Consider the following 573,775-nt stretch of genomic DNA (forward strand, 5'->3'; position numbering starts at 1 on the left):
TTATTTTAGATTAAGAACTGAGTATTCATAAGTTTTTATGTTAATCTACTTGGTAATTCTTCTGAGAGATCTTTTGGATATTTTGAAAATAAAAAGTGTTCTATGAGACCATATTATTAGTACTTTACTGCATTTTAGTACTTCTTGGGTTAATAAGAAACTTTTTGGGGATTGGGCTACACCCAGTAGCATTCAGGGGTTACTCCTGGCTCTGCACTCAGAAATCACTCCTGGCAGGCTCAGGGGATCATATGGGATACTGGGGATTGAATCTAGGTCTGTGCTGGCAAGGCAAGTGCTCTATCATTATGCTATTGCTCTAGCCCAGAAACTCTTTTTTTTAACTGAGATATTTTAACAGTATATTGAGACTGACCAGATTTTTTTTTTCATTTTAGGTACTCCAGTAATTAAGGAAGAAGAGGAAGAAGAAAACTAACACCATATTTTACATTTTGTGTTAACTTATTTAAATGTCATACGAACAATAGATAAGTTTTATATGGTTGTTTATTTTAAAGATGTTGTGTGGGGCAAACAGTTCTTCAAGTATCTGTCGTTGCTCCTTTTCCCCCTGGTTTTCCCATATTCTTAACCTAGTGATTCTCCTCCAGAATGATGGCACTAATTTTGTATATTCTAGTCCTCTTTTTAGAAACTTCAAAATTGTCTTTAGTTCCAGCTGTGTACTGTGTGACCCATGTACCATAACCTTTCTAGAAGTATTAATAATGAACAAGTGTGGTTCTTTGTTCAGTTTGCATAGTTCTTTAGGCTGGGCATTTAAGAAAACTTACAGTTGAATCTACGAACCATCTTCATTGGAGGTTCATATTTTTATGACTCAGAAGCACAAATAGGTCATGATTTTGGCTCAGAAGGCAACATGATGACAGGAAGAGTTTATAGAAGCAGTTCAGAACAAAATTCCAAATCCAATTGGAAATGACAGGCGAAAAAGAGAAAGCTGATATTTTGGAGGCCATGTAACTATAATCTATGTTATACTTGTTTTTTAAAAAAAAATATGTGCATTGTCAGCTGGAATTTAGGTTGTATTCACATACAGCAGCCACTCAAGTTATCATGTCAATCAGTCATTCTGTGAGTCAGGTCAGTGGTTAAAATGACTTATCACAATCATTCCTATAACACTGTGGTCATGTTACACCTGTAGGACTGATCTTATAAACATTCTGGTTTATACTTCCTTATGTGTTCTATAAGGAAATATATATACATATGTATATACATAAATATATATAAACACAATGTCTAACTTAAATGTTGATTTTTCAATTATGTCAAAATTCACCTCAGTAATTTTGGTCTATTGTCACTAATATTGGAAGAAGTGTTATTTTTAAAAATAAGAATATAGAATTTAGCATCCATGGGGCCTGATAATAAGGGTTAAGGTACTTAACTTGCATGCAGTCGACTCCAGTTCAATTCCTGGCAATGCCAGGTGGTCTAGGAGTAGTAGCCCCTGAACATCAGTAGGTGTGACCTGCCCCCAAGTATAGAGTTCAGCAACTAGATTTGGTACCTTTCAACAAATAAAATTTAGTATTTCAGAAACTATTTTTAGGAAAGTACAAAGAAAGCTCTTAAAAGGAATTTTGTAAGTGATTATTGAGGGGAAGAGATGTATGACTTATGAAATGTCAGGAAAAAGACAATATTTGTGAAGATTGCCTCCTCTGTGAAACTCTGTAGGTGACTTAACCTAAAAATGACAAAGAAATGGATGGAGACAAGACTTAAGTATTCAAGCATGAGGCCCTGAGTTCAAGCCCCAGAGTTGGGAAAAATTTTGCAAATAAATAGTTGGATTTGAAGTTTAGAATTTATCATAGAAGAAAGGTGTTATTTCTGGAAACTGCAGGATAAGATAGTCAGTAACCAGATGAAATTTCTAGTGCCATGGATGAAATCACTGATTATGGAAGAGAAGTCAGAGGCCCTCAATAAATGTGCCTAATCCCTCAACCAGACTGTTAATTCCCTCATCCTTGTTTTCTTGTATAAATCGGTCAGAGGGAGACACATTTTTTAAAAAGTGATCCATAGGTCATCCTGAGTTTCAAAAGTGTTCAGCTGCCATTTAAGTAGGAATGATACGGTTTCTACAAGTCACTTTGATCAAAAGCGACCACTGCTTTGACAATCAATTCTAAACACAAAGAAGGAAAAATTAATCCAATACCTTTTCTGCTTCCTTCTAGTTCTTGTTATCTGGTTGGAAGAAATCTACTCAATGTCAGTTTATACACTTTAAACCTTTGGTCATTTCTTTTGTGAACTCGAGGCAATGAGCTTCATTCCTTTGATGATGTTTAGAGCCTACAAGCAAAGAGGGAAGGTGATTTTCTCTACTTGTAACTGGCACTTCATCCAGTAGACAGGCTTGATGCCATATTGCTGTGCAAGGATAGATTTTTTTCCCCTAAAAGTTACCACAGAGGGGCCGGAGAGATAGCATGGAGGTAAGGCGTTTGCCTTTCATGCAGGAGGTCATTGGTTCGAATCCCGGCGCCCCATATGGTCCCCCGTACCTGCCAGGAGCAATTTCTGAGCCTGGAGCCAGGAATAACCCCTGAGCACTGCCGGGTGTGACCCAAAAACCAAAAAAAAAAAAAAAGTTACCACAGAAATGAATATAATAGAGATGAATAACTTCATATTGAATTTATATATAAATGGCTTAGAGTGTTGGTGTTTGGTTTTATTTGAAGTATATAATATAGAAATGAATTTTCTGTTTCTTCTTGTTTCTTAATCACTGGTAGTGCTCAGAGAACAGTAAGGTGCTTTTCTCTAACCATGTAATATAAATTTCATATTGTGTGCTGTTCAATAAAGGGAATCACTTCTATGTATCTTACTTTCACAGAATTAAAGTCAGAATTAATGTATTTGGAAGTTGGAGTTGGAGGATTGAGTATGAAGGAGCCAGAGAGATAGATAGTACAGAAGATAGGGGCTTGCTTTATACATGTCCAACCAGAGTTCAATCCCTGGACCCCATTTTGGTTCCCTGAGTCCCACCAGGAGTGATTCCTGATGCAGAGGCAGGAGTAATCTCTGCATGACTACATTTGATTCTAACAGTAAATTTGTTTATACTCTATTTTTGTTTTGCCCAGTAGTGCTCAGGGGTTACTTCTGGGTCAACACTCAGGGATTAGACCTGACTAGCTCAGAGGCCATATGAGGTGCTGGTGATCGAACCTGTGCCTGCCACATACAAAGCAAGTACCCTACCTGCTGTATTATCATCACTTCTGCCCTTCGTGTATGAGCTGGCCAGGCCTTGAAAGGGTTTTTGTACTCTCTGTATTCTGTCTAAGAGAGTTGTTTCTTTAAACCAGTTTCTCAACTTTGGGTTGCTTATACATTGGTGTTAAGAGCTGTCCTGTGTGTTAGAAGATGTTTAACACTCCTCTAGCTTCTTGTAGCTAAATGCCTTAGAACCCTCTGTCCAATTGTTGCAATCAAGTGTCTTAAGATACTGCGTTGTACCACTTGAGGCAGAGTTGGGTCAGATTCATCCCTGATAAGGACCTGTACTATTTATCAGTATTCCAATGTCCAGGACAGGTTTTCTTTTCTGTAGCTTTTATGTCACCTGATTTGCCCTAATCCTGGGTAAAAGGAAGTGACCCCTGGTATTTTCCCCCTTTTTTGGGTAAAATTCTTTTGGGGGGTCATACCCAACAGTGCTCACGGGTTACTCCTGGCTCTGTGCTCAGAAATCACTCCTGGCAGGCTCAGGGGACCATATGGGATGCCAGGAATCAAACCCCAGTCCATCCCAGGATGGTCTTGTGGAAGGCAAATGCCTTACCACTGTGCTATCACTCCAGCCCCTATAAACTTCATTTTAATACTTTTCACTTAACATTAGAAACTCAGGACTGGAAGGTTCACCTTTTATTATTATTATTATTATTATTATTATTATTATTATTATTATTGATCAACTTTTATTTCTTAGAATTTCTTTTTACCTTAGGACAGTGATTATTAACTTACCTCTCTATCAACAGAGTCCAACTTATGATAGATTTTTGTGTCTAAACTAAGGTTAGCATTTTGAGACTAGGAAATGGATTATCATTCTTTAAATATCTAGTAAGTCAGGCCATGTCAGACATTAAATACAGAAACATAACTATAAATTTTGGAAATCCGTTAAGCAATTTTGCAGGATAGACATTGATTTGGGATATGATCTGAAGAATATGTGGTTATAGGTCAATAGCTTGGTACAGTTAGTAAATCCAGTCTACAAAGGTGAATAAAAACTTGGAGGTGGTATAAATATTTATTTAAAGTTGATTTGTGTGGAAAGAGAGATTCTGACTTGAATAGATTCAGCTTCTAATGACATACCTACATTGGTCTGAGGTAGAATAAAGAGAAGAAAATGGAATTGAATCTTAACTATTTTCTTAGAATTGATGATATATAAATAGTTGAAGGTTGTTTATGTGTGTGTTACCTAGAATCTTCTTAGGACTAAATTGGTAAAGGTTAGGTTCTTAAAATGTCTGATTTCACATTTGCTTTAAAAAACTGGGAAACTGTCCAAATACTGATTATAATTAGTGGTTTCAAGCTTTTAACATTCAGTTCACAGAGTATATACATTGTATTTATCTCTAAACTTAAAAACATTCTTTACCAGGCCAGAGCTATAGCACAGCGGTAGGGCATTTGCCTTTCACATGGCTGATCCAGAACGGACCTCAGTTCGATCCCTGAGTCCCATATGGTCTCCCAAGCCAGAAGCGATTTCTGACTGCATAGCCAGGAGTAACCCCTGAGCATCACTGGATGTGGCCTAAAAACAAAAAACAAAAAAATATTCTTTACCAGAAATGAATTCCTTTGATACACATCTTCTTTATTGGGGCTATTAATGTGTCTTTAAATAACTAAATATGAAACAAGATTCAAGATAGAGTAGGTGATTCTGATTCCACCAACTTGACCATGTTTTAGTTTTATAGTATGAATTTTTTTGGTAAAGTCAGAATTTTGGTACAGTAAAAAAAATGTTGAGGGATAGGCTTTAAAAGATCAAGGAACTTGATTCCCATATCTCTAAGTCTATTCTTGATTTATATAAACAAATGACTGTCAAGAAAGAAAACTGAAAAGAAAATGAAACTGAGTCTTACATTTCCTGACCTATGATAACTTTTCACTCAATACTTGGAGAAATCATAACTGGATTCTAATAATTTCCCATATTGGGCAGATTAGAGGGGAATCAGCCAACCAAATTATGAATTAGCAAATTTAACAAGGGAATAAGGAAGAGAGAACTATTTTTCAGTAGCTTTGCACTTTAAAATTATGAACTGGATGTTGGTGAAAATAACCTAAAGGCCAAATAGGTAAATACCTCACCTGCTTGTGGAAATTAGAATTAAATATTGTCCTTGCTCAGTCTAAGCCTATAGAAGCAGTAGTTTACCTGTTGACAGAGTCAGAATTTCCCAGTTTCCTGACCTGATCATTTTCCATGTCATTCCTCTGAGCAATGAATCCTCCTGTTCAGAGGTTTCCTTTCCCAGCCTACATTTTAAAAACAAAATTGAGGCCTGAGAGATAGCTCAAAGGGCTGAGCATGTTCTTTGCGTGCTATGGCCCAGGTTCAGCACTGTCACTGCAAGGTCCTCTAGCACAGCTGGAAGTGATGCCTAAGCACAGAAATGGGTGTAACCAAAAAAACAAAGAAATGAACAAAAACAGACTTACGTGTTGGAAAAATCAAGTTGTAGTTAATGTTTCTTGGGTGGGAAATTCATTGCTTTTTCACATAGCAGGGTACCTGCCTCTAATGTGCTACTGCATGGAGGGATAAATCCTATTAAAAGACAAACGAGTTGATAGCTGTCAAAAATACACATATAGCCAGCTACTCCTCTCATAATGATCAGGAGCATCATTCCAGATTCTGTCTTTTAGAACCAACTCCATTCTTCAGAAAACATTTTAACATCCATTAATACTTTGGTAATAATCTTTTATATGCAAGAATTTTGTAGCATGACTTTATGACTAAACTTGTGTTAAATTATTTAGAAATGTTGAGTTTTTGAATGTTATTTTGTGAGACTTGTTTTAAAATAGTAATAAACTGTGTTATTTTATACAAAAAATTAGTTTGTATGTTTTTGTTTGTTAACAGGCCATATTTTAGCTTACTATGTGAATTTCCAAGGCTTCTCAATATAAAGAAATTCAAAAGTTAGGGAACTTGTTCCACACTGTTGAATTACATACACACAACTTGTGTATGTAAATGAAAAAGAGAGAGATACTGCTGTATGGCTGAATGTTTTCAGTGTAGTAACCAGTGATAACCTCTCCCAAGTACATAACTCTCAGAGACTCATTTGGTACCATTTCAAATAATTAAGGACCTAGAAAGTACTTCCAGAGACAGCCAGTTGCTGTTTCTTGACCACTTCTTCTCTTTACTTCTAGAAGTGTACAGGATAAAGGGTGGCTGACAGGCACCCAATGTACAGTTTAGAGTAACCTGACCTTGGGTTTTTCATCTGTTCAGTGTTCAGTGATGGTTGTGAGAACCACATTCTGTGATGTTCCCATCAGGGGGGCACAGCCTGTGCTAATAGGATAGGGATGTGCTCTACCACTTGAGCCACCTTCCTAAGCACCCCATCCCTTCTGAGGCACAAGAAAGAGGAAGGAGCCAATGAAAGTAGTAACATTTCCATTAATATAAATCAGAAATAAAGAACCAAAAAATTCACAGGATTAATAATGGAACAGCTTATATTTTCACCAAGCACTTCCTGTGTTAGCTAGGCATTGCTTTAAACATCTCAACATGTAATTACCTCAATGGACAGTATCACTGGTTCATGTGTTTCGCCACAATGACAGTTTGCACTGAAGCCTTTACATGGTGCTATAGCTAATGCCACTAACGTGCACCTGAGCAAGTGAGACTTGCATTATTCATTCTATGAATTTGACTTGACTAAAGAAGCCTGAGTCCCCTTTCTCAGAAAACATTACCCCACACACCATATCTCCAAGCCCAGGTGAATGAGTCTGAATCAGGGTTACACAAGAAATAATCCAGACCAAGCTGATGATGAAACATGTGTAGTCAGGCAGTCTTCTCCCTGGAGCTCGCTGCCTTGCCAGACTACTGTTTTTGTTTTGTTTTGTTTTGTTTTATTGAGTACAGAGATCACTCCTCGGTGGGGTAGTAAACCCACCTAGGTTTACAAGTAAGACAATCTTTGTTTTGGGTGAAACCAAGTTGTAAACAAGCAGATACAAAGAAACCTGGGGTTAATTTTGTTTTAGGTAAAATAAGGTGCAATCCAACACGTTCTTATGTGACTGAGACAGCTGTAAGGCAGCAGAGACAGACAGCTGTGATGTTAAGCCTGTACAAAAAGCCCCATTTGTGCAGGACTCAAGTGTCCCTTCAGGCCTAATTGCAGAAACAAGGCCTCAGCCTTCTCTTCCTCGACTTTAGCTTCTTGCTCTCAAATCTGCACCAGCAACTGGAAGAAGTTAGGGGCTGGTTTTTCTGCAGCCCCTGTCAACCACAGCTGCCTTCGGATGGCTCCACTTCTGATGGCCCCACCAATGACCTGCTCCAGGCGGGCTTGGTTCACGTCGTCTTTATCTATGGCCCCCTTCTCCACCACCTTTTGCAGCAGGGGCTCCAGACGAAGGACATAAGCGGATAACATTTCTACAGGATTCTGGTAAGTGTTAAGACATCTGATCTGCCCATCCCCAGAGTTCTCCACGCTCCCAAACACTTGCTCAAGAGCTTTTAGGCATTCGGCCGTGGTTATCGAAGGCTTGTTGGTCTTCAAGATTGGGATGACATCCGTGGCTGGACCACGAAGACTCTCCATCAGCCTCCGCCTCTTCTCCACGTCGGACACGTCCTCTCTAGGACTTGATGCATGTACTCCAACCAAGGATGGAGGATCTCCTCCCCAGGCCTGGGGTTGTCCCTCTTGGAGAACAGCGTCAGCTTCTTGTACCAGATGAACTAAACTAGGGGTTGAATGACATTATCCAAAATGTAGTTTAGCATCCTGGCTGGCCTATCTGAGCCTGGGGTTGCACAGGTTTTCTGGAACCCTAGCACTCGAGTGAAATTTTGCACCATCCAGCCCTCTCTTGCCAGAAAGAGATGCAACCTTTCTAAAAACTCATTGTTGTGTATGTAAATATTTTAGGGGATTACTATGTTACTCACCCTAACCTGATTGGTGATTGTACCCTACCCTAGGGTGTGACCTGGCATTCTGCCCCCACCCTAGGGTAGTACCTGATTCTGCTTCCACCATTGGTTGGTATCAGATCCCATCATTGGGTGGTACCTGATTCTGGGGGATAAAAACAAGGGTCTGTGGAAGGGGAGGGGCTTTTTTTTTTTTTTTTTTTGCTGAGGCTTTGGACTTTAGTCTTGTCTACCGAATAAAGCTAACATTTCCACAAGCCTGTCTGTCTGTGAGCTGTTTACCTGCCGTTTCACCTCAGAACCCTTGGGTGGACAGGGTGGCAGACGCGTGCTCCAAACTGAAGGGGAAAGACCTCATCCTCCATCCCTCCATCAGTCAACCTCTTCAGGGGCTGACTTGCAACACTCATCATCTGAAGTGGGGGCTTAAAGACGGCCTTCCAGACCCCTCCTTCCCCTGGCATCTCGGGGGGGGGGTGGCATAATCGACAGCACCCGTGGGCCCTAACAAGGCGGCCTTGGCATTCTGTTCTCTCCAGAACATTCTCCCAAGCACTCTAAAGGACACTTGGGGCATGGCCATTTGGAGGTTCTCTCGGATGTCAGCATCGTCACAGTTTGCAGGAATCCCCCAGACCAGGGGAGCTCTCTGGGGGTTCACATCCATGCCCCTGCACCAGTCTTCCAGAAGTGCCATGGCCTTTTATTTCTTCAGCTTCCTTGAACCCCAGTTCCACAGGATGCTTCGTCTGGAGGCTCCAGGCGTCCTGGGGCCTAGAATTAGGCCAGGCACGCCCTCCTCTTCATGCACCCCAAAATGCCTGACAGAGGCAAACTTGAGGTGAGCACAAGTCAACGACACCCCAATTCTGCTCTGGTCCGAGGCCGAAGTTCTTTCTCCACTTGCAGGGGGGCGAGTCGGGGTCGCTGCTGCACCAGAGCAGAGCTGACTAGAGGGCCTGAGGCAGGAGCCCCAGAGGCTAAGGAAGCCGTGGGCGTGAGGTTCGCTGTTTCGGGGGGCCATTGCGGGCGAGAAGAAGCTGCTGGGTTGACGAGGACCCTGCGGCCTCCTGAGGAAAAGGCGGTCTGTGAGGAGCTTCCGGTCGCGGCGATGCTCCTGAGGAAAGGCGGCAGGCAGCAGGGAGAGCGCATGCGCAGGAGGAAAACTGAGGCGTCCGCGACGCAGCGCGCCAGCTGGTGAGACTCCCCGGGGAACGGCGGGAATCTCGCGTCCGCCGCAAGGGCGTGGCCAGCTTCGCGATTGGTCGGCGCCTCTGTTAGCCCCGCCCCCGAGTTGGCGTCAGACCGTCGCCACGGCAACCGTGTCCCGGATGACGCGAGATTCGTCGCTCTGGCAGCCTGTGGGGAGTCTGAGCAGTGGTTGCCATGGTGCAAAGCCAGACTCTGTGGGCGCGTCACCTTTTTTTTTTTTTTCAGAGTTGTAAAAGAAATATCGTATTTAAAATATAATTCGGGGGTCCCGAGCTATAGCACAGCGAATAGGGCGTTTGTTTTGCATGCAACCTGGCTTCCAGCCTCTGCATCTCTCAAGCAAAGAGAATTCCTGAGTGCAGAGCCAGGAGTAAAATCCCCTGAACGTCGTCGGTGTGGCCCCCCACAATAGCAACAAAAAATAATTCGAGTGAATTTGAGATATCATATTTGATATCCAAATATCCAGGCATATTTGATCTAATCGTGCCCCAAAGCTCCCCCACCCCAGGCCACAGGATCTGCACCCCCACATTCATTCTTGCCAAAGGAAAATGTTGGAAGCATGCTGTCAACGGGATGGAGTTGAAAAGGCCAACAGTTTTGTAAAAATAAAAAGATCCTCCATCTAATCAATAAGCTATGCAGTCAGGCAAACACTATTGGATTACTGCCCCTGCCCTAGCAAAATTGACAAGGAGCTAAAACAAAATCCATACGGTTCAAAATATCCTGTAGAGTCATAAGCCTGCTTGCCTTGCTCATAGCAGACCAGTTTAATTCGTGGCACCCTGAGATTCCAGGAGTAACCCTGAGACACCAGGAGTAACCAACCCAGCAAATGGGTATGGCTCCAAAAGATATAAAAATGTATAAGAATTATAGATACACACAAAAATTAAAATGTCTTGTATTGCCAAACAAGGCTTAACTTTAAACCATTGCAGATAGTGAACCATGTCCCTCCAAGCACAAAGCACTCAACTCTTGACTTTTTAAAACCTTATTTAATAAAAGGTTTAAAGATACAGAAGAACATCCAAAAGTAAATAAGTTACACAGGTACATTACAATCACATCAGCAAGAGTTTCTTTAGTGTATTATTTTTTTTTATAAAAAGCACACAAAAAATAAAATCTGGTCTATCACAACTGTACAGCAAAGGAGGTAATATTTATATATGTATATATGTACACCATCTTACTATGTAACAGTCTTTTAAAAAAGGGGGTGCCACAGGCAGCAAACACACAAAAGGCAGTGTCTGATTTTTCAAAATTAAAGAAATATACTTATTTAAATGCTATTAAAATAACTGTACAATAATTACACTGTCCAGACAGTTGCTGTGCTCTGTCCCCCTCCAAGGCCTTCAACTCAAAGACGAATGAGGAAAAGGGGAAACAGCTGGGAACGGGAAGAGGCAAATCTTAACACAGAATAGAAGGACATACAATTGTTTTATAAAAATAGTCATTCTTCCTACAAGCCTAAAGAGTTAGGCTTGCCATTCTGGTAATAAATACCATCTGAGAAACCTGAGCCCCAGGGAAAACTTTTGAAACAGATGAGGCCTTCATCTTAATAACATCTGACACGTGAGAAGAAAGAGGTTAGGTCACTGAGGCAGTTAGATATGGGGGAATCCCTTTAGACATAAGCAGCACAAGACCCTCTGTGTCAGGGGCAGTGATGGGGTGGCAGAAGGGATGGGGGTGTACCTTAGCTGTGGAAAGGGGGGACTGCTGAAGGCATGGAGAACAGTGCAGTGTTGAAGCACATCTCCTTGGGTGGGTCAGAGACCTCTGGAAAGGTCTGGAACACAGGCACTGGGTTAATTTCATGCCCTTATCTGAGTGTAGATGGAGACTGGGAGATATGAGGAGTGGGAGGACATACAAAAGCTGGCGGTGTTTGGCATCTAATTTCTTAAAGCGACAGTTCTGAACAGAAGGAACAGACAGACAAGCAGAGGAACTCTGTTCCCAGGAAGAAAGCACCATAAATGGTCTATCTATGCCCACCTCTCTGGTTGCACTAACTCATGCCAAGTCCTCCCCTCCCTCAGCCATTATCATCACATCAGCTGGTGAAACATTAGAACTCACACACTGGGTCTAGGCTAACAATCTGCCCTCGAGCACAAACCCTTCTAAAATAAGGTGTCTGTCTGGTGGGACCAAGAGAAGGATCCTCTGATTCACCCAGTCTGGTCTCTGCAAGCCTGGAAGAGAAGAGTCAGTTGCAAGTTTCTGTTACCACAAGTCCATAAAGGGCCTGAAACGGAATACCATTTAAATAGAAAAGAAAAAAAGAAAAAAAACTTGGGAAACCTAAGTGGCACTTTGGGGCTAAGCTGTAAAGGCACTCATATTACAGATGCTTTAGAAGAGAGCCTAAATGTGCTACCCTCCTCCTGCTTGAGGGTCCAGGGTGTTAGCAACCTCCAGACAGTGAGTTTGGAGTAGCACTAGGAGAAATGAACGGGAAGTTGGAGATCTGCATGGCCACCCAGGAGGCAGGGGAAAGAATTTTGTTCCTCCCATAGCAGGGGGCAAGGGTGGGTCTTGTGGGAGGAGAGTGATGTGTAAATGAATGCTGACAAATTCCTGATAGCAAAGTTTGAGTACAGATTCCTTCCTAATCCCAGCTCCTGACAAGTCCCTAGTTTAGGCCAATTCATGTGGAATTTTGAGAAAGGAACATTTCTTTCTATCATGCTGACCTGTCCTTGCATTCACTTAATCTTTATTATTATTTTTATTTATTTATTTATTTATTTATTTTTTGCGCAACCAGAGTACTGTATCAGGACAGTCATCAGTCTTCCCATGGGCTGGCAAAAGCAGAGGCCTCTAGAACCTTCCAGAACCTTTGACATTAACTCCACATTAAATATGGATCCTTCAAAGCAGAAACAAACCCAGATTTCTGGCTTCTAGCCATTTCCTTTTGGGCCATGTGAAATCACAGATGGGAGAGAAAGAAGCTGAGAAAGTGTCTCTAACAGCCCCCATCCAGGTTCCTGCAAATCCACCTCTACACCTCTTTCTCAGGGCTACTATTGTTCCTAGTGGCAGAGCTTCCAGAGCAACAAGCCAAGGGACCATAGGGCCTTGGGAACAGGGAATGGGTGGGAAAAGGAAGCAAATGACAAGGTGCCTGGTCTGGGGGGATAAATGCACTTGGGCCTCTGGAAAGCAGGAGGCCCCTGGTCCCTGAGAGGATGTTAAAAAAAAATTAAATATTAAGAATAAATAAATAGCTCCCAAATAACACAAGGAATGGAGGCTCCTGTCCCACCTGGTGAGGAGACCTCCTCCTCCCAGGGAAGGATTCAGAAAATCTCCAGCATGCAGAAAAGGGTCGGGTGGGGCTCAGCTGCAGCAATCAGCAGTGGACCAGGTGAGGTTAGGTGGCAGCTACTGAGAGCAGGAGGCAGACAGGAAGTGGCACCAGGAAGCGCACAGCAGGGCCTGGGCTAAACTCCCTTTGAGGTCTCCAGGACCCCAAAGTATTTGGCAAACAGGTGGAAAGCAGCAAGGGCCTAGCTCTCCTCCTCAAGCCTAGGCATGAAGCTTCCATTATCTGAAAGGCCCCTCCAGCAGGTTGAGCACTTCAGAGGAGTTCACTTTCCCTCTCCCCAGACAGCACAGAAAAAAAAATCTCAACCCCAGGAGAGTTACCAGCAAGCAGCAGAAACATCTTGTCCTCTGTCTCCGCAGGCCTCTGACAGCCCCATTTCCAAGGAGGAGGGTTTCCGGAGCAGCTTAGACCTGGACATGTTTATGCAGTGAACACGTGCCAGGCTGAACCCTCTCAGAGCAGGAGGCCCCACAAACCTGAGAGAGTTTCTTTCATTCTGGGGTTGGGGCAGGCAGGGCCTGCGGTCTTTGCAGTTCACCAGGGAGGAGAGGCTAATGCTAAGAACGGGGTGCGCTTGTGCTTGGGTCGCCATATCGACCCAGAAAAGGCAGACCAGAGAAGGAGAGAGGTTTGCAGAAGTCCTAGCACGTGAGGCAGCAGCAGGGGGGGCTGGATGCCCTCCTGAGGGGCAGCCCCAGCAAGCAGGGATGCTCACAGTTCCGAGAAAGCATGAAGACAAACTTCTGACAGGTCAAATGCAAAGAGAACTGGATCCTGCTGCCCTTTATCACTGCTCCTGGGCCTTGATAAATAAAAAAAGCTGTTTATTTTATTGTCTTTTTTTTTTTTTTTAAGAGAAAAGTCCATGTGTTCTCTTCTGATGCTTTCTGCAGGTCCCATGGTGCTGACAAACCTTGGGTGCAGGGCACCCAGGGAGAGGCTTCTGTCCTGGTCTTAGCCCCTCTCGCCTGCACTCTCCTCCCGCAGGGTGGGCTGCAACGGGGAGGCACTGGCTGTGGTGGCTGCTGCAGCAGCAGCGGCAGCAGCAGCCTCTTTCTCTTGCTGCAAGAGGGCTGCTGCCTTCTTTTCCTGCTCGGCATGGCTCTTCATGTGCGCGCTGCGGCTCTTCACCTTGTAGAATACCCTGTAGGCAGCAAAGCATGGTCAAGTAAATAGTTAGCTTCCTGGCTGGGGCCTTATGCATGTTTTGTTTGTTTGTTTGTTTTGGTTTTTCAGTCACACCTGGCTGCGCTCAGGGGTTACTCCTGACTCTGCGCTCAGGGGACCATATGGGATACCGGGAATCGAACCCAGGTCGATCCCAGGTAGGCAACACGCAAGGCAAGTGCCCTACTGCTATGCTATAGCTCCGGCCCCACCCTATGCATGTTAGTTCCTGTAGGACAACTATGGAGGAACCCTCCAAAGCTTGTGTGTGTGTGTGTGTGTGTGTGTGTGTGTGTGTTTGCATAGACATGCACATAGTAGAGACGCCTAAAACTTTCCTAACTAGTTCCTGGCACACGACCCATCCCACCCTTCAACTAGAGGAAAGAATTCAACACCATGTTCCTTCTTTCCCAAGTTACCCAATGACTTCAGGCCCTAGAAACCCTCTGGGCCAATGAGAAAGCAAAAGCCTTCTTCTCTGCGAAACAAGGCTTCTCCCCTTCAAGCAAGGCTTCCTCCTTAGTCTCCATGGCAACCCAGGCCTGCTGACTTACCTGCCACATTTTTTACAAGGGAATGACATGTTCTCCTGATTCTGGGTGTTATTAAATGTCTCTGCTTTTTTCTTCTTTTCTGAAAAAGGTAGTGACCTTCGTGTCTTCCCTGGTCCCCCCTTTGGCTTCTCAGAGGGCTGGAAATCCGCAGCCCCAGGGGCATTAGGCTCGTGGCTTCGGAGGATAAGGATGTCACTGGCCTAGGAAAGGATCAAAGAGGAGAGTTGAGAAAGGGCAGAGGAAGAAACTTGAATTCTGGAGTCTTGGGTACAGAGGGTCCCTATCACTCCAGCCTTGCCTCCCTGGCTTGGTCCTTCCAACCACATTTGTGGGGTGCAGCCATCTTGTGGGACAGCCTAGTTGCTGCCAAATCTCTCAGTGAATGAAGGGGGGGGGGTTCCTAGTGTCTGATTAATGACAACATATAGGGGAACATATATATCTGGCCATTTAATCCAGTCAGATCTCATTCCATGAAGGTACAAGTCTTTGTGTGATGTGTTTGGAACTGGATATATAAGAGTTGGCCAATGGTGACTCCTGATCCCAGGAAATTCTGTGTAGCAGAAGGGACAGATGTGCAGGCAGCAAGCTGGTGAGAGCAGAAAACAGAATACCCGGAACAGATCTGGACAGGTGGTGTTTCTGGGGCTGGCAAAATGGACTTCAGATTAGGGAATACGCTTCCACCCCCAGGGCCAAAAGAAGAGCTAGGCAAGGGTGGTGGGTTGACCCACTCAAGAAGAGAGACTAACAGGACCCATGGAAGGAACATGCAGAGCACAACCAAGAATGAAACCAACTGATGTGTGTGGTGCTCATGAGGGTGATCTGCACGTCTGCAAATGTGACACAAACTAGAGTAGCCTGATGGAGTTCCTAACAGATCCCTGTAGTGTAGGGGGACTCTCCCCGACAAGGACCAGTTCTGGCCAGTATGTCTTGTTTCCTGGCCTGTGATGTGATCTGCGGAGCACTGTACTATGAGTCTGAGGACCCAAGGTATGTGCCCAGCAAATCTCTCTGTGTGACTGAAACAGTTTATTCTGATTGCAAAGTGCGGGATCTAAAACCTAAACAAGGTTATTAAGAGGCATCAATGAGAAATGAACATGAGGATACTTTGCAGACAACATGCATTCTGGGTCTTTCAGAACCTCTGGTCAGGTAATAAAGAAGCCCTCAGCAGGGAGCCTTGACTGAGCCCAGATTATGGACATCCCCCTAATACTCTGCACATCGAGGTTTTCAATAGCACCTTTGCCCAAGTCTCAGAATCAGACACAACCTAGTGTTAAAAGTAACAGCAGAGGCTAGCTAGCACCTGTCTTGTCTCGTGCCCCCATTTTCTCATCTGTAAAATAGGAATGATAATAGAACCCATCACACGAGCTAACACGGAGTTAGCCAGTTTGCAAGATAAGTGCATTAGGGATTTCTTGCTATTAAAATATCATGGGTCCTGCTCTGCCCTCCCTCCCGCACCACAGGGCCCTTCTCTGGGCGCTGGGCTCCCAAGTCACACTTACCGACTCATTGGCCTGTAGTGTCTGTGTGGCCTTGACAGCCGCTGCTCGCCGGCTCCGCTCTCTCCCCTCTTCCTGTTCCCCCTTTTCCTGGTGCTCTGGCACCTCCTCCACCCCCTCCTTCCTGGTCTCCTTTACTTCCCTCTTGAGCTCCAGCCTCTCTTCGCTTGGGAATTCTCTTCTGGGAGGAGGCACCCTTGGGAACTTCTGAGAAGTCTAGAGGGACAAGAACAAGGATTGTGAGCCTAGAGCTCCGTCCCATTCCACGGTACCTGCTCCACCTGCCCAGCGTGGCTTCCTGCGTCTTCCCCCCAGCCCAGTTGGCATGAGAGATGAGAGTGTCTTAAATCCAGGGGACTCTCTGCCAAGACAGAGCACTAGACTACCAAGGCAGGGGCAGCAGCCTCGAGCTCCAATTCTAGAGACTCTTTGTAACGTTTAACTCTTGATTTTGTTGTTTTGTTTTGGGGACCACACTTGACTGCTCAGGGCTTACTCAGCTCAGAGGACCATATGTGGTGCTGAATGGATACAGAACCTGGGTTAGCCTTGTGTAAGAGAGGACCTACCTGCTGTCCTAATGCTCTCATCCCTGTTAGAATTTTTCTCTCTCCACCCTTTCTATCTGCATGATAGGACCAGAGCCCTCCCTGCCTCACAGCAGCATCTCACCCCATGTGGACATGAAATTCCCAGAGGATGTTAATTAGAGACATAGAGAATTAAATAACTTCTTTCAGATCTCTTTCTATCCTATTTATGTTGGGGTCAGATCTCAAGTTGGTATTCATGTATCTTTCATACTTCTCCTATCTCAGACTGAGGTCAGCCTCAGTCTGAGAGTCTTGCCACATAGGAGTATCTAACTAGAATTGAATAATATTCCGCATTTGGTTTAAATACCTTAACCAGTACCTTCTAGGACAAATAATACCGATTTTCTTTTTTTTTTTTTTTTTTTTTTTTTTGGTTTTTTGGATCACACCCAGCTGTGCTCAGGGGTTACTCCTGGCTCTCTGCTCAGAAATAGCTCCTGGCAGGCACGGGGGACCATATGGGACACCGGGATTCAAACCAACCACCTTTGGTCCTGGATCGGCTGCTTGCAAGGCAAACACCGCTGTGCTATCTCTCCGGGCCCATAATACCAATTTTCTACTTAAGATTGTGATAGACATGTCTTGCTGTATGAGTACGAAAATGAGCTGATTGAAAGAAAAAAAAAAAGATTAAGTATGAGTGGCAAATGGACATGACCAAAAAAGTAATGGTGGCAGGTGGTAGAAGCAGATGCAGCAGATTTCACAAAGGTGATATAAGTTTGAGATATAAGGGATCCCAAACCTTATATTCAGATATCAAGGTTGATATAAGTTTGGCGAACAGTGTTACAAGAGAGACAGACAGTAAGTTGGTCTGGTGCCAGGATTATGAAAAATCCCCAGTGTATTATTGACACAACACTGGTATTACAGAGAGAAATCACACACCCAAGGGCCAGAGCCCAGACATCATCAGCTCCTTGGGGCTCTCAGAAACTCCACCTTCCTTCACCCTCCAGGGTCTCTTACGCTCCTAGTTCAGCCCTGGTCCTTGACCCAGTTCAGGCTCCCAGCAGCTATACGGGGAAGGGGCTCACCTTAATATCTACTTCAACCTCTTCTTGAGCTGTCTTCTCTTCACTTGTATCCACATCCCCGAAGGTTAGAGTCCCATTTCGGCCAATCTTCACCTGCTTCTTATAGGTGTAATAAAACTCCACACACTGGGCCACAGTCTTGGTCTGGATCTGGTGGGAAGTCAAAGCTGAGGTCAGAAATTCTGGGAAATCCCGACTTTTCTCATCCTCTAATCTCAAGCTCCCCCAAAAATCCAACATTATCAGGACACACCCAGCTTTTCTCTTAACACCAGCTCTGCAAAACCCCCTGTCCAATCCAATGACCCCATTTATCTTCAGCTTTATGCAAAAAGTCAGTATAGAACTGCTTGAATGGGAGTATGGCCTGCACTTGAGTGTTACTACATCAGCATTACTCTTGCAAAGCAAGCACCCTAACTGCTATACTATCTCTCCAGTCCCTCTCCTGCCCACTTTGCACTAATTAAAGCAAGAGAAGAGAAGAGCAAGAGAAGGGAAAAACTTTTTTCCACAGTATATAGCATAACATATAGGTATATGTGTAAATTTATATATAATGGAAACTGATATAGCCAATGTGGCAAATGTTAATTGGGAAGTCTAAGTAAGAAGCGAATAGATATACTTTCCCTTAAGTTTTTCTGCAGATTTGAAATTGGTCAAAAAAGTTAAGGTGAAGTGGAGGAAATTTAAATGCACCACCCCAAATTGAAATCCAGCCTAGACCTAGAAACATCGAAATCATCCATGGGGTGATTTCATTCATCTGTAGAAGAAACAGTTGTCAAGTGAGGAATGTGTAACTGTCCTAGGTTGGAGGAATCCCAGGAACTTACAAGAAAGTTCTGGAAAATCCAAAGGCAAAGCAGTAGGCTGAAAGACTTACGGCTCTCTCTGCCACCACCAAGGCTTGTGGAGCCCAAAGCAAGACTGTCTGTCAGCAGTGAGCGACGTGAAACCAGAAATCTCCCCCAGGCCACCCTGCCCAACTCTAAAATCTCCTACTTGGTCTCTGATTCTTTGGGAAACTTTCCCTCAGAGAAAGTGTTTCTCCTATGCTTCCCTGCTTCTTTCAGGCTCCAGGGGGCACAGCCCATGACTGGGGTGTAAACTGGGAGGGCACCAGGTCATCAGTGCCCAATTTTGCTTCCTGTCTTAGGAATGGTCAAGTCATATATTGACACATATTCTGGGTACATTTTCACTGTCAATTATTTCTAATCATTCGTCATTCTCTATGTGAAGGCCTTAGAGGCGCTGCAGTGAATGTCACAGCCATGTCCTTCCTAACAGTGACCCTAAAACCCAGAAGCAGTTGCCCTCACAACAAAACCCCTGCAGCACAAGTTAATACTTCTCTGATCTCCAGGGCCACCCCTCCATAATCTACCAGCCACGAAGGAAGAAGTGCAATTGTAGACACTTTGTGACTTATGGCTGCAATGACACAAGTCCTGGGACTTGCAAAGCACTCTCCCAGGCAACAAGCTCCATGCAGGTCAATTAGATTCACCTTCGTCACAGTGAAGCAATTTCCCTTCCCCACCTCAGGTCAGTAACACGGGCACCAGCTCTCAGTAACTCTCATGTTAAGGTGGCCTCTCTTCCTGCATATTAATTATGACATAAATCTGTAACCTCCTGAGGAAGGATCACCGCGGACAGCAGGCCTTCTCCACCTAGTTTCCCTTAACAAGTCATTATTGGTTTGCTTTTGGTCATACCCATTGGTGCTCAAGAAAATTTTATTTTCCTGTGTAAAAGACAGTTTCTGTGGTTACTAGTAATACTGACCAACTGCTTTTTTGAGGGGTGAAAGGGGAAGATTGAGAGTTGGGAGGAAAGAAACTCTAAAGTGATTTTTAGGAGACCTGGGGGCCCTCCTAACTAGACCAGCTTGGCTGATGGTGCAGTGCAAAGGCCTCAGGATGCAGTGTTACTGGGGTGCTGAAGAGCCAGGAGTTACCTGGGCTTAGAGGCATCCAGAAACATAGTTGGCAATGCTTGTGGGACTGTGTGCTAACTGTGGATCAAACCTGGCCTGGCTGCATGCAAAGCAGGCACATTAGAGTCTATATTCTCTCTCCATCCCACCCAAATGTTTCTTCCCAGAGCTTGGCAAACAACTGCTGGGATCTCCCGACAGAGGGAGCCCCAAATCACACAGGTAATCCCTGAAGCAGAGCCCCAGCTCACCAGCTTCTGCACTAGGAAGAAATCCTTCTTGTAGATAGCGATGCCCTTGTTGAAGAGCCTCTTCTCTGACATCTTCCACTGGTCGGAGCCTGCGGGCCAAAGGTACCAGGGGCATATGAGATGGGCAAGATGGAGAGCAGAGAGAGCCTAGCCAACTATGCCCCTGGGCCTCCAGAGCAGTGAAATGGGCACTACCCATAGAAACCGCCTCGTCCTTAAATAGAGAGCAATCGAGGTAACATGTATGGAGCCAGATAACACATATGGAACCTATGGCACATGCCTGACCACTTATCACTCCACATGGATTAGGGTCAGTCTTAAAGCACTGTGCCCAGAAAGGGGGCAGACACTCAGGGTCTGATACCTGATGCCAAATCTGAAAGTCCTATGTGAGGCCCAGGCTCTTTAGTCTGCTTTACGTCCTACCTGGTTCATAGTGAGTGAGGAGCTGAGTTCCTAGGTCTCCCCAAATTTTGTTTTCTAATGTATTTTTGTTTTGGGGCCACACCCAGTGTTGCTCAGGGGTTACTCCTGGCTGTCTGCTCAGAAATAGCTCCTGGCAGGCATGGGGGACCATATGGGACACCGGGATTCGAACCAACCACCTTTGGTCCTGGATCAGCTGCTTGCAAAGCAAACACCACTGTGCTATCTCTCCGGGCCCTTCTAATGTATTTTTAATTGTTTGGTATTTGGGGGGGGGAACCACACCTGGTGGTGCTCAGGGATTAGTCCTGGCTTTGCGCTCAGATATCATTCCTGGCAGGCTCATATGGGATGCCGGAAATTGAACCCAGGACCGTCCCAAGTTGGCCGCATGCAAGGCAAATGCTCTACTGAGATTCTATCACTCCAGCCCCTGATGTTTTTTTGTTTTTGATGGGGGCATATCCATTGATGTTAAGAGGTTACTCCTGATTCTGTAGTCAGGGATCACTCCTGGCAAGCGCAGGGACCATATGTAATATCAAAGATTAAATGTGGGTCAGCCATGTGCAAGGCAAAAGCTATACCCCCAGTACTACTCTTCTGGCCCAGGGCTCCCAAAACTTTGGAGTTGGTTTCTTCCTTCTAGCTCTTGGTTTCTCCAGGCTGCACCTCTAAAGTTCCTCCCTCAGCCTGGCCCGGGACTGTGCACAGCTGAGTATCACTGAGGCTGGAGTCCTGAGGTACCCGGAGTGTCCCCCCCCACCCCCCCGCTTGCCCAGGCCTACCTGTGTAGTGATAAGTTGCCAGTGGGTGGTGGTGGGGCCGCAGGGGCTTCTTCAGCAGCAGCTTGTTAAGTGTTTCCTGAAAGGAGAGTAAAGAGAAGGTGACACCAGGGCAAAGGGGCATCACAGACTCCACACTTTGCTTTTTCTTCTTTCTCTGGTGGAAAATTCCCAGGTGATGCTCTGCAGGCCCAGGAGACTGTCCAGCTGAATACTGGTCACCTGGGCTGCCAGTTCAAGGTGGGGACCTGAGAACAAGCTGCTGCTTGGGCCTTGTGGTGCTGGGGATTGTCAGGGTCACCCTAGCAGTGCCTGGGGACCCTTAGGGCAGAGTCAGGGAATCCTCAGGGGACCGTGTGATCTCAGGGATTAGACCAGAGTTGGCCACAGACGAAGAGGGAGATTAACCCTTGTCTCTCTCTCCAGCTCCTGTGCTCTCATTCTTGTCCCCCTGAATAGTTGAGGGGCAAGTGGTTTGGCAGGAGTGGGCTGCCTAGTGGCCAGCCTACATGCCTCCTAAAGCAGTCACCTCAGTGACAGGCTATCTGAGAAGGGGTCCCAACTGGGCCAGAACCAGGCACTGGGGTAGCAATGTCTAGAGCAGAGGGTTCCCAAACTTTTTTTTTTTTTTTTTGGTTTTTGGGCCACACCAGGTTACTCCTGGCTGTCTGCTCAGAAATAGCTCCTGGCAGGCACGGGGGACCCTATGGGACACCGGGATTCGAACCAACCACCTTTGGTCCTGGATCGGCTGCTTGCAAGGCAAATGCCGCTGTGCTATCTCTTCGGGCCCTCCCAAACTTATTTGACGATATGTCAATTTGACCTATCGTCAAATAAGCATCACCCACTGTGAGAAACTCTGGACAGAAAGCTTCTTAAACTGAGGGTCACAGCTCCACATGGATAACTGAAGTTGTGTATGGGTGTCTGTGTGTGTGTGTGTGTGTGTGTGTGTGTGTGTGTGTGTGTGTATGCAAGCACACATGTACAAACAAACAAAACTAAAGAAAAATCTTTAAAATGTGTCTTAACATAAATGTCTTTAAGATTCATTATCAGGGATGGAGTGCTAATATAGCAGCTTGGGTGCTTGCCTTGAATGCAGCTGGCCAGGGTTCGATCGACAGCATGATCACTGAGTGCAGAGCCAGGGACCCAAGCATCACCAAGAATGGCCCCAAACCCCAAAATATTAAGTATAAGTACATGTATGGCTTGTATATCTACCCTGTATATATAATATATGCCTGTATTTTTATATCCAAGTACATATACACACACCTCTCTCTTTTATATGCCTATATAACCAGTCCATATCAGGTGAAAAGGGGTCACAAGAAGACAAAATTTAAAAAGCCTGCACTAGAGATTGGAATTAGGAGTCCCTTGGGTCAAGCCACTGTACCCTTTGCCTAGGCCAGACTGCCTGTTGGAATCCAGCCTAGGCTGCTCAGACCTCCCAGAAGCCACCCCCCCCACTTCACCAGGGGGCGCTGTCTCACCAGGATGTTTCCCCGGGACTCATGTAGATAGTGGAGAGCCAGCTCCTGATTGGTACCAGCGCCAGGGAAAATGCTGGAGCAGGCAGCAGTCAGCAAATTTTCAACTGGATTGGAGAAGAGAAAAGAAATGAGTTTCAGGGCTGAGCTGACTGGGGTGAGATAGACACCAGCTCACCTTCTGGCACTGTCCCAGGCCCTCCTCTCACCTTGCCTCTGTTTCTCCCGGCTGCTCTCCAGCTCTTCCCATGGCTGCCACACCAAGTCTGCCTTGTGGGGGTCATTGGCTGCCAGGGCCCGGTCCCTCATGGGGGGGATTTCTGCTTGGAAGCGGGAGCCCACGTTGATCCGCCTGCAAGGAGTGGAAAGGGCCAGGAGTGAGAGGGCTGCAGGGCTGGGACAGGGGCTGTGGTGGTGCTGAGCTCAACCTGGTATTGGTTACATGTAGTGGGAGAATCTGGGGACCTGAGGACAGCCGGGTGCTAACCCGAAATGCAAGGGCCAGCGCCTGGGAAGGAGAAATTCATGATCCAGAGGTTTTCTTGGAAAAGAAGCTGCCAGTTCTCTGAGGCAAAATTGGTCCTTTCACTTTCGGCGACTGACACCCAGAAGCAGGGTGGGGACAGAAGACTTAGGGCAACCCAGCTCCCAAGCCATGCCAAATCCCACTGGCCACCCTCACCCCTGGGACTGAGGTAGGGGTGCACTTACGGCTCGATGCTCACTGGGGTGGCCTCCCCCATCACAGAGAGGACAGGTGGGGTGACTTCAGCACTATCTGTGGAACAAAGAACAGGTTAGCAGAGGTACCCCTCTATCTTACAGCAAGACACCCCATCTTGCCACCCCCCCCCCCACCAAAACCTAATTGGTTTGTGTGTAAAAGAGTGACAGAAATTGGGGCCGGAGAGATAACACAGTGGTAAGGCGTTTGCCCTGCAAGCAGCCGATCCAGGACGAACAGTGGTTCGAATCCCGGCATCCCATATGGTCCCCGTGCCTGCCAGGAGCTATTTCTGAGTGCAGAGCCAGAAGTAACTTCTGAGCACTGCCAAGTGTGACCCAAAACAAAACAAAACAAAAAAGAATGACAGAGAGGGACCGGCCACATTGGACAGCAGACCCAGAGCCTGGCATCTGTAAGGCCTCACAGGGAAGGTCTATCTTTTCATACCTGGGAGATGGCAGGGTCTCTGTACATGAGAGGAGTGCGTGGAAGCATATAGAGCCTTGCACACAAGAAATATTAGCATCTAGTCACCACCATCCTGACCCCCACACTAGGGAATCAAGGAAGCCACTGAATGGTGAGCACTCTAATAAGAGGCCAAAATGAGCAAAGGGGGCAAAGAGAATCATTGTTTCATAATTGTCTTGGCATTTCCTTGCTGGATTCTCAGCCTTGGTTTCCTTCCCGAGTGAATCTTTTGTTTTGATGCTTTGCTGGTGCCTCGCTCAGCTCCTGTCTCCACCCCCACCCTAGTTAGCTTTCTCCCACTGCAGTGTCAGGCATAGAATTCAGGGCCCCATACGTGGAGACATATACTCCACCAATGAACTGGCCCTGAGCTCTTGTTTAGTTTGGAGCCACACCTGAGATTACTTCTGGCTCTGAACTCCAGGAGTATACCAGGTAGTGTTGGGGACCATATGCAGCTCAAGAATTTGGTTGGGCTGCATGCAAAGCAAAGGCCTAATACCCCTGTTACTACCTTTGTGGCCCTCTTGGTCCACAAACAAAATCTCTTCTGTCTCCCCTCTGCATGGTAGTGGGTAAAACCTGAGCTCTGCCCAGACATTTGGGCGGCTTCATCCCTCTCTGCCTCCCACCTAACTTTGTGGTTCACCTGCACAAGCCCACCTCCACCCAAACCCCTTGGGCGTGGCCCTCATTCTCCCTGCCCAGACCTACCTGCAGAGCTGCCTACCTACCTTTGCAAGGCCCAGCGAGCACCCTTCCCCTTTCCACCCTGGCTCTGGCCCCACCCTCTCCTGAATGCTTTCCTCACCTCAGGCTAGAAGCAGGCAGCAACTGCTGCTCTGCCTGGCTCTGGACATCTGGGCTGCAGGGGAGAAGCCTACTCTGCCCAGAACCTCTACCTCCAGGCTTTCAGGTCCTAGACAGGAATGCTGCAACACAGCCTCTCCCAGTGGCTCTCCAAGGCTTCCAGGCTGCAGGAGTGAGTGACCCTGATTTCTTTAGATCAGACCAGTGTCCTGTGCAAGCCATAAACCCTTACAGGAGCCCATTCAAGACTTCACACCTCAGTGCTTGATAAACAAGCATGGGTGACTGACCTCTTTTCTGCTCAGTCTGGACTCCACAGTGGATTGTACCTGCATAATGCAGGCAGGGTGCGAAGCCTGGAACCTTCCAGGAGAGGTGGGAGGGCCTACGGCTGGCTAGTTCCAGGTAGACCATTTCTTGCCCGTGGACACCAGGGGGCACTAGAAAGCTGTGCCCCAGATGAGGGGATCAGAGGTTAAAGGCCATATACTATGAGGGGTGATGCCTATTTCTACTGAGTCTCTTCACCCACCTGAGAAAAGATTACCCCAGTTTTAAGAGAAAATGGATCCTCTTGAGGGGGTGGACATTTTTCAGCAATTCACCACCCAGGCTAGCCAAAATGTCTGTCCTTGGGCAAAATAACTGCTTAAGAGATCCAGGAGACTTGGTCTGCCACATATTAAGAGCAAACATGAGGCTTTAAATGCTTTCCATGTGTTTCTGAACTTTACCACAATCCTGTGAGCGAGCTAATAGCTTGAACTGTAGGAAACAGCTATTTATGGAGCTAAAATTAGTTGTGTGTCGGCTAGCGTACTTATATACTCCATTAAATACCAAACAAACAATGGCCCAGGAAATTAAAATGACCTGCATGCAATGTGGAGCTGCTAGTAAATGGTAGAACTGGGATTGGAACCCCCAATGCTTTGGGGTGGCCACCTCCTGCTACCCCAGAGATCAGTGGCCTCTCCCCCCACTGCTAGCATAGCCCCCCCATAGGATTGTGCCACACCCAACCCTTGCACCCCAAGTGGCAGAGGGGTTCACTCACTGGAGCGGAGCAGAGTGCGATGGGCACTCTTTGGTGTGATGGGTGGAGGGGCCGGGATGGTGCTGGTGGACAGGATGGCATTGAAATAGAGGCCGGAGCCTTCCCGCACTGGGCTGAGGATGGGGGGCGGCGTGTAAGGGGGCAGTTCAAAGCTCCGCTCTGAGGGGTGGTCGGCGAGACGGACAGGAGAACGCAGGTGGCTCTGGTAGGGGGTGATGTTGGAGTAGACCGGAGGGGCGATGAAGGTGCCCGCCTTGGTGGGGATAATCAAGGGCTCGGGCCGAGGTCTCTGCTTTGGCTTCCGCACTGAAGGTTCCCCTTCCAGCTTGGCACTCATGTCCTCAGCCTGGGGAAGGAGACAAGAAGAGGCCTCGCTCAGCCTCCAGGTGCTGGAAACTGAGGGGGTCTCACTTTTACCCACCTACCCACCCACCTCCCCAGCAACTTGCAAAGGGGTTCAGAACCCAAAGTCTTCCTCTTCTTCAGGACTGGTGTTGGCACAATGCTTCTGTTGAGGGCCAGAGAAGAATCCAGGCTTGGTGGGTCCCTAGTAGTTTCTAATACATATTTTTCTTTCCATCAATATCTTTGCCCCTTCCCCCCACCTTAAAGAAAATAATCCTTGGAGGAGCTAAAAAAAAAAAAAAAAAAAAACCTCAGGGCTGGAGCGGTGGTGCAGTGGTAGGGCATTTGCCTTGCCAGGAGCGATTTCTAAGCCCATAACCAGGCCCAAAAAACAAACAAAAAACTCTTGTTAGGCCTGGATTTCGCCCACAGGACAGCAGTAAAGCAAGGGCCTAGCTTCTAAACTGTAAAAGTTAAAAAAAGTAAAGGACCGAGCTTCTAAACTGCTAATGATATGGAGTGATATGACTGACTATGGCTTGCTTGCTTGCGCAGGCACACACACACACACACACACACACACACACACACACACACACACACACACATTTTGGCTTCTGAAAGCAAAATGACCAACATTTAATTCAAAATCATCTGTGTAATAAATCTGAGGCATTTCTCGGTGGAAAGGGGGTGAAAATTAGAAAATGCTGAGGGACCCCGTGGGTAGGGTCAGAGAATGGAGAAGTGGAAATTGTAGGCTCTGGGTGAGAGGGCTTGGACTAGGATCCATCTCTTTCACAGCCCCTCTGAAATTATTACGCCTTTCCACTCACTATTTTTTTTTTTTTTTGGTTATTGTTTTGGCTTTTGGGCCACAGACGCGCAGGAGTTACTCCTGGCTCTGCACTCAGGAATTACTCTTGAGGTGCTTGGTGTTATCCCATATGGGATAACAGATATTAGAAAACAAATCAACAAGCTCCCATTAATAAAAGTATCAGTATAAACTTTAAGCAATGTGTGCTAAAACGATGCAATAAAATAAAGGCATGGCTGAGAATTCCATTAAATAACTAGAAACTCTAAAATAGAACCATATTTGGGGCTTGCCTTGCTCACACTGACACCACATATGCACCCCACCCCAACAAGCACCACTAGGAATGATTCCTGGGTGCAGAGTCAGGAATAACCCCTGAGTGATGCTGGGTGTGGTGCAACAATAAAAATAAAATAGAACCAAATTAGGTAATTGGAAAATAAGCAATTAAAAATAGGAACTTGATCCATGGGCTTCATTTTTTTTAATTTATTATTTGGCTTTTGGGTCACACCTGGAGGTTCTCCAGGGATACTCCTCGCTCTTCACTCTGAAATTGCTCCTGGGGACCCAAGAGATAGAACAATGCTTGCCTTGCAAGAAGCCGATCCAGGATGGATGGTGGCTCAAATCCTGGCATCCCATATGGTCCCCCGTGCCTGCCTGGAGCGATTTCTGCGTGCAGAGTCAGGAGTAACCCCTGAGTGCCGCCAAGTGTGACCCTCACCACCACCACCAAAAAAAGAAATCACTTGTGACAGGCTCTGGGGACCACATGAGATGCCAGAGATCGAACCCGGGTCAGCCACATGCAAGGCAAGCACCCTACTGCTATGCTAATGCTTCAGCTCCCATGGGCTTAATTTATTAACCATAGTTAGGTACAAGTAATAGCAAAAGTGGGGTTGGAAAAATAGTTCAGCAGACAAGGCACTTGCCTTGCATGCTGTCAAACAGTTTGATCCCTGCCTGGCAACTCATACGGTCCCCAGAGCTCTGCCAGGAGTGATACCTGAGCACTGTGTTGGCAATAAGCCCTAAGCACCACTGCATGAGTTCCCCAAATCAAGAACAAACAAAAAGGGCCCGGAGAGATAGCACAGCGGCATTTGCCTTGCAAGCAGCCGATCCAGGACCAAAGGTGTTTGGTTTGAATCCCGGTGTCCCATATGGTCCCCCGTGCCTGCCAGGAGCTATTTCTGAGCAGACAGCCAGGAGTAACCCCTGAGCACCGCTGGGTGTGGCCCAATAAACAAAACAAAAAAAAAAAAAGAACAAACAAAAAGTAATAGCAAAACTGCTGGAGAGAAAAAAAATGGTCCTTTCCCTTGCAATTCAAAAACTAAGATAACAAGTTACCTTACAATTCAAAGGAGCAGTAATAAGGTTTATAGTTGCAACAATGCAGGTACAAAGGAAGCCTGAAGAGAAGGGAATATCTTTAGAAAATAACTACCAATATGCACTGATGCTCTACCCAGCAAAGGTCTCATTCCAAAATGAAGAAGAAATAAAAACACTTCTCAGACCTAAAACAAAACAAAACAAAACTCATCGCTAGTGCTCACCCTCAAAGAAATATTAAGGGGTGATCTTCAAGAGACAGATAACTGAAATGAAACACAAACTTGAAGAACCGAAATGAAAAGCAACAAAAGTGGCAAGTAGTTAGTCCCTGGCACAGCAAACAACAACAAAAACAACCACACACATAAAAAAGGTAAGTACTTATGTAAATCTAGAATGAATAGCAACCAAACAATGCTATAATGTTCTTTAAATGTTAAAATATAAAGAATGAAAATGCATGTGCATAACTCTAGTTAGATAGAAATTGGAGTTTTAAGAAGCCAGAGAAATAGCACAGCAGTTAGTTCATTTGCCTTGTACTCAGCCAATCAGAGTTCGATCACTGACAACCCATATCATCCTAAAACCACCAGGAGTAATTCCTGAGTGCAAAACTATATGTAAGTAAGCCTGAGTTTGGTCCAAAAATAAAACAAAACCAAAAAGAGGAAGTTTAAAAAAATATTAGAGTTTAGGTGTTCTAGAATTCTGCTTTGTCCTGAAAGAAGTCAAGTACTAATTTATATTAAATTTCAATAAACCAAAAATACATCTTTTGATCTAGTAGCCTTCTCAGCTAGACAATTCACTAAATACATGCTACCTTCTCTCCAATGTATCTTGAATGGTACCATTTTTCAGAGGACTGAGAAAATAGTCACACAAATCTCCTCTTGCAGATGCTAGACCTCTCATAGAAATCCAGATTTTAAAAATAAATAAAAAGGCTGGAGAAATAGTACAGCAGGTAAGATCTTTTACCTTGCACATTGCCAACCCGGGTTTGATCCCTGGCATCGTGTATGGTTCCCCAAGCCCACCAGGAGTGATTCCTGAGAGCGGATTCAGGAATAACCCCAGGAATAACCTGGATTATTGCCTGGTATGACTCAAAAACAAAACAAAAATTTAAAAATAAATAATAGAGCTGAGAGATGGAGAGATGACTGTAAGGTTAAGAGTTCCAGGCTGAATCCTGGACTTTGGGAAATTATCTTTGAGCATTACTCAATAGGGTCCCAACCTCCTTCCAACCTCACAAGGAAAAAATAAATAAAAGATATGTTTTTTAAAAAGCTAAGTGGAGGGGCCGGAAAGATAGCATGGAGGCAGGGCGTTTGTCTTGCAAGCAGAAGGATGGTAGTTCAAATCCCAGCATCCCATATGGTCACCCGTGCCTGCCAGGAACGATTTCTGAGCGTAAAGCCAGGAGTAACCCCTGAGCGCTGCTGGGTGGGCCAAAAAAAAGCTAAGTGGAATCAATAAAGAAGAATAATATATAAGTCACTAATAAATTAATAAAGAGAAGGAAAGGGAATAACCAATCCAATCCATCCAAAGGACTGAAAAATAGAGAGGCTCAGGATAAGGAGTCATAGAAAATCCACTTTGGGGGGCTGAAGCAGTGACGCAAGCTTTAGTAAGGCATCTGCCTCGCATGCACTAGCCCAAGACGGGACAGCGTTTGATCCCCCGGCGTCCCATATGGTCCCCCAAGCCAGAAATGATTTCTGAGCGCATAGCCAGGAGTAACTCCTGAGCATCACCAGGTGTGGCCCAAAAACAAAAACAAAAATAAAAAAGAAAGAAAAGCCACTTTGGGTAAGCAGAAAGCAAAAAGCACGTATGGCAAAGTCAAACCCAAGCATAATAACTATAATGACTGTAAGCTATCAGTGTTCCAAAGAAAAGACGAAGGTTGTTAGATAGGATACTAACAACTTCCTTTTAGATGCCACTTGGAAAGAAAGAAAGAAAGAAAGAAAGAAAGAAAGAAGGAAGGAAGGAAGGAAGGAAGGAAGGAAGGAAGGAAGGAAGGAAGGAAGGAAGGAAGGAAGGAAGGAAGGAAGGAAGGAAGGAAGGAAGGAAGGAAGGAAGGAAGGAAGGAAGGAAGGAAGGAAGGAAGGAAGGAAGGAAGGGAGAAAGAGAGAGAAAGAAAGAAAGAAAGAAAGAAAGAAAGAAAGAAAGAAAGAAAGAAAGAAAGAAAGAAAGAAAGAAAGAAAGAAAGAAAGAAAGAAAGAAAGAAAGAAAGAAAGAAAGAGGGAGGGAGGGAGAGAGAGAAAGAGAGAAAGAAAGAAAGAAAGAAAGAAAGGAAGGAAGGAAGGAAGGAAGGAAGGAAGGAAGGAAGGAAGGAAGGAAGGAAGGAAGGAAGGAAGGAAGGAAGGAAGGAAGGAAGGAAGGAAGGAAGGAAGGAAGGAAGGAAAGAAAGAAAGAAAGAAAGAAAGAAAGAAAGAAAGAAAGAAAGAAAGAAAGAAAGAAAGAAAGAAAGAAAGAAAGAAAGAAAGAAAGAAAGAAAGAAAGAAAGAAAGAAAGAAAGAAAGAAAGAAAAAGAAAAAGAAAAGACACAGAGGAAAGATACACATTCTAACACCTCCATCTCCATTTCCACACTAGCCACAAGAAATCTAAATGGTTTTTTGTTTGGTTGGTTTTTTTTTTTTTTTTTTTTGGTTTTGGGGCCACATCTGGTGATGCTCAGGCATTACTCCTGGCTCTACGCCAGAAATCATTCCTGGCACGAAGGACCAGACGGGACACCAGGGAATTGAACCTCGGTCTGTCCTAGGTCAGCCGTGTGCAAGGCAAATACCCTACTGTTGCGTAATTGCTCCAGCCCCAAAATATCTAAATGTTGACAGAGTAACACTAGAAGAAAAATAAGGCCAAAGGAGATCCTCAGGTTATGACACAAGTTGGCACATGAGCCCACTCCTCACCATTACATGCCAACCATCAATACTAGTGTGACAATTATCTTATTTTATTATCTTTTATTATATTATTTTTAAATATTTTATTATATTATTATCTTATTTTTTAAAGAGGCAAAGTCATTTCTAAATAAAAATTTAAACATCTCAGAATGAGGGGCCGGCGAGGTGGCGCTAGAGGTAAGGTGTCTGCCTTGCAAGCACTAGCCAAGGAAGGACTGTGGTTCGATCCCCGGGCATCCCTTATGGTCCCCCCAAGCCAGGGGCAATTTCTGAGCACTTGGCTAGGAGTAACCCCTGAGCATCAAACGGGTGTGGCCCGAAAAAACAAAACAAAACAAAATCTCAGAATGATAAAAATGACTAACTCAGATCTAAAATAATATACAGGGGCTAGAGAAATAGTACAGCAGGTAAAGGGGCTTGCCTTGTATGTAGCAGACCAGGGTTCGATAAACAGTAATTAAAAATAGGAACTTGATCCATGGGCTTAATTTATTTATTTTTTGGTTTTTGGGCCACATCTGTAGGTGGTTACTCCTGGCTCTGTGCTCAGAAATTGTTCCTGGCAGGCTCGGGTGACCATATGGGATGACCTGGGGATTGAACCAGGGTTGGCCGTGTGCAAGCAAATGCTCTACTGATATGCTATTGGTCCCTGAATCATTTTGTAAAAAGAGAATATACAAAAGGTATAGTAGGGGTTAGGAGAATGCTCAAAGGGCTGGAGTGAATGTCTCATTTATGCAAGGCCCCTAGTTTACTATCAGCCACTGCCTATTCCTCAACTACCCCCATCACTAAGTATACCCTTGGTGATCAGAACATAGCCCAGCCAAAACCTAAAAGTTAAACAGAACCACAGCTGACCCAGCTGGCCCAGGTTTGCTGAACACTGCTTGGGAGGGAGGCCTTTTTGCTTCTTGGAAATAAACACAATTTAAAAAAAAATGCACAGAAATGTGGAAAGCAAATACTGGCAGCACTGAAAGAAACAGATTAAAGCTCAATCTGAGTGGGGCATTCCAACAGGAACAAGTTTGTGCTAGCAAATCAAACACGCCTGCCTCCCAGTCAGTACCTGAACCATACTAGGGCCCATCCAAGTCTGATAACCTGAGGGACCAGGGTTAGGGCACTTGCCTTGCATGTGATTGACCCCAATTCAATTCTGGGCACCACCAGAGGAGTCCAACACCTCCCCACTGTACCCTGTTCCACCAAAACCAAAAAAAAAAAAAACCCTTGATAACTTGAAACCAAAGGGAAAGGAACACACACACACACACACACACACACACACACACACACACACACACACACACACACACACACAGCTGCTTACCTGAGCAGTGACATCAGCCCCGGGAATGCGCGTAGACCGCCGGCGGGTGACAATAACTGAGGGTTTATGTTCTGTGAGGTTTTGTTCGGGCCCCTTTCTGTTCTCCTCAACACTGCCAGTGTGGGCCAGCTCAGCTGGGTCTGCAGTCCGCACCGGCACAGATACCGGGATGATGAGTGGCACCATCCCGCTGTCCTCTCGGGATCGTTTGACAGGTAAGGCAGGCTCCGAATACTCCACTCCGCACGTGGTGGTGGAGGCCAGAACACCTTTCCACTTCTCCTCTGAGCCATTGGCATCCTGGAGAGACACAGGGACAGTTGAGAAGGTTCGGTCCCCATTGGCTACTCCAGGACCCATCTTCCCAATTGCTCCAGGGACTTAAGAAAACCATCAATAGTCCCAAAGGTCTCTGATGACCTGAGCTTTCCTTCCCTGACCACCTTTGATTTCCCACTTAGGCCTAAAGCCTCTTCTGCCAGATCTTCCAGGCTGGTCTGGAGTTGGGGATCTCAATACCACCTCAATTCACAGTGCCTTACACATGATTTCTCTGGCCTATAAAATGAGTGGCATGTAAAAAACTATTCAAAATATGTACCTGAACCAGAGAGATAGCATAGGGTGAAAAAAGGTGCTTTTCTTGCACATAGCCAACCCCAGTCTGATCCCCAGCACCACAGCCAAGCACAATTCCTAAGCATAGCACAAGGAGTAAACCCTGAGTACCACCAACCACTAGATGGGACCCCAAAATCTTTTTTAAAAATGATAAAAATAGGGCCCGGAGAGATAGCACAGCGGCATTTGCCTTGCAAGCAGCCGATCCAGGATCAAAGGTGGTTGGTTCAAATCCCGGTGTCCCATATGGTCCCCCGTGCCTGCCAGGAGCTATTTCTGAGCAGACAGCCAGGAGTAACCCCTGAACACTGCCGGGTGTGACCCAAAAACCAAAAAAAAAAAAAAAAGATAAAAATAAGACAATGGAATAGCTAGAGGAACAGGTGTTAGAGTGATAATAAAGTAGTTAGGGCTTTTGCCTTGCAAGCAACCAACCCTGTTCAATCCTTAGCACCCCATATAGTCCCTGGAGCCCCAGGAGTGATCTGAGTTCAGGAATAAACTCAGCATCACTGGGTTTGGCTACAACCCCCCCCCCAAAAAAAAATGAACAACATAATGCTGAAATAGTGTTGGGATGTGGCTCAGTGCATGAGCAAGACCCTGGGTTCAATACCTGGCATTATGGTCTCCCAAGCACCGCCAGGGGGATTCCCTGAGCACTGCTCAGTGTGGCCCATCAAAACACGCACCTGCAAAAGCAAGCATGGGACCTATGGCAAGATAAAGGAAATACTGTAATTTCCAGCCAGTGGAGAGAAATCAAGCTGTCTGCAGGCACAGGACAAATTCTGCAGTGTGCTTCATACAGCTTGGGGTCGGATGGGTTTCAGATCTCCTCCCACCCCAAGGGAAAAGCACTAGCTTTGGAATCAGATACAAGGGCTCCTGCACGGATCCCACATGGGGTGCAACTACTCTGGCTATGAAATGAAGATCAACCCATCTTGTGTCATCTGAATAGAATGTAATGATGCGTGCAAAAATCCAACTTCCGCATAGATGCCTGGTCCTGGTGCTCTCTTCTTTTCCATCATCCTCACTGTTTTTCTTTTAGATCAACTTTATTGCAGGCTAACAGCCAAGCAACAAAACACGCCTGCTTTAATTACAGCTCCATGCATTTGGATGAGGAAACTTGCCCATTTAGCCACTTCACATCTTTCCAGATACCAGATCTGAACATGGTAAGTAACCTCTCTGCCTACTCCCCAGCTTCAGGTCCTGCAGGAGCTGCCAGCCACAATCCTGATCCCCAACCCTGGCTGTGCACAAAAGACACATTCCCTCGGGTGAGGACCCACCTATGAAGAGACTGCGTGTGGGTGAGTTCAGAACTCCCTTGTGTGTGTGTGTGGGGGGGGGGGGGGCTTTTGTTTCTTCCTTAGGTTGTCAAAGCTACGCCTTTGGACTTGGAGTCTCCTGGCCCCCTCCCAGCCCTACCCACAGGTGCCCACATGCTTTCATGCCCTCTTCTTCTTACCTTGGAGTTCTGTAGTGAGGCCAGCTCCACTGCCTTCTGGGCCAGCGTCAGCAAGTTGGCCTCCTGGGATGCCCGGCGTCTTCTTCGGGTGCTATGGATCACCCCTCCCCGTAGCACCTGCCCAGAGGATGTGGCAGCAGCCCCCACACTCTCCTCCAGGCTCAGGGAGGGAGCCTCTTGCTCACGACCATTGGGGGGCATTCTCTCCCCATCTGCCAGCAGCTGTGCCTCCCTCACCTCCATGGGATGTCCCAGAGCTTCAGGATGGGGTGGGCCCAGTGGGCCAGGGGGAGGCTGCTGCGGGGGCCAGTGATGGAGGAACAGGTTGCTGGTAGGCTCATGCCCAGGCTGGGTGCTAGCCCCTTCCAGGGTGGTGGGAGGCAAGACCCCCTCCTTGGAGAGGCGACGGGAGCGGCGGGGAAAGGGCATGTGGCCCTGGGGCAGCGCGGGCTGAGGGGCCGCCTCTTGGAGCAGGGCCTTGCGCAGCTCCGGGTTCAAGTCAGGATTGGGGGCGAAGGGGTAGGCGGCCATACCATGGTGAGCAAGGTGGGGCTGCCCCAGGCCCGGCTGCAGCCCATAGTCCGGGGGCTGCTGCGAGGGAGGCTGCTGCAAAGAGTAATAGTTGTCAAATAGTTGCATCTGGGGAAGAGTTGCCTGCGGTGGTGGTGGTGGCGGCTGCTTCTGGGATGCAAATGCGGCCACTGGGTTGGGGGGCGTGGGGCCCTGCCTGAAGACCTGCCGGTTGGCCTGGTGGCCAAATGCCAGCTGGAAGGGCTGCAAGGGCAGGGTCTGGTTGGCCAGGGCCTGGTTGGAGGCCTTCTTGGCCATATGGTAGGAGTTGAGCGTCGCTGGGGGCTGCCCAACATCCAGCTGCAGCTTGGGGGTCATCAGGGGTCGCACCGAGTTGCCATATCGGTCCAGCTGCGGCACCCCAGTGCCCTTGTCCAGCTTGAGTGCCTCCTGGTGGCTGTAGTAGGCGGACATCCCCAGCCCGGGGTGCGGGCTCCCCTTGGGAGCACCATAGAGTGGCAGGCTATGACGACCCCAAGTTGCATGCGGTGGAGGCTGCCCCGGCTGCGGCTGCCAGGCACTGTCACTGATGCCCGCACCCCCTGCACGCTCCGGGGTCCTCCCCGGGGCCATCACTGAATTGGGCCATTTGACAGGTGCCACCTGCTGGGACAGCATGGCAGCCGTACTTCGCTCAGGCCCAGGCCCGTACACAGAGTTCAGCAAGCTCAGGCTGTTCGGAGGCAGTTCCACGGGCTGTGAGGCAGGCCCAGAGGCTCCTGGGGGCCCCTCGTGCCCAAAATAGGGCTCCTCCTTGACCCGGGAGGGTTGGGGCTGGATGGTGGGTGGTTGGGGGGCTGGCAGGGTTGGGGGCTGCTGCTCCTTGGAAGCTGCTTCTTGGTCCCCAAAGAGACAACGTTTTCGTCTATTCTGAGCCTTGGGCTGATGGGCCTGGAGGTTCATGGTGCGGCCAGTGGGGCTGAAGCACTGAGACCGAGGTCACCAGTGGGCCATTCCCTGGATGTGCTTGTCGACAGGTCCCGCCGGAAGGCAACGTGGAGGGCACAAGGTCGGAGATGCTTGGCGGATGATGGATGGGTCAGGTCAGGCCCAGGTTCTTCTTCTTGGACTCGCCTATTCTTCCCACGTCTTGGTGCTCCTGCTGCGGGCCCTGCAGCCTGCGGAGAGAAGGAGGGAGAGTCAGCCACAAGTCTCCCTGGTTCCCTGTGTCTGCACAATTGAGGGAAAAGGAACCCAATGGGGGCCCAAGTCAGTGGAGAGGCAGGAACTGGGGATCTTGGAAGAGCTTTAGGAAGGCAGAGGGCAACATCATTTCTGCATTCCTCCACCCACAGGGTCCCAACTAGTGCATTTAGTCACATCATTTATGCCCTGAACCACAATTCCCTCCCCCAAGGCCCAAGACTAGTGTGTTTAGTCACAGATCATCTGCCATGGGGGCCAAGATCAAGCCTGCCTCTTCACCCCCACTCCTCCATGTCTTTCTCATATGTAGGAGAGCCTGCAGCCCACAGGGCCCTGAGGTCCTCTGCCTGCCTATGAAGCCTCCCAACAGAAGCCGAGGAGTTTTATCCAGACAGTTTTATCCACCCCCAATACACAGAGAGAATCGGGGTCACTCCTTGACCCACCCATGCGGTCCCACCAGGATTCTCAGTAGGCCCAGGCCCTGTAGGGGTTCCCTGCATGGGGTTGGGTAAGGCAAGGCCCCAAGAGGCACGTCAGCCCAGCCCTTCCCTTGGGAGGAGCTGCTGGGTGCAGCCACTCTCCCCAAAACTTGCACAGAACCTGTTTGACAGCCCTGGCAGACTGGAGGCAGGCTGGAGCCTGGTAGCTGGTCAGTAGGCCCACCCTTCTCTGCCAGGGAGCTCCCAAATCCTGAGCAGAACAGGATCAGATCAGACAGCTGGATGGTGATAATATGGGGTTCATATCTCAGGATGAGCACCCTAATCATTTCTCCATGATAGCGTGTGACTAAAGGGCCGGTGGTGTTTCTGCATCTGTGTTCTAGCAATGATTTTAAACTAACAGGTGGCTCTGCTTAGTCTGAGAAATGTGTTCTTCTTTTCTCCTTTGTTTTTCCTTTGTAATGCCAAGGATGAGTGGAATGCAGCATGGAATCATATCCCCAGGCCAACACCAGTATTTTATAATCTACCTCTTTCTTTTTTCTTTGCCTTTTTATGTATTTATTTATTTTAGTTTTGGGGCCACATCTAGTGGGGCTCGAGATCTATACGCACATCTATGTTGGAGTTTGGGGATGGTATTCAGGGAACTATAGTCACCAGGGATTGAACCTGAAGAGCAAGTGCTCAGTCCACTGAGCTGTCTCTGGTCTCGGTATTTTATACTTTTTATGTGTGTGTATAACTTGCAATCATTGTGTTTGTTTTGCTGTCGTGCTTGGGGGCCATTCCCAGCTCTGTATTTAGGGGTTACTCACAGTGGTACTTGGGGGACCAAGGGCACAGGGCTAGACCCAGGCTTTGGGCAGCAAGCAGAGCCTGCATGTAGCCCTCAGAACCCTCTTCTGAGCCCTGTGCATGCACTTTTAAAGACTTTTTTCTTTTATTCTTTATGCCTTTGGTTTTGGGGTCACACCCAACTGTGCTCAGGGATCACACCTGGCAGGCTCAGGGGACCACATAAGGTGTTGGAGACCGAACCCCGGTCAACCACATGCAAGGACAGCTTTATATCCGTATAATATCTCTCTAGCCCCTTAAAAATTTTTTCTTTATTCAGTATAAAAATTTTCTTACGAGTTGGAAAATTTCTTTGGGAAAATTTCTTTGGGAAATAGGACTTTGGAAGACTTTGGGCTCAGGACATGCATGCTGAGGTCAGTGCAGGAATTCCCAAGAAAGCAGTGGACTCCAGAGGCAGGGGCTGGGCTGGGCTGAGCTGGGGGGGTGGGCGGGTGACTGGCTCCTCTCACTGATGTGGGCTGGGAGCTCTGGTATCAGAGCTATCGCCCCACCACAGGCTTCCGCAGATCTCCAGCCCTTCCCCTTCCCCAGTGAGTCACAGTGGCCCCTGCCTGCCTTTCACTTTCCCCCATACCAGAAGGGGAGGAACTTCCTCCTTCATTTCCTTCCTCCCATATGCGTCTCTCTGGCTTGCACCCCCTTTGTCTTCACTAGGGGAAGGTGGGGCAGGGAGAGACCAGAAGGACAACTATTCCACCCCTACCCCCCATGCAGGAAGGGGCGGAGGAAGCCTAACAGTGAGGACTGCGGATCAAAGAATCCACCTTTGAACAAAGTCCCTTTCACTCCCTTGAAAGCCATATTCTGTGATAGCCAACAACCTGATTTGGAGGAGATCCCTCCACCTCAAAGCCAGCTTCTATCCTGAAAAATGACCCTGAGAAAGGTTGGGAGATGCAGAAGGGGGCAGACAGAGCCAGCACAAGCCTGGGTAGGAGCCTACAGAAGAACAAGAAGAACACTCAAGGAACTGGAGAGATAGTACAGCTGTAGGGCATTTGCCTTGCACACAGCCAAATCCAGGACTGAGAGTGATTCGAATCCCAGCATCCCATATGGTCCCCCATGTCCGCCAGGAGCGATTTCTGAGCTCAGAGCCAGGCATAACCCGAGTGCCGCTGGGTATGACCCAAAAGCCAAAAAGAATAACTCCCAAGCAGTGTTATCTTCAGCAGGCCCTCAGCCCCCCAGAACTTACATGCACTCCCTACTCCAACAGTCCTGTATGAGGGAATTGAGGGTACTCAGCTCCCTGGGCCTGGAGGAAGGGAAGCCACAGGCTGTAGGTTCCCAAGGGGTGCAACTGAACCCTCCGTGCTGGGGGCGGGTCCAGATGAGGGTGAGTCTGCAAGGAGCCCCCAGCCCTGCTTTGCTCATCAACAGTGTCCACAGCAGGTCAGTGAGATAGTGCAGTAGGCAGGGGGCTTACCCTGAAACACCAACACTTGAGATTGAGCCACTCCTCCCCTCTCTGCCTCTGGTGGAAGCCAGATGTCCCCAAGGCCAAAGTTGAGTTGGGAGCATGCATGTGGCCATGTGATGGGCAGGAGGGTAGCAGTCAAGGTCATACTAAGGTATATCCAATGTGGAGATGGCGGGGGGAGTAGGGGAGGAAACTTTACCCCCACTCGTGGAGGCAAATACAATCCCTGGGCCCACAAACTGAGCTGGGAGGAGAGGGGTCAGATATCAGGGCTCACCCACCATACTGGACCCCAAAACAAAACCCAGCAAGTCCACATCTGCAGTCAGAGCACAGAAGAGGCCGGTGGGTTGGTGTATAAATTCCCCACCTGCACCCACAACTGCACCCCTACCCCCTCGCCACACTGCAGGTGAGATCCATTCATCCACAGTGTCACCTGAACAGACAGGTCCAAGCAGGCAGCCCCACTGCCCAGAACATCACTGCAGCCTCCTCTCCCTGCAGGACTACGCCACCTCCTCCAGGAAGTCTTCACCAGTCAGGAATGAGACAATCCAGTGGAATCCCATAAACCCCTGCTACAGGGCACAAGGCACGCTCAATGCTGGGACCTCTCTTTGTTTCCCTAGTGGACAGCAAATTCCACAAACAAAGCTGGCAGCACTGTGTCTTGGCACTCGGCTGGTATCTGCCTCTGAGGTTTTCTATGACAGCTGTGCCCAAGGTGAGGTAGAGCATGCCTGGACGGATCAGTCCTCACAGCGGCATTTCCACTCTGCTCCCATCCGGCCCCCATTTCCAGTCTCACCCAGAAACTCATCATGGATGCCCCTGATGCAGAATAAGGCGAAGAGGCCCTGTTTCCTAGCTGCATCTAATCCCAAACCAAACTAGACACGAATCCTCCCATCATTGGCTCCCAAGTTCCCCTGTGCCATACCCAAACTCAGCCCCACTAGAATTCCATTCCCTAGTGTCCCTAGGGGTCTCTCCAGGCTTCCCCATTCCTAAGGACTGCAGCTCAAGGATCTATTTGCTGTGTCCCCCTAGGGCTGGAAGAGACTAAAATCACAAGGAGTCTGACTAAGATGCCAGGATGATAGGGATATGTGTTAAGAGAGGTGCCTGACTAGCTCTGGGGTCCCAGCTCACAACCTGGAAAAAACTCTCTTGGGGACCTATGACCAAAGGAGTTTAGTTCACAGCCAGTCTGGGCAAATGCCCTGAATCTGCCATCTTGAGTCAGAGAGCATTGACCAAGCTCCAGAAAGCCATTCAAGATGTGTCTATGCCATCCTCTGCAATCTTCCTCTCTGACTAGGGATTCTCTCCCATTTCTCCAAACTCCTGATAGCAAAGTCCTGGGCAAAGTCCTGATAGCAAGGGCTCAGCAAGCCAGTTAGGAGAGAGATGGCAGTGAGGAAAGCCAGACTTCCTGGGGGACACTTCACTGGGAGTGACATCCCAGTGGCATCCCCAGTCCCAAGTCCCTGCATTACGACATGAAACTTTGCTCTGCTAGGTGGAGCCCAGCTGTAGGACAGGGGTCTAAACAATAAGCCAGTCAGGCTTAGAGAGTTTGGCCAGCAGTGCCAGCAGCTGTTGTCTGAACTTTAACTGTTAAAAAGCCAACATCGGGGGCCAGGAAGGTGGCACAGTGATAGAGTACTTCTTTTGTATAGTACCAATTCCTGGTACTATTTAAAAAAAAAAAAAAAAAAAGCCAGTGCTGGGGCTGTGGAGATAGCACAGACAGCTGAGGCTCAAAGGTAAAACAGGAGGCCCAAGTTCAAGCTTAATCCCTAGCACCATAATGTCAAGCACAGCAACGCTGGGGGCACCCCTCTCCCCCAAGAAAAATGCCAGGATTGAGATGTCTGAGTGGGCAGTCCTGTGTTTCTGTACCTGTGAGACTCAGTGTTTCACTCAGGTGTAGGCCTGCCCACCCAGTCCCATCCAGTATCTCCAAGAAGTCAGATCAACAACCAGGTCCAGGTCAGGGCCGGAGAAAAAGCACAGCAGTAGGGCCTTTGCCTTGCACATAGCCGAACCAGGACAGATGGTAGTTTGAATCCCAGCATCCCATGTGGTTTCCCAAGCCTGCCAGGAGCAATTTCTGAACACAGAGCTTGGAGTAAACCCTGAGCACCGCTGGGTGTGACTCAAAAACAAAAACAAAAAAAACAAAATAAAAGGTCAGGGTTTGGGGTGTACAAGTGAATGGAGAGTGTTCTCCCAAGCAAGGTCACCCTGGCAGATCTTGGGGGTCAAGACAATGCCAGGGCTGAAACTCAGGACCTCCATAGACCTGGCATGTGCCCTAGCACCTTAGTTCTTCCAGAACCAGACCAGGCCTGTTTCACAGGCTGGAGCAGAGGCAGAAAGAAAATGGAGTGTGAGGGGCATTAAGGAAAATTCTCTTTTGAGGGGGTGAGCAGTTTCTGCCTCCTGAGCAAAAGTTAGGAAAGATCCAGGTGGCCCAGGAAACTCCCCACAGGACTCTGGAAAAGGAAACTGGAGTTGGGTGTGAGGAGTCTGGAGTCAGTTCTGGCTGGTTTATGCAGAGGAGCAAATGTCCCTGCAGCCAGGTGCTTAAGGAAGTGAACCCTAGACAGGGACCCTGGATCCCTTCACAATTCTCTCATGCCACCAGAGGCTGTGCCAGCTCATCCTTCCTGGGCCAAGGGTTAGGTGGTCACTCATAGCTCCTCCCCTTTAAATTTTTGGGTTTGGGGACCAGAGCACAGCAGGTAGCACATTGCCAAACCAGGTTCAATCCCTGGCAACTCATATGCCAGCCAGGACTAACCCCTGAGCACCGCCAAGTATGGCCCAAAAGCCAAAAATATCTTTTGTTTCGTTTTTTGGGTCACACCCAGCGATACACCCAACAATGTGCACACCTTGTTCTGCTCTCAGGAACCACTCCTGGCAGTGCTTAGGAGATCAAACCTAGGTTGGCCATGTGCAAGGCAAGCAAGCCCCTAACCTGCTGTACTAGGCCTCCTCCCCTTAGGACAGCTGTCTCAGGCCCCTCACCTCCCCCAGATCCACTGAAGCCTCTCACTGCAGCACTTGCTGACCACTGGCTAAAGCCAGAATCTGGGAGACTTCAGCCCCTGCCTGCACTGATCTCCCTGTCTAGTGGGAGAAACATAAATGCACAAAGTGACTGGTGCAGGGCCTCAGTGTGCCCAGGGAGAATTGCCAGATGCTGAGCCTCTGCTGTGACTGTGCCCTCTGAGCTTCTCCCTTCCTTCAGAGCTTCCCTCTTCCAGGCAGCCCTCCTTTCTTCTTGCCTTTTTCTAAACTTTCAAGCTGTTAAGCTGAGGGATCATCTTGATCCTCCCAAAAACTGCTCCATTCTCTTCTGTTTCTGCACAGAAACGGGGAGAGTCAGAGCCAAGAAACCTGAGAACCATGAAAAGGGAGGGGAATGGTTGTTGAGGAATTCAGGAGCCAGGTCGGGGCCAGGAGGACCCAGAACCTAAGAAACACTGTTGTGGACCAGAGAAGTAGCAATTGCCTTGCAGGTGGCAAGTCTGGGTTCAGTCCCTGGCACCCTCTATGGTCCCCTAAGCCCAGCAGGAATAAGCCCTGAGCACCACCTGGTGTGGCCCCAAAACCAAAATATAAAGGGAGCTTGAGCAATATTACAGCAGGTAGGGTACATGCTTTTTTGCAGGTGGCAATCCCCAGTATCCCATATAGTCTTGTGAACTATGCCAGGACTAATTCCTGAGTTCAAAGGTAGGAGTAACTTCTAAGCACTGCCAGGTGTGGCCCAAAAAAAATAAAACAAATTCTGTAACCAGTAACTGTCATGTGATCTATCAGTCACATGCTCTGGGTCTCAAACAAGCGAGGCATATGTCCTATCCCTTGATTGCACCCCTGATACCCCTACAAAACTTCTAAGCTTCCCAGATTCCAGAGCAGTGCAGAGGCCTAGTTCCTGTAGTTTCCAAAACCCGTATTCAGCCGTCACTAAAGAAACTTACTGCTGGGGCCAGAGAGAGAGATAGTACAGTGAGTAAGGAGCTTGACTTGCACATGGCCAACCCAGATTTAATTCTTGGCATCCCATATGGTGCCCCAAGTCTGCCCAAGTAATCCTTGGGCACTGTCGGATGTGGTCCAAAACAAAGCAATAAGAAACACTCCCAGGGTGACAAGTTCATTCTACCACAGAGCCATATGGGGTCCCATGAAGTCCTGGTGGACCCTGTTAGCTCGGGCTAACAATAGCTTCCTATATCTATGATTCTGCTGAGTGCTTTCACTGACTAAGCACGATCTATCTGCCAGCACTTTAAGAAGAACATCACATCTAACATCTCATCCAATCCTCAACTTTGTCTCACTCTACACGCCAGGAACAGCACACTCAAAAATACCTATGAACAAAGACGGAGGGAGTAACAGGAGACGAAGACAAGACAGAAATCACGTAGCAGGAACCAGAAAGATAGTAGAGTATAGAGATGAGAGACAGTATAGTACGGTATAGTAGAGCGATAGTTCAAGTGGGCACTTGTCTTACACATGGCCAACCTGAATTCAATTCCCTGGCACCCCGTATGGTCCCCAGAGTACTGCCAGGACTGCTCTTTCTTTGAGCTAAGTCAGGAGGAACCCCTGAGCATCACTGGCTGTGGCCCAAAAAAACAAACCAAGAAAAAAATCATGTAGCAAATGGCAGGCATAAGCCCTCTCTTATTAATTATTTTAATTATATGTTTAATGATTTATTTACTTATTTTGGAGCACATCTGGAAGTGCTCAGGACTTATTCCTGGTTCTGCACTTAGAAATTATACCTAGCAGTACTCAGGGAACCATATGAGATGCTGGGGATCAAATTCGAATTAGCAGCACACAAAGTAAGTCCCACACACATTGTACTACTGCTCCAGTCCCATTAATAATTATTTTAATATAAATGAATTCAAGGATGTAACTCAGTGCAAGATACTTATTTGCCTGGTTAAGCCCCCATTCCGAGTCCAGGCATCAAACACACACACCCCACAAACAAGGAACCCCCTATAATTCAAGTAGATAAGGTTTTTCATTAACTACTTGATATTCAAAGATACAAGCTGAAAGTAAGAGAAAACCATTTTAAATTTTATTTAATTTTGTGGGAGGTTTTAAGTCACGCCCAATGGTGTTCAGGGGCTACTTCTGGCTCTGCACTCAGGAATCAATCACTCCTGGCAGGCTCTGGATCAGCCACGAGCAAGGCGAGTGCTCCCCCTGATGTACTAACTCTCCAGTCATAAAAAAGAAAAACATATGCCGTATAAATGGCAACCAAAGGACAGCATGAATGATTATATTATTATATTCATAGAGTACTAAAATATTGTTATATTAATATTAGTGAACATAGATTTTAGAACAAACACTTCTTTTTCCTTTTTCTTATAATGTGCTGATTTTTTGAATACACTTAAAAGGACAGTCCTTTCAATGCAGACGTAAAGATCAGACATTGCTTTAGCACAGAGTTAAAACCAAGGGAACCATCAAGGACACTTGGGTGTTCACTGTGCAATAGGACAAACAATCTTATTAGAGACTAAGAAGAATAATTAATTATGGTGAAGTATCCATTCATCAAGAGACTATAAGAATTTTAAACATACATGTAGCTGCAGCTGGAGAGATGATCAAAGGCTGGAGTAAATGCTCTGCCTTATGAGAGTTTTGGCACTTTGAGGGTAAAGGACAAACGAGCTGCCCCTAAGCAGAGCTTCACCGAGAGGGACCCCCAAGCATGGGGTCATAGGTAACACCTGAATAATGCCAGGTATGGACCCCAAAACAAAACAAAGAAATACCTAACAACAAAGGCCCCAAAAAATGAAGCAAAAATGATTAGACCTGAAGGAAAAAACAAACAATTAAACACAAGAATGTACAGAGCATTGACAGAGACTCAAATGTTCTAAAGCAGGGGGCTCAAACTCAGTTTTCCTGGGGGCCGCAGGAGGCAAAGTTGGGGTGAGGCAGGGCCGCATCAGGGATTTTGCTTAACGAATATTCACAATAAAAAATTGCATTAGGGCCCGGAGAGATAGCACAGCGGTGTTTGCCTTGCAAGCAGCTGATCCAGGACCAAAGGTGGTTGGTTCAAATCCCAGTGTCCCATATGGTCCCCCGTGCCTGCCAGGAGCTATTTCTGAGCAGATAGCCAGGAGTAACCCCTGAGCACCAACGGCTGTGGCCCAAAAACAAAAAACAAACAAAAAAAAATTGCATTAAACATTTGCATACCCTGAAGGGAACTGCTCGGGGTATGCGAATGTTTCATGTGATTTTTTTCTTACTAATGTGATTTTATTGTGATTATTCGGTAAGCGAATAATCGCAAATACTGCGATATTTGAAGGTCGGCCTCGGGCCACAAAATGTTGTATGGAGGGCAGCAAACGGCCCGTGAGCCTTGAGTTTGAGACCCCTGTTCTAAAGAGACATATGTAGGACATGACATGCAACAGCAGCAGAGTACATGTTCTTCTCGACAGCACATGGAACATTCTCTGAGAGAAAGGGCAAATTAAATCACCAAACAAGTCTCATTACCCTTCTGGGGGTTGGAGGCAGGAACTAGTAGGGTGCTTGCCTTGCACACAGCTAACCTGGATTTGGTCCTCCGCATCCATGTGGTACCCCAAGAACCCACTAGGAGCAAAGTCAGGAGTAATCTTTGAGCATTGTCAGGTGTAACCCCAAAATATATATATTTTGTTTGTTTTGATTTTGGTTTCTGGACCACACCCGGAGGCGCTCAGGGGTTCCTCCTGGCTCTGCACTCAGGAAATCATTCCTGGCAGGCTCAAAGGACCATATGGGATGCCAGGGATTGAAACCAGGTCCATCCCAGGTGGGCCACGTGCAAGACAAATGCCTTACCTCGGTGCTATCACTCTGGACTACAAAAAAAATATTTTTTTTCTTTTGGTAAGACAAGATAGATTTATTGAATGAAACTTGTTTATAAAGACCTGAGGGGAGAGAAAGACAATGCTTTCAAGAGAAAACATGGACTTCTCCAGAATGGAAAAAAGCAAACAACATAGTGACAAACAAATGAGATACGTGTTTAAGGGAGAACTGGTATGAAGAAGAAGCAAAGTATCATTAAAATTAAAGGGCTTTGGGGGCTGGAGCTATAGCACATTTGGTAAGGCATTTGCCTTGGATACGGCCACCCCGGGTTTATCCCTAGCAACCCAAATGGTTCCCTGAGCGTACCAAAAGTAACCCTTGTGAGTTGTCAGTGTAGCCCAAAAACAAAAATTAAAGGAGCTAAAATGTTTTATATAATAATGAGAATAAATCTGAATTAATAATGGTGAGGAAATATGGGAATTTACAGAAAGTTTAGGAGTAACTCATCAAGTTCTCACCATCCAGATTTCCCCTGAATCCCTTTCCTGAAGCCAGGATCTCAGGCTGCGTAAATGTCCATGGAGCCCTTTCCCATCACCATCCCCATTGGACATACATACACTGAAACCAACCCCAACTGTTGTTCCAGAATCTAAGCTACTCAGGGAGACCATGGATGTCACTCCATGCCTTTGCATGTGCTAGCCCCTGAGATCAACCCCCAGGACCACATGAAACAAAATATATAAACCTTGCTGGGGGCGGGGGGCAGAGAGATAGTATGGCATTTGCCTTGCACTCAGCCAACCCAAGAAAGATGATGGTTCGATTCCCAGCATCCCATATGATCCCCTCTGTCTGCCAAAAGCAATTTCTGATCACAGAGCCAGGAGTAACCCCTGAGCGCCGCCGGGTGTGACCCAAAAACCAAAAATAATAAATAAAATAATTAAAAAAAAACCTTGATGGGGAAGGGCAATGCCTTTGTCATGATAAGAGCCTGTCATGTGGCCCCACTTTGACTCTTAATCCCCAGAACCACATGATCCTTGGAGCAGAGTATTCTGGTGCAGTCCTGGTGTAGCCCAGGCACTATAGGGCATGGGCAGCCTCACATTTCAAGCACTTGCATTGACAGGCCCCCTCCCTAGACAATCCCACTCTGGACCAAGAAGAACCAGGAGGCTATTACTGAGACACTCCTCTACCCGCAAATTAAAATAATGCTGATGCCTCAGGCAGGCCACTGGGGAGGGCTTGAAGTCAAGGTAAAAGTCCCATCATCTCACAAAGGAGTCTGTCACAGCCACATCCATCAACTTAACCGGATTTGGTCCCTGACTACTGTTGGTTTTAATTATATACACATTCGGGGGCCCAAGAGGGGTAGGGCGTTTGCCTTGCACGCGACAAAACCGGGGATGGACCTGGGTTGGATCCCTGGCATTCCATATAATCCCCCAAGCCTGCCAGGAGTGATTTCTGAGCACAGAGCTAGGAGTAACACTGAACACTGGCGGGTATGGCCCAAAAACCAAAAAAAAAAAAAAAAAAAGGACACATCCAAAGATAATGAATGAGGGACTAAGTCAAGCCCTTTAAGATACTCCCCAGCATATGAACATTTAACATTTAACATTTAAACATTAAGGACACATCCAAAGATAATGAGGGACTAAGTCAAGCCCTTTAAGATACTCCCCAGCATATGAACATTTAAGTTTATATTTTATTTTTATTTTATTTTATTTTGGTTTTTGGGCCACACTCAATAGCACTCAGGTTTACTACTGGCTCTATACTTAGAAATCACTCCTGGCAGGGTCGGAGGACCATATAAGATGCCAGGGATGAAACCCAGGTTGACCAAAGGCAAGCAAACCCCTTATGGATATGCTATTGCTCAGCCTGTTTTGTTTTTTGTTGTTATATCCACCAGTGATCAGGGAACCACGTGGGGTGCTGGGGATTAAAGCCGATTAGTCATGTGCAAAGTTAGCACACTGCCTGCTGCACTGTTGTGCTCTGGCCTCTTGCACATTTTTGTTCTTGTTTGGTTTTTGGGTTTGAGGCCTGGTGATGTCTAAGGGTTACTCCTGGCTCGTTGCTCAGGGATCACTCCTGCAGACTCAAACATTTCTTGAGGGCTTACTGCCATATTAAACAAATGTAAACATCCAGCATTCTGCATGCATTTAATCCTCACAAGGTAGATACTTCCCCATTACTCAGTGAAGAAATGAAGACCTGAGAAGTCAAACCACTGGGTCCCAAAAGGATAGAGGCTGGCCAGAAACCCAGATTTCTGTAGACTCCCTAGGGCTCCAAGCACAAACAGCCTCCTGCTAGGGCAGCTCCCAGGTGTGCTCCCAGCCTCTCCAAGAGGCGCTGGATGCTCTGGAGTAGTGACATGTCAGCTCAGGGGTGAGAAGCTTTCTACAGCTAGAGGTGCTTCCCGGTCCCCATGCTCCACCCTACCAGCAGGCTCCAAACACACCCCAACGATTGGCCACAGCTCCTTAAATCTAGGGTTCAGAGAGACAGTACAGCAAGCAGGGGGTGCTGCCTGGAAGTCACTCAACCCCAATTCAATCCATGAACTCCATACCTTAGTGATCCCTGAGCACTACTGGGTGTGGACCCAAAACAAAACAAATAAAGTCCTGGGGCCAGAGTTAGTATAGGGGTAGGGCACTTGCCTTATATCAAACTGATCCTGGCTAGCTATCCGGCCCTGCAAAAGGTCCCCCATGCACCGCCAGGAGTGACCTCTGGCCCAGACCCAGAAGTAAGTCCTAAGCACTGACTGTAGCCAGCCACAAAGAAAATAAATAAACAAAGCTTTGACTGACCTCTGCTAGTCTCATGGCCTAGTCCCTATGGGACCATGACACATCCCTTCCTTAGTCACCCTGAAGCTGGGGGCCAAATCGGCCTAGTCCAGGCATACAACCCACCATTCGAATCTCCAAAGGTTTCTTCTCTGCACTAATTCAAAATTGTTCATTGCACAGACAAAGTGGGGAAGGGAAGATGCCAGTCCCTGGTGCCACCTCACTGGTCCACAACTCTACATCATGAACAATGGCACAAAGCCTTTCAAGGGGTAACGGAGCAAAGTGGTCAAAGATACATGGTTGATGGCTTGGGCTGGACAGGAGCCAGGGTCTCAGTGCCTCACACTTGTCACACTCAGTCCCTGCAATGCCAGGTCCTCTAAGTCTCGGTGTGCCATCCAGGATGCCAAGCCTCCAGCCTGGCAGCCTGTGGAAGAAGTGGGAATCCTGCTGGTTTGGAGCCAAAGAATAGGCTGTCTCCTCAATACTTGAAGTGACCTGGATCCATAAAACCTTGCCTCCAGCAGGGGTGCGAGGGGGGTGTCTCGGTAGATGCAAAGCTTCCTAGGAGGGCTGCAGAGAAGACAGAGTGTGGCCAGCCAGCCTGTGTCATGCCCTTTCTCAGGCCCCGGTCAGGATCCAGGCCCCGTGCCAAGCGCTTGCACATTCCTTGCGTTTCTCTGGTCTCCAAGCAGCAGCTGCCCAGCCTTTTCTCCTGTGCTGATTTATTTCTATTGTTCTGAAACACATCCAGAGGTCTCTGGCATCAAGCACTGGCAGAGCATCCTACCCAAGCCCCAAAAACACACCAACCAGGCTCTCTGGGACCTGAGCCAAGCCTGCTCGAATAAGGAGCCCTGGGCTTAGACCCAAAAGCCAGGGAGACTCAAGACCCCACCTGCCTCTCACTCCTGATTTCAGAGCTATTTCTTGTACAAGGAAGACTGGGACTTCCTTGTGGGAAGGAGGACCCCCAAAATTCATTAGGATGTCTAAAGCAAACCTTTCTACTCCTGGCATGCACTCCTTGCCTCAAACAGCTGAGCCAAGAACCAGACACCCTTTGAGCAGGTAGGCAGGGTGGCAAGGCCTTACAGTGTAGGCCAGGCTTCTGGTGGGCACTGAAGGGTCTTTCTTAACCTTCCCGACCCAAAACATCTTCCCTATCAGCTTAGTCCACTGAGGGCCAGAATTCCTACCAACGACACTTAATTGCAAAAAAAGATAAAAGTATGGAGGTCAGGGATACTTCAGGAGGTAGGATATTTACCTTGCATGCAGCTGACCTGGTTCAACCCCAGCATCCTAGTCCCCCAAGTATTTCCAAGAGTGATTCCTGAGTGCAGATTTCTGCACACGGGAACTATATGGGATGCTGGGATTCGAACCACTGTCTGTCCTGGGTTGGTTGCAGTGCAAGGCAAAAGGCCTTACCGCTGTGCTATCTCTCTAGCCCCCTGAGTGCATATCTCTAAGCTTCACAGCTTAAGTTCCTCTCCCCGTCCTCCTTCAAAAGGAAAAACAAACCTGCAGAGAGGTGAGAGCAGGCTGGAAAAAAAGAGCAGAGTAGGGCCAAGCAGAAGGGCTCTCCCAGTTTCTCCAACCTCCAATCTCCACCAGTTTCCAGCTCCTCATGAGCAAATATTTTAATGTGCAGTGTCTTCATATCACAGTTGCCATGGGATTAATGCAACTAATTTATATCTGCCTGGCCCATAAATGTGAGTTCTGACCCCCCCTTGCTGTCGGGGAGGGGCAGAGGAGGCAACATTATCAGCCTTCAACACCTTGGTCAGCCTCTTCCAGTTCCGCAGCTGGCGGGCAGCAGGCTAGGAGAGGAGTCCCTGCCACGTGGTCAGCCTCTGGAGGCACGCAGGCGGAGCCAACAGAGCAAGGGCCTCCCCTGGACTCGGTTGTGCCAGCGGGGCCTGCAGGGACATGGCAGGACAGGAGTTCCAGCCCCACAAGGCTCCATCTCCACCCTCCTGGGCTCAGCTCAAGGGAGCAATAAAAGGAAAGGTGTCATCATCCAGGGGGGTAACTGGGCAAGTACTGGAAGTAGGTGCCAGGACAGCAGAGATACCCACCCCAGGCCTGCCCCCAAGTCACCACAGCAAAGGTCCCACAAGTAGAAGTTTGCCTGCCCGGTTATTTCTGGCACTTCTTCTGCCCCATACCAGCAAAGAATGTCAGCTGCTGGCCACATGGAAGGGCTGTTGACACTCGAGTGTGCAAGACCTGCTTGCAGAGACAGAAAAAGCATGCCAAAGCCCTCCCTAACTCCTCCATCACCCCTCGTTCTTCCTCCCCCCTAATGGTGTGCAGCCTGACAGAGCGTGGGCACTCTGCTTTCCCTCAGATCTAGGCTCTCCCCTGCAAAACTTGCACACACAAACAAATCACTATGGAGCCAGCAGAGGACTGAGCCACACCCAGGAGCCCAGACAGGATTCCTCTGAGCTCTTCAAGTGCCTCAACCCCTTTCCAACTTCCAAAGACGAAAGAGCTAACTGGCCTGGAGCAGGGACAGGACTCAAGAGCTCCTTTATCCACTATCCCCAAAAGGAGAAAGTTAGAAAACCGACTCGGGCAACTCTCCTGCAGCTTCCCCATTTGAAAAAGAAGGAGTTGCACTAGGTCTGGTCAGATATTCCTCGCTATGTGGCCGGAGAGGTAGCACAGAGGTAAGGCCTTGCATGCAGTCAACCTGGGAGGGACCTGGTTCGATTCCTGGCATCCCATAGGGTCCCCCAGCCTGCCAGGGGTGATTTCTAAATGTAGACAAGAGTGACCCCTGAGCTCCATTGGGTGTGGCTCAGAAACCAAACAATCAATCAATGAATCAATCAATAAATAAAGTTAAAAAAAAAATGTCCCCACACCAGGACTGCACCGGAAAGCAGGGAGTTCCGGCAGGGAGGTCAGGTAGAAGGGGGTCTCTGAGAGAGGGGAAAGAGGAAGAGAAGAAAGAAGAGGAAGAAATGCGGCTTCCATTCAATGCTCAGACTTGCCCATTATCAATTATCCTCCCTCCCACCCACCCTTACCCCCAGCTGCACCAAGGGATTGGTGAATCCTGGCAGGAACTGACTACATGGGGCCTCCTTCGGCCCAACTGCTGGAAATTGAGATCTCTCACTATTTCCCTTTTTCTCTGGGCCCCCAGAGAAGTTGGACAGCCACAGAGGGGAACCCCCCTCTGGCTGCAAGCCTGAGACACTTCCCTCTTTCCAAGCTCCAGCCAGGCCAAACCGTGCCCTGGCAGCTCCCCTGCCTCTGCCTTCCACTCCGGGGGAAGCAGCCGTGCTTGGAAAAAATCACGCTCTCCTATGCAATTCCATGTGCCTGGAGAGCAAGGCCGAGGGAACCAAGAGCACTTTCCGGCTGGCCACGACACCAGGCTGGCTTCCAGGAAGAGCAAGAAGATGCCAGAGAAGCTTTGGGTCCAGGCCCTCTCCTCCCCACCAGCCCCCGCAAACCACAGCTCGCAGCCACGTGTTTCAGGGAGACCCCCAACATCCTCCACAGTGCAAACCCAGCCCTTTTATAGGAAGGCACAACTGGCAGTGCTCAGCTCAAGGCTAGTCTTGGCTCCAGGAATTACTCCTGGTAGGCTCAGGGAACTATATAAGGTGCTGGGAATCAAACCCAGGCCAGCTGCATGCATTGGTTTTTGGATCACACCCAGCGGTGCCCCTGGCTCTGTGCTCAGAAATCACTCCTGGCAGGCACGGGGGACCATAAGGAATGCCGGGATTTGAACCACCGCCTGTCCTGGATCGGCTGCTTGCAAGGCAAATGCCCTACCACTGTGGCGGGACTCTCCGGCTCCCCAGCTCTTTTCTGACATGTGACAACTTCTTATATTATATCTTGGAGGATTGCTCCCCCTCCCTCAACCCTCCGGTGTCAATTAGTTAAAAAGCTCCAAGTTCTCTCCCCGGGAACACTCCTGCCCCCACCCCAGCTCCACCCAAACTTCCACTGAGGTCACACCAGGAGGCTTCAGGTGAGGCCAAGACAAGGGGGACATTTTCCTGTGCTGAGACAGTCATCTTCCTCCCACCCACGTGAGCCATTCAGCCTCAGGCCTGGGCGGGTCGGAGCCTAAACCAGCAAGTAATCTGGAAGCAGAATCCAGGGTTATCCTTCACCCTGGAAGACTGGAAGACTCACTAACACTGGGGCCAGCCGGTATCCACAAAAAGGAATCATACAGAGCTCTGGGGCCTTGGGAGTTAGAAATTTCATTCACCAGGAAGGTGCAGACCACACACAGGACATCTGTCATACCTCTTTCCTCCAGGAGCAACAGGTTAAATAGATAGGAACAGGGGCTACAGCGATAGAACAGAGGTAGGGCATTTGCTTTGCATGTGGCTGACCCAGGACAGACTGCGGTTTGATCCCCGGGGTCCCATATGGTCCCCTAAGCCAGAAGTGATTTATGAGCACAGAGCCAGAAGTAACCCCTGAGCGTCACCAGGTATGGCCCAAAAATCAAACAAACAAACAAAAAAATTAGATAGGAACAGGGTCCTGAATGCTTGCTTTTATTTCACCTTCACAGCAAACCCTATAAAGGACTAGTAGATCATCTCCATTTTATATATAAGGAAACGGAGACCCACAAAGGTTATGCCCAGGCTTCTGTACTTCCCTCACAGTCCCCATCTGCAGGCCTCCTTTCGGTGGCCCTCCCGGGCCCCCTCTCTGATCACCACCTGTGTTACCATCCACACACTGCAAAGGAATGAAGTTTGGAGTGCGGAGGTGGAAGGGAGGTTGTTGATAGGTTTGGCTGGCTGGCTCTGGAATCCAAAGGGATGTCCCACTAAGTGTGACTGCTCCCAAGCACGACAGGAGAATCCCTATGACGGTGGTGCCAGTACGAGAGGGTGGCAGGAGGGTGAACCGGATCGCAAAGTGCAGTCTCCAACTCCAAGTGATGCTGTCAAGTTTCTGATTCATAAAATGAGCTCACAGTTTCCCTGTCTGCTGAATGTTGCTTTGAATGCAAATGTGGATTCCTTAAGTAAGGGGTAAGGTGAGAGGGTGTGGGGATGGCTCAACACACTGCATCTCATTCCAACCCAGTCCAGCCACCCCATGGTCAGAGCTCCTTGGTTTAGAAGCAACCGCTCCCAGGAACTCAACCCGCCAGCTGCATTTCCTGCAGTCTGGGGTAAATCAGGAAAGCCCAGAGCTTCAAAGCAGCTGCTTTAGTGATGCACAAACACACGCAAACATGCACACTTTCATGCATATACACACGCACACACCACCACCATACGCGTGTGTGCACAAAACCAGGTAGGAGGTACCAAGAGGCCCTTTCACTCTGACGTCCTAATGGGGTCAAAATAACTGAAATCAATTCTCCAGAAGGTCAGCTTTAAGGCAGTGCCAGAAAACTGGGTTCAGCAGCCCAGAATCACCCCTGATCTGGTTATCTGGAAACCTTCATCATATGGGACTTCCCACGTTTCAGATCCACATTTTTTTTAAAGTGGAAGGAGAGCTTTTATGCACCTGTTCAACTGACAGTCACCAACCTACTGATGCTGGGGTTGAACAGGGAGAAGAAGGCAGGAGAGCCGAGCCGAAGCTACACAAATCCAGAGCATTTCACAGCACCCTTGCGGCAACCCACTCCTAGAAGAGAGGCTGGAGGCTCCTGCTGAGTTCACGACTTCACCGCCACACGATGGCATACACACATGATGACAGAGGATGGAAATGAGCATGCAGAAGGCCGACGTGTCTCCAAAGAAGTGGAGTTGGAAACGGAGCCAGAAAGACAGTTGAGAACCTCCCATGTGAGCCTTCCCCCGTCTACAGCGAATTGAGCCCTCTCTGAGACACCCAGCCTGCCAGGGTCCATGCCCTTTCCGGGCCCACTGATGTACCCATGGTCCCATCCTCGTGACACTTCGGGGGCCCAGAGGCCTCAGATCTGCAGGACCAATTCATCTGGGTTCTGCAGCCACTGAAGGTGTGTTGTTTAATCTGTGATATGCATGATGACCCTTGCCCCCCAATTTCTTAAAAGCAGCAGCTCACTGGGCTATATTTAAACCCCACTTTTTTTTGTTTGTTTGTTTCTGGGTCACACCCTGCAGCGCTCAGGGGTTACTCCTGGCTCTACACTCAGAAATCACTCCTGGCAGGCTCGGGGGAATCACATGGGATGCTGGGATTCGAACCACCGTCCTTCTGCATGCAAGGCAAACGCCTTATTTCCATGCTATCTGTCCGGTCCCTAAACCCCACATTTCTAAGTTAAACTCATTTCCCCTGGATTCCTCAGTTGCACACTCTTCAGGGGAAAGTAAAGGGCTTTTTGAGCCAAGTGTAGCGGGGATTCAGCCCCGTGCCTGGCAAAGCCACTCTGTCTGTGTTCCACAGCCAGCTGCATGGTCTGGAGGTGTCCTCTAGGAAGAGCAACTCTGTCCAGTCACCAGCCAGAGGACTGTCCTCCAATGAGTGCAAGCTGGACTCGAGCCATGCTGTGACATGGTCTATCCCGGTAATGAATGTTTACACCCCTCTTAGTCACTGTCCGGAATGGCAGGAAAAAAAAAAGAGAACCCATAAATTCTCAACCTGGCAAGGGTTCCCCTTTTCCCTTCCCCTGAAGCCATCTGAAGCACCCATGAAAAAGGCACGTTTCTCTCCTCCTAAAGGGACACGTGTTACGCCAGCCCAGGGAGGGCTAAGAAAGAAAGGCCTGTGGTAGCTCCCCAATCTTCTCTGCTGGTCTCAAAATCTAGCAGCTGCAGGGACAGAGTGAGCAGAGCTGCAGGAGGCCACTAGGCCAGGCTCCCCCTGCTGGAGCCACCCAGACCACCCCTTCACCCAGCCACCACTGCTAACAGGGATTTCCCACACATGGGCCAGGGGTGGCCTGCAGGCTGTCTCCCCCAATCCAGCCCCTCCAGCCCAAGCCTAAAGGGGGAGGAGGCCCCAAACCCCGGTTGGCAAGTGTAAGCAGGAAGCAGCCCACAAAGTTACGACCAACAAAGTTTGAAATCGGGAGGAACTTCCCCTTTCATCTCTCAGGCAAGCACCTCTGCCTGACTGGGGCTCTTGGGGGGGTTGTGGGGGCTCCAATTTGAGGGGTGGGTTACTTCCTCCAGGCTTGCCTTTCTAGATACTGAGACTAGGAAGCTCCACAGAAAGGGGGTCGGGTTCTTCCCCAAAGCCTGGGTCCCAGTCCTCAGAGGAACAACCAGAAGCCCACACTCTATTTTTGCTTCTTTTCTTGCTTTTGTGACTGGGGCTCTTGGGGGGGGTTGTGGGGGCTCCAATTTGAGGGGTGGGTTACTCCCTCCATGCTTGTCTTTCTAGATACCGAGACTAGGAAGCTCCACAGAAAGGGGGTCAGGTCCTTCCCCAAAACCTGGGTCCCAGTCCTCAGAGGAACATCCAGAAGCCCACACTCTATTATTTGCTTCTTTTCTTGCTTTTGTTTTGGGGGTCACGCCTCAGGATGCTGAGGAATACTCCTGGAGGTGCTCGGGGAACCCTATGGGGTGCCAGAGATGGAACCCAGGTCTGTTGCGTGCAAGACAAGCGCCCTACCTACCCACTGTACTCGGGTCCCAATGCCTGCGTGTGTGTGTGTGTGTGTGTGTGTGTGTGTGTGTGTGTGTGTGTGAGAGAGAGAGAGAGAGAGAGAGAGAGAGAGAGAGAGAGAGAGAGTGAGAGAGAGACAGTGAGAGAGAGAGACAGAGAGAGACAGAGAGAGACAGAGAGAGAAAGAAATCACGCCTGGGGATGCTCAGGAATACTCCTGGAGCTGCTGGGCGAAACCCTATGGGGTGCTAGGAATGGAACACAGGTCTACTGCGTGCAAAGCAAACACCTTACCCACCGTGTGTGTGTGTGTGTGTGTGTGTGTGTGTGTGTGTGTGTGTGTGTGTGTGTGTGTGTGTGTGTGTGTGTGTTTGTGTGTGTGTGTTGGCAGGGGGTCAACTCCAACTCTGCCAGAGCCAGAGCATGCATGCACCAGACAATCACCTGAGCTCCCAGGCCCCCCCAAATGCAGCACCCGGTGAGATTAGGTGAGGCGGAGGAGGGGGGCCCACCACCGCAGCCACTGGGGAGTGCGTGGGCGGGCAAGAGGGATGATAGGTCTGAGTTGAGGTGCACCAGCAGTGCTGGGTGTGTGTGTGTGTGTGTGTGTGTGTGTGTGCGTGTGTGTGTGTGTGTGTGTGGTGGGTGTGTGTGTGTGCGTGGGGGTGGGTGGGTGGGGTGAGGCCAATGGGCGCCCGAATCCTCCAGCTTAATTAAGCCTCTAACAGCACTTGCCCCAGTTCCTGGCCCCCGAGGCACCTCTGAGCCCCCTCCAACACCAGGTTTCCATGACCGCGTGTGGGGTGCACTCTGCCTAGGGGAGGAGTACGCCAGTGGGTCCCCAAGCGCACCCCGCGTGGGCCTGCTGGCCTGGGCCAGTCCTGCAAGCCAGCCAGCCAGCCAGCCAGTCCCTGCGGACACCACACGCTGGGCTCCGGGGGAGGAAGAAGAAGAGGAGAAGGAGGCACAGCCAGATTCCAGAATCACAGGCCAGGGGTGTTGGGTGGATTGGGGGGGCTGGAAGGGTTTTCCAGGGGGTGGTGGGGGAACCAGGCTTCAGCTGCGTAGCTGCACCAAAGCAGAAGATCTGCGGTGCACACACATCGGAGGGTTGCAAGCGTCCGAGAACAAACGCACACACACACCCGGGGGGGGGGGGGCCCAGGCGGCAGAAGTTACCGCTCGGGTCCCCCCTGGCACCCCCCAAAATCCTACTTCCACCCTCCCGGGCCGCCGCGCCTGCAAGCTGCAACCGGCGCGCGCCCAGCGGCCACTACCAACCGCTTGCACAAGGCGGCCGGCCCGGAGATCCGAAAGCACCCTCCCTCCTCCAGGCACCCCCACCGCGTGCAGGCCTCGGGTAAGCGAACCCCCACACTTACCCGGCTTCTCCGGGAGCCCCGACATCGGCTCGGCGGTCCCCCCCACTTTCTGCAGCAAAGCCGCCGCCTTCCAGTCTCCAGCAAAGCCTGCAAGCACGCACTCACTCCAGATCTTTCTTCTTATTTTTTTTTTTTAAAACAAACAGGCTCCGTCTCCTCCTCCTCCTCCTCTTCTCAGGGCACTTCTCTCCAAGCCCCAGGAAGTTTTGTTGTTTTTTTTTTGTTGTTGTTGTTGCTGGCAGGGGCCCGGGGCGGGACACGAACCAGAACCAGAAGGCTCGTCTGTCACCCCTCTTGGAGCCTGGGAGCACCCCCACGCTGCCTAGTGGGGTGTCCGCCTAGCTGATCGCTCCCTTGCTCTCTTCCCTTCGTGTCACCCCCCCAGCCCTGCGATGCAGTGTCAGGATTGCACTGCTCTGACTCATCGGTTGAGCTCACAGCTTGGAAAAAAGAGAGAAAGAGAGAGAGAGGGCGAAGAAGGAGGAGGACTCTGGCGTGCTACAAAGGATTGCACAATTCGGGGCTGGGAGCACCATGGAGCGCCAGGCAGGCAGGCCAGCCAGCAAGCAAGGCCGGCGAGCAAGCAAGGCTCGGCTCGAACCAGCTCAACCACTTCCATCAGCACAACTGTCTGTCTCTGCTCGGTCCCTTGGCCAGCAGGCCCAGCGCCGCCCATTTCCTGCCACCAAATAAGGCCACGAAGGCGTCGTCTTCCAACCTCAGGGTTGGGGATTTCCAGCAGCAGACCTCACCTCCAGCCAGCAGCACCCACCCCCTTCACCCCTCCACCCCTGGGCTGCGATGCCACCTCCCCACTCCAGTTCTGCTCTGTGCCCACCCCCCACCCCCCCATGGGCTGTCCTGGATGGAACCCACACAGGCCACGCGGCTCTTTCCTTTCACACCAAGGTCAGGAGGAGACGGTGATGAAATGTTTGGAAACCCAGCAGGCCTGCCAGGAAAGTGTGTGTGTGTGTATATGTGTGATGCTGGAGGACATCATCGCTTTCTTTCACAAAGATTCTTGAGGCCAGGGGGATGGCATCAAGGGTTAGAAGCGTGCAAAAAAGCATGCATGAAGTTCCTAGTTCGAGCCCAGTGGTGCATGCACGGGTTCCCACCCCAAAACCGCTGTGTGTGTGTGGGAGGGGGGGGAGACAGGTCTGGTGGGCCTTCTGCACACATAAGACCCCAGAATAAAGGCTTCCGAGGGTAGGCTGGAGTGGCTCAAAACAGTGCTTGGGAGATCCCTTTGGTAGAAAAAGAAGGAAAGAAAAAATATAGCTCTGGTTTGGCATACAGTTAATATTGCAGAATACTGGGATCAGAGAGATAACATGAAGGTAGGACGTTTGCCTTGCATGCAGAAGGATGGTGGTTCGAATGCCGACATCCCATAAGGTCCCCTGAGTCTGCCAGGAACAACTTCTGAGCACAGAGCTAGGAGTAACCCCTGAACCTGAACACCACTGGTGTGACCCAAAAGCCAAAAAAGAAACAAAACAAAACAAAAAAGCCAGTTGCCGAATACTCTGACAGGCACATTATTTACAGTATTTTTTGGAATGCAAATTGGGGTGTCCAGGGGCCACTCCTGGCAATACTGTGACAATCAGCTTAGCCAGACGATTTAGAGTTACTCAGACCTTGTGGTGCTGGGAACAACCTGGTGCTTCCCAGCCTATAGGGAGACACCCAGAGGTGGTGGAGTGGCATGAGCTCCTGGGAAAGTAGTTGGGGTCTCCTAAGCCCCCAGCAACATTATTAACAGTCTCCCCAAGTTTTAGCCTCCGCCTGCAGAAAGATGATGGAGAAGCAGACTGCAGCATCTCCAACAGACCAGTCCCCAGGGACTGTGGAGAAACTTCTTTGACTCTAAATCCTGGCTTTAATTCTAGCAACTGAGGCAGGAAGTTTGCCCTGGGCATGCCCCATTTCTCTTCCTAGCCTGCTCGCTGTCTCCTGGCCACTGGAGGGTAGAAGGGAGAGTGATTTCTGCTGCTCAGGAAGCTCTCATTGACCCCACATACAGAGGGGTTCCAGAGCCAGGAGAAAGCCTAGGCAGGGAGCCCATTTGTCTGGATCTCTTACATTGTTTTTTGTTTTGGTTTGGTTTTTGAGCCATACCAGAAGGTGCTCAGGGGTTGCTCCTGGCTCTGCACTCAGAAATTGCTCCTGGCAGGCATGGGGGACCATATAGGATGCCAGGATTCGAACCACCATCTGTCCTGGATCTGCCGCTCGCAAGGCAAACACCCTACCACTGTGCTATCTCTCCGCCCCCTCTTACATTGGTTTTGATTCTTTTTTTCAAGGACATGAATAGTTCAGAAGATGTTTTCCCCAGAAGGCAAACACCCAAGACTACCCTGGTCCTGGCAACTTTCCCCCCTGTGGCCTATTCTGAAATGTTGGGAAGAAGGGAAGAGCCAGGTAAGAACTGGCCAGAGGGTTGCCTCAGAGCCCCTCACAGCCTGCAGGACCGTGCCCCTAAGGTTTGGATGACAGAGAGCAATGAACATGCAGGCTAGAAACCTCACAAAACCCATGTGCTCTCCCGAAGTCCGGCCTTTTTGGCCCCTGTTGGAATGTGGTGGCCTCCCCTGCTGAGACGGAAAGTCTTGTCTGCAATGTGGTATGACAGATCTGTTACAGTAATGCCCATTTGGTCTTATCTGCCAAATAAAAGGTAATTATGCCAGGGCACCTCTTGCCAGCCCTTCCAGCATGAAATCCTTGCATCTGCGGAAGTTAAAGGGGAGCAGGAGTCAGAGAAGCCTCTTCTGTCAGAGGAAAGTTCACGCACCCAGATCTCACTGGGTCCACTAAAGAGCTGCCAGTTGGCCAGGCCTGTCCTCACACTCAGCCTCCCTAATAGTGTTGTGGGGAGAGTTTGAGCCTCTGTTTTATAGAGAACTCTGCAGCTCAGAGAGGGTAGATGACAGGCATGGACCACAGAGCAAGGCAATCATGGGGCACCATTTTGTTCCTTTTCCAGTCTCCCCAGAGGAAAGCCATGGACAACAGAGGGATTGGGGTGCTCAGGCCCTGAAGGAAAAGCAGCACTTAGGATTCTGGGTAGGGGCTCAATGTAAAGCTTTTACTTTCTTGGAGCTGGAGTGATTGCACACCAGGAGGGCATTTGCCTTGCACACAGCCAACCGAGGACGGACCCAGGTTTGATATCCAGCATCCCATATGGTCCCCCAAGCCTGCCAGGAGAAATTTCTGAGCACAGAGCCAGGAGTAACCCCTGAGCACTGCCGGGTATGGCTACAAAAAAACAAAACAAAACAAAACAAAAAACCTAAAACAAAAAGCTTTTACTCTTTATTTATCTAATTTCTGCCCACTTGTCACTCGATCCAAAAGACAAAAGAAACAGCAAAGCCACTTGGTCTCCAGTTCCCAAGCAGCTGGTTTTCCTCTGCATCCCCTAAGGCTGAGTCCCGGCAGGCAGCAGCCAGTCAACCTAAAGTCGGCCCCAGAGCCAGTGCTCACCAACCCAGGGTGGTTCCCAACCAGAAAACCCAACTGCGATGCTGGTTCCTAGAAGAGCCTGCCACTAGGGAACCAATACTGGGCCTCCAGGGAGCAGATGGGAGCCAGTTCAAAGGGCATGCCTCAGCCTTGTCCAGCCAGACCTCCTCCCTGCCTAGGCTGGGCCACCAGGTCTCCCAGGGTGCATACAAGAGGCAGAGATGCAGGTGTGAGACAAGACGTAGAGACACAGGTGGTGAGATGCATGAGAAATGGGGAGATGAGTGAACGAGCAGAAGGAGCAGATCTTTTGGGAGCAGCTCAACCCAACAATCTTCTCGGTTCAGTGGACACCAGAGGGGTCTGTGCTCTGCACATGTCAGCAGGAGATTTGGGGGAGGGGGGTGAGAAGGAAAGAGAGTATGTGTGTGAGAAGGTATGTGTTACAAGAAAAATGTGTGTGTGTGTGTGTGTGTGTGTGTGTGTGTGTGTGTGTGTGTGTGTGTGTGTGTGAGAAGAGGAGAGAGAAAAAGAGAAAGGGAGAGAGTGTGTGAAAGAGAGAGTATGCACATGTGGGCACACACCCAGGGGAAGAAGGCACTCTGACAGGGGGCCCCTGTTTGTCCCCAGGCAGGGTAAAGAAAGCTCCAGTTCTTCCGGGAAAGCCCGGGAGTTCAGTTTTACTGCAGATATGACAGTGCAGAATCACTGACATATGAAGTGAAAGTTGTGGTTTGAGAAGCTCCAGGCCTTTCCACAAAGCTCTGGGGCAGCTGAGTGCCCTTGGGTAAAGGAAACAAAGCGTTCCAGGGCTCTATTCCAGAGCACCAAACTCTTCCCCACCACTGACCGACCCGCTTCACAGACCACAGGGCAGGCGACTGAGTTCTGCCAAAAGAATGCAGCTCAGAAGAAACATTCCAGGAAGCAAAGTACAGGCAGGAAAAGAGTCTCAGCTCTAGGTCTCCAGGGCCAATAGAGACACAAGGGACAGAGTATATAGTGCTGCTGGGACTCTACCAGCTCTCTGGTCTCTGCCAGGATGACCTGTCCCTGCCCTGAACAAGCATCACCACTGTCCCATTCCGGGACAACCTCCGACTATTACTGAGCTTCCAAGGGTGGGTTTTGTGGTTTATGAATTATACCCTCAATAAGACTATTATTAAGAGAAAACATAAAAGCTCCCAAGGAAGTCAAATCTCACGCCACCCCAACCTTGCCTCCCTCCCCTTGCAGCTGCTATCACTCTATGTATGCCATCATTTAGGGGGTGAGGAATGGGGTCTCTTTCCAAGTTCCATGCTTGTACTCTTGTCCCTTTCCATTTTCCCTTTTTTGGCATGACCTCTCCTTCAAGGTCAGCTCACAGGACATATGTGGGTGAATGAGCAACCTTTACGGGAGTATCAAGAATTCTGCTGCAGAAATCACATGCTCACAATGCTGGCTTCCAGCTTGTTTGGCAAAGTAAGAAACCTAAGTACCGCCAGGACCTGGCTGACTAGCTCGAGTTACACCAGAAGAAAGAGAAGGTTGGGGAAAAAAAGAGCAGATCTGAATCAGATCCAAGCCTATCAAATCAGGGATGCCAATCCTCACCTCTGAGCCTCATTTTCTCAGATGTGTTGTAGGTCTAACCCAACAGTGAAGGACTGAATACCCACATTCTCTGGGCTTGGGAGAAAGACAACAATCCACTTGTACATACAAAGGGAAACAATCTTGAGGCCAGAGCAATAGCACAGCTGTAGGGCATTTGCCTTGCATGCTGCTGACTGAGAAGGACCCAGGTTCGATTCTTTTTTTTTGGGTTTTGGGCCACACCCGGCATTGCTCAGGGGTTACTCCTGGCTGTCTGCTCAGAAATAGCTCCTGGCAAGCACGGGGGACCATATGGGACACTGGGATTTGAACCAACCACCTTTGGTCCTGGATGGGCTGCTTGCAAGGCAAACACCGCTGTGCTATCTCTCCGGGCCCCCAGGTTCGATTCTTACCATCCCATATGGTCCACCAAGCCTGCCAGGAGTGATTTCTGAGTGCAGAGCCAGGAGTAATCCAGAGTGCCACTGATTGTGGCCCAAAAACCAAAACCAAACCAAACAACAACAACAATAACAACAACAACACACACACACACACACAAAACGGATATGATCTTTATTATTTTCACTCTTCTATCCTGCTTCCTCTCACATCCAAATTTTCTTTAATTTTGGGGCCATATCAGCGGTGCTCAATCCTCTTTGCTCAGGAATTACTCCTGATTGAGCTTGAGAGATCATATGGAATGGTGGGAATCAAATCCAGGTTGTCCATGTGCAAGGCAAATGCCTCACCTACCTATTGTATTGTCTCTCCAGCCCCCAAATTAGCTTCTTCTTTCAAGACACTAATCCAGGAAAGACTTTTTTTTTCCCCTGAGGATTAGGGATATAATACCTGAGTGAAGGTACCCAACCTCAGATTAATCCTGGCATCAGCACTGCTGGGTGTGGCCCTGGAGGCCCCCTTGAGAAGCACCAGGCCTGGCTGTGGGATCCCCAGCACTGCCAGGATGTTTGATGGGCCTCAGAACCACAGACGCCAAGCAGCACGTCCTTATACTGAACCTAGCATTGAACCAGGACCAGCTGCCATGCATCACAGGAGTGAGTGAGTGACCACTAAGCACTACTTGGAAGGCCACACCACCCCCAAAAGATTATTTCCGCCTGAAAAAAATAACTAGGCTTTTTTCTAGGTTCACTCCATGTGGCCTTGGGGGTAGTCCATTGCTGGCTCTGCCTAGACTTTTGCCAAGACCAACTCACTGTCCCACCAATGGCCTTCTAAGACGTCTCTCAACTTTCTGTCTCCTTTCAAATGCTCCACACTGCTGCCCACCTAACCAGAATGGAACACTCCTCTAAGATGGGGGTTTTCCCCTCACTTCTTAGTGCCTTGTCCTTTCTGAGAGAGCAGGAAACCCACCTCCACTCCACCCCCAGCACTGTTAAGACGCTGCTGAGCTGAGGAGTCTCTGAATGCCTTCACGTTCATCAAGGGGAACCCCTGGGGACCCTCTTCCTCTGTTCACATTCACTTCACCTGTTCTGGTTAAACTAGATGGCCCCAGCCCTCAGCAGGCCTGGGCCCAGTTCAGAGTTGTCTTTGTCAGGCCTGTGAGGGAGCTTCTGCAGATGGCCCCAGTTGCTGCTGTCACTCTAGGAACAGCGTTGGGCTGGGTACAGGGAGAAGGACAGAACAGGTGTGACTACCAGGGAGGATGAGCCAGTAAGGCCGATAAACAGAAATGTGTTCTCTCTCTCTCTCTCTCTCTCTCTCTCTCTCTCTCTCTCTCTCTCTCTCTCTCTCTCTCTCTCTCTCTCTGTCTGTCTCTTTCTGTCTCTCTCATTTTTGGCCATGTTCAGTGGTACTCAGGGCTTGCTCCTGGCTCTGTGCTCACGGATCATATGCATGTTCAGAGACCAGGGATTGAACCTGGGTCAACTGCATGCAAGCCAAGCACCCTCCCTGCTGTACCATCACTCCAGTTCATAAAATGCCCTTTTTTATTTAACCAAAGCAGCTAGCCTCCCCAACACATCATTTCATCACAGTCCCCTGCTCTCCTCAGAGTCAACCCAGAGAGACTCCTGTGGCTCATATCTGAAATGCTTCTCCCAGTTCGTGAGCCAGGGAGCCTGGGAGACCAAAGTTCTCCAAAACCCAGTATGTGCTACTGGACATGCAACTTGAACCTGAAGTTCCCCGAGATTCCTGTTTTCTCACATCTCCTCCTTCCCTCCTTTCTGCCACAGTAAAACCATCTGTATTCCCCACTGGTCTTACGCTTCATGGTAGCCCTTCCAGGAAGGCCCCGTCCTTGACAGTTCTGAGCAGAGGATGGCTCTGACATGTATCCTCGTCATGCCCAATGGTTCCCTTTTCTTAGGCTAGGAGCTTTTTCCTGAGCACAAGAACTGGCCTCAGGCTGGGAGAAGGAGCAAGTCAGCACCTAGTATGGTTCTACGGCCCCCATGCTCCAGCCAGTTTTAGCCAAGCTCAAGAACCTCCACACTGGGGCAAGGGAGATAGCATAGCAGTAGGGCGTTTGTTTGCCTTGCACATAGCCGATCCAGGACAGATTATGGTTCAAATCCCAGTATCCCATATGGTCCTCCGAGCCTGCCAGGAGTGATTTCTGAGCACAAAGCCAGGAGTAATCGCTGAGCGCCAATGGGTGTGATCCAAAAACCAAAAAAATAAAAATAAAAACCTCCACACTTCCCCTCAGTTTCTTCTCTAGCTCTAGTGGCTTCCCTCACTATTTCCTCCTCAGAACTACTTCCTAAATCCAACCCAGGTATCCCAAATTGCCTCAGTCTCTACTCAGAGAAGCCAATCTCCTAAAGCTCCTAATGCCTCCAAAGTTCCAGTTATCTCTCCAACTCCTCCACATTCTCTAAAGTCCCTTCCTACAAGCAGAGCACCTAGGAGCTGCAGAAAACAGCCTCAATTTTCTAGTTTTATCATCAAACAACCTCATGCAGTGCCCTAGGCATGGTAAAAACACATGCTAGTTGATCAGTTTCACAGATGTGAAAATCTGAAGTAAGCCTTAAAATAAAACCATTATTAGGAATCTATGTCATCTATTTTTGTTTTGTTTTGTTTTGTTTTGTTTTGGGGCCACAGCCAGTAGCTGTGGCTGAGACAGGGGTTACTCCTGGCTCTTCACTCAGAAATCACTCCTGGCAGGCTCAGGGGACCATATGGGATGCTGGGAATTGAACCTGGGTCTGCCCCAGGTCGGCCACGTGCAAAACAAGCTCCCTACCACTGTGCTGTCTCTCCTGCCCTGTGTCTTCCATCCTAGAGGTACAGTTTCTACTTTAAAATCTCTGAAATCAAAGCGTGCCTTCTCATTGTTAGCATGTCAATGTTTAATTAGCATCTTCTCTTTCTGAGTGGTACATAAAATCTTGGTTCCTCTTACAATCACTGGTCCCTTTCATTCTTCAGGGATGACATGGTTGTTTCTGTTGTTGTGTTGTTATTGCTGCTGCTGTTATTGTGATACTGCTGGATTGTGATACTGGCTCTATATCCTGGATTCTGGGCCTGAGGGGCAAAGTCCAAAGAACTGACAGGATCTGAGCTCAGTTGGGCAACCAAGCTCTCACTCTGTTACCTGCTATTTCCTGGGGATCAGAAGAAGGTCCTTTGTGTCTAGACATTTCTAGAACCTCCCAAGGAAGCAGGTCAACGTGATGTGGAATATGCTCATATCTGTGTGTCACGGGTACAAAGTTCTAAGCCTGGCTCTTATTCTAATCTAGATGATTAGACTAGATACAGATAAAATGTATCTAATGTATCTACACTTTTTAGTTTGTTTGGGAGTCAGAGCTCTTGGTGCTCAGGAGTTTTAAGGCTATGGAGATAGTACAGTGGGTAGGTCATTTGCCTTACATCCCTAACGTCCCATATAGTCCCCTGAGCACTGCCAGGTATGGGCCTCAATCATCTCCCCAGAACTGTTTTATTGCCCACAAATCTTTACCCCTAGATTCAGGACCTCACTCCAGGAAAGCATGTGTCCTACTCCTGAGACCCATATTGCCAATATTAAAAAGAAATATTCGGGGCCGGAGAGATAGCATGGAAGCAGGGCATGTGCCTTGTATGCAGAAAGATGATGATTCAAATCCTGGCATCCCATAAGGTCCCCCAGAGCCTTCCAGGAGCGATTTCTGAGCGTAGAGCCAGGAGTAACCTGAGCGCTGCCAGGTGTGACAAAAAAAAATTTTTTTCAAGTAATATGAGGATAGAGATTAAGGCATTTGCTTTACACATTGCAGACCTTTGTTCAATCCCTGGCACTGCCTGCATAGGGTCCCCTGAGCACCTCCAAGAGTGATCCTTGAACTCAGAGCCAGAAGTGAGTCCTGAGCAGAGTTGGGTAAGGAGCCCAAGCCAAAATAATTATTTCATTAATTAATTGGTATTAATAAATACAAACTAAAAATCAGGGTTGCTCAGGCCTAGGAAGGGGTGCGGGAAATGGGTCACCTCAGCACCCCTCTACCTCCTTCCTCCTGTACTCCAGGGCTTTGACTGGCCACATGGCTGGGCAAGCCAGTGAGGTGGGTCCCTTGGAGGAGTTTATTGGTTTTCCTAGGCTTGCCCCATTTCCCTCCTGACTCCAAAGGGAGGGTCTGGGGTGGGGGCTTTGATCTTCCGGCCTTCTGGCTCGGGAAGGATCTCTTTTCTTCCTGGGAGCCGAGCCGGGAGGTCCTGCCAGCATGGCGTTTGGCAGCCCTCCGCCATGCCAAAGGCCTCTGTAACCAGGCCTAGGAAGGGATGCGGGGACATGGGTCACACCAGCACCCCTCTACCTCCTTCCTCTGGTACTCCAGGGTTTTTTGCCTGGCCACATGGCTGGGCAAGCCAGCGAGGTTGGAATAGCAGCACAATAGGTTCTGGCATTAGTACTTACCAGGGTATTTTTCTTATTAAACATGTCCATTGTGAAACCCGCGCGGAACATTATGAGAAATATATGGATATCATTTTTTTTCATCTGCTTGCCATTATCTGAATGCTGTCCAGGCGCTCGTTTTATTCCTTTACTCCCTCACTCCCATCTCTTTTTACCCCACATTTTTCTGTACTAATGTTTTTTGTTTTGGCCAAGGTAGATTACATATCTTTCACAGTAATTTTTTGGGTGGAGTCTGAAGCTTCAGCAAGCAACACGTCAAGGCAAGGTTTCATGTTGTAGGCTTTTTGGCCAAGATAAGGTGAAGATGCAGCTTCGGCTGCCCCCCATTGCCTTCTCTCTCCTTCCTCCCGGTCCCCAGGATTATTCCTGGACAGCTCAGGGTCCCAGCAAGTGGGTTCCGATGAGGTGCAATTTAAAAGAGACCCCAGGCTTCCTTGTTCCTGCAAGGGGCTGGGAAGGGACTGCTGAACTTTCAACTTCCAGCAATTACGAAGGAAACGCCTCTCGGGGAGTCAGAAGCTTCAGCAGGCAACAAGGAGAGAACATGGCTCCATGCTCTCTTCACTTGTCCAAATCACAGACCAAAGTGGTGTCTCGGAAACACCTCCCTCCCTCTTGACTATTTTTAAAACATAAAAGGGTCACATATATCTCCTTTGTATATCCCAGATGTATTCCCTTAACATCTATTACTCTTTTTGAATATCCTCATATAGTGACAATTTTGCCTACTGGGTTTGTTATTTGATTGTTTGATTTTCCCCCTTTGAGATCTGTTTTATAAGCAATACTGGTAGGAGTATCTCTGTATAGATTTCATGTATGTACCAAGTTACAGGGAATGTTGGACTTTATTCGTCGGCCCCCAAATGCACCAACAATATCTTGTGGCATTGCTTCTCTTTTGCATAGGCACATTAAAATGGGAAAATAATACCTATGCAAACAAGTTCTTATCTAATAGAGATGGGAACACAAATTTGGTGATGTAATTAGGCCTTTTACCCTGAACATTGGCATAATGATTTGGCTCAGGCCTCAGAAGAATGGGCATCGCCCACACACACCTGAACAATGGATACCATCTATGGAAACAACCACAACTGTCTACAACATTACCAGGATCCAAGCCTCTACCAGGGAAGATCTACCACTGCTTTGGCATTGACTTACTCCAAAGAGTGCTCCCAACACCCAGACGACTTAGCAACAGTTTGCATGTAGGGCAGATCGCTCCGTATTGAATGGTATGCTGAAACTAGAGGGTGCTCATCAGCCTGACATCGATGAAAGAAATGCACAGAATCCAGAGTCTTTAAATATAAGAATCTGATACCAACAATAGCTAAAGTGTAAAAAAGTTTCACAGGGACCACGGAGAATGACTCGAGTTGGACGGACTGGTATGCCTGGAACCCAGAGTCGGTCTTATGCCAATAAACTTCTGGGGTGAGGCCTTTTTGTAATCAGGTCAAGGATTTTTTTCCATTTTCCCCATTTTTCTGGACCTGTGCAAACAACAGGAATTGCCACTATCACACCCTTACTATATTTTTTTTTACTCTTATCCTTTAAGGAAAAAAATACAACTTATGGAACTTAAAAACAAATAACTGTAGTAGAATGCCTGTCTCAAATACAGGCAGGGGATAGGAAGGGGGGAGGAGGTAATGTTACACTGATGAAGGGGGGGGGGTGTTCTGGTTATGACTGTAACCCAACTATGATCATGTTACTTAAATAAAAAATATATTTTTAAAAAAATCAGGTTTTTTTTTTTTAAGTTTGGGGGTTGCCTGGGAACAATTTGGATCAGTAATGAGAGTCCACCCTTTCCTAACTAATGCCCGTTGTTTTTTCATCTTTCTGACATCCAGCCTCTGTCACTGAGCTCTGCCATTTCCTGCAGACCTTCAAGTGCGTAACTGACCTTAGACCAGAGGAATTCTAGAGTCTCTCCAGCCCTAACTGGCTCCTTTCAGAACCTCCCTCTAAAGAGAACTTTGTGACCCTGCCCTGGAACTATTCACACAGGCCCAGGAGCCTTCATCCCAGGGCCCCCCAGTGTCTGCAGCCCCACCCAGAGCATCCCTACAAGTCAGTCGGAGGGCAAAGCCTTCTTGGATAAGGAGAGTGGAGGGGAGGCAAGGGGGTGTGGGGAACCCCACCCTGGGAGGGAGCCCAGAGTTTCCCTCTTTCCATAGGACTGTTTCCTGACAGGAAAGGGGTTTCAGGAGATAAAGGTGGTGGAGTCTCTGAAGTCACAGCGCATGAGAAGTAACCCCTGAGCACCGCCGGGTGTGGCCAAAAACCAAAAAAAAAAAAACAACTCTCATCCCATGGGGCAGGCGAGGTGGCGCTAGAGGAAAGGCGTCTACCTTGCAAGCACTAGCCTAGGATGGACCTCGGTTCGATCCCCCGGCATCCCATATGGTCCCCCAAACCAGAAGAGATTTTTGAGTACATAGCCAGGAGTATCCCCTGAGTATCAACAGGTGTGCCCCCCAAAAAATATGTACTCAAAAAAGATTTTTGATGAGAGGGCTTGAGGGGAGGACGGGCAGACCCAAGATCCCAGTCTTGAGGAAGAAGACAGGAATGTAAAACTGGGAACAGAGGAATGACAGTTGGCAAGAGGAAGACCCAGTTTCCCTCAGGAGACACCTCTCACCGAAGAAGCAAAGTTACCCAAACATGCCCACGCCGTCTCCTCTCCACCCTCCCGCCTGCGAACTCTCACTGCTGCCTTTGTGCTCTCAGTTTTACTCAGACCTTATTTCAGTAACTTTGGAGGTGACACGAGTACTCTTTGTGGTCTAGCCCAAGAACTGACTCCATTTATAGTGTTGTTTCTATGGAAATGCGTTTCAAGATTTGAGAAATCGAGCTGCTGACAACCCTGGGGCACACACGTGTTCTCTTAAATTAGGGAACTGAGATGAACAGTTTTTGCCGTGGCCTGGGTGCAGGAAGACAGTTTATTGATTGTATGTCAGTTAATGCTCACAAAACAGCCCTGATCCCACTGGAGTAGGCGAAAAGGTCTCTCTATGTAGGGAGTCGGGAATGGAAGTTCAGCTTCGAGGAATGAGCGAGGCCTTCTAGGAAAAAGCACATGGATAGTCCCTCCCTCACCTGCAACACATTCAAGATTGCATGCCCCAAATAACAAACAAACAAGAAAAAAAGAAAGGGCCAAAGAGTAGGAAGTAGAGCGTTTGCCTTGCATGCAGAAGGTTGGTGGTTCAAATCCTGACATCCCATATGGTCTCCAGAGCCTGCCAGGAGCAATTTCTGAGCATAAAGCCAGGAGTATCCCCTTAGCGCTGTCGGGTATAACCCAAAAACCAAAATAAATAAATAAATAAATAAATAAATAAATAAATAAATAAATAAATAAATAAATAAAACAAGATTGCATGCCCTGGAGGGCCTAGGCCTGATCTCCATACTAGAAACCCTAACTCTTGGGACAGCTCTGAAATTTGACTTAGTGGGTTCATGCTTGAAAGAAAAACTCAGGCACTTCCTGGGCCTGCATCTCTCTCTCTCTCTCTCCACACAGGTTTTACTACAGTAGCCCTGTCTGAGCAAACTCCAACCTTCCCTCTTGAGATCTGCCCAGGGCTCTCTAATACCTATGACTCACTGGGAAAGGATGGTGGGGGATGAGAGGAATCCCCAAACAGATACCCCAAGTATCAAAAGGGTTCCCCACAAAGCCCACAGACACAGTGGGGGCAAGGGCAAATGAGAGAACAGTTAGTGAGAAGGCCACTCACAGGCAAGCCCAGGTTCTGACATGGTGGAGATAAGAGAAAGTGGCCAGAAGAGGGGTCATCTTGCAAGCTCCAGCCTAGATCATGACAAAGGAAGGGAAGGGAGGGGAGGGGAGGGGAAGGGAGAGGAGGGGAGGGGAGGGAAGGGAGTCAAGGGCCCTGATCCTGAAGCCTGAGACAGGCTGGATTGGAGGTGGGGTCAATGGTGAAGGTTGCAGGGGCTGGAGAGATAGCATGGAGGTAAGGCATTTGCCCTGCATGCAGAAGGTCGGTGGTTCGAATCCTAGCATCCCATATGATCCCCCGAGCCAGCCAGGAGCGATTTCTGAGTGTAGAGCCAGGAATAACCCCTGAGCACTGCCTGGTGTGACCCAAAAAAGCAAATAAAATAAAATAAAATAAAATGGTGAGGGTCACACTGAGAGGAGCTCCAAGTTTCAATATTGTAATAAGCCTGTGCCTGAGTTTTTGTGTCACCAGGGTTCCATGTGGGCCAGCAGGGTTGTAAACGGTCAGTCTGCAAAGCTGACACCCTCCCGGCCCCCCTGTCTGCTCAGCAGAAAAGAGAATCAGTGGCTTCCCACTATGGTAGGGCCTGTAGGACCAGCAGCTGAAGATGAGTGGGTGACTAAGAGGTGGCCTCAGGGCCACACGTGCTCACTGAGCTGGTGCCCTGGAAACCCAGATGCAACCAGACCTGGGGCTCAGAGGCCATTCGGGGGTTGCGGGAACCAGGCAGAGTAGATGCAGGGGCCCTACGGTTACACAGGGAGGCGGCCTGTAATGGCAGGCCTCCTGCTGGCTGTATCAGACTCAGTCAGCAAGTCTGAATTTTCCAGCCTGCACTGTGTAGGTGACTGATAAGACCCTGCAGGGTTGTCCTCCTGGCAGTCCCACACAGGAGGTTTAGGGTGTTCCCCCACTTCTTTCCCCCCAAATCCCAAGTTTGGACTTCCTAAACTCTTTAAGAAAAAAAATGTATCCTAGGCCGGAGAGATAGTATGGAGGTAGGGCATTTGCCTTGCATGCAGAAGGATGGTGGATTGAATCCAGGCATCCCAAGTCTGCCAGGAGCGAGTTCTGAGCGTAGAGCCAGGAGTAACCCCTGAGCACTGCTGGGTGTGACCCAAAAACCAAAAAACAAAACAAAACAAAACAAAACAAAAAAAAAAAACATTTCCCCATAAATTAATTTCTAGGGGCATAATATTCCAAGTCTAGGTATCATGAATTATAGTCACATGAAATATCTAGCCTGTTTATAATTTCTGCTATTTTAAATAATATTGCTGTAAATAAAAGTTCGTGTTGTCATTTTCTTTTTCCAAATGAATTCCTGGAAACTGGTTGTGGGAAATAAACACTGGTGAAGGAATGGGTGTTGGAACATTATATGACTGAAACTCAACTGTCAGTTTCTCATAGTGATGCAATTAAAATTTTTTTTATTTCCTAGAAATACAGTTCTAAGAATAATGTTAACTGATAAAAAAAAATTAACATTAGGGAAGGAAGGGGTGTTTGGGCCCTCCTAGAAGTACCCAAAAGCTATTTGGTAGTTTTCAGCTACCAAAGCTACAAAAAATGCAAGTACTTTACCTAACTGTACCACTCTCTCTGGCAAGGAAATTAGCATTTTTAATACTTTAGATCAGGGGTCTCAAACTCGCAGCCTGTGGGCCGTTTGCGGCCCTCCGTACAACATTTTGTGGCCCTGCCCTAGAGGAATCTTTTTCTGTTTTGTTTTGTTTTAGTTGTTCGGGTCACACCCTCCAATGTTCAAGGCTTACTACTGACTTTGCACTCAAGGATCACCCCGACGTTGCCTCCTGCGGCCCCCAGGTAAATTAAATTTGAGACCCCTGCTTTAGATTATTATTTTAAAATATGTATCTCTTGGAGCCTGGGAGATGCTATAGAGGTTAAAGGCACTTGCCTTGCACACAGCTAACTCCAGTTCAATCCTGGGCACCACATATGGCCCCAGCACACAGAGCCAAAGTAAGACCCTGAGTACCTGGTGTGACCCACTTCCAAGCCAACTAAATGTATTTTTTTTTTCCTTTCTTTTTTTTTCTAACTAAATGTATTTGGAAAAATCAGGCACCAGTTGATTTAGACCTCTGGGGGTTCAGCTTGGACATAAACTCTTGTAAAAAACAGAAGTCCATTCCCCAGCATGCTGGGAGATGCCCCACCAGGCCCTGCTCCCCACTGTAGTCTAGGAAGCCTTTTCAGACCAGGTTGACCTTCAACAGCAAGTAGGGTCTTGCATGAGGCAGTGAAAAGGCACCTAAGTAACTCTGCTCACAGGCTTCTGGGCTATTCCAGCAAGAGAGAAACACAGGCAGTCTAAACTTCTCATTTTCTTTAATTGCTTTTAGTTTGCTTGTTTTGGGGTGCCAGGGATCAAAATGGTATGGGCTACTTGCAAGGCAAACACCTTAACCCTGTAGTATCTCTCTGTGTCCCCTCCATCCTCTCCATGCCTTTAAGCCAGCTCCTTACCATACATGTCTTCTCAGAGACATCCTCAGGGTGAGGGAGGGAATGAGGTGCTGAACTTTGTGCCCCACTCACCAGGGTCTCATTGGCAGCCTGCTCTGAGTTTGCCTGGCAGCCTGCAGGTGCTAACTGGTTAGTGTCATCTAACCATCAGCTCTGTGACCACCCACTTCACACCACCCCAAGCTGACTCAGGGCCTGCCCATTGCTCCTCACATCCTTCCAGCCCTCTCAAGGGGGCATGAACAAGGTGCCAGGTCAGCACTAGGCTAGAGAGGTGCAGGCAACCTGCAGCGTGGGCAGGCCCCACCCATGGTGGCAGAAATGCTGAGGTGGCATATAGCTCAGGAGGGCAGCTCAGTAGGGAACAGGTGGCTCTGGCTGGTCATGCAGGCTTCTGCTGGGAGGAAGCAGAGAGGGAGGAGCTCCAGGCAGTAGGAACACTCTTGGGAGGCCCAGAGGAGGGGGAGCACACAGAGGAGCCAAGAGGGGGGGATAGATATATGGGCCTTCCAGGGAAGGAGGCAAAGAAGACTCGAGAAGGGGCGGGCTTTTCCTTCTCCTACAGGACTCAAGCAACTCTCAAAGCCAGAAGAGCAGAAACATGATCAAAGCTGTGGGGGTTTTGTTCTTGTTGCTCTTTTGGAGTCACAGTGAGTGAGGTATTTGCCTTACACACCACTGATCTGGGTTTGATCCCTGGTACCCTGGCACTTCTGAGCCTCCAGGACTGATTCCTGCGTGCAGAGCCAGGAGTACTAACCCTTGAGCATCACCAGATTTGGCCCCAAAACAAACAACAACAGCACAACAAAAAAATAGCACGTGATCTCCAGTGAGTAATACAACCAAAGGGATAGAAGCATCACAACCAAATACACAAACCTCCCACAAGCACTGCTAACAAAACATGATGGGAAGCAAAACCTGTGTAAGGACCCAGGCAAATACAGCTACTGAAATGTGAGACCCTTCAAGCCCCATCCCGCATTAGCAAAATAAATACTCCAATTAACTGTAACCAACAGTGCAACTATAGTCAACACAACAAAGGTGCTCAGGGGACTTGAACTCGGGGCTTTGCCCATGCCAGACATGTGCTCCATCCTTTGAGCTAGTTCCCCAGCGCCCATCATTTTTTGAATTTGGTTTGGTTTTTGGGACCCACCAAGCATTTCTCAGAGGTTACTCCATGCTGGGGGGTTGCTCCCAGTGGTGCATAGGGAAACATGGGATGGAACCTAGGCCTCCTGCAGGCAATGCCTGTGCTGTCTACTGAGCTTTGACCGCATCCCTCTTTTACTCTTTTTTAACTGACATTATTTCCTTAAAAGGACATACTTTGGGGGCCAGCGAGGTGGCGCTAGAGGTAAGGTGTCTGTTTTGCAAGCGCTAGCCAAGGAAGGACCGCAGTTCTATCCCCCCGTTGTCCCATATGGTCCCCCCAAGCCAGGGGCAATTTCTGAGCGCTTAGCCAGGAGTAACCCCTGAGCATCAAATGGGTGTGGCCAAAAAAAATAAAGGACATACTTTATCTAAAGTTATTAGAAGTGAATGGCTGGGCCCGGAGAGATAGCACAGCGGCGTTTGCCTTGCAAGCAGCTGATCCAGGACCAAAGGTGGTTGGTTCGAATCCCGGTGTCCCATATGGTCCCCCGTGCCTGCCAGGAGCTATTTCTGAGCAGACAGCCAGGAGTAACCCCTGAGCACCGCTGGGTGTGGCCCAAAAACCAAAAAAAAAAAAAAAAAAAAAAAAAAAGAAGTGAATGGCTAAGTTTCCATCAAGGTGGAGCCATAGTGATAACACAGCAGTAGCTTGCCTTGCATGTGGCCAACCCAGGATGGACTCATATGGTCCCCCGAGCCTGCCAGGAGCGATTTCTGAGTACGGGGCCAGGAGTAACCCCTGAGTGCCACCAGCTATCGCCCAAAAACCAAAAACTAAACAAACAAATAAATAAATAAATAAATTTCCATCAAGGTGCCATTTCAACAAGCTAAAACTCTTTAGAGGACAAATATGCAGATACTCAGCTAAGCCTCTCTTTGTTATTGTTGTTGTTGTTGTTGTTTGTTTTTAAGTATATTCAGTGATGTTCAGGAGTAACTCCTGCTCTGCACTCAAGAATCATTCATGGGCATGCTTAGGAAAGAGAAAGCCAGGAGTCAAACCCAGGTAGGCCATATAAGGCAAGCACCCTATGACTTCAGCCCCAGCTAATCCTCTCTTGTGTGGCAGAGGAAACTGGCAGGAGGAAACTGGAGAGGTCACAACAGTTTCTGGAGATAAAGCCCTAGTTCCTTAAGCTCTTTTACAGGCAAGATAATAGGTAGAAATTGGGATCAAGCTGACATCTTCCAAAGCAGAGAGGTCCCCAGGCCCTCCCTCTGCCTTGGAGATGGGTTCTGGCACCTCGTTAATCTACCATCGGAGCCTAAAACTCTGACTTCCCATCGGAACAGTGAGGCAGCAGCTGCCAAATGCCTCATCTTTCTGCGAGTCCAGCCTAGCCCCAGAGAAGCAGCAGATTTGAAGCTGTCACCACCAGTTTGCCCAAGAGGAGCAAGGCTTGGCCTCAGTCCCCAACACTTAACTGTGACAAGTTCCCAAGTGGAATCAAATATGCCAGGAAGACCCAGAGACAGGGATCACATCTCTTTTCTACTGGAATCTTTTTTTTTTTTTTTTTGGGCCACACCCAGTGACACTCAGGGCTTACTCCTGGCTATGCGCTTAGAAATCGCTCCTGGCTTGGGGGACCATATGGGACGCCGAAAGATCGAACCATGGTCTGTCCTAGGTTAGCGCATGCAAGGCAAACACCCTACTGCTTGCGCCACCACTCCAGCCCTACTCGAACTATTCTGATTCCAGAGGAGACATATGATGGGTAAGGAAATGTTTCTCTTTCCAAAACACGTAAACGTCCCAAAGGTTAGCTGGCAGCTAAACATTCAGAAACCTGGAGATCAAGATGTGCCTATTTTCAGGGCCTAAGGGGATGCTATTTCTCTGCTTTTCCTCTGAGTCTAGCACGGCCCTGTCCTCCCCTCTGCAGGCTAGAAAGATGCTGACTTTGACAGAAGAAGTGAAATGAGTGGCCCATGCATGGCCCCCAGGGCACATGGACCTCTTCCTGTTGTAGGAGGTCCCCTCACTGGGAGTGGGGGGCACAACTCCCAACCCCCTTAGAGAGAATGTAACATCCAGACTGTGTGCTACTGAACCACCCTCCCCCATCAAGAAAGCAGACAGACGGAAATGGGGAGACAATATCCAGGCTTGTGGGCAGTAAGGGTGCCAAGCCACCAGCATTGGCATCTTGACTGGGGTTCCAATTCCCCTACTTGCATCAAGTGTTCATTGATTTCTTTTTTTTTTTCCCTTTTTTTTTTTCTTTTTTTGGTTTTTGGGCCTCACCCAGTGACGCTCAGGGGTTTCTCCTGGCTCTGCACTCAGAAATCACCCCTGGCTTGGGGGACCATATGGGACACTGGGGATCGAACCGAGGTCCGTCCTGGGTCACCGCGTGAAAGGCAAACACCCTACTGTTCCGCTATCGCTCCAGCCCCATGCTCATTGATTTCTGAGTATCATTCTCAAGCCTTCTAGGAGAGGACCACCAGCTACAATCCCAACACACCCTCTTTCTTATTTATTTTCTCTGTTTGCAATTTCCAGCAAGTTCTCCCTATATGCTGACTCCTCAGGCCCTTGGGAACAGCACCTTTACTCACCTTTACCTCTGATTTTTTTTCCTCTATGAAGAGTAGGGTTTTGCCTTGCAAGTGACTAATCTGGGTTTGATCCCTGGCACCACATATGATTCTCCAAACAGAACCAGGAATAATCCCAGAGCACAGAGCCAGGAGTAAGCCCTCAGCTGGGTGTGGCCCAAAAACAAAAACAAACCAATAAAAGCTTGGGGGGTGAGGAGAGTAGTTCAGCAGATAAGGTGCTTGTTTTGAACCTAGCTGACCTGGGCTTGATCCCAACACTACATGTGATCCCCTAAGTCCAGCCAAAAGTGAACCCTGAGTGCAGGACAGGAAGTAAGCCCTTGGGGCCAGAAGGGTAGCACAGTGGTAGGGCATTTGCCTTGCATGCGCTGACACAGAAGAGACCCAATTTGATTCCCAGCATCCCATATGGTCCTCCAGACTTCCAGGGGTGATTTCTAAGTGCAGAATCAGGAGTGGCCCCGGAGCGCCACTGGGTGTGGCCCAAAAGTCAATCAACCAAAAGTTTTTTTAAAGAAGTAAGCCCGGAACACAAGTGGATGTGGTCTAAAAGAAAACAAAACAAAGAAACAAAAAAAGAGGGGCCAGAGTGATGGCACAGCAGTAGAGCATTTGCCTTGCATGCAGACGACCCAGGACAGACCCAGGTTCGAGTCCTGGCATCCCATATGGTCCCCCGAGCCTACCAGGAACCATTTCTGAGCACAGAGCCAGGAATAAGCCCTGAGTGCCACCACCGGGTGTGCCCCCCCCCAAAAAAAAAAAAAAACAAACAAACAAAAAGAAACTAAATATAAATACTTATAAAGGGCCTGAGAGATAGGACCACCAACAAAGCATTTGCCTTGCATGTGGCTGAATCAGGTTCAACCCCCTTTTCCTCATATTATCCCCTGAGTCAAAAGTAACCCTGAGCACCACCAGGTGTAGCCCCAAAACAAAAAACAAAAAAACAAAAAAAAAGAAAAAGAAAAAGAAAACTTATGAAGAAACTTCCATGGGTATTGAGTTATACCAGATGTGCAAAATCATGATCTCTCCTTGTATAAAATACACCGCTCCCTTTGCCTTTGGCTTCCACAAAGAACATCACGCTATCCTGGCTTCCTTCCTTCTCCACCCACCATTGCTTCTCTGGCACTAACTCCCCTTAGCCCAAGTGCAACCTTTACTCTGTGTAATAGCATCAGCTCTCATACTTCCAGTGTCCTTCCATGTTCTGGAGATTCCCAAATGTCTATTCCCAATGCTTATTGGCAACTTGAACTGAAGGCATGCTACTATCAGGTTTATCTGGAGCCTGTCCGAAAGCAGGAACTACACACTGTACCATGACTTTTACTTCTAAACTAAACTTCTGTGGCTTGGATAGGTTGTGTAAAGGACTCAGAGGCTAATGCCCCCCATTCCATCTCTTAGGATTCTTTTCCCCACTTATGGTCCTCAGCTGCCCTCTAGATACCACTCCCAATGTACCTTCATCTCATTGTCATTCCCTGAAAACTTGGCTCCCTCCTAATTCCAGGCAGAAATCTAAGCAACCATCTGAATCTCATTCTATGTACATATGTTGGTACTCCAGGCCTGCCTGTCAACTCAGACACCCCCCACAGTTTCTCCCTTCCCTGGGCTCAGCTCCAGCATCTTATTCTTACCTAGTGATCCACTGCTCTCTGCTGCCTGTTCTCCCATATCGCAAGTCAGCCCTTTTTATATCAGAACCGCATGATCTTTCTGGTCTTTTCTTCATTTATTTATTTATATTTTGGGTTTAGTTTTTTGGGCCACACCCCACAGTGCTCAGGGGTTATTCCTGGCTCTGCACTCCAGGAATTACTCCTGGCAGTGCTCAGAGGACTGATGCCAGAGATGGAATCTGGGTTGGCCATATGTAAGGCAGACACTACCCTCTGTACTATCACTCTGGCCCCATACATCATCAAGAAAGAAAACTCGGGGCCGGGCGGTGGCGCTAGAGGTAAGGTGCCTGCCTTGCCTGCGCTAGCCTTGGACGGACCACGGTTCGATCCCCCGGCATCCCATATGGTCCCCCAAGCCAGGAGCAACTTCTGAGCGCATAGCCAGGAGTAACCCCTGAGTGTTACCGGGTGTGGCCCAAAAACCAAAAAAAAAAAAAAAGAAAACTCTATCAAAAAAATCTCAATGAGGGCCAGATAATATAGGGGGTAGGGTGCTTGGCTTGCACGCAGACAAGCACATTTGATTCCTGGTATCCTATATTGTCCCCAGAGCCCAACTAGGGGTGATCCCTAAGCAGACTAATGCCTGAGATCTGCTAAAAATCAAAACAAAACAAAAACAAAAACAAATTCCAATGCTCTTCTTCAAAAAAAAAAAAAAAAAGAACAGGAAAAAAAGTTTCATGACATTTGTATGGAACCTCAAAAAACTGTAACGATGAGGTAATCCCCAAACAAAAGAAGACTGAACATACCAAGTTCTATAACTTTAACTAATCTGGGTTATTAAGGTCAGAATTGTAAAAATAAACAAACAAAAGCCAAAAGTCAACTGGATCCCAAGGTATCTCTAAGGACTAAGTGTGCATGCTTTGCATGTGGAGGCCTGGATTTAATTCTTTACACTACATGGTCCCCCAAAAACCATCAGGAGGGTCTCTAGAGCACTCACCAGGTCTGGCCCAGAAACCAAATCAAACCAAAGCAAATAGCAACATAAATAAAAAACAGTACATGGAAGTCTTTAGTGTAAAATACCTACTAAATTTTTAGAAGGAAGAAAAAAAATAACATAAAATAAAGTAACTATAAAAATAATCTTCAGGGCCGGTAAGGTGGCACTAGAGGTAAGGTGTCTGCCTTGCAAGCACTAGCCAAGGAAGGTCCGCGACCACGGTTCAATCCCCAGGCGTCCCATATGGTCCCCTCAAGCCAGGGGCAATTTCTGAGCACATAACCAGGAGTAACCCCTGCGCGCTGCCAGGAATGACTTATAAAACAAAATAAAAAGAAAGAAACCCTAAAATGGGATAAAACTGATCATTTAAATCTTCACAATTTCTTATCCTGATTCTATTCAAACAGTGGAAGAAATGTATTTCTACACATTAAAAAGGGAAAAAAGAAAAGAAAACCTGACACAGGGAGATAGTGCAGAGTTCAGACACATGTACAAGCCCAACTGGACACGATTCCAGCACCACACAGGACTTCCCCCCTCCCCCAAGCATTATGGTTGCAGCCTAAGGGGGCCCTAGCATTATCAGGGGGCCTGGATAACCCTGGTACTGCAGGGCTGCAGCAGCATCACCTCTGTGGGCCCTTGCATTGAATCCACAGCTTGGTTGAGAATCGCAGTGGGGAGTTTGTATCTACTCCCTCAGCACCAAGCCCCTGTGCAAAAAAGAAAAAAAAAAAAACTGGGTGCACACGTGGTTTCTCTATTTTCTACCTGGACAGACACACTCAAGTTCACGGATCACCAGTCTCAGCAGGGGGCCTGAGCAATAGCACAGTGTCAGGACGTTTGCCTTGCAAGCGGCCAACCCAGGATGGACCCGGTTCCATTCCCAGCATCCCATATGGTCCTGCCAAGAGCAATTTCTAAAGCCCAAAAACCAATCTCAGCAGTTCCCACTGCCTGCAAAGTCAGATCCAAATCTCCTTTCTGACCCCAGCAGCTGCCCATGGCTTGGCAGAGGTGTGCCTGTCAGCCCCCTCCAGCCAGGACTCCAGCACAGCTGCTGCCCACATCCCTCCAGCGGAATAGAGGAATAGAGACCGTGGCGTGTCCGCCTCCCTGCCAGCCTCGCCCAGCTACTCCCTGCGTCTCCAATGCCCTGACTCCCTTAGCCACCTGGCAAACGCCTACTCATTTCTCAGGCCTTGGCTCAAACACCAACTCCTCCAGGCAGTCTCTCATTCTTACAATCCACCTCACTCACTGAACTCAGGTGCTAGGGCCGGCCTGGCCCTTTCCAAACAGGCCCCTCTTCTCTAGCAGGGTGACCTGGCCTCTCCTGGGAACCCAAAAGACCCTCATCATGCCAATGCTCTGGCTTTGGCATGGACATGTCTCCTTCTCAGATCACCAGCATCTTGTATGTTGATGGCTGGACTGTCTTTAACTCTGACTCCCAGGTACTGGACAGGTACAGGAAGAGCTCAATAAATGCAGAAATGAACATGAATAAGTGAAAGAATGAAGGAGTGGGGCTGAGGACATAATTCATGGTATCAGTACAGACTTTGCATGCAAGCTGCCCAGTCTCTAGCACTGCATGGTCCCCTGAGCACCGCTGCCTTCACCCACCACCAAACACAGCCAGGTATGTCCCCAACCTGAACTAAGAATAGAGGATAAAAGGGATGCCCCCTTGTAAGCCATAGTGAGCAGGGCTACTGCTTCCAAAGCCTGTTTTTGATCATTTTAACAGGGCAGTGCAGCTTCTAAGTGCCCAAAGTCTGCCTGGAGAGCTGGTGAAGGAGCAGGGAGGAGACAGTACAGTGGGGTGTGACTGCTAGCATCTCAGGGGTCTCCCAGCATATGCTATTGGTGGGCCCCAAAGGACAGGCGAACAGACTATGACTGTCACTGCCTTGCAGGTCTTTCCATGACATTAGGGAAAGACTGGGTCGTTCTTTTCAAAAGCACGGTCCCTGTTTTGAAAATGATGCACCGCTCCCTTCTGTTGGCTGGATGTGCAAAGCCACAGACCTCGGTACAACCAGTGTTTGTTTATCTCTATTCATGTGTTTTTCCATCTGCAAAAGCTGCATCTATAAGTGTAGCTAAAAAAGGACAAACTGTGGTTGCCGAGGACAGAAGAAACGGGGACTATCAGAGGATAAGAAAAGCACTTTTTTCCATTTATGCTATCAGATTTATCAATATTTCCTTATGAGTGACATTTGGTGCCTTAAGAAGTTCTTTCTTTCCTGCATGCTTTAACGGGCATGCATTTTTGTAACCCAATGTCATTTGTCTATGTGGATTTGTGTACTAAATCTCTTGTTTTATATTAAACTTCCCAGTAATTGGGTGGGAGAGACAGCTTAGCAGATGCGTGTACATGCTTTGCATGTGGGAGGCCTAAGACACATTGGCACCCTGTGCACAGCTGGGAGAAACCCTTCAGCATAGAGCAGATGCAGACTATGAGCACCATCAAGTATGGCTCCAAAAACAAACCAAAAAAATGATAAAGTTTGAAATAAATTTTTCAGAATTATTTTACACTTTTGTGAATTTTGAACTATATGAATTAGTCCCCCTCTTGGAGAGAAAATTGGGACAAATCTTATTTTTTAAGTAAAACCAAACCATTTTGATTCATTGACTTATAGCCGCTGGAAGAGAGCACAGGGACCAGGAACTCATGCTTTGCATGTTCAGAGCAGCCCAGTTCAATTCCTGGCAAAGCATGACACACACCCCTCCTTTGTCCCTGAGGAATGCTGCTGGAGGTCTCAGCATTACAGCACTAAGGGTTCATAGCACTAGACTATCTGGCTCAAAAAGCTGAGCATTACCAGGAGTGGCCCTGGACCCCCTGAGCACTGCTTGGGAGCCCACCAACCTACCTTATAGTGTGCACTTCATGGTATGTAAATTCTATCAATGAAATAAAGAGTCTAACTTACACAACACATATTCATGGAGGCCACTCCCCTCTCCATGCTCAGAGGAGTTTGGGGATCCATGCAGGGCCAGGAAGCAGGTCTGGGGTTCCTTCATACAAAGTATGCTCTAAGCTCTTTGAGGATCCCATGAAGTCTCAGTTTTATTGTTTAGCCTACTTGGGAGTGGGGGAAAGGGAACTTTGGGTCACACCCAGCAATGCTCAGGGCTTACTCTTGGCCCTGTGCTCAGGAATCACTCCTGGTAGTGCTGAGGGTATCATATGGGGTGCAGGGGATTGAACCATATGCATGACAAGACCCTTACCCACTAAACTATATCTCCAGCCCCAGTTTAGCTTAGTTTTTTGTTTGTTTGTTTGGGAGCCACACCTAGTGATGCTCAGAGGTAACTCCTGACTCTACATCCAGGAAATACTCCTGGCAAGATCAGGGAGCCATATGGGATGCTGAGATTAAAACCAGGCAACCACATGGCAAGACAAGCATCCTACTTACTGTATTATTGCTCCAGCCCCATCGCTTAGTTTTATAGGTTCGATACTTGTTTAAGCAACATATACCCACAGGGTATAAATATACCATGGGGAGAAATGACACTATGGCCTCTGCCCCTCTCGAGGTATCTACACTCTCTGCTAGTGGGGCCTGAGAGTGATCCCACCTCCCTCTTGTTCTACTCCTATTGCAAGATGGAGAAGAAATGTTCTCCCTGCAGACAGGACTGTGCAGTGAATAAACCAGACCCACACCAGGACCAGGAAGCAGACAAGGTAGAAGCTGGACAGATACTGTCTGGTGCTCAGAGGGAGCGAATCAATGAGGTGTAAAGTCAAGGCCTGGAAACAGAGAGAATAGCAACTGATCAATGTTGGTACTGAACAGACCATCACGACCATTGTGATGCTTGGCCCAGATGCCAATCCACGCGATCTGACGGCCACTGCCATCTGAATCCTTGTCACTACCATCAAACATTTACCAGGTCTTGCTAACCAGGCCTTTGGATGCAAAGATCTACAAAACAGACACGTCCAGTTTCCTTGAAAAGCTGATCGTGTTTATCCAGCCAGGAGGACACAGAAGAAGCTGAAGGAACTGTAAGGTCTGTGCAACTGAAAATCCTTAAACCACGTTTCCACATACTTCTTCAGCATGGGGATCTTCAGCAGGCACCAGAGGAGGTGACTGTGTTGGGGTGGGGTGGGGGCGCCACAGGGCAGGACAGGGGAAATTCTTGAGGAGAGTCACATAAACAGAGCTGGAAGAGAAACCAGACTGAGCCAAGTGGAAGGCCAGGGAGGCCAGGGAGGCATTCCAGCTCGTGGGGAAGCATGGACAGAAGGAGGAACGTTTGCCACCTACAACAGCCAGTGGAGGGACACTCGGGACTCTGGGTTAGGGCAGAGAGGAGGCCAGACCAGATCCCCAAGTGGCAGGCCCCGAGTGCCAGCCTAGATCTTCACTCCACAAGTCAGTGGGGGCCACTAAAAGGTGCAGGGCGGGAGAGGCACCCTTGCCAACAGGCATTTTAAGTGCGATTACAGAGGGGCCCTTCATCCCCGACTCATTCAAAGCACTGTGTGTATTTCAAGTGGCACTTGAGACAGAAAGTCTTAAAGCATTTGCCCTGTGTCATACAGCTGAGGGTGGGGGAGAAAAAGGTTTAAGGGTCTCACAAAGAGAGGCTTCAGTGAGAAGAGAGATGAAGGGAGACAAGTCATAAAGAAGGAAACACATGCGCAGCACTTTCTTCAGCTCCTGGAATGCCCTCTTTTGGCTGGGGGGGACTCTGCCTCCTTTTTTGGCTGTTAGCTGTGATGTCAAAACAGCGGACTGTGGTGCAGGGAGTGAGGCAGCTGGGAGAAGACAGATGAATAGAAATAGAAATCTGGGGCCTGGAGAGCACAAAAGGTCTACATTCTAGAACACCCTCTGGCTGACTTCATCTCCTCTCTCTCAGGACCTCTCCCCCTCCTACCCCATTCCTGTTCCCCTGGCTTTTGGGGAGAGTTGCTGAGCCCCTCTAATTACCTCCAGTACTTTTTCCTCTGAAAACAATCAAAAGATTCTTTGACTGTGTTACGTTTTGATTTAAGGCGTTCTCAATGTTGTTCCATGTTGTGCCTGGCGAGGCAGCTGGCAGGGCTGCAAACCCAGAAGCAGCTCCAAGTTGTAAATCAGGAGCTCAGAGAGAGAGGTGTGAGCTGAAGGTGGGGAGCAAGGACTGGGTTTTCAACTGACCTGGGACTGTGCACCTAGGTGGGGCAGCTCTGTGGATATAGTGGCAGCACCAAGCAAGGGATGGGAAGGAGCTGAGTTCAGGACCAAGGGCACTCAGGCTAAACTGAAAGCCCGTGCCAAGTCTGCTCCCACTTTTTCTGGCCTTTGCAGGCATGACCCTTCATGCTGCCTTCCTGCTCTTATTCTGATAGGTCACAACTCTCAAGGCACTATGACCTCTGTAGTGTCTACATACACACCGAGAGCTGCAAATGTAGTTTCCTTGTCTTTGGGACGGGAAGAGAAGCGCTTCTAGCCTGCCCCTCCAGACCAGCACAGGACCCCAGCAGAGTAAGTTCAGTAAAATCCCATGTACCTTGAACAGAGCCTTTTGTGCAACCCCTGGAAATACCTCTCCAGGTGAAGTTTTGATCTGAAGCCCATTCTGCTGAGGAAACTGTGTCCCTTCAACCCACACTTTCTAGAAATGACCTGACTTCACATGCATGTCCTTGAGGCTTTGGAAACAGAGCTCTCTGCCAGGGGCTATGCCCTCATGTTTGGATTTGACAAATGGTCACTGTGCCCGTGACACACGACTGGCCTGAGGCTGAAAGAGGGCATTTCCCTCCAGCTAAAATTCAGTCACTAGCTGGGAGGAATACCTGCCGGTCAGAGCCTGGGAGCTTTCTGGCCACCACTACGTGCAGTGCCACCAAATTACCCAGTGCCATAAGCAGGGCTGACTGCCTTGGGAGTGGAAGGACACTTGCAGATTTGGAATGTGAAAAGACTCAACACGTCCTCAACAAGCTTTTTTTTTTTTTTTTTTTGGTTTTTGGGCCACACCCGTTTGACGCTCAGGGGTTACTCCTGGCTATGTGCTCAGAAATCGCCCCTGGCTTGGGGGGGACCATATGGGACGCCGGGGGATCGAACCGCGGTCCTTCCTTGGCTAGCGCTTGCAAGGCAGACACCTTACCTCCAGCGCCACCTACCCGGCCCCTCAACAAGCTTTTTTTATTTTTGCTTTTGTTTGGGGGTCAGACCCAGCCGTGCTCAGGGCTCTATAGTCAGGGATCACTCTAGGTGGTTTGGGGAACCCTATGGGGTGCTGGTGATCTGACAGGAGGTAGCCACGTGCAAGGCAAGTGCCTGCCCTCTAGTCTAAACTATCTCTCTTTCCTCTTCCTGGACAAGATTTCTGCTCATGTCTTATCTTATTTTTTAAAAAAAATGGCTTTTGGTGTTTGAGCCACACCCAGTGATGCTCAGGGGGTTATTCCTGGCTTGGCATTCAGAAATCGCTCCTGGCTTGGGAGATAATATGGGATGCTGGGATTTGAACCACCGTCCATGCAAGGCAAAAGCCCTACCGCTGTGCTATCACTCCAGCCCCTCTTATTTTGTTTTTGTTTTTGAGCCACACCCGTTGACGCTCAGGAGTTATTCCTGGCTATGCACTCAGAAATTGTTCCTGGCTTCGGGGGACCATATGGGACACCAGAGGATTGGACAGTGGTCCGTCCTAGGATAGCCCTTGCAAAGCAGACATCTTACCTCTAGTGCCACCACTCTAGCCCCCCAGCCCTTCTTATTTTAATTTGTTATAGGGACTACATCCAGTGGTGCTGTGAGTTGAGGATTAGCCTACTGTAGGCTGGCAGTGATTAGGGTGAGCCAGGGCTACTGCCAGCATTGATGGGAAGTCTAGGCAATACCAGGGATCAAATTCAAGGTTTTGCATATACTAGGCATGTCTCTACCATTGCACCTCTCACTCCACCCTGAGCCCTTGACTGTGCCTTATTTTGTTTATTTGGTTTTTGTTTTGCTTTGGGCCACACCTGGCAATGCTCTTGGGGCCCTGGCTCTGCACTCAGGAATCACTTCTAGTGGCTCAAGGGTCTATCTGGGACGCCAAGGATAAAAATCCAGGTGGGCCATATGCAAGTCAAGCTCCTACTTGCTGTGTTATCTCTCCAAACCAAACTGTGCTTTTTTTGTTTTGTTTTGTTTTTGAGCCACATCTGGCGGCCCTTAGGAATTACTCCTGGCTCTGTGCTCAGAAATCACTCCTGGCTGGCTCAGGGGGACCAAATAGAATGCCTAGGATCAAACCCAGGTCAGCTGTGTGCAAGGCAGATGCTTTACCTGCTCTGCTATTGCTATAGCCCTTAGTTTTTATCTTTATTTAAATTTTTTTTTTAATTTTGGGGCAACTCAGCAAATGCTTGGGTGATCCTCTCAGCTTGGAGCTTGTGGAATCACTTTCTGCAGTATTGGGGGAAATATGTCTTGCCATGTTTGAATCCTGGGTATCCTGAATGCAAAGCAAATACTCCAGTCCCTTGACCTCCCTCCCCAGCTTGGTCACGTTCTAAATCTTCTGCTACAGTCAGCCACCTCAGAGGCCTTCATGAAGAACCTGTTTGCCTTCTTTCCACACTTACAGGCTTGGCTCCCTTCCAGCTCCTTTCAGGGCAGTAGGTGTGGAGACCCCCTGCCCTGACCTGGGCAGGAAGTAGGGTTACAGGACCAGTGGAGAAAAATGGACATGAATCACGACTACTGTTCCCTTCCTTCCACGCCAGACTCCACCACAGACATTCAGCCTCACCTCAAAGCCCAGTCACTTTTCCCATTTACCCCCCAGAACACAAGAAAGCCAACTAGGACCCATGTACCAAGTCTCTGCACAGTTGACATTTCAGATGCTCAAAGACTACCACCTACCTGTCACACAACACAACAAGGGACCACTAGCAATCTTTGCAACCAGGCTCAATCCAGGCCCGCAGTGCAGGTTTTGCAAATTGTAAATGCTTCAGGGAAGTCGATAGCCATCTCCCATCTCCTTTTCCTGCTGACGTCACCCCACATTTTCTTCAGAGGCCAGGGTACAGTTCCCGGGATCTGTTTCAGGCTGGTTCAGAGTGGAGGAACTCAAGCTCTCCCATGTTCTCTCCACTTTCAGACACTTTGAGAGCAAGTTATCCAAGGTGAAGGGAGCGGGCCAGGAAATAAATCACCTTGCAAAGGTTAAAAGCCAAAAAAGAACTTGGGAGACAAGCAGCTAGAGAGAGAAGGCCTGGATCAGTCCAGGGCATTTGCAATGTAAATTCGCCTCTTTTTTTTTTTTTTTTTTGTGTTCTGCCACCGAGGTCTTGCACAATAGCCAGTGTATAAACATCCCCGCCAACAATGCCTGACTGTGCAATCATGCCGTAATTACACGCCGGCAGGAAGCTGCTGCTAGGAACTGCACCATTCAACCAACACAAGTCTCTGTGCAACATTCCTGCACACAGCAGAGTGTCCCCACCGCCGCTGCCCAGGCCGCTGTAGCTACCCAGGTCTATGTCTCCAATTCCCGGTGCCACCCTTCTCCGGGCCTGCCAGCTCCCCCAGTTACTTTGCTGAGAACTTCCTAAACTTCTCAGCTGTTAAAAAAGCACTGCGCCATGAGGCTGCCCAAAAGGGCGGCAGGAACCCACCAGCCAAGTTCCCAAGCACAGACAAGTCCTGCAATGTCTTCAGCTTCAGAAAAACAGGCAAGAAGGACAAGATGCACCCCAAAAGTCAACGGGGAAGCGAATTTGGGAGTTTGATTTCCAAAAACACGCACCTATGTAACATGGGTGAGCTGACAGTGTTTTACGGATACATTAGCAAAGTATTAAGGCCTCTGATTACCTCCAGGTTGGGGAGCTGGCATTGGGGGGCTGGGGGGAGAAAAAGGGTGGAAGGGAGAGAGTCAGGGTGGAGTTGCTAAAAGGGGGGTTTGCTTGGAAGTAGGGCCTAGAGGAGGAAAGTGTTGCAATTCCGATTTTGCTTTTTTTTTTTTTTTTTTGGGGGGGGGGGGAATGCGCTGGGTTGTTTTCTCTTTCCCCCACTTAAAAAAACTTTGTAGTTGTTCTGGGGAGCCCAGCAAAGAAAAGCAGGGGGGAAAGTTCCTTCCACTTCCTTCCTGCCACCTCACTTGGGGCTGCAAAGAAGAACAACAACAAGTTTCCCATTGGAAAGTAAGGAAGATTTTGGGGTTGGGGGGAGAAAAGCTGGGAGTGAGGAGGTAAGAGAGGTTTGGGGGGGATCACGGACAAACCATGCAATCCCAGGGAAGTCACTTCCCTGCACCCCCTCTTCTCCTACACCGCTTCTGCAACAACCGGGCTGCACCCTCGAGGTCCCAGGACCTCCTTCAGGCCCCCCAACATCCCAACAAACACCCCAACAAGCAAACACCCGACACCCCAAGGCCCAGACCGAGCTCCTACCCTCCCTTGCAGCTTCCTGCGCGGCCGAACCAGCCCGGCCGGGCCAGCGTGGCCGAGCCTTGGAATGGGGGACCCCAGGACCACCGGTTGGGTGCCAAGGCTCCTCCGTGGAGCCGGCCCGGGACTCACCTGCAACGGCGGCTCCCCGGGGGGCTCGGCAGGACTCGGGGCGCGGGGCGCGGACAGACCCAAACTTTGTAGCTCTCGGGACGGCGCCGTCGTCACTTCCTCGCCGAGCTGTGACCCAGCGGCTCGCACGGCGGCGCTCCGGGCCCTGCAGCCACCAGCCCGCCCGCGCCCCCGGCTTTGCACGCCCCGGCCCGCCGCGCCTGCACCCCACCCCACCCGCCAAGGGAAGGCAAGGTCGCTCCCGAGCCCCACCGAGTGCGGTGGAGCCTGTTGGCTAGGCTGCGTCGGGAAGATGGGTTTGGGTTTTGGGGGTCAGGGGACACCCCCCCCCTTCCAGACTAATTGGGGCTGTGGTGGGGGAATGCACCAATTCCCTCCCAAATCAGTGGGATTCAAAGAGGAAAAGAAAAGGGGTGTTTGTGTTGGTTATTTTAACTTATTTTATTTTACTTTTATTTCATTGCCTTGCACTTTATTTCATTTATTGCATTGCATTTTACTTTATTTTATTTTATTACATTACATTGCATTTTACTTTATTTTTTTTTAAAGGTTTATTGAGTGATTGATTTGGGGGCCATACCTAGCGAATGCTCAGGAGTCATTCCTGGCGCTGTGCTCAGAAATTGCTTCTGGCAAGCTGGGGAGACCGGACCATGTGGGATGCCAGGAATTGAACTGGGACCATCCCGGGTCGGCTGCATGCAAGGCAAATGCCTTACCGCTGTGCTATCTCTCCTGCCCCTATTTTATTTTATTTATTTAGGTTTGGGGGGCCACACCCAGTGGCTCTCAGGGGTTACTCCTGGCTCTGTGTTCAGAAATCGCTCCTGGCAGGTATGGGGGACCATATGGAATGCCAGGGTGCGAACCACTGTTGGTCCTGGGTTGGCTGCTTGCAAGGCAAAAACACCCTACCACTGTGCTATTTCTCCAGCCCTATTTTATTTATTTCATTTCATTTCACTTTACAGTTTGCTGTTCAGGCCAGAAGGTCTTCCCAAAAATCAGACTGCAATGTTTTGCCAAATAAAACATAAACTGGGCCCCAGAATGAATTCCAGTCTCCTGTCTGCAAACAGGTTGTTAACTGGTTGTTAGTGCAAATGGGATGTTGCTTATTTATTGATGGCTCTTTGCAAGCTGCTTCAGCAGCGCCCAGGTTGGGACAGCAAAATGGTTTCTGTCCTGATCCTCCCCTGCAATTTCCACCTCTTCCTCTTATATTCATTCTGCTGAGACCATCTCTTAGGGGGCCTCATATGCTCCGTGTTTCAGCTACATGTGGCACCTTTCTGGGTCTGATGGAGTCCTAAGATGAGGAGCTTCAGGCAAATAGTCATTCTGAAATTTGTCGTGGCCCAAAATAAATCGGCTCTCGGTGATGAAAAGTACAACCACCAAATGCCACATTTTTAGTTTCTGAAAATTGCCAACAACAGAGAATTCTGAGAATTTCTCTTCTCCCCATAACGCTGCAGAGATGCTAGTCTTAGCCTTTGGGATGTGTGTGTGTGTGTGTGTGTGTGTGTGTGTGTGTGTGTGTGTGTGTGTGTGTGTAAGTGCAGTGCAAGAAACATTAGCTTCACTGTAGCTGATGGAAAACAGAGACCTTTATAAAAAGTAGTTCATAGAGATGGCAAAGTAACAGTACAGTGAGCAGGCATTTGCCTTGCACAGGGAGATCAGGGTTCCATTCCTGGGTGATTCCTCAGTGTAGAACCAAGCTTCACTGTAGCTGATGGAAAACAGAGACCTTTATAAAAAGTAGTTCATAGAGATGGCAAAGTAACAGTACAGTGAGCAGGCATTTGCCTTGCACAGGGAGATCAGGGTTCCATTCCTGGGTGATTCCTCAGTGTAGAACCAAGAGTAACCCCTGAACACCTCCTGGTAAGCAAAACCAAAACAAAACATAAGGGGGGTCTAAAGGGTTAGGGCTAACAATTCTCCTCCCCACCTCACCCCAATGCACTACCTCTATTTTCACATTGGCCAGATCACAGCGCCTCCAGTTCCAATGCTTTTTGTCTGCTTATGTAAAAGCCCAAGAAACCATAGATTTGAATGAAAGCTTTGTCTAGAAAGGTGCATGTAAAATGGACTGACAGTGACATCTGGGAAATAATCCCCAGGTGGCTGTTAATACCTGAGTAGGAAGCTATGCGCAGACTCACCAAAAGCCCCAGTCTGAAGATCCAGGCTCTCCTAGCAACATGAAATCCCCCACGCTGCAGCCTGTTATGCTCAGTTAGTTCTAATTTCTACTGAGACATTATTGATAGTACATAATAAATACAAAATGTTCCACTTCATAAAAGTAATACTGCTTTGAGAAAATGCATGATTAGTACCAAAAGTGACATATGGACATTAGTGGATGGTATTGACACATTGGTGATGATGTAGGTTCATGACTTTGTACCCCAAAAATGCAAACATTGGGGGCTACAGTAGGTAGAGTACTTAACTTGCATGTATCCAAAAACAACCCCCCCAAGAAACAAGAACACAACAACTCCCACAAACATTAAAACTACTGTAACATTTATGTATATGGATTATTTTCCCCCCAAATATGGAACCAGAGACATAGCTCAGTGGTAGGGTACTTGCTTGGCACATATAAAGTTCATTCCCGGGCCCGGAGAGATAGCACAGCGGTGTTTGCCTTGCAAGCAGCCAATCCAGGACCTAAGGTGGTTGGTTCGAATCCCGGTGTCCCATATGGTCCCCCGTGCCTGCCAGGAGCTATTTCTGAGCAGACAGCTAGGAGTAACCCCTGAGCACCGCAGGGTGTGGCCCAAAAAAATAAAATAAAATAAAAAGTTCATTCCCTGGAATAAAAAGGGGAGGGGGTTAGAACGATAATATAGTAGATGGGCATCCTATATGGTTCCTCAAGTACTACCAGAAGTAATTCTTTTTTTTTTTTTTTTTTGTGGGTCACACCCGGCAGTGCTCAGGGGTTACTCCTGGCTCCATGCTCAGAAATTGCTCCTGGCAGGCACAGGGGACCATATGGGACGCTGGGATTTGAACCGATGACCTCCTGCATGAAAGGCAAACGCTTTACCTCCATGCTATCTCTCCAGCCCCCAGAAGTAATTCTTAAATGAAAAGCCAGGGGCATCACCAGGTGTGTCCTAAAAACAAAACAACCCCCTCCCAAAAAGGAAAGTGCATTAGTAGCCTCAATAATTACAGTTCTCTGAAGTTTTCTTACATCACACTACTGTGGAGAAAGGCCCGTTCCAATTTTGGGATAAAAGTAATTTCTTATTACATCCACTTAAAGCAAACAGTGACTTAATCAAGTAGAGCAGAGAGGCTATGTCATCCAGGCTTCTAAAAACAATCATGCAAGACTCTGCATAATATTTCTCTGTTCAACACCATGATTCTGAATTCTCATTCACAATTTCATGCATATTTAATATCTCTGCCTGATAGGAATAATTAGCAGACAGTATAAATGGATGAGGACCTGACACTTAGAAATGCACGCACGCGCGCACACGCGCGCGCACATACACACACACACACACACATTGCTTTTTCTTGGTACAGGGAGACTTTTCCTGGAATACACCCAAGTGGGGAAGCTGTGGTAGGTAGCTTCGCAAGCAGCCTTCTGCAGCTGATCACCTGTCTCCGGGTATCTACGCCTTTCTGTAATACCTCGTTCTTGAGTGTGGGTTGGCCTAATTAACTCTGCTCTAACAAAGAGGTAGGGCAGAAATCATATGATGTCACTGCTGAAACAGGTTATAAAATACACACGACTATGGCTTCCGTTCTGGGTGCTTTCTTTCTCCTATACTCTCTCTTGGATCACTCACTGTTAGGGAAGCCAGTTGCCATATTCCAAGAAGCTCCGGAAGAGAGGGATTATAAAACCTGTCCCCTCATAAGTTTGTTAGTCAAAGATTACTTCCTTCTTCCCACACCTGGTGGAACCTTCGATGGGCCCTTCATTTCCAGCTATGTACTCAACCTCTCAAGAAACCTTGAGGCAGAGATATGTCACTAAGCAGCCTGGATTCCTGACCCTAGGAAACTGTCAGATAACCTGTGTTTGTTGTCTTTAGCTGCTTTGTTTGGGAGTAACATATTTCACAGTCATGGAGAGCTAAGGCACAGGCGAAAGGAGAGGTCAAGGTGGACCCAAGGATAAAGCCATGCTACCTGCCCCAAATCTCTCCAGGACTGCAACACGGGAAAAGGAGGCTAGAAGCAGACCTAAGTATAGCCCATCAACTCCAAGAACAGAAGGTTGAGCCCTTACCCTCCTGCAGGACAAGGGTCATCTTTGAATTTAAACTAGGTCAAAGGGTGTGGGCTGCTGTATGGTGCCAGGTAGCCCTTGTATTGGGTGTCACCATTGAGAACACATGCAGATGTTTTTGTGTCACAAGATTTGATATCTGTCCAGGTGTCTTCTTCCTACTTGGAGCATCTGCTCTGACCCAGAGCCCTGGGCATAGTCTATGGTTGTAAGATCAGGTCTGGGTCCTGGTCAGAGAACTTGACAGAAGGGTTTTCCAGCTGGAAAGAAGCCAGTGATTTCATTGGATGCTTAAAAACTGGGAGAGAAGCTAATGGACCTGCCACTGAAAATCAGGTTGGGGACTGTCTGATAAGCATCACTGCCACTCTGCTTCCAGAGTTGCAAAGAACATTCTGTCCATATGATGGTATCTTTCCTTCAGCATCATTTCCTCCCTGACTGGGCAAATTATTTGCTTTGAAAATATAACCTGAGGTTTTAGGAGGCAGGGAAGATGGTGTATTCCTGCCTCCCTAAATGTTGATCCATGGCTTCCTCCCCTCAACCAATCCCATGAAAGCTGGTAATAGCATTGCCCTATTCTGTTTTCCCTCCAGAGATGGAGGTTCTGATTTTTCACATGTGCCATGGCCACAGCTGCTCTGTTGTCATGCTCTCATCTGGTTGCTATGACTTGTGAGATTGTGAATGTGCCAGAACTTGAAATCTATTCATTTAACAGGAACTCGGTTCAATACATATATTCCTTGTTAGGTCATTTGCTTTGCTCCCTGAAACTACATCCAATGTGTGCAGCAATGGAAATGTTGCCTAGAGCCTGGCTTTGCAAAAATGCCAAATGCCCTGTATTTGGAGGCCGCATAGTTAGTTTTATATGGTTAAGTTATGGTGGCAGACATAAAGGCATTCGAGCTTGGGCATGCAAACACATCAGCTCAGGAAAGAGATCAATGCAGGGAAGTAGTAAAAATCTCAAGTCTTCAGTCTTAAAAATGTAGTTCTAGGGGCCGGAAAGATAGCAAGGAGGTAAGGCGTTTGCCTTTCATGCAGAAGGTCATCGGTTTGAATCCCGGCGTCCCATACGGTTCCCCGTGCCTGCCAGGAGCAATTTCTGAGCATGAAGCCAGGAGTAACCCCTGAGCACTGCCAGGTGTGACCCAAAAACCACAAAAAAAAATGTAGTTCTAATGGATGATGTTCAGTACTTCATGTAAAACATTCACTTTACTACTGAATTGTATTCCTGGCAGCGCTCAGGAGTGACTCCTGGCTCTGTATTCAGAAATCAATCCTGGCAGTCACAGGTAATCATATGGGATGCCAGGATTCGAACCACTGTCCGTCCTGGTTTGGCTGCATGCAAGGCAAGTGTCCTACCACCACGGTGCTATCTCTCCAGCCCCATATTCATGTATTCTTTATCCACTTATATTCTTTCTGCAGGAGCTATAGGCACTAACTTCTGCAGGAATCCTGCTGGCCCAGGGTAGAACCCTGCGCATGGCCCTTTCTTCACAGGTAAGGTCTAAACTCTGCTACAGCTAGACTGGGCACTGGATCATGATAAGATAAACCCTGTCCTTTTCTGTGTAGTTTTTATCCACCCACCCTCAATGGTTATTGATTGCATGTCTCCTGTTAGTGTATCAGGAATGCAAAGCTCAAAAGGACAAAGTCTCTCCCTAGAGAAAGATGTGTAAATCACAATGCTGTGGAAGGATTAGTATCAAGTTTTGCATTGGACAATGAGAAACACTGAAGGAAGTCAGTCAATCTGGGAAGAGGTTTATAGATTACAAGTACTTTTCTTTTAAAATAAAAAAGAAATAGGGCTGAATTGACAGCACAGTGTTAGGTTGTTTGCCTTGCACGCTGATGACCCTGGCCTGACCTGGATTGGATCCCGGCATCAGAGACTCCATTTTGCTCTCTAGCTCTAACAGCCTCCAACACGGCTGGAGTCCATAAACAAAACAAACAAAAAATAAATTAATTAATTAATTTAAAATTAAAAATAAATATAAATGTCTGGAGTTAAGGCACATTTTGATCCCAGCTTAATACCTGTCATGATATGCTCATCGCTATCTCCTAGCTTCATCTGATGTAACCCTAGAGGCCCCCAAGCACTGCAGGAAAATACTCTAGAACAGGACACAAATAGTATCATATCCTTTTTTGGGGGGAGGTGTTGGTTTTGGGGTCACATCCAGTGGTACTCAGGGATTACTCCTGGCTCTGTGCTCAAAAATCGCTCCTGGCAAGTTCAGAAGACCATATGGAATGCTGGGGATTGAACCACTGCCTGTCCTGTATTGCTTCATGCAAGGCAAACGCCCTACGGAGGTGCTATCTCTCTGGTCCCGGTAGTATGATAATCTTGAGCCTTCACTTGTAACCACATTGAAACTGGATGACTAACAATTGCCTCAAGTGAGTCAGAAGGATTAGGTACTTTCTTGCCCTACAAGCAGCTGACCCAGGATTGATTGTCACCCCTCATATGTTCCCTGAATACTGCCAGAAGTAAGCCCTGAGCATTCTTAAGTGTGACCCAAAAACAAACAACCCAAACTAAGCATTACTAGGAGTTATCACTAGACGCCCCTCAGCACTACTTGGAAAGTCTCCTCCAAATATTTTCTGTTTTGTTTTTGGCCTACACCCAATGTTTCTCAGGGCTTACACCTGGCTCTGCACTTAGAAATCATTCCTGGAGAGGTTTCAGGGACTATATGGGGTGCTGGGGATTGAATCTAGGTTAGATGCATACAAGGCAAGTGTCCTACCTACTGTTCTATTACTTCAGCCTCCCAAAGAATTTTTTTTCCAAAAAAATTTTTAGGGCCCGAAGAGATAGCACAGCGGCGTTTGCCTTGCAAGCAGCCGATCCAGGACCAAAGGTGGTTGGTTCGAATCCCGGTGTCCCATATGGTCCCCCGTGCCTGCCAGGAGCTATTTCTGAGCAGACAGCCAGGAGTAACCCCTGAGCACCGCCAGGTGTGACCCCCCCCCCAAAAAAAAATATATATATAGTCATTCAAAGGACCTGAATACCAAAAAAAAAAATTTTTAAGGAACATATTAAAATAATATTAAAACCATCAAGTTATAACAATATTATATTATGTTACTTTTTTCACTTATGAATAAGTATATGTATATTTGTGTGGGCTCACGGGATAAATAATTTTTTACCTGCAGACAAAAGATGTATAAAAGCTTTGGAGTTTATGAGTTAAGTGACTCCACAGAGGAACTGGGATGGGACAGGTCTCCATTAAATAGACAAAGAACCTTGACATGGCTGAAGTTCTTTTTACATTTGTTTTGTTTTGTTTTAATTTAGTTTTTGGAACACACCCAGATGTACTCAGGAGCTTCTCCTAGATTGGTGTTCTGGAGTTGTATGGGCACCAGATGGTTCCAGGAATTGAACACATACCTCCTACATGCAAAACTACAGTCCAGCCTCTGGAGCTACCTAGAAAGATACTCTGACTCCTTCCAAATCTTCCTTCCTTTGTAATACAAAGGCCAAGCCTAAAAGGCCAACTTCTGGATCCTCTCTGAAAAGCCAGAGGCCCTTTCCAGCCAGCACCAGCAGTGAAAGAAGCGCCAGCCCTCTCTGTCAGTTGCCTGTAGGAGAAGACTGAGAAACATGTTATGCTTTTCCCCCTCGCCTGGTCACAAGCCAGCAGGAAAGGGCCTTTCCCTAAGGAATTTAAGCACGGCCCTCAGTTTCAGTTCCCATGGGCATTCTGAATGGATGCTGCCTCCCAGGAGGTTTTATAACAGACCAAGGGCAGCTGCAACACTGGGTCAGTCTAGAGGTGGACAGAGAGGTTCTGAGGCGTACCTCTCCCGAGTCCCCACTGTTCCCACACAATTTACCTATCCCACTGACAGCCAATGGCTCAGAAAGGATCACAGGTCTGCACCGGTGAGAACAAAAGTGAGAACAGTGCTGCAGATGGGGCTCAGATTTGCTGGGGAATGGAATATAGGTTCACCTTTCACCTCTGGCAGCAGCAAGTATTTGCAGGACAAGCCCAAACCTCATTTCTTTTTTTCCTTTCTTTTTTTCATGTTTTCCTTCCTTCTTTACTTCTGTTCTTTCCTTCCTTTCTTTTCTTCCTTCCTTCCTTCCTTTCTTCCTTCCTTCCTTCCTTCCTTCCTCCCTCCTTCCTTCCTTTTTTTCTTTTCTTTATTTTCTTTTTTTCTTTTCTTTATTTTCTTTCTTTCTTTCTTTCTTTCTTTCTTTCTTTCTTTCTTTCTTTCTTTCTTTCTTTCTTTCTTTCTTTCTTTCTTTCTTTCTTTCTTTCTTTCTTTCTTTCTTTCTTTCTTTCTTTCTTTCTTTCTTTCTTTCTTTCTTTCTTTCTTTCTTTTTGGTTTTTGGGCCACACCCAGCAATGCTCAGGGGTTACTCCTGGCTGTCTGCTCAGAAATAGCTCCTGGCAGGCACAAGGGACCATATGGGACACTGGGATTCGAACCAACCACCTTTGGTCCTGGATCGGCTGCTTGCAAGGCAAACGCCGCTGTGCTATCTCTCCGGGCCCTTCTTTATTTTCTTTATTTTTCTTTTCTTTTCTAGCACCCAGCTGTGATCAGGGCTGACTCCTGACTGTGGGCTCAGGAATCATTCCCAGCAGGCCTAAAGGACCCATATGAAATGCTGGGACTCAAACCAGAATTGTCTATATGCAAAATGAGTGCCTTAACCCCTGTACTATTTTTCTAGTCCCATGCCTCATTTTCTTATCTGTAAAACGAGGGTAATGACAACAATTAAACATACTTAATAAGCTTCTTCTGGTAATTAAATTGGTTCTTAAAACATATATATACATGCTCATAAATTCTCACTTAACAAGTGAATCACTCAATAAGCAAAGGATTTATATGATTAGCACATGCCTCTAAGACCATCCCCACCATGGGGGCTTTTATTAAGTTTCCCACCTTCATCCATTAGCCTTAGATCAGCTGAAGACTATTCTTTTATGATAGACTTGATATAGTACAGCAGGTTTTTGCCTTGCACAGGGTTGACCGGGTTCAATCCCCAGCATCCTGTATGATTTCCTGAGCACCAGCAGGAGTTCTCCCTGAGTGCAAAGCCAGAACAGCTCAGGTGTTACCCAAACACACCAGCCATCAAATAAAAAGTAGACTACAAGGTAGGAATATGCTTCAATGAACTGGAGACTCAGGTTTAATAACCAGAATTTCTTGGTTCTCCAAATATCAGAAACAATTCCTGACACAGAGCCAGGACTAGCCCTTCATCATCCTGAGAATATCACTCCTGAAAAAGCAGAAAGGTATAAGTTATATGGTTTGACTCTTCTGGGTCTGGAGCAATAGTATAGCAGGTCAAGTGTTTGCTTTGTACATGGCCGACCCAGGTTCAATTCCTGGTATCCCAGGAAGAGGATAGGAGGAGATGGTTCAAAGGACTGAAGACCAGGCTTTGCATATTGGATTCCCTGATTTGATCTCCAGTAACACATGGTCTCCTTAGCAAAAAATAAAAGTGAAAGAAGGATACCAAAAAAAATGTCTTGGAGAGTCTTCTGAAAGAAGGAAAAAAAGATCATGAGACAAGAAAGTTTGGTGACTTCTGCAAGCTGAAAGAGAAAAGAAACCAGACTTCTGAGGTATTGCAATACCTTGAGTTTGACCATCTGTAAGTCTGTAAGATTTACGCTACCAATCTTACAGTAATTGGTTTCAGTAGCCATGGAAAATTCATGCAGTGGCATTTTCTCAATGTGGCGCTTTCTGGAGAGTGTTTGCTTCCTGTACTAAATACGTATGCTACGTGGCATGTTTGTAGATTATAACTTGAGCAGAAAGGTTCACTGAGTAGGGCAAGCAAAGTCCAGGACACCAGCTCAGTGGGAGTTTCCAAAGTAAATGGCTCCTAGAAATCCTATAGCAATCCTTGGGGGTCAGAGAGACAACTAAAAGGGGTGGAGCACAAGCTTTGCATGCAGGAGGCCAGGTTCAATCCCGGTTGACCAGATTCTCCAAAGCATCATCAGGAACAACTCCTGAGCACTGAGCCTCAGGTAAACCTCTTTTGGGTGGGGTGGGGGGAACCGATGGTACTCAGGACTTACTTCTTGGCTCTGTGTTCAGGGATCACTCCTGGTGGATTCAGGAGATATTATGGGGTGTCCATATTTGAACACAGGTTGGTCACATGTAAGGCCCTACCCTCTGTACTAATCCTTAGGAAGTCTCTTGCACTGCCGAATATGGCTCCAAATTAGAGAGATAACATAGCAGTAGGGCATTTGCCCTGCATGTGGCTAATCTGGGACAGACCTGGTTTTGATTCCTGGCATCCCATATGGTTCCTAGAGCCTGCCAGGAGTGATTTCTGAGTGCAGAGCCAGGAATAACCAAAAAAAAAAGCATAATAAAAAAATAAACACCTTCAGGGCTGGAGTGATAGTACAACAGTAGGGCATTTGGCTTGCATGCATCCAACCTGGAACGGACCCAGGTTCAATCTCTGGCATCCCATATGGTCCTTCAAGCCTGCCAGGAGCTATTTATGAGCACAGAACTAGGCATAACTCCTGAGTGCTGCCTGGTGTGACCCAAAAACCACCTTCAAAGCATAATCTGCATCTTTTAATAGGCATAATATACATATCTGCATATTCCCTGCCATGGCTACTCACTTTAATTTACTTGTTCCAACTTCATAACTGTTGGTATAGCAAGCCACAGAGAAAAGGCCAAGGGGAAGGACTAACAAAGCAGACCTGAGGCTACTATAAAAATAACTTCTGTGGAAATTCAGTGCTTTTTGTTTTGTTTTGTTTTGTTTTTGTTCTGGGGCCACACCCAGCAGTGCTCACGTCTCACTCCTGGCTCTGTGTTCAGAAATCCTTCAAGTGGATTCAGAGGAATTAGTTGGGATGCTGGAGATTAAACGTGGGTTGGTCATGTGTAAGACAAATGCTCTCGTTCTCTCTCAGTCCCTAAATGAGATGCATTTAATGGCCACAGTTCCTCAGAAAAGCTGTATAATCATGCAGAATTTAGAAATGAATCTCTCTTTCACAATGAATAGAAGAGCGCAGACCCGAGAGTGGAAACCTAGGTCTGTGCAGCAAACCGAGGATCCAGGCTGACCACGATGCTGGGGTTCAGGCACCCCACGCAGGTAGCTTTATCCTGTTAGAAATAGGTGATGATTTATTGATCTGTACAGTTCAAAGGTTGAGTGTACTTCCCACTGGGAAGGAACATTTTCATAATCCTCTGCCAGTAATAAATACTAGAACTAGGACATTACTCTGAGCATTCATGTCGAAAGTGTTATTCGAGGTCACAGGACAGGAAGTCATTATACATCCATGAGAGTATATCAGTCTCATGACTTTTTTTCAGGAGGAGGGTGTTTGGGACCATACTCAGCAGTATTTAGGGATCACTCTTGAGCAGTTCTTAGGGAACCATATGTGATGCCAGGGATGGAAACCCAGGTCAGCTGCATGCAAGGCAAGAGCCCTACCCACTATATTATCTCTTTGCCCCCCCCCCCCACCTCCTCATTTATCCTCTTCTACTTCCTAATTCCAACTTGAATATTCCAAAAGGCAATGAGATAGATGGTCCACTTTGGAGGATCATCTTTACAATAAGTTCAGATTGCTTTATATTTAGAACAGCCTATCAGAGCCACTGGAACATCATGGCCCCAGATAAAGCTTTCAGAATCAGTGTCAGAGGCTCTCCCTCTTGAGTGGCCTTTGTTCTGTCATGTTAGGCTTCGCCAGGCTTTTTGACACAAATTTTGCCCTTTGCTCCCCTTTGGAGGGTGTGGCCCATGACTCACCAGCCAGGATGTCACTGTCTAAGCCAAGTCCACCCTCTGACATGATTGTGAAGAGCCCAAGGGCTCTGGAATAACACAGGTTCCTCTGAGTGAAGCTCATCCTAGGTTCCTGTATGGTTCTCCTGGTATCTGCCAGCTCTATCCTAAGCTGTACTAGCCTGCCTCTCACCTTGAAATGTATTCACTCCTAAGCAGAAGGACAAAGTTAGCAGCATCAGGATACCAGAGCTCTCCAGTCTTTACTGGAATAGTAGAGGGCCACACACAGTGACACTAAGGACTTTGTGTCCCATAGAATTCTGGTTTAGATGAGATCAAATAAGCCAGAAGCCTTGCTGATGGAATCAGAGACTGAAAAACCTGACCATATGTGTTATAGGAACTAAGAGGCAGAATGCAAGAGAAAGGTGAGCCTGAAGTACAGCCACCATAGGCTCCTGCATACTCTTTCATGGCAGTTGGAAGGCTTCATTCTTCTCCCTTCTAGATAATTACTTCCAGGGAGTTTTTTTTTTAATTTAATTTCAATTGTTTTTGTTTGGGGGCCATACCTGGTGACACTTTGGGGTTACTCCTGGCTCTGTGCTCAAAAATCACTCCTGGCTTAGGGGACCATAGGAGACACCTGGGGATCTAACCATGGTCCGTCCTAGGTCAGCCGTGTGCAAGGCAAATGCTCTACTGCTGCACCACCGCTCTGGCCCCTAATTTAATATTTTTTAATTTTATTGATTGATTGTTGGGCCACACCCAACAGTGCTCAGGGGTTACTCCTGGCTCTGCAGTCAGAAATTGCCCCTGGCAGGCTGGGGGACCATGTGGAATGCCAGGAATCGAACCTGGTCCCTTTCATGTTTGCAGCATGCAAGGCAAACACACTACTGCTGTGCTATTTCTCCGGCCCTTTCCAGGGAGTTCTAAAAGCTATGCAAAGGATGATCTGGTTTGTCTATATGCTGTGAAGGTAGTCAATTGAGAACATCCTGCATCAAAAAGGGATGGGGATTCAGTCCACAAGCAAGTCTCCTTCTGCTCTTGTTACAATAGAAGCAGACTGGAAACTCACTTTGCAGAGAGATATTTCACACATCTGGGACACAGTTCTCCATGGATCTGTGATGTTTCCTCACATCTGCTCCAAGTCTGGCTCCCTAAGCTCAGAGATAGCTATGATGACATGCCTTATTCTGTACAATGGCTCTCATGGTATTGCCTTTGGGAATGGGAGCTCAGGTACGAGCACAAGAAATCCCACTGTTGCTTCTATTATTGCCGTGAGTGAAGACAAACTTTGTTTCTGACCCATTCATCTTTTTTCCTTAGGCAAAGACTAGATTTTTATTATTTATTTATTTAGGTTTTTTTTTTCTTCTAAGCACTTGGTGGTGCTTAGAAGTTACTCCTGACTCTGTGTTCAGAAATTGTTCCTGTCAGGCTCAGGAGACCACATGGGATGCCAGGGATTGAACCCGGGTCCATCCAGAGCCGAGTGCATCAAAGGCAAATGCCTTGCCACTGTGCTGTTGCTCCGGCCCTAAGACTTAATTTTTAAAATGTGTTTGGTTACTTGATTTGTGGTTTTGGAGGGCGATGTAGGGGCCACAGCTGGTGATACTCAGGTTTACTCCTGACTCTGCTCAGGGATCACTCCTGGCAGTGCCCAGGGGACCATATATGGTACCAGGGATTGAACTTGGGACAAGATAAACTTCCTATTGCTGTATTATTAATGCAGCCCCTGATTTTGGTCTTAAGCACCTGGAGATGTTCAGGGCTTACTCCTTGCTCGGTGCTTAGGGATCAGTCCCAGTTGTGCTTAGGGAACCATATGAGGTGCCAGCAATTCAACTGGTGTCAGTTGAGTGTAAGGCAAGCAACTTAATCTCTGGCCTCAGCAAAGATCTTATTTTTGTTTTTTTGTTTTTGTTTTGTTTTGGTTTGGTTTTTGGGTCACACCCAGCAGCACTCAGGGGTTACTCCTGGCTCTACACTCAGAAATCGCTCCTGGCAGGCTAGGGGGACATATGGGATGCCGGGATTCAAACCACTGTCCTTCTGCGTGCAAGGCAAATGCCTTACCTCCATGCTATCTCTCCGGCCTCAAGATCTTTTTTTTTTTTTTTAATTTACTTTTGGGCCACACCCAGTGGTGCTCAGGGGTTACTCCTGGCTGTCTGCTCAGAAATAGCTCCTGGCAGGCACGGGGGACCATATGGGACACCGGGATTCGAACCAACCACCTTTGGTCCTGGATCAGCTGCTTGCAAGGCAAACGCCACTGTGCTATCTCTCGGGCCCAAGATCTTATTTTTAACAACAACAACAACAACAACAACAACATAAAAACACATTTCTTTGGTGTTTTTTATTTATTATTTATTATTTATTTTATTTATTATTTATTATTATTATAAAAAATAAATTTTTATTTATTTGGTGAATTGGTATTGGTTTCATTTTGTTTGGGAACTCATTATAACTGGGAATAGCTCTGGTGCTCAGAAGTTATTTCTAGCTCCGTTCTTGGGAATCATTCCTGGTGGTGCTCTGACGATCAAGCATTGGCAGGGATCTAACCCAGACCTCCTGCATGAAATACAGACACTTAAAGGCTGAAAAGATAGTATAGCAGGTAAGGAAGTCACTTGTCATGCACACGATTCACTCGGGTTTCGTTTCTGGCACTGCATGTGGTCCTCCAAATCTGCCAGAAGTAAAATCTGCCAGAGCAAAGCCAGGCGTCATTCCTGAGCGCCTCTGGGTGTGACCCAAAAGAAAAAAAAGAAAGAAGATAAAGGAGGGGGAGGAATTAGGTGTGTTCTGTTAACATCGTAGGAGCTGTGGTTAGCTCATTTGTTAGCCAGTGAGAGGGTAAAAATCCCAAACTTAGAGCAGGGGTTGGGACACTTGCCTTGCATGTGATTGATCCTAGTCTGATCACCAGCACTGTCTATGATCCATCAACAACTGCCAGGAGTCACAACCGGCAGCGCTCAGGGGTTACTCCTGGCTGTCTGCTCAGAAACAGCTCCTGGCAGGCACAGGGGACCATATGGGACACTGGGATTCGAACCAACCACCTTTGGTCCTGGATCGGCTGCTTGCAAGGCAAACGCCGCTGTGCTATCTCTCCGGGCCCCCAGGAGTCACTCGAGCACCACCATGTGTGACTCAAAACCCTAAACTCAAACCACGCCCCCTCCGACTGCTGACAAAAACAAAGCAAAAACTAAAACCCAGACCCCTTCACTGTTTTGGCAAACCTCTTAGTTCTTCCCCCAGATAATACACTCCCCCTGCCTACTAATGAATGCGCTTCATACCTATAATCCTTAAGCTTACCTTGGTGGTTTGGGCCAAGGGTAATTACTCATACAAAGGTGGGGACAGACCAAAGGATCAAGTGTAAGACTAAAGCGGAGGCAGAACCTGGTGATCTAAGGTTTGGGCTAAGCCTAAGACTAGAGGCTTAGACTGCAATTCTGGAGAGTTGAAAGCTACATTAGTGGTTATGAATTCCAGTCAGTTATGGGTAAGCATTTCCAAACATGCAGAGGTAAACAAACCCGCAGGTTTTCTGACATGGAAAACAAAATGAGATTTGATGTTTTCTGAGGTTCTTAATGACTCGAAAACGTGTGCTTTGTGATTTCAAAACAGGGCTCCCTAGCACATACAACAGCCGCTTGACCTAATTAAAAGAAACAAAAACAAAGGGGATAGAATGATAGCACAGCAGGTATGGCATTTGCCTTGCTTCCTGTCAACTCAGGCTCCATCTTCTGCATTCCATGTAGTTCTCAGAACACTGTCAGGAGTTATTCCTGAATGCAGGACCAGGAGTTACCTCTGAGCATTGCTGGGTGTGGCCCCCAATCAAACAAACAAACAAACAAAAAACAAAGAAGGGGAGGGGGTTGGGAAAGCCTACAGGGGTCTCAAACTCAATTTACCTGGGGGTCGCAGGAGGCAAAGTCGGAGTGATTCTTGAGTGCAAAGTCAGTAGTAAGCCTTGAACATTGGGAGTGTGTGACCCAAACAACGAAAACAAAACAAAACAAAAAAAGATTCCTCTAGGGCAGGGCCACAAAATGTTGTACGGAGGGCCACAAACGGCCCTCGGGCTGCGAGTTTGAGACCCCTGGGAGCAACTCAAGTTCAAAATCCTGAGTTCTAGGACTCTCCTGCTACTGCACAGCTATGGGACATTGGACTAGTCACTTACCTTATCCCACGGAAGCAAATATGAGATGTAGACACAGACGATTTTATGTGACTCATGCATGTGGCATTAAATTACACAGTGGAAAAGTTAACTTTCTTCTCAATCCTCATTTCATTTTTTGTGCTAGAGGGAGGGTTTCAGTTTAGTTTTGCACGTGCCTTTAACACCTGTGAATTTCCCCACTTCTGGTCAAAAAAGCACATTCTCAGCACAAACCCTTCCCAGGCAGCACCAGCTAGATAGTATTTAATAGGATCATGTAATGTGGTTTAAAAATGTTTTTGTTTTGCCTTCCATTATGACAAATAATGTAAGCTTTCTATTTATGGGAATGATAGTCTCCTTTAAAAGTAAATTAATTGTGGGGCCAGAGTGATAGCACAGTGGTAAGGCATTTACCTTGCACACTGCTGATCCGGGATGAACCAGGGTTCAATCCCCAGCATCCCATATGGTCCCCAGAGTCAGGAGCGATTTCTGAGTGCAGAGACAGAAGTAACCCCAGAGCGCTGACAGGTGTGAGCCAAAAACAAACAAACAAACAAAAAGTAAATTAATTGTGAAAGTTTTCCAAAATTAATGGCAGCAAATTCTTAGATAATACTGAAAAATGGAATTGTGTACTTTCATATGGTAGCTCGATGATATGATATGGTGCCTTGCTTCTATTGACTTTGTAAAGCTGTTTTTAAAATATAGTCATTCAGGGCCCGGAGAGATAGCACAGCGGTGTTTGCCTTGCAAGCAGCCAATCCAGGACCAAAGGTGATTGTTTCGAATCCTGGTGTCCCATATGGTCCCCCGTGCCTGCCAGGAGCTATTTCTGAGCAGACAGTCAGGAGTAACCCCTGAGCACCGCCAGGTGTGACTCCCCCCCAAAAAATATATATATATAGTCATTCAAAGGACCTGAGAGATTGTATTATAGAGGGTAAGGCATTGGCTTTGCACATGGCTAACCTGGGTTCAATCTTTGGAATCTCAGATGGTCTCCACACCCTGCCAGGAGTGATCCCTGAGCACAGAGCCAGGAGTAAGGCTGCGGGATGTGCCCAAAACTCAACAAGAAAGTATTGAATGACTATTCAAGCAAAAAAGGGGACTGACTTAAGTGAAAGACTAAACAAAACATGGTATAGGTGATCAGTTAATAAAAAAAATTATTGTACAGGGGCTAGAGCAAGGGCATTTACCTTGCACTTGGCCAACTTGGGTTTGATTCCCGGCATTCCATATGCCTCCCTAAGCCTGCCAGGGGCAATTTCTGAGTGCATAGTCAGGAGTAACTCCTGGGGGCTACTGAGTGTGGCCAAAAACCAAAAAACCCCAAACCATACAGAAGCTATCGCCCGACATTTGAGAAAAGGCTGGTGAGATTTGGGGGAGTTAAATTTTTTGGTTGCAGAGATAGTTCTGAGGTTAATGTGTTTACTTGGCATGCAATGATCATGGTTCCATTTCCAGCACAACTGAAGATACAGGAGTAGACCATGAGGATCTAAGGGTGTGGCCCACTCCCCCCCAAAAAAACCACCAATTTGTTAGCAGCATGATCTTTGTCACATACTCCATCTCTCTCTCTCTTTTTTTTTTTTCGGGCCACACCCGTTTGATGCTCAGGGGTTACTCCTGGCTAAATACTCAGAAATCGCCCCTGGCTTGGGGGGACCATATGGGACACGGGGGATCGAAGCGCGGTCCTTCTTTGGCTAGCGCTTGCAAGGTAGACACCTTACTTCTAGCGCCACCTCTCTGGCCCCACATACTCCATCTCAATGAGCCCATTTCCTAACCCACAAAATGGGGACATGATCTTTTCCTTGATTTGTGAAGAGGCAGTACTAAGACAAAGATAAGAGGGAGAAGTGGGACTGGCCAAAGAGCCCATCCGCTTATGAGCCCTGCCCAATCACATGTCAACACCCACATCATCAGAAGCATTTGCTGTGGTAGGTACTATTCTTCCTATTCAATGACTGGGTGAAGGGGAGGAGCCATAGTACAGCAGTAGGGAGCTTGCCTTGCACATGATCCCCACTATCCCATGTGGTCCCCCTGCTAGCAGTGATTCCTGAGTAAGCCCTGAGCGCTACTGGGTGTGGCCCTCCCCAAAATAGATGGAGGTGTTATTCTTTTTTTTTTTTTTTTTTTTTTGGTTTTTGGGCCACACCCGGCGATGCTCAGAGGTTACTCCTGGCTGTCTGCTCAGAAATAGCTCCTGGCAGGCACGGGGGACCATATGGGACACCGGGATTCGAACCAAGAACCTTTGGTCCTGGATCGGCTGTTTGCAAGGCAAACGCCGCTGTGCTATCTCTCCGGGCCCGGAGGTGTTATTCTTATCTCCATGTGACAGAGGTGTACACGGAAGCTCAGCAATTTATTTATTTTTTGTTTGTTTTGGGGCCACACTTGGTGGTGCTCAGTGGTACTCCTGGCTCTGTCTCCAAAATTTGCTCCTGGCAGGCTTGGGGGACCATATGGGATGCCAAGGATTGAACCTGGTCTGCCGAATGCAAGGCAAACACCCTACTGCTGTGCTATCACTTCAGAGGCTAAGCAATTTTAACTGAAGTCTCAGGACTAGTGAATGGCTCTAAAGGAGGTTCAGACACCGATCTCTCTAATGATTAAGACCTCTCTCTCCTCTTACCAGCCCTCAAGTCACCAACCCTAGTCACATAGGCTTAACTTGACCATAGAGGGTCAACTGACTATAGGTGGACAAGAGTATTTTACTAGTTCTGGACAATCTTGCAGACTCTGGTGCTGGTATTCTATTGTGTCCCCTGTCCCCACTTGTCAAGTGAATGACTTTTCATTCTCTAGAGGGATTGATCGTGTAATTGAGTGACAATGGTGAACAAAGGTACTCAGGGACTATTCTCAGTTTGGTGCTTGGGGGGTCACAACTGGTGGTGCTCAGTGAGCTATGCAGCAACAGGAATTGAATCTGGGCCTTCTAACCCAGACTTTTTGTTGTTGTTGTTGTTTTGTTTTGTCACCCCTGGTGACGCTCAGGGGTTTCTCCTGGCTATGCACTCAGAAATTGCTCCTGGTTTGGGGGACCATAAATGGACGTCAGGGGATCGAACCACGGTATGTCCTAGGCTAATGCCAGCAAGGCAGATGTCTTAACACTCTGCACCACCACTCCAGCCCTCTAGCCCAGATTTTGAGTTATTCCTCTGGTCCCTTACAACTAAAATTGCTCCTCACAAATTGGTGTCCTAAATTTCTTACAAGGAACCTAATTCAGTAACCTACTCAGTAACAGAAAGAAAAAGAACTCTTCATTAGAAAGTTGGAATCTTGGGGCTGAATCTATAGCACAGCAGTAGGGCATTTTCCTTGCATGTGGTGACCTGGGGTGAACCCGGGTTTGATCTCCAATCCTCGGCATCCCATTATAGTTCCCCAAGCCTGCCAGGAGCAATTTCTGAGCACAGAGCCACAAGTAATCCCTGAATGCCGCTGGGTGTGGCAATAAATAAATAAATAAATAAATAAATAAATAAATAAATAAATAAATAAATAAATAAATACAATTTAAAAAAGTTGGAAATCTTTGTCAAATCCTCTTTTCCTGCCTGTATAAATGGAAACCCAAAGGGTGAAGTGTTTCATGCATGGAGAACATATAGCATGTTTAATGCAGACTTGAGACCTCGCATCTCAGTCCTGCTGACAGTGAACAGTGACCTTGTCGTTGAGGAGTGAGACCAGTGACAGGACTTACCCCAGTCCTTCTGCTAGAATTTTCTTCTGCTATTCACTAGCCTTTGTGAGTTTGACATGTGCCAGGCATTAACCCATCTGTACCCTTTACCCTCTGAGGCTTACGTAGGTATCTCAGTCCCACTTCAGATCATCTAAATCTTCTGTCATGGTTTCCAGCCTTGTTTACACAATTCCTTCTCCACATTCTTGTTAGCACTGAGCTTCCTGAAGGGTAACCAGATTGTAAAACTTTCCTGCTTATTTTTCAGTAGCTTTCCTGTGTTCTAGGATAAAGCCTGGCTACTTCGTTTGACTTTCAAAGACCTTTGCAAACTGCTGGCTACTCGCCCTGTGGCCACCTCTTTCTCCAGCTCTTTTTGGGGGGATGGGGGTAAAGGGAGTGTCATACCCGGCGGTGCTCAGGATTATTCCTAGCTCTGCACTCAGAAATCACTCCTGGCAGGCATGGGGGACCATATGGGATGCCAAGAATCGAACCATCATTAGTCCTGGATCATCTGCATGCAAGGCAAATGCCCTATCGCTGTGCTCTCTCCAGCCCCTTTCTCCAGTTTTCTCTTCACTCACTGTGAGCCAGTTTTACTAACACACCAATCATAGTCTTTCATGCTTCTACAAACACAGATGGTGCTTACTAAAAAGTAATATCAATATATTTCTTGCCTCTTTTGCACTTACTACTATCCCTACAGTCCAGAATAACTTTGACCTCCATGTTCTCCCAACTAATTCTTTTTTTTTTTTTTTTTTTTTTTAAGTTTTTGGATCACACACAGCAGCACTCAGGGGTTACTCCTGGCTCAGAAATCACTCCTGGCAGGCTTGGGGTCCATATGGGATACCAGGATTTGAACCAATGATCTTCTGCATGAAAGGCAAATGCCATAACTCCATGTTATTTCTCCAGCCCCTCCCAACTAATTCTTTATTATTATTATTTTGGGGGGGGTATTTTTGGGCCACACCCATTTGATGCTCAGGGGTTACTCCTGACTAAGCGCTCAGAAATTGCCCCTGGCTTGGGGGAACCATATGGGACACAGGCGTATCGAACCGAGGTCCTTCCTTGGCTAGCGCTTGCAAGGCAGACACCTTACCTCTAGCGCCACCTCACCGGCCCCTACCAACTAATTCTTATTGGTCCTTTTAGCTCTGCTTACATGTTACTTCCTCATGGAAACTTTTATGGTCTTTCATTGTAGGTGGACTTTTTGTTTGTTTGTTTTGTTTTTTGGGTCACACCCGGCAGCACTCAGGGGTTACTCCTGGCTCTATGCTCAGAAGTCACTCCTGGCAGGCTCAGGTGACCATATGGGATGCTGGGATTCAAACCACCGACCTTTTGCATGCAAGGCAAACACCTTATCTCCATGCTATTTCACCGGCCCCTGTAGGTGGACTTCCATGTATTCTGATACATAAACTTGTGCTTTATCATAATGAGGCAGGGCTGGACCAATAGTACAGCAGGTAGAGCAGTTGCACTGTGCAGGGCCAATCCACGTTCTATATCTACCATCCAACATGGCCACCCAAGCATCTGCAGGAGTGATCCCTGAGTGCAGAGTCAGGAGTAAGCCCTAAGAACTACCAAAACCAAACAAATAAATAAACCACAAAACCCCAAGTTATGAGGCAGAAGAACTTGAAGCATTGAGTCTAAAATTGAATGATATGATCAAAACTTGAAATATGCCACTTGCGGGGCCGGGCGGTGGCGCTGGAGGTAAGGTGCCTGCCTTACCTGCGCTAGCCTAGGAGACGGACCGCGGTTCGATCCCCCGGCGTCCCATATGGTCCCCCAAGAAGCCAGGAGCGACTTCTGAGCGCATAGCCAGGAGTAACCCCTGAGCGTTACCGGGTGTGGCCCAAAAACCAAAAAAAAAAAAAAAAAAAAAAAAAAAAAAAAAAAAAAAAAAAAAAAAAAAAAAAAAGAAATATGCCACTTGCTCCAACTGTGTGACCAACAGAAAAAAATCACTTAACCTCACTGGACCTCCATTCACTCACCTGTAAGAGATAGAAAATAATAAAACCTACTAGGGTTGCTATGATGATTACATGGAACAATGCCTGCTCGATGGCTTCATACAGATTCTAGCATATAGTGAGCTCTTAGTAAATATACAACATGATTATTTCAACTCATGCTCTCAGCTATTTGTGTACCCGTTTTCTTCCTAATTTTTTTTTGTCTTCCACATCTTGAGGGAATGGATTGTGTCTCATTCCCAAGTGGCTTTCCAGATGTCTAGCAGAGTCTGACATGTATGGCTCACAATCCATATTAACAATAAGAAGAGAAAGACCCAAAGAGAAATGATAGAAAGAAAAATAAGAAAGCAGAAAGACTGATTGTCTTGGTTTTTCACTTATCTCTGTTTACTTAATCTAACCCTGAAGATCTCTGAATTCTAAACCAGTTTCCCCTGCTCTGGCCTAGGTAGGACACACCTCAAATTGTGTATGTGACATCATGATTTCGGCCTGAAACAATAATATTAACGCATGACAGAACTGCCCCCAGCTCATGCAGAAGGCAGCTCTCTACCACAGTGAGTTCCCAAAGCATTTTCACCTCCCTTTGCTCTAGTCAGGATTAGGTGTGGGCTGGAGTCTAACTGGGCAGGTGATTCATCTTTTCCTGAAGTGTGACTGAGCCAATTTTTTTGTGGGTGCTGAGAAGTCCAGAGAATAAACCCTGCTTCCTGCGTAGTGACGAATGCCCCTCGGGCAGCCTAGAATGGAAATAGGTAGGTCACTGCAGAGTTGCACTCTGCAGACTTCAGGATCTGACCTCACCACCTGCCTGGGGACCAGGACACTCAACAGGACCAGGGAATCTGGTTCGAGCATCTGGGGTAAGTCCAAGATTAGAGCAGATTAACTGCGCTAAGAGGAGGAAGAGTCAAAACTGCCAAAGGTCAGAGACCAGATGAAGTCAGCAGTTCTGTGAGATCTACTGTGTATGATCTTCTTCCCCACCACCGCCTTCCTCCTTTTCCTTCTCCTCCCTTTCCTTCTCTCCTTCCCACCCCTTCCTTCCTTCTCACCCCTTCCTTCCTTCCTTCCTTCCTTCTTTTTCTTTCTTTCTTTCTTTCTTTCTTTCTTTCTTTCTTTCTTTCTTTCTTTCTTTCTTTCTTTCTTTCTTTCTTTCTTTCTTTCTTTCTTTCTTTCTTTCTTTCTTTTTCTTCTTTCTTTATTCCTTCTTTCCTTCCCTCCCTCCCTCCCTGCCTCCCTCCTTCCCTCCCTCTCTCTTTCTTTCTTTCTTTCTTTCTTTCTTTCTTTCTTTCTTTCTTTCTTTCTTTCTTTCTTTTTCTTTCTTTCTTTCTCTTTCTTTCTTTCTTTCTTTCTTTCTTTCTCTCTTTCTTTCTTTCTTTCTTTCTTTCTTTCTTTCTTATTTCTTTCTTTCTTTCTTTCTTTCTTTCTTTCTTTCTTTCTTTCTTTCTTTCTTTCTTTCTTTCTTTCTTTCTTTCTTTCTTTCTTTCTCCACTTCTTTCTTTTTCTTCTTTCCTTCCTTCTTTTCTTTCTTTCTTTGTTTTTTTTTTTTTTTGATTTTTGGGCCACACCCGTTTGACGCTCAGGGGTTACTCCTGGCTATGCGCTCAGAAATCGCTCCTGGCTTGGGGGGACCATATGGGACACCAGGGGATCGAACCGCGGTCCGTCCTACGCTAGCGCTTGCAAGGCAGACACCTTAACTCTAGCGCCACCTTCCCGGCCCCTGTTTTTTTTTTTTTTTTTTTCGGGCCACACCCATTTGATGCTCAGGGGTTACTCCTGGCTAAGCACTCAGAAATCGCCCCTGGATTGGGGGGACCATATGGGACGCCGGGGGATCGAACCGCTGTCCTTCCTTGGCCAGCGCTTGCAAGGCAGACACCTTACCTCTAGCGCCACCTCACCGGCCCCTTTTCTTTCTTTCTTTTTTTTTTTGTTTTTGTTTTTGGGCCACACCCGGCATTGCTCAGGGGTTACTCCTGGCTGTCTGCTCAGAAATAGCTCCTGGCAGGCACGGGGGACCATATGGGACACCGGGATTCGAACCAACCACCTTAGGTTCTGGATCGGCTGCTTGCAAGGCAAGCACCGCTGTGCTATCTCTCCGGGCCCTTTTCTTTCTTTTTTTCTTCCTTTCTTGTTGAATCTTCTGTCAAGACATTTTTTCCAGAAGGCAGTGGCTGTGGGGCTGGACAGCCAAGCCTATGGTGGGCCAGCTGCTGATTGTTTGACAACAAGGAAAGACTGAGGAATGAACTGAAGTGTGAGGCCTCCAATCTTCCATTAAACTTTCTGTGTGGTCTCCTTGCATAAGACACTTCACTTCTTGGCCTCCAGTTCTCCATGCAGGATATGAAAGCTTGAAAATATTTTCAACATTTGAATGAAGACATTCTTTTTTATGTTACTAAATCCATATGTTTTGCTTCTTAGCTTTTTTTTATTTTAGGACTTTACCTGGAGGTGCTCAGGGATCACTCCTGGATCTTCACTCAGGGATCATTCCTGACAATGCTTGGTGGACCATATGGAGTGCCAGGGATTTGAACTGTCAGCCAGGCAAGCATATCACCTGCTTACGATAACTCTGGCCCTGAATCAATTATTGAATTAGGTTTTCTGTAAGAAATTCAGGGGCCGGGCGGTGGCACTGGAGGTAAGGTGCCTGCCTTGCCTGCGCTAGCCTAGGACGGACCGCGGTTCAATCCCCCGGCGTCCCATATGGTCCCCCAAGAAGCCAGGAGCAACTTCTGAGCGCATAGCCAGGAGTAACCCCTGAGCATCACAGGGTGTGGCCCAAAAACCAAAAAAAAAAAAAAAAAAAAAAAAAAAAAAAAAAAAAAAAAAAGAAATTCAGGACAAAAATTTGTGAGAATCATGGCTCCAAGTGTGAGTAAAGTACAAGCTTTATATGCAGATTCAATTTTTGGTGCTGCAAGAATTGCAAGAATTAGGGGCTGGAGCAATAGCACAGTGGTGAGGCATTTGCCTTGCATGCAGCCAACACAGGATGGGCCCAGTTTCAAAGCCTGGCATCTCATATGGTCCCCCTGAGCCTGCCAGGAGTGACTTTTTTGTTTGTTTGTTTGTTTTTTGTTTTTTGGGGCCACACCCGGCGGTGCTCAGGGATTACTTCTGGCTGTCTGCTAGAAATAGCTCCTGGCAGGCACGGGGGACCATATGGGACACCGGGATTCGAACCAACCACCTTTGGTTCTGAATCGGCTGCTTGCAAGGCAAACACCACTGTGCTATATCTCCGGGCCCCCAGGAGTGACTTTTGAGTGCAGAGCACTCAGTGCTCATGCTCAGAAGTAACCTCTGAGCACCATCAGGTGTGACCCAAAACCACACCCCCTCCAAAAAAAAAGAATTGCAAGAATTAATGTTCTGAGCATCACCTCAAGTTCCAAGCTAGGAATGAATGGTTCCTGAGGACTTCTGGCCATGGCCCCAAAATCAAAAAAAAAGAATGAAACATAAAATTGCTGGGTGCTAGAGAGGTAATAGGAATTAAGGTGCTTGCCCTGCCACATAGCAAACACAGCCTAATCCCTGAACCACATATGATTTCCTCCACCACCACCAGTAGTGATCCCTGAACATAGAAACAGGAGTAAGACCTGAGTACTGGGGCCCAGAGAGATAGCACAGTGGCGTTTGCCTTGCAAGCAGCCAATACAGGACCAGAGGTGGTTGGTTCGAATCCCGGTGTCCCATATGGTCCCCCGTGCCTGCCAGGAGCTATTTCTGAGCAGACAGCCAGGAATAGCCCCTGAGCACCGCCGGGTGTGACCCAAAAACAAAAAACAAAAAAACAAAACAAAACAAAAAAGACCTGAGTACTGCTGGGTATGGCCCCCAAACCAAAAGATTGCAACTGGGGAGAGCAAAACACAAAACAGGAATAGCCCTGGGCTGTGTTTTGATCTGGGTCAGAACTGGCAGTGGATGCCTTCCTGGTCAACCTCTCTCTGCTCTGGGATGTCTTGTTTCTCCTACCCTGTGAGGATGGTCTCTTTATGCAGGTGTCAGGGATTTTGCAATTTCTTTCTTTCTTTCTTTTCTTTCTTTCTTTCTTTCTTTCTTTCTTTCTTTCTTTCTTTCTTTCTTTCTTTCTTTCTTTCTTTCTTTCTTTCTTTCTCTCTTAATTTCTTTCTTCTTTCGTTTTTCTCTCTCTTTCTCTCTATTCTTTCTTTCTTTCTTTCTTTCTTTCTTTCTTTCTTTCTTTCTTCCTTCCTTCCTTTCTTTCTTCCTTCTTTCTCTCTCTTTTTCTTTCTTCTTTCTTTCTCTTTCTCTTTCTTTCTTCCTTCTTTCTCTTTCTTTCTTTCTTTCTTTCTTTCTTTCTTTTGTTTGTTTGTTTGTTTGTTTTTTGGGGCCACACCTGGCGGTGCTCAGGGCTTACTCCTGGCTCTCTGCTCAGAAATAGCTCCTGGCAGGCACGGGGGTGGGGGAGTGGGGGGATGGCATATGGGACTCCAGGATTCAAACCAACCACCTTAGATCCTGGGTCAGCTGCTTGCAGGGCAAACGCCGCTGTGTTATCTCTCTGGCCCCTCTTTCTTTTTTTTTTTTTAACTTTATTGATTGATTGATTGGTTTTGGGGCCACACCCAGCAGCACTCAGGGGTTACTCCTGGCTCTGCACTCAGAAATCGCCCCTGGCAGGCTGGGGGACCATATGGAATGCCAGGAGGAACACGGTTCGGCCGCATGCAAGGCAAATATGCCTTACCACTGTGCTATCTCTCTGGCCCCAGAATTCTTTTTTGCAATTTCTTCCAAGAGAGTGTTGCTGAGATATGCTGAGGTTTTTACACCCTGTTGTCAGTTTGGGTGCAGATACTGATGGGTTCTACACAGAGGACTGCATAGAGGGACACACAACCCTTAGGAAGTTGTGTCATAGCCAGGGAGTTAGGACAGGGATGATGCCCCTTCTGCCAAATGACCCCCTGGATTTGAACAAGCCTTTGCTGTTGCTGCTGATTCCATCAGAAAACATGCAAGGGGCGTGCTCTGTGGTCGCTGAGTCAGAGTCCAGGGTGGTGAGTCCGATTGGTTGATTGTGGGTCACATGTCTAAGCCCTTCCCATAAAGGAGGCTGGGAAGCCAGTGTCTGCTGCTTTCAGCTTTAATAGTGAGAGGTGAGCTGTGGGCTTTTAGCACTCACTAAAACGCATAGACGCAGTCTTTCACACTCCTGGGAAATGTTCTCAAAAGGAGCACGCAGAACTGGCACATGTGTTCTCTGCTTTCAAATGCAGTTTGCTGCAACGTGGATGGAACTGGAGGGTGTCATGGGAAGTGAAATCAGAGGGGACAAAACAGAAACCAGATGATCTCACCCATCTATGAAAGATAGAGAGGCAAAGTATGTACAGTGAAGTAAGTCAGAGGGAACAAAACAAGTCCCTCTAACTTATTTCACTTCACATGAGACCCTTACAGGACTTCCTGGATAGCTCCTGTGCTTCAGTTTAGGCCACACTTTATTCTGCTTGCTACCTGGCAACCTTTGTTCTCTTTCTCACCCTGAGTCTACCCTCCCACCTTCCCAGAAATGCTAAACTACCCAACAACTTTTCCATAAATTCCTCTTCTGCCTAGATTACCCCAAATCAATTCCTATTGCATTTCTGGCAAGGTGGGAAGGGACACACACGGCAGTGCTCAGGGGACTATCCATCGCTGGAAACTGAACCTGGGGTTCTTTCTTCCAAAGTCTACAATTCAGCTCTGTCAACCATCTCCCCAGCCCCACCACTTGTATTTTTAAGACCTGACCTAGTCACATCAGTCTTGATACCGTAATTTCCTTTTGAATTTTGTTTGAGACACTCAGCTGTTGAGAAAATTCTGATTCCACAGCTCAACAGTGTCCTGATTTGATAGGACTGCTCAAGCAGAACCCAAAAGACAGAAGCTCATACCCAACAGAACTAGATTCCTGAAGGTCTGGAGACTGGACCTCCTCAATTAGGGCCTGCACAGCCATGTGATGATTACTTCTGAGCCCAGATGTCTATTGTGTCCTCTCTAGGAAGATCTATGGGGGTCCTTTCCTAGAGCCACTGACTCAAAGCATCAGGACTCCACCCAAGTGATCTAATTTCCTCCCAAAGATCCAAGCTCCAACTTTCCTTCTCTTTAGGGATTAGGATTTCAGTATGGAATTTAGAAGCATGCAAACAGTCAGAGCACAGCCAATGGGTATAGAAAAGACAGTCTAGGGCCCGGAGAGATAGCACAGCAGCGTTTGCCTTGCAAGCAGCCGATCCAGGACCAAAGGTGGTTGGTTCGAATCCTGGTGTCCCATATGGTCCACCGTGCCTGCCAGGAGCTATTTCTGAGCAGACAGCCAGGAGTAACCCCTGAGAACTGCCGAGTATGACCCAAAAACCAAAAAAAAAAAAAAAAAAAAAAAAAGACAGTCCAGAGAGATGGTATAGCAAGAGGGGGTTTGCTGACCTTTGTTCGATCCCCAGCATTTCATATGATCCCAGAGCACCTCCAGAAAGCTATTTCTGGAGCAGAGCCAAGAGTAAGCCCTGAGCATTGCCTTGTGTGTTCCCCCCACCACAAGAAAAGAAAGGAGGAAAAGGAAAAAATAGAGGGTTAGAAAGATAGTGCTGGAGTTTAGGTGCTGCCTTGCACACAGCCAACATATGGTCCCTTGAGTACAGTCAGGAGTGACCTTTTAAGCAGAGAGCCAGGAATAAACCCTGAGCACTACCAGTCATGCCTCAAAAGCCAAAACCCAAACAAACAAACAAAAATAATAGCAGCAGACACTGTTTCATAACCCTCGCTATTACATAAGCAGAAAAAAATCAAATTTACAAAAACAAAACCCAAACACCAAAGCTCTAGATTGAAGGAGCAAGTTATGGGGTACAGGAATCAACTGAGACAGCACTGGGATAATTTGAGGAATACAATTCAGTATAAATAGATTATGATCCAAAGTGTAAAAGAAATATTCACAAATCCACACATTTTTTTTGTGTGGAGTATAGGGCTATATGTGGGGTTATAGCTATACTCAGGGCTTATTCCTGAATCTATACTCAGGAATAATCTTGGCAGTGCTCACAGGACAATATAGGGTTCCAAGATGTGAACCTTGATTGGCTACATTCAAGACAAACACCCTTTTTCCTGTTGCTATTGCTCCAGTCCCCAAATTCTTTATTTGATTTTGGTTTGGGGGCCATGCCTGGTGTTGTTCAGGGGTTTCTCCTGGCTCTGTACTCAGAAATTATTCCTGAGGTGCTTGGGGAAACATGAGATGCCCAGAATCAAACCCAGGTTGACATATGCAAGGCAAATGCCCTACAATTGTACTATTGCTCTAATCCCATCTCATAGTTTTTATAAAGAAAATTTTAGGGGGCAAGAGCAATAGTACAACAGATACGATGCTTGCCTTGCATGCAGCCAACCTTGGTTCAATCCCCTGCACCCTATGTGCACCCCAAGTACCGCCAGTTAGTTTACCTGTTTAGTTTACAACTTAAACCCTGAATAACCTATCAAGTACTTACTGTCTTAGTATTTAGTACAGCAATTTTCTTATAGATGAGATACTTTTTGGAGGTGTTTGTTTTGGGGTTTAGGTCATACCTGGTTGTTAGATTACACTGGTGATGCTCAGGGATTCTTCCTGGCTCTTCACTCAGGAATTACATCTACATGCAAGGCAAATATTCCCACTCACTGTGCTATTGCTCAGCTCCTAGAAGGTTTTTGGTTTGTTTTTCTGTTTGTTTGTTTTTGGGCCCCACCTGGCAGTGCTCAGGGGTTTGTCCTGGCTCTGCACTCAGGAATCTCTCCTGGCAGGCTCAGGGGACCATATGGGATGCCAAGGATTGAACCTGAGGTGATTGCGCTCAAGGCAAATGTTCTACCACTGGGCTATCACTATGGCTCCCTGTTCTGTTTTTGAGCCATAACCTAGCAGTGCTCAGGGACTACTCACAGAACCACACAGTGGTCAAACAGCCCCAAATAGCCACACACCCCCAAACCTACAACTCAAATCAAATCCTGTATGCAAAACATGCACTCCAGCCTATTGAACTACTTCTCTGAGTCAGGAAGACATTTTAATAGCAGTGTTGGTGAAAAATCTGATCTTTACACCAGCTCCCTTCAAGATGAGCAGCTGATGACCCGAGATAATTCAAAGGGCTGAGCTCACACTTTGCAGGCGGGAGGTCTGTGTTTGATCCTTGGCACCGCGTATGGTCCTCAGAGCACCACTGCGAGTGATCCCCTTAAGCACTGCCTGGGAGCAGCCACAGCACCGCTGGCTCCAAAACAAACAAAAACAAAACCAAAGGAAACTAAAGCTGAAAATCTGAACAGAGATTGAGCGGCCCTGACGGGAGAAATCACAGAGGTAGTGTGTTTTACCTCTGTTTCTAAAACTCTGGATTTTTAAGCTTAGGAGGGAGAAAAAGCTGTCTCACAGCCAAGCACTTGTGGACAAGGCAATCACTCCCTGTCTCCCTTCACACAGGACGCTCTGCAGGCAACTGTCTGCAGCTAACCCGACAGTTGTCTTTGTTGTGCATTTGCCTGTTGAGCTCAGAGTCGTCAGCAGCAGCAGGAAGAGCAGAAGGTTGGTCTGAGCCAGGCAGCAGATGGCTGTGACATGTCCCCTTGATGCTCAGCTGCCCTGTCCAGCCTGCCAAACTGTGTGTGTATCAAACGTCTGAGCTACCAGTGAAGGACATGGGTAATGATTTCAGATCACTGGCTGAAACACATGGCTAATCCTTGGGTAGCCAGCAACAAGTGCTTTAAAAATTCACTTAAACCCAAGCAACATTTCCCCTTCCTCCCATGTGTTTTCTCCACTTGAGGATCAGGTCAGACTATCTTGAAGGCAGCTGGCCATTTGTTCAGAACCCCAAAGCTCATCCTATTAGCTATGCATTTGGAAGGAATGTGATGTTACTGTATAGTGTTTATTTGAGGTGAGGGTCAGAGGTTGTTTCGCAAGTAGGTTTGAAGCCTTAGAAATTATGCATGCTGGGCTGGAGTGATAGCACAGCAGTGGTAGGGTGTTTGTCTTGCACACGGCTGACCCAGGACGAACTTGAGTTCAATGGTACCTGGACCCTGCCAGGAGCAATTTCTTAGCACAGAGCCAAGAGTAACCAACCCCTGAGTGCCACCAGGTGTGGCCCAACCCTCCCCCCCCCAAAGAAATTATGCATACTGTCTTTTCTCTTCTGGTGCAGAATTGGGAGGAATTGAGCTCAACCTATTTCATTAGTTCTCTCTATTCTTTTATTGTGGGGGTGCGGGTGGCCATACCCTGCAACTCTCAGGAGTGACTCCTGGCTCTGCACTCAGAAATCACTCCTAGCAAGCTCTGGGAATTATTTGGGATGCTGTGAATCAAACCTGGATTGGCTGTGTGCAAGGCAAAAGCCCTATCCACTATGCTATTGCTGTGGGGCTCTATTCTCTCCATTCTATGTCACTGTTCTGACATAGAATCTTTCTTTCTTTCTTTCTTTCTTTCTTTCTTCTTTCTTTCTTTCTTTCTTTCTTTCTTTCTTTCTTTCTTTCTTTCTTTCTTTCTTTCTTTCTTTCTTTCTTTCTTTCTTTCTTTCTTTCTTTCTTTCTTTCTTTCTTTTTGGTTTTTGGGTCACACAAGCAGTGCTCAGGGGTTACCCATGGCTCTATGCTCAGAAATCGCTCCTGGCAGGTTCGAGGAACCATATGGGATGCCAGGATTCAAAGCACCATTCTTCTGCATGTAAGGCCCTACTTCCATGCTATCTCTCCAGCCCCAACCCCTTTATTTCTGGCCTGGATTAGAGGCCAACAGTTGCTTTTCTGTTCTAAATCATGAGACCCTCAACTTTCTGATGCCATCTCCTTAGCTCTATAGTATTTCTAAGAATGAACATGTTGGTTTCCAGTCTCCTATCTTCAGTTACCACTGCCTTTTCTACCCTAGGCTGCTGACCTGACTCTGTTCTTCACTATCTGATTACTTACATGTCCCCTCTGCTATTGTTAAAACCTCTCCTGTCAAGGTTGCAACTTTGAGATGGAGAAATATAATAGTTATCTATTTACCCAAGAAAGCTGACCTCTCATGCATCTGACTAGGGGACCCCTTCATCAACCTCCTGAGCAGGCTCCCCATCCTTCACCTGACTTATACGCATGGGCCATGAGTTCCACACCAGACTTGCCCTTTGAGTTGAGTGTGACCTTGGTAGCATTGATAATTGGATCCCCAATCCCACAGCAGAGTATGTAACACACCCCCACAAGCACTGAGATGAAGTTGGGCGCAAGCCCCAGTCATTGCAATGACAGAGAAGGGCAGTAGGTTGCTCTGTTACTGGACTCTTGGGGCTCTGCTGGTCTATGATGTTTAGCACTGCAAGCAATTTCTGACTGCACAGTAGAGGGGCACATGAGCACCACACCTGCACAAAAGAGTGCACCTCTGGCCCTTTCACTAAAAATAAGTGCAAATGCCATGGCTAGAAAGTGCAACATCTGGTGAGCATTGCAACCATGTAACTTATGTTCCAACCAAGAATAGAGGCAGCACAATGAAAGGGACACCAATCTCAAGGAGCACAGTAGCCAAATGTGTGGGCATTACAGCCTGATGTGTGACCCCTGGCAAGTTGCATAGTAAAGAATGTGCAAGCCGGGAACCAGAGAGATAGCATGAAGGTAGGGCATTTGCCTTGCATGCAGAAGGACGGTGGTTCGAATCCCGGAATCCCATATGGTTCCCGAGCCTTCCAGGAGCGATTTCTGAATGTAGAGCCAGGAGTAGCCCCTGAGTGCTGCTGGGTGTGACCCCGCCCCCCAAAAAACAGAATATGCAAGCTGGGGCTGGAGAGATAGCACAGTGGTAGGATGTCTGCCTTGCATGCAGCTGACCTGGGACAGACCTGGGTTCAATTCCTGGCATCCCATATGGTCCCCTGAGTCTGCCAGGAGGGATTTCTGAGCTCAGAGCCAGGAGTAACCCCTGAGTGCTGCCTGGTGTGACCCAAAAACTAAAAAAATAAATAAAAAGAATGTGCAAGCATCAAAGCCAGGGGGCTGTGCAAAAAAAGGACCTGATCATCACAACAACACCAACAGTGATGGAAAGGGGAGGAAGAGGGAGGAAAGTAACACAGCGGGGAGATAGACTGGAATACCTGCTCTGCATTGCAGGAAGCCCAGCACATTATTGTCCCTGAGTACCCCCAAAGTAGAGCCGGGAGTATCCTTCAAATAAAAAACAAATAGAAAAATAAAAGCAAGTATACGTTGAAGACTGAAAACTGGTAAATAAAAGGAAAGAGTTCAAAATGTGTCTTGCCTTTCTTGTGAAAACAATCAGATCATTCAAATTGTTAATGAAGGAAAGTCAGTTCCTCTTTAGAGGCAGAATCCGGCAAAGACATGAAGCAAAAAGAATAGAATTAGAATATCACAATTTTACAAGTTCTAGGGAAATAATCAATTTAGGCCATGACCACGAACAGCTGCTGATCCCCCGGAAGGGAGCGAGGGAGCTATTGTATGAACACAATGCCTCTTATGGAGTGGTTGGAGCTCCTGCACAAAACACAGCGTTCTGGTAACAGTTTGTTTTCAAATAAAGAGCAATTATTTTATAGCTATTCTGATCTTTTAAATCAAGGGTAGGGGCAGGAGAGATAACACAGGGATAAAGGCACTGCACATCTTTGATCATGGTTCACCCCATATGGTCCCACAAGTACCATCAGGAGTGACCCCTGAGCACAGAGTCAGGAGTAAGCCCTGAGCACCGTCAGGTGTGACCTAACTCCTACACTCCCCAAAATCAAGGATAGGTGCAACTACTATGAACTACCACCACCACCTCCATACACACACGCTTCCACCAAAGCCAAAGATTTATTTGGCTTATGAGAGGGCTGCTCTGCTTCCAGGTTGTCCTAGCTTTCTCTTCAAATCCAGCAGCATCAAACCACATTGAAGGAGAGTGTTCTAGAAGCAATCTGGAGAGACTGTGAGGCCCAGTCTTATTTTATTAAGTCAGGTTGCGAGTAGAGGGGGGTGTGTGCAAGGAAGAAAAAAGTCAAAATGTTACATGACCTAGAGAGAAGGATGGGATAAAGGCAATGAAGGGGCACCAGGCATAGGAGAGCGGTTCTTTGGAGTGGGAACATAGAAACTCTGAGAAAAGGGGTGATGCAGATATTTAGTGTATGATCTCTGCTCCTCCTAGGCTGCTTAGGACTAATGCCTCAGTCACAGTAGTATTGATGTGGGACCGGGTTTTGAAGTTCGGGGGGCCCCCCAAGGTCAGGTTCTGTTCAGACTAGGTTGTACAAGATTCTGAGTACCAGAGTCTAAGTTGTGGTGCAGAGTGGTAAGGTGTCTGCCTTGCCAGTGCTAGCCTAGGACGGACCACGTTTCAATCCCCTGGATTCCCATATGGTCGCCCAAGCCAGGAGCGATTTCTGAGTGCATAGCCAGGAGTAACCCCTGAGCGTCATTGGGTGTGGCCAAAAAAAAGATTCTGTGACCAGAGAGATAGCATGGAGGTAAAGTGTTTGCCTTGCATGCAGAAGGACAGTGGTTTGAATCCTAGCATCCCATATGGTCCCCTGAGCCTGCCAGGAGTGATTTTTGAGCATAGAGCCAGGAGGAACACCTGAGTTCTGCTGGGTGTGCCCCAAAAACCAAAAAAAAATAAAAGTGCTTTTTAGATAGCTGTCTCAGGAGGCAAAATATTTTCATGTACCCTAGGGAACACTTCATTCAATTATTTACTTTTTTGGTTTGGGGGATCAAATTCACAACCATGTGCCCAGGTGATGTGTGCTCTGTCACGGAGCTGCAAGTCCCAGTAAGACTATTTTAGATCAGCAGCAAGGGTGAGCTGAACCAGGCAGAGGTCTGAGATTCCTGCCCCAGGCAAATCTGATGGAAAAGTCCAGGCATGTGCAGAGAACAACAGCCTCGGGATGTGTTCTGGCAGCTGCTGGAGGCTCACGTCACAAGTCCACAGAGACCTGGGAAGTTAGGAAAAATATTGATGGTCAAGTCAACTCTCACATGGGAAAGTTCTGGCTGCTTGGGGTCACCTCAGTTGCATCAGCAGAAGCACAAGGAGGAAAGAAGACACAGTCCTGCTCCTTCCTCCAGAGCAAAGGAAAGATAAAAGAAAATGCTACAGCAAAGGCCCCTGAGCAGTGTCCTTGGATCTGGGTTGTCTGGCTGTGATGTTGTAAGATCCTTAATAAATATTTGAGGAGGGGCCTGAGAGATAGCATAGCAGTAGGGCGTTTGCCTTGCAAGTAGCTGATCCAGGATGAACGGTGGTTAGATTCCCGGCATCACATATGGTCCCCCCAGGACCAGGAGTAATTTCTGAGCACAGAGCCAGGAGTAATCCTGACTGCCCCTGGGTGTGACCCAAAAACAAAATAAATGAATAAATATTTGCAGAACTCTTTCCTTCCGCAATGCAGTCTTGGAAATTAGGGAAGTAGCCCATTGAAGCAGATATGAAAACATTTTGGGTCTTGGGGTTGGAGCCCAGAAGTACAGTGGGGAGGGCTGGAGCAATAGCACAGAGGTAGGGCATTTGCTTTGCATGCGGGCAACCCTGGACTGACCCCAGTTCTATTCCCGTCATCCCATAAGGTTCCCCGAGTCTGCCAGGAGTGACTTCTGAGCACAGAGCCTGGAGTAACCCCTGAGCACTAGCAGGGTGTGGCCCAAAAACCAAAAACCAAAGAAAGTACAGTGGGGAATGTGTTTGTCTTACACATATCTACCCTGGGTTTGATCCCCAGCACTCCATATGTTCCCCCAAACCACCAGGAGTCATTTCTGACTGCAGAGTCAGGAGTAAGGCCTGAGCATTGCTGAGTGTGGCGTTCCACACCCTAAAAAAAGGCCCAAATATTTTGGGTCTTGCTGAGATTTTTCGGGGGAAATAGTAAGTCTTTTTGCCCTAACTTCATTATGTATCTCATTCCTCAGACATGGCTCTGAGTCTTTGAAAAGAGAAGGTTTGTGGGGGGTGGGAGGTGCTATTGGTCAGGCAGAGCCCTGCTGACATACCAGGTGCAAGAAGGGCTTGAGAATAAATGAATGAATGAGTGAATGAATAAATGAGAAAGAGGGACAGTGAAAGTGGAAATGGTGTGATATGTGTTAAGGAGGAGAAAAAAGCAGCTCAAAGCTCCCACAGCTTCATTTTCTGCAAGGACCTCAAAAGATTTTTCTAGGTGCTCCCCACAAAGGCTGAGAACACCACACTGCAGTGGGAGGAGTCAGGGCTGCAGACTCCATTAGGATCCATGCAAATGCCAGTGTGTCCCAGAGGCCCAAGGCACATGAAACACATATAAGGAAATGCTGAAATTCAGCCCCTTGAATAAAGATAAGCAACTGGGTTTTTGTGCAATTGCTAAAACTGGTAGGTTTGGAAAGGCTTTATTAGTACCTTCCTCAGACTTCCTTGACAAACTCCCTCAGCTTAATATCGTTTTAAAAACAGCAGTTCATTGTCTGCTAATAATAATCATCATCATTTATTGGTCACAGTTCTGGAGGCTACGAGTACAAAATCAAGGCATCAAGGAAATTATGTGGAGTCTGGGATAGCTCAACAGGCTGAAGCATGCAGGAGAACAGGGTTCCATCCTTGGCACTACATGATGTCTTGAACACCGAGTTTGCTATAGCCCCAGCAATGCTAAATGTGACCCGAACGCAGTCAAAACAAGACAAAATCCTGCTCCTTCTGAACTTTGAGAGTCCGTCCTTGCTTTTCCTAGCTTCTGAAGACTTTGATATTAGGCAATCTTTGACATTTCTTGGTTCAAAACTGCAGAATTTAGTCATGTGTTCTGTCTATTTAGAAAGACTCTTAGACTCACAACAAAAAAACAAACAAACAAAAAAACAACAACGGAGAGATAGCACAGTGGCGTTTGCCTTGCAAGCAGCCAATCCAGGACCAAAGGTGGTTGGTTTGCATCCTGGTGTCCCATATGGTCCCCCGTGCCTGCCAGGAGCTATTTCTGAGCAGATAGCCAGGAGTAACCCCTGAGCACCGCCGGGTGTAACCCAAAAACAAAAACAAAAACAAAAAGAAAGACTCTTAGACTCATAGGATTGAGTCCAGGTCAGATTCTGAGGTCTTCTGAGAAGAATCCAATTCACTTCATAATTGAATTTGGGGCACTTGGAGAATTGTGTTACAATGAAAACAGGGCACTATGAAGGGTCAGAGAGATAGTACAGCAGCAGGTCATGAGCTTGCCTTGATGCAACTAAATCAGACTCTTTCTAATACCTTGGATGGTCCACTGATTCCTGCCAGGAGGCCTGCCTGAGCACAGAGCCAAGCCCTGAGCACTGCTGGGTGTGTACCCAAAACAAGACAAAACAAACAAACAAAAATCTGCAACATTAGCACCAAGGGAAAGTCAGGGAAGGCCTTTGTGCATGAGAATAGATCTACAATCAATCACAAAGCAACTCAGTGCCTGGTTCAGGGTTCCAGCTAGAACCAGAGGCCCAGTCTTTTCTCCAAGTTAAGGTCCTTTCTCATGGAAGATAACCATCTCGATGCAGGAGAGATGACTGGTTTCTGGTCATCTCATCAAAGAATGGGCTTTTGTTTGGATTACATGAGCTGGCTTCCCTGTAAAGGCACAGATTTCTGTCAGTGCTTCCTCCTCCTAGGAGTCCTTCTTGACCTTTCTCTGTATTCTGACTTCTACTTTCTTGGTAGCACCTCTTGTACTACAGAGAAACTTACTGTTGTCTTTCTTACCAGAGTTTTAGACACCCTGGCTCTTACTTTCCCTTTTTTATTGAGGGCAGGGGCACATCCAGAGGTGCTCAGGTCTTTCTCCTGGCTCTGCACTCAGGGATCATTCCTAGCAGGGCTCAGGGGACATATGGGATGCAGGAGATCAAGCCTGGGTTGGTCACATGCAAGGCAAATGTCCTACCTGCTGTACTATTGTTCTGGCCTCTCTCTCTTTTTCCTTTCAATCACTTGTTTCTAGTAGCAAGGAGGTAGACAAGCTTGTTGAATAGAAGAAATGTCATAAATCCAGTTGGGGGTAGAGGATACTACTTTTACCATGTAGGTTTCTTGAAAACACATGTCATCTCTGCTTGGAGCCCTAAAAAACCCCTTCCCTCTTATGCCTGCTTCCAGCCAGCCCATACAACTGGCAGTGTTCTGTAACTCAGGGACTATCCCAGCTCCTCCTGCCTTCCGGTCAATCCCTCTTGTGCAATTCTGCATTCCTCTGTTTCCATGGCTTGCCACCTACTGGGATTTTCCCGGTGGGGAGAGATGTCTTGACAGGCGTGGGCTGCACATCTGTCCATGAGTTTCTCCTTCTGTTTGTTCCTCATTTTTCCTTCTGCTGATTGAGTGTGGGTCAAATTATTCACCTCAGTACCCAGGGCTCTGGGCTCCTGATCAGGTAGAAGAAGAGATAGGGTCAGGGAGATGGCTAAAAGGGGCTGAATGCCTGCTTCACCACAGGGGACCCAGATTCCATCCCCAGCACTGTATAGTTCTTCCAAGCACTCCACACCACCACCACACTCCTGAAGAAACAAAACAAAATAGAAGGAGGCCACTGCCAGTGAGAGAGAACAAGCCCTGCCTGTGTGAGGTCCTGGGGTTTGACCCTTCACCTCTTTCACACACACATTTGTAAAAGATCAGGTGAGGGGCTGAGAGAGATAGTAGGCTACTTGACTTGCATGAGGCTGACCCAGGTTCAATCTCTAGCACCTGATATGGTCCCCTGAACACTGCCAGGAGTGATCCCTGAGTGCAGAGCTAAGGGTACCCCTTGAGTATTGCCAAGTGTGGCCCAAAAAGTGAAAGAGGAAAAAAACAATCAGGCCATCCTTTATTTAGGTCACATCTTGTTTATTTACTTAGTGTAAACTCTTCTGGCTTTATGGCGATACAAGCCACATACCATCAAACCCCTCTTTTAAACTCTACAATTCAGCGGTTTAGAATTGTGCAGCTGTCATCACTATCTAATTCCAAACTATTTCACCACTCCCCAAAAGAAACCCCACCCCTCTTCACGGCCCTTCCCCATTCCTCCACTCCCATCCCAGGCCCAGCAGCCACTAACCTACTTTCAGTCTCTAGGGATCTGCTTACTACACACATGTCATCTCCAGTACATGAAATTACACACTACGTGGCATTTGGGGTCTGGCTTCCCTCACCAGCACAGGGCTGTTAAGGTTCATCTGTGCTGCAGGGTGATCTGAGCTCTTTCTTCCTTGTCATGAATGACTCAGAGTCCCTCCCAGGAACACAGCATGTTTCTTCACTCACCCCTTGTCAGGTGAGGAACACTGGAATGATTTCCCTTCAGGTGTATGCTGGACAAGGCAGCTCTGCTCAGTCATGCACAAGATTTAATGTGAACATACATTGTTTAAATTTTCTTGGAAATGTACCTAACAGTGCATTTGCTGGATCAGAGGTATTTAATTTCTTTTTTGAGGAACTGTCAGATATTTAAAATGAGCTCAGGGCCAGAGAGATAGCACAGTGATAGGGCATTGCATGCGGCCTTGCATAGCCTTGCATGCGGCCAACCCGGGAGGGATCCGGTTTGATTCCTAGCATCCTATTAGATCCCCCAGCCTGCCAGGAGAGAGTTCTGAATGCAGAGCCAGGAGAAACCCCTGAGCACCACTGGGTGTGGCCCCCAAAACCAATAAATAAATAAACAAATAAATAAGGCTTAATAAATAAATAATAAAAAAACTCAGATCTTTTTATAGACCCACCAGCAATAACCAGGGCCCAATTTTTTTTCTCATTCTTGATAATAAGTAGAATTATATATACATTTTTGTTTGTTTGTTCATTATTATCTTTATTTAGCACATGTTTATTTTGTAAACATGGTTACAAACATGCTTGTAGTTGGGTTTCAGTCATAAAATATTCTTATTCTTGTCTCTTTATACGAGCCACACACAGTGGTGTTGTACAGAAGCAGGGGTAGGTAATGGGGATTGGAACTCAGGCCCTTGAGCCATACTAGGAATATGCTGTCCCACTATGCTCCAGCTCTGATAATGTGAGATTGGTCTTGGTTTTGGAGTTGAAACTGCTAGTGCTCTGGGACTACTACTGACAGTACTCAGGGGACCAAGCAGTTCCAGGAATCAAATCTGGGTCTCCAGCACACAAAACCAATGTTCAGCCCATTGAGCTATTTCACAGCCATCCCTTTATTATTTGTTTGCTTGTGTGTTTATTAGGGTCACACCCTTCCATGGTGCTCAGGGGTTACTCCTGGCTCTGCACTCAGAAATTGCTTCTGGGGCCCGGAGAGATAGCGCAGCGGTGTTTGCATTTGCCTTGCAAGCAGCTGATCCAGGACCAAAGGTGGTTGGTTCGAATCCCGGTGTCCCATATGGTCCCCCGTGCCTGCCAGGAGCTATTTCTTTGTTTGTTTGTTTGTTTGTTTGTTTTTGGGTCACACCGGCAGTGCTCAGGGGTTACTCCTGGCTATCTGCTCAGAAATAGCTCCTGGCAGGCACGGGGGACCATATGGGTCACCGGGATTCAAACCAACCACCTTTGGTCCTGGATTGGCTGCTTGCAAGGCAAGCACTGCTGTGCTATCTCTCCGGGCCCTCCAGGAGCTATTTCTGAGCAGACAGCCAGGAGTAACCCTGAGCACCGCTGGGTGTGACCCAAAAACCAAAAAAAAAAAACAAAAAACCCCAAAAAAAGAAATTGCTTCTGGCAGGCTTGGGGAATCATAAGGGATGCTGGGAATCAAACCTGAGTTCATCCCAGGCCGGCTGTGTTCAATGCAAATGTACTATCGCTCTGACCCCCTATTTATTTATTTTTCAATTTTAACCATCATAGTGTGGTGATTTTGATTATTTCCCTGCTGGCTAATGACATTGAGTATTTTTTTTTGACATTGAGTATATTTTTATGTGCTTATTGTTCATTTAAAATTAAACGATCCAATAGTTTTAACCACTTTAAAATTAGTATGATTTTTTTTTTATTAAATTGTGCTGTTCTTTCAAAGTGGGGGTGGGGAGTGTTTGTTTGGGTCGAATCCCACAGTGCTCAGGGCTTCCTCCTGCCTCTGTGCACAGGAACCACTTTTGACAGTGCTCAGGGGGCCAGATGTGGCACTGGTGTGGTGCTTGAGGTTAAACCAGGGTTGCCTGTGTGCAAGCTAAATATTTACCTCTCTATCCCCTGTACCGTGTGTGGGTTTGTTTTTTGTTTGTTTGTTTGTTTGTTTGTTTTTAGGGGGTCATGCCTGTTGATGCTCAGGAGTTACTCCTAGTTCTGCACTCAGGAATCACACTTATCTGTGTTTAGATTGTCAAGATGGGATGCTGGAGATCGAACGCAGGTGCGTCACGTGCAATACAAATGCCCTGCTGGCTCTGCTCTCGCTCCAGCCCTATATGTGTAGTTTTTGTTTTGTTTTGTTTGAGCCACACTCAGGAGTACTCGGATACTAGGGATCTTACCTGCATCAAATAGGCAAGCTTCCTATCTGCTGTACTATTGCTCCAGTCTTGAATTGTTTTTTGTTTGTTTGTTTGTTTTGTTTTGTTTTTGTTTTGGGGTCACACCCAGCAGCACTCAGAGGTTCCTCTTGGCTCTATACTCAGAAATCACTCCTGGCAGGCTCAGGGGACCATATGGGATGCTGGGATTCGAACCACCGTCCTTCTGCATGCAAGTCAAAGACCTTACCTCCATGCTATCTCTCTGGCCTCTTGAATTATATTTTTATGTAGTTTATCTCCAAGTCCTTTGCTACATTTGTTTTGCAAATAATTTTTTTTAACTTTTGTGGCTTGTCATTATTTTCTTTCTTGAGTGTTCTTTGAATAAAAGTTTTAACTGTGATGATGCTCAATTATCTATTTTTCTATTGTTCCTTTTATTTTTTGTCATATCAAAGAAACTATGACCTAAGCTAAGGTCATAAAATTTCTTGTTTTTCTTCCAAGAGCTTTATAGTTTTTAACTCAACATTTAGATTCATGAACTCTTTTTGTTATAGGTTTATTTATGAAGGACACATGTTTTTTCCTGTGGACTTTTGTTTTATTTTGCTTTGTTTTGTGGCCACACTCAGTGATGCTAAGGTGTTATTCCTTGCTCTGTACTCACGACTCACTCCTGGTGGTGCTCAGGAGACCAGTTGGGTGCTAGTGCCAGCCACATGCAATGCAAGTGCCCTATTTGCTATAATATTGCTCTGGCCTCCCTGTGGGTTTTTTAGTATAATAGTCTCTGCATTGTGTTACTTTGTTCTAGTATGAAATAATTCCTTAATAAAGTTGTTCAAGGGGCTGAAGCTGTGGCGCAAGTGGTAGGTCGTCTACTTTGCAAGAACTAATCTAGGACAGACTACAGTTAGATCCCTCAGTATCCCATATGGTCCCCTAAGCCAGGAGCAATTTCTGAGCTTATAGCCAGGAGTAACCCCTGAGCATCATCGGGTGTGACCCAAAAAAAACAAAAATAAATAAATAAATAAAGTTGTTCAAGTTCAAGCCCAGAGATAAAGTTTAATAGGTTAAAACTTGCTTTGTGGGGGCCAGAGAGATAGCACAGCGGCATTTACCTTGCAAGCAGCCAATCCAGAACCTAAGGTAGTTGGTTCGAATCCCGGCATCCCATATGGTTCCCTGTCTGCCAGGAGATATGGTCCCCTGTCTGAGCAGATAGCCAGGAGTGACCCCTGAGCACTGCAGGGTGTGGCCCAAAAATCAATTAAAAAAAAAAGAAATTTGAGGCCGGAGAGATAGCATGGAGGTAAGGTGTTTGCCTTTCATGCAGAAGTATGGTGGTTCGAATCCCGGCATTCCATATGGTCCCCCGTGCCTGCCAGGAGCGATTTTTGAGCATGGAGCCAGGAGTAACCCCTGAGCACTGCCAGGTGTGACCAAAAAAAAAAAACTTGCTTTGTGGGCCAGAGAAATAGCATGGAGGTAAGGCATTTGCCTTGCATGCAGGAGGTTGGTGATTCGAATCCCGGCATATCATATACTCCTCTGAGCCTGCCAGGAGCGATTTCTGGCTGTAGAGCCAGGAGGAACCCCTGAGCGCTGCTGGTGTGTGATCCATAAACCAAACAAAACAAAACAAAACAAAACTTGCTTTGTATATAGAAGGCCTGGGTTCAATTCCCAACACTATATAATCCCCACATAACCAGAATGACCCCTGAGTACCACGCCAGGAATACTCCTTGAGCATCACAGAATATGGCCTAGATTAAAAATATATAAAATAAAATACGGACCAAAGGGGTTAAGGCATTTGCCTTGAATACTGCTTACCTTAATTTGTTTGCCAGCACTGCATCTACTTCTTTGAGCACTGCCAGGAATGATCTCTGAGCACAGAGGCAGGAAGAAACCCTGAACACAGTAAAGTGTGACCCTAACAACATTCGTTGTTAATATTTAGTTTTTCAGTGAAGCAGCCATCCATACTATCAAAAACTTTTGCTTCCAGCATGTAATCAAAAACCAAACACATATGCAATAAAATCCCCTCACCAGCCTTTTAGCAAGCTTTGTCCTGCCATCTATCTTGGAAAGGTGTTCTTATATTTTGAGGTGATTGGAAGCTTAGCAATTTAAATATTTTTAAATTTAATTTAATTTTTTTTGGGGGGGCACACCCAGCAGCACTCAGAGGCTACTCCTGGCTCTATGCTCAGAAATCACCCCCTGCAGGCTCGGGGAACCATATGGGATGCCGGGATTTGAACCACCGTCCTTCGGCATGCAAGGCGAATGCCCTACCACTGTGCTATCTCTCTGGCCCCTAACAGTTTAAAGGTGGGTTACTTTTTGGCAAGCTATTGCCGCCCACAAGCCCAAAGGATCTTTGAAGACATCTGAGTTGTATTTCTTCTTTAGAATCACAAGAAGTCATCAGTAATTAAACTGTTAGGGGCCGGAGCTCTTGTCTTGCCATGACATTTGGTTCAGAGAGTCTTCATTATGCCTCTGAGCAAGTTTCAGCCTTGTTCTCTCCAAATTCTGCTATCCTTGGTCTTTGAAAGTTTAGCACAAGACTTGTCTTAGTTTCCTTGGACACGGTTGTTGGTTCTCTCCAAATGGCCTGTTTGTTCTCCTTTTCTGTCTGTGAATCCTTCAACTTCCTGTTCCAATCCCTTCTTAAATGAGAAAGCAATTCCATTTTTAAAAATATAACTCTTTTATCTGGTTAAGTTGCCTAGGGTTTAGACTTAGCATACTTGGAAGAAGATGCCAGAAAGGGGGAGTTTAGAATATAGTGGGAGCCCATTTTCACACTGGTGCTTGCACACACACACACACACACACACACACCCTGCTGTGTGTGGAGTATCATCAGGGAGGAAAGATAAAGATAGAGACAGGGGGCCGGAGTGACAGCACAACAGTAGGGCATTTGCCTTGCACGCGGCTAACCCAGGATGGACCTGGGTTCGATCCCCGGAGTCTCATATGGTCCACCAAGTCAGGAGCAATTTCTGAGAGCAAAGCCAGGAGTAACTCTTGAGCATTACCGGGTGTGACCAAAAAAAAAAAAAAATAGAGACAGACAGACAGACAGACAGACACACACACACACACACACACACATACACAGCGACGGGGGGTGGGGGGAGGTGGGGGGGTGGAGAGAGAGAGAGAGAGCAGCAGTTGAGGCCCTTGCTTTGCACAGGACTAACCTGGGATCTATTTCTGACACCATCTATGGTACCCTGAGCACTGCCAGGAGTGATTCCTTAGTCCAAACCCAGGGTTAAGCTCTGAGCACCACTTAGGTGTGGCCACAAAATCAAAATAAAATAAAATGAAAATAAAGAGAACTCAGAGCATAGCTGGTCAGGCAATTATATATATGTGTGTGTGTATATATATATACATATATATACATATATATATATGTATATATATATAGTCATGAGTTCAGTGTTTAAAGCTGAGCCTGATCCTGACAGCTCTGAGGTCTGAGGCTCGAAGCCCTACACCTGGTGACCCTCCCACACTCAGGTGACGACTCCTCCGTCTATGACCCTCTGCAGCATAATAATTTTTGCATGGAAGCAGGTGATTTCTGACTATAGCAGTCAAGCATGCGCCCACACCACAGCTATAGGCTGGTGAGCACCTGAGCTAATGTGTCTGGTCTCTGACTGAGTGACCTCCAGGAGGACTGCAACAAGGGAGTGACCCAAAGTGCCATGTGCAAACTACACAGCAAGAAAGCCGACCTCAGTGAACTCCCCCAGGCAAATTTGGGAGCAACCTGATGGGCTACATATCCCTACTCCTGTGAGAAACACAGCTGAAGGCCGGAGCGACAGCACAGCAGGTAGAGGGTTTGTCTTGCATGCAGTGACCCTGGATGGATCCGGGTTTGATCCCCAGCATCCCATAGGTCATCCAAGCCTGCCAGGAGTGATTTCTGAGCACAGAGACAGGAGTAACCCCTGAGTGCCACCGGGTGTGGCCAAAAACAAACAAACAAACAAACAGAAAAATGAATGTTGGGGCCAGAGCAGGTAGAGTGTTTGCCTTGCACCAGACCAACTTAGGTTTGATCTCAAGTGCATGCTCTGTTTGTTGGAGGCGAAGGTTTGATCCTGGGCACTGTCTTTGATTCTGACCACTACAGGGAATTAATTACCCACAAATAACAAGCTGAGGGTAGCCCCCTGAGCAACATAAGGTGTAGTCCCCAAACCAAAAAAATTTTAAAAAATTTATAAAGTATTTTCTGCAGGTAATAGAATGGCATTTATCAGTTTATACTTAGTAATTTTTACAATGAAAATATTTTACTTCCAAAATGAAAAGAACAATTGATAAAATTTTATTTTAAAAAATATATGTTGGAAAAAATATACATATGCTGGGGAAGGAGCCATAGCAAGGCAGTAGGGTGTTTGCCTTGCACGCAACTGGGACCCAGGTTCGATCACCGGCATCCCACATGGTCCCCCGAGCCTGCCAGGAGTAATTTCTGAGCACAGAGACAGGAGTAACCCCTGAGTGCCACCAGTGTGGCCCAAAAACAAACAAACAAACAGAAAAATGAATGTTGGGGCCAGAGCAGGTAGCGTGTTTGCCTTGCACCAGACCAACCTGGGTTTGATCTCTAGCATCCCATATGGTCCTCTGAACTCACCAAAAGTAATTCCTGAATGCAGAGCCAGAAGTAACTCCTGAGCACTGCCAGGTGTGGCCTAAAAACAACAACAATAACAACAAAAAAATGTCTTGGGTAGGAGAAATAGTACAGAATTTAAGACCCTTCCATTGCATGTAGAGACAGCTGCGACATTAATTCCATCATCCGAGCACAGCCAGGGGTCACTCCAGAGCACAAAGCCAGAAATACTTACTCCCTAAGCACCAGGGTGTGGCCCAGCACCCCAACTTCCCTCAAATTGGTCTTTTCTGTACTCAAAGTTAATCGTCATTTCAAAAATATGCAGTCAAAAAATATGTATGTGAAAAGTGCTAGTCCTCAGGAAAACATAAAAAGAATCACCCTTTAACTATGGAGAAACAAGCCAAAAGTTGACTTTTCAAGCAAGCGGAGCCCAACCCTAAATTCCAGGTCACAGAGCACTTGGCCAGGACAGCTGCCTCATGGTGCTTCTGCCCCCTGCTGGATAATTCTGTAATATGCAGCTTCTGACCCTAGGAGTTACCAGTGATAAACCAGAGATGAATATTTCTCACTTTGTGCTTCACTAACACGTGTTTCAACACTGGAGTAAAGCTCTTGCCTTGCACAGTGTATACCCTTGTTGCATGACCCCCACACTGCATATGGTTTGAGCAGCGCCAGAAAGGATCCTTGAACACAGCTGTCTATGGTCCAAAAATGAAAAAGTAAACAACATTGATTTGTTTGTTAAAATCCCCACTTTGTAGTATAAATCAGCATAAAGTGTGCTTTTAAGGTAAGCAGGAGCAGCTTCCTTGCCCCCAAAAATGACCTCTTTCATTTCTGTCTTGTTGGTACACACAAGTGGGTTTGGGGGTTCCTGATCTTTTGGGCCCCTATGGGAGGGTGGCATGCAGGTCACAAGGAATCATTTCCTGCTCCATTCACCTAGAGATCAATTCCCATTTTTAAGCTCTAGCTTAAATACTGTAATTGAAACATCTTGCATGTTCTCAAAGTTTCTTTATTTTATAGTTAGGCCGTTCACACTTTGTGTAAGAGACCACCCGTTTTCAGGTTATAATCACATTCTTTGTATATTTTCTTTTTCTTTCTTTTTAAACTTTGGTCATCAGCTGTAGAGGTGGGTTTATTTTACTCCTTGAGTGTTCAGGTCATATGCCACATAGTCATGGTGAGAATGTCCTTAGACAAAGCTCTGTCTGTTTCTTTTTTTCTTTCTTTTAAACTCATTTCTCCCCTCCCCACACACTCCTTTCCCTGATCCCTGGAAAAAGGACCCTGCTGTGTTTGAAAGTTATATTAGAATTTATTGAGTCCTGAGCAAATATATAGGTTATATAAAGAGAAAATGTATATAGTTGTTGTGCCTTGGGGATGGAGAGAAAGTATAAGGATTAAGGCTCTTACATTGCATCCTTCCAACTTCTGTTTAAATACCCAACACCACACATATCCCTTGAGCACTGCCAAGGGTCACTCCTGCTTGGAGAGCCAGGAATAATCCTTGACACTTTTGGCTATAGCCCAAATATCCCACCATCACCCCATCAAAAAAATTTTTTTAATTTAGAGAGTAGAAATAAAAGAGATCTGTGCCTTATTCTATTTATTAGTACTTTTTTCTTGTTTGGGGGCCACACCCAGCGGTTCTCAGGAATTACTCTTGATGATGCACTCAGAAATCGATCCTGACAAGCTCATGGAACCTTATGGGATACCGGGGATCAAACCCAGGTTTGTCCCAGGTCATCTGCATGCAAGGCAAATGCCCTACCGCTGTACTATTGCTCTGGCCCAATTTTCTTAGTACTTTCATTCTATTTAAAAGCTATGAATGGGGGGCCAGTGTTATAGTGCAGTGGTAGGGCATTTGCCTTGCACACAGCTGACCCAGAACGAACTGCGGTTTGATCCCCTGGCATCCCATATGGTCCCCCAAGTGAGCAGCAATTTCTGAGCGCATAGCCAGGAGTAACCCTGAGCATTACTGGGTGTGGCCCCAAAATCCAAAATAAATAAATAAATAAAAACTATGAATGTGCCCCTGTAGTAAACTCCTGGGACACTAGTTCCTATCAACCCAAATAACTCTCAAAGAATGACCTCATGGACAATTAGGATTTCTATGAGCCATCTTTTGAGTTTGCTTACATTTTCTACTACATTTGTTTATTTATTTAAGTTTGGGGCCACATCAGCTGGTGCTTAAGGCCTGTTCCTGGAGCATTGCTTGGGAAACTACATGATGTTCCAGGTCTCCTGTATGCAAAGATGTCCACTAACCCTTCGGGCCCTTTCTTTCATTTTTATAGTTCATTTTTCCATTTTAAATCTATTAAAAGTATTTCTTTTGGGGCCAGAGTGATAGGACAGTGGGAAGGACATTTGCCTTACACATGGCCAACTCGCGTTTGATCCCTGGTATTCCCCTGAGTCTGCCAGAAATGATTTCTTTTTTTTTTAATAAAAATTAAAAATTTAATTATATAATTACTTGCCAGTAATTTGTTTGTTGTTGTTTTTTGTTTGTTTTTGTTTTGGGGCCACACCCGGCGATGCTCAGGGGTTACTCCTGGCTGTCTGCTCAGAAATAGCTCCTGGCAGGCACGGGGGACCATATGGGACACCGGGATTTGAACCAACCACCTTTGGTCCTGGATCGGCTGCTTGCAAGGCAAACGCCGCTGCGCTATCTCTCCCGGGCCCTGTTGTTGTTTTTTAACACAAACACATACTCAACAAGAACAAGCATATACTACATGCAAATTGATTGCTGTTTCTTTGACATCCAGATTTGGTTAAGTAGCCCTAACCTCTGTCAGAACGTCTGATCGAATGTGCCTGAGAAACGATTCAAAACACAATCATGAGATGAGTTGGAATCTGGAGGGTTCCACAAGCCAAAGACTAAATGCAGGAGTTCCAGGAGTGCATAGTGTTGTGGCCAACAACAGGCAGCTGAGGAGCAAGGTTCTGTCAACGTCTTCTAAAGGGCATGTCCAAGGATCCAGAAATGATTTCTGAGCATAGAGCAAGGAGTAACCTCTGTGCACCACTTATTGTGACCTAAAAAACAAAAAACAAAAAATTATTCTTCCTTTCCTAGATGTTGTTGTAATGATGGGGCATTGCGTGTCCTCCACAACACTTACTTATGATGCTTGACCAAGGTCAGTCAGCAGGTTATGTTGCTCTTACACTTGCCCCAGTTCTCACCAGATATTTTATTCCTTTTAGTGACAATACATGCACACATGCTCCCTGGGGGTCATACTTTTAACTGGTGTTTGTCAGGGATCCTGCGCCTGACCATAGTGTTTGTGTATCTTTTTGTTTGTTGGTTGGTTTTGTTTTTGGGCCATACCAAGTGACGCTCAGGGGTTACTCTTGGCTATGTGCTTAGAAATCGCCACTGGGTTGGGGAACCATATGGGACTCCAGGAGATCGAACCGCGGACCGCCCTAGGTTAGCATGTGCAAAGCAAACGCCCTACTGTCTGTGCCACCGCTTGTGTATCTTTTTAAGCTACGGGACTGTAACTACCTCACTGCAGATTGCATTCTTCAGTTCTAGGACACACATCAGGCTATGTATGGTGCAAATGAAAATAGCATCAGTGGGTCTCATGGAATCCAGAGCTACCAGGGTGAATGACACAGGGTGAATGTGGTAGCACCAGAGAGCTAATGCTCCAGGCCCAGAGAGATAGCACAGCAGCGTTTGCCTTGCAAGCAGCCGATCCAGGACCAAAGGTGGTTGGTTCGAATCCCCGTGTCCCATATAGTCCCCCATGCCTGCCAGGAGCTATTTCTGAGCAGACAGCCAGGAGTAACCCCTGAGCACCGGGAGTGGCCCAAAAACAAAAAGAAAAAAAAAAAAAGAGAGAGAGAGCTAATGCTCCAACTCATACTTGGATGGCACAGGTGTTTAGAACACTGGGCTATCTCTTGGCCATTCATTTTACTTCTTTGCACATGCCCATCCTCATTTCAATGGTCTATTTGAGCTCATGTAGCTCTTGACTCCTTTGAGTTCTTTTTTTTTTTTTATTTTTTTTTTTTTTTTTGGTTTTTGGGCCACACCCGTTTGACGCTCAGGGGTTACTCCTGGCTATGTGCTCAGAAATCGCCCCTGGCTTGGGGGGACCATATGGGATGCTGGGGGATCGAACCGCGGTCCTTCCTTGGCTAGCGCTTGCAAGGCAGACACCTTACCTCCAGCGCCACCTACCCGGCCCCCTTTGAGTTCTTTTTTTTTTTTTTTTTTTTTTTGGTTTTGGTTTTTGGGCCACACCTGGTGACACTTAGGGGCTACTCCTGGCTCTATGCTCAGAAATCGCTCCTGACTTGGGGGACTATATGGGACACTGGGGATTGAACCTCGGTCTGTCCTAGGTTAGTGCATGCAAGGCAAACGCCATACAGCTTGCACCATCGCTCTGGCCCCTTCTTTGAGTTCTTGAAACTTTCTGTTGGCAAACAAAAAAGTTGCTAAGTTCCTCTTTGGCCATGTTTTCTCAATGTTCTGTGTGAATGAGGTTTGGCTTTGGTTTTGGTTGCAACCTCAGCTCCCAGATTTGTGCTAGATAATAATATCACTTCGTATAGTTTCCTTCTAAATCAGAGGCAAGACTTGAGTGACAATAGTTTGTTTGGAAAGAGGCTCCAGAGCGCCAAAGAAGAGGAAAGAAGGAGAAGTCCTTGAAAGCCATCCCTGTGTACAACTGAGTCAAGCCTCTGGAGACCATTTGAGGAGCCATAGAGAAGCAACTAGAATCGCCCTCTGAAGTCTGTGAAGTTGGAACATTAATCCATTGACATTTCATTGGTTGAGGTTTGGCCCTGGGACACATACCATTCACTCTCTCTCTTTTTATGCCTATAAGTAGAGCGAGCGAGCTTCCAAGTTAAGAAAAGTAAAGCTAGCACAGCGGCGTTTGCCTTGCAAGCAGCCGACCCAGGACCAAAGGTGGTTGATTCGAATCCCGGTGTCCCATATGGTCCCCCGTGCCTGCCAGGAGCTATTTCTGAGCAGACATCCGGGAGTAACCCCTGAGCACCGCCAGGTGTGGCCCAAAAACCAAAAGAAAAAAAAAAAAAGAAAGAAAAGCAGGGCCCAGAGAGATAGCACAGCGGCGTTTGCCTTGCAAGCAGCCGATCCAGGACCAAAGGTGGTTGGTTCGAATCCCGGTGCCCCATATGGTCCCCCGTGCCTGCCAGGAGCTATTTCTGAGCAGACAGCCAGGAGAAATCCCTGAGCACCGCCGGGTGTGGCCCAAAAAAAAAAATAGAAAAGAAAAGAAAAAAGAAAAGCAATAAAGCTGAGGGACTGCAGATGCTTGAGAAAACAGTGAGGCTATCACAGCTGTGCTAGTGAAGCTAGCTGTGCTGCACCTCTGTCTGATGTCTTCTGCACTGCTATCCTGTGCTGAAAACATCCATCCTCCCTGTCAGAACCCAGACAGCCCTGTCAGTCCTGCTCATTGGGCTCCAAAGCCTGTCTCTGCCTCTCTGAGGCCAGCCTCTAAGAACCTCTACAAATGCTCTCCATGCCTTCTTTCATTTCTCTCTCCCACTTCCCCTTTTCTTTCTTCTTCCCCTTTTATGTTATGAGGACACTCCTCCTCCCTTGCCTGGGGCTCTTAGTATTGGCCTGCTATGCTCAGATAATCTGTTTCTGGTACTTGCTCTCACAGGAAATGCCATACTTGCCATCAAATAGGAAAAAACAGCAGAAGGATATGCAATGTTTCTGCATACTCACTAGGTGACTAAACATTATTTTTTGGGAGGTCACACCCAGCTGCACTCAGGGGTTACTCCTGGCTCTATGCTCAGAAATCGCTCCTGGCAGGCTCGGGGAGCCATATGGGATGCCAGGATTCGAACCACGATCCTTTTGCACGCAAGGCAAAAGCCCTACCTTCATGCTCTTTCTGCCCCTGACTAAGCATTATTTTATCTTGAGAATAACCTCATGAAATAACTACTCTCATCATGTCAAGAACATGAATATAGAAAAAAGCTTGGGCTGACTAAGCATTATTTTATCTTGAGAATAACCTCATGAAATAACTACTCTCATCATGTCAAGAACACGGATATAGAAAAAAGCTTGGTGATGATTTCTAACCAATAGAGCTAAACCTTGGGCATGATATGATATTTGTTCTTTTTTTTTTTTTGCAGTTTATTTATTTTTATTTATTAATTTATTGGTTTTGGGGCCTCACCTGGCGATTGTCAGGGGTTACTCCTATGCTCAGAAACTGCTCTTGATAAGCTTGGGGGATCATATGGGATGCCAGGAATCGAACCAAGTCCATCCCGGGTCAGCCACATGCAAGGCAATTAAATGCCTTACCGCTGTGCTATCTCTCCAGCCCCAGCCACCACCACCACCACCACCACCGTATCTGTTCTGTTTTGTTTTGTTTTTTGTTTTGTTTTTTGGGGGGGCCACACCCGGCGGTGCTCAGGGGTTCCTCCTGGCTATCTGCTCAGAAATAGCTCCTGGCAGGCACGGGGGACCATATGGGACACCTGGATTCGAACCAACCACCTGGATCGGCTGCTTGTAAGGCAAACACTGCTGTGCTATCTCTCCGGGCCCAATAATTTGAGCTGATTTTGTTTTTGTTTTTGTTTTTGGGCCACACCTGGCGGTGCTCAGGGGTCACTCCTGGCTGTCTGCTCAGAAATAGCTCCTGGCAGGCACAGGGGACCATATGGGACACCGGGATTCGAACCAACCGCCTTGGGCCCTGCATCGGCTGCTTGCAAGGCAAAGCCGCTGTGCTATCTCTCCGCCCCCCCCCCATCTGTTCTTAAGGAATTTTTATTTACTTATTTATTTCTTTTTTTTTTTTTTTTTGTGGTTTTTGGGTCACACCAGGCAGTGCTCAGGGGTTATTCCTGGCTCCAGGCTCAGAAATTGCTCCTGGCAGGCACGGGGGACCATATGGGGTGCCGGGATTCGAACCAATGACCTCCTGCATGAAAGGCAAATGCCTTACCTCCATGCTATCTCTCCAGCCCCTCTTATTTATTTCTTGCAACTGGGGCTGGTGTCAGAACTATGTTTATCTTTTATGCCAAGTGCTCTACCCCTGAGTCACATCCCTAGTCCAAGAACCAATTTTGGCCATTCCTGTTAACTTAACCATTAACGGCTGGGAGAGAGCCTTCACTTCCTGTGCCTGGTTTTTGGTTTTCAGCTAGAACTGTCTTGCTACTTCCTTTTTATCCTCACAATATTATGGAAAGTTTGAACTAATGCCTTAGAAAATATTAAATACAACACCTCAAGTATATTTTTTTCTGGTTGGTTTTGGTTTGTTGTTTTAATTTTCTTGGCTCGGGGGTGTTAACAGCCTTGTGGTACTTTGTTATTCCAAGATTAATCCTCAGAGATTTCTCCTCCAGCCTTTGAGACTTGAAATTCTATAGTTAGAAAGTAATAAAAATAACTTCTTTTAAGAGAAAAAAAAAGCTTATTTGCTATCACGTCAGAGTTACAGGGGAGAGGACATCTAGTGACCTTTCTTAGTCACTGTCTCCTCAACTTCCCTGAGAGTTGGCTGTGAGAGAACAGGCAAGGAAGAAGCATGAAAGCACAAAACTAGGTGAATGGAACATACACATAGGTATCATCCTGCACATGAATGCTGGGTGTATGTACTACATTTGTGTTCCTGGCAACAGCTCTCATGATAGATTCAAACTAGAAACAAGACTCTCCATCAAGAATGGAATGAATATATAGTGGAAATAAAAAATGATCAGACTTAAACATCAAACCCAAAGTCAATGACAACAGAATCAATACCCAATCTACAACAAGCTGTAAAGTGGGGATCAGTTACACTAGTATTCTGGGGGGGGGGGAGGAGGGAGATATGGGATGCATGCCGGGAACAGGGGTGGAGGGAGGACAACACTGGTGGTGGGAATGCCCCTCATTCATTGTCACTATATACCTTAAATATTACTGTGAAAGATTTGTAATTAACTTTGGTCACAATAAAAAAAAAAAAAGAATGGAATGGGAAAGTATGTTGGAGTCTAGTTAGTCATACAATAGAATGTGATGCTGTGGAAAATGTGAAAGGCCTGGCCCTATAGCCGGAGCCCACCTTGAATCTTGCAAACATAGTGCTCAGGGAAAGAATGTTGATAGTGGGGCTAAAGAGATTAATATGGCTTGTCTTTTCCTCCTCCGTGTCTGCAGTTTGCAGGTGAGAGAAATTTGTTAACCCTCTGTCTTGGTACCTAGGGGACTTTGTTCAGGCTTTATAGGATGCAACCTGGCCTCAAAGGCTTCGAGGAAGGGATGATGATGATGATGATGTATGTGTCTGTGGAGATAGAGCCTACTTTTGCTTTCTATCAGCAAAGAAGATGGAGATTTGGCATTGTACCAACTATATAAACTTTAATTTTTACATCAGTGCCAAAAAGGGTCAAGGAAAGGATGTCAAGATCAGCCAATTTCTGAAGCCCCTTGTTCCGGTCTAGGTTTTACTGTCTGGACAAGAGTAGTTGCATCCTGAGAAACATGAACAGAATAGGAAAAAGGCAGACAGGGAGGCGCCATCTTGCTGAGGATCTGGGCCTGCAGCAGTTTCTGAAGCCAGCACCATAGTGACGCAAGGGCTTAGAGTTCATAGGTTAACCATGTCAGCCAGAAAAATAAACCAAGAAGTAAAACTGAAACTCTGACCTAAGGAGGATGGACATCCAGCAAGAGTGCAAGATTCTGGATGTACTCGGCTAATTTTCTCTGAGTGGAGGTCGGACATTTTCATCAGGAATGAATGGTAGATCCTACATTTCTAATCCATTTAAGTAATGTTCACAGGTGACAGAGACAAGAACTTTTTGGGGGGGGCCCATACCTGGCTATGTTCAAGGGTTATTTTTGGTTCTGTGCTCAAGAATTAGTCCTGGTGTGGGGCTGGAGCGATAGCACAGTAGGTAGGATGTTAGTCTTGCATGAAGCTTAGCTGGGAAACCCCAGCGTCCTGTATGGTCTCCTGAGCCTGCCAGGAGTGATTTCTGAGAGCAGGAGTAACCCCTGAGCGCTGAGTTTGACCCACAAAATACAAAAAACAGCAAACAAACAAAAAAAGGATTACTCCTGTTGGTACTCAGGGGGAACATATAGGAGGCTGAGAAGTGAACTTGAATCGGTGGCATGCAAGACTCCCTATCAGACTGACTATCTCAACAACTCAGACAGAAAAAATTTAAGTTTAATTAATACCTCCTCCCTAGCTTCCCTCATCTCTTACCTCAGTCTCTGGGTCAACTCTTGGTTTTCAAAGCTTGGATACCCCACTGTTTGCAGACAAGTGCAGAACTAGATTTTGGGGGGGAAGGGGATGAACCCACTGGGGAGTTGCAAGCTTTGAAGAACTGGAGATTTAAGTAAATGCCTTAAAACATAGGCCTGGAGGACTTGCTGCCTCTTGAAGGACAGAATTCCTTTCCCAACCTGATACTCTGGGGGCTGTTTGGTTATTCCATGATGACTGGGTCAGGGTTATGTTTCTTTTTTGGCCCTGGGTGGGGTCGTGGCCTCACCCTATGGTGCTTTCTTTGGAGCATGCTCAGGGGTTGTTCCCATTGATGTTCAGGGGTTCATGTTGGCCCTGATCAACATGTTGGATCAAACACAGGTCTCCTACAGGCAAAGCCTGTGCTCCAGCCCTTTGAGTCATCTCCCCGCCCTGGATTCATGTTTCTTTGATCTAAATGGAATGTTAAGGAAGGAAATTGGGGCTCTGCCGTAATTGGGTCAAACTCAGGCGCTTCCTTGTATCTGCACTAGCAGCATCCTGTACGCAAGTAACATGCATTCTTCTGATGGGGTTGCACAGGGCAGTCAAATACTAGAAACTTGGGGCCCCTGATGCCTTGCACTCTTCACATTCATCAGCAGCAGCCTGCTCCCACTTCTGAGGCCGGTCCTGGGGCAGTAGCTCTCGCCCCTGTGAACACAGATCTGTCTGTGGATGGTTCTGAAACCTGAACACAGAGCTGTAATTTCTTCGTTCGTTGGGTTTGGCTTGGATCGCTTGCATGTGGCTTCCTTGGGAAGCATCCTGGGAGCACCAGTGTGAGCTGGAGGACTTTTGGTTCCCATCCCAGAGAGGTGAGGCAGTAAGCCATGTTAGTGTCATAGGACCTCAAGCCCTCTTTCAAACTCTGAGCAAGAAAGGTAGCTCTGCCTGGCCTCCACTTCCCACCACCTGGTGGTCAAGCATTCTGTGGGTAATAGAAAGGAAGGACTTCCAGGAGGCTGGAGAGATAGCATGAAATTAGGGCATTTGCCTTGCATGCAGAAGGATAATAGTTGAAATCCCAGCATCCCATATGGTCCCCCGAGCCTGCAAGGAGCAATTTCTGAGCGCAAAGCCAGAAGTAACCCCTGAGCACTGCCGGGTGTGACCCAAAAACCAAAACCAAAAAAAAAAAAAAAAAAGGAGGGATTTCTGGCAAATGTTCAGCTCCAACTGAATTCTGAGGACAGGGAATAAACTCTCCTGTTTTCCTACTGAGTAAGACAAAGCAATGGACCCTCTTCCTAGGTCTGACTTGCAGAACTGCTTTTCTTTTCTTTTCCAACGCAATCAGTGTCCGTCTCTGACTCCCATTCCCAAAGACAGGTTCAGAATTGTGAGCTTAGGTCATTCCTGGGAGTTCCCACTTGGGACCTGAGAAAGTTTATATGTTCTTACCCTTTTTTTGTTGTTGTTGTTATTATTATTGTTGGAACTGCTGTCAAAGTTTATCCCTACAATGCAATGGCAGACTCTAACCTCTTTCCTTGGGAGCCCCTGCAGAACAGGTAACACCTTTGTTTCCATGCCCTCACTGAGGACACAGGTCTTATTTGCCATGCTATGAGCTTTGTGTCTTTTCTTTTTGATCCCCTGAGCACTTCCAGGAGCAACCCTCAAGTATAGAGTCAGGATTAGCCTCTTGAACACTTCCAGGTGTGGCCTAAGCAATAAAACAACAACAACAACAAATAAATAAATAAAAAACATCTCAGAGGATTTATTAGGAATCTCAGTGGCAACGTGAATACCCAACTTACACAGCTGCTGGATGCTTGGGAATATCCACAGCAGCTGGATTTAAAACAAGTGTAGGCCAGAACTCTGAGTCTAAAATAAAGTTGAAGGAGCTGGAGCGGTGGCACAGGTGGTAGGGTGTTTGCCTTGTATGTACTAACCTAGGATGGACCTTGGTTCAATCCCATATGGTCCCCAAGCCAGGAGCAATTTCTGAGGGCATAGCCAGGAGTAACCTCTTAGCGTCACCAGGAGTGGCCCCAAAACCAAATTAATTAATTAATTAAGCTGCAGGGGTCGGAACAATAGAGCAATGGTTAGGGCATTTGCCTTGCATGCGGCTAACCTGCATTCTATCCCTAGCATCCCATCTGATCCCCCGAGCACTGCCAAGAGTAATTCCTGAGTGCAGGGTCAGGAGTAACTCCTGAGCACTGAAGGTGTGTCCCCTAAAACCAAAATAAATCAAAACTAAATCAAAAAAATAAAGCTGTGGAAATAAAGTCAACCCAAGAAAGCTCAAGGAAAACAAGCAAGAAGCTTGTTTTCAATGTATTTTAAAGGTGTTCAAAGGTGCTGACATGCTTTAGCTTTATGGTAAGAGGTTGCATTGCAGGTTCTCCTGTGATTTTAGGGACTGTGGGCTCAGTAACCAAAGACCAGGGTACGGTATCTGGCCTCACACTCAGTATAGAGAGTGGAGAAGAGTGCTGGAAGACTACAGCATCCATGGAAACCTTCTGTCACCTAGAGAATTCTGTAGTGAGTTGCTTCTGGCCAACCGTTCCAAGATACAATTTGTAATCACCTACTCAGAGCAATTAATGCTCAATGCACGAAAAATGCTGGCACCTTTATTCTGATGTTCATCTAGCCACATTCCTTATGGTACATCTGTCATCTGCTGCTATCATGCTGCAAATCCGCAGCTTCATGATCCTTTTCCAACCCGTTTCTTTAAATAGAGGCTTAATTGAATGTTCTCACTGTGAGTAATTTCATACGGTTGCCAAGGAATTAGTTGCACCCTGTGTTTTTAGACTTGTTGCACTGACACCCCTTTTCATTTATTTTCATTCCTGTGTTTCTTTGACAGCCTCTTTCCCTAGGTACACCTTCCCGCCTTCTCCACCCCAGCATATCTGCCCAGCGGGGGTTCACCCGCTGACAGTAATGCTGTAATGCTGGTTTCGTGACTTCACTGGCATGCTGATGAACTGATGAAACCAATGGAAAGTGATAGATTAATACCAATTAATGTTTGTAGCTAATTAATATCAGAAAAAGAAATGAGATGTCTGGGATCGGCGAGGTGGCGCTAGAGGTAAGGTGTCTGCCTTGCAAGCGCTAGCCAAGGGAAGATCGCTACCTCGGTTCGATTCCCCGGCGTCCCATATGGTCCCCCCAAGCCAGGGGCAATTTCTGAGCGCTTAGCCAGGAGTAAACCCCTGAGTATCAAATGGGTGTGGCCCGGAAAAAAAATGAGATGTCTGCAGTTGTGAGTGATTAGAATACCAAATTTGCTACTGATGGGTGATCTGTGTGTTGTTCATGTGTACACTTAGGAATTTGTTACTCTTAGGCTTAATTACTTCTCCATCTTGGGAATAATTGCAAACACTAGAAAAGGAAGACACCTAAGTGATACCTTAAGTGTAATCTTCAACTACCCTTACTTCCAATATAAACTCTACACTTCGACATAGTTTGTCTTCTCCAAAATGCCAAACACTAAAGCAGGAAGTGAATTGCTTTTTTAGAAGCTTGTTCTGATGGGAATGCTGAGGTGGAAAGTGGCCTCTCTGCACCCACAGTCTTATAATTTTCAGGGACCCATCTGATAGAGGAGAGACTGGGTTGGGTATTCGGATGTCAGACAAGGAATAGCAGAGGAACTGTGAGAAGTGCCTCATAGGTATAGTAACTAGGCAGGGTGGCAGTGGTGGTGGGGAGAACTATTTAGAAGGAACTCAGGTCATATAATGCTGGGATTATTGTCTCTTGGGAATTCAAAGTTGAAGGTGGGGGGCCAGAGAGATAGTCTGGAGGTAGGGCATTTATTTTGCCTTGCATGCAGAAGGATAGTGGTTTGAATCCCAGAGTCCCAAATGGTCCCCCGAGCCTGCCAGGAGTGATTTTTGAGTGTAGAGCTAGGAGTAACCCCTGAGCACTACCAGGTGTGACCCAAAAATAAGATAAAGTAAAAAGTAGAAAAAGTTGAAATTGGAACTAGAAAGTAAAATCAGAAATGTATATCAGATAGTTTCTACAGCACAAGCCTTTTCTCTGAAAATCTCTCCTAAGCAGAGATTCAACACAACTCCTGTGTCAAGATTCTTGTGAAATGACAAGATCACAAGAAAGGGTGTTATTACTGCAAGCAGGTATGCTTCGTTTTCTCATTCCCTGAAGAGAAACCTCACTGGAGAGTGAAATTCAACATTCAATTTAACAATAACACTGCATACTATTCACGCTGAAATGTAAAACCAAGTCAGTTAAGAAGACATCTGGATAAAATGAAATGGGCCAGCGAGGTGGCGCTAGAGGTAAGGTGTCTGCCTTGCAAGCGCTAGCCAAGGAAGGACAGCGGTTTGATCCCCCGGTGTCCCATATGGTCCCCCAAAGCCAGGGGCAATTTCTGAGCACTTAGCCAGGAGTAATCTCTGAGCATCAAATGGGTGTGGCCAAAAAATTAAAAAAATTAAAAACACAAAACAGAACAACAACAAAAAATATTAAATGGGCCATGATAGGTCTATGGTTTTTCAATACTATTAGAAGAATTACAAGTTCTTTCCTAAGTGTTAATAAAGGTTCTCAATACCTCTGATGGTACATATGAAGGCAATATCTTTGTAGAAGATAAAATTAAGACAATCTCTGTGACTGGTCCATACATGAAGAAACAGAAGGGAAGGGACAGAGCTGTTGAAAGCCATGAGTTTGATCCTTGACATCATATATCTCTCTCCTGCCCCAGTTCTGTTGAGTATGGCCTATTAAAAAATAAATAGAAGGGGCCAGAGAGATAACACACACACAGTGGTAGGGTGTTTGCCTTGCACACAGACAGAATGGTGGTTCAAATCCAGGTATCACATATGGTCCCCCAACCCTGCCAGGGGTGATTTCTGAGCACAGAGCCAGGAATAACCCCTGAGTGCTGCTGAGTGTGACCTAAAAACAAAACAAGAGGGTGTAGAGCGGTGGCGCTAGAGGTAAGGCATCTTCCTTGCAAGCGCTAGCCTAGGACAGACCACGGTTCTATCCCCCCCACCGCGTCCCATATGGTCCCCCCAAGCCAGGGGCGATTTCTGAGTGCATAGCCAGGAGTAACCCTTGAGCGTCAAATGGGTGTGGCCATAAAAACAAAACAAAACAAACAAAAAAAGAGGGCCAGAGTGATAGCACAGCAATAAGGCAGTTGCCTTTCATGCTGCCAACACAGGACAGACCCTGATTCAAATCCTGCCATCTCCATATAGTCCCAGAGCCTGCTAGGAGTGATTTCTGAGTGCAGAGCCAAGAGTAACCCCTGAGCACCAATGGGTGTGATCCCAAAATAAATAAATAAATAAATAGAGCTGGAAATATATATATATCAGTGTTTTAGAGTGCATGTTTTGCACGTGGGAGGTCTGAATTAGATCCCTAACATCACATGTTTCCCCAAGCACCACTAAGAGCAATTTGCCAAGCACTAAAATAAGAATAATCATTATGTGTGTGGTCCCCAAACCAAAAAAAGAAAAATATTGAAGGGGTTCTATATTAATTTTCATAATATATAGGCCCAAAGTGCATTTTTTTCTAAAAAAAAAATAAAACCAATGTCAAAAATATTAGCATAGGGACCAGAGCAGTGGCGCAAGTGGTAGGGCATTTGCCCTGCACATGGCTGACCTAGGACTGACCATGGTTCGATCCCCTGGTATCCCATATGGTCCCCCAAGCCTGGAGCAATTTCTGAGCCCATAGCCAGGAGTGTCAGCAGGTGTGGTCCAAAGAGAAAAAAAAATAGCATTGTTTTAACCCCCTAATGCAATGCCCTTTCTCTATACCACTATTTTCAGCAGAATTACCAATGATTTATTTCCCTATGGTTAAATAATCTTGGAGAGGAAAAGCCATCTTGCACTAGTCTTCTGAGTTCTCAGTTGAAACACTTATAAAGACTGATACAATTAAACAAACACTCCTTTCCACCTCTGGTCACTGCACCCAGAGCCTCTTTGAGGGTTCAGCAGCCGAGGGTGGGGGAAGAACAAAAGAAAAAGAGCTAGGTGCCCAAGAGATAGCATGGAGGTGGGGCATTTGCCTTGCATGCAGAAGGTCAGTGGTTTGAATCCCAGAACCCCATATCGACCCTCGAGGCTGCCAGGAGCGATTTCTGAACGTAGAGTCAGGAGTAACCCCTGAACACTGCCAGGTGTGACCCAAAAACAAAACAAAAAAATAAATAAAGAAAGAAAAAGTAAAAGAGCTAAAAAAAAAAAAAAGAAAGAAAGCAAACACAAGTTAATTATCTAAACCTCAAGAATATATGGGAGGGCTGGAGTGGTAGCACAGCGGTAGGGCATTAGCCTCGTACACGGCAGACCCAAGATAGAAGCATTTTTGATCCCTGGGATGCCATTTGGTGCCCCAAGCCAGGAGCTATTTCTGAGAGCAGAGCCAGGAGTAACCCCTGAGCACCGCCAGGTGTAGCCCCCCCCCCCAAAAAAAAAAAGAATAAATGGGAGATACCTCCCCAAACACATAACTCCTAAAAGTGGCCTAGAATTCAGAATTAATGACCATCTTCACTAGTAGCGGTGGAGGTTATAGGCTTCATTGTATCCTCCAGTGATACTGGAGGGCTCTTCTGCAGTGCTCACAGAGTCCTGAGGTCACTCCAGGTAATACTTGGCCAACCCAGCTGGCATTTCAGTGCTAGCACATAAATGTAGGTGCAGTGTTGGGGTCCACCAGGGCTATGCCCTCTGGTACTCGAGAGGCAATGTGGTGCCAGGGGTCAAACCTAGGTTCAAGGTAAATGATCTTTAAAAAAGATAGATAATGGGCTCTTAGAAGGACAGATGGAGGTATGATTGTTTGGAACAAAGTTTTCTTGCATCTGGTAAAGACTTTTGGGTTTCTTTCTTGGGACCAGTCCATCATGCCTGGTTGAAGAAATTCCTAGGGAGAAAATAGATTGACAACTGTATTCTGCTTAGAGAATTTGTGTACACCAGATAAAAAAAAACTTCTTCCTACAGTTGCTGTTTCCAACTGCCTATGGCTATGACCCAAAATTATCATTGCACCCAAGTAGCATATTATAGAGTGACATATACGGAACTCCTACAGTCATGTTGTAAAATGTTATATTATGCCAACCTTCAGAACCAAATATTTACTTCTCATATCCTTTGACCTCATGGCAACCTTGGATAAAGTTCACTTTCCCAGCACATCTTATTTTGAGAGGGTTGGGGTGCCATACTTGGTTGTGCTCAGGGTTTATTAGTGGATGGAGCTATGCTTAGAGATCACAACCTGGCAGGATTATGGCAAATGACTTATCCACTGTACTATTACTCTGAGTCCCCTCCTACATATTTTTAAAACGTACGTTCTGGGGGCCAGAGATATAGTATAGCAGGTAGGGCTCTTGCCTTACATGCATCCAACCCAGGTTTAATCTTGGCATTTACATATGATTTTCCAAGCTTCCATCAGGAGTCCAGATCCCTGAGTCCAGTACCAGAAGTAAGCCCTGAGCACCAGTGGGTATGGCCCAGAAACTAAAATTGAAAAATTAAAATAATATGGAGGTCAGGGAAATAGTACATTTGCCTGACCACGTTCAAGTCCCAGTGTCTCAAATGGTTCTCCAAGTACTGCCAGGAATGATTCCTACCTGTAAAACCAGGAGTAAATCACTGAACATTGCCAAGTGTGACCCATAAACAAACAAACAAACAAACACAAGAAAACCCTCGTTTTTATGATGCTAAAATATAGCTAATTCTAGACTTGGTTAAGCATGAAGACTCCAGGGTCAGGGACATGGCTTGCCTGCATAAAATTTGGATTCAACCCCCATCACAGTAAAAAGGCAAACAAAACAAAAAAATATAAAGACTTCCTAACTGGCTTTAAATGTAGCCTTTCTCCATTTGACTATGCAAAATGAAATCATGCAAAGCTGTCCAGATATACGAGATTTATAATCTATGACTTCTCTTGACCTTAAACATCTTTAAAATCATTTGATATTTATCATAACTATAAAAAGTAGTAAAATCGGGGGGTGGGGTGGAAAAAAAAAGTAGTAAAATCAGGGACCAGAGTGGTGGCGCAGGGGGTAAGGCGTCTGCTAGGAAGGGACAGCATTTGATCTCCTGGCGTCCCATATGGTTCCCCAAACCAGAGGAGTAACCCCTGAGCGTCACCGGATATAGCCCAACCCCCCCAAAGTAGTAAAAATAATACTTAAAACACTAGAAGTAATGAAATTATACCAATTTATTGATTTAAAAAAATTAAGAATAGTTCGACCTGGACTGGCTCTCTCTCTCTCTCTCTTTTTTTTTTTTTTTTTTTTTTTTTTGGTTTTTGGACCACACCCGGCGGTGCTCAGGGGTTACTCCTGGCTGTCTGCTCAGAAATAGTTTCTGGCAGGCACGGGGGACCATATGGGACACCGGGATTCGAACCACCTTTGGTCCTGGATCGGCTGCTTGCAAGGCAAACAGCGCTGGTGCTATCTCTCCGGGCCCTGGACTGGCTCTCTTATCATCACTTACTTTACCACAAAAAAGCAGCCTCTTTGCTAGCCCCTGTAAACGACAGACTCATTGCTAAAGTTGCATCAGCTTCCCTCATTCTATTTCTGTTCTTTCAATGTCATGAAGCTTCTCTGAGAGTTCCTTGAATGTAATGTGTCTCACTGGAATCACTTCCTGAGACATGGTCATTCTTTACAAAATGGTCATTTTACTTATTTATATCTAAGTTGGCTTTGGCAAGCTCCTTGACTGCATGCTCAGAACTTCTTCATAAATAGTGGCTATGTCACCATCCCATGATCATCTACACTTTCTATAACTCTATTACATTCCATTTGAAGGCTGCAAGGTTTTGTATTTTGGGGCTTGGGGTAGTTGTTTTTTATTTTGTTTGTTGTTGTTTTTTGTTTGTTTGGTTGGTTTTGGGGTCACATCCGCAGCACTCAGGGGTTAATCCTGGTTCTACGCTCAGAAATCGCTCCTGGCAGGCTCGGGGGACCATATGGGATGCTGGGATTCGAACCACTGTCCTTCTGCATGCAAGGCAAACACCCTACCTCCATACCATCTCTCCGGTCCCTGTTTGTTGTTTTTATACAGTAAAGTCTCACATTACCATTCAAAGCAAAGACTGCCCATATTCTTGGAATCTAGATTTCCTCAACTGAGCTCACAGTTTCATCAGATAGCATTAATAAATTAATGACAACTTCTAAAGTAATAAAAATCAACCTTTACTGGCAGTCAGATGTTCTTTTTCAGTTTCCTTAGAATTACCATAATAGCAACGTACTTCAATGCTTTGACCTGAATGCCCGCCAAAGTAATTGGAATTTATTTTTATTTGTAGTCATCAGTACAAAGTAGAAAGTAAATGTACCATTTCAGCCAACAGTGGCTTCCTATTCCTATTCCTAGTACAATTAAAGCTAAAAGATGGTGGAGCAACTTGACCTAGTGTTTTATATCCATCTTCAGACAACTACAGATCTTCAGATCTCATTCTACCTTTGCTTCTCTCTATCTTCAAATCTAGTAACCAAATCCAGTTTCACTTCCAGCTTTCTTCTTTTTGAGGACTTACCAGTTTTGTTAACCAGTTTCCTCTTTTAATTATGATTTTTGATAAAATGTCACATGGGTTTATCATTGAACAATAAGGAGGCAGTATAATGAGTTTCACTGTGTGTCTGTGACTAATAGATGCTCAGTGACCAATTACCAACCAACTTTGAAAGACATGAATCTAATTGATTTTTGAACATAATGAGCATCTTTTATTGACATCATGGTCTATGGACAAGCAAGCAGCAAAGAGACTCAGTTAATATTGTGGTAACTAAATGTTCAAATGCATTGTTAGATATTATTTATAGCATGAAAATTGACATCTCTCCATATTTAAACCATGCATTCTCCTCTCTGTTGCTATTGCTCCAATCCTATTCAAGTTATTTTATTGTGAATAATTCAGATAGCTTCATCCCCCCTTTTCTTCCTTTATACAATATAAGAGTTAAGTTATATCAGGGAGGAGTTGGAGATATTACATTGGTTAGTGCACATGTTTAGAATGCACCTTGCCCTTTTTCAGTTTCTGATACCACATAGTCCCCTGGAGGCCCCGTGGTCATACCCGGTCATACTGGCCTGGGTATCCTTGATACTGTAGGGTCTAAATATTTGGGCCTTTACATTGAACTAGTAGCAGCTTGGTCAAGAATTATCACCATCTCTGGCCCCAAAAGAGTAAGATTAGGGTTCTTCAATACTTTATTGTAGATGTGTCCTTTTTTTTTTTAATTATTTAGTTAAAGTACCATGACTAAAAAAGAAAAAAAGAACCATCACTTGCAAAGTTACTGGTAGTTGAGTTTTAGGTTTTTAATATTTCAACACCAATCCCACCTCCAGTGTCAACTAGCATCACCAGTGTTACCATACTCCATCATTCCCCATCTTTGATCCCCATCCCCTCCCTGCCACCTCAACAGGCACATTACAAAGTTTAGTTGTTGCGGGACTGGAGAGATAGCATGGAGGTAAGGTGTTTGCCTTGCATGCAGAAGGACAGTGGTTTGAATCCCGGCATCCCATGTGGTCCCCTAAGCCTGCCAGGAGCCATTTCTGAGCATAGAGCCAGGAGTAACCCCTGAGCTCAGCTGGGTGTGACCCAAAAATCAAACCAATACAAAACAAAATGAAGTTTGGTTGTTGCAACTTAGATATCCTATTTTCAATGATGTTGAGCCTGTGCCTTGGATTTATAGCTCTACCACTCTTTCACTTCACTAATATAATCGAACCTGCAACTCCTGTTTCCTTATTACTTCCCTATACATTCCCTTCCTTCCTACCTTAATTTCTTTCTTTGTCCTAGGACTCCTCCATAAATTCTGGAGTCCAGGGTGATCTAGACATCCTCTCTACCCTACAGTTCCTCATCTAGTTACTCTGTATACTACAGATAAGTGAGAGCACTCTGTTTTTCTTCTTTTGTCTTATTGTACTCAACATACTATCTTCCAAATCCAATCAGGTTGCAGCTAATTGCATGATCTCATCATTCCTTGAAGTTGCATAGTATTTCATCTTTACAATTTACCTGTCATTGGACACCTAGATTGATTTCATGTCTGAGCTATTGTACTAAGTGCAGTAGTGAATAATGGTGGGCACATGTCCTTTTGAAGGAATGCTTTTATGTCCTGGGAGTAGATACTCCAAAGTGAAATTTTTGGGTCATATTGCAGCTCAATTTGAAGTTTACTAGGATTCTCCATACAGAGGTTGAACCAGACAACACTCCCACCAGCAGTGGATGAGAGTTTATTTTTCATCACAACTCTACCAACACAGATTATTCCTAATATTTCTTTAATAAGTGTTTTTTTATTTGTGTGAGATGACATCTCATTGTCATATAATTTGGATTTCCTTAATGATAAGTGTTGCCGAGCACTTTTTCATGAAGATGCACATTTCTTGAATTTTGGAGAATGGAAACTCAGTTATGAGCTTCCTCAAACATATTTGTTACAAGTTCACAGACCCTAGAGGCAAGAATTAAAATGAATTCATGGGGTTGGAGCAATAGTACAACTGTAGAGCATTCACTTTGCATGCAGCCAACCCAGAATGGGTTCCCAGAATTCTATATGGTTCCCCCCCACCCAGTTTGCCAGGAATGATTTTTGAGCGCCACTGGGTGTGGCCCAAAAACAAACAAGCACAACAACAACAAAATTTAATATCAGAGATTTACTGTTTATTACAACTTTAGAAGTTTTTTTTTTTATTTTAGGCCACACCCATTGGTGCTCAGGGGTTACTCTTGGCTCTGCACTCAGAAATCACTCCTGGCAGGTTCATGGGACCATTTGGGATGCTGGAGATTGAACCTAGGTCTGTCTGCGGTTGGCAGCAAACACCCTAATGCTGTGCTATCACTCCAGCCCCCTTTAGGAGATTTTTTAAAAAGTAATCTTTGGGTGCAGTTATAGAAATAACTACACTGAGAACTACCATAACCATGTGAATGAATGAGGGAACTGGAAAGCCTGTCTAGAGTACAGGTGGGGATGGGGTGGGATGGAGGGAGATTTGGGACATTGGTGATGGGAATGTTGCACTGGTGAAGGGGGGGGGTGTTCTTTACATGACTGAAACCTAATCACAATCATATTTGTAATCAAGATGATTAAATAAAGATATTATAAATAAAAAAGAGAAATTAAAAAAAACTTTGGGGCTGTAGAGATAGCATGGAGATAGGGTATTTGCCTTGCATGCAAAAGGACGGTGGTTCGAATTCTGGCATCCCATATGGTTCCCTCAGCCTGCCAGGAGCGATTTTTAAGCATAGAGCCAGGAGTAACCCCTGAGCGCTGCCGGGTGTGACCCAAAAACCATAATAATAATAATAATAATAACTTTATTTAAACACCATGATTAGAAACATATTTGTAGTTGGGTTTCGGTTATAAAATAGAATATTTTTCTTTTATTTCATCTTTATTTAAACACCTTGATTACAAACATGATTGTGGTTGGGGTTCAGTCATGTAAAGAACACCCCCTCCCTTCACCAGTGCAACATTCCCATCACCAATGTCCCAAATCTCCCTCCTCCCCACCCCACCCTACCTGTACTCTAGACAGGCTTTCCACTTCCCTAATTTATTCACATTGTTATGATAGTAATAGAAGATTTTTTTAAAGATCAATTTCTGTATTACCTTTATTCTATTCTATTATTTTTTTAAAGATGGAATATTTTCTTTGTCATCAGTTGGTTTAAGATCACAACTAAAGGTTATTAAAGTCTTGCATTTGCAAAATCAAACATGAATTGAGCTTTGGAGGAAACTTGTAATTTTAGGGTCCAGAGGTAAAGAATTTGCCGTGCACAAAGCTGACCTGAATTCAATCTCCAGCTCCACATGTGGTCCCTGAGTCCTGCCAGGAGTGATCCCTAAGCACAGAACCAATATGAATAAGCCCTGAGCATTGCAAAATGTAGCCACCAACCAAAAGTTAGATAATCCTTTCAGTTCCAGTTATGTCAGTTCTCTGAACCTCAGTTTCTACAGTTACATAATGAAGGAACTCAATTGAAGGTCCAGCTCTCATGGCAATTTTTAGTTTGAAGTTAAGGAAGAATCCAGTAGAACCTTTAACATTCCTTAGAATGATGCCTGAAACATTTTTTGAAGGACTAATTGCTATAAGAAAATTCACTGGTTCAAAAGCTTAACGAATAGTGCTCAGTTGGGCAACATTAGATAGTGGGAAGACAGGTTTAAATAATAATTTAATAATTATTAAATATTCTACAATAATTTATAAATATTCTACAATAATTTATAAATAATAATAAAATTTATAAACAATATCTTGATTTATAATAAAATTTTAATAAATTTAATAATAAATAAAATATAAATAACTTGTATATAATAATAAACTAATCCCAAATATGCTTCTAATCATGGTGTTTAAATAAAGATATAATTTTTGTTTGTTTGTTTGTTTTTGGGTCACACCCGGCAGTGCTCAGGGGTTACTCCTGGCTCTATGCTCAGAAATCCTCCTGGCAGGCTCGGGGGACCATATGGAGTGCCGGGATTCGAACCACCGACCTTCTGCACGCAAGGCAAACGCCTTACCTTCATGCTATCTCTCCGGCCCCTAAAGATATTATTTTTAAAAAAATCTTCTAACGGGGGCTGGAGTGATAGCACAGATCAGGGCGTTTGCTTTGCATGCTGCCGACCCCAGACAGACCCGGGTTCGATCTCCAGCATCCCTAATGGTCCCCTGAGCCTGCCAGGAGTAAAATAATAATTTTATAAATAATAAAAGAAATAATTTATAAAGAATAAACAGTAAATTTATAATAAGTAATTTAATAAATGTATAAATTCATAATAAATTAATGATAAATTAATAAATTTATAACAATAATTCCTATGGGACGAGGCACTTTTGGAGCCCACACATAGAGCAAGAACTATAGTAAGTTTTACTAGACATCTTTGACAACTTGTTCATTTCCCCTGGAAGTCCCGCCTCATCCCCGCCATTCATCGACGTAAGGCTCCATGATTGGTCCATTCACCCCAGAACCCCGCCCCCTGGGCGGGACCTGCTAGGGGGCGGAGCCGATGCCTACTCTCGCGCCTGCTTCCTGCTGTCATCTGTCAAAGTTGCATCTCGCGACCCCCGCAGACCCTCAAATCGCGCGAGATTTCGCGGCAGTCTCCTTTGGGTGAGTGGCAGAGGAGGAACGGCCGACTCCGACAAAGCAAAGCCCAGGGAGACTTGGGACCAGGAGCTGCTGGGGACGCGGGCTTTAGGACACTTGGTAGAGGGAGTACTTGAGGAGAAGCAGCCACAGGTTCTTTAAGTTGATTTTTCCCTCCTGGGGGGTTCGGGGTGGGTGGTAGGTAGTCAGCAATTGCAATTAGAAATTGAAATTAAAAAGAAAAAAAAAAGATATTGAAATTAACCCAACTAGAATCATGCTTGTAATCATGGTGCTTAAATAAAGATTTTGCATATTAAAAAATTTAAAACAATAAAACAAATACAGGGAGAAAGGAGATGGGTGGCATTGGTCATGGGAAGGTTGCACTGGTTAAATTATTTTAAAAAATGTATAAAGTAAAAAAAAGAAATTGAAATTAACTTATCTATTAATCTATTGTTTTTGGAGCACCGACCATGTGCCAGGCATAGAGACTGGACCTAACCCATTCATGATAAAGAGAATATTTGATTCCTGACCTCTGAGTGCTTAGGATCAGTGGAGGTAGTTGGGAAATTTAGGGCTGTAGCTGTAGGTTTTTAGGGAACTTTCAATGCATGGTTGGTCATGGGAAGCAGAGAGGACAAAGTTAGATGAATAGGATATTGGGCAGTTATTCTGCATTTGCTTAAGATCAGAAGCACCAAGCAGGGAATTGCATGATGTAGCCAGGGATAGAGTAAGGGTGGAGGAGATCTTGGAGACTTAGACATTTGTGGCAAAGTCCGTGGGTAAATGAGCCTGGAATCCAATTCTCAGGTGGCAGGGTAGCTGGGAGGGGGACATGCCCAGGGAAGAAATTAATTGCAAGGGGAACTGTGTCGTGAATCTGCCTGGATCTCATCCTGCCCTTGAACTTTCCCTTACTTTGGGCTGCAAGGATACCTCGTGATCCAGATAATAGGATACCAGCGTAACTATTAGTTGACCATTGGTCTACTTTTTCTTTTCTTTTTGGGCCACATCCAGCTGTGCTCAGGGCTTACTTCTACTTCTGCCCTAAGGGATCACTCCTGGCAAGGCTTATGGGACTCATATATACTGTGAGGTATCAAACCCAGGTTAGTTGTATGCACTTTATTTGCTATAGTAACACCCGCTCTAGTTTTCTTTTGTTTTCAGTTTTGAGGCCACACTGTGGTGCTCAAAGTCACTTCCAGCGCAATGATCGGATCTTGCTGTGTCAGATATGGAACTTAGGTCCCCCTCATGGGTATGATTTAGCCCTTAGAACTTTCCTTATCCCTGATCCTTCGAAATATTACTTAGCATCAGCTAAGAACTCACCTGATGCTTTTCTAAACAAAGAGTGTTGAGTAAATATCAGTCAGGAAATAAAGACTTGCATCCATCTTCACCCCAATTTGGTGATGGAAAAGCCACATCCCATAGTGCTTAGGGACTATCCCTGACTGCTCAGGAATGACCCCTTATAGGGAACAGACCCAGATCACTTATCCAAGGCAGGCACCTTATACCTTGTACTATCTCTGGCACCTGCTTGATTTTGCTTTTATGACCATTCAAGTTCTTTATATTTCAGATGAGTTGTTTGTTGTGCTATCTGGAGATATTGTGCGATTAACTTTATATTAGTTTATTTCTGTATTTATTTGTTTGGCTTTTGGTTTAGGGTCATACTCAGCACTACTCAGATGTTACTCCTAGCTCTATACTAAGGAATTACTTCTGCTGGACTCAGGGGATCAAATGGGATGCTGGGGATTGAACCCAGGTTGACCACATGCAAGGCAAGCTCTCTACCTTTGTGCTATTGCTCTGGTCCTTTTTTGTTTTTTGACTTTTGCTTTTGAGCCTCATTTGGTGGTACTCAGGATTTCTTCTGGCTCTGTACCCAGAGATCATTCCTGGTGGTCCTGGGGGAACCATAAACTGCAGGAGATTGAACCTAGGTCGGTTCAAGACAAGTGACTGAATCTCTGTCTCTTCAATCCCATATCCTATATTGTAGCATTTGACACTTAAATTTTCTTTTCTGGGCCCGGAGAGATAGCACAGCAGCATTTGCCTTGCAAGCAGCCGATTCAGGACCAAAGGTGGTTGGTTCGAATCCCGGTGTCCCATATGGTCCCCCGTGCCTGCCAGGAGCTATTTCTGAACAGCCAGGAGTAACCCCTGAGCAACGCCGGGTGTGGCCCAAAAACAAAAACAAAAAAAAATTTTTTTTTCTTTTTGTTTTGTTTTTGGGTCACACCCAGCATTGCTCAGAGATTACTCCTAGCTCAGCACTCAGAAATCACTGTTGGCAGGCTTTGGGGAGCACTCAGAAATCACTCTTGGCAGGCTTGGGGGAACCATAAAGAATGCAGGGGATCGAATCCATCCCAGATCAGCAGTGTGCAAAGCAAATGTCCTACTGCTGTGCTTTTGCTTGGGCCCCTTGAGAATGTTCTGATGTAGTAATAAGGAAAAGAACTTTTTTTTTTTTTTGTGGTTTTTGGGTCACACCCGGCAGTGCTCAGGGGTTATTCCTGGCTCCAGGCTCAGAAATTGCTCCTGGCAGGCACGGGGAACCATATGGGACGCCGGGATTCGAACCGATGACCTCCTGCATGAAAGGCAAATGCCTCACCTCCATGCTATCTCTCTGGCCCCAGGAAAAGAACTTTTATGTGGATACTTTTTCTTTTATTATCAGTATTTGGACAGACCTACAGTATACAGATCAAATTTAAAGTCATTAAAAGAGGCAAATAGGAAACTTCATTTGGAAGTAATAAGTTGAATGAAAATCTTAACTATTATGATGTTGCTGTTGATCACTAAAGTGCAGTTATGAATCCAATTGCTTTAGAAATTTCTTTAGAATTTTTAGAATTGCTTTAGAAATTTTTAATTTTAAAAAGCAACATTTGCCTTTTAATTTGTTTTTTTTTTTGTTGTTGTTGTTGTTTTGTTTTGGGGCTTGGAGTAAGTCATGCTCTGGGCTTACTCCTCATTCTGCACTCAGGGATCACTTCTGAGGACTTGGGGAACCAGATGGGATGCCGGAGATTGAATACAGGCAGGCAAGTGTCTTACTCACTGTTTATTTCTCTGACCCTACTTTTTAATTCTCATATCATTCTTACAAGGTGATTCAATAGAAAATGCCCTTTTGAAAGACATAGGGGCTGGATGTGGCTTAGCAGCAGAGTTCATGCTTTGTGTGAGGCCATATGAGGGTCATAGATATGTAACAAAACAAAACAAGGGCAAGGGACAGAGTGTAGTTCAGTAGTAGAGCAGCTGCTTTTCACGTATGAAGTGTGAGTTTGATCATTAGTACTTTCTTCACATGCTGCATGCAATCTTGGCCATTTGTTATCTCTTGTACCACAATGAAGTATGTGATCTCTGGTACATGGCAGTTGTGAGTGGTACAACCACTGAAAGGTACCACAACCAAGTACCTTATGACCACTGGTGAGCACTGTATCCAAACGTGTGAGCACAGCTACCAAATGTTTGGTTCTGCATCATGACAATAACAAAGAGAAAGGAAGGGGTCCTATATCTACATCGATATGTATATAGCTACGGGTATATTTAACCCTACAAGACTTCTTGATACAATAGATTGCATCCAGCATCACGTTTTGTTTGTTTGTTTTCTGATGTTTGGGTCATACACAGCAATGCTTAAGGTTTACTTCTGGCTCTGTCCTCAGAGATCATTCCTGGTGGGCTTGAGGTTAGGGATGGTGTATAGGGGTGCTGGGGATTGAATTTGGGACCACTTCATGCAAGGAAAGCAACCTTTAACAGTACTTGTAGTTTATCACCTTTAGCACACACCCTGTTTTAACATCCAGAGCACAAACCCTGCTTCCCCTAATCCCCTTACCTTGTCTTCCCTAAAATCAGAAGCATATACCCTGTTTTAAACCCCATCTCACATTAATAAATAATTAGTAAATAATTATAATAAATAATAATCTCTGATTAGCTGACACAGAGTCCACACCCTACTCTCCCCTAACATAAATATCCATTTCCCACCTACAATAAACAGAGTAACTTTCCTGAAGTGGCTGGTGGATGCTTCTTTGTGGGTGCTATACTCACCGGAGATCTGACCTCAACTATCTTCACTTATAGTACTATCCCTCCAAGCACCACATTTATAGAATCTTTTTAGTTGAGGGGCAGGGGAGGAGTTTGGCAACACCTGGTAGGACTCAGGGTATTCTTGGCTCTGTACTTAGAAGTCACCTCTCACTGTGCTTGAGTACCATCTGTGGTTATGCGTTCAGAAATCGCTCCAGGCTTGGGAGACCATATGGGACACTGAGGGATCGAACTGCAGTCTGTCCTAGGCTAGCGAGCACAAGGCAGACGCCTTATGCCCTGCGCCACCGCTCTGGCCCCTGTTTTCAGTGTTGTTGATTCTGTGGTTTGGATTTAGCTTTATATTACCAAAGTACTTGGCTTCCATTGACCCCTGCTCCCTCTTGCTTCCCATCTGTCTGTCTCATTGGACCTACTCAATTTTTTTCCTTCTCTGTCTTCCTCCCTGTACTCTGGGGCAAAGAATGGTATCCCTCTCTTCAAACATTGCATTCCGTCATCTGGTTATTTTTTTGTTTGTTTGTTTTTTGTTTGTTTTGTTTTTGGGCCACACCCGTTTGACGCTCAGGGGTTACTCCTGGCTATGTGCTCAGAAATCGCCCCTGGCTTGGTCATCTGGTTATTTTTATGTCATATGTAAGTAAAATCTGCCCTTTTGTTTTTTCTCCCCCTGGTCACCTGGATTCTGTGCTGAGGGATCAATCCCTGCAGGTACTTAGGTTCAAACTTGGGTCAACCATGAGCAAAAAAAGCACCTTACCAGCTGCTCTGTCTCTCCAGCCTCATGCACTCAGTCCTTTGAATTTTCTCTATGGTCCCTAAAAAGAACATTGCTTTTGTTTGAGCTTAATTTTGGGAGGAGAACACCTAGCAGTACTTTGGAGCTACTGCTAACTTTGTGTTTTGGGATCATTCCTGGTGGTACTTGGGGACCATGTGATGTCAGGCCTCCTGTATGCAAAGCATGTAATCCAGCCCATTATATTCTCTCTTTCTGGCCTCGAAATTTTTTTGTGTCTTTTTGGCGGGTGGGTACACCTGATGATGCTCAGGGTTTACTCCTGGCTCTGTGCTCAGAAATTACTTCTGGCAGGCTTGGAACCATATGGGATGACAGGGATCAAACCTGTGTTGGCCATGTGCAAGGTAAATGCCCAACCTGATGTGCTATTTCTTCAGCCCCAGGCCTGGAAAATTTTATTTAGCTACTTAAGAGGTTGAATCTAGGGGCTGGAGAGATAGCACAGTGTTAGGGCATTTGCCTTGCATGCGGCCAACCTGGGAAGGACCCAAGTTCTATTCCTGGCATTCCATATGGTCCCCTGAACCTGCCAGGAGTGATTTCTGAGCACAGATCTAGGAGTAATCCCAGAGCACTGCCAGGTGTGGCCCAACAGTAAAAACAAAACAAAACAAAAAATGAGGTTGAGGGGCTGGAGAGATAGCATGGAGGTAGGGCATTTGCCTTGCATGCAGAAGGATGGTGGTTTGAATCCTGGCAGGTAATCCAGCAGGTAAAATAAAAAACACTATCTGCTTACATGAAATGCAATCACATTTTCAAAACATTTTTTCTTCATCAAAATGGAAATTTCATAGTTTTGTTATAAATGTAACATATTAAAAGCATGATTAAATCTTCACTTTAAAAATAATCTGCATGGGGCCAGAGTGATAGCATAGCGGTAGGGCATTTGCTTTGCACGCTGCCAACCTGGGTTCGATCCCCAGCAACCCATATGGTCCCCCAAGCCTGCCAGGAGTGATTTCAGAGCATAGAATCAGGAGTAAAACTTGAGCACTGCCAGGTGTGACCCAAAGACCAAAAACCAAAAAAAAAAAAGAAAAAAAGAAAAAGAAGTTGAATCTAGAATGTCAGTCAACTTGAATCTCATCTCTTCCACATTGGAAAAGTGCTTGAGCCCTTGAAGGTCTAGAATGATAATATGAATCTCATATGCACACACACAGATAAAATGTGTTTTTATGTAACATATGTTGTTCATAACTGCATGGCACAAGTAATACTAAGGGCTTACTTTATATTTCCTGAGGATAAAATTAACAAGGCAACTTCCCTTGTCACTGAAATTTCATTTTATTTATTTATTGTTTTATATGGGCCATATTCAGAGGTGCTCAGGTCTTACTCCGGCTATATAGGCTCCAGACAGACTTAAGGAATCATATTGGATGTCAGGGAATGAACTCACGTCTGCCATGGTAAAACAGGCACCTTGCCTATCTCTTCTGCCCCTTTTTTATTAAGTCAGTTTATAATTACAGAATAAATAGAACCTTTTTACTTATTTAGCCATTTACAGACTTTTTTATGTGATGATTTCACTGGAGCGTCACTTATGGCAGTTGGGTTGGTCACTCAGTGCTGGAAATTGAAACTGGGCTTTCTGCATGCAAAGACTAGATTCATATGCACTTAGCTAAATGAACTATTCAGTCCCTAAAGTGAAGATTATTTTTGGTGGGTTTTTTTTTGTTTGTTTGTTTTGTTTTGTTTTGGGGCCACACCAGGCAGGACTCAGGGGTTACTTACTCCTGGCTCTGCACTAAGAAATCAATCCTGACAGGCTCAGGGGACCATATGGGTTGCTGGGGATTGAACCCAGGTCTGTCCCGGGTTGGCAGAGTGCAAAGCAAACACCCTACCACTATGCTATCACTGTGGCCCCAAGAAGATTTTTTCCCCTCTTCCTCCCCACCCATGAAGATTATTTTTAAAGTGAAGATTTAATCATGCTTTTAATATGTTACATTTATAACAAAACTATGAAATTTCCATTTTGATGAAGAAAAACTGTTTTGAAAATGTGATTGCATTTCATGTAAGCTGATAGTGTTTTTTATTTTAACTGCTGGATTAATTGGCTAGCCCTGGAGGAGTTTAACATGTTGTTGTAGTCAAACCACGACAGAGCATTTAATGATGATGGCATATGTAAGTGAATACTCTTGAATTAAATGAGACCAGAAATCTTTGCTGCCTTCAAATTTTCCAATAAACATTTTTTATTAACCAGAAATTAGATTTAGAGGTCAGAGAGATAGTACAGCTATTAAGGCACTTCCCTTTCACATAGCTGACCTATTCTTTCCCCTCGATACAGCATAAACTCCCCCAATCCTGTCCAGAAGTGATCTCTGAGCACAGAACCAGGAATACACCCAAGCATTGTTGGGTGTGAATCCCTCTCTCTGTAATTAGATTTACTCTTTCTTCATATATTTGTTTCAAGGTCATTTTCTAATAGGCTACTATCATTTTTGGACCTTAAGTATGATTTTTTTTCCTTTCCTTGTTCAGTTGCAAATGTTCTGCTTTAAACTTTTTTATGTGCTTTTATATCTTACTGTCTTAAATCTTTTCTATTTATAGGACTTGTTTCATACAAATCTCTCTGAGACAAGTGAGAAAACAAGGTGATGATTGTACAAAGAGTGGTATTAAATTCCCGTCCTGGTATGTATTTGTTCATGATAAATGAATATCTCCGGTTTTCGATAATTTTTAGTACAAATGAAGGAACAAAAAGTAATATGAAGTTAGTGTGGTAAATTAAAGTAGGAAGATACTAATTGAGATAGTAGAATATGTTCTTGGGGGGTATACTCAGAATTCAGGTTTACTCCTGAGTTTGTGCTTAGAGATCACTCCTGGCAGTGCTTGGGCACCATATGTGCTGGATCCAAATGGGGATGGATGCATGCAAGGCATGTGTCTTAACCCTTGTACTATTTGTCCAGCCTCTAGAGTATCTTTTGAAAGAAAGATAAGTAATTGTTAGGAAAGTGATTTTTTTTTTTTTTGGTTTTTCGGGCCACACCCATTTGATGCTCAGGGGTTATTCCTGACTAAGCGCTCAGAAATTGCTCCTGGCTTGGGGGACCATATGGGACGCCAGGGGATCGAACCACGGTCTTTCCTTGTCTAGCACTTGCAAGGCAGACACCTTACCTCTAGTGCCACCTCGCCGGCACTGAAAGTGATTTTTTTAATTTTATATTTTTGTTTACTATTTTAGGAAAAAATGGCAATCCAGTTGCTGAAAATTTTAGAATGGAAGAAGCAAATTTACCTGATAATATCAAGGAAGGTCAAGTGAAAGCTAAAACTCTTTATCTTTCTGTGGATCCTTATATGGTAAGAATTAGGATTTTGTGACAGTGAAAAATAATTTTATTTTTATTAGTTTTTATGTTGCAAATTAGTTTTGCTGTGCATACCTAATGATAAGTGTTTGAGCTTTATGTCTTATGCCTGTGAATGATATATTTTTTTGTTTTCACTCACTAGAGTTGAGGAATGGAGTTGATAAATACTTTTGTAATTGTAGTATGCATGTTTAATTAATCTCTTCCAAATGTCTAGATCAGTATTTCTCAACCTTTTTCTAACTGGGCTGGGCCTCCTTCTGAACTCTTTTTTGTTTTGTTTTGGTTTTTTTTGGGCCACACCCATTTGATGCTCAGGGTTTACTCTGGCTAAGCGCTCAGAAATCGCCCCTGGCTTGGGGGGACCATATGGGACACCGGGGGATCCAACCGCGGTCCTTCCTTGGCTAGCGCTTGCAAGGCAGACACCTTACCTCTAGTGCCACCTTACCGGCCCCCCTTCTGAACTCTTTTCTTTCCTGTCACCCTCCTTGTATTGCCTGGTCCCCTAGTCTTGTGCTGAGCATCTATTTATTTGATTTGGGCCCCTTGGCATATCCTGGAGGCAATAGAGAGCCATATGGCCTTCAACTGAGTGCTCAGCACTCCACTTCTTGATGGCCTTGGCCTACTGGAACCCTGCCTTAGTGGGGATGCCCCTTGTCCAACCTGCTGCCTGCTCTGCCATCTCACTTACAGCCTCAGTGTTGTCAGGAACCTCTCAACAGGTGTCATTCCAAGAGCTTCATTCACCGTGCAGGAGAACAAAGTGGGTAGCTTGTGTTTCCTGCCACATCCCTCAGCCACATGTTCCTCATTCACTTACTCTGTAGCTAACCAAGAGGCACATGGTCAGCTATGAGTGTTCACCATCTCTGCCATCTTGAAATATGCTGCTTCTCACCAACCTGGCCTCCCACACATGGACCAGGTGGGACATAGGGAGCATGGAGATATCCGATACCTGCCAGCGAGGAAAATCTATTCTAAACTCTTCCAAGGAGAAGGGAGCCACTGCCCAAACAGTAGAAATAAGAGATCACTCTGGCTTTCCTATATTCTCTCTTTGCCTTTTTGAAACTAGGTATAGTATAAGGCTTTACTCAGTTCAGCTCGCTTCTCTCCTCCCTCAGACTCCTTGAAGGATGGCACAAGGCCTTCAAATTGCTTCACCTATATTGAGTGAGGCCCCAGGAAAGTAGCTAGCTCAACCCACTGGTGCTAAGAAAAAGCCCTGAGGTTCATAACCATCATGGTTCTTGGTCTTTCATGCCACTTCTCACATGGACCACCAAGCAGTGGAAGCGTCTTGAGAATCACAGTCAATTCTCTCCAAGTCATATGCCAGGCTAGTGTGTCTCCATCTACTGCTGAATATCCAGACCTGTGGCCACAGTTGCCAGACCAAGTTCTATCCCAGCTTCACTACTTTAATTCTAATTCATCTGCCTACATGAATATTGCAGAGTGGATGGTCTATCACTTTTAAGGGCTTTGGATCTAACTTGGTTATCACCAAATGGAGATGTAGTTCTGTCCCTGAAGGACATCCAGGCCAGAAAGAGCACTTGGGCTTATTTCCTTTCCTTTCTGCAGCCTTAGACCTACAGACTTCTCCTTTGCAAAGAGATATGATGGAGCTCCAAAGCTGTTTCCAACCATTGCCTTACATGAAGCTGACCTTGGCTCAATCTTCGGCATCCCATATGGTCCGCCAAGCCTGCCAGGAGTGATTTCTGAGTGCAGAGCCAGGAGTAAGCCCTGAATGCTGCTGAGTGTGGCAAAAAAAAAAAAAACAACAAAAAGAAACAAACAAATCAAAACAAAACAAAAACAAAGAAGAAAAAACCTTTTTGTTAAAAACAAAACGTTCACAACTTTCTATAACTATCATCATCATTTCTCTCTCTCTTTCTCTCTCTCTCTTTTTCTTTCTCTCTTTCGTCATACTTGATGATCTGGGAACAACCTTGGCTCTGTACTCACAGATTATTCCAGACAGTGCTCAAGAGGATTTGGGGGAATTGAACCCAGGTCACATGCAAAGCAAATGCCCTACCTGCTGTACTATCTCTGCAGTTCCTCTTTTTTTTTTTTTTTTTTTTTTTTTGGTTTTTGGGCCACACCCGGTGACGCTCAGGGGTTACTCCTGGCTATGCGCTCAGAAGTCGCTCCTGGCTTGGGGGACCATATGGGACGCCGGGGGATCGAACCGCGGTCCGTCTCCTAGGCTAGCGCAGGTAAGGCAGGCACCTTACCTCCAGCGCCACCGCCCGGCCCCAGTTCCTCTTTTCTTTTACTAGTACTTAAAGTCATAACATTACATGGCTTTTTTTTTTTAATTACTGGGTAAGTGAGAAAACTTAGTATTATCTGAAAGATTCATCCTAACTAGTGTTTTCTTTATTCAGCGTTGTAGAATGAATGAAGACACTGGTTCTGATTATATAACACCTTGGCAACTGTCTCAAGTGACTGAGGGAGGAGGTATTGGGATTATAGAAGAAAGCAAACATGGAAATTTTAAGAAAGGAGATTTTGTGACAAGTTTTATGTGGCCCTGGCAAACCAAGGTCATTCTGGATGGAAATGGTCTTGAAAAGGTGAGTTATATAAACTATCTAATTTTTCCTCCTGTCATTCTTTTTTTTTTTTTTGGTTTTTGGGTCACACCCGGCAGTGCTCAGGAGTTACTCCTGGCTGTCTGCTCAGAAATAGCTTCTGGCAGGCACGGGGGACCATATGGGACACCAGGATTCGAACCAACCACCTTTGGTCCTGCTTGCAAGGCAAACGCCGCTGTGCTATCTCTCCAGGCCCCTTCCTTAACTTTTTTTGTGGGGGGATAAAAAGGTCACAAGTGGTAATGCTTGGAACCTACTCTCAGCTCTTGCAGTGTTCAATGGGCCATGCAGTGTTGGGATTGAACTCCAACCTTCTGCACGAAAGCATGCACTCACCCTTTAAACTATTTCTCTGACTCCTGTAATTTTTTACTTTGTAGAGTGGGCAGTTAGCTATATTTGTTATCAGGAAAATAGAAAAGCACACAATTTATTTTATATAACTCTCAAAACGAAGACTCTAGTGATATAATATAGTTATTGGATTACTTCTGAATGATGTTTTGCATATTTCTCAAACTGTTACATGTCTACAGTAAAACACGAGCTATAAGTATCAAAAAGATGTCATACTGAGGTAGGGACCAGAGAGAAAGGACAGTAAGACTGGCATTTACCTTGCATAAGGGTGACCTGGCTCTATCTCCAGCATTTCATATGGTTCCCCGAGCACCACTAGGAGTAATTCCTGAGTGCAGAGTTAGGAGAGTACTCCCTGAGTACCATTGGATGTGACCCCAAAACAAAGACCAAAACAAACAAAAATACCATGATGGAGTACCACAGAAAAGTATTTTCCTATAGTTGTAAAGGCTGGAAGTCTGAGATAGAGGTTCTGAAAATGTGCTTTCAACGGAAGCATTTCTTTCAAGCTTGCAGGAGACTGTCTTCTAGCTGTACTTCCACATGTGCCCTTGGCCTTTCCTTAACATGATCAAGGAAAGAGAGGCTGCAGATGTCTCCTCTTATGGACCCTGGAACAGTTAGGATAGGGCTCCCCACCGATAACTTTCTTTTTGGTTTGGTTCTTTAGTTTTGGGGCCACACCTGGCAATGCTCAGGAGTTACTCCAGGCTCTGTGCTCAGAAATCATTCCTGACTGGCTCAGGGGACCATATAGGATACTGGGATCGAACCTGGGTCCATCCCGGGTTAGCTACATACAGGGCAAACACCCTGCCGCTGTGCTATCATTCTGGCCCCCAATAACTTCATTAAACCTCTGAAGATTCTTCTCCATATTGGTGGGGTGGGGTCTAATTCCAGATTCTATCTATGTTAAAACAGAAACTGCTAGTTCTGAATTTTTTTAATTGTATGCTTTATTTTAGGTAGATCCAAAGATTCTTCTCCATATTGGTGGGTGGGGTCTAATTCCAGATTCTATCTATGTTAAAACAGAAACTGCTAGTTCTGAATTTTTTTAATTGTATGCTTTATTTTAGGTAGATCCAAAGCTTGTAGATGGGCACTTGTCCTACTTTCTGGGAGCTATAGGAATGCCTGGCTTGACTTCCTTGATTGGAATACAGGAAAAGGGTCACATCACTTCTGGATCGAACCAGACCATGGTTGTCAGTGGGGCAGCTGGTGCTTGTGGATCCTTGGCTGGGCAGGTAAACTTTCTGAGAATTATAATTTCCTAAGATAGTAGCTATAACTGAATATCTGGACAAATGTATATAACTTGGCAAGTGAAGTTTAATAAATATGTACCACTATTGTATACATTTATACTAAAAGAAAGTAGCAGTATAACCTATTTAGACTAATACAATATTGAAAATATGGGCTGCTTTGTATCTTGTTATGTATAGAAGTGGTCAATGCTGGAGTATTGCTTAAATTAATATAAAAAAGAGGGGCCAGTGAGGTGGCGCTAGAGGTAAGGTGTCTGCCTTGCAAGTGCTAGCCAAGGAAGGACCGAAGTTCGATCCCCCAGCGTCCCATATGGTCCCCCCAAGCCAGGGGTAATTTCTGAGCGCTTAGCCAGGAGTAACCCTTGAGCATCAAACGGGTGTGGCCCCAAAAACCAAAAACAAACAAACAAAAAGCAGAGTAACTGCTTGGAATTCTATGAATTAAAAAAATAATTTTTATTTAAAAACAGCTTCAGGGGCTGAGACAATAGTACAGTGGGTAGGGCATTTGCTTTACATATGGCTGACCTAGGTTTAATTCCATCATCCCACATGACCCCCCCAAGACTCATCAGAAGTGATCCCTGAGCACAGAGCCACCAGGAGTAAACCCTGAGGTCTGCCAGGTGTGACCCCCAAAATAAAAACAATTTTAGATAAGAAAGTACATACTAGATTCTAGGAATATAGTATTTTGCTAGGATTTTATAAAGTATTTTTAGAATATGATTTTGGTAGTGTGAACTACTGAAATAAAACATTTTATCGTAGTTGTGATTTTAGTTCCTTTATAAAACCTGAATAATAATGAACTTCAAGATAGTGGTATTTGCAATGTGATTATGCTTCTTTATAAAGCCAGCTTTAAATTGTGACACTTAAAATAAACAACCTGGGGCCAGAGCTATAGTACATCAGGTAGGACATTTGCCTTGCATATGACATATCCAAATTTAATTCCTAACACCCCATAGTGTCTCCCAAAGACCTGAGAGCTGAGCCAGAAGTTAATCCTAAACACTGTTGGGTGTGGTCCCCCCAAATTAAAATAATCAAGCTATGAGTGTTTTTCAATATTTGTTTTAAAATTAAAATAAAATGTTTTTGGTTTTTGGGCCACACCTGGTGATGCTCAGGGGTACTCCTGGGTATGTGCTCAGAAATCGCTTCTGGCTTGGCGGATCATATGAGATGCCCGGGATTGAACCCAGGTCAGTTCTGCATCAGCTGTGTGTAAGGCAAATGCCTTATTGCTCCAGCCCCTAATTTTTTTAAATTCCAGGCAATACTTGGCTGTACCCAGGGCTTACTTTTGGTTCCACCAGGGATACCTCCTGGTAGACTCAGAGAATCATATGGGATGTTAGGGATCAAATCCATATTGGCTATATGCAAGGCAATTGCCCTACCTACTGTATTTTATCTTAGGCCCCACTTTTATTTACTTTTATTTATTTGGGGGGGACCACATCCAGTGGCATTGGAGTTGTTCCTGGCTCTGTGCTCAGAAGGAGGCTCCTGACAGTCTTGGGAGGCCATATGGGATTCCAGGGATCAAACCGAGATTGGCTGTGTGCAAGACAAATGCCCAACCCATTGTGCTATAGCATCAGCCCCCATTTTAATTTTTTCCCACATTTATTTATTTAGATTTTGGGACCATACCTGGTGATGATCAGGGGTCACTCCTGGCTATATACTCATAAATTGCTCCTGGCTTTGGGGACCATATGAGATGCTGGGGGATTGAACCGCGGTTCGTCCTAGGTTAGCGCATGCTACTGCTTGCGCCACGCTCTGGTCCCTATTTTCAGTTCTTTTAGTGGGTATTATTTTTTCTGTTTTGGGGGGTCACACCCCGTAATGCTCAAGGGTGACTCCTGGCTCTGCACTCCAAAATCACTCATGGAAGGCTGCGGGACCATATAGGATGCCAGGGATCAATCTTGTTTGTTTTGTTTTGTTTTGTTTTGTTTTTTTGGGTCACACCCGGCAGCACTCAGGGGTTACTCCTGGCTCTACGCTCAGAAATCACCCCTGGCAGGCTCGGGGGACCATATAGGATGCTGGGATTCGAACTACTGACCTTCTGCATCCAAGGCAAGCGCCTTACCTCCATGCTATCTCTCCGACCCCACCAGGGATCAATCTTAGGTCAGCAACACGAAAGGCAAATATCCTACCCACTGTGCTATTATTGCTCCAGCTCCACCCTAAGCCTTTTAATTTAACCTTAATTGTGATAAACATTTCCCAAAATTTGTAATGACTTTATATTTAAAAAATGTACAAAATGTTTTTGTCCCCCCCTACAAAATTTTTTATTTTTATTTTTATGTTTAAATGTCACAATAGAAAATCATTTAATTTCCAAAACTTCTCCCTTAGATTGGCCATTTGTTGGGCTGTTCCCGAGTGGTGGGGATTTGTGGAACACAAGAGAAGTGCCTCTTTCTGACCTCAGACTTGGGCTTTGATGCTGCAATCAACTATAAGAAAGGGAATGTGGCAGAACAGCTCCGTGAACTCTGCCCCGATGGAGTGGATGTATACTTTGACAATGTTGGTGGTGACATCAGCGATACGGTGATAAGTCAGGTTGTCTGTGAATTTATTTTGTATTTGAATACTACACTTTAGTTGATACATCCCCTTTTTTTTTTTTTTTTTTTTTTTTTTTTTGGTTTTTGGGCCACACCAGGTGACGTTCAGGAGCTCACTCCTGGCTATGCGCTCAGAAATTGCTCCTGGCTTGGAGGACCATATGGGATGCCCAGAGATCAAACTGTGGTCCATCCTAGGTTAGCGTGGCAAATGCCCTACCACTTGCACCACTGCTATGGCTCCTGGATGATACATCCTTTTAGATGATCCTGTGAAAAGAAAAAACACACCGACATTGTAATAATATTTATTGTGAAAAATTGAGGTGGTATCAGTATTGTAATTCAGGGATATAGAACAACTTGCTGTTATATAGTTAGGTTGCAGAATTGCACTGAGTATTCATTACAATTTTCTTTTTACAAGACCTCTTTATCTTTAATCCGTAATTTACTTTGGTTTTTTTGGCCATACCCAGTGGCATTCAGGGGTTACTCCTACATCTGCACTCAGAAATCACTCCTGGCAGGCTTGGGGGACCATATGGGATGCGATTTCAGACATACAATGAATTGGGGTCAACCCCATCACCAGTGTCCAGCATCCTGCACCAATGTTCCCTAAGTGCATCCCATACCACCCCCCTGCTCCCTAGCCTGCCAGTATAACAGGTCCACTTTAAATTTAGGTTGTTAAAGTTTGGGTATCTTGAGTCCACTGTTGTTGCTTTTGGCTTGGATATTTAGGTCTGTCCTTTTTGCGGGGAGGGAGCGCACCCAGCAGCGCTCAGGTTTTACTTTTGACTCTGTGCTGAGAAATCGCTCCTGCAGGCTCAGGGGACCATATGGCATGTCGGGAATTGAACCCAGATCTGTTCCGGGTCAGCTGCATGTAAGACAAAAACCCTACTGCTGTGTTATCACTCTGACCTCCAGTTTTGTCCTTGTTTTAACACTACCGATGCACCTGAGACTGCTTGGTCCTGGCCCCATCCTTTCCTATTTGTTTCTCCTCTTCCACTCAGTTTCTTTCCTTCTTATTGCTATACTCTGGGGCCAAGGGTGTTCAAGACAACTCCCATTTAGACCACTGCATTTCTTCATGCTGTTATTCTAAATATCACATATATAGTGATATCATTTTGTATTTATCCTTCTTCTGGCTTCATTTAACATAATATTTTTCAGTTCCATACATATAGATGCAAATTGCATGATTGCACCATTCCTTACAGCTATGTAGTATTCCATTGTATATATGTATCATATCTTCATGATCTACTCATCTGTAGCTGGACATCTAGGTTGATTCCAAGTCTTGGCTATTGTACTGAGTGCTGCAATGAATAGCTGTGAGCCTACATCCTTTTGGATGTATGTTTTTCTGTCCTGGGGATAAATACCCAAAAGTAGACTTGCTGGGTAGTATGGAAGCTCAATTCTGAGTTTACTGAGCACTTTTCACACTGTTTTCCATAGTGGTTGGACAAGGCAGCAATCCTACCAACAGTAGATGAGTTTCTTTCACACTACATTCCCGCCAACAAAGATAGTTCCCAGTATTTTTGATCTGTGCCATCCTCACTGGCGTAAGATATCTGATAGTTGTTTTGCTTTGAATTTCCCTAATGATAAGTGATGATGAACATTTTTGTTATGTGTCTGTTAGTCATCTGTTGGTCTTCCTCCGAGAAGTATCTATTTCCTCCCCATTTTTTGATGGGGCATTTTGGTTTTATGGAGTTAACCTTTGTGAGTATTTTGTATATCCAAGATATAAAATATTTTTTGGGGGGGCACACCCAGTGACACTCAGGGTTTACTCTTGGCTACGTGCTCAGAAAATTGCTACTGGATTGGGGGACCATACAGGACACCAGGGGATCAAACTGCGGTTCATCCTAGGCTAGTGCTGGCAATGCAGAAGCCTTATCGCTTGCATCACCACTCCAACCCCCCTAGATATAAAATCTTTATCTGATGTGTTGAGTGCAAAAATGTTCTCCCATTCAGATAACTATCTTCTAATTTTATTCTATGTTTCTTTTGCCATACAAAAACTTTTTAGTTTAATATAGTTCCATTTATTCAGGTTGATGCTGAAGCTCTTGCCATTGGCATTCTATCATTGAAGACTTTTTTGAGGTCTAAATCTTGGAGTGTTCTGCCTATGCTTTTTTCCTCAAAGAACTTTATAGGTTTGGGTCTAATCCCAAGGTTTTTAATGCACTTTGAATTGAATTTTATGTAAAGTGTGAGATATGGATCGATCTTCAATTTCTTACACGTGGTTACCCAATTGTGATTAAGCTTAACATACTAGCAGATTTAATAATATGGGTGAATCTTTAAAACAAAATCAATGCATTGGCACTAAATGATTAAATGGTAAAAGAGACTTTCACTGAGGCAGTCATATAATCAATAAACATAGCAAAGGTGTAATCTTATGATACAATTCATTTTTTTCTTATCAGATGACTCAGAACAGCCACATAATCCTGTGTGGTCAAATTTCTCAGTACAATAAAGATGTCCCTTATCCTCCTCCGTTACCCGCTGATATAGAGGCAATCAGGAAAGAAAGAAACATTACAAGGTATGTTGTACTTTTTGGTCTTATAGCCATATTTAAAAGGGGTTAAAAATCATAGATACGGGGCGAAGAGATAGCATGGAGGTAAGGCGTTTACCTTTCATGCAGAAGGTCATCGGTTTGAATCCCGGCGTCCCATATGGTCCCCCGTGCCTGCCAGGAGCAACTTCTGAGCCTGGAGCCAGGAATAACCCCTGAGCACTGCCGGGTGTGACCCAAAAAAACCACAAAAAAAATCATAGATACATGGAACTGAAGATATATAATATACAGAGGATAAGGCGCTTGCCTTGCACACAGCTGACCAAGTTTGATTCCCAGTATCTTATATATCATATATCTATCATATATATATAATTCCTGAGTACCACTAGAAGTGCAGAGGCAGGAGTAAGCCCCAAGCACAGCAAGATATGGCCCAAAAAAGCAAAAAAACTTCATAGAGGGGCAATGGATATGGCTCCAAGAGATGGAGCATATGTCTGGTATGTCAGATTCATCCCAAGCACTATGTGGCCCAGAGCCTTGCCATTAAGTGCTATGTATAACCCTGGTGGTACCCAGCACCACTATAAAATACCACAGCTCTAGTCTGGACACTGAACCCGCTGCATTCTAACACCTCCAGGCTACGTATCCCACTTCCTTCTCAATACCACTGAAGGTGACCCCCATTTAAAAAAAAATTATAAATGGGGCCAGAACAATAGCACAGTGGGTAGGACATTTGCCTTCATGCGCTGACTCAAGTTTGATCACAGCATCCCATATGGTCCCCCGAGCCTGCCAGGTGTGATTTCTTTTTTTTTTTTTTTTGTGGTTTTTGGGTCACACCCGGCAGTGTCAGGGGTTATTTCTGGCTCCAGGCTCAGAAATTGCTCCTGGCAGGCACAGGGGACCATATGGGGCGCCGGGGTTCGAACCGATGACCTTCTGCATGAAAGGCAAGCGCCTTACCTCCATGCTATCTCTCCGGCCCCATCCAGGTGTGATTTCTAAGCACAGAGCTAGGATTAACCCCTGTGCACTGCTGAGTGTGGCCCCCCTAACCAAATATATGTATTTTCAAGTTCTATTTAATGCAAGGAACAACTATAGTTGTGGTAGAGCTCATGCCTTGTGTTTTTGTAGTCCTAAATTCATCACCTAAGACTCCTGAATGGCCCCGATAAACACAGAAATATCAGTCTCTTATTAATATTTTTCAAAAATAGATCTTCAACTCACTGGCTTATGGGGAAAAGGCACTAATTGCTCATGTATCTGAGAAGACTGGGATTAGCACAGACTTAGATTTGGCTGGAGGAGTTTGCATAGTGTTATTACAGTTCAGTTTTCTTCCAGTTTTAGGCTATGATCTCTTCTAAGTTGGCTCTGCCACCTTGCAGCTCTCCTCTTGCATTATTTAGAGGATAACTTATCTCTAGTCGAATGTTTTATCAAGTTAGTGAAACAAATGGAGAATAGTGTTTCCCTTTTGGTTTTTATCACATCTCAAGGTTACTGGCACAGATTAGCATGGTTTAAATCACATGACTTTGGGGAAAGAATTTTAACCACAGAGTAAAACCTAATGGGACTGTACTAGGTAGGCAGAATTAGAAATCTACACCTAAATCTAGAACTTTACCAAAGCTTTATCTTTATTCTTTGTAATTGGGCCCTTGCTTATTTTGGAGTGGGCCATATTCAGCAGTGCTTAGGGGCTTCTCCTTCCTGAGTCTGGTCCTCAATCCTAGTAGTGCTTAGGAGACCATACATGGGAGCAGGGATTGAACTGGAGTTGTCCACGTGCAAAACAAGAGCTTTAACCCCTGTATTAACTCTTCTGCCCTGAGCCTAATATTTGGAGAATTGACAGCTTATTAGAGCTTTGGAAGAATTTGATTTTAATATCTCTTATTCCCTCCACAGTCTCTGATCAGTATCCATTTCTTCTTTACTACAGAGAAAGGTTTCTGGTGTTAAATTATAAAGATAAATTTGAGTCTGGTATTCTACAGCTGAGTCAGTGGTTTAAAGAAGGAAAACTAAAGGTAAAACTTGCTTCTTTTTTTTTTTTTTTAGGCATTTTTGTTTGTTTGTTTTGGAACACACCTAGCAGTGTGCAGGAATTATTCATGGCTTTGTGTTGTGTTTTTTTTTGTTTGTTTGTTTGTTTTGGTTTTTGGGTCACACCTGGCAGTGCTCAGGGGTTATTCCTGGCTCTATACTCAGAAATCCCCTCTGGCAGGCACAGGGGACCATATGGGATGCCGGGATTCGAACCATCGACCTTCTGCAGGAAAGGAAAACGCCTTACCTCCATGTTATCTCTCCGGCCCCGGCTTTGTGTTGTTGACTCGGGGAACCCTATGGGGTAGCAGGGAGCAAACCTAGGTCAGCCACATGCAAGGCAAGCACCCTCCTTGTACTTGTGCACTGGTCCCCAATCTATTATTTATTGATATATTTTAGGCTACTTGATACACTTTTGATTATTTGAACTGACTATTGTAAATATTACTTCATTATAAAAATTCTACTAAATGATAGTGAATATTACAAATCAACTCTCCCAGTTGACTGTAACTTTCTGATTGAGAAACCCTTATTATTCACTTTGTGTGAAATTTTATTGTTTTATTTTCCTTATATGATACTATAAGATAGTTTTACCCAAAACGGTAAGAGTCATTGATTTGTCAAGTATTGATGGAATCCACATGTGTGAGAAGTTGTGCTTTCTCAAAAGTCGCAGGTGTCTCTTCATGCCCATACCAATTTCTTTACTATTACAATTCTGTTTTGACCTTCATATACAATGTGAAATATCTTTTGGTTATTAGTTGAAAGTTAGGAGTTGTAATCTGGGGTTTTGAAACCTTTACTGAAGATAGTCTTTTATGGGGGCATCACACCCGGTGGCGCTCAGGGGTTACTCCTGGCTCTGAGCTTAGAAATCACCCAGGGCAGTCTCAGGGGACCATGTGGGATGCTGGGAATCGAAACACTGTCTGTCCTGGGTTGGTTGTGTGCAAAGCGGCCTGACTAAAGATATTCTAAGATGAGGCTGGAGTAATAGCACAGCGGGTCGGGCATCTGCCTTACATCCAATCAACTGGGTTTGACCTGGCATCCCATATGGCCCTGCCAAGCCTGCCAGGAGTGATTTCTGAACTCAGAGTAACCCCTGAGTGCTGCTGGGCATGACCATAACAAAACAAAACAAAACAAAAAAGATATAACAGTTGGAATGTGGCTGAGAGATCTGGATTCAATAGTCAGCAACACCAAATATTCTTGAAAGACCTGAGAGATAATACATGGTTCAGGAGTATATGATTTTTGTTTTCTCGGGATCTCAGTTTGATTGCCAGCACTGTCCCCCCAGAAATGCCAAGTATAGTCCTGAAGACCCCTAAGCACTATGGGGTGTGACTCTGGTGGTCCAAGATTACAGGACTGAGCATATCTGAGAGTTGAAGTAGGGCCTCCTAATCACTGGGAAATCCAAAATTCAAATGAAGATATTCTTGAGACCTGCAAATAATAAGTAGTTATATGTATGTGTGTATTTATTAACTTGGGGAGGTAGCTATTTTGGGCTACACTCAGCAATACTCAGAGATTGCTTCTGAGTGTATTCAGGGGTCACTTCTGGTGATCAGGAGACCATATCCTGTAGAATGTCTGCCACATGGCCAAATGCCTACACCCTAACTATTTCTTAGACCCCTATTTTTTGTGGTGTTCATTGTTGGAAGGGGGGGCACCCAAGCAGTGTCAGGAAGGCCAACAGCCCAATTCATGATTCTTGGCCAAATGGGCAATTAGTTTAATGCAAGGGGCTGAAGATGCTGTTTGGACGCTGTGGTGTGGGGATATCCAAAGCCACCCCAATGGTGTTGAGGCCTCCAGAAACGCATTAGTAGTGCTTGGGGGCCTCCAGGATTGTCTGAAAATTCTCCTCACCACAGGTGACCATGTGATACTGGGTCTCTAATATGGGTTGGGTGCATGAACCATAACTGCTGTTTATGTAATTTTTTGGGAAGAGGTGTTAGCAACTGAAATTAGACCATAGGAAATAGGAATTTATTTTTAAGTATAAATAGGAAATACTTCTGAACCATCTATATGAAGTGAAAAACACTTGATTTGGACAGATAATGTTAAGTAGGACTGTTGTCTTTTGCAAAAAAAAACAGGAAATAGTAAATAGAAAAATTGAGGTCTACAGATTAGGACCTGGGATCTGGTTAAGCAGAACTCTTGCTTCACCCTCCTGAAACCCTGAGTTCAATCTCTGAATGAGGTTAAAAATAAAATCAGGGGCCAGAACGGTGGCACAAGCAGTAGAGTATTTGCCTTGCACACACTAATCTAGGACAGACTGCAGTTTGATCCCCTGGCATCCCATATGGTCCCCAAAGCCAGGAATGATTTCTGAGTGCATAGCCAGGAGTAACCCCTGAGTATCATTGGGTGTGGCTCCCCATCCAAAAAAATTAAAACCCTAAACTAAATATATCTACTTTTTTTTTTTTTTCAGATAAAAGAGACTACTACAAATGGGTTAGAAAACATGGGAGGTAAGATGAGTGTATATTTATTGTGCACATAATCAAATTTTAAAATTCTACTTATCTGGTGGGGTTTTTTCCCTTTTGTTTTTAAGCCTTTATTTCTTTCCTGTTAAACTCTCCTAGAGACTACCTTTTGTTTTTGTTTTTGTTTTTGGGCCACACCCGGTGCTGCTCAGGGGTTACTCCTGGCTATGCGCTCAGAAATCTCTCCTGGCTTGGGGAACCATATGGGATGCTGGGGGATTGAACCGCAGTCCATCCTAGGTCAGCTTGTGCAAGGCAAATGCCCTACCGCTTGTGCCACCACTATGGCTCCTAGAGACTACCTTTTATATATTCATTTTTGGTTCTTTTTGGGGGGGCACACTCAGCTGTGCTTGATCTCGGTGCCTACTCCTAACTGCATTCAGCAGTGTACATGATCAAACTTGGTTGGCTCTATGCAAGACAAACCCCACCTGCTGTACTGTATTTAAAGTCCTTCCTTAAATACCTTTTTTACTTTTATATTTTGAGTGCTTGTTTTCGGGCCACAGTACTCAAGGATTACTTCTGATGGGCTCAGGGTTCTGGATTAATCTGGGTTAGCTGTATGCTTACCCACTAGACTATTCCTTCCTTAAAGATCTTTTTTTTTTTTTTTTTTTGGTTCACACCCGGCAATGCTCAGGGGTTACTCCTGGCTCTGTGCTCGGAAATCGCTCCTTGCAGGCACGGGAGAACATATGGAATGGCAGTATTCGAACCACTGTCCTTCTGCATGCAAGGCAAATGACCTACCTCCATGCTATCTCTCTGGCCCCTCCTTAAATATCTTAATCAAATTACATGAACATTTAGTTTAGTGGCTTTTAAGAAGAATTGTCTTCATGTTTCAAATAATAAAATGTTTCTTTGATTTTATAATAGCATATTTAAAAAGGAAGAATTGAGAATCTCATTTAGCCTATAGGTAAATTTTGTTTGGTTTTTTTTTTTTTGCTCACATCCAGCAGCAGTGTGGGCTTACCTCTCACCTCTTTATTCTTTACTTGACTCTGAACATAGGGATTGCTTCTGGTGGTGCGGGAGATTGAATCCAAATTGGTAGAGTCTAAGACAGGCACCCTGCCCACTATTCTTTCGCAGGCCCCAGGCATTAAAATTGTTGTTGACATTTTACCTCCATATTTACCTCTAGACTACAGACTCTGTAAGTAATGTACAACTGATGCAGAAACAGTTCAACATCTCTAATTTGAATTTAAAAAAGTTTTGACATGAAAAAAGATTTTATTCAAAGTTACTGAGGAGGGGAGGGAAAGGATAAAAGAGATAACAAGTTCAAGGGAGATTTTGGGCTTTGCCAAAGGCAGAGAGAGAGCCCTGGTACACATCCAAGAGTTAAAGTATGAAAATAACATATCAAGTGGGGGATATGCAGGCCATATGTGTGTAGACAATGGTGCCTACCATTGGCTGCATGGGCTGGCCATACACATGTACTGTAAAACCCTTTTTGGGGGGCCATACCCAGCGATGCAGAGGGGTTACTCTTGGTGCTCAGAAATAGCCCCTGGTTTGGGGGACCAATTTGAGACTCTGGGGGATCGAACCACCTTCCATCCTGGATCAGCTGCATGCAGGGCAGATGCCCTACCTACCGCTCATGCCACTGCCCTGTAAAAGTATTTTTTTAACAATTTTATTAGGTTAGTTTGTCCTTTTTTGTTTTGTTTTGTTTTGTTTGTTTTTGGGTCACACCCCGCAGAGCTTAGGGGTTACTCTTGGCTCGTGTTCAGAAATTGCTCCTGGCAGGCACGGGGGACCATATGGGATGCTGGGATTCGAATCAATGTCAGTCCTTGGCTGTTTGCAACACAAAACGCTCTATCACTGTGCTATCTCTCTGGCCTTGCCCTATGTTTTCCTTGAGAGTTTTTTACTTGAGACAAATTCCCTAGTATATTCATTATTAAATTATCATTAAAATTATTTAAATTCATTATAAACTAATGACATGTGTGTGCCCTATGGATAAACATGTTTGAAAGCAATATTTGTATTTTCAGATAACCGAATTGTTTGTTTTTTCAGCTGCTTTCCAGTCGATGATGACAGGAGGTAACACAGGAAAGCAGATCGTCTGCATTTCAGAAGACACCTCTCTATAATTCCTGCCAATGTTTCACCAAGAAAATACACTTATTTCTTCCCATTCTGTGGAATCATTTTCAAGATACATTAAAAAATCCTTAGAATACTTAGCATACTTTTTCTTTGGTTTGTTTTTGGCCACACCTGGAGGTGCTAAGGGCTTACTCTTGGCTTTGCACTCAGAACTTATTTCTGGTGGGCTCAGAGGACCATACAAGATTCTGAGGAACAAATCCAGGTTGGTTTCAAGCAAGGCAAATGCCCTATTCACTGTACTATCCACTGTACCAGTCCCCAGTTGTTGTTTTTTAATGTGACTATAGGTGAATTTGGGGGATTTTGTTTTGGAGCAACATCAGGTAGTTCTTACAAGCCCATGCACAGCACATTAAGCTCTTGCTCTGGCCCAGGTGATTTTCTCTTCATTATGTAATTCTTTTCCCATAAATGTCTCAATATTTATCAATTTTACTTAGAACATGTGTTACTTAGAATAATAAGTCAATCAGATTAGTTTTTACTAAAATTATATATATTTTTATTAGATATTCCTAAATCACTATAGATCTGATAAAACTGTAAATGCATTATACAAAAGATACTTAAACAATTTTCTTTAAAATATAATATTTGTGGGACCAGAGCAGTGGTGCAGCGGTAGGGAATTTGCCTTGCATTCGGCTGACCTAGGACAGACCGTAGTTTGATCCCCTGGCATCCCCCAAGCCAGGAACAATTTCTTAATGTATAGCCAGGAGTAACTCCTGAGCGTCACCAGGTGTGGCCCCAAAACAACAACATCATATTTGTGCTGGGAGTGGAGTGATGGTACGAAACTTGTTTGCAGCTTCAGCAGCCAAAACCACACTCTAATCCCCATTACCACATATGGTCCTCTGAGCACTGCCAGGGGGTATTTATGAGCACAGAGCCAAGAATAGCACCTGAGCACCCTGGGTGTGTCCCCAAACCAACAACCAAACAAAATGTACATATAATGTTTGGGACTAGAGAGATAGTACAGGGGGTAAGATACTGGCCAGGCATGTGGCAGACCCTGATTTGATCCCTGACATCACTCTGAACATCTCTGAGTACAGCTTTAATGTCCCCCAAGCACTGTAGGCCTGGGTAATTTCTGGTACTGCAAAGTCTGAGAAGCACCTCATCTTCAGACTCTTGCATGAAACACTGGCCCAGAAACACCAGAAGGGGCTCCCTGGATCTCTTGATTACTCCATGGTAGGTCCTTCCCTCTTCCCCACAAATATTTAATATTTCGGGATCAGGGAGATAGCTTAAAGGAGTGAGTTGCAGAGTTGGAACAATAGTACAGTGGGTAGGGTGCTTGCCTTGCATGTGATCTCCAGCACCACAGATACTCCTATACCCCACCATCACTACATCGCCATCAACTCCAGGAGTATGTCCTAAGCTAGTGTTCCTGGCATGGCCCAAAAAACAAACAAAAATGATGAGTTGTGTGCATGAGATTCATGTCTGATCCAGGCACTATTGTGGGAATGACCCTTAGCACTGCAAAGCAGAGCCCCCAAACAATAACAACTATTAATACTGCTAAAATGATGTTTGAAAAGCTACTTAGTTTTTGTTGAACTGGAAATGCTTTATCTAATTCTTTCTCTGAAACTTGATCAAAGTATAAAATTAGGTTAGTCTTTCCTTACTTCCGGTGGAAAAGCATGTATATTATAAAACGCTAAAGTATACAGCAATATACTTTATGACAGTATGTTTATGACAGAAAATAATTGAGTTTGATTAAAAAATTACTAGGATTTACTATGGAAAACGATCTACTAGTGTTCTGTAGTTCACTGTATAACCTAAAAGCTCAAATATATGTTGTTAGAAGTAAGCTTACATTATCAAACGGTATCAAATAGCTGTAAGATTTTGAAGGCAAATAGAAATACTACTTGGAGTTGTAGGTGCTTAAAAAGTTTATGTGAAGCAAGTTTTTTTTACTAGTTCTTATTGAACAAAACTTACTTAGCAGTGAGAAGAATGAGAGGAAATGCGCGTTCAAGAGAGAATGCCACTTCTCCAGAGTGGAAGGAAAAAAAAAAAGCAGCAAGATTTAGAGACAAGCATGCAAGAACAGGGCTAGAAGAGTAAACTGGTGCTTAAGAAATTTTAGAGGGGCGGCCGGAGAGATAACACAGCGGCATTTGCCTTGCAAGCAGCTGATCCAGGACCTAAGGTGGTTGGTTCAAATCCCGGCGTCCCATATGTTCCCCCGTGCCTGCCAGGAGCAATTTCTGAGCAGATAGCCAGGAGTAACCCCTGAGCACTGCCGGGTGTGGACCAAAAACCAAAAAAAAAAAAAAAAAAAAAGGAAAGAAAGAAAAGAGACTTTAGAGGGGCCAGCGAGCCACTTCGAGTGGTTCAGCTGGTTTATGCGGACTACGTGCAGGATGCTGTGGGATCAGTGGCATTTCATGGCCCCAGCACTGTTGGGCGTAGTCCTGGCGGCTGCCCAGTGAGCACCATCCCTTGGCACAGAACCTGCGAACCTTTAGCAGCCTCTACCGAGCACTAGTGGTGTGGCCTTGTCAAACCTGAGCACTGTGGTGTGGCCCCTAGGTAGGAAGGATTTAAACAGCACAGACAGCTTCAAAAAAGGTCGGGATTGGGAAAATTCACAAATGGTTATAAACATGAATGTTTCAAAAAACAAGTTTGTTTAATTGTAACCAATATATTAAAACAGTAAACTTTGAAAATATTTTTCTGAATGTTGTGCTGCTTTATGGTCACCTATTTAGACACTGCTGTATTTTTGTCTGCAACATTTGTACAAAGATTCAAACTTTCAGAATCTCTGTCGCCCCATAGGCTTTAGAAGCCTTTTCTTTCATATACAATTTCTTTTTTTAGGGGGGGGGGGTTACATCGGTGGTGCTCAGGATTATTCCTAGTGGTGCTCAGGGGGATCCTATGGAGTGTTGGGGATCAAACTCAGGTCTACGGGGTGCAATCCAGAAAAGGCTTCATGTTTTTTGGTCTGTGAGTTATAAAACTCACAGAACTGCCTAATCCCAACCTCTTATTTGTGCTGGGATCTTTACCTACCTCAAAATATCTCTTTGGAACCTAGGAGGATATGTATACATAAGTAATAATTAATTCTCTTCTCCTGAAATGTATTAACTGCTCTTTTGTTTGATCACCATGCCATATTAAATCGCCATTACTGTGACAAACTAACCCTACTGCACCCATACATTAGGTAGTCTTTTTTTTAACTATGCACACATCTGCAATTCCCCTTTCACAATCTTAGCCGAGTACCTTCTGCATTCAAAAAAACGGATGATTTCACCAAGTCAAGAAGTCATTCCAAAGAGAGCCCAAAATGACATGACTCTCCAGCCAGGACATCAGAGAATACTTTACACCCTAATATCCTGAACTTCACCCCTCCCCCCCCAAAACCCCAAAACAAAACAAAAAAACAAGAGACAAGAGTCCCCATATGCACCCAATTTCTGCAACTTTCCCTCGCAGGCTGGGGAAGTATCTAAAGTTCTCTTTCCAGAGCAATTAATTGGAGCAATGATCTGGGCAGCCAGAAAAACCACCCCACTGGTGGAGGGCGAGTGAGCATGCGCGTGGAGGGGGGGAGCCGGTGGGCGAGTGAGTATAGGCGTCGAAGGCGACAGCGGGCGAGTGAGCATGCGCCTGGAGAGCGGCGGGAGAGTGAGCATGCGCGGAGAGGGGGCGGCGTCCAGACTTCCGGTCCCGCGCTGCGCGACTTCCGGCAAGAGCCGGAAGTCACAGTGTGGACGGAATTGATGGCGGACGGTCGCACTCGGGGCTGCCCTGGACGCGCGAGGTAGGCGGGCTGGGGCCGGCGCAGGCCACACCCACCGGCTTGGGGCGACCCTGAGCCGGGGAGGGAGTGGGGACGCTGCCCTTGGCGGGCTCGAGCCCCGATCGCCTCCGGGGAGGACCGTGAGCCCGCCACCCCGGCAGCCCTGCGCCCTCCCGGGAGGAAGAGAGGTCGGCCGTGGAGGGCCTGGGGTGGGGGCGAGTTTGGGGCCCGGGGCCCGGCTGCAGCCTCGCTCCTTCCTCTGGACTTCTGCCTGCAGAAGAAAGACCCCAAGAGTTGGGTGAAGTTGATGCTACTTTAAAAAGAATTAATTAGTGTCGCTAATTAATTTAGTTAAATTAATAACTCGATTAGTTAATTTAGTTGAATGGATTAAGCAGAAAGAATGGCTTTTTAAAAGGCACCGTTAGGAAGCCAAACTGTGTATTTATGTGGGGCTTACTTTAAGCATTGTGCTTCTTTACTTTGCATGCACCAGGTTGGGCAGCATTTACTTGCCAAGAGGAAAGGGGTATTTTGACATGAAGGTGGGGACAGTGGTTGTCAGTGAGGATTTCCCTTCTTTGCTTATTTATTTATTTATTTTTGGTTTTGGTTTTTTGGGTTACACCCGACAGAGCTCAGGGGTTCCACTTGGTTATGCACTAAGAAGTCACTCCTGGCAGCCTCACTCGGGGAACCATATGGGATGTCAGGATTCGAACCACCGGCCTTCTGCATAGAAAGCAAACGCCCTACCTCCTCAGAATGGCTTTTTAAAAGGCGCCGTTAGGAAGCGAAATCGTATTGATGTAGGACTTAAGCTTTGTGCTTCTTTACTGTTCTTTTGATGCTCCAGGTTGGGCAGCATTTACTTGCAAAGAGAAAAGGGTATTTTGAGGGGAGGGAGGGGGTTTGGGCCACACCCGGCGGCGCTCAGGGGTAATGTTACTTACTCCTGGCTCTCTGCTCAGAAATCGCTCCTGGCAGGCACGGGGGGGGGGGGGGGGGGGGATCATATGGGATGCCCTGATTCGAACCACTCACTCACTGCCCATCCTGGAATGGCTGCTTGCAAGGCTAACACCCTACCACTGTGCTATTTCTCCAGCCCTCCCCCCCCCCAAAAAAGGGATATTTTTATATGAAGGCGGGGACATAGGTTGTCACATTGTGAGGATACAGTGTGAGGATTTCCCTTCTTTGCCTTTTTTTTTTTAATCGGCATCCGAAGGGACTAGACAGCTGCTGGAGGAGGGGGTGGCACTATGGGATGCTGGGGATCTAATACTGCAGCCCTTGAGACAGACATCTATATCCTCGGCCCTTTTGGTGTTGTCTTAAAGGGACAGAGTAAACTAAATGATGATTTAGGTTCTTTTTGTTTGTTTGTTTTTGGTTTTTGGGTCACACCCAGCAGCAATCAGGGGTTACTCCTGGCTCCATGCTCAGAAATCGCTCCTGGCAGGCTCGGGGGACCATATGGGATGCTGGGATTCGAACCATCGTCCTTCTGCATGCAAGGCAAATGCCCTACCTCCATGCTATCTCTCCGGCCCCCTTTTCTTTTTTTCTTTGTTTTAAGTTTTGCATCTATGCAGCTGTGTCAGCCTTTTCTCTCTGTAAATGAAGGCACATGCCTTGTTCAGCAAATATTTCTTGACTGCTGAGTTTGTGCAAAGGAATGTACTGTGTTCGTGGGGGAAAGCACCAGTATACTTGAACAATCCCAGCAAGTGAGGAAAATATTTGTGTAGACAACTAACACTGGTTGCTATACAGAGGTTAAGACAGTGTATTATGGAACTGATTTGTTGGGATGAGAGGGAAAGGAATTGGCTTTTCGTGGAGAGCGTGACATATGAATCGTAGTTAAAAATTAGGGAATTCCGGGGCCGGAGAGATAGCATGGAGGTAAGGCATTTGCCTTGCATGCAGAAGGATGGTGGTTCGAATCCCGGCATCCCATATGTTCCCCCGAGCCTGCCAGGAGCGATTTCTGAGCATAGAGCCAGGAGTAACCCCTGAGCACTGCCGGGTGTGATCCAAAAACCAAAAACAAAAAACAAAAAAATGCCATTTGGGGCGGCCGAGGTGGCGCTAGAGGTAAGGTGTCTGCCTTGCCAAGCGCTAGCCAAGGAAGGACTGCGGTTCTATCCCCCAGCGTCCCATATGGTCCCCCAAGCCAGGGACAATTTCTGAGCGCTTAGCCAGCAGTAACCCTTGAGCATCAAATGGGTGAGGCCCGAAAAACAACAAAAAAAAAAAATTAGGGAATTCCACGAGATTAGAATTGGATTATGGGCCGGAGTGATTGCACAGCGGTAGGGCATTTGCCTTGCACGCTGCTGACCCAGGACAGATCGAGGTTCTGACCCCAGCCTCCCATATGGTCCCTCGCGCCTGCCAGGAGTGATTTCTGAGCACAGAACCAGGAATAACTCCTGAGCGCCTCCGGTGTGCCCAAATAAAACAACCAAAAAAACTGGATTATGGGTTGAAGAAGTACCCTGGATAGAGACATCTTGCACTGAGATTGAGTGTGTTCATTTATTTAGTAATGGCCCAGGGTGGGTGTAAGGGTTCAAAAAAAAAAGACTATGTTGCTACTGGAGGACATAAAATAGAATATTTGAAATTCCTTGTTTTGGGATTTAACTATATCCTAAAAGCATTAATTGGACTTTGATTAAGGAGAGTGGAAAGATAACTGGAGTGGCTGTGAAAAGAGTGGAGTGGATAATGGGAATTTTAAGGGAAAACATGACCACTTGGAAGCCTATTTTAAGTGTGAAAGCCTTTAGAGACCTAAATAAGGCATTCCAGATGGAATAAATTTAAGGGAATTAGAGCCACTGGTGTTTAAATATGGAGGATGAAAGAGATAAAGATCTTGAATTTGCAAGTGAGTGGTTGGACAATTAGGTAATAATGGAAGTGGATAATATAGGAAGAACAGGTTTGGTGGGGGCCTGATAATTTGGTTTCTGAGCATTGTTAGGTTTGAGATGTTAAATATCTGTGAAGATAAATGCAACAGTCATTAAGAAATGAAACGTTGGTGCTCTGAGGAAAAGTCAAGAATAGAGACAAAAATTCTGATGTTAAAATGGGGAGATGACCCAAGCAAGGGACTTGGAGTGCTAACTTTGCATAAGGGGTCCCAGATTTGATACCCAACACCACAGTGATTTCTGTAAGCAGAACTAGGAGTACCCCTGAGCACTGCTGGGTATGGCCCCCAAATTAAAAAAAATTACCTTATCATATTATAGACCATGTTTTAAATAGTTGCCCATAGTACATTTATTTCTGCCACTTGATCTTCCAGCACCAATGTAAAATTCTTTCTTCTACCATTGTCCTAAAATTCCTACCTAATCTCAAACCTGTCCCCTTGGCAGGAACAAAAGAATATATTTTATATCACTTGTTTACAGTTTAGAGATAATAAAATTACTTTTAAAAATAGAGCAAAAAGAAAATTTATGAAAATTATTCTATCTTGCACTGAGGTCATTGAGTAATCATTGTCAGAGGGTTTACAAAGCTCTTTGTTGCTAGTTGAATTTCTGTTATTTCTTGTTTTTGAACATTAGGTGGCTCTAAATCCACGTTGACATCAAAATTGATGTGTTCCTACTGGGGTGACAGTATTGAAAAATTTGGAGTTGTTTTGTAGTCCAGGAATTCAAAGCTCTGTGGCCAATACTGCAGCTTCTGCGGGGGCATGGTTTTGGGTGCCAAGTCTTCTGGAAGTAGGAGAAAGCAGGCAGGCAGGGATGATAGAGAATGTTTGCATTCCCTTTGACGAAGTCCTGGTAATGTTAGCCCAAATACTGGCATACCTGGCGTTTTGGTTGGTTTAGCATCTCTGCAGAAGTCAGTGGTTAAGTGGTGAAGCTGAGCTATCAGGTTTAGAGAGCTAGTTCAGCGGTAATGCATGCTAATGCATGCGGCCAACCCGGGATGGACCAGGCTCAAGTTCCTGGCATCCCATATGGTCCCTCGAGCTTGCCTGAAGTGATGTATGAGCGCAGAGCCAGGAGTGGCCCCTGAACATCGCAAGGTGTGGCCCAAAAACCAATCAACGAATAAATAAATTGCTTAAAAAAAAAAAAAGCTGAGTTGTCGATAAAGCAGCAGTTGTGTGTGATGGGCGCAGTCGGTAAAGCTTCAATAGACCAGGAACTTGGCCCTCCTCTCCTCCCGAGGTTGCTTACTTTCAGCTGCAAAGCCAGTGTACCCATGATTTTCACAGTATGGTTTAGTTTACATCTCTTTTGAGAGAATTGAGTGAGTCTATGGAGCTGGCTGAATGCAGACATGGTGATGGGAGGTGTCATTAAATCTTTATAATACAATATTTAGGAGTATAATATTATGGTACTTTGGATGTGCTGAACCCTAAACTCTTCTATGCTTAGGATTTAGCTCCATGCTTGGGGTTCATTACAGTTTGTGTTGGGAACTTTGAGTTGCCAGGGATTATATCTGGGACTTGAGCTTGCAAAGCAGGCACACAGCCCTATCTAGCTCCTAAGTGTCTGTTTTCATTGGACATTGTCTGTTCTTTGTTTCCTTATGTATTGCATGCAAATGAGAGTAACTGTTATTTTCCCTCTTCTGCCTTAGTTTGCTTATCAAGATCCCCTCTTGTTCTATGCATGTTGTGACAAAAGATAAGATTTCATTTTTTTTTTTGGTTTTTGGGTTACACCTGGCAGCGCTCAGGGTTACTCCTGGCTCTACGCTCAGAAATCCTCCTGGCAGGCTCAGGACCATATGGGATGCCGGGATTCTTTTATGAACTTTTTTTATTTTGGTTTTTGGGCCACACCCAGTGCTGCTCAGGTGTTACTCCTGGCTATGCACTCAGAAATTGCTCCTGGCTTGGGGGACATGGGAATTCGGGGGATGGAACCACAGTCCATCATGGGTCAGCCGCGTGCAGGGCAAATGCTCTACACTGTGCTATTTCTTCCGTCCCCCACTGTACCCTTATTTGGCTCCCTGCTATTATTTTTTTAGATAAATAATTGTTTATTATTTATTTGCTTTTAATTCTATCTTGCTCTTTTTCTTTCTGTTTTAGGTTAAATTGATTATGCACTCAGCATAGCATCTTAAGGAAAAGTATAGTATTTCCTAAAGGAATATGAGCACAATACAGTAGAAAGGTGTCATTGACGCCAAGTTGCAATTTTGACCTGTTCCCTGAACAGCTACAGGATTTGGAAGCTGAATCAATGTTATCAGATGAGTTAGAATCCAAACCAGAGGTGAGTTCAGTCATCTTCCTTTTCTTTCGGCTGGGCATTATATTTCAATCCAGGTCCACCGTGTGCAAGGCAAACACCCTACTGCTGTACTATCTATCCAGCCCAGTTTTCTAAGTAAATTTTTTTTGTTTTGTTTGTTCGTTTTTTTTTGGGCCACACCCAGCAGCGCTCAGTGGTTACTCCTGGCTATCTGCTCAGAAATAGCTCCTGGTAGACACGAGGGACCATATGGGACACCAGGATTTGAACCAATTACCTTAGGTCCTGGATCACTGCTTGCAAATCAAACACCACTGTGCTATCTCTCCGGCCCTTCTAAATAATTTTTATATATTCCTCCTTGAATCCTTTTAGTAACTCAGTCTGATTAAATATATATATTATGCAAAAAAGAATCAAGTGGGTCAGAGCAATACTACAGCGAGTAGAGTGCTTGCCTTGCAAGGAATCAATCTGGGTTCAACCCCGAGCATCTCATGTGGTCCCCAAGGCCAACAGAAATGATTATGTTATAGTTTATCTAAGTAACATGACTAATTAGAAGCAATATAATTCATTAAATCTAAGTGACCTAATTTCATGTGGCTGGAGAGAGTTCAATAGGCTGAGCATCTGCTTTACATGCAGGTGGCCTGGTTTTGATTCCTAGCGTCCCATATGGTCCCAAGCCTGCCAGAAGCAATTTCTGAACACAGCCAGGAAGGAGTAACCACTGAGTGTCACCAGGTGTGGCCCAAAAACAAATAAACAAACAAAAAAAGAAATCATATAGAAAATTACACTTAGCATTTTTTAAAATAAAGGTCACACTCAAAGGTCAAGTGTGGAGGGTAGGATATTCTCAGTCATGCTCACCTAACAATGGCCCTCTTGATTTGTCATACGAACTGTGCCTGGGCCTTGTACATGTGCCCTCCACTATCAACTGTCTTTTCAGCTTCAACAGTGACTTATTATTTTTTGTTCCTTGGGCCACACCCAGTGACGCTCAGGGGTTACTCTTGGTTATGCACTCAGAAATCGCTCCTGGCTTGGGGATACTGGGGGATTGAACCACTATCTGTCCTGGGTCAGCACATGCAAGGCAAACGCCCTACTGCTTGTGCCACTGCTCTGACCCAACAGTGGCATTTTTTTTTTTTTTGGTGGCTTTTGGGTCACACCCGGCAGTGCTCAGGGGTTACTCCTGGGTCCATGCTCAGAAATTACTCCTGGCAGGCATGGGGGACCATATGGGATGCTGGGATTCAAACCGATAACCTTCTGCATGAAAGGCAAACGCCTTACCTCCATGCTATCTCTCTGGCCCCAACAGTGGCATTTTTTAATGCATCACTTAAAATTACAATTTCTTTCATTTTTTTTTTTGTTTGTTTGTTTTTGGGCCACAAAGTGACGCTCAGGGATTATTCCTGGCTATGTGCTCAGAAATTGCTCCTGGCCTGGGGGACCATATGGGATGCCGAGGAGTGAACCCAGGCCTGTCCTGGGTCAGCTGTGTGCAAGGCAAAAAACCTATCGCTGCGCTATTGCTCCAGCCCCCAATTTTTTTTCTAATTTGTTGAGAGTAAGAGGTTAATGTAATTATGCAATTCAGATTTTTGCTCACTAAAGGACTTAATAAAAATTAGTGTTTTATGTCTTAATCTAGTTTTTTCTGTGAATATGGATGTAATGGATGGGCAATCAAGAATTAATCACCTTCAAATTTGGAGATAATTTGGGTTAATTTCTAATAATCTTTTTGTTTGTTTGTTTGTTTGTTTTTGGGTTTTTGGGGTCACACCTGGCAGTGCTCAGGGGTCACTCCTGGCTCCACGCTCAGAAATCGCTCCTGGCAGGCACAGGGGACCATATAGGATGCCGGGATTTGAACCAAACGCCTTACCTCCATGCTATCTCTCTGGCCCTATCTAACAATCTTTAATGTCGTTCTCCCCCCCCCCCCCCTTTTCCTTTCAGCTCCTGGTACAGTTTGTTCAGAATACGTCCATCCCATTGGGACAGGAGCTAGTAGAATCAGAAGCAAAGGACATTACTTGCTTGTCTCTCCTACCAGTGACTGAAGCCTCAGAATGCAGTCGGCTGATGTTACCAGGTAAAAATTCAAGTCACCGCAGATGAATTTTAAGATCATAATCTTTTCTTTGGAGCCAGTGAAATGGGTAACTGACTTTACAGCTGGTAGTTACTATAAAAATTAGGAATCATGAGGTAAAAGTGCCATGAAAGTCATAATTTCTTTGGGCTCTGTGTGAATTCAGATGATTACCCATTCAGTGTAAGTGAGAAGAAGGCCAAAGGCAGAATTCCGTGGAACTCCCTATTCAAGTCAGAGGGCATGACAGGAAAGCCTGTGCAGGAGGGAAGAAGGAAAGGCTAGAATAGTAGGAGGAATACTGGCAGGTAGTGCAGGTATGGAGAGCAGTCATTGTGTCAGATGCTTCTAGAAAAGTTGGGGAGCTAAGGATAATGTCATTGATATGGGATCAACATAGCTTGTTGATGACCTTACGGAGCCTGTTTCATGGGGACAGGGCAGAAAGCCAGACTGGCAATGGGTTGACATTTCTGTAAGCTAAGTTTAGTTAGGAAAGTAATTGCTTTCTAAAGACTTAATTGATGTGGAAAGGAAAAGAGATGGCCTTTCCTTCTAAGGAAAGTGAAGACTATATATAAAATCTAAAATATTTGAGGGTAGTTTATTCTATGAGGATAAATCCCATTCGAGATGCTGCAGAGAGTAGATAATGGGTGGAGAGGCTCTGGGAGTGAGAGAAATAGAATGCTGAGCACAGGTCCTCAAAGTAGCTTGGATGGGAAGGAAATGCTATCACTGGATTATTAGTGAGATTGCCTTTACTTTCTGGATACAGTGAAATTCTGTATTTTCTGATCCTTGTTCTAAAATCTGTTTTTTTTTTTTTTTGTTTGTTTGTTGTTTTTTTTTTTTTGGTTTTTCGGGCCCCACCCGTTTGATGCTCAGGGGCTACTCCTGCCTGGCTAAGCGCTCATAAATTGCCCCTGGCTTGGGGGGACCATATAGGACGCCGGGGGATCGAACTGTGGTCCTTCCTTGGCTACCGCTTGCAAGGCAGACACCTTACCTCTAGTGCCACCTTGCCGGCCCCTAAAATCTGTTTTTCTTTTTTGAGCCACATCAAACTTTGCTCAGGGTTTCCTCCTAACTCAGGAATTCCTTCTGGAAGTATTTGGGGAACCATATGGGGTGTAAAGGATTGAACCTGGGTTAGATGCATGCAGTGCAAATATTTTACCCACTGTGCCATCACTCCAGCTTATCCTTGTTCTAAAATATAATATTATAGGTCTGGGAGGATGACTCAGGGGGTGGAATGCATATCTTGTATATGGGAGCACTGGGTTCAAATTCTTGATACCTATTAGTCCTCAGGTACTGCCAAGTCTTGCCCAAAAAAGACAGAAGATTTTGTTATATTAGTGTTAAATCAAGGGAAGGTTGATAATTAATCTGGTAACAATTTATTCTGGATCTGCACTCAGGAATCACTCCTGACAAGCTTGACAGGCCACATAAGATGCCGAGTATAGGGGCCGGAGAGATAACACAGAGGTAGGGCATTTGCCTTACACATGGCCAACCCCGGATGGACCTAGCTAGGTTCGATTCCTGGCATCCTATATGGTCCCCCAAGCCTGCCAGGAGTAACCCCTGAGTGCTGCCCGGTGTGACCCAAAATAAACAAAAAAAGATGCCAAGTATAGAACTCGGGTCAGCCACATGAAAAGCATGCGCATTACTCATGGTACAATCGCACCAGCTATTGATTTTTTTTTTAATGATGCCAGGGATGAAGCATAGTCTCCTGCGTGCAAGGCAACTGCTCTACAACTAAGCCATGTCCCCAGCCTTTTTGAATTTTAAATGACTTTAAAATCTTTTTAAGTGATGAATAATTCAGGAAGGAAAAATATATTAAACCAATCAGTATTATTTCCAGTGAAATATTTTTCAGTCCAGCTTCTCCCCCCAAAAGCCCACAATTTTTATATGATAAAATATATATAACATTTACCATTTTAATTAACTAGTTTGACTAAATGTAACCAGTTCTGTGATATTAGGTATATTTATATCAAAGGTGCTTCTCTCCCTCCCCACCCCTTTTTTTGGATCATACCTGGTGGTACTCAGAGCTTACTGCTGGCTCTGTGCTCATGAATTACTCCTGGTGGTACATAGGGAGCATATGGGATGACAGAGATCAAACCCGAGCCAGCCCTATTGACTATACTATCACTCTAACCCTGTATAGGTTCTGTAGATTTTGAAATATCTGGTCTGTCCCTAAGATTCTATTTTATTCCTTAATTTTATTTCTTTGTAAAAGAAAAAGTAATGCTATATGTGTTCAGTAAAAGATTAATATTTGGGGCCGGAGAGATAGCATGGAGGTAAGGCGTTTGCCTTTCATGCAGAAGGTCATCGGTTCGAATCCCGGCATCCCATATGGTCCCCCGTGCCTGCCAGGAGAAATTTCTGAGCTTGGAGCCAGGAATAATCCCTGAGCACTGCCAGGTGTGACCCAAAAACCACAAAAAAAAAAAAAAAAAGATTAATATTTGCAAATACTGCATATAATAGTGCAGTATAAAAATTATTACAGTCAAAGCTAGAAATTGACGACCTCCTTAAGATAAAGTTCTAGAGAGCAAGTCTTCCAAATGATTTCTTTACTTCAGTGTAAAATCTAAGCTATGATAAAATATTTGCAAATTTCAAGAGGAACCAGAGCGATAGCGCAGTGGTAGGGCATTTGCCTTGCACACGGCAGATCCAGGACTGACCTTGGTTCAATCCCAGGCGTCCCATATGGTCCCTAAGCCAGGAGTGATTGATTTCTGAGCACATAGCCAGGAGTGACCCCTGAGCATCACCAGGAGTGGCCCAAACCCCACCCCCCCAATAAAAATAAAGAAAAAGAAAATTTCAAGGTTTTTTTTGTTTGCTTTTGTTTTGGGGCCACACCAAGTGGTGCTTATGGATTATTTCTGGCTCTACACACTCAAGAATCACCCCTAAGTGGCTCAGGCGACCATTTAGGGTGCTTAGGATTGAACTCAGATCAGCCATGTGTAAGACAAACATTCTGCCCACCGTGCTATCGCTCCAGCTCCTTGGTTATATTCTAGGGTTGGTTTTTCTCCACCCAATGATTCATCAGAATTATCTCACATATATTATAAAAATTGAAGGGAAGGGGACCAGAGTAGTGGCGCTAGTGGTAAGGCATCTGCCTGTAGCGGTAAGGTATCTACCTTACCCATACTAGCCTAGGATAGACCATGTTTTAATCCCCCAGCGTCCCATATGACCCCCCAAGCCAGGAGCGATTTCTGAGTGCATAGCCAGGAGTAACCACTGAGCTTCACCAGGTGTCACCCAAAAACCAGAAGAAAAAAAAAAGAAAATTGAAGGGAAGAATTTTTGTCTATTGAAATATAACTTAGATTTTAGTACCTACCTTTTTTGGGAGGATGAGGGAGGTTCTTTATCTGGTGACATTCAGGAAGTTGCTCCTGGCTTTGCACTAAGAAATTATTCCTAGCAGGCTCGGAGGACTATGTGGAAGCCAGGGAGAAGCCAGGTTGGCCTCATACAAGGCAAATGTTCTACTCGTGCCAGATCTTAGAACCTCCCTTTTTGGTTTTTTGGTTTGCTCAGGGCTTGTTTTCAGCAGTGCTGGGAAGTATGGGGTTCCAGGGATTGAACTGGGCCTCCCACATACGAAGAACACTCTGTAGCCCTTTCAGCTATCTTCCTAACCTCTTGATCCTGCCCATAAGTTAGTTTTGATTGTTCAGCTATGCTTTTTTCTTTTTCTTTTTTCTTTTTAAGCTATGCTTTTTTAAAGGAAAAGTACTGATAATGGGTCTCAAAAGAAAAAACATCTATAATGTTAAATGTGGATACTTGGTTATTAATCACTACCATCTTATCGGTAGAGTCTGTTCCTATTTTGACTGAATGTCTATAGATCTTAAAGCCATTACTCTTGTATTTTGAGGGGAGGCACTTGCCTTGCCTGGGGCTAACCCCAGTTTGATTCGTGGCACCACATGTGTTTTCTAAGCATTGTCAGGAGTAAGTGCAGGTGTGGCCCAGCCCCCTTCCCCTCATCCTAAATAAATCTTATCTGTTCCTATAATGATATTAGATAGTAAGGGATATAACAAGGATATTAGGTACTATGTATTAAAATGGTGAATTCCTTGGAGTTGGGTACTACCTAAAGCTGTGGTATTTTCCCTTTACTAGATGATACTCCGAATCATACTAATTCCTCCAAGGAGGTCCCTTCCTCGGCTGTGCTGAGAAGCCTTCAGGTGAATGTGGGCCCAGACGGAGAAGAGACAAGGGCTCAGACTATACAGAAGTCCCCGGAGTTTTTGTCCACCCCAGAGTCTCCTAGCTTGTTGCAAGATCTACAGCCAAGTGATAGCACTTCCTTTATTCTTCTTAATCTAACCAGAACAGGTATATTTTAAAATTCTTTTATGAATTCTGTGTATGCTTAAGAGAAATATTAAGGGGAGAGAGGGTGTGAGCATATGAATTCATACTTAAAATGGAAAGAGGCTTTATTTTGTTTTTTTTTTTTGAGAATTGCTATTAGTCTCGTAATCAATTGAACACATAAAGAGAAGGCAGACTCTAGAATGTCTTAGAATTTGGGGAGGCAGGCAGAGCAAGAGTAGAACAGGCAAGGCTCTTCCTTTGTATGCGGCCAACCTGGGTTAGATCCCCAATATTCTATTATAGTTCCTGAGTCTGCCTGGAGTGATATCTGAGCACCACTAAGTGAAGCCAAAAATACCCCCACCTCTAAAAAATAAAAAAGAAGAAAAGAAAGAAAATGGGAAAAATAAAGACTTTTCTTTGGAAAATTAAGTAGTACCAATCACAAGGTAGTGCAGGGTGCCCAACGTCTGAAGAAATTATCAAGTTCCTTTGTACCTGTTAGTTTGATATTTTGTTTGTTTTGTTTTGTTTTTGGTCTTTTGGGTCACACCCGGCAGCCAGAGATTACTCCTGGCTCTACGCCCAGAAATCGTTCCTGGCAGGCTCGGGGAACCATATGGGATGCTGGGATTCGAACCACCATCCTTCTGCATGCAAGGCAAAGGCCCTACCTTCATTCTATCTCTGGCCCCTTACTCTGATATTTTCTAGAGTTTGAAATAGTAATTCTGGGGGCCAGAGAGGTGGCATGGAGGTAAGGCGTTTACATTTCATGCAGAAGGTCATCGGTTCGAATCCTGGCATCCCATATGGTCCCCCGTGCCTGCCAGGAGCAGTTTCTGAGCACAGAGCCAGGAAAAACCCCTGAGCACTGCCGGGTGTGACCCAAAAACCACAAAAAAAAAAAAGAAATAGTAATTCTGAGTTTTAAAGAGGTCTAGTGTAAAATAATTATTTTTAGTTCTTTTTGCATTTAAGAAGTGTATGAGGGGGACCGGTTCAATAGCACAGCAGTAAAGCATTAACCTTGCATGTGGCTGACCCAGGACGGACTTGGGTTCGATCCCTGTCGTCCCATATGGTCCCCCGATCCAGGAGTGATTTCTGAGCGCATAGCCAGGAGTAACCCCTGAGCATAACTGGGTGTATGAGGGAGCTGGAATGATGATATTGCAGGTAGAATTTTACTTTCACATGGCTGACCTGGGTTTAATCTCGGGCATCTCATATGGTCCTCTGAATCCTGAGTACAGAGTCCTGAGTAAGCCAGATGTGGCCTGAAAACCAGAAAAATAAATTAACAACAACAACAACAACAACAAACAGAATTATATGAAACAGAGGGCATGGGTTCTTTCATTCAGAACAATTTGGAGAAGGAAGGCCATTTAATAGGGAAACAAACATAAGAGAGAGTATAAGGTCCAGGGGAGGAAGGAAAGGCTAAAGATTAGATTTATATGAAAAGACATTAGAAACCATGTTTTGAAGACCTGTGTTATGGTGTTTCCCCAGTTTGTAAGACACTAGTCTGAGGTAGTGAGTAGCTTGGTTCTTACGCAATTACTAAGATATGTGGACCAGGTTCCTGTAATGGGACAGGTGGGAGGGAAAAACCCAGTCACAGTATTTTCTCTATCAACAAATGAGACGTGGCAATCTGGGGAATATAGAGCATACCAGCTGGTGATGTCTGTCAGACATTGGTATTTGATAATGGTATTTTGGACAGGCCTCAGAGATGTAGCAGAGATATGAAGGAGTCTCGAATTTTGTGGAAGGGAAAGTAGACTATGGTGAATACATAAATAAAAATAATGTGAGCAACAAGCAACGACAATTAGAGCTGATAACAATTTCTGAGTGACCAAACAAGAGAAGAATTTGAACATTATTATCTTTGAACATTATTTGGTACAGTTTATTTCTAAATCATGTCTAATGTTTAGTTTAAAAAATAAGGACAGATGGGGCCAGAGCGGTGGTGCAAATGTTAGGGTGTTTGCCTTGCCCGCGCTACCTAGGACGGACTGTGGTTTGATCCCCCGGCATCCCATATGGTCCCCCAAGTCAGGAGCAGTTTCTGAGCGTATAGCCAGGAGTAACCCCTGAGTGTCACCGGGTGTGGCCCAAAAACAAACAACAACAAAAAAAAGTTAGGACAGAAATTAAAATGCTCTTATATGAAAACAGGAAAATAGAAAAAAGATGCACTGGAAGGAGCAACTATAGAAGGGTAGAAAAAGAAAAAAGTTTGGGGCCGGCGAGGTGGCGCTAGAGGTAAGGTGTCTGCCTTGCAAGCGCTAGCCAAGGAAGGACCGTGGTTCGATCCTTCCGTCCCATATGGTCCCCCCAAGCCAGGGGCCATTTCTGAGCGCTTAGCCAGGAGTAACCCCTGAGCATCAAACGGGTGTGGCCCGAAAAAACAAAAAAAAAAGAAAAAAGTTTGTGAATGGGCTATAACTCGGCTGTAGAGAGCACTAGCAAGCACACATTCATCAAAGAGTTGGGGGATCTGAGGAAATGTACTAGATCATTGTGGGAGACCGAGCACCCCACATAATCAATGGAATTCTGGATGAATTTTCCACCGCCTGCCTGATTCAAGCCATAAAGTTTGCAGAGCCCCGAACCAACAGAAAACTCTGCAAATAAATTTAGCTCAGCACGGGGCCGGGCGGTGGCGCTAAAGGTAAGGTGCCTGCCTTACCTGCGCTACCCTAGGACGGACCACGGTTTGGTCCCCCAAGCCAGGAGCGACTTCTGAGCGCATAGCCAGGAGTAACCCCTGAGCGTCACCGGGTGTGGCCCAAAAACCAAAAAAAAAAAAAAAAAAAAAAAAAATTAGCTCAGCACAAAGAATCTGGCTTAACCAGATTCCTTAACCTTTCCATGGAACCTGTTTTTGTAACTGCTCTCAAGCATGTAGTTATAGATAGGTTTTTGTAAGGTTTAAACTGTGATCTAAATGGAAAATAGGCTAAACAAAAAATTGTATTTGCGTAAATATCAATTAGCTATTTGTTTAAGGATTTGCTTCCCCTCCCCCCATCCTGCCAGGTTCCTCTTTATCCTTCCTGCCATCAAAATGTGTTTATGCTCCCATTGGTTAAAATTGTTGTACTTGTACAAATCTGATTGGTCTATGTTTCAATCCTATGTTACTACTCCTCCCACTGAAGCAGGGCATAAAAACCCTGTTCTCCCTTCAATAAACCTCTTGACTGGAACACACCTTGAGCATTTTACTAACTTCTGCAGCTTAATTTTTTAGGTGTTCACAAAAGAGCTTAACACTCGCGAATTATTTGTAGCTGCTTTCTGCCTTCTGTCCCGGTTGAGAGAAAGCTGCTGGCCGGAATTCTCTCCCAGTAAAGGGCAGGAGCAGAGACAGTTATAGATCATGTCAAATACTACAGGGTAGGCTAGTGAGATGGAGAGTAGGAAGAGTAAATCCTGTTACTTCAGCGAGAGAATTGTCATTGAGGTTGCTGAGAATGAGCTGTGAATGGAAAGTGGAGAAAGTGGAAACAAAAGTTGTTATTGTTTTAAGAAAGTTGACTGGGATGGAACTGGAACAATGTGGTTTCCCATACGGATATTTCTTCTCTCTTCCCCCACACCTGCCAGGTGTGATCCCTGAACATAGAACCAGACAGGATTAAGCCTTGAACATAGCTGGGGGCGAAACAAAACAACCCCCCCCTCCAAATGTGCTTTCCTTTTGTGCTAGAGCAATAGTGTATCAGGTAAGGTGCTTACCATGGAAACAACTTGCTTTCTTTTGAACCCTGATCTCATATGATCCCCTGAGTCTGCCAGGAGTGATTCCTGTGTGCAAAACCAAGCAAAGAGTAAGTCCTGAGCACCAGTATGGCCCAAAACAAAAACAAACAAAAAAAGGAGTAAGCTGTAAGTACTGCTAGTGTTTCCCTATCTTAAAAAAAAAAGAAAAAGATTTTTTTAGAAAAAAAAAACATGATATAATGATAGCTAAAGAAGTGTTCAGAATTCAGAAGAATTAATTATTCTTTTTACTTTTTTGTGCCAGGTATGGCACAAAACCTGACTCTTTCCTTAGGAATCTCCTCTAGCATATTTGGGGGAACCATGTGGGGTTCTGGGGATAAAAAGGGATTGACTGTGTGCAAGGTAAGATGTGCTGTTGCTCTAGCTTCAGAATTTTCATCCTTTGGTGGGGAGGCACCCAGAGTTGCTGAGGGGTTACTTCTGGTTTTTCATTCAACAATTACTCCTGGCGATGCACAGAGAACTATGCTGAGATTAAACCTGGGTTAGCCATGTGCAAGGCAAGCCCCCCTACCTGCTGTAGTATCTCTCTAGCCCCCTCTTTAAATTTGGGCTAAGTCAGATTTTAAGGCTGTAAACTTTTAGAGGAATGAGTTGAAGTTGGAGAGTGGAGATAAGTGAAGGATACAGGAAAGGATAACTGAAAGATGAGATTGGGATTCTGGAAGTGAGGCTTAGCCTAGGCCAGGAAGAATAATTTTTGGGGAGGATAGGGGCCCACACCTGGCAGTGCTTAGGGCTCCATAAGAACTTTATATGGGATGCTGGGGATTAAACACCACCACCCCACCATCACCACCCCATCCTATAAGGTAAATACCCTACTGACTGTGCTGTCACTTGGGACCCCAGGAAGAAGAATTTGCCTCTGAAAAAGTAGGTGATGAAAGACAAACTTGTAAACTGAGAACAAAAGATAACTTAATCTTAGAAATTGTGAGGTTAAGTTCTGGAATAGCTTGTTCAGCATACAGTGCCTCTGAAACAGGGTCAAAAAAAGGGACATTGATGGCTAACTTTCACATATCCTCTTATATTTGTTACAGGTCTGGGCTCTTCAGCTGAGCACTTGGTATTTGTACAGAATGAGGCAGAGGATTCAGGGAATGATTTCCTCTCCGGTGAGAGCACTGACAGTAACATTCCGTGGTTTCTCCGAGTTCAGGAGTTGGCCCATGACAGTTTGATTGCTGCCACTCGTGCACAGCTGGCAAAGAATGCAAAAACCAGCAGCAATGGTGAGGCCCCTACAGTGTTTTCGCTTTCTGTGAAGAGATTTGGGGGATACAGTTGCTTTCTTTTCTGTTGTGTGTAATCTCTCTCTTTTTAAATTATATTTTCCTTATTTTTTGTAATCTTTATTGTTATGAACAGACAATTGAAAGCATATAAATTAGACAAGGAGATAACTTTAGCGTCAGCATACCTGCCTATTCACGGTACTGAGTTGGATCCCAGACACTGCTCTGTAAGGCCCTCTTTGTCCCTAAGCAGCAGCATCTCACTGGGCCAGGCCCCAGACTGTCAGGCCTGGACCTCCAGGACAAGCATTACTGAGCTGAGGGTAGCTCTGTAATTCATACAATACAATACAAATCTATGTTATGTTATCTTTCTGAGAAATATTTTGTGTATACCAGTTCATGTACAGGATGAATATACTAACACTCTTAATTCTCATCTTTAAATAATCTGTGAGGGCTGGTGCTAGGAATGGTTCAATCATTTGTGTTGTGCTTGCCTCACATTTGTGAGAACCTGGGTTCGATCCTTATCTTCTCACATAAACACTGAAAAATAATCTACTGGGCTTCCTTTAAAGGAAAAGTTTTTCATAGATGCTAGTATTGATTTTTTTATGTTGCTCTATAGTGTTCCTTATACTTTTGAGTTTTTGTTTTAAATGAAATCTTTTTGGATGGGAGAGACATACTCAGCAATGCCAGAGACTTTTCCCAACTTGTTACTCAGGCTCCTCCTGTGTATTTTATTATAGTAGGACCCTGTAATAATAAACACAGGACCTGAGCTAGATATTGTACCTCAGTGTCCTACATACAAGTCACATGTCTCGCCAGTTGGACTATCACGCCAGATCTCTTTTGAGTTAGTATGTCATTATAAAAAATAATTTTATCAGCTAGTGTAATAATAAAAAATCAGGGCCAGAGAGATAGTACTGGGGGTAAGATGCTTGTCTTATATCCCACCCACCCTGATTCAAATCCCTGACACCACATGATTCCCTGAGTACTGCCATGGGTTATTTTTGTCACAGTGAGAGGAACCCCTCCAAAAAATACTTTCTCTCTTTCTTTCTCTCTTTCTTTCTCTCTCTCTCCACCTTTCCCCTGTCTCCTCCCATCCCTCCCAAAACACTCTTTTTCTCTCTTTCTTTCTCTCTCTCTCCTTTCCCCTCCCTCCCCCCCCCACTCCATGAGGGAACATGGATGACTGATTGATGATCAAGAGTAAAATATAGGGGGCCGGGAAGGTGGCGCTAAAGGTAAGGTGTCTGCCTTGTAAGCGCTAGCGTAGGACGGACCGCGGTTCGATCCCCCGGTGTCCCATATGGTCCTCCCAAGCCAGGGGCGATTTCTGAGCGCATAGCCAGGAGTAATCCCTGAGTGTCAAATGGGTGTGGCCCAAAAACCAAAAAAAAAAAAAAAAAGAGTAAAATATAGAAGTTTTATTTTTGAACCAAGGTGTTTCAGTGGGGTCCTTCACTGGATTACAAGTATGTTACTTTTGCAGGAGAAAATGGTCACCTGGGTTCTGGTGATGGGCAGCCCAAAGATTCAGGACCCCTTCCTCAAGTGGAAAAGAAACTCAAGTGCACAGTTGAAGGTTGCAACCGAACATTTGTGTGGCCAGCTCACTTCAAGTACCACCTTAAGACTCATCGGTGAGCAAATCTAGGATCTGCTTTTGTAGCTCAAGAGTGTTGATGGCTCCAGAACATTCTGCCCCAGGGTTTCAGCTCAGTTGTGGTTAATGTTAAGTCTTTTCTTGAGGGCTGGAACAATAAAAGAGTGGGTAGGGTGTTTGCCTTGCACATAGTAAATCTGGGTTTGATCCCTGGCACCACCTATGGTCCTATGAGCCATGCTAGGAGTGGTCCTTGATTGCAGACCAGGAGTAAGCCCTGAGCACCACTGGGTATAGCCCCAAAACAAAAACAAACAAAAAACCCAAAACTATTTATACACTAAATGTTTTTAATGTATCTTGAAAATGTGCAGAATGAAAAGAAATAAGCGTATTTTCTTAATAAAAAATAAAGGTCTTTTTTCTTTAAAACAGGGATTTCCATATATTTTTGGTTTGTTTTTGGGCTATACGCAGCAGTGCTCAGGGCTTACTCCTGTTTTTCTACAAGATCACTTCTTGTAGGAATTGGGGGAACCATATAAGAAGCCAAGAATCAAAGTCAGGTCAGCTAATTTTTTTTAAATATGGAATGCTTCACAAATTTGAGTGTCATCCTTGTGCAGGGGCCATGCTAATCTTCTCTGTATTGTTCCAATTTTAGTATATGTGCTGCTGAAGCAAGCACAGGTCAGTTACATTTAAGGCAAGCACTTTACCTGCTGTAATATCTTCAGCGCCTGTATGTCTTGTTTACCTCATTCTTTTGTTTGTTTGTTTGTTTGTTTTTGGGCCACACCCAATTGACGCTCAGGGGTTACTCCTGGCTATGCACTCAGAAATCACCCCTGGCTTGGGGGGACCATATGGGACGCCAGGGGATCGAACCGTGGTCCATCCTATGCTAGCGCTTGTAAGGCAGACACCTTACCTCTAGCGCCACCTTCCCGGCCCCATTTACCTCATTCTTAATAACATATTTGCCATCGTAAAATATATTTGTTGCATTTGGCTTGCACAGGCTAACCTACCATGGTTCTATTCCCCCGGTACCCCATATGGTCCCTCAAGCCAGGAGCTACTTCTGAGCACATAGCCAGGAGTAAAACCTGAGCGTCACCAGGTGTGGCCCAGAAAGCCAAAAAGGAAAAAAAAGATGTATATGTCATTTTCCCTCTAATGTCTTAAAGCAAGAGTTTTGACAAAATACATTATTGTAATAATGCCCAGAGAGCTGGAAGGACTGACTCTCAATGTGAAGCTACCACATAGAGTGGTGAGTTTAGAGAGATGACTACACTACCTATCTTGACGATATTAATGAGCGAGAGAAGTAGAATGCCTGTTTTGAATATAGGCAGGGGATGGGGAAGAAGAGAGATGGGCGGTGGGGGGTGGGGATATTGGTGGTGGGAAGATCGAATGGGTAAAGGGGGTGTTCTCTGTATGACGAATACCCAACTACAATCATGTATGTAATCATGGTGTTTACGTAAAGAAAAAAAAAGTTAAATTAACCAAAAAAAAATATTTTAATTTACTGTAAACTAGTTGCTAGTGCCACCCCGACTGGAAAAAAGAAAAAAAAAGCAAGAGTTTTGAAATCACATATTAAACAATTTACAGTGAGGGTCCTTGAACGTTTTAAACAGAGAGCCAGTTCACTGTCCCTCAGACTCTTGGAGGGCCAGACTATAGTTTAAAAACAAACTATGGGGTCTGGAGCGATAGCACAGCAGTAGGGAGTTTTTGCCTTGGATGCGGCCAATGCTAGACGGACCTGGTTCAGTCCTCAGCATCCCATATGGTCCCCCAAGCCAGGAGCAATTTCTGAGCGCATAGCCAGAAGTAAACAAAAAACAAACTATGAACAGTAGCGGCCCATGAGTCTTAGTTTGAGGACCCTTGCCCGAAACTGAGAGAAGTCGAGAGATAGGAGGGGAACCGATGAGTGTGGTGCACATTGACACATGCTCGGATCAGTTTTCTGGGCTCGGGATCAGTTGGCTGCTAAGAAGTACACCAGCTGCAGCAGCAAAATACCCAGCGGGCCAGATAAATGTCCTCAGCAGGCCTCATGTAGCCTGTAGGCCATAGTTTGAGGACCCCCCTGGTTTATAGTTGGGAGATGACTCCAAGCTCTTGAACACATCCTTGCATTTCCAAACCCCCCAAGTTTTCTTTCTCGAACTACATGGCTCCACAAGCACCTAGTACCACAATGAGATGCTGAATTTGAGCATAGACCTGTCTTATCCAGTTAGCTGGGTAAGAGAAGTGTGATGACCCAGTACTGCCAGAAGTGGTTTTTCAAGCACTGCTTGGGTGCTTCTCCTCATCTCCTCAAAATTTCAACACTTGAAAAGTAAGCAAAATACCTCTGCTTAGGCCTCAAAATCAACCTGTCCGTTTTTCTGAGATCTAGGGCCTATCACCTGGCATTTTGGCAAATGCCAGGTGATTGTGGTATAGCCGTGTATATAATTTGTTCTTTGTTTTGAAAAATTGTTTAACTGAATTTTTCCTCTCTGGCAAAGAGTGTTTTCAGGTCTTGTCGCTTATATGATTCTTACATTTGTTTTTGGTAGAAATGACCGCTCCTTCATCTGTCCTGCAGAAGGCTGTGGGAAAAGTTTCTATGTGCTGCAGAGGCTGAAGGTGCACATGAGGACCCACAATGGGGAGAAGCCCTTCATGTGCCCTGAGTCTAGCTGTGGCAAGCAGTTTACTACGGCTGGAAACCTAAAGAACCACCTGCGCACCCACACAGGTGTGTGCACCCCAGCATTTCTCTGTAGTCGATGCTTGGCTCCATGCTTGCTTGCCTACTGTGGCTGTAGGGTAGAGTAGAAATGAGGGTTCAAAGTTGTTGTAGAACTCTGAAAATAAACTTTCCCTGCTCTGATAACATGTTAGATCTGGACAAAAGGGCTCTTTCATATACTTTTGCACATTATACAGTTGTAATTTGGGGGGCAGACACTTACCACACAGAGTCTGTTCTAGCACAAAATGTACTAAAGCAGAGAAGGAAAATGCAAAAACTAAGAAAGAGGGGGGCCGGGCGGTGGCGCAAGAGGTAAGGTGCCTGCCTTGCCTGCGCTAGCCTTGGACGGACCACAGTTCGATCCCCCGGCGTCCCATATGGTCCCCCAAGCCAGGAGCAACTTCTGAGCTCATAGCCAGGAGTAACCCCTGAGCGTTACCAGGTGTGGCCCAAAAACCAAAAAAAAAAAAAAAAAAAAAAAGAAAGAGGACCATAGAGATGCAGTGAGTATATTTACCTTGTATGTGGGTTCAATCCTGGACTCCATATTTGATCCCTTGAGCCCTGCCTGAAGTGATCTCTGACAGCAGAACCAGGAATAAGCCCCACAGCCCTGAGCACAGCAGGTGTGGGCCAATAAAACCCTTTTTAAAATTTTATTTGGCTTATTCTTGTCTTTGCTCAGGGGACCATGAGATGCCAGGGATTGAACCCAGATGACTGCATGCAAGGCACATGCCTAATCTGCTATACCTGCCATGGCAAACCTTTGGCACGCGTGCCAGCTATGACATGCAAAGGCCTTGCAGCTGGCATGTGGGGAGGTCCGCAATTAATAAATTTGTAAAAGTTATAAAGAGTTTTTAGATATTAAAATCTTGTTATGAAGGTTTAATTGACGTGCTGGCACTTTGAGGAAATTCTTTGGTTTTGTGCGGCAGTTTGGGCACTCGGGCTCAAAAAGGTTAGCCATCACTGTGCTATACTGTCTCTTCTACTCCTGATCCTTGATTTTGAGGAGTTTTCTTTCTCCTCAGGACTGAATAAATTACCCCTGACTAAATCTTAGGATAGTATAGCTCTGTTCTCAGCTTTTTCTTGGGAATATATTTGCTTCAAGAAGGCAAAATAGATACGATAGAATAAGGACTTTAAGACTCTATGCTAAGGGATCACTCCTGGCACTGCTCTGGAGACCATATGTAGTGTAGGAGATCAAACTAGGGTGATTTTCACATGAGACAAGTACTTAACCCTGTACTATCTTTTAGTCCCTAAAAGTATATTTAAATGGAAATCTTGAACTGATTCTAAGATAAAATTCCTAATGGGAATTGGAGAGATAGCTTAAACGGCTACTGCATGGGGCTGGAGCGGTGGCAAAAGTAGTAGGGCGTTTGCCTTACGCTCTAGTCTAGGACGAACCGTGATTCGATCCCCTGGTATCCCATATGGTCCCCCAAGCCAGGAGCAATTTCTGAGCGCATAGCTAGGAGTAAACCCTGAGCATCACCAGGTGTGGCCCAAAACCAAAAGAAAGAGGGGGAGGGCTACTGCATTGTTTGCCGTGAGACCTGGGTTCAATCTCTGGCAGTCTATATAGTCTTCTGAGCACTGCTAGGAGTGAACCGTGAGCCCAGAACCAGGATTAAGCCCTGAACACTACTGGGTTTGGACCCAAAACAAAAAATGGTGGGAAGTGCTTGATAAACATTCTTTGCATTTGGTAAATCCTTTTAGAACCCTGACTCTATTTAGTCCCCTAAAAACCACTGAGAGTGGTTCCCAGCAACAGTCTGAGCACTGAAAGGTATGGACAAAGAAAACAAATCACAAAACTTCTCATAGCATATACACATTAAACCCGACCTTAGAGAGGGTTGGGATGCTCAAAGAAGTAGGTCAGTACAGTGTCTTCAGCTGAGACAGATTGCAACCAGTTCTAAGAAGGTGGCAGGGCTATCTAGGAGAGCACGGAGATTTGAAAGGAAACACTTGTTAGATCCCTATTGAAGTTACACTGAATGAATTTAAGAATGGGAGTCAGTCATGGGAGACAGTAAAATTAGAATGGAAAGAGAATAATGATTCATCAGACTAAGTATCTTATTTTCTGTCTCTAGGAGAGAAGCCTTTCCTTTGTGAAGCCCAAGGATGTGGCCGTTCCTTTGCTGAGTATTCCAGCCTCCGAAAACATTTGGTAGTTCACTCAGGTACTAGATTATGTGCCATTCATTGATTTCAGGGAAGCAGGCAGCTCAAAGAGTGAATGCCTGGGGCCTTGGTGGCATGGCAGAAGGAAGTCTAAAAAGAAATAAACTATAAAACTAAAATAAGTTAAAAAAAAAAAAAAGAAATAAACTATCCTGGTGAGATAGTACAGTGGTTAACACCTTGCATGCTGCTGACCCTATTTTTATCCCCGGTACCACATAGTGTCCCCTGAGCATAGTTGTATTTATAACTAACTGAAACGCTGAACTTTTTTTCAGTCCAGACCTTTTTCTGACTTTATAAGTTTCATCAGCGATAGTGGCTTATGGGAGATAATCAGAACAGAGACTTTCCAAGGCAGTCTTGTTGAACCGAGAGAAGCCAACTAGGAAGGTAGACAGGAACTTCAGGTTATTGCAATGAGGACAGCAAAGCAAGTCAGTGGGTGCCAGGAAATTAGAAAGGTAACATCAATCAAAATGTGAATGTAAGAGCCAAAAATCTTAAGATTGGATTTGGTTTTTTCTTTGTTTGCTTTTGTTTTTAGGCCATACCTGGCATTGCTCAGGGCCTACTCCTGGTGCTGTGCTCAGGGTTCATTCCTGGAAGACTTGGGGAATATATATATGACAAGGCTCAAACCAGAGTTGGTTGCATGCAAGGCAAGCCCCCTCCCCACTGTAGTATTTCTCCAGACCCAAGATCTGGTTTTTTTTTTTGGGGGGGGGGGAGGGGGGGCCACGCCTGGCGTTGCTCAGGGGTTACTCCTGGCTGTCTGCTCAGAAATAGCTCCTGGCAGGCACGGGGGACCATATGGGACACCGGGATTCGAACCAACCACCTTTGGTCCTGGATCGGCTGCTTGCAAGGCAAACGCCGCTATGCTATCTCTCTTGGCCCCCAAGATCTGTTTTTGTGTGTGTGTGTGTGGGGGGGGGTTTGTATTTGGTCAAATTCTAAGAGGTAAACTGATAGCCTTAGTGTTAGATATGGACTTAGAGTTGTGTATTGCTACTGTAAAGAGTTTTTATTTTGCCTCATGTAAAATAAAAATTATAAAAATAAATTCCTGAGCATCTTAGAGTGTGCTGCACCCCCCAGAAAGAGAATAGAAAAATAAGAATTTGGGCCAGAGCGACAATACAGTAGGTAAGGTGCAGCCTTTCACACAGCCAGCCCAGTTTTAATTCCTGGCATCCTATATGGTCCCCCAAGCCCAACAGAAGTGATTTTTTTTTTTTTTTTTTTGGTTTTTTGGGCCACACCCGTTTGATACTCAGGGGTTATTCCTGGCTAATGGCTCATAAATTGCCCCTGGCTTGGGGGGACCATATGGGACACCGGGGGATCGAACTGCGGTCCTTTCCTTGGCTAATGCTTGCAAGGCAGACACCTTACCTCTAGCGCCACCTCGCCAGCCCCACAGAAGTGATTTCTGTGTGCAGAGTCAGGAGTAATCCCTGAGAACCACCGGGCATGCCCCCCCCCCAAATTAAAAGTTACAAAATAAGGCATTTTCTGGAGCCGGAGTTATAACACATCAGGTAGGACATTTGCCTTACATGTGTCTAATCCAAGTTTAGTCCCAGTATCCCATACAGTCCCCGAAGCCAACCAGAAAGAATTCCTAATTGCACAGGAGTAATCCCTGAGCATTCAAGTATGATATTAAAAAAAAAGGGGGGGGTTTGATTAAAATAAAAGGCTTTTTTTGGGCCCGGAGAGATAGCACAGCGGCGTTTGCCTTGCAAGCAGCTGATTCAGGACCAAAGGTGATTGGTTGGAATCCTGGTGTCCCATATGGTCCCCCGTGCCTGCCAGGAGCTATTTCTGAGCAGACAGCCAGGAGTAACCCCTGAGCAACGCCGGGTGTGGCCAAAAAAAAAAAGGCTTTTTTTGTTTGTTTGTTTTGGGGCCATACCCATCGGCACTCAGGAGTTATTGCTGGCTCTGCATACAGAAATCACTCCTGGCAAGCTTAGGGCACCATATTGGATGCTGGGCGTTGAACCCAGGTCCGTATTGTGTGAAGGCAAACGCCCTACCATTGTGCTATTGCTTCTGCCCCCAAAAGGCATTTTCTTATGTAACAACTACTATACTCAAACCTGTTTGAATTTGTTTTTTTTTTTTTTTTTTTTTTTTGGTTTTTGGTTTTTGGGTCACACCTGGCAGCACTCAGGGGTTACTCCTGGCTTCATGCTCAGAAATTGCTCCTCACAGGCTCAGGGGACCATATGGGACACTGGGATTCGAACCGATGACCTTCTGCATGAAAGGCTAACGCCTTACCTCCATGCTATCTCTCCAGCCCCCTGAATTTGTAATAATGTGTTGGTTTTATCTCATATGTCATTCATGTTTAGTTTTTTCCAGTTATATTCAAAAAGTCGTAAGTGAATTTATTTGTTCAATATTACACTTGGTTGAGTCTTTAGATCTATTTTTTTCATGTCATAGATTTGTTGCACTAGAGTCAAATCCTATAGAATCTTTGACATTCTGGATTTGTTGGTTACTTTTATGTCATTTGATTTTCCCCTGTGTGTGGGTCTCAGCTTGCAGTTTCTCACAAAACATCAGACAGTCACAAAGAATTGAGCGGCCATCACTACAGTCCTGGTTTTGGACACATCTGTCACTATCAAAAAAGTGTTGGTGCCCCTTTGCTGTTCTATTCCCATTCCCAGATTTAAACAGCCATTTTTCAGCTACCTGTGTCTATGAATTTGCATTTTCTGACCATTTCACTTACTTTTGCTACTGCTACTTCCCTGTAGGCAAGAATTTTTTTCTTTTTCTTTTGAATTTTGTAGGGGAGTGGAGTGGTTGGGCAATATCCAGTGGTGCTCAGAGGCTACTTCTGACTCTGCTCAGGAATAACTCCTTGCTGGGCTGCAGGATTATGTGTGGTGCTGGGTTCTTACTAGTGTTATCTCCATGCAAAGGAAGTATCCTGTTAGCATGATTTTGACCCCTGATCTACGTATTTGTTTTTTGGGGGTAGTAGGATCTGAGAACATGGAGGATGGTTCAGTTCGTTGTCTAGAAGAACCACAATCATGAATATTGGAGACTGTGAGAGTGGTGTCAGAGAATAGGATAAAGAGATATTATGGTTTTGGTTTTTTTGGCTGCACCCAGCAGTGTACTCTCCAGGATTTCTCTTTCCTGGTTATTCCTGGTTGGGCTCAGGTGCCATATATGGTGCTAGGGATCAAACCTGGCTTGGCTGCATGGCAATAAAGAGCTATTATGAACCCAGGGTTGTAATCCTTGAGAATGGTATACATCCTGGAGGACCATGGAATACTTTATCTGAAAAAGGACGTAAGATTGTGACTGTCATGATTTTATACCCAGAGCTTACTTTGGGAAGACAGCTGTACTGTTGATCTGAAAAAGTCTGGGGGCTGGGACCACGAAAAGTCTTCCTTATGTCCTCTTTCTGTCTCACTCCCATGTATGAAAGATCAAGAAGGAATGGAGGAGAAGTCTGTGTCTCACTTAACTTTCTCTAGGCTTTTTGTTTTGTTTTTATCATCTAGGTCTGTCTCAAGTTCATTGTTTTGCTGTCAGAAATATACCTTGCTCTTTGGTTGCCATGTGTTCACCTGCCCCTGTTTTTAGGAGAGAAGCCTCACCAGTGTCAAGTCTGTGGGAAGACCTTCTCTCAGAGTGGGAGCAGGAATGTGCACATGAGAAAGCATCACCTGCAGATGGGAGCAGCGGGGAGTCAAGAGCCCGAGCAAACTGGTGAGGAGATATGAGTGGAGTATTTTCTGAGTTCAGAAAGTCAAGTAATGGGGCCGGAGAGATAGCATGGAGGTAGGGTGTTTGCCTTGCATGCAGAAGGACTAGTGGTTCGAATCCCAGCATCCCATATGGTTCCCTGAGCCCGCCAGGAGGAACCCCTGAGCGCTGCCAGGTTTGACCCAAAACAAAAACAAAAGAAGTCAAATAATTAGCTTTTCTGCTTATCCAGAAACTTTCTGACTTTGTTTGGATTAGAGACCTGATCTTATATGATGGACTATATAGGGTGAAACTATCTGAAAGCTTCTAAAACATATGTGATTAGTCATATTTACCTCACCCTAAACAAAGCATCCTGACAAGTAAGATTATTTGTAAGATTACAGAACCTGGGGCCGGGCGGTGGCGCTAAAGGTAAGGTACCTGCCTTGCCTACGCTAGCCTTGGATGGACCGCGGTTCGATCCCCCGGTGTCCCATATGGTCCCCCAAGCCAGGAGCAACTTCTGAGCACATAGCCAGGAGTAACCCCTGAGCGTTACCGGGTGTGGCCCAAAAACCAAAAAAAAAAAAAAAAAAGATTACAGAACCTGTAGTTTGTTTTTTTTTAACATGTATGATACAGGGTTCCAAACCAACTAACTAAAATTAAGTCAAAATCCAGCAATGAGTTTTATGGTAGCTTGTGCTGATCACAAACAAGTGTCACTGTGATAAAGATTTTACATTGTTTACTTAATAGTCATTAACTCTCTTTTATACTAACTTGACTTGAATAACTTTTTATGATTATTTCCATTCATTCCCTTATTTTATTCAAGTATTCAAGGGTCTATCTATCCCATTTTATATGTTAATCATCCCGATGCTGATCACAAGCAAGGATATTTATCCCTGAGCTCAAACCTTCCCTTCTAAGTTAATTGTTATTTCCCAAAAGTAGGTTAAATAGGAAGTGGTATGCAAGGTGTAGAATAACTTCTAGTTCTGGAAGCCAAGGCAGACTTCCTGGGAAGTGCAGGGGGTTCAGGCACAGCCTTGACTGCTCTGCTGTATGTCTCTCACATCCTGTTCTCTGTGCAGCTGAGCCACTAATGGGCAGTAGTTTGCTTGAAGAGGCCTCAGTAACCAGTAAAAACCTGGTGTCTATGAATTCGCAGCCCAGCCTTGGCGGAGAGTCCTTGAACCTACCAAATACCAATTCTATCCTAGGAGTTGATGATGGTAAGAATTTCAGCTGTCCTTTATTTAGGGGAAATGATCTACAGCTAGAGTCTAAGGAATGGGGTTGTCTCCAAAATGGAAGTTGTAATTCATTTCTCCTGAGTAGCAGTAACATTATTGAGTATTATTTATAATTTTTGACTCAGGTGAATAGTTAATCTGTTTTTTTAAGTATTTTTTTCTTTTTTATTGAAAAGAGAATGTAACAAAAGAATAAAAAAAATATTTAAGAAGATAATCCTAGCATCCTAGCCCAACTATTTCTATCTTTCCTGTTGCAGTTATGGAAGAACTTAACTTTTAAAACATTTAAACAGAACATAACCAGGTTTTACAAAGGAAATATAAAGCAATTTCTCCATACCTTCAAAAGCCATATCTTCTGGAGAAAAGAAAGGGCTCTCTAGAAAACACTTGCTCCTCTCTGATATAGAAATTTCACCCAAGTTACACAGGCCAGGCCCTCTTCTCTGAAAAACGTAACAGGTGAGGTCAGCATGCATTTATTCAGTGCCTACTGTGTGTCTGGCACCGTGGGAAAGATTAAAAAAAAAAAAGACAAGGACCTTGGAATCTAGTGAGAAGTCAAAACTTATATGGGGAAAAAGTTTGAGTGAATGTAAGATAATATATAGACAAATGTTAACTTATATGGTATAGTCTGGAAGAACAATATAAGCAAGAAAGCCCTGAATGAAACTTTTTTTTGGGGGGGGGGGTTTGGTTTTTGGGTTACACCCGGCAGCACTCAGGGGTCACTTTTGGCTCCACGCTCAGATATTGCTCCTGGCAGGCTCGGGGGATCCTACGGGATGCTGGGATTCGAACCAGTGACCTTCTGCATGAAAGGCAAACGCCTTACCTCCATGCTATCTCTCCGGCCCCTGAATGAAACTTTTAAATTATATGAAGACTTAAGTGGCTTTTGTATAAACTATTTTTAGAAGATTTTCATGGTGACTCTATAAAATCAGTATTTTAGTTATTCATATCTGACTCCATTCTTTTTGGGACATATATATGGAGCCTACAAGGCCAGTGTGTGCCTCTTCATCTCTTTCCTGAATGCTAGTAGATAACTGAACATAAGGGCAGAGATTGCATGAGGCCAGTTTGCCAGCTTTATAAAAGGAGAGTCTGGGGAGGAGGGGATATGGATAGGAATGATGAAGCCAGGTTTAACTGAGGTTCTTGAATTGCGACTTTTTTAATCATAGGTGATTTAAGGCTTGACTCTTGGTTCCCTGCTTTGCCTCCTAAAGCCTGTGCACTGCTTCATAAGTTGTAACCTAATTTAGCCATATTGCTTTAAACTAGTATACTAAGAAAGGGCAACATTTACATCGAGATTTCCTGTCTTGAGTAGGGACTGTAGCTTCATGGTAGAACGCATGCTTCACATGTATGAGGTCCTAAGTTTGGTCTCCAGCAACCAAAATATTTTTTATTTTATTTTCCAAATTAAAAAAAATACTTTTCAAAAATATTGATAATGATTACTAAACAGGAATTCATTTGGAAGAATGACAGGAATGTGGAATTAATTTTTTTTAGGGAAAAATCGTTAGAACTCTATGAAAGCCTTGATAATACAGGTAGGTATGTCCGTGAGTTTATTTCAAATGTTTTGCTGCTGTTTCACAGAGGTGCTTGCTGAAGGATCCCCACGTCCCCTGTCTTCAGTGCCTGATGTGACACACCACTTGGTGACCATGCAGTCAGGGAGACAGTCCTATGAGGTTTCTGTCTTAACGGCTGTGAATCCACAGGAGGTACTACTTTGTTTCGTTTTGTGTTTGGGCCATACCTGTTGGTGCTCGGGGCTTATTCATTGTTCTGGGTGAAGGATTATTTCTTGTGGACTCAGGGGAATCCTGTAAAATGCCAGGGATTGAACCTGGATGTGCTGTGTTTATAAGAAAAGTACCTGCTGTACTCTTATTGCTCTGACCCAGGAAATACTTTTATACACACACACACACACACACACACACACACACACACACACACACACAACACATTTCATCCTGGGCTGTTTCATCTGCTTAAGTTCTTGCTGAAGCTTATGTGTCCTGTGTCCTTTCACTAGTGTGTATTCTTTCATAGCATTCTCATCTTATCCCCTATCTTTTTTTTGATAGTCTTTATATTTTTAAGCAGCTGGTAGGCTTTTTTTTGGAGGGCCACACCTGGCAGTCCTCAGGGGTTGCCCCTGGCTCTGCTGTCAGAAATCCAGAAATCATTCCTGGCAGGTTCGGGGACTATACAGGATGCTGGGGATCGAACCTGGGTCCATCCCAGGATGGCCACATGCAAGGAAAATGCCCTACTGCTGTGCTATCACTCCTAGCTTCTCATCTGGGAATTTTGTTAGATTGGTTATGTTGGGGTTACGTATGGCAGTGCTGTGGGAACCATCTGATAGAACTTTGGGCTTCCCACATGCAAAAGCTTGCACTCAAAAGAATTTTGGCTGATTGACTACTTCTGCTGTTTAATATATTTCTTTTTTTTTTTTAACCAAGCTTTACCACTCAATAAAGCTTTTTTTATTGAGTGATAAAGCTCTCCAAAAATTAGGCATATGCACCAGTCCTGAGCGTAATAATATTTTTTGTTTGTTTGTTTTTGGGCCACACCCGTTTGATGCTCAGGGGTTACTCCTGGCTATGCGCTCAGAAGTCGCTCCTGACTTGGGGGGGACCATATGGGACGCCAGGAAATTGAACCGAGGTTCGTCCTACCCTAGCGCTTGCAGGGCAGACACCTTACCTATAGCGCCACCTTCCCGGCCCCTATATTTCTTAATATAAGTGCACTTCCTAAAAACTGGTAATATATTTAGAGACTTGACTAGTTATCTCTGCTGGAAGATGTTGAGGGATAAAGCTGGAGGTAGCTCTTTGTCTTCTCTGCCCCTCCTCACAGAATGACACAATATTTGTGAGCAGCATATAATTTGTTGAGTAAATCTGTTGTGTTACTGCTTCTGTGGCAGTGTGCACTTCAGGAGCTGTGGTATAGGCCTTAACAGGGTGAAAGCCTGGTGTAGAGGCTGCTAAGACCCACCAGGTAGGGAGGTGCTCTGTTTCCTGATCTGGAATAGGCCCAGTAATGTCAGCTGGAAGCAAACTTCACCTGAGATAGTGGAACAGTAAGCAGAAAGAAGGTCCTCCTCAGGTTTTATCCTGTCCTGTAATGCCTTCATTTTTTTTTTCTAAAATGTACATCATCACATCATTCTAGGTTCTTTTTTTTTTTTTTTTTTGGTTTTTGGGCCACACCCTGTGACGCTCAGGGGTTACTCCTGGCTATGCGCTCAGAAGTTGCTCCTGGCTTCTTGGGGGACCATATGGGACGCCGGGGGATCGAACCGCGGTCCGTCCTAGGCTAGCGCAGGCAAGGCAGGCACCTTACCTCCAGCGCCACCGCCCGGCCCCTCATTCTAGGTTCTTAGCTTATCAGTGTACCTCAAGGGACAAGGCTCTGATTGATCCCTTCCCCAGTCAGTGAAGAATGTTGAATTCTTTAGGAATTCAAAAAAAAAAAAATGGGGGGGGGGCACACCCGGTGGCACTTACTCCTGGCTCTGTGCTCAGAAATTGTTCCTGGCTCGGGGGACTATGTGGGATACCGGAAATCGAATTCATGTTCATCCTGGGTCGCAACACATGTTCATTTCAAATTCTGGTTTTCAAGCTCACTATGTAATCATACCTGTGAGAATCTACATACCTACTTCTAATTGGACTCCTGAAAATATGCTCTAAAATGGAAAAAAAATACGTGTTATTGAGCAGCCAGAGACAGTACAGGGATTTAGGCACTTACTTGCCATGAGTGTAGGTGACCTGATTCAATCCCAGGTACTACATATAGTCCGCGAGTACCACCAGGCACGGTGTACCCAGAAGTGAGTACAGAGCCAGGAATCCCTATGTGTGACCCAAAACCAAATAAAGAAAAAAATAGTTGAGAATTCCCAAGAAGCATAAGTCAAGTGTCAGAAATTATCATGGGAAATACAGCAGAACTATAAATTCTCATTAGGATCAGATTAGATAGTTTCCCCCTTGGTATTGCTATCTATCAGATTAGTTTCCCCTTTGGTATTGCTAAGAGTCTGATGAATCAGAGAACTTACTGTGCAGACCCACAGGGCTTTTTGAATTTCTTTTATTAAAGGCAACACAGTGGGGTTCCAGGTCACACTAACTTCATATTCATGGGGTAGAGGGAGAGGCATTTGCTGTTGGGTCATACTCCCCACAGGGGAAGGGACCATATTTTGTGCCAGGGAGCAAAATGGGTTCTGCTATATTCAAAGCAAGCCCAGTACTACGTCTCTTGTCCCACTTTAATTTTTAAATATTTTCTTTAAATTAAATACATTTGGGAAATAAATAAATAAATACATTGGGTACTGGAACAATAGCACAGCAGGTTGCATGTTTGCCTTGCACTTGGCCAACCTGGGTTCAATCCCCAGCATCCCATTTGGTCCCCCAAGCCTACCAGGAGTAATTTCTGAGCGCATAGCCAAGAGTATCTCCTGAGAGCCATTAGGTGTGCCCCCCCCCAAAAAAAAAACAAATAAATTGTTTAATACTTTTCTAAAAATTCTATATAATTGGACCAGAGTAATAGATCTATGGGCTGGAGAACCATCTTTGTAAGCGGAAGGACCAGGTTCCATCCCTAGTAACACCTTGCCTCTTGAGCATCTCCAGGTAAAGCCCTGCTGATCCCTAGCAGTGCAGTCTAAGCAGATTCACATCTTCAGGTGTTCAAATTGAAACACCAACCTATTTGGCAAAGAATCACTGGGAGTCGCTCCTGTCCCCTTGAGCATCATTTGGAAGCTATAATTCTATATAAATTACTTTTATCCAAAATAAGATCACTGGGGCCAGATTAGTAGTACAGCGGGTAGGGTTTTTCCTTAGACACATAAGACCAAGGTTCAATCACCAGCATTTCATATGGTTCCCTGAGTCCCACCTGGAGTAATTGTTGAATTCAGAGCCAGGAGTAACTCCTGAGCACTACTGGGTATGGCCCCAAAGGAAGAAAGAAAAAAAAAATCACCAAATGTATCTCCAGCTTATTTTTCTGTTTTGGAGTGCTAAGGCTCTAACAATACATATTAAATACCTTATAGAATAAATTATCGCCACACGTTTGAGGCCATATCTGGTATAACTCTTAGATATAACTCACCGGAGATAGTCTTCCATGCCTTTTACTTCTCCTATTTGAGCAATAAAAGTTTTACTGGGCTAACATTGACATGATTTCTGGTTTTACCATTTATGATTTCCTGGAACTTAGATTCCCAAACTAGTAAGTGTCTATAACAATGATAGTTTGTTTGGTAGACTTAGGATATTATTTCATACTAAATTTCATACTAAAAAATGCCAGTATCATGACAAAGTGGGACAAAGTGCTATCCCAAAACCAGTGTATGAATTAAATTGAAATCTCTGAGTTTGTTTCATATTTTGACTCACCCCTGCAGTGTATTCCCTACTCCCACTTGTAAATTTTATACTTAGTATGAATTATTTTTCCCTGTTATTGGAAGCTTACTTCAGGTTTTGTTTTAATCTTTTACAGTTACTAAACCAAGGAGATTTAATTGAAAGACGGACCTGAATATGGGTGTAACTCCTGGAAAAGCAGCTCGATTTGATCCCAGGGTGCAGATAGTGGGAACTGGAGAGTTCTGGCTCATGATCCACCAGAACCAAAAGGAACCTATGAGGGACAAGACCCACTTTTGCTTCTGTTCATCTTTCCTGGCATAGAAGATAAATGTAGGAAAAAGCATCTCTTCAGACCACCTGATCAAAACAAAAACGAAAGCAGTGATGTGGCCTGGGTAACTGCCTACTCTTCTTCACTGCAGAATTTTGAAATGGAACTTCTCAGAAGAGAATTTGATTATGTATTAGCTGATATTTCTCAGTGTGACTGTTAAGAGGGTGTTTTCCTTTAAAGAGTTTTCATTCTACATTCAACTGTCTTTTCACATGGATGAACTAAGTCCAGTCATCAACCATAAAACTTCAAAGAAGTTGAGCTTTCAAGATGCCTTGTTGCTTTGGAGAAGGGATTGATGTCAAATCTATGTGGCATTCTCCCTTTAGCAACCTGAGTAAAAAACTGCCACTGGGCTGCAAAAATAAAAATTACTTGAATCCCATCATGGCCCAGGCTGAGGTACTGTCTGGGTCTTAATACACTTCTTTGCTTTCTTTGTTTATGGAACATAAAATAGCACTCTAAGGGGGTTAGTTTTTTGTTTGTTTTTAGTTAACAGATCAGATAATTCAGAGCTCCCCAGTTCTTTTCCTTTTAAATAAACAAACACAGCTTAGTCAATTCTTTGACTCCTTGTTTTAGACAAGTTTTTAAGAGATTAAGTTTGTCCATTTCAAATAGGACACTGACTTAAATTAGACTTCTGGTCTTGGGGAACCATGATTGAGCAATCATCTAATTGCTCAATTTCATAAATTGAATCTCTAATTTGCAGATTTAGTGGTATTAAGATCATATCTAATTTTTTGGTCTGGAAAAATGGCAATAGCAGTAGTTTTGAAGTTTTTCAGAAAGTTTGTTTGGAGATTTTGGTTGTTTCTTGTGGGGGCAAGGGGGTGGGCCACTTATAGCCATGCTCTGGGTGTAGCCCTGACTCTGCACTCAGGAATTACTCCTGGTGACTTGGGGAACCATATGGGATGCTGAGGATCGGGCCTGGGTCAGTCACATACAAAGCAAGCACCCTGTCTGCTGTATTACCACTCTGGCCCTCAACATTTTAAAAAGTGAGGAAGTGACTTCTGTTAAAATTGGTGAAAAGAGGGCTAGAGAGGTGGCATGGAGGTAGGGCTTTTGCCTTGCAAGCAGCTGACCTAGGACAGACCATGGTTCAATCACCTGGAGTCCCATATGGTCCCCCCAAGCCAGGAGCGATTTCTGAGTGCATAGCCAGGAATAACCCCTGAGTGTCACTGGGTGTGGCCCCAAAACAAAACAAAAATTGGTGAAAAGGAAAGCATTCCTATTCCAAACATTACTTAGAAATACAAAATCAGGGGGCCGGAGAGATAGCATGGAGGTAAGGCGTTTGCCTTTCATGCAGGAGGTCATTGGTTCGAATCCCGGTGCCCCATATGGTCCCCCGTGCCTGCCAGGAGCAATTTCTGAGCCTGGAGCCAGGAATAACCCCTGAGCACTGCCGGGTGTGACCCAAAAACCACAAAAAAAAAAAAAAAAAAAAAAAAAAAGAAATACAAAATCAGGGGCCGGCGAGGTGGCACTAGAGGTAAGGTGTCTGCCTTGCAAGCACTAGACAAGGATCAGGACCGCAGTTCGATCTCCTGGCTTCCCATATGGTCCCCCCAAGCCAGGGGCAATTTCTGAGCGCTTAGCCAGGAGTAACCCCTGAGCATCAAACGGGTGTGGCCGAAAAACCAAAAAAAAAAAAAAAAAAAGGAAAGAAATACAAAATCATAGGGGCCAGAGCGGCGGTACAAGCAGTAAGGCGTATGCCTTGCCCATGCTAGCCTGGGATGGACCTCGGTTTAGTCCCGCAGTGGCCCAAAAACCAAAAATAAATAAATAAATAAATACAAAACCATGGTTGTCAGAGATGATTCAGATTTATTTAAAATTAGCACATACAGTGGTACATTTAAACAGATAAAGAGCTAGCAGTCTTTTAAATAAGTTAAAGACAAGCAGAGTGAACTCTGATATGACATATTCTTAAAATGCGCCATCTCCCACAAGCCTTGGAGACATTTGGCAATACCTGGAGACATTGTTAGTTGTGCTCCTGGGGAGAGGATGTTTCTGACATAATGAGTAGAAATCAGGGATGCTGCGTCCTCTTTCAACAAAGAGTTACCTGGCACAAGATAGTAATGATGTTGCACTTGTGATGAACTATATTAGAAGTTGCAAACTTGTTTTCTCTGGGTAGGTTTTGTTTTTTCCACACAGTATTTCCAAGTAATTTTTTGATTTTGAGTGAAGGGGCTCACACACACTTAAGATTTGCATCTAATGCTGAGCCACTGTCTTTATTAGTTACCAACATACAAAATTTGTGGCTTCTATTAGGAGTTGGTCTGGTAATTATGTGTGTTGTATTCAGTAGGGTTTGTACTCTCCAATCTTTACTATCTCTTGCCATCTTTATTTTGTTTATTTATTTTTGGTTTTTGGGTCACACCCGGCAGCGCTCAGGGGTTACTTCTGGCTCCATGCTCAGAAATCACTCCTGGCAGGGAGACCATATGGGATGCCAGGATTCTGCATGAAAGACAAACACCCTACCTCCATGTTATCTCTCCGGTCCCGCCATCTTTGTTAATATATAAAACAAATTCTTTAACTTTTTAAGTTTTTTATAAAACAATTATATATTTTTATATATTTATTTTTGTATGGGGGCCACACACAACAAGTAGCACTCAGTTACTCCACGCTTTTCACTTAGAAATTGCTCCTGCAGGCTTGGAGGTCTCCTGCCATCTTAAAACTAGTCCGTTTGACTTTTTTTTTTTTTTTGGCCACACCCAGCAGTGCTCAGGGGTTACTCCTGGCTGTCTGCTCAGAAATAGCTCCTGGCAGGCACGGGGGACCATGTGGGACACTGGGATTCGAACCAACCACCTTTGGTCTTGGATCGACTGCTTGCAAGGCAGATGCAGCCGTGCTTTCTCTCCAGCCCTCCAGTTGATTCTTATGTTTACTGACTAGCTTCTAAAATTTGAACTTGTGCCCCTTTTTCTGTATTTATAGTCTAAGTGTGAGGCACAAAGCCAGAAGTCTTTTTAAAGAAAGTTATTGTTGAGTGGGCCACACCTGTCAATGCCGAGTGGGCATCTATGCTTCATTTTTGTGTTTGTGGGGTCACTCTCAAAAGTGATTATAGCAGGAGTGGGAGGGGAACTAAATAGTTCTACGGACTGAACCAGGGTCAGCTGCATGCAAGGCAAGTGCCTTAGCCCCTGTACTATTTAGATTTAAGCAAGAAATTGGATAGGAGGTTAGAGTAGACCCACTGATGCTCAGGAGTTATTCCAGGCTTTAGACATAGGAGTATCTCCAAGTGGAGTTTGGGGGACCTTATGCGGTTCAAGAAATTTGAGTGAGGGTTGGTGGCATGCAAGGCAAGTGCCTTAATTTCTATACTATGTCTCCTGCTCCTCAAGCTCTTAAGTTGACTCAAATCCCTCCTTTCTGATGTCTAGTTTTCTTGAATCATTCCTATTACCTGCTACTTATCCCAATTCTTCTAGAGACTTCAACTCCAAACTCAAGCCTTGCCTGACTTGATCCAATATTACTGAAAGGTAATAACTTAAAGTAATTAAGCCAGTGATGTGAGATGATCTATCAATTCATGAGATAGATTCTCCATTTCTTCCTTGGGGCTTAAAGGCCATTCCAGAGATTCTTCTATATCCTGTGGATTTTTGATGCTGAGTTTTGTGATTCCGTTGGTACTGCAAAATAAATCAGAGCATTGTGAAATTAATTAAATATTTAAGGTACTGATACAGTGCAGGGTTAAGGTGTTTGCCTTGGATATGGCCAACCCTAGGAACTGTATACAGTCCCCTGAACACTGCAATGAATGATCCTTGAGCACAGAGCCAGGAGAAGCCCCTGAGCACTGCTGGGTGTGACCCAAATCAAATACGGAAAAAAAAATTAAAGTATTATCTAAAGCTTATGAATGAGCTTTATGGTTTTGTTTTGGAGGTATTCCTGGTGGCAGTGCTCAGGGATGGTGCTTTGGTGACCATCTGTGATGTCAAGGATTGAATTGGGATCCGCTGTGTATAAGGCAAATGCATTTCTAGTGGATAACTGGGATGACGGGCAGGGGCTATTTTGCTTATTAAAAAATGAAAGCTGGGGGACCGGAGAGATAGCATAGAGGTAAGGTGTTTACATTGCATGCAGAAGGTTTATGGTTCAAATCCCGTCATCCCATATGGTCCCCCGAGCCTGCTAGGAGCGATTTGTAAGCGTAGAGCCAGGAGTAACCCCTGAGTGCTGCCGGGTGTCACCCAAAAACTAAAAAAAAAAAAAAAAAGCTAGAAGCATTTCCCATTACCTGAGACCATCACTGGCCTCTGGCTGGTCTTTCCATTGCACAACTCGAATGCCTTGACCCTTGTTCATCACAAAGTCTTCATCAAGCCCAGCCTGTTTCAGCGTGTCTCGATACCTTTGTTCTGCTTCTTTCCTGGCAAGGTCCTATGAAAGACAATTTGTTACGGCTGTCATGAATTACCAGATAATTCAATGTTATTTTAATGTATTTTTTTTTGTTCCATTTTGTTTTGCTCAGGGAATCACCGTGGCAGTGCTTAGGGGACAGTCTAGATATCGGGAAAAACCCAGGCCAATCTCATGTAAGGCAAACACCCTACTCACTGTACTATTGCTCTGGCTCCATAATGTACATCCTTTAATTCTGTCCACTTGTACTGTACACAGACTTACATAAAAATTACTTGGTAGTCAGACCCACCCATACCTGGTAGTCCCTAAGCACTGTCAGGTATTACCCAAAATATTTTTAAAATACTAGAGGCCCTTATTTTCAAGACTAGAAAGTACCAGAAAATCTTATTAAAATGCTGACTATTGCCACCACATATACACAAAGATTTCTATTCAGCAGGGCTCAGATAAGGCCTGCAATTCTGAATCTCTAGCATCCCAGCAGATACCAACTGTCATTTTTAGAAGCCATACCTTTGAGAAATGAGAACTTTGAATTTTTTAATGACTTTAAATGGTTTGGGGTTTTTTTTTTTTTTAATTGGCTTTTGGGTCACACCCAGCAGTGCTCAGGAGTTACTCCTGGCTCTTCGCTCAGAAATTGTTCCTGGCACTCTTGGGGGGCCATATGGGACGTCGGGATTCAAACCACCATCCTTCTGCATGCAAGGCAAATGGCCTACCTCCATGCTATCGCTCTGGCCCCAACTTTAAATGTTTTTAAGACTCTAGGGATTGATCTCGTGTGCAGGTTGAGCCACATCTTTGGCACTGAGGACTTAATTTTGGAAGACTAAGAAAACTTGAAAGGGTGCACTAAAAGCATTTTAAGATCTGAAAGTATCCAGGCCAAAGCAATAGCACAGCAGTTAGGGCATTTGCCTTGCATGTAGTCATCCCTGGCTCAATCCCTGGCATCCCATATGATCCCCCCCAAGCAAAACCAGGAATGATGTAAGCTCAGATACAGGAGTAATCACTGAGCGCCACTGGTGTCAACATCACCACCCCCTCAAAAAAAAAGATTTGATAGCACAGCGGTAGGGCATTTGTCTTGCACACGGCCGACCTGGGACGGACCCAGGTTCGATCCCCAACATTCCATATGGTTTCCAAGCCTTCCAGGAGCGATTTCTGAATGCAGAGCCAGGAGTAACCCCTGAGCACTGCCCAGTGGGTGTGGCCCCAAAACAAAATATTTGAAAGCACCCAAAGCATCATCAGGAGCACTATAAGAAATGCATCAGTGACACTCCTTACAAGAGGGGAGATCTTTATGTGGAACTGATAAACACTGCCTTCAGAACAAAAATCATCATATAGAGTACTTGGTGTTTTCTTCTGGAATGGTGAGAGATCTACAAAGATATAAGTGATTTGTTTGTTTGTTTTTGGGTCACACCCAGTGGCACTCCAGTTACCCCGGGATCTGCTTAGAAATCGTCTTTGGCAAGCTTGGAGGACCATAGGTGATGCTGGGAATCCAACCACCATCCATCCTGGGTTGGTCGCATGCAAGGCAAACTCCTTACTGCAGTGCTATCTCTCTGACCCCCGTAAGTGATTTTTAAATCTAACAAAGAGGCAACATGAGAGACTTCACAATGTGTGCTGCTAAATTAATCCCAGGAGACAGGGGGGTGGAAAAAAAGAGAGGAGGCAGAGGAGAGAAGAGGAGGGAGTGAAAGAGAGAGAAAAAGCCCCAAGGAGAGATGAGAGACTATGCAACACACTGGCTATAAAACAGAGATAGTGTCTTTGCAATGGCTACTAACCACCCCAGAGCTTTCTTAGGGAGATCTTAACTAAGTTCAGCTTCCCAAAGACTAGAGAACACATGGCCAGCCTGTTGAGTGCTCTCTCCAGCCAGCTATTGTGTTACCTTTAAAGAGTGCTAGAGGGACCAAAGATAATACAGTAAATAAGACATTTGGCTTACACATGGTTGACCTGGGTTTGATCCCCTGCATCTCATAGGCTCTCCCAAGTACTACCAGGAGTGATTCCTGAGTGCAGAACCAGGAGTAACCCCTGAGAATCTCTGGGTATAGCCACAAACAAAAAAAAGTGCTAGAGCTACAGCAAACTGGAGAGATGGTAAGATGTTTGTTTGCCTTGCATATGACTGATAAGGTTGTATCCCCAGCACTGCATATAGGCCCCAGGAGTAATAGAGATTACATAATATAATAATAGTAATAGAGCACAGCCAGAGATGGCCCAAAAGAAAACAATAAATAAATAAACTTCCATAAGGCCAGAGAGAGTACAGCAGGTTTAGAACTTCCCTTGTTCAATTCAATTCCCAAGTTCAATTCTGGCATCACAATGGTCCCTGAGCCCCACAGCCAGGATGATCATGAGCAGAGAGCCAGCTGGAAGCCCTGAATTCTTCACGCTCTCTTCAAGCCCTGAATTCACCTGAGCAAAATCCAAATACATAAACTGTTCCCTAATTTCTAAGATCCCCATCATCCAAGAGAGAAATTAAATGATAGATTACCTTGGTAACTTGTTCAAAAAGATAGGGCCTTGTTTGTATTCTCTTTCTCATTTCCTCCAATTCTTTCTGATACTCTTTTGTTCTTTTGCGATCATTGTTTCTAGAATTAATAAGATTTTTTAAAATAAACTCCCAACCTAGCACTGCAGACAGCCGTGTATATATGCACCACAATGAAAGTATGTACACCCCTTCACACACACACACACACACACACACACACACACACACACACACACACACACACAAATCCACAAATCCACAATGCTAGTGACATTAACAAGTGATAAGGGCAAAAATTTCTCAATGAGTGAAGAAAGAATTTGTTCCCATTCCAGAATATCCTTCATTCTAATTAAGCAATATAAATTCCTAAAGTCATAAATGCATCTTGCTCCTTCAAACCCATGTTCCCCCTTGAATATGTATCTCACTTGCTTGTCTATTTTTTTTTGCTTGCTCTTCAAGTTTTTTTCTCTATGAGCATGGATTTCTTTTCCTTCTCCCCATGCATACATTTCAAAATAAGTTTTGTTCAATAGACTATTTTGCTTCACTAAAAAAATTTTTTTAAATAAGAAAGAAAATCATGGGGCCAGAGAATAGCATGGAGGTAGGGTGTTTGTTTGCCTTGCATACAGAAGGACAGTGGTCTGAATCCCAGCATCCCATATGGTCCCCTGAGTCTGCCAGGAGTAATCTCTGAGGCTGCCGGGTGTGACCCAAAAAAACAAAAAATAAAATAAAATCAATATGCCTGGCAGGGGCCAAAAAGAATATCAGGTAGGGTAATTGCCTTGCATACAGCTAATCTGGGTTTGACCCCCCAGAACTCTATATGGTTCTTAAAAGCCCTACCAGGGGGCCGGAGAGATAGCACAGCGGTAAGGCGTTTGCCTTAGACGCAGAAGGATGGTGGTTCGAATCCTGGCATCCTATATGGTCCCCTGAGCCTGCCAGGAGCGATTTCTGAGCATAGAGCCAGGAGTAACCCCTGAGCACAGCTGGGTGTGACCCCCCCCCCAAAAAAAAAGCCCTACCAGAAGTGATCCCTGAGTGTAGAGCAGCACTTCTCAATTATTTTCTGTCATGTCCCCCTAGGAAGAAGAAAACATTTTTCACGCCCCCCACACCGCGCGACTGTAAATAGTATCTTTATTTAAAAAAAAAACTTTAACCTGCAAAACAGAAATATATAGAACAATTTGAGTTGATTTTTTTTTTTTTTTTTTTTTTTTTTTTTTTTTTTTGGTTTTTGGGTCACACCTGGTGGTGTTCAGGGTTTACTCCTGGCTGTCTGCTCAGAAATCACTCCTGGCAGGCACGGGGGACCATATGGGCCACCGGGATTTGAAACAACCACCTTTGGTCCTGGACCAGCTGCTTGCAAGGCAAACTCCGCTGTGCTATCTCTCCGGGCCCTTGAGTTAATTTTTTAATCGGAGGTAATGTCTGGATTAATGGCTACAATGAGCAATGCATAGCTTTTCTATGCAGGGTTTGAAGCAGGACACAGCAACTCTCAGCTCCAGAGACATAAACACGGGGCTTAGCTTGTTATGACATTGTTTGCTGAGGTCAAAAACGCCCCCCTTTACAGAGACTCGACCCCCCCCAGGGGGCACACCCCACTATTTGAGAAACACTGGTGTAGAGCAAGGAGCAAGCCCTGATCATTGCTGAGTGTGGTCAAAAGCCAATAATAGTCAGTGCCTGGTAAAACCCCTTGACTTTGCAAGAGCCTACCTATAAGGGGCCAGAGCAGTGGCGCAAGCTGTAGGGTGTTTGCCTTGCACACGCTAACCTAGGACGGACCTCGGTTCGATCCCCTGGTGTCCAGGAATAACCTCTGAGTATCACCAGGTGTGGCCCAAAAACAAACAAACAAAAAAGCCTCCTATAGGCTGGCTCCATTTTTTAATTTAATTTGTTAATTTAAAATTCTGAGTGGGTCCTGACTTCAATCCCTAGCATCCCAGATGGTCTCCCAAACATGCCTTAAGTAATTCCAGGTACAGAGCCAAAGTAAGCCCTTGATATGGTTGGGTGTGAGCCCAAGACACTCTTCCCCTGTTACCCCTCCCCAATTCCTGATGTTAAAGTCACCTGGGTGGTCAGATCCACCCACACATGAGAGGGACTGTTTTGGGAATAATGGATAATAGAGGCTGGCTGTGGTAGGGGCAAGGGAAAGAGACTGAGGAGCTGAGAGGGAGAAGGAGAAAGAGTGCTTGGAGGGCAGCAATAAGAGGCTGCAAGAAAAGACTTAGCATAGAGGCCATGTGAGGATTATGCACATGGTGGCTAGGGCCGAGAAATAAAACTAAATATCTCCTGAATCTTCATCTGACTGTCTGTGAGATCATTTCTATGCCATAACCCTGCAACCTACAGACCCACTAGTGGTAGGGGCTACAATTGCCTAGCCAAGCCCAGAAAGGCAACACCCTCCCACTACACTAAGACACTTATTATTTTATATTTAAACAACATTCCCCCACCAAAAAAAATTCCAAGGATAAATGGTGGTATTAACTTACTGCATAGGAAATTGTTGTCTTCTGATACTGGGACTATACCTGACGGTGCTAGGGATTATTCTTGCAGTGTTTAGAGATTCATTCAAGGTGCTGAGATTCAAATTAAGGTCATTCTCATGCAAGGCAAATGCCTTACCCTTGTACTGTCTCTCTGGCCCACTGTTTTGTTTTTTGTTTTTGTTGTATTTTTTGGCTCTTGGGCCAAGAATGGGTGGTAGATTACCTGTCCCATTCAGACTTTTTTAATTTATTATTTGTTTGTTTGGGGGCCACAATTGGCAGTGCTCAGAGACTACTTCTGGCTCAGTGCTTGAGGGTCCCTCTTGGCCTTTCTAGAGGATTATATATGTTGCTGGGAATCAAGCCCTGGGCTTCTGCATGCACAAGATGCGCTCCAGCCAAGTGAGTTATCCCTCCAGCCCAGTTTTGACATTTCCGAAGCCAATGAGTTGTTAGAGCTCAAGACAGGTAGGACAGATACTGACCGGTTCTCTTTCAACTTTGCTTTGAATACCTCTTCCAGGCTTTTATGAGGATCCATGGCTTTTGCACGCAAGGTCACAGATTTAGACATTGCTTGGCACTTCTTTTTGTGCTTCTCCAACCACTGAGCACTTTCATCTGCTCTGCTCTTTTTTTCAAGTGAATTTCTAAAGTGAGATAGCAAAGAAAGAATACAGGTGATCAACTTGGGGTTGTATTTTACAGTATGAAAGTCTGGGGGCTGGGGCAATAGTATAGTGGATAAGGCAGTTGCCTTGCATGTGACAGATCTAAGTTCAATTCTTCATATCCCAAGTGGTACCCCCAAGAACTGCCAGAGTAACTTGGCATTGCCAACTGTGCCCCCCAAACAAAAAATAAAAGTGGAAAGTCTGAGTGGGGTGGGTAATCTACCACGTGGCATTTTGGAAAGTTTATGATCCTGGGATTAAAAATCTGGCAATAATTCCTTCCCAAACTAGTAATACAGTGATTTTCCATCCCGGGAGAAACTTACTGAACTGAAAAACATGAGTTAATACCTTTATTTAAATAGCCTTATAGGTGTTATGCCTATCTGGAAACAAATTTTGACTAATAGCTATCTTTTGCTGAGATACCTACCCTAAATCTACCACAAACAACTAGTCAGTACCTTTATGTTGATGCCTTTATATAATCCTTGTAACTTTGTAAAATAAGGATTATACACCCCTTTTTGGCAAGGAGCTTGAGCCCCAGAGAGGAAAGCCACTTGCTCAAAGCTACTTAACATGGGCTGGAGAAGCCACAGTGAATCAGACTGCCTGGTGCACAAGCCTCTACCTTGACCATGGTACAAACTGAATCAGAGGTGCTGGTTCATAGTCCTATGGGAAAACTGCACACTGGAAATGGGTCTCCCTGCACTATTTGTGGTCAAATTTGTAGCACAAAGTTTGTGTAAATGTCATTCAACAGGGTCTGAGTTCTACCAAAATAAAAAATGTCAAGACTTGCATTTGGAGATTTTTGTTGTTGTTGTTGTTGTTTTTGGGGGGGTCACACCCAGCAGTGCCCAGAGGTTACTCCTGGCTCTATGCTCAGAAATCACTCCTAGCAGGCTTGGGGGACCATATGGGATGCCAAGATTCGAACCACCATCCTTCTGCATGCAAGACAAATGCCCTACCTCCATGCTATGTCTCCAGCCCCTCATTTAGAGATTTCTATTGAAATGGAGGTAAAGAAGGAGGGAAGGCACATTGAAAGGTGCGAAAGTGGGCTCATAGGCCATGTTCTATGCAGGCCTCTGCTTCCTAATGCTTATATTCGCAGGGCCTCCTGACACTGCTGAGTTTTGCCAGGATGTAGAAGCTCTGACTAAGAATGTGAGAAAGGACTAAATTTTCTTAGATTGTAAAGCCATTTAAAAAACCCCTCTTATGGACCTTGTTTATTTTTGTGGGCTAGGGGGACACTTGGTGATCATCCCTGGAAGGACTAGAGATGAAACCTAAGCCTCCTACATGCAAAGGAGGCATGCATACTGAGCCCACTGAATTCTCAACAGATCCTCTTATAGGTCTTGTGAAGCAAAATAACTGTCTCTGAACTCCACAGAAAGTGGCATCTGTCTCGCTGATGTCAGTTCAGAGGTTTCCAGCTTCAGGAGAACAGAATGGTGATGGCGAGGTTGGAATCAAATATGCAAAGGTTCCTGCTTCTCATCAGACTTGATAACTCCTGAAGCCAAACCTCAAATCTGGTCAAGGGATGATACCTGCCCTCACACTCCTTTCAATTCCTGATCCTAATGGCTTCTTCCTTTTTCATCTGATACAAGAGAACCCTGCTTAGTGGACAGGTTGCCCATTGCCAGCTCCCTGTATTCCCTCATCATTGCAGAAAACATGACATTTTTTTCTATTGCTTCTTGTATTTCAGATTAGCATTAAGTAGTAGGTTCCATCTATTACTCTCCCTTCTTATTTACGGTATAGAATAAGTTCCCAATGATAAATACTTGCTGAGTGGTGACTCAATGTTCTCCAACATTAAATGTGGAAGCCCACATGTATTCCTCTTCTGAACAGACTTTCCCCTCTGCCCCTCAAGTTTGTTGGTAGGGGTGGCCCATCAGCACTGTGTTTCCATCTCTCAGCCCAGATCTGGTGCTCACCTGACTGCAGATTCCCTCTTTCTTGTGGCGTCTGTGATGTGCACAGGGAGGGTGTTGGCTGAGAGAGAAGCAAGGCCACTCAGAGAATGGCTCCTGGGCCGTGGGGTGGGGGGCGTCTGTGGGAAGTCCTAGATGAGAAAGGAATCACTGTGGGTAGGACAGCTTGTGTGGCTCACTTCAGTCTTAAATAGGATTCAATTTTAGTGATGAATGCAGCATACTGAGAGTCTTCTCCCCACCCACCAACCATGAAGATATTAGATAAAGGTAATGAGATCTAGATTTTAGTAACCAGCCTAGGACTTGGAACTCAACCCAAAACTTTTTTTTTTGTTTTTTGTTTTGTTTTGTTTTGTTTTTGTTTTTGGGCCACACCCGGCGGTGCCCAGGGGTTACTCCTGGCTGTCTGCTCAGAAATAGCTCCTGGCAGGCACGGGGGACCATATGGGACACCGGGATTCGAACCAACCACCTTTGGTCCTGGATCGGCTGCTTGCAAGGCAAACACCACTGTGCTAACTCAACCCAAAACTTTTTAATCAAATGAAAAGAAATCTTTAGAACTGGTAGCAGGGCCAGAGAGATGGCTGGAGGAAGGGTGTTTGCCTTGCATGCAGAAGGACAGTGGTTCGAATCCCGGCATCCCATATTGTCCCCTTAGCCTGCCAGGAGCGATTTCTGAGTGTAGAGCCAGGAGTAACCCCTGAGTGCTGCCAGGTGTGACCCAAAAGAAACAAACAAACAACCCCCCCAAAACAAAACAAAACATAAAAAAGAACTGGTAGAGGGATGCAAATAACCAAAGCCAGCTCCCTGCCTCCTGGACCTGCCTTGCTGTAAATTCTGTGAAACCCAATTTGAAAGGGAAGGGGCCATCTTGTGCCTGAAGTTGATCAGAATTAATGGTTCTACTCACAACTACACCCTTGTCTGGGGCCAGGACGATAGAGTATAGTGATTAGGTGTTTGCCTTACACATGGCCAACTGGGTTTCTGGCATCCCATTTGGTCTCCAGAACCCACCAGGAATGATTCCTGAGTGCAGAGTCAGGAGTAAGCCCTGAGCACCACAGGGTGTGGCCCCAAAGCAAAAAAAAATAAAAGCAACAGCTAAGCCCATGCTTAAACTAAATTAAGAAAGGAAAATTCAGAAGACCAGGCCACCAACCCTGGCCCCTCCGATATCTCAGGCCTTTTACGGAGGATGCCCTGGCTTTCCCCTGCTGCCACCCGAGCTCTCACCTTCTGTCCTCCAGAGGCAGTGACGTCGCAAGGCCGCTGAGGGCGATGCAGGTTGGCAGTTCTCAGTGAGAAGGGCTTGTGGCGAGTCACCTCACGGGTATCTCGTCTCTTCGCGGCTCTCCTCTGGAAGGCCTTGTACAGGCTTTCGTAGTCAGGGACCACGGAATTCACTCGGGGCTGGAAGCCAAAGTCTCTGTGCAGGAAGCTGAGATGCTTCTCCCAGGTCCGAGTGGCTGTGCGAGCCTGTGGGTCCACTCGGCTACTCGTGGTGGCAATGGGGGAGGAGGCCATCTGGAGCGTGTCCAGGGCCCTCATTTGGATGCGAATTTTCCTGAGGAGCTCAGCCTCTGTGAAGAAAAAGCCAGGATAGTGATGGGAGAAAAGACACCTCAAAGCCAAGGGTTCAGAAGTGGAATAGAGCAACTCCGAAACACATCTGGAGTTTTGAGCCAGTTGCTATCATATAGGAAAGTGGTCATGATAGGGTTGTTTATAACCTGAAAAAGCAGCAAATATGGGCCGGAGCATGCAGAAGGATGGTGGTTTGAATCCTGGCAGTCCCCCGAGCTTGTCAGGAGCAATTTATGAGCATAGAGCCAGGAGTAACCCCTGAGCGCTGCCAGGTGTGACCCCCCCAAAAAAAACAAAAAACAAAAACAAACCAAAAAACCCAACTATAATCATATTTGTAATCAAGGTGTTAAAATAAAGATATTAATAAAAAAAACAACAGCAAATATTACAAATTAACTTGCTTTCCCGCCATTGCTGGGGAGAGGACCCCACCCGTCCCAAATCTGATCTATTCCTCCCCACCTTCTCTCTCCCACCTGCCTTTCCATCCCTGAGCAGGCTCAGCTTTCTTACTTCCAGGTCAGCTTTCTGCCACATCCTCTTTCTCCTTCATCCAACCAAATACAGCAGCCTTCTTCCCTGACTGGTCTCAGCCCTGGTCATACCCTCTGTTTTATTCCCAAAGGACCCCCAGACTTCCTCCTCTAATCCTTGCAAATGTGATCAGGTTGGCTGCTATTTATTGTGACTCAGCTTTTTCCTATGTCCACAATGTCCACTTCTGTTTATTCATCAAAAAGGAGAAGGTCCCCTTGGGGACTAAACTAATTGACATGTGACCTCCCCAGGAAGACAGGCATTCACAAGGGCATCTGGTCTGCTGTTCCTGGAATACCACAGTGAGTCTCTGCTCTTACCTGTGCCACCACAGAGGCATTCACACTCAATCATTTGATAATCAACTGAACAAATCAGAGGGACAGAAAAGGACCTACCTCTCTTCTCTTTTCACTGGCATCCTTTCTTGTATAGATAGACCAAACACTGCTCACAGCCTGCTGTTCCGGTGGGTCACCCAAGCAAGTCAACTCCAAGCCAAGCTGACAGGAGCCTGACCAAACCCCTGAGCTCAGCAACGTCTTGGGTGCCCCCATGCAGAAAGTAGTGTGGTGGCAAGAACAGCTTTACCTTGCAGTTTGTCCCCAAGGGCTGGCTCCAGAATGGACTTGGGGATCTTTCTGGAGGCCTTCGGCTTAGGGGTGTTGGCCTTTGCTGCGGCAGCCAGTTCCCTCTGGTGAGCAGCTTCCTTTCTCTGCGCCTCCTTCTCCATAAAGCTGAAGGGCTTCAAGGAAGAGAGAAGGAGCTCCTTCCTCTTCTGGATCCCTGCCTGCCTGCGGGCCTCCTTGTGCTCCATAATCTCCTGGTAGAGGGGCAGGAAGACATGTGCAGGCACAGGCTGTGCCCGGAACTGCCGCTGGCATTCAGCTTCCTCTTGGCCTTGCTTCTGGGCCTGCAGCCGCTCACGCTCAAAGGAGGCAGGAGAGGCCATCCATTGGGCTTTCTTCTGGGCCTCACGGAGTGTCATGTGGAAGGGCTGAGGGACAGTGATGGAGGATGCCCTGGAGCTGACACTCCTGTACTGGGAGGGAGGCCTGGAGTGTGGCTGGGGTTGATCTTGGGGGGTGCTGGAGGGAAGGTTGCTGAGAGAGCTGCAGCGCCTCCTGGAGTTGTCCCTGGGGAGAGGAGAGAGGTCAGTTTGAAGAGGCCCCATCCTTAAGTCCTGTCACGCACTCACTCATCTCTAAGTTTGCCTCTTTCTCAACAAACCACCCTTTCTAAAGCCATTTCCTTGTAGTTTGTGTGAGAATTAACACTCAGCACTTGGGTGTTTTCAGGTGGGAGAGAGAAAATACAGTGGTGCAGAGCAAGGCTTTAGAGTCAGGCAGCCCAGGTTCAGATCCTATTTCAAACAAGTACAGCCATTGGGTACTCAGTTCTCCCCAGTTTGCTCCTCAAGCTGTATTCTCCCTTGGACATGTATCTTGCTTGCTTGTCTGTATCTCTGCTTTTCCACTCTAGTGAAGCCCATGTTCTCTCAGACATATATTTCCTCTCTTTCTCTTGACCAACTCTTGACCTTGGCCAAATTCTGGATCCTTTGTCTTATGTCATTCTTTTTTTTTTTTTTGGGGGGGGGGTCACACCTGGCAGTGTTCAGCCAGGCTACTCCTGGCTCTATGCTTAGAAATCACTCCTGGCAGGCTCAGGGGACCTTATGGGATGCTGGGATTTGAACCACTGCTCTTCTGCATGCAAGGCAAATGCCCTCCCTCCATGCTATCTCTCCGGCTCCTGTCTTATTCTTTCTAAAAAAATCTTTGATGAATGCTATATTGCACAGCTGGAGTAATAGTTAGCAGGTAGGGTACTTGCCTTATATGTGGCTGACCCAAAATAAATCCCTGGCATCCTACATAGACCCAAGAACTACCAGGAGGAATTCCTGAGTGAAGATCCGGAAGTAACCCCTGAACACCACTGGTTGTGGCAAAAAAAAAAAAAAAAGAAAAAAAAGAAAAAAGACTGTGGCCAGAGAGATAGCACAGCGGTAGGGCTTTTGCCTTGCATGCAGCCAACATGGGATAAACCCTGGTTTGATTCCTGGCATTCCATATGGTCCCCCAAGCCTGCCAAGAGCAATTTCTGAGTGCAGAGCCAGGAATAATCCTTTGGGTCACATCTGGTGACCCTTTGGGTCACATCTGCTGATACAAAACAAAACAAAAAAGACTATCTTTAGAGCCTCCACTCCCAGTTCCTCTACAAACTCTCAAAAGAAAATAATGGCCGCCAATACTTCCCAGGTAGTCTGGTCCTTGCTGATATCTCTGGCATTATCAGAAAGTGGTGAGGCAGACTTCCCTTACTGCATTGACTACTGCAGCCCTACACTACCTCTCTACACCCTCCAACAGAAATAGCCCAGCTCCATTACATTACTTGTAAAACACCAAAGCCAAAATTTGTCCCGGATCTATAGATCCTGAATCCTGAGGCACTTGCAAAACCTCAAAATTTCATACTTGAGGGGCCGGTAAGGTGGCACTAGATGTAAGGTATCTGCCTTGCAAGCACTAGCCAAGGACCGCGGTTCAATCCTCCCTCCCCCCTGGCGTCCCATGTGGTCCCCCCAAGTCAGGGGCAATTTCTTAGCACTTAGCCAGGAGTAACCCCTGAGCATCAAATGGGTGTGGCCAAAAAAACAAAAACAAAAACAAATTTCATGCTTGTGTCACAGGAAATATGATGGTAAAGTTCCATGGAAGATTATCAAGCTCAGTGAACCTAAAGAGTAACACAGAGGGCTCAACTAACACAAACCACAGCCCAGAGAATCTTTAGACACTGACTTTAGTAACACCATAGGGAAATATAACAATCACTTCAAGTCGACCTGTGGTGATCTGGTGTTTGATAGTTCCATTTGCCTTTGTGTTGTAACAGCGATATGAAGTAAAGTTTTGTGCCTGCATGGAGGCAAGCTATGATGGTGGGTGAGAGATTGGAGACACTGGTGAAGGGAAGGTCACTTGGTAGTAGGATTGGAATTTGAATATTTAATGCCTGAAATAACTGTATTATGAACAATTTGGTAAATCATGGTATTATAATGAAAAGTAGAAAAAATATTATTCAACATAATAAAGGTCTGAAAGGTTCCTTTCATCAGCTCTGATGTTTTTTTTTTGTTTTGTTTTTTGTTTTAGCTCTGATGTTTAAAGTAGTTATGTGATGTCTGTTGGGAATTAGAACCCTCTCTGCAGATGTCAGCTGATTTTGAGCTGAAGTTTGAATACATGGCAACTTGCCAAAGTGCTCATTGCAGAAAAAGAAAAGATACAAGTCACAGCAGGGCTTGGCCAAGATCTGTGCAGCGTGGCAGACATTTAGCTGCATGGCCTTACCTCAGAGACTGGGACTGTGGCTTCCCCCTGCTTTTGTCTTGGAAAAAGCTCTCAAGGTCTTCATCATCTTCAAAGAGGTTCTCATCACTGTCTGAGGTGGATGGATAAAGGGATTCCAACAGCGACCACCTGCCTTTCTGCTTTAGTTCCTGCAGCGTTTCGAAGAGGCTCTCGATTGAGTCAGAAGCGGAATCTGTGTCCTCATCAGGACTGAGGAACTCATCAAGCTTGCCAGCCCTGGGTAATGCCAGTCCATCCGCAGACAGCTCCTCTTCTACCTCTGTGTCGGAGGAGGATTTGGGGAGAAATATCTAAAATAAAATAAAATAGACAATAGGTCAAACTACAAGATTCAATTTTACTCAGAGCATAGCTTAATTTCACCTTGAACAAGCCTCTATAAATCAGGGACTGGGAAGAAATAAAGGGAAAACAGATGTGTCTCTTACTCGGAAGCAATTTCACAGGTTGGTACTGGGAGTATGGACGGGTCAAACTGTCCCTGGTTAACAGGAAAGCAAAGAGTTAATGTTCATTCCCTAGTTCAAAAAGTGCTGTGAGAGGCTCAACTCTGCCCTAGTCTACCAAAGGTACCACAGAAACCCAGCTCTTTAACTTGCTAGACTCTGGCTCCTACGCAACTTTCTTTTTTATTAAGGGGAAGGAGCTTAGGTGGTATTTGAATGGCAGTAACAGGGAATAGCAAACACTTGCTTCAGTCTGTCAAACCTCGTGACCCTTTCTTGGGGTCTATTTACTGTTGTCCATGTGTCTCTCCTGATTTCTTTCTGTATATTCTAGCTTCTTTCCACAGCTAGCACTATCTATGAATGAATAATTAACAGAACAAACTGTGTCTTGATGAGAGAGCAATGTCCTAGAAAGTGGAGAAGCCAACCCTTTTTTTAAATAAATAAATTCTTTAATTGAATCATTGTGAAGCTGGAGAGATAGTACAGTGGTAGGGCATTTGCCTTGCACACAGCCGATCCAAGACAGATGGTGGTTTGAATCCCAGCATCCCATATGGTCCCCCGAGCCTGCCAGGAGCAATTTTTGAGCGCAGATCCAGGAGTAACTCCTGAGCACCGCTGGGTGTGACCCAAAAACAACAACAACAACAACAACAACAAAATGAGTCTTTGTGAGATAAACAGTTGTTCATGATTGGGATCTGAGCAATAGGATAGTAGGTAGGGCATTTGCCTTGCATACGGCCGAATAGGGCTCAATTCCTGGCATCCCATATGGTCCCCCAAGCCTACCAGGAGTGATTCCTGAGCACAGATTCAGGATTAGTAACCCCTGAACACCACTAGTTGTAGTCCCAAAACCCAAAAAATGTTTATGATTTTCAGTCACACAATGTATAACAAACCATCAGTGCACATTTCCTGTCACCAATGTCCCCAGATTCCCTCCCACCTCCCTGTTACCTTCTCCATTCCTACCACTGTGGCAGATAGCTTTCACTCTTTCTCTTTCTCCTTCCATCTTTCTCTCTCTTCCTTTTTACCTTTTAGACATTATGGTTTGCAATAATGTCACTGAAGGGGTATCATGCACATCACTTATCTCCTTTCAGCACCTAGTTCTTGTTCAGAGCGATCATTTCCAACTCTCACTGTCACAATGGTCTCTTCTCTGCCCTAACTGCACACCCCTGCTATTTGTGGCCAGCTTCCTACAATGAACCAGTCCTCCTAGCCCTCATCTCTATTGTCTTTGGATAGTATTACCATACTATCTTTTTTTTTTTAATATCCCACAAATGAGTGCAATATTCTATGTCTACCCCTCTCCCTCTGACTCATTTTGCTCAGCATAATACTCTCCACATCCATCCATAGGTTTCTTTTCTTTTCTTTTTTTTTTTTTTTTTTTTTGTGGTTTTTGGGTCACACCCGGCAGTGCTCAGGGGTTATTCCTGGCTCCAGGCTCAGAAATTGCTCCTGGCAGGCACGGGGGACCATATGGGACGCTGGGATTCGAACTGATGACCTCCTGCATGAAAGGCAAACGCCTTACCTCCATGCTATCTCTCCGGCCCCAGGTTTCATAACTTATTCAGAAACTATTAGGATCTGTGGAAACAGTTCAGAAGGTTTAAGCACAAAGTTTGTAGGCCAGAGACCCAGTGTTAGAGTAACCAGTTCTTACTTTATTCAGGATATTTTTTCTTTGCATGTGCTTATCCCACCTGGACGGAAAGTACCTCTGGATTGGCCCCCTATCCCTACCTGTTCTCCACCCATGGGTGGTCCTACTCTTCCCAATAAAGATCTCGAATCAGAGAATCTTCTTCCAGTTTTGGTCCCACAGCTAGCCTGTCTACCTGCTGGTACCCTTTTGCCTGCTTACAGATAGATTGTGTAAGATATCTGTAACAGTTCAGGAAATTCCTGAACCTGTTTTATCTTCCTTAATGTGGATTATTTCCTGTGTCAGTTTTGCCTCAAGACCTCTGTTTCCCAATTTACCCAGGATTGGGTTATAAAGCTTCCACTAAACCCCAGGTTGGATCTTAGGCACTACATGGTCCTCCAGTAGTCCCATGCTGGGATCACACTGCTGGATGTGTCTAAGAACAACAAACAGGGCCCGGGGAGAGATAGCAAAGCGGCGTTTGCCTAGCAAGCAGCTGATCCAGGACCAAAGGTGGTTGGTTCGAATCCCAGTGTTTTATATGGTCCCCCCGAGCCTGCCAGGAGCTATTTCTGAGCAGACAGCCAGGAGTAATCCCTGAGCACCACCAGGTGTGGCCCAAAAAACAAACAAACAAACAAACAAAAAAGAACAAACAGAGGTTGGAAATATAATATAGTGGATGAGGTACTTATCTTGTACATACGAATGACCTGAATTCAATCCCTAGCACACCATATGGTTTCCAGAGCCCAGTAGGAATGTTACCTGAGGCAGAAGTAAGAAGAGGCAGAAAAGTAAGCCCTGAGCCAGGAGTAAGCATTGAATAAGTGGTTTAGATGTGACCCAAAAACAAACAAGCAAACAACAACAACAACAACAAAAAGAAAGAGCGGTGGCGCTAAAGGTAAGGTGCCTGCCTTGCCTGCGCTAGCCTTGGACGAACAGCGGTTCAATCCCCCGGCGTCCCATATGGTCTCCCAAGCCAGGAGCAACTTCTGAGCACATAGCCAGGAGTAACCCCTGAGCGTTACCGGGTGTGGCCCAAAAACCAAAAAAAAAAAAAAAAAAAAAAGAAAAATCCAACCAACAAGAATAAAAGAAACTATTTGGGGGCTGGAGAGATGGCATGGAGGTGGGGTGTTGGCCTTGCATACAGAAGGATGGTGGTTTGAATTCCGGCATCCCATACGGTCCCCCGAGCCTGCCAGGAGTGATTTCTGAGTGTAGAGCCAGGAGTAACCCTTGAGTGCTGCCAGATGTGACCGAAAAACAAATAAACAAAACGAAACAAACAAAAGAAACTATTTATTTGGTGCCTAATGTGCACTGAACATTAAGTCGAGAACAAGATCAGCCCTCTTCACAAAGCTTCCATTTTCATGAAGAGACATAATAAAATAAAAAAATTTAATGAAAGTCATAACAATCAGACTAGGGGTCTTAGTGCAGTGAATTAGGCACTTGCCTTCATGAGGCTGACCTGAGTTCTACTCTCAGCACCCCAGATGGTCCCTCAAGCCCCTCCAGAAATGATTTCTTAGCACGGTGGCTGTGGTCTACCAAAACTAAAGCTAGAACTGAGATTAGAGCATGATGGAGTGGCTACGGGGAGTTTTTCTCTTAATAAAAGTCCACTAGTAGATAAAGACCACTGTCATTGCACGTAACATCACTATAAGGGAAAGCATACTCCAGGTGTGTCTTTTGGCTTTCCTGGTGAAGTGCCTGATTTTCCCCAAGAAATAATTCAGTCAGAAGGCACGTTGGTGGAAGTCAATCATAACCCCTGCGTGGATTACTGGCTATATTTATGACATGGCTATGACATTATAGTTCTCTTTTCCTTTTATTTGACTTTGTCACCATTGCAATACTACAGAAATTTGACCTCAGTTATCCTTGCAGTCTAAAGAAATTTCAGTACCAAAGTAAGCTGCTAAAAGTTCCCTTCTGGCTAAGTATATTTGCAACTCAAAGCCCAGCCAGCTACCTCTCTTTCTATCAGCCTATTTACTTCCTAAGGCCAAGTCAAAATTTAACATCTTCAAGACAATGGTCTTCTCTCCTTGCCTTTGAGCACCACAGCAGATTGACTTTGCCTCAGGGACTTTCCTTGTCACTTTGTATACCGGCTAACAAACTGGTTTGGCCAGTGTAAAATTAGGCTATTTTACTAGGTATAATTTGTACCCCTTTCATAAGTTTTATCTCTTTCTATTACCAGATCATAGGAAGTGGGTCTTAGCCCTCAGCTAGAAAACTTTTTCCTCAGATTAAGGATATTTGTCATTAGAAAGAAAACCAGGGGCCCGGAGAGATAGCACAGTGTTGTTTGCCTTGCAATCAGCCGATCCAGGACCTAAGGTGGTTGGTTCGAATCCCGAATCCCGGATCCCGGTGTCCCATATGGTCCCCCGTGCCTGCCAGGAGCTATTTCTGAGCAGACAGCCAGGAGTAACCCCTGAGCACTGCCGAGTGTGGCCCAAAAACCAATAACTAACTAACTAAATAACTAAATAAATAAATAAAAAAGAAAACCAGGATTCCTGCTATCCCTTAATTTACATCAGTAAAGACACCAAGGAACAGGAACTACTTTGATATGTAAGAAGTCAGCCTTCCTTTTACCCTCTGGCTCCTAACTGAAACCTATTCTATTCTAAGGTTACAAACCATCTAAAGCCATGTGTATTTGTTCTAAAAATCAATGTACATTGAATTCCTTTCATGTTATGACTGCCTCTTTTTCCCTTTATATACTCCCTTGCCTAAAGATTAAATTTGACGCACTCCTGCCAGAAATGTGTTGACCCCACATACACTGTGTGTGGTATCATTATTTCATATTTCATATTTTGCCGTCCGTGCAACCCACTCTCCCTAAAGTGGATTCACCGAAATCTCACTGATGGCTGTAGGACAGAAGCTGCCTACACCAACTTGCCCTGGTACATGTCAGGTACCATGTTATTTCTAGCACACACAAAATAAGGAACCTGGCAGGTGCAGTGGAAGCCGTGAAGGAAGCTTTTGCTAAGGTGGGCTTGCCCTCAATGACTCAAAACAGTTTTAAGGGAATGGGGATCAGTCTGGCTAAAGGCTGTGATAAACGGACACAGTGTAGTAGGTGAGGGATTGAGTTTTTGGGGGAAGGGTGATTTTTTTGTTTGGGGCCCACACTATGTGGTGCTCAGGGCTGACTCCTAGCTCTGTACTCAGGGATCACTCACGGCAGGGCTTAGCCCATAGGTGGTACAGGAAGATTCAAACCTGTGTTTGAATGGCTGCGAGTAAGGCATATATATGCCTTAATCCTGGTACTATTCTCCGGCCCTGTAAACACTTGTTTAAAATACAGTTGGTAACACCAAATTTATAACCAAAGCCAAAGCCAAAGCCAACTACAACAGAAATGATACCCAATCTACAACAGGCTAGACACAGAAGGGACCACTTATACTAGTAGCCTGAGGGACAAAGGAGGGACGATATGGGATGCCTGCTGGGAACATTGGTGGTGGGAATGCCCCTGATTCAATGTCACTATGTACCTGATATAGTACTGTGAATGATTTGTAATCCACTTTGGTCAAAACAACAACAACAACAAAATAATATAAAAAATAAAATAAAATGCACGGTCGGGGCTAGAGCGATAGCACAGCGGTAGGGCGTTTGCCTTGCACGCAGCCAAACCGGGACTAATCTGGGTTCAATCCCTGTCATCCCACATGGTCCCTCAAGCCTGCCAGGAACGATTTCTGAGTGCAGAGGCAGGAGTAACCCCTGAGCGACTCCGGTGGAGCCCTAAAACCAAAATAAAATAATAAAATACAATAAAATATAAAAAATATAAAAGAAAATGCACACTCCAGCGTGCAATCCACTTTCTCTCTCCGTGGATTTTTGGGGTCCCAAAACCTTATCTCTCTGGGCCTGTCTTAAAAAAAAAAAAAGACAACAATCATAGTGTAAATTCTGGGGTGATGCGAGGAGGAGCGACACCCGAGCATGTTGCTATGGTTCTATCACGAGCCTGACTGCTGAGCCTAAGGGTTCCAGCGGTTGGTCCCTTGCCAGAGTTCATCTTCTGGTGCCTAGAAGCGGCCTATGTTCACCCCACGCCCCTGAGACACGCCCATGCCGCCTTGTCTCCAGGCAACGCCAAACAATTCCCTTTTTTTTTTTTTTTTAGGGCCTCTCACAGGGAACAACTTCCAGATCGCTCCCGATCTCCTTCGCTCCTCACCTGCCGGCTGCACTCAGAGCTGCTAGAGGCTCCCGCGGGCATCCCCACCGTCATCTTCTCCGCCGGGCAGAGGCAGAAGCAACGGCGGTGACAGCTGAATGACAGCTGCTGACTTCGTAGGTCTGGCTTCTGATTGGCTACACGTGATTCGTTTCCATGACCCCCAGCACGCTCAAATTCATCCCGCCCACGGAGGCAAGGATCATGGTTTTGATTGGCCCGTCGTCTTGGTGCAAGCCATTTCCGGCGGAAGTCTGGGTCGCTGGGCTGTGTGATTGGAGGAACGATTGGTTCTGCCCCGGAAGTGATTCCCGGCAGCTCGCAGTCGCTGTCCCTGTCGGCAACATGACAGGTCGAGTCGTTCTGAGTCGCTGGGACGCGGCCGCGGCGGCTTCCCACTGGGGGCTGCTGTCCTCCCGGAGGGGCCTCAGCGCTTCAGCTCACACGGTGTACGACGTGGTGGTGTCGGGCGGAGGCCTGGTGGGAGCCGCCATGGCCTGTGCCTTGGGTAAGCGCTCCAACAGTCCAGTGGTGGCAGGCGGCTGGGCTGCTAGGTTTTTATTATTTTATTTATTTTTTACTTGTTCTTTTCTTTCCTTTTTTATTTTATTTTATATTATATTTTATTTTTTATTTTTAAATTTGATAGATTATTTTTATATTTTATTTTATAATTTATTTTTTATTTAATTTAATTTTTCTTTTTTAATTATTTTATTTTTGATTTTATTATTTTATTTTATATATTTTATTTTTATTTTGTGGGGCCACACCCAGCTGTGCTCAGGGGTTCCTCCTGGCTCTGTGCTCAGAAGTCGTTACTGGCAGGCGCAGGGGACCATATGCGATGCCAGGAATCAAACTGGGGTCCGTCCTGGGTTGGCTGCGTGCAAGGCAAATGCCATACCGCTGTGCCACCGCTCTGGCCCCTATATTAGTATTCTACACTTGATCTTAGCCAAAAGGCCAAGAGGCGATATATATATATATATATATATATATATATATATATATATATATATGTAGTTGTAGTAGTAGAGGCGATATATATATATGTAGTTGTAGTAGTAGTAGTAGTAGTAGTGGTGGTGGTAGTAGTGGTGGTGGTAGTAGTAGTAGTAGTATTCTAAGTACCTAGATATGGTATAAAGTATGTGGGAGGAAGGGCTGGATGAAAATGGGTAACAGCATTTGACTTGCATGCACCAACCCTGGTTTTGCTTTTCCAGCACTGCAAAAATAAAATCATGAAGATTAAGGGGGAGGTAGGTGGAAAGGCATCTGCTTAGCCTATGGCTTATTATATATAAAGTACTTGAGCACCTCTGGGTTTTGGTATTTGCCCTTCAGATGCCAAGGGATCAAAAGGAAAACTGGCTGTTTTTTTATTTTGTTTTTACTTTTAGGTTACCTAGCTAGTCAGCACTGCTCCTAGTACTTCTACTGATGAACTTAAGAGTGCAAGTGCCGCATTCCTGGTTCACTTCCCTCTTTGGACTGGCTTTCTAGGCCAGTTGATTTATTTTTGTAAATAGGGCCTCCTCATCAGACATCCGGAATCATGGCCACTCTACCTGGCAGTGCTCGGCCTGGCAGAGTTGGGAAGTAGGGCAGGTGTGAGGTGCTGGTTACCAAACTGGAGGCCTCCAATGCTAGGCTAATACTTGCATTAACTCTCCAGCCAAACTGGTTTTTCACTCTTATTTTATGGCCTGGGGGGAGGAGGGCATAGTTTGGGCCAATTGATTCTTTTCATCATTGATGGTCCCTTTAGAGTCACAAACCCTAATTTCTTTTATTTTATTTTATCTTGAATCTATTTTTCTTCTTAATCCCTTTTTCGTTTTGTGTTACGGCCACATCTGGCAAAGTTCAGGGGTTACTTCTAGCTCTGCACTCAAAAATTACTCCAGAAGGGCTAGAATGATAGCACAGCAGGTAGAGCATTTTCCTTGCATATGGCTGACCCCGGTTCCCCCAAGCCACCCAGGAGTAACTTCTGAGTGCAGAACTGTTGTGTGCCCCCCCCCCCAAAAAAAAAAACCAAAACAAAATTACTCCAGACAATGCTTGGGGGACCATATGAGATACCAATGATCAAACCCAGGCTAGCCACATGCAAGTCAAATATCCTAACCCCTGAGTATATTTCTTCATCCCCTCAGTACCTTAGTTCTTTGCAGACTGGAAATATCTGATATCTTAGCCCTACAACCTATCTTTTAGATTTTGTTCTTCCCTTTGTCAAGCATTCTGTTGCCTCCTGCTAGGTTTTACCTTTAAACTTTTGTCCATGTATTACAGTGTTTGGAAAAGCCTTCTATCATGCAGAAATGGTGCATGGTACAATTGAAATGGTGGCATCCTGCTCCGCATTTTCTATCATTCCTTTTTGTGTGTTCTGGAAATAATGTGTATCCTGAGTGCTTAGGGTAATGTTTTTTTAGTGCTAAAAATGTTTTAGGGCAGGGGTCCTCAAATTTTAAACAGGGGGCCAGTTCACTGTCCCTCAGACCATTGGAGGGTCTGACGATAGTAAAAACAAAACTTAGGAACGAATTCTTATGCACACTGCATATATCTTATTTTGCAATGAAGAAACAAAACAGATACAAATACAGTATGTGGCCCGTGGGCCATAATTTGAGGACCACTGTTTTAGGGTAATGTGTTTTTCTTGAAAATGAGAGTGGTAGGGCCAGAGCAATAGCACTGTAGGAATGGAGTTTTCCTTGCATGCGGCTTACCAGGATTTGATCCCTGGCATCTAGGAATCAGTCCCTGACATTCCATATGGTCCCATGAGCTTCCTGCCAGGAGTGATTCCTGATCGCAGAGCCTGGTGTAAGGCCTGAGTACCCCTGGTATGGCCTAAAACTCAGAAAAAAACGAGAGGGGCCAGAGTGATGGTGCAGTGGTAGGGAGTTTGCCTTGCATGCAGCTGACCCAGAACAAACCACGGTTTAATCCCCAGAGTCCCATATGGTCCCCAGGAGCGATTTCTGAGTGCATAGCTAGGAATAACCCCTGAGTGTCACTGGGTGTGGCCCAAAAAGAAAAAAAAAAAGAAAAGAAAATGAGAGTGGTAATAAATCTTGGATTTCCTTAAATGATTAGTATTTTTGTTTATGTTTTTTTTTGAAGGATACAATCCTCACTTTCATGACAAGAAAATCCTGTTGCTGGAAACAGGCCCCAAAAAGATGTTGGAGAAATTGCCAGAAAATTACAGCAATAGGGTCAGCTCCATTTCCCCTGGCTCTGCAACCCTTCTCAGTAGTAAGTAGAGGATTCTCTCTCTTGCTGGGTCATGGTTTTCCAGTGTGTCCAGGAGCAGTCCTCAGAGAATCTGGTGAGGAAGAAACTCACTGAGGTGGGTGTTGTGTGGGGAATGATTAGTTGTCTGGTACCAGAATGGACAATGCTGACCCCTGAAATGGGCCAGATCACCCATAGTCAAAGGAAGAGGTCATATAGGTGATTGCTAGTGACATTGGGTCATGATTTGGTAGACCTGGAACTTTGAATTAATTACCTTCATTTTTTTTTTGTAGAAGCAGCATTTCTTCACGCCCAGACTCAGGCCTCTGGCATGTAGATATATGTACACATAGAACCAACAAGGCAGCTAATTGTCCTTAATCTTCTCCAAGTGTTAGTTAGTGCCTTAGGCTTACCTAAAGGTTATCTAAAGCTACCTCATCTCAAATGAGACTCTTCCAGGACTCTAGTTCTACACTGTCTCATGTTTATAATACTTGCTGTTCCTCTGGCTTTTGTCTGTTCACCTGCAGATCACCTGCAAAAGTCAGGGACTTTGGTTTTACACACACACACACACACACACACACACACACATACATACACACACACTGATGACACAAACACATAAACACACTGCATGGTATTACACACACAAACACACACACGCTGGATGGTATCACACACACACACACACACAGCACACATACTGTATGGTATCACGCACACATAGTGTATGGTATGGCCTCCAAACCAAAACCAATGGGAATAACACACACCTACACACACACACACACACACACACACCCCAAAATCAATGGAAATAACACACACACACCCCAAAATCAATGGAAATAACACACCCCAAAATCAATGGAAATAACACACACACCCCAAAATCAATGGAAATAACACACACACACACCCTTCCAAAGACCCCTCCCACCCCAAAATCAATGGAAATAACACACACACACACACACCCCAAAATCAATGGAAATAACACACACACACACACACACCCTACCAAAGACCCCTCCCACCCCAAAATCAATGGAAATAACACACACACACACACACACCCCAAAATCAATGGAAATAACACACACACACACACAGACACACACACCCTACCAAAGACCCCTCCCAAATGGGCTGGTCTTACCATCAGGTAAGGTTACAAAGGAAGGTGGGGATGGGGTGACTATAGGATGCCAGGGTTTGAGCCCAGCAAGGCAAACACACTATCAGCACCTACTGTTGCTCAGTTTTGCTCCTTATAATCCCCAAAATTGGGTTCTTTTTTTAATGCTGTTTTATAAACTAGAACTAAAGGTAGGATAGAGTAGCTTCTCTCACCAGGTAGGAAGTAGGAAGTATTTTACAATTATTGGAGAAAATGGTTTCTTACCCAGCTGGAGGGACAGGGCTAGAAAGGCTGTATGGTTACTCAGCTACTTTGCTTTGTGGATTTATTTTCTCTTGTAGGTTTTGGTGCCTGGGACCACATCTGCAACATGAGGTGCAGAGCTTTTCGGCGAATGCAGGTGCTTGCTCTGACTCGGGCAAGATACTGTGCTTTATCTTGTGTTAAGCTAATGGATTCCACACTTGGATTTTCCAAGAATGCGGGAAGAATCTGAACTCACGCTGGTCTCCAGAGTGTAGGAATGCATTCTCAAGAGGACTTTCCTCTATCTCCTTGTATCTTCTTTCCTTTTTTTTTCTTGGGGGGGGGGGGGTCGCACCCAGCAGCGCTCAGGGCTCTATGCTCAGAAATCGTCCCTGGCAGGCTCGGAGGACTATATGGGATGCCAGGATTCGAAACACCTTACCTCCATGCTATCTTTCCGGCCCCTATTTTTTTTTTTTAATTTTTGGTCACAGCCAGTGATGCTCCGGGGTTACTCCTGGCTATTTGCTCAGAAATTGCTCCTGGACTCCGGGAGATCAAACCGCAGTTCGTTAGCAGCATACAAGGCAATTACCCTAACTGCTCCCCATCACTTCGGCCCTTCTCCTTGTATCTTCTGCTGGGACACAGGCAAAGTGTGCTTTTCATTTATTAAAGCAGACTCTGCAAGACAGTGAGGATGAGGAGGTGGGGTGCCAGGGGACGGAAGAGGCATGCTGCTACTCCTGGTTTTTTGTTTTTTGGTTTTTGGTTTTTGGTTTTTTTTGGTTTTTGGGTCACACCCGGCAGCACTCAGGGGTTACTCCTGGCTCTATACTCAGAAATTGCCCCTGGCAGGCACGGGGGACCATATGGGATGCCGGGATTCGAGCCACCGCCCTTCTGCATGAAAGGCAAACGCCTTACCTCCATGCTATCTCTCTGGTCCCTGCTACTCCTGTTCTACTGTGCTACATGATCCATGTGGTTAGAAGCCGCCAGCCCAACGGGATGAGCAAGAATGTGGGCTCCAAGGCTTTGAGTTTATTTTATTTGGTCCTTCTCCATGAACTTTCCCCTGGCCTCCTTTAGCTTGAGCCAGAGGCTCTCGATGATCTTTCCCCAAACCTTGTGAATAACCTGTGTGCTTGTGGTCAGGGATGACCTATGGTCTCTCATTGGCTTTCATTGCCAGGTCCTTCTGAGTCAGCTGCCTCTGCTGCTCCTTTTGTGTCCCCTGGCCCACCTCTAGGATCACTGGTCGTGGTGCAGCTCCTCCGCTCCAGGCCAGGGTGGCCGTGTTCTTGGTGACCATATGCTGCTTGGTCCGGCCCATGGCTCATTTCTCGGAATTCTCCACCTCTCCTATTTCTGAACTGTTAAGAAAGCTGCATGGGGGCCCGGAGAGATAGCACAGCGGCGTTTGCCTTGCAAGCAGCCAATCCAGGACCAAAGGTGGTTGGTTCGAATCCCGGTGTCCCATATGGTCCCCCGTGCCTGCCAGGAGCTATTTCTGAGCAGACAGCCAGGAGTAACCCCTGAGCACCGCCGGGTGTGGCCCAAAAACCAAAAAAAAAAAAAAAAAGAAAGCTGCATGGCCTTTCTGGGTGATCGTGGTGCCCCTCTCATCCCACCCCTTCTGTGGCCCAGTTGCTGCTCTCAGCCATGGTCCATCCAAATTGTGACTTCCTGCTTCTCTCACATGGCTCAGCGGTATTCGGCCTCTGACTGGAGTAAAGTTTCCTGACCCCTGGATGATGGAGACTCTCTCCTTTGTTGTGTGCAGGTGTGGGATGCCTGCTCCGAGGCCCTGATCATGTTCGATAAAGATAACTTGGATGACATGGGCTACGTCGTGGAGAACGACGTCATTTTGCACGCTCTCACTAGGCAGCTGGAGGCCGTGTCAGGTGAGGGTCTCCCCTTCCTTCCCCCCTTCACGGAGGGCCACTGCTTTCTAGTTACTCTCGATGAGTCCAGGAGAAGAGATCCCTTGTGAGGGCTTAGTGTCCACCACAGAAATGTCTGACTGGCAACTTGGGATTTGTTTTAAGCTCAGGTGTAATTTACATACCATAAAATTTTTCCCTTTGAAGTGTGTCAGTTGGTACAACTCAGTAAATACCCACATAATCCCACCCTTTTAAATGTGAGAGCACTTGAAAGCATGCCTCAGGCCTCTAGTGACTGGGGAACATGCAGGACTAGGAGCAGTGCCTGGTGCAAGCTTGGAATTTGAAGAAAGCTGAAATGTTTGGGGATCTTACTGATACTGAGTTATTTCATGGCTTCTGTCATCAGCTCTCAGACCGTTTTCATTTCATTTTATTTTATTTTTAACATGGCCTGTATGTGGCGGTGCTCAGGGGCTACGTTGTATAGGGGATTGGGAATTAAATTCAGGATCTCATACATCGTAGGCCTGGACTCCACTCAAGTTCCCTCCCTTTTCCTGTCTGCTCTCAGACTGTAGCACAGATTTCAGGAATTAACTTTGAGATCTTATTTAGGATTGAATTTCTTTTTTTTGGGGGGGTGACTTGGGGGGGTCACACCCAGTGGCACTCAGGGGTTACTTCTGGCTCTGTGCTCAGAAATCGCTCCTAGCAGGTTCGGGGACCATATGGGATGCCAGGGGTCCATCCCCTGTCAACGGCATGCAAGGCAAACGCCCTACTGCTGTGCTATCTCTCCAGCCCCTAGGAGTGAATTTCGAGTCAGCAAGGACCTTATTTTAGTTTACTTTTTCCTCAGTTTCTGTGACTGCCTTTCTAATACTTCGCTTTTCTCTCCTGACCACTCCAGATCGCGTGACAATTCTCTACCAGAGCAAAGCAGTCAAATATACCTGGCCCTGCCCCCTGGCAGACTCCAGCCCCTGGGTTCTTATTACCCTAGAAGACGGCAGCACCTTCCAGACCAAATTGTTGGTAGTTAAAGGTTCTTATTTTGTTTGGGATCTTGCTTATTCTCGGTTTTAGGATCTTCAGTTTTAGAGCTAGCCTGTAGTTAAAGTTAATTTTAAGCAAGGCTTCTGCTTACAGTATCCTTCAAGCCAGACCTGCAAGAAGCAATCCCATTGGGTCATCTTGTTAATATAGACTCAGTGGCATCATTGGGACAGGAACAGCTATATATATAACATATATATTAAATAAATATATCTATATAAAATAATAGAGGTTGGTGCTAGAGTGATAGTACAGTGGGTAAGGCATTTGCCTTGTATGCTGCCAACCCAGGTTGATCCCCAGCATCCTGTATGTTCCCCCCAGCCACCAGGGATAATTTCTGAGTACAGAGCCAGTATTAATACTTGAGCACCTGAGAGGCTGTCCTTTCCCTAAGTGTCATGTGCTTACTATCCCCTTGACATCTTTTTTTTTTGGTTTTTGGATCACACCCGGCAGTGCGCAGGAGCTACTCCTGGCTCTGTGCTCAGAAATTGCCCTGGCAGGCACGGGGGACCATATGGGATGCCGGGATTCGAACCACCAACCTTCTGCATGCAAGGCAAATGCCTTGCCTCCATGTTATCTCTCCGGCATCTTTATTTTTTATTTCTCTTTTTATCAGCTTGCTTTTTACAAAGCAACATTCCTGACCTTAGATCAGGTGCCTTTCATCTCCAGGGCCTGCCTTATACTAGCTTTCCTTAAAGTTTTGTAGTTCGTCTCCTAAGGAATGCTAATTGACTTTAGCCTGTGGTCAGATGTCCCCTCTTTGGTCAGCTTTCCAACTTAGGTCTGTGGGCTGAGGCTGGAGTCACATAGGTAATGCTGCTTGAAGCCGGCAGTAAGGCTGTGGTATACACACTTGCCTACCATAAATGGACATGTACACAGTTGTTTGGGATTTTTATTGTTGTTGAGTTTTGGTTTTGGTTTTTGGGCCATACCTGGAGGCGCTTAGGGTTTACTCCTGACTCTTATGTTCAGGAATCACATCTGGCACACTTGGGGGACCATATGGGTTGCCAGAATCGAACCCAGGTTGACTACATGCAAGACAAAACACCCTCCCTGATGCTCTGTCACTGATCCCCAGGAGCATGCTAACAGTTGGAACTAGAGGAAACTATTAGAGGCAAAGTTCAATTTATTAAGACATGGTTAGGGGCTAAAAAGATAGTTCAGGAAGGCCCTTGCCTTGCCCTTACCTTGCACAAAGCTGAGCCAAATTTGATCATTGTCATCCTATATGGTCCTCTGAGCTCACCGGGAGTGAATTCCTAAGTGCAGAACTAGGAGTAATTGCTGAGTGTGGCCAAAAAACAAAACAAAACAAAACAAAACAAAAAACCCACAAATAGAGTAAAAACAAAACAACCTGTAAAATGAACTGAAGTAATAGTATACTGGATCAGGTGCTTATTTTTTTTTTTATTTTGACTCCCAATATAATTTATGGTCCCATGAAAATCTTCAGGAGTGATTCTGAACACAGGCTGGGTAACTGGGTATGGTCCAAAAACAAACTAATTAAAAAAAGGTTGGAAGACTTAGCAGAATCTTGCCTGCATGCAGATTGGTGCAGACGGTCACAACTCGGCAGTGCGGCAGGCGGCAGGAATCCGAAACGTCAGCTGGAACTATGACCAGTCTGCCGTTGTGGCGACTCTGCATCTGTCAGAGGTAAGAGCTTGGGATCTCCACGGGGACTCTGCTCATGTTTATTGCTCACGTGCGTTTCTCACCAGCTTCTCTGTTGTAGGCCACGGAAAACAACGTTGCTTGGCAGAGATTTCTTCCCTCTGGGCCCATTGCTCTGCTCCCGGTAGGCAGCTCTGCTGACCAGTCTCCTTCAGATCTGGCCAGCCTTCCTCCTTCACTTTGTTCCAGCCTTTTCTGGCTTCAAGGAGATGCTTGGGCTAGTTTTGTTCCTCTTTTTTTCTTACTTGATGTTTGAAAGGTCCAATCAGAGTTTTGGTTCTTAGTTTGGATGTTGTTCCTTTGAAACAGCTCTCAGACACCTTGAGCTCCTTGGTTTGGTCCACATCCCACGCACATGCAGCAGAACTGGTCGGCATGGACGAGGAGAAGTTTGTAGATGCCATTAACTCTGCCTTTGTGAGTATCACTTCTCTGCTTGACATAGAGGGGCTGGGGAGGCAGCTTTGGCTCTGGAGGAACGAAACCTCTGTGTCTCTTTGATTAGAAACATGGGCTTGGATATAGTGCACAGGGGAAGGCACTTACCTTGCATGAGATTTCTGGTACTGCATATGGTCCCCTGAGCATCATCAGTTGGGGGCCCCTCTCAAAAAATAAGACCAGGTCCGGGGTGATAGCACAGCAGTAGTACGTTTGCCTTGCACGTGGCCAACTTGGGACAGGCCCGGGTTTGACTCCCAGTATCCGGTATAATCCCGTGAGCCTGCCAGGAGTGATTTCTGAGCGCAGACCCAGGAGTAACTCTATGAGCGCCACCGGATGTGGACCAAACCCCCCCCCCCCCAAATAAAACCAAAACAAACAAAACAAAATAGGATATAAATGTGACCTGGAGGAGGGTATTCAGGGAAACAAAATAGTAGAAGTGAAAACTGTTCCTTTGAGGTTAGGGGCTGCTATTCTGTTGACTGAAGCAGTTACACGGGTGGTAGTTAGCATCAGACCTATTTTAAGCTCTAATGTTATCTAATGACGTAAGAGAATTTATGGAAAATGCTTAGAACAGACCAGGTACCTTATGAGTAACTCAATAATTGGTAATTTATTTCTGGAGCAAACACAGCTTCAGATAACATGGGTAGTTCCTTGATCTCTGGAGTTCAAATGCCACTGGTTGGGGGCCAGAGAGATAGGGTGTTTGCCTTGCATGCAAAAGGACGGTGGTTCAAATCCAGGCAACCCATATGGTCCCCCGTGCCAACCAGGAGCGATTTCTGAGCGTAGAGCCAGGAGTAACCCCTGAGTGCCGCTGGGTGTGACCTAAAAACCAAAACAAAACAAATGTTACTGGTTAGCATTTATTGAGCTTTTGTTATTTGCCAGGTACAGGTGTTTCAAATGTGTTTGTATATTTTTATGTCTTTATATATATATATTGGTTTTTGGGCTACACCCGGCGGTGCTCAGGGGTTACTCCTGGCTGTCTGCTCAGAAATAGCTCCTGGCAGGCACGGGGGACCATATGGGACACCGGGATTTGAACCAACCACTTTAAGTCCTGGATCAGCTGCTTGCAAGGCAAACACTGCTGTGTTATCTATCCGTGTGTTTATATTTTTAATTCAATAGACTTTTTTTTTGTTGTTAGTTTTTGAGTCACTCCCAATGGTGCTCAGGGGTTACTCCTGGCTCTGCACTCAGAAGTTGCTCCTAAAAGGCACGGGTGACCATATGGGATGCTGGGATTCGAACTCCACCATCTGTTCAAATCAGCTGCTTGCAAGGCAAACGCCCTACCACTGTGCTATCTCTCCGGCCCATCAATAGACTCTTCTTTTTTTTTTTTTTTTTTTTTGGTTTTTGGGTCATGCCCTGCGGCACTTGGGTTACTCCTGGCTCTGCGCTCAGAAATTGCTTCTGCCAGGCACTGGGGACCATATGGATTGCTGGGATTCAAACCATCATCTGCCCTAGATCCACTGTGTGCAAGGCAAACGCCCTACCACTGTGCTATCTATCCAGCCCCTAATTCAATAGATCCTGTTGGTTTCTAGGGAGAGAGTGCTCTGTAACTTGTCTGAGATCACATAGCCAGTGGCAAAGCTGAGCCATAAGATCATGTTTGCCCAAATACCTGTGACTATTATCCCACCTCCTACCCCCCCAGTTCAGCAGCAACTCTAAAGACTTTACACTGATGTACCCTGAAGGACCTCAGCCCCCCTGCAGGAACTGAACATACTGTAGTGGGCAATTACAAAGACTTTCTGTGGAGAAAATTCTGGAACTAGGAACAGTTGGACAACACACCTAGGATCAGGAAGCTGTCCTGACACCTTCCAACAATATATGCTGAACACGGAAGCTGTGAGAGCAGGGAAGAGGTGATCACATAGAGGAGGCCTTAGAAAAGGGGCTTCCAAAAGGGAGTACCCCCACTTAGTGCTCAAAGATGTTATCCCGGGGGCCCGGAGAGATAGCACAGCCGTGTTTGCCTCGCAAGCAGCCAATCCAGGACCAAAGGTGGTTGGTTCGAATCCCTGTGTCCCATATGGTTCCCCGTGCGGAGTAACCCCTGAGCAACGCCGGGTGTGACCCAAAAACCAAAAAAAAAAAAGATGTTATCCCGGTGAATTGGAAGTGGGAAGGCATGTTGGATAGAGGAGTGTCTGGAGGGCAAGGGCTGCAGACAGACTGAGCTCTTTTGTGGCTGATGGTTACGGTAGGGGTAGGGGTGGTTTGTGAGAGGAGGAGCCAAGGCGCAGTTTGCCTTGATCCTAAAACACTTGGGAAAGGAGGTAAAGAGACTCTGCCTCTGTTTGGGGGCCTTGTCACTGTGGTCCTCTCATTCTAGGTATGTTGCATTCAGGCATTACCATTCACTTTGGTTATAAAAAGGATTTCCTTGTTTGCATTTTTAACTCCTACTAGTTGCTGATAAAATTTTACATTGTGTTTTATTTGGGACTGACGCTACTCAGTGGAGCGATGCTAACCACACAGACCTTGTCGACTCCATGGGCACCATGCTACAGTTTGCAGTTGCCTTTCTGAAGCCTACCAGGGTCTCTGCACGCCAGCTTCCCCCGAGCGTAGCCAGGGTGGATTCACAGAGCCGCGTACTGTTCCCCCTCGGACTGGGACATGCCGCTGAGTACGTTCGACCTCGACTTGCACTCATTGGGTAAGAGAGAGGGCCAGGCTGTGTGTTCTTTTGTCTATCAGCTGCTTGAAGCTACACCTTGACTTTGCTTTCATTTTTGTTTGTTTTTTTTTTGTGGGGAGAGTCACACCAGGTGGTGCTCAGGGATTACTCCTGGCTCTGCATTAAGGGGTCATTCCTGGGTCATTAAGGGGACCATTTGGGATGCTGAATTTTGAACCCAGGTTCGCCATGTTTGAGGCAAACACCCTACCTGCTGTGCTATCGCTCTGGTCCCCTTAACTTTGCTTTCTTGTAGGGATGCAGCTCACAGAGTCCATCCACTAGCAGGACAAGGTGTCAACATGGGCTTTGGGGATGTCTCCAGTTTGGTTCATCACCTCAGTACTGCAGCCTTCAATGGGAAAGATTTAGGTAAGGGTCCAGGTTTAGAAAAGGATGATCCTTCAAAGGTCAGCTTGAGAAGGTCAGGCCCTCAGCAGTTAGGCATTGACATAAATCTGTCCGGAGTACTAGTAAGGAAGATGTTGAGTTGGGGCTAGAGTGATAGCACAGCGGTAGGGTGTTTGCCTTGCATGCAGATGACCCAGAATGAACCTAGTTTCAATTCCCAGCATTCCATATGGTCTTCCGAGCCTGCCAGGAGTGATTTCTAAGTGCAGAGCGCCACTGGGTCTGATCCCAAAGTCAAAAAAAAAAAAAAAAAAAGACAATGTTGAGTAGGAATGTAACTTTCCACCTTCCTTCCAGGCTCCATGAGCCATCTGACATGTTATGAAACAGACCGGCAGCGTCACAACACTGCTCTCCTGGCTGCCACTGATCTGCTAAAACGACTGTATTCCACCAAGGCCACTCCACTGGTGCTGCTCAGGACATGGGGCCTGCAGGCTACAAATGCAGTATCTCCACTCAAGGTAAGAGTGGCACCTCTTCAGACCTTTTATTATTATTTTTATTTGAATAATATCTTTATTTAAGCACCATGGTTACATACATGATTGTGGTTGGGTTTCAGTCATAAAAAGAACACCCCCGTTCACCAGTACATTCCCACCACCAATGTCCCCATCTCCCTCCTTCCCCACCTCTTGAATGACTTGCCAGTGACTTAATTTTTTTTCATCAGTTGTTTTTCTCCTCTTTACCCTTTCTGTTGTATGACCGGCGCACATTGGGGTCACACACTTTGTGTTTGTGCACATGCTGCTTTTGGTTGTGGTGCTTGCTGGGTTTATACACACTTGTTTGTAGTGTGTGTGCTGCTGTACTGTTGCTGTGGTTCTATTGACATGAGGAGTGATGCAGGGGATCAGATTTATAGCCTTATTTATTCCTGCAAGGCTGACACCACTCTATTCTAGGGAAACTTGTTTTTGTCTTGTTTGGGGCCACACCTAGTGGTGCTTACATCTTACTCCTGGCCCTATAACCAGAGATCACTCCCAGGTGTGGTTTGGTGAGCCATCTGAAGTGCAGAGGATGAGAGGGAGAGGGAGAGGGAGAGGGAGAGGGGGAGATGAAGGGAGGAGAGGAGAAAGAGATGTCTTATTTTATTTTCTGTTTTGGGTTTAGCCCCAGTATGTCTAAGTTGTCTTTTTCACTTTATATTTTTGGGGGTCCACATCCAGCAATGCTCAGGGGTTATTCCTGACTCTGCATTCAGGAATTACTTTCAGAGGTGCTTGGAGGAATCAAACCTGGATCGGCCACATGTGAGGCAAATGCCTTACCTGCTGCATTCTAGCTTCAGCCCAGCTTGTATTTCTATAACTTTGCGAAAAGGGTGATATTTGGCTACACCCCATGGTAGTCAGGGCTTTCTTCTGGCTTTGTTCAAGGACCAAAGCACTTGAGGAACCATATGTGTTAACAGAGATTGAACCTGTAGTAGTTGCACATCTTATGCCTAAATTATTTTTAATTAAGGATACAGGGGTTGTTCTGTACATTGATTGGCCCAGATGTGCAGGTCTAGAAATTCAGAGCGTGGGGTAGGTATGTGATGTCAGGGATCAACTCTGGGCCTTATAGATGCCAAGAAATGAGCATTTCTCCTCTTGAGCTGTATTCCTAGCACTATCCCTGCCTATCTACATTTTCTAGTGGTTAAAAGCCAAAGAGAGTCCATCATAAGCTATTTGGTTCTGAAAACCATATCTAAGCAAAGGCTTTTATTTAAGGATTTTTGTTTCTTGGGTTTTTTGTTTGTTTGGGGGCCACACCTGGTGGTGCTCAGGGAGCTAACTCTGGTCAGTTGGGTACAAGTCAAGTGTTCTACTGTTGTACTGTCGTTCATTTCTACATAAAGGTTTTAAATAGTGACTAGACATTTATTTTGAGGCTACCCCTAGTGGCACTCAGTGGCTCCTCCCAGCTCTATGCTTGGAACGCATCGTGTTCTGGGGAACCATATGGTACCAGGGATTGAATCTGGGTGTCCTACTTATAAAGCATGCATTTCAGTCCTTGATGCTGTCTTCCTTCGTAGCCTTTTTTCATTCACTTTGAAATATTTCCAAGTATTTTATTCCCTTACCCTCCCTACTTTATTGCCCTAATATCGCTTTGTTTCATTTTTCCCCAGGAACAGATTCTGGCCTTTGCAAGCAAGTAAATGCTTCTCATCTGAAGATTTTATTTTTTTGTGGTTTTTGGGTCACACCCGGCAGTGCTCAGGGGTTATTCCTGGCTCCATGCTCAGAAATTGCTCCTGGCAGGCACGGGGGACCATATGGGATGCCGGGATTCGAACCGATGACCTTCTGCATGAAAGGCAAATGCCTTATCTCCATGCTATCTCTCTGGCCCCATCTGAAGATTATTTTAATGAAAGAAATCAACATACTTTTCAAAGATGTCCATATTTTCATATTTAATAAATATAAATTAGAAATTTCCAGTCTTAATGTGTCTTTGTAGCTCAAATAATGAGCAATAACTTGTTTTGAGGAGGGATCAGTTAAGCCAAGGAAAAAACCACAAAGGAAGATTCTAATTTGATTGAAAAGAGCTTTTTATTACTAAAACAAAAGTCACTGAGGCACAATCTCATTTCCACTTGTTAATAATCCTTTGTGAACAGAAGTTACACTTTTTATTTTAATGCTGGTAATAAATTTATAATTTAATATAAGAATTATAAATAATTGATCTTTGTTAGATTTGTTCTTTTAAGAACTATAAACAATAGAATGCAGATTAAATATAAATTACTTGAACCTCCCGGTGCACTGGACTTTCTGAAAGTCAAAACTATTATTTCTTCTTTATCACTCAGCACTGAATTTCAATTTTCTTTATGGTTTCTCTCTAGAACACAGTTTGTCAGTAATAAAATAAATAATTTAATTGCACAGGTTTGCAAACCTCTGGAACCAGGTCAAAGGAAGAAATCACAGCAGCAGAAAGTGTTAATATAAATGACTGACTAGTGGCCAAGTGGGGTCAGTGCTTAAAAGCTCACTTCACAGTACCAGAAATGCCTCGAGATTTTTTCTGGATTAGATTTATGTACTGTCAAAAATATCTTGCCCAAAAGTCTGATTTAAAGTCTGCTTTTAAATCAAGTTACTTTAAAAACAAAACTACACACACAGGCACACAGTTGGTTTATGGGTCACACCTGGCTGTGCTCAGCATTCATTCCTGGTCATGCTCAGGGGAAGGGGTCCTAGGTGGTGCTGGGGTTTGAATTAGGGGTGATAGTTTGCAAGGCCACTGCCTTAAAGCCTTGTACTATATCTCTCTAACCCTTGCATTTTTAGGGATAATTTTTGAAGCATGAGAAACTTACTATAGGGGAGATTCTCAAATGCAGAAAATTTATAAGATACTAGAATTAAAAAGTGGCAGTGTTACAAACCATCCTGAAATATTAGTGGAAATGTACTGAAATAGTATGGCAGCCCCTTTGACAAACTGACAGCTAACAGAGTCCAGCAAGGTCACTGCAGGAGAGAAGGCCATCTCCCACAAGAAATAGAAAGGCATCCCTATAAAGAGCACATGGCTTACTTCAGGAGTTTGCAAACCAAATCAAGCAAGGCAGAGACTTTAAGGCACACTGTGCAAGGGTAATAACCCACAGGAAAATGTTTTTCGTATGATAATTAGAATACATCACATAGCATCCATCAGACCATGTGCTCATAAGGCCATGTCCTCATCATTAGACATAATATAAACACATATACAGAAAGCTTTACCAGCAATTATTTGACTCTAAAAGGGGAAAAAATTTTTTTTCCTAGGAAAAATTTCTCACTGAAATTTCTATAATGGATAAATTAGTCATTTCTCCATTTTGTGACCAACATCAGAATATATGGAGATGCATTTCAGGAGTTAGACTGTATCAATTGAAGAGTTTTGAAGATAGGTGGAGTGACTAACAAAATCTTCTCAACAGTCCACAGTCCCTGTTTATGAGAAAAAACTCCAGACATGCTGTACAAGAGACATTAAGAATCTTAATTCCCAAGAGCAGTCAGGCTGGAGGAGACATTTATTAACGAACACAGCTTACCTCTTGGGAAAACAATTCAATTTCTACTAATGGAAGCTATCTCTCCCTAGACAAGGAACTTTTAGGTGTATGATATGTCAGCAACCTACGTCTTTAGAAGTCAATGGTATATGTTGAAAGAGAGACCATAAATTACTTGAGAGGACTTTTCTAGAAGCTGAAAGCTGCAAAGAAACAGAACTAAGACTCCTGAGCAGATAAGTAGGTTGCAGCTAACTATGAGAAATTTAGCATTCATATAGTCCCCAAATGGAATGAGATGCTTGAAAACACGTAAAAGAGAAGTTGATGATCAGCTAAAATATTCATGACTTTTGCAGTGGACAAAAATTGGAGATCTTTGAGCCATTTCCAACTAAAGATTCTACTTATTACATATGTATATGTATGTATATATGTATGTATTTTGTTTTTGAGCCATACACAGTGGTGCTCAGGAGTTACTCCTGGCTCTGTGCTCACTACTGGCAGGCTCAGGACCATATGGGATGCTGGGCATCGAACCCAGGTCAGCCACGTGCAAGGCATTAAATGCCTTACTGTTGTGCTATTACTCCGCTCCAACTTTATTATATATTTTTAAAGAAAGACAAACTAGATAATGGTAACCAACATCATGCTGTTTTATATATTATATAAAACATGATGTTTTATATATATGTTGTAACATGAAGAGTCTGAACAAACCTTATATTCAATTAAAACCAAAAGACCTCTGGGTTAATGATATAGCTCAATAATAGCATACCCTTATATTTGTGAGGCTCTGGGTTTAATCTCCAGCCCTACAAAAATAACCATAAAAGTCCTAAAATTATGAGGATTAAGGTAGAGAAAACTTCAGATATTAAATATTCAATGGAGCAATTTTTAAAAAGTGCCAAAACTAAGGTTCCCTAGGAATGAATGTGGGGGCCAGGTGTGATAACATCAACCTGTGTGAGAGCTGATAAGAGAATCTATACTGAGCAACAGTTTGGGGAGACAAAAACTGGAAAGAAACAAGAAAATCTTAGGTCCACGAGTACTTAGATGTGTGGACTAAGAAGCAAATAATGATTATGTGAAAAAGTCCAAGACAATGAATTCTAGCGGAAATAATCACCCACTGTTCTGATAAGGGTCAAAATGACCAATTGTTAGGTGTCATCAAAGGGCATTAGAGCCCCTTAATCAGACAAATAATTAGACGATGTTAGCTAAAATGAGCAGGGGCATTACAAACCAAATAGAAAGGCAAACTAAAAGGGACTGGCAAAGATCTAAAAGGTGTTGAACAGCATAGCCAGACTTCTCCACAAACCAAGTGAAGCACGGTAGAATTATGGTCTGTGGAGACAGATGAGTTTGACACGTGACTATCACGACTTTAGCCTGGGGGGAAGTGCTGGCACTGAATACAAGAGACTGATAAGGTAGAGAAGGTGGCGGCTGTGCTCATCAGTTCTAGATGTGACTGAGAAACTGTCGAGAAGAGTTTATGAGAGCCACACTCTTCAGAAAACACCCCAGAGAGGGCAGCACCTCCCTTCCTAAGGCTGGATTTGATGGGTTAGGTGCTGCTCTCTAACCTGCCAACACCCACTGTCTACTGAGGTTGAAGTTAGGAGCGTAACTCAGATCACACCATTTCAGATGTGGTATTTTTCCCCCCTTGAATTACACATGAAAAGCAAAACCAGGTTACTTTCTCTTTTTTTGTTTTTTAAAGGGGTGGTGGGTAAAGACAAGGGTGAAACAGGAAAATATTGGGGGAAAAACAACACAGGGCTAGTGTCCCTCATAGCTACTGGGATGGCAATCAAGCTCAATTTAGCAGGACAGAAGATGATGCAAATGTTCAAAGGAATGAGGCACTCGGTCGAAATGAGATTTTCTTTGGCTCCCAGAGTCTGCCCCTGGGTTTTCCAAGGCTGATTCCAGAGCAATTTCTTCTGGCTCCCTGTGAGACAGGAATCTCAATTATTTAGACTCTGGTGCCAGCTGAACACACAGAGTGATGATGTAACAGTTCACATTAGATATATAAAGGTAATAAAACCTACATCTCTCAATTCAAGGGCAAGATCCACCAACAAAGCCCCTCCTCTGATGAAGTCAGCTGGGGTTCCAGTAGATGCAGTTCCCAGTTCGGCTAAAACACGGCGGGGTCTTCGTCCCTCCCCTTGCAAAGGCAGCAGCAAATGTGGCCTCTGAGGGACATGTCCTCTGAAGGTGTGTCCTCAGTGGGACTGGCCCAGAGACTGCAGCAGGTGAAAGGTAGCCCCCAGGGCCCAGCCTGTTTCTATATTGTTCACTTTCTTTGAGAGCTGTTGTGGAGGAAAAAGGTCAAATTTTCACTCAATTTTAAGATTAGCAAACAGGACACAGACAGAAATATATGCAAAGATAAGCCATGGCCAAACCAAGATTTGAACACTCCCTTCTCTGGAACCGTTTCTCTCTTACCTTATCCTACTGCACTTAGATCTACTCTTTTATTAGTTTGTTTTTTTATTTTTTGGAGGTCTACTCTGGTAGTGCTCAGGGGTTATTCCCGGCTCTACAATCCTGGCAGTGCTCTAGAAACCATGTGGAATTCCACGGATCAAACCTAGGTTGGCAGGATGCAAGCTAAATGCCCTACCTATTGTTCTAGCACTCTGGCTCCTAAGCCTACCTTTTTGATCCCTAATTTTTTGAGGGGAGGGGTCACAAATAGCAGTGCTCAGGAGTTACTCCTGACTCTATGCTCAGAAATCACTCCTAACAGGCTCAGGGGACCATATGGGATGCTGAGATTCGAATCACCATGCATGCAAGACAAACGCCCTACCTCCAAGCTATCTCTCTGGCCCCATGATCCCTAAATTTTTGACCCAGGACACACTTATGCTCAGGCCTTATAATAGAAGTTTCTAGACAGAAAGCTTTTTGTTTGTTTTGTTTTTTTGTTTTTTGGGCCGTGCTCAGGGGTTACTTCTGGCTCTATGCTCAGAAGTCGCTCCTGGCAGGCTCAGGGACCATATGGGATGCCAGGATTCGAACCACCGACCTTCTGCATGCAAGGCAAATGCTTTACCTCCATGCTATCTCTCCGGCCCCCAGAAAGCTTCTTTTACTAATCCTAAAAATAATATCCTGTATTCTTTTCCAAAATCACCTATTTATCAATGAAGTAATGTTAATGGACAGGACAGCACAGATAAGACCAAAAGTTGGGAAGAGATTCAGAGATAGGAAAGAAAATATTAAAATCTTTTTTTTTTTTTTTTTGGTTTTTGGGCCACACCCGGTAACGCTCAGGGGTTACTCCTGGCTATGCGCTCAGAAGTTGCTCCTGGCTTGGGGGACCATCTGGGACACCGGGGAATCGAACCGCGGTCCGTCCAAGGATAGCGCAGGCAAGGCAGGCACCTTACCTTTAGCGCCACCGCCCGGCCCCGAAAATATTAAAATCTTAATTTATATTTAAGCAACTGCTTCTTTTTTTTTTTTTTTGGGCCACACCCATTTGATGCTCAGGGGTTACTCCTGGCTAAGCGCTCAGAAATTGCCCCTGGCTTGGGGGGACCATATGGGACGCCGGGGAATCGAACCGCAGTCGCGGTCCTTCCTTGGCTAGCGCTTGCAAGGCACCACCTCACCGGCCCCAACTGCTTCTTCTTAAGCATGAATGACCAACAAAGGTATTGATGGCATTGTAGGTCATTATTGTTTTGTTTTATGAACCAGACCCGGCGATGCTCAGGGGTTACTCCTGGCCTCTGTGTCAGAAATCACTCCTGATAGGTTCGGGGTAACAACATGGGGTACCCGGGTTCGAACCCTGCTCGGCCAAGTGCAAGGCAAATGCACTACCCACTGTGCTATTACTTCAGCCCCTCTAGGTCAATTTGTGTCTCAATTTATATCTCAATTAGTACAATAACCTTAGATAAAAGTTTAGAACCAATTTCCTCATAACAAGGGGGTTAGATTAGTGCTCATCACATTTTTTTTCTCTATAATTTTGTATTTTTGGTTTTTGGGTCATACCCAGCAGCATTCGGGGGTTACTCCTGGCAGGCTCGGGGGACCTACGGGATGCCGGAATTCGAACCACCAACCTTCTGCATGCAAGGCAAACACCTTACCTCCATGCTATCTCTCAGGCCCTTTTTTTGTTTTCGTTTTTGTGTTTTTTTTGGTCTTTATAATTTTAATTTTTTAAAATATTTTGGTTTTTGGGCCACACCCAGTGATGCTCAGGGGTTTTCCTAGCTATGCGCTCATAAATCGCCCTGACTTGGGGACCATATTGGATGCCAGGAGATCAAACTGCTGTCCATCCTAGGTTAGCACGTGCAAGGCAAACACCCTACCAACTGCGCCACTGCTCTAGCCCCTATAATTTTAATTTGTTTCTTTATAATTTATAATAGACTTCTTCAGTGCTTCAAAGGAAAAAGGCCAAAAAAATGAAGGCACTTCAGGCTCCCAACCTCTATACCTCAACCAGATTGTTTACTGTCATCTTTTTTTTTCAACTTGATTGATTGATTGATTGATTAGTTGGTGGGCCACACCCAACAGTGCTCAGGGATTACTTCCGGTTCTGTACTCAGAAATCGCCCCTGGCAGACTGGGGGACCGTATGGGATGCTGGGAATTGAACCAGGTCTCTCCAGGGTCGGCTGCATGCAAGGCAAATGCCCTACAGCTGCCTTATCTCTCTGACCCCTGTCATCTGTTTCAATGGCATTCTGCATATCTGTTGAAGATGCCATTACCATCATATATAAAAATTTGTAAACCGAGGGGCTGAAGAGATAGCACAATGATAGGGTGTTTGCCTTGCAAGCGACGACCCAAGACCAGTGGTGATTGGAATCTGGGCAACCCATATGGTCCCCCATGCCTGCCAGTAGCGATTTCTGAGTAGAGAGCCAGGAGTAACCCCTGAGCACCACTAGGTGTGGCCCAAAAAACAAACAAAAAAAACAGTTCTCTCTTCAGCAGCACATATACTAAAATTGGAACAATACAGAGAAGATTAACATGGCCCCTGCACAAGGATGACAACACAAATTTGTAAAGCATTCCATATTAAAAAAAAAAATTGAAAAAAATTGAAAAAAAATTGAAAAAAAAAATAAAAAAAAATTGAAAACTGGTAGATTAATTTTTGCTTCTTATAACACACCTGTTTCGCTAATCTGATAAAATTTTACCAGTCTGCCAAAAACTTAGAATAAGAACACATAATTTATGGTCTTAAGTTTAATCTCAGACATGTGACATGCGAATCAAATTGGAAGAGCCCCTACCAAATGTCTTTCCTTTGCCCTGAGGACTGAGCTGGCAGACTAGGTATACTGTCTCCCCCAGAGTGCTTGATTATTTATTTACTGGGGGGAATCCTTCAAAGCAGTGCTGAGGATGCTCAGGAGACACTCTTGATGACCCTGAGCCAACCAGGCTGGCCAATTCAATGGTAGACCCAAGGATGCAAAGCTTCGTGGGTCCTGCCCTGTTGGGGATGGTCGGCTGCCAGCACACTTGGTAGTACTCAAGGGGCCATGTAGTACTAGTATTTGAACTCATCACCACTGAACTATCTCCCAGACCCTCTATGCTTTATTGTTTGTTTTGTTTTGTTATTGGGCCACTATAGCAGTGCTCAGAAATCGCTCCTAACAGGTTTGAGGGACCATATGGGATGCCAGGAATCAAACTGGGGTCTGTCCAGTATTGGTCATAGTGCTAAGTAAACGTCCTACTGCTGTGCTATATCGCTCCAGCCCTTCTCTACTCTTGATTGAAATTCTGCTGCCACTTAAATAATAAAAACTAAAAGGATGTCAATATGGAAATGGCAGAAGTAGTACTTTGATTTCTTGGTTATTACTGAGGCTTAAGTAGAAGAAAGTAATTAAGACTTGAGAATGATTTATCTTTTCTTGTTGTTCTTTTATCTTTTATCTTGTTCTTGGGACATAACCAGCTGTGCTTAGGAGTTACTCCTGACTCAGTGCTCAGGGATCACATCTGGCAGGCTTGGGAGACCATAAAGGGTGCTGTGGATTGAACCCAGGTTGGCTACATGCAGGCACCTGACCACTACAGGTAAGCACCCTGACCATTGTACTATCACTCTGTCCTCCAGAAGGACTTCTTTTATCTATAAAATATCCGCAATTTGTATAAAATTCCTGATCAAACACCAATACCAAAATCAAGGATTTACCAAGGGCGAGGCACTGAATATTGTATGCATTATCTCAATTCTCATAATAGCCTTACAAAATAGGTACTGTAAATATTTGTGTTTTGGGTGAGGAACCTTAAAATTTGATACGGGAAACAAATATCAAAGAATAGTAGGCTTATAGAACTGTAAATTCAGATCTGATGGCCAACTATGCTAAAATTCAGATCTGATAGCCAACCAGTTAAAAGCAAGCTTAAACTAGACTCTATTGGCAACTAATGTGTCTGTGTTAAGTATACAAATGACAATATCCTTTGTCCACCTCCTTTTTCGATGCCCCTCCCCACCAGCCTAGCCAGGATCACCACTTCCTCCCAAATGACAATATTCTAGGTAGATAAAATTTGGGGGTTTTCTTGTTTTGTTTTGGGGCCACATCTGGCAGCAACTCAAGGGTTATTCTGGCTCTGTGCTCAGAAATCACTCCTGACAGGCTCGGGGGACCATATGGGATGTTGGGGATTGAACTCGGGTCAGTTCCGGTTTGGCCATGTGCAAGGCAAACACTCTACCACTGTGCTATCACTCTGGTCTCCTGTAAATGCATTTTAATTCTAAATGTCTTGATACCAATGAGCTTGTGAAATCTGTATAATACAGAAATTAAGCAATACAAACTTCTGCAACTGGGACAACAGGAAGGGGAAATGGTGGAGTTGAGCAGCAGCTTGAGAGATAAAAACACAATTTACTTACTTGTATAATCTTGGTCAAAGCCCATATCATATTAAAATACCTCTAAATCCCACCTATGACAATTCTAATTACACACCTTTCTTTTTTCTGGTTTGTTTTTGTTTTGGGACTACACCTGGTGATGCTTAGGGGTTACTGCTGATTCTACACCCAGAAATCACTCCTGGCATGCTTGGGGGACCATATGGGATTCCAGGAACTGAACCCAGGTTGGCCACATGCAAGGCAAGTGCTTTAGCCCACTGTACTATCACTCCAGTTCACTGAACAAGCTATTAGCACTTTCTTTCCAACTCCCAAACGAGATAACAGTTCCATGGCTCTTACCTGTAGGACAGTGCTGTCTGTAAAGCCAAAGCCATCCTTCAACAAGGCGGTGATGTAACTGAGGTCCATGCACAAGAAGGGACTGCCTGAGCTGAAGTTCTCCAGGTTATCACACACTGAGAGGGTGACAGAGCAAAGAGTGGAATTCTACATAGCAATCAACTGGGTTGACTGTTGAAAGTCAATTGATTCTCAGTGTAGATTAGAAAAACCAAAATCTCCCAGATGCCTGGGAATATTAGAGGCTTGGCCTAAACTCTTACACTTATAGCTCTTATTACTGCATATTTCTGGTGCCACAGCATATGTAATCTAATGTACATGAATGCCAGTATATTTGCTAAATTTTTGGGGTGTGGGGGTCGGATGGGGTATTTGGGCCACACCCAGCAGTGCTCGGGGGTTCCTTCTGGCTCTGTACTCAGGGATCACTTCTAGTGGGTTCGGGGAACCATATGGGGTCCTGGAGATTCTCTAGTCAGCTGTATATAAGGCAAGCACTTTTGTGCTGTAGTATCGCTCCTGTCCCTCCTACAGTTTTCAATGCCACTTAAATGTCTTTGTTTTTGTGGATTTCTCAGGTATATGCTACTCTGAGCTCTGTCTTGGGGGTTGCTCCTAGTGTTGCTTAGACATCAAACCTGGGTTTCCCTTGTGTAAAGCAAGCACTCAGCTTGGCTGAGCCTCCATTCAATGTTTTTTTTTTTTTTTTGGTTTTTGGTTTTTGGGTCATACCCTGTGGTGCTCAGGGGTTACTCCTGGCTGTCTGCTCAGAGATAGCTCCTGGCAGGCACAGGGGACCATATGGGACACCGGGATTCGAACCAACCACCTTTGGTCCTGGATCGGCTGCTTGCAAGGCAAACGCCGCTGTGCTATCTCTCTGGGCCCGCATTCAATGTTTTTAATTCCTAGCAGACAGAAAGCCAGTCTTCTGAGAAGTTTCCTGTGACACTGTGACTCCAGGTAAGGGCACTGCAGTTGAGAGGTGCAGCCTCACAGGCTCAACTTCAAGGGATGCCACTAATACTCACCTTCCCTTGCTTTCCTTGCAAAGTCTTCGACTTTCAAAACTCCCCCCTTTTCGTAATCTGAAATTAAACAGAACAGAAACGAAGTCACTTTAGGGATATTCATAACAAAAAACTCAAAATAAAATTTTTAACAATAAATGTGATAACATTAAAAAATCCATACCATTCAATGCAATCTATATCATTCATCTATTTTTGTTTTGTTTTGTTTTTGGGTCATACTCAGCAGCGCTCAGGGGTTACTCCTGGCTTTATGCTCAGAAATCGCTCCTGGCAGGCTTGGGGGACTATAGGGGATGCCGAGATTCGAACCACCGACATTCTGCATGCAAAGCAAATGCCCTATCTCCATGCTATCTCTTGGCCCCACCATTCATCTAAATTTTTATATAATGTATATTTAATCACAATAAAAATATAGTTTCCATGGAGCCGGAGAGATAGCATGGAGGTAAGGCATTTGCCTTGCATGCAGAACGGTGGTTTGAATCCCGACATCCCAGATGGTCCCCTGAGCCTGCCAATTTCTGAGCCTAGTAGAGACAGGAGTAACTTATCCTGGCGGGATAAGTTGCTGGGAATCGAACCTAGGTATGTCCTGGGTTGGCTGCGTGCATGGCAAATGCTCTACCGCTGTGCTATTTCTCTGGCCCCAGGGCATACTCCTGACTGTATTCAGTGCTCAGAGGACCAGATGGGGTGAGAGGGATCAAACTGAGGTTGACTCCATACAAGGTAATTGTCTTACCCACTGTACTATTGCTTCAGTCTCTAAAAACATCAGTACATAAGAAAACACATCAGAAATAAGAAAATTAGGGGCCAGAGCAGTGGCACAAGCTGTAAGGCATCTGCCTTGCCCGCTCTAGCCTCGGACTGATGGCAGTTCGATCCCCTGGCATCCCATATGGTCCCCCAAGCCAGGAGCGATTGTTGAGCACAGAGCCAGGAGCAACCCCTGAGCATCACTGGGTGTGGCTCAAAAACCAAAACCAAAACCAAAAACAAAAAGAAATGAGGAAATTAGCACACAAGTACATTCAAATAGGTAAAAATAAAACATTACTAGTGTGACTTTAAAGAAATCAAAAAATGTGAGTTGGGCCCGGAGAGATAGCACAGTGGCGTATGCCTTGCAAGCAGCCGCCGATCCAGCACCAAAGGTGGTTGGTTCGAATCCCGGTGTCCCACATGGTCCCCCGTGCCTGCCAGGAGCTATTTCTGAGCAGACAGCCAGGAATAACCCCTGAGCATTGCTGGGTGTGGCCCAAAAACCAAAAAAAAAAAAAAAAAGAAATCAAAAGGGGACCAGAGTGATAGCACAGAGGTAGGACGTTTGCCTTGCATATGGCTTACCCGGGATGAATCTGGGTTCGATTCCAGGCATTCCATATGGTTCCCCAAGCCTACCAGGGACGATTTCTGAGTGCCGGGTGTGGCTCAAAAACCAAATATATATAATAATTCCACTGGGAATTATGAATATATATATTAGAAAGAAATAAACCACTGGGAATTATGAATATGCTCATTATTTTTCATTTCAGATGGAGGTTGATTCATGCATTGCAATGCTCAGGGCTTAGTTCTGCTCTGTGCTCAGACATCACTCCTGGTCTTGCTTGGAGGACTATATGCAAAATCAGGATGGGACCAAGATCAGCCACATACAAGTCAAGCATCTCCTATACTATCTCTCTGGCCTTAAGTTTATTATTTAATCTGGTGATAGTTTTGTGAATGTTACATATGTTAAAACTTAGTAAACTAGGGGCCAGGGCAATGGCACAACGGTAGGGCATTTGTCTTGCATGCGGCTGACCCAGGACAGACCACAGTTCGATTCCGCAGCATCCTATATGGTCGGTTCCCCAAGCTAGGAGCAATTTCTGAGCGCATAGCTAGGAGTAACCCCTGAGCTCCCCCCACCAAAAAAAAACAAATTAGTAAACTGGAGCCTGGGAGATAGCTCCAAGGGCTGTGTATTCTGAAGACCTGTTTTAATTCCCAGAACAACTTGGTCCTCTGTGCACCTCGAGAAGCAACCGCTGAGCATCATCAGGTATGACCCCCAAACAAAACAAAAGCTAACAAAAACAAAAATGTCAACAAAATGTACATTTTGTATGTATTTTTTGTCAATTATACCTCAATAATTTATAATTTTTTGTCAATTATACGTCAAAATTTTTATTTATTTATTTTTGGTTTTTGGGTCACACCTGGCAGCGCTCAGGGGTTACTCCTGACTCTACACTCAGAAATCACTCCTGGTAGGCTCGGGGGACCATATGGGATACTGGGATTTGAAGCACAGACCTTCTGCATGCAAGGCAAATGCCTTACCTCCATGCTATCTCTCCGGCCCTCAGTAATTTATTTTAAAAGAGTTAATTTATGCTAGAGGCCCTGAATTCAATCCCAAGCACTATACAGTAGAGTTCCCAGCACTTATAGCACCCAGAAGCACTGCTCACTAGGCCCAAGCACTGAACTGCCAGGTCCTTTCTTCTGAGCCAAATATTACTGGGAATGGCACCTAGGCCTGCAGGTTGTTCTCCACCTTTTTTTTTTGGGGGGGGGGCCACACCCGGCGGTGCTCAGGGGTTACTCCTAGCTATCTGCTCAGAAATAGCTCCTGGTAGGCACGGGGAACCATATGGGACGCCGGGATTTGAACCAACCACCTTAGCTCCTGGATTGGCTGCTTGCAAGGCAAATGCCGCTGTGCTATCTCTCCAGCCCCTGTTATGCACCTTTAAAATCACTTTACCTTTTCATTTCATATTTTTTGAATTAATTATTAGCACGACTACCCTTTTACTTGCTACCCTTTTACTTACTACCTTTTTACATATTACCCTTAATTAAGTCAACCCTACTCCTCAGGTGATTTATGTTAAACTGTGGCCAATAAAAGTGGCAGGGAATGCAACAGAAAAAGAAGGTTAGGGGCCAGAGCGGTGGTGCAAGCAGTAAAGCGTGTCTTGCATGCACTAGCCTAGGCCAGACCATGGTTCAATCCCCCGGCATCCCATATTGTCTTCCAAGCCACGAGCAACTTCTGAACTTATAGCCAGGAGTAACCCCTGAGTGTCATCGGGTGTGGCCCAAAAAGAAAAAAAAAAAAGAAAAAGAAAAGAAAAAGAAGGTTGGCTGGCTCAGTAAGATCCAAGCAGCAACTCGACGAACCCTGGCTGAAATGAACCTTTTACCATGACTCTGTCTGATTTCTTGTGCAAAACTCCAAGCTAAGAACCCCACAGCTGGGTAGATAATCCTTTCCAATAGACAAGCAAGAGGGATCATATTTCTATTTCCCAAGGATTCTAAATCAATATTCCCACATCCATTTGGGTGAGGATTATCACCCAAAAAACCATGTCTGAAGAACAACAGATCGTCACCTGCTAAGCAGCAGCTTCTCTCTGGGCTTTCCCCAGTTTCTTTCCTAGCCTTATACCTGGCGAAAACTCACCGATCAGGTTGGTTTCAGCGGCTCGATCATAATAGTATGAGAAGGCATAGAAGGAGCTTCTTCGGATCTCATCTGGCTGATGAAGTTTTCCACGGACCACCCTCAGCACTTCAGCATAACAGGGTTCAAAGCCCATCTCCCCTGCCAGGGCAAAGGGATACCGGGGACCAGGTGAGAAAGCAGGGGAAGGGACCTCCTTCGTAGATAAGCTGCTAGAACTAATGAGAGGAGCAGGAGGATCAAGTAAAGCAGAAGCTGAGGCTGAGAACAAAGGTCTGACAAAAGCTGGACAAACTATCGCTGCCTCCTCACTCTGAAGAAATGCACCCACGTCCCTCACTGGTGCTGAATAAGATTGAGCTGCTTGCAGCCATTAAGTTCCATAGAATGTAGGAGAGGAATCTAGAAGATTATTTCATTGAAATAATCAAGTTTTCTTTTTCTTTGATCTTAAGGTCCCAATTTTAGGTAACTTAAGCAGCTAAAAATGAACTTGAATCTGAATCAGTTTCACTCTGCCGAATGGCTCTACCCCAATGGGCCATAGGAGCAGCAGGACACAGAGTGATGCCTATCATATTGACAGTTACTTCACAACATCCCCTGAAGGGAGACCAAGGTCAATTTTGGAATGAGTCTTTGCCACCTGACAAGCTTCTCATGAGCTCTAGGAAAAAGTCCCCCGTAAATAACTTCCAGAGTCTTATTGGGAAATTAACAACATCAACCCATGAGGGTAAGGAAGTAGCACTTGCCTTCTTGATTGCCACCATACTGGTATTTCACACCCCCAAAGACCCACTCTGCTTCCAACCATCTTGGCAAACATGCACTTCGGAAGGTGTGTCCATCAATCCCTGAAAGAAATCAGACCCAAAGTGAGAAGCAAAGGTGTGAGACAGGAGGAAGAAAAACAAGAAGCGGGGGCCGGGCGGTGGCGCAAGAGGTAAGGTGCCTGCCTTGCCTGCGCTAGCCTTGGACGGACCACAGTTCGATCCCCCGGTGTCCCATATGGTCCCCCAAGCCAGGAGCAACTTCTGAGTGCATAGCCAGGAGTAACCCCTGAGCATTACCGGGTGTGGCCCAAAAACCAAAAAAAAAAAAAAAAAAAAAAAAAAAAAAACCAAGAAAAACAAGAAGCCAGTGAAGTTGAAAGAAATCACCCAGGCCAATGGGTCTTAAAATAATAAAATTTGTTACATGACTACATCTTATGAAAAGAATTCTTTTGTGGGGAAGGAGGTGGGGAAAGAATTCTTTTGTTTTTTGTTTGTTTTGAGGCCACACCATGTGGTGCTCAGGAGACTCTGTGGTTCTAGAGATTAAACGAGCCCTTTGAGCCATCTTCTTGGCTTCTGAGAGGAATTGTATGTGACTTGCCCACAGTTGATGTATCCCCTGAAACTAACAGAAAAATTTTTATGCTGATGGTGGAAGGATCCATGGCTTCCATCACATTTCAGACTAATTCAGACACTACAAGAGTAGTTCCCCCTTTCTTAAAACAGAAAAATATGATTCTGCTTTCCTCAATGGCTCTTGTGAAGCTTAAATGAAATACCTTTATAGATGCCTGTAAATGGGAATACTACATATTCATCTTCACAAGTCAGGCAGAATATCGAGTATATTCAATGCCAAATCTCAGTTAAGATCATGACAGACTGAAGAAGTTAGTCCTCTTGCCAAAAATTATAAACTGGGGCTAAATCCAGTTCTACCTGACCCCAAAAGCTGAGCCCTGACTCCTTCACTCATGAAAAGGTGAGTCTCTGGGGCCGGAGAGATAACACGGAGGTGAGGCGTTTGCCTTTCACGCAGAAGGTCATTGGTTCGAATCCTGGCATCTCATATGGTCCCCCGAGCCTGCCAGGAGTGATTTCTGAGCATGGAGCCAGGAGTAACCCCTGCGCACTGCCGGGTGTGGACCCCCCCCAAAAAAAAAAAAGAAAAGGTGAGTCTCTCTACTATGCAGGGCTGCTTTCTTTTTTTTTTTTTTTTTTTTTTTTTTTTTTTTTTTTTTGGGCCACACCCGGTGACGCTCAGGGGTTACTCCTGGCTATGCGCTCAGAAGTCACTCCTGGCTTGGGGGACCATATGGGACGCCGGGGGATTGAACCGCGGTCCGTCCGAGGCTAGCGCAGGCAAGGCAGGCACCTTACCTTTAGCGCCACCGCCCGGCCCCTGCAGGGCTGCTCTCACCCCTCCCAGAAAAAGCCAAAGGAAGCTCCTGTAAAACTTATTGAGTCATGAATTTCTGCACACACTTCAGCCTGCTGCCACATACTCTTCCCAATATATGTATAGATTTATATAAACTCTATTCTGGAAAAGGCTTATAATATATATACCTAAATATATGAACTCCTAAAATAAAAGGAATTTTTGGTTATTACATTCAGTATACAGCACGCTTCCTAATTCAGATCAATCCTATCCTCCACAGAATCACTGCCCAGTTCTGGGAAAAAGCAATCTGACTGTTGGTATCATTTTCACCACACACACACATCCCCAAGCACAAGTACCCAGACAAACCTTCTGTTTCCAGGGCGCCCATGGTTGCTAGTCTTGCAGCTTTCAATCCAAATCCCAAGTAACTGTAAAATACAGGACTGATTTATTTCATGCTGCTCCTGGAGTTCTCCTAAAGCTAATTCTTTTCAGAGTAACAAACTTATTCTCGGGGCTGGAGAGATAGCATGGAGAGAAGGCATTTGCCTTTCATGCTGAAGGGTAGTGGTTCAGATCCCGGCATCCCATCTGGTCCCCTGTGCCTGCCAGGGGCAATTTCTGAGCATAGAGCCAGGAGTAATCCCTAAGTGCTGCCGGGTATGAACCAAAAACCAAAAACCAAAAACAAAAAAAAAACAAAACAAAAAACTCAAGCTCTGTCTCCTTCTGGAGGGAAGAAAACCTTGATCTCTGCCCTATTGGTCTCATTCAGTAATTCCCACTGTTTAGATCAAGGCCACAGAGTAAGAACTTTTCAGAGCTATGATTTAAAGACCAAAGACTGTGAGCACCTGGGAATCAGCCCCAGAAAAGCTGAGTATCTTAGCTCCCTGCCCTGCACTAGGATCTAACAAATGCCAGGCTGGATTTTAAACAACTGAAGACCAGTTCAAAGGCTGTCTTCTCTAGGAAGAAGTCCCTTCCATATTTTCTTCAGGGAGAATTTAATTCCTTAAATGATAACCTTGTGAAGCAAAGAATGAAGAGGCAGCAGCAATAGGACAGCATGTAGGGCTTTTGCCTCACACACTTCTCACCAGGTTTGATTCCTGGTATCCCATTTAGAGCTCCCCAAGCCCACCACGAGTGATCCTGAGCACAGAGCCAGGAATAAGCCCTTAGCATAGCCAAGTGTGGCCAAAACCAAAACAACAAAACAAAAATGGAGAAAATTCCTTGGTTCCTTGGGTTTTGATAAGTGGCTAATGTTTCAGTAATAGGCCTTTGGGGGTTGGCATAGACTGTAAGGTTGGTCAGACGCAATAAGTGAAGTTTCCAATTATTTTGAAATATCATACCACATGGAAGATTACTCCTCCCTCCTCCCTGTCCCTCTCCTCACCTATGAGTGTAGAGTTTATAAGTGCTGTTAAACATCTCGAAGGAAGTGAGGTAGTCCCGTGGGGTTTGAACCAGGGTTTTCTGCAAATCAGAAAAAAACAAAAATACAAGATAGGATCTTAATCACCTAATGATGTGATCCACACCATCTCCCCCTCTTTCCCCCAAAATCAAAGATGATGGAGATCAATTGCTATTCTCACAGAGGGATTCTACTCAATGAGTGGACAAGGCAAGTCCGGTCAATAATGAACTGACTTAAGTAGCAGATCTGCTGCTATCTGAATACAGAAGACTGCTGCCTTGTGCACCATTATGGGTCAGCCAATGACTGCAAACCAGCACTTTCTGTACATGACTCACCTCTAACTGAGGAAGGAACGTGATCTGTGTGGAAGCGCCCCCCAGATCGAGAGTGCCCACAGTTTCATGGCCGTGACCGTGCAGTTGACCTGTGAATGAGAGTCAGCTCTGAACATCTGCTTCTTGGGTAGCTCAACCCGTTTGCTCCTAAGTTTCTCTTCTGTTCTTGTTTAACTCAAAGGGAAGCCTGCTACAGCTAAAGCACTGAAGGCAAGTTATAACCTCTAAAACTTCCCATTTGTCTTTCCCCCTTTTTTTTTTCTTTCTTTTGTTCTTGTTTATGAGCCATACCCAGTGGTGCTCAGGGCTTACTCCTGGCTATCTGCTCAGAAATAGCTCCTGGCAGGCACGGGGGACCATATGGGACACCGGGATTCGAACCAACCACCTTTGGTACTGGATCGGCTGCTTGCAAGACAAACGCCGCTGTGCTATCTCTCTGGGCCCTCCCTTTCATTTTTAATTTTTGGGGGGGAACAGGAAGGGGCCACACCCAGTGATCCTCAGGGGTCAGTTCTGGTGGTGCTCTGGAGATTATACTGCAATGCTAGGGATCAAACCAGGGTAAGTCACAGGTAACCAAACACAATAACCCCTATTCTATGGCTCCAGACTCCTTTTCCATTTTTAACAAGTAACAGTATGGAGAAAACCATATTATATTTTCTGATCCTATATGAGCAGTACTGGGTACAGTGGGTTGGAAGGGACCAAACCCAGCAGATATGATGAGTTAAAGGGGCCTTAACTCAGACAGGTGCTCTACCACTTGATCCATATTCCTAGTCCCAAACCAGTAATTGAGGTCTTAAGATAAACTTGAGAAAATTTAACCTGTAAGAAAATTCACAGTAATCCAAGCCAGGATGCCTGAAACAGAAAGAAAGACAAGAATGACCTTCTAGAGCATACTCTGGCCTTCCCTGGCCACATTTTGTCTTTTCTAAATCCATAAATACTTTCCTTCCCCATCCTTCCCTTTACCTTGATCCCATTCTCCCTTACCCATTTTCTTTTTCTTTAGAGTCTTAGCTGTGTTCCCATATTCTATTTCTTTTTCTTTTTTGAGGGAAGCCACCTATAGTGGTGTTCAGGGATTACTCTAGGCTCAGTGCTCAGAGTTCATTCCATGCAGTGCTCAGATCATGTGGTGCAATGGGTTGAATCTGAGACTTCTGTATAGAAATCATGCACTCCAGCCCTTCAAGCTATCTCACACCAGCTTTCTCTTTAATCACATCTTTAATTTACCCCAACCCGTCCCTCTAATACATATATCAACATCTCTCCCACCTTCATTGGATCCATCCATGATGCTAACACTGTCATCTGGTACCAAGAAAGGTGACTTCTTGAAGATTTCTTTTACCTAGAAAAAAAGAAAAACTCTGGATTTCCATGGTTATAAAAATATATTGTGGCAGGGCCGGAGAGATAGCATGGAGGTAAAGCATTTGCCTTGCATGCAAAAGGACAGTGGTTCGAATCCAGGCATCCCATATGGTCCCCTGAGCCTGCCGGAGGTGATTTCTGAACATAGAGCCAGGAGTAACCCCTGAGCGCTGCCAGGTGTGACCCAAAAATACAAACAAACAAAAAAAGACCTTGAACAGACTCATATCCAATTTCTAGATGTCTGGACCCAAGAAAAGAAATATATTTGATCTTGCCAGCTCAAATAGGGTATGCTAGTGTTTATATATATATATATATATATATATATACATATACATATGTATATATGTACATACATATGTAAATATATATAAATAAATTATACTAGGAGATACAATCAGGCTGGAGGGCCTTTTTCTATTCCATTTCTCAGATGAGTAGACAAAACTCAAAAGTAAAAGTTCTGGATGGCTCCTGTAGCAATAGAAAAGCTACTGCTTTCCCATCAAATTCTGTAGACACACGCACACAACACAAACACACACACACACACACACACACACGCACGCACGCACGCACTCATACACACTCACAATTGATATAGGGAAAAGAACAAGCCAACACAAAGATTTGAAAATTACCTCAAAGAGAAGAGCTTCGGCTTTCTGTTCTGGTAGTAAGCGGAGTCCCGCTGTTGCTTTTAGGACCACTGGGGTCTTTTTCCAGTGACTCTGGGGGATTGACTCTTTGGCCACCTCCAAGAGTCCTTCAACAGTCTCAGCACCCTTCGAGAGAAAAACCACCCATGCAAGAATCAGTCATTTTAGTGGCATTGGTCTAGTCCAGGGGTCTCAAATTCAATTTACCTGGGGGCCGCAGGAGGCAAAGTCGGGGTGATCCTTGAGTGCAAAGTCAGTAGTAAGCCTTGAACATTGGGGGTTGTGACCCAAACAACTAAAACAAAACAAAACAAAAAAAGATTCCTCTAGCAGGGGCCCTCAAACTTTTTAAACAGGAGGCCAGTTCACTGTCCTACAGACTGTTGGAGGGCCAGATTATAGTAAAAACAAAAATTATGAACAAATTTCTATGCACACTGCATATATCTTATTTAGAAGTGAAGAAACAAAATGGGAATAAATACAATATGTGGTCCGCGGGCCATAGTTTAAAGACCCCTGCGTCTAGGCTCTAGGGCAAGGCCACAAAATGTTGTACGGAGGGCCGCAAACAGCCTGAGGGCCTCGAGTTTGAGACCCCTGTCCATTAACATGTTCCTGGAATTTGAGAGCAATACAAATGAGAGGCAGAGTCTAGAGGGCTCCAACCTTCTTTGTTGTGGGAAGGCTACACACACCATGCTAGGGAGCTCAGGTTGTTCTCGGTGGTGCCAATGTTTTAGGTTTGGGACCCACCTGGCAATGTTCAGGGGTTACTCCTGGCTCTACACTCAGGAATCACTTCTGGAAGGGCTCAAGGGACCATATGGGATGCCGGACACAAACCTAGGTTACCTATATGCAAGGCAAGTGTGCAATGCACTGTACTATTGCTCCAGCTCCTATAACCATTGGCTTTATTTTTAATTTTTTGTTTGTTTTTTAGGCCACACCAGTGACGCTCAGGGCTATTTGCTCAGTAATCGCTCCTGGTTTGGGGGACTATATGGGATGCCGGGGGATCTAACCACAGTCCGTCCTAGGTTAGCCGCATGAAAGGCAAATGCCCTACCACTTGTGCTCTGGCCCTCATCAGGTCATTCTTAATATCATGTTTCCCTTCAGTTAATGATTATGCTTATGACACTGAACTTTACATCTAAGCCAAAGTTCAACATTCTACTTCATTCTATTTTATCTCAGTGTTTCCTCTGGCAATAGTCTATGTGGTGGGTATTCAAGTATAAAATATAGTCATGATCAGGGGCTGGAGAAATAATACAGCAGATAGAGAGCTTATCTTATACTCAGTCCACATATGTTTGATCCCCAGTACCCCATATAATTCCCTGAGAACTCCAGGAGTGATTCCTGAGTGCAGAGCTAGGAGTAACCCCTGGGCACCATTGGGTGCAGCCAGAAAACAAACAAACAATAAAAGAAATACAGTCATGATAAAACTCTATAGACAGGGGCTGGAGCGATAGCACAGAGGGTAGGGTGTTTGTCTTGCACGCAGCCAAGCTGGTTTGATTCCTGGCATCCCATATGGTTTTCCAAGCCTGCCAGAAGTGATTTCTGAGCGCAAAACCAGGAGTTGCTGGGTGTCTCACAAAAACCAAAACCGAAACCAAAACGAAACCTCTATAGTCATACTTTATAATAAATGTTGTTAGCATGGATTCTTACATACTTTCTGTAGTAGAGCACAGTTTTATCCTGATTAAGGGAACTCTCAAATAGAGTTCATTTGGACTACATTTCTTTAATTATATACTTATATCTCATATCCTAAATAAATATGTTTATCTTCTGCATGTATATTAATGAAGTTGATGGCATTCATTTAAAATCATAAATAGTAAGTGCCTAAGAGCAATCTCTTTAAAAATGGTGCACATCTGCGAAGCCATAGTCCATTTTTTTTTTCTTTTTTTCTGGGCCACACCCCGTGACACTCAGGGGTTACTCCGACTATGCACTCAGAAATCTCTTCTGGCTTGAGGGACCATATGGGGCACCAGGGGATCAAATCTTGGTTCGTCCTAGGCTAGCATGTGCAAGGCAGACGGCCTACTGCTTGCACCACCACTCCGGCCCCAACACACAATCCATTTTCTCTTGTACTGTATATGACCCCAGCAAGGCTAGATGTACAATTACTGTTATTCAGATTGGCTGAGGATAGAAAACTGATCTCACATCTGATCTCAATACCAACAGAGAACAGTAGGAACTATTGAGCAGCATGATCAAGTTGCATCCATGGTCTAAATAATTATCTGAAAGAAACTCACCTGCTTGGGTTGCTCTACAAAAGCAGAAAGTCCTGGCTTCACATAATCAAAAATTTCTCCTTCCAGAACTGGAAGCTGTCCTATGTTGCAAGGAGTAAAACAGATGAGAAATGACTTGAATAGCATGTGAAACTTCTTTTGATGCTGGAATCTGTATCTTATGATCTGCTAGATTCCTCTGCTATTTCCTGACTACTCCAACGAATTTCATTCGTAAAACTGAATGGCTTGGATGACTTGCAAGAGTACTACTGGGTACTCTCTTTGGGAGACAGATGATGATAGGCCATCCTTCGGGGTCCTTTCAGCCATTTCTCTGCTTACTCCTACTCTTTTCTCAGACTTTAAAATGTAAACTGAGAAGGAACACTGAAAAGTCACACAAAATTTATCTTCAGAGTCCCTTTATCCCATTCTCCAAGATAGTTCTCCCAATGTAAAATTGATATTGTTTTTGTTTTGGGGGCCATGTCTGGTGATGCTCAAGGGTTACTCCTGGCTCTGCACTCAAGGATCACTCCTGGTGGACTTGGAGGACTATATAGGGAGCTAGGGACTGAACCAAATCAGCTACAAGGTAAATGCCCTACCTGCTTTACTATCTCTCTGGGTTCTATAATCAATATTCTGTATCTTGGAGAATTAACCATGTTTAGAAAAGAGTAAAATTGGGGCCGGAGAGATAGCATAGAGGTAAGGCATTTGCCTTTCATGCAGAAGGTCATCGGTTTGAATCCCAGCATCCTATATTTCCCTTCACCCCCCCCCCCCCCCGTGCCTGCCAGGAGCAATGTCTGAGCATGAAGCCAGGAGTAACCCCTGAGCACTGCCGGGTGTGACCCAAAAACCACCAAAAAAAAAAAAAAAGAGTAAAATCAAATTATAGTCATACTTCTTCTTCTTCTTTTTTTTTTTTTTTTTTTTTTTTTTGGTTTTTGGGTCACACCCAGCAGTGTTCAGGGGTAACTCCTGGCTCTACGCTCAGAAATCGCTCCTGGAGGGCTCAGAAGACCATATGGGATGCCTGGATTCAAATCACCATCCTTCTGCAAGCAGGACAAATGCCCTGCCTCCATGCTATCTCTCTGGCCCCTATACTTTATTTTTTAACACCTCTTCCCCATTTAACTATCCTTCTTGAAAACACAGATTTCAGACTTACAGATAACCAAAGTCTCTGTTATTATCACAATTATCACACCTAAGTCATATATGTTTAATTAGAAGCCGAAGAATTCTCTGAAGAAAGAACTGTGGTAACTATATGATTCTCTAAATCACATCACACATTCTCAGTACATCTGTTTCCGAAAAGAGAGGCGAAAGCATAGATTATAGATTCTGGTGAGGGGCGTAGTGGTACTCACCTGGCATTCTCTGCTCAAAGGTGTAAACGTGAATTCGCGTGCCAGTGCTGCCTGCATCAAACATAATTCCATATAAGGTGCTATCACTGACATTGATGGGGCACATGGAAGACAGAAAGACACCCTCAAACCATGTCTGCTGGTCTCTGTGGAAGACAGTGGTGCAAACACAGGATGCCACCAGCATGCAAAAGACTGCCCCCCAGGAAGTGGCCATTCTCTTCCTAAGATGTGGTGAGTAAAGGCTTTGGTTGCAGAAGCAATGCTGTTCATACACCTGCAGTGACTTATATGACAAAAACACACACAATGAGACAAGCTAGCCTTTTGTTTAGACCTGTAAAAGAAGAAAAATCCATTACAGCAATCCCACCCCTTTTCCCATGGTATTTCCTTCTCTATTTCTAATAACCAGTATAACAAGCTAGACCAAGGTAACCGAGGTTCTTAGCACCTTTTCTGAAGGGTATCTGGTTGCAAAGGATTTTAAATCTGCTTTCCCGTGCACTGCTTTTAATTGCCGGGCAGATCTCATATAGTAAAAGGCTCTCTGCACCACCCAATTCCTAGGGTCAATTCTACCTTTTTTCTTTCCAATTCAACAATTTGTTCTTAAATCATACACTGATACTTTCACCCTCTTTCTATCTCTCCTCTTAGATCATTAAGAGGATTTGATTTCTAAATTAAAGGTCCAGGGGTCTAGTGATGGCTCAGAACCTGCCTTTTAGGCATAAAGCCAAGAGTTCCATCCAGAGCACAACCCCTCATGCCAAAAGAGATCCAAGTAAGCACTACTATTAGGATATTTGGCATCACTAGTGTATGGCTGCCAGCAAGCATCACAATAAAGTGTGGAACACGACAATCAAGTATTTGATACCTTTTCCTACTATCTCATGAGTTCTTTAACTGAAGTGTGTGACTCCACAAAACAACAACAAAAGGAATACAGAAAAATTTTAAGTGATATTTGTTTGTTTGTGGGCCACACCTACTGGTGTTCAGGGCTTACTTCTGGCTCTGTACTCAGGAATCAATTGTGGTGGACTGGGGGGGGGGGGTCCCATATAGGATACTGGGGATCAAACTTCAGTAAGACTAGTGCAAGGCAAGCACTTTACCCACTATACTATCATTCCTGACCTTTATCTTTCCTTTTATGTTTGTTTGTTTTTGTTTATTGGGTCACACTCGGGGTTACTCCTAGCTCTGTGCTCAGAAATTGCTCCTGGCGGGGGCCGGAGAGATAGCACAGCAGGGTTTGCCTCGCAAGCAGCTGACCCAGGACCTAAGGTGGTTGGTTCGAATCCCGGCATCCCATATGGTGTGGCCCAAAAACCAAAAAAAAAGAAAAGAAATTGCTCCTGGTAGGCATAGGGGACCATATGGGATGTCGGGATTTGAACCACTGTTGGTCCTGGGTTGGCCGATTGCAAGATATACGCCCTATCGCTGTGGTATCTCTCTGGCCCCGATCTTTCTTTCTTTTCTTTTCTTTTCTTCTTTTTGTTTTTTTAGGGGGGCCATACCCAGAAGTGCTCAGGGGTTACTCTTGGCTGAGCTCAGAAATCACTTCTGGCAGGTTCGAGTGACCACATGGAATGTCAGGGATCAAATTTTGGTCTATTCCAGGTCAACCACATGCAAGGCAAATGCCTTACCAGTTATCACTCCAGTCCCTTTATCTTTCTTCTTTTTTAAATTTTTTTTTGTTTTAGGGTCATACTAGTGTGCTCAGGGAATTTTCCAAGATCAATGGTTGGAGGCCTAAACTCAACCCCCTAGTATCTGGGGGATCATAAACTACTTATGGTTAAACCCAAACCATTTGAATGCAGAGTCAGAGCTCCAATCCATTAAGCTCTCTGCCTAGTCCCTGATCTGGACTTCCCCTTGTTTGAGTCATAGTTACTGGTTAACAAGGTACAGTTCCAAAGTTTCTCAGTTCCCTTATCTTTTACATACTACTCAGCATTTTTTCAAGTACAACTGAGAATTTTTAATCACTCTCAGGATTGTTGGTCTTCAAGGGTTTTTACTGTCAAAAATGCCTCTCTCGGGACCCAAGTGGTGGCGCAGCAGAAGGGCGTTTGCCTTACACGCCGCTAACCAGGATGGACCGTGGTTCGATCCCCCAGCGTCCCATATGGTCCTCCAAGCCAGGAGTGATTTCTAAGCGCATAGCCAGGGGTAACCCCTGAGTGTCACAGGGTGTGGCCCAACAACCAAAAAAAAACTCTCTCTCCCTACAGATAACATATTAAAAATAAAGCAAATTAATATGTATTTGAAATATAAAACAATTTAAAATATGTAAAGCTGTGACAGGGAAGTTATTCAGTAATAAAGTGCATGGTTTGCAACCATGAGACCATGGTTTGATTTCCAGCACGGAAAAAAAAAAGTGGAAAATATCTTAAAATCATTCTAAAAGGGAGAGAACGAATTATTAATTTGGACACTCTTCAAGGCTAAGTATCTCTCACACAGATAAAATAAAAATGATGACAGAAATAAACAAAGCTGTTTGAGTTTTAGAATCTCATACAAAGAAAATTTCATCCCCAGAAACCCATCACTGAAACAGGGCATCTACCTTACCATATCTGTACTCACATTTTAAATCACTCCCAGTGGCTGATTCTTCTTTTCAGCAAACAGGCAGGTCATATAAATATGATCGATCTAAATAACTGAAATCAGAAAACAATCTTCTCAGACTTTCTAAGTATTAGCAATCCTCCCCTAGTCCAGGGCAAGTCACGCTCAGCACTGGGTCCCTTTTCCAGTTAAGTATATTAAAGGGCTCCCCAGCAATCAGCCTTCCTCCATCTCTATGATGCATACTTAGGAGTGTTTTCACAGATCACTTCTACCACTACTGTGGCTTCTGAAAATCCTTGCCAGCTTCTATTTCAATTAAGGAAGCATTTATTTTTCTTCCAAAACAAACTTCAAGGGTAAAAAAAAAACAATGCATACTACGTATCTGTTTTCATGCTATAAAAATTGCAGAGTCATGCCAGGAATTCAGTGTAAAACTAAACAGGTTATTTTTTAGACAAAGTGTAAGATGAACACCTAAAATACCCATTTTCTCAACTCTTACCTCCTAACGTCACTGCCAATCTAAGTTTTCTTTAAGATTAGACATTTCAAAAATGGTATGAGAAATAATGACAATTAGTGCCAGAGCGATAGTACAGTGGATAAAATGCTTGCCCTGCACAGGGCCAACCTACAAACCACCAGGAGAGTAATTCCTGAGCACTGCCAGGAAAAGAAAAAAAAAAAAAAAGAATGACAATTTTGCATAGGAAACAACATCTTATTTTATTTGGGAGGGTGGGAGGTTAGGCAACACCTGACAGGGAGTTACTTCTGGCTCTGCACTCAGAAATCACTCCTGGAAGGTTCGGAGGACCATATGGGATGCTGTCCTAGGTCAGCCGTGTGCAAGGCAAACGCCCTACTTCTGTGCTATCTCTCTGGCCCTAGAATCTTATTTTAAAGCTTGCTGGAGGGCTGGAGAGATAGAATGGAGGTAGGGCATTTGCCTTGCATGCAGGACAGTGGTTTGAATCCCAGCATCCCATAAGCCAGGAGCGATTTCTGAGTGTAGAGCCAGAAGTAACCCCTGAGCACTGCCGGGTGTGACCCCCAAAAATAAATTTAAAAAAATAAAAATAAAGCCGGCTGGAGCAATAGTGCACATGGTTCAATCCCCAGTACCACATACAGTCCCCTAGGCCTGCCAGGAATGATCCCTGAGTTTAAAGCCAGAACTAAGCCCTGACCACAACTGGGTGTGGCCTAAAAATAAACCAAAATAAAAATAAATAAAACTGTCATAGCCGGGGCCCAGAGTGATAGCTCAGCGGCATTTGCCTTGCAAGCAGGCGATCCAGGACCTAAGGTGGTTGGTTCGAATCCCGGTGTCCCATATGGTCCTCCGTGCCTGCGAGGAGCTATTTCTAAGCAGATAGCCAGGAGTAACCCTGAGCACAGCCGGGTGTGACCCAAAAACTTAAAAAAAAAAAAAAAAAAAAAAAAAAAAAACCTGTCATAGCGGGAGCAGGAGAGATAGCATGGAGGTAGGGTGTTTGCCTTGCATGCAGAGGGACGTTGGTTCAAATCCCGACATCCCATATAGTCCCCTGAGCCTCCCAGGAGAGATTTCTGAATGTAGAACCAGGAGTAACTCCTGTGACCTCTCCCCCTGCAAAAAAAAAAAAAAGAAATGTGGGAGTCAAAGGAATCACTCCTGCTGCCTTGCTCTCATCATGAAACTCAGTTGTCACTTTCTAAGCTTGGAGTCCCACAGAGAGAGCCTCTAAGTCTCAGTGAGGAAGCAGAACCAATAACCAGGTAAGCCAAGGCAGAAGTAACTGAATCTGCCAGTAAGATCTGGATACCCAGGGTGTTTGGAGAGCCCAATGCCCAGTGCTGTCCATACCCCTAATGGGGCCGAAGAGATAGCATGGAGGGAGGGCATTTGCCTTGCATGCAGAAGGACGGTGCTTCGAATCCTGGCATCCCATATGGTCCCCCTAGCCTGCCAGGAGCAATTTCTGAGCATAGAGCCAGGAGTAGCCCCTGAGCACTGCCGGGTGTGACCCAAAAACAAAACAAAAACTGTCACAGCTTGCTCCCTGTCAGCCTTTCATTAAATGTCATGCTCTCATAGACCTTCTTTCTCCCCTCTGTTTAAGGTTGCCATCAACTATAAAGAAGTGTTTTTCTCCATGGTACTTTTTACTTTTTAAAATAGTACAAAATGGGGGCCAGAATGATATCACATCAGGTAAGGCATTTGCTCTGTATGCAGCCAACCTGGGTTCAACCCCCAGCATCCCATTTGGTCCCCCAAGCCTACTTGGAGTAATTTCTGAGCACAGAGCCAAGAGAAACCCAAGGGCTGCTGGGTATGCCCCCCTAAATAAATAAACAGTATAAAATTTACTGATTCAAGGGGAGGCATCGAGGGGTTTGGGTACAGTGCTCAGGAGAGTCTGTTATGCTGGAGATCAAATCCAGGCCTCTAGAACACAAAACATGTGCTTTACTTCTAGATACTAAGGCAAATGCCGCTGTGCTATCTCTCTGGGCCCTAAAAAAACTCTTAAAGGCTTAATAGTGGGCCTGGAGAGATAGCACAGAGGCGTTTGCCTTGCAAGCAGCCGATCCAGGACCTAAGGTGGTTGGTTCAAATCCCGGGTTTCCCATATGGTCCCCCGTGCCTGCCAAGAGCTGTTTCTGAGCAGACAGCCAGGAGTAACTCCTGAGCACCGCCGGGTGTGGCCCAAAAACCAAAAAAAAAAAAAAAAAAAGACTTAATAGTGATCTGGCAACTCAGGCAGAATTGACTTCTTTCCAAAAGATCACAGAAGATTGAGAGATCATAATTCCAAACTTTCAAGAAAGGATTTTCCCTGTAAATATCCATTATTTATATATTAGTCAAAGTAATAAACTGTGTGTGTGTGTGTGTGTGTGTGTGTGTGTGTGTGTGTGTGTGTGTGTGTGGTTTTGGGGCTATACCCTACAGCACCCAGGGGTTACTACTGGCTCTGTGCTCAGAAATCACTCCTGGCAGGCACGGGCAACCATATGAGATACCAGGATTCAAACCAATGCCGGTCCTGGGTCGGCTTCTTGCAAGGCAAATGCCCTACCACTGTGCTATCTCTCTGGCCCCACAAGTTAACTTTTTATAGATAGCAGTATATTCAAGTCATTCCTTTTAGAATTGTTATGCTTGATCTCCTATTTGCCCCTAACAAAGGTCCCTCTGAGATTCCTTTCTTTGGAACGTGGTGTCAGCTGGTGACTGTCACTAACTCCATCTCTTCTCAGTGTATCTTTGTCTCTGTAGCAAGCATTAGTCCTCCCCACTCATCACTCCCAGAGCATCACACTCTGAATTCTCTTCTTCCATGTCACCCAAAGTCTCAGAGAATCACGATTCCAGAGGATCTGGGTCCTGCTTTGGGTACTCACCTGTTCTGGTCTGCACTGTTCTGGTGAATCATTGCTTTCACTGTTGGTTGTCTTTTGCTCTTTGCTCTTATTTCAGTCCCTCTGAATCAATAACTTTATGAACCCCATTCACCTTTGTGCTGGTTTGCTACTAACTGCTGAGTATTAGCTAACTCACTCCTTTAGTCTTTACTCCTCCCTTACCCACTTTTCCCCCTGGATATACAGGATTGTCTGGCTCATCTACTTTTATGTATACAGTTAAGATCCAAATGGGACAAATGTTTCTTATATATGACAGCAGCTGCTAAGGAACTAAGTTCTGTATTTTTATTTACCAATTTTTATCTAGTTTTATATCTAATAATGTAATATTTACAACTGCAAAAGAGGGGGCCAGAGTGACTGCATGGCAAGTGGGGCATTTGCCTCGCACGCAGACAACCGAGAATGGATCCAGGTTTGATCTGGCATCCCATATGGTCCCCTGGGCCTGCCAGGAGCAATTTCTGAGTGCACCAGGGTGGCCTCAAAACAAAACAAAACAAAACAAAACAAAAAGACAAAAGTTACAATTGCAAAAGAGAAGTGTGGGACTGGAGCGATAGCACAGCGGGAAAGCATTTGTCTTGCACGCAGCCAACACAGGACAAACCCCGGTTTGTATCTCAGCATTCCATATGGTCCCTTGAGCTTGCCAGGGAGCGACTTCTGAGCGCAGAGTCAGGAGTAACTCCTGAGAGCTGCCGGGTGTAACCCAAAAGCCAAAAACAACAACAACGAAAAAGAGATAAGTGTGATAACTTTATTAATCCTCTTGTAGTTCATGGTTTGCTATTCCCATTCCTTTCCTTTTATTGCTGTTGTTGCAATGCTCAAGAATTGCACACTTGGTTGTCATGTGTGAGAGATAGCACATTCTTGTGGTGTTGGGATTTTTATTGTGATCTGGGCTGTGCCAGGGATCAAACTCACAGCCTCAGGCATGCCAGTCAGGAGGAGCTCTATCGATCACTCACTATGCATGAGTTAGCTCCAGTCTCAAAGATCACAGATTATTTTATTTTAATGCTATCATAGAGGTAAAAAAAAATGTTAAATATTCTACCCTTGAGAAGAAAGAAACAAGTAAACGAATAGTTGTAATGTAACCTCGGTTAAGGTTAACCATCCTTGGTTAGAGAGGAAGGATGAAATTGAAAAGGGAGTGTGAGGCTTCTTCAGGAATAAGAGATTGAAAGATAGTACTTTTAACTTACTGGTATATAACAAGTATTCAGTCAACACTTACTTAAAAATGTAGTAGAAAGGGGGCCGGGCGGTGGCGCTCGAGGTAAGGTGCCTGCCTTACCTGCGCTAGCCTAGGAGACGGACCGCGGTTCGATCCCCCGGCGTCCCATATGGTCCCCCAAGCCAGGAGCGACTTCTGAGCGCATAGCCAGGAGTAACCCCTGAGCGTCACCGGGTGTGGCCCAAAAACCAAAAAAAAAAAAAAAAAATGTAGTAGAAAGAGTTAGCCTAATGATATGCTACAAGAATTCTGAGAACTTCAAGTATTAAGAGTTCAATACATATAAGAAATATAGAAATGTCCCAAAATAGAGGCCGGAGAGACAGCACAGCAGTAAGGCGTTTGCCTTGCACACAGCTAATCCAGACAGATGGTGGTTCGAATCCCAGCATCCCAATTGGTTCCTTGAGTCTGCCAGGGACGATTTCTGAGTGCAGAGCCAGGAGTAACCCTTGAGCGCTGCTGGGCATGACTCAAAAACCAAAACCAAAACCAAAAACAAAAGTCCCAAAATAAATTGGGCAGCTGTAGGAACTTGTTCTATATCTAGAGAAAAGGCCCCACACCCATCTTTTGTGTGTTTGCATCCAACTGTGATGTACCTATGTATGTCAAGTTGATGGAGGCCTTTGTGATGAACACCGGATTAACCTAATTATGGCTGACAACAACAAATAAAAGTAGGAGGGAATGAGTCAACCTCTGCAAAACTGACACAGAGGAAAAACCCCATAAAGTGGTTGGCTACAGCTCTTTTGAGGTTAAGGACTAGGGTAAATAATCAAAATAAAGAGGGCAAGCATTAAAAAGGATGGTTCTAGAGGCATTAAATTAAATAAAATTTCGGGGCCAGAGAGATAGCATGGAGATAGGGCATTTGCCTTGCATGCAGAAGGTCGGTGGTTCGAATCCCAGCATCCGATATGGTCCCCCGAGCCTGCCAGGAGCAAGTTCTGAGCATAAAGCCAGGAGTAACCCCTGAGTGCTGCCAGGTGTGACCCAAAAACCAAACAACAACAACAACAAAAAATTAAATGAAATTTCAAAAGGACTGGTCAGACAAAACCAAAAATAAACAAATGGGTCTATATCAAATCAGGTATATTTCTGCAAGTCACAGCAATAGCACAGAGGGCAGGGTACTTGCTTTATACACAGCCAAACTGTGTTCGGTCCCTAGCACTGCCAGGATTAATTCCAGAATGCAATGCAGGGAATAACCCCTGAGAATCACCAGGTGTGGCTCAACCAAGAAAAGACCAGTTGGGCATGGGGGAGACAATCCAGAGGGCTGCAGTACATGCATGAAATCCTAAGTTTGTTTTTTGTTTATGTGCTATTCAGGTGGTATTCAGGGCTTATTCCTGCCTCTGTGCTCCAGGACCACTCCTGGCAGGGCTCAGGGACCATATGTGGTGTCAGGGATTGAGCATGTGTTAGCTGTGTGCAAGGCAAGTAAGTGTCCTACTCTCTTATACTATCCTTCTAGCCTGAGGCCCTAAATTTAATCCTGACACTGAATGACTGCCAGAACCCTGCTAGATGAAGCACTGATGGCTTCCACCCCTGCCAAGCCTGAGCAGCACTGGACAGTCCAATCACCAAATTCTCCCTCCTGGGGATACCTCTTACCCCTTCAAAAATAAAAGAGGGGTCATGTGATACCTATTATTTTTAGCCTTTCTATTCTTTGGAGGGGGTGGTATTGGGCCACACCCAGCTGCACTCAGGGGTCACTACAGGCTCTGTGTTCAGAAATTGCTCCTGGCAGGTTGGGGGACCATCTGGGATGCCAGGTATTGAACCAGGACCGTCCTGGGTCGGTGGCATTCAAGGCAAATGCCCTACCGCTGTGTTATCACTCTGGCCTCCTATTCTTTCTATTCTTACCCAAAGCAAACATAAATTATCTAGAATAAAACAACATAGTATTGGGCCAACGTTCTAGAAATGAGGGCCTCAATTTAATCCTACCACAACATGGTAGATTCCCAAACAGGTGGGCCCCAAGTACTAAAAAAAATGTCCCAGGGGCCAGAGAGAGCACAGCGGTAGAGCGTTTGCCTTGCAAGCAGCTGACCCAGGAGGAATGGTGGTTCGAATCCCGGCATCCCATATGGTCCGCCCTGTGCCTGCCAGAAGTGATTTATGAGCGTAGAGCCAGGAGTAATCCCTGAGCACCGCCGAGTATAACCCAAAAAAACAAAAAAATAAAAATAAATGTCTCCATAACAAATATAGATCAAAATATTTTTTGAAATATTTTGGGAAATAGCCCAAGTGGGGGGGGGGTATATGCCTTTTATGCATGAGGCTGTAAGTTCTACCTTAGACCCTAAGTTCTGTGGTCCTCCAAGCACTGCCAGGTGGTCCCTGACCACCTGTCAGGTGTGAACCTGTTGGCCCAGTAGCACCAAATAATCACACTTATAATTGCAGGGTCAAACCACATTGGGAGTTGCCAAGAGCACCAGCACTGCTTGCAGAGACACCTGTTACAAATAATCTCAATTCTTGATTTGGTTTTTGTTTGGGGCCACAATGAGATAGCTGACAGAATGGCTACCATAAAGTTTGAAAATAAATTGTTTTACAACGCCAATTTATCTGAGATTCGCAGCAAAGCTGGATTTAACAAAGTTAAAATATAACAAAAGGCAATATATTTGTATATATATGTATATATAACTAGAATAAAAAAATGGTTTGGGGCCACACCTATTGGTGGTCAGAGGTTACACCTGGCAGGCTTCAGGGACCATATGAGATGCCGGAGATCGAACCTGGGTAACATGCAAAGCAAACGTCCTACCCATCAAACTATCACTCTGGCCTTCAGAATAAAAAAAATTGAACAGTAAATTGTCCTCTGAGAATAGGTCAGCCAAACAAAGTAAAACCAAGATGGCTCTAATAAAAGAAGTCCACGAGAGATTTCAGTACCATGAGATTTGGGAATAGAATTCAAGACTCACATACTCAATACCAGTGAGTTGGGGGCATACTGAGCCCTGGAACACTTTTTTATTTGAAGGTCATTTAAGGTAAAGTAAAATAACATTTTTCTGTATTTCCAAAGCTAAAATATAAGCCCAACAAATGTTAAACATCGATCAATTTGTCCCAAACAAACTTGGTACCGTTGAACCAATGTTTATCGGCAGGTAGGAGCACTAGGACAGGGAGATCTCCATCTCCAAAACTTACTTCAACTATATGTTACATTGCCAACTCCCCCTTCTCCTTCCAAGCTAGTACATAAATAGAAATGCAACTTCAGAAGGCTTATTTATTCACATACTAAATCATTCACTTAGTGATTCCAGGGAGTATTAATCGTCTAATGGCACTTACAAAGATGAATCATTTTATTTATTTATTTATTTTTTTGGTTTTTGGGCCACACCCGGCAGTGCTCAGGGGTTACTCCTGGCTGTCTGCTCAGAAATAGCTCCTGGCAGGCACGGGGGACCATATGGGGACACCGGGATTCGAACCAACCACCTTTGGTCCTGGATTGGCTGCTTGCAAGGCAAACACCGCTGTGCTATCTCTCCGGGCCCCAGATGAATCATTTTAGACCCGCCCGTTTTGCAAACTCTAGGAAACAACATGGTGGGATGAGAGAATGTTGGTGGACTATATGTTAGTAATAACTATAAAGTTAAAATGTGACAACAGGAGAGAGAGTAATAGCATACATAGCAAGTAGAGCATTTGACTTGCATGCAGCTACCCTGGGTTCAATCCCTGGCATCCCATATGGTCCTAAGCTTGCGGGAGTAAATTCTGAGTGTGGGTCCAGTAGTAACCCCTGAGCACCACCAGCACTGAGTATGCCCCAAAATTTAAAAAATTGCAACAACATGGGGCTGGAGTGATAGCACAGTGGTAGGACATTAGTTTGGTTATTTTTGGCTTTTGGGTCACACCCAGCAGTGCTCAGGGGTTACTCCTGGCTCTACACTCAGAAATCGCTCGTGGCAGGCTGGGGATCATATGGGATGCCGAGATTTGAACTACTGTCCTTTTGCATGCAAGGCAAACACCTCCGTGCTATCTCTCTGGCCCCCAATGGTAGGACATTTGCCTTGCAGGTGGCCAATCAAGGACGGACCTTGGTTCAATGACCAGCATCCCATATGGTACCCCGAGACAGGAGCGATTTCTGAGCTCATAGCCAAGAGTAACCTTGAGCATCACTGGATGTGGCTCAAAAAACAAAAAAAAGTTATGACAACAGATGGAGGCATAGGTAAACAGACTGAACACATATTTTTCATGAAGGAGGCCTAAATTTATTTCCCAGCAAGACATGGTACACTGAGCATCACCAGGAGCTAACAAACACTGAGCAAAGAGACAACTTGACAAACTAATAGAAAATAAAGTGAGAAAGGCAAACTGAAGTCAGATAGTACAAAATACCAGATTCTCAATTAAGGAGTTAAGATTATTTTATGAAGTGAGTCAACAAAGATTTTGAACAGGGGCCAGAGCAATAGCACAGCCATAGGGCATTTGCCTTGCAAGAGGATGACCCAGGACAAACCTGGGTTCGATCCCCAGTGTCCCATATGGTCCCCAGAGACAGGAGTGATTTCTGAGCGCAGAGCCAAGATTAATCCCTGAGCATCACTGGGTGTTTCTGCCCCCCCCCCATAGACTTTTAACAAGGGAATGTTAAGATTTGAACCTAGCAGTTACATGTAAAACAGATTGAAAAGCACCAATGTTCATGTAGGCTTCATTTCAATTGTCCAACTCATTTATAGTTCACTATTTTTACTAAGTACTTAGTTCCAGAGAATCAAAGGTGAATTATAAAAGATATATTCAAGATGCACAGGAGCCGGCAAGTTGCATATGCAAAGAACTACACTTGAGACAGAGAGAGCTCGATGGACTGAGCACATACTTTGTATGTAGGAGGACAATATTTAATCCTCAGGATCACAATGTTGCCCAAAAGAAGCAACCCGTAACCCCCCAAATACATAGCAGGGAGCAGCCTCTGAGCATCACTGAATATAGTCCCAAAACCAAGCCAAAAAACAAACAAACAAACACAAAAACCCACATCTTTAAAATTAATCATAGAGGCCGGAGAGACAGCACAGCGGTAAGGCGTTTGCCTTACATGCGGAAGGTCGCTGGTTCAAATCCCGGCATCCCATATGGTCCCCCGAGCCTGCCAGGGGTGATTTTTGAGCGTAGAGCCAGAAATAACCCCTGAGCATTGCCGGGTGTGACCCAAAAACAAAACAAAAAAAATTAATCATAAAAGGTCAAGAAGAAACAAAGCACTATAGCTGGAGTACAAGATTGGCATTCGGGGGCTTAGATTCATAGTCCCTTGGGCATGGCCAGGAACCCCCCAAAACAAAATAAGAAGTAGCCCCTGAGCACTCCCTGATGTATCCCCAAGACAAAAATAATTTATCATTTGCCTTGCACGTGGCTGACGCAGGATGGACCTGGGTTCGATCCCCGTCATCTGGTCCCCATACAGTCCCCCGAGCCAGGAGCGATTTCTGAATGCAGAGCCAAGAATAACCCGAGTGCCTCCGGGTGTGGTCCAAAACAAACAAACAAACAAAATTATCAAAATAAAGGTAATCATAAAAGTTCTAGGAGCTGGAGAGATAGTAAAGTGGTAGAATGTTTGTCTTGCATGCAGCCTACCTGGATTCAATCTCTGGAACGCCAGGAATAATTTCTTTTTTTTTTTTGTTTTTTTTTTTTTTTTTTTTTTTTTTTTTGTTTTTGGGCCACACCCGTTAAACGCTCAGGGGTTACTCCTGGCTATGTGCTCAGAAATCGCCCCTGGCTTGGGGGGACCATATGGGACGCCGGGGGATCGAACCGCGGTCCTTCCTTGGCTAGCGCTTGCAAGGCAGACACCTTACCTCCAGCGCCACCTACCCGGCCCCAGGAATAATTTCTAAACCAGAGCCAGGAGAAAACCCTGAGCACCATAGGGCATAGCCCAAACAAAACAAAAAAATTTTAAAGTAAAATTTTAATTATGGTTTAGTGTAGATGAAGCCAGTGATGTTGGATTCCGGGTGAGTTTGCAATCAGGCGCCTTAGAGTGTTTATAGATCCAAACCATTCGTGAGCAACTTCGGGGAGGTTATTCTGTTTATTTTAGGTGAGAGTGAGATACTTAAATGTGCCTCAGCCGGTCAGGTTAGGGGAAAGCAGAGTGTGTGTTCTATGTGTTTAGCTATAGTTTAGTGTCATGATGATAACCAATTATATTTTACTTAATTATATTTTGGGTTTTGGGTTTCACCCTGGCGATGCTCAGGGGTTATTTCTGGCTCTGCACTCAGAAATCGATCCTGGCAGGCTCGGGGGACCATATGGGATGCTGGGAATTGATCACCGTCGACAGGTGGTGGCCTATGTTGGCCACGTGCAAGGCAAATGCCCTACTGCTGTGCTCTCTCTCTGGCCCCTATATTGTGATTATGTTTTCAGGGACAAGATATAGGATTGTTTGCCCTTTGCTACCAAAGAGTACTAGATTGCTATGTTTTGCCTTTTTTTTTTTTTTTTGGCCACACTCAACAGTCTGTGTACCAACAGAGTGGTACTCAGGTGAGTATATCTCCAGTTCCTGTTATGCTGTGTGAGATTATTTGCCTCACCATAAAGCTCTCTATTATCACTTATCAGTACTATCCACCTTCAATATGCTGCCAGTATCCAGTTTTGTTTTACTTTTGGGGCTTCTGTGCCATACCCAGTCCTGTGCTTGGGGTAGCTCCCACACGATGCTATGTATCACATCCACATGTCCTTCTGTCTTTCATGCAAAGCAAAAGTTCAGCCTGTTGAGCAAAGCCACTATCTAATTAAAAATATTGGTGTGCCAGAAAGACAGTAAGAACAGGGATTAAGGCATATGCCCTGCATGTGGCAGACCATGGTTTGATTCCCCATACCATATGGGTCCACAAGAGCTACTGAGAGGAGCACACTGCCAGCTGTGATCCCTATCCACCCACCCCCCCAAAAATTCAAAACTTTGGTGCAGAGGCCAGAGTGATAGTACAGTGGGTAGGATGCTTTCCTTACATGAGGCCAACCTGGAGTCCGTCCCCAGAAGCCCATATGGTCCGAAGCACTACTGGGAGTGAATCCTGGATGCAGAGCCAGGGGAAACCCCTTAGTATTGCTGGGTGTGGCCAAAAGCAAACAACAACAACAAAAAAATCTGTGCAACCATAATTCAATGACCATAATTACTATAATTTATTTTAATTATTGCAAATGAGATCCTCTATCCATTAAAGTAAATAATGTGGATGGTATTTGTGAATAGATAGCTTTTAATTATTATAAGCTCTTAGCTAAACATAATGAATCTAAATTCACAGAATTATATCCTTTAAAAAATAGCACTAAAATTTTAGATAAGTTACTTACCAATTTTTTCTTTTCCTTTTGGACTTTCTCCTTTGTTTTCTTCAATTATTTTGTTACTTTTTTTAACCTGTAGAAGATGGATATTAAAAATAAGAGAAAACAGGGCTGGAGTGATAGCACAGGAGTAAGGGTGTTTGCCTTACACATGGCCATCCTGGGACCGACCCAGGTTGGACTCCCCATATCCCATATGGTCCCCCAAGCCTGCCAGGTGCAATTTCTGAGCGTAGAGCCAGGAGTGTCACCATGGCCGAGAGAGAGGAGAGAGGAGAGAGGAGAGAAGAGAGAAGAGAGAAGAGAGAAGAGAGAGAGAGAGAGAGAGAGAGAGAGAGAGAGAGAGAAGTTCTTTCTTTTCAGTAAGTCTAATTTTGATGCAAATATCTTTATGAATTTTTTTTATCTCTTCAGGTTTTGCTTTGGGTATCAAATCTTCATGTTCTTATCAATCTATTTGTTTTTGGGCTATGTAGCAATGCTCAGAAATCATTCCTGGCAGGCTTGGGACACCATAGGGGAAACCAGGAATTGCACCCAGGTTTGGAGTTGTGCACGACAAGCACCCTACCAGCTGTACTACTGCTCCAGTTGCACTATTTATTTTAATGGCTTCTGGGTCCCATCCAAAATGAAAGGTAAGGTGGGGAACATGTGATACATGCGATAGAATCTTGGTCTGTCACTTGAAAAACATGCATTCAGCACATAGAACTATCTCTCCAACTTCCAAAATAATATCCCTTGGCTCTTTTCTTCTCAAATTATAATTTAACGGAGAGATAGCACAGCGGCGTTTGCCTTGCAAGCAGCCAATCCAGGACCAAAGGTGGTTGGTTCCAATCCGGTGTCCCATATGGTCCTCCATGCCTGCCAGGAGCTATTTCTGAGCAGACAGCCAGGAGTAAACCCTGAGCAATGCCGGGTGTGGCCCCCCAAAAAAATTATAATTTAAATAATTACCATAAAATCATTTTTGTTTGTTTTAGAGTCATATCTGGCAGTTCTCAGAGTTTATTTCTAACTCTGCACTCAGGAATCACTCCTGGTGGTGCTTGGAGAACCATATAGGATGTCATGTGTTAAAGCATAGTTGGCCGAATGCAAGGCAAGCACCCTCTCCACTGTACTATCTCTCTGGTCCCTAAAAAAGTGATTTTACAATGAATAAAGTATCTGCCTCTTACATGGCCAATAAAACTTCAATCTCTAGCACTGCATATGGTCCCCCAAACACTGCCAGGAGTTGGGGTATTTGTTGTTGTTGTTTGTTTTTTTTTTGTTGTTGTTGTTGTTTTTATTTTTTTCTTTTTTATGGCTTTGGGTCATACCCAGCAGCACTCAGGGGTTACTTCTGGCTCTTGGTTCAGAAACCGCCCCTTGCAGGCTTGGGGGACCATATGGGAAGCCAGGATTCGAACCACCGTTCTTCTGTATGAAAGGCAAATGCCCTACCTCCACACTCTCTCTCCAGCCCTGTATTTGTTGTTGTGAAAATAGCATATAGAAAGAAAACATTTCAATAAAAAAAAAAGGCCATTCTCAGAAATTTTCATCTGGACACTTGAACAATGTTGGCAGGGAAGACTGGCCAGTGGGTTTTCCCAGCCAGATGGATCTCTCCTCCAGTCACAGAGTATGAAGGAAGAACAAAAGGGCTGCAAGGAATGCAGAAGCACAGGTATTTGAGAGGTGGCAAGGTATGGAGAGGGAGGTCGGAGAAGGTAGAGAAGAAAGCAGCATCTGCCAAGAGCTGACATCCCAAGTCAGCCCTCAATGGGCAACCTCTTAGGAATAGCCAGGAGCTATGAAAAGTTACTGAGTAGGCAAGAAGATCAAAGTGACTTGAATGGTTAGTATCAGGGGAGGAGTCAGGTCAGCCTCTGAGGCCAAGCATCCATATCCCTGAGGCAGGGCAGGAGCAAGCCCTAAGCATTGTGTGGCCTAGAAACCAACCAAACAAAAAAAGAGATAGAGAGAGGCAGACAAAAGGGTAAAGTAGCCATAAAACCCAGAGATGACAGGTAAGAGAGTACATCAGGCAAGGCATCTGGCCTGCAAATGACCAATCTGGATTGGATCCCTGATGCCATGAGGTCCCCAAGCCTGTCAAGAATAAGCCCTGAATTTACACTGACATGGCTCCCCCCCAAAAAAAAAATTAAACAAACCCAGAGGTGAGATTGTACGTCTTCTCATTGGATTTTGTCTGGAGACACAAGAGGGAGAAGAAAGAAAAGTTAGCATCCATTAGTAAAAAGATAGATAATCATAAATCAAACCCCCAGGAGTGCAGAAAGTGTATTTGCAGCTTTCGGTTAGCAGAGACGTTACCTCACTTCAAGATACTTGCCCTACTACCGAGACTATAACGATCTTGTCTGCATGAGGACTCAGCCAATATCCTCCACATGTCTATGTTGACCAGGAACTATGCACACTAGAGGGAAAAATAACAAAAGTGAAAAAAAGAAAGCAAAAGTGCCTTATTCTGTTTTAAAAGTCTTTGTATTCTAAGCAACAAAACAAAGCTCATTCACTCATCAAAGTAATCCATGAAATTGCATAATAAAACTACTGGCCAGAATTTATGAAAGAAAATGCTATGGCAACTTCCTGCTATACTATCTGTATCATCAGTTACTTCCTTTTTTTCTTTTAAAGATTTTAGGCCATACCCAGAACACACCCAGCAGTGCCCAGGGTTTATTCCTGGCCCTGCGCTAAGGGGTCATTCCTGAAATCCTCAGGGGATCATAATGAAATGCTGGGGATCAAACCCAGGACAATCACGTGCAAGACAAATGCCCTACCCACTGTACAGTAGCTCCAGCCTGAAATTTTCTTTTGTGGGGGAAGATTTTGGGCTACATCTCGTAATGCTCAAGAGTCACTCCTGGCTCTGCACTCAGGAATCACTCCTGGCGGGCTCAGGGGATAAGAAGATGCCAGGGATCAAACCTGGGTGAACCACATGCAAGGCAAGCACCCTACCTGCTATGCTATTGTTCTGGCCCAGGCCTGAAATTTTCTTAATAACCAATAGCTGAATAACAATATCTGAAATAGGCCCAGAGGAAATTAAGATCTGGATTAAAAAATTAAAAACCCGGGGACAAAGAGATAGCATGGAGGTAAGGCATTTGCCATGTATGCAAAAGGATGGTGGTTCGAATCCCAGTATCCCATATGGTCTCCCGAGCCTGCCAGGGGCGATTTCTGAGCATAGAGCCAGGAGTAACCCCTGAGCGCTGCCGGGTATGACCCTCCCCTCCCAAAAATATTAAAAACCCTTGAGCTAGAGTGGTAGTACAGCAGTCAGGTGTTTGCCTTGCATGTGGCTAACTCAGGGTGAACCTAGGTTCAATCCCTGTCATCCCATATGGTCTCCCAAGCCAGGAGCGATTTCTGAGCGCAGAGCCAGGAGTAACCCCTGAGCACACTGAGTGTAGACCCCCCCCCCCAAAAAAAAAGACCCAAGGCCAGAGCAATAGCACAGTAGGTAGGGTGTTTGCTTTGCATGAAGTAGACCTGGGTTTGATCCCCAGCATCGCATATGGTCCCTGAGTCTGTCAGAAGTGATTTCTGAGAGCAGAGCCAGGAGAAATACAAGTGCAAATGGGTGTAGCCTAAAATATTAAAAAAAGAAATGAAAATCCTGCAAAGTCTGGGCTATGTGAGAATAAAAAGACCATTTTCAACAAGCTATACACAGAGGGGACTAGTTATACTAGTAGTCCAGGGGATAAAAGAGGTGGGTGCTGGGAACAGGGTTGGAGGGATGACAAAACTGGTGGTAGAAATAACCCTAATTCAATGACATTATGTACCTTAAATATTACTGTGAAAGACTTGGAACTCACATTGGTCACAATAAAAATTATTAAAAAAAAAAAAAAAGACCATTTCCCTTATGTTGACTTTCAGCCCTAGTCTGGAATAACTAACATAAATAACTCATATGCTGAACTCATTTGATTTTGTTTTTGTTTGGGGTCACAGCTATTGATGCTCAGGACTTATTCTTGGCTCTGCATTTAGGGATCACTGCTGACAGGACTCAGAGACTATATAGGGTGCCGGGGATCAAACCCATGTCTAACAAATGCAAAGCAAGCAACTTACCTGGTGTACTATCTCTCTGGCTCCTCACATGCTGAACTCATAACCAAAAAATAATTGTTTAGATTTACAAATTTACAGATACAATAGAGTATGTCTCAGCAAAAATTTCCACACTGTAATTTATTGAACACCCTGATACACACCAGTCTGCAAACCTATTCTACAAAAATGACTTTTCCGTTATTTATGTTCACTGCTTATCAGTATGCAGTTAGATGGTTCTCTAGATTGTGGGGAAAAAAAAATCTTCAAACCTAACAACTTGATGCTAATAAAGCTCTTTGCCAGGTGCCAGAGATAGTAAAGCTGGAAGGGTACTTAAGTAGCTGAAGTGATTTTGATCCCCAGCACTCTGAACCCCAGAACGCCTCCACGAGTGACTCCCAGAGTCTGCTAGGACTGATTCCAAAGTGCAGAGCCAGGAGTAATTCTTGGGGCCGGAGAGATAGCATGGAGGAAGGCGTTTGCCTTGCGTACAAAAGGTCGGTGGTTCGAATCCCGGCATCCCATATGGTCCCCTGAGCCTGCCAGGAGCGATTTCTGAGCATAGAGCCAGGAGTAACCCCTGAGCGCGGCCGGGTGTGTGACCCAAAAAAAAAAAAAAAAAAACAAAAAAAACAAAAACAAAAAAAACCAACCAAACAGGAGTAATTCCTGAGCACCACTGGGTGTGGCCCCAAACCAAAACAAAAGTTAGGGTCCAGAGGAAAAGGCACATCAAGTAAGGTGCTTGTCTTTTATGCCTTTGACACAAGTTAGATCTCCAGCATTTTAACATTTATGTAAATAATATGAACTTTTCTATAATGCAACCAGTTTTTACAAAGCCTTCCACATATGTAGGTGGTATTACAAATGCCCTACTTTCTCTTTTCTGCAAGTCACTGACAAGATGCATTTCCAGAACCTTCTATATGCAAAATTAACGGTACCGTTAAAGATTCAAGATCTGAAGAAAACCCATGCAGTTGAGTGACATCACCAGGGACCCAAGAAAGAACGAGATACAAATAGAGGAGGAAGGAAATGCAACAGAGCGAGCAGCTCTTCAGATGGCAGATGGTTAAGAAAACATTTCCAGGGGGCCGGGCGGTGGCGCTGGAGGTAAGGTGCCTGCCTTGCCTGCGCTAGCCTAGGACGGACTGCGGTTCGATCCCCCGGCATCCCATATGGTCCCCCAAGAAGCCAGGAGCAACTTCTGAGCTCATAGCCAGGAGTAACCCCTGAGCGTCACAGGGTGTGGCCCAAAAACCAAAAAAAAAAAAAAAAAAGAAAACATTTCCAGGGCTGGAGAGATAGTTCAGTGGGAAGGGGCCCTTTGTACACAGCCAACCTTGATTCAATTCCCAGTATCCTATATAGTTTTGCCAAACCCACTAGACTTCAAACAGAACCAGGAATGAGAGCCCTGGACACTGCCAGGTGTTGAGAAAAAAATTTCTGAACAATTGAAAAGTGGTTCAAAAAATATTTCCAGTGCTCAATAACCAGCATGTGCCCTCTAACCACATAATTTAGGAACAGAAACTCTATAAACATAAAAATAAAATAAAACTGCTTAAAACTGGCAAAGGGCACCAAAAGTCAAAACAGTCCTGAAAGGGTTATTGCCAACGATGAAGCTGTCTCTAGATAAATGAAAGCCTCAACAACGTCTTATATTATTTGCGGGGTTTGGAGGGGGGCACATCAGTGGGTGCTCAGGAATCACTCCTGCATGAAGCTCGCTTTGTGGGGGGCGAGAGTGGGGGTTAGATCAAACCATGATCAGCTGCGTGTGCAAGGCAGGAGGGGCCTTCCTCGATGCACCATCACTTTGGATCCCCCACAACATCAGTTTTCCCAGAAAAACTTCACTTGGCTAGCAAATGGGAGTTGATCAAGGCGAGCCTCACTTGTCAAGCCTGACTCCCAAATCTCTAAAAGTCCTCCTCCTCCCAGATGCAGGGGCTCGCAGAAAGCCCCAGAAACAGACAGAGTGACTTTGGAAAAGTTGGAGATGAGGCGCTCAAGAGTGCAAAGAAGCCCCAAAGGCAGAAAAGCTTTGCAAGTGCACACAAAAAAAGTGGCAGAAAGGGGGTTGGGGAGAGAGATAGCATGGAGGTAAGGCGTTTGCCTTTCATGCAGAAGGTTGGTAGTTCGAATCCTGGCATCCCATATGGTACCCCAAGCCTGCCAGGAGTGATTTCTGAGCATAGAGCCAGGTTTAAACCCTGAGAGCAGCCGGGTGTGACCCAAAAGAAAGAAGAAAAAAAAGAGTTTTTTGCCTTTTTGGAGAAGGGCAGGGTATTCATTCCGTGGGATCCAGAGGCCAGTTGGGCCCTGGAAGGCATGTGTGCTATGAACTGGGGGTCCTGTGGAGAGGGCCTGGAGAATCTAGGGGGTCTCCATAACCAGGGGGGCCCGTGGAGAACCAGGGGGAGAGTCCTTAGGACCAGAGGAGTCTGCCTGGCAGTGAGGATGTGAGGAGGAGGCGCTGGGGATGTTTGGGGTGCAGAAGGCAGGCCCTACCCAGGGAGAAGGGCGGCCTCCTGGGGTCGGAATGGTAGCACTAGTGGGAGGGCATTTGCCTGGCATGTTGCTGACCCAAGGCAGACTCGGGTTCAATCCCCGGCATCCCCTCTGGTCCCCCTACCCGAGCCTGCCAGGAGTGATTTCTGAGTGCAGAGCCAGGAGTAACCCCTGAGTACAGCCGGGTCTGACCTCCGCTCCCCAAAAAAAGTGGTACAAACGGAGGTGTAGGGCAGCGAGGGTCAGAAGGGACAAAGTAGGGGTGACCACTCGCTGGACCTTAGCACTCTGTAAGAACCCCAGAAACGACTTGGAGCCCCCGGGACGCCTCTAAACGGACCTGAGAACACACACACAACTCACTCACCGTGCGCGCGCCACGGCGCGGCCGCCCGCCGCCCTCGGCTTAACCCCGCCACGCCCCCGTAGCGACGCCCCCGGCAACGACGCTACGTCGCGGCGCATGAGCTCTCCGCGCGCTGAAGCCGCATAACTATTGGCAACGTTGCCCACTTGGCGTTCCGGGCGCGTCCGCGTGGTTCCGCCACGCCCTCTGGTAGCTACGCCCCCCGTAGCCAAGATGCTATGTCACGCACGCGCATGCGTTCTGTGCGCGCTGAAGCCGGCCGGCTGTTGACAACGTTGCCTACTTAGCGTTCGCGTGGTTTCGCCACGCCCCCAGTCGCGACGTGACGTTGATTTACATGCGCATGCGCTCTCCGCGCGCTGAAGCCAGCCAGCTGCTGGCAACGTTGCCCACTCATTTGGCGTCCCGGTTTCCTTAGAAACGGGCTTGGGGCTGGAGGTGGCAGCTGCGAGGCCTTCCTGGCTCCACACACCCGCTGGAGATGCCGCTGAAAGCCCAAAAAAAAGACAAAAAAAGCAAGAGCAAAAGTAAAAGAGGCAAAGAAAAGAGGTGAAGACGAGCCTCCCCCTGGACCTCTGGAAATTCTGAGACTGAGATTGGGAAAGGGGTGTCCATGGGGGTTTCCTTAGGGTTTTCCTTGCACTTCCAGGCTGCTGCCAAGTTGCAAGCCTTCCTGGGCCTGAATTTCCCAAAATGCAGGTTGAGCTTAATTATTTGATCTTAGAGCAGAGGATGTGAGGTTGGATTTTCAAATCATTTGGATGCAGTTCTTCTGCCTTTGTGTCATGCACTATGGGGGATACTAGTGTCTTTGTGGAGGTGCAAAGATCTGGGAATTGGGGGAGAGAGAGTGACTTTATTCTGGCCCTCTACTTGAAGATCAGGTTCACGTTTCTTGGCTCTTTGAGGTCCTCTAGCTCCATAGGTTCTCTATGGTGATTGATCTAACCAGCCATGCATGGCTATTAAAATTCGTTTAAATGATAGGAGCTGAGAGAGTACAACAGGTAGGGGGCTTGTCTTGTGCACTGGGAATCCGATGTGGGTTCAATGCCACACATCCTATATGGTTCCTCTAGCTCTGCCTGGAGTCAAGTCTGGTGCACTGCTGGGTGTAGCCAAAAAAAAAAGTAAAAAAAAAAAAAGTTTAGGGGCTGGTGAGATAGCATGGAGGTAAGGCGTTTGCCTTTCATGCAGAAAGATGGTGGTTCAAATCCTGGCATCCCATATGGTCCCCTGAGCCTGCCAGGAGCGATTTCTGAGCGTGGAGCCAGGAGTGGCCCCTGAGCGCTGCCGAGTGTGACCCCAAAACCAAAAAAAAAAAAAAAGTTTAAATGAAAAAGTCCAGATCTTATTTTTTTTTTTTCAAAATGATCTGGACTTTTTTCATTTAAACCTTTTGTTTGTTCGTTTGTTTGTTTATTTAGGTTTGGGGGCCATACCCAGCAGTGCTCAGGGTATATTAAAAGTTCAGAGTTCAGGGCCGGGCGGTGGCGCTGGAGGTAAGGTGCCTGCCTTGCCTGCGCTAGCCTAGGATGGACCGCGGTTCGATCCCCCGGTGTCCCATATGGTCCCCCAAGCCAGGAGCGACTTCTGAGCGCATAGCCAGGAGTAACCCCTGAGCGTCAAATGGGTGTGGCCCAAAAAACCAAAAAAAAAAAAAAAAAAAAAAAGTTCAGAGTTCAGATTTTAGTCAGTTAATTCCTGACTGTACTCAGGGATGACCGTTGGTAGGCCATCTGGGGTGTCTGACATTGAACCTGGTTAGTCCCAACTGCCATACATGCTGTGTCTTTCTAGCTTGGAGACCAAGGATTCTCTTAAATATAACATGCAGGGCCTAGTGGCCCCCATTCCCTACTTAAAAGGCTCATTTGTCTCAATTTGTAGTGGCAGAGTTAGGGAAGCATATTCAGGACTTCCAGCTTCTCTAAAATAAACACTAAATATTATTGTTACTAGATCTCCAGTCCCTAACAAAGTCCAGGACATACTAGCAGAGGCTTAATATTTGTTCAGCAAACAAATCAAGCTAGGGGTCTGAAAAATAGTACAGTAATATAGTACAGTGTTAGTAATATGCACTTGACTTGCATGCTGGAGACCTAAGTTCCATCCTCTGTATCACAAATGGCTTCAGAGTACTGTCAGCTATGATTTCTGAGCACAGAACCAAGAGTAATCCCTGAGCACAGCCAGGTGTGAGCCCAGAGCAAAAGAAATTAAGAAAGGTGCTTGTGTGGGCCTCAGTTTCAATCTCTGCCCTCCATTCCCACAAGAACTTTACTCTGACTTTATTCTTTCTTACTACTAGTTTGTAAGATCTTTGCTGTGTGTTTGAGATGATCTTGAATATCTAGATCACTGGATGATGGAAAACCTTTTAGTTTGGTCTCAAAAACCCTTTTAGGGCCCGGAGAGATAGCACAGTGGCGTTTGCCTTGCAAGCAGCCCATCCAAGACCAAAGGTGGTTGGTTCGAATCCCAGTGTCCCATATGGTCCCCCGTGCCTGCCAGGAGCTATTTCTGAGCAGACAGCCAGGAGTAACCCCTGAGCACTGCCGGGTATGGCCCAAAAACCAAAAAGAAAAAAAAAAGAATAATTAATTATTTGGGCCTGGAGAGATAGCACAGCGGTGTTTGCCTTGCAAGCAGCCAATCCAGGACCAAAGGTGGTTGGTTCGAATCCCGGTGTCCCATATGGTCCCCTGTGCCTGCCAGGAGCTATTTCTGAGCAAACAGCCAGGAGTAACCCCTGAGCACCGCCAGGTGTGGCCCAAAAACCAAAACAAAAAACAAACAAACAAAAAAACAACCCTTTTGGTTTGTGGTGGTTAATGTGGTATAGTAGGCTATCTTGAAGAGGTGTGAGGTCATACCCTTTCTACGGTTTACATAGGACTTTTTTTTTTTTTTTTTTTTGGTTTTTGGGCCACACCCAGCGGTGCTCAGAGGTTACTCCTGGCTGTCTGCTCAGAAATAGCTCCTCCCAGGCACGGGGGACCATATGGGACACCGGGATTCGAACCAACCACCTTTGGTCCTGGATCGGCTGCTTGCAAGGCAAACGCCGCTGTGCTATCTCTCCGGGCCCTACATAAGACATTTTTAATTTAAAATTTGGAAGGGGCCGGTGAGGTGGCGCTAGAGGTAAGGTTGCAAGCGCTAGCCAAGAAAGGACCACGATTCGCTCCCCCGGCATCCCATATGGTCCCCCCAAGCCAGGGGCAACTTCTGAGCACTTAGCCAGGAGTAACCCCTGAGCATCAAATGGATGTGGCCGAATAAAACAAAAAAAAATGGAAAAAGCAAATAAAACAATGAAAAGCCTAAGGAATCATTAAAAAGTATAAAGTTTTATCAAATATTCATTAACATGTTAGCACAGAAAGTTGAGGAGGCCAAGGAGTTACATCAAAGGACTGGAGCACCTGTTTTGCAAGTACTAGCCTATGTTCCATTCCTAGGAGCACACAATCCTACAAACCCCCACTCCCCACCCCTGTCCCTAGGAGTGGACACCAAGCATTTCTGGGTATGGTAAAAGCAAACAAAATGGAAAAAAATGAGAAAACATAGAAAATTTAACAATGGGGGCAGAAATCAGCACCATTCAACTGTCATTTTGGCATTTTTTTAAGGGGAGGGTAACACACTGAGGTGCTTAGGTACTTTCTAGCTTTTTTTTTGGGGGGGGAGGGAGTTACTCCAGTAGTCAAAAGAGTACAAGTGACGCTCCTGCTCTGGACTCATTTGCAGATCTCTATAATTTTTTTTTGACTTGGACTTGGTTTGGTTTGGGACATACTCCCAGTAGTGCTGAGGATAATTTCACTTTGGACCACATTTGACAGTGCCAGGGACTACTCTTTGCATGATGCTCTGTGGTCATTCCTTGTGTGACCCAGGGGATCATATGTGCTATGGATAGATCTGGCCTTCCACATTTGAAGCATACACTCTAGCCCTTGGAGCTATAGCACCAAGACCCACCCCCCCCCTTTTTTTTTTTTTTCATAAAATAATAACCCCAAGCCAGACTGATCTACAGCCAGAGTTATATTACTAAGATTCTTTGTTACTGAGTTTAATCAACCTCAGCATCACCTAGGGTTCATCGAGCACTCCCAAGAGTGATCCCTGAGCACTGCCAGTAGGTGTAGTCCAAAACAACAACAGACAGTCCCATGCACATACTTACTCTGCCTTCTCTGTGCTGCAATTCCCCTGTGTCTTATCCCAGCTCCAACAACATAGCTGCATAATTAGTTTAGCACTTTTACTAAGTGCCAAGGGCTTATCACACTTTGGGCTCACAAAAGGGTGTTTTCTATTTTTAGCTATGTATTTCCAAACACCCGAAAATGATGACCATTAAAGGAAGCAATCTCTATCCTTTATTCTGTATATACACTTATATTCTATTCTACATTATGTATAGTCTACATATTGTGTGTGTGTGTGTGTGTGTGTGTGTACATAGAATAAATTTGATTCTTCAGCCCTTGTTTTTTTTTCTTTTTTTCTTTTTCTACTCCTTTAAGGGCTCTTATTCTTTTGGAAAGTGATGGGAATTTAATCTTTTTTTTTTTTTTCTGTTTTTGGACTACATCTGGCAGTGCTCAGGGGTTACTCCTGACTGTCTGCTCCAAAATAGCTCCTGGCAGGCACGGGGGACCATATGGGACACCGGGATTTGAACCAACCACCTTAGGTCCTGGATCGGCTGCTTGCAAGGCAAATGCTGCTGTGCTATCTCTCCGGGCCCGGGAATTTAATCTTAGATATAGGAGACGTGTGATCTACCAACTGAACTTTATCCCAGCTTATTTTTCTAGTTCTTTGGATTATTCTACCAAAGACCAAGAAGTAAATTCTAAACTCCTAGGGCCGGAGAGATAGCATGAAGGTAAGGCATTTGCCTTGCATGCATAAAGACGGTGGTTCGAATCCCGGCATCCCATCTGGTCCCCTGAGTCTGCCTGCGGCGATTTCTGAGCATAGAGCCAGGAGTAACCCCTGAGCACTGCCGGGTGTGACCCAAAAACAAAACAAAACAAAATAATAAAAAAAAAATTTAACTCCTCTTTCAAGTAAATATAGACATTTCTCAGTAATACATTCATCCATCTACCCAATTCCAAACAAAACAATAATAGGTATAATGTTGATGCAGTAGAGAAACAGTTAATACTGTCAGTTTCCTCTTCCCACACAGGAAGACGGCAATATCGGATGAAACCGTGGTGGAAAAAGCTAAGGCCAATGCCGACCTTTGGGAGTCCAGGCTTGAAATCACAGAACTCTCCAGGATAGAGTATAGAGATAGTTCCCGGAGACTGGCAACATGTAATGAAGAGTTAAAGAAGCAGCAGTATAAGTTGGAGAAGGACACAATGTCTGTATTAAACTATCTCAGGAAGCAGGATCAGGAGAAAGATAATATGGTATGTTGGCTAGAAACCCTCCTATACCTCTATACTTACCTTTATGATTATATTGCGGTCTCGTTAGATATTTCTAGAATTTTAATTCCTTAAATTGCATCAGATAGTTAACTCATTTCAGTTGATTTTTAACTCTCCTTGAAACAAGATTCCATTTTAGAATGGCTTTACTGCCAAAAGTGGCTTTATTTCCAGCTCTTGTCCCATGTTTTTATCTAAAACAAATGTTAAAGATTATAAGGGAGAACTGTTTTTATTATAAGAGAGAGTCCAGAGGTTAAGGCCTTGCAAGCAGTGAACCCTGGTTTGATTTCCTGTACCACATATGGTACTCCAAGAACCATAAGGAATAATCCTTGAGAATGGAGCCAGAAGTAAGCCCTGACTTGCTCAACAGTCATGTAGTTAGTGGATGTTAAATAAGTAACTCCAAATTCTTTTTCCCATGGTCACCCAAGGAAAGTTTTGCCAAATGGAAAATGGTATGCTTCTTTCCCAAGAATGTTACTCTTCATACATTATGCATGTAGTCCCAAGATATACATACATTATTCTTATTATCACATATTATATCTATCTTTTGCAGCTTGCCTTTTCTCAATATTGTACTTTTGTAATACAGTCACAAAAATTACAATAAAATTAATCTGTACAGTAAAAATTAAACTCCTGGCTCGGGGGACTATATGGGACACTGGGAATCGAATCACTGTTCATCCTGGGTCAGCCACATGCATGGCAAACATCCTACTGCTAAGCTATCGTTTCAGCCCCCCACTTCAGATTTTATTTCTTCATAAACATGATGTCTGATAATGCCCATGCTGAGATGTTCTCTATTGTTATGCATTTAGCTAAATGTTCTATACTGTGGGAAATGTAGTTTCAATCTCAGAAGGGTTTAAATGGAATTCTATAGGGGTATTCTAGTTTATGCCATCATAAGTGATATTAGAGTACTGTTGCCTGCTTTTTGTTTTGTTTTGGGGCCAAAACTGGCAGTGTTCAGGGCTGACTTTTGGCTCTGTACTATGAGATCACTCCTGGTTGGCTTAGAGGAACATAGGGTGCCAGAGATCTAGTCTGTGTGCACAGTAAGCACCTGACCTCACTCTACTATCACTCCAGCCCTGTTGCTTGGTTTTTGGTTAAAATTTAATATCTTATTATTTGTTTAATTTTATGGGGTAAGAGCATTTTTGAGGGGTTTTTGGGCCACACCCAGTGACACTCAGGAATTACTCCTGGCTATGCGCTCAGAAATTGCTCCTGGCTTGGGGACCATATGGGATGCCAGGGATCGAACCACTGTTTGTCCTGGGTCAGCCTCATGTAAGGCAAACACCCTACCACTGCGTTATTGCTCCAGTCCTAAAAGCATTATTTTGAATTGTATATTTTTTTTTATTATTTAAGCATATTTTTTGGTGGGGTATCTCTCACCAAGAGGGAGGAGGTTTGACTACTAGGTCAGTACTGAAAGAAGGTCACTGGCCATGCTTAAAGGATTATATGGAGCCAGGCACCAGACTCAGAGCAGAAAATAGATCAATAGACTGAACATATATCTTATATGCAGCAAGCTGGGTTCGTATGTATAAGTCATGCATCTCTCTCTCTCTCTCTCTCTCTCTCTCTCTCTCTCTCTCTCTCTCTCTCTCTCTCACTCACTCACTCATATGTTTGGACCAGGTTTTACTCCTGATTGTGTGCTCAGAAATCACTCCTGGCAGGCTTGGGGGACACTATGAGATGCTGGGGATAAAACCTGGATCAGCTGTGTGTAAGGCAAAGCTCCTCCATTCTGTGCTGTTGCTCCAACCTGGTCATGCATCTCAAATCTTATTTTTTGTTTGTTTGTTTTTGGATCACACCCGGCAGCACTCAGGAGTTATTCCTGGCTCTATGCTCAAGAATTGCTCCTGGCAGGCTCAGGGGACCATATGGGATACCGGGATCTGAACCACCGACCTTCTGCATGCAAGGCAAACACCTTACCTCCATGGTCTCTCTCTGGCACCCTCAAATCTTACTTATCTACTTATATATTTTGGGTTCTTTTTGGACATATACAATAGGGTCATTAAGTCATTTCCTGGAAGTTTACTAGTTGAGCATTCTTAGAATTTGTTTTAAAATAAGGGGACAAAGCGATAGCACAGAGAGAGGGCATTTGCCTTGCCTTGCACACAGCCCACCCGGGACAGACATGGGCTCAATTCCTGGCATCCCATTCACGAGCCTGCCAGGAGTGATTTCTGGATGCAGAGCTAGGTATGCACAGTGTGCACACCACTGGGTGTAGCCCAAAAACAAACAAATTGTTTTAAAATAAATTTATGATTTGTCAGTAAATGTTTAATTTATATATATATACATATATATATATATAGTTTTATGTCTATATACCCCTGAATTACATAAAAATGTTCGTGGAAAGGAGTTGTGAGTAGAAAAAAATATAAAGAAGCCCTCATCTGGGGCCAGCGAGGTGGCGCTAGAGGTAAGGTGTCTGCCTTGCAAATGCTAGCCAAGGAAGGACCCCGGGCGTCCCATATGGTCTCCCCAAGCCAGGGGCAATTTCTGAGTGCTTAGCCAGAAGTAACCCCTGAGCATCAAACGGGTGTGCCCCCCCCCCAAAAAAAAAAGAAGTCCTCATCTATATTCCAATCTGTCGTTTAGTGAAAAGGATATATTTTATTCTGCAAGTATCGCAGAATATATTCTCTAAAACTAGATGTATTCTCTGCAACATTAAGGCAGTTAGAGCTTACTGGGATCACTATTGTCTAGATTAGAGAGTTAGTTAGGTAATACAGAGTTATGGTGCTTGCCTAGCCTATGGCTGGGCATGTCCCCTGAGCACAGAGCCAGGAGTGGCTCCTGAGAACTTCAGATTTGGCCCTCTCAATAAATGTTATTAAGAGATGATTGACTTGTGCATACAGCATAATATTATGCAGTCCCCTCAAAAATAAAGTAATATATTTTCTCCTTTTATTTAGACACCATGCTTACAAGGTTGTTCATGATTGGGGTTCAGACCCTTCATTGTGCACATTCCCCACCACTAATTTCCCATTTTCCTCCTTCTCTCTTTCCCTCCCTCCCTCCCTCCCTCCCTCCCTCCCTCCCTCCCTCCCTCCCTCCCTCTGTCCTCTCTCTCTCTCTCTTTCTCTCTCTCACTCACTCTCTCTCCTCTCTCTTCCTTTTCCCCTTTAGTGGTTTGCACTATTGTTAATGAAGATGTGCCATGTCTATCACTTTTTTGTTTGTTTGTTTGTTTGTTTGTTTTTGGGCCACACCTGATGACACTCAGGGGTTACTCCTAGCTATGCGCTCAGAAGTTGCTCCTGGCTTGGGGGACCATATGGGATGCCGGGGGATCAAACCGTGGTCCGTCCAAGGCTAGCGCAGGCAAGGCAGACACCTTACCTCTAGCGCCACCGCCCTGCCCCGATGCCTATCACTTTATCTCTGTTTTTGTCCAGCATGATCAGTTCCAACTACCATTGTCATAGTGATAACTTCTCTATCCCAACTTCACTACTACATTACTTGTGGGGAGCTTCCTACAATAAACTGGTCCTTCCAGCACTCATCTGTATTGCCTCATATTATCACTATATTAACTTTATTTGTTTTGGCCTTGCTCAGGGGTTACTCCTGCTCTGCCCTCAGAAACCACTCCTGGCAGGCACAGGGGACCATATGGGATGCCAGGATTAGAACCACTGCATGCAAGGCAAATACCCTACCACTGTACTATTTCTCAGGCCCCATATACTAACTTTCCTTAAGAGGGATATTTTGTTAGAAGCTGGGTTATATGAATGAAACTTAAGAACTAGTCAGTCACCGAAGTACTGTCTGATGCATTCTTTTTTTTTTGGGGGGGGGGGCCCACACCTGGTGATGCTCTGGCTATGCGCTCAGAAATCAGTCCTGGCTTGGGGGACCATATGGGATGCCGGGGGATTGGACCACAGTCCGTCCTAGGCTAGCGTGCCTAAGGCAGATGCCTTACGCCCTGTACCACCGCTCCAGCCTCATGTCTGATGAATTCTTGAAGTACATAAATAATAGTCAAGCACAGAAATTGGGACGTGAGATAGTTGAAGTGCATGCAAGGTTTATACTTTGCATGCTGGAGGTCCAGGCTTTCATCACTTGGCAACATTCCTCCCAAGCTCTGCCAAGAGTAATCTCTAATACCAATAGGTATGGTCCCAAAACCAAAGGAAATTCTTTAGAAACAAAACAGAACAATGGTTACCAGGGACAGAGATGAGGAGGAGTGGGGAAGGTAGGAGAAACTCAAGTTTTGGGAGTGCAAAATTTTAGTTCTGTTTTTGTGGAACACCTGCAATGCTTGGAGCTACTCCAGGATCAGTGCTCTGAGGTCACTTCAGGTCCAATTCAGGGGACCATGTTGTCCTGGGGATTAAAGCTGGGGTTTCTGAATGCAAAGAAAGTGCTCTAGCTCTTTGAAATCTCTCCAGTCTCTAGAGTTTCAGTGTTTGTTTGGCGAGGGGTCATACCTAGTGGTTCTTAGGATTTACTCCTTGCTTTATGCTCAGGGATTATGCCCGGTGGGGTTTGGGAACCATATATTGTACCAGAGATTAAATCCAGGTTAGCCGTGTGTAAATTTACTTCCTGTATTTTCATTTCCTACAGATCGAAAAGTTGAAACAGCAGTTAAATGAAACCAAGGAAAAAGCACAAGAGGAAAAGGACAAATTGGTGAGTTATATACAGTAAGCCTTACTGTGCGGTCAGTTTTCTGACAAGCTCATACACAATGAGAGTATATGAATAGGGCCTCTCAGAAACTCCCTGATTTAAAATCTGACATATGATTGAACTGAAGCTCAAAAGTTAAAAAAAAAAAAAATTGATAGTGCAGCAGTGGGGCTTTTGCCTTGCATGCGACTAACCCAGGATAAACCTGGGTTCCATCCCCCGGCGTCCCATATGGTCCTCCAAGTCTGCAAGGAGCTATTTTTGAGTGAATAGCCAGGAGTAACCCCTGAGCACCACTGGGTGTGGCCCCCAAAACAAAAAATAAAGTAACAAAAAATAGATTATTGTAGAAAAATTAGAAACAAATTTGATAGTATTGGTACTTACTTACTAATCTGGAGTTTTTGATCTTCATGGAATTTTTCAGTAAACGTCTAGAAAAAATATTTTTAAAAAATATTTTGTGGGGGCCGGGTGGTGGCGCTAAAGGTAAGGTGCCTGCCTTGCCTGCGCTAGCCTTGGACGGACCGCGGTTCGATCCCCCGGTGTCCCATATGGTCCCCCAAGCCAGGAGCAACTTCTGAGCACATAGCCAGGAGTAACCCCTGAGCGTTACTGGGTGTGGCCCAAAAACCAAAAAAAAAAAAAATTTTGCTTGTTTTTTATTTGGGGACCACACCCATTGATGCTCAGAAATTGCTCCTGGCTTGAGGGAACCATATGGGACGCCAGGGGATCAAACCGTGGTCCGTCCTAGGGTAGCACTTGCAAGGCAGAGGCCATACCTCTAGCACAACTGCTCTGGCTCCTGGGAGGGGGATTTCTTTGGGGGGGATTTTTTTTTGTTTTTCTTGGGAGGGTCACACCCAGCAGCGTTCAGGGGTTACTCCTGGCTCTATGCTCAGAAATTGCTCCTAGCAGATTTGGGGGACCATATGGTATGCTGGGTTGGTCGTGTGTTGGCCGAGTGCAAGGCCAACTCCTTACCATCGCTGTGCTATTGTGCTGGCCCTCATATTAATACTTTCAAATGCAGTAACACAGGGCTTTTGTTTTATCTCCTTTGCCTTTCACCCAAAATCCTGATGCTTAAGGTATTATGTGGCAGTCTCTCAACCCACCCTTCACACTGCATACTAATAGTTACACTACCATCAACGTAGACTAGTGAAAATAGTGCAGATTTCCAAGTCACTTACCCATCCTCTTAGGATAGATACCAATAGGGATAAAATTAGAATTCCTTTTTATGATTATGCCACCACTCAACAACATATTTTTCCTTAGAGGTAATTTTATTCATTTGATTATATTTATTTGATTTTGGGATCACATCCAAAAGATATAGCTCATCTCTCAGGCCCAGGAGGTTTTTTTTTGTTATTGTTTGTTTGTTTGTTTCTTTGTTTTTTATTTTTTGGGCCACACCGGTGAAGCTCAGGGGTTATTCCTGGCTCTGTGCTCAGAAATCACTCCTGGCCAGCTTAGAAAACCATATGGGATGCCAGGATTTGAACCACCATTTGTCCTGGGTTGGCTGCATGCAAGGCTAACACCCTACCACTGTGCTATCGCTCTGGCCCAGGCCCAGGAGGTTTTTTTAGAAGAGAGTATGTGTCTTTCTTACCAACAATGCTCAGATCTTACTCCTGGCTCTCACTTAGGGATTATTCTTGGCAGGAAGTGAGAGACTATGGGATACCAGTGATTAGACCTGGGTTTACTGCTTGTAGAAGTAGCTTACCTGACATAAAATCTCTATTATAATACTCTAATACAATTAATTGATTGATTTGGGAGTCCCTCAGGGCAGTATTTGGTGCTACTCCCAGCAGTGGTGCTAAGGAGACCAAGGACTGAGCCCATAACTACTGCATGCAAAAGCATACATTCCAAGCTAGATTTCATTTTAATTTAATTTAAAATTTTGATTTTACTATTTATTTATTTTGTATTTAATTCCCCCAAGCATGTAATAGCTCTGACCACCAACTCAGGTATCAAGCTAGGACGAATGCAAGAGCCTTACTGACAGAAGAGCAGCACCACCAATAAGGTGACTCTTTGCCCATTGCCAGGGATCAAACTAGATTTGAATCAGCATGCTAGGTTAGAAATGGTAGTTCACGGAGCCCGAGCAATAGTACAGCAGGGAGGGTGGTTTGCCTTGCATACAGCCAACCCGAGTTCAATCCCTGGCATCTCATGTAAGTTAGCTGAGACTTCCAGGAATGATTCCTGAGCACAGAACCTGGAGTAGTCCATGAGCACCACCAGGTATGCACCCCCCCAAAAAAAAATAAAATAAATGGCATTGTAGTCTATTTAAATTTGCATTTCTCTTATGATGAGGTAAATTGAACATTTTTTTCATGCGTGAGGGCCTTTTCACTTTTTTGGCTAGTTCATGTCATTTTTTTTATATGGTGTGATTAGCCCTTTATTCCCTCTCCTCCACTTTTCCTCTTTCTCCTTCCTTGTCTTTTTCCTCTCCTCCTCTTTTTTTTTTTTTTTTTTTTTGTGGTTTTTGGGTCACACCCGGCAGTGCTCAGGGGTTACTCCTGGCTCCATGCTCAGAAATTGCTCCTGGCAGGCACGGGGGACCATATGGGACACCGGGATTCGAACCGATGACCTTCTGCATGAAAGGCAAATGCCTTACCTCCATGCTATCTCTCCGGCCCCCTCTCCTCCTCTTTTCTTCTACTTCCCCAGTCCTCTTCTTCCTGTGCCTATTGTCAATAGGGTGAGTGACTGGGAAGTCCTTCCTGGTAAAAGCTGGCACAGACTACTTCTACAAGGCAGAGACACTAAAGTGCTCCCAGCCTGTGAAGACCTCAGCCAGGTGCACCTGAGACCCACTGGACTTACATGGTGGGTGAACTGGTCCCCCCCCACACACACACCAAGGGGTCAGAGACAAGCTTCTCAGGCTGAGGTAAAGTTAGCCCTGAGAAGAAAAGAAATAAATTCCAATTCTTACTTTAGGCTTAGAGTTTCTCTGTAAAAAGGAAAGAGAGAAGCCAGAGTAATAGTGCAGGGGTCTGAGAGATAGCATGGAGGTAGGGCATTTGCCTTGTGGTTTGAATTCCGGCATCCCATATGATCCCCCATGTCTGCCAACGGCAATTTCTGAGTGCAGAGCCAGGAGTAACCCCTGAACATTGCTGGGTGTGACCCAAAACCCCCCCAAAACCCCAAAAAACCAGAGTAATAGTACAGCAGGTAGGGGGTCTTGCCTTGCATGCAGCTGACCTGTGTTAGATCCCCAATATCCATATGGTCCCTTGAGCATTGCCAGGAACACAGAGCTAGGAGTAAGCTCTGAGCATTGCTAGGTGTATCCCCAAAATAAAACAAAAGAACAAACAAAAGTAAAAAGAGAAAACAGACTGGAGCAATAGCACAGAGGTAGGGCATTTGCCTTGCACTCAGCTGATCTGGGACAGACCTGGGTTGGATCCCTACATTCCTTATGGTCTACTGAATCTGCCAGGAGCAATTTCTGAGTACAGAGCCAGGAACAAAATAAAACAAAATGAGAGAGAGAGAGAGAGAGAGGGAGGGAGGGAGAGAGAGAGAGAGAGGGAGAGGGAGAGGGAGAGGGAGAGGGAGGGAGAGAGAGAGGGAGGGAGAGAGAGAGGGAGAGGGAGGGAGGGAGAGAGAGGGAGGGAGGGAGAGAGAGAGAGGGAGGGAGGGAGAGAGAGAGGGAGGGAGGGAGAGAGAGAGGGAGGGAGGGAGAGAGAGAAGGAGGGAGGGAGGGAGAGGGGGAGGGAGGGAGGGAGAGGGGGAGGGAGGGAGGGAGAGGGGGAAGAGAGAGGGAGGGAGAGAGAGAGAGGGAGGGAGGGAGAGAGGGGGAGGGAGGGAGAGGGGGAGGGAGGGAGGGAGAGGGGGAGAGAGGGAAAGGGAGGGAGGGGGAGGGAGGGGAGGGAGGGAGGGGGAGGGAGGGAGAGAGGGGGAGAGAGGGAGAGGAGGGGGAGGGGGAGGGAGGGGGAGGGGGAGGGAGGGGGAGAGGGAGGGATGGAGGGGGAGGGGGAGGGAGGGAGGGGGAGGGGGAGGGAGGGAGGGAGGGGGAGGGAGGGAGAGAGGGGGAGGGAGGGAGGGAGGGAGAGGAAGGGGGAGAGGGGGAGGGAAGGGGAGAGAGAGGGAGGGGGAGGGAGGGAGGGGGAGGGGGAGGGAGGGAGGGGAGAGAGGGAGGGGAGAGAGGAGAGAGAGAGAAGAGAGAGAGGGGGAGGGGGAGAGGGGGAGAGGGAGAGGGAGAGGGGGAGGGGAGGGGGAGAGGGAGAGAGGGAGAGGGAGAGGGGGAGAGGGGGAGGGGGAGGGAGAGAGGGGGAGGGGGAGGGAGAGAGGGGGAGGGGAGGGAGAGGGAGAGAGAGAGGGAGAGAGAGAGGGGGGGAGAGAGAGAGAGGGAAGAGAGAGAGAGATGCAGTGTGCTGTGTGATCTCACAACTTGGGGATTTATTCTACACTTCGGACTTACTCCTGCTTCTACACTCAAGGATTACTCCTAGAGGACTCTGGGAATCATAAGGGATGGCAGGATTAAATCAGGTCATCCAGTGCAAGGCAAAGCAGCCTACCTGTGATACTCTAGTACAAAATATCTGTATTTTCTATAACGATAAACTCATTCCGATTTCTCCCTCAAAACTCAAGACAGTTGTTTAGTTTTGTTTTTAAAAATAAATTTCATGGCACATATGATGCCTGGGTATATGGTACTTGAGCACATGTGGCCCACATCTCCCTTCTTCAGATGCGGACTTTCCTTTTTATTCTGCGCTATATACCAGGGCTCTCTGCCTTGGGAGAACCCAAAGTCATATTCTCTCTTGAGCATGTTACTTGTTACTCTCCCTCTTTTTTTCTTTTTATTTTTATTTTCTCCCTCCTCTTTCTCAGTACCTCCAAATAAAATTTGCTTTTACTTAAAAGAAAATGTAGGGATAAAAATAAATACATAAAAATAATTAAAAAAATTTTTTTTTGTTTTTGTTTTTGGCCACACCCAGTGACTCTCATGGGTTACTCCTGGCTATGTGCTCAGAAATCACTCCTGGCTTGGGGGACCATACAGGGCACCGGTGAATCAAAGTGTTACCCGTTCTAGGCTAGCACCGGCAAGGCAGACGCCTTACTGCTCCACGCTACCGCTCTGGCCCAAAAAAATTAAAAAAAAAAAAAAAAAAAACACCAAGAAAAATATGTAGGGGGCCAAGTGATAGTATAGTGGGTAAGGGTGTTTGCTTTGCATATGACCGACCTGGATTTGATCCCCAACAACCCATATGATTCCCCGAGCCTGCCAGGAGCTATTTCTGGGTGCAGAACCAGGAGTAACCCCTCAGCACCTCTGGGTGTGGCCCAAAAGCCAAAAAAAATTAAATTTTACAAAAATATAAAGGAAATATTGCTGCAAATATCATAGACTGTTGGATGACTGCTCAGTATTCATACTCCACCCTCGTGTGTGATCTGGTGATGGGATTATTGGATTATTCCTTACTTGGTATTCCTCTTTCACCCAAGAATGTGGCCTGGTTCTTGTCAATAAAAGCAGGGTCTGAGGAAAGCAGGCGCTCATTCTTCACTCTTCCTCTTCTAAGCTGCTTTCCTTCTTGGAGCAGAAGGCTTAAGTAGTGGAAATCCTTGAATGAGTGCTGTGTTTCCTGAACCTGTTCTTGTACCTCTTCAATGTGTTTATGTCCTGCATCAACATTTGCTTCCAGACCTGCCTCTTACCAGATACTCCTTTTGGAGCTCTGCTTATAAAGACAAATTAAAAGTCTTAAAATAGAATATGACTCTGTGAGATTTTTCATTTTCTTAACCTATTGTCCTGTCTTTATGCATACAGGAACAAATGTATATTTTGCAAATAAATGAGCTGGAAACACAATTCAATCAAAAAGCCAATGAAATTGGCATGATTCAGACAGAACTGAAAACAATAAAACAATTCCAGAGGAGAAAAATCCAAGTGGAGAAAGAATTAGATGATGTAAGTTTTTATTTTATTTTATTTTATTTAAGGGAAATTAGAATCAACTACTTATGATTGCATAAACTTTCATAGCCATTCACTCCGAATAATAAGGATAGATGCCAAAGGTCTTAAGGGTTTAACTTTTCGTTTCCCAATCATTGGTTTATTTATGTACTCAAATCTTAGCTGATATACTCTTCTCATGTTTATTGGTGATGAAACCTTTAGTGTGACTGCAATAAAAACAAACTACAATTCTTGGAAAATGTTAGGGGAAAAGTGGAAAACTCCTATATTTTTAGAACAAATTTATTATTGTTGTTATTATTATTATTATTTCTTTTATGGTATACCTGATTGTGTACACAGGGATACCTGTCAATTGTGCTCAGGGGTCACTCCTGGCACACACTGTGTGGTGAATGTTAATTTTAGGAAACATAGAGGGAATATAACGATGGAGTGAGGAAAACTGAGTGCTTTCAGAAATTTGTCTCTGACCTGGCTATGATCTTTTCCTTACTTTACATTTCCTAAGCAGAGAATATAATTTTATTATATTAATAATAATGATGTAGATGTGACAGATGTATGCTGAAATCAACTTTGAGATTTTGGTTCGAGTAATTAACCTCTCTACTTTGGTTTTCTCAACTCTAAAATGGAGAGAATACAAATTACTGTCTCATAATGTTGTAGTAAGAATGAACTGAGTTCAATATATGTAAAGTCTTAGATTATGTCATATAGAATTCTATTTTGTTCTCCAACATAAAATGTATTGCTGTGTTGCTCTTCAAAAAAAAATGATTCTGATCTGTAGCATTTAATGATTTCTTTAGTATAAAACTTGGATCGTGCCTAGTTTCAACCTGCTAACCATTTAACAATCTGCTAGGAAATTTCCTGGAATTAGTAGGCTGTAATACACAAATGAATCTACACAAATACTGCTATTATTGTTACCAACACCACCACCAACAACAACACTAATACCAGCACACCACCACCACATCACCACCCATCACCCCCTTCAACCCCCATCCTCACCACCGCCATCCCCAGCACCCCCAGCACCCCCACCCCCACCAGCACCCCCACATCATCACCATCACCTCACCCCCAAAACCACCACTACCACCACCAGCACCCCCACAACCCCACCACCATCAACATCCTCACCACCAGAACCCCCACAGACACCATCACCCCACCCCCAAAACCACCACTTCCACCACCAGCACCCCCACAACCCCACCACCATCAACAACAACCACCACTACTATTGTAGTAGTGGTATAAGCAACTGAATAGTTTAGCTGACTGCTAGATTTAGAAGGTATTTTAGTCACAGGAGTAAAGGAGATAAGATATAATGGTCAAGACCATGGATTTCATGCACAGGCCTTATATAGGTCTTGATAGTCTTCACTTTTCTGGATCTGAGATTCCTTGTTTGAAAAAAGTAATTAAAATAATAATGGTTAATAATAATAATAATAATAATAATAATAAATCAACTACTTTCTGGGATTGGAAAGATAGTTCAGTAGGTAGAGCACTTGCCTTGTATTGCAATGACCTGGTATGACCTATATGATCTACAGAGCCTCCCAGAAGTAAAACCTGACTGCAAAACCAGGAGTAAACCCTGAGCACCACCTGTGTGGTCCCCGGGTTCAATCCCCAGCATCTCATATGGTCCTCTGAGCCCACCAAGAATGATGCCTAAGTGCAGAGTAGGAGTAAATCCTGAGCGTTGCTGGGTGTGGCAAATAACAACAACAAATTAATTGTCTTCTTTTAGAAATGTGGTGTGGATTTTTGTTTGTTTTTTGGGGGGTTACAACTTACAGTTTCCTTATGCCTTTCACCTGGCTCTGTACTCAGTGAACATATACATTGCTGGGGATGAAACTAGACTTAGTCATATGCAAGGCAAGTGCCTAACCCTTTACTATATTTTCTTTTCCTTGTTTCCTGAGCATTTTGTGAATCTTTTTTCACTTAACCCATCTTGATATTATATTTTTCATTTGTTTTATCTTTCATACTGTTATATATTTTTGGATACATGAACAATTGTTCCTTGTAAAAGATACAAAATCTACAAAGATATTGATGCTCAATAAAATTTTATTAAATGCGAAGTGGATCTTTTTTATAAAAAAATATCATTGAAGGGGCTAGCTCAAGAGGCTGAGAACATGTTTTGCATGTAGCCTGGTTAGATCTCTGTCACCACATGGTCCCTCAAGCTACACTGGGCCAGGAATAGTAGTTTTGAACACTGCCATATATGGTCCCAGAACAGCAGCAACAACAAAAAGAAATTGAAGAAGTACCAAGGTTTCTAATTAGAGGTGAGGAATTCTTTCATAAAACATATGCTATAAAATTTTGTGAATTATACCTGAATCAAGCTGAATATTCTCCTAAGAAAAATCATGAAAATGGAAGCAACATAAGCTCCTTAACCATTTAAAAACTCTCAAAATAGCCTTCTTCAGTATAGTATACAGTACATTTTGAATCAAGAGATTAGAACAGATTGGAATACAGGCCACCTTGATGTGGTATTCCTTAATGGTAATGTTGCCACCTAGTGGTGAAATATATTTCAGAGAGCTGTGGGAAGGCCAAGATGGTTGTTTTGGTTTTGGTTTGGTTTTGCTTACTCCCAATGATGCTAATGGGTTATTTTTGGCTCTGTACTGAAGAATCACTCCTGGTGAGATAGGGGGACCATATGGGACGCTGGGAATCGAACCTGGGCCAACCATATCTTACACCAAGGTTCCTATCCACTGACCTCTCCGGTTCCCAAAAGATACTTTAAGAAAAAAGAAGGGAGGAAACCGGCCCAGCTCCTTTACTAAACTCTAAAAGAAATAATGGCCGCTGATTTTTCCCAGGTAATCTGTTATGGGCTGAAAACTCGGGGACCTTCTCAGAATGGGTAAAGGCAGATTCCCTTTTCTTCATGATACCCCACCGCCACACCCGACAGTCTTGGCCTAGCTTCACAATAACCTATCAAGCTATCAACTTTTGTTCCAGATCTATTGAGCCTGGGCTGATAACTTCATAGAATGTCAGCTTAGTAGAATCATGGATAAACCTGATAGGAAAGTTCCATAGAAGACCACTAAGCCCAGTAAGAAGGTTCAACAATAGCTCAGTAAATCCTCAGACAATAACTTTATTAACATCATTGAGAGATGTTACTGTTGTTTCAAATTGACCCTCATAGATCTAAGTGTTTTTTTATTTTATTTTTGGGCCATCACCTGGTGATGCTCGGGGTGGGGGGTTGGGGTTACTCCTGGCTCTGTGCTCATAAATCTCTCCTGGCTTGGAGAACCATATTGGAGGCCAGGGGATGGAACCATTGTCCATCCTAGGTCAGCTGCGTGCAAGGCAAACACCCTACAGCTGTGCCACTGCTCCAGCCTCATGATCTAAGTTTTGATAATTCTGTTTACCTTTGTGTTGTAATGAAAAATTTGAAGCAAATTTGTTTGTGCCTGGAAGGAGAAAGACAAGCCCTCTACCCACTGTACTATTGCTTTGGCCCTGGAAAGATTAATTTTATCTACTAATTTCATCTACTAGTTTTATCTAATAAAACAAATACATATTTGTAGGCTGTAGTGCTTATACTTGTTGGTTTCCTTTTTCCCATTTCCAAATGCCATTCATTTATTTTTGTGTGGGATTAGGAATCATATCAGGGTCTTCTACATGTGAAATATCTGTTCTACCACTGACTACATCTCTGGATCCTCTCTGTCATTTTTTAAAAAAAACTTTATTTATTGATTAATTGATTGGTTGTTGGGCGACATCCAGCGATGCTCAGAGATTACTCCTGGATCTGCACTCAGAAATCGCCCCTGGCAGACTTGGGGACCATATGGGTGCTGGGAATTGAACCAGGTCCCTCCTGCGTCAGCCTCATGTAAGGCAAATGCCCTACCGCTCTGTTATTTCTCCGGCCCCTCTCTGACATTTCTTTTGGGGGGGTCACACCCGGCAGTGCTCAGGGGTTACTCCTGGCTCTATGCTCAGAAATCGCTCCTGGCAGGCTCGGGGGACCATATGGGGAGCCGGGATTTGAACCACCATCCTTCTGCATCTAAGGCAAACGCCTTACCGCTGTGCTATCTCTCCGGCTCCCGACATTTTTTTGTTTGTTTGTTTGTTTGTGGCTCATACCCGGCTATGCTCAGGGCTTATTTCGGACTCTACTTTTGGATCAACCATTTTTAGTACTTAGGGGATCTTACATGCTGCTGGGGATTGAACTTTAGTTGGCTGCATATGAGGCAAATGCCCTACCCTCTATTCTATAACTCTGGCTCCAAAGTTTTGTTGTTGTTCTGCTTGTTTGTTTGTTTGTTTGTTTGGGGGGCCTACCAGGCAGTGCTCAAGGTTATTCCTGATTCTGTGATCAGAGATCACTCCTGGAAGTGCTCAGGGGAACATATGTGGTATTGGGGATCAAACCCGAGTCAATTGTGTCTAGGCAAATGCCCTACTCTCTGTGTTATTGCTCAAATGGGAACTTTTATAAAAGGGCAGGCTATTAAACTATGAGATATGAATCATTGATAATCCTTTCTAGAAATTTCTCTCATAGAAAGAATTCCTTTATTATATAGGAATTATATAATCTAGTTCCTAATATCCTTTCCAACTTTAAGATTCTGTGAGCTTGTATAAAATGAGAATATCTGGGGCCCGGAGAGATAGCACAGCGGCGTTTACCTTGCAAGCAGCCGATCAGGACCAAAGGTGGTTGGTCGAATCCCGGTGTCCCATATGGTCCCCTGTGCCTGCCAGGAGCTATTTCTGAGCAGACAGCCAGGAGTAAACCCCTGAGCAATGCCAGGTGTGGCCCCAAAACAAAACAAAACAAAACAAAACAAAAAAAAAAAGAAAATATCTGGGGGCTGGAGAGATAGCATGGAGGGGTAAGGCGTTTGCCTTTCATGCAGAAGGACGGTGGTTCAAATCCTGGTGTCCCATATGGTCCCCCGTGCCTGCCAGGAGCAATTTCTGAGCATGGAGCCAGGAGTAACCCCTGAGCGCTGCCGGTGTGACCCAAAAAACAAACAAAAAAAAATGAGAATATCTGGAAAATATGATTATAGGAGCAACTTGTCTGAATGTTCTAGAACTCCTATTCACTAAAATTTTTTCAGAAACGGGCCAGAGTGGTGGCACAAGTGGTAGAGCATCTGCCTTGCACACGCTAACCTAACCTAGGATGGACTGCATTTCGATCCCCCGGCGTCCCATATGATCTCCCAAGTCAGGAGTGATTTCTGAATGCATAGCCAGGAGTAACCTCTGGCATCACCGGGTGTGGGCCAAAAATAAAAAAAAAATATTTTTCAGAAACAAATACTCATTTTATAAATGCATATAAGGTTATGGTAAATATGAGTCAAGGACATAGATTTTTCAGTGTTCAATATTAAGAGGTAAACAGAGATACTTCTTTATATGTTTTCTATATTGTGCCACAATCAACTCCATTTCCTATTAACCACTCTTCAATTGTTGTTCCTTTAATTTTAGCTGAAGGAGAATTTAAGGATCACAGAGCAAAAGCATCAGGAGACTCTGAGAAGATTGGAAGGCAGATTTTTTGAAGAAAAGGTTTGGCATTTTAAAGTTAATTAAGAAAGATTTTATTAAAACAAGTGCATTTGCATACATTAGGAGACATACAAACATCTTCTTGGTACTTTTAAAAGATTTTTATCAGGGCCAGAGCAATAGCACAGCAGGAGGCCTTTTCTTTTGCCTTGCATGTGGTGCATCCCATATGGTCCCCACCCCCAGCCTGCCAGGAGCGATTTCTGAGTGCAGGGCCAGGAGTAAACTCTGAAAGCCACCAGTGTGGCCTAAAAGCTCAAAGTGTTATTAAATCACAGCAGGGTAAAAATCTATAAACAGAATTTATTCTGTTCTGGATATTTATAAGTCTAGTCTGTTATTTCCTCTAGGGATTCCGGACTCAAGGGAGCTTATTTGTCTTAAGATTTCAGGACACGGGGCCGGAGAGATAGCATGGAGGTAAGGCGTTTGCCTTTCATGCAGAAGGTCATCGGTTCGAATCCCGGCGTCCCATATGGTCCCCCGAGCCTGCCAGGAGCGATTTCTGAGCATGAAGCCAGGAGTAACCCCTGAGCGCTGCTGGGTGTGACCCAAAAACCAAAAAAAAAAAAAAAAAAAAAAAAAAGATTTCAGGACACACACACACAAAAAAAAGAAAAAGAAAAAAAAAGATTTCAGGACACATCCATTGGCTTTTTCTATGAAACTAAAGCTTCAAGAAAGCTGTAACTGGAGTGGCCCATTCTGCTGTGCATTAAGATGCGCCCTTGATCAGGTTAAATTTAGGATGCTCATGATAGGGTAGGAGGGAGCTCAAATCTTCCTTGGTATATCACAAAATTCCATGTCTCTGTGTTTCTGAAGTTTACTTTCCACTTTGTGGGAGATCCAACTGGAGGGGATCCAACTGCAAGGTATCCCACTGGAGTTAGCCTTATGCAAGGCAAAGGCCTTAACTCTTCGCTATCTCTCCAACACTCCCACCTCCATGGTTTTGTATTTTGTATTTTTTATTCCTTACTCTGGCTTATTTTCATTTTTTAGTGCTTAAATGTTATTTCCTCAGAGATAGATTTCCTAAACTCCAAACTCTAATTACCTTCTGCTGAGAAATGGAAAAAGGATTAAGTCACTTTCCTTGAACAAAGCTGACCTTGGCACTGCATACAATTTCCCCACTTCCAGGAGTGATCCTGTGGGGGAGGGTCAAGAATAGCTCCTGGCTCCTGCCAAGTGTAACCAATCTCTCCTCTCAAATAAAATGCATTTACACACAGCCCTATCACTATCTATTCCATTATTTTACATATTTATCATTATGTTTGTTTTGGGGTTGTACCTGGCAATTCTGGTGGACTTAGGCTTAGTGTGATGCTTGGAAGTCACTTGTAGTACTGCTCATGTCCCAGAGTTTGTGGGACTGCTAGACCTGTCAGAGGCTGAGCAGGCAAGACTCTGACAAGATACTTCAACCTATTTTAAATAGAAATGCCAAGGGCCTTATAACAAACCCCTAGGCCACAGGAGGGAGAGAGAGGGAGAGAGAGAGCTGGGGTTGGGACCAGGGTATGGTCAGATTGAGGGCCAGGTAAAAGGAACAGGTATACAAAGTAAAGGATAAGCATAGTCCATAAAGATACAGCCGAAGGTCTCTTGAAATCAGGGCAAAAATAGCCAGGAGTAGAGACCCTTTGGTCAGATTGCTGCTTCAACTGCCTCTTCCACCCTGAACTCTCCACCCTGAACCTCACTTGTGGAAGGTGTTTTTAACTCCAACCAGCCAAATGATACTTGGAACTGGTCTTTCTTAAAGGGGCGACCCCTTTTATGGCTGGTGCTGGACCGCTTGCGGGGGTGGTGGTGGTGGTGGTAAACACAGTAATCTAGGACAAGACTCATGGGACCATGCTGTGGTGGGGATTTAATTTAGGAATCCAACCCTTCGAGCCATTTCCCATGGCCATTATTTTATATATTGCATTTACCACAGATTATTCATTTTATCTTTTATTTTTTCTACTTGTTAGGGATATTATATCATGTCAGTTTCCCTGCATGTGAGTCTCAGCTCTTTCATTTACTAGTTGTTGCCCTTAGTTTTCTCAGTCCTTGTTTTGGGGAATGATAATAGCATCTAATTCACAGGCTTGGGAGATGGAAATAATACATGTCAAGCTTTCTGTACTCCTAAGTGACCCCTGGTGGTGCTCATGGGACCGTATATGATACTGGAGATTTGAACAGTGATTGGCTACATGCAAAGCAAGCGCCTTACCTCCTGTACTATCTCCCTGAACCCTATTTTTGCTATTCTTATTATTTAAATCATATCCTGGAATATAGCTCCCATGAGAAAAATTATCTAATCTACTTTGTTCACTACAAATTTCTACAATCTAAATAGTTTGGTACACTACTATTCAGTAAGATTTTATCAAATAAATAAATGACTCTGACCATATTGTATTTAGCAAAATTTTCTTCAACTCCACTTTCTGTAATCCTTTATATGTACTTTTTTTTTTTTTTTTTTTTTTTTTGGTTTTTGGGCCACACCCGGCATTGCTCAGGGGGTTACTCCTGGCTGTCTGCTCAGAAATAGCTCCTGGCAGGCACGGGGGACCATATAGGACACCGGGATTCAAACCAACCACCTTTGGTCCTGGATCAGCTGCTTGCAAGGCAAACGCCGCTGTGCTATCTCTCTGGGCCCAATATATACATTATTTTTTAAATTTATTTTCCTTTCTTAGAGGGGGCTGCCCTAAGTTTCTGTGTTCACATTCTTCTCTTCGTTGGCTCCTCTACAAATACTTTTAAGTATTTCAGCTCATGGGAACAAAAATTATACTTTACTTAACCTTTTGATGTTTAAAAATTTTTGTTAATAATATAACTGCCTATTTCCTGGGCTGGAGGGTGTTTGTCTTGCATGCGGCCAACCCAGTTTTGATCCTGATATCCCTATGATCCCCCAAGCACCACCAGGAGTGATTCCTGAATACAGAGCCAGGAGTAACATCTGAGTACCACTGGGTGTGACCAAAAAACCCAATTTTTTTTAAATGCTTGTTTTGGGACTGGAGAGATAACACAGCACTTAAGGTGCTTGCCTTGCATGTAGTCAAGCTGATTTTTTTTTCTTTCTGAGCCACACCCAGTGGCATTCAGGGTTACTCCTGGCTATGCACTCAGAAATCACTCCTGGGGGACCATATGGAATGCCGGGGATCGAACCGTGTTCTGTCCTAGGTTAGCGCGTCCAAGGCAAACGCCCAACCACTTGTGCCGCCGCTCCAGCCGTGATCAACCAGATTTGATTTCTACCATCACTCTTGGTTCCCTGAGCCGTACCAGGGGTGATCCCTGGGCTCAGGACAGGAATAAGTACTGAGCACTGACAGGTACTACCCAACAAAGAAAAAAATTGAAACTAAAACACCTATTTTCTTTTTTTAGCGCCGACTAGAGCAAGAAGCTGAGAAGAAGTTAATAACACTTGCTGAGAGAGCCCACCAGGAAGCTATTGTGTAAGACAGCCAGCTGCCTCTTGGCTGGTCTTTCTTTTTCTCTTTTGTGTTCTGTTATCTTCATACTTTCTGACTTCTCTGACTGTTTCTTTTTATTCTTTTGTATCTCTGTCCCTTTTGCCTCAACTTTTTCTGAAGCAGCAAGATGTGGAGGAAAAGTTGTGGGCTCTGAAGTAGGTTTTGGTTTAGGAGAATTTATTTTTGGGGGAGACCCACACCCAAAAATGCTCAGGGCTTACTCCTGGCTTTGCATTCAGGGATCCTTCCTGGTAGTACTTGGCGATCAAACCCAGGTTGGCCACGTGCAAGGCAGGCGCTGTACTGTCACTCCAGTCTCTTAGGTTTTGGTTTTTCACTACATATTCTGACTATTGGAAGATTTCTTCAGTATTCTGTTTTGTTTTGTTTGGGGCCATACCTGGTGGCGCTCAGGGATTATTCCTAGCTCTGCTCTCAGAAATCACTCCTAGCAGGCTTGGGGGACCAGATGGGAGGCTAGAGATCGAACCTGGATCTATCCCATGTCGGCAGCATGCAAAGGCGGACACCCTACCACTGTGTTCTCTCTTCAGCCCCTTCTTCAGTCTTTTGGGGAGAGTGGAGGTTGAGCATTTCTAGAGGCTATTCCTAATTCTGTGTTCGTGGATTTTTTTCTAGGAGTGGGAACCATACAGGAATGAAGCCAGCCTTGGCCACATGCAAAGCAAGCCCCTTAACCCCTATCTCTGCTGTCATTAAATTATTTTTTTTGGGGGGGGTCACACCAGCATTGCTCAGGGACTACTCCTGGTTATCTGCTCAGAAATAGCTCCTAGCAGGCACGGGGGACCATAAGGGACGCAGGGATTCGAACTAACCACTGCTTGCACGGCAAATGCCGCTATGCTATCTCTCCGGCCCCTGTCCTTAAATTATTTGAAATTAAATTTATTCATCTCAAAATGAAATTAATAGTAGCAACATTGCCAGGATGTCATGATGGAGGGTAGTGAAAATTAACTCTTCATTATCTTGTGTTAAGTAAACTTCAAATTTTGATGACTTGTTTCTTGCTCTTCTACAGTGATTCAGGAAGCTGGATTTGTTCTATCTTTGAACTTGGTCACATGGGCAAGAACACGGCGTAGTCATGTTCTTAACTGCTTCAGAAAAAAAAACAATTTTTTTTTTTTGTGGTTTTTGGGTCACACCCGGCAGTGCTCAGGGGTTACTCCTGGCTCCATGCTCAGAAATTGCTCCTGGCAGGCACGGGGGACCATATGGGACGCTGGGATTCGAACCGATGACCTCTTGCATGAAAGGCAAACGCCTTACCTCCATGCTATCTCTCCAGCCCCCCCCAAAAAAAAAACAATTTTTGATTTTACCAATAGCAAGAACTTGGGGATCACAAACCCCAACTAAGAAAGTGTTGATGTTAATGTTGGGGGAATAAGGCAGATAAGGTAATAGTTTTAGTTCAGTCATATCTGTGACTGAAATCCGTGCTTGAATGTTTCTATTTTAGGCAATTGAACAATGTGGGAAGAAGTGTTTTTAAAGAGAATATTTATCTCCAAAAAGCCCTCTCATACCACATGAAGGAAACTGAAGCTCTACAAAAGAACTCCCAGAGGTTGCAAAAGAATCAGTCTTTCCTTTTACAGGAAAAGGTACCCAGTTTCACTTAGATTTTATTTCTCCTCTTTGTGGGGGCTTCAACTTGAAGTTGAAGGGTTATTTCTATTCTGTGTTCAAGGGTCACTCCCAGTGGTGTGCTGAGGGATTGAATCCAGCTCCTCCTGCACACAGAACCTGGACTCAGCCTTTTGAGTTTCTCTCCAGTCCCTTCTTATTTTCTTTTAAGGATCTGGTTGATGAATACTAATTAGTAAAGAAAGTAAGGAAAATGGGACAAATTTTTCTGTATGTATAACTTACCTCTCCTATCTATAGAGGAAATATTACTTATATAGTGACTTATAATAAGCATTTGATTTGGTTTTATAAAGAATTTGGGGGCTGAGAGATAAAACAGCAGGTAGGACATTTGCATGCAGCCAACCAGGTTTGATCCTTGTCACCTTCTATAGTTCCATGAGCCCCACCAGGCATGATCCCTGAGGACAGACAGGTGTGCTTGAACAAAACAAATTGGTATATATAAAATGCTAAGGGTATGGCTGGAGAGATAGCATGGAGGTAGGGCATTTGCCTTGCATGCAGAAGGACGGTGGTTTGAATCTTGGCATCCCATATGGTCCCCCGAGCCTGCTAGGAGCCATTTCTGAGTGTAGAGCCAGGAGTAACCCCTGAGCGCTGCCGGGTGTGACCCAAAAACCAAAGAAAAAAATGCTAAGGAGGGGCCGGTATGCCTGTTCCTTTAAAGACCTTTTTGGGGGAGTCAGTGCTCAGTGTAAGAACGTTTAAGAATTTGTTGGGGGGCCGGGCGGTGGCGCAAGAGGTAAGGTGCCTGCCTTGCCTGCGCTAGCCTTGGACGGACCACAGTTCGATCCCCCGGCGTCCCATATGGTCCCCCACCCAGGAGCAACTTCTGAGCGCATAGCCAGGAGTAACCCCTGAGCGTTACCGGGTGTGGCCCAAAAACCAAAAAAAAAAAAAAAAAAAAAAAAAAACAAAAAAAAAAAAATAATTTGTTGGGGCCAGAGAGATAGCATGGAGGTAAGGTATTTGCCTTGCATGCAGAAGGACAGTGGTTTGAATCCCGGCATCCCATATAATCCCCCGAACCTGCCAGGAGTGATTTCTGAGGATAAAGCCCGGAGTAACCCCTGAGCACTGCTGGGTGTGATCCAAAACCAACCAACCAAACAAACAAAAAATGCTAAGGGTATATATGTATATAGGCTGGAACCATGAGTTTGATCCCTGGCACCAATGGTCTCCCAAAACACAAAGCAAGCAACCTCAGAATACCAAGCCTGGAATAATTTGAAGGGTGCAGATGGGTGATTCTCAAACAATAACTATGTGTAAATATTCCAGAACCATTAATATAACTTCTATCTTCTACTGTCTTAGAATACCGATTTACCAATTTGCCTTGGTTGGTTGGTGTCTGAATTACTTCAGCTGTGAGTAACTGTCCTGATAACCATGGATTCACTGTGTACAACTTTATTTGCTTGTCTAAGAGAAGTTTGAAGGTAAACAAGCCAGAGTTAGAACGGTAGCAGATTCAGGTTCCTAAAGTCTATAACATATGGCTGTGTCCCCAGGCTCATAGCAGTGGCTTAATTATTAATTAATTAATTAATTAATATTAATTAATAATGCATCTTAATTATTACTCAACCATAACCAAAACTACAATAGCAGGATGAAAGACCAGAGGGGAAAAGTATGCCTGTCCCTTTAAAGATCTTTTTGGAGAAGTCAGGGCCATAGCATGGCGGGTAGGGTGTTTCACTTGCATGTGGCCAATCTGGGTTTGACCCACAGCACCCCATATGGTCCTCCGAGCCTCCCTAAAGTGATTTCTTTTTTTTTTTTTTTTTTTTTTTTTTGGTTTTTGGGCCACACCCGGCGGTGCTCAGGGGTTACTCCTGGCAGGCACGGGGGACCATATGGGACACTGGGATTCGAACCAACCACCTTTGGTCCAGGATCGGCTGCTTGCAAGGCAAACGCCGCTGTGCTATCTCTCCGGGCCCCCTAAAGTGATTTCTGAGCGCAGAGCCAGGAGTAACCCCTGAATGCCGCTGGGTGTGGCCCAAAAATAACAAAAGTTTTCTTGGGGGCCTGCCTACATTTCTACTTCATTGATCATAGCATAATCATATCATTATGCTGATTCACAAGGGAGATAACAGGAAAATTTCAACTGAGCTTAATGCTTTTTGAATAATTGGGTTTTTTTGGTTGTTGTTTGTTTTGGTTTTTGGCCACATCTGGCAGCGCTCAGGCATTATTACTTCTGGCTCTGTGCTCAGAAATCACTTGGGGGTGGGGAGTGGAGCAATAGCACAGCGGGTAGGGTGTTTGTCATGCGCAGCTAACCCGAATTCAATCCCTGGCATCTCATATAGTTCTCCAAGCCTGCCAGGAGTAGTGTCTTGAGTACAGAGCCAGAAGTAACCCTTGAAGGCTGCCAGGTGTGGCTCCCCACAAAAAAGAAATCACTCCTGGCAGGCCCGGGGTGGGAGAGAGTTTGGGAATGTGTTTGGCCACACCTGGCAGGGTTGGGGGATATTGCTTTGGGAGGGGTCACCTCTGGAAGTGCTGGAGGTCAAACCAGGATCAATCACACACTTTAATCTCTATACTATCTGTATGGCCCAGTGATGATCTTTTTTTTGTTGTTTGTTTTTGGTTTTGGTTTTTGCATTTTTTGGGGTACACCCAGCGGCAACGCTCAGGGGTTACTCCTGGCTCTGTGCTCAGAAATCGCTCTTGGCAGGCTCTAGGGACCATATGGGATGCCGGGATTCAAACCACCATCCTTCTCCATGCAAGGCAAATGCCTTATCTCCATGCTATCTCTCCGGCCTCCATTAAGTATCTTTTTTTTTTTTTTTTTTTTTTTTTGGTTTTTGGGCCACACCCAGTAACGCTCAGGGGTTACTCCTGGCTATGTGCTCAGAAGTTGCTCCTGGCTTGGGGGACCATATGGGACACCGGGGGATCGAACCGCGGTCCGTCCAAGGTTAGAGCAGGCAAGGCAGGCACCTTACCTTTAGTGCCACCGCCCGGCCCCAAGTATCTTTTAATAATGAAAAAATCCTGATCTTTCAGAATTTTAGAGGAAGGAAAGTATCAGTGAAATCACTGTATATCATAAATCCAGACAAAGACCCTGGGGAATTTGTTACATCCTGTTCACAGGTTGCCCAAATACCGCTGATCTCAATCTGCCATCGCACTCAAATCTCATGAAAGGAGGGTAACTTAATGAGGCGCTTTTATGTTCTTTAATTAAAAAAATTTTCATCTCCTTTTTTTGGCTTTTAGGAAACCAAAGATCTGTTGGTTAAGGAAAAGGTTTTACAGCTTACTCAGCAGAGATCACAGATACAGACTCTTCAGAAGAAGGTAGTGGCTCTAGAGAATGCCCTGACGTGTATGACCAAAGAGTTTGAGACTGAAGTGTTAAAAGTGCAGCACCAGTCGATGATCGAGAACCAAGCAGGTCATTATGAAATCTACAACCTGCAGCACCTTCTGGAAATGAAGGACAAGGAAATGAATCGAGTGAAGAAGCTGGCGAAGAGTATCCTGGATGAGAGAACAGAAGTGGAAAGATTCTTTATGGATGCGCTGCACGAAGTGAAGCAACAGATCCGACTGCACCAGAAGCATTATAAACAAGTAGCTCAAGCTGCTTTCAATTTCAAAATGAGAGAGGCATGTGCAGGAAGAGAGGAGTATCCCAAAATCCGGACATTCCATGGCAGAGAGCACAGTACCAATAGTGTGCACCAGGATCTTTCGGAGGCTGAGAAATGGTATTACTGATGTTTTAAAACTTGTGTCTTTTGTATGGCTATTCTTAAATCCTTTAGAAAAAGAAAACTTATATGTGGCAGTTCAGTTGGAAGCTATCAAGTATTGAATAGTCTATTAAGGAAGTTCCTGGAAGACAGGGCCTTCGTGTTTCTCATGCTCGGCAGAGTGTGTCGGGGCCTGGCAGGTACCTTACCCTGACAGATGATCCCTCCACCCTCCATTTTTTGTTGTTGTTGTTTTTGTTTTTTGGATCATACTAGGTAGCATTCAGGTGTTCAGGGGTTACTCCTGGCTCTGTGCTCAGAAATTGCTCCTGGCAGGTTTGGGGGACTATATAGAATGCCAGGATTCAAACCACCATCTGTTCTCAATCAGCTGGGTGCAAGGCAAAGGCTCTACTGCTGTGCTATCTCTTCGGGGTTGTTCCTACTTCTGCTGTCAGGAATCACTCTTGGCAGTGCAGGGGATGGTATGGGGTTTCTGGGACCAAATCCAGATTGGCTGCTTGCAAAGCAAGTGCCCTAACTTCCAGGCTATTGCTCTGGCCCCTATGACAGACTTTTAAAGACACTAGATTATTTGTCTCATGGCATGTCATTGTAGTATCTTTTTGTTTTGATTTTGGCTTTTGGGTCACACCTAACAGTGCTCAAGACTTCTGGTGCTGCACTCAGTGATCACTTCTGGTGCTACTCAGGGGAACCATATGGATGCCAGGGATAGAACACAGATTGAAGTGTCCTGCATTCTGTATTATCTCTTCGATCCCCATTGTAGCACTTTTTTTTTACATGTTTCTTTGTTTTTCCTTTATTGGTTAAGCTTTATTTTCTAATTTTTAAATAATATATACTTAAGCACCATGATTACAAACATGTTTGTAGTTGGGTTTCAATCATAAAAAGAACACCCCCCTTCATGAGTGCAATGTTCCCACCCATCTCCCTCCTCCTCCACCCCTGCCTATATTTGAGACAGGCATTCTACTTTTCTCACTCATTACGTTTGTCATGATAGTTGTTAGTGTAATTATTTCTCTAAGTGCATTCAGCACTCTTTGTGGTGAGTTTCACATCATGAGCTGGTCCTTCAGGCCCTCATCTCTATTGTCTCTGAGTATTATTACAATAATGTCTTATATTTTTCTTAAATTCCATAGATGAGTGAGGCTATTCTGTGTCTATCTCTCACCCTCTGACTTATTTCACTCAGCATAATAGTTTCCATGTCCATCCATGTATAGGAAAATTTCATGATTTCATCTTTCCTGATGGCTGCATAGTATTCCATTGTGTATGTGTACCACAGTTTCTTTAACCATTCCTCTCTCGAAGGGCATCTGGATTGTTTCTAGATTCTGGCTATTGTAAATAGTGCTGCAATGAATATAGCTGTGCAGAAGGCATATTTGTATCGTGTTTTTGTGTACTTAGGGTATGTCCCTTAAGTTTTTTTTTTTAACATCTCTCAAGTGGTGCTCAGGAGGTCCTATGGTTCAATAATAGGCCTAGGGATAAGTGGTGCAAGGCCCTGCAAGTGCTAGGGTTCACTTAGATTATTCTGGCACTGCTTGGAAACCTAGAGGGCCACACCTTGAGGGGTCTCTAGGGCTGCATCTGTGATGTTTCAGGGACTTTGTAGTGCTGGGAATTGAACAGAGCTCAATCTCATATAATCACCTGCTTAAATACCCATGTCACCTCTGCAGTCTTCTGCAGTCTTCTTAAATTTTTTATTGTAGTGGTGCCAAGGAACCTGGAAACTCAAGCATACGAGTTAAATGCATTATCATTTGAGTCAGGCCCTAGCCTGACTTTAAATTATTTTCATTTTATCAATGTACCAGTTTGGGGGCTATACCTGGCAGTGTTCAGGGGCTACTCCCAACTCTATGCTGAGGAGTGACCTCTGGAAGTATTTGGAACCATGCTGGAGATTTGAGTTAGTTTTACCAGCACTATAAGCACATAAGAGAAATGCCTTATCTCATATTAGTTCTCTGTCCCTGAATTATAAATTCTTTCACAGTATTATATATATATATTATATATAGCTTTTGGGTGGGTTGGGCATGGTCAATGGCTTTTTAAAGACAAGATTGTTGGGGCAGGAGAGATAGCACAGTGGTAAAGATGCAGAAGAACATTGGTTTGAATCCCGGCATCCCATATGGTCCCCCGAGCCTGCCGGGGGCGATTTCTGAGCGTAGAGCCAGGAGTAACTCGAGCGCTGTTGGGTGTGACCCAAAAACCAAAAACCAAAAAAAAAAAAAAAAAAAAGACAACATTGTTGGGTCCAAGAGTTTGTCTAGGGGTTAAAGTGCTTCCCTTGCATGTGGCCAACTTCAGTTTGATCCCAGGCACTACATATGTTTCCTTAAGCACTGCCAGGAGTGATCCCCTAAGCACAGAGCCAGAAAGCTAGAAGCCCACTGGGTGTGACCCCATAAAACAATAAAAAGATTCTTATTGAGAGGTAGAGTGGATAAATATATTTAAAATATTTAATGAGGTTTTCTCTTCAAGCCTGTGTTTTCCCTTGAACATGTATCTTGCTTGATTGTCTCTATTTCTTTGCTTAGCTATCTCAACTCTTTTTTTGGGGGGGGGGCACACCTGATGGCACTCACAGATTACACCTGGCTCTGTACTCAGAAACTACTCCTGGCAGGCTGGGGGGACCATATGGGATGATGGGGATAGAACCTAGGCTGGCCTTGTGCAAGGCAAACACCGTACCCGTTGTGCTATCTCTCCAGCCCCTTGTTATAGCCCCCAAACCAATAATTTAATTTAAATAGACAAGATACCTACTCTGACCACATTTTTTCCCTCCATTTTATTTTTAATTTTCAGGATAAACATCCAAGGAGATGTGGATATTGGAGATCTGACATGGGAGCAAAAGGAGAAAGTCTTGCGATTACTCTTTGCAAAAATGAATGGTCTTGTCTCTAGGTAACTAAGTGAAATACCATGTTATTATCAAATCTAAAAGCCACATAGATGCAATGGACTTTGCTTGCTTAAAATTAAAGAAGAGGGAAAGGAACATAAAAATATGAAAGGTTTGGGTCAGAGAGATAGTACAGGGTGAGGCACTTTGCTTGCATGCAGCTCACCCAGGTTCAGTCCTCAGAACCATCTATTGTCCCCTGAGTACCACCAGGACAGTGGAATAAAAATACATAATAAAAACACTTATTTACATGCTTTAGCTTAAATGAAAGCTATTGTGAGGGCAGGAGATACTACAGGTAAGGTTTTGCCTTGGAAGTGACCAAACTAGGTTTGATTCCCAGCACCACATATCGTTTTATGAATACCACAAGGAGAGATTCCTGAGCACAGAGCCAGGAGTAAACCTTGAGCACTGTGAGTGTGACTCAAAAAATAAAAAGATGGGGAGGAGATAATGGTATAAAAGGCTAAGTGAAAATTTGGAAAGCAAGTTTAGGAAATTTTTGAATCTTATTTATGGGACAAAGAGATATAGTGGAAGGGTTAGGGTGTTTACCATAAATGCAGCCAAACCCAGTTCAATTTTCAATACTATATATAGTGTCCTAAAAATGGCTGTATGTAACCTCCAGCTCAGAGCCAGGAGTCATCTCTCAAGCATTACCTGGTGCTTAGCCCACAAAACAATCCCCTCAAACCCAGAAATTTATTTAATCCATCCATTAATTTAATATAACCTACTGATCATTGAATGAAAGAAAATAGAAGAGTAAAAGAGCTTCCCCCGACCCCCAATCTTTAGGAATTATGGTTATATCCTTTAAAGAAATATACAAGAAAGTGAGAAATTTAAAGAAACATAGGCTATGAGTTGGGGACATAGCTCAAAGGGCTAAAAAAACATTTCCCTTGCACTGCTTTATCTCCCCATCTCTGTCAGGTATTATCCTGGTGACCCCCAGAACTTCTGCAGACGCTCAAATAGCAAGTACACCAACAATTGTAGGTTAATGGAAGGTGGAGAACTTTGAATTGTTTCCATATTAAAAATAATAGGGGCCGGGGACTGGAGAGATAGCATGGAGGTAAGGCGTTTGCCTTTCATGCAAGAGGTCATTGGTTCGAATCCCAGCGTTCCATATGGTCCCCCGTGCCTGCCAGGAGCAATTTCTGAGCATGGAGCCAGGAGTAACCCCTGAGCACTGCCGGGTGTGACCCAAAAACCACAAAAAAAAAAAAAAAAAAAAAAAAAAAAAAAAAAAATAGGGGCCGGGCGGTGGCGCTAAAGGTAAGGTGCCTGCCTTGCCTGCACTAGCCTTGGACGGAACGCGGTTCGATCCCCCGGTGTCCCATATGGTCCCCCGAGCCAGGAGCAACTTCTGAGCACATAGCCAGGAGTAACCCCTGAGCGTTACCGGGTGTGGCCCAAAAACCAAAAAAAAAAAAAATAATAAAAGAAAGATGGGGCCGGCGAGGTGGCGCTAGAGGTAAGGTGTCTCTGCCTTGCAAGCGCTAGCCAAGGAATGGACCCGGTTCGATCCCCCAGCGTCCCATATGGTCCCCCCAAGCCAGGGGCGATTTCTGAGCACATAACCAAAAGTAACCCCTGAGCATCAAACGGGTGTGGCCCAAAAAACCAAAAATAAAAAAATTATAAAAAATTAAAAAAAAATAAAAGAAAGAACTTTGAAAAAAATTTGAAGCCCCAGTAGGTGTCAAAAAAGATTTACTTAAAAAGGTCTTACTTGAGGCTGGTGCGGTGGCACTAGAGGTAATGCCTTGCCAGCGCAAGCCTAGGACGGACCGGCATCCATATGGTTTCCTGAGCCTGCCAGGAGTAATTTCTGAGCATAGAGTCAGGTACTCCCTACTCAGGAGTACCCCCTGAGCACAGCCTGTGTGACCCAAAAAAACAAACAAAAAAAGAAAATTTACTTAAAAAGGTAGAATCCAGACTAGGTATTCAGTAGCATTTTCTTTTTTTTTTCTTTCTTTTTTTTTTTTTTTTTGGAGGGGGTTGGCCCACACCCAGCTGTACTCGAGTTACTCCTAACTGCTCTCAGGAATCACTCCTGGCATGCTCAGGACCAAACAGGATCTGGAGATTGAACCTGGGTCTGCTACATTCAAGGCAAATGTCCTACCTGCTGTACTTTCTAGTTCCTCAATGTCATTTTCACTGTGGGTTAACTGTTCTGTAACCAGGAAATAAAAAACAGCCAGAGTCCTGACTTAAATATAATATTCCAGTATTATACAGTGTTACTATAAACACTGGAGAAACAAAAAATTGGACATCTTTCCTACTAATACAATGAAATTGAACCTGGCCATGATGAAATTGCCAACCAAGACAGACCTGGGTTCATCCTATTTGGTCCCCCAAGCCTGCCAGGAGTGATTCCTGAGTGCAGGCCAAGAGTAAACCCTGGGCATGGCTGGGTGTGGCAAAAACAAAACAAAAACAAAAAATATAATTGAAATGTATGGCTCAAGAAGACATTGCCTAATTGTTAACTTTTACCATCACAGGAAAAACAACCAGATTTCTAGGCCTTCAGTTCCAGACTACGTTGATCCTGAAACTGTAGGAACAAAGGACACTGGGTAAGAAGCTCTCTTGGCAAATCAATGAACATGAGTCTAGTCACTGTGATTATTGTGGACTATTTAACCTTGCAAAAATAGAGAAAAAGACAATGTATTTATTGTTTGAATCAAGTGTGTGTGGTTGTCAGGCCTCTTACTTTGTCATTGCAGGGATGAAAGCAAGCTTCAAGATCAAACCTTCATCACCCAACAAGTGTCACTCTCACACTCTTCTGATGAACCAGGGATCAAAGAATCACAGGATTCTAGCATAGTAAGGAATTTGAAATCTAAGCAATAATGCATGAATGCTATTCTTTTTCCAAGCTGCTTCTTGCTAAGTCTTTGTTCTCTAGTATCCAGACTTAGAGACCAACCAGTGAAATAAGTAATAACAGTATGAGATTGTGGACATTGTGTGTGTGTGTGTGTGTGTGTGTGTGTGTGCATGTTACTTATGATGAATATCCCAACTACTAAGCTAAATCCCATCTCCATTTAATTTTTTGTTTTGTTTTGTTTCTGGGCCACACCCAGCAAAGCTCAGGGGTTACACCTGGCTCTGAGCTCAGAAATCACTCCTGGTAGGCTTGGGAGACCATATAGGTTGCCGGGGATTGAACCCAGATCAACTGTATACAAGGCAAACACCTAACCTGCCATGCTATTGCTCTGGCCCCAACATCTTTTTTTTTTTTTTTGGTTTTTGGGCCACACCCGGCGGTGCTCAGGGGTTACTCCTGGCTGTCTGCTCAGAAATAGCCCCTGGCAGGCACGGGGGACCATATGGATTCGAACCAACCACCTTAGGTCCTGGACCAGCTGCTTGCAAGGCAAACACCACTGTCCTATCTCTCCGGGCCCAGGCCCCAACATCTTAACTATTTAATTATTTTATTTAGGGGTCAGAGCGATAGCACAACAGTAGGGTGTTTGTCTTGCACGCGGCTAACCCAGGACAGACCTGGGTTCAATTCTCGGTGTCCCATATGGCCCCCCAAGCCAGGAGCATTTTTTTCTGAGCGCATAACCAGGAGTGGCCCAAAAACCAAAAAAAAAAAAACCGACGATCATTACTACCAGCCAGATGTGATAAGATAAAATAAAGGGAATTTTATTACCAAGTTAAAAGTTTTTATTGCCTCACCTTGAAAAAAATAAAAAAAAAGAAAGAAAGCAAATACAAGACTTATGAGGATCATATATATTTTTTATTAAATTCCGGTTACTTCATTAATCTGAATTCTATCCACAGGTAGTAATAATTAGCTTAAATCCATAGAGTGCACGGATATTTTCATGATTTTCACTATCCTTAATTCCCTAAATAACCTTCCATGGATTAGGTTAGCATCATCCATATGACTAATGAGGAAACAAAAATAAATGATCTGTGTCTTCTGACTGAGAGCTGAGAGGACTCTCGGAGCCAGCAGGCTTCTCCTAGTTCACTGTCAGAAAGGCAGGTAGAACAAAAGGAGGAACTGTTTTGGTTAGTACATCAAGTTATATCTGTGTGAACCTGATGTTTAACTGTACCAATGAAATAAAAATGATAAGAACAGCTGAATTCTTGACAGAAAACCTGCCAAAAATATTTCATTTTTACTCCTTTATGCCATGAAAAGTTTTAAAATTTCTTAGGCCCTAATGAGGGCCTACATACATGAAGCACTCTTTCATTAAAAAGTGTGACAAAAAAAAAAAAAGTGTCACCAAGCAGAAATGCAGGAAGAAGGAAACAAGTAATGTTTTGATTAAGACTTGCTTAAAGCAAGACAATTGCCCACTTTCATGAAATCCATATAGTGTGTAGGCCTCAAATGTTCACAATAATTTTCCAAAGAAAGATAAGGAGAGAGAGAAAACAAGAACCCTATTTGGATCTAAATTAATGAATTACATATTAATTGTTCACCAATTCAAATCTGAAATTGAACCCTTGGCACATATAAAAAACTTTTATCCAGCATATACTGAGGTATCCTTGAATAACAAGTACAATGACAGTGACAAAATCAACGGTCATGAATCATTGAAGACACAGTGGCAGTCGGAAAATAGAGAAGCAGTTGTCACAATTGTGGGATAAGTAGAAATGAATTCTGTGTGTTATAAGATAATGAGAGGCTCAGGAAGGGTTATAGAAGGGTCTTTCCACTGGCATATATATAGTATTGTATTTGTGGATCGACTAAAGTAGGATTTCTTTCTTTCCTATTTTCCTATCGATACCGAGGTCCTCTTCCAATTGGAAGATCTTTTGTCTTCCAATATACAAATATTCCCTTCCTTCAAGACAATAGAAGAGAGGAGAACTTTTAGAAAACAGATCTAAGCTCTCATTCCAGATAAGTATTTCACTGTTATAACCACCATCTTAAAAAATAAAGTATAAAGAGCAAGGGAAAAATCTGCTATTAAAGTTATACTAGGTTTCTCCCTCAAGCAACCAACTTTCAGGGACTAATGGTCCTGAGACAGGTTTTAGTTATGTGGTATTCCGGTCCTAGGTATTTGCTTTGAGCAAAGTTGCAAATGAAGAGCACACAGGGAGAGCACTCAGGATGGGTTGAGTCTGGAACCATCTCGTTCCTAACGGCCCATGGTAGGCATGACGACAGCAGGTGTGGAAAGAGTAGCATCTTCTTCTTTCCACTGAGAAGTGATTGTCTTTAGCTGTGTATAGAACTGGATGCCCTAAAGAGAATGAGGGTAAGGGAGAGTTAACATTGAGGGATTTCATTATTCCTCTTTTAATTACTTTTGGAAGGAGGTGGTGTAAAATGCAATACATTTTTAAGCTTGAGGAATAGGTATAACTAAAATTCAATAGGCTGAAGTGATATCTCAGTGGGCTAAAATGTGTGCTTTGCGTGTCGGAGGCCTGGTTTTGATTCCTTGTACCATATGGTCTCTTGTACATCCAAAAACTACACCCCACACACACACACAAAAAAACTAAGATATATATATACATATATATACATTTATGTGTGTGTATACATATCTATCTATCTATCTATCTATCTATCTATCTATCTATCTATCTATCTATCTATCTATCTATCTATCTATCTATCTATCTATCTATTTTGATCCCTTGTACCATATGGTCTCTTGTACATCCAAAAACTACACCCCACAAAACCAAAAAACTAAGATATATATATTTATGTGTGTGTATACATATCTATATATATATATTTTTTTTTTTTTTTTTTTTTTTAGGTGGTGATGGGGTAATGAGTTTGAGGCCATACCGAGCTGCTCTTAGGACTTCTGGCTGTGTTCAGGAGTCACTCTGTGTGGTAATCAGGGTTAAAGTTAAGGCCCGAGACTTAACTTGTGTATTAGTTTTCTGGAACCCATGGGGGGGCGGGTTTTGGGCCACACCTGATGACTCTCATTGGTTACTCCTGGCTATGCGCTCAGAAATCGTTCCTGGCTTGGAGGACCATATGGGACATGGAGGATTGAACTGCGACAAACGCCCTATCGCTTGCGCCACCACTTCAGCCCAGGAACTCATTATTATTGCTCATGAGACAATCTATGTAAAAATAATTTTGATATAATAATATCTCAGTCAAACTTGATCTCATTATATTGAAAGTCAAGCACAGTAAATAAGAAAACTGGGGACCGGAGAGATAGCATGGAGGTAAGGCGCTTGCCTTTCATGCAGAAAGACGGTGGTTCGAATCCCGGCATCCCATATGGTCCCCTGTGCCTGCCAGGGGCAATTTCTGAGCATAGCCAGGAGTAACCCCTGAGCACTGCCAGGTGTGACCCAAAAACCAAAAAAAAAAAAAAAAAAAGAAAAGAAAAAAAAAAGAAAAAAGAAAACTGGGGGTTGTAGAAACAGTAAACTGGGGGTCAGAGCGATAGCATAAGCAAGTAGAACATTTGCCTTGCATGTGGCTGATGTGGGTTTGATCTCTGACATCCCATATAGTCCCCTGAGCCCACCAGAAGTGATTTTTGAGTGCCATTAGGTGCGATCTAAAAGCCAAACAATAAAAAAATAAATAGTACATTGGGCAAATGCCTTTGCATGCAGAAGAATGGGGTTTAACCAACACTGCACATTTCCAACATACTACTGGGAGTGACCCCCAGCACCATGCCAGGAATAGTACCTGAGCAGTGCCTCAAAAACAAAATACAAACCCCCCCCAAAACAAAAAAACCCAACTTCTAAGATCTATGAAAGATAATATTAGAAATATAGTAGTGACTTAAGTAAGTTCCTCTACTTGTTAAATGTAGTCATCATAACATATTAGGAATTATTGCATATTTCTCCCTGCATACTCCCCCCCCCCCCACTCTTTTGGGTCCAAATTGGCAATGCTCAGGAGTTGCTACTGGCTCTACTGTCAGGAATCACTTCTGGCAGTGTTCAGGGGACCATATGGGATACTGGGGATTGAACCCAAGTCAGCCGCATGCAAGGCAAATGCCCTACCCATGTACTATAACTCGGGCTCCTCCATTTTTGTTTTTTTGGGCTGCACCCAACTGTGCTCAGTATTTATTGCTGGCTCTGTATTTAGGGTCTTTTCTGGGGAGCTAAATCATAAGGGGTATCGAGGATAAAACCCCAGGGCACATGCATGCAAGGAAAACTCCATACAGCTCTGGCCCTCTATTGCATAATTTCAAAGGAATTCTTAATAAACCTTACATTTGGGCAGGGGGTGGGGGATGTGAGGCCATAGCCAACAGTGTCCTGGAGTTACTCCTAGCTCTGAATTCAGGAACCACTTGTGTCATGACCTCTGTGTAAGAAACCCTACCCTAGAGCCCACGGCTAAGGGGAGGGCATTAGGCTCAAAAAGCCTTTGGTTGCCTGTACCCACAGTTGCCATGAGATGCTCAGGGTAATGGGGAAATTGATAGAGATTGTGGCATAAATTCACCCCTTTCATTTGAGAAATAGTTTCACTAGCATCCTAAGGACTTTTCTCTGATTCCCTCAAAAGACCATCAAGATTTCTGTAAATCGGGCTGGAAGAGATAGCACAGCGGTGTTTGCCTTGCAAGCAGCCAATCCAGGACCAAAGGTGGTTGGTTCGAATCCCGGTGTCCCATATGGTCCCCCCGTGCCTGCTAGGAGCTATTTCTGAGCAGACAGCCAGGAGTAACCCCTGAGTACCGCCGGGTGTGGCCCAAAAACCAAAAACCAAAAAAAAAAAAAAAAAAAAAGATTTCTGTAAATCAAAACTATTTTCTAGTTACCAAGCAAATGTGCTGAGGGCTGAATATTCTAGCCCTAATCAGTATTGGAAAGCCATAGGAGATAAGCACATGAAAATTACTGCAAAACCAGCCCTGAGACAAGGACACTTGGTTCTAAAGATAATCTTTACATCAAGACAAAAACCAGGGACCGGAGCAGTGGCTCAAGCAGTAGGGCATTTGCCTCGCATGTGCTGACCTAAGATGGACCGCAGTTCTATCCCCCAGCATTCCATATGGTCCCCAAGCCAGGAGTGATTTCTGAGCGCATAGCCAGGAGTAACCCCTGAGCATCACCGAGTGTGACCCAAAAAAGCAAAAAAAAGGGGCCAGAAAAACGGGGTGGGGGCCAGAGAGATAGCATAGTGGCGTTTGCCTTGCAAGCAGCCAATCCAGGACTTAAGGTGGTTGGTTTGAATCCCGGCATCCCATATGGTCCCCCGTGCCTGCCAGGAGCTATTTCTGAGCAGATAGCCAGGAGTAACCCCCGAGCATAGCCGGGTGTGCCCCCCCCCAAAAAAAAGACAAAACCCAATTTAGGCATGCAGTAAACAGCCACACAAAAGACCCCCATCCCCTAGAAAAGAGGAACTGGGCATTCAAGCCACAAAGCTGTTTTGGCAGATTTATGAGATTTTGGGAACTTAGGATATTGTTGAATCTTAGGCCAAAAATAAATGACGTCTCTAGTAAAGATTAATACATATTGTAATCATTGTATTACAATGAATTCCACTGAATGGAAGTCAATGAATTCCACAGAATGTTTTGATGATTATCTATACCTCACAGAAGCCACATGTTTTCCTACTGTGTAAACTACTGACCACTCGCTTCTTCTTTGCTAACTCAGAATGACTTGCTAAAGTAAATGTATAAAAACCCTGTTCTTTGAGTGAATAAACAGCTAGATCCAAACTCTTTCCTGAGTGCGGTCTGGTCTCAATTCACCGACTCCTGTTCCCACTCTCCTAGACGATCCCGCTGTTGTTCCTGTGCCCATCCCTGAGTGGACTGTGGCACTCCTGGATGTGGCTTGGAGAACAACCATATAGAGTGTTGAGGATCAAACCTTGGTTAAACATATGCAAGATAAGTGTTCTATCCACTATACTATTAATCCAGGCCCTTCACTGCTATATTTATAGTGCCTAGGATAGTGCTTGATACAAAGGGAAAGAAATGCATTTTTTAATAAGTGACTAGGGGCCAGAGAGATAGCATGAAGGCAGGGCATTTGCCTTGCATGCAGGACAGTGGTTCGAATCCTGGCATCCCATATGGTCCCAGAGCCTGCCAGGAGCAATTTCTGAGCGTAGAGCCAGGAGTAACCCCTGAGCGCTGTCGGGTGTGACCCAAAAACCACCCCCCCCAAAAAAAGTGATTAATCATTAATAGAGAATTTTAGTGATCTTTTATTTATTTTTTTCCCTAGGGGACCTACTAACAAGCACCTTGGAACCATGTGATCCCACAAAAGCTATTGGCAGGCTTCTTGCTGAATCCTTGTTCCTGAATATGTCCAAGAAAGCTTTTCAAAGAAAAAAAATTCTTATTTCAAACTTAAATTTACCTGTTTGCCATAGAAATTGGTGTCTCCTCTGAAGGAAGAGCGAGAACCGGTGAATGAGAACATTGGTAAAGGCACTGGAATGGGGACATTCACACCCACCTATAGCAGAAAAAAAAATCCAATAGTAAGAGAAGGATCACAACAAACGAACCCTCTATTTAGAAGCACAGAGGCCTGGCATCAGAGAAACCAATTTTAAATATCTACCTTCTATCCCTTTCTCTCCACCCCAGAAATTTTCTATCCCCGAGGAAGAAATAGGAGACTGTGAGAGACAAGGAGGCCAGAGACTGATCATTGTTTACTATCTCTCCTTAGGCAAGAAACTGCAAATGAGTATAAGAATTTCTTAAAAATGGCATACTAACCTGCCCTACATCCACCAGGTGGGAATATTTCCGAGCTGTGGCTCCGTTGGTGGTGAAGATGGCAGTGCCATTTCCATATGGATTTTCATTCACAATCTTGATGGCTTCATCCAAAGTTTCTGTTTCCAGAACCACAAGAACTGGACCAAAAATCTCCTCTTTGTAACAAGTCATATTTGGCTGCCAGGAGCAGTGCATCCAGAAAATAAGTCAGTGTTTCATGCTTTTTTTGGTATTTTATTACCTATTACATACAAGTGCAGCTTTCAAGTTAGCAATCTCTTGTCACTTTAAACCACCTACTTAAAAAAATCATTTATTGTGTGTTCCAAGCTCTAGCAATCATATAAATAACTTGATATTTCTCTTAGCCACATCTATACTCCTGTTAAGCACTGTATATTCAGATCCTATCACTAGGTTTCTTTTTAATATCCATAAGCTTGTGTATATAACTGTTGTTACTAAAAAGAGAAAATTTTTATCTATAAATCAAATCAGACACAACAGAATTTCCTGTTTGAAGAAACTGTGCTAATATTCCTATAACACAAACATTTATTCTCATCCTTCCTTTGCCTCCCAAATGAGTCCACACATTTTGAGACCAGATTACATAAGACATTTGAAACATCTTTCATTGTCACCAATAGCTAGTTGTCTTAGCTGCTGATAAGTGGAATTTTTTCCTCTTTAGTTCTCAATTATTCAGGATTGTGAAAGGACTAGTGAGGATATATACATCTTTAAAAAGCCTCCTAAATTCAATTTAGTCATTAATTTTAACTGATAGACCTACATTTTTGATAAATAAAAAACGATGAATCAGTTATCCTTTTGTTACTTTCTGGTGAAGGTGTAGTTAAATTTTGAGCACAGAATAGGTATTTAATAAAGATAGGGTATTTGGCCTGGTGTGGTCTCCAGCCACTCAAAGTACCCCCACTCAAAACAAAAAAAACAACAACATTGGATGATAGATTAATGCAGATTCTAGAGTAGCTATAATCTAGATGACAAGAAGGGCAAGGAGAAAAATAAAAAATAAACAAAAAGGGCTGCAGCACAGCACAGCAGGTAGGGCATTTGCCCTGTATGTGGGTGACCTGGGTATTGTCCCCTAAGCCTGCCAGGACTGATTTCTGAACATAGAGCCAGGAGTATCCCTGAGCATTGTTAGGTTTGGCCCGAAACAAACAAAAACAAAACAATGAAGGTAAACAAAGAACTTATGTAAGATAGGTACTAGCAAATATGGTTCATAAGGGGAAGGACAGACCACTTATGGTGGCACCCAGGGTCTAATTCTGGTTCTTTTTTTTTGGTTTGTTTTTGGTTTTTGGGTCACACCCAGCAGCACTTGGGTTACTCCTGGCTCTATGCTCAGAGATCGCCCCTGGCAGGCATAAGGACCATATGGGATGCCGGGATTCCAACCACCGTCCTTCTGCATGCAAGGCAAACGCCTTACCTTCATGCTATTTCTCCGGCCCCAACTACTTTAAAGCCTACAGCACTCGGTATTTCCAGGCAGTTTCCCATCCAAGTACTAACCAGGCCTGACCCCGCTTAGCTTCCGAGATCAGACGAGATCATAAATTTTTTTAAAGGAAGGTTTGGGCCACACCTTGCAGTGTTTGGGGGACCATATGCAGTGCCAGGATTGAATTTGGGTCAACTGTGCAAAGCAAGCAACATAACCCCTTATAAAGCTTTATTGGAAAATAACCACATTAGTGGCTGCTTTCTCACAAAAACATTAAGGTTGAGTAGTTGTTGAAGATAGATAGAATCTTATATTTACTATTTTAGGAGTTCTCTCAAACAATGGTATAAAATATACATTAAGTAGCTCCAGACTGGACAGAAGAATATTACTGGGAGTAGTCCTTATGCTTCCTCAACATTGCATGGAAGACACAGTACCCCATAAAAAAGTCTAGGGGTGGGAGAAATAGTACAGTGGGTAGGGCGCTTGATTTGCATCTAGGTGATCCAGGCCAGATCCCTGGTATCACAATATGATCCCCTAAGCACCGCCAGGACTATTTCTTGAATGCAGAGCCAGGAGTTACCCTGAGCAACACTAGGTTTGGCCCCAAAACAAAGCCAAAATAAAATCTAGATAAAGTAAGTGGACAATCCTATAAGAAAGGAGTTCTCTAGTCATTAAATATCTTCATTTAAAAATTTGGGGCCAGAGCTATATAGCACAGTAGTAGGGTGTTTGCCTTACATGTGGCCAACCCGGGACGGACCCCAGGATGGACCTGGGTTCGATTCCTGGCATCCCATATGGTCACCTGAGCCTGCCAGGAGAGATTACTGAGCAGAGCCAGGAGTAACCCCTGAACGCTGCTGGGTCCAAAAACCCAACCAAAACAAAAATCCTCATTTAAAAATTAGAGGCAAGACAATCTAAGATGTCTTAAGTTCTCATATTTGTCAAATAACCTAGCTATTCACCTTGACTTTCGAGATGATGGTTGGTCCAACAAAGTTGCCATTTTCATAGCCTTTGACTTTAATTTTCCGACCATCCAAAAGAAGTGAAGCTCCCTCTTTAGTTCCAGTATCAATCAAATTACAGACTCTCTCTTTGGCCTGGGGGGTGATCAGAGGGCCGAGATCAGCTCCAGGTTGGTCTCCTGAAAGTCAACAAGAAGTGTTTAAAAAAAAGTCATTAGTATCAATCATGACTGCCACCGAAAGATGAATTTTTAGATGAGCTTAGCATAAAAAAGAGGGTGAGGGCCAATGCCCAAACAAGTTATTCTCAAGGAGTCAAGCTGATACTTGCTTACCTGCATTGACTCTCAAGTTTTTGGCACGTTCCACCAACTCAGGCAGCCACTTCTTAGCTTCACCCACAAGGATCGCTGTGGAAAGAGCCATGCATCGCTGGCCAGCTGCTCCGAAAGCTGCCCCAACCAGCTGATTCAAGGTATTTTCCTTATTGGCATCAGGCATGACCACTCCGTGGTTCTTGGCACCCTAGGGATAAATAAAAGTACATGCATTTTCCTTGGCAAAATCCAGTTAGGAAAAATTAGAGAATATATCCATTTGTCCTTTGTTGCTCTGAAGACAAATTATCTTTTTGTTTTTGTTTTTGGACCACACCCAGTAACGCTCAGGGGTTACTCCTAGCTATGCGCTCAGAAGTCATCCCTGTCTTGGGGGACCATTTGGCAAAATCCAGTTAGGAAAAATTAGAGAATATTATCTATTTGTCCTTTGTTGCTTTGAAGACAAATTATCTTTTTTATTTTTTTTTTTTGGTTTTTGGGCCACACCCGTTTGATGCTCAGGGGTTACTCCTGGCTATGCGCTCAGAAGTCACTCCTGGCTTGGGGGACCATATGGGACGCCGGGGGATCGAACCGTGGTCCGTCCTAGGCTAGCGCTGGCAAGGCAGACACCTTACCTCTAGTGCCACGGTGCTGGCCCCAGATTATCATTTTTATACCTCTGAAGTCTTGGTAATACTGAGAAAGTCTCAAGATTATTTTTTTTTAACCTTTCCAGCTGAAAAACTAATATTTGCTAACAACAATAAAGTAGTAACCTCACAGTTTATTTTACAAGCTAAACACTATATCCAGGCACTAAGGAAAAGTAATTTTAAGATGAATTTGTCTGCAGAAATTTTCAGCTAAATTAAAAGCACTGTTAACAGCCTCCAAAAGCTAGCTGTTAGACTTAACAGGAGACAGAACAATACATATTATTCTAGAAATTTCTCAAACTCCCTTGCTTCTAAAAACATAGCCTCAAATAAAGAAAATATATGTCTTTTTCATGTAGGACTGATACAGGGCCAGGAAAAGAATGTTTTTAGTGAAAATTTCCTGGTATGGGGGATGAGTGATAGCACAACGGGTAGGGCATTTGCCTTGCTCACAGCCACCTGGGTTCGATCTCCGGCATCTCATATGGTCCCCAGAACCTGCCAAGAGTGATTTCTGAGCTCAGAGTCAAGAATAGCCCCTGAGCGCTGTTGGGTGTGGCCCCAAACCAAAAAACAAAAACAAAACAAAAAAAAAACCCAAAACCCAAAAAATTTCTGGTATAAAATGTTATGAAAGCAGGCCCAGGATATATACCCAAGATATACAGATGATAATCCTCTAAAACATGATGCTCTTTTCCAGCTCCTTTGTTATAATTTTGCATACTTTAAACCTAATGCAAAGTGCTCACACATCCTCCTGAGTGAAGTCAAAAATAGAAGGTTTCCCCCTTTTCTTGAGAATTCCCATGCCCAACATCATTGCCCTTCCCTCCTTTCTTTGCTCAGAGTTTACTGTATTAGGCCATCTCTTCCTTTTTCTGCTTTCTGAGGACCAAGAACATGTGTGCTATAATAGGATAACTAATGATGGTATTTACAGTTATTTCCAGATACAATTATAATGAAATATGTGGACAGATATCATGTCCACGAATTAGTTTGAAAGCAGTACAGAGAATATTAGATATAACAATAATTTATATATTATTAATATATATAATTAATATGTAGACTATTAGTAGGGACTTAAGTCAAATTAATAAAAACATCAAGCCATGAAAAGAAATGAGTATATCATGAATAGTTTCTAAGTCTGTGCATAGGAGGTTATCTCCTGCAACATTAGCCAAAGGGTGAGAAAGTGGCAACTGGATTTGAAAGTTTTTTTTTTTTGGGGGGGGGGTGGGGGAGTACATCTGGTGGCATTCAGAGTTTACTCCTGGTTCTGTGCTCGGAAGTTACTTCTGGCAGGCTTGGGACCAGATGGGATGGTGGGAACTGAACCTAGGTCGGCCATGTGCAAACGCCCTATCTGCTGTACTATCACTCTATAGTTTCTGTATTTAAAAATATTTGGAAAGAGACTAGGAAGAGAAGAGCAAATATATACAACCAAATCTATCACAAGAAATACTTGGTTCTTTTTTTAGTTTGTTTTTTTTTTGGCCATACCCTGTGGTACTCAGGAGTTACTCCTGGCTCTGCACTCAGAAATTACTCCAGGTAGGATCAGAAGATATATGGTATGTCGGGGATTGAACTTGGGTTGGCCACGTGCAAGGCAAATGCCCTACCCACTGTGCTATTGCTCTGGCCCTGATATTTGGTTCTCTTGAGGATATTATATATAACTTGAACTCTAAGGAAAGACCATATATTTGATATTAGTATTTAGGCTACTTCTTAAAAGAAGAAAAGATAAAAGGCTAGAAGCATGAAATGAAGAAACAGCAAGAACAAGTATGGGGCTGTTATTGCTCAACACAAAAGAATCTGAGTAACATTCAAAGGGAGAAATACCCTTGATTATCAAGATTAATAGCAGCTAAAATGTAATTAAAATGACTTAAAATTCCTCACGAGGATGGTTTATGGTTAAAAGGGAGATATTTAGGATGAAATGGTATCAAACCCTGATCTTAAGAGTGGGATGAGGACCCCTTGGTGGTAGGGTATTTTAATACAGAAATCACAGTTTGGGGAGAAAAGAATAAGTCACCATATTGGCTTGAACTCTCTTGCCATGTTTTGACCCTCTCTCGAAGATGTATTCTCCTGCCTGGTTGGATCCCACAAAGCTGATTGCTTTGATATCCGGATGATCACAAATAAAATTTACAGCTGAAAGAACAAAAAAAACGAGATTACCACAAAAGGAACACATGATTATAGACTTTTACATAACAAATTTTTATTTCCCACTACTATGAATGAAGTTTTTTTTTAAACTTCTTTTGTTTGGGGTCACATCTGGCAATGCTTAGGGGCTACACGTGGCTTTGCATTCAGGAGTCACTCCTGAGGGGGATCAGGGACCCATATAGGGTTCTGGGATCAAACTTGGGTCTTCGACGTGCAAGGCAAACGCCCTATCCTCTGTACTAACACTCTGGTCCCTGTATTTGTTTTTCTCATTTTGAAATTCTTCCCTTGTTCTCAAATTAGGTTAAAAACTCAATTTAAGGGCCGGAGTGGTGGCGCAAGTGGTAGAGCATTTGCCTTGCACGAGCTATCCTAGGATGGACTGTGGTTTGCTCCTCCAGTGTCCCATATGGTCCCCCAAGCCAGAAGTGATTTCTGAGTGCATAGCCAGGAGTAACCCCTGAGTGCCACCGGGTGTGACCCAAAAAGAAAAAAAAAAAAACTCAACTAAGCTTCTCCCTTTTCATTGTTTTTTCTCTTTTCGTATCAGATTTCTACTTTCAAAATCTGAGGGCAATTCCTATTTACTTCCAAAACAACAGACTTTTCAATATTCAACTCTTCCCATTAGTCCTTTATGAATTAATTCCCTTCCACCCTATTATTCTCCCTTGTTTATGGACCACACTTATAGGTACTCAATATTTACTCCGAACTCTGTGCTCAAGGATCACTGATGGTGGAACTCAGGGTTCGGTTATATGCAAGGCCTGCATACAAAAATAGCCTATGTTCTTAATTCTCAAGATGTACTGGGAGATTTATATTATCGTGTGTTCATGTGTAAGGCACATGACAAAGTATTTAAAAATAAAGTCTGGGGCGAGGAGATAGCTCAAAAATCTAGCATGCATGGTTTTCATATAGGACACTCAGTTTAACCACCCTCTCCAGTCTCCAGGGGTACATGGTTCCCTGAACACCATAGGGTGTGATCCCCAAGTAAATGCAGCCTCCAAACATAGTCTGGCATGGCCCCACAATAAAAAGAAAATAACAACCAAGGAATTACATATGGGGGAGTCAGGGGCCTGAGAGTTCCCAGAACCCTTATGGAGAAGCCAAGATCTTGCATCCTGCTTGCCCCAACGTCCCACCTCTGAGAAAGAGCAGGGCAAGTCTGTAAAACCAATGCTTGAAGACCCTGTTGAATCTTGGGTACTGTGCAAGTAAGCCCAAGAAATGGATCTTGGGGCCGGAGAGATAGCATGGAGGTATGCAGAAAGTCATTGGTTCGAATCCCGGCGTCCTATATGGTCCCCTGAGCCTGCTAGGAGCAATTTTTGAGCGTGGAGCCAGGAGTAACCCCTGAGCACTGCCAGGTGTGACCCAAAAACCAAAAACCAAAAACCAAAAAAAAAAAAAAAAAAAAAAGAAAGAAAGAAATGGATCCTAGTTCTAGAGTTCTGAGGGGAGAGGTGTAGCCCCAAAGGATGTTCTGGAGCCCCACAAGACCCTGGCACAGGTTTATATCATCACAGAATACTTGGGATCAGAAGGGAAAATGATGGAGGCATTTGCCTTGCACACAACCAACACAGGACAGACAGCCATTCGATTCCCGGCATCCTATATGGTCCCCCCGAGCCTGCCAGGGGAAATTCCTGAGCACAGAGCCAGGAGTAATCTGAGTGCAGCCAGGTGTGACCCCCCCCCCAAAAAAAAAGAATTATATGGGGGCCAGAGAAATAGCACAGGGAGTAGGGAGTTTGCCTTGCGTACAGCCAACATAAGTTTGATCTCCAGCATCCCATGTGGTCCCAATCAAAGGCAGGAGTAAGTTTTGAACAGTCTTAGGTGTGGTACCCCCTCCCCCCCATTATATGGACTCTACTGAAAAGAACTGGTGTGACTGGGCTATGAGAAGCAAGCCGTACTGTGGCTAGAGATGATTCCTTGGAGTTTAATGCTAAAGGAGTTTGGCCTGGTCTTCCCCAATCACTAGCAGAATGGATGCCCTTTGAGACTAAATAGCTCTACTTTGTTAACTACTCTCTGCTACATCCCACCTTCTCAGACTCTCCAGAGTTCCTGCCTGACTGCCTCATTTCCTTATCACTCCGGTGGTGAAAGAAAACAGTGAGGCCCAGATGAGAGCTTAGTCAGCTCACTATCCTCCACTTCCTGCCCTCCTGGAATCCTCCCATCAATAGAAATATAAATAGGGAGAGATCATTGCAAAAGTTCTGTACTCTTCAAAATAAAAATATTACGTGTGTGTGTGTGTGTGTGGAAGTAAAGGCAAAAATCATACTCCTCTGGGGCACAATCTGATGTTTCTAGCAATGTGACTTTAGAAAAACATTATGCCTCAGTTTTCTTAGTTATAAAATGAAAAAATAAAACCTATAATGAGTTATTGTAAAGATTAAATGAGATAAATATGAAAGGCACTAAAAACAGTGCCTACAACATAGATGCACTTTTTGCTTGTATAGATTTTTATACCACACTAAGTAGTTCTTAGCTCAGGGTTGCTTCAAGTCATGCTATAGGACCACATGGAACTGGAGATCAAATCTGGAGCTTCCACATGCTGAGTCCATTGCGATATCTTTCCTGGGTCTGAGAGAACTTTTTCAAGTATTAACTTTTTTTTTGGGGGGGGGGGGCATACCCGGCGGTGCTCAGGTGTTACTACTGGCTGTCTGCTCAGAAATAGCTCCTGGCAGGCACGGGGGACCATATGGGACACTGGGATTCAAACCAACCACCTTTGGTCCTGGATCAGCTGCTTGCAAGGCAAACACCGCTGTGCTATCTCTCCGGGCCCAAGTATTAACTATTATTATTATTAGTAGTAGTAGTAGTAGTAATTTTTTTTTTTTTTTTTTTTTGGTTTTTGGGTCACACCCAGCAGCGCTCAGGGGTTCCTCCTGGCTTTATGCTCAGAACTCGCCCCTGGCAGGCACAGGGGACCATATGGGATGCTGGGATTCAAACCACTGACCTTCTGTATGAAAGGCAAATGCCTTACCTCATTGCTATCTCTCCGGCCCCTTAAGTATTAGCTATTATATAAATATTTTAGTAGTAGTATATGAATTAAGAGTCCTAGTCTAAGGGCCAGGTAGTGTAGCAGGTAAAGCACAGAGCCAACCTGGATTCAATCTCCTGCACCAATATAGTCCCGTAGGACTGCCAGGAGTAATCACTGAGCACAGGGCTTCTCTTTAACCTTTTCTTTACTCTCATTCTATCCCAATGTAGTCTAGAGGACAAAAACTACGGTTTGCTGATAAACTTTAACAAAGATGACAAGACAGTGAGCAAACAATGTCTTCAAACATGAGCCATATTATTAAAAAACCCTGTCCTTCCTTGTTTCCTCAGCCTCTAATACTTGTCCTCTGTCCCCATTAACTTTCAACCTGACCTTGCTTTTTAGTAGCCAGATAAAAGTCCAGTAAGAAGAAGGATAGTTACCATCATGTTGTCCATGAATGATGTTCAGTGTTCCATCAGGGGCACCGGAGTCCTGGAGCAACTTAGCAAGAAGCATAGTTGCTCCAGGGACTCTCTCTGATGGCTTCATTAGGAAGGTATTCCCACACACCATGGCCATAGGAAACATCCAAAGGGGGATCATGGCAGGAAAATTGAATGGAGCGATGCCTGCACACACCCCCAGTGGCAGACGGTAGGAATAAAGGTCCATGTCTTTGGTGATAGACGGCATGGTCTCTCCCAGCATGAGCGATGTCACACTACATGCATGTTCAACCACCTCTGGAATGAAGAAAAAGTAGTCAGACCAGAGCTCTCCACATTCGGCAGGACAATAACTTAATCATGCTAGAACTAGCCCTTAGGACAGAGAGGTCGATCACAAAGGGAAGAAACACTGATTTGCTCTTTCAGCATAAAATAACCTTCTCTGAATGAGAGAAACCTTGTCTGATAGAGGGAAATGCATGACCTTCTTGGAAGGTCAAGTAAAGAAGGAATTCAGTCTCATTGGTAGTTGGAAAATATTGCCTTTTTTCATAAGAACTAATAGTGAGCTAGCCACAGATACAGAAGAAGTAGCCTCCCATTTTGGCATATTTACCATTCAATCTACATTTGCTCCTTTTTTTGGGGGTGGGGGCACTCCCAGCAATCTCAGGGGTTGCTAATGGCTCTGCGCTCACAAACTGCTCTTGGCCTTGGGGACCATAGGAGATGCTGGGGATCGAAACATGTCCGTCCTGGGTCAGCCAAGTGCAAGGCAAATGCCCTATCACTGTGCTACCCCTCTGATCTCCATTTCCTCCTTCTCAAAGGTCCCTGAACTCCCCAGGAGAAAAGCCCAGCTTACGAAGGCCTCGGAAAACATCTCCTTCAGCATCAGCGAGGGTCTTCCCTTGCTCCAACGTGATTAACCTGGCAATTTCTTTCTAGAGAGAAAACACACAAAGCAAAACCAAAACCAATGTGAAGATGTAAAACCAATGTAATGAAGCCACTTTTTAGTTAGAGAGAAAGTAAACTTGGGGAAGAGCAGAACAAAGGAGACCATCTTCTTTGTCTCTCTGGATTACAGTTAAGGAGACAGCTAAAAAGGTCTTGGTGGGAGTGATAATTATCTCCCAGGGAACAGTTTGGAAAATTATGCCTTTCAGATTTCTCACCAAATTGTCTTTAATAAGTTGCTGATAGCGAAGCAGGACCTGCTGACGGCTTAATATTGAAGTGTCTGCCCATGCAGGAAATGCACGTTTGCAGGAAGCGACAGCCGCATCCATTTCGGCCTTGGTGGCCTGGGGAACCCGGCCAATGACCTCATTGGTGGCCTAATGGGAAAAAGCAGTGTATCATTTTTTGCCCCAGAATTTTTGTCTAGTCCATTTCAATCCCAAAGTAGCTTCACTTACTGGATTGTGGATGTCAATCCATTTATCACTTTTGGAGTCAATAAATTTTCCATCAATGAAGAGCTTTACTGTTGGCTGGGGAGAAAGAAAAATCCAAATTTTATATTAGTATTTATGTATTTCATTTTTTTCTCTCTCACTTTCACAAAGAAGGAATTGTGGTTGTTTAGTGAATCAAAGATACAGTGTATATTTTATCTGGAGAGTTGGCAGAGGGGCCAGAGCAATAGCAGAGCGTAGGACATTCGCTTGCTTTTAGCGGGGGCTGGAGTGACAGCATAGCAGTATGGTGTCTGCCTTGCTGCCAACCTGGGATGGACCGGGTTTGATCTCCGGCATCCTATATGGTTCCCCGAAATCCCAGGAGCGATTTCTGAGCACATAGCCAGTAGTAATTCCTGAGCACTGCCGAATGTGGCCCCCAAAAAACAACCAACAACAACAAAAGGCTTATAGCATATAAAAGATATAATACTGGATAAGAAAACAAGATCAAATATTTCATATGCACTCTGACAACAATTATATACAAAAAATAAATGGAAAAGGCCCCAAATAGTATTAGACTTGACTTCAGAGGTCAAACTTTAGAATAAAATAACTTACCGCTGAAGAAGAGAAGGAACATACTGGGTACCAAGTGGAGTTCACCTTGGAAGAAATCTATGAAGAAAAAGAATGACCATTTCAGTAAGAGCAGAAAAGCACTAAACTTTACTAATAGTTAATATGCTTTACACTAAATTGGTTATTTTGGGTATGTGAAATAGGACTGGTATTTGCTCTCACGGATCATAATAGTCTGAGAAGAGCTATACGATTACCATTCGGGGCCAGAGAGATAGCACAGTGGTAGGGCATTTGCATTGCACATAGCTGATTCGAACAGAGGTGGTTCGAATCCAGGCAACCCAAATGGCAGGAAACTCATACCTACCAGGAGTAACTTCTGAGCACAGAGCCAGGAGTAATCCCTGAGTGCCACGGGGTGTAACAAAAAATAAAAATTACAACTCTGGGCCAGAGTGATAGCACAGTGGTAGGGTGTTTGCCTTGTATACCCTGGACAGATTCGGGTTTGATCCTCAGCATCCCATATGGTCCCCTGAGCTTGCCAGGTGCATCTCTGAGTGCACAGCCAGGAATAACTCCTGAGTGGCACCAGGTGTGGGCCCCCAAAACAAACAAAAAATTACACTTATTAGAACAGTAAGTCACAACAGTCATGTCCTCAATATCCCAGAGCCAGGCTTTCCTAAATTTTGGCTTGAAAATGTAGTTAGCAAAAGTCAAACACTATGGAAACAGAAAGTCAGAAAGTATAGGCATTGAACAGAAGACATTATAAAACCAAATGCCAAGCCTAAATGTAATACGCCATGTAATACTTCAATATGAATAGTCACAACGATTTTTCTATATTATCAAACCTGTAAACAATCCAATGTTCACCAATGGATGAAATAGGAAACTCAACATTTAAGGGGCTCTAGCCAGATACTGGAATATTATTAAAACAATAAAAAGGAATACTTTTTTTGGGTGGGGGGGGTTGGGCCACACCTGGCAGTGCTCAAGGGACCATATGGGGTGCCTGGGATTGAACCGGGGTCAGCCGCATGCAAGGCAAAAAAATGCCCACCTTGCTATTCTATTGCTCTGGCCTCAACACGAAGAATTCTAATAATTACAAGTGAGTGACCACAGGTATAAAAAAGAACATAATCTGTAAATCCCTTCATATTAAGTGAAAAAATGCAAATTAATCTAATGCCAAAATCAAACAAAATAGTTGTCTGGGGAAGAGGGAAACTGGAGTGAGATCTGTTCAGTATCTTACCATGTTTTCACAGTTAACTTTTGAAACAATCAAGCATACTTTTTTTTTTTTTTTTTTTTGGTTTTTGGGTCACACCTGGCAGTGCTCAGGGGTTACTCCTGGCTTTACTCTCAGAAATCACTCCTGGCAGACTCGGGGGACCATATGGGATGCTGGGATTCGAACCATCATCCTTCCTGCATGCAAGGCAAATGCCCTACCTCCATGCTATCTCTCTGGCCCCCACAATCAAGTTTACATTAAAAATATGTCAGCCTCAATCAATGACAAATCAAGTGTGGTTCTGGCACCGATATAGAATGATGAGCTCCAAGTACTCAGTCAAGTGGGCGTTTCTAGCACCACAATCAACCAGGTGAAATTTCCAGACATCAAAACAGCAGTTAAACTTACAGAACGCAACTTGACATCTCTCTCTCTCTCTCTCTCTCTCTCTCTCTCTCTCTCTCTCTCTCTCTCTCTCTCTCTCTCTCTCTCTCTCTCTCCTCTCCCTCTCCCTCTCCCTCTCTCTCCCTCTCCCTCTCTCTCCCTCTCTCTCCTTTCTCTGTCCTCCTCTCTCTCTCCTCTCTCCTCTCTCCTCTTCTTTCCTCCCTCCCTCCCTCCCCCTCCCGAGCCTCAACCCCACATCCATATCCATTTCCAGCTTTGGAAAAGCCCTCAGTCGCAGACAGCCCACCCCACCCACACCCACACGCACACCCTACAGGGGGACCAAACACCCCTTCGATATTTAGAGCCTGAACCCCACATCCACATCCATTCCCAGCTTTGGAAAACCCTCAGCGGCAGACATACACGGACCACCCCACATCCACATCCATTCCCAGTTTTGGAAAATCCTCAGCAGCAGACACACACACACACACACACACACACACACACACACACACACACACACACACACACACACACACGGGGACCCAACATCCCTTAGGAATTTAGGAATTTAGAGCCTGAACCCCACATCCACGGATTCATTTCCAGCTTTGGAAAAGCCCTCAGCCGCAGACACACACACGGAATAAAGACTCCTCCCTTACAGAAAGCAACTTGACATCACTAAAAGAGTTAGATTTAAAAGCTAAAATTAAATTAAAAAAAAAAAAAAAGAAAGAAAAAAAAAACAGCAGTTAAAAAAGGGAAAGAGAAAAATAAAGTTATTTGGTCAGTTTTATTTCAATAGAACTTTTCTTTAAGTGTTTTTTTTTTGGGGGGGTCACATCCAGTGATACTGAGGGGTTACTCCTGGCTCTGCACTCAGGAATCACTCCTGGAAATGCTCATCCCATATGTGTAATGCCTGGGATTGAACCCAGGTTAGCCTACGCAAGAGTCATACCTGCTGTACAACTGCTCTGGCTTCATCAATAGGACATTAAAAATTGTTACAGTATAGTATAGAATAGAATAGAATAGAATAGGGAATAAGGAACTTGCTTAGCTTGCTGCTGACCTTGGTTTGATCCCCAATCCCCAGCACTACATGTGTTCCTCCCCCCAACAACTGACAGGAATAAACCAGGAGCAGAGTGTGCCCAACCCTCTGTCCCCCAAAATTGATTTCAGAAGTATGAAATGGGCTAGTGAGATAGTTCAAAGAATGACTTGCATGTGTGGGTCTCTGCATTTGATCTCCAGCACTGCATGCTGTTCATACTCCAGCAGTGAACAACTGGGCATAGCTTTTGGTGTCCAACACCAACTTTGAGTGCTAGTAAATGCTACAAAATATGGGTAGACAGTTTGAAGAGATATCTCTCTGTCTTCCACTCTGAAAACAATCTCTGCACCACACTTTGCAGCTGCCTCAGACATACATAGATAATGATAATGATAATAATAATAATAATAATAATAATAATGTTTTGCAACAGTGAGGATCCTATGCAAGACAAGTGCTCAACTATAAGCTACATTGCAAGCCCTCCTTCTTTTTGCCTCTGTACCTTAAAGCTTTCTCCATCTAAAAAATAATTCTCTGTACTAGTTACCTCTATTTTATTTCTCATTAAATTCTCTATACATTCCAACTTCTATGACTGAAAACTAGAGAGTTCCTATATCCCATGAAGTCTTCCCAGTCCTTCTTACACTTGATCTTATAGCAGATGAGTGGTGGTTCTTTACTTGTCTTCTATAATGCACTCATATTTCTTCTAGCTTTTTTGCTGGCCCTTTCTCCACTCAATATATAAGGAAACCAATTTTACCACAGATTCATTTACATAAATAAGAGTTGCATTCCTATAGCATACTTCTGCTCTCTCTCTCTCTCTTTCTCTCTCTCTTTCAAACACACACACACACACACTCACACATACACACAATCACCAAGCTTCTATCTATTTTGGTTTGAGGGACACACCTCAGTGTTTAGAGTTTAATCCTGGCTCTACACTTAGGGTTACTCCTGGAGGTACTCAGAGGACTATGTAGGGATGTTGAATCCAGTTGGCAGTGTGCAAGGCAAATACTGTACAATCTTATCCCTCTGGCCCCAATCACTAGCCTTCTAAATAAAACTTATTATTAGTAAGCAATAATTTGGATTCACTCATTCATTTTCTAACTCCCCTATTCCATTTCAGGGTGGTAGGTGAGTATAGGCATGAGTCCACCCCCTGGCAGCAGAAGCCCAATGCAAGAATCAGCCACTTTATCAGGAGCCTTTTTTTGGGGGGGAGGAGGGGTTGGGCCACACCTGGTGACATTCAGGGGTTACTCCGGGCTATGCGCTCAGAAATCACTCCTGGCTTGGGGGACCATATGGGACGCTGGGGACTGAACCCAGGTCTATCCTGGGTCAGCTGTGTGCAAGGCAAATGTCCTAAGGCTGTGCTATCACTCTGGCCCCTAACAGGAGCCATTTTATTGTTTGTTTTTTGTATTGTTTTGTTTTTGGGTTACACCTGGCTGCGCTCAGGGATTACTCCTGGCTCTATGCTCAGAAATCGCTCCCCGCAGGCTCAGGGGACCATATGGGATGCCAGGATTCAAACGACGGTCCTTCTGCATGCAAGGCAAATGTCTGACCTCCATGCTATCTCTTCAGCCCCAGGAGCCATTTTATCAGTGTAATCACACACACAGTAATACTGCTTTGGTCTGGGGTTACTTAGACAAGCCAAAGAATCTAAAGTGACCACCCTTGGAATGTAGGCAGAACCTGTGGTATTCAAAGAAAACTCAGGCAGTCCTGGGGTCAGTGTACAAATTCCACACCATGGCCTTGGCTGCGAATGCAATGTGGTTTTCTTTCCCCTCATGAATTTTTTTTTTGAGGTGTTTGCATACCCTGCATCGTTCAGGGGTTACTCCTGGCTCTGTGCTCAGAAATCAAACTTGGCAGGTTCAGAGGACCATATGGGATGCTGGGGATCCAATCTCAGTTGGCCATTTGCAAGGCAAATGCCTTACCCACAGTGCTATCACTCTGGCCCCTCCCCTCATGAATCTTATAGTAAAACAACCTAAGTGCATTTGTTCTAGCCTATATTCTCCCTGTGTTACATTGACTCACAAGGCTTTATTATTTAGATCCTTACAATGCTCAAATCTGCAGTCCTATCCCAAATCCTGCTGTTCAGGTGATGCATAACTGACTGTACCATATTTCTACTTAGATGTTATTTGGATATCTGATTTTAAAAAAAGCTGACTTCATTTTCCTTCTTGCAACCTGACTGCTTCTGGTAAGCCATCTTACAGTGAAATCTAAGGGTCAGAAAAATCAAATCGCTCAAGCAGAAACCTGAACATCACTGACTCCTCCGTTATACTGCAGTGAAGCAAACAAATCCTGGGGCCGAAGAGATAGCACAGCGGTGGGGCATTTACCTTCCATGTAGCTGAAAGGAGGTTTGAATCCCGGCATCCCATATGGTCCCCCGAGGCTGCCAGGAGCGATTTCTGAGCATAGAGCCAGAAGTAACTCCCTGAGCACCCCACCGGGTATGACTCCAAAAAACAACAACAAAAAACCAAATCCTGATACTTGGTTCTCCTAAAATCTTTGAACACAATTTTTTATTCCTCCTAAATTTCCTTAGCCTTAAGCCCAGCCTATACTTTCCTGGTCTATCACTGGGACTTCATAGAGTTTCATAAAATGTATTACAGACTTCTAATCTACTTTCTACTGCTTATGTCCATAGGAAAAAAAAAAACCCTTATCTAATCAGAACATTTCCATGACCTTGCCAAGACTTTCCACTCTATCTTTAGGATAATAATTAAGTTCATGTTTACTTAGAGGAACTTACAGAGAATCTTTACTTCTCCAGTTTCATATTAGGAACTTCCTCTGTGCTGTCTAAATTTCAGCCATTTAAAGCATGTTCCATGCTTTCTATATTCTCTCCTGCAGCTATCCCTTGACTACAACTGTTTCATTCTATTTGTTTCACTCCCTCCAACTCCTTATCTCTTATCACTTTCTTTTTTCTTTCTTTCTTTTTTTTTTTTGGTTTTTGGGTCACACCCAGTGACGTTCAGGGATTATTCCTGGCTCTACACTCAGAAATCGCTCTTGGCATATGGAAAGCCAGGGGATAGAACCGTGGTCCTTCCTAGGCTAGTGCGTGCAAGGCAAATGCCCTACTGCTTGTGGCACCACTCTGGCTGCTCTTATCACTTTCTTTAGGAAGTTTAAGTCTGTATGGACAACTGAGTGGTGAAGGCCATGAATACCTGAATTTTTCTATTTCGTGCATCTAATAGCTTGCTTAATTGACTCTCTCCCCTGAAATTATAAAGTGTCACCAGACCCTAGCAGCATTCCTAGAACAGAGTTGAGTACTCAGTAATATTTCCAGAATGAAAGAATGAGTACTCAGTAAACTTTGAAATTAATTTTATTTCATGTATACAGCCTCATATAAGGCAGAAAAGCCTATATCAGCCAATTTCATTATTGTAAATCACTTAAGTTTTTTTATTTTGGTGTTCTCAGTTTTTTATTATTATTTTAGTTTTTGGGTCATACCCAGCAGTGCTCAGGGGTTACTCTTGGCTCTGTACTCAGGAATTACTTTTGGCGGTATTAGAGACTACATGGGATGCTAGGAATAGAATTTAGGTCAGTCAGAATGCAAGGCAACCACCCTCCCTCTGTACTATTTCTCCAACCCAGGCCACATAGTTTTTGGTTTTGTTTGTGATTTTTTTCTTTCTTTTGAGCACCATCTACTAGTACTTAAGGCTTGCTGCTGGCTCTATGCTCAAGAATCAAACCTGGCAGTGCTTGGGAAACCCAGTACTTGGGTGCTGGGGATCAAACTTAGATCATGTGCTTTACACAATGTACAATCTCTCTAGCCTCCACTTAGTTTTACTCATTCACTTGTATAAGTCTCCTGTTGTCAAGAGGGCACTACACACTGTGTATCTGGTATAACAAAATATTATCAAACAGTTTGACAGTTTACTTCTTTTATCTTTTCATTTACAAAGAAACATGGTACCCAAAAGCACCATGGCTGAAGAAATTCTCCTCTCTAAAATGCTTATTTAGTATTTGCCATTTCCCTTACCAGGAAATTCCTTCTTCTCTTGGCAAAAGGCCTACTAGGCTCACAAGACTCAAGTTCAGGCCAACGTCTTTTGGAAGGTTCTAGAATGGAAATTAAGTATGGGGTTTTCCTCCTATGTTCCTATGTTCTGCAGTACCCTACACATTCCCATTGTTTAGTGCATTACAGTATGGGTGTTTTCAGTGTTTTACTTAACTTTCCTCCTCCAAGTCAGGGCAAAGAGAAATCAGACACAGAAAGAGATGCCAAGATTCAGCTCCAATGATTGCAAGTTGGGAAACCTTGAAATCACCTTAAGTGTTGATTATCTTTATTAACTTTACTCCTCACAAATATTATAAAAGTGAGAGAGCTGGTTGGGCTACTAGGTCTGTGTTCTTTCCACCATATCATTGAGTCTCTTTAAGATTGATTCTGATGGGGGGGGCACACCCAGTGGTGAGATTCCAGGTAGTGCTTGGAGGACCATGTGGGATGCAGGGATTAAACATGGGTCAGCCATGTGCAAGGCAAAGATCCTACCTGCTGTGCTATTGCTCTGGCCTCAAGACTGATTTTTCTTGTCTCTGAATGGTAGGGATAATAATACAAAGAGTATTAAATAAGATTTACTTGCTAACATGCAAAGATGATAAAAATGGAAAACTTAATAAAAAACTTTGATCCCTTTCCTCTATAGATTATTTTAAGTTTTCTAAAATTCATGACAGGAATTGGAGCAATAATATAGCACTACAGGACACTTGCCTGGCATGCAGCCAACCTGGGTTCAATCTCCATCATCCCATAAGGTGCTCCCAGTTTGCCAGGAATGATTCCTGCCTGCAGAGTCAAGAGTAAGCCCCGGGGCCAGCGAGATAGCGTGGAGGTAAGGCGTTTGCCTTCCATGCAGAAGGTCAGTGGTTCGAATCTCAGCATCCCATATGGTCACCCGTGCCTGCCAAGGGCGATTTTTGAGTGTAGAGCCAAGAATAACCCCTGAGCGCTGCCGGGTGCGACTCCCCCCCAAAAAAAGAGTAAGCCCCAAGCACCACCAAGTGTGGCCCCCAAACAAACAAACAAAAAAAGAAAAAACCCATACACATTAAAGAAAAATCAATGACAGCCAGATTTAGATTACTCTGCTTGTTTGTTTGTTTGGTTTTTGGGTCACACCCGGCAGCGCTCAGGGGTTACTCCTGGCAGGCTCAGGGACCATATGGGATGCTGGGACTCGAACCATTGTCCTCCTGCATGCAAGGCAAACAGCCTACCTTCATGCTATCTCTCTGGCCAGCCTATAGATTACTCTTAATCTCCTAATCAATTAAGGATAATTATTTCTGCTCTTCTCAAAGTCAGCTCAGAAATGTTTTCAAATGAATAGGAAAGATAATTCCAAAATAAATAAATAGTACATAGCAAGGCAGATTCTTCTTGTTGCAAAAAACAAAATGTTATCTTATGGTCTTCCAAGACTCATTGTAATTGGGAGGAAAGAAACAAAAAAAGTCAATTTAAGTAAAAGACTGATACATTAGCAATGGAAAATACAGGGTAGACATTCTGTTTCCCTACTCCTTAAAAAAAAAAAAAAAGAGGCCAGAAAAACAGCTGGATCACAAGAAATAACAAAGCGAAACCAGAAAATTTGACACTTTTCCAATCCACTCTCCATACTGTCCCACTAAAAAAAAATAGTGTCTTTAGATAAGCATCTTAGTTGACTTTGTTAGTACATTCTGCACTGATACTTGGGAAACAGTAATATGATTTAAAAGTTAATACATATTGTTCTGGCAAGTTGAAGATTGAAGCCTGTGATACAACTTGCCTCCTATTCTAAATTTTAGTCTGTAAGCGATAGGAGAGAGGCACATTGCAGCGAGGGTTCCCAGGCTCGGCCATGGCTGTCCTTGTTCCCTCATTGGAGAGCTGGCAATGTGCTGGCACATGAAGAACCAACTTTGGGGCGGGAAGTTGGAATTTAGACTTCAGGCCTTCCTTAACTCCCACATTCCATCGCCTGTTTTAGAGCTGGTTTAGCCCCTTGCCTGTGCTTGCAATGTCCTGGGTAGGTTAACTAAACTAACAGAAGGTCACCAACCAACACAGAAAGTTGTGTGAGGTTGAAACTAAAGTCTTGGCAAGAATAGAGACAGCTTGCAATAGGTGGAAAATGCAAAGAAGGTCCACAATTGGGAAAAAGAGCTCATTCAGCAAATGGCTCCTTTTGGGTGGGTGGATGGGGGGGGGGGCTGGTGCACAGTTCTAGAAGAAGATTCAAAGTCCATTTTACTGACCCTGGCCCTACATGTGTTTCCTTTCCTCCCCTTTAAAAAAAAAAACTCTGATTAAAGACTCTGAAATAAATTGGGGGACATGGAAAGATATGGAGAAAACTTGTAATAAAGAGAAAGGGGAGTTTTAGAGAGAGATGAGGCTGGCCCAGAGGTGAAAGTTAGAGAGGACAAGAGAAGGCAAGGGACCTCAGGGACGGGGTAGGGCTGCAAGAGGGTGGCCCAGAACCTGAGAAGGAGAAAGAGAGGCCCCAAAGCAAAGGAATGCAGAGCTAGGAATGACAGATCTGTGCAAAGGGACCCAAAGAAGTCCACACAGCGTGGCCTGGGTGAGCTAGCTAGGTCCAGGAGGCTTGGCCAAAAGAAGGGGCGTTGTAGTCTACTCAAAGAGACTGAACAGGGTGAACCCCAACTCCTAGATACCTGCAGGATCCGGGACCGCAGCGCAGCCGCAGACACCACAGCCGCCATGGCTCGCACCTCTTCGCCTCCAGGCGGACTCTGCTGCCCAAGAACGCCTCCGAAGTCCAGGGCCCTCCAAGTCCCGCCCCTCCACCCTAGATCACCTCCTTATTGGTGGAAATGACATCTCTATTAGCCAATCACCCTCTACTATTTGTGACCCCGCCCCCTCAGGGCCGGGTCAGAAAATACGCGATTGGTTTACAGCGCTGTCACTCTCGAACGCTCCAGTTCTGTTGGCGGAAGGAGGGAAAACGCCCCCTCCGACACGCGTACCCTATTTTGGGCACCCGGAGGGAAGACGCCCCCTAAAGGAGAACGCTGATTGGCTACACACCTGGACCGCGGCCACACCCCCTTTCACGGAAGAAGGTAAATAAGAATGTTTGGTGGTGGCCCCACCCACTTCACAGCACGAGAGGCGTGGTTATCTCCAAGGGGCGTGGTTAAGCAAATTTATTCCCCCGGGAGGCGGGGAAAAGAGAAGGTGGAGAGGTGGCGATTGGGCTTCTCCTCGGGGGGCGTGGCCTCGAGCTTCTGCTTTCCCGCCAACCGTTGGTCCCGTCACGTGACATGGGTCGGAAGATGGCGTCGCCCACGGACGGTAAGAGCCGGCTGCGAAGTGCTTCCCATAAGCATCCCGGACTTGTTCGCTCTCCTGCGGATTTCCTCCTCTCCATTTGCTCCCCCCTGGAGCTTTACCTTGTTTTCTTGGCTCCGTCTCCCTCCCTTCCCTTTTAATGTTTTTATCTTGGGGTATGGGTGTGATTGGAGAGCGTCAGGTGCTGAGTTGGCCAGCACATCACCCCACCATATATAAATGTATATATTTATATATATGGGGTATATATACATGCAGCTGATTTTATATATATCGAATATATATAATATATAAGTGTAATATATGAATATGTATAAATATTATATAAATATAATATATAACTATATATTTTTCAAAAGGAAAAAAGGAGAATTGATGATTTTTTTTTTTTTTGGTTTTTGGGCCACACCCGTTTGACGCTCAGGGGTTACTCCTGGCTATGTGCTCAGAAATCGCCCCTGGCTTGGGGGGACCATATGGGACGCCGGGGGATCGAACCGCGGTCCTTCCTTGGCTAGCGCTTGCAAGGCAGACACCTTACCTCCAGCGCCACCTACCCGGCCCCAGAATTGATGATTTAAACATAGTTTTGCACAGGTTGTAACTTTGTTCTTTGTATTGTCTTTCTTCAGGCTGGATGAATGGCCCATTTCTGCTGATAGGTAGTCTAAGATGCAAGTCATCTTGGCGAGATGTAGTGATTTTTGCTTTAAAGAGTATTGGCCTTGCAGGCATTTCTCACTATATATAGTGACTTGAGAAATATATATGTATATATGTATGTTTATATTTATATATATGTATATATACCCAGGCGGGTGGAAGAGGGCACCCATGAGGGGACCCACTCCTGGCAAAAGGGACGGGATCTTCTTCCTGGGCCCTCTCTTCCGTAGTCCTGTGTAGGTGACAGGTTGAAGGATCACGTTGGAGATCTTTCTGAGGGGGAGACAATTAATTCCTTCTTGTGAACTTTTCTTTTCTGAGCTCCTCCAGGTCCCAGAGTCGGTTTTCTTCTCTCCAGAAGCATCAGGAACAATTTCTCTTGAACCCTAGCCAGATTTGGGTCCCTTGATCTCATTCCTGGACCGAACCATCAAGAGAAACATAATTAATTCTCTTGTGTCTTCTCAGAGGGGTGCCTTGGCTCACATAGATGTATAGGGACTTTCTGGTCTTCTCCTGGTTGAAACTTCCAAAAGGGAAAAGGAGAATGGATAGTTTTAACATAGTTTTGCACAAGTTGCAACTTTGTCTTTTGTAAGTAGTGTTTTTTGCTTTAAAGAGTATTGGCGTTGCAGGTATTTCTTAAGTTACTTGAATTTTGTTTCCACTGTTCCCACATTTTTGTTTGTTAGAAATCTTGGAAGCTTATATCAGAAATGAGCACATCGAGACCTGGAAAACTAATTTTGAGTGCTTATTATATAGAAAGCATAAACTAGGTGTTTGGGGGTGGTGGTGAAAGCTTAAGCATGTCAAAGAGTTTTGCAGTTTTAGATCTTTTTTTTTTTTCTTTTGGAGGAGTGGTTACCCTGGGGGAGAACAAGGTCACTTGTGGCCCCGCTCAACCAACAAGGTAGGATTTTGTGCTTGGGCAAATGCATAGCTAGATTAAAATGTCGTGGACCTCCAGGGCTACATCCTGTTATGTGGTGCCAACTATAGAACCTGGGGTATCTTTGCATGCACTTCTATCACTGGTTTTATTTTTGAGCTGTTGGGTGGTACCCAGCAGTCTTCCTGAGAGTGACCTAGAAGTACTCCAGTACTGTTGATGATTCTACCAGATGGCAGCCAAATCAGCTGCATGTAAGGCAAGTGCTTTACCTCCTGTACTGTCTATCTCCTCAGGTATGACTTTAGATGTTGCCTCCTAGAGAGGTAATCCTAGACTACATTATCTGACCTTGCCCCTCACTTAATTCTGACCTTACTCCTCACTTAATTTGCTTAATTAATTCAGTACTTTATTGTGCTGTTAATGAATTCTATCATTGTTTTTTTTTCTGAAATGTTTTCCCTTTCACATTAGATTATAAATCCCACTAGATTATAATCCCAATTTGTTCATAGTTGAATTTCTGGTCTTAGTCCCTCGTAAGCAGTAAGCCTTCAGTTGACATTTACTGAAAGAATGATTATATAGATGCATAAATAATATATTTCAAATTTTACTGAGGCACATATTTTAGAAATTTCTCCCCTCTGATTATGACATGATTGCACTGATTGATGATGACAAGGATTGCACTGATGCTTGGCTGTGGTGCTCACTGGAGGTGGCACTTTTGAGTTGTAGGTGCCATCTTTTAGTTGCTATGTTTGCATACCCTTGGCTACATTGAGATTGGAAAGTCACTCCTAGAGGTGGGACCCACAGATAAAAGAGCTACCAGACATAAACAATAGAGCTGACAGTATTGCATTTGTTCATGTGAGCATCAGGGACTTGGACCTCATACTTTCAAGGCAGGTGCTTAGCACGAAGCCATTTCCTTACCAGTCTTGGATTTGTTTGTTTGTTTGTTTGGGTTCCTACCTGCTATTGCTCTGACCCTCTTGGATGTTTTTTATTTTACTTTTCTTTTTGTTTTGGGAACTACTCCCAGCAATCCTTAGCGCTTATTCCTGGCTCTGCCCTCAGGGATTACTGTACTTAGGGGGACTGTATTGGGTGTTGGGAATCTTACCATTTTTTGTTGTTTGTTTTGTTGAGGGTAGAGTCACTTGGATGATTTTAACTGGCAAAATATATGAGTTAAATTGTTGGTGGGTTTGCTGATACTCCCAACATACAATTACTGCTCCTGTTTTAGAGATCAAAAAAGTAATGCTTGGAGAATAATTATTTGTATAACATCATAGTCTAGTAGTAGCAGTAGTTATAGAATTCAAATCTAGGTCTTCAGGTGAATGTTACAATTTTATACTCTTCACGATTGAAGTGTCATAGGGTAAAAAAAATTAATCTGTTTTGTGTTTTCTTGAATCAACTGAGTGTTTTTGTTCATAGGGACAGATTTGGAAGCATCTTTGCTAAGTTTTGAAAAGCTTGACCGTGCCTCACCAGACCTTTGGCCAGAACAATGTAAGTTTTGAACTTCTTTATATCATCATTTATACAGGAGTACTTTGAGGGAGAATTTAAAATAAAATATATTTGTTGGTGAGGACATTAGCTCATACATACCAAATGGTTCTAAGGGCTTACTTCTGGTCCTGTGCTAGGTATCACTTGATGAACTTGGGGGTTAGTATGGGGTGCTGGGAATTGAACCCAGGTTAGTCAAGTGCAAGACAAACATCCTACTTGCTGTACTATCTCTCTAGCCCCCTAAGAAATACATATATATAACAAATACATATGTATTTGTTTTGTTTTTTTTTGAGGGCTACCCCCAACAATGTTCTGGGCTTACTCCACTCAGGGATCACTCCTGACAGACTTGGGGGGACCATATGGGGTGCTGGGAATTGAACCCAAGTCTGATTCGTAGACTTTCCCAGTGGAAAGTGCCTTTCCCACTATATCTCTCTAGCTTGCAATGTAAAATTTTAAAGGTATGGTTTTTAATGGTTTACCATATGGCTTTTATATAGTTTACAGTATTTTTAATGTTTATGCCTTTGATATACATAATTATTTATTTATTTTTTTGATATACACATTTATTGTACCACCACCATCACCACCAGTGAACTGGAACTCTTCTTACCTCTATTCCTAAATCACATCTAGTTCATCTCTTCCATCCTAACCCACCAATTAATAATCTCAGCTCTGTAGTCAAAGTCCAAGGGTTTCTCATTCAGTACTGTCAGTTCTGTTTTGTTCTTCAAATCCATGTATTCCCTTGAACTCACATCTCGCTTGCTTGTCTGTGTTTCTTTGCTTGACTATTTTTTACTCTTGAGAAATCTTGTTCCTTCTTGAACATGTGCTTCTCTCTCTCTCTCTCTCTCTTTTTTTTTTTTTTTGAGGAGAGAAATCTTTCTAATTGAGTTTCATTAATAATTTTCTTGCTTTACTCACAAAAATGCTGTAAATTCCTTTCCCTTATTTTGTTATTTTTCTTCTTTATTACCACATGTGAGTGAGATCATCTGGGTGTCACTTTCTTCAGACTTATTTTGCTAAACACGATACTGTATGGGGAGGTTTCTGAAGACATTTAGTTATAAGAATGATAAACTGGGGCTGGAGAGATAGCACAGCGGTAGGGCATTTGTCTTGGATACAGCCAATCCAGGACGGATGGTGGTTTGAATCATGGCATCCCATATAGTCCACATGCCTGCCAGGAGTGATTTCTGAGTGCAGAACCAGGAGTAGCCTCTGAGCGCTGGCGGGTGTGACCCAAAAACAAAAACAAAACAGAAAAAAAAAAAGGAAAACTCCCTGAGCACAGAACCAGGAGTAAGCCCTTCAGATAGGCAAATAAATATATCTTTGAATTTATACATATAGACTTTTGTGTATAATGATGAGGCCACATGTACATAACCTATTGATTTTTACTGGTTCTACCTAGTTATGATAAAATACCTACTATTTATTAATGCTCTTTCCATGTTGGTAGGTGTAAATCTACTGCATTTGTTATTTGTACTTTTTGTGCAAATGTGCTATAAATTATGACTTTATGGGCCTGGAGAGATAGCACAGCGGTGTTTGCCTTGCAAGCAGCCGATCCAGGACCATAGGTGGTTGGTTCGAATCCCGGTGTCCCATATGGTCCCCTGTGCCTGCCGGGAGCTATTTCTGAGCAGACAGCCAGGAGTAACCCCTGAGCACCGCAGGGTGTGGCCCAAAAACCAAAAAAAAAAAAAAAAAGAAAAAATTATGACTTTATGCTCTATTTGAAAACAAATAAAACAAATTGAAAACAAATATTGTGTGTGAGAGGGGACCACAACCAACAGTGCTCAGGCCTTACTATTGGCTCTGCACTTAGCGGTCAGGGGACAATATCAGATGATGGAGATTAAACTTTCCTTTCCTCCCTCCCTTCGTTCATCCCCCCTCCTTCCTTCGTTTTTGGGCCACACCTCCGGCTCTCAGGCTCTCATAGCTCTGCACTCAGAAATCACTCCTGGCAGGCTCACGAACCACATGGGATGTTGTGGATCAAACCCAGGTCCATCTCGGGTTGGCTGTATACAAAGCAAACTTCTTACAGCTGTGCTATACTCCAGCCCCTCTTTCTTTTTAATTTTTTTTTTTTTTTTGGTTTTTGGGCCACACCCAGCGGTGCTCAGGGGTTACTTCTGGCTGTCTGCTCAGAAATAGCTCCTGGCAGGCACGGGGGACCATATGGGACACCGGGATTCGAACCAACCACCTTTGGTCCTGGATCGGCTGCTTACAAGGCAAATGCCGCTGTGCTATCTCTCCAGACCCTTTCTTTTAAATTTAAGTTCTTTTTATTTTCCTCCACACTGGCAAAAGTTCTGTAGCTTAAAGTTTTGTAAGCATTTTATTTACTTGTTTGTTTGTTTGTTTATTTATTTTGGTTTTTGGTTCACACCTAGGCCAGAACTCAGGGGTTACTTCTGGCTCTGTGCTCAGATTTGCCCCTGGCAGGCACAGGGGACCATATGCTTATGCCGGGATTTGAACCACCATTCATTCTAGGTTCTCTGCATGCAAGGCAAACGCTCTACCTTTGTGCTATCTCTCCGGCCCCTAGTTTTGAAAATATTTTAACAATCCCCTTCCCCCACTTAGAATTTACAAAGCAAAGGAGAAGTCTGAATTTTCTTTTTTTTTTTTTTTTTTTTTTTTAAAATATGGAACGCTTCACGAATTTGCGTGTCATCCTTGCGCAGGGGCCATGCTAATCTTCTCTGTATCGTTCCAATTTTAGTATATGTGCTGCCGAAGCGAGCACGAGAAGTCTGAATTTTCAATAGTTCCCCATATCCTGTGCTATTTGATCCAAAAACTATATACAAGCTTTTAATCAGTCTCTGTATAGTTACTGTACATGTTAAGAGGAAAGTGGAGGGGCCAGTGAGATAGCATGGAGGTAAGGCGTTTGCCTTTTATGCAGAAGGACAGTGGTTCAAATTCCGGTATCTCATATGGTCCCCCGTGCCTGCCAGGGGCAATTTCTGAGCATAGAGCCAGGAGTAACCCCTGAGTGTTGCCAGGTGTGACCCAAAAACCAAAAAAAAAAAAAAAAAGAGTAAAGTAGCAGGAAGGGGTAGGGAGACTGATGAACCCAAAGAATAAAAACAGAAATTGATTACAATTATCACAAACTGAACTACTCTTAGAGCAATTCTGGCCTTTTTCAGGTGGGAGAGAAAGATGTCTCTCAGGTGGTTCAGTGGCTTCAGATAAAAGTATACTTGACATTCTGGGTGATGGGAATGTGGGGAGGGGATGGCTGCAGGCAGCTGGTGGAGGCTAGAGGAGTTTCTGTTTATAAATAGGGCTTGGATAATCTTTTATCAAAGAGGCCAGGCCCAGAGCCACACCTTGGCTTCTCTGCCTGACCTCTCCACCCACCTACTTCCTCCTGCTGCCTTCTTCTGTAGTGATTTCCACTGATGATAATGGTCAGATTTTTATACGTGCACTTTTTCAAAAATGGCAAAGCTTCTTGTCATACTAGAACTTTTCAACAACACCTTTTTGGGGCCAGAGCAAGACAAACAAACATGCAATGCTCTCGGGAACCAGAGATAAACCTGGGGTTTATCAGAAGCAAAAGTTTATCCTTATTCCAAATGTAAATTATACAAATTTATATATATGGTAAAGATCCTAGCTCCCTTTTACCACACATTTTTTTTTTTTTGTTGTTCTTTTTTTTTTTTTTTTTTCGGGCCACATCCGTTTGGTGCTCAGGGGTTATTCCTGGCTAAGCGCTCAGAAATTGCCCCTGGCTTGGGGAGACCATATGGGACGCCGTTGTCCTGATCCTTCGCTAGTGCTTGCAAGGCAGACATCTTACCTCTAGCACCACCTCGCCGACCCCCCTAGCTGTCTTTTAAATGAGAAAAATTTTCAGCAAAAAGACCCAAAACAAACTGGTCCTAGTTCCTTAAAGTAAAAATATTGATGGGAAAATAGAAATTAATTTTTGTAAGAAAAAAAAGTTAAGCACAAGTCCATGTGCACAAGCACATCTCCCAGGCCACCAAGTTTTCTCTGAGTATCATTTTCTTTGAGATATTTATTTTTTTGTTTTGCTTTGTTTTTGTGCCACAATTGGCAGTATTCAGGGGTTACTCCTGGCTCTGTACTCAGGAATCACTCCTGGTAGATCATGTGGGATGCCGGGGATCAAGGCAAGTTCCATACTTTCTTTACTCTCTCTTTAACCCCAAGAGATATTTTTCATTCAGCCTTCTCAATCTGATTTAAACGGACTTTTTCTTTCTCCTTCCTTCCTTCCTTCCTTCCTTCCTTCCTTCCTTCCTTCCTTCCTTCCTTCCTTCCTTCCTTCCTTCCTTCCTTCCTTCCTTCCTTCCTTCCTTCCTTCCTTCCTTCCTTCCTTCCTTCTTCCCTCCCTCCCTCCCTCCATTCCTCCCTCTCCTTTGCACCTAGTTTCTTTTTTTAGAGCATTTAATATTATATTTAATGATTTGCTCTCTCACTTGTAGACTACATACTCCAGAAGATAAGGCTTTTTTCTTTTAATTCAAATCCTCTGTGGAAATACCAAAATGTTTATTGAATTAATCATGCTATATTTTTCCTGTTTAGTACCAGGAGTTGCTGAATTTGCAGCGTCTTTTAAAAGTGTAAGTAATAATTTATTTCCATTATAAAGTTGATTTTTATTTATTTGAATTAAAACTTTTGTTTGTTTAGAGCTCTATTTGCTAGTGCTCAGGACTTACTCCATTCTCTGCATACAGAGATCACTCCTGATGGGTCTCAGGAGACCATGCAAAGTGTTGGGAGCTGAACCCTAGTTGACTGTCTCAAGTCAAACACCCTGCCTACTGTACCATTGCTCTGTTCTCCATTATAAAGTTTAGTTAGTGTTTTGTTACTGGCCAAATCTCAAATATCTCTTATTTATTTTCGTATAGTTAAAGCCTTCAGTAAAACTTAGAACTGCATCCTTAGAAATCTGTTTATATTATAATTACATTAATTGATTATTAAGTTTTCTTCTGTCCAAATGCTCTATTTTGTCCCTTTTTTGGTGGATGGGGCCAATACCCAGTGATATGCAGGAGTTACTGCTGGCTCTGTACTCAGGAATCACTCCTGAGGCTAAGAGTATCTTGTGGGATGGCAGGAATTGAATCTGGATTAGCCATATGCAAAGCAAATACCCTACCTGCTGTACTGTAGCTCCAGCTCCTGTCTTGGCATTTTAACATTCATTTATTATTCTATTATTATTATTATTATTTTGGTTTTTGGATATTCAGGAGTTACTCCGTGCTCTGTGCTCATAAATTGATCCTGGCAGGCTCAGGGAACCATATTGGATGCCGGGGATCCATCCTGGGTCTGTCCAGGGTCAGCTGCATGCAGGGCAAACCCTCTACCACTGTGCTGCCACTCCAGCCCCTTTTTTATTACCTTTCTCAATTTGGAAGTTTTTAAGGCAAGATAGTTGAAATGTTTAATGAATACTAATATTCTTTTTGACCTATTATTTCAATTTTTTTCTTTTATATGTGATGCCTTTTTTCTGGGCACTTGGTAGGTTTGGGCCGCACCTGGCTGTGCTCAGGGCTTACTCATAGCTCTGCATTCAGGGATCATTCCTGGTAGGGACTGGGAACCATATGCGGTGCCAGGGATTAAACCCAGGTCAGCCATATGCCAGCCAGTTTCCCTATTTGCTGTCCTATTGCTCTGGCTTCATGTGATGCCTAATGGCTTTTTAGATCCTTGGAAGATTCTGAAAATTCTCATTAACTTATCCCAGACCAAAGGAAGATATCCATTAGAACCACAGCTCTTCTACTTCAGGGCAGCAGGCATTCTACTAGGTTTTCTGTGTATATTCTCTCATGTGTTCTCACAGTTAAACATTTTTTTTTTTTTTTTTGTGCACTGTTCCTGGAGCTACTGCAATCCCAGGTCGATGTGTGGAATGGACGGAGTAAGCTCCTATTCCAGTTCCTAGTGCCAAAAATCCATTTAATATATTGTCATTGGATAGACGACGTAACAGATATTAAACTGATAAGAACAGATACCACACTTGATCTTAGCCAAAAGGCCGAGAAGCAATACAGATGAACATCTGATGATTGTTAACTATTAACTTTCATAGTGCTTACCATGTGCCAGTAAATTCTTAACATATATAATGTAATCTTCACAAAACTGTATGAGATCTAGGTATAATTGTTATTCCTAATTTACATTTAATTTATTCCTAATTTACATTAAGGAAATTGACACTGTGAGGTTAACCAAGTGTGATAGACTGTAAGTGGAAAAAATCAGACACTGATTTTTAACTAGTGAACTAGTTAGAGCCTCCCAAGTATTGCCCAGGGGACTGAGGACCACTCCCAGTAATACTTAGCTTAACGCTGCAGGGCAGCTACAGTTGAGTGCTTGGATCCAGAGTGGATCTTATGATGTTGAGCATGTAATCCAGCCCTTTGAGCTATCACTGTGCCCCTATATTCATGCTTTTAACACCATACTTAGAAATATTTGAGCATAATGTTTGAAAGATTTGCAGAAACTTGGAAACCCAAGTCCTCCTGAGTGACAGGACAGGAGTTGACCTCAGGTCTGTTTGAGTCCTAAACCCATATGCTTTCCATGATGCTATTGATGACTGTAGTAATATAGCTCTCAACTGGGCATAGCAAAATAAAACCAAAAGCATAAACAAGTGGGCTGGAGAGATAGCATAGTGGTAGGGCATTTGCCTTGCACGCAGCCAACACTGGAAGGATCTGGATTTGATTTCCGGCATCTAATATGGTCCCCCGAGCCTGCCAAGAGCGATTTTTGTGCACAGAGCCATGAATAACCACTGAGCGCTGTCGGATGTGGCCCAAAAACCAACAAAAAAAGTTAAACAAGTACTTTTATTTATTTATTTTTGTTTTTTGTTTTTTGGGCCACACCCATTTGACGTCAGGGGTTATTCCTGGCTAAGCGCTCAGAAATTGCCCCTGGCTTGAGGGGACCATATGGGACATTGGGGGATTGAACCGCTGTCCTCTAGCGCCACCTCACTGGCCCCTAAACAAGTACTTTTTTTTTTTAATTTTTATTTTGATCATAGTGGCTTACATAACTTTCACATTAATATTTTAGGTACATATTAACATTGAATCAGGGGTATACCCACCACCAAATTTGTCTTCCCCCTTTCCCCCTTCCCTTTCCGCAACCCATATCCCCCACTTTTAAACAACTTTTTTTGGGAGGTCACACTAGGATCACTTCTGGCAATGCTTGGGATCAGATGAGGAGCCAGGGATGGAATCTGAGTGCATGCTAAATGCCCTACCCACTGTACTTTCACTCTGGTACCTAAAAATGTTTTTTAGTTTAAAATAAATCTGACAGAAATCTGAGCAATAGTACAGCAGGTAGGGCATTTGTCTTGCATGTGGCTAACTCGCATTTCATTCCCGGCACTCCTTATAGTCCTTTGAGCACTTCCAGGAGTGATTTCTGATCATAAAGCTAGAAGTAAGCTCTGAGCACTGCCAGGTATTACCCTAAACCCAAAATAAATAAATTTGATTAAATAACTGCACCTTTTCATCTCAGGTCCGTACTTTAAGAGCCCTTTGACATGAAGGTAGAAATGGTGAAATTTTGATTTAATGGCTTCTAGAGGTGATTTATTTATTGTACATTGTGGGGGGGAGAGTCTGGGCCACACACATAATGGTGCTCAACACTTATTCCTGGCTCTCTGTGCTCAGGGATCATTCTTGGCACAGGAGATAAGACCAAATGTGATTCTGTGGATCAAATCTCAGTCTTGTGGTGTTAGGCATGTACCATTCCCACTGAACTCTCTTCTCTGATCCCTCAAGTAATTTCCTTTATGACTATATATATTTGTTATGTATGAAATAGTAACAGTAATCAGGCCTACTTCTTCTAAAATCAGTTTTTATGTTTTAACTTTAAAGCCAAGCAGTTGTATTTTTTTTTGTTTTGTTTTGTTTTGGTTTTTGGGCCACACCCGGTAACGCTCAGGGTTTACTCCTGGCTATGCGCTCAGACACACCTTACCTCTAGCGCCATCACGCTGGCCCCAGCAGTGGTATTTTGTAAGGTGACTGGTATAGCCAAATCTGATGGAATCTGGGTCTTTGAAGTAATAATTTGCCAGTATTTCAAACAAACTCATTTGTAAAACAAACTACTTTTCTTTTAAAGAAGCAAGGATAGGGCCAGAGCAGTGGTACAAGCGGTAGGGCACTTGCCTTGCAAATGCTAACCTAGACTGTGGTTTGATTCCGGAGTCCCATAATGTGCCCTGCTCCCTACCCCTGATTTCTGAGCTCATAGCCAGGAGTAACCCCTGAGTGTCACCAGGTGTGGCCCCAAAACAAGAAAAAACTATATATATATATATATAAGCAAGAGTAGGGCCTCTTTCTGCTCCTTATTTGAATGGATTTTTTTTTCTGACAGCCCATTACTAGCTCTCCACCCAAATGGATGGCTGAAATAGAGCGTGATGACATTGACATGTTGAAAGGTAAGCAGTGTTGGTGACCTCTCACTTGAAACTCCGTTTATGATCCTCCACAAGCCTCCTTTCTCTCTCTTTTTCTTTTCAAGTATTCTCAGCCCCATTGCCTGCTGTTAGGTCACACCGTTTTTTTAATTCTAATACAGACTTCTGCCCTTTCTCCCTCTGCACTTCACATAAGGTTTTTGAAATGTAAATATCCACCGAGGTGGCTTTAACTCCATTAGGTACTTTGCTGTTACTGGATCCTCCCCCTGGCCTGAGGGTGGATTAATTTGGGAATAAAAGTAGTTTTGGTGGGTTCACCACCATGAAAACGGAAGTCTTCTAATCTGAAGTTTTTCACCCTAAGTGTAGCTTGGATTATTAATTCTTCATGGCTACCCAGTTCTAGACTCATTTCCCCATGTTTGAATCACAGCATGTGGAGCTTTTTACCTGTTTAACTATTCTTGGTCACAGTTATTCATGTTTGAATACTTTTTTTTGTACTTTTCCGTGTGTAAAGTTTCTGCCAATTCAAGACTCACTCATAATGAGTTCTTCTGCTAAATTAATTTAATATAATTTTTTTTGAAACTTATAGTGAAAAAAACTCATAAATTTTCTCATTTAATTCTCATAAGGGTGTATAGACTTATATCTAAGGTTAGGAATGGTAATGTCTCAGGGAATTTTAATGTCTTAAAATTTAATTAAGATTTTATTAAAATACAGGGCCTGAGCAATAGTACAGCGGGCAGAACATTTGTCTTGCATGTGACTGACCTGGGTTCGATTCCTGGCGTCCCATATGGCTTCCTGAGCTTGCCAGGAGTAACCCCCTGAGTGTTGCTGGATGTGGCCAAAAACAAAATAAAAAGAATTTTTTTATTAAAAAGAGTATTTAAATACCAGTCATCTAAGTCTACTATGATAACACTATGATACACATTTAGAATTTACTACTGACATAAAATGTTGTCACTGTTGTTAACTGACAGCCTCTTTGTGGGTTATGATCTGTCATTTATTTATTTCTAGCCCTTCAATTTGTCCCATAAAGAATGTTATAAGTAGTGTATATTGTTGTTTGATAAATGACTTAAACTCAGCCATAAAGGTGAAATTTAAATTAAAAACATTAATTTTCCTTGATTTTGTGCTACATTATTTAATTTTTTTATCATCCTTCAAGTAGTGAGATGCATGGTAGTTGGGAAGTAATAGACTAAAATTACGGTTAAAAATCTGGAATTCTTAAGCTGTTTAAGCAGCCGAACAGATCAAGGAAGTCTTTGTATGCCAGATAGAAATAATGAGCAGGATATGATAAGTGGAAGAGAATAACACCTTTATTTGATTTCCAAAGTAATTCATTGTTCTGCAAGAAATGCTTAACTGCAGGTCCCCTCCTCCAACCATGAAAAAATTAAGTCTCAAGGGCATCTTGGGTTCATTGTTCTAATATTTCAGACAGGCATTTTTATGATACCCTGTCGGTATGTTTTTTCCTAAAGAAACGTAATCTTTTTTTTTCTTTTCTAGTTTTTGGTCTATACCTGGCAATACTCCGGGCCCTCTGCATGTAGGGATTACTTCTGGCAGTGCTTAGGGGGCATTCTGGGATGCCAAGGATTGAACTCTGGTCAGTCATCTAGAAAACAAATGCCCTATCTGCTGTTCTAACACTCCAGTCTCTAATTTTTTTTTATTAAGGGATCATGGCACTATGTTTTATGTGATTTGACCTTTGTCTTGAGCCTAAAAGGTGCTGAATGTTACCAAAATGAATGTGTAGGGCTAGTGAGATAATACAGAGAATAGATTGTCTTGCAGGAGACCAAACCAGGTTTGACCCCCAGACTCCCATATAAAATGCTCAGGGATAGAGGAGGAAGCAGGGGCTTGCTGGTGATTTTAAGCTAATCAGGCTGGAGGGCCCAAGGATGTGATGCTTCTTGGGCTCTTTGGGTCCCAGGATACCTGGGCCACCTTAGTGATGCGGGAACTCTAGGATCATACCCAGGAGTGCTCAGGGGATCAGGTGGTACCAGGAATAGAATCCAAGTCACTGTACTATCTCCTAGCCTCATAAGCTTAAAAAATTTTTTTAAATAGAAATTTATCTTGAAGGACAAATTTAGAATAATAGTTAGCCTTATTTTCTAAACTTAGAGAAGTAGGGGAACAGTATATGCTTTATTGCTCTTTTATTATTAATTGAAATAAGAGAGGATTTGTCCAGGGATATAACCCTATATGTAGTAGAGTTCATGCCTCATATATATGAAGAAGCCATGGACTTCGTGACTTTTGACTTCTTTTTTTAATTTTTTTTGTTTGTTTGTTTTTTGGGCCACACCCATTTGATGCTCAGGGGTTACTATTCCTGGCTAAGCATTCAGAAATTGTCCCTGGCTTGGGGGACCATATGGGACACTGGGGGATCGAACTGCAGTCCTTCCTTGGCTAGCACTTGCAAGCAGACATCTTACCTCTAGCGCCACCTCGCCAGCCCCATGGACTTCTTAACTTTTGATACTACTATCTTCTCTCAAAAAAAACAAAAAACAATTGAAGAAGAAATGAAAGAAAAAAAGAATGAGGACTTAAGTAATAGAAACCATGCATATTTTCAAGACAGAGCTCTATCAGAGATAGAGCAGCAGTGGAAAAATCAGTATGTATACTTATGTGTAGGGGAATGGGGAGTGATTGAATGAGAAGAAACTTAATTTTACTCTTTACTCATTTATTAGGAATTAAGCTTGAAAACTTTGACAATAAATTTTCCAAACTCATATGTTATTATTAGAAAACAGAAGGAAGAAATGGCATTGAAATAAACAATTGTTATAATGTACTACAATCGGGGGACTTATGGACAAAGTAATTGTACATGGGTTCTGCCTTATTTTTCTTAATGTTCTTTGACTGTAAGTTCAATATTTAGGCATCAGCAAGGGGATTTCTTTTGAGAACTCTGTTTATGGGCGATTGTCCTTCCACTGTAACTTTACCTTCTCCTCTTTGCATCATTGTTCTCATAATTAAAAAAAATTAATAAAAATATTATTAAAAAAAGAAATAAACGATTGTGTTTCAGAACTGGGGAGTCTCACCACAGCTAATTTGATGGAGAAAGTACGAGGCCTACAGAACCTTGCCTATCAACTGGGGCTAGATGAGTGTAAGTACCAGATCACATTTATTTGTGTTTCCTGGTTAATATTTTATGCTTCCTAGAAGTTAGCATTCTCTCATGATAAGAGAGTTTGCTGGAATAATTGCATAATTTACTATGTAATGTTCTTTTATTTGGTATAGTAATTGGCTTTGAGTCATTGAATGCCAAAACAAACCAGCTTAAGTAAAAGTGGGTCTTGATTGTAGATATAAATTTTTCTACTCTGGAGAAGCCCCTCCTCTGGCTTAAATATGTATATCCTCTTTTTCTCTCCTCCCACACTTCTCTAAGTAAATTTCTCTCCACAAAAAATTTTTCTTCACCAAATAAACCTCCAAACATTCAAATATAAAATTTCTTTTTTTTTTCTGGTCACTAGGAGGGACAGTTAGTCCACACCACCAGCAATGCTCAGAGACTGTTCTTGCACTGTGTTTAGGAATGACCCCTGGCAGTGCTTGGGAAACAAATTCTTTTTTTTTTTTTTTGGTTTGGGCCACACCCAGTAACTCTCAGGGGTTACTCCTGGCTATGCGCTCAGAAGTTGCTCCTGGCTTGGGGGACCATACAGGACGCCGGGGGATTGAACTTCGGTCTGTCCAAGGCTAGCGCAGGCAAGGCAGGCACCTTACGTCTAGCGCCACCGCCCGGCCCCGGGAAACAAATTCTGTTTGGTGCTGAGAATTCAACCTGGGATTAGTGGGATGCAAGTCACATGCCTTAACCCTTATACTGTCTCTCTAGCTCTAGAAACAGGAGTAGCTTTGAACCTGCCCAGATCCTTGATACTTCTTTCCCCTCCCACACCCCCATTCCCACCAGCCTTCTAAGCAGTGCTCAGGATTTTTTGAGGCCACTGGGTGGGCTTGATGGCTCAGTGCTTGGCGGGGAAGGAGGCAGTGTGGTTACTGGAGACTGAACTTCAAATCAGGGCCTTGCTCACACTAGTCATGAATTCCATCCCTTTGTGAGACCTCCTCAGCCTTCAAATTCATGACACTTAATGATGTTATTGGGGTGTCGCATTTTTTTTTTTTTTTGTTTTACATCTTAAGGCTCAGCTTTACTGATGTTATAGTCTTGCTCTGTGATCTGTAACTGGGGAAGGTTGCCAAGAGCATCTCCAGCTTATGAGTCTTTAAATGTCACTACTTTAAATGTCACTACTGGAGCAGATAGGGCCCTTGCCTTGCATGTGGTTCAATCTGGCATCCCATATGGTCTTCAGAGCACTGCTAGGAGTAATCTCTGATAATCACTGGGTTTGGTCCCAAAACCAAAAAAAAAAAAAAATACTACTAAGGGAAGACCATATTTTCTAAAAGTTCTTAAAGAAAGATCTTAGGGAGGATTCTGCTTAATTTGGTTTCAAGTACCTGTCCCAGAACTGGTTTCTGATCAGGGAGCACTTGGGCTCCTGACACATCATGATAACTCAGTGGGATGAATATATGCTTCCCCTTCAGGAGGCCTGAGTTTGATCCTTCACACACTGCCCTAAGTGACCCAAGCACTACTAGGTGTGGCCTCAAAACCAAGAAAACAAAACCCCAAAAGACTCATCACATAAAATGGGAGGGGAGGTCTGGTTCCTTAATGGAACAGATACATGGCGTATCAAGAACTCATGCTCCTATGAGTCATACTTAAAAATTCTCATTTAGGGGCAGGACCAGATTGGACTGAGACTGGACTGGCGGACACCCAGTTTGGACTGTGCCACCCCAGGCTCTGTGTTGCTTTACTGTATTGAGCAACTCCAGCCCTCCTGACTTGGGATGGTAGTGTGCCAGCCCAATAATGGGGAAGAGTGCACTTCAACTTGGCTTTACTCTTTCATCCGCATGGAAACTTGTATCTCGTTTGCCAATGGGAACTGCCACTCCTGGTTGCTATGGAAATAGCAGCCAATGGACACCTCCCAAAGCCGGTTTACGTTTTAGTTGCCATGGGAACCTAGTAACAGGTTCTTTGCCCTCCCTGGCCTCTACTGTGGAGCAGGGCTGTGGGGGGGCGGTGGATTGAAGCCAGGCCCCACTTTTTTGGTCCTTGCTTCAGAGGGGATCCGGGTTGCACCTTGGGATTGAGTATCTATTCACATACCCCATACTGTGGGTACCAGGGAGGTGCCTGGGTTTGGGGGAGAGGGGACTGGGCAGACCAAAGGCCATAGGGAGAGGATCCTGGGGGTCACAAAGGTTTGAGGATGGGCCCGCTTGGGGGAGGGGAGGAGGCAGCCCGGCAAGAGACTAGAGTAGGACCCAGCCAGGCTGGGCCATGGGCCTCTCTGTACAATATCATTTGCTATAAAACTCAAAATCTTCCAGAAAAAAATAAAGCTCATTTATAAGGTTAGAGAGATAATTTAGTGGATGACTTGCATCAGCTGGCCGGGGTTCAATTCCCGACATCCAGTATGGTCCCCTGAACTCCTCCAGAAGTAATTCCTGAGTGCAGAGCCAGGCATAGCCCCTCCCTGAACTTTTCCAAGTGTGACCTCCAAATAAAACAAACAGTACCTATTTATTCTTGTTCTTTTATTCATATATTTATTTAAATATGGATGCTTCACGAATTTGCGTGTCATTCTTGCGCAGGGGCCATGCTAATCTTCTCTGTTTTAATATATGTGCTGCCGAAACGAGCACTATATATTTTATTTCTGTGGAAACCCTACCGGACAGTTATCCGCATCCGATAGTACTCAGGCCTGGTGGTGTTCCAGGTGCATAGCATGTTCTCCACCATTTTGTCACATCCTTGGCCCTCTTCTTTTTTAGTTGAAATTATTTTTTAGGGCCTGAATAATAGTAGTGGATAGTGCATTTACCTTGCACACAATTGACGGAGGTTTGATCTTCGGTACCCCCTATAGTCCCTTGTGCATCTCCAGGAATAATTCTTGAGCACTGCTGTTATGGCCTCAAAACAACAAAAAATTTATAAAATATTTTCTCATATATTAATTTTAAGATTGGAAAAATAATAGAAATTTTTGTAATTGGAAGAGATTTTTTTTTTTTGGTTTTTGGGCCACACCCTGTGACGCTCAGGGGTTACTTCTGGCTATGCGCTCAGAAGTTGCTCCTGGCTTCTTGGGGGAACCATACGGGACGCCAGGGGATCGAACCTTGGTCCGTCCTAGGCTAGCGCAAGCAAGGCAGGCACCTTACCTCCAGCGCCACCGCCCGGCCCCTATTGGAAGAGATTAAACCATACAGTAGGTAGGGCTTTGTTCTCAATTATCCTGAGACTTATAGATTGACAGAAAAGAAAGATTGCTTTACCATATAATTTTCTTCAAGTTTTCTACCTCTTTGAGCAATCCTAAAAAAGTAATTTTATAAATTATTTTTGATTTTTTGTTTGTTTTTTGTTTGTTTTTGGTTTTTGGGCCACACCTGGCAGCGCTCAGGGGTTACTCCTGGCTGTCTGCTCAGAAATAACTCCTGGCAGGCACGGGGGACCATATGGGACACCAGGATTCGAACCGACAACCTTAGGTCCTGGATCGGCTGCTTGCAAGGCAAACGCCGCTGTGCTATTTCTCCGGGCCCTATTTTTGATATTTTTAAAAATTATTTTTGGCTGAGCATAGAGTCGATTTGTTCATATCATTGATTTAAGTTCCTATCAAATATTTTTTAAACCTTATTTATTGATTGATTCATTGATTGATTGGTTTCTAGACCATACCCAGCGGATCTCAGGGGTTCTCCCGGCTCTGCATTCATAAATCGCCGCTGGCACACTGAGGGCCCATATGGATGCCAGAAATCGAACTGGGTCCCTCCCTGGTTGGCTGCATGCAAGGCCCTACCTCTGTGCTATCTCTCGGGCCCCAGTTACTGCCAAATTTAACACTATGAAAGTTAATTTAAATTTCTCTAATTTTGGAGTAATTATAACTTTTTTTTACTTCTCTATCTCTTGTTTCTTTTATTATAGTTATGATTTTATTTATTTATTTATTTTTTTGTGGTTTTTGGGTCACACCCAGCAGTGCTCAGGGGTTATTCCTGGCTCCAGGCTCAGAAATTGCTCCTGACAGGCACGGGGGACCATATGGGACACCAGGATTCGAACTGATGACCTCCTGCATGAAAGGCAAGCGCCTTACCTCCATGCTATCTCTCCGGCCTGATTTGATTTTTTTAACCAAGGAAAGATTTAATTATTTTTACCCTCTCTTCCTTCCCTTTGTTATAGTGTTAATGACAAGAAGTTAAATATACTTGGTCATGGAGTCACACACATTTTTATTTGTCCTGTTAACACATATTAGTCTTATTACTTGCTAGGGGTTGCACACTTTTTCACTTATGGGAACACACATTCAGTTATGGTGTGCCGGAGATTGCACATTTTGTGGTGGCAATTAGGAGTCACAAACGGTGCTATTCCCAGGATTGCACTCGGCACACTAGATTTGAACTTGTAATTTCATTCCTATAAGGCAGGTGCTCTACCTCTCAGCTATCCCTCATCCTCCTAAGATAGTAGTAAGACCAAAAATAAATTTAAAGTTTTATTAGATAAATTTGCTTAGAGGTGTATGTAGGATAAAGAAAGACAAAGAGATAAGTTTTCAACAGAGAGGGTTGGAGAGATAATACAGAGGTGAGGGCATTTGTCTTGCATATGGCCAACCTTTTTTTCAATCTTTGGAAATTCATATCATCCCAAGTTCTGCCAGGGGTCATTCCAGAGCCAGGAATAATCACCAAGCACTGCCTGATGTGGCTCTGAACCTACAACCCTCCAAAGGGAAAGAACACAGGTTTTTCCAGAAGGGAAAAAAACTAACAATATGATAGGTCAAGGTGCAAGTGAATTTCCAAGGTGGAAAATGTGCCCCAAGATAGCCTTTGTTTGTTTTTATTATTTTCATGAATCAAGTTGCTAAAAACAACAGGCCATTTTGAGATAGGTTACTAGATGCTCTGCATTCATTCATTATTATCTAATGCCTCTGTACTAGTTGTTTATTTCTTGTGATTAAAGTTATGTCAGCAGAATTACTAATTACCATGTATATCATACACCTCCAGGGCTTATAATGAAAAGATAAACCTGTGATTATTAAATTCTTGAATGTGAGGCTTGTATAGTTTAGAACTTGTGTCTGCTTTTGGCTCTGGATAATAAATGTTGAATGATCACAATGACTAACTTTTATCTCTGTCAATTTTTAAATGAAATAAATTTTATGCTTGTTAAATTAAGATATCATATTACCAAATGTATTTATCAACAGCATTCTATAGTTAGTTATACTGAGATTGCTATGTTCCTTCTTTTTTTTTTTTTTTTTTTTTTTTTTTTTGGTTTTTGGGCCACACCCGGTAACGCTCAGGGGTTACTCCTGGCTATGCGCTCAGAAGTCGCTCCTGGCTTGGGGGACCATATATGGGACGCCGGGGGATCGAACCGCGGTCCGTCTCCTAGGCTAGCGCAGGTAAGGCAGGCACCTTACCTCGAGCGCCACCGCCCGGCCCGCTATGTTCCTTCTTATTACTTTTTCCCCCCTTCCCTGTCCTCTGTTGCTGTTGTCATTGTGGCAGTTTGGGTCACACACACTTGGTTGTGGTGCTCATGGGGAGTCACACATCCAGTTGCAGTGCTTGCTGGGGTTATACTCATTTAGTTGTGATGAGGTGTTGCCAGTGTTTGCTTACATGTATGCTCGCTGGAAGTTAAACTGCTGGCTGTGGTGTGCATGTTTCTTTAGATGCAGTGCTGGCTGGGGGTTGTAAACTTTAGGTGTTTACTTACATGTGGCATCTTTTTCTGGTTTCCTATCAAGAAACACAATGAAATAACCTCCTTAGTATTTATTATGGAAACATTTAAAAGATACCAAAGAGGGGCCCGGAGAGATAGCACAGCGGTGTTTGCCTTGCAAGCAGCCAATCCAGGACCAAAGGTGGTTGGTTCGAATCCCGGTGTCCCATATTGTCCCCCGTGCCTGCCAGGAGCTATTTCTGAGCAGACAGCCAGGAGTCACCCCTGAGCACCGCTGGGTGTGGCCCAAAAAACCAAAAAAAAAAAAAAAAAAAAAAAAAGATACCGAAGAACAGAACAGAGACTAGAAGAAGCGGCCTCATGTTATCCATGATTAGTGTAAAGTGAACCTTTTTTCACTTATATTAATTTTGCATAATGAATTAGGATTTTGTGGGGGCACACTTGCTGTGCTCCAAGTTGACTCCTGGCTGTGTGATGAGGGATCATTCCTGTCTGTACTTGTAGGACTATATATCATGCTTCTGTAGTATACAAAGCAAGCCCCTAAATCTCCAGCCCTTCATAATTATTTAAAGTCAAATCTCAGGCTTCATGTTACCAAATAGCATCCTTTTTTTTTTTTTTTTTTTTTAACGAAAGATACAGGAAACTGAATCTGGTTTCAATCTTGGCACCACATGGTTTCCTGAGCACCACTAGCTGTGATCTGGTAGCCTGATAGCTATCATCTTTTGGAGAAATTCACCTCCCCCAATAAAATGAAGTAAATAAATAAGAACTTGATTTCTTTATCCTGCTGAGAAAATGTAATTTGCTTAATATAATTATATAGACAATCGGGATTAAGATTTCCCTGGGGGGCCGGGGAGGTGGCGCTAGAGGTAAGGTGTCTGCCTTGCAAGTGCCAGCGTAGGAGGACAGCGGTTCGATCCCCCGGCATCCCATATGGTCCCCCCAAGCCAGGGGCGATTTCTGAGCACATAGCCAGGAGTAACTCCTAAGCGTCAAATGGGTGTGGCCCAAAAACCAACTGGGTTGGCAACCGCGCCGGGCCAGGGTCGGGGGGAAAAAAAAAGATTTCCCTGGGTGATCCATAATTGCCAATATCATTGGTTTATTTTATTAAATTTAAATAAGTTTCATATCCTATATTTGATTGACTATTTTCTGGCTCTGGTCAAAGCTTGCTTCTGGCAGGTGTGGGAGATTGTCAATCCCTGGTTCCAGCCAGGAGTAACCCCTGAACACAACAGGTTGTAGCCCCAAAGCTAAAACAAGACCAAGACTATTTCATAAATGTTACTGTGTACATCTCTCAGAGGAGCCTGTGTCTACTTGTTTCGTGATTTATAAGATTAGTTGACTTAAGCATTGATAATTGGTCAATTATTCATTTTGTAAAATTCTTCATGAGCCTTACACCTAAATTTTACCAGCATTTTATAACTGCCTAGATTCACTATTTTATTATAGATTACAAAATGCTAACATTCTAATTCACTTTTTACTTATCCAGAATTTTTCTTTTTCTTTCTTTCTTTCTTTCTTTCTTTCTTTCTTTCTTTCTTTCTTTCTTTCTTTCTTTCTTTCTTTCTTTCTTTCTTTCTTTCTTTCTTTCTTTCTTTCTTTCTTTCTTTTCTTTCTTTCTTTCTTTCTTTCTTTCTTTCTTTCTTTCTTTCTTTCTTTCTTTCTTTCTTTCTTTCTTTCTTTCTTTCTTTCTTTCTTTCTTTCTCTCTCTCTCTCTTTCTCTCTTTCTTTCTTTCTTTCTTTCTTTCTTTCTTTCTTTCTTTCTTTCTTTCTTTCTTTCTTTCTTTCTTTCTTTCTTTCTTTCTTTCTTTCTTTCTTTCTTTCTTTCTTTCTTTCTTTCTTTCTTTCTTTCTTTCTTTCTTTCTCGTTCCTTCTTCCCTCCCTCCCTCCCTCCCTCCCTCCCTCCCTCCCTCCCTCCCTTCCTTCCTTCCTTCCTTCCTTCCTTCCTTCCTTCCTTCCTTCCTTCCTTCCTTCCTTCCTTCCTTCCTTCCTTCCTTCCTTTTTTCTTTTTCCCTCTCTTCTTCCTTTCCTTCCTTCCTTCCGAGTGTTGGGGAGCAGACTTCATACACCTGACAGTGCTCCAGCCTTACTCCTGGCTTTATGCTCAGGGTCACTCCTGAGGGACCATAAACAGTGCTGGGTATCAAACCCAGTTCAGCTGCATGCGAGACAAGTGCCTCACCTACATTATCTCTCTGGTTCCTATGTAGAATTTTCTTTTTTTTTGTTTTTGTTTTGGTTTTTGGGCCACACTTGGCTGTGCTTAGGAGTCACTCCTGGCTGTCTGCTCAGAAGTAGCTCCTGGCAGGCACAGGGGACCATATGGGACACCGGGATTCGAACCAACCACCTTAGGTCTTGGATTGGCTGCCTGCAAGGCAAACACCGCTGTGCTATCTCTCTGGCCCCCCTATCTAGAATTTTCTATAAAGGACTTTGATCAATAATTTTTACTATATTAAAAATGATTTTTACTAACAAATTATTATTTCTCATTATCTTTTTTAAGAAGAATCTGTTCTCTCAGCATCAATAAAGTATTTTCATGACTTTTCACTGAATCAGAAACTTGTGGTTTGTTTTAGTCTTAGTTTACAGTCCACAGATTGAAATCATTGTTACTGTTAAGTGTATTTATAAAATTCAGGCTTTGGAGGTTGGGATTTTGAAGTTGCCTAACTCAGCTACTTCAAGAACAGAACTAAAATTATGCATTCTAATGTTTTTTTTTTCCTGCCAGGCAAGTCCCATGAACATGGCTACAATTTATCAAAAGTTCTAGTTTAACATTCAGCTTAAATTCAGTTTAAAATGTTTACAGTGTATAGTGCTCTTTTGCAGTTGTTATAACCCTTGACCACAGCAATTAGCTGAGATACAGAAAATAAAATTTAAAATTTAGAATGAAAGGGCCTGGAGAGATAGCACAGCGGCATTTGCCTTGCAAGCAGCTGATCCAGGACCAAAGGTGGTTGGTTCGAATCCCGGTGTCCCATATGGTCCCCCGTGCGTGCCAGGAGCTAGTTCTGAGCAGACAGCCAGGAGTAACCCCTGAGCACTGCCGGGTGTGTCCCAAAAGCAAAAAAAAAAAAGAAAAAAATTTAGAATGGAAAAAAATTACTCTGATAGATATCAGACTCCTTGATCAGTCTTCACTTTGTTATGTGTAGTATATTTGCATAAAAGCAATATCTTTCTTATTGTATTTACAGATTATTCATCCACTCTAGGAGTTGACATTTACTTGACACTCTAATCTGGTATTTCCATGTCTCAATCCTCTATCTTGCATTAATTGAGAGGATGACATGGGTGAAAAATAAGCAGTAAGAATTGATGAATCCCCAAGGACCAGTGATCCTGTTTTTATGCAAATATCTACACTGATAAAGATGATGGAAAGAAAAAAAATTGCAAAAAAAAATTGGTCCTCAAAGCATGATTGTCACTTCCCAAGAGCATTGCTAAATGTTAGTGTAGAAATTGTGTGAACCTTCTAGTTTTCTGGCCTTTGGAAGGTACTCTTCTATGGCCTATGGCTTCGCCTCCGATAAAACCTTTTGGGATGCAGTGCTTTTTTGTATGTAGTCATTTTTAGCTTCTCATGACTTAGAACCTTTGATTTAATTTGGGTAATTAACTTATATGTAAGTCCTATGAAAGATACAGAAACAAAAAAGAAGGTAAATTGCCTAGTAGTCAGTGTTAACGGATGTTATTTTTATTAGAGTTCAGTGTCCTTTCCCTGGAACTCTTGTGGATACTTTCTAACTAATCTCTCTACTACTGTATTCTAGTCAGTTTTGGTTCATACTATTAGATTAATTTTTTCTTTTTTAATTTTAGACTCTGGTTTATGAAACTGTTATTGGTGAGGTTTCTCATACATAGACATTCCAGCACCAAATCCTCCACTCAAGTGTCTGCTTCCTTCTACCATTGTCCTCTCAGTGTCCCTCTCCTCCTCCTAGATTAATTATTTTTAAAGTACCATTTGCTTCAGTTTGTCCTTTGCTTGAATGTCATTTGTAATAATTTATTACTCATTAAGATAATATTCAAAAATCCTCTACACCAGTCGTTTTTAACTACTAGTTCATGGGCTAGATGATCTTTGTTGTAAAATGATTGAAAAGTGATTTAGTAACTGTTTGTTGGGAATGTGGGCTAGTTCCAGTTTGCAGGTGTAAAAATGTTGATGTTTCTCTTCAACTTTCTGCCCCAGACTGTTCCTGAGCTTGGTTTTTGTTTTGTTTTGTTTTGGGGGAGGCATACCCAGCAGTACTCAGGGTCCCTACCTGACGGTGCTCAAAGGCTATTCCTATCCCTGTGTGTAGGAGTGATCCCTGGCAGTGCTGTGGGACCATAAACAGGGCTGGAGATTTGAACCAGGCTAGGGTGCATACAAGGCAAACCCCTCTACCTTCTGTACTATCTCTGGCTCCTAAATTCTAGCCTTTGTGCTCACTTCTTATCAAAACACCTTCCTCTGTTTTCATTTAAATATTTGCTCTTCCTGCAACACCTCACCCGTCATCTTAATTTTGTCCATACAATTCATTTTACTCATAAAGTTTAATAAATTCTGATCAGTGTCTGATATTAGAACTTTCATTCTTCCTTTGCTATTCAGCCCTCATCAACCTTTCTTCTTATTTGCCACAAATGGTGGGTGCATACTGCAGTGTTCATAGTGGGGCTCTTCTGGCTCTATCAAGAATAACCCCTAAAAAAAAAAAGAGTGACCCCTGACAGTGCTCAGAGGGTTCATTTGTAGTACCTGAGATTTAAACCAGAGAGCAGGATTCAAGACAACCTTAACTCCTTCACTGTCTTCTCCAGCCAACTTTCTTTTTCATATCTGATTTAGAAAGTGAACTGTCTTTCCTTTTTTCCCAGTATCTTCTAGAGCAATTAAATTTGTTTTATTTGTGTGCTACTTTTTAATATTCTGGGAAGTTTTGCTGTATATATTATTTCAAATTGATTGGAAATCTTCAAACTGTATTTTTAGAGCAAAGGTTTCAAACTCAATTTACCTGGGAGTCTCAGGATGCAAAGTCGGGGTGATTCTTGAGTGCAAAGTCAATAGTAAGCCTTGAACATTGGGGGGTGTGACCCAAACAACTAAAACAAAACAAAAGAAAAAAAGATTCCTCTAGGGCAAGGCCACAAAATGTTGTACGGAGGGCCGCAAATGGCCCTCAGGCCGCGAGTTTGAGACCCCTGTTTTAGAGCATCTCACATATAATAAATTATCAAAGTATATTTGATGATTGAAAGAATGATCAGCTGAGGATGATAAAAAATATTGGTAATATCTTTGTTTTGGTTTGGGAATCACACTCACTTGTGCTCAGGATTCATTCTGATTGGTGTGATCACCATAATAGTGCCAGAGATTGAAGCTGGCTCAGCCACCTTTATGGGACAAGCCCTGTCCATTGTATTATCTCTCCCACCCTAAAAATTAAAGAGTTCCTAAAGAAATCTATTGACTTCAAAGTGAAAGGTAGAGATTTCTGATAGTTGTTTTTTTATTGTTTGTTTTGAGGATTTGGTCTATAGTTGGGCATACCCAGGAGCTCAGTGCTTAGGGTGTGCATTGAATCCACAGAATTAGTTTGCAGAGTCTTTCCATCTTAATATTAAGGCAATGTGTGAATGTGTAACAGTCTTTTATTTATTTAGGAATCAATCTTATTTCTTAGGAATTATATTTCTTTCAATCAATAATGTTTAGAAGTTTTTTTTTTTTTTTTTTTTTTTTTTTTTTTGGTTTTTGGGCCACACCCTGTGATGCTCAGGGGTTACTCCTGGCTATGCGCTCAGAAGTTGCTCCTGGCTTCTTGGGGGACCATATGGGATGCCGGGGGATCGAACCGCGGTCCGTCCTAGGCTAGCGCAGGCAAGGCAGGCACCTTACCTCCAGCGCCACCGCCCGGCCCTGTTTAGAAGTTTTTTTCCCTTCTGATATTCTTTTTTTTTTTTTTTTTTTTTTTTTGGTTTTTGGACCACACTCGGTGATGCTCAGGGGTTACTCCTGGCTATACGCTCAGAAGTCGCTCCTGGCTTGGGGGACCATATAGGATGCCGGGGGATCGAACCGCGGTCTGTCCTAGGCTAGCGCTGGCAAAGTAGACACCTTACCTCTAGCGCCACCTCGCTGGCCTCGATATTCTTTTGTGTTTTGTTTAGTTTATTTGTTTGTTTTAATTGTCTTGTTTTTGAAACAGAGGTCCTGGCCCTTCCTGTGGTTTTGGCCTCCTGCAGGTGTTGAGAAGGGCAGTGGTGCTGGGGATTAAATGAGGGCTTCATCCATGCTAGTTATGAGCTCTACTATTCAGCTATCTCCCTTCAGGAACGTCTCTTGTATTCTTAGTTTTTTGTATGTTTTTTTTTTTATCATGAAGAGGTATTGAATTTGATGCATTTATTCTTGACTACACATCACCACTTACTATAAAATTAGCAAAAAAAAAATCTCAATTTGTTTTTTATTTATATACTTGGACTTAAAGAAAAAAAAAGGCTTAAATGTTTTAAGTATATTGCCATCTTTTTTTTTTTTTTTTTTTTTTGGTTTTTTTGGGCCACACCCAGCGGTGCTCAGGGGTTACTCCTGGCTGTCTGCTCAGAAATAGCTCCTGGCAGGCACTGGGGACCATATGGGACACCGGGATTCGAACCAACCACCTTTGGTCCTGAATAGGCTGCTTGCAAGGCAAACGCCGCTGTGCTATCTCTCCGGGCCCGTATATTGCCATCTTAAAAAAAAAAACTATTGAATATGGGGCCAGAGTGATACCACAGCGGGTAGGGCATTTGCCTTGCATGCAGTCAACTGGAATTCGATAACTGGCATCCCATATGGTTCCCTGAACATGCCAGCAGTGATTTCTGAGCATAGAGCCAGGAGTAAGCCCCGAGCCCTGACAGGTATGCCCTCCCCCAAAAACCATTGAATATGTTACCATTAAAAATACTAAGAAATTGGGCCAGAGAGATAGCACAGTGGTAGGGCTTTTGCCTTGCACTCAGCCGATCCAGGACAGATGGGGTTCGAATCCCGGCATCCCATATGGTCCCCCGAACCTGCCAGGAGTGATTTCTGAGTGCAGAGCCAGGAGTAAACCCTGAGTGATGCTGGGTATGACCCAAAAACCAAAATAAATAAATAAAAATAAAAATGCTAAGAAATTTTGTCTTGTCTATAGTATTGGAGATCAAACTCAGAGCTTCCCACATTGCCAGGCATTGAGTTACATTCTGCGTCTCTAAAACTAAGAAATGACTGGTACCAATGAAAACTACTTCCAAGCTAGCCTGTGGTATAGTAGACTTCTCTACCCTCTAGACATATATAATCATGTATTTATATAATTTATACTTATAAATTATTAAATATAGTCGTTTATGTTTAGAAATTATTTCCCATCTTGATAACATCAAGAATAGTTAATTTTGTGGGCTGTTAACACTTATTTGCAAATGTGGTCATGGAGGGAATAACTGGGATTCTTTTTGTTTGCTTTTGTTTTTGTTTTGCGGCCACACCTGAAGATGCTCAGGGGTTACTCCTGACTCTGCGCTCAGAAATCGCACCTGGCAGGCTTGGGGGAACCACATGGGATGTCAGGAATAGAACCCTAGTCTGTCCCAGGTTGGCCGTGTGCATGGTAAATGCCCTACTGCTGTACTATCTCTCAGGCCCAATAACTGGGATTCTTAATATCCAAGCAGTCTTATATCAGACTGATATATCTGATAGTCTGATATCAGAGCTGTTTGTCTGGCTTACTTTATAATTCCTGTTCATCCCCATCTCTGGAAAAATGAAAGTTAAATTGATGAAGTCGAAATACTAGCGTTCAACCTGTAGATGGCAGTATGAGTCTTATTAGATTTCCTTTGTAACTTGAACTGGGTTTCTGATTTAGATTTTTAAAATCTTGTCACTGAAACATACACATACAGACAGACACAAAATAATACAATCATATTGTCACTTTACTATTTGCTTGCTGACTTTGCTATTTCTTTGCTTGCTTTATTCTTTTAGCTTTTTCTTTTCCTTTTTCTCTCCATTATTATTTTTAAACTATTTCTTTTTTAAAGAATGCATTTATTTTGAACTGTAGAGGTGGTACAGTGGATAGGGCATTTGCTTTGTATGTTGTCTGGGTTCTGTCTCTGATACCTCATTTAGTTCCAGGAGTCCCCCCCCACCCCCCCCCCCCGCCCCACCAAGAGTAATCCCTAAGCACAGAACCAGAAATGAGCCCTAAGCATTACCATGTATGATCCACAAAGCAAAATGAGAATGTATATATTTCATTTTGATGCTTAAATTTTTTGTCAGAAATTATATTTTGCTTTTTATTATGGAGATGGATAGGAAAAAATCTTTCAGGTCTGATTATTTTGTTTATTAATTTATACCCGTATATTAGAATCTAAAAATAGGTTCAGTCCTCTCATCTTAGTTTCTCTTATTCTTTTCTCTGTTGATTAAAATGTCAAATCAGACAATCTTTTAAACAATAATGTTAGATGATTTTGAAATAAACTTGGATTTTAAGAATTTTTTTTTTTTTTTTTTTTTTTTTTGGTTTTTGGGCCACACCCGGTGACGCTCAGGGGTTACTCCTGGCTATGTGCTCAGAAGTTGCTCCTGGCTTGGGGGACCATATGGGACACCGGGGGATCGAACCTCGGTCCGTCCAAGGCTAGCGCAGGCAAGGCAGGCACCTTACCTTTAGCGCCACCGCCCGGCCCGGATTTTAAGAATTTTTTTAAGAAGAATTTGTTTTCGGCCCGGAGAGATAGCACAGCGGTGTTTGCCTTGCAAGCAGCCGATCCAGGACCAAAGGTGGTTGGTTCGAATCCCGGTGTCCCATATGGTCCCCCGTGCCTGCCAGGAGCTATTTCTGAGCAGACAGCCAGGAGTAACCCCTGAGCACCGCCGGGTGTGACCCAAAAACCAAAAAAAAAAAAAAAAGAAAAAAAAAAAGAAGAAGAATTTGTTTTCAAATAAAATTTTATTTTTTCCATAGTTGGGTGATGAGATCATAGCCCAAGAATGAACCCCCCCCAACAACTATTTGATACTTATTTTACATAACAATCTATAAGGACTGTCAAGTTGAATAAGACATAATGACTGCCCTTGTGCAGATTGAAATATAGTTTAAAAAAAAGAGCTAAGGCTATTAGGTAAATGCTTCTTAATAGAACATAGAGGAGATAAGCTTCATAAGAGTACAAAGAATTATGGAGATAGGGAGAAGACTATATATGAGATTACTACTGGAAGGGAAGGTGAATTTTTTCTAATCAGGCCTAGGGTCTTGAATAGAAAAGAATTTTGAGGAGTGTGAATTTTAAGAAGTCAGTTAATGATATCTGCTATGGACATGGGAAAGAAATATGGTACTAGAGAATTGAAATTAAGTCTTAAAATTATATAAGATTGGGGCTGGAGCAGTGGCACAAGTGATAGGGCATTTGTCTTGCTGCATGCGCTGACCATGGTTCAATTCCTCGGTACATATGCTCCCCCAAGTCAGGAGCGATGTCTGAGCACATAGCCAGGAGTAACCCCTGAGCGTCACTGGGTGTGGCCCAAAAAGCAAAAAATAATAATAATAATAATTATATAAGATTGTGATGGATTAGAATAAATAGGAAGGGAGGGGTGGAGCGATAGCACAGTGTTAGGATGTTTGCCTTGCATTACAGCTGACCCAGGACAGACCTGGTTTGATATTCAGTGTCCCATATTGTCCCCCAAACAAGGAACGATTTCTGAGCACATTGTCAGGAGTAACCCCTGAGCGTCACCGGGTGTGACCCCCTCAAAAAAACAAAGAATAAATAGGAAGGGACTATATCCCAGGTAGCATAATGTAGCAAATTGGTAGCAACTGTTCTGTTCAAGGAATATCATGAGTGAATTAATCTGGTCCTTAAGGAGTCCAGATTATATGAGGGAATCTGATGGATCAAGACTGGGAAAGTGTGATAGGATTTGAGTTCGGATGGTATTAAATCCAAAGGAAATGAAGAGTCATAGGTAATAGGGACCATGTGAAATAATTATGCCACAAATTTTGTTATAGCTTATAGACAATTTATGAAAATATGGCAGGTCATTTTGTATAAAATAAACATTCCATATATTTCCTTTTCTTTATGGAATACCCTCTTCTATTTTTCACCTCTCTATCCTAATAAAACTTTTACTTTGCATGTTTACACACACACACACACACACACACACACACATACACGCGCACACACACGCACACCAACACACACCAACCAATGCTCCGGTTCTCCTACACACTGCTAGCATGAACATCACTGGGATTACCTTTATTTTCTTAAGAATCAGCAAAAATAACAAGCCATACCACTCTGAAGAGATAGCCAAACATTTTATGTGTCTTTTGCCATCCTTCCCTGCGTTTTTCTTTATGTATGACTCTATGTATTTTTTGTTTGTTTTAGTTTTGTTTTTGTGTGGTTTGGGGTCATACCAAGCTGTGTTCAGGGATTACTCCTGGCTCCATGTTCAGGAATTATTCCTGGCAGTGCTCAGGGGACCTGAGTGCTGTGTATTCCAACTGAAGTTGCTTCCTGCAAGACAAGTACCTTACCTCTGTCCTATCTCTCTAGCGCTAAGTGTTGCACATGTGTTTGGTTGTGACTCACATACTGCTTCAGTGTATTGGCATGTGCTTGCCCACCTGTCATGCTCATTTAGCTGTTGTGCTTGTACTTGGTGCTTTTGGGGTTTTTGTTGTTGTTGTTGTTACTCATTTGTTTTGGGGCCACACCCTGCAGTGCTCAGGGGTTACTCCTTGTTCTGCACTCAGAAATTGCTCCTGGCAGGCTCGGGGAACCATCTGGGATGCCGGGAATCAAACCACCATTTGGCCTGGGTCAGCCTTGTGCAAGGCAAACACCCTACCACTATGATATCTCTCCGACCCCTACATTTGGTGCTTCTCAGGAGCACACTTTTGTGGTGATTGCATATCGTCATTTACTATTTTTGCACACATTTGGCTATCACATACCTTGTGCATGGGAGATCACACACAACTGTTACAGCACCATGGGTTCCAAACATTAGAGCCATCTAGACTAAGCTCATGGACTAACACTTTCAAGGTGGGGACATTTTGCTACTTTGCCATCTCTGAGGCCAAGTTCACAGATGAAGTTTGCAAGGGGCTGGAACTATATAGTATAGCAAGTAGTTGTTTACCTTGCAAGCAGCTGACCCAGATTAGTTCCTGGCACCCCACTTTGTCCTTCAAACCTGCCATGTGTGAGCCCTGCCTGAGTACAGAGCCAGGAGTAAGCTCGAAGCACTACTGGGTGTGACACCCCTCTTCCCCACCAAAAATGATAATGTATATAGATCTAAATTTTTTTTGTTGTTGTTTTTGGTTTTTGGGTCACACCCGGCGGTGTTCAGGGGTTACTCCTGGCTGTCTGCTCAGAAATAGCTCCTGGCAGGCACTGGGGACCATATGGGACACCGGGATTCAAACCAACCACCTTTGGTCCTGGATCGGCTGCTTGCAAGGCAAATGCCGCTGTGCTATCTCTCCGGGCCCAGATCTAAATTTTTATAACCTGAAAAATAAAATCAGGGAACTTGATTCAGAAATACCAAATAAAGTTTAATCTTTATTTTTTAGTTTGTCTTATATATTTCCATACCATCTCACCATAATCATTTAGTCTGGTGTCCTATTTAGATATAAATTCAGAAATTCCACTCTGAAGGGATCAAGGTTATTGCTCTTAATTAGAAATTGTCGATGTAGTTGTAAGTATTTTGTTTTCTACAAAGGTATTATGATAATGGGAAATAAAATGCCATTATTCCTCTTTTTTTTTCCTTTGGCTAACAAATTAAGATCCATAAAGCCTCAAATTACCTTTAAGGCTTATAAGCATTCGTGTCTTTTATCCATTACTCACATTATTTCATAAACCCAACATTGCCTCTATAGTGGCTTTACACACAAAGAGGATTTCCCATAAAATGCTCATGGTATTTTATTCTCTTCTGCTTTGGGGCAGGCAGATAGGAGATGAAAGCAGGCAGGACAGAAATTAATTTAGATGTGGTTGGGTTCAAAGTAGTATTCTGCATAATTCCACAAAATGTAGGACAGATAAGAAGATGAACCAAGTGAAAGACTGTAAGTTCAACATTAGGGGAATAACCAAGTCAATTGTTGGATGTCCATACAGTAGAAGAAAATGGAGCTATTTAAAATCCATTTCTTTTCACTAAAGGGATCTAATGATAAGAAAGTGCTTATTGTATAGAAAGATACTGGTAATTGCCTGTGGAAAAATGAGAACACAGAATCAACAGAGTCTTTTATTCTTTTTCTGTTTTGTTTTGTTTTGTTTTGTTTTGATAGTATGGGCACGACTGGAAGAAATACACTATATTTAATCATTATTCTGAGTGACTTCCTTTAAAATTTTATGAATTTTTAAATTACCAACAAGAATATCTTCTGTTCTATTAGAATACGGTAAAAGCTAAAAAAAAAAAAAAGCAAAAAACAGAAAAAAGAATACCGTAAAAGCTATCAAAAATAATACACAATTTATAATTTTTGTTTGTTTTATTTTGGGCCACATCTGGCAATACACAGAGGTTACTTCTGACTTTGCATTCCCTGTACCGCTCAGGGGAATATATGGGATGTTGGGGGTTGAACTCTGGTGAGCCTTATACAAGGCAAGCACCCTACCCCAATATTGGATTATCTCTTTGCCCCTTACAATTTATTATTATTATTGTTTGGTTTTTGGGTTACACCCGGCAGTGCTTAAGGGTTACTCCTGGCTCTACACTCAGAAATCACTCCTGGCAGGCTCAGGGGACCATATGGGACGCCAGGATTTGAACCACAGTCCTGCATACAAGGCAAACACCCTACCTCCATGCTATCTCTCGGGCCCCTACAATGTATTATTTTAGAAACAAAATCATAATTAGTTAAGAGATCTTTTCTAATTTCCTCCACAGGTAAAGTTTTAAACATTTTTCTGGACAGTTTCTAAATAAAAATGACTAGACCCATTAATAACAATTGATCACTTTAAGCAAGTGATGAATAGCAAGGTCAAAGTTAATGATACTTCATTTTCCATTCTTAGCATGTCTTTTATTAAGTAGAGATTTGAAAATAAAAAGAGTGGTAAGCTTTGTCAAGGGCAAAAGATGATTTAGTTGGTTGAGTTAGGATCTTTTTATAAGTAAGCATTGGCCAAGGTTTTGTCGGTCTTTCATGGAATTGAACTCCTAGCCTTGTATTAAATACTCAGTAGGTGCAAAGAACCATTTAGAATGTCTGTCCATCTTAAATAGAACTGCAGCTGTTTGGTTGAGAAATGAAATGAGCTTGGATTTTTATTTTTAATATTAACACAGTTTTGGTATGACAAAAAAAGGAAGGAGAACTGAATAAATTGGAATAGGAGTACTTAGGAGTGGAGTTTACATTTTGAGATAAGAATTGCTGGGGCCTGGAGAGATAGCACAGCGGAGTTTGCCTTGCAAGCAGCCTATCCAGGACCAAAGGTGGTTGGTTTGAATCCCGGTGTCCCATATGGTCCCCAGTGCCTGCCAGGAGCTATTTCTGAGCAGACAGCCAGGATTAACCCCTGAGCACCGCCAGGTGTGGCCCAAAAACCACAAAAAAAAAAAAAAAAAAAAAAAAAAAAAAAAAAGAATTGCTGTCTGTTTAGCTGTTTAGTTATTTATCTACTGGGTATTGTCCCCCCCCCCAAATGAAGTTGTTTTATATTTTGGTTTCAAATATAATGTCATGACCTGTTGTTGTTTTTCCTTAGTTCTTTCCCCTGTCTTTATATATATTACCTAGGAAGGTTATAATAGTATATGAGATTTTGAGATTTTTGCTGTGGGAAGTCTAGAAAATTAATGATTTTATGTAAAAGAGAAATATCTCTTAACTATTCAGTTTTTACTAAAACTGCTAAGTTTAGTATAGCAGCAAAAAGTTAGAGAAATATAAAAAAAGGAACAATGTAGTTCTAAAGAAGGATTTTAATAGTTTGTAAATTTGCTTTTAAATTTTTTTGTTTTTTTGTTTTTGGGCCACACCCGGCGGTGCTCAGGGGTTACTCCTGGCTGGCTGCTCAGAAATAGCTCCTGGCAGGCACGGGGGAACCATATGGGACACCGGGATTCGAACCAACCACCTTTGGTCTTGGATCAGCTGCTTGCAAGGCAAACGCCGCTGTGCTATCTCTCCGGGCCCTGCTTTTAAATTTTTATATATTTACTTTTTTTTCTTTTCTTTGGTGGGGGACCCACACCCGGTGATGCTTAGGGGTTACTCCTGGCTATGTGCTCAGAAATCGCTCCTGACTTGGGGGAACCATATGGGACACTGGGGGATGGAACCCTCCGCCGTCCATCCTAGGTTAGCGTGCGCAAGGCAGGTGCCCTACTGCTTGCGCCACTGCTCCGGCCCCATATTTACTTTCTTTTGTTTTACTTTGCTTTTGGAGTTCTATACCCCCAACAAGTTCAAGGCTTGCTTCTGGCTCTTCACTCAGAGATCACTCCTGGTGGGCTCAGGAATTATACGGGGTGCCAAGGATCAAATCTAAGTCAGTTATGTGCAAGGCAAATGTCCTACCTGCTGTCCTATCACTTGATTTCTAGGGAGGATTCCTTTTGAATTGATTGGTTGATAGTAGTGAAGAAATTCTTTAGGTGGAATGGTGCATCTAAAATGAAATGTTCAGATTCATAGTATAAAAATATTCTACTGTTCTAATGTTTTATCGTTTTCTATTACTTTGTTCTTGAATTTGTTCTTTAGGGGCCACTCTCATCAGTGTTCAGGGACTACATTTCACTTGGTGCTCAGGGTTCACTCCTAGTGATGTTCTGTGGACTGTGGAATTGGAGTTTGAACCTAGGGCCCCAGCATGCAAAGAGCATTCCAAGAGCATCAGAAAAGATAAAAATGAATATAAAATATATTTGTCTGACCTAGTTAATTTTTAGTTTTGAGGCCTCAACTCCTGGCTCTGTGCATAGAGGTCACTTCTGGTGGGTTTGGAAATCATACGGGTGCCAAAGATCAAATCCTGGGTTGGCTACAGGCAAGGGCTATGCCCGCCCTGTACTGTTGCTGCAGGGCCACCTGTCCTTAATTTATGTAAATTATATGTATTTATTTAGAGCAGGGGTCTCAAACTCAATTTACCTGGGGGCCGCAGAAGGCAAAGTCAGGGTGATCCTTGAGTGCAAAGTCAGTAGTAAGCCTTGAACATTGGGGTGTGTGACCCAAACAACTAAAACAAAACAAAACAAAAAAAGATTCCTCTAGGGCAGGGCCACAAAATGTTGTGCGGAGGGCCGCAAATGGCCCTTGGTCCTTGAGTTTGAGACCCCTGATTTAGAGCAATGCTAGTAATAAAATATTGGGTGATAATAGCATATAGTTAAATAAAATAAATGTCAGCAGTGTTATTATGCCCAAGAACAGAGCAAGAAATAGAGACCAGGGGCCGGCGAGGTGGCGCTAGAGCAAGAAATAGAGACCAGTACACAAAGTTCAGGTATGATCTCTAGCACTACATGGTCTTCCGAGCACTATGCTAGGACTAGTATCTGAATTCTGGCAGAAGAAATAAAAACAAGGGCCAGAGAGATAGCATGGAGGTAAGGCGTTTGCCTTTCATGCAGAAGGTCGGTGGTTCGAATCCCGGCATTCCATATGGTCCCCTGAGCCTGCCAGGAGTGATTTCTGAGTATAGAGCCAGGAATAACCCCTGAGCATTGCCGGGTGTGACAAAAAAACAAAAAAACAAACAAACAAACAAAGGAAGAAAGAGAGAGAGAGAGAGAGAGAGAGAGAGAGAGAGGGAAGGAAGGAAGGAGAAAGAAAGAGAGAAAGAAACAAGAAAGAAAGAAAAACAAAACAACTTTGTTTCTATTATACTTTATTTAAATCACAACTTAAGTGATATTTTTTTAATATTTGACTTTTTTTTTCATTTAGCCATGGTCATTGTCTTTAATGGTTCTGTTCAATTACTGTATAGTAATCAAGACTGTAACATGATTTATGTTCTCTTTCTACTAATGAGAATTTCTTGAAATGCTTATATAATTTCAAGCTATTGGTCATTAAAAATAAATACTGTAAACAATATTGGTATATGGGTTTTTTTTGGGGGGGTGAGGTGATGAGTCCTCCCAAACAGTGCTCAGAGACCTCTAAAGGCCACTTCTGTTGATACTGGGCCTAGCTATGAAGGCCTGGCAGTGAGTCGTGATGTTATGGTCTGGTCAGGCCTCACAGTGGTACTAGGCTGGGTACAGTGCTGAGGAGTGAACTTGAGGACTCCTACCTTCCAGCATACATCCTAGCTTTGAGATGTCTCCTCAGTCCTTAGTGTATATATTTATATTGTTGTTGGTTATATAGCTAAGTGAAATTGCTAGGTCACTTAGCTTTGGTAAATTCTTCTAGTTTTCCAAGTGGTTATGCCAGTTTACAAGCCATCACCAATTTTAATTACTCCAAGCCAGTACCATTGTCAATCTTTTAAATCCTAGTCATTCATGGCATCTCTGCATCATTTTACTTTGCTGCATTTCTAATGATTAATGAGATTGTATACCTTCTTAATTTTCATTTCATTTTCATCCATTATCATTTGGATAACCTCTTGTGAAGGGCTTACTCATGTCTCTTGGCTATCTTTAAGAATTGAATTGTCAATCTTTTAAAAGTTAATTTGCAAGTATTGTTGATGTATTTTGGATGAGCATCTACTGTTATTTACATAAATTGCAAGTATTTCCCCCCACTCCACCACCATCTCTGCTTTGGTTTGCCTTTTTATCTGCTTGATGGTGTATTTTAAGGAATGAATGTTTGGTTTTAAAAATGTTGGCCTCTTGGGGCCATAGTGATGTATAGTAGGTAGGGCTAGGATATTTGCTTTGCATTTAACCCATATTGCTCCCTAAGCATTGCCAGGAGTGATTCCTGAGTGCAGAGTCAGGATTAACCCCTAGCACTACCAGGTATGATTTAAAACTCTGCTAGGAAGAGCTCAAAGGCCTCTAAGGCTAGAGCAGTGGTTGTACGGGGGTCAAACTCTAGGCCTTCACATCAAGGCCAATGACTTCAGTTTTTGAGCTGATCGCCACAGTACCCAACACATTTTGGCGGGGAGAAGAGAGGCACCACTTTCAGAATTTCTCAGGGGCTTCTTATTTTTAGCTCTATGCTCAGGAGTGACCCATAGTGGTGTTGAGGGGACCTTATATGATGCTGGGATTTGACTTTTGGGAGGGTATTTTGGGCCATACCCGCAGCACTCAAGGATTATCTGATTCATAATCATATTTCTCTACTTTAAGTGGAACTTTTGAATATTAGTGTATTTTACTTAGTTAAGGAATTAGCATAATTATTGGTATGGATTGTAAGCAATATTTTCTTTTATGGGTAATTCCACTCTGTTATTTAATTTGGGTTATAATAGTGTCAAACCATGGGCTGGAGAGATAGTACAATGACTTGGACTCTTGCCTTGTATGCAGTCAACCCAAGTTCAATCCTTGGTACCACATATGGTCCCCTGAGCTTGCCAGGAGTGATCCCTGTGCAGAGCCAGGTCCCTAGTACTGTCAGGTATGTCCCTCTCCCCCTTTTAAAATTTTAAATATTTTTAAAATATTTTTAAATTTTTATTTAAATATTTTTAAAATTTTAAAAGTAATAATGTCAAAACTGTCATATCTTAGAGAGAAATGGGCTGGCTTCAGTTCTTTTTTTCTCCACTTCTCTCATATGGAAATATCAGAATATTATTAATGGTTCTGTAAAGAAAAGACTCAAATGAAAAAAATGAAGGGATAAAGTTTCTTCTTTTCCTCAACTTACATTGGTTTTGTTTTCAAGTTTTCTCACAGCCTTGTTGCATAATATGGTTTTTAAATGTACAACTACTCGTCATTGGAAAATCTGTGAAAAACTACTTTGAAATGCCAAACTTTATTTATTGACTGACTTGGGCACTAGAGACAAAATAGCTTACATAATTAATTAAAAACCCAGTTGATTATAACAATCCATATCATTATTTTCCAATTTTCCTCTTCCCAGTTACCAAATTTTATCTTTTTTTTTTTTTTTTTTTTTTTTTTTTTTTTTTTTTTTTTTTGGTTTTTGGGCCACACCCGTTTAGTACTCAGGAGTTACTCCTGGCTATACGCTCAGAAGTCGCTCCTGGCTTGGGGGGACCATATGGGACGCCGGGGGATCGAACCGCGGTCAATCCTACGCTAGCGCTTGCAAGGCAGACACCTTACCTCTAGCGCCACCTTCCCGGCCCCACCAAATTTTATCTTAAGAGTATGTGTGCTTTCAAGGATTCTCATTTGTGAAAGGTATGAGCTTTATCATTGAGTCATATCCATTACCACCCTATAACTTTAGAATCAAATAGGGAAGAACAAGGGCTGGAGCAATAGCACAGCAGGTTGGGCATTTGCCTTGCACACATCGACCCAAGTTCAATCCCAGCATCCCATTTGGTCTCCCAAGCCTGCCAGGAGTGTTTTCTGAGCCCATAGCCAGGAGTAATCCCTGAGCACTGCCTATGTGGCCCCAAAACAACAACAACAACAGGAAAAAACAAGAAAGATAGTTTCTGACATTAGTAATTATAATTTGTATCACTTAATTATAAAACAGAAGGTAGAACTTTTTGTTCATATATAGGAACCTTTAAGATTAATGTATAAAAAATGGAATGAGTTAGTCTTAGAATGGAAAGGAAGCACAGACCTAAGCAGCAGAGGATGGGTAGAATAGAGAAAAGTTGTTTATATGAGCAGGGAGAAATAGAAATCTCTGGAGAGTCCACTGGAACCATTGATTTCAGTGGGCTATTAATGCGTTAGGTAGGTGTTAGGCTTATAAACTTTGTGGTTTGATCCTGAATGGGAAATCTGCCCGACACAATGGATTATTTTTAGAGCCATTTGTGCCTTCTAGATGGGTTTCTTGTGAAGAATAGTTTCAAATATTTTTTTTAAAGTAACTTATGGGAATTGAAGCTATGTCTTTTGAAAATGAATCTGTGTCCAATTCCCTGGTGGGCTAAAAAGAAAAGCTAGCCTGAAGAAAGAGATGCATTGTTGTAAAAGGATGCCTGAGCAAAGAGAGCTTGTTTGGGAATCATTGTTGCAAAGGTTTAAGAAATCTGTAGCATTGTATGTGATCTCTTGCTGAGTTGAGAGACAGTTCAGAATGCTTAACATGCACCCAACCAGGTTTTTTGTTTTCTGGCACCACAGGGGTAGCTTGGGTATCCGTGGTAGTACTAGGTCCTCCAAGTAGCACAAGCCTAACTAAAAATAACTGATAGAGTTAAGAATCTTTTTTTTTTCTCCTAAAAGTTGAATGGGGTTTTTATTTTTGCCATTATAAATCAACATATATGCTTTGTGGAAAATATAAAGAAAACAAAAATAATCTCAAATCATAACATATCCAAAATAGTGGTCACTCTTAACATTTAGATGAACACTTCTCAAAATTCTCCAAGCATATTTTTATAAAATATGGGTATAAAAACTTGTATGTATGTGTAGTTTATAAATACAGGCTCATGTACCTGTATTTTATTGTTGTTTTGTTTGGGGTATATACCTAGCAGTGCTTGGGATTATTCCTGACAGGCTTAGGAGACCATATATGGTGATCGAATCCAGGTTGACCACATGCAAGGCAAGTGCCCTTACTTTGCTGTACTATCTCTTTGATCTCTTATTGCAATTCCTATAACTTCCTTTTCTACTTAGCATATTGTGAGCATTTTTCAGTACCTATGAAAACCACAGAATCAGATTTTATAGTTGTATAGAATACAATTATATAATTATAAGTGTTTGGGTTTTTTTTTTTTTTTAATTAGGATTATCACTGGGAGAGCTTGGAGTTACCCAGGGTCACACTGGTGTTGCTCAGGGCCATGTTTTGTGCAAGATTGAACTCACACCTCTGCCATGCTAGGCTTGTGTTCTACCACTAGAGCTACATCCCAGGTCCCTTTTAATGGATATTAAGTTGTTTCTACCTTTTCATTAAAGTAAATCTTGCTGCAGTGAACAGCCTTTGCAAGATCAAAGAGAATGGAATTTTTTGTTTGTTTTTTTTTTTGGCCACTACCAGCGGCCCTCAGGGGTACTCCTGTCTCTACGCTCAGAAATCGCTCTTGGCAGGTTCAGGGGACCAGATGATGCTGGGAATCAAACCCAGGTCCATCCTGAGTCGCCTGTGTGCAAGGCAAATGCCCTACCGCTGTGCTATCTCTCTGGTCCCAAAACGTGGACTTTTTTTTTTTTTTTTTAGTTTTTGGGTCACACTCGGCAGCGCTCAGGGGTTACTCCTGGGTCTGCACTCAGAATTCGCTCCTGGCTGCAGGCACAGGGACTCTGTGGGATGCCAGGATTCGAACCGGGGTCCATCCTGTGAAGGCCAAGTGCAAGGCAAACGCCTTACCGCTATGCTATCGCTTCAACCTTAAGAAATGGACTTTTTTTTGGTTTTTGGATCATACCTGGCAGCGCTCAGGGGTTACTCCTGACTCTATGTTCAGAAATTGCCCCTGGCTGGCTTGGGGACTATATAGGATGCTGGGGTTCGAACCACCGTCCTTCTGCATGAAAGGCAAACACCTTACTTCCATGCTATCTCTCTGGCCCCAAGAAATTGAAAATTTTAATTCATATTAAAAACTATTATAAATAGGGGCTGGTGAGGTGGCGCTAGAGGTAAGGTGTCTGCCTTGCAAGCGCTAACCAAGGAAGGACCTTGGTTCGATCCTCTGGCGTCCCATATGGTCCCCCCAAGCCAGGGGTGATTTCTGAGTGCTTAGCCAGGAGTAACCCCTGAGCATCAAATGGGTGTGGCCCAAAAAAAAGAATAAAAGGTGCCGGAGAGATTGCATGGAGATAAGGCATTTGCTTTTCATGCAGAAGGTTGGTGGTTCGAATCCCAGCATCCCATATGGTCCCCTGTGCCAGCCAGGGGCAATTTCTGAGCATAGAGCCAGGAGTAACCCCTGAGCGCTGCCAGGTGTGACCCAAAACAAAAAACAAAACAAAACAAAAACCACCAAAAGAATAAAAAGAAGAAATATAGCAGACTCAAAACTGTTACCTGTCTTTCCCTCTTCATGAGACATGACAGATTTCTGGTTGTCACTAATGAACTATGGGTCTGTCCCTAGATAAATCATCTAAGATCTTTAAGCTTATGCTTCTGCATCTGTAACCTTAGTGGACAAATAAAATAGGTGGTCGCTAAGATTCTCCAACTTTCATATGCTAGGATTATCAGTTCCATCAATAAATTATTGGTGACAAGGGAAATTAACTTCATTTGTTTAGATATTAGTTTCCACATACTTAAATACTAGAAGTGGAACCAATCAAAAAGCAGATAAGGGGCTGGAGTGGTGGCACAAGTGGTAAGGCATCTGTCTTGTCCACGCTAGCCTAGATTGGATCGCAGTTTGATCCTCTGGCGTGCCATATGGTCCCCCAAGCCAGGAGTGATTTTTGGGCATAGAGCCAGGAGTGACCCCTAAGCGTCACTGGGTGTGGCCCAAAACAAAAACAAACAAACAGCAGATAAGGCATGTATGGGAAATTCATGAAAGAAGGAAAAAAAGTGACCAGTAAACATAACTTTATAATCAAGCAAACAAATGCATGTTAAAATATTGAAACTTAATTTTAGGCAAATATTCAAGTTTGAAAATGTCTAGTGTTAGGCCCGGAGAAATAGCACAGCGATGTTTGTCTTGCAAGCAGCCGATCCAGGACCAAAGGTGGTTGGTTCGAATCCTGGTGTCCCATATGGTCCCCCGTGCTTGCCAGGAGCTATTTCTGAGCAGACAGCCAGGAGTAACCCCTGAGCACCGCCAGGTGTGGCCCAAAAACCAAAAAAAAGAAAGAAAGAAAGAAAGAAAGAAAGAAAGAAAGAAAGAAAGAGAGAAAGAGAGAAAGAGAGAAAGAGAGAAAGAGAGAAAGAGAGAAAGAGAGAAAGAGAGAAAGAGAGAAAGAGAGAAAGAGAGAGAGAAAGAAAGAAAGAAAGAAAGAAAGAAAGAAAGAAAGAAAGAAAGAAAGAAAGAAAGAAAGAAAGAAAGAAAGAAAGAAAGAAAGAAAATGTCTAGTGTTAACTAAGATGAAGGGATATAGGATTCTTCATTTACTATTGCTGAAAAGATAATTTAGACATTTGAACCGGTCTTTCTAGAGGCCACTTTAGCACTATTTATAATAGTTTTTGTTTTTCACTTTTTATTCTTGTTTTTTTTTTTTTGGTTTTTTTTTTTTTTTTTTGGTTTTTGGGCCACACCCGGTAATGCTCAGGGGTTACTCCTGGCTATGCGCTCAGAAGTCGCTCCTGGCTTGGGGGACCATATGGGACACCGGGGGAATCGAACCGCGGTCCGTCCGAGGCTAGCCCAGGCAAGGCAGGCACCTTACCTTTAGCGCCACTGCCCGGCCCCTTTATTCTTGTTTTGTTTTTGGATGACACCTGGCAGTGCTCAGGGGTTACTCCTGGCTTTGCACTCAGAAATCACTCCTGGCAGGCTTAGGGGACCATATGGAATGCCAGGGATTGAATCCAGGTTGGCCACATGCAAGGCATTCGCCCTACCTTCTGTGCTATTGCTCCAGCCCCAAGTCTGCTATATTTCTTTCATGTATTTTATTATTAAAAGTTTTTTACTAGGAGCTGGAGATAGTACAGCTGATAGGGTGCTTACTTTTCATATAACTGACCAACTTAGATTCTTTGTACCCATATGGTCCTTCAAGCACCAGCTTGAATTTTAATTTTTAAACTTTATTGATTGATTAGTTGGTTTTGTAGGCTACATTTGGCAGCACTCAGGGTTTACTCCTGGCTCTGCACTCAGAAATCGCCCCTGCCAGGCCAGGGGACCATATGGGATGCTGGGAATCAAACCGAATCAAATGCCCTACAGCTGTGCTATCTCTCCAGTCCCAGGAGTGATTTTTCAATACAGGGCTATGTGTAAGGCCTGAACACTGCTAGATGTGACCAAAAAATTAAAAAAAAAAGTTTTTCTACTATGCTTATTTGAACAGATGATGTAACTGAAGCCCAGAGAACTTTAGAACTGGACTCACACCCCTAGCTATTTGCAAAATTGAAATTAGAATCCAAGTGTTCTTATTCTTTTTCCTTTTGGGGCCCAGGGAGGAGTTACTTGGGGAAGGACACCATACCCATACCCAGCAGTGCTCAGGATGTACACATGATTTTCTGCTCAAGAATTACTTCTGTTGGTTCTGGGGATTGAACTTGGGTAGGCCTTGTACAAAGCTAGTGCCTTAACTCCTGTACTATCTCTTGGCCTTCAAGTCTTCTTATTCTTAGTCTAGTGTTTTTATCATTACCATGTAGAGTAATAACAGATGCTTCTTGACTTCAAACCCTGTTTAATAAAATAAGATTTTTCTAGGTCTGGAGCAGTAGCACAGCAGGTAGGGTGTTTGCATGTGACCAACCCAGGTTCGATCTCCAGCATTCCATATGGTCCCCGAGCACTACCAGGAAAGACCCCTGGTTGCTAAGCCAGGAACCCCTGAGCACTGTTGGATGTGGGCAAAAAACGAGAGGGGGGGTTGAGAGAGAGAGAGAGAGAGAGAGAGAGAGGAGAGAGAGGCTGGATAGTGTAACAACTGGATCCACATCTGAATATTCCAAGAGCAGAGAGAGAGAGAGAGGAGAGAGAGAGAGAGAGAGAGAGAGAGAGAGAGAGAGAGAGAGAGAGAGAGAGAGAGAGGAGAGAGAGGCTGGATAGTGTAACAACTGGATCCACATCTGAATATTCCAAGAGCATTTCTGATCAGCAAATCAGGACTAACCCCTGTGTCCCCCCAAAACATAGCCAAACAACAACAACCAAAAAACTACCTTTATTCATTTTCATTTAAGTCCTGAATGAAGCTGAAAGGACTGTTCATATAAGTAGAAGCAGATCAAGACCATGAATTTATACTTAAAAGGGAATAGAATTGATATCTATATGCTAGATGGGGTATAAACGTTTTATGGCAGTAATGTCTAGGTAGATGCTTAATTTTTCCTAAAAACTGTTTTTATTCCATAGAGAATAAAATCTTAATATATAAAATGAAAATGACATTTGAGTTCTCTGAAGTGTAAAATAGACCTCAAATCATTAGGGGGGGTCAAAAAGGAACAAGATCGAAACCATGTCAATTGCATCCTTCATATCTCTCTCTCTCTCTCTCTCTGTGTGTGTGTGTGTGTGTGTGTGTGTGTGTCTGCCCTCTCTCCCACCCTTGTTCTTTTCCTTCTCTGTCTGCCTGTCTGCCTGTCTGTCTGTCTGTCTCTCCCTTCCTCAGAACTTCCAAATATTCTTTTTTTTTTTTTTTTTTTTTTTTTTTTGGTTTTTGGGCCACACCCTGTGACGCTCAGGGGTTACTCCTGGCTATGCGCTCAGAAGTTGCTCCTGGCTTCTTGGGGGACCATATGGGACGCCGGGGGATCGAACCGCGGTCCGTCCTAGGTAGCGCAGGCAAAGCAGGCACCTTACCTCCAGCGCCACCGCCCGGCCCCCAAATATTCTTTTTTTAAAACTCCTTAAGAAAAGAAAAAAGTCTGTTAGCCTGCATTTCTTGACAGGGTTCTGAATTTTAGAATCATGTTAGAATGAATTTGGTTGAAACTTCATCCTATAGAGATGCACAGAGATGATTATTTACTAATGTATAATTTTTGACACCCTTAGGTTGATTCACTTACTTAAAGATTAGTAAAAAACAATCTGTACACTTCTCTTCCAAAGTTTTGTGTTTGAGCGGTGTCATTCCTGGCTATATGCTCAGAAATCACTCCTGGCTTGGGGAACCATATGAACACTGGAGGGATCCAACCGCGGTCTGTCCTGGGTCAGCTGCATACAAGGCAAATGTCCTACTGCTACGTCATCACTTTTGTCCCCTCTTTTTAAATTTTTTTTTGTTTTGGTTTTTGGGCCACACCCGGTGACGCTCAGGGGTTACTCCTGGCTATGCACTCAGAACTCGCTCCTGGCTTCTTGGGGGACCATATGGGACGCCGGGGGATCGAACCTCGGTCTCTCCTAGGCTAGCGCTGGCAAGGCAGACACCTTACCTCTAGCACCACCACGTCGGCCCCCTCTTTTTAAATTTTTATTCATTTATTTTATGTTCAGGCCACACTGCCTTTGCACTCAGGAATTACTCCTGTCAGGCTCATGGAATGGATGCCAGGGATCAAACCTGGGCCAGCTATATACAAGGTTGCCCTACCTTCTATATTATTGCTCTAGCCCATAAACAAATATCATTTTTTATCTTTTTGTGATGCTTAAGGATTACTCCTAACTCTGCATTCAAGAATTATTTCAGGGGCCCGGAGAGATAGCACAGCAGCGATTGCCTTGCAAGCAGCCGATCCAGGACCAAAGGTGGTTGGTTCGAATCCCGGTGTCCCATATGGTCCCCCGTGCCTGCCAGGAGCTATTTCTGAGCAGACAGCCAGGAGTAAGCCCTGAGCATCGCTGGGTGTGGCCCAAAAACCAAAAAAAAAAAAAAAAAAAGAATTATTTCAGAAGACCATATGTGATGCCAGGAATCGAACCTGGCTCCAGTGCATGCAAGGCAAGCATCTTAACTGCTGTACTATCTCCCCTGCTCCTTTTAAAGAGTTTTTTTCCTCACTGGTTTGGTGGCTTGTTTTCTTTCTTTAATTATCTTTGTTTTGTTTTTAAATTTATTTTATTGTCATTTCGTTTTTTTCTTTGTTTTGTTTTGGGACACAGCCAGCACTTTGAAAGAGTTACTCCTGGCTCTGCAGTTAAGAATTATTCCTGGGCCCGGAGAGATAGCACAGCGGAGTTTGCCTTGCAAGCAGCCGATCCAGGACCAAAGGTGGTTGGTTCGAATCCCGGTGTCCCATATGGTCCCCCGTGCCTGCCAGGAGCTATTTCTGAGCAGACAGCCAGGAGTAACCCCTGAGCACTGCCGGGTGTGACCCCCCCCCCCAAAAAAAAAAAAGAATTATTCCTGATGAGTTCAGGGCACCATATGGAATGCAGAGATTTAACCCACGCCTGCCATATGCAATGCAAACGCCTTACTCCCTTTATCCCCACTGTACTATATCACTCTGGCCCCTCTTTTCTTATCATGACTATTTTTCTTATTTTCTAAATTTATTGTAACAAATGCTAGTACTGCTAGAATCTAGTGATTCTAGTTTTGTTGCCTTATTTTTTCTGTTTGTGTTTTTCTTCTTTCCTAAATAAGACTTTAAAAAAAAAAGCACTGGATAGTTAGGTGTTGCAGTGTAACTAGTTATGCCCTATTTAAGTTTATGCAGAGATAGTTACGTAATATTTCAGTCCAGAATACTTAGTCTACCACAGAAAAACAAGTAGCACCAGAAGTAATTCTTACTCTAGTTTCGAACATAACGGTCTTTTAAAATCTCCTTTAGAATGTTGAAAAGAGATAAAATGAAACTTTCAGAATGGTTATTTATTGGGGAAGGAGAAACCACCAATTTTATTCACCCATTGTCGCTCCACTTTCTCATTTTAATGCTCGGTTCCCAGTGGCTCCGGTAAAAGATGTCCTGGTCCTCCAGAGATGGCAGTGGGAGAGGGCCATCACCTTTCCGTTTATTGCTTGTTGCAATTTGGACTGTTTACAGACAGAATTGCTCTGTGAATGCTACTAGTGGAGAACGCAGGGAATCAAGGTAGCAGGAAGAAATCAGCATTTCCACATGACCTGTGAATTGGCTAATTTTTTAACATGCAGTTAGTTAAGAAATGATTACAGCCTCAGGAGTCATGACCTCAACTTTTCATCAGCTCCATTGGATTGTGCCTCAGTTTGGAAATGAAGGAGATATGCGGGAAGTTTTAATTGTACCTGTGTGATTTATCCCTAGTCAGCTCTTTAATTTCTTCTGGCTGTCTGAGGTTTCCGACATGCTGTAAATTTCCTCAACTTTTTCATTATCTGCAATTTCTTTATGACTTGTGAATCGGAGTGGTGAGAGAGTGTGGATTTACTGCGGAGATAAACATGTCCATAAAGTCTGTATCTGTGTCAGTAATTGTACTGCTGTCAGTGACTGTCCTGTTTTACAGGCCTCTCTTGGGAAAGGAACAGGCTTCTCCACCAGCAGCACCAAAGTGCTTACTTTGATTTGCATTAACTTGCCAGGAGTCTTGATAGAAATGGCGAGTTAGGAATTGCTCTAAACCTTGGCCTCTTGTTTGTTTAAGCTGAATTGACTGTCTTGGAGAACTGTGTTTTGAAAGTAGAGTGTAAATCGTGTGTACTTCTTTTGCAACTTTTTTGTTTGTTTGGGGGCCACATTCTTAGGCTACTCCCAGCTCTATGCTCTGGAATCTCAGGGAAGGATCATGTGCTGGGAGTCAAACCTGGACCTCCTGAATACAAAGCTTATCTAATTTACTGAGCTATTTTCCTGGCCAAATTTTCTTTTTCTGAGAAATAGAATGTGGATTTCTCTTTCAGAAGTTTTATGTCTTTCTCGCGAGTGGTTCCAATTAGTCTTGATGATGACTACATCTGCTAGGTCTTCTCAACTATTAATGGCCCTTTCTTAGCCATTTTGCATACCTAAAATATTTATAAAATTAAGGAAAGAAAAAGTTAGGCTGGGTGGACAGGGCCACAACAATAGTGCCCACAATAGCAGAACAATTGAATTGGGGGCAACTGCATGCAAAGCAAATTCCTTGACCCCTGTACTCTTTATCCATCACCAAAGAAAAAATTTAATATCCCTTTCTTTAAAAACAGAATTTTGGAGGGTCTATGACTTTATGAGATAATATAGTGGGTCAAGTTGCTTTTCTGACCTGGGTTCAATCCTTAGATTTCACATAGTCCTGGAAGAACTTTTAGGAGTAATTCCTGAACACAGCTAGGTGTGGCCAGAAACAAAAGGAAAAAGAGAGAGACAAAGAGAAAAAAGTCTCTTTAGTTTTTTTTCTTTCTTTACAACAGTTATGAAAGAGACTAAGAAACCTTTTAGAGTAGATGGAGTAACAACCATAGTACATTGGATATTTTAAGCAAATCCCTCAAGAATCAAAACTATCCTTACATGTTTTGGCCCTTCTGCAGGATAATTTAAAAGAATAGTAGAAAGGTGAAAGAAGGGGGGAAAACAAAGAATATTAGGTGACAGTACAGTTTAATAATGAGAATATAATATGCAAGATTAAGTCCCAACCTTTACTCAGCCACAGATACTCCACAGGTAATATGGAGTTAGTGAAAGGGGATTTTCCATTCCTTTAAATCTGTTCTTTTTGTTTGCATTCTTTTTTTGGGGAGGGGTTTATGGGTCACACCCAGCAGTGCTCAGGGGTTACTCCTGAGTACGCTCAGAAATCGCTCCTGGCAGGCTCGGGGGAACATATGGGATGCTGGGATTCATGTCCTTCTGCATGCAAGGCAAACGCCCTACCTCTATGCTATCTTTCAGGCCCCCTGATTGCATTCTTTTTTGCTTCTTTCTACCAGTAGTTGAAGGCAGGAAGATGAAGAAAGATTGTAAGATACAAATTTGTTATGTTTCTTTGGCAAAATGTAGTGAAAAGGCTGGATAAAGTAAGTATGGCCAAAGTAAAATTTGAAGTCATCTGTGGTTTCATTTATGTTTTGACATCTTCAGCTGCCATAACAGAACCACTTTTTATGGAATACCGATAAACTTTTGGACTATATTACTCATCTCCCTTGTTGGTCAGTCCTTACCCTCAGAACAGCAACATTTATTCTTCATTCTTTTCTTTTGCTTCATGCAGTGTTAAAGAGGTGAAGTTCCATTTTAGCTAATTCTATTTTGGGAAAACTTCTAGTATAAGGTTCACAGTACCACATTTAACAAACATGCACAATAGTCTAAACTCAACCAGTAAAACCTCAAAATATCCTCTTTCTTGGTTCTGTTTTGTTTTGACTTGAGCAGCACCTGGCTATTCCTGACTCCCACTCAGGATGCTCAGGGGACCATGTGCCCTGGGTTGAAACCAGAGTCTCTGTTTCTAAGTGTTCAAAGCACTCCAGTCCTTTGAACAATTTCTCTCACCCCTATTCTTATTATTGCTGTAACTCCATATATTTATAGCTATAAAATTAAATAAAATAATATGACATAAGAGAGAATATATTATAAATATATATCACAAACTAAATTAAATAAATGTTTTTGTTTCTTTGTTTTTGGGCCACACCCGGTGGTGCTCAGGGATCACTCCTGGCTCTGTACTCAGAAAGCACTCCTGGTAGGCTCGGAACCATATGGGATGTTGGGGATTGAACCCAGGTTGGCACCATCATCTGTATTTTTGCCCAGTTAAGAGAAGAGTGAAAAATCTATCTCTGATCTGAATAGAGAGATAAGCTTTCTGATTGCACAGGTTGAAAGACTTGCAATTATTAAAACTGTCTTCTCCTAGAATGTAGTTTTATAGGAGGGGAAAGTAAAATACTTGAGGAAGCAGTTTTCTCCCTCCTGGAGAGAATATAGGGGTTTTTTGGGGGGAGGGGGGTGGGCACACCCAGTGGCATTCAGGGGTTACTCCTGACTCTGACCTCAGAAATTGATCCTGGCAAGGGGATACTGGTGATCAAACCCGGGTCTGTCCCAGGTTGGCTGCTTGCAAGGGCAAAACACCCTACTGCTGTGCTATTGTTTCAGTCCTGAGAGAATATAGTTTATGGTTGTTTGCTTGTTTCTGCTGCTGTCAACCATCAAATTCATTAAAAATAAGGATTTAATTAGTCAACTATTTCCAGTGTTGGGGTAATGGTATTAGTAAAGAAAAGATCATCACCAAAAAAAGATCATTTGATGTAAATTTGTGTACCCGCTCTTCTCTGAAATGGCTCTATAGTTGGGATTAATAACTTTTTATGTATTAAAGATTTAATAAACATAGGCGCTAGGGAATGATTTGGTGACTTGTCTCGGGATTGAAAAAGGACAGGCGATTTCTTCCTTTCTCCTTAATCAGACAGAGTAGAATCAAAGAGTAGCCAGGCTTGAAACTAATGGGAGGGCTGGAGTATTGATCCGTTAACTACTTACAGAAGGGATAATTCCTGGGTGAGCATCCTCTTGTGGTGTTTTACTCTTGAAGATCCGAAATTCCTTGGGAACTAGAGGTTAAAAGCGATTTGTTTCAAATTATCAAGTAAATGAATATCAGTGCCACAAATTGGTCAGGAGAGAAGCCCCTCTTCACTAACTTGAGAAGAAATGTCGTTAAGTCCTTTTTCCTTTACTAATTTACAATGAAAAAAATATGTGAGCCTCCCTTCTTTTGTGTGTGTATATGTGTGGGCACACACGTGTTTGAAGTATATCTATACATTTTTCTCTCTTAAAAAGAAATAATTTCTTACAAAATAATGCTGTAATTTCACCCAAGAAAAAATGAACAATAATGACAGCACATCTAATAGATGTCAAATTTTTCAGTTCCTAAAAATCTTTGTGGCTTTAAAAAATTTTAACTAAGATCCTACCTTGTGTTTGTCAATGCATTCATGACAAGAGACTATTTACTACAAAACTCTTACAGCGACTCTTAATATCTTACAGGTTTTTTTTGTAAACATGTAAAAACCTCAAATAATTATTATTTTCCTCTTAAGTTGTTAGTTTCATGTTCTCTTTATCTGCTTTATCAAGCTTCTATAATCTTTTTCTGGTCTGTCCTCTTTTCCTAACAGAATTAGCTGTAGAATTGATCTTTTCTCCAATATCTACTCCACTCTGCATTTAGTATTGTTTTTGAAACACAACTTGGCATGTGATCTTATTGCCTTCTTAAAACTCATTGATAGCTTCTCATTGGTCTTATGATTAAACAAAAAACCCTTAACTTGGCCATGGCCAGGAATATTCCTTGAGCACCACAAACTGTGGCCTAAATTCAACCCCTCACTGCCAATAAAAGTAGGAGAAGTAGTTTATGGACAGCTTGAAAGACCAGGCAAAGGAATTTTGTTTCAAAAGTGATAGCAGCCAGCCCACAAAGAGAACTGAAGGGTCATAGAGACCAGTTGGGAAACTATTTTTGAAGAGTGCTCGTACTGCTTAGGTGCTATAAATGCAATGAATTTAGATGCAAAAAAGTTTAGAATGCAACTATGAGAATAGCCAGAGTTATTTCGGGGGGGGGGGGGATAGATATGAAATTGTATCAGACCAGAGAGGTACAGATTTCGAAGGATGCAAGATTTTAAGTCTGTGACTAGTATAATAGAGTTTAGGGTGAAAAAGTGTAAAGGCCTCAGTTTGTAAGTTATGGTAAGGTATCTGTGAAATGTGGAACTTAAATCTGTGATTAAGTTTATAGATGAAGTAGTTGAAGCTAGCAGTTCTATTAGTGAGGGAAATCCAACTGCAAATCATTATGGCATATACATCCAAAATTATTTTCTCTTTCTCAGAAAGGAAAGCAGAAAGTAAACAGGTACAAGGACAGCTCTTCCAGTGTCACCAGTGTCAGCAGGGCTAATGCTGCTTTCTTTCCACTCTACTTTCTTTTTTTTTTTTTGGTCCACTCTACTTTCTTAGTTCCTGGCTTTGACATCATAAGATGTCCATGGTCCAAGACAAATGCTAAAGCTTTCCCTCTCAAGCCACATGGACGATCCTTTTCCAGTTAGGCAGCTCTTAACTTCTTGGAAGTTCCAAGAACTTTGTCATGCTGACCAATCTGGCTGCAAAAGAATGTACTCTTTTCTTCTTATTGTACCAGCTCTCTGCCAAGGGGACTTGTTTAAGAACAATGATTGGTCAATAAAAGAATGAGAGAAGGGGCCGGGTGGTGGTGCTAAAGGTAAGGTGCCTGCCTTGCCTGCGCTAGCCTTGGACGGACCGCGGTTCGATCCCCCGGTGTCCCATATGGTCCCCCAAGCCAGGAGCAACTTCTGAGCACATAGCCAGGAGTAACCCCTGAGCGTTACCGGGTGTGGCCCAAAAATCCAAAAAAAAAAAAAAAAAAAAAAAAAAAAAAAAGAATGAGAGAAGAGGGCTGGGAGATAGGCCAAAGGGCTGAGTGCAGGCCTGTATGTGGGGATCCTGCTTCAATCCCTGACATTGCATGGCCTTCATACTGTGTAGCACCATTGGGCTCCGCCCAAATAATATAAAATGATAATTATGTTATAAAACCTTTCGAATAACTGACTTTAAAGGTTCCTATGTAGACTTAACATCTATGAATCCAACATTAATCTTGTAATTTGTTGATTATCTTGTGTAAGTTATAAATACGGGTTAGGAATTATTTGTGATTTAAACTCAATTTTTAAGTTAGGTTCTCAGAGAAGAATGAACACATTTCTTTCAGCTTCTGCATCTCTGCCCCGTTCTTTTTTTTTTTTTTTTTTTTTTTTTTTGGTTTTTGGGCCACACCCGTTTGACGCTCAGGGGTTACTCCTGGCTATGTGCTCAGAAATCGCCCCTGGCTTGGGGGGACCATATGGGACGCCGGGGGATCGAACCGCTGTCCGTTTCTTGGCTAGCGCTTGTAAGGCAGATACCTTACCTCTAGCGCCACCTTCCCGGCCCCTGCCCTGTTCTTTTTAAGAAACCTACAGAGGTTTTGTGTATGTGTGTGTCCACAGACATGTGTATCCATGAGCATTATACTATCAGCCTTTTCTCTTTTTGATGGTGGGACCCACACTGACAATGCTCAGGGCTTAATTTTAGTTCTGCACTCAGAGATTACTCCTGGTGGAACTTGGAGGATTATTTGGGAGGCAGAGGGTTGAACCTGGGTCCACCTTTGAACCTGTATGATTACTCTGGCCTCCTATTCTCATTTTTGGGCATTAAAACACAGGTGAAATGTCAGCTTATTAATAATTATAGCTATTCATCAGATTCTGAGTAGAATCTATTTGTGGTGTTCCTAATCATGAAAAAGAGAAATAAATTGTATACTTACCAACACAGATTCCAGGGTGTAAAAAATAAAAAAGTTTTTTATGCAGAATTTCTTCTATGCAGTTAGGTTGGGCTAGTAAGTCAAAGAGCTGATTGTTATATGTTTATCTGTCTTGTTGAATAATGATTTCATGAGTTGAAATTAGAAGTAACAATCTGGGACTAGAGAGATAGTGCAAAGATTAACACTCACCTTGCATGCTGTTGACCCTGGTTCAAATCCAACCACTGCATTTTTGTACTGGAAGTTGTTTAATCAGGTGCACCAAGACAGAGACTTGGTAGGAAAACAAGGAAGTCTTTATTTACACCGACTGGCTAGGACTATTGCTAAGCAAAGTACTTGAAGATACTGGTTGAGATCAGTGGTTCCATGAGCACTTATCTAGAGCATGTGGCTATCTAACATGCATCAGACAATACAGCAAAAGCATTGGAATTATAATATGGCATCTTACTATATTGGGGTTATGGGACAGCAAGGACAGATCATAAGATAAGGAAAATTGGGCAATATCTTTTACAGCAAGAAAAAGGGACTTTTCTGAAATTAGGGAATCTTTTGTTTTTGCATGTTATGAATTACATATGGACTCCAGGACCTAAGAAGAATCTCCAAGCACAGTGCAGGAGTAAGTCCTGAGCACCACCAATATGACCCAAAACCAAAGGGAAAAAAATAAGTAAAAGAAATAAATACGACTATTCTCTTGCATAATAAAACTAATATTTATTTAGTTTGGTGTACATTCTATGATGAAAACTCAATCATGAATAATTTTCTATCCACAGATTAAATAGTCATAAGAAAAAAGAAAGGTGTCTATGTGGGCTCATCCTTTAGCCCCATAATAAAACTAAAAAGAACTTAATATATAATGTGTACTACTAATAATTGTAGTTTAATTTTATTAATTACATAATATAAGTGGTTTTATACTGACCTTATTGACAGTTTTTTGTGTGCAGTAAAATAATTCTTTTCCCCTGGAGTGAGGGGAAATTGAGTCTCATTCGATGATGCTCAAGAGCTTACGCCTGGCTCTGCATTCAGGGAGCACTCTCAGTGGTGCTTGTGGAGCTAGATGGAAGGTCAAGGACTAAACCTGGGTCAGACTTCTGCAAGACAAGCTTCCTATCGACTTTATTATCTATCTCTCTGGGCCCAAAACAAGGTTGTTAGAGAAATGTGAGGAGAGAATAAGAGAAAGATACACATTTTCTCTAGAACAAGGGCTTTTAGAAGGGAAAAGCTGAAAGCAGACATTGCCTGAGATTTGTACGGGCCAGCTCTGGGGTTAGAGAAGGAGCCAACATAGACACTTTCCTTCCTTCCTTCCTTCCTTCCTTCCTTCCTTCCTTCCTTCCTTCCTTCCTTCCTTCCTTCCTTCCTTCCTTCCTTCCTTCCTTCCTTCCTTCCTTCCTTCCTTCCTTCCTTCCTTCCTTCCTTCCTTCCTCCCTCCCCCTCCCTCCCTCCCTCCCTCCCTCCCCCTCCCCCCTCCCTCCCTCCCTCCCTCCTTCTCTCCTCTCCTTCCTTCCTCCCTCCCCCCTCCCCCCCCCTCCCTCCCTCCCCCCTCCCTCCCTCCCCCCTTCCTCCCTTCCTTCCTCCCTTCCTTCCTTCCTTCCTTCCTTCCTTCCTTCCTTCCTTCCTTCCTTCCTTCCTTCCTTCCTTCCTTCCTTCCTTCCTTCCTCCCTCCCTCTCTCCCTCCCTCCCTCCCTCCCTCCCTTCCTCCCTCCCTCCCTCCCTCCTTCCCTCCTTCCCTCCTTCCCTCCTTCCCTCCTTCCCTCCTTCCCTCCTTCCCTCCTTCCCTCCTTCCCTCCTTCCTTCCTTCCTTCCTTCCTTCCTTCCTTCCTTCCTTCCTTCCTTCCTTCCTTCCTTCCTTCCTTCCTTCCTTCCTTCCTTCCTTCCTTCCTTCCTTCCTTCCTTCCTTCCTTCCTTTGTTTTTTGATCACACCCGACAGCGCTCAGGGGTTACTCCTGGCTCCACACTCAGAAATCGCCCTTGGCATGCTCGGGAGACCAAATGGGATGCTGGGATTTAAACCACCGTCCTTCTCCATGTAAGGCAAACACCTTACCGCTGTGCTGTCTCTCTGGTCCCTCCTTTCTTTCTTCCTTCCTTCCTTCTTTCTTTCTTTCTTTTTTCTTATTTATTTAAGCACAGTAGATACAAAATTTTCATGATTTGACTTTCAGTCATAGAGAGAACACCACCCTTCACCTGTGCACAGTCCTGCCACTGTTGTCCTGTTTCCCACCTACCCCTTACAGCCACCACCTCTTTCCTTCTTGAAATCATTTTATCTCTTTTCAGTGCCCAGTTCTTGTCCAGAGTGATCAGTTCCAACTAACATTGTCATAGTGGATCCTTCTCTGCCCTAACTGCATTTACTGATCTTTGTGGCAAGCTTACTAACTGTACTGGTTCTCCTGGCCCTCAGCTCTATTGTCCCTGGAAAGTATTACCATGTTGTCTTTTATTTTTACAGATGTCTTTTTTGTTGTTGTTTGTTTCTTTGTTTTGGGACCACACCCATCCTTGCACAAGGCTTACTCCTAGCTATGCTCAGAACTGTGCTTGGGATTGAACCTTGGTCACTGTGATGTGCAAGTCCTACCAGTGTGCTATCGCTTTGGTCCTTTATTACCTTTTTGATTTATATATTATGTTGGGCATTAAGCCTGGGTCAGCTACATGCAGAGCAAGCACTTTACCCAATGTACTATCTCTCCAGCCCCTTTTTGACAATTAAAAAAAAAATCAAACTATAAGAATTCTTTCAGAGCCAGAGTGATAGTATCCTGGATAGGGCACTTGCCTTGCAGGCAACTGATTCATGTTTGATTCCGGTTCCCCATATGGTCCCCCAAGCCCTCCAGGAGTGATCCCTTAGTGCAGAACCAGGAGTAAGTCCTGAGCAATGCTAAGTGTGCCCCTGCACCTCAAGAAATATAATTGTAAGCAAAAAACTTGAAAAATAGAGTCATTTAGAAGCTAGGAGAGTGGGAGCAGGCAGGGCTGGGAATTTAACCCAGAGTGTCCTATATGCAGAGCTGCATTCACCACTGAGCTTGCATCATTGATTCAGAAATTTATTTTTTGTTTGTTTTGCATAGCTGGGGATCAAACCAGAGCCTCACAGATACAAAGTACTCTACTAGGTAGCTTCCTCCCCAGTACTAGAAACTACTTTTTTAAAAATTGGTTTATGCTGCATAAAATGATAAAACATGCTCTGCAAGCAGCCGACCCCAATTTTATCCCAGTCTTCATACATGATCCCCTAAGTACTGCCAGGAGTGACCCCTGAGTGCAAGCCAAGGGTAGTCCCTGTGTACCACCAAATGTGGCCCAGTACCCCCACATCCTCTGTAACATATATGTAAAGCAATCAGCAGTTGACTCTTTAATTTTTTTTTTTTTTTTTGGTTTTTGGGCCACACCCTGTGACGCTCAGGGGTTACTCCTGGCTATGCGCTCAGAAGTTGCTCCTGGCTTCTTGGGGGACCATATGGGATGCCGGGGGATCGAACCGCGGTCCTTCCTAGGCTAGCGCAGGCAAGGCAGGCACCTTACCTCCAGCGCCACCGCCCGGCCCCCTGACTCTTTAATTTTTGTTTTGTTTTGTTTTGGGGTCACACTCGGTGGTGCTCAGGGGTCACTCCTGGCTCTCCGCTCAGAAATAGCTCCTGGCAAGCTCGGGGGACCATATGAATGCCGGGATTCGAACCAACATTCTTCTGCATGCAAGGCAAACACCCTACCTCCATGCTATCTCTCCAGCCCCCAGCAGTTGACTCTTAATATTTAAAAACAACTCCTTTAGTTCCTTTTAGTACTTTCTCTATTGGAGGATGATTTGCCCTACTTTTGGTGACTAGATTCTCAGCCTCTCAACAGGATCAATATTAAGCCGGCCTTCTTTACCTCCTCGATCCATATTAAACCTGTCTTGGAAAGAGTCTGTTTATTGGATAATATAGCTACACCAGGGCTCTATGACAATATCTTTTGCTGCCTCATTAACTCTGTCGCTTTAGAACAAGATAAAAATGCCTTAAAGCCTCTTATCTGATGTCTGGTGTAACCTACTGAAAGGAGGAGTGCCATTAGTTGATGTTAGAAATCAAATGGCCCTCGCCAGCACAGGAAGTCCTGATTAAACCCGAAGCATCCCGGGGGGACTCTACAGCTGTCAGAGGGGAGGTAGCTGTCCCTCACCGAAAGGGAAATCTGGGCCAGAGGTCCCAGGGGGGCGGTGCTTCAGGACCCGGCACGTGGCTGCCCCAGCTGCTCTGCTTTGCCTAATGAATTGTTTTACAAGAGGAGGCCCGGTATTGTCATCACAAGCTGCCTTCCTCCGGGACTGCAGCAGTCCAAGTCATAAGTAATGGTAGTGATGGTAATTGAAATGTGATGGATCTCTTGGGATCCTTAGAGCCCTGGAGCTGGTTGGCACTTGTGGATTGTCTTGTCCTCCCGAGGCCCTCTTTGCAGTGTGCCTTATTTATATAGTTCCATCTCAGAATGCTATTCCTCTCCCCGCCACTCCAGAGGTTCATTGACAGAAGCAATGTTAAGAACTTTAGAGTGACTTTAAGTACAAAAGGAACAACTTTGACATTTTTCATGTAAATAAGCCATAACTTGTAAAGGCCCACCACACCTTAGTCTCTTGACAAACCACTACGAAATAACTCTTGTTAAGAAGAAGCTGGGACCGGAGTGGTAACGCAGTGGTATGGTACTTGCCTTGCATCCCGTATGGCCCCTCGAAACCTGCCAGGAGCAATTTCTGAGCATCAAGCCAGGAGTAATCCCTGAGCACTGCTGGGTGTGGTTCAAAAAAAAAATGTAAAAAAGTCTTACCCAAGCTTCCCAGCCTTAATCAATACTGACCATTTCCTTCCTTCTTCCCTCTCTTCCTCCTTCTATCCCTCCCTCCAGGGGATCAAACCAGGGCTGGCTTTGTGTAAGGCAAACACCCTACCACAATAGTATTCACTTTGGTCCCACCGCTAACAATTTCTCCATATATATTTTCAGACATTTTCTATGCATAATCAAGTTTATATATTTTAACACAGATGAAACCATATATAAACAGTTGTGTGTATATATTAACACATACAGATGAAACCATATTATACATACAACCTCATGACTTGGATTTTTGCCCCACAAAACCCGGAGCCTAGATATCTTTCCTAAGCCATATAAACAGATCTCTCATTTTCCTCATTTGTTGCTTGGAATATAATTGTGTTTGTTCCATTTCTGGACTCTGTTAGCTATTTTGAGTGAATATGGATTCTAACAATTGGATATTACTGATTTGTCTTTGGTGGTCCAGTCTGATTATTGCATGAAGGGATTGTCCTTCAGGAATGTTGTCTTTAGTTCCCATCCTGTTTTTTTTTTTTTTTTTTGGTTTTTTTTTTTTTTTTTTTTTTGGTTTTTGGGCCATACCCGGTAACGCTCAGGGGTTACTCCTGGCTATGTGCTCAGAAGTTGCTCCTGGCTTGGGGGACCATATGGGACACCGGGGGGATCGAACTGCGGTCCGTCCAAGGCTAGCGCAGGCAAGGCAGGCACCTTACCTTTAGCGCCACCGCCTGGCCCCCCCCCCCATCCTGTTTTTAATGGTAAAATTAGGGATAGGCTGGTGTGAATTTTGCGATAGGCTGGACATGTGTATTAATAGTCACCCTGCTATATTAGATAGTTAATCTATGCTTAGTTAAATGACAGCTCAGTGGGGCAATAGCCTTCCATAGATGTTATTCTATGGCAGAAGACTGGAGACTTCCTCTGAAGTTGACTGAGTGTTTTCTCCCTTAATTTTCTTTTTTTTTTTTTTTTTTTTTTTTTTTTTTTTTTTTTTTTTTTTGGTTTTTGGGCCACACCCGGTGATGCTCAGGGGTTACTCCTGGCTATGCGCTCAGAAGTTGCTCCTGGCTTGGGGGGACCATATGGGTCGCCGGGGGATCGAACCGCGGTTCGTCCAAGGCTAGCGCAGGTAAGGCAGGCACCTTACTTCTAGCGCCACCGCCCGGCCCCTTCTCCCTTAATTTTCTACTTCAGAAATTCCAAGAATCAGGTTATGAATTCATTAATAGACTTGGAAAATGATTTGTCAGCAGGTGGCAATGAGGATTTAGGTTTCTGTGTAACAGCTTGACTAACAAAGCAACTGTGTGCCTTATGAACTTTAGGGGGCTTTTTAGGAGTGGTGGTGTGATGAATGAAGCAAAGCAATTTTCCAAGAGCCTTTTCAGGTCAGTGAGGGAGAAATCAGTTGTCTTTTTAGGCAAACAAAAACCCAATTTTAGTGTACCTAAATTTAGGTATGCAAATTGAATGGTAGAAATTGTCATTGCCATAAAAAAATAGAACCATTGTGCTTATTTAATTCAAAAATTCTTTAAGATTCATTCTCTTGGGATCGGAGAAATAGCATGGAGGTAGGTTGTTTGCCTTGCATGTAGAAGGATGGTGGTTCAAATCCCAGCATCCCATATGGTCCCCTGAGCTTGCCAGGAGCAATTTCTGAGCGTAGAGCAGTGCTTCTCAAATATTCTCTGTCATGCTCCCCGAGGAAGAAGAAAACATTTTTCTCGCCTCCCCCACGCATCTGTAAATAGTATCTTTATTAAAAAAAAAAAACTTTAACCTGCAAAACAAAAAGATATAAGATAATTTGATCTGATTTTTTAATCAGAGGTGATATCTGGATTAATGGCTACAATGAGCACGTTTTGCAATGCATAGCTTTTCGAAGCGGGGTTTGAAGCAAGACACAGCAACTCTCAGCTCCAGAGACATAAACACAGGGCTTAGCTTGTTATGATAGTGTTTGCCGAGGTCAAACACACCCCCATTTATGGAGCCTCGCGCGCCCCCCCCCCCCTCCATGGATGGCACGCCCCACATTTGAGAAGCACTGACGTAGAGCCAGGAGTAACCCTTGAGCGCTGCTGGGTGTGGCCAAAAAGAAAAACAAAACAAGATTCATTCTCTCAATAGAATGCTTGTCTCGAATACAGGCAAGAGATGGGAGAGGAGGGAGATGAGGTCATTGGTGATGGGAAAATTGCAATGGTGAAGGGGGGTGCTTAAATAAAGTTTTTGTTTGTTTTTTGAGCCACACCCAGCAGCACTCAGGGATTACTCCTGGCTCCATGCTCAGAAATTGCTCCTGGTAGGCTTGGGGACCTTATAGGATACCAGGGATCAAACTCAGGCCTGTCCTGGGTCAGCCGCATGCTAGGCAAATGCCCTACCACCGTGCTATCACTTCGGCCCCAAATAAGGTATTATTAAAAAAATTCATTCTTTCAACCAAAATCCTGGTTTGCCAAAACATTGAAGAAATGTCATATTAATAAATTATAAATATGGCCAGATGTTTTGTTTGGAGTTTTCTGTTCTATGGTGTTTTTACCTCTCCTTAATGCTAGTGATTTGAATTGATGCATACTACCTAACTTAATGATCAAAGACTTGCGCCAGTGAAGTGACTCAGTAGTTAAAGCGTATAATTTGATTTTGTTTTGTTTTGTTTTTGTTTTGGGGCCATAACCAGCAGTACTTAGTGGTTATTCCTGAGCTCTGTGCTCAGAAATTGCTCCTGGCAGTCTCAGGGGACCATACGGGCTGCCAGGAATTGAACCCTGGTCCATCCCAGGTCACCGCATGGAAGCCAAACGCCCTACCGCTGTGCTATTGCTCTGGCCTGTGAAGCACATAATTTGGCGCATAAAGCCCTGAATTCAATATATCCAGCACTGTAAAAATAGTAAAATGATGATGATGATGATATTAATAGTCTATTATTAGTAGCAATTATTGTCTGTACCTGATTTACTTTTTGTAAATCAAGTCAGTAGATTCTTGGGAGCCATAGCTATACAAGAGATATTTGTTTCCTTCTCTTGCAATCAACCTTCCTCCTCTCTTTCTTCCCACATTTCCTCCCTTCCCTCTTCCCCTTTTCTTTTTTTGTAGTTTTTTTGTTTTCGTGTTATTTTGTTTTGAGGTCACACCCAGCAGCTTGCTGGATGCTCTGGGTGTGGCTCTGTGCTCAGAAATTGCTCCTGGCAGGCTCAGAGAACCATATGGCATGCTGGGAATTGAATCCAGGGTGGTTGCATGTAAGACAAACTTCCTACTAGCTGTGCTATCTCTTTGTTCCCTGTTTACATTTTCTTTTTTTGGTTTTTGGGTCACACCGGGCAGCGCTCAGGGGTTACTCCTGGCTCTACACTCAGAAATCGATTCTGGTAGGCTTGGGGGACCATATAGGATGCTGGGATTTGAACCACCATCCTTCTGCGTCTAAGGCAAACACCTTACCACTGTGCTATCTCTCTGGCCCTGTGTTTAAATTATTTTTAACTGTCAAATTATTTCAGTCAGTATCTCCTAGAAAGAATGAAATAAAAATATTCATCTCCTGGAATTTTCAACCTCTGAGCAGTAATCTTTCTTTATCTAATGTAGCATTAACATATTTAATTAAATATAAGGCTTGTGAAACCTGCCTATAAGCTAAGCATCTGGATCTGGCACTTCTCTGGTACATTAGTGAGCCAGTTGGTGCTTTCAGAAGACGTTCATGAGGAACGTTGTGAATATTCAAGTTTCCTTTTTGTTTGTTTGGTTTTGGTTTTGGTTTGGGGTCACACTTGGCTGCGCTCAGGAGTTACTCCTGGCTCTAGTCTCAGGAATCACTCGTGGCAGGCTCGGCGGGCACCATATGGATGCCAGGGATTGAACCTGGGTTGGCTGTGTGCAAGGCAAATGCTTTCCCTGCTGTGCTATCTCTCCTGCCTAATTCTCAGGTTTCTATAACTCATAGTTATTCGTTTTATCCTGTAGTGCAAATGGTGTGACTGAAACAAGTTTCCTTGAACTTTGGTTATAAATTATTTCATAATTGGAAGTAAATAGTAAAGTTGAAATAATTGGAAACAAAGTAATCCTCTCACTGATAAATATTATTCTACAATATATTTTAGAAGTATTACTTTGAAATTTATTCCTATCTTAAGACTTAGAATAGTGAGGTCAAATTGGTGGGGGGCAGGGTTCGGGATCACTCCAGTCATACTCGGGGGCTACTTTTTTTTTTTTTTTTTTTGGTGTTTGGGCCACAACTGTCGGTACTTAGGGGCTACTCCTGGCTATCTGCTCAGAAATAGCTCCTGGCAGGCACGGGGAACCTATGGGATGCCGGGATTTCAACCAAATACCTTAGGTCCTAGACCGGGTGCTCTCTGGCCCCAGGGGGCTGCTTCTTTCTTGGTGCTCCAGAGAGTGCTCTGCAAGGGGCTCCAGCACCCAAAAAACATGCTCTAGCACCTTGAGATATCTTCTTGATCCAATAATGTCAATTTTTTATATACTATTTGGGAAGATCTTGAGAGCTTGTTTGGAGGTTCTAGCAGGAGAGCGCAGCTACTCGTATACTCTCGACCGAAGAACGGTCCCCGTCTCTATTCCGGGGAGGCCATCCTCTTCGACTCAATTCGCAGCTTTGGGAGGGACGCACATGGAGTGGTGAGGGAGGAAGGGGACACCCGCCTAGCCAGCCAGATAAGCCAAATCAACCCTGGCGATCAATGGGGTGACATGTCGCAGCCAGATCGCCCTCACATCCAATTTGGGAAGATCTTGAATCAAACTGTACTATAGGAAAAATCATATTTCAATGTTAGCTGTGAAGAAAGAGGTAAGTGGTAGGACAGATAAGGACGATAAATGTGAAACAATTTTGGAAGAAGCAACAACTTTTTCTAAGGAAACTGTGAATGATAATTGTGTCTTGTTTTTGTTCTTGGCCCAAAATCAGTACAACTTTTATAACTTAAAAGCTTATTGAGCCTAATTGGTTCTAATGTCAATCAGCAATTTCTTTCTTTTTTTTGGTTTTTCGGGCCACACCCGTTTGATGCTCAGTGGTTACTCCTGGCTATGCACTCAGAAATTACCATATGGGACGCAGGGGGATAGAACCATGGTCCTTCCTTGGCTAGCGCTTGCAAGGCAGACACCTTACCTCTAGCGCCACCTTGCCGGCCCCAATCAGCAATTTCTTATGTTAGAATTTTGACTAAATTTGGGACCGGTGAGGTGGCGCTAGAGGTAAGGTGTCTGCCTTGCAAGTGCTAGCCAAGGAAGGACCGCGATTCAATCCCCCGGTGTCCCATATGCCCCCACCAAGCCAGGGTCAATTTCTGAGCGCTTAGCCAGGAGTAATCCCTGAGCATCAAACGGGTGTGGCCAAAAAAAAAAAAGAAAAGAAAAGAATTTTGACTTAATTTATGAGGAAAAAAGATCATTTAGTCTAATTTTTTAGTGTCTTCTTGGGCATTTTTTTTTTTGGTCAAATCTTACAGTTACACTTTTTGAATTCTTTCATATGTATTTTATGTATTTTCTACAAACCTTAGTCTTCGTCATGTCTAGCCAGTATTAATGGCTCTATTATTCATTATCAATGAAAATAGTCTCTTTAAAGCCATATATTTTGAGGCCAGGGAGATAGCATGGAGGTAAAGCATTTGCCTTGCATGCAGAAGGATGGTGGTTCAAATCCCAGCATCTCATATGGTCCCCTGAATCTGCCAGGAACGATTTCTGAGCATAGAGCCAGGAGTAACCACTGAGTGCTGCTGGGTGGGACCCAAAAAACAAAACAAATAAACAAACAAAAGCCATATACTTCTTTCTTCTATAAGACTTGCCAATAAGCAGCTACTAGTCATCTGATTCCTAGTAAGAGATTCCATAATATTTCTTTTTTTTTTTTGGGGGGGGGTTGGGTCACACTCTGTGATGGGTTACTCCTGGCTAAGCACTCAGAAATCGATCTTGGCTCGGGGACCATATGGGACGCTATGGATCAAACCAAGGTTTGTCCTGGATCACTCCGTTTTTGAGCTACATTCAGAAGCTACTCTTGGTTCAGTTTTCTGGGGAGCATGCACTCCCCAAAGTTAAACTCAGGGCTTGCCAAGCAAAGCATATACTCTTGCCCTTTAACTGTCTCCCTGACCCTCCACAATATTTCTTGTGCAATCAAGGGATGTACCGTTCCAAACTTGGTTGTTACGGAGTTTGAGATCTTTGTCCATGACATTTTGTAATGCCAGTAAAAGTTGGGTAAAATCTTGGTTTTGGTTTTTGAGTCACATCTGGTTCTCCACTCAGGAATTACTCATAATGGTGGTAGGGGAACCATATAGGACGCTGGAGATCAAGCAAGATAAATGTCCTGCCCACTTTCCTATCTCTCCAGCACCTGGACTTGTGTTTTGTGCTTCTGTTGAAAAGTCAGAAACATTAGTAGGCAGGAACATCATCTTGAGATTTAAAATGCAGCATTAAAGATGGCTATAGCCATTAAAGATGACCTTGCATGTTGTCCTTGATATGGTAAGCCTGAAATTTAAAGTTATGAGAAATTACATATTTCTGCACTTCTGACACTATATTTATAAAAGTAATATATCCACACACAACACACTCATTCAATTTCACACAAACAAATCATTGTCTTGTATCTAAGACTTTATTAGTCTATAAGTATTTGCAAAGGAGTTTCTTCTTTATACTGAGGTTTTCACATTAGTAGGGTAAACTTAAATTTTATATAAAGTCTGCACATGACTACAGAGATAATGAGTGACTCTGACATTAAGCTTTTGTTAATTTCTATGAAGATATGTGGCCGTTTTTTTAAATCCCCAACTCTACAACTGATACATGATAAACTATCAGCTATCTAATAGCTGCTTACCTTTCCTTTTTGTGATTTATCTAAAAGATATCTTCTTTTAGTATAAGTCAGCTTTATCTGTGTTAAGCAATTTCTTGTTAAGATTTATAACCCTTTCTTTTTTATGAACTCTGTAACTTCACATTTTCTTCCAAATCACATTGTGATCCCGAGTCCTGTTTCCATATCATCCTTACTGTCATTTCAGTTTTCACTAAAGTATTTTTCTCTATACTGATGAATGTTTTTGATTAAAAATAAAACTGGTACACTTGCTAAAGCATTCCTATACACTGTTGGATGTGTGATGGAACTACTCATGTCAGAGATTATAGCCATCTCTTAAGAAAAGCGCTTTTATCCTTTATTCCAAATGTGTGGGACAAAATTTCTCTCCAGTTCTTGTGAGATATTTTTAGTATGTTGGAGGATGCTGTTAGAGAATATCCCAGATACAATGGATCTAGGTGGTGGATGAACTACTAGGCTAACTATCTTGTTGACATCTGGTTCCTTCCTTACATATCAGATTAGTTCCCCAGCAAAACTACTAGTAAAGGCCTGTTATGTTGATTTTCATGCTTTTATAGTTGCAATCCCGCAGGTAATAAAAATTTGAATTCGGGGCCAGAAAGATAAAGCAAAAGACTGAGTGCAAGGGCTCCCAAGCACTGCCCTGAGTGACACTGAGCTCAGAGCTGAAAGTAATAGCTCCTCCACACTGCCAGATGTAGCCCCCAAATTAAAATGGGAAAAAAACAAAGGCACCTTGAATTCAGATACTAGTTAGCAATCAAGTTGCTTAGAAGAACTTATTTTCTTCTGTAATTATAAAGGAATTTAATTTGGGGGGCCAAGGTGATAGTACAGCTAATAAAGGGCTTGCACACAGTCAACCTCAGTTTGATCCCCGGCGTCCCATATGGTTTCCCTAGCCTGCCACAAATGGGTATTTCCTGAGCACAGAGCCAGGAGTAACCCCTGAGCACCTCTCGGTGTGCTCCCCAAAACAAAACATATAAAGGAGGAATTCAATTCTTGGGCCTCTCTCCCATGGAGCTGTGGAGGGAGCTTTTCTCCTCAGCTAGGATCAGAGGCCTAAACCAAGTTAGAGGTTCGTTGTCAGGGCTGCCATGAGCTAGGCAGCCTTGTTTTCCTGCCTCTGACATTTATAGTGGTCTGTGCCCCCATGACTAGCAGCAGTGGATATGGCATCTGGCTATCCTTGAAACCTGTTACACTCATCAACTGATCCTGGCCTAGGTTACCAGAAGTAATTTAACTCTGGCCTGCTCTAGAGATGAGATACTTGCATGCCCACCAAGTGATCACTTTCCCCAATGAATCTCCTTCTGCATAATGACTGACTCCTTGCTAGGATTGAAACCGTTATAGAAGCAGCTTCTGAGGTTCCTTTACTCAGGGCAGTTCCCCATCTGTCCTACTTGGATTAACTTGTGGCAGCCAAGGGCTGCCATGTCACCAGGGTAAGTGTTCCTTTCAGGATTGCAAGTGCTGGATGGTGAGAGCCATCATTTGTGAGTGCTGGAGAAGGAACTGCATGGACCACAGGGCAAGGAAGTCAGAGCTGACATTCCATACCCTACACAGTGCTAATGTAGCTAGTTTCTAAGCAGTTAGCTGCTGTGGATGCTGTGGATGCATCTCCATAGTGAGCTGTGCACTCCAGCTCAGGCATATGCTTCTAAAAATGTGTCTGTGTTAAAGTATCTTACTTTAACAGACAGAAATAAAGCTTTGAAAAGTTCTAGAAGCATTTTTTCTCTGAAATTTCTACGAACATATTATTTTATTTGAAAAGCAGTGACCACATTTTGTTAAACTCTAAACATTTTTAAAATTCTGTGTAATGTAACTAGTAGCATAGCATTCTATATGATATGATAGCCTTATTTTCTCTATAATATTTTATAACACTATTAGAATAAAGAGCTTTGCTATGAGATCCAGTAACTATTTTCTTTAATAATTCTAGGGATTGGAACAAACTAGTACAAGTAGGATGCTTCCTAGCATATGGCCAACCCAGTTTTGAAACCTTTTACCCCACCGTCACCACCACCACCACCCCCATCCAGCTGAACTGGAGTGTTTTCTGAACACAGAGCCAGGAACAAATCTTGAGCACCACGAGGTGTGGCCTAAAATTTAATAAATCTACCCGTAGGGGTTTTTTGGATTCTGGTTTTACTGTTCACTAGTGTATAAAATTAATGTTAAAATGGATTATTGGTGCCAGAGAGATGACTCAGGGGCCTGAGTGCATATTTTGTGGGAGACTGGCACCACATTGCCCCCTATGATACTTGACCCTACCAAGGATAAACATCCATTTTTTAGGATTTAGATACTATTTTTTTTTGTTTGTTTTTTTCGGGCCACACCCATTTGATGCTTGGGGTTACTCCTGGCTAAGCGCTCAGAAATTGCCCCTGGCTTGGGGGGACCATATGGGACGCCGGGGGATCAAACCGAGGTCCTGATCCTTGGCTAGCGCTTGCAAGGCAGACACCCTACCTCTAGTGCCACCTCGCCGGCCCCGTGGATTTAGGTATTATTATAATAAACATTTATTTATCACTTATTAGGACAAGCAGTGTGTTAAGCCCTTGATATTTAAAAAATGCATATATTCCAAAGGTGCATATTAATCTGAATAGTGGCAGCTTTGAGAATGCGAATGTATACAAAGAGTACAGTGCATGAGAGTATATATACTAAGTGCCACTTGAGCACCTGAGTCATTCAGAAATGAAAGATGAAAGTGAGCCAAAGGTGTCAGAGTGAAATCTTAGAAATAATGCCACTGAGCCCGGAGAGATAGCACAGCTGCGTTTGCCTTGCATGCCGATCCAGGACCAAAGGTATTTGGTTCAAATCCCGGCGTCCCGTATGGTCCCCCGTGCCTGCCACAGCCACCTCCAGGTATGGCCCAAAAACCAAAAAAAAAAAAAAAAAGAAAAAGAAAAAAAGAAAAGAAAAGAAAAGAAATAATGCTACTGGCAGATGGCCAGGTGGCTTCTCTATAAGTTTCTGTGTAATGTATAAAATTCTACCTAGTAGATATTATTTGATGAGTCTACATATTTTGTGTTTTCTCATATCCATATCCCTGCTACCAGCCCAGTTTGCTAGCACAGTGTGTCTGTTAATCTACATAGGGACCCGTAATTAAATAAGTAGGAAGTAGAGTAAACTACATCATATTTTGGCCACTGATCATGAAGAAGCCTCTTTAGTTTTATCTCATTAAGCTTTTAAGTAGTAACAAAGAGTAAGAAAGCCCCATCAAGCATCTATGGACAAGGAGGGATTTGGTCTGTATTTTGACAATGATTTTGATTAGTTCTGCTTTGAATATCAAATGGGTTTGCTACTCCTCAGAATCCCAAAGATCCTTAATTTAAAATGTATATATTAATCTCTTGTTTTAGTCTTCTATCTGTTAACTGTTAGCTTCTAAATGATATACAGTGTGATTTTTGAATTTGCATTAGACCTTGTTGAGGCACTGAAGCAAGTAGTTAACTGTTATAATTAATTCTTATTTAAATAAATAACAAGCCCTTTAAAAAGATTAGCCAGAACATTTTTTTTACCATTCACAACCATTCTGATATATATCAGTCCTGGCTTGGCAGATTTTGACCCAGGACTGTGCAATGTTTTATTACTCTGAGCTACATAAGGACACGTACTTGCAGCACTGCTTCTGTAGCAGATATTTTTATAACTCTACAAAATGATTAGACTGACGTAGAGCAATTCTCTAAATTCATAGGTATTAAAATATTCTGGCAGCTGTCTCCTTTTTGCCTTTAACTGGGGACATCATGATGAGATAAGACTGCATCGGGTCTGATCTGTACATGAATGAGCATAGGCCTACTATTTTCATGTTATTGGCAAGGGTTTTTGTCACTGCAAATAGGAGAAATCTTCAAAGAGGGACTTCCATTATAGCAATTCCAACTCAATTCCAGTAATATTCCTGGTTTTTCTTTTGGTTTTGTTTTGTTTTGTTTTGTTTTTTCAGAAACCTCTTTCCTTCAAAATATTCTGTTGTAATCAAATAAGGAAGTCTGGTATAAAAGTATCTCTCAGTTCTAACTAAAACAATAAATTTATGCACAGAATCTCATCAGGATTTTTTTTTTTTTAATTTTGGGGCCCTGCCGGGTAATGTTCAGGGATTACTCCTGACTGCTCAAGAATTACTCCTGGAGGTCTCAGGGTACCAAATGGGATGCTAGGGGTCAAACCTGAGCCAGCTGTGTGCTAATGACCTACCCACTGTACAATCACCTTCATCCAGTATCTTTATTCAGGAGTTTGAATTAATGATTAGGATTAAGAGTTAGAACCTTGGTTGGAGAAACATGCTGATGAGGCTGAAGAGGTAGCTGACAGGCTGGCATGCATGTTTCACATGTATGATACTTGGGTACAATACCTTGGCACCATGCGATCCCCTGAGCACCACCAGGGGACTACCTTGAATACCACTGATGTGACTCAAAAACCTACAGATAAATTAGTTTTAGGATATAATGACAAGGATATGATGACAAATGACTCCTGGACTCTAGATCATAATCCTCCAGAGAGACCAAGTATATGGGAAGGTTATGATTTCAGCAGTTTTTCTGACCTTGTTTCTCCTAAGAACTCCCTACCATCTTCCAAGTCACATAGTGGAAAAATTAGCTCTTTGCTAAGATATATGAATGCAGATGTTAAATAGTTATTAATACAACTTTTTTTTTTTTTTTTTTTTAGGAAAATCTATCAACTTTTGGCAGTGCTTAGGGCTTATTCCTGGCTCCATGCTCAACCACTCAAGGGACCATTTGTGGTTCTGAGGATTGAACCTGGGTTGGCCATATGCAAGCAAGTGCTCTTCCCACTCTAGCCCATAATAAAACATTTATGGAGGGCCAGAGCAATAGCACAGCGGTAGGGCATTTACCTTGCATATTGCCAGCCTAGGACCAACCCAGGTTCAAACTCCAGCACCCTATATGGTCCCCTGAGCCTGCTAGAAGCGATTTCTGAGCACAGAGCCAGGCATAACCCCTGAACACTGCTGGGTATGACCCTAAGACCCAAAAAATATTTTTGGAAAGAAAATTAGACTCTATTATACATATACTCAATCATACATATACTCACATATATATAAAACTGATCATATATATATATATATATATATATATATATATATATATATAGCCCATTACCCAATCATTTTGGATTTAGATACATTCTACAGAGAGAAATGCAAGAAGTTGTATACCAAAAGATGCATACAGAAAGTTTCATAATAGGCCCAAAGTAGGAGTCTAGGATGGGAGAATGAGTATCTAGATTATATGTCCATATATCAGGATATTGTATAGTAAAGAAAATAAACAACTGTTGCTGCACACAACATAAATAAGTTTCAGGAAATAATCTTGAGTGAATAAAATTACCTAGAATAGAAAATGCAATTTTACTTTAAAGTTCAAAAACAAAACTAATCTGTGGTGATACAAGTCAAAATAATGGTTGATTGGGATGGTTGATTGAAGCTGTAGTGATTGTTTGGGAGAGACAGGAAAAGGATAGCTTCTGGGATTCTGATAATGGTTCTCTGAATATTAAAAAAATTGGGGGGGGCAGTCACACCACCGGTGCTCAGGGGTTACTCCTGGCTCTGCACTCAGGATCATTTGTGGCAATGTGGCAATGCTCTGGGATGCCGAGGGTTGAACCCACATCAGTCATGTTCAAAGGTAAGCACCTGCTGTTGGGTAGGACCAGAGAGTGTTCAACTGGCTGAGCACATGCTTTCCATGAGGGCAGCCCAGGTTCAACCCCCTGTACCACATGTTCTTCCCAACACTGCCAGCTGTGACCCTTGAACACTGACACAGGAATAGCCCCTCTGAGTAGCACTAGTATGGCCAGTTTGTTAACAGGGAGTCATTAAATGAGGGAATCGAATGAATAGTAATGAATGTGATTCAGTAGATGGCAGTATTCCCTTTGAAGTTTTTAGTTGAAATGTGGCTACCTACACATTTTTTCAGGACTGATTAAAGGGTCATATGTTGAGACAAAAAGGCCTGGGGAATATTAAAAATGTTTTTATTCAAAATATTTTTATTCATTGTTTTGTATTTTACTTTTGTATGAACCAGTAAGATTGGCTCCATTGGAACCAAGGAAATAACTGGATGAAAGGACTGGAGTAAATGTTTTGCATTTGAGGCTTTGGGGATTCTTCTCAAATATTACATGGTCTCTTCTGGGAGAGACAATCCCCCATTCCTAATCCCCCCTGAAGAACCAGAGAAGCCCCAAGCACTGCTATGTATGACCTAGAAAACAAACAAACAAACAAAAAGATTGAGAGTCCACAAATCCAAAACACTTTTTTTTTTTTTTTTTTTTTTTTTGGTTTTTGGGCCACACCCAGCGTTGCTCAGGGGTTACTCCTGGCTGTCTGCTCAGAAATAGCTCCTGGCAGGCACGGGGGACCATATGGGACACCGGGATTCGAACCAACCACCTTTGGTCCTGGATCGGCTGCTTGCAAGGCAAACGCCGCTGTGCTATCTCTCTGGGCCAAACACTTTTTTTTTTTTATAAAAAACTGTAATGATGGGGACTGGATAGCACAGTGATTAGGGTGTTTGCCTTGCATGCAGCTGACCTACGTTGATCCCTGGTATCCCATATGTCCCCATAGCCTGCCAAGAGTAACTTTCAGGTAACCCTGGAATGCTATTGAGTGTGCCTTCCCCCAAAAAAACCCTGCAATGATAGCCAGGGTTTAAGTAATCTCATGATAAATAGGTGTTTTCATTGAAAGAATTTGAAGTGGGTGACTTGGTAAAGTGAGAAATCAAGATTTCTTGATTTAGTCAGACGTGCTTATTAGACTCAGGAAACCATCTGAGATGCTGGGGATCAAACCTGGGTCGGGCACATGCAAGGCAAACACTTAAACGCTGTGCTGTCGCTCTGGCACCATGACTTTCTTTTGAGATGACCTCGACTACTTAAGGAATTCTAGTCCATTGTAGAAGACCCTTTAGTAGGATTTTGACATTTTTTTTTCTTTCTTTTTTCCCCCACCCCTGGCATTTTTCTAATGATAATGGTTTGCCTTTGACTGAATACAGTAAGTTATATGTAGACAAGGGGGTTATTCTTAATCAATGAGAGCTATTTGCAGAAGGCAGATTAAGATTTGTAAATACTGATTGGATAACTCACACCAAAGTAAGCATTAGCAGTATTCTTGATTGGCATGGAAGTATTGCCTCCACACTTCATAATTTTTATTTGCTATAAATTTTGGCCGAAAACCAGTCCTCTTTGCTGAAAACAAGAGTCTAGGATATGATCTATTTGCTCATGTCTCTAAAACAGTTCCTTTTCTAATTGCACCTATTGGGGGCAGTTAGTGTGGGTTTTAATGTTTCTCCTAAGTGCTTTATTTAATTTGTATTGGCCATTTAATTAGTAACGGGCAATTTTGGGCAAATTGTTAATTGATTAGAATTGTGGAAATTATATGCAAAGCTCTTTTGTCGTTGTTTAGAACAGTGCAGGATTAAAAACATGGTCTGGTTTAGATATTATCCCAAGATGAATGCCTGAAAAAGAATATTTCAGTGATTTGCGTTTGTGTTCCAGCCGGATGTTGGTTTTAACTCAGTTAAGAGTGATAGTCTTTTAACTCACTGAGTTCCTCAGTTCTACTCCATTAAGGGCCACTTTTCTGCCAATCAAAAAGCAGCATCCCTGAGATTGATTTTTGTTACAGTGGCTAGTAATGGCTGCCTAGTGACAACATTGTAGACTCTTTCATGTAAACAGAAAGCAATCAAATACGTACTAATCCAGGGATTATATGAATTCAAATCCTGAGGCCAGGACAAGATCCTCAGTGTGTCTAGGCCCTTTGCCTTCTGTTGGCAAGTAGCACCTCCCTTCCTGGTGGTAAGCTTGCTTTCTGCTGGTGCTGCCTGTAGCCTGCATTTTCTGAAGACCAGAACACTCCTGCAGCTCCTGAATGGAATTCAAAAAGACACTTACATTAACATACATAAATTAGGAATTCAGTGGTTTCTTCGGGCTAATCAGGGCAGGCTGATAAACCTTGCTAGCTGTTTAATAAATGAATTGTGACTGATTACCTATTAATATGGACGCCTCAGGAATTCACCCTGGGGGAAGCAGAGCAGTGAAATAGAGAGGGGCATGGCCCCTTGGGAAATCAGGGCTTCATGTTTGCAGCTTAAATATCTCTGTGAAGTATCAATAAGGAGGTAATTGAATTTTGAACACAAACATGAGCGCTGGATGGATGAAAGGGGGAGGGGGGATCTGATCATCTCTTCTCTGCCCCTTCATTCTCCCCTCCCCTTTTCCTTAGAGACCACTCTAGTAAAGATAGATGCTAAATCCATTAAATAAAGATTAGACTCTGTCGTAGTAGAAAATGGCAGCTTAGCTAGATCCCCCGGCAAATCGGAGCCTTTTGCAGTACAGAAAATTAAAATATACATTTTTAACAAGTGTGCGCTCTTCCTCACAACCATGTCAGCATGCGGGTGGGGTTTGTCCTTTCTTCAGATTGGCTTTTGTTTGGGCAGATCACTTTCTCTTGTATTAATGCCAATCTTTTCTGTATTCCTAGAGCAGAAGGGTTGGGTTTATTTATTTATTTTTTAAAGCTTCTGTTGAGGCCTCTTCCTCTCTCTCCTGCTTGCTTGTAATCAGAGGAGTGGGAAGGAGATTAGTGTCCCATGAATTGACGGTAGATAAATGTTCCCTCCTCTTAAGTGGTGGGTCCAGAAGAGCCCAATCACTTGTATTTCAGGGATGATTGGAGATTGTACAGCTGAGCAAGAAATGGGCTTACTGACAAAAATAAACATTGATGTTTTAGATGCAATTTTACTTGGCTTTATTTCCTCTGGATCAGCTTATTGATTTGCTTTGTCCTACTTTAAGACAAAATACTAATACTAATACTAATGTAGAAAAAAAATTGGCATCATTTGATTATAGATCCTTATTCCCCTTTTTGAGCAATAGCAAAAAAACAACATCAGGCCTTGAATGCTGTCAGTCTCCGATCTTGACTTCTTGTATATATAGCCCTTGTTTCTGTCAGCCTGCAGTTTAGATGTCCATTTCCAAAAGTTCTAGTCAGTCTGTCCAATGTTCAAGTTTCATTGAGCATATGCTAGGTATGGAACATTGTTAATTAGCATTAATTACCACTGCTGAAATGGACTAGCCTTTGCTACGCATACTTAAAAAATGAATCATGTTGAACTACTGATAAAAGTTATTGTGCTCCTTAACACCATACCCTTGCTCCCTCAAATCAGATTCCTTAAAAAGTATCTGCTTAGGGCCGGGCGGTGGCGCTAAAGGTAAGGTGCCTGCCTTGCCTGCGCTAACCTTGGACGGACCGCGGTTCGATCCCCCGGTGTCCCATATGGTCCCCCAAGCCAGGAGCAACTTCTGAGCACATAGCCAGGAGTAACCCCTGAGCGTTACTGGGTGTGGCCCAAAAACCAAAAAAAAAAAAAAAAAAAAAAAAAAGTATCTGCTTAACATTGAGTTACCTCTGGGTTCTCTCTAACCTTAGCTTCTTGCCATTTGCCCGGCGCCTGGAAGCGAACATAAAAGCCCTCTATTGTTCCTCGTGGTTAGATTTCAGCTGTTGTTTAGTTGGGCTAAATTTTGAAATAAAATTGATTTATCTCTCTCTTTGAAGAGAAGATTGCTTTGGTAACCCTCTTTCCAAAAGTTTTCTAGTAATTTTAGCATAACCTTCATTCAATAAAATATCTCTTGTCAACCTTTGTGGCTGTATAACACAGTATCCTTAAATTATCTGCATTGGAAGGAAAGCTTAGCCGACCGGATTGCAATCTTTGTATGATGGTGGCCCAGATTTGATCCCTGGGCACTCCAAATGTAGCCAAGAAAAGCCAGCAAAATTATCTGCACTGTAATATATTTAGGCAGCTAATAATTTAAACTTCTGTTCGTATGTGCATAATGATCAAGTTCAAGAAGATTTTTGTATCTGGTTCTTAAGAATATCACAATCACAATACCCAGAGCGGGTAGGGCATTTACCTTGTATGTGGCCTGGATTTGACCCCCAGCATCCCATATGGCTCCTGAACCAGAAGTAATTACTGAGAGCAGAAATAGGAATAATACCTGAGTGTTACATCCAGCATACAGCTGGATATGCCCCCCAAACAAGCAAACCAAAAAAAAAAAAAAAAATGTTAACAGTTTCCTCATTACAATGGGTAAGGTTGTTGCCTTGCATTTGGCCAACCTAAATTCCATCGTTGGCATTCCATATGGTCCCCATAGCACTGCCAGGAGAGGTTCCTGAATGCAGGGCCAGGTGTAACATCTGAGCATCACAGGGTGATGCTCAAAAAAAAAAAAAAAAAAAAAAAAAACCTTAATATAACAATCTTCCAAAACTATGAACAGAATTGCATATTCATGTAATTTTTTCCCATTTTGCCTGCAGAGAATATATATGACTTTCATTAGATTTTTTTTTTAAATGTTTCTCTTAAATTTTTGTTTTGTGCCCACATCTGGTAGTGCTCACGACTTATTCCTGGCTTTGCTTAGGGATCACTCCTGGAGGTACCATGTGGGGGTACTGGTTATTGAACCTAGATCAGCTACATGAAAGACAGGTGCCCTTACCCATTGTATTGTCTCTCTGGTCCTTTATTCAATTGCTTGGGGTAGGGGACACATCTGGGCAGTGCTCAGGGCTTATTCCTAGTGGTACATGGGGGATCCATATGTGGTGCCAGGGATTCTAAGCAGGTTGTCCACATGCAAAGCAAACACCTTAGCCCCTTTACTGTCTCTGGCCCTGTAGGCTTATCTTATGAGTTGTTTTCCCTTAAAAAAAAAAAAAAAGATTGAGGGCCAGAGTGATAGCACAGTGGTAAGTTGTTTGCCTTGCACGCAGCCAACACAAGATAGACCAGGTTTGAATTCCGGCATCCCATGTGGTCCCCCAAGCCTTCCAGAAGCAACTTGTGAGCGCAGAGCCAGGAGTAACCTGTGAGTGCCGCTGGGTGTGGCCCAAAAACAAGCAGACAAAAAAAAAAGATAGATTATAGCTAAACCTTCATAAAAATAGTCTTATTTTGAGTTAGGGTCTTTAAAGAGATAATCAAGTAAAGTGAGATCATCTAGGGTAGGCACTAATCCAATAAGACTAGTGTCCTACAAAGAGAATATTGGAATAGAGATAGCATAGAGAAAAGATAGCTGTTTATAGACTACAGGGAAAAGATGTGAAAGAGATCCTTCCCCCACAGCCTATAGAATGAACCAAAGCCTTGATCTTGATCTCTTGCCTCTGGAAACATGACAGGATATTAAGCTATTCAGTCTGTAGTAGTGTGCAACAGTGTCAGTCAGCGCAAACTAATATCCTCTATCAGGAAACTTTGTCTGCAAATTACTGAACTAAGATTATATGGAACTAAGATGACTTAAAGGATAAAGATGTTACATATAATGACATAGGTGTTTTATTTTCTGGGTAGGTTAATCCAGTGGTTTAATATTATCATCAGAGACCCCTTTATAGTTCCATCTTTCTGCCGCCCACAGTATATTAGGTTGGCTTCCATCATATTTCGCCTCTTTTTCAGAGAAAGGAATTGTATGATAGAAAAGTTTTCTCTATCTCTATCTGACACACCCCTTATTAGTGAAACTGGCTAGCTCCAGAAGCTCCAAAATAAATTTTTCTTCACATACCATTGAGTATTAGTCATATTCCTATACCTAAAATTGGGTTTTGTCAAGAGATTTGAGACTACCATATTGATTTAGAGCAGTATTTCCCAAGGTGAACTAACTATTCTGCCATTTGTTCCTTGGATGCAATTGGGGATCATTTTCTCTTTGCTTGCTTAAACAAGATGGATTTCAGGATCAGAGAGATATCTCTTGGGACTGAGTATGCTATGCATGTGGTAGTCCAAGGTTTAATCTCCAGTACCATATAGTCCCTCATATAGCTCCACTGAGAGGACCCCAGGTATAGAATTGGTAGTAGCCCTTCAGAGGTGACCCAAAAGAACCCCAGAGGAAGATTTTTGAGGGAGTACTGAGTAAATCTTTTTCTGAAAAGGGGTTGCGAAGCCAAACAAGTATGAGAACCTCTGGGATGAACTAATAGTGATTGACATACTTTGATGGAGTCTGTCCTAGAAGCAGACTGTGCAGTTCCTAAATTTCTAAATTTTTTGTTGAATGTCACCTCCATGTTCTGACCATAGTGGCTGGACAAGACTTTGGTTCTGAGGCTGTATAATACTCTCATGAGTCACTTATTTTAAACCAATACTTACCTTGACTTTATCAAGGAAAAAAATCATGAAGCACAGTGTATCTGTATGGGTACACAAGGGACAAGGGGAAGCTTGATTCAGGCCCTTTCCTAGCAAAATTGTGACTGTAAATCACAATATATATTTATATATAATTATATATTATGTTATATGTAAATATATGCCATATATTTGCAGCTACATATATATATATATATATCTTTATATTGCCCCGAATTTCTATTGACAGAAAACCTATTGACAGAATAAAGTTAATTTGGGAACAAGCCTTAAACTGCCTCTTGACCCATAGAAAAATTACCATTGAGAAGGAAGGAATGCCCACACCAGGATAAGAGCAATTTAATCCCAGGTTTAACTTAAATTGCAGTTTCTTGGAAGACCACATCTGCCCCCTAGACTAAGTTATCCTTGTCTGTTTCATACTCTACCAGCACTGATTCCTAACTCCACATATTTAAGTTACTTGGTCAAGTGTCTGCTTTGCTCTCCTCTGCACACATACAGGTGCTAGGGAAGTACAAGGGAGGAGAAAAGTTTTTAGGTGGATTTTACGCATTCTCTTTATTAAGGTAAATATGAGATCTCTGTCAAAATATTGATCCTTATCATTGATGCTCTTACTTCTTCTGTTTGTCTTTGTGATATACTGGCAAAAGTACAGATACATATGAAGAGAAACTTACGTCATTAACACAAATTGCTGGTAATATAACTGTTCCCAGCATTGTTTATAAACCCAAACAGTTTTCTCTCAAGAACTTCTAATCTCTAAAGAGTATCATGTTGAGTGAAATTAGTCCAAGTGAGAGAAACAGATTCAAACTGATCTCTTATGTGAGATATAAAGAAAAAAAATTAGTTTCTAATCTTTCAGGCTGGACAGATAGTACAGTGAGTAAGATGCTCACCTTGCGTGTGGCCAATTCAGGTTCTATCCCTTTTATCCCATATGATCCCTGGAGCACCATCAGGAGTGATGCTCAGTGAAAAACCAGGAGTGACATTGCCAGGTATAGCCCAAAAGGAAGAAAAAGAAAGAAAATTTCTAATCTCTATAGACTCCTGAAGAGGCTCTTCTTAGCCCAGATAACAAATTTCACTTTTTCACTGTCCAGTGTATGTTACCTCATATCCATATGGGCATTTTGGGTTCATAACCTTAATTTCCCTTTTTATATTAGTTATTCATTGTAGTAGGAATGATTTTGCATTTTGAAAAGATCATTTTCCGGGGCCGGCGCGGTGGCGCTAGAGGTAAGGTGCCTGCCTTGCCAGCGCTAGCCTAGGACGGACCGCGGTTCGATCCCCGGCGTCCCATATGATCCCCCAAGCCAGGAGTGACTTCTGTGTGCATAGCCAGGAGTAACCCCTGAGCGTTACTGGGTGTGGCACAAAAACAAAAACAAAAAAAGAAAAGAAAAGATCATTTTCTTTTTTAAAATCTTTCAGACTTTAGATAATACTGGTTTCCACAGCTTCCTTCTACTAAATGTCTTCTCAATATTAATTAACTTACTCTTTACTTTCCCAAAACTAATGGAAGTACTGGGTTATAACCAATCTAGGACTGTCTGGACAGTCTACCAAACACTCGCCTTTGTGTGATTTAAGGCAGTTTATAATCACCTCTTGCGGTCTTGAGGCTAGTTTTCAATTCATGAGACTCATATATCCTGACTAGTTTTAATTAATTTTGCAAGGAAGTTGCCAGGAGAAGCAGTATTAAATGCTTTCTTATAGTCAGGTTCTTTCATCTATTGGGTTCTTGTCAGCCACTAATCTTGCTATTTTATCACAAGAAAATCCAAAAGTTTCTCTGGCGTAGTTTGTTCTTTACTCTTGTTCTTCACTGCTTAGTACTTTTAGTTTGGGTTCCCTTATATGTATAATTGTCTTCTTTGGAAATGATGTAAAGAAGACTGCAAATAATTTAAATTTTCAGTATTTAAGTTTTGACATTAGGATTTGGGGCCAAGCTTTACTTGGTATCACACCTGTTATTTATTCGGCCCCTGAGATGGTTCTGACTCCCAGAATCCAACCAGGGATCATTTGAACAGGGAAAGATTTAAGTAAAGAATTGTTAATAACTAGGGCTGGGAGATAACTCAGTGGGCTGAATGCATGCTTTGTGCTATCTCTCCGGGCCCCATAAATCATTTTATTAACTGGAGAAAGAATCTGACCAACAGAGATTAGGATTCTTGTGTTATGAAAATTCAGTAGATTATATACCCGACTACCTATTCCTACAGCCAGTCTGTACATCCAGCCTTTCCCTCCAGTTAGGAGATTGAAAAAGACTCCTGGGAAACCAAGCAATCCAAGAATAAAGGCATTGACATAGAAAATTCTACACCTATCGGCCAGAGCAGTGGTGCTATAGGTATCACTTGCCTTGCAAGTGATAGCCTAGGACAGCCCGCGGTTCGATCCCCTTGTTTCCCATATAGTCCTCCCAAGCCAGGAGCGATTTCTGAGCACGTAGCCAAGACTAACCCCTGAATATCAACAGGTGTGGCCTCAAAACAAAAACAAAACAGAAAATTGTACACTCAGAGAATAAAGTAAAAGTATAGTGGTTAGCTAGCATAGTTTGCCTTGAATGCAGCCAAGCAAGATTTGATCCCCAGGATCCCATATGGTTCCTTGAGCATTGCCAGATATGTTCTCTCCAAACAGAAATTATAGGCAGTCAGATACTAACATAATGCAGGACTAAACTAAAAAAGGATATGGGATCTAGAAAATTGGGGCTTCCGGGCCCGGAGAGATAGCACAGCGTTTGCCTTGCAAGCAGCCGATCCAGGACCAAAGGTGGTTGGTTCGAATCCCGGTGTCCCATATGGTCCCCCGTGCCTGCCAGGAGCTATTTCTGAGCAGACAGCCAGGAGTAACCCCAGAGCATCGCTGGGTGTGGCCCAAAAACCAAAAAAAAAAAAAAAAAAAATTGGGGCTTCCAAGGAGAGAGAAGTCCCTGAGTAATTACTGAGTGCCAGTCTCTGAGGACAGTGACACCATATTAGAGAACTCTCTAGGAATATGAAACTGATAAATTACACAATATATCTCAGTATTTTAAAATTTAGACAACAGACAGCCAGTTGTGGAATTAGAGGTAAGTTAATAAATATTTTTCAGTGACTAGATTAAAAACCAGGAAAACTAAAAAGCCCAAGGAAAACAAAAATGCAAGGTAAGAAAGGCAATTGTAGTTTATAACATGGCTTAGCTATAAATAATATTTATATAATCATAGTCATATAGATAGTTGAATATTTATCTAAGAAATTATAATATACAACCAAGACTAGGAAATGGAATGCTTGCGCATGTACTGAGGAATTAAGATGGAGGAGTAGAGAAAGGAATTAAATCATCACTTTCTCTATTGGTGGAGGTCAATATATAATGCTTCAAATTGAAAAATTGAGAAGTAGTAATATGAGCATATTATTTTGCCATTTAGTTGGGACATAGAGATAATATAAAAAATAATCTGCTAAAGTGGGAAGGTTTGCCAGTAAGATGTTAAAGCTGAACCACAGTTTTCCTTCATTGTAATTTAGAGAACTGTTTGATTTGTGAAGTGTGTTACAACTTGTACTATTGTAATTGTTAAAAGTTGGTGAAGCCAGGGCCGGAGAGATAGCATGGAGTTAAGGCCTTTGCCTTCCATGCAGATGGATAGTGGTTCAAATCCTGGCATCCCATATGGTCCCCCGAGCCTGCCAGGAGGAATTTCTGAGCATAGAGCCAGGAGTAACCCACTAAGTGCTGCCGGTGTGACCCCCCCAAAAAAAATTTTTAAAAAAATAAGTGAAGCCAGTTACAGAAAGACTAGAAAGTCTATATGTTGTACTATTTATATTTATGATGTTTAATAGAAAAAAAGAATAGCAATTAAAATAGAAAATATATATGGATGGGATAAATCAAAGATCTCTATTTTTTGTGAAAACAAGCCAATCAGGTTAAATAAGGTATAATTTCCTCATAAGAGACATCTCTGATCACCATAACTGTGTCCATGTTAGAGTTACCATTACCTTTTCTGTAAGTTGTAACTAAACAATTAAATTGTTCATTCATTCAGATAGAGTAGTTTGATATCCCAAAAATGTGATCGAATGTTACTTACATTTTTGGAATTTTAGGCCTGCGTACCAAATCCACTATAATGCAAAATTGGTTATTTACAGTTTTGTAGACAACAACCATTTTTTCACCCTAGGATGGAGAATAAAACCTTAGCCATAGGTTGGCGACACAATTTGATTATGGAATCTATTCCTTACCATTTTTCTTCCTTTAATGTGATGCTTCATAAGTGTTCAGTTGGAAAGAAATTAAATTCTATGCTAATTTCTCTTATTAAAGTCCTCTAACTTTTGACCTGGTAACTGATAGATTTTGGCAGAGGGAATTTACTTTTTGGCATGGTGTTGAACTGTACACTTTCACACTAGGGCTGGGTGATCTCCCTGGAGAGAATGGAATTGATGGATCCTTTTTATCTCAGTCCCCAGTGACCCGTCAGGAGAGCAGGTGTTGCTGGAATGACTCATGCATTCGAGAGTCATAGTGCAAATCTGATCAAGGCGGATCGTCACCAAACCACTCAGGCTAGTGCCTCTCATGGGGAAGAGGCCAACAGTGGCCCCATGCTTTTTTGAAGAAAGAAAAACTAATTATCATCCTACTGCAAATGTCACTCAACTCGAATCCCTGAAGGATAAAGACGTAGGTGACAAATGTTTCTAGAGAGAGGGTTGAGCTGTCACTTGTCTTTATTGGATCATCCATGGTTAGCTACAGACTCACATGCTCTTTCTTGTTGTGTCTTTTAACTGAAAAAAAAAAAAAACCCTAAATATCCTCGAATATAAAATAATTGCCAATTTTTTAAACTCCTGTGAAATTCAAGAGTTACTTTTCATTGCTCTTCATTATTCTAAGTCTTAGTTGTACATATCACTTCAGTACTTTAGAACCATTTCATCCTATTTTATCTGCATCAACCAACTTGGACATTTTTCCATATCCCTGTTTCAGAGCACAGAGGAAAAGGGTGATGAGGTAGAGCATTTGTTTGGATTGGTTTTGGTCACAGTATTTTTTTGTTTGGTTGGTTTTGGGCCACACGTGATGGCACTCAGGGCTTACTCCTGGCTCTACCCTCAGAGGTCGCTCCTGGCAGGTTCGAGGATCAAACCTGGGCCTGTCCCAGGTTGGCCACGTGCAAGGCAAACACCCTAGCACTGTACTATCACTCTGTCTATCTTGGGTCTCAGTATATAAGGAAGAACTCTCTGATGTGTCCAGAAATTAAGTAAACCCCAAAATTCTCAGGTTTGCCATCACCAGCAATGTTCAAATCTCCTTTCTGAACAGGTCTAAACTGTTAATTAGCGGCTTGTTCTTCAAGCAAGTTTACCATTGAACATGTGTCTTGTTTGCTTGTCTTCACTTAAGAACTAAAAATTCAGGGACGGAGAGATAGCATGGAAGTGGGGCGTTTGCCTTGCATGTAGAAGGTCGGCATCCCATATGGTCCCCTAAGCCTCCCAGGAGCGATTTCTGAGCATAGAGCTAGGAATAACCCCTGAGCATTGCCGGGTATGACCCAAAACACACACACACACACACACACACACACACACACACACACACACACACACACACACACAAAGAACTAAGAATTCTATTTTTTTCCCATTCAACAGAGTATCTACATAATAAATAGTTTCCAAGTTGAATCACTACAATTTTACAGTATTTCTTTGTTCTTCCAGTCCTCTTCATTACAGCACTTATTCATTAATGGGAGGAGAAATACTATTAGCACTTGCCTTTAATTAGTAAATAGTCTGATAGAGACTAATTTCTCAAGCATAATTTAATGCAAAAAGAATATAGTAATTCTGAAGTCTGAGTGACTTACTTGGATTAGATAACAGTATAATAATATAATATATAACAATATTAATAATTAATTACTAATAAATAAATTAATTATATGATCATAATGTATATAAAGGCATTTTTTCAGGCAGCAAGATGGAATTGCCTATTTGCTAGATCTACATAAAGTAGAATTTCATATCTGGAATACCTAATTGACTTAACTTATTCCTAATTATTAATTTTTCTATTGTGGGGGAAGTGAGCATGCCTGAAAATTCCTCAGGTGTGACTCCTGGGGGGACCATATGAAATGTCAGGGATTTGAGCCAGGCTTGGCCACATGCGAGACAAGCATCTTTTCTCCTACGTTATCTTCTTTTTGTTTTTTGGATCACCCATCTGGTGATGCTGAGAGGTTTCTTCTGGCTCTGCACTCAGGAATCACTCCTGGCAGTGCTTTGGAGAACATATGGGATGGTAGGGATGGAACCTAGGTTGGCCACGTGCAAGGTAAGTGCCCTGCTCACTATATTATCTCTCCAGTTCTTCTGGCCTTAGAATCCAAGTCTGTTGCATGCAAGGCCAATACCCTGCCCACTATTCCATCTCTCTGGTTCCTTTACTAAGAATTTCATATGAGCCTTCTTCTCTATCTTTCTCTTAATATCTCATTCCTTTTTCTCTTTTTTCTCTTATATTCTGTGTTTGCCACTGTCCATTTTTCTAAGTCCAATCCCCTTCCAACACACAGTTCAACATTTCTTGTAGGGAGGTCATTTTCATTGCTAAGCAATCAAAATTATATCACTAAAATTCTTCATTTTCTCATATCTCTCTCAAAATATAGCAAGAGTGGTTATTTCCTGTGTCAGTAAAAACATTTTAAAAAAACACAGAGATGTGAAGAAAACCTATCATGATGCCCCTTTTAAAATTCATCTGGCACGCACAGGCCCTAGTTTTGGTTATCAACCTCCCTCCCCCAATAAAATAAAATAAAATAAAATAAAATAAAATAAAATAAAAAGGGCCAGAGTGATAGCACAGCAGTAGGGCTTTTGTCTTGCATGCAGCTGACCCAGGACTGACCTGGGTTCTATCCCCAGCATCCTATATGGTTCCCTGAGCTTGCCAGGAGCAATTTCTGAGCGCAGAGCCAGGAGTAACCCTTAAGCGCCTTGGGTGTGGCCCAAAAACCAAAAAAATTTTTTAATAAAATAAATTTATAAATAAATAAATTTTAAATAAAATATGTAACCAAATATGTAATTTAGTTATTAATTGGGCTTATTTTATGCCTTATACACTATATTTTCTAGGATCTCAAAATTAAAGAAGACATCCTTTGGGGCTAGAGAAGCCAGTCGTATAAGGGTTAAGACACTTACTTGCCTTGCTTGTGATCCTTGAGGAGAAAAGTGAAAAAAAAAAAAAAAAAGTAAACCCCGGGCACACCTGAGTGTGACTCAAAAACAAAACAAACAGAAACACTAGTCTTTGATTTCTTTTATGTCATTTTGAAGATGGCACGCGTGTGTGTTGGGGGGTCCCACACTGAAGCTATTCCGGTTTCCAGGGATTGAACTAGGAACCTCCATATGCAAGAAAGGCACTATAACTCTAGTTGCCTTTCTAAACCAGTCCTCTGCAATTGCTCTGCCCTCTTTCCCTTTGAGTGATTTGAAAATTTAAATGCTACTCTAGACACAATGAAGCTTAATGTTGTGAATTTTCTAGTCCCTAGAAGTATATATTTTCTTATCTTTGGGCTTCTACAGAACTTATTGCTGTATTATGACCTTATTATACTGTTTTAAAAGGTTTTGTTCAGGGGCCGGCAAGGTGGCGCTAGAGGTAAGGTGTCTGCCTTGCAAGCGCTAGCCAAGGAAGGACCGCGGTTCAGTGTGTTCCCCCCCCCCAAGCCAGGGACAGTTTCTGAGCCCTTAGCCAGGAGTAACCCCTGAGCATCAAACGGGTGTGGCCCAGAAAACCAAAAAAAAAAAAAAAAAAAAAAAAAAGGTTTTGTTCAGGGGCTGGAGCAATAGCATAGGGTGTTTGCCTTGCATGCAGCCAACCCCAGGTTTGATTTGTTGCATTCTATTTGGTCCACCAAGCCTGCCAGGAGTAATTTCTGAGAACAGACTTTTTCTAGGTATGGCTAAATAACCCTAAATAAATTAAATAAAAAGTTTTGTTCAGGCTGGAGGAGGTAGGCCTTTAAAAAAAAAGTTGCTCTATTATTCCCTCCCATCCTACCCTCCCTCCCTCCTTCCTTCCTTCCTTCCTTCCTTCCTTCCTTCCTTCCTTCCTTCCTTCCTTCCTTCCTTCCTTCCTTCCTTCCTTCCTTCCTTCCTTCCTTCCTTCCTTCCTTCCTTCCTTCCTTCCTTCCATTTAGGGGTTGAACTTGGGTCAGCCACATGCAAGGCAAGCTCCCTACCCACTGTACTAGCACTCCATCCCCTAGAATTTTTTTCTAATATCGATGAATTGCTATGATAATCAGTTCTTATAAAGATAAGTGAATAGAAGGAAGCTCTTGTAATACTTATCATCTGTGTATTTCTAAGTTTTTACAGATCTTCCCATGGTTATACAATAGCTTGAAATCCCATCATACCATCAAATAGGACTTTCATTATGCTAGAAAGATTCTTGCTGCCCTCTTGTGAAAGTTGGGTAATATTGCCAATTAACAATGCTCAGAGAAGGGTGAATTCTCTTGCACTCAGTTTATCTAGGTTTAATCCCAGTATCTCATATCCCAGAGCACTGAGCACCACCAGGCTGATTCTTGAGTGCAGAGCCAGGAGAAACCCCTAAGCATCATTAGATGTGGCCCCAGATCAAACTAAAAAATTATCTAAGTTCTACTAAAAGCATTTTTCCCATTTTATTTTACATTTTCCTTGCTTTTGTTGGTTTGGTTTTTATTTTTGGTCACACCCACGGTACTCAGGTTTTCCCTGATGGCATATATTGTAAGACATACTTTATTATGAACAACTTTGTAATCATGGTGTTTAAAAAAAAAAAAAAACGTAAGACAGGGGTGGAGGGAGGACAACTTTGGTGGTGGGAATTCCCCTGATTCAATGTCAATATGTACCTAAAATATTTAAAATATTACTGTGAAAAATATGTAATCCACTTTGGTCAAAATAAAATTATTATTATAATAAAAAATGTACAGTGAATAAAAAAGAAAACAAGAAAATATAAGGGCTGGAGTGACAGTACAGTGAGTAGGCACTTGTCTTGCATGCAGCTGACACGAGTTCAGTCTCCAGCATTTTTTGTGGGGGGGTCACACCCATCAGCACTCAGGGGTTTCTCCTGGCTCCATGCTCAGAAATCGCTCCTGGCAGGCTCAGGGGACCATATGGGATGCCGAACCACTATCCTGCATGCAAGGCAAGTGCCTTACCTCCATGCTATCTCTCCGGCCCCAATCTCCAGCATCTTATATGCTTTCCTGAGCACCACAAGGAGTAATTCATGAGTGCAGAGCCAGGAGTAACCCCAGAGTATTGCTGGTTGTCGCCAGAAAATGAAAATATAATAAAAATCAAATCATGAATTATCCATACTATAAACTCCATTTTTTTCTTTCTCACTTGAGATTAGTAATTTTTTTTTAAACTGTATTGATTGATTGGTTGGTTTTGGGCCATACCCATGGTTGCTCAGGGGTCACTCCTAGCTCTGCACTCAGAAATCGTCCCTTGGCGGCAGGCTGGGGGACCATATGGGATATGAACCAGGTAGGGAATTGAACACTCTACCAATTACTGCTGTGCTATCTTTCCAGCAACCTTTAGTTTCATTCCCTTTCTCTTGTTCTTTTTTGGGGAGTTGGAGCACACCCAGCATTGCTACTTCTGGCTCTGTGTTAAGGGGTCATGATACTCCTGACAGTACTCAGGCAGCCTAATGGGGTCACATGATTCAGTACTCTGACTTGGGGATATGGTGCTGCTCAGGCTTAATAGTGCTGGGAGTCAAACTCATTGTTGTAACTTCCAGACATTCAAACCAGCGCTTCAGGCTAGCAACCTGATCCTGTAAGACCTTCATAGTGGAACAGAATAGCAAGCACTTGGGAAATTAGCAATTAACTTCATTCATTTATACACCTGTACTAAGGATTACTTAGTTTTCATAGCAGCCTTAATCTTTCATTTCATAGATTTTGATGTTTAAATATTATATAGCTTTGTTAAATATTTAATGCCTAACCATTAATCTAATCTACTTATATTAAATCAATTGCATCCTGACTTTCTGGGATGAATATTTAGCCATTAAACAAAATCAACATTTTTCAAGTAATTATTCATAGTATCTAAATTATAAAAGTACTGTACTTTAATTCAAAATATCATATCTGCTTTGTAAATGTACATTATAAATATAAATTCTGACGTCTGGATTTAATTATTTTGATGTCTGGATTTAAAAAGAATTAACTTTATGAAGTATATTTTTCTCTGGGCAGTAATGTCCCTGTGTTCAGATCTTTTTTATGGAGACCATAGATTAGTTACCTTTTGGCGCCATTGTTTGGCAAGAATAAATCTAGAAGGAAAGGGCTATTTTTCCGTGTGCTTCAGGAGAATGGTATGAGCTGTGTTCCTGTGTCTTAGAGCGGGAAGACTATTGCTTTGGATCCCCCCTGATCGTGAAATCTATCAAGAGTTTGACTTCAGGGCCGAAGTAATAGCATAGCGGTAGGGCATTTGCCTTGCATGCAGCCAACCCAGGATGGCCCAGGTTCAGTTTCCAGCATCCTATTTAGTCCCCTGAGTCTGCCAGGAGAGATTTCTGAACACAGAGCCAGGAATAACTCCTGAGCGCCGCCGCCGGGTGTGGCCCCCCAAACGAAAATGAATACATACATACATAGGTTTTTTTTTTTAACTCCTGAGTGCTGATGGGTATGGCAAAAACAACAACAACAACAACAAAAATCACTTCTGCATTTAATACAGTACCGCAAAGATCTTGGGGCCAAATCTGGTTGTGCTCAGAGCTTACTTGTCAGGGATCACCCTAGATATAGTCTGACCTAACAACGAAGAATACTTTTTCATTTACTACATGTTTATTTTACATTAACTGTGAATAGGCTAAATTGTGGAGTATTGACAATACAGACTAATATATACAACATAGTTTACTGGTTGAAGATTTTTTATGTTTTGATTATTTTAAATTAATAATTTTGGAATGGGGGCCAGAGAGATAGCATGGAGGTAAGGCATTTGCCTTTCATGCAGAACGGTGGTTTAAATCCCAGCATCCCATATGGTCCCCTGAGCCTCCCAGGGGCGATTTCTGAGCGTAGAGCCAGGAGTAACCCCTGAGCGCTGCCAGGTATGACTAAAAAAACAAACAAAAAAAAGAAATATACTTGCAGAAATCGAAGACTAAACCAGCTATTGTTTTTAATCACAAATAAAACAACCCCTACATTATCGCTTCCTAAAAGAATAGGCATTTTATGGCTGTCTAGAGGCTATAAGAGTTTGTGTGACCTAAGACTTCCAGAGACAAGGAAATATAGAATATAGCACTTGAGTTTAATTGCAGGTGCCACATGGTTTCACAAGCTGTGCAGGTATTGCTCTTGTGGCCCCCAAGCACCACTGGGCTCAGCAGCACTGCATTGCAAGCCTGAGCACAACTATTAGACTCACTCTACTAGGCTGAGCAGCTCCAGGAGTGGCCCCTGAAAAAATAAAAAATAAAAAGTAATTTATTGTTTGGCTAGATTGGGAACATGAGCCATTATTTACATGAAACCATAGAGCAAACCGTTTGAAATTAAATTATCTGGGGGCTAAATTGGTAGTAAGTGAATAGGGTACTTGCCTTGCTTGCAGCTGTCCCAGGTTCCATTCCTGGCATCTCAGATAGTCTCCTGAGCCCATCAGAAGTGGTCCCTGAGTACAATGGGCATAGTAAAATCAAAAATTGAATTCTCAGCTAGAACAAGTTTTTTTTATTTATTTAAACCAGTGTGATTTACAAAGTTATTCATAGTTGGGTTTGATACATACAATATTTCAGGTTTACTTCTTTTTTTTTTAAGTGTTTTGATATCATCAACTTAGAGGCATTTAATGAGATCTCAATACAAGCCCAACAGTTATTGTACTACCTGGTAGTGAAATAGGTTTTAATAAGCTTCCATTGACTCTTCCAAAGTGAATGTATATGTTACTTGGAATAAGTGATCACTTTATTTTTAATTTTGCTTATGCATGTGATAAATACTGTATTTCTGCCTACTGGGAAATTGCATAAAAAATGGGTTTGGAATTAGAAAGCTGTGTTTAAATGTCTGTTTTCAATCTCTAGAGCTGAGCTTTGCAAGTTTAGTGTAATTATGTTACTTAATTTCACCAGCCTCAGTTTCTTTTTGGTTTTGGGCCACACCCGGCATTGCTCAGGGGTTAGTCCTGGCTATCTGCTCAGAAATAGCTCCTGGCAGGCACGGGGGACCATATGGGACACAGGGATTTGAACCAACCACCTTTGGTCCTGGATCTGCTGCTTGCAAGGCAAACGCCGCTGTGCTTAGCCTCAGTTTCTTTATCTTAACCTAATACAAGTAATGATGTACAAGTAATGATGTTTCAAGTGTTGGGAAATAATAAAAAATAGTAATGTTTGAAAAATAAAACATTATTTTAGGCTTAGTTCCACCAGTGTCAATCTCCCTTGACCAATATTTCCAAAGTCCATCCCATACTGCCACCCCTCCCCCCAAAACTCCTGCCCCACCCTGCCTTCATAACAGGTACCTTATGGTTGTTAAAGTTTGGGTCTCTCAGGGGCAGGAGAGATAGCATGGAGGTAAGGCATTTGCCTTTCATGCAGAAGGTCAGTGGTTCGAATCCCGGCATCCCATATGGTCCCCTGAGCGCTGCCAGGTGTGTCCCAAAAAACAACAAAAAAAAAGTTTGGGTATCATAATTTCATAGTTGTTGACTCTGGCATGAATATTTAGTTCTGTCCTTTCTTAACACCACCAATGCATCTGAGACCCTCTCTCCCATCATTTCATGTGCCTTTCTCCTTCCTCACTCAATTTCTTTGCTTCTTCTCACTATATTCTGGGGCCTAGGGTGTTCTTGACAGTCCCTATTTAAACCATTGCATTTCTGCATACCACATATAAGTGATATTGTCTTGTATTTATCATTAAGTTATCTGTTTTAAATAGAATATATTAGGTTCTATGAAATAAAAGAATCAAAGTGAAATAGATTGCCTTTTTTTTTTTTTTTTTTTGGTTTTGGTTTTGGTTTTTGGTTTTTGGGCCACACCCGGCATTGCTCAGGGCTTACTCCTGGCTGTCTGCTCAGAAATAGCTCCTGGCAGGCACGGGGGACTATATGGGACACTGGGATTTGAACCAACCACCTTTGGTCCTGGATCAGCTGCTTGCAAGGCAAACGCCGCTGTGCTATCTCTCTGGGCCCTAGACTGCCATTATTTATACACAGTTGATGATAGTGTGATATCAAACAAGTTGAAATTAGTTGGAGTAGTGAAAATTTATTTTTCTTTTTTGTTTGTTAATAGTTACTTGACTGGTCTAGATTTTATTTTATTTGTTTGTTTGTTTGTTTGTTTGTTTTTGGTTTGGGGGCCATACCGGGTTATGCCCAGTGGTTACTCCTGGCTGTACGCTCAAAAATTGCTCCTGGTATGGGGGACTATGTGGGACACCAGGGGATCAAACTGCAGTCTGACCTAGGTTAGCATGTGCAAGGTAAATGCCCTACTACTTGCACCACCACTCCAGCCCCCATAATTTTATTTTATTTTTTAAAAATAATTTTCTCTGGGGCCAGAGTGAAACAGCAGATAGGGAACTTGCTTTGCCCATGGCCAGCCCCAGTTCAATCCCCAGCATCCCATATGTATGTCCCTGAGCATCTTCAGGAGTAGCTCCTGAGTGCAGAGCCAGGAGTAACCCCTGAGCATTGCTGGGTATGGTTCCCCCCCCCAAATTATTTTCCCCTTGTTAAGAAAAGTTTCTTTCCCTTCTTGTTATTGCTTTGTTTTAGTTTTTTGTGGTTTTTTTTCCTCTGTGTTGTTGGAGGATCATAAACTTCTGTTGCTGTGCTGGGGAATCCCAGATGGAAAAGCCATTGGGATTGGCACTTGACCCCTGTGGGTTTTTGCCAGGTATTGAATTCATGACCCCTCTGCCTCATGCTTGCTTACAAGGCAAGCTCTACTGCTGACCTATCTAAAAGTCCCTGCCCAAGAATTTTAAGGTGCTCTTTATTCTAACCTCTGCAGTTTTTCTAGAAGATTCAATAAATGAGTAACTAAGGACTCACTGTTTCTAACACCCCAGTGAATTTTCTGGAAGGTATATGTTGAGCCTGAGAGTTTCCTTCATAGCTATATTGTGGATAAACTGAAATTTGTGCTCTTAGATTTGCCAGTATGATTTTCTTAAATTATTAAGAATTATTAAGTTGGTTGGGGCTGGAGAGATAGCATGGAGGTAAGGCGTTTGCCTTTCATGCAGAAGGTCATCGGTTTGAATCCTGGCGTCCCATATGGTCCCCCGTGCCTGCCAGGAGCAATTTCTGAGCATGGAGCCAGGAGTAACCCTTGATCACTGCCAGGTGTGACCCCCCCAAAAAAAAAACACACACACACACAAAAAGAAGTATTAAGTTGGAAGGCAGCAACTCAATATTAGACTAAATCTGAGTTAGATTTGGTAGACTTTAAAAGATATATAATCTGCTTTTGATTGTCTGATCATGTGTGATTTTTTCCTTACCCAAAGAATTTAATGATGGAAATAAACTTTCATGATGTGAAAAGTCACCTTCTTTCTAAAGTTTTTCCTGTTCATCCATTTAAAAGCTGTCTGTGGGGGCCCGGAGAGATAGCACAGCGGCATTTGCCTTGCAAGCAGCCGATCCAGGACCAAAGGTGGTTGGTTCAAATCCCAGTGTCCCATATGCCCCCCCCCCTCCCCGTGCCTGCCAGGAGCTATTTCTGAGCAGACAGCCAGGAGTAACCCCTGAGCATCGCCGGGTGTGGCCCAAAAACCAAAAAAAAAAAAAAAAAAAAAAAAAAGCTGTCTGTGGAATTAATTATCCATGTCTCTGTTGCCTGACCTACTCTTCATTGTAGTATGATATATTGTGATAATGAGAAAAGGCTGTATTCCCTGAGAAGCCTTTGGTGAGGTTTTCTTTTTATTATGTTGATTTTTTTCAAGTATATACTAACTAGGAATGCTATAATGAACTCCATGTACCAACCCCCATCTTCAGTAATTGTCAACTTTCTGATATTCTTGTTTAATCCCATCATCCTTACATCACACTTCTTGTTGTGGTTGTATTGTGGACTAGAATATTTTGAAGCAAAATTTAAAATCATTTAAATCATAAATACTTTTGTTTGTTTATTTGTTTGGGCCACACCCGGTGATGCTCAGGGATTACTCTTGGCTGTGCGCTCAGAAATCAATTGTTCCTGGTTTAGGGGACCATATGGAATGCTGGGGGATCAAACCAAAGTCTGTCCTAGGCTAGTGCAGGCAAGGCAGATGCTTTACCGCTCTGCGCCACCACTCCAGCCCCTAAATCATAAATATCTTAATATAGATAGGGCCAGAAGGATAGCACAGCAGATAGAGTATTTGCCTTGCACATTGCCTTGCAGGTTTCATCCCCAGCATCCCATTTGGTTCCCTGAGCCTGCCAGGAATAATCTCTGAGTGCAGAGCCAGGAGTAACCCCTAAGTGCCACCAGTATGGCCTAAAAACAAAAATGAAATTTAAAAAATCTTAGTATGTATCAATAACCCAAGAAGACCCTTAAAAGAGCAATATAGTTTTTACACTTAGCAAAATAAAATTAAAGATTTCTTAATAATACCCAATAATCTGTATTCATTGACTCAAATTGTGGGTTTTGTTTGTTTGTTCTGTTTTTGGGGCCACACCCCGTAACACTCCGGGATTACTCCTGGCTGTGCGCTCAGAAATATTTCCTGGCAGGCTCGGGGGATCATATGGGACACCGGAGATTGAACCCAGGTCCATCCTGGGTATGCTGTGTGTAAAGCAAACACCCTCCTGCTGTGCTATCGCTCTGGCCCCTCAAATTGTGTTTTTTACAATCTCTTATAAACCCCAGACATTACTAACTTTATTAGGCCTTTTTCTCATAGGGTTTAATTCTTGTATCTTTTTTTTTTGGTATTTGGACCACACCCGGTAACGCTCAGGAGTTACTCCTGGCTATGCGCTCAGAAGTCGCTCCTGGCTTGGGGGACCATATGGGACACCGGAGGATAGAACCGTCCTAGGCTAGCGCTGGCAAGGCAGACACCTTACCTCTCTAGGGCCACCGCGCCGGCCCCGGGTTTAATTCTTGACTGAAACGCCATTATTGGAGCATATTTCCCCCCAGGTTATATCTAAATGATTTGGAGAAGGCGGTACCATTCATGTTTTTCTTTTCTCCCACACTCCCATTTTTTCAAGTAGTTCGATCGATCTGGAGATTAAGTTGGGTTTGGATTCAGGCTTCCAGGCAAGAATGTGGCCTTTGTAGTATCTTGAACTTGCTGGAGCTCTACTTCTGTTGGTCTGTTTCCCTGAAGGGCAGTAGATTGGGGTGCTCATAGTTTCATCTTTCTCATAATGATTATGTGATATTATTGCTGTCTCTTTTTTGGGGGGGGGTCTCATCCAGTTATGCTAGTGAGAGGGACACTGCTGACAATGCTCCCAGCAGTTTAGTGCTTGCCAGGATTATCCTTTGCCTACACATACTATCCATCTTCTCTCTCACTGGTACACTCTCCTAGGCCCCTATTAATATTCCAATATTCTAAAATACAGTCCAAAATGGAAAGAAGGAAAATACAACGTGTTTCAGCTCCTCTTCTCCCCCCACTTTTTTATTTTGGTTTTTGGGCCACACCATATCGGGTGATGCTCAGGGGTTACTCCTGGCTATACGCTCAGAAATTGCTCCTGACTTAGGGACCATATGGGACACGGGGGATCAAATCACTATCCATCCTAGGTCATCGTTTGCAAGGCAAACATCTTCTCACTTGTGCCATTGCTCTGGATCCTCCTCCCCCCCCCTTTTTTTTTGTTTTTGTTTTTGGGTCACACCCGGCAGCGCTCAGGGGTTACTCCTGGCTCTGTGCTCAGAAATTGCCCCTGGCTGGCACGGGGGACCATATGGGATGCCGGGATTCGAGCCACCAACCTTTTTCATGAAAGACAAACACCCTACCTCTGTGCTATCTCTCCAGTCCCTCCTCTTCCCCTTTTTAAAAAATAAAAATTAATCTTTAGAATATCAAATGAGGTGACTAAGAGCTTCTAAATAATATCATCAGGGTTAGGGAGATAGCACAAAGATCTGGAACACAAACATATATGGAGTTCCATGTTCATTCTCTGTTATCACATGGCTCCCTGAAGAGCCCGACCCTGGTTCAATCTGCAGCATCCTATATGATTCCCTGAGCCCACTAGGAGTGATCCATGAGCTCAGAACTAGGAATAAGCCAAGCACCACTAGGAGTGAGTGACCCAAGAATAAAAAAAACAAGTATCTTGGCTTCTTGAAGTGTTAGAGAGATAGTATAATAGATACCCAGGTTTGATCCTCAGCACCCCAACTAGTAGCCAAACTCCACCAGGAGTGGTCCCTGAATAAACCCTGAGCACAGTCAGGTGTAGACCCCAAAACAAAACCAAAAAAAAAGTTTTTTATTTGAATTTTTGCTTTTTTGGTAGTATATCTTGCAGCAATCTGGGGCTACTCAAGCACCATTCCTTGAGATCATTTCTGATAGGACTTGGGGGAGCATGCAGTGCCAGAAAGCAAATCCAGTCTTATGCACTCTTGTATACTAAACTCTCGTAGGCCCTATTTTGGGGGAAACAACGGTGTGGACCATCCCGACAGTGCTCAAGTGCTACTACTAGGTCTATATGCAGGTGGCCAGGTGTTGCTGGGGACTGAACCAGGGTGGACTGCATGCAGGCAAGTGCCTTCATTTTTTACTCTCCTGAGCTAAGGCTCCATCCATATTTGTGTTTTATTTGTTTTGGAGCCACTCCTGGTGATACTCGGCTTATTATATTTGTTGGCATTTGCAATATAAGCATCTCAAGCTTGTACTATCTCTCCAGTTCCTGCTTTTTATTCTTTTAATTGTTACAGGTAGCAAACCCAGGGCTTTACACTTGTGGAATATATGCTCTACCACAGAGTCACATCCCTGACCCTTCACATTTTTTGAGTTCAAAAACATATATTTTTTCTTGTCTTAATTTCAGGCATCAAATAATACATTAAACATAGTCTTGTATACTTGTTGTTTTGATGAGGTTGTGTTTTTTCCCTAATATATTTGGGAAATTGTTTTTACAGTATCTAGATATCTTCATTTCTTTTTCCAGCTGAAAAGTACTCCTTAGAAAGGAAAGAATCACTTCTCTCCTGTTGATAGACATTTAAGTTGGTAGACAGTTTTCATTTATTCAAATAGCGCCAAAATGATTAGAAATATCCTATTTAACATTTGTTTGCTAGCCTATCATTGAGTTTGCTTCGATGAAGTAGATTTACCAGGTCAAAGGATATCGCATATGTGATTTTACTAGAACAAAAAAGCCTTCATGTGTGTGTATAGTAAAATAGTCTTATTTAGGGAATATAAGAAGAGTGAAAACAACACATTCAAGAGTGAATGTTGGGGGCTGGAACCCGAGTTTGATCCTCAGCATTTATATGGTCCTCAGAGCCTGCCAGGAGTGATTTCTGAGCATAGAGCCAGTAGTAACCCCTGGATACTGCCAAGTGTGGCCCCGAAACAAGAGAGAGAGGAGAGGGAGAGGACAGTTGAGTTTCTCCAGAGAGAGAAGAAAGAGGGAGAGGAGAGAGAGTTGAGTTTCTCCAGAGGAGTAAGAGCCCTCTAACAAATATTTCTTGGGCTGAAGAAATATTACAGATATTAAAGTACTTGCCTTACATCCTACTAGTCCTGGTTCAAAATCCATATGGTCACTGAGCCCCACAGGATATATGATCCAATAACCTCCCATCACCCAAGCCCACCAAAAATTTTTAACTTTATTTATTTATTGATTAATTCATTAACTGATGGTTAGATTATTGATAATTAATGCTTGATTGATCGAGCCAGGTCCCTCCTGGGTCGGCCGCATGCAAGGCAAATGCCCTACCACTGTGCTATCTCTTTGTCCCCAACCAAAATTTTATCAAATAGTGCTATTAAAAATTAGGGGGCCTTGGGGCCAGAGAGATAGCATGGAGGTAAAAGTGTTTGCCTTGCATGAAGAAGGTTTGTGGTTCAAATCCCGGCATCCCATATGGTCCCCAGAGCCTGTCAGGAGCAACTTCTGAGCATAGAGCCAGGAGTAACCCCTGAGCGCAGCCGGGTGTGACCCAAAAATCAAAAACCAAAAAAAAAAAAAAAAAAAAAAAAGCATGTGCACCCAAAAAAAAAATTAGAGGGCCAAAATGATAGCACAGTAAAGCGTTTGTCTTGCACGTGGCCAACACGGGACAGACCTGGTTTGAATCCCAGCATCCCATATGATCCCCCGAGCCTGCCAGGAGCGACTTCTGAATGCAGAGCCAGGAGTAACCCCTTAGCGCTGCCAGTGTGACCTCAAAACACAAAAACAAAAAAAATTAATCAGAAGCTCTCTTTCATATAAATTAATGATTGATTTAGATTTGTAAGTAGTTAACAATTTACTTTTGGCTTGTAGAAGTTCTATTAAAATTTTATGGAGCATGAAGGTGAATAAGCTCGTGAATAAACCAGTGAAATTTGAATTTTGGTAAATGCTTTGAAATACATGATTGGTATAAAAGGGAATAACTGAAGAGGACTGTCTTTGGATAGGGTAGGCAGGGGCAACTACTGAGAGTTGTAGTTGATCTTAGAAGGGATAAAAGTTATTAACATTAACATGATCATGTATTGACTTTCCTACTACTTACTAGGCAGTATGAAGGATTTTCTTTTAATAGTGCCTTATTTAATCTCACAAGACTCTGCAGCATCAGTTTTATAATTCCCATTTTGCAGTTGAAGAAATAGATGCTCAGAGAAGTAGATTACTTGCTCATGGTCTTTTTTGGTTATTTTTTTTTTTTTTTTGCGGAGGCGGGGTCACACCTGGCAGCACTCAGGGGTTACTTTTGGCTCTACGCTCAGAAATCGCTCCTGACAGGCTCGAGGGACCATATGGGATTTGAACCACCATCCTTCTGCATGCAAGGCCTTATCTCCATGCTATCTCTCCGGCCCCTCATTTTTAATTGAATGATGATTAGGTATATAAGCTGCTGTAGCAAAACTATGCCCCACATATGTCCTTTTTTGGGGGGCCACACTCGGCAGTACTCAGGGGTTACTCCTGGCTCTGTGCTCAGAAATCACTCCTGGCACGCACGGGGGACCAAATGGGATGCCGGGATTCAAAACACCGTCTGTCCTGTGTTGGCTGTGTGCAAGGCAAACAACCTATCACTGTGCTATCTCTCCGGCTTCCCACATATGTCTTATTTATTAAAATGATATACCTTCTAAGAATCCTTTTATTTTATAAATAAGTTTATGTAAATATATATAATATATGTATGTATTACAAGATATACAATATTCAAATAACCTTAGTAAATGAATTAATCAAAACATTGTGCAAGTTTCTGTAAATAACCAGAAAATTAATCATAGATTTTTTTGTTTTGTTTTGATGCTACACCTGGCAATACTCAGGGAATACCCCTGGCTGTGCACTCAGGTATCACTCAGTGGGACTATATGGGATGCCAAGGATTGAACCCAGTTCAGCCATGTACAAGGCAAATGCCTCCCTCTGTATTATCAAACTGGCCCAAGAATTTTTTTCTTACTCTAGTACTTACTGAGCACTTAAATATATCCAGTCTCACAACAAAATCTCTTTATCTGAAATCACTAATAAGTGGTAGATTTAGACACGAATTATTAATGCTTTGCAATCATAGATTTTTTTGTCATAACTATTAAAAAAGTTAGGCCAGATAAATACTACAAATAGGTAGGGTGTTTGCCTGGCAGGCAACTGACCCCCAGTTCGATCCCCGCCATTTCATATGATCCCACAAGCACCGCCAGGAATACTTCCTGAGTGCAGAGCTGGGATAAACCTGAGCACTACTGACTATGGCCCAAAAACAGCAACCAACAAAAAAGAAATATTAAAAGTCATCTCAGGGGGGGCTGAAGCAGTGGCGCAAGTGGTAAGGCATCTGCCTTGCCTGCTCTAGCCTAGAATGGGGTGACTCCTGGCTGTCTGCTCAGAAATAGCTCCTGGCAGGCACGGAGGACCATATGGGACACCGGGATTCGAACCAACCACCCTTGGTCCTGGATCGGCTGCTTGCAAGGCAAACACCACTGTGCTATCTCTCCGGGCCCTTAATACCCATATTCTAATTTTACAAATTAGTCCACCATAAAACTACTAGGATAGAAATGTTATCACCTCACTTCAAGAAAAATCCTTGAGTCATTCTGGAAATCCCTACCTTTTGAAAACTGCAATTTAAATCTTCTTGCTATACATGGAGTGTTGTATTAAAATAGTGATGTGACTTGGGGCCGGAGAGATGGCACAGAGGTAGGGCGTTTACCTTGCGCACAGCCATCCAGGAGGGACGGCTGTCCGAATCCCAACATCCCAAATGGTCCCCCCGTGCCTGTCTGGAGCGACTTCTAAGTGCAGAGCCAGGAGTAATCCTGAAGCACCACTGGGTGTGACTCAACCCCCCCAAAGTGATGTGACTAATAAACACCTGCTCACAGACCAAACACTTGATATGCCTTGAACCCCAATGTTTGTTGGATTTTGCAGTTTCATGTGCAGTATTTGTTCAGGAGGGGAGGGGCAACCAAGTTAATTGTACAGCGTGTAAGGAAGCTATTTGTATTGCGTGTGATAACCCAGGTTCGATCCCCAGTATCCCCCCATGTCCCTTCAGTAGTGACCCACGAGTGCAGAGCCAAGAGTAAGGCCTGAGCCAGCCTGGTGTGACCCAAAAAGCAGCAAAAAGATTTGTATATTTCTGTGTCTTCCACTTTATTTCAGACCTATATTCTTAGTCTGTAGTGTTCCATTTAAAAATAAATAATCTCGACCCCTCCTCTCTTCACTGTCTCCCACACACACATTCATTTTGTGTAATATGGTAATGATATCACCGTAGCAGTAATTACGGGCCATCTTCATTTCTTTCATCTCTGCCTGTTCTGATGGCTTCATTCCTTTGACGGAAAAGATTTGGCTCCGGGTGCTATGATTATTTTGTTAAGCGTTATTCGAATAGACAGGAGTGAGAGAAATTAATCAATCCAAATGCAATTAGCATCATGTTTAACCCAGTGATGGACGTCTCAAGGTGAAACAGCCAGGGGAGTTTCAGGCATTATTATTCAATCCAGTGGTTCTTATCTAAATTATAATCAAGAGAGGTTTTTATTGGCTTCTCTCTATGAAGATGTAACTCTTTCCCTGCCCTGGAGGTCAAGAAGACTGGGCATTCATCCTCTGTCCTTTTCTGAGTAGGAAAGGTATCTTCCTATCCAAATCATTTGAAATCTGTGAACTGTGTTGTGATCTTGGGTTTTAATTTCCCTGGGACTGGAATCTAGCCTAAGGATCTAACTTGGAGCAAAATATTGTGTGTCCCGATCAAGTCTCTTTGACTAGTTGCTGGTCTGTCTCGACCTTGCATGATAGATTATTATTGCTGTTCTTACTGTATTGGTGAGGAAATTAAGGCTGTGTGAAACCACTAGCCTTTGGTCGTAATAAGTGTTTCACCACGATGTATTGCTATGTAAAGGCCCTGAAGCATGAATGTTCTGAACAAATTTATGAGTATTTAATAAAACTTCTCACCTCAAGAATATCAATCCATCCTTTAGTCTCCTGGCCTTTCATTCCATCGAGTTTACCCTTGAAAAGGGAGCTAAGTGAAACTCTGAAGTAAGCTTGCCAGCCAGCCAGCCCTCCAAAAATGAATGGAAGTATAGATAAGAAGCTGTTGGTTCTCACTTATTTAATACTACTCTTTCTGGGGGACTTTGTTATTATTTTGTTGTATCCCTCACCCCCACATCAGTGAGGAGGAGAATGGGAAGGGTTGAATATTTGAAATCCAGTCTTGCTTCATTCTTAAAAGAGGGCAGGGCAAGGGGAGTTGATGGAGAAACATGGGCTTTGACCCGAATACAACATTTTTCAAATGCCTGACAATTAAGATTCTTGTACGTGTGCTTTCAATCTTCAGGCATCATGGCTGACACGTCCCATATTTTATGTTCGTGCTTGATGTTTGGTATGCTGAGAATAAATCTGTTGGTGGATATTCCTGTCCTTTTTTCCCCCCTGTTGTGAAAAGGCATTAAAATTATTTTCCATATTGGAACTGTCCAGATTTGTTTACCTGAACACGGAGTCCTAGATTTTCATGGATAAGACATTCTCTGGAAATAGGCCTATAAATTGAAGGGGGAAAGATTTTCTATAAAATTGTCTTTCTCAGAATACACTGGAAGATACACTGTTCTTAGCCAGACCACCTCTTTATCGGCAAAAAAGTAAGCTCTGTTAGAGAAATAGGACACCGAATTGGAAGCAGATCAGCAAAGTGTTCCCCCCAAAAAAGACCTTTTTGGAGAATTGTGAAAGTCACGATTGTGGTGATCTTAGAGTACACACCCAGAAGAGTTGGTAGAAGATTGTCAGCGGACCTTATTAAAATCCCTCCACCTTCTGAGGGTCACCAAGTATCCTGATGAAGCAAGTTTACAGTGCCGCCTGCTCTTGGTAATGGCACCAGCGCCACCTGCTCTTATTAGATGCATTAGGAAGTGCTTAGTTCTTCACTTGAATTATTGATCATTCAGCAGTACACTTAGTGCAGAAGCTTCAGCTGGAGCATGGTGAAGTATCTTAGTCTGGCAGGCTGCCCTGGCACTGCTCTGCTGCACCCTGGCACTAGGCCAGGGCAATAGGAAAACTTTCCGCATCCCTGCCAGAGAGAAATCAGCATTATTAATCACATTGGTTTTCTTTTGTTCTCTTCTAATGCACCAAAACTCCTGTAAACAGCTACCTCCATCAGCTCAAGGCCACTTCTAATATGAGTCTCCCCTAATATCCAGCTCAAAGTAGACAATCCATGGGACTCATTGTACTCTTCCTCCACACAAAGTAATTTGGGGCAGGGAGTTGGGCAGGCTGCAATGTTCAAGGACTACTACTGGCTCTGTGCTCAGGTGTCACTCCTAGTGGATGCTGGGTATTGAACTAGGGTCAGCCTCATGCGAGGCAAGTTCCTTAACCCCTTTATCATTTTTCCAGACACCTCCACTACCACCACCAAAAAAAAAAAAAAGTTTTAGAGAAGAGTTAAAACAATCCCTATAGGGACTAGCAAAATAGTACAATGGGTAAGGTGCTTGCCTTCCACAGTTGATCCGAGTTTGAGCCCCAGCACTTCATATGATTGGGAAAACCTGCCAGGAGGGATCCCCGAGTGCCAGCTTAGAAGTACGTCCTGAGGGGCTGGAGAGATAGCATGGAGGTAGGGCATTTTCTTTGCATGCAGAAGGAAGGTGGTTCAAATTCCAGCATCCCATATTGTCCCCAAGCCTGCCAGGAATGATTTCTGAGCATAGAGCCAGGACCCAAAAACAAACCAAAAGAAAAGTACACCCTGAGTATTGACCCACCAGTTAGAATCCAAACAAAAGGGAACTATAAATGGCATCACTTCTATGAAGTAGGGGCTGAAGAGATAGCACAGCAGTAGGGTGTTTGCCTTGCATGCAGATGACCCAGGACGGACCTGGGTTCAATTCCCAGCATCCCAGATGGTCTCCCGAGCACTGCTAGGTGTAGTTCAAAAAAAATCAAAAGCAGAACCAAAAACATTTCTACAAAGTATTATCTATGAAATTAATGAAATAATCAGTACATTGATTTAAGCTCAGAAAAAAAATTGGGCCTTACTTGCACATGGCTGACCCAGGTTCAGTCCTCAGCATCCCATATTATATGGAATGCTCTGAGCTCCACCAGGAACGATCTCTGAGCACTGCCAGTTGTTGCTCAAAAACAGGACAACAACAAATTTTAAATAAAACACACACTACCATTAGACTAGACCCAGGAAGTCCTCCCCTCAATCCTGATCTCACTGAAGAAAGCCAGGTAGTCGTGGCAGCCTCGAACCAAACAACCCTCAAGAAACCGAGATGAGGCAACAGAAGAAGCCAAAAAGCTGGCTTTAGTTTATCTATTTGCTGTTTTTGTGTCCAAGTGGTCAAACTCAGCACTTGTTGGAGCCCTACTGCCGATTCTAGATCAACTGGGCTGGCAGGTCAATGCAAAGAACTGAGATACAAAGCTGCTCAGTCTCCGAGATACCTGGAAAACCCTGGTGGTGCTCAAGGGCTTTCCAAGGCTACTTCAGCGATGTTTGGAGGACCATGTGCTACATGGAATCAAAAATCCATATAGAGTATGTGTTAGGCATGCACCCTAACCCACTGTTCTGTCTTCAGGCTTCTAGACTCAGCACTACTTGTTATGTTCAGAAAAACATTTGCCTCTAGTAGCCAACATTACTCCAGCAAGGTTTTTTTTAGTTATGTTTGTTTTTGTTGTTTTGGTTTTGTGCTCAGTGCTTACTCCTGGCTCTGTGCTCAGGGTTCATGCATTCATGGCAGGTTCGAGGTGCTAGGGATTGAACCCAGGTCAGCCCCATTTTATACTGTCATCCTGGCCTCACCCCAGCAGGTTTTTGACCCTCCAGAGTGTACATATTATACAGACACAATTTGTTTATGTTTGCACTTTTCCTACATTTGAGATCTTTTAAAAATAGTTTGTTCTCTTGAGGCCAGAAAGGTAGCATGGAGGTAAGTAAGGTGTTTGCCCTGCATGCAGAAGGTCGGTGGTTCAAATCCAGGCATCCCATATGGTCCCCCGAGCCTGCCAGGAGCGATTTCTGAGCATAGAGCCAGGAGTAACTCCTGAGCACTGCCAGGTGTGACCCAAAAACCAAAAAAAAAAAAAAAAAAAAAAAACTTATATGCTATCAGATGCTCATTCCTTGAACTCAAGGGAATCTAGAGAGATTTTACAAGCCCAGCAGGCGCTTGCCTATTCGCAGCCAAACTGGATTCTCTCCCTAGCACCTCATGTGCTCCCCTGAGACCTATCAAGAGTGATCCCTAAGCATAGGGTCAGGTATAAGCCCTAAGCACTATCAGATGTGCCCCCCTTGAAAAAAGATGATTTTTTTTTTTTTTTTTTTTTGGTTTTTGGGCCACACCCAGCGGTGCTCAGGGGTTACTCCTGGCTGTCTGCTCAGAAATAGCTCCTGGCAGGCACGGGGGACCATATGGGACACCAGGATTCGAACCAACCACCTTTGGTCCTGGATCGGCTGCTTGCAAGGCAAACACCGCTGTACTATCTCTCCGGGCCGGATGATTTTTTTTTTTTTAATTAAGGAACCTGAGGCCAGAGTATAGCGCAGCAGTAGCTCATTTGCCTTGCATGCGGCTGACCCAGGATGGACCTTGGTTCGATTCCCAGTGTCCCATATGGTCCCCCAAGCCAGAGGCGATTTCTGAGCGCATAGCCAGGAGTAATCTCTGAGCATCACCGGGTGTGGTCCAAAAACCAAAAAGAAAAAAGAAAAAGAAAAGAAAAATCAAGGAACCAGAACAAGTTAGAAAATCACAATTTGGTTCCACCACATCCAAATCTGTATTCTTCCTTTCCCTGAACCCCTTTTTCTTCCTCCCTTCCCTTTCCCTTTCTAACTTCCTTTCTTCTTTCCTATAAATTGAATCCAGAGCTTTACACATACAAGGCAAGTGTTCTACTGTTGAGCTAATTCCTGCTTCTCACCACATCCTGATCACAACAATATGGCTTTCTCCATTCTTTGATTTCCCCCTTCCTTGTTTCTTTATTCTACATAAAGTAACATAAGATGTTTGTAACTAAAGTGACTAATGGCATATTTTGCATCATACATGGATAACGGGGAGGCTTGTCTTGTGAGAATCCCCTCTGCCCTAGCGGCATGCTCATTTAGCTCCTGGCACTCAGCTGTTCTGTGGAGCCTCTGTATCATGACTTACTCTAAAAGAGATGACTCCTATGGAGTTTTCCCCTCTGAGTCTTGCTACTTCAACTTCTCTGGAGTGAAAGTCAAAGTCACAGGTTAGCTTGTTTGTACTTGACCTTGGGCAGGTCAAGAAAGTAGCTCCGAAAGCTACTTGAGTGCCTTATGCTGCCCCGGAGCCACTGTGAGGCTGGTGTTAAAATACAAGCCTGTTTAATACTGAGCACCCTCCTCTCTCTCTCAATGGACTGCACTCACTGCTGTTTCTTGCTATTCATAATAGAGGCTCCACAAGATGCGTGCTGTTGCTCTTTGGGATGTGAGAAAACCAGTGGAAAAGTAACTATTCTCTAGTTTGCTACTGTCCTCAATTATATTGGGGCACAGAATAACTTAAAATAATTGGCATTGCAATTTAAAAGCCAAACATTACGTGGTTCTTCCTTTTCATTAAAAGTTACTCAGCTTTACACTGTTCCCTACATTAAAATTGTGTCTCGCAGTCGACTCAAAGTTATAATTTGGAAACTTTTTCTCTGTAATGAAACCCATATGTCACGGGGCGAAAGGTGCAGTCCCCAACAGAGATGGCTGTTCCCATGGGACTCGGCACCCAATCTCTTTAGCCAGGGTGCCTCTGGTTATCCCTCCTCCCCTCACAGGGGAGAAATCAATCTGTACCACCGAATCTTTTTCAACCCATCGGAAAATTTACTGCAGCGAAGACACTCTGGGGGTAGTCATATGTGTAAAGGAAACCAGAGACAAGGCTAAATATAGGGTGGAGGAATCAGGGAGCCCAAAGAAAAAATGATACTCCAGCACATACTAGGCCTGGAGTGATAGTACAGTGGTTAAAGGGCTTTATTTGCACATGGCTGACCCAGGTTCAGTCCTTAGCATCCCATGTGGTCTCCTGAGCCCCCACCAGGAATGATCCTTGAGCACAGAGCCTGTGTAAACCCTGAGCACTACAGGTTATGGCTCAAAAACAGAACAACAACTAATTTTTTTTTGCATTTTTTATTGTAAGAATTTATTCAAGAGACAAAATTGATTAACATATTGAGGTAAACTGACATAACATAATATAGTAACATTACTTAACATATAATTAATATAATATAATAATACATGTAAGTCAAAGAACATTTCAAAATAAAACACAATTTTTTTATCATAATGACTTACATATCTTTCACAGTAGTATTTTAAGGTACATATTAACATTGAATTAGGGGAATATCCATTACCCCCAGTGTGGTCCTCCCTTCATCCCTGTTCCCAAGCATATATCCCTTTTTTCCTCCTTTATCCCCCAGAATGCTAGTCAAAGGAGCACTGTATAAACAATGTCAGAGTGACAATTATCATTTGCATGTGCCCACCAAAGTATGGGGGTCATGGAAAGGAAAAACTTTTGGCCTAAGTACAGAGACCTTACCCCTGAAGTTTCCTGACATAAGACCATTTGTAGGCTTCAGGCAAACTAGTTTGTCCAATCCTGGTCATTGTCTGTAGTGCCCATACAGTTATATTTTTCACAGTCTCTGTTGTTGGTATCCTGTTTCTGTATTGAAGGTCCTGGAATCTGTATATCATACATTGAAGTCTAATTTCAACTCAGAATTAAAGGGCAATGCAGAAAGCCCTGTCCAGTACGCAGGTCGTTGTTGACAACAACAAATTTTAAATAAAGCACACACCACCTTTAGACTAGGCCCAGGGAGTCCTCCCCTCAACCCTGATCTCACTGAAGAAAGCCAGGTAGTCGCAGCAGCCTTGAATCATAAAGCCCTCAATAAACCAAGATGAGGCAACAGAAGATGCCTAAAAGCTGACTTTACTTTATCTAAATGGGGTCTTTGGTTCTAAGTGTTCACACTCAGCACTTGTTCGTATGTCTACCCTGTGGTGACAGTCCCTATTGTGGCTTTCTCGGGCAATGGTCTGCCTAGGAAGCATTGTCAGTCCTGACAGGTCTTGGAGGTCACGTTCTCCTCTGCATAGAGAACCACTGGATACTTCTTGGCTTAGTAATTAGTGGGAGGCAGCACTCTGGTCTTCCTGCCTGACCTTGTGCTCTTAGAGAATTAATCCAGAACTTGAAAATAGTTAACAGATTGTATTGTCTTCTTTTTTTTTTTGATCCTTAATTTTTTATTTTATCTTTATTTTTATTTTGGGGGGGTTTTGGGTCACACCCGGCAGTGCTCAGGGGTTACTCCTGGCTCTACACTCAGAAGTCGCCCCTGGCAGGCACAGAGGACCATATGGGATGTCGGGATTCGAACTACCGTCCTTCTGTATGAAAGGCAAATGCCTTACCTCCATGCTATCTCTCTGGCCCCTGTATTGACTTCTTATGAAACTCCCTAGCATTCTTATTTGTCATTAGGTTTATTTTCTCACAGATTGTGGAGGAAAAGAGCCCGGAGAAGGGAGGAGCCGAAAAGGCCAAACTGAGGAGCTTGCACTCTTAATTTGGCCATTGACATTAGAACCTAACAAGCCATCACTGTTGGGAAGAAGGAATGGAAAAGGGTCGGGGAAAGAGCAAACTGTAGAGATTCTAAAGGACTTTTCCCAAAGAGACTTGAAACTTGGGGGTTTCTTAATAAAATACATTTTCATTTAAAAATACACCTATTAGAGGTCGGAGTGCTGGCTCAGTAGTAGGGCATTTTCCTTGCACACAGCTAACCTAGGATGGACCGTGGTTTAATACCCCATATGGTCCCCAAGCCAGGATCGTTTTCTGAGCACATAGCCAGGAGTAACCCCTGAGTGTCACTGGGTATGGCCCAAAAAACAAAAAAAAAAAAACAAAAAAACAAAAAAAACCCATCTATTAAAAAATGCATAGTTTGGAGGACTGGAGTGATAGTACAGCAGATAGGTCACTTGCCTTGCATGGAGCCACCCCAAGTTCACTCCCCAGCACCACCACCCCAGATGGTCTCCCCAGTCCCATAAGGAGTGATTCTGAACACAGAGCCAGGAGTAAGCCCTAAGCAACACCAGGTGTGGCCCAATACAAACAAAAAACCCACTTGGAAGAGTTGGAGGTGGGGGGGTTAGCAGGGTGGTTGTAGCGTGCATTTGCATGTGTGTAAAAGAGGAATACAGAATAGTAGCAGAAGGCTGTCTCCTGCTCCTAATGGGATTTTGTAGCAGCATGTGCGAGTTTGTTTCAGAAGTCAAAAATGAACAGATGTTGGTATAAATTACCTCTGTGTCTGATGTCTTGCAAATTAAAAGCGCGGTTGGCATCACTAAACAATTTCACTAGGCTTGGGGGTGCAGTGAGTGGGGGGGTGATTACTGTAGCAGGTCGGGAAGAATCTTCACGTGGCAGGAAAGCAGGCTAAAGAAATGAGGGGCTCAAATAAGGGGTCTGTGAATTAATCAGAGATGTTAACATCTCCGATGACAAGTGAACAGGAGGGCACGTGCTCTGGAGCAGCCCCTGACCCATAGCAATTTTGCTGTGCGCAGAAAGGGGTTGGTGCTTAGGCTGTGATTTATAGGGCACAGCCCTCTTTTAGGGAGCAGCTATGTCACGAATTCGTATATCTCCTATATGGGACTGGCGAGTAGGAAAACTTTCTCCCCTCCCATGTAGAAGATGATGTCTCTTGAATTACTTCTACTTTTACGGTGGTTTCCTGCAGCTCTGTGTACTTAGATTAGGTTGAAGGGGGAGGAATGATTGAGTGGAAAAAAGGGTTGTTAAAAAGGATTGGTTAAATTCAAGGAGAGCTTGCCCCTGAGAGACTTAGGAATATCCTTTTATTTTCCCTTTTAAATCCTTTTGATTTCTCCAATAGATTGGATCCTTTTATATTTTAAATCTTTAAATGTCGGCTATTCTCCCAGTTAGGAAAATCGGTAATACAGAATTGGGGGGATCAGAAGAGCAACAAGCAGAAATAATAAGATCAGTACCATGCTGCTGGTCCAGCAGGATTTGGGGAACAGGGTGCTTTCTTCTTCGCAGTTTCATATGACCCATGTACTGGCTCCCTGAGCACCTGCTTCTAGTCAGGTTGCAGGCCCATCTGATGCTCTGTTTAAACTTTAATAAAGGCTGGGAGACATAGTACAGTTCAGTCTGTAGCACTGAATTATGTGTAATCCCAAACCCAGAAAACAAAGTAAACGATCCCACAATGTAGAGAATGGAGTGCTGTGCCACTAACAGTACTCATTATTGGTCTGTGGAAGAAAGAAAAGGAACTTTACTGTGTTACGACTTGGTTTTGGTTTTGTATATTATCATTCATCCAACCAACGCTTGCCCATTAGAGTCTAGGTCTAACACCATGCTAAGTGCCAGTGAGGTATGGTGTAAATCCATCAGGGAAAGAATGGTCAGTTTGATTTCAGCCCAAGGGATTTTTGAGGCAGGATCTAGCACTGGGATTTCCATCTCTACATCATGGGAAGATTGTATAGCTTTCTTTCCTCATTGAATAAATTTACCTGGAACTGTCTGTGTTAGTGATGCTGGAATGGAAGTGGGTGCTCATTTGTCTTCCACCATTTTCTCTGAACTCGGAAGGGACAGTGAAAAAGCCACAGCAAAAAAATCTTTCGTGTTCATGTAGGGTGCTGACACACTACTTTCTGTCTTTGGCCACAGTTGCTCTTGGGAGGTTCCATCGCTCAGCCTACTCTTTGGGCCCCTACAACTCATCATCAGAAACTTCAGCACAATCAGATCCTCTCGAGCTATCTGAGAAACTGTCCTTGTGGGCGTGAGAGGAAAGGGGTGCTATGCCCTTCTCAAAAAAATCTTTCTTGGACCAGAACAATAGTACAGTGGATAGGGCACTTGTGTTGCACACGGTCAACCCACATTCAATTCCAGCATCCCATATGGTGCCCCAACCTTACCAGGAGTGATGCATGAGCACAGAGCCAGGAGCAATCCCTTACCATGTGTGGCCCAAAAACAACAAATCCCTCCTCCAAAGAGCCCACTTTTGGAGTCTAGAAAGATAGTATAGCCGTTTTCTTGCTTATGGTCAAGGACTTTTCCCTCATGCCCCAAATGCTCTTCTGAACCCTTCCAGAAGTGATCTCGACATCAGTGGGTGTCCCTCAAAAAAAACAAAAAAAAAATCTCTATTTGATTTTTAAGCACTTGCTTATCAGAGCTAACATGGTGGGGGGAATGTTTCCGGAGTGACCCTTATAATTGAGAAATATCTTACTTTCATTTTGGAGTCTCATGTTGGAAAGTAGCTGTATAAACCCTCTTGTAACTATAGCATTCAAAGATTGATGGTGCTGCAAGTCGGAGAAAGCAACATAAACCTTGCCTAGCTATATTAAATATCTAAGGACTGACAATGCCAAGGAGTGAGAAGACCAAAACTCTATAAACCGTACTTTATGACACCAGCCCCCGGTGAACCGCACCGAGGGAATATAAACCCTGCTGTATTACAGAATCCAGGGCTCCTACTGGCTAATGGTATCTGATTTTTGGTTTGAGATTGTAAATGTCCAGAGACCAGCAATCCAAAAGAGACTCAGATCTTAGTTAGATTTTAACCCCAAGATATTAGCTGAGCATTTAGGAGGCATTGAGAAAGGAAGTGGGAAGGGAAGAAGGAGGGGGGTGAGGAGAGAAGAAAATTGAAACTATTTTGAAAGCAACTTTATCTCCCATTTGTTTTGTTTTGAGGCCAACCCAATGGTGCTCAGGGTCTACTCCAAGCTTGGTGTTCTGGGGTGGGGTCACTCCTCATAGTACTTGGGAACCTGTTCCTTGTTGGGAGTTAAACCTAGCCTCCTACATGCTATGTGTGCTCACCCCATAACTGTCTCTCAGGCCCATCACCTGCAATTTAAATCGAGCTGCAATTTTTCTAAGTTAAGTCTTTCTGAGATCTCTTTTTCAAATGATGGGGGTCTTTATCGATGTCTCATTTGTTTGTGATTCCAGCCAGAGAGATGACCCGGGGGAAGTTCCTCAACATTCTAGAGAAGCCCAAGAAGTAGCAGCTGTAGTGGAGGCTGCTGGGGACCCTGACCTGCGCCCCTCTCAGTGCTGCTCTGCCTCTGCGCCCTGTGGAGCCAGAAGATGGTGCCTCCTGGACCGACTCTCTCCCTTGCTCCTGGACCTCTGTGGCAGGAGAACCTGCTCTACCCATGGATCAGTGCAGTTCTTCAATCAGCCTCTAGACTTTGACCTTCTCGGCCTCTGATGTTGGTAACAGAGTCGGGGGGAGACGCCTCATTCTTAAATGGTCAAAGTCCTGCGTTCTTGTTTCTAGAAATGGTTCAGGAGCCCCTGGATCTTCCTGTTGATTTGACTCAGCGGTGTCAAAGTCATGGTGACATATTGATTGGGTGGGTTCTTTAGAGTGGTACTGCTTGGTCTCTTAGGAAGTAGATAGGATGCGGAGAAACCAAACACCCGTTTGATTCTGGACCTAATCTGAACAATGAATTCTCCATTTTATTCTAGGTTCCAAGAATCCCCAGCTAGAGAAACCAGAATCTTTTTAAAATTCTACCCCTTTCCATCCCCAGTTGCTTTCATTCCCTACCTCCCAGCCCCTATTGTGGATTCTGATGTAGGAAGAGATGGAATCCGGTGTATTGAGTCCATCCTGGCATTAGCTTGTGCAGTGAAAGTCAGAAGTTGCACTGGTACTAGACCTTGAGGCCAATTTCAAGGCGATGGAAAGAACTTCTGGTTTCCAGTTAAACTGTTACAGATTCAATCTGAAAAGTCATCATAGTCAGAAAGCTAGGGGAAGGGGGCTGCTTGCAAGATCTCTCACTTGATTCGAAGATTGTACTTTGTATTTTTGTCTCATCGTAACTAGAAACTCTAATGAACCTTTATGAATGTGCTGTGGAGGATGACAATGTTTTATTTCCTCTATCCACTCTCATAGTACAGAGCTAAGAGTTCATTATGTGCCATGAGAGAAAAACAATTTCCTGACGTAAATCTAAGTCTTATGAGGAACTTTTTGACTGGTATCTGTCTCTATGTTAAAACAAAAGAAAAATTCCAGACAATGGGCAAAATGTATTATACATCTCATATTTGTCTTATAAACCACCCTCCTTCTCATACTTTGAGAGGTTCATGGGTGTCCCTAGCTCTCCTGAAGAGATTGCCATTAGGTAGTAGGACTGATGGTGTTTCTGCGAGAAAATTTGCGTTCAAAATGTATGTTTTTTTTGACTGCTGCTCATCTTCTGACATATATACCATTGACCTGTGCAATTTTACTTACTAAAAGGGAGGCAAGGAGAGAAATTGAACACAAGACACCAAAGATGGATATGAGAAAACATTCTGCTTGAATGCGTTAGAGAAAGGTTGGAAAGGCTTTCAAAGCTTTTAAATTAATCTTACTAATGACATTCTTTTTATCTCTAAATGCAGTTGAAGAAAGGAGGGTGGGAGAGAAGTGAGAGCGTGAGAGGGAGAATAGTGCCATAATGTTGCATTATTCCTTGGCTCTGTTTTTAAGAGTTGTAACACCAAGCACCTAAGTGCTTGGGACATCGGGAAATATATGGATACTGGGCTATTTACCATACCAACTTGACATCTATAACCTGAAATTCCATAGTTGGTTTTCTGGTCTGCTTTAGCCTCTTCCTTTTACTGTCACCAGCACTTGATGTAAGTAGATGTTTTAGAATTACAGTATTTATTGGATTTGTATTTGTTGTCTTTAGAAATGTCAATGATGTATTTTTATATTGATAATGTAAGTCTGTGTAAAATGTGTGTATATGTGTTTGGGGGAGTTAGAAGATTGTACTTTGTATGTTTGTGTCATAATAAATTTATCCCTTTTATTGGAGAGTGCGTTTTTCTTCAAAAAGTCAACTTGGGGCCAAGTACAGAGATTAAGGCTTTTTGCCTAGCCTGTGATTCTGTCTGCAACCCTGGTTTGAATCCCAGCACATGTAGTGCAAGGAATGACCCCTGAACACAGCCGGGTATGACCCAAACAAACAAATACCAAGTTGAGGCCAGAGAGAATACAGAAATTAAGGTATTTGCCTTGCATGGAACTTATCCTGGTTCAAATCTCTGGTACCACATCTAGTTCCCCAAACCCAGCTGGGGTCACTCCGGAGCACAAAGCCAAGAATAGCCCCTGGAACACTTCCAAAGAAACTAATAATAAAAAACTAAGTTGCACACTTAAAGTATAAACCTTGTCAGAAAGTACAACTATAGGAGCCAGAGAGATAGCATGGAGGAAAGGTGTTTGCCTTGCATGCAGAAGGATGGTGGTTCGAATGCTGACATCCCATTTGGTCTCCCTAGCCTGCCAGGAGCAATTTCTGAGCGTAGAGCCAGGAGTAACCCCTGAGCACTGCTGGGTGTGACCCAAAAACAAAACAAAACAAAAAAAGTACAACTATAATAACAACCTATTACCTTTTTCTTCACATCACAGTGGGAGGTGAGGGGCTTTGTAGTCATCTGCTACTTGGTTTCCAGCATCCACACAACTCTACCAGTCATCCAGCTCATTACTGCTGGACACCCAGTGTAGATTAGAAACCTTTAATACCACCCTGTTTCCTAATAAGGTCTGCATCTCCCATTCTGGCATTAAAATCTCTCCCCCTGGAAACCCAATTAACCCTTGAATTTGGCTTCTTCCTCTCCCTTATTGGAAGTCATTATTCCAATTAATCTGAACAATTCCCTGTTTCTCACTTGAATTCCCAGAGAGTCATATCCCTTTTGCACAGATCAAACTCTCCTTCCTATAACCCCTGCTGTCCAGTGGAAGTGCTCCTTCCCCTTGCATTCTAATAACTTTAAGTCACTTACCTTTCTTGCCTTATATTTAACCAATCTGGAAACAGACTTCCCAGCCTGCTACATGTTAAATTCCTCCAGGTTATACCTGCTTTTCACTCATCTAGTTATTCTTTTTTGTTTTTTGTTTTGTTTTGGGGGGTCACGCCCAGTGGCGATCAGGGGTTACTCCTGGTTCTGTGCTCAGAAATCGCTCCTGTCAGGCTCAGGGGACCAAATGGAATGCCAGGAATCGAACCCGGGTTAGTTCCAGGTCGGCCATGTGCAAGGTAAACACCTTAGCACTGTATTATCACTCCAGCCCCTCATCTAGTTCTTCTTAAGTGACTCCTTTGATCTGGGTATTCCAGCCTATCTGTAGACTCCAGTTAAACATGATGGATTGAAAACAAATGTTTCTCTGCCACCTGCTAAAACCATTAGTGTGAGTTCCTTAACTCTGCAAGCACTAGAGAAGGGAAAGTATCATCAATACCACTGCTGTCACCCATCTATAGATTACCTGCTCTAGATTTTTAGAGAAAACATCCTCTTTGAAGGAAAGCAAACCGCTTAACGTCATTGGCTCATCTCTGCTTTCTCCAATCTTCCCCCCCTGGTTTTTTCCTGAAATGAAGAAATATTAGTGAAAGGGAGAAAGATGAAAACACACTTGAAAATGTGAGCTCACTTTTCCAGAGAGTGCCTGAAACAAATAGCCTGGCTTAGGATGCGGCTGATCTCTCGGAATACTTTCTTTTTTTTTTTTTTTTTTGGTTTTTGGGCCACACCCGTTTGACGCTCAGGGGTTACTCCTGGCTATGCGCTCAGAAATCGCCCCTGGCTTGGGGGGGACCATATGGGACGGCGGGGGATCGAACCATGGTCCGTCCTACGCTAGCGCTTGCAAGGCAGACACCTTACCTCCAGCGCCACCTTCCCGGCCCCACTCTCGGAATACTTTCTAAGAAAGTGTCTAAGGGGGCTGGAGTGATAGCACAGCAAGCAGAGCTTTTACCTTGCATGCAGCTGATCCATGTTCGATCCCAGCATCCCATATGGTCTTCTGAGCCTCCCAGGAGTGACTTCTGAGTTCAGAGCCAGAAATAACTCTTGAGTGCTGCCCAGTGTGCCCCTCCCCCCCAAAAAATTATCTGAGTAGACACTAAACCGTCATGACGTAGAAAAGCTTGGCTGGCCTGCTCGCTAGTAAGAGACAGGTTATGAAAGCTCTGCTCTAAATCTTTAGAAGTCATTTTCCTAAGAAAGAACTATTTTTATTTACCCAGAGATCAGCTGTCCCTTTCCGTTTGCCATTCACAATATCTTCAACAGGCCTCTGCTGGGAGGAGCAACAATCCTGGCTTTGGTAAGGTTCATGTTTCAAGAGTCTCACTCACATCTTCCCTCTCTTGCTCACTTTGCTCTTTTGGGTTTTAGGCTTAGGGTGATTTGCTTCCTGCCCTTTCCATGTTAGAAGCACCACAAGTCTGCAGGATGTGAATCGCACATGATAGCAAAATGCCATTATTGACTTCTCATTGTCTTTTTGTTAGCTGTTTATCAGGTTTTGCAAGTGGAGCCTCCTAACTGCACCTGCTTTTACTTCTTGTTCTGACACTTATTGGTACGCCTCTGTCTAGCAGATTCAACAGATTGGGATGATACAGACTGGAAAGTTTTTCATTGTCGAACGTGCACCTAAAGGGTGTTTGGACACCCATAAAAGCCTAAAAGCAAAGAAATTCCATTTATAGTGGAACACACAATCCAGTACATTCCACCAAGGCTTTTTCTCACCAGAAAGTTGGCAGGCAAAGCCGGGAGAGAGGTAATAGGGATGTGTAGCTGAGACCAAATCACATGGTACCTATGCAGACTCCATCTCCATGTCCTTGCCTTTGTGCTGTAGTTTCTGTTTTTATCATTTGAGAACTAGAAATCTGCTAAGTTCTGCATGGATTCATTTCACCCTGAGGCCTTACGACCCCCACCCCAAAAAGCAAGCAAACAACCAACACTACAAGTTTGGAGAGTTTCCAACCAGCCTAACATTGACTTCTCCTCTACTTAGGTCTTGGGGTTCTCTGGAGAGATGCCCTTAATGCCTACCGAAGCCTTCAGTTTCCTACCCTTACCCCACATTTTGTCTCCATAATCGGGAGCAGTTAGGGACATAGGGAGCAGCAGGTGTAAGTATGAGGCTCCTGGTTGGCACAAATGCTGGCAAAGCCCATTAATTAGCACACGGGCACCCTAGTGCTCCATTAGCTGGACCAGGCATTCGGAACCATCCTTCCTGGGGGCCCTTTCCGCCTAATGAGAGCCAGGAAAAGGATTCTCACAAAACACTGCCTCCAAATAATATTCCGCTTTGTCCCCACCAGTAACCAGGGCTGACAGGACCACTCTGTCCATTTCTTTTCTAATTAGCACAATTCCAGCCCAGCCTGAGCCAGCAAATAGAAAAAGCGATCCAAAGCGATCGGACAACCGTACGAATCACAAACACAAAGAGGACCTTTCCCCATAATTAGGTGAGACAATCGCTCAGTCTTTTCTCGGTTGGAGTTTGCCGCTAAGACTCCTGCTGTTTGGGTCCCAGTGACACAAGTTACATGTCTCTCTGAGACACTAATAAGCTCCAAATTGTCTTCCGCTTCATACAACTCTAACCGGAGGACAGACATGAGGGGTGCACTGTGAGGCACAGGGTCCTTAAACAAAGTGTCCCCACTTTAATCAAGCATGTTAGGGCGGGCTATAGGCCAAGGGGAACACGGCGTGAGTGGCTCTGACATTGGGCACTAGGGAAGCCCACTGTCTACTCTTTACAAACCATTCACCATCTCTTGCCTATTCCCTGTTTAATCGCTTCATACTTTCTGCCCCACTGTCTTTGTTGGTGACATTGGGGTAGCTCACCCAGTGATGACCATCACTGTGATGACATTGAAGCCTTGTTCTGTTGTATCTTGTCTCCCAAGGTCAAAAGTGCCCCAACACACCCATGAATTCTGCTCTTTTGGGGGGAAGAGTTGGGCCACACCAGGCAGTGCTCAGGTCTTACTCCTAGCTCTCTGCTCAGGGATCATTTCTAGTAGTGCACAGGGAACCATATGTAATACCAGGGATTAAGCCTGGGTCAGTCATGTATAAGGCAAGCACTTTACCCCCTGTATTTTCTCTGATCCCTGAATTCTGCTCCTAAATGTCTTAAGACCTGGAGAGTCCCTTCACTTCCAACACACTACCCAGGCCCTGTCTGCTTTCCTTCTCTCCTGGAAATTCCTTTTAAAAAACAATAACAATCAGAAAAGTGTTGTATCAGCTGCCAGCACAAGAAGTCACAACTGGGGCCCGGAGAGATAGCACAGCGGTGTTTGCCTTACAAGCAGCCGATTCAGGACCTAAGGTGGTTGGTTCAAATTCCGGTGTCCCATATGGTCCCCCATGCCTGCCAGGAGCTAATTCTGAGCAGACAGCCAGGAGTAACCCCTGAGCACCGCCAGGTGTGGCCCAAAAACAAAAAAAAAAAAGAAGTCACAACTGCCCATACTCCATGTATCTCCAAGGTTGGCCACATAGTAAACGAAAGATAAGTGGTATTATTAATAACCAAAGATCATAGAGGTGAAGGCCAGGAGAATAATCTTCCATAGTAGGAAGCTTATTATAGTGGGCCGAGAGTACACTTAGGGCAGAAAAGGGACTGTTGCATAAAACAGCCCTTGAATGGGCTGGATGGTGGTGGATGGTGATGGAGGGATGAGAGGCCTTTCTCCTCCAGCTCAGGACACTTGTCTGCAACCCCCTCCAACCGGCGGGTCTGCAAGTTCAGGATAACGGAGATCACTATGGCAATGATAGTTGGAAACGATCACTCTGGACAAAAGCTGGGTACTGAAAGGAGATAAAGTGACATGCATGAACCTTCAGCAATGTCCCGTCAGTAACATTACTGCAAACCATAGTGTCTCAAAGGAAATAAAAGGAAGAGAGAGGAAAAAAAAAATGGGAGAGGGCAGGAGGGAAACTGGGGACATTGGTGGTGAGAAATGTGCACTGGGCCCGGAGAGATAGCACAGCGGTGTTTGCCTTGCAAGCAGCCGATCCAGGACCTAAGGTGGTTGGTTCAAATCCTGGTGTCCCATATAGTCCCCCTTGCCTGCCAGGAGCTATTTCTGAGCAGACAGCCAGGAGTAACCCCTGAGCACTGTCGGATGTGGCCCAAAAACCAAAAAAAGAGAGAGAGAAAGAGAGAGAGAGAGAGAGAGAGAGAGAGAGAGAGAAATGTGCACTGCTGAAGGGTTTTATACATTGTATGACTGAAATTTAATCATGTAACTGTGTTTTTAAAAAAAAACTCAATTCTTAAAAAAAAAAAAAAAAAAGCTCTGCTAATGTTCCGCCCATGACAGAAATGGCCATGAATGCATCTAGCCAGGGACAAAGAAATGTAGACGGGGTAGCAGGCAGTCTGAATTTGAATTGAACTCAAGCCTGGAGCTGAAACGGGTGCCACATATCCACCTTTACCTGTGGCTGATGTCCATTCTCTTGGTCCTTCTGAAAGTGACCCCTAATCCCAGAGAACACTAAGTGACATAGCTCCAAGGAACCGAAAAATGCAAGTAGTCAGAATTGCTTTGTTGTTTTTCTCTAAGACAGATTTTTATTGGGAAGGGGGGCGGGAAGATGTTGGGCTCTTCCCAGCTCCATGCTATTCTAGTCTCTGCAATGAGAACTCACTCATTTTCCAATTTTCAATTCCTCACCCCCTTTTCCAGGGCTGAGCATTGTCCACTCAGGCCCGGGTGCTGTCCCACAGCCCTTTCTCACCTCTGCCCGTCTGGGAGTTCATAGAGAGCATCTCACCTGCACCTCCAGACCGCAGGGTCAAAGTAGGCTGTAGGTCAGTCACATGCCAAGACTTTCCGGGCTGCAGCCAACCCCCAGGAGCTAAGCCAGGCTGAGTCAGCATCTTCACACAAAGGAGCAGCTGGGAAGAGTCAAGTGGGAAAGTCAGTGACTTGAGGCTGAATGGAGACGAGGAGCACCGGGTGTGCCGCCAGCCGAGCCTGAAGGGTCAGGGAGGTGAGGGGTCACCAGCAGAAACAGTCTCTGAGAAAAGCGGTGGTTTGTAGGAAAGCAGGCTCCCAGCGCTGCTTCCTTGGCCTCTTGCTCCCCATCATCGTTTTCATCTGCCCACAGCCCTTCTAATGTGTAGCCAGGGAATATGTGCTTTTGACACTGTTGGTTTATAACATGAGTTTTAAGAATCCAACTTTTCATATCTGTATGACTGCTTCATCAGTACCTTCACATGGAAACTATGCAGCCACTTAATGTATTGCAAAGATCACAGTATCACGAAGAAATGATTGTCAAAAGGGTATGTGAAGTTAGCAAAATACAAAAGGATATTGCTGTGTTTCCAAGTAAAAGGGAATTGGGGTCTTTTTTTGTTTGTTTTTGTTTTGGGGCCACACCCAGCGGTGCTCCGGGGTTACTCCTGGCTATCTGCTCAGAAATAGCTCCTGGCAGGCACGGAGGACCATATGGGATGCCCGGATTCAAAACAACCACCTTAGGTCCTGGGTCGGCTACTTGCAAGGCAAACGCTGCTGTGCTATCTCTCTGGCCCTGGGAATTGGAGTCTTAAGGTATAAAGAAACAAACCAAGATGATGATGTCTAGTTGAAGGATTATGGGTAAACTTGCTTTTCCTCTGTGTTTTCCAAATGCTACTGAAGCATATAATGCTTTTCATAATACAGGGAGAAGAAAAAGTCCTCTGGCATAGTTGGCATAGGAGGCCTAAGTTTCATTCCTGGCACCTGAGCTCTGCCTGAGCTACAAGTAGTCCTTAAGCACCAACCAAGTGAAGCCCCAAAACAACAAAAAAAGGCTTCTTAGGTCTGGTGTTATATAGTACAGCAGGTAGAGAGTTTGTTTGCCTTGTGTGCAGCCAACCCAGTTTGAAACCTTGGCACCCCTTTGGTCAGTCTCCAGAACTCCACTAGGAATGATTCCTGAGCACGTCCAGGTGTGACCCCAAAACAAAAAGACCTCTGAATCTGGCTATGCAAGTGTGCAAGGACTAAAATAACCATTAGCACATACTGCCTCCAGATCCCAGGTGAGTGTATGTATAGTCTGGACTTATGCTTGTGGATGGGAATGCTGTGCCATCTGTAGACTCCTGAGTGTTCACTGGGCATCACCTGAGCATCCTGCACTGCCCAGGCTCACCTCTGGCGCATATAATGCAACTGAGATGACATGTTTCCCCACCGAACCTGATCCCCTACCCACCTGTTCGCACTTTCCAGAACCTTTGCTTTAGAGAAGAAAAATGTTTGTCAGGAACTGGGAAGACGGGTCAGAGGGCTGGCGCGCATGCCTGGCACACATAGGATCTGAGGTGCAACCTCTGACATCGAATGGCCTCCTGAACACTACTAGGTGGAATTCTGATGGCTCCTATGACAGCTGGGGAGACCCCAAAAACAAAAACAAAAAAATGATGGGGCCGGAGAGATAGCATGGAGGTAGGGCATTTGCTTTGCATGCAGAAGGACGGTGGTTCAAATCCCGGCATCCCATATGGTCCCCCAAGCACCTGCCAGGAGCGATTTCTGAGCGTAGAGCCAAGAGTAACCCCTGAGCGCAGCTGGGTGAGACCCAAAAACCAAAAAATGTTTATTCAGTAGGTGTTCAGCCAGTGTTGCAAAGTCATTCTTTTTCCATTCGTCTGTCTTTCCCCTGAGAATAACAGCTCTCACCTAATATGCTGGAAGCATTTCAAGCTAAATTTCTCAGCTATGGATATGCATAAAGTGATTTCACATGTGTTTGTCAGGGTTTTCTTCACTGCTTTTTCCTGCTGACCTTCCCCTTCCCAATTAAAAGGTAAAAAGAGTTAGGGGCCAGAGGAATAAGCAGGATCAGGGTAGAGATATAAACAATACATATAATTTTTTTCTATCACTATTGTTTGGGGGGGGGGGTTTCTTGAGCTCCATCTCCCAGTGTTCACAAACTTACTGGCTTTGTGCTGAGAGGTCTTGCCTGGCAGTTTAAGGGCCCCTATGCAGTGTTAGGATTTAAGCCAGGGTTTCTGTTGCAGCCATGTGTTAAACAAGTGCCTTAACCTTTGTACTGTCTCTCAGGCCTTAGTCACTGTACTACTGGCAGCCAAACCTGACAGTGATGAGAATCAGGGGTGGGAGTGGTGCATTCAGCACTGAGGATTAAACACAGGACCTCCAATATATAAAATATGTGCTTTACCACTTGAGCCACATCCCTGACTGGAAACTCATCTTTTGCTCAAATATCAGGTAGGGGCCCAGTGCCTTTTGTGCAGGTTGGGATCTGAAAGGCTCTGGAATGTAGGTTGTAGTTAATGCTCACCACCATTGGAGCCCATTAGGGGCATAAAGTTGGTTTTCTAGCAGGCCAAGAGAGAGCTCAACGGGAAAACTACATGTTTTTTACATGGAGATCAGTCCTGGGCATTACATGGTTCCCAAGCATTGCAGGGAACATCCCTCAACCACAGATAAAAGAACAGATCAGGTTGGTATCCTTGGGAATTGAGAGTTAGGGTGTTCATAAAATTTAAGAGATGGGGACCCGGAGAGATAGCACAGCGGTGTTTGCCTTGCAAGCAACCGATCCAAGACCAAAGGTGGTTGGTTTGAATCCCGGTGTCCCATATGGTCCCCCGTGCCTGCCAGGAGCTATTTCTGAGCAGACAGCCAGGAGTAACCCCTGAGCAACGCCGGGTGTGGCCCAAAAACAAAAAAACAAAACAAAAAAAAATTTAAGAGATGGAAGCATTTTCTGGTGGCATGAACATCATGGAGGAGAATGGGCTTTTCCAAGAAGCGACTTAGTCTCTCAGAACATTCAAGCCCAGGCATCAGATATTTTGGAGGGCCGGAAGTAGCCTTATCTTGCTCATTTGCTTCCTGTAGAAACAGGCATCAGAAACAGGATGAAACAAAAGATTTAGCACTCTCCACCATGCTTCCCCCATCTAAATCTATGTGCTTTTCTCCTCCATACATGCTTTGGGTGCTTTCTACATGTTTCCCCACCCCCTTCAGCCCCAGAATAGCAAAACAAAGGGAACTCAACCCTGTGGCACCCAGAATTCTGCCTGAATGTTCCGTTAGCTCTGGCGCTTTGAGCCTCAGGAGCAGGAAAGGCCATATCTGATCAGTCCTCTGGAGGAGAGCGGAACATTCCAGAACAGACAGCTGAAGCAGTTGTTCCCTGGTGAGGATTGCAGGGCAGGTGACACTTCCCAACATCACCAAAGATTGATGCAAATTGGTTTGGTTCTGACCCTGTCACACCAGGAAGGATAATGATTCCAGCAGTCCTGGGCAGGGGGTTGGGGGGGCTGCGTGAGGAGGGGTGTCTCACTGCGTGTCTTCATTAATGATCATAAAGACAAGGGTCAGCAGCATGCTAATGAAACCTACAGATGATTGGTGTTTCATACCCCAGAGAGGACAGAGAAATAGCACGGCGAGACCCAGAGAGCTTAGAAATATGGGCAGGAGATTGTCAAATGAGATCCGCCCTCGGAAAATGAAAGTGGACGTGTCGGGAAGGAATGATGAAGGTGCCACTGGGTGAGGCCTGTGGACCTGGAAAGCAGAGATCGGTGGCAGGGCCAGGAAGCAAAGTGAGGAGAGAATGGTTTGGGGGAAAGGGTAGAGGAAGTGAGGAACTGGCCTTGAGGACCCAGGGACTAGCTTCCCCTGTGCATTCTTAGCCCATCCACAGCACGAAGAAGACTGGAGCCCATCGCTGGCACCAGCTGCGCACTCAGGCCCTGGGATCAGAGCAGAATTACACTAGCCAAGTGGTCCATGTCAACTTGGAGCCCTTTTCTGCCAGGATGGCACCAACTGCATAGGCACAGTCCTGCTTGTAAACACTCAGGAAGTGGCACTCAGGAAGTAGCTTTCTGATCTGAATTACTAAATGAAATAGAACAGATTTTTCATTTCTTTTTGTTTTGGGATCACACCTGGCAGTTCAAAGGGGTTATTCCTGGCTCTCCACTCATAAATTGCTCCTGGCAGGCTCGGGGGACCATATGGGAAGCCAGGATTTGAACCACCGTCCTTCTGCGTCTAAGGCAAACGCCCTACCGCTGAGCTATCTCTCCGGCCCCTAGATTTTTCATTTCTTCTCCCTATTTTTTGATGGGGTTAGCTGGTTTTTTTCTTGTTAAGTTCTGTGAGAGCAGTTTGAGAAATAACTACACTAACAATTATCATGACAATGGTAGTAAGTGAGCGAAGTAAAATGCCTGTCTTGAATACTGGCAGGAGCTGGGGGAAGAGGGAGTGGAGGCATTGGTGATGGAAAGGTTGCACTGGTGAAGATGGGTGTTCTTTTTATGACTGAAATCCAACTACAATCATGTATGTAATCATAGTGCTTAAGTAAAGGGAAAAAAATGTTTGCAACTATGGTGCTTAAATTTTTTTTTTTTTTTTTTTTTTTGGTTTTTGGGCCACACCCGGTGACGCTCAGGGGTTACTCCTGGCTATGCGCTCAGAAGTCGCTCCTGGCTTGGGGGACCATATGGGATGCCGGGGGATCGAACCAAGGTCCGTCCTAGGCTAGCGCAGGTAAGGCAGGCACCTTACCTTTAGCGCCACCGCCCGGCCCCTATGGTGCTTAAATTTAAAAAAATAGAACAGATTTTTAAAACTTTGCTTGCATCTATGCAAGAAAGGATGACCAAGAGTAGGGGGAAAATGGTGCAAGTAATCACATTGCATGCGGCTAGCCTGGATTCAATCCCCGCCTTCACAAGTCCACTAGGAATGACCCCTGAGAGCAAGAACAAGGAGTAAGCCCTGAGCACAGCTGGGAGTGTCCCCAAAAGGAAATAAAATAAAACACAACCACCGGGGCCGGGCGGTGGCGCTAGAGGTAAGGTGCCTGCCTTGCCTGCGCTAGCCTCGGACGGACCACGGTTCGATCCCCCGGCATCCCATATGGTCCCCCAAGCCAGGAGCGACTTCTGAGCACATAGCCAGGAGTAACCCCTGAGCATCACCGGTGTGGCCCAAAAACAAAAACAAAAACAAAAACAACAACAACAAAAAAAACACAACCACCACCACCACAACAAAAAGTAGGGGAAAGACTCCTCCACTATTGATAATGATTTTTGCCCATTCCATGAGCATTGCATAGAGTATAGCTCATTTACATATGTGCACACCATTTTGCTTGATTTAATTTAGTGCTGGGAGTCTCTCTCTCTCTCTCTCCCCCCCCCCTTGGTGGCTCTTCTCAGCAGTGCCAGAGAATCTCACAGTGACAGGGATGGTACCTGAGCTTCCCATAAACAAAGCATGCACTCAGTGCATTGAGCTCTGTCTAACCCTAGGGCACAAATTGTAAGTATCAGCTCAATGATTTGAGGGTTTGGGGCCATACCTGATGAACTCAGTGTCTGTTCCTGACTCTGTGCTCAGGGTCGACCCCCTACAGTGCTCAGGGGACAATGTGTGGAGCAAGTTCAAATTGGGGCCTTTAGCTGGCAGGGCTGCCTGCAGGACAAGTGACTTTCCTCCTGTACTATCTCTGTCCCTCAGTGATTTTTTTATTTTGTGGTGGTTTTGGTTAACATTTGGCTGTGCTCAGAACTTATTCCTGGCTCTGCACCCAGGGATAAGTCCTAGAGGTTCTCAGGGGTACCAAATATGGTGCCAGATATTGAACCAGGGAAAACCCCATGCAAGGTAAATACCTAATAATCTGGCCCCTCAATGATTTTTGTTTGTTTGTTTTGGGGCCACACATTGTGATGCTCAGGGTTACTCCTGGCAATGCACTTAAAAATCACTCCTGGTGGGGCTGGTGAGATAGCATGGAGGTAAGGTGTTTGCCTTCCATGCAGAAGGACAGTGGTTCGAATCCTGGTATCCCATATGATCCCCCGTGCCTGCCAGTGGCGATTTCTGAGCATTGAGCCAGGAGTAACCCTGAGCACTGCCGGGTGTGACCCAAAAATCAAAAAAAAAAAAATCACTCCTGGCTTGGGGGATTGAACCCAGGTTCGTGTGCAAGACAAACGCCCTACCACTGTGCTATTGCTCTGGCCCTTCGATGATTTTTTAAATAGGATCCATTCCTAGAAGTTTAGGGGGGTGAAATTACTCTCCCAGGAATCCACCACTTGAGCTATCTCCCACCCCCATTATTTTTCTTAGGTTTTGTTTGGGTGGTTGGTTTTGAGAGGGTTCCAGGGGTTACCCCTGGCTCTGCACTCAGAAATTACTCCTGACAGTATTCAGGGAATTATATAGTGCCAGGAATCAACCATCCAGTCAGCAAGACAAGCACCCTCTCCACTGTAGGATTACTTCAGTCCTCCTTAAGGTAATTACTTAACTTCTGTAGCAGTGTTTTCCTCATCTACACTGGATTCAATGAGATCATCTGTCTCCCCCTCCGGCAGACTAAGCATTCAGATTGCTGTGCCTGGATTTCTTTTTTTTTTTTTTTTTTTTTTTTTTGGTTTTTGGGCCACACCCGTTTGAAGCTCAGGGGTTACTCCTGGCTATGCGCTCAGAAATCGCCCCTGGCTTGGGGGGACCATATGGGACACCGGGGGATTGAACCGAGGTCCATCCGCTTGCAAGGCAGACACCTAACCTGTAGCGCCACCTTCCCGGCCCCGTGCCTGGATTTCTATCATTCTCCAGTTTCATAGCCTAAACTATACACTTTTTGTTTTAATTTTTTTTAATCATTATGATGTATGATAGTCATGATAGTGTCACGAAGACAACTTCCAACACCACTACCCACCAGAGTGTCCTTTCCCTCCACCATTGTCTCAGGATTCCCCACTCAAGCATTCTACCCGCTCTCTCCCTTTCCCCAAAATGCTAAACTCAGTTCTGTAGACCAGTTCATAGAATTTGTTGTTCTGGGGCCATTTGTTGTTTCCTAACTATGTTTTTTTTTGGGGGGGGTGTACATCCAGGGGCACTCAGGGTTTACTTCTACCTTTGCACTCAGAAATTGCTCCTGGAGGGGGCCAGAGAAATAGCATGGAGGTAAGGCATTTGCCTTGCATGCAGAATCTCGGCATCCCATATGGTCCCCTGAGCCTGCCAGGAGCGGTTTCTGAGCATAGAGCCAGGAGTAGCTCTTGAGTGCTGCTGGTGTGACCCCCCCAAAAAAAAAACAAGCAAACAAAGAAGTTGCTCCTGGAAAAAAAATAATAAATTGCTCTTGGTAGGCTCAGGGAACCATATGGGACTCTGGGGATCAAACCAAGGTCGTCCTGGGTCAGCCCTGTGCAAGGCAAACACCCTACCACTGTGCTATCGCTCCCCCAACCTCACTAATTATGCTTTTTATCCCACATTTGAGGAGATCACTCTGTATCTATCCCTCTCCTTCTGGCTGATTTCACTGAGTGAAACCAAGTGCCCTCTAGTTTCATCCATTTAGTGGAAAATTGCATGAATTTGCCTTTTTTATGAATTGAATTGTATTCTATGCTATATATGTGCTATACTTTGTATCAGTATCCAGCACCCTATATAGTCCTCCAAGCCCCTCTAGGAGTGACCCTGAATGAATCAGGAGTAAGCCCTGAGCACTGCTAGTATGACCCTCCCATAAATAATAACAAGTGACTTTCCCTGTCCCTTATGACTTGTTTTTATGTTTGGAGACCACACCTGGCAGTGCTCAGAGTGTACCGACTCTTGACTCTGCTTCCTGGTGGGGCTCAGAGACCTTACAGGGTGCCAGGGATAAGACCTGGGTTGGCTTTATGTAAGACAGATGCCCTATCTGCGGTGGTATTGCTCCCTTATGACTTATTAATTAGGGTTTGTTTTTGTTTTTGTTTTGTTTTGAGGACACACCCAGCAGCATTAACATTAAGTGGCTTACTCCTGGCTCTGCACTCAGGAATCAATCCCAGTGGTGACTAGGGGACCATATGAAGTCAGGGATTGAACCCAGGTTGACCACATTACGACATTTTTTGGAGGGGGTTTTAGTTTTTGGGTCATACCCGGCAGTGCTCAGGGGTTACTCCTGACTTCACGCTCACAAATTGCTCCTGGCAGGCACGAGGGACCATATGGGATGCTGGGATTTGAACCAATGACCTTCTGCAAACACCTTGCCTCCATGCTATCTCTCCAGTCCTATACAACGTTCTTTTTTTTTTTTTTTTTTTTTTTTTTTTTTTTTTTTTTTGGTCATACCCAGCAGCACTCAGGGGTTACTCCTGGGTCTACGCTCAGAAATCACTCCTGGTAGGCTCAGAGGACCATATGGGATGCTGGGATTTGAACCACTGTCCTTCTGCATGCAAGGCAAACACCCTACTTCCATGCTATCTCTCTGGCCCCCACATTATGACTTTTTTAAACTTGACCTCTCTTGTCTGATATAAGAATAGAAACCTGACCTTTAAACAGGAATTTTTTGCAGGGAATATGGTTTCAGTTTTTGACTCTGAACCTGTGATTTCTCTGACTGTTCAAAGTGTGTCTCTTGTAAGCAGCAGACAGTTGGGGGCTGGAGAAATAGCATGGAGGTAGTGTGTTTGCCTTGCATGCAGAAGGACGGTGGTTCGAATACGGGGTCCCATATGATCCCCCAGAGCCTGCCAGGAGCGATTTCTGAGCATAGAGCCAGGAGTAACCTCTGAGTGCAGCCGGGTGTGATCCAACCCCCCCACCAAAAAAAAAAAAGCAGCAAAAAGTTGGTTCAATGTTTTGATCTTTCCTGCCACTCTATTTTGTTTGGTTGTTTTTTGTTTTGGGGTCACACCCAGCACACTCAGGAATTACTCCTGGCTCTATGATCAGAAATCGCTCCTGGCAGACTCAGGGGACCATATGGGATGTCGGGATTCAAACCACCGACCTTCTGCATGCAAGGCAAATGCCTTACCTCCATGCAATCTCTCCGGCCCCACTCTGTATTTCTTGATCCATTGACACTAAGTGAGATTATGGACATGAGAGAAGGTTTTGGTGGTGGTGTTTTCTTTTTTTTTTTTTTTTTCTTTTTTGGTTTTTGGGTTATACCTGGAAGCGCTCAGGGGTTACTCCTGGCTCTATGCTCAGAAATCGCTCCTGGCAGGCTCAGGGGACCATATGGGATGCCGGGATTCGAACCACCATTCTTCTGCAAGCAAGGCAAACTCGCTATCTCCATGCTATCTCTCCAACCCCCAAAATAAAATTTTTTTTTTTTTTTTTTTTTTGGTTTTTGGGCCACACCCAGTGACGCTCAGGGGTTACTCCTGGCCATGCGCTCAGAAGTCGCTCCTGGCTTGGGGGACCATATGGGACGCCGGGGGATCGAACCGCGGTCCGTCCTAGGCTAGCGCAGGCAAGGCAGGCACCTTACCTCTAGCACCACCGCCCGGCCCCCCAAAATAAAATTTTTGTTTTATTTTTGGGCCACACTCTGCAGCACTCAGGGATTAATGCTCAGGGTTCGTCCAGGCTGGCCATGTGCAAGGTAAATGTCCTACGGCTGTGCTATTCCTCCAGCCCATCCCCTAGATTCTTTGCTTTAGCCACAACCTCCAGGCTTAGGTGCCATTTGTTTTATTCCCAGTTTCCAGATGAAAAGGCTGAGGTTCCCTGCCCTGGACACCCAATGCTCCTCTCCCCTCAGTATCCAGCTCCCCCCTCCCCAGGCTGTTCTGGTGTTCTGGTGACCTTGGGACCTGCCCTCTAGAGACTGTAAGGTGAGCTCTGGCCAGTGGGGCAGGGGAGAGCGGAGAGGGAAGAAGTGGCTTGTCACCTGACCCTGGAAGACAGGATGTCAAGTTAATGAGCCTGTGGGCCTCTAATTAGCTGTCAATTACCTCAAATGAATCAACTCCTCGCCTAATTAAGCATTATCGGCAGGTGGGCACATAGCAGAGCATTGTGTGGCGGCCATGAGAAAAGCGGGCTGGCAAACTTGGTTAGGATCAGCACTGTGCACAACACAGCACTCACACACCAGAGACTGAGCACCCTCCCCCAGGGTCCTCTCTCTGTCTCCCCCAGCCCCTTGTCTATCCCCAGGGAATGGTAGAGAAGTGCTGAGGTGGAGGCTGGTACCCCGACCTTGGGGGAGGCACAGGGAAGGAAAAGCTGCTGGCTGCCTTTAGGACAATGGCTCCTGGCAGGGCAGAGCCTGGCCAGGATCAGCCCTGATGTTGGCTAGAGGTTGAGACCTGGGCAGAATTGGTCCATCCTGGCCTTGCCACTTGCAAATGCCAGTAGCCTTGCCTTTCCTTATTTATTTATTTATTTATTTATTTTTGGTTTTTTGGGTCATACCGGATGTGCCATGGGTCACTTCTGGCTCTGTGCTCAGAAATCACTCCTGGCAGACTCAGGGAACCATATGGGATGCCGGGATTCGAACCACCATCCACCTTAGATTAGCTGTGTGCAAGGCAAATGCCCTTTCCACTATGCTATCTCTCTGGCCCTTGATTTTTGATTCTTAAACCATAGATATTTTCTGGCAGAAATTATTTCTGTTTGTTTTGGTTTTGGGTCACACTCAGCAGTGCCAGGAGTTATAAAAAAATATTTTATGAGGCATTATTGGGTGTTTGTGGAGGAGCAATGAGAGACCAGTGGCGATTGTGTACAGAGGGGTCTTGTGGATTGAGTTTAACCATGTGGGGGGGGGGGGAGCCCAGAAAGGATGTTGCTGGGCTGAGTGTTGGCTCAATGGGTTAAACATATGCTTTATGGGCAGAAACCCTGGGTTCAATCCTCGGTACCATCTGGTCTCCAGCACTGCTCTGAGCATTGCAATAGTCCCCACACTGTGCTAAGTTTGATTCCAAATAATGACAAACACAATGTGCCCTCAAATCCTAAGCCCCATTGGCTTCCAATTTTCAGTGTCTGCCCCTGAGAAAGTAGGAACTGCCTATGGCACAGGGGTGCTGGGTGCTGGGTTGTCCTGCTATGACCTCCTCTCCAGCCCCATCCTCCAGTGCCTTTGGGAGTGCACACAGAGAGCTCAGGGTGCCACAGTGAATTCACCAGTGAGATAACCATGGCTTCTCATGGCCACTAGGAAGAAGTGACCAGGTGGGGACTCCTCCCACCTGACTCCACAGCATCAGTACCTGAGAAGGAGGAGGGGCCTGGAGGATAGACGGATGGATTGATGGATGAATGGATGGATAGATGGATAGATAGATACTATTTATAGATACTATCTATAGATAAGTAGATGGATAGATAGGTAGACAGATAAATAGGTAGGTAGGTAGGTAGATAGATAACTATAGATAGATACTATCTATAGAGAGGTGGATGGCTGGATAGGTGGACAGATGATAGATAGATAGATAGATAGATAGATAGGTAGGTAGGTAGGTAGATATTGCAACTCCTATTATTTTACTCTTTTGAGTTTTGTTTTGGAGTCACACTGGCAATACTCAGGGCTTATCTCAGCTTCGAGGGCCATTCAGTGCGGGAGTGGACTGGGCTGCCTGCGACAGGGCCTAACTCAGAGCGAGCAATCCCTCCAAGCTGCCTCAACTAATTATTATTTAATTAGTTCATTAGATTTTGGGGACACTCAGAAATTATTCCTGGCAGGCTTGGGGAACCATATGGGATGCCAGGAATTGTACCCAAGTTAATAGATAAATATTATATATCTATCTCATTGGAATGAACACTCTACGTCAGGATTGAAAGAGCTTGGGGGTAGGGTAGAAGAATCTTCACAAACTGTTGTGCTGCCTTCTGGGGTAACTCACTTCCTATTGTGGGTGATGCATCACTTTTTACAGCCCCAACACTCAGTGGTCTGTGTCTTTTGAGGGGGATGAGGGGTTGTGGGTTGTACCTGATGGTGGCTATTCCTCTGGGTCTCAGGGGACCTTTTGGGATGCTGGAGACTCAAACCTGGGTCTGCAGGATGCAAGGCAAGTGCCTTAACTTCTGTAACAATTTCTGTGACCCATATGTAGGGTGTGACCCCAAAACTAATAATAATAATAATAATAAATAACAAAAACAACAACAACAATAATAATCAGGACCAGAGCCATAGCACAGTGGGTAGAGAGTTTGCCTTGCCTGCGGCCAACCTGGGTTCAATTCTCCTCATCCCACATGATTCCCAGAGCTTGCCTGCCAGGAATAATTTCTGAGCACAGAACCAGCAGGAGTAACCCCCGAGTGCCATCAGGTATGGCCTCCCCCAAAAAACAAACAAACAAACAAAATGAATCAATGGAGTCCCTATAGAACAGGAGGCAAATGTGATGAAGAAACACTAGATAAAGAAATCATTTACTGGGGCCGGAGAGTAAGCATGGAGGTAAAGTGTTTGCCTTGCATGCAGAAGGTCAGTGGTTCAAATTCCAGCATCCCATATGGTCCCCTGAGCCTGCCAGGAGCAATTTCTGAGCGTGGAGCCAGGAGTAACCCCTGAGCGCTGCTGGGTGTGACCCAAAAATAAAAAAAAAAAAAGAAAAAGAAAAGAAATTATTTACTGTATAAAAACTTTCCAGAGTTGACTATTATAGGCACTGAGATCCAAGACATGCCCCAGGGCAAGATTGCCCGGGACTTTTCCCGGAGGGCCAGAAACTATGTGAAAGATGCTCCAACTGGGCCAGGAAGCTTTTTTTTTTTTTTTTTTTTTTTTTTTTTTTTTAATAATATCTTTATTTAAGCTCCAGGATTAGAGCCCTTGGCTTTGACCCCTGGGGCGGCAGGTCTCACCTTTTCCTTCCTGGGAGCAAGCGGCCGGCCTCGCTATACTCGCGTTGGCCGCTAGAGGGGGCCGGAGCGGTGTTGGGCTCCCCTTATCCTGGGGACTTGTTCAATTTGGGGGCTGCAGCAGAGGCCACTGGGCATGTTTCCCGCATCCTGCCCTCCACCCAGGGGTACACACCACGCCTTCCCGCCCCTGCCACACTCCTGATCACTCGTCCCCCAAAATAAGACACAGAGACTAACTAACAATGTGCCTTGATGCTCAAGACCCAGAGGAGTGGCCCCACTGGATGAGCAGTGTCCCCAGCCCCCTCAGGTGCCTGTCCAAGTCACAGAATGCCTTTCCTGGTGGCATGGAATAAACTCACACCCATACATGCCCGTGTGTCTGCTCCACCAGAGAACAGGGACATGCATAAGGCAGGCGCTGCAGTAAGCACTAGTTCTTACTTATCTATGCCCACTGCTACTGTCTCTAGTTTGCAAATGCAAATAGGAGCCCCCACCCCCGAATTAACACAGAAGCAGCTTAGAAAGAAACAGGAGGTTGGGGGCTGGAGCACCCCCAGATGGTCTCCCAAGCTCCGCCAGGAATGAGCCCTGAGAACAGAGCCAGGAGTAAGCCCCAAACACTGCTGAGTGTGGTCCAAAATCAAATGAACAAAAAAAACACAAAAGAAAGGGACAGGAGGCCCACAAGCCCTGCTGGCATTTGGGGAAGATGGCCAGGAGATGGGCAGGTGGGGGCAGGGCTGGCAGGGGAGGCTGGGGAAGGAGGTCATGGCTGTTCTTTTGGGGACCTGGAAATTGTTAGTGTTGGAGGTCTTCATGGACTGGACAGGTGGGAGGTGGAGGATCAGGGAGGGTGGTCCAAGGGTCCCTGCAGAGACTCGGGATTAATATCTCAGGCAGAAGTGAAAGTCATTAGTGGGGGGAGCCTCTGGACTCCCACATCCCCAGAGACAGTCTCCAGAAGCCATACCTGGGCCAGGTTGGCACTCTCTGGCCCTTCTGGTTTCCTTTCAGGACCATCCATCCAGGGGCAGGCTTCCTAGCCTTGGTCTTCAGCCTACCTTTTTTTTTTTTTGGTTGGGGGGGACACCACACCCGATGGTGCTCAGGGGTTACTCCTTGCTCTGTGCTCAGAAATCGAGCCTAGCAAGCACAGGGGACCATATAGGATGCCAGGATTCGAACCATCGTCCTGAATCGGGTGCATGCAAGCCAAACGCCTTACTGCTGTGCTATATCTCCAGCCCCCAAACTCTTTTTTGGGGGGGGGGCCACACCCAGCAACGCTCAGGGATTACTCCTGGTTCTATGCTCAGAAATCCCTCCTAGCGGGCTCAGAGGAGCATGTGGGATGCTGGGATTCGAACTATCATCCTTTTGTATGCAAGGCAAATGCCCTACCTCTATGCTATCTCTCTGGCCCCCAAACTCTTTGTTTTACTTGGAGGCCACATCTAGCAGTGCTTGGGGCTTACTCCTGGCTCTCTGCTGAGAAATCACTCCTGGTGGTCTCAGGGGACCATATACGGTACCGGGGATCAAACTTACTCTGGCTGTGTGCAAAACAAATGCCCTACTCACTGTACTATTGCTCTGGCCCCTTGGACCCTAAATTCTTAAGGGCATTTGACTACCTCAAGGACCCACTATTGGGGGGAATCACAGCCCCCAGTAGTGGGCTCTCCCTTACTCAAAGCATTAATTTAGAAGGCAATGTTGAGGGACAGCCAGTTGGGAAGTCTGAGGTCATTGCCCTCTCTGCAGCCTGGGCACGGAAGCCCTCAGCCTTCCTCTCCTGCCTTCTGCTCTCCTCATTTACATAAATTAACTCTCCCAATTATCCATCCAGCTGTCCTAACCATGATCCGTGAATGAATTAAAATCGAAATATAATTTAATAATGGCTGATTAGAAGGAGATTAGTTGTTATATATAATAAAAAGGAAAAGCCTAGAGCCAGCTAGTTGCCCTTAATCCGAGCCAATACCATCGTTATTCAGTAAAAGCTGTCCTGGCTGCAGCCTGACAAGATCCAGGGTGGGGGAGAGGCCACGATGGGTCCAGACCACCCCAGAGAGAAGAAGATTTGGGGTGGGAAAGTGACCCCAGCCCTACTGTGGACAGGCAGTCTAGTTCCTTTTCTGGTATCTCCTTCTTTTCAAGGAGACTCCCCAGAGCCCTTTCTCTCCAAATTCACCCTGGTCACTCCCAGGTCAGCCTTTTTTTTTCTTTCTTTCTTTTTTTTTTGTTTTTTTTGTTTTTTTTGGGTCATGCCTGGCAGCGCTCAGGGGTTACTCCTGGCTCTACGCTCCGAAATCGCTCCTGGCAGGCTCAGGGGACCATATGGGATGCCGGGATTCGAACCACAGACCTTCTGCACACAAGGCAAATGCTTTACCTCCATGCTATCTCTCCGGCCCCAGGTCAGCTCTTAGTGTCAAATCTGCAGAAGTTCAGCCTCAGGAGCCAGAGAGATAGCACAGTGATAGGGCGTTTGCTTTGCACACAGCTAATCCAGGACAGAAGGTGGTTCGAATCCTGGCATCCCATATAGTCCCCTGTGCCTGCCAGGAAAGATTTCTTAGTGCAGAGCCAAGAATAAATACTGAGCAATGCCGGGTGTGACCAAAAAAAAAAAAAAAAAAAGTTCAGCTTCCCAAAAACACTCAGGGGAACAGAACTCCCCAAAAGAAGGTCATGTTGGGGCCGGAGAGATAGCACAGTGTTAGGCATTTGCCTTAGACACAGAAGGATGGTGGTTCAATCCCATATGGTCCCCCGAGCCTGCTGGGGGCGATTCTGAGCATAGAAGCTAGGAGTAACCCCTGAGCACTGCAGGGTGTGACCCAAAAACAAAATAAGTAAATAAATAAATAAAGGTCATGTCAGGGAAAAAATTGGGTTTGGTTCCATGTCCAAGAGACTGGACAAGACAAGGTTTTAGCAGGAACCTGAGAGACAGCTGACCTAGGTTCTGATTGCAGAGTCAGGAGTTACTCCTGAACACCGGTGGTTGTGCCCCCCCCAAAAAAGATGTATGGATGGACAGAGAGCTCAGGTCAGAGAACTAGATTGTCAGTCCCAGGTCCATTATTTAAGACTGCGTGACACTGGGGCCAGAGCAAAAGCACAGTGAGTAGGGCGTTTGCTTTGAATGCAGTTTGAAGCCTCATCCCCCACCCTTTCTCCCTAGGTAACTTGACCCCATTTAACACTACAGCAGTTGACCCAGGTTTGATCCTGGCATGCCATGTGGTCTCCCAAGCTTGCCAGGACTGATTTCTGGCACAGAGCCAGGAGTGATCCCTGAGCACTGCTGGTTGTGGCCCAAAACAATAAAAATAAGATTTAATAAATTGCATGATGCTGAGTGAAATAAGTCAGAGAGAAACACACACACAGAATAGTCTCACTCATCTATGGGTTCTAAGAAAAATAAAAGACTTTTTTTTTTTTTTTGGTTTTTCGGGCCACACCTGTTTGATGCTCAGGGGTTATTCCTGGCTAAGTGCTCAGAAATTGCCCCTGGCTTGGGGGGACCATATGGGACGCCGGGGGATCGAACCGTGGTTCTTCCTTGGCTAGCGCTTGCAAGGCAGACACCTTACCTCTAGCGCCACCTCACTGGCCCCCAAAAATAAAAGACATTTTTGCAATAATTCTCAGAGACAAAAGAGATGAGGGCTAGAAGGTCCAGCTCACGATATGAAGCTCACCACAAAGAGTGGAGAGTGCGGGGCCAGAAGGATAGGACAGCAGTAAGGCATTTGCTTTGCACGTGGCCAACACAGTATGGACCCCGGTTCAAATCCTGGCATCCCATATGGTCCCCCGAGCCAGCTAGGAGTGATTTCTGAGCACAGAACCAGGAGTAACCCCTGAGCACTGGGTATAACCCAAACCCCCCAAAAAACAGAGTGGTGAGTGCAGTTAGAGAAATAACTACACTGACAACTATCATAACAATGTGAATGAATGAGAGAAGTAGAAAGACTGTCTCAAGGGCCGGAGTGGTGGCACTAGAGGTAAGGTGTCTGCCTGGCAAGCTCTAGCCTAGGACATACCATGCTTCCATCTCTGGCCGTCCCATATGGTCCCTTCCAAGCCAGGAGGGGTTTCTGAGAGCATAGCCAGGAGTAACCCCTGAGCGTCAATGGGTGTGGTCCAAAAACAAAAACAAAGCAAATGAAAGCCTACCTCAAATACAGGAGGGGGGTGAGGAGGGTGGGGGGTGGGTAGGGTAGAGGGGTGGGAGGAGGGAGATTTGGGACATTGGGGATGGGAATGTTGCACTGGTGAAGGGGGTGTTCTTTATATGACTGAAACCCAACTACAATCATATTTGTAATCATGGTATGTAAATAGATATATATAAAAAAGAAATTGCATGATACTGACTCCTCTGTGCCTCAATTTCCCCATCTAGGATTCTCTATTAGTTCCTATCTGGAAGTTGTGGGGGGTAAGCAGGTGTAGAGAGGATGAGCCCTAAGGATTTTGGGCAGGTCATGCTTGTCACTTCACTTTTCCTGCTTAGAACTAGCTGAGGTTGGCTTCTCCTCCCTGTATCTGCTCAGTCACCAGAGTCGACAACCACACCACAGCTTCGTGCAGGTGTGATGGCCCAGGAGAGGCATCTCAGTAGCCATACAGGGTCTGGGATCTGGCCCCAACAGACCAGGATAGCCAGAAGAGAGCAGAGACTTGGAGCGGCCAGAGGGTGTTTACTGACTGGCCAGGTAGGGTCGTCCTGGAGGGGGGCTCATGTTCTGCACCAAGGCAGGCCAGTGCCCTCAAAATCTGAGGCTCCACGGAGTGACCCTAGAGAAGGGTTTGCCATGCTGCTAACTGAGCTGCTCCAGAAAATTCCAGATTTTCAGGAGTACCTTGATTCCTGGGGTTTGGGCAGGGGCATGTTTACTGGGATCTGGGGTAAGTCTTATGTGCAGAACAGGGTTCCTTCCACTCGTATCCGGCCACAGCCTATTTCAGTTGCAGTGATCTTGAGTTGCAACTCTGGAAGCTGGCTAGGACCAGCCCCTGGCAGTGTGCCCCCTTGTGCCCCCACTCCATGCACACCCGTCTCCACCCCAATCTTGCCTATGCACACTCCCTGCGGAGTCCCGGAGTTTCTGCCCCAGTGCCAGGGAGGGCTCCTGGGTAGATCGGACCATGGGATAATTTGATATTCAAATCCTGGCAAAATTGCTGCAAATTAAGCTGATTTGGTCCGACTGAATGAGGGATTTGCTTCTGTGGATCAGCGCTTCCCAGGACTTGATGAGGTCAGGATTAGAGCTCAGAGCATCCTGAGAACAAGTCCCAAGTTGGCCTGGCTCTCCCTTGCTCCCTCCTCATCTCACCGCCACCATCACCACCACCCCACCACCCCCACAATATCTCACCAGACCCTCAAGATGGGGATACTTCCCAGGAATTCAGAACTTCATCTCTCCTCAGGGAAAGCAGTCCCCCAAATGAACCACTCACTCTCCCATCTCACCACCAGGAGAATTTGGCCTCGTTCTACTCTCGAAACCACTTGTGAGGGGCTGGAACAATAGCACAGTCATAGGGTGTTTGCCTTGCATGAAGCCAATCCAGACGGACCCTGGTTTGACTTTTGGCATCCCATATGGTCCCCTGAGCCTATCAAGAGCAATTTCTGAGCACAAAGCTAGGAGTAACTCCTGAGCACTGCCAGGTGTGTCCCAAAAACAAACAAACAAAAAAAGCATTTGTGGACCTCACCTGAGCTCTCCACACTCCTGTGATCAGGACAGCTTCTATGGCCCCATTTTACTGATGGGAGCTTGGAGGCTGAAATGGTGTGACGGAGCTCTGCTAGTTAAGACAAGAGGTCTCAGCCTCTGCCACCTCCTTGCTGTATACCCTTGAGCAAGGGTGTCTCTGAGCCATCTCTGCTTCCAAGGAAGCATGTGACAAACACCCCAATAAGCAGCAGGTCCCAGGCATCAGCCAAGGTCTCTTCAAGGTCGGCTGAGAAGTAGCAAAGCAGGGATTGGAACCAGGAACCTGGGCCCCTCTGGCCTTGCTGCCTCACCGCTGTCTCCTGTCTCCTCTCTCCTCCTCAGGCAGCCCCTCCCAGGCAAAGTCTCATTTCCATCTGTTTTATCAAGGCCTGAACTGTATATTGCAGCCATTTCGAATTGCACCATTAAAGATTTTATGCTGGAGACGTTAAAATTAAAAAGATCTATGTGCAAAGAGTCACAACGAATTTAATCAACTTGATTTAATAGAAAACAGCAAATGGAATTTATGATGCTCCAAAGACAAGGGAATTTTTTTTCCCAATGAAAAATAATAAAAAGCACTTTGTGGAAAACAGAAAGTGGGGTGGGGTTGGGAGAGAGTTTATCAGAACCTAATCCGCGGCAAACAACCCAGTTGGGGCTGTTTGCCCACGAATCCCAGCTGCCATTAAAATATTAAAGATAAATCTAATCGTTTCTTTATCCAAAATAAGCGACTTTTGTGTAGAGAGAAAATGCTAACCCTTGGAGACAAGAATTAGTCTTAATGCATCAAATGAAATTTGGTCCAAGCTAGGGCAAAATAGGGTTTAGAGGCAAAGGAGACAGTAATAGAAATAAAACCCAGAATAACAAATTAAAAACCCTCATTTACACGAATTAAAAGAGCTCACAAAAGGCTCCAAGTCCCATCATGCCCTCCTCAGCCTCCTGTCCCCCTCCTCCCTTTCTGGGTCCCCCAGTCCAGCTTGTGACTGTTCCTTCATCCCCCAGCTTGCAGGCCCCAGAAAGAGGCTGACCTCATCTGCCTCCACTTCTCTCTTGTTTTCTTTCCTTCTATTTTGAATTCCCAATTCCCTCCCTTCCTCTCTTCCTTTCTTTTCTCCATTTGTCCCTCCCTTTCTTCCTCCCTCTTGCCCTCCATCCCGTCCTCCCTCACTCCATGCCTTCCTCCCTTCCTTCTTCTTCTTTCTTCCATCCATCCTTTATTCCTTTCTTTTTTCCTTTGTACCTCCCTACTTCTCTTCCTACTCAATGCCTCCCTCCCTTCTTTCTTTTTCCTTCCTTTTTTCTTTCCTTTCTTCTTCTTTTCTTCTGTCCTTCCTCCCATTTTCCTTCCTTCCTTTCTTTCTTCCTTCCTTCCTCCCTCCCATTTTCCTTTCTTCCTTCCTTCCTTTCTCCTTCCTTCCTTCCTTTCTCCTTCCTTCCTTCCTTTCTCCTTCCTTCCTTCCTTCCTTCCTTCCTTCCTTCCTTCCTTCCTTCCTTCCTTCCTTCCTTCCTTCCTTCCTTCTTCCTCTTTCTCTCCCTTTCTTTTTCTTATTTTTGATTTTTGTTTTGGGGGCACACACCTGTCAGCGCTCAGGGGTTACTCCTAGCTCTGTGCTCAGAAATCACACCTGGCAGGCATCCTCCTGGAATGCAGGGAATCAAACCCAGGTTCGTCCTGGGTTGGCCTCATGCAAGTCAAAGGCCCTACGGACCTTCTTTCTCTTTCTTTACTAAGCATTACTAGGGAATTGAACCAGGCTCAGTTCCAGCCCTGAGTCATCTCTCTGACCCCTATCTCCCACCTTTCTGCAGACTTCCCCTTCCCCTCTAAATCCAAACCCCTTGTCCTGAGGACTTTGCCTCATTTCTATCTCCTCCCACAGCCCCTGCTTCTGCTCTGGGTCACACACATGTGGGTCTCAGTCTCACACTGTACGCTGCTTACTTTGGGGGCATGGCAATGCTGTCAGGCCTTTCTCACACAGTCTAGGCTCCTCTGTATTTGGGAAGAGAACCCCAGGAGAGCTCCCATTCTGTGCTGGGTTCTGGGGACCACTCCAGGACCCTAGGAACTCAGGCCTGCCCCAGAAGGAAAGCTGAGCTGGGGCTGAGGAGCAGGCAGCAGCCCTGCGGGTGAGGAGGGCTCCTTTCAGGCTGTCAACTCTGGCTTCTCAATTAGCAACCCCAGCATTGAACTTATAATTTTCTTTGTGACTCGCTCCTCATGGTTTGGATTTCAGGGGGCTCTGACATCTCAAAATTCACACAGCTACCTAGAACATCATCCTATCTCTGGTCCAGGTCATTTCCTTCACACAATTCATCACACTCAGTTATCTGTGGTTATCTCCTCCCCCAACTTCTTATTTATCCCACCTGAATGATCAGAACTGCACACACCTGGAATGGGCAAGTAGAGGAGTCTGCATGGGGGAGAGAGAGGGGATAAGAAGAAGAGTTAGGAGCCGGAGAGACAGCATGGAGATAAAGCATTTGCCTTGCATGCAGAGGTCATTGGTTCAAATCCCAGCATCCCATATGGTCCCCCAAGCCTGCCAGGAGCGATTTCCGAGCCTGGAGCCAGGAGGAACCCCAGAGCACTGCCAGGTGTGACCCTCCCCCCAAAAAAAGAAGAGTTAGAGTGAAAAGTGTATGAGAGGCATCATCATCAGAGATTCAGCATCAGATTCAGCATTAGCAATTGAGCATCATCAAAGAAGCAGCAGCATCAGTGGCATCACCAGAGGCCAAGAGAGCCAGAAGGAGTAGAGAAGTAGCTGCTAGGAAAAGGCTTAGTATGGAGGCCATGGGAAGAGTTGTAGGAACTGAAATAAAGCTGGCTGACTCCTGGAACTTCATCTGACTGCTTTGTGAATCTCTCTGCCCTCATCCTGCAACCTTCAGACCTGCCAGGCCATAGGGGCTGTGGGAGCCGGGTCAAGCTCAGAAAGGCCTCACCGTCCCCACGCCAACACTAGAACTCATTAATTTTTATATTAAGACAGTGCTTCTCAAATAGTGGGGTGCGCCCCCCAGGGCAAGGCTCCGTAAAGGGGGGTGCATTTGACCTCGGCAAACACTGTCATAACAAGCTAAACCCCATATTTATGTCTCTAGAGCTGAGAGTTGCTGTGTCCTGCTTCAAACCCCGCTTTGAAAAGCTATGCATTGCAAAACGTGTTCACTGAAGCCATTAATCCAGACATCACCTCTGATGAAAAAATCAACTCAAATTATTGTATATATTTTTGTTTTGCAGGTTAGAGTTTTTTTTTAAATAAAGATACTATTTACAGTCATGCGGGGGGGGGGGCGCGAAAAATGTTTTCTTCTTCCTAGGGGGGCATGACAGAAAATAATTGAGAAGCACTGTATTAAGACAACACACCTCAGCCCAGCTGATTCCTTCAATGACTTGAGTGGCAGGCTACATAGGACTGACCATTACCCTACTTTACAGGGTCCTCATGGAAGGTGCCAGAGTCTTTTTTGATGGGCTGATGTCCAAGGGTAGTCAGCCATGCCTTGCTCTTGATTGAAGCCATGTCTGGCTTCTTGATTGCACATACATTCATACATATGCATACATGACACACACAGAGACACATAAACACTCATACATACAGACAAATGTGCCTACACACATACACACTAACGATTCTCCTTAACTTTGGTTGTGTGAAGCCTTCCATCTTATTTGACATTTCTCAAACATTCTCATTGGTAGATTCTTGTTTCTGCTTTACAAAAGAAGACCCTAAAGGTCCCCGTGGCCAAGTAGATGCTGGAGACAGCATAGCCCTGGAGTGGAGCGTCAAGCCTGGCCTGACTGAGCTGTGTCGTGTTAACGCCACCAGATACTACCCCTGCCACTGAAGACAAAGGGCCAAGGGGTCAGCTCTGGTGCCAGGTGGCTAATCTGACAATGTGTTCACCCCTGCACCCCCCCCTTGCTATGACTTTCCTTGTGGGGGCTGGGAGTCACCTTGCCCTCGCCCCACTTGCTTTTGGCCTTGGCCAGGAGAAGCGCTTAGGCTTGAGGGAGGTGACAGCTGGTCCCAATTCAGTCTCATCCTCCTAAGATGTCTCCCAAGGCCACACCTAGTGACACTTGAGGATGCAGGCTGAGTGCCATGGGTCCCCAGATGCCGCAAATCTCAACCCAGAAGTGCTTCCTACCTGGCTTCTCTGCTAGAATATGACATTGTGGGGCCTTTAACTTTTTTTTTTTTTTTTGGCGATCACACTTGGTGGCACTCAGGGGTTACTCCTGGCTCTATGTTCAGAAATCGCTCCTGGCAGGCTTGGGGAACCATATGGGATACTGGAATTCGAACCACCGGCTGTCCTGGATTGGCTGCATACAAGGCAAAAGCCCTACTGCCGTGCTATTTCTCTGGCCCGCCTTTGACATATTTGGGGGGGGGGTGTCACATACACCCAGCAGCACCCAAGGGTTACTCCTGGCTCTATGCTCAGAAATCGCTCCTGGTGGGCTGGAGAGATAGCATGGAGGTGGGGTGTTTGCCTTGCATGCAGAAGGATGGTAGTTTGAATCCTGGCATCCCATATGGTCCACTGAGCCTGCTGGGGGCAACTTCTGAGCTTAGTGCCAGGAGTGGCCCCTGAGTGCTGCCGGGTGTGACCCAAAAACAAAACAAAACAAAAAAGAAATCGCTCCTGGGCGGGAGAGATAGCATGGAAGGTAAGGCATTTGCCTTTCATGCAAAAAGTCATCAGTTCGAATACCGGTGTCCCATATGGTCCCCTGTGCCTGCCAGGAGCAATTTCTGAGCATGGAGCCAGGAGTAACCCCTGAGCACTGCTGGGTATGACCCAAAACCTAAAAAAAAAAAAAGAAGAAGAAAGAAAGAAAGAAAGAAAGAAAGAAAGAAAGAAAGAAAGAAAGAAAGAAAGAAAGAAAGAAAGAAAGAAAGAAAGAAAGAAAGAAGAAGAAGAAAGAAAGAAGAAAGAAGGAAGGAAGGAAGAAAGAAGGAAGAAAGAAAGAAAGAAAGAAAGAAGAAAGAAGAAAGAAAGAAAGAAGAAGAAGAAAGAAAGAAGAAAGAAGGAAGGAAGGAAGGAAGGAAGGAAGGAAGAAAGAAAGAAGGAAGAAAGAATGAAAGAAAGAAAGAAAGAGGGAGGTAGGGAGGAAGGAAGGAAGAAAAAGAAAGAGAAAGAAAGAGGGAAGAAAGAAAGAAAGAAAGAAAGAAAGAAAGAAAGAAAGAAAGAAAGAAAGAAAGAAAGAAAGAAAGAAAGAAAGAGAAAGAAAGAGAGAAAGAAAGAAAGAAAGAAAGAAAGAAAGAAAGAAAGAAGAAAGAAAGAGAGAAAGAAAGAAAGAAAGAAAGAAAGAGAGAAAGAAAGAAAGAAAGAAAGAAAGAGAAAGAAAAAGAAAGAAAGAAAGAAAGAAAGAAAGAGAGAAAGAGAAAGAGAGAAAGAAAGAAAGAAAGACAGAAAGAAAGAGAAAGAAAAAGAAAGAAAGAAAGAAAGAAAGAAAGAAAGAAAGAGAGAGAAAGAAAGAAAGAAAGAAAGAAAGAAGAAAGAAAGAAAGAAAGAAAGAAAGAAAGAAAGAAAGAAAGAAAGAAAGAAAGAAAGAAAGAAAGAAAGAAAGAAAGAAAGAAAGAAAGAAAGAAAGAAAGAAAGAAAGAAAGAAAGAAAGAAAGAAAGAAAGAAAGAAAGAAAGAGAAGAAATCGCTCCTGGCAGGCTCATGGGACCATATGGGATGCTGGGATTAGAACCACCGTCCTTCTGCATGCAAGGCAAACACACTACCTCCATGCTATCTCTCTGGATCCCTTTGACATATTTTTGTTTTGCTTTGGGGTCACACCCGGTGGTACTCAGAGTTTATTCATGGCTCTAAGCTCAGAGATTATTCCTGGCAGCGTCTGGGAACCATAAAATCAAACCCAGATTGTCCCTGAGCCAGGCAAGCACGCTACTCACTGGATTACCCCTTAGGCCCTCTTTGATACATTTTTGATACATTTTTTGGGGCCACACCCTTTGATGCTCAGGGGTTACTCCTGGCTAAGCGCTCAGAAATCGCCCCTGGCTTGGGGGAACCATATGGGACGCCGGGAGATCAAACCACAGTCCTTCCTTGGCTAGCGCTTGCAAGGCAGAGACACCTTACCTCTAGTGCCACCTCACCGGCCCCCATTTTTTGATTTTTTTTTTTTTTTTGGTTTTTGGGCCACACCCGGCGGTGCTCAGGGGTTACTCCTGGCTGTCTGCTCAGAAATAGCTCCTGGCAGGCACGGGGGACCCTATGGGACACCGGGATTCCAACCAACCACCTTAGGTCCTGGATCGGCTGCTTGCAAGGCAAACGCTGCTGTGCTATCTCTCCCGGCCCTTTTTTGATACATTTTTACATGAAACATTTTACATGGAGACTTCAGCCTGGCCCTGCCAAGGCCTTCGAGGTACTACTGGTTTTGAGGATCAGAACACTGTGCCTCTCTAAGCATCACTACCAGTGACCCAGCCATCTGGCAATGCTGCCTCTGCTATGTTGGAGTCACTGAGTTGTTGGAGGGATAGAGACTGGCATGCAGGCTTGAGTGTCGTACCCCGCCTCTGGGCCCACTACTTCTTAGTGCTCCATCCCCTGTTGGACTCCTCAGTTGTGCATCGATTTTGCTTCCTCCCCTTTCCCTTTCAAGTTGTGTGACTCACAGCAGGGTCACATGTGAGAAGGCTGGGTTCAATCCCCAACTAAACCTCCCAAAGAAGTGTTTTTCAGGCTGGAGCATTAGCACAGCAGTAGGGTGTTTGGCTTGCCCGCAGCCAACCCTGGACGGACCCGGGTTTGGTCTCCAACAGCCCATATGGTCCTCTGAGCCTGTCAGCAGTGATTTCTGAGCACAGAACCAAGAATAATTCCTGATCGCAGCCAGGTGTGGCCCAAAAACCAAAAAAAAAAATTTTTGGGGGGGGGGTCACACCCAGCAGCGCTCAGGGGTTGCTCCAGGCTCAACGCTCAGAAATTGCTCCTGACACGCTCAGGGGACCATATGGGATGCCGGGATTTGAAACACAGACCTTCTGTATGAAAGGCAAATGCCTTACCTCCATGCTATCTCTCCGGCCCCCCTAAAAAAAAATAAATTGCTTTTCGGGGGGAGGACAAATTTGGTGGTGGGTATTCCCCTGATTCAATGTTAATATGTACCTAAAATACTCATGTGAAAGATATGTAAGCCACTATGATCAAAATAAAAATTAAAAATGGGGGGTCGGGAAGGTGGCACTAGAGGTAAGGTGTCTGCCTTGCAAGTGCGAGCCCCAGCGTCCCATATGTTCCCCCCAAGCCAGAGGCAATTTCTGAGCGCATAGCCAGGAGTAATCCCTGAGCGTCAAGTCAAATGGGTGTGGCCCAAAAACCGAAAAAGAAAAAGAAAAAAAAGTGCACCTCTGGCTTGGATCTAGGTCTAGGCAATCTGCTCCCCCTTTGGGGTCGGTGAGGTGGCGCTAGAGGTAAGGTGTCTGCCTTGAAAGCGCTAGCCAAGGAAGGACCACGGTTCAATCCCCCGGCGTCCCATATGGTCCCCCCCAAGCCAGGGGTAATTTCTGGGCGCTTAGCCAGGAGTAACCCCTGAGCATCAAACGAGTATGGCCGAAAAACCAAAAAAAAAAAAATGCTTTTCACATATGCTTCCGACTCAGCACCCCCAAAACCATCCTCTCCTGTCTCAGCACACACCCTTTCAGCAGGTAGGGACACTTCAACTCTTCCTATTTCTGACTTCTCTGACTTTCATTCGCCAAGAAATGCAGCATAGCAGCCCAATGCAGTTTGTATTCATAATGTGATTAATATTAATTATTAGTCATTGAATATTCAGTAAGCTTTTATTTATTATTAACAAGATTCGTATTCCATGTGTACCATGACTCATTCTCTCATCAGTGAAAAGAAGAGAACAAAAATATATATCTTCAGAGGCCGGAGAGATAGCACAGCGGTAAGGCGTTTGCCGTAGACGCAGAAGGATGGTGGTTCGAATCCCGGCATCCCATATGGTCCCCCGAGCCTGCCAGGAGCGATTTCTGAGTGTAGAGCCAGGAGTAACCCCTGAGTGCTACTGGGTGTAACCCCCCAAAAAAAACCGAATATATATCTTCAAGGATTTTGGTGAAAATTGGATAAATTAATTTATGTACAGCCATGGATAAAGTGTCCAAGTCATTCGTTCAGGACCACAAGTTACGTGTGTTTAGAAACAGGCCTCGGTGCTTGCAGTAAGTGCTCTTCATAGCCCTGGATTGTGGGGAGTCATCTGACCTTGAGTTCAGGGCCTTTCCCACCCTCTGGGTGCCCCCTTCCTTTCCTCTTCCCTTTCTTGGGTGGGAGTCAGTAGTTTCAACAATGTAGATGTAGACAAACCCCAAACTCTCTTCCTATGCTTGAGGCTCTGAATTCACCTTCCAGAAAACAGGCTGACAGTGGGGTTGGGGACCACTTGGCATGAATAGGACTGATTGTAGTTCAAATCCCAACATCCCATTTGGTCCCCTGTGCCTGCCAGGAGCGATTTCTAAGCACAGAGCCAGGAGTAACCCCTGAGCACTGTTGGGTGTGACCCAAAAACAAAAACAAAACAAAAAGAAACACAAGTCTCTCCTGTTTCTCTCAAGAATTAGCCCCTTGTTGCTGCTATAGGGTCTGGAGGCAGGAGAAGGTGAGAATTGGAGTCTGGGACTCTTCAGCTTTCCCAGGGGGAACAGCCAGCATGAAAAAACAATATGGTTTACTCTTGAGGGAGTAAGGAGCCTTTTAAAAAAGTGAAACACCTGGGCCCGGAGAGATAGCACAGCAGCGTTTGCCTTGCAAGCAGCCGATCCAGGACCAGAGGTGGTTGGTTCGAATCCCGGTGTCCCATATGGTCCCCCGTGCCTGCCAGGAGCTATTTCTGAGCAGACAGCCAGGAGTAACCCCTGAGCACCGCCGGGTGTGGCCCAAAAACAAAACAAAACAAAAAAAGTGAAACACCTTTATAGGTGACAGATTCATAATGGGATTATTGGTCCAAACATAGATGCTTTCTCTTCCCTGCATCAACCACCCTCTCCCTCCTAAAATTGCTGCTGGCCAGGTCAGAAAGATAGTACAGTGGAGAAGATGCTTGTCTTGCATATGGCCAATCTGAGTTCAATTCTTGGCATTCCCTATGGTTCCCTGAGACAAACAAAACCCAGGTTTCCTTCTACATGAGGATAATAAGAACCATCATTCACAAGAACCAGATTTTATACACCTGTGCATAATCTTTTGTACCGGTTTCAACATTTCCAATCTTTAAGGTAAATACAAGTGGGAATACAGCCTTTATTCCCATTTTATAGTTAAGAAACTGGGGTAGAATATACTCACAGAGAAGTTGGCTGGGGATTACCAAGTCAGGGTAGATCAGGAGTCTGTTTATTTGGTTTTGTTTTGTTTTTGTCATACCCGGCAATGTTCAAAGCTCACTCCAGACTCTGCATTCAGGGATCACTCCTGACCATGCTCAAAGGAACTATATGTGGTGCCAGGGATTGAATCTGGGTCGGTCATATGCAAGGCGAATACCTTACCCACTGCTCTAGCCCTGAGAGTTGGACTTTGAACCCAACCACATTTCTCTAGGTCCACACCCCTTGACCCTTGTGCTAACTCAGAGTTGGGAGTTGTTTATGAGTTCCGGGTCATGTTGTTTTCTAAAAGTAAGCAAAGTGAAGAGATTCTAAATGATTGGCTGCAAGGGCCAGAGGGATATCTCAAAGGACTGGACTGCATGCTTTGGCTGCAGGATTCCTGGGTTTGATCCCTGGTACTACATGGTCTCCTAAACACCACAGAAAGTGACCCCTGAACTGAGGGTAGCCCCTGATCACTGGCAAGATGAGGCTCCCATCACTCATACTTGTCCATTGGCTGGCCTCTAGCTCAGTGTAGAGACTCATAAACTGGGGCCGTGACAAATGTCATTTATATAAAATCTTCAATTATCCTCCTAGAATAGTATGTCAGGGAGAGGGGCTGTGAGAGAGATGGAGTCGGAAGAACCAGCTTTGGGCACAAGACTCATAAGGTTGAGAATGGAAAAGTTACCTTGAACTCACCGGGAATCTTTTTCCATACACAGAACATGGGAAAGAAACATCCTTTTCATTATTTGCCTTTTTTTTTTTTCCCCCATGCTAGAGCTCAAACCCAGGACCTTTAGCTTGCTCTACAGGTGAACTGAATCTCAGTAGAGTAGGATGAGCTTTCTCTGAAGCCTTCTACTGATAGGCACAATTGCAGGGACACAATCCACTCACTAGCATGTTTTCTTTGAGAATGGGGCCACATGCAACCAAGGAGGTGTGAAGGCCTTGGGACCCCAGAAGCTCACCTTGCCAGTGAAGTGTTGAACCAAGGTGCCAATAAATGCTGTAGGACCATGTAAAGGGATGGGGCAGTGTGTCCTATCAAAGGTGGTGAGTGATTCAATGCTGTGATGGGGGGAGGATTACAGCGGGGTGGAGGGGCAAGATCTGGTCTAGTACCTGTTAAGAATAACTGGGCCTGGAGAGATAGCACAGCGGCATTTGCCTTGCAAGCAGCCAATCCAGGACCAAAGGTGGTTGGTTCGAATCCCGGTGTCCCATATGGTCCCCTGTGCCTGCCAGGAGCTATTTCTGAGCAGACAGCCAGGAGTAACCCCTGAGCACCACCCGGTGTGACCCAAAAACCAAAAAAAAAAGAATAACAGTAATAAGGAGGCAGAGCAATAGCACAAGTAGGGTACTTGCCTTGTACCCAACCAACCTAGATTTGATCCTTGGCATCCCATATTGTCCCCAGAACCTACCAGGAGTATCACTAGGTGTGGCCCCAAACCCCCCCACCCCGCCACAAAAAATAAATAATAGTAGTAAGGAGCCAGAGCAATAGTACAGTAGGTAGGGTGCTTGTCTTGCACACAATAGACCTGAATTCAAACTGTTCCATATAGTATCCTGAACATGGAAAAGAGAAATTTGTGAGTGAAGAGCCAAGAGTAACCCCTGAATACCGCCAGGTATGGAAAAAAAAATTAGCAGTAAGGGTCAGAGTTAAGGTGCTTGCCTTGCATGTGGCTGAATAGTTGGCATCATATAAAATCCCCAGAGCCAGGCCAAAGTGATATAGTATATCAGGTAGGAAGTTTGCCTTGCACAGGACTGACCCCAGTTTGATCTCTGGCATCCCTTATGGTCCCCACAAGCACCACCAAAAGTAGTTCCTGACTGCAAACAGGCGTGACCCCCAAGCATCACTGGGTGTAGCCCAAAAAGTCAAAACAAAACAAAACAAAACAAAAAAACAATCCCCTGAGCACCACCAGGGATCACTCTGATCATAGGGCCAAGAATTACCCCTGAGCACTTTCAGGTAGTGTAGCTCAAAAGCCAAAATGATAATAATCAGGCTGAGTGATAGCACAGTAGGTAGGGCATTTGCCTTGCTAGTGGCCAACCAGGGTTCAATACCCAGCATGGTCCCCCAAGCCTGTCAGGAGTGATTTTTCTTTTGGGTCACACCCGGCAGCGTTCAGGGGTTACTCCTGGCTCTATGCTCAGAAATCACTCCTGGCAGGCTCAGGGGGCCATATGGGATGCCGGGATTCGAACCACTGACCTTCTGCATGAAAGGCAAATGCCTTACCTTCATGCTATCTCTCCGGTCCCAGGAGTGATTTCTGAGCAGAGTCATGAAGTAACCCCTGAGCACTTCAGGGTGTGACCCCAAAACAAACAACAAACAAATTACCATTTCATTTAAATTATAATCATTATGATAATTTATGCTGAGTCCCCAGGGCCACATGCCAGTTGCTGTAAAGAGCACCTTGTTCAATCACAGGCCCCACTCCATAGGGCTGGAGTGGAATTGTCCTGCTCTTGACCAGATTGCGAAGTTTTCTTTTAGGAGCCAGAAAGAGAAAGTACATCGGGTACTTTTGCTTGCATGTGAAGTCAAAGGGCCCGATTTTGCCATGGGCTCCCCAGGTTGGGTCCCCAGCATCCTATATGGACCCTCCAGTTGGGCAGCCCCTGCATGAAACACTGCTATTCTCCCTGTCTCCTCTTACCCCTGTGGGATGCTTCTGTCAAGTCAGCACCTCCAACTAAAAATAAAAACAAAACAAAAAAAACAACTTGTTTAAAAACTGCTATAGGAGGTGCTGGAGGGATAGCACAGCAGAAAAGGCATTTGCCTTGCTTGCAGCAACCCTCCAGGTTCTAACCTCAACATCCTATAAGTTCCCCCAGCCTGCCAGGAGCCATCTCTGAGCATAGAGCCAGGAGTAACCCCCAAGTGCCTCCTGATATGGCCTCAAAAGTAAACAAACAGGGATAGCACAGCTGTAGGGCGTTTGCTTTGCAAGCAGCCAACCCTGGGCCAACAGTGGGTGGTTCGAATCCCCGCATCCCAAATGGTCCCCATACCTACCAGGAGCAATTTCTGAGTACAGAGACAGGAGTAACCCCTGAGCACTGACAGACATGCCCCCCCCCCCAAATAAAGCCCTAAACAAACAAACAAAAAAAAACCTGCTGTAGGGCCCGGAGAGATAGCACAGCGGTGTTTGCCTTGCAAGCAGCCAATCCAGGACCAAAGGTGGTTGGTTCGAATCCCGGTGTCCCATATGGTCCCCCGTGCCTGCCAGGAGCTATTTCTGAGCAGACAGCCAGGAGTAACCCCTGAGCACCGCCGGGTGTGGCCCAAAAACAAAACAAAAAGAAAAACAAAACAAAACAAAAACAAACAAACAAACAAAAAAAACCTGCTGTAGGAGAGCCAGGTGCCAGGGAAGGAATTGGGGGTGGGGCTCCAGAGGATCATGAGCCAGTTTCTAACCTCAGAGGCACTCCAAGGGGTAAAGGACAAACACTCAGGGGTCAGTGTTATAAGCTCATGAATGAGCCCCTGCATCACATCATTTTTGTTTGATACCAGGGAACCAAGGAGGTTCCCCTGTAGCAAAAAAACCAGCAGCTCAAAGCCCACTTTGAGATTCAGGCTCTTCTCTCTAAATGAGGGTCCCACACACATACCCTTTGGACCCCCTTGTCAGCTGGCCCAGCTGATGAATCAGAAGTCAGGGAAGGACGGTCTCTGTGCTCCCTCTGAGCTCTCCACTGATTTATTGCAGCAGCCAAGCACTCAACATAGATTGAAGGGATGAAAGGGTCAGTGAATGCGAAGTCTGGGGCATCCGGCCACTTTCCACCTGTCCAGGAATCCCCTCCCCTAGCTCCCAAGAGCACTGTCTAGGGTCTGCCTTACTTTCAGGACTTTTTTTGTTGTTTGTTTGTTTGTTTTGGGACACACTCAGCGGGGCACTCAGGGGTTACTCCTGGCTCTGAGCTCAGAAGTCACTCCTGGCATCCTCGGGGGACCATATGGGATGCCGGGATTCGAGCCACGGTCAGTCCTGGATGGGCTTGGTGCAAAGCAAACGCCCTACCACTGTGCTATCTCTCTAGCCCCTCACTCAGGATTCTTATGGGGGGCCTCTTTGCACCTGCCTAGAGGCAAAGGGGTTGAGGACAGAGGGGCCCAATTCAACATTTGTCCTCTTGCTCCACACCAGGCCGATGTCCCAGCCAGGTTCTGCCCAGACACCTGAGATTCCCTCCTCCAAGGCTCCTTCCTGCAAAAAAAACTTTGGGTTCTCATCTCAGCTGCAGGGTTCCTGACACCTTGGCACCCCACCGAGTTCCTGGGGCCAGGCCCCTCGGTGCTGCCCGCCGCGGGAGCTGCCTGCTTTTTGGAATTCCTAATCGCTCCCTGTCCCAGTGATTGGCTGCTCAGCTCTGACCCCACTTGGGCTGCCGCCTGGTTGGATAAAAGGGGGGAATCTCCTTGGGGCTCCAGAGCATTACACACCGGCGGGCGGTGGTGGGGCACCTGGGACCCACTTCGCAGAGCGGGGAGCCCGCGGGGGGGAGGGGGGAGCCCAAGACCCGCCAGCCTCGCCTCGCCTCGCCCCGAGACCCCTTGCCCAAGAGCCAGGAGATGACGGGCAAAGCGGGGGAAGCGCTGAGCAAACCCAAATCCGAGACAGTGGCCAAGAGTGCCTCGGGGGGCGGCCCCCCGGCCAGGTGCACGGGCTTCGGCATCCAGGAGATTCTGGGCTTGAATAAGGAGCCCCCCAGCTCCCACCCAAGAGCTGCCCTCGACGGCCTGGCCCCCGGCCACTTGCTAGCGGCGCGCTCCGTGTTGAGTCCCGCAGGAGTGGGTGGCATGGGGCTGCTGGGGCCCGCGGGGCTCCCCGGTTTCTACGCGCAGCCCACCTTCCTGGAAGTGCTCTCCGATCCGCAGAGCGTCCACTTGCAGCCTCTGGGCAGAGCATCGGGGCCGCTGGACACCAGCCAGACGGCCAGCTCGGGTAGGTAGCGGGTGAGGCGCCCCAGCCGTGCGCTTTTGCAGGGCCTCCTCTGGACCCTAAAGTTTATGCCAGGCCCAAGGGCAACAGCGGGGGCCAAGGCCGGGATGCCCTGGGTTTGAGGATGCTCTCCCGGCTTGCGGGCTTGCGGGCCCGGTAGGCACAGCCTCTGCGCTATGCTCGGGGGCCCTGGCGAAGGGCCTGTTTCTGCCCTGGACTCCCCAGGAGACCAGGCTTGGGGTGTCAAGCTGTGGGGCGGGCTGAGCTCCTCTCCACCTCCACCCCCAAGTTCCAAGGCTCTCCTGCGGCCTCTGGGACCACCCCAGCCTGGGCAACCGTTTGCATCTCAGCGCGCGTGGGCAGCCCCGGGTAGCGGGCGCGCAACTCCGGCCCCAGAGCCAAAGTTGTTTCTTTTCACCTTTCCCGCCGGCCCGATGGGGTGGACTGGGGTGTAATTTTTGCCCCCCACTAGCTAAGGTACCCGGCCACTGCGGAGGGCTGAGCGACCACCACCCGCTGCTTCTCTGCGCCCTCGGGGTGGAGGGGGCCTGGGTGCCTTGGCGAGCTTTCCAAACGGTGCTCGCTAGGGTTCTTGGTCTCAGCCTGCGATTTCCCCGCGTCCCCCATTTTTTCTTTTCTTTTTTTCCCCCCGTTGTGGTTTTCGTTTATTTCTTTATTTTATTTTTATTTGGAAAGGAACCACGAAAAGTGGTGCATCGCAGTGTCTCCATTCTGGAGCAGGGGCGCAGTGTGCGGCCTCAAAACCGGACTGCGCTTTGGGGGACCCGCAATCCTTCTTCCCACGCGCGCAGCTCCCGCTTGTGACTCCTCATCGGGGGCCAAATTTGCGGGGGTTGAGTGCTCGGGGCAAAATGCAGAGGCTGAGCCCCGCGAAGCTGCCGGCTCGTATCCCCCGATTCCCCAGGCTTTTGCGGGGGACCTTTGCCTCTCTTGCAACGAAATCGGTTCCAAACGCCCTTGATTCGGGCTCGGGCTGTGGGCAGAGCCCTCCGGGGAAGTCAGGAGGGGATCCCCGATCTCTAGGAGGGATTTTCTGGGACACCGAACCGCTGATCTTGGCGATCCTTGGAGAGAATCTTGAGGGGATTTGGAGAGGCTCCTAACGCGCCCCCAATTCTGCCGACTGTACACCCCCCTGCCCGAATTGCAGATTCTGAAGATGTTTCATCCAGCGATCGAAAAATGTCCAAATCGGCGTTGAACCAGACCAAGAAACGCAAGAAACGGAGGCACAGGTAAGGGTCTTGCGGTGAGTCTGGTTTGGAGACTTTTTTCTTTCCCCCCTTGACACGCCGCACGCTGCCAGCTCCCTCTTGGGGCATCGAACCCTCTTGGCAGCGACTGCGACTGTGGATCTGGGGTCCGAGGTTGCACCCCGGCAGGGGAAAGGGAGCTATTTAGGCTCCTTACCCGGGATCCTGGGCATCTTGCAGCCCAGAGCTAGAAGGATGCGCGGCCGCACAAGAACGCGCGGTTCAGGCTTTCACCGTCTTCGCGCCACGCGTGGAAAGTGGGGTGGGCAATTGGAGGGCTCCAGGGGCGACCCCCGCACCCGCATGGCAAGGGAGCCAAGCTCACCCGGGGCAGGCACTTTCCCCTGCCCACTCCCGGCCCTGCCCGCTCTGGTCCGGAGCCTCTCCAGCGGGCTAAGGTCTGCTCTAGCCCCTACCCCACCCCACCCCGCTTAGCCTCCTGTTCCCGCTGGTTCCCACCGAGCCCCCCATCTAGAATGAGGTATCTGCATTCACGGAAAGTGTTCTCTCAGGCTTCTTATCCCGTGTTTCTACCATGCGCCTCAGTTTTCGTTATGTGCCAAATGGAAAGTGGTCGGGAAGGAGGGTGCAGCTTTTTTTGGAGTTGGGGGGGGGGGCTGAACTGGAGGCGAGATGAAGGTTTTTAAAATACCCTAAAATATGAGGGCGAGAGAAAGAGGGCCAGGAGGAGTTCCATATGGTGTCCTCCAGCCAGTCAGGAGCGATCCCTGAGAACAGAACTAGGTTCTGAGCACTGTGTGACAAAAATATAATAATTGTTATTATTGATATAATTAAAAAAATTAAAGTACCCTAAAACAGAAGAGAGGTGCTCAAAGTTTATAATCCAGAGGTGCGGGAAGGCATCCCCTGAAGCCCAATCCGGCCTGCCGCTTCCCCCTGGGCTGCCTACAGCTTTAAGCCTCTGGTTCTTGGTTAAATGTTCCTGCACGGGAGTTCCGAGGGGAGTAAGAGAGGAGACACCCGAAAACCTGCCCGGGGAAGGACTCTCTCCAGGCGCTAAAAGCCCTGCCTCAGGGTCCGTCTCCCTAGATCATTCTCTGCACCCCTTTCCGCCCTTTCTGGATGGGGCTCCTGGGGAGAGGGGGCCCCCCAGGCTTCTGGGGCATTTCTGCACTGGGAGACTCCAATCCTCCATCTCTCTCTGATTTGGTCCTTTCCCTTTTCCCACTTTCTCTGGGGTTTTTTGGGGGGCTTTTCTGCAGAGAACTCAGACCAGCCTTCCCAGACATCCATCCCAGATTCATTGGAAAGAGGGAGAACACTGACTCGATTTCCCCATGTCAGGTTCTTTCCTGATTACAGCTATTGTGTTTCAAAAGAAAATATTTGTTTTAGTCATTTTTTAAGAAATGTATCCAACAAATAATCATTAAAACATCTTCCTGGGCCCGGAGAGATAGCACAGCGATGTTTGCCTTGCAAGCAGCCGATCCAGGACCAAAGGTGGTTGGTTCGAATCCCGGCGTCCCATATGGTCCCCCGTGCCTGCCAGGAGCTATTTCTGAGCAGACAGCCAGGAGTAACCCCTGAGCAACGCCGGGTGCGGCCCCAAAACCAAAAACCAAACAAACAAAAAACCAAACAAAAACAAAACAAACAAACAAAAAAAACATCTTTCTGCTGGGTTCATTTCCCCAGGTGAAATGGAACCCGCCTTGGGTTGTCTGCTGTCCTGGTTGGGCTGATCTCCGGTTAGGATTCGGGAACTGATGCCTTGAATTCTTGCTCAGGGTAGTTCACAATATGACTCCTAGACTGACCGACCGGCAGCTCAAATTCCTGCCAGAAGCTAAAGATCCTCTGAACTTCCCTGCCCCTGTCTAAGGTTTTGAACTATTTTGATGCAGGACAAGTTACCAGATAGGAGACAGTAGTTACTGATTGTTTTCCATTAGTATAAATGTATTTTCTGAGCATCTCCTGTTTGGAATTTTTCTGGAAGCCTCCTGAAATCTGAAAGCAGGAGCGAAGTATCTCATCTGCCAGAGCATTTCCAGCTTAGAGGCAAAAAGTGGGGATGGAGGACCAGAGAAAAGACTCAACGGGCTGAGCACAGGGTTTGCATGCAAAAGACCTGGTCTCCATCCCTGTACCTCCAGCCAGTGGGGTCTCCCCTCTCCCAGCACCAGTAGGAGTGATACCCCCACCTCCACTGTGGAATTAAAGTAACACCAGGGCGTAATTTGTCGTGGCCCCAAAACAAAATCAACTAACGAACAAAAAAGAGTAGGGATGGCGCAGCAGCCTCTCCTTTCTCTTCACTAATTGGGGAACCACTGCTCCCATGCAAACTGGGTACAAAGGGAGATCCAATGGGTTTTTGGTTCCACGTCTAGATACTGGGTTTGGGGGCCCATGTGGGGACAGAAATTCAGTTCTCTGTGCAGCTTGTGACCATCAAAGCATCAACAAACAGGCTAGCTCTGAGACTAGACTGAAGGGAGTTTGTAGCTGGGGATTGGGTTTTTATTCTAAGTGAGAGCTCTCTCCCCGACTCTCCAGGGCAGCTCCTCCACTGGGCTGTGCACTGTGCACCGGCTTCCCTGGCTTCTTTGAAAGGACAGGCATGGCTTGGGGTGTTTATTTGTGAGTGGCAAAAAAAAAAAAAAAAAAAAAAAAAAAAAAAAAAAAAAAAGAAAGCAACATATCTTTGAAATTCTGAAGAATTAACTTTGTGTTTGCATAAACGTTCCATCCCCTTCCCAAGGGGATAGGAGAAACGATTTAGAATCCAAGCAGTCATTTTCCATAACGAGCTGAATCTGTCTGCCTCTCTTTACTCACCCCCATCCTCCCACAGATATGCCAGGAAAACCCATACCCTCGAGTAACAACAGCTTCCACTGCAGTAGGGAGAGGGAAGGGCAGCACTGAGGGATAACAGACCCCAACCCAACCCAACCCGGCCCTTCTTGGAACCTTCCATTGTTCTTTCCCTTTGGCTTGGGAAGCTTAGGCTCCCACTTCCCAGGAACTTGGTGAAACTAAGGTCTGAAAAGGGAATTTGTGTCTGTGAGGGTGTGTGGAATGATCTATGAAAAAACAAACAAACAGGGGGGTGTTTATGAGCCACCTAATTTTGGAGGCAAAATTATGTGTTGGAGCCTGTTTGCGTGCAATGTCCCAGTGAGTGCCTATAGTGTATCTCTGACCAGACTCTGAAGCAGCTTATGATGCCACTAGGCCATGAACACCTGGAGTGAGGGCTTATGGAGACCTGAATGAGACCCCACTGTGTGAGTGGTGGAGCCTGTGTGTAGGGTGATAGGACTCTTGCCTCCTGAGCACAGGAAGTGGGAGATTTTAGGGGCTGTTCTTAGGAGTTGGTGGTTGGTCTGGGTGGGGACAGAGATCTAGCTGGGGGGTAGAGATTCAGCTGAGGCAAGAGCTGCATTACTGGAAAGAACCCCTCTACTCAGCTCTCCTGTGTGAGGAGGGCAGGGAGCAAGTGGGGGTCTAGAGTGAGTCCCTCATTCTCTGAAGAAGGGCAGAGGGTTCTGCTGGGCTCTAAAGTTTCTGTCTTTTTGTTTTTATTTGGGCTATTCTAGCTGTGCTCAGGTTACTCCTGGCTCTGCACTCAAGGATTACTCCTGGGCATGCTCAGGGGACTTTGGGGGTACCAGAGATGGAACCCTAGCAGTATGCAAAGCAATTGCCCTACTCACTGTAGTATCATTCTGGCAAGTTTCTGTCTTAACACTTTTACCCCAGCACCCCCAGAGAGGGTCCCAGTTGGAACTATCTCTTAGAGATGAGATGACATACCTGTCTTCCTCCCCAGAAAGTCACTGACACCCCTCCACCTCTTCTAGGGAAGAGGCCAGAGAGTAAAGCTGTCTAATTTTGCCCCTTCAGGACAATCTTTACCTCTTACCAGCTGGAGGAGTTGGAAAAGGCCTTCAACGAGGCACACTACCCAGACGTCTATGCACGGGAGATGCTGGCCATGAAAACGGAGCTGCCAGAAGACAGAATACAGGTACGAGTCTCGAGTCCCTCTTGTCATGTGCTTTATAATGGCCTCTTGAGGATAGGGACTAGACCAGTGACTGGGACACACCTGTCACTCATCTCCTAGTCCGTCTGTGGATCCTCTGGGAAACAGGGCCTGGGAGTCAGCAGGCATTTTCTGTGAAGTGAGCCCTGCTGAAAGGACAGCACAAGAGGGGCCTAGTTGTGGCTCTCAATGAGAAGAGAAGGAGGTAGAAGAGGAAGAAGAAGGAAAGGAGGAGAAAGAAAAAAGAGGAGAAAGAGCAGAGGGTGAAGAGGCAGATCCTGGTTGCTGGGGATTGAGAGGAGAATGAGTGCTGGCTGGTCCATCTCTGGGCAGGGTCTCTGCTATGACAGATGTCCCCTGAGCACAGCAGAAAATCTGAGGTGCCCAGGCTGCTCTGGTTAGATTAGAGCAGTTTCTGGTTGGCTTCCTTCCTGCCCTCCCCACTGCTCTTATCTCTACCTGGCTCAGGCTCCTTTCTCCTTGACCTGAGCTCTTGTGTCTTTGGATGTGACTGGTGTAGGTGCCAGCAGATGTGGCTCATTAACTTCCTCCTGGGTCCTGTAGAAAACCCAAAGAGCTTCCAGAGTTCTATTCCCAGCAGGCACCACTTGGCCATCTTGAATGGCCCCATTAAGTTCCTCCTCTTCCTCTTCTGGGGGAATTGAATTGTTTAAGTGGGGATGCTTGGGGGGAACTGGGGTGTTGGCAGCCATCAGGGATTTGGGGCATCAACAGCAATGGCACCTTCCCATGCATAGAGCCCCATCCTGGGCAGTCAACACCATCCTTTCTCTCTGGAAGAAGAAATGATGGTTTTCCTATCAGGGCTTCATGGGGTGGAAAAGCATTCCTGAAATTTTGGAACTAGGACCCCAAGCAAACAGTATAGCAGGTAGAGTGCTTGTCTAGCACATGTTTGAGCTGGTTTGATCCCTACTACCTCATATGTACCCTGATTGCAGAACCAGGAGTGATTCTGAATGTAGCTGGCCCCAAAACAAAAGGAAGAACAAAGGAAAACCCCAAATATTTAGAGCTTCCTTAACTGACCTGTGACCCCTTAATGGAAATAAAAACTGTTCCTATCAGCTGTTTGGTTCAGAATAGATCAAGGAGCTTGGAAAGGTAGGGATCTGGTGTGTGTGTGTGTGTGTGCGTGTTTGTGTGTGTGTGTGTGTTTCAGCTCCCTACAACCCCTCCTTCTTCTCATGCCCTCCCAGTCAGTTTAAGTGTTGGGGATAGGGGTGGAACTAGAGAAGAAACCAAGTGAGAGTGTGGGTTGCTTGGTTCCTCTCACTGGTGAAGCAGAGAGTGGAAAGGAGCTGTAGGCAGCTCTGGGAGAAGAGTATGCCTCTCTGCTGCAAATCTATTTGGAATTGCAGCTGGTGGCTTTAGTCATTGATACTCATTACTCATAAGCAGATTATCTGTTTGGTGCTTTATCCTTCACTCTCCATCTAGTTATTTGAGTAACCATCAATGGAGAAGTTTGTTGTTGATTACTGAAGACTGTGTATTTGTGTGTGAGAGAGAGACTGGATGAGTGTATATGAGAGCTGTGGATGTGAATGTAATTATATGTGTGTGTGTGTGTGAGAGAGCATATAAGTGTATGTGGAAGAGTGGAAGTATGAGTGTTTATGTGTAAGACGGTGTGAGAATATATATGAGTTTAAAAGAGTATGAGTGTGTGAGTTTGTGTATGAAACAGCCAATCCAGTTCAATGTTGTGGAGGTAACCACTCCCCTCCACTTGTCCTTTATTAACACCAAATTGGTCATTCCAGGCCCCGGATGGAAGACCCCATAGGGCATAGGCTAATTGACCAACAGAAGGAAGGGTGGTGTCTTACCAGGGCTAGTCTCCATGTCTGTGGTGGTAGCCTTGAAAATGGAGTGCTGGGGCCGGAGAGATAGCATGGAGGTAGGGCGTTTGCCTTGCATACAGGAGAATGGTGGTTCAAATCCCGGCGTCCCATAGGGTCCCCTGAGCCTGCTAGGAGCAATTTATGAGTGTAGAGCCAGGAGGAACCCCTGAGCGCTGCCGGGTGCTACCCAAAAACAAACAAACAAACAAAAAATGGAGTCCCAGGCCTGGAGGGTATCCACAAATCTGAAGTCCTCAGAACTAGCCCAAGACAGTGATGACCAGCCATGAAATTTGGGGAGAGGGGAGAACTAAAGCAAAACTCTCTACAACTTTGAGCACCACACAATTTCTCGGCTCCCTGCTACCCCAGAAGGTGTTTACCCCAGTGTTTCACAAGGGCCTGGACAGATCTTTTTTTTTTTTTTTTTTTTTTTTTTGGTTTTTGGGCCACACACGGTGATGTTCAGGGGTTATTCCTGGCTGTCTGCTCAGAAATAGCTCCTGGTAGGCACGGGGGACCATATGGGACACCAGGATTCGAACCAACCACCTTTGGTCCTGAATCGGCTGCTTGCAAGGCAAACGCCGCTGTGCTATCTCTCCGGGCCCATGGTCAGATCTTAGTGTATACCAATAACCAATAGCTGCCATTTATATAGAAGTTCTGTCTGCTGTGTGGAGGACACTGTGGAAGCAGGGTGTGTGTGTGTGTGTGTGTGTGTGTGTGTGTGTGTGTGTGTGTGTGTGTTTGTGAACAGTGGTTAGAGATACTTGCTCCAGGGCCACAGGCTTCTCCATTTTCCTGCCGAGAATCCCAGAGCTTCTAGCTTCTCATCTGTGAAATGGGTGTGATGGTGGGTGGAGAGGCAGGAGCCACATGTGTAGTGTAAGCCCCTGGGGTCCTGAGCTTCAGCTCTAATATCATTCAGTCCGGCTGACATCTAGTGGGGTACAGACCATGATGAGCCTTCTCTTTAATACCTCAGGAAACTGAGGCACAGCAACTTACCTTACCAAAGTGCTTCTCTTTTTTTTTTACCTCAGTGCTTCTCAATTATTTTCTGTCATGGCTCCCCAGGAAGAAGAAAACTTTTTTGAGCCCCTCCCCACGTGACTGTAAATAGTAGCTTTATTAAAAAAAAAAACTTTAACTTGCAAAACAAAAATATATAAAATAACTGATTTTTTTTTTTTTTTTTTTTTTTTTTTTTTGGTTTTTGGGCCACACCTGGCGGTGCTCAGGGGTTACTCCTGGCTGTCTGCTCAGAAATAGCTCCTGGCAGGTGTGGAGAACCATATGGGACACTGGGATTCAAACCAACCACCTTAGGTCCTAAATCAGCTGCTTGCAAGGCAAACGCCGCTGTGCTATCTCTCCAGGCCCAAGGGAACAAAGATTTGAGGTGACCTAGGGAGACCTATAGCAAACTGTTCTTTAAAAAATTATCGCTTCTCAGCCTTTTGGCTAAGATCAAGTGTAATATCTGTTCTTATCAGTTTAATATCTGATACGTCATCTAACCGACGACAATATATTAAATGGATTTTTGGCACTAGGAACTAAAATAGGAGCTTGCTGCATTCATTCCATGCATCGACCTGGTATTGCAGTACCTCCAGAAATGGTGCACCAAAAAAAAAAAAAAAAAAAAGAATTATTTAAGTGGGGCCAAAGAGATAGCACAGTGGTAGGGCACATTACTCAAATGCATCTGACCCAGGACAGATCCAGGTTTGATTTCCGGCATCCCATATGGTCCTCCGAGCCTGCTAGGAGCGATTTCTGGGCATAGAGTCAGGAGGAATCCCTGAGTGCAGCTGGGTGTGGCACAAAACCAAAAAATAAATAAATAAACTTAGACAAATTAGGTGGTGTAAGAGGTGATTGGGCCACATCCTGACATTCCTGACTGTGTTCAGGATTGATTCCTAGTGGTACTCGAGGGATCTTATCCACCTTTGTATGTTGGGGTCTGAGTGGTGTTGGTCTACCCATGGCAGTGCACCAGGGCTTCTCTCAGTTTTCTGTGCTCAGGGATTGCTTCCATTGGTCCTTTGGAAACCATGTTGATCAGAGTCAGCTACACGGCACACACAAGCCTTAAACCTTATATTATCTCTCTGGCTCATGTAGTAAAAATCCCCAGTATGGAGGAGCTGGAGAGAGAGTGCAGCAAGCAGTCAAAGCTTGTGTCTTACACTCTGCCAAGCCATGTTCAATCTACAGCATTCTATAATGTCCCCTGATTCTCCCAGGAGTGACTCCAGAGTACAGAGCCTGGAGTAAACCCTGAGCACTACTTGGTATAGCCCAAAAAAAGACAGAAAAAAATAATCACCAATATGGTAGGAGAAGCAGACACTCTGGAAAAGTCATGGTAGTTGAAGCAATATATGCATGAAATTATATTAACAGTATCATAAATCACAATACCTCATTAAAATGGGGGAAATTACTAATATTATAGACCCCAGGGTACTCCTCTAATAAAACCCTGAACTCAGGGGCCGAAGAGATAGCACAGCAGTAGGGCGTTTGCCTTGGATGCAGGATGGTGGTTGGAATCCCGGCATCCCATATGGTCCCCCAAGCCTGCCAGGAGCTATTTCTGAGCATAAAGCCAGGAGTAACCCCTGAGCACTGCCGGGTGTGACCCCAAAACCAAACCCCCCCCCCCAAAAAAAAACCCTGAATTCACTCATTAAAGATTATTCTTTGCATGGGCAAGTCATTGTAAACATGAGTTTACAACAACAAAACATAGTGAGGAGGGATTAGTCTCCTTCCTCACTACCCCCAACACCTCCTCGGGGGTACCCAAATTCTTTGCTTCTTTTTTTTTTTTTTTGGTTTTTGGGCCACACCCAGTGATGCTCAGGGGTTACTCCTGGCTATGCGCTCAGAAGTTGCTCCTGGCTTGGGGGACCATATGGGACACCGGGGGATCGAACCGCAGTCCGTCCAAGGCTAGCGCAGGCAAGGCAGGCACCTTACCTTTAGCGCCACCGCCCGGCCCCATTCTTTGCTTCTTTATGAGGTTGTTCACAGGTGTCCCCACACTGCCATTCCTCTTCCCACTGTGCAGAGAGAAAACCTAGCCAGCAGACCCCAGTCCTTTTGTTTATCTAGTTACTTATTTTGTGGAGCTGGACATCCAACCTGCCTGGGCATTGCTGTGCAGAGCCCGACTGCCAGGGCTAAGCCACAGGCCTGCCAGCCTTTGTTTCCAGGCACTGGTACTCCTGACATAGCAGTTTCAGACTGTGTGTGTGTGTGTGTGTGTGTGTGTGTGTGTGTGTGTGTATTTGTTTGTATGTTGGGGTGAAACTGGAAGGTCATTATTAGAGCTTCCAAGACTCAGGTTAGAGGTTTGCAGGCTGGTCAAGTCCAAGTCTGGTTTCCACTCTGCAACCCTGCCTGCATCTCTTTGCTCTTCTCCCAAGGGAGATTGTGTGGAATGCTCTCCTGGAACACTCTGTCACCTGGGCTGCCAGAGAGAACAGGTGGATTGTCATAGTCCAAGGAGATAGGCAGACTGGTCTCATGTCCTTGCTGGGCCAACAGGAAGCCCTGGGTGGAGAAGGGGGCGTCACAGAGGAGGTGGGGTGACTCCTGGCTCCTGAGTGCCCTGTGGGGGAGCCAGGCTCACCTAATACTCCTCCTGGCCCCACTACCTGCCAAAACTCTTCCCCATTTGTAAAGTGACCGTCCTCTGAAATGCCCCCTCCATAAAAAAATCGTTTTAATTATAAAGAGAACATAACTAAAACTTAAGGTATGGGAGCTGGAGTGATAGCACAGCAATAGGGCGTTCGCCTTGCACGCTGTTGACCTGAGATGGACCCAGGTTCAATTTCCTATCATCCCACATGGTCCCCCAAGCCTGCTAGAAGTGACTTCTGAGTGCAGAGCCAGGAGTAACCCCTGAGTGCCTCTGGGTGTGGTCCAGAAAAACCAAAAAACCTTAAGGAATGGGGGGCCAGAGCCATAACACAGTGGGTAGGGTTTGCAGTAGACAGTCTGGGTTCGAAGCCAGCATCCCATATGGTTGCCCGAGCACTGCCAGGAGTAACCCCTGAGCAGACTTAGGTGTGCACCCACTACCACCAAATGAAGGTATGAAAAACCTTCCTGGCCTCTGTTTCATGAAAGCTTCTAACTGAGGGCCTGAGCTATGGGTGGGTAGCAGGCTCAACCCTCTGCTCGGCCACTGCATTTGGGAGAAGGCCCAGGAGGAGGCAGGATGGCCAATCCAGTCACAGAGTCAGTGATGCTCAGCTGCGAAGAGGGTGGCTGATGCTGGGGCCTCCATAGCTAGGTTTGGTGTACAAGGATCAGAGAGAAGCGATACTGGTGACTCCAGAGTAGAAGACAACACTTCTCTTCCTGTCTCCCAAAACTTGGTCTCTTACCTTCTGGAGGGACCTGGCGACAGCAAATGTTTGGAATTTTATGCCATTGGAAGCTCACTCAGGACCTGCAGAAACCACTGGGGCACATACTGGATTCACTTAATTGTTGATTAGATGTGGGTTTTTTTTTGTTTGTTTGTTTGTTTTGTCACACCCAGTAATGTTCAAGGGTTACTCCTGGCTCTGCACTCAGGAATTACTCATGGTACTCAGGGGTGCCGAGGATCGAACCGGGGTTGGTCAAATGCAAGGCAAATACCTTACTCGCTGTACTATCTCCTGGCTTTGCATGGAGGGGTCACTCCTGGCAGGCTGTGTGGCATGTCTGGTGCTGGGGATCAAACATATGCAAGCAAATGCCCATACCAATGTAGTATCACTGTTTTTGTTTGGTTTGGTTTTGGGGCCACAATTGGTAATGTTCAGGGATTACTCCTGTTCTGTGCTCAGAGATTACTCCTGACTGACTTGGGGGACCATCAGGAATGCCAGGGATCGAACTCAGGTCAGCCACGTGCAAGGCAAATGCCCTACCTACTGTGCTATCACTCTGGCTCTTATAACTGTGTTTTTAATTATATGTATATTGTTTGTTTTTGTTTTTGAACCACACTTGATGATGCTCAGGGATTACTCCTGGTTCTGTACTCAGGAATAACTCCTGGCAGTGCTTAGGGGGACCATATGGGATGCCAGGGTTTGAACCTGGGTTAGCTGCTTACAAAGTCAGCTTCTTGTCTGCAGAACTATTTCTCGGTTCCTATATGCACTTTTTTTTTCTGACAAAAAAGTGTCACCTGTTTCAAAAGGCCCAACATTCCAGAGATGAGCAGGAAAAGGCAAAGGCGCTGGGTCCTCATATTAGAAGTTGTGAGTGGGGGATATGGAAGGTGAAAAGAGAAACTCTATCTGACCTAGCTAAAAGTTTGGGGGAGGGGGTGATGAGAGTTTTCTATCCCCCAAGTTAAAAGCTAGTGCCTATGTAGGAGAGGGTTGCTGTGTTTCCCAGTAGGGGTGTATATTAGAACCATGGGACACTTGTGATTTTTTTTGACAATTGTGATTATTATTATTATTATTACTTTTTTGTTCGGAACCAAGCCTGGCAGATAGAACCTGGACCTCCTGCATGGGCTCAGCCTGCAATGAAGTGAAGTAGATCCTGGGCAGCTTTTATTTATTATCATTATTTTTAAATCTTTTATTTATTTATTTTTTGGTTTGGGTGTCATATCCTGCAGAATTCAGAGCATACAACTGACTGACTCTGCTCAGAGATCACTCCTGGTGATCATATGGAATGCCAGGAATTGAACCTGAACACTTGTACTGTCTCTCAGATCTCTTATTGCCATTATTCTTTTGTGGTTCAAGAGTAAGGCCCAGGTCTCTCATTTTTTTCTCCTTCTCTCCTTCCTTCCTTCCTTCCTTCCTTCCTTCCTTCCTTCCTTCCTTCCTTCCTTCCTTCCTTCCTTCCTTCCTTCCTTCCCTCCCTCCCTCCCTCCCTCCCTCCCTCCTTCCTTCCTCCTTCCCTCCCTCCCTTTCTTCCCGTCCCTCCCTCCCTCCCTCACTTCTTCCCTCCTCCCTCCCTCCTTCTTCCCTCCTCCCTCCTTCTTCCCTCCCTCCTCCCTCTTCCTTCCTCCCTCCTCCCTCCCTCCTTCCTCCTTCCGTCCTTTCTTCCTTCCTTCCTTCCTTCCTTCCTTCCTCCTTCCTTCCTTCCTTCCTTCCTTCCTTCCTTCCTTCCTTCCTTCCTTCCTTCCTTCCTCCTTCCTTTCCTTCCTTCTTTCCTTCCTTCCCTCCCTCCCTTCCTTCCCTCCCTGCCTCCCTTTCTCCTTCCTTCCTTCCTTCCTCCTCCCTCCCTCCCTCCATCCTACTTCCCTCCCTCCCTCCTGCCTTCCTTCCTCCCTCCTCCCTCCCTCCCTCCTTCTTCCCTCTCTCCCTCCCTCCTCCCTCCCTCCTTCTTCCCTCCCTCCCTTCTTCCTTCTCTCCCTCCCTCCCTCCCTCCTTCCCTCCCTCCCTCCCTCCCTCCCTCCCTCCTTCCTTCCTTCCTTCCTTCCTTCCTTCCTTCCTTCCTTCCTTCCTTCCTTCCTTCCTTCCTTCCTTCCTTCCTTCCTTCCTTCCTTCCTTCCTTCCTCCCTCCCTCCCTCCCTCCCTCCCTCTCATATGGTATGCTGGGGATGTAGGCTTGGTCAATCGTGTGTGCAAGGCAACTCCCTACTCACTGTACTTCTGTTCCGGCCCCTCCCTGCATTTTCAATGAGAAAAGAAAGGAGTTTGGAGAACCAGTGTACACAGTCCTGGTGTTCAGGCCAGAAGCCGCTTAGGTGCCAGCACCAATGGGTAGAGCTGCACCTAGTGGACAGACACGGGTGCTGCAAGGCCTGGCTGCTGCGTGACTGAAGCTGGGGGCAGGGGGTGAGTGCTGAAATACGGTGTCAGAAGTGCTGAGTACGTGTGGAGTGGGAAGTCCTAAATCACAGGAGCAATAAGCCCAAGTTAATCAGCGTCCAGCCAGAGGAGAGGGGAGGGAGAAGGGAGGACGGAGGAAGCTGGGGAATGTGCTGGAAGGGCTGCAGGCCCACAGAGGCTGAGGGCATAGGGCACCGTGGGAGACCCAGGAAAGTAATATTGTGGACACCCCTCAGGCAACCTCTCCTTCTTTTGTGTTTGTTTGGTTTGGGGGCCACACCAGGCAGCACTCAAGGGTTACTCTTGACCCTGCACTCAGAAATCATTCCTGGTTGAGGCTGAAGTTATAGCACTGAAATTATAGGGCATTTGCCTTGTATGAGGCCTATCTGGGCAGAGCTAGGATGGACTCAGGTTTGATTCCCAGCATCCTACATGGTTTCCCGAGCCTGCCAGGAGCAATTTCTGAGCACAGAGCCAGGAGTAACCCTTGAGTGCCGCTAGATGTGGCCCCAAAACCAAAACAAAAAGAAAACCAGAAATTATTCCTGGCTATGCTTAGGGGACCATATGGACTACTGGGAATCTAACCTGGATCAGTCCACCTTGGTATAATGCAAGGCAAGTGGCCTACCCATGGTACTATCTTTCTAGTTCGAGCAGGTCTCCTTTGGGGGGCCATGCTGGCCAACCTTTTTTTTTTTAAAACTTGATTGATTGGTTTTTGGGCCACACCCAACAGTGCTCAGAGTCACTCCTGGCTCTGCACTCAGAAATCACTCCTGGCAGGCTTGGAGAACATATGGGATGCTGGGAATCAAACTGGGTCATTCCCACCCACACCCAAGCTTGGCTGCATGCTAGGCAAATGCCCTACCATTGTACTATCTCTCTGGCCCCCATGCTGGCCAACCTTGAAGAAAGGGACTCAGGGCATCTTGTTCCCAATGCCTTAGAATGGCACAGACATGTCAGGAACTGTGTAATGATGAGATCAGAGACCAGTCCTAGTGGTTCACGGCTGGTGTCCTCCACAGCGGAAGAAGATGCCGGAGGAGCAACCATCAGATCCCTCCCATTGACTTAGCAGAAGCAGGAAACAGCTTGTTTTTAGTTTGGTTTGGGTTTTGGCCTTTTCCTGCTACTCTCAGCCATACTCAAAGCTTACTCCTGGCTCTGCACTCGGGGATCACTCTTGATGGTGCTCAGGGGACCATATGGGATACCAGGAATCCAATCCAGGTCAGCAATTTGCAAGCCAATTTGCAAGCGCCCTTACCCGCTATGCTATTGCTCTGGCCCTTGCTTTTGTTTTGTTTTTGCAGTACAGAGGATCAAAATCCTGGGCTTTACACAAGGTGGCAAATGCTCTACATCACTGTAGCCACATCCTGGCCTGCATAGAGCATCTTGGATTAGAATGTGAAAGGACGGGTGCAGACTTGGCCTTCAGGTTCATTTTTGGGCCATGGAAACATTCTATTTTCATGGAGCCACATAAGTCGCACCAAATGAATAACTGGTCTGTGGGTCTGACTTTGCCTGAAGATCTTCCCAGAGGAAGGGGTACTAGCTGTTCGCCTCACGCCAGCGGTCATCTGGGCCCTCTGTTAAGGGTTCCTGGAAAGCCTGGCTCTCTTTGAAGACCAGCTGTTGCTCCAGTTTGTGGAGGAAACCTGGATAGCCAACACAATTTCTTTTTAGGACATTTGGCAGGAAAGCTATGGTAACAGTATCCTGAAGAGAAGTGGACAAGGGACTAAAATTAACCCTAAACTTATTATTATTATTATTATTGGGTTCTGGGGCCACACTGGTGGCACTCAGGGGTTAGTCCCTGGCTCTGCTCTCAGAAATTGCTCCTGGTAGGCATGGGGGACCATATGGGATGCTGGGGATCGAACCTGAGTCCATCCAGGTTGGCAGCATGCAAGGCAAGCCACTCTGCTATCACTCCGGCCCGCTAACCCTAACTTTCTTGTGGGCCCTTTCTCTTCCCTTCCTGGAAACAAGCAGCATGTGGACAGGAACTTAGACCTTTTAAAAGGTCTAGAGACTGTTCAATTCTTTTTTTGTATTTATTAGGCCCTCAGGTTTAATCTCTAAACTTCATGGTCTCCTAAAATAGACATGTCTGGGGCTCTCTCTACAAATAGTTTCCCTGCAGGAGACGAGGCTGCAGAAACTGGCATAGTCTCCCACAGCCCTTGAGACCTGGGTGGTTTTGAATTTTTGGCTTTTGGGCCATATTCAGTGATGCTTAGGGCCTACTTCTGGCTCTGCACTCACAAATTGATCCTGGTGAGCTTAGGGGACCATATGGGATGTCTGAGACAGAATTCAGGATGGCTATATACAAGACAAGCCCCCTACCCACTGTACCATCACTCCAGATCTGAGTGCTTTTCTTTGTTGTTGTTGTTTTTCCTTTGGGCCAACCCTGGCAGCACTCAAGAGTTACTCCTGGCTTGGGGATTTGGGATGCCAGGGATCAAACTCACGTCCTGTCCCTGGGTCAGCTGCATGCAAGGCAAATGCTCTACCATTGTGCTACCACTCCAGCCCCTGGGTGCTTTTCTTAACCTTTCTGAGCTTCCAGTTTTTGTTTGTTTGTTTGTTTGTTTGTTTTTGAGCCACACCAAGCTGTGCTCAGGGCTTACTCCTGACTCTGCACTCAGGAATCTCTCCTGGTAGTACTTGGTAGACCATATGATATGTAACGGATCAAACCCACCTTAGTTTCACACAAGACAAGAGACCACTGTACTTTCTGTCCAACTTCTGCGCTTCCAGTTCCTTCTCTGCCAGGAGCAATCCCTTTCTTGCAACTCTGCTGTGAAAATTGTGTTAAAATTGAGTGAAAGAGGCCAGAGTGATAGTACAGCAGGTTAGGTGATTGCCTTGCACGTGGCTGACCTGGGTTTACCCTGGCAATTCATAATATAATCCCCGGTCCACTGCCAGGAGTGATCCCCAAATGCAGAGCCAGGAGTAAGCTTTGAGCATGGCTGGATGTAGCATGAAAAGGCCAAAAATCAAACCAAACCAAACCAAAACCAAGCTGTTTTCTAGGGAGAGCCACCCTTCCTGACTTCTGGAGCATGGATGTTTTAAATCCTGCAGAGGCCAGGACCGAGCCCCTTCCCAGGCACCCAACTGGGGTGAGTGTGTGTGTTGGAGAAACAGGAACAGTGGTCTCTGCCTTGGCAGGCACCAAGACACCTTTTCTAAAATCCCAAATCCAATCCAGAACGAAATGAATAGTTTGGGGCCAGAGAGATAGCATGGAGGTAGGGCGTTTGCTTTGCATGCAGAAGGACGGTGGTACAAATCCTGGCATCCCATATTCCCATATGGTCTCCCGAGCCTGCCAGGAGCGATTTCTGAGCCTAGAGCCAGGAGGAACCCCTGAGTTCTGCCGGGTGTGACCCAAAAACCAAAAACCAAAAAAAAAAAAAAAAAGAAAAAGAAAGAAAGAAAAAGAAAATGAATAGTTTGCTAGTTTTTCATCAGAGCTCATTGGTTGCCAAACCCTACCTGACATTATTATTCCCTGGACCTTCTAAGTGGGGACCTGTATGATACATTTGACACAGAAATCAGGTGGGCTGGGGCCGGAGCGATAGCACAGCAGTAGGGCTTTTGCCTTGCATGCAGCTGACCCAGGACGGACCTCAGTTCGATCCCTGGTGTCCCATATAGTACCCCCAGCCAGGAGCGATTTCTGAATGCATAGTCATGAGTAACCCCTGAATGTCACCGGGTATGGTTCCTAAAAAACAAAAAGAAATAGAAAAGAAAAAAATAAAAAATCAAGTGTGCAGCTTCTGTCTCAGAGGTATAGAGCTGGTGCAGGAGTAACTCTCAGACTTCACATAAGCATCCAGTGAACCCTGTGGCCTGCTGTGTGTTTTTTTTTTGGGGGGGGGTTTGGGTGGGGGTGGTAGGGGGAATACCTGGTGGTGCTCAGGCTCTGTACTCAGGAATCACTCCTGGTGGGGCTGGTGAGGTGCTGGGGCTGGAATCCAAGTTGACCAGGTGTCAGGTGAGTGCCTACCCACTGTACTATCATTCTGGCCCCAAGTGGTCTTTTGTTGTTGTTGTTTTTGGGTCACACCCGGCAGCGCTCAGGGGTTACTCCTGGCTCTACGCTCAGAAATCACTCCTGGCAGGCTCGGGGGACCATATAGGATGCCTGGATTTGAACCACCGTCCTTCTGCATGCACAGCAAATGCCCTACCTCCATGCTATCTCTTTGGCCCCCTCTTTTTTTTTTTTCTTTTGGTTTTTGGGTCACACCCGGCAGCGCTCAGGGGTTACTCCTGGCTCCATGCTCAGAAATCACTCCTGGGAGGATCAGGGGGGGACCATATGGGATTCCGGGATTTGAACCTATGACCTTCTGCATGAAAGGCAAACGCCTTACCTCCGTGCTATCTCTCCACCCCCCCCCCTTTTTTTTTAATAAAATGTAAATTCTATCAGGAAGGCAGGGTCCTAACCAGAAAGCTTATGGCTGCCTTTTGGCTTATTAAGAACCTCCGTCCACTTGGCTCCTGAATCACAGCACTAAGAATCTGGTTTGGGCAGTCTGGAGGGCAAGGGTGGGGGCACTGTTGCAAGTCTCATCTCCTACACCAGCATACCAATAGCTTGTCTATTTCCCACTGGAGACCTATAGGCTTGGAGAGGGCAACCTAGTGGCAAGGACCAGCACAGTGGAATGGAATGGAGAACTCAGAAGCTGGCAGGCCAGGCAACTGGGTCTTAAGAACAGGCAGCATCCAAAGGGGCCATTTTCTAAAGTCCAATGATGGTGGGGGGAAGAGAAATGGGTGCCCTTTAATGCCAAAGTAGATCACACGTGTCTGGATTAGCTGAAAAGGATGTGTGGACGAGGATGCCTTGGGTCAAGCAGGTGGGTGGGTGAGTAGGTGGGTAGGTAGGTGGGTAGATAGGTAGAAAGGTAGGTGGGAGGGTGGCAAGGATGCCTTGGGCCGAGCAGGTGGGTAAGTGGGTAGATAGATAGGTAGGTAGGTGGGTAGGTGGGTGGGTAAGTGGGTAGGTAGGTAGGTGGGTGGGTGGGTAAGTGGGTGAGTAGCTGGGTAGGTAGATAGGTGGGTGGGTGGGTAGGTAGGTAGGTGGGTGGGTATGTGGGTGGGTAGGTGGTAGGTGGGTGGGTGGGTAAGTGGGTAGTAGGTAGATGGGTGGGTGGGTGAGTGATGAGGATGCCTTGGGCCGAGCGGGTGGGTAGGTAGGCAGGTGAGTAGGTGGGTGGGTGGGTAGGTGGCATTGCCAGGCTCCTGGAAGTCCCAGGATGCGGGTCTGAGCAGACGGAGCGCCCTCTGCTGGACGCGCCATAGCGTGCAGGCGGCGGCGAGCTGCTCACTCTTGCCCCCTGGCGGCCGTGGCGGGCAGCACACTCCGCCCTCTACCTGCAGCAGGGCCCAGCCAGCCAGCCGGCCTGGGCCTAGGCAAGCACCTGCCAGGCTCTCTCTCTCTCCTGGAGGACGCGGCGAGTAAAGGGTTAAGCTGTCAGCGGCGCGACGGGAAACAGGTGTCAAAGGCGCCCCATATATCTGCAGATGGAAATCAAATTCTTTGCTGTATCAAAAGATAAATTACCCAGGCGCTGCCACGCGTCCCACTCATCATCACGCGCCAGCGCCAGACGGCAAGCAATTTTTTTTTTTAATGTGCTAACGACCTAATCAAGCAATCAAGTCGGAGAAGATTGCAGAGTGACCGGGGCAGCCATCTGCCGGCGAGCCCCACATTCATTTCCCGCGTTCCCCCCCCCCCCACCCCAACACCCCACTCCACTCCACCCCTGTTGCAGGGCAGGCAGGAGGGAAGGAGCTGATGGGGTGTAGGGACAGAGGGGGGGGGAGAAAAATGCTAAACAAATTAACACCCAATTTTCCCTCGTCTAATTAGTTAAATGAGAAGTGTTGGGGGACCCCCCCGGGAAGGGGGCTTGCCTGTATGCTGTTCCCCAGCATTAATTAGTGCAGGTCAATGCTTGGCTCCCAGGGGAGCAGCCGCTTTAATTTCCCGTGATATTTCAGTGCCTGAGGCCCATCGATTCCAACTGAAATTAACTTATTTTTCAATCAGCCCAGGGCTGCCCCTGGGGGTGACTCTTCTTTTGCCGCCTCCTGAATAGAGCCGGAGCAATTTTTCATCAGAAGCTGAGACCCACGGGGGGAGGGACCCACAGGGAAGGCTTGTGGGGGCAGCCCAGGGCCCGGGGAATGAATGGAAATCACAGAGGAAACGGATGGATCCCCCATTTTCCCATTGCACCCTGTCCCCCTCTTTCCTCCCCTCAGCACCCCCGAGGATCACTTTTGGATGAAGAGATGCAGGAGTCCAGGATGGGACCATCCTCACCTCCAGGGGTGAAGCTGCTGCCTTCCCTAGGCTCAGGCTCCTGCTGGGTGCTGAGCTCTCTAGCTGGGGAGACACCAAGAATCAGTCCTCTGCACCCCCTAACCCCAACATGGCAGGGACCCCCCGGAGCTTCTCCAAGAAGGTTGGGGTTCGGCAATACACCCCTGCACCAGAGCTTGGGAGTCAGAGAATATCCCCTCTGTACTCTCCTAAATCCCTTTCCTATCTGTTCCCTGTCCTTAGGGACTTGGAGGAGCGCTGCACCCCCTCAGTACTGCCTCAACTGGGGATCCCCCTGACCTGGGGGTTTTTAGGAGCTGGAGGAAGTGGTCCAAACCAACAGCTGCACACATGTATTAGCATGCAAGCTCCTGGAAAGGAGTCAGTTAGTTCCTTAGTCCTGGAACACAGTGTGAGCTTTTATGCTGTCGCTGACACTGGAGGTTTGGGTGTGGAAGTGAGCACTCAGGGTTCTGGTCTCAAGGGCATCCCCAGTTTTAGAGGGCCCCTGAGAGGGGGAAAAGCCTCTGGGGAGACACCAGCAGTCACAAGGGGAAGGGGTGCTGGCAGCTGTTGAAAGGACTGCTCAGGAGCCGGAGGGGTGGCGCAAGAGGTAGGGTTTGCCTTGCACGTGGCTGACCCAGGACAGACCACAGCTCGATTCCCCCCATCCCATATGGTTCCCCAAGCCAGGAGCAATTTCTGAGCGCATAGCCAGGAGTAAACCCTGAGAGTCACCAGATGTGGCCCCCCGAAAGAACCGCCCAACCGCCCAGTGGGCATTTTTTTTTTTTTTTTTGTTTTTGGGTCACACTCGGCAGCGCTCAGGGGTTACTCCTGGCTCTATGCTCAGAAATCACTCCTGGCAGGCTCGGGGAGCCATATGGGATGCTGGGATTCAAACCACCATCCTTTTGCATGCAAGGCAAATGTCTTACCTCCATGCTATCTCTCTGGCCCCCCAGTGGGCATTCTTATATGTAGCATATGAAAAAGTTTCCATAAGATGATTCTTGGAATTGTATATAAAAGTGTCTCCTTAGGATTGTTCTGTGACTTTTGCCCCTCCTAACCCTTCCAGGTGGGGCGCTGTGGAGTTGGCAATAAATAGCTTGAGGGACAGGAGTGAGGGGTCCTTCTGTGAAAAGCTGCTGGCTGCAGGAGGATTCTCTGGCTCTCCTTGCCCGATCTTTTAAACCCTATCGTTCTTGTCTGTGTGGATTATTACTTGCTGCGGATAAATATTACCAAGGTCTTCCCCCGAAAGGGGACAAGGGGATGGGAAGTAATTTCTCATTCTGGGGACTGTTCTTGGATTCACAAATACCCAGCCAAGATAACGGCGAAGAAACCTTGCACTTATACTACTTGTGTTTTAGCTACCCAGACTTAGCTACTTGTGCTTTTACCACCACCATCACCACCACTCCTGTTCTCCCCAGGAATAGGCCACAGCTGTTTCTGTGCTAAGGAATCACAATTGCTCCAGGGTCCAAATGAGGAGCCTGAGTTAGAACCAGGGTTGCAGCTGCAGCTCTGCAGCATTCTCTTTTGCTCTATTTCCCCCTCCCCTCCAGAAGAGAAGGCATTTGGGTCACATCTGCTGTGCTCAGCACTTACCTCTGGCTCTGTCTGTGCTCAGGGATAAATTCTGGCAAGGTTATGTGGGAGTGCCAGGATTGAACCAGAGTTAACCAGAGTGTGACCATAACTGGTCAGTATTGACTGCCCAGGTAAACATAAATAATGAAAAAATTTTTTGGTTTCTGGGTCACACGTGGCACAGGGGTTACTCCTGGCTCTGCATTCAGAAATCACTCCTGGCAAGCTCTGGGGACCATATGGGATGCCAGGGATCAAACCTGAGTCTGCTGTATACAATACACCCTACCCACTGTGCTACCTCTCCAGCCCCTCAATAACGGAATCATAGAATCTTTTCTGATCCAATGAAGAGCTTTTTTCTTTCCCTTTGAACAGATCACCTAGGCCTGGAACCCTTACTGCACCCCCCTTTCTACTTGGCACCCCTTCCTTTGGATAGCTACTGTTGTTCTGCTCTTCAGGATACATTAGTTCATGAGTCCTTGGACCCCACCCACTGGATGGATCAATGAGTTCAATGGGAGTTTTGTTTACTGCCCTGAGCAGGGCCTGGACACACACACACACACACACACACACACACACACACACACACACACACACACACACACATACACACACACACACACACACACACACACACACACACACCCCTTCCCCTGACACACACAGACCCCTGCACATGCACACACACACACACACACACACACACCCCTTCCCCTGACTACCCCGGATCTGCTGCTCTTCTAGGTCTGGTTCCAGAACCGGAGGGCCAAGTGGAGGAAGCGGGAGAAGTGCTGGGGCCGGAGCAGCGTGATGGCGGAGTATGGCCTGTACGGGGCCATGGTGCGACACTCCATCCCGCTGCCCGAGTCCATCCTCAAGTCGGCCAAGGACGGCATCATGGACTCCTGCGCGCCCTGGCTGCTGGGTAAGAGCCCGCGCCCTCCCTGGGCCCTGCCCCTGTGGCAGGAGAGCGGGCTCCCGGGAGGGGACAGAGTCCTTAGCAAGGGGACACCCCATCCTCTGCATCTCGCAGGTGCCAAGCCCCCAGCATCCCGGTGTGGGACCCTGAGAACTGGGTTTACCTCTGCACCCTGCTAGGTACAGGCTCTCTCCTGCCTGCTCCTAGGTAGGGTAGCCTGGTGGCCTAGTTCTGTTTCTGCCCCATGCCTGGCTGGAAGTGGCCTGGGCAAATAAAACTGTTTCCGTTGACTGAGCAGAACTTAGATCCCTTTGGTCACTGACTTAGCCCTGAGGACTTCTCCCTAAATTTCCCTCACCTGCCACCTGAGAAAACACAGCCATTTATTTGGGGGTGCTAAGACCAGAGAGGGAGAGATTGGGGTAGGAGGGGATATATTTAGGGAAGCAACAGAATAAGTTTCTGGGACCCACGGGTTTATTGGCTTGGAGAAGCCCCTGCAGGCCTGGGCCCCACTGCTGACTCAAAACCCTACCCCATGGGCTCCCCCAGATCCCTCCCAGCCCCGGGACAGTGTGATTGCGGTGGTGTGTGAAGAAAGGCTTCTACCATCCTTAATTCTGGCCTCTCTCTATCTTTGCTGTTTTCAGTTCAAGATGGCTTTCCCAGGCGCTTTTCTAAACCCGAATACCAACAATTCTTTTTAGGGATGCACAAAAAGTCGCTGGAGGCCGCGGCCGAGTCGGGGAGGAAGCCCGAGGTGGAGCGCCAGGTCCTGCCCAAGCTGGACAAGCTGGAGCCGGAGGAACGGGGCCCCGACCCCCCGGTGGCCATGTCCCAGGAGGAACTGAGGGAGAACAGCATTGCGGCCCTCCGGGCCAGAGCTCAGGAGCACAGCACCAAGGTGCTGGGGACTGTGTCTGGGCCCGACGGGCTGGCCCGGAAGGCCGAGGAGCCCGAGGAAGAGGAGGCGGTGGAGGAAGACAGGCCCTTGGAGAAACCCAGTGCAGTGCAGCCTGAGGACTTGGCTTAGGCCCAGACTCTACTCCTTGGGCTGTGCTGGGTGGTGACCTCTGAGGTTCGGCCCAGTCTCCACTGCCCTGCCCTGACCTCCCAGGGACTGCACTTCTGGTCCGAGTCCTGCCCTACCTAGGCTCAGCCTCCCCAGCATCCTGCACAGCCCAGCTGGTCCCATGCAAACCTCAGCTGCCCCAGACCCTGCTCAGAGCTGCCCTTGGTGCCCTCAGTGACCACCTGCTCCTCAGCCCGGCCTGCTGCTGCAGCCACCTTCGAGGGGCCAGCCCAAGGCTCCATGCCAGGCCCTCAGCAAAACTCCAGTTGCTCCTTCCAGGAGGCCAAGCTGGGCTTCTGCTGTTTGAAGGTGCATTTCCTGCCCCCAGCTCGCCCTCAAAGTCCATAGTAACCCTGATAAGTCTGCCTGCTCCTGGCCCTCCTCTGACACTGACTTCCAAGATCCCCCTTAGGAACCTCTGTCCACACACACACGGTGCCAACCCTGCATGTGATCATGTACACAGCTGCGGTGGGCCAGGGCCTGTGGCCGGCAGACTCACGAAGGGTCATGTAAGGCTGGAGCTTGAGGCCAATTCCTTGCCCTGGGCCCTGGGCTCATGTTCTTCTAGGGGGGCAATGCTCCCTTCCTTGGGCTTCTCCAGTACTGCCAGATTGCATGTGTCCTGACATGGAGAACCCAGGCTAGCTATGCAAGGAACGCCAAAAGCACAGAGCTTGGCATAGCCTGCTGGCAGCCATCTGTGAGGAGCCAGGCACTATAGTTCCACAGCAGGGCATAATCCTAAGAGTGAAAAGGCTGCACTGAAAAATCCCACAGCTGGCGGCCAAGCTGGTGTGGGTTCAGGGATTGGGGGCTTCCCAGGTCTGCCCAGGAGAGAATCTGCCCATGCTTATGGCCACCCCTGCCCTGTTCCCCAATGTTTCCCTCTGTCATCCCACCCACCTCTGCAGGGAATCTCGGGCAAGAAGGCAGTGATTGGGGGTTCTGAGTCCAAACCGGAAGCTGATTTCTCCTCCCACCTGTGCACACTGCCGGCTTCCTGCCCCGTTCTTTGTCTTCGTCCCCCCACTGGTTTGAAGAGTTAGAGCAGAGCCCCGGGCTTGTAAATAATGTACAGAGAAGGAAACCAGATGTTGAATTATAGAACTGGACTAACTTCTAGGAATTCGAAAGCTGTGATTTCTGTGCCATTTTATGTAAAGATACAAGTAAGAATAAACAGGATGTGATATTGGCAGGGAGGGGTTCAGGAGTCCTTTGTGGCTGAAATGGTGTGTGTGTGTGTGTGTGTGTGTGTGTGTGTGTGTGTGTGTGTGTGTCTGGGGAACATAAGGGAACCCAAGGGGACTGAAGAGATAACACAGTGATAGGACATTTGTATTGCATGTAGCCGACCCAGGACAGACCAGGTTGGATTCCTGGCATCCCATATGGTCCCCTGAGATTGCCAGAAGTGATTTCTGAGCACAGAGCCAGGAGTAACCCATGAACATCGCCAGGTGTTTCCCAAAAATCAATCAATTAGTCAATAAAGAAGGGAACCTAGGGAGTCACATTTAAATTGAAATGATCAGTGTCCACTTTAAAAGTGAATCCAACAGCAGAGGCACGGAAGCTGACATCTGTCAGTCAAGACCCTCCTCCTTTGAGCCCTGAAGTTACCACCTCCATCCTCCCTGTTACCTCCCAAACAGAACACTTCCACCTTTCTGTAAGAAACTGCTCTTCACTCCTGGGAGAAGCCCACATCATCCCCATTTCCGGCTCTTTCCTGCTACTTGCTCATGGGTCCTGAGTATCTTACCTACAATACAAATACAACAGTGGCCGTGGGAGCAACCTGGGCAATTCAACAAACCCTTGCCAGCTCTTACCCGAGAGCCAGAGTACAGGAGAAATACACGAGAGTCCAGCATGGGAATGGGGTGACCCGAGGGAAAGAAGGAGGCCCCCACTCAGAGGTCAGAGTGGAACTCTGGGCTCAAGAAGCTCTTTAGCTGGTCTCATGCTGCCTGTGAGGAGTTGCGTTTTTGGAGGACAGGTGATTGGGGGTCCCTGAGATGAGCTAGGCTTATCAGTCACAGAGCCGGACAGCATAGGTGGAGGAGCTGCACTCTGTGGGGAAGGGAGAAATGCATGGAAGAGTCTAGCTTAGGGGTCTGGAGCAATAGTACAGTGGGTTGGGTGTTCACCTTGCAGGCTCCCATCTCAGCTTCCATCTTGGGCACCACACATGAGCCCTGTCAGGAGTGATCCCAGAGTACAGAGCATGAGCAGCGATGGGTATGGCCCCCCAAACAAACACAAATCCCTGAAATCCAACCCCACCAGGCTGCAACTCCCTCAAAAGTTCCAAGGCCCCTGGTAAACAGTCAAGAACTGTATAGTGTTTGATGATCACCTCCCAAGCCTTTGGTGGCTGGGGCTCCTTCCCCTCTGCTGGGGCTCTGTCTGACCAGCTTCCTGAAAATTACTGCCTCCCATCTCAACATCAGCTGTGTGCGTGGATTTGTTTCACTGGTTCTTCTAGCCCTACCCTCTATTTTTTTGGAGGGGAGGTCACACCTGACAGCGCTTAGGGGTTACTCCTGGCTGTGCTGAGAAATCGCTCCTGGCAGGCTCAGGGATTTGAATTGGTTCCATCCTGTATTGGCTGTGTGTAAGGCAAACGCATGCCTTTCTAACATCTCTATTCAAAAATGTCAGGGAAGGAGTGACTTAGGCAGAATAACCATGAACACAGTGAAAGCATTTCCTTCTCTTCTTTGTTCTGGCTGGTTGCAATTTAGCCAGAAGAATGGAAGTTCTCCCGTGGCATGCAAGCATGGAGGAAGCCCAACAGCCAGGCCTTCCCACAGGGGTTTGGGATAAACAGGGAGGAGAGGCTGGGAAGCAAGACTCCAGGACTCCAGCAGGTCTGTGTGAAAGCAGCACAGGCTTGGGAAAGTGTACAACCCCCCAAGTCACCAAGACCAAATGTGTTGTGATCCCAGATCTTCACAACAAGAACCCAAAGAGCATGATGGGGGAAAACTTTTCAAAAAATCATTAAAGGGGCCAGAGAGATAGCATGGAGATAAGGCGTTTGCCTTTCATACAAAAGGTCATTAGTTTGAATCCCGGCATCCCATGTGGTCCTCCGAGCCTGCCAGGAGCGATTTCTGAGTGTGGAGCCAGGAGTAACCCTGAGTGCTGCCGAGTGTGACCCAAAAACCAAAAAAAAAAAAAATCATTAAAGATTGAGGACCAGGGGCCGGAGAGATAGCATGGAGGTAAGGCGTTTGCCTTTCATGCAGGAGGTCATCGGTTTGAATCCCGGCGCCCCATATGGTACCCTGTGCCTGCCAGGAGCAATTTCTGAGCCTGGAGCCAGGAATAACCCCTGAGCACTGCCAGGTGTGACCCAAAAACCAAAAAAAAAAAAAAAAAAAAAAAAAAGATTGAGGACCAGAAAAATTTTGCATTGTACAGCAGGCAGGACACTTGCCTTGCAGGTGGCCCACCTTAGTGTGATCCTTGGTATTGCATATGGTTCCTTAAACCCTGCTGGAGTGAACCCTAAATACAGGCCCAGGAGCACAGCCAGTATGGCCCCCAAACAAGCAATCAACAAAATAATAATAAACTAACAACACAAAAATTAGAGTAGTGGTCTGGGGAGACTCAAACGGCTGTGTATGCTTTGCATTCAGGAGTCTCAGATACAGTCCCAGCACCATAAGGCCCCAAGCACTGAGGCAGAACACTGTGGCCCCTGGAAACAGGATTAAATGCAGATTTAATCTGAAGTTGCCGGAGCAATAGTGCAGTGGTAAGGCGTTCGAATCCTGGCATCCCATATGATCCCCCAAGTAACTCCTGAGAGCCACCAGGTGTGACCCAAAAACAAAAACAAACAAAAACAAAAGAAAACTTGCCTTGAATGTGTAAGGCCCTAGGTTCAATCACATACCTCCCTCCCTGCCTAGAGTATTTAGGATTTAGTATTAAGGACTAATAACTGATACTGGAGTTGTGTACAATAACAACTGTCCACCTTCTATGCTTTGGAGTTTTGTCTGTTCAGCTTGTTATTATTTAATATAAATTATATTTGAAAAATCTCAATCTTCGTTTAACTATCGGAAGAGGATTTATCTCCCTGGAGGTTAAGATTTAAAAAAAAAATGGACTAGGGGCCAGAGAGATAGCAAAGCAGTAGGGCATTTGCCTTGCACGCAGCCAATCCAGGATGGATGATGGTTTGAATTCCAGCATCCCTTATGGTTCCCTGAGCCTGCAAGGAGCAAGTTCTGAGTGCAGAGCCAGGAATAACCCCTGAGTGTCACTGTGTGTAACCCAAAACAAAACAAAAATGGAATGGGGAGATAGTTTAGAGTATACAGCCCCACCTCAGCCTGTTTAATCCCTGGTACTGCATGGTCCTCTAGCACTGCTGGGTACAGTCTTGGTGGTCTCCAGCACTGCTGAGGAGTCCCCCCCAGAAAGACAAGAAAAACAGATGAGCCCTAGAGGGTTGGGAACAGTTGGAAATGGAGTTGAAATGCAGCTCCCTGAAGGGAAGATCCCTGTATACAGAAGGTCCTAAATAAGGCCCTGAGCCAGAGCAGCACCACAGCTGGCAGGTGGACATTCTCCTTACACGCAGTGCATCTAGGTTTGATCCCCGGTCTCCCCTGGGGTCCCCTGAGCACAGAGCCAGGAGTGATTCATGAGCACGGTCAGGTGTGACCAAAAAGCAAAACCAAGAGGACCACAGTAGTAGTACAGTGGTAGGGTATTTGCCTTGCATGCGGCCGACCCAGAATGGACTCAGGTTTGATCCCTGGCATCCCATATGGTCTCCTGAGCTTGCTAGGAACAATTTCTGAGTGCAGAGCCAGGAATAACTCCTGAGCACTGACACTGGGTATAGCCCAACCCCCCCCCCAAAAAAAAAAACCTCCCAAACCAAACCAACAAATCCGGGAAAGACCATTCTATGTAGAGAAGGGTATAGCAGAAAAATAACTGTTTATTATTTTCCTTGTTAAAAAAGTTATAAAACGTATGAGGTCAGTTAAAGCCAAAAGTTTGTCAGCTCCATGCTCCACCGTCATTTCTTGTAGACCCTCGATTTGTGTACAGAGAAGTGCGGGTGTGCTTTTCCTCAGAAAGCACCGAGTGAGGTAATGTGAGAGATCAGCACTCTGGGTGATGGTGAACTCCACAGGCTCGCATGTTCCGGGGACCACCGCTGGTCACCGGGCTTCCTATGCAGGACCACTCGGGTCTCTGTCGGGGCCTGCCTACTTGTTCTGAGCTTGACTCTCCTTCCTTCCGGTGGTGAACGGCACCCTGGCTTTACTCCACTTTGATTCTGCTCAGTTCCCATCTTCCTTCTCCGTAGAGTTTCAGAAGCAGGGAGTGGAACTGGAGAGAAGCCACCAGGCCAGGGTCAGAAGCCCTGTACTGAGAATGTCTGTCAACCCCTACTTCACCCCAGCAGACAACTTCCTCCACCTGCTCCTCCCACAGGCCGGTCCTGAGTGCAGGTACCTTCTCGAGGCTGCGTCGGTGGCCCACGCTGACAAACGTCATGCCCAGCTGCTGGCCCAGGCGGTAGAGCTCGCCCTCGGCCTCCTCGGTGAGGGCGCTTGTGGCTTCGTCAAGCACTGAGGGCAGAGGCAAGAGGGGAGTTGAGTCCCGCCTCAGCTGCTCCTTCCACAACCACTGGGGAATCTAGAAGCTGCTCTGTGGGAGCCCCGCCCTAGGAAAAGGGACAGAGGGGCAGAAGGCTCGGCTGCACATAGGCACTTCCCGTCCTCCATAGGACAAACATCCCTCAGCCTCCTAGAGACAGATCCAGCCACTGCCCAGGGTGCCAGAGTCCAGGGAATATTTGGTCCATGGAAAAAGTCCTGTCCTGCCAGCCCTTGCCAGGCACTACTAGGGGTTCAGGTGGCATCAAATTGTGGGTCCTTTCCATGCTGGCTTCACTCACTATGGAGACTGACTCAACTGGAGGACACTCCAGGGTGGTCGCTCAGGGGCAGGGCCCCAGATGTCCTCACCTGCAGGGAACACAGAGGCTCCTGGCCCTGTCCTCCTTTTCCTCACCTGCATATTTGGGCTGAAGGTAAAAGAGTCGGGCAAATGACAGTCGCTGCATCTCCCCTGGGGACAGGACATCATACCTAACACAAGGGACAGAGAGAAATGGATGGTTTTTGTACCGACAGAGAATGGCCCCAGGATGTCCACACAGATTGAGGCCCAAACTCAGTCCCAGAGGCATACAACAGGTGCCCACGGGAACATAGAAAATTTGGACTTTGGGTTGGGATCAAGAGACAAACATCTCCTACCCTGGCCCCTGGAGTCCACTGTCTTCTCCAAGGGGGTCAGTACTGGAACACCCCAACCCATGTCTTACCAGTTCCAATCAACCGGCTGGTCCAGACCCTCTGTCCTGGCCACCAAGCTCGACTGCAATATACCCAGAGGGACCAACAGCCATGAGAGCCCAGCCTTGGCCCCTGGCCATCCTGAGAGACTGCAGCCTTTCACCCAACACCCAACATTGACCAATCTCCGCCCCGGAGGTTGGGGACAATCTCCCAAGAGAGAATGAGTGTCCCTGAAACTACTCTGTTTAGATCTGCTGGACTTTACTAGCAAGAAAAAAATCAGACTTAAGGCTGGGGAGAGAGAAAGAGCAACAGGCAGAGAGCTGACTTTGCATGCAGGAGACCTGGGTTCAATCCTTGAGCACCATCAGGAGTGACCTCCAAAAAGCAGAGCCAGGAAGAACTCATGAGTACTACCAAGTATGCTGCCTCCAAATCTCCAAAATAAACGAAAACAGCAAAAGGTAGACTTAGTCCTTTGTTTATTTTCTGGGCCAAACCGGAATTGTGCAAGGGTTACTCCTGGCTCTGCACTCAGGAATCATTCCCTCCTGGTGGCGCTCAGGGGACCATATGGGATGTCAGGGATCAAACCTCTGTTCTCGGCATTCAAGGCAAGTGCCCTGCCCACTGTATTATCAATGCTTAGCCCAAATGACCGTCTTACAGCTTTCAATTACACCCCCTGCAGTGATGCTACCATGTGGGCTTAGGGTCCTTGTTCCCACTTACCAGGCCTGCCAACTCCAAGAATCGCATGATCCTTTCATCATCAACAGAACCTGAAAAGACAGAGAGGCCTTCAAGAGTCAGCTCTTTGTGGGCATCAGGGCGACTGGGCCCAGCCTAGCAGGGGGCAAAGTTGGGCCAGACCTGGAAAGTGACAGATCACCTGGATGAACTTCCCTTCCTGCACTGTGGTCTCTCCTGGGAGAGGAGGGGAAGTCAGGAACTCCCCAAGCGCCAAATAGTGGAGAAAGGGGGGCATAGCCTGAGTGATCAGAGATAATGGAAAGGGAGGACAGGTCTGCAAAGACCACTCACCTGAGTCGGGGTAGATCTCCTTCAGTGGGTAGATGACCTGTCAGAACACAAACCAGAGAGCCTGAGCCCATGGCAGATGAGAAAGGGGTTGCATATGACCCACCTGCAAGCACCCCAGAAGGCAGGCCTCCCTGAATCCAAAAAATACTTGTAATATCCATCCTGTAACTTCACAGTGTAACTGCTCTCTGGGATTGCTCTGAGTACCAGGCTCAAACCAGGGATGCTAATAAAATGTTGTCGATTTTTTTCTTTTTTTTTTTTTGGTGTCAGGACCACACCCCTGCGGTGCTTAGGGTTCAGTCCTGGATAACACCAATAATACTGGATGTCAGGGACCAAACCTAGGTGAGTAGCATGCAAAGGCGGCTAGCTCCATACCCTCAGTATTATCTTTCAGGCCCTAAGATGTTCTTAGAGTTTGGCCATTCCTGGGCATGACACACTAGGTGGCAATCCCCACCTTCAGCCTAGTAGTGCTCTACGCTGAGAGCTAACATGCTGCACGCGCGTGTGTGTGTGTGTGCGCGTGCGTGCGTGTGTGGGCGTGCGTGTGTGTGTGTGTGTGTGTGTGTGTGTGTGTGTGTGTGTCCTATTTGGGGAGGGGCAGATCCCGCTGACCTGCTCCCGAAGGGTCCCGTCGGTGAAGAAGGGCTTCTGGGGCAGGAACATCACCCCGCGGGGCCCAAAGTCCGTCAGCATTTGCACCGAACCTGCAGATCCCCAGAAATCTCCACTGTGCATCTCCCTGAGACCACTCAGCCCTCTCCCGCACTAGAGACCGGGTACATGAAGGCTTGTCCGACTGGTCCTCACCCCGGGAGCTGGCCCAGAGGCCGCCCAGGACACGCAGCAGCGACGTCTTGCCAGTGCCTGTGTTGCCAGTGATAAGCAGGTTCTGGCCCTCGCAGATCTTCAGGCTCAGGTCCCGAATGAAGGGCTGCTCAGCCGAGGGGGCAGAGACGCAGACCCGATCCAGGAGGAAAGCTGTGTCTGCCGGTTCTGTGGCCGGCTCCCCTGGGACCCTGAGGGAGAGGGAACTGAGGACCTTTTCCTTGCAGGTGTCACCTCTGGGTGGTGACTAACTGACAGCTTCAAACATCAGGTTGAAGTCCCAATCCCTGGAACCTCGGAATATGACTGTGTTTGGAGACAGGAGGGCTTTAGAAATGATTGATGTGGTGCCGGAGAGATAGCATGGCAGTAAGGTGTTTGCCTTGCATGCAGAAGGACAGTGGTTCAAATCCCTGCGTCCCATAGGGTCCCCTGAGCTTGCCAGGGGCCATTTCTGAGCGTAGAGCCAGGAGTAAGCCCTGAGTGCTGCCAGGTGTGACCCAAAAACCAAAAACCAAAAAAAAAAAAAAAAAAGAAATGTTTGGTGTCCCTCATGCAACATAACTACTGGGTTTTTAAAAGCAGGGAGGGTTGACAGAGGGAAAGTATGGGGTACAGGACTGTCCTTGCATGTGGCCGATGCCAGCGATATTGCATGGTTGCCTGAGCAGAGAGGCCCATGGTGGTGGTGGTGGTGATGCCTGAGCATCACTGAGTATGGCCTGAAGATGGTGTAAAGATGGGTTAGAGCATAGGCCTTGCATTTGGGAGCCCAAATTTCTTTTTGAGGGGTGTTGGGGTTTAGCCAATCCAGTGGTGCTCAGGGCGGATGACTCCTGGCTCTGTGCTTTGAAATCAGTCCTAGCCGGCTTGGGACTATATGGAATACTAGGGATGGATCCAGGGTCAATCGCATGCAAGGCAAGGCAAATGCCCTACCCACTGTGCATAGGTGCCCTAGTACTGCTAAGAGTGACCCATAAAGTTAGGGCTGTGTAGCCCCAGGGCACTTCCTGACCGGCTTCCCCCAAAGCAAAAACAGTAAGAGGAGAGAGTAATCAGAGCAGTGCATGCAAGGACAGGCCTGGAGAGGACATGGAGAGCAGAGCCCCCTGCTGGCCACAGAGAGAGAGGCCTCCAGAAACACCAGCTATGTGGATACCAAGATCTTGGTCATTTTTTTCTTTTTTGCTTTGAGGTAACACTTAGCGTTTCTAGGGGCACCCTATCCCTATACTATAATAGCTCCACCAGCTGAATGAAAACACCAGTGTCTGTCTTGCCCCCCTGTGGAGTTTTGTTACAGCAGCCCCAGCAAACCCACATAGTAATGATGGGTGCCTGCTCAAGCCCTAGAGCCCCACAAATAACTACTAATCTGAGTTTCCAACCAGATGTTCTAAAAGGTGAAGAAACTGAGTCACAGAATGGTGAGGTCCAAGCAATATAAGAGCACGGAACAGATCAACAAATCTGGGAGGAAGGAGATGGGGGGCATTGATGGTGGGAATGTTGCACTGGTGAAGGGGGGTGTTCTTTTGGTGACTGAAGCCCAACTGTTCGTAATTACTGTGTTTAAATAAAACAAAAATAAATACAAAAAAATCCACAATATGCATGCAGACTAGAAACATTACAAAACTGTCACAGACACGCCTGCACACACGGACATGCCTGCAGACAGGGCTAGGTCCAATAAGGCCAAGGGAAGCCACAGGTCCCTCCAGGTCAGTACATGGCAGTCTGTTGGACTTGCGGGAGGCAGGGGGTACCATACCAATAAAATAAAATATTTAGCTTTTCGGCCACATCCAGCAGGGTTCAGGGTTTCACCTCTCCTGGTGGTGCTTAGGGGACTGTAAGAGATATGGGGGATCAAACCTGGGTGGGCTTCATTTAAGGTAAGCACCCTACCCGCTGTACTCTGATTCCTGCTCCTACCATGTTAGTTGTTTTTGTGCCACTCTGCAAGAGTCAGGAGCCACTTATTTCTTTTGTTTGCTTTTGTTTTTGAGTCATACCTAGCAACACTCAGGGGTTACTCCTGGCTCTCCACTCAGATATTGCTCCTGGCATGCTCGGGGGGGGGGGGGGGGGACCATATGGGATGCTGGGGATCAAACCTGGGTCTGACCCGGGTTGGCTGCATGCAAGGTAAATGCCCTACCACTCTGTTATTGCTCTGGTTCTAGGAGCCACTTCTAACTCAGTGTTGGGGTAGGGGGGTTGCTCCCAACAATGCTCAGGAGACCACACAAGGCTCTAAGGTGGGGGGGTCCCACCTGCAAAATCTGGCTCTTGCCTTTGGAGCCATCTCTCTGGACACCACTTGGGCTCCTGTTTCTCTTAGGCCAAGCAAGTTGGTGTGATTGCCTCCATCATGGGGACAGGGCAAGTGAACACGACACCAGAAGAGCCTCACTTCACTCATGGGATAATTCAGTGTCCACCTCCCACTTCTGGCTCTCTACAGCCTGCCAAGAGGGCAGGCTTTGGGCCACTTAGCTCCCCAGTCCTGTGCTCGCCCCATGCCACTGCTCATTGGACTCACAGGTCGAAGTCCCACTTGCTTTTGTCTGGGATCTCCTCGCCTTGTGACTTCTGAGCCATGGCCAGCAGTGTCTCTTGAAGCTCCCCAATCCTGGGCAAGAAGGGAAAGAAAGCCTGAGGGGATGGATTTAGGGGCATATCAGGGCCTGGGGATGGTAAAGCACCTCCCAGTTCTTATTTTTTTGTTTTTGGGCCACACCCTGTGACACTCAGGGGTTATTCCAGGCTCTGAAATCGCACCTGGCAGGCACAGGGAACCATATGGGATGCTGGGGATCGAGCCCGGGTACATCCTGGGTCTACGTGCAAGGCAAACACCCTATTGCTATGCTATTACTCTGGCCCCTCAGTTCTTTGCTTTTAAGTTTGTGAGGAGAGTTGTTCCCATCCATGTGAGAGTTGTGCTTCGTTCATATAGAATGGTGGTTTCCGTCCATGGGGGGAGAGCTGTGTTCCAGTTTTCGAGTAGCAACTTCTCCAGAACTGCCTGTTCTGTGCCCTTAGCATGCAGTCTTACCTGTGTGTGTAGCCAGCCACATCGGAGAGCGTGGTGGACAGGTCAATGAGTCCGGTGAAGCAGCTGATGAGGTAGATGCAGACAAAGGCATTCTGGACAGGAGAGAATAGGGGACAGAGTGGTCTCTGCTGGCCAGGGGAAAGCAGGAAGCAGAGCAGGTGGGCAAACTGCAAGAGAAGGAGGCTCACCTTGCTGACCAGGGTGCTGAGCTCTGTGGGGCTCAGGTCCCCGTAGATGCCACTGAAAATGGGAATGGCGATCACCACATAACTCAGGATGCTGCCCAGGTAGTCAAAGGTGTTGATGCCAACTGTGGGGGAGAGACTGGCTGAGCCCTGGAACCATGCCTGTGTTTGGATGGAGCTGCAGGGCACATCCCCCGGAACTTCAGAGCATAGGCAGGGCTGTCCCCCTAGTTAACCCATGGGAACATGGGTCAGCATAGGGAGGAGTGAGTAGGGATGGTGGGTCCTCGCCCTGCCGCAGGGGTCCTGCTACCTACTGTACAGCCAGAGTTCCTTGGCCATCAGCTGTCTCTGGGTCTGAAGGAGCATCTGTAGCCTTCGATCAGTCCTCATGTGCTCTACATGCCCAGCTCTGAAAGAAAGACTGGCATGTTTGGGAGGTCTGGGGAGCCTTGGGTCATGGGCATCTTTGGTCTCTCAGTATACCATCTTTTAGTCCATCAAAACGACACCCTTCATCCCAAAATACTTTCTGCTTAGACCACCCTCTCACTGTTTTGCTTATCCAACCTCCTCATGAATGAACACAGATTGAGCTGACCTTGTTCAGCTCCTGGCTCTGCCCAGTTACTGCCCCAATGAGGAGGCAGAGGGATGGCACAGTGGGTAGGGTGCCTGCCTTACACGCAGTCACCCAGGTTTGATTATTGGCATACCATAGGGTCCCCCGAGCCCCAACAGGATTAACCTCTGAATGTAGAGCCAGAGGTAAGCCTGAGCACCACTTGGCGTGGCCCCAAAACAAAACACTAAAACAATCAGCTTCCTCGCCTGTAAAAAGGAGCCAATCATACTCATGCTACAAGTAAAGAGTCAGAATTCCCGAACCTAAAATGTCAGGCCTATGAAGAATGCTGGCCTACAGTAACCTACCCTCGGAGATGAAGTACGCCTGGTGACAGGCTCTGTGCTAAGTGACAGCTGAAGGGGAGGGTGACATAGCCACTGGCGAGGAGGTACTCTTATTTTTTTGTTTTCATTTTTAGTTTTGGGCCTTGCCCAGCTGTACTAAGGGTTTACTCCTATACTAAGGGTTTACATTAGGGTTTAGTCCTGGTTTACTCTGAGCTTAGGGATCACTCCTGTTGTGGCTTAGAGGACCATATGGAGCTATAGGGATGAATTGAGCGTCCCACATGCAAGGCAATGCCCCACTGTACTATCTCTCAGGCCCCAAGATGCTACCGTACAGGGCCTAAGGAGGATGCAGTGCAGCCTTGTCTGGAGTAGAGAAAGTGTCAGCAAGGGATGTCTCTGTGTATGTGTGTGTGTGTGCGTGTGTGTGTGCGTGTGCGTGTGTACGTGTGTGTGCGTGCGTGTGTGTGTGTGTGTGTGTGTGTGTGTGTGTGTGTGTTTCAGAATTATGGTTTGTGGCCATTGCAAAAGTTCCTAGGTAATGACTTGGACTTTAAGGATGGGAAGAAGCTATCCAGGTCAAAAGAAAAAAATGCAGAGGGGGACAGAAGGGGACATTTCAGGTCTTGCACAGTGTCAGAGAGCCCACAGGAGAGCCCATTTGGAGCTCCACAAACCAGTCATTTTCCACTACCCGAAGTCTCATGAACAGAAAAAGCTACAGGCCAGCCCTACTAGACACACCATCAAACCCAGCAGGGAGACTCCTATTGGCGCCCTCAAGTAGTGGCAAGTATCAACTGCTGCAGGGGCTAAAAAGCCAAGGTTCCATCCAGGGAGCCTGGATTTCTCCCCATTACTTGGGCAAGTGACGAAGGGACAAGCTTCCATTCTTTTGTTTGCTTTTGTTTTGGGGGCACACCCAGATGGTACTCAGGGGTCAGTCCTGGCAGGTTTGGGAACCATAAAGGATGCTAGGGATCAAACCCAAGTTGGCTACATGTAAGGAAAAAGCCCTAACCACTGTACAATCTCCTCTGGCCCCCAAGCTCCCATTCTTTTTGTTGTTGTTGTTGTTTGATTTTTGGGTCACACCAGCAGTGCTCAGGGATTAGTCCTGGCTCTATGCTCAGAAATCGCCCCTGGCAGGCACAGGGGACCATATGGGATGCCAGGATTCGAACCACTATCCTTCTACATGAAAGGCAAACGCGTTACCTCCATGCTATCTTTCCGACCCCAAGCTCCCATTCTTTAAAGCTCTAGTTCGAGTACAAGGCTTCAGGGAGACAGATATAGAGTTGTTCTTGGCTTCCGGGAAACAGACACAGAGTTGTGTCTTGGCCAGGGAAGGAATGAGATTTCACAATGTTGCTGTAGAAGCCTGACACTTGGCCTCAGAGGGGCGAGGTCTCCTGATTTCCTAAAATGTCAGTTATCTCCTGTGTCAGAGATAAATGGGCAGCCTTGGACCCCACAGGGACAGATGTCCATTTTACAGGCAAAAACCAAACAAACAAAAACAGACCAAATGGGGACGAAGTGGTGGCGCTAGAGGTAAGGTGTCTGCCTTGCAAGAGATAGCCTAGGACGGACCACGGTTCGATCCCTGGCATCCCACATGGTCCCCCAAGCCAGGAGTGATTTTTGAGCACACAGCCTGAGCGTCACCAGGTGTGGCCCAAAAAAACCAAACCAAACCAAACTAAAACAAAACCACAGATCAGAGGCAAAGCCATACAGCACCAGTGAAGAAAGAAAGAAGCCTTTACCCATTTCATCCTTGGAAAAGACAATCTTGCCCCTTGCTATGGCCTCAGAAGCAAGACCCTAAATTAAGAAGGACAATGAGGAGGACAGAGAGTGGTGGAAGGACAGAGAGTGGTGGAAGAGGGAGGAGCCCACACTCACCGATAAAAGGCAGCAGGCTCGGCATTCACACGGATCTGCATGTGCTTGAACCTGTTTGGGCCCAAAAGAAATGTGTATGGACTCAGAGCAGCCCCATCCCTTCTTTCAGAGCCTCAGATCACAAAGTCTTCAGGAGCCTTCAACTTGGGATCACCCCTTCCCTCAGGGAGTAGCACATTCCCACTTTCTCCTCCTCAGGGTCACAGGGCACGGACCACGGCATTAGGTGGATCTGAAGCACATGGTGGGGAGGGAAGCAAGGGATGTTGATGAGGGTCTACCATAGTGAGGACTCCTGACAGTTCTCCTGACAGCCAGGAGGCCCCTTCAGAGCTATGATGGCATTGCTATGATATGGCATGATTAGACTCTGGTCATATGCCTTCAGCTAGTGCCTGACACAGGTGGGATTTGAACTAGTTTATTTTGTGTTGCTTTTGGACCACACTCGGCAGGCAATACTCAGGGCTTACTCTTGGCTCTGTGCTCAGTGATCACTCCTGGTGGTACTCGGAGAACCCATTGGGATGTAGAAAATCAAACTCCTAAGGTCTCGATGGTGAACCTATGGCGAAGGCCTTGCAGCTACATGGGAAGGTCTGCAATTAAGATAGCTGCGCGTGCCGCATAGTTTTTAGATACTAAAATCTTGTTATTAAGGTTTGATGGACGTGCTGGCATTTTTGAGGAAATTCTTTGGTTTTGTGCGGCAGTTTGGGCACTCGGGCTCATAAAGGTTAGCCATCACTGTGCTAGGGCAACTGCCCTAACCTCTGTACTCTCCTCAGTCCCTGAAGTAGACAGTCTTAATCCAGGGGCTATTCCTTAGTGGGTAGGGCCAGTCTGGAAATCTCAAGCAACAGACACACCTAAAATCCCCCTCCAGCTTCTCCTGCTGCACCAGCTTGGCCACAATGGGCCCCATCAGCATTCTGTTCACTATGGTCCCCAGGATGAAATACCCGAAGATGCTCACAGGCCCAAACCAGCCAGTGCTGAAAGACAGAGAGGACGAAGTCAACATGACCCAGACCCCATGCCCTGTGGACCAGCCCAGCCTGCTGCATCACACCTGCTCCTGCCAGGGGGCATGTGGCATCCACTCAGTATCAGGGCACCAGGATCCCCATGTAAGGAACCACCAGTCACCGAGGGAAGGCAAGCTCCAAGGAGAGCAGGTAGGAGGAGGGAAAGCTGATGCTTCTCGAACCCGACCTGGGAGAGCTGATCGCAGGGGACTGGCGGAAGCTCTGGGAGTCTTGGGGTGGGGTAGGGGGAGGTGTCACCTCTGGAAGCACTGGTAGGTGTAGTAGAGCAGGGTGAAGGGAGAGATGAGCAGCTTGCTGGCCATGCTGCTGAGCTGCCGGCAGAACCGCTCCACGTCCTGGCTGATGCGCTGGTCCCTGAGGCCAAGATGCAGAATTGGAGCAGCTCAGCAACCCTTATTCTCACCTTGCCTTTCAGTGCTGCCAGAAAGACAAGATCAGACAAGGGCTCCCTGCTCTCCCTAGGAGCATGGAGACCCCAGGGCCCTAGGGATAGGTTCTGGAGCCTCAGTTTACCCCTCAGTAGAAATAGTCACAGAATGGCTGGTGTCCAGGGCCAAAATCAAATAAGAAAGTAAGGGGATGGGCCGGAGAGATAGCACAGCGGTAGGACGTTTGCCTTGCATATAGCTGATCCAGGATCGACGTGGTTTGAATCCCGGCATCCCATATGATCCCCTGAGCCTGCCAGGAATCATTTCTGAGTGCAGAGGCAGGAGTAATCCCTGAGCACTGCTGGATGTGACCCCCACCCCAATAAATAAAGAACATGAGGGGAGATGAACTGTTACTATAAATAATTGGGAAGATAGCCCCCTTTTCCCATTCCTTTGGACCCTCTTTACAAGCCAAGGCCTGCTTCCATTTTAGCTTCAGTCGCTGTGACACTTTGAGAGACACGATGTACGGAAGTAGCCTAGACCTTAAGCTAGGAAGCAGCCACTTTGGGGCCAGGGAGAGAGCTCGACAAGTAGAACAATGTCTACATTAGATCCACACAATCTATGGGCTGAGCAAGCTGGGTGTAACCTCTATTAAAACGAAAGAGAGAGTACATGGGTTAAAGCACTGGCCTTGTATGTGGCTCACCCAGATTTAATCCCTGGCACCAATATGGGTCTCTTTAGGCCAGAGTGATAGCACAGCAGGTGGGGCAATTATCTTGCACATGGCTGACCTGGGTTGGATCTCCGGGATCCCATATGGTCCCTCTAGCCTATGGGAGTGATTTTTTTTTTCTTTTTTAAGGGGGGGGGGTATTTCTTTCTTCGCAGGGGTGGGGGTACGTCAGAAAATAACTGAGAAGCAGCGCAGTAAAGAAACGAATCACAGAATTCAGCGCCATCTACTGGTAAAAATGGCAGACAGCACATCTCCGGCTCGAGATCTACTTTAAGTTTACATGTTGTAGAAAAGAGGGGGGGTTTCATGGTACTTTTCCAAAAATTGCACCAAGATAAAGCAGAGCTCTAGCTGATGCCAATGTGTTGTTTAGGCATTAGCAGTACTGTCCTCACTAGACGTTCATTGGACAGTAGTGCAACCCCAGGAGAAGGATGGCTGTGATTTTTTGTTTTGTTTTGTTTTGTTTTTGGGTCAGATCCGGCAGCACTCAGGGGTTATTCCTGGCTCTACACTCAGAAATTGCTCCTGGCAGGTTCGGGGGACCATATGGGATGCCAGGATCCAAACCACCGTTCTTCTGCATGCAAGGCAAATGCCTTACCTCCATGCTATCTCTCCGGCCCCGGGAGTGATTTGTTTTTTGTTTTGTTTTTTTGGGGGTCACACCAGGCAGTGCTCAGGGGTTACTCCTGGCTCTGTGCTCAGAAATTACACCTGGCAGGCTCGGGGGACCATGTGGGATGCTGGGGATCGAACCACCCTCTCCTGGGCTGGCTGCATGCAAGGCAAATGCCCTACTGCTGTGCTATCTCTCCATATGGGAGTGATTTTTTAGCACAGAGCCATTGAGTGCCATTGGGTGTGGCCTCCAAAAAACAAAACAAAACAAAAAGCACCATCAGGAGTGATTCTTGAATGTAGAACCAGGAGTAGCCCTAAGCACTGCCAGGTGTAGTCCAAAACAAAAAACAAAAAACCAAAAAACCCAAACCAAGTCAAGACAAAACAAAACAGAACAGAGGATGGAGAGATAGCAGAGGAGCCAGAGCAGGTTCAATCCCAGCACCACAAAGGGTCCTCACAGCTTTACTGGCATAGCCCTGGAGGCCTGGGAAATCCCAGCAATGAGTGCTCGAGATGCACCATCATGTCCTAAGTCCTGGTTCACCCAGAACCTCTGGGAAGAGGTTCCTAGGCCCCTCAGCACCTCTTAGAAGTCTGTGCATCCCCACTACCACCACCCTCAAATTAAACAAACAAAACCACAGTAGCCTCCCAGGACATCTGCTGTAAAACTAAGCTTGAGGGGCCAGAGTGATAGCACAGCAGTAGGGCATTTGCCTTGCACATGGCAGACCTGGGACAAACCCAGGTTCCATTCCTGGCATCCCATATGATCCCCCGAGCCTGCCAGGAGCGATTTGTGAGTGCAGAGCTAGGTGTAACCCCTGAGCCCCGCAGCCAAGTGTGGCCCACAAACAAACAACCATGACAACAACAAAAATTGAGCTTGAGAGGAGGAAAGGTCTTTCTTGGGGGAAGCTAGTGAAAGTGGGGAGCACGTCTGAGCCACCGCATCTCAGGGTACATGGAAGATGGAAACAAGCCAATGGTTCATAGTCTGAGTTTCAGCATCCTCCGGAGAAATAGCAAAACCTGGCAACATGAGGTGTTGGCTTGCTGGTAGCCAGGTCCTCTGTGGACAGATGAAGAAATGTGCTTCCATTTTATGGAAAGACATAGTAGGGCTTGGGGACTCGAAAGCATTAAAATACGAGGTAAAAAAAAATAGGAGGTAATATGGGGCCGGAGAGATAGCACAGTAGTAGGGTGTGCACGCCTCGCACTCGGTGAGGACAGACCTTGGTTCTATCCCAGGGGTCCTATATGGTCCCCGAGCCAGGAGCAATTTCTGAGCGCAGTGCCAGGAGTAACCCCTGAGTGTTAATGGGTGTGGCCCAAAAACCAAAACCAAACAAAAAAAAGGAAGTAACAATCCTTGGCTGATCCCTGTTTGAGAGCTGTTTTATATTGTGATTATGTTTTGGGGGGGAGTAATTACCCCCAGTAGTGCTTGCTGGGTGGGTAGGTGGGGGACACTACGTGGTGCTGGGAACAGAATCTGGGCTTCCTCCACATGAAGCGTGTGCTCAGCTCTCACACCCACACAAGAGCAGTCATTTTGTTTATCGGTGCACAGGACAGAGCCCTGGAGCCCTAGTCAGCTGCGTGCAAGACAAATGCCCTACCTTTTGGACTGTCACTCTATACCTGGTTTTCTAACTTTTTCTAAACAAGGACACTTTCCCCAAGGGATCCTGATTTAGAAGCCCCAAATATGAAGTGGAGAAAGAAAAGGGCCTGCTCCCCTGTGTGAGCTGCCTGGTGGGCTGGGATCAGGTGGAGGCAGCAAGGATGGACAGAGGTACCTACGGGTTATCGATATCATCCCGCAGGACATTGAGAGTGTAGTAGACGCGGCCCCGGAAGTAGAGGCGGTGGAGGTGCTCGGTGAGGTCCTTCCTCCAGCTGACATACAGCAGGTTGCAGGTGAACTGGTCAAAGCTCTTCAGCTGTGTAAGGAGGAGGCAGGAAGGAAATGGAGGGTGCATAGGAGTGGGGAGACTGTGACCTGTTGGGGCTGGCAGCATCCCAGCCCACTTGGGTTGCCTTTCATGCACTCAGTACCTCTGCTTGTTGAAAGCATCATGTCAGGGGACCTGGATGTAGGATAGGGGCAGAGCTATCTGCCTCGTGAATGTGGGTTTAATCTCTAGTGTCACAGAAATAAATAAGGCATCAAGTTATGGGACTACTCTTACCCTCTGTGGGCTTTTTTTTTTTTGGTTTTTGGGTTACACTTGGCAGTGCTCAGGGGTTACTCCTGGCTCTACGCTCAGAAATCACCCCTGGCAGACTTGGGAGACCATATGGGATGCCAGGATTTGAACCACCGACCTTCTGCATGCAAGGCAAACATCCTACCTCCATGCTATCTCTCGGGTCCCTGTTTTGCCTTTTTTTTTTTGAGGCCCACACACCCAGAACTGCTCAGAGTTTGCTCCTGACTTTGTGCTCAGGGATCATTCCTGGTGAGGCTCAGGGGACCGTATGGAATGCCGGGGATAGAAGCAAGGCTGACCATGACCAAGGCAAGTGCTCTATCCACTGTGTTATTTCTCTGGTTCTTCAACTTAAAAAAATAATTTTGCAGGACTGGAGCAGTAGGACTGTGGGTATGGCATTTAACTTGCACATGGCAGTCTTGGGTTAATTCTCAGCAGCCCGTATGGTCCCCTGAGCACTGCCAAGTGATCCTTAAGTGTGGAACCAGGAGTGATCCCTGAGCAGCATTGGATATGACAGGAAGGAAGGAAGGAAAGAAGGAAGGAAGGAAGGAAGGAAGGAAGGAAGGAAAGAAGGAAGGAAGGAAGGAAGGAAGGAAGGAAGGAAGGAAGGAAGGAAAGAAGGAAGGGAGGAAGGGAGAAAGGGAGAAAGGGAGGGAGGAAAGGAGAAATGGAGGGAGGGAGGAAGGGAGGAAGGGAGAAAGGGAGGGAGGAAAGGAGAAAGGGAGGGAGGGAGGGAGGGAAGGAAAAGGAAGGAAGGAAGGAAGGTAGAAAGAAAGAAGGAGAGAGAAAGAAAGGAAGTAAGAAAGAGAAATAAAAAAGAAAGAATAAGAAAGAAATAAAGAAAGAAGAAAGAAAGAAAGAAAGAAAGAAAAAGAAGGAAAGAAAGAAGAAAGAAAGAAAGAAAGAGGGAGAGAGGAAAGGAGGAAGGAAGGAAGGAAGGAAGGGAGGGAGGGAGGGAGGGAGGGAGGAAGGAAGGAAGGAAGGAAGGAAGGAAGGAAGGAAGGAAGGAAGGAAGGAAGGAAGGAAGGAAGGAAGGAAGGAAGGAAGGAAGGAAGGAAGGAAGGAAGGAAGACATAGAACCTGAGAAGGGGCAATGCAGGTCAGAGCCCTTACTGCAGCCTCTGGGAAATCACACAACCTCCCAGCCATGCAAGGATTCTAGCACTTACAGGGAAAGAAGGTGGCAAACTCCCATCATGCAGAAAAATGCAGAGAAAGGTCAGAGTCTGTGGGAGGTAGAAGGAAGGAAGAGAAGCATCTGGGAGTGAGGCCAGGAGATCAGACAGCAGCAGACAGAGGCCCCAGACTTGGCTGCACAGCCCAGTGTAAGGAGCTCTAATCCATGCAGCAAGAGTTCTGGGAATGGAAGGGGCAACACTGGCTTCTGCTAGTGCTTAATGAACCAGAATTTCATGTCAACTTTCAAGGAGCTCCCAAGAGTTGAGGAAAGGGCCCCAACTGGCCCTACAGTAAGACAAAAAACCTGGCCTGGCCCCTCACTGCCAGTTCTTGGAAAAGAGAGACTTAAGACTCCTACCCCTACAGTTCCTGCTTCCTGGTGGTTAAGCCCCATGGGGCACTTCCTTTACACTAGGCTGAAGGACAAGAATTGGGAAGAAGAACTTACCATGGAGTTGAGGACAATGAGTGTGACGGCCAGGAGTGTCAGGCTCTTAAACCCTGCCAGGTCTTTGCTTCCCAGGACCCCATAGTACTGGCTGGGGATCAGGCCGACCTGGTAGACCACCAGTTGTTCTGTGGGAGGGAGGGGAGTGAGAAGGAAATGTTGAAGGGTAAGGAAGGAGCAGGAACATTTTCTCCTGGCACATCACTACTCCCCAGAGATCTGAAAGGCCCCACAGAAAGCCGGGGTGCCTGTCCCTTCCAGACATGAATCACACTCACCCAGGAGGGCCACGCACAAAAGGGTCAGGAACATCAGGACATTCTGGGATGACCAAGAGGGAAACAAGACCTTCTGTATCTGCAGAAACCGCTGGAGAAACAGCAAATCCAGCCTGGGCCTGCAGAAGGGAAGCGTGACAAGCAGAGAGAAGTGTAAAAGCAGTCACCAAGCTTAGGTGCATTGTTCTGGGGGCCCAGACCCTGTGAAAGAATGAACAAGGTGGGGGACTGGAGTGATAGCACAGTGGGCAGGGCGTTTGCTTTGTACATGGCCTACCCAGGTTCCATCACCGGCATCCCATATGGTCCCCTGAACCTGCCAAGATCGACTTTTTGAGCACAGAGCTAGGAATAACCCGAGTGCCACCAGGTGTGACCTCCCACCCCCCACAAAAGAATGAACAAGATGGCTGGCTGGGAACCAACCAGATAGGATTGAAATCCTTTAACCTGGTAAATGCTGGGAAAGGTTATCTACTAACTTACAGTAAATGTATTGTCAATAATGGAGCTGGGGAAGTGTGTCCCACTCATTGAGTACAGCTGAAAAGAATCCTGAGCACTGATAAGGGAGCAGCCCCCAAGCCCTGCAGTCATGACCCAAGAACCAAAACCCAAGATCTGAAACCAGGGGATGGAGCAATAGTACAGTGGGCAGGGCACTTGCCTTATACACGGCCAACCTGGGTTCAATCTCTGGTATCCCGTATAGTACCCTGAGCACAGCCAGGAGTGATCGCTAAATGCAGAGCAGGAGTAACCTCTGAGCATTTATGGGTGTGGCCCAAAACCCAAACCCAAAACTCAAACCAAACATAAAACCAAAATTTTCTTCCTCAGTGAAGAAACTTTAGTAACTTGTTCTTTATGAAACTTCACTTTGTCACATATTTTTAAGGTCCTGGCTAATGTAAAAACAACAACAACAAAAAGCATCAGGCAAATGATTGATGGTGAAGAGACTAAATGGTCATTATTGCATAATGACATGATCATTTACACAAGAAACACAATAAGTCAATAAACAAAATGTTAGAAGTGGGGTCCAGAGTGATGACCAAGCAGGCAGGGAGGATACTTACTTGCCTTGCAAATGGCTGACCTAGGTCTAATCTCCAGCATCCCATATGGCCCTGGAGCACCAGTGCAAAGCCAAAAGTAACCCTGAACATTGCTGGGTATTGCTCCCAAACTAAATAAATAAACAAACTGGGGTTAAGGCACTTTCCTTGGGTAGGGTTTACCCAGGTTCAATTCCTGGTACTGCATTTGGTCCCAAGCACTGCCAAGGGTGATATCTGAACACAGTAAGCCCTGAGCAAAGCCAGATGTGGTCCAAAAAACAAACAAAAACATATGATCATAAAAACCTAATATTTTTCTTTTTTTTTTGTTTTTGGGTCACACCTGGCAGTGCTCACGGGTTGCTCCTGGCAGGCTCAGGGGACCATATGGGATGCCGGGATTCGAATCACTGACCTTCCACATGCAAGGCAAACGCCTTTCCTCCATGCTATCTCTCCGGCCCCTAATATTTTTCTTTATTTATGCACCACGATTACATATGATTGTAGTTGGGTTGCAGTCATAAAAAGAACACCCCCCGCTCTACCAGTACAATATTCCCACCACCAATAAAAATTTACAATAGGGAGGGGCCAGAATGATAGCACAGCGGTAGGGCGTTTGCCTTGCACATGACTGCCCAGGACAAACCTGGGTTCAATCCCTAGTGTCCCATATAGTCCCTCGAGCCAGGAGCGATTTCTGAGTGCATAGCCAGGAGTAACCCCTGAGTGCCTCTCTCTCTGTCTAAGGAAATACACAGATAAAATGAGGGTGTAAATCAGTGTTCTTGGATCTTTCTTGTTTGTCTGTTTGTTTGTTTGTTTTTGGGCCATACCGGTGACACTCAGGGGTTACTCCTGGCTATGTGCTCAGAAATTGCTCCTGGATCGGGGGATCATATGGGACGCCGGGAATTGAACCAAGGTCTGTGCAAGGTCAGACGCGTGCAAGGCAAATGCCTTACTGCTGCACCACCGCTCTGGCCCTATTCTTGGATCTTTTTATACTCATGATGGGCACCCAGTTGGAGACCATGGCTCTTTACTACCACTTAAGTAGCACCTCAGGGCTCCAAGGTGAAGAAGATAGAAAATTATTTGAGTTGACCCCCTGCACACAACATGGGTCTGGGGTTAGCACAACAGTCTTGTATGGGTGAGTTCCTGCAAAACAAACTAACAAAAAAACATTGAATAAGGGACTAGAGCTATAGCACAGTGGTAGGGCCTTGCACACAGCAGACGCTGGAATTCCCTGGGTTGGATCCCGGCATCCCATATGATCCCCAGAGCCTGCCAGGAGCAACCCCTGAACACCGGGTGTGGCCCAAAACAGGGGGGGTGAGGTGAGAGAGAGAGAGAGAGAGAGAGAGAGAGAGAGAGAGAGAGAGAGAATCAAAGCTGGTCTCTGAGAAGGGCAGTGCAGTGAGAATAGAAAACACAACAACCAAAAAACAAAACAAAACAAAACACCAAAACAAGAGATTTACACAGGACCACAGTGGGCCAAGAATGCAAAGGGATCCCTAACCCAAAACTGTGCACTTAAGGTACACACTGACACACAAACGCACACACAGCTATCCACCCATTCACCACTCAAACAGACACACAAGTACACAAACAGACACACAACCACACACACATACATACATACACACTTGGGTGCAAAACCAGTGGGCACAGGGCAGAACACACACACACACACACACACACACACACACACAAAACCAGTGGGCACAGGGCAGAAGACCCCGTGTGCTGCGGCCGTCCTCCCAGCCTCCCTGCTCACCTGGCCCCAGCCCGAGAGGGGACTGCCATGGCCCCTGCTCGCTCCCCCAGCTGGCTCGGGCAGAGTCCAGGAGGAGCAGGAGGAGAAGGAGCCCGGGAGGGGCGGGGCCGCACCGAGACCACCGAGACGGGCGGCTAGAGAGGAAGGCACAGGGCAGCCCGGCTGCTCCCGGAAGCGCAAGAGTGCCCGGCTCCGCATTCTGTCGAACCTTGCCTAGAATGCCCCCTAGTGGATCTCAGCGCTTTCCCCATTTGACTCAAGACTGCTGCTGGGACAGGGATGGGACCAACTTGTCATTTTCTCTTCTCTTCTTCTCTTTCTCCTCTCCTCTCCCTCTCCCTCTCCCTCTCCCTCTCTTCCCCTCTCCTCCCCTCCTCTCCTCTTTTCTTTCCCTTTCCTTTCCTTTCCCTTTCCCCTTCCCTTCCCTTCCCTTTCCCCTCCCCCTCCCCTCCCCTCCCCTCCCTCTCCCCTCCCTTCCCTTCCCTTCCCTTCTCTCTTCTCTTCTCTTCTCTTCTCTTCTCTTCTCTTCTCTTCTCTTCTCTTCTCTTCTCTTCTCTTCTCTTCTCTTCTCTTCTCTTCTCTTCTCTTCTTTTCTTTCCTTTCCCCTTTCCTTTCCTTTCTCCTCTCCTCTCCTCTCTTCTCCTCTCCTTTTCTCTCCTCCTTCTCTGTTTTTTTCTTTTTCATCTTATTATTTTTTGTCTTTTGGGTCAAGTGATATTGTTTTCTAGGCTGTTTTATGACAAGTATATTTTGTTTTTGATTTTTTTGGGGTCACACCCGGCAGCACTCAGGGGTTACTTATGGCTCTACGCTCAGAAATTGTTCCTGGCAGGCTCAGCGGGACCATATGGGATGCCGGGATTCAAACCACCATCCTTCTGCATGCAAGGCAAATGCCCTACCTCCATGCTATCTCTCTGGCCCCTATGACAAGTATTTTTAAAATAATCTTTTTTTTTTTTTTTTTGGTTTTTGGGTCACACTGGCAGTGCTCAGGGGTTACTCCTGGCTCTATGCTCAGAAATCGCTCCTGGCAGGCTCTGGGGACCATATGGGATGCCGAGATTTGAACCACCGACCTTCTGCATGCAAGGCAAACACTTTACCTCCATGCTATCTCTCTGGCCCCTAAAATAAACTTTTTTTGGTTTTGTTTTTATTGGGCCACACCCGACATCATTCAGGGGTTACTCCTACTCCTGGCAGGCCCGGAGGATCATAAGAGATGCTGGGGATCAAACTTGTGTTGGCCACATGCAAGGCAAATATCCTATCTGTTGTGCTATCTCTGGCCCCTAAAATAAACTTTTAAATTGAATCACTTTTTTTTTTTGGTTTTTGGGCCACACCCGGTGGTGCTCAGGGGTCACTCCTGGCTGTCTGCTCAGAAATAGCTCCTGGTAGGCACGGGGGACCATATGGGACACCGGGATTCGAACCAACCACCTTTGGTCCTGGATCGGCTGCTTGCAAGGCAAACGCCGCTGTGCTATCTCTCTGGGCCCTGAGTCACTTTTTTAAATTGAGTTACAAAGTCGCTCATGATTGAGTTTCAGGCATACATAATAGCCAACATCCTTCTCTTCACCAGTGTACTTTTCCAGCCACCAATGTGTTCAGTTTCCTCCATTTTCTTTCCTGCCCTCAACACTTTTCCTTTTCCTTCACATGCTTCTAAGGAAGACATCAACTTCACCCCTTTTCCTTTTAGACACTATAGCTTGCAATATTGTTACTGAAGGAGTACCATGCATATCACTTTACCTCCTTTCAGCAACCCAGTTCTTGTCCAGAGTGATCATTTCCAACTATCATTGAAAATACTATGACAAGTATTTGATACTTTGAATAATGTTTCATATGGGGCCAGGAGAAATAGCACAGCGGCATTTGCCTTGCAAGCAGCCAATCCAGGACCAACGGTGGTTGGTTCGAATCCCGGTGTCCCATATGGTCCCCCGTGCCTGCCAGGAGCTATTTCTGAGCAGACAGCCAGGAGTAACCCCTGAGCACTGCCAGGTGTGGCCCAAAAACCAAAAAAAAAAAAAAAAGAAAAAAAAAAAAGAAATTGCCCCTGGCTTGGGGGGACCATATGGGATGCTGGGGATCAAACCACGATCCTTCCTTGGCTAGTGCTTGCAAGGCAGACACCTTACCTCTAGCACTACCTCACTGGCCCCAGGAATGCTTTTTCTTTTTCTTTTTTTTTTACTTGGTTTTTGGGCCACACCCGGTGACGCTCAGGGATTACTCCTGGCTATGCGCTCAGA

General features: G+C 44.9%; 13 protein-coding genes, 1 long non-coding RNA gene, 8 other non-coding genes and 2 pseudogenes across 24 annotated transcripts in view; 11 read left to right on the plus strand and 13 right to left on the minus strand.

Annotated features, from left to right (window-relative positions):
- The window catches only part of DNAL1 (dynein axonemal light chain 1), a 50,622-nt gene extending 49,353 nt beyond the window's left edge, over positions 1 to 1,269 (plus strand). Inside the window, exon 8 of the mRNA XM_049770499.1 lies at positions 399 to 1,269. Within this exon, the coding sequence (XP_049626456.1) occupies positions 399 to 439 (41 nt within the window). The 3' untranslated portion in view covers positions 440 to 1,269. The remainder of the gene's footprint in view (positions 1 to 398) is intronic.
- Positions 1,270 to 7,436: 6,167 nt separating this feature from the next.
- Positions 7,437 to 9,049, minus strand: PNMA1 (PNMA family member 1). Its single transcript, XM_049770282.1, is given in 4 exon segments — positions 7,437 to 7,960; positions 7,963 to 8,227; positions 8,665 to 8,735; positions 8,738 to 9,049. Coding segments are annotated over 4 exon segments (1,080 nt in total). The 5' UTR covers positions 8,958 to 9,049.
- A 3,462-nt stretch (positions 9,050 to 12,511) lies between these two features.
- On the minus strand, positions 12,512 to 57,886 carry MIDEAS (mitotic deacetylase associated SANT domain protein). Its single transcript, XM_049770322.1, has 13 exons — positions 57,755 to 57,886; positions 34,606 to 36,293; positions 32,502 to 32,801; positions 25,709 to 26,054; positions 23,355 to 23,421; positions 22,853 to 22,995; positions 22,647 to 22,750; positions 21,145 to 21,220; positions 19,928 to 20,016; positions 17,729 to 17,878; positions 16,093 to 16,305; positions 14,564 to 14,763; positions 12,512 to 13,983 (listed from the first exon to the last, which is right to left on the minus strand). Exons 2-13 carry the CDS (start codon positions 36,076 to 36,078, stop codon positions 13,794 to 13,796), a joined length of 3,351 nt encoding a protein of 1,116 aa, XP_049626279.1. The 5' UTR covers positions 36,079 to 36,293; positions 57,755 to 57,886; the 3' UTR covers positions 12,512 to 13,793.
- LOC126005016 (small nucleolar RNA SNORA22) lies at positions 44,488 to 44,617 on the minus strand. Its single transcript, XR_007494203.1, has one exon. It is a non-coding gene; the product is annotated as a small nucleolar RNA SNORA22 (small nucleolar RNA).
- A 102,132-nt stretch (positions 57,887 to 160,018) lies between the features above and the next one.
- On the plus strand, positions 160,019 to 184,561 carry PTGR2 (prostaglandin reductase 2). Of its 2 annotated transcripts, XM_049770457.1 has the most exons (10): positions 160,019 to 160,133; positions 167,509 to 167,592; positions 168,155 to 168,273; positions 170,696 to 170,887; positions 172,354 to 172,524; positions 174,937 to 175,146; positions 177,629 to 177,750; positions 179,696 to 179,783; positions 182,282 to 182,321; positions 184,392 to 184,561. In XM_049770457.1, the coding sequence occupies exons 2-10, from the start codon at positions 167,556 to 167,558 to the stop codon at positions 184,466 to 184,468; spliced, it is 1,056 nt and encodes a 351-aa protein (XP_049626414.1). In that variant the 5' UTR covers positions 160,019 to 160,133; positions 167,509 to 167,555; the 3' UTR covers positions 184,469 to 184,561. The 2 variants fall into 2 exon arrangements, with proteins under 2 accessions (XP_049626414.1, XP_049626415.1); XM_049770458.1 differs by lacking the exon at positions 170,696 to 170,887.
- A 3,687-nt stretch (positions 184,562 to 188,248) lies between these two features.
- Positions 188,249 to 222,919, plus strand: ZNF410 (zinc finger protein 410). The gene is made up of 12 exons (XM_049770406.1): positions 188,249 to 188,310; positions 193,382 to 193,568; positions 195,531 to 195,666; positions 199,870 to 200,088; positions 204,930 to 205,121; positions 206,638 to 206,788; positions 209,340 to 209,521; positions 211,642 to 211,731; positions 215,363 to 215,488; positions 216,571 to 216,711; positions 218,356 to 218,483; positions 222,331 to 222,919. Exons 2-12 carry the CDS (start codon positions 193,536 to 193,538, stop codon positions 222,367 to 222,369), a joined length of 1,437 nt encoding a protein of 478 aa, XP_049626363.1. The 5' UTR covers positions 188,249 to 188,310; positions 193,382 to 193,535; the 3' UTR covers positions 222,370 to 222,919.
- Positions 201,554 to 201,977, plus strand: LOC126003894 (single-stranded DNA-binding protein, mitochondrial-like; annotated as a pseudogene).
- On the minus strand, positions 207,333 to 207,439 carry LOC126005595 (U6 spliceosomal RNA). Its single transcript, XR_007494642.1, has one exon. It is a non-coding gene; the product is annotated as a U6 spliceosomal RNA (small nuclear RNA).
- Positions 222,920 to 225,553: 2,634 nt separating the features above from the next.
- On the minus strand, positions 225,554 to 246,690 carry FAM161B (FAM161 centrosomal protein B). The gene is made up of 9 exons (XM_049770538.1): positions 246,611 to 246,690; positions 240,214 to 240,524; positions 237,437 to 237,981; positions 235,955 to 236,301; positions 234,713 to 234,840; positions 232,554 to 232,718; positions 229,529 to 229,628; positions 226,853 to 226,995; positions 225,554 to 226,235 (listed from the first exon to the last, which is right to left on the minus strand). Exons 1-9 carry the CDS (start codon positions 246,662 to 246,664, stop codon positions 226,100 to 226,102), a joined length of 1,929 nt encoding a protein of 642 aa, XP_049626495.1. The 5' UTR covers positions 246,665 to 246,690; the 3' UTR covers positions 225,554 to 226,099.
- Positions 246,691 to 246,946: 256 nt separating this feature from the next.
- COQ6 (coenzyme Q6, monooxygenase) lies at positions 246,947 to 261,682 on the plus strand. The gene is made up of 12 exons (XM_049770409.1): positions 246,947 to 247,118; positions 249,755 to 249,889; positions 251,360 to 251,418; positions 253,051 to 253,174; positions 254,070 to 254,194; positions 255,791 to 255,898; positions 255,978 to 256,040; positions 256,226 to 256,333; positions 258,859 to 259,061; positions 259,339 to 259,454; positions 259,791 to 259,957; positions 261,628 to 261,682. The coding sequence occupies exons 1-12, from the start codon at positions 246,956 to 246,958 to the stop codon at positions 261,655 to 261,657; spliced, it is 1,401 nt and encodes a 466-aa protein (XP_049626366.1). The 5' UTR covers positions 246,947 to 246,955; the 3' UTR covers positions 261,658 to 261,682.
- A 3,929-nt stretch (positions 261,683 to 265,611) lies between these two features.
- Positions 265,612 to 285,278, minus strand: ENTPD5 (ectonucleoside triphosphate diphosphohydrolase 5 (inactive)). Its single transcript, XM_049770547.1, has 13 exons — positions 284,993 to 285,278; positions 283,626 to 283,705; positions 281,311 to 281,454; positions 280,568 to 280,643; positions 280,109 to 280,144; positions 279,275 to 279,363; positions 278,913 to 278,992; positions 277,874 to 277,935; positions 276,091 to 276,192; positions 275,336 to 275,476; positions 271,858 to 271,914; positions 270,824 to 270,939; positions 265,612 to 265,877 (listed from the first exon to the last, which is right to left on the minus strand). Exons 1-13 carry the CDS (start codon positions 285,207 to 285,209, stop codon positions 265,791 to 265,793), a joined length of 1,287 nt encoding a protein of 428 aa, XP_049626504.1. The 5' UTR covers positions 285,210 to 285,278; the 3' UTR covers positions 265,612 to 265,790.
- On the plus strand, positions 268,533 to 268,640 carry LOC126004735 (U6 spliceosomal RNA). The gene has a single exon (XR_007493996.1). It is a non-coding gene; the product is annotated as a U6 spliceosomal RNA (small nuclear RNA).
- Positions 285,279 to 299,705: 14,427 nt separating the features above from the next.
- Positions 299,706 to 306,754, minus strand: LOC126004144 (uncharacterized). Its single transcript, XR_007493841.1, has 3 exons — positions 306,700 to 306,754; positions 302,058 to 302,136; positions 299,706 to 299,769 (listed from the first exon to the last, which is right to left on the minus strand). It is a non-coding gene; the product is annotated as an uncharacterized LOC126004144 (long non-coding RNA).
- Positions 306,755 to 307,180: 426 nt separating this feature from the next.
- On the plus strand, positions 307,181 to 343,331 carry BBOF1 (basal body orientation factor 1). Its single transcript, XM_049770283.1, has 11 exons — positions 307,181 to 307,248; positions 311,918 to 312,146; positions 316,827 to 316,892; positions 322,750 to 322,893; positions 328,465 to 328,545; positions 331,966 to 332,036; positions 333,544 to 333,688; positions 336,987 to 337,480; positions 340,337 to 340,438; positions 342,974 to 343,048; positions 343,202 to 343,331. The coding sequence occupies exons 1-11, from the start codon at positions 307,181 to 307,183 to the stop codon at positions 343,329 to 343,331; spliced, it is 1,605 nt and encodes a 534-aa protein (XP_049626240.1).
- An 864-nt stretch (positions 343,332 to 344,195) lies between these two features.
- On the minus strand, positions 344,196 to 370,949 carry ALDH6A1 (aldehyde dehydrogenase 6 family member A1). The gene is made up of 12 exons (XM_049770393.1): positions 370,861 to 370,949; positions 361,394 to 361,450; positions 360,788 to 360,862; positions 360,545 to 360,706; positions 360,232 to 360,310; positions 359,358 to 359,660; positions 355,729 to 355,850; positions 353,020 to 353,209; positions 352,682 to 352,863; positions 350,216 to 350,395; positions 349,848 to 349,946; positions 344,196 to 345,730 (listed from the first exon to the last, which is right to left on the minus strand). The coding sequence occupies exons 1-12, from the start codon at positions 370,906 to 370,908 to the stop codon at positions 345,626 to 345,628; spliced, it is 1,602 nt and encodes a 533-aa protein (XP_049626350.1). The 5' UTR covers positions 370,909 to 370,949; the 3' UTR covers positions 344,196 to 345,625.
- A 332-nt stretch (positions 370,950 to 371,281) lies between these two features.
- LIN52 (lin-52 DREAM MuvB core complex component) lies at positions 371,282 to 484,499 on the plus strand. Its single transcript, XM_049770284.1, has 7 exons — positions 371,282 to 371,503; positions 373,696 to 373,798; positions 374,517 to 374,591; positions 379,221 to 379,258; positions 383,106 to 383,172; positions 386,255 to 386,338; positions 482,617 to 484,499. Exons 1-7 carry the CDS (start codon positions 371,282 to 371,284, stop codon positions 482,670 to 482,672), a joined length of 645 nt encoding a protein of 214 aa, XP_049626241.1. The 3' UTR covers positions 482,673 to 484,499.
- On the minus strand, positions 377,288 to 377,394 carry LOC126005532 (U6 spliceosomal RNA). Its single transcript, XR_007494583.1, has one exon. It is a non-coding gene; the product is annotated as a U6 spliceosomal RNA (small nuclear RNA).
- On the minus strand, positions 380,525 to 380,715 carry LOC126005405 (U2 spliceosomal RNA). Its single transcript, XR_007494508.1, has one exon. It is a non-coding gene; the product is annotated as a U2 spliceosomal RNA (small nuclear RNA).
- LOC126004838 (uncharacterized) lies at positions 388,888 to 388,983 on the minus strand (annotated as a pseudogene).
- On the plus strand, positions 438,094 to 438,223 carry LOC126005320 (small Cajal body-specific RNA 20). The gene has a single exon (XR_007494457.1). It is a non-coding gene; the product is annotated as a small Cajal body-specific RNA 20 (non-coding RNA).
- Positions 484,500 to 523,036: 38,537 nt separating the features above from the next.
- On the plus strand, positions 523,037 to 547,373 carry VSX2 (visual system homeobox 2). Its single transcript, XM_049770462.1, has 5 exons — positions 523,037 to 523,432; positions 524,601 to 524,685; positions 528,583 to 528,706; positions 546,166 to 546,346; positions 547,048 to 547,373. Exons 1-5 carry the CDS (start codon positions 523,060 to 523,062, stop codon positions 547,371 to 547,373), a joined length of 1,089 nt encoding a protein of 362 aa, XP_049626419.1. The 5' UTR covers positions 523,037 to 523,059.
- LOC126005395 (U2 spliceosomal RNA) lies at positions 532,040 to 532,230 on the plus strand. The gene has a single exon (XR_007494501.1). It is a non-coding gene; the product is annotated as a U2 spliceosomal RNA (small nuclear RNA).
- Positions 547,374 to 552,458: 5,085 nt separating the features above from the next.
- ABCD4 (ATP binding cassette subfamily D member 4) lies at positions 552,459 to 571,587 on the minus strand. Of its 2 annotated transcripts, XM_049770539.1 has the most exons (19): positions 571,506 to 571,587; positions 568,647 to 568,765; positions 568,369 to 568,496; positions 566,326 to 566,465; positions 563,008 to 563,124; positions 562,591 to 562,716; positions 561,722 to 561,772; positions 559,213 to 559,307; positions 558,899 to 559,020; positions 558,711 to 558,802; positions 558,195 to 558,284; positions 555,626 to 555,834; positions 555,431 to 555,522; positions 554,810 to 554,846; positions 554,498 to 554,547; positions 553,792 to 553,844; positions 553,476 to 553,552; positions 552,915 to 553,030; positions 552,459 to 552,788 (listed from the first exon to the last, which is right to left on the minus strand). In XM_049770539.1, the coding sequence occupies exons 1-19, from the start codon at positions 571,532 to 571,534 to the stop codon at positions 552,720 to 552,722; spliced, it is 1,812 nt and encodes a 603-aa protein (XP_049626496.1). In that variant the 5' UTR covers positions 571,535 to 571,587; the 3' UTR covers positions 552,459 to 552,719. The 2 variants fall into 2 exon arrangements, with proteins under 2 accessions (XP_049626496.1, XP_049626498.1); XM_049770541.1 differs by lacking the exons at positions 568,369 to 568,496; positions 568,647 to 568,765; positions 571,506 to 571,587 and having other exon boundaries at positions 562,591 to 562,712; positions 563,009 to 563,124; positions 566,326 to 566,341.
- LOC126005321 (U4atac minor spliceosomal RNA) lies at positions 564,203 to 564,328 on the minus strand. The gene has a single exon (XR_007494458.1). It is a non-coding gene; the product is annotated as a U4atac minor spliceosomal RNA (small nuclear RNA).
- Positions 571,588 to 573,775: the final 2,188 nt, after the last annotated feature.

This window comes from Suncus etruscus, chromosome 3 (genome assembly GCF_024139225.1).
Source record: "Suncus etruscus isolate mSunEtr1 chromosome 3, mSunEtr1.pri.cur, whole genome shotgun sequence".
NCBI classification, from domain to species: domain Eukaryota; kingdom Metazoa; phylum Chordata; class Mammalia; order Eulipotyphla; family Soricidae; genus Suncus; species Suncus etruscus.

Excerpts from the sequence above, each read along its gene's own strand:
- ENTPD5 (XM_049770547.1), bottom strand. The coding sequence starts at position 285,209 with ATGGCCACTTCCTGGGGGGCAGTCTTTTGCATGCTGGTGGCATCCTGT. Across the intron at positions 271,915-275,335 it reads CGCTGAAACCAACCTGATCG|ATTACGAAAAGGGGGGAGTT; the intron begins GTGAGTTTTCGC and ends GTTTAATTTCAG. Across the intron at positions 270,940-271,857 it reads TGCAAGGAAAGCAAGGGAAG|TGTGTGATAACCTGGAGAAC; the intron begins GTGAGTATTAGT and ends TCACCCTCTCAG.
- VSX2 (XM_049770462.1), top strand. The coding sequence starts at position 523,060 with ATGACGGGCAAAGCGGGGGAAGCGCTGAGCAAACCCAAATCCGAGACA. Across the intron at positions 523,433-524,600 it reads CAGCCAGACGGCCAGCTCGG|ATTCTGAAGATGTTTCATCC; the intron begins GTAGGTAGCGGG and ends CCCGAATTGCAG. Across the intron at positions 528,707-546,165 it reads TGCCAGAAGACAGAATACAG|GTCTGGTTCCAGAACCGGAG; the intron begins GTACGAGTCTCG and ends CTGCTCTTCTAG.
- BBOF1 (XM_049770283.1), top strand. The coding sequence starts at position 307,181 with ATGCCGCTGAAAGCCCAAAAAAAAGACAAAAAAAGCAAGAGCAAAAGT. Across the intron at positions 307,249-311,917 it reads AAAAGAGGCAAAGAAAAGAG|GAAGACGGCAATATCGGATG; the intron begins GTGAAGACGAGC and ends CTTCCCACACAG. Across the intron at positions 316,893-322,749 it reads AAGAGGAAAAGGACAAATTG|GAACAAATGTATATTTTGCA; the intron begins GTGAGTTATATA and ends TTATGCATACAG.
- ABCD4 (XM_049770539.1), bottom strand. The coding sequence starts at position 571,534 with ATGGCAGTCCCCTCTCGGGCTGGGGCCAG. Across the intron at positions 555,835-558,194 it reads AGCAAGTGGGACTTCGACCT|GGTCCCAGGGGAGCCGGCCA; the intron begins GTGAGTCCAATG and ends CCTCTCCCTCAG. Across the intron at positions 553,553-553,791 it reads CAGCCGGTTGATTGGAACTG|GTATGATGTCCTGTCCCCAG; the intron begins GTAAGACATGGG and ends CCCTTGTGTTAG.
- MIDEAS (XM_049770322.1), bottom strand. The coding sequence starts at position 36,078 with ATGAACCTCCAGGCCCATCAGCCCAAGGCTCAGAATAGACGAAAACGT. Across the intron at positions 20,017-21,144 it reads GGCAACTTATCACTACACAG|GCTCCGACCAGTGGAAGATG; the intron begins GTAGGCCTGGGC and ends TTTGGCCCGCAG. Across the intron at positions 13,984-14,563 it reads CCTTGTAAAAAATGTGGCAG|GGTATTCTACAAGGTGAAGA; the intron begins GTAAGTCAGCAG and ends TGCTGCCTACAG.
- ALDH6A1 (XM_049770393.1), bottom strand. The coding sequence starts at position 370,908 with ATGGCGGCTGTGGTGTCTGCGGCTGCGCTGCGGTCCCGGATCCTGCAG. Across the intron at positions 360,311-360,544 it reads AACTTATTAAAGACAATTTG|AAAGAAATTGCCAGGTTAAT; the intron begins GTGAGAAATCTG and ends TTTTCTCTCTAG. Across the intron at positions 359,661-360,231 it reads AGATGTTTTCCGAGGCCTTC|AGGTGGTTGAACATGCATGT; the intron begins GTAAGCTGGGCT and ends TCTTCATTCCAG.
- FAM161B (XM_049770538.1), bottom strand. The coding sequence starts at position 246,664 with ATGACGGTGGGGATGCCCGCGGGAGCCTCTAGCAGCTCTGAGTGCAGC. Across the intron at positions 232,719-234,712 it reads AAGAGGGAATCTGCAGTCAG|AAATTCACTTGAAAAAAAGA; the intron begins GTGAGCACCAGA and ends ATCTCACTTTAG. Across the intron at positions 226,996-229,528 it reads TTTTTGAACAAGTTACCAAG|GACCTTGCCAGGAAAGAAGC; the intron begins GTAATCTATCAT and ends TGTCTTTCATAG.
- LIN52 (XM_049770284.1), top strand. The coding sequence starts at position 371,282 with ATGTTTGGTGGTGGCCCCACCCACTTCACAGCACGAGAGGCGTGGTTA. Across the intron at positions 374,592-379,220 it reads AGACCTTTGGCCAGAACAAT|TACCAGGAGTTGCTGAATTT; the intron begins GTAAGTTTTGAA and ends TTTCCTGTTTAG. Across the intron at positions 379,259-383,105 it reads TTGCAGCGTCTTTTAAAAGT|CCCATTACTAGCTCTCCACC; the intron begins GTAAGTAATAAT and ends TTTTTCTGACAG.
- ZNF410 (XM_049770406.1), top strand. The coding sequence starts at position 193,536 with ATGTTATCAGATGAGTTAGAATCCAAACCAGAG. Across the intron at positions 211,732-215,362 it reads ACATTTGGTAGTTCACTCAG|GAGAGAAGCCTCACCAGTGT; the intron begins GTACTAGATTAT and ends CCCTGTTTTTAG. Across the intron at positions 218,484-222,330 it reads CGGCTGTGAATCCACAGGAG|TTACTAAACCAAGGAGATTT; the intron begins GTACTACTTTGT and ends AATCTTTTACAG.
- PTGR2 (XM_049770457.1), top strand. The coding sequence starts at position 167,556 with ATGATTGTACAAAGAGTGGTATTAAATTCCCGTCCTG. Across the intron at positions 172,525-174,936 it reads GTGGATCCTTGGCTGGGCAG|ATTGGCCATTTGTTGGGCTG; the intron begins GTAAACTTTCTG and ends CTTCTCCCTTAG. Across the intron at positions 175,147-177,628 it reads GCGATACGGTGATAAGTCAG|ATGACTCAGAACAGCCACAT; the intron begins GTTGTCTGTGAA and ends TTTTCTTATCAG.
- COQ6 (XM_049770409.1), top strand. The coding sequence starts at position 246,956 with ATGACAGGTCGAGTCGTTCTGAGTCGCTGGGACGCGGCCGCGGCGGCT. Across the intron at positions 253,175-254,069 it reads GCAGCTGGAGGCCGTGTCAG|ATCGCGTGACAATTCTCTAC; the intron begins GTGAGGGTCTCC and ends TGACCACTCCAG. Across the intron at positions 254,195-255,790 it reads CCTTCCAGACCAAATTGTTG|ATTGGTGCAGACGGTCACAA; the intron begins GTAGTTAAAGGT and ends GCCTGCATGCAG.